Consider the following 576716-nt stretch of genomic DNA (forward strand, 5'->3'; position numbering starts at 1 on the left):
TTTATTATTTACCATAATTTTTACAGATCCTTCACCAATATCTACCAATGGAATGTATTCATAATCCAGGCCTTGCTGTTTTATGGATTCATTCAGGCATACAAATGCATCAGAGCCTTTCATCTGCTGTCCATTTTTGCATTTCAGTGTTATTGCAAACTGTTTTGTAAATGCAGGAATAATAGTATCTTTCCTCATTTGTAATTCGATTGCATAAGGAACCAGTTGTGCACAATGATAAGCCCTTCTTTTGTCTTCAAATTCAGGTGCCGGACCACCTAGGCATGACCATATTTTTTGATTAAGGAAATCTAACACCATACACATTCTGTGCATGATGTCATTGCCCATGTAAAATTCATTTTGTGCTCCACTCACTATCCATATATTATGGTAAATTGTTTTCTGCCCAATGCTAATTTTAGGCATGCATCTGCCTGCAATTCGGTTTTCAAAGTCTGGACTGTCCAACCCAGAAACATATTGGTTTTTAATCCTAAATCTCGGGATTTCTTCCCTCTCCATTATTTTTTGCAACAATTTCTCATTAATGAAACTCCTTTCATGTTCAAGCGCTAAAGTGGCTTTTATTGTTTTAAAATAGTCATTTATACCAACATGAACCCATGGTTGCTCATCTTCCATGTGTATTTCTGCCAGAGTGGTAATGTGTTTTTCTGAATCTGTTTTAGGAGCAATATTCTGTTTGCATGTTTTCTCTTTTAAATAAAAACGTAATGTGTGCTCATCTATGGCAGTCTGCCAATTTTTCCTTGGGTCCAAGTATATTTGTACAGGTAGTTTTTCATTGTCGCTCTGCATTTTGTCTTGGCACATTAATATAAAAGTGACACTAGGTATGCAGCTATTCTGGAGATATACCTCCACAGCATCATTTGTTTTGGCAACGGTGTGACATTCATTTATATTGCTGTTTTGTGATTTTAATTTCTTAGGCCTCAATGGTTTTTTGGTTAAGGACCACAGCACTCCATTCACCCCATCTATTAGAGGAGACAATCTTTTCAGGCAATCTGTCCCCATCAGAAATGTAATTTCACAAATAGATGTGATCAATACCTCCTGTTTCATTCTGTGCTTTCCTATTTTTATGTCAACCTCAGTTACACCTATGATGGGCACCTCCTCCCCATTAAAGTTATGCACTGGGCCTTGATTTTCCTTCACTGTGATCTGACTGTGTGGGGGTCTCCCTTCATTGATACTCTTTACCAGCTCCTTGGACATAATTGTGGCCTGTGCGCCAGTGTCAATCATAGCAAAGGTGTGGCATTTTTCTTCTACAGTGATGGGTGCATAATATCTGTCCTCAACTTCCTCTAATACACATAAGAAATGTGAATTCTTACTGATTTCAGGGCTCACCTTTCTCAGGTCTTTTTCACTTTTGGCTAAACACATTGGTAAATGGAAAGACATTTTTCCCTCCTTTTTACCCATTTCTGCGCGAGAGACTTTATTTATTTCTCCATGATCAGAGGTTTTTTGGAGTGTGGCCACTGTTCGCCCATCCATCTGGGTAACATCAGAGACCACATTACAACCTTCCAACTGAACATGTGTAACATCATCATTCAGCAATTTGTCATTTTTTAATTCTGTGCATTTGTGATCATTTAATGTGATACCAGCCCTTTCAGCCTCTTCAAAAATATGTGGCTCAAAGAATTCTTCAGGTGATTGACTTGTACCCTACTTTTGAGTATTTCCTTTTTCTGTCTGTGTTTGGTCATTGTTTTGCTTGCCCAGGGAAGGAGCTATAGCATCCCCACTTACTCCCTGTTCACTGGTATTCCCCATGCATGAGTCATTTTTCTTAAATCTGTCCCTTTGTTCTTTTGGAATTCCTAATGTTTCTTTTTCATTTGTACAAATCTTTACTGTTTTATTTAGCTCTAGGTTAAACCATACCTCTTTTTTAGAAGTATTTGCACTTTCTGTCACAAGTTCATTTACTGCCACTATCACATTTAATCCATTAGGCATCTCAGAGTCGTTATGCAAAATTATATCAGAGCAATCTGTCATTTTGGCACTGCAGTTATCATGAGTACTTTTCGGAAGCCCCCCGGTCATTGCTATGGCCATCAGCCCCCTCTTTGGAAGGTTGTTTTTGCGCTGTACAGAGCTTTCCTATTTGCTCAGCTAACATTTTCACTTGGGCCTCAAGGCACTGGAACCTTTCCATCTCTCTAGGATCCTCTTTCTGTGGTCTAGGTCGATATTGGTTGTTTTCCCCCTGATTGGATCTATTCTGATACCTCTCAGGTGATTGATGTCGGTTGGGATGGTTTCTGAACTCTTGATTCATTTGTGGAGGGGAGCGGGTTGCACCCATCTTTTGATTATAGTCCCCTGGTGGGGAATCATTGTACTGACGTGGATTGTAGTTCACGTTTTGCCTCATGTCCTGTCTCTCAGATTGTGGGTACTGGCCCCTAGGTTGATTTCCATTATCGGTAAATCGATCCACATATAGGGGCCTATCCTGATTACCATATATCATGGTGTTGGGATCAAATCTGCTCTGTGTCCCCAATGACTGGTAGGGACCATCATTTCTTTGATCTTGATTTTGTCTCTGGTTATTGTTCATACCTGCCATATCAGGCCGATATCCTACCCGGGGTCTGTCCCCTAAATACCTAGGGCTGATGTAGCTCTCTCTATTACTAGGATCATGTGATTGGAACATTGGTACAGGAAATGGCGATCTTTGTTGATTACCCCTTTATTCAGGTGTCACATTATTTTTACCTTGGCTTTGAGCAGACTCAAGGGACATTTTGGCTGACCTGATTTCCATTACTGTGGCTGAGGGTTCTTTAGATTTAGGTCTAGTATCTTTCATTTTATCACTTTCTCTACCCTGACAATAGAGTACCTCATATAGTTTTGTGCTTTGATGTACAATCCATTCAAGGGACTTGTCACGGTCAAATTCACGGACCAATTGGGATATGATGTCTTTCTGTAGCCCATAGAAGTATGCAGTTTTAAACTCATTGGAATTTGAGTCAAAAGATACATCAAAGCGAGAAAATGCTCTTTTTAAGTCTTGTAAAAATTGGCGAGGGGATGTATTAGGTCCAGCAGTAATTGTGTAAGCGACTTTCTTTGCCTCCTGCAATGACTGAAAAGGAGAAAAATGACGCCTAATTTCTTTTTCAAACTCCAACCAGGTCATATTCTGCTGTTCATTTAATCCCCTTATGATGCTGGCCGTCGGGGCATCTAAAGTTAAATGAAAATATTGTCTGTACTGTTCCTTAGGTAACTGGAGTGCTTTAAAAATGTCATGCACCGCTTCTAAGTGATCCTCAATGCAGCATTCACCTCCCTTTTTAAATGGTTTGATCAGGGCTTTAATGGATTTCATTATTTTTATGGGGCTACTTGTTGCAATGCATGGAATTGCACTATTTTGCGATTCAATCCTGTTTTCTGGTGTATGAGATTGGTGGCTGCCCCCAATGGGAGTATCAAATCCCCCAAGGGCGCTGCAACCAAGTTCAGTCACCGGCCCAGTCACTGGAGCACTAGCTCTTTGGGCAGAGCTAGAATTCACCTCAACTCCATTGAATGTGGTACCCTGCCGCCTCTCCTGGGACCTGGGAATGCACATTTGCTGTTCTAAGTCCTTACACTTTTTAAGGAGTCTGTTTGCTTCATTTTGCAAATAGTTGTTTTCATCACTCATCTTATTAATCACCTCCTGCATGTCGCACATTTGCATTTGGCATTCATTGAACTCTTTATTTCTTTTGTCTCTTTCTTGAATCATTTTAATCATTTCTTGTTCTGCACTCTGGAGATCACATTCTTTTTCACAATGTTCTTTTTGTAAAATCTGCATTTCTGAAACAACCTCATCTTTATCCTGTCTAATGTGGTCCACTAAGGCTTTTAAGTGTACCAATTCTTGCTCACTATCCTCAAATTGGGTCTTGCTATTGGATAACTGAGTATCAAAGTCTCTGCATTTTAATTGCATGTCTTTTTGGCATACATCCAATTCTGCTCTCAACATTTCCTGATTTTTACTTGCCCCATCTAATTCAGTCTTTAACCTGTTAATTAGCTGAGTATCATTCTCCTGCATTCGCAGGGACTTATTCAAAATAAACCATATTTTGCCGCATAGCCGTATTAAACAGTCTTTCTCTGCACTTTTATCGGCTGCATTCAATAATCTTGTAAGGCAGACCTGAATTATGCTGCCTTCTGCAAAAATATTGTCTAGTTTTTCTTTCTGCACCTCACCCTGAATGCGTTCACGCCATTCTAACATGCTATTCGACGACCAAGTCCCATGTGCAAACAACTTTGCCTCTAAATATTGCACTAGGTCTGAGAATGTGGTTTCCCTTTGTGACATTCTGAAATTCGTTTTTAGTGGCACACTGCTATTATAAAATGGGTTCCCTTTAATGTGCAAATGGCAGTGTGAGACACGCGTGCCACGCCCAGTAGGTACTCTATGATCACTTTCCCGGCCTGTAACGCACCATAAATATGTAGGGTATTTAGTGGAGATTTGGGGCCTGACGGTATTTTCTTACCGCCGAAAAATAACTTAGCAACAATCACTCCTTGTATTCAGATTGGGCCATGTACAACAATAATACAGTGGACATGCATTATTTCAGCACACAGACATGCGTATTTGGTATGCGTGGTTGGTATGCGTGGTTGGTGGTATTTTGGTGAGCATAATTCCCTTGTTTTATTTGTGGCCCCAATATCCAGAACCCCTTATTTTTGCTTAGATTTTTCGTGTAATCACTAGAGAGACCTCAGGCTTGCATTTCAGGAACACCACATTTTCATTTTTAGTGTGCCACCATGGGCAATTTCTCTCTGTCTTATCTACGGCAGCGAGCTATCATGTGGTATTTTCACTATCTTATATACGGTAGTGAACTATGTCCCGGGCCTCCCTTTTTGCCGACTCATAGACCTCCGACAAACTACAACACACACAGTTAGTTATAATTGCTCATACTGAATTACATTGTGCACACGGCTGAAGCAAATTTGACGTTTAGCTACCTTGAAAATGACAATTGCACTCTCTAAACATCTCCCCACATCATCAGCACTGTATTGGTAAATATAAAACACACCACCCGTCTGCTTTCAAATATTTTTGTGTATTATAAAAGTTGCATTTAAACACGATCTCACTCTTTACAGAAATAAATAAAATAGCACAGTAACAGCATTGTCTGTGATACACTGAAAAGAGAGTGGCGGAGACAAGAACTCAATTTGCAACATTAAACATGTGATTAAAGCACAGGAATCTCCTTTCCGACACTGACTGAATATTCTCGTACACACTCAGCCCCCACACTTCTGTAATTACCTTATCTGTTCAGCATGAGTTTTCTTCAGCTGTTCTCTTTCTGAATTTGGCTCCCTTGAAGATTAACCCCAGTGAAAACAAGCGTCTTTCGTTCTCAAACCGGGGTTATTGCCTGGAATTCTCAGCTTTTGCAGCAGGAATGCTTCAGCCAGGAAACAGGTCCTTCTCCCAGCTCTGCCAAATCCCGACTGTCCTTCCCCTCTCTTCAAGCTCCCCCAGCAAAACTCTCATCACTGCCTCTAGCATGATACTTGCTATGACGCTGCTCCAATCAGAAATCAATCATGCCATCTCCTCCCTCACTACACAATGGCTCATTTCTACAGTAATTATTTGTAACCAACTGATTTCCTGTTCCTTCGAGCCCTTTTGCTTCCTGTAGTTATGTGGACAGAGCAGCAGAGAAAAAGAAAAAAAATGAATGTGCGTTTAAAAGTTCACTTTCAGAGTAGGCCTAATTCTGCAGTGGAGGCACATTTTTATTAGTGGGTTATGTTAAATGCAGTTTTATTAGTCAGGTTATTTATTAATAATGTTAGTTATTAATTTTCAAATGTGTCTCTTGCACCATAGGCATTTCAGGTGAAAAATAGTGTGCATTTTTGAATGTGCACGTGTGCTTTTAACTGTAAAAATAGATTTGCATCTTATATGTTAAAATCGTTTTTGACTGAATAGCCTGTCTTTACTTATATGTCCATGTTAATCTGGCAACACATATAGCAATGCACCACACCCATGTGGTGGTGCTGCATCAAAAAAATTGCTACCTGTACAGTAGTGCTGTACTCTGTGCTGTAACACGCCAAATATCCTTACAGGACTGCCTAATAAATGAGAGGGCCACCTGAAATCATAGACATTGCCATTAGTAACTGAGAGTGACATTTGTACATATCACTGTTTTGTAACAGTGAAATTAGTCATCACTCAAAAACATATCTGCACCATTTCGAGTCCAGTTTACATCTGTGAAACACAATGGGCACAGCCTTCCGAGATGCTGTTTATCATTTCACCACTAGGTGGCACCATGTCTTTCACTGAGGTCTATGTGCTGGCCATGGCCACAAACACTTTATGCAGGATTGTTGGCGTGCCCGACAGAATGGGGACTATGGTCCTAGTCTAGTGTGCTCTTCATCAACTGGGTGACCCCTAAATCAGCTGGGTCCTAGGTATCAATCTGCTTTACTACTTTTATTTTGAATAAATGTAGTAAGCAATATATTTACACCGAGGGATTTATTTCTTATTTCAATGTATCCCCTACGTTGTATTCAATATTTCCTTACATACTCTGACTCTGTTTTTAAAAAAGGAGACATCCACAGCAACCCTTGGTCAACAACCCACAGCAACCCTTGGTCAACAGAGTATATGGAGCAGAGGGTAGAAGTCAAGAAAACAAAAGCAATCCAGATGAACATGTCCAGCTTAAATGAAAAGTGTTGAGGGTGCTCAGTACAGTGTCTGTCCATGCTGGGGATACTGTACTGTAGCTTATAATTATACCCATGTGAGGTTGGTGTAGCTCGTCCATAACTACAGTACAGTTCTGTACGGTTATTTCCACTGAGCCTGCCTGCCTGCCGAGATGATGGGTCTCCTATCGCAGAAAAGGGACTATCACGTCTGAGCTATTCATACACATGTTCATTATAACTACCACTATTGTACAGTTAATTCCAAAACAAGACGCAATGAACCACACAGATCAACAGTAGGATTAATACAGAATAGAGACTTCTTCAAAGGTCATGCTTGCTTTGGAGGTGACAGGATAGTCAGGGGATCAGACAGTCAGCAAAATGCATCCTGGGGCAGTGCTGCAATAGACACTTCAGAATACACCCTTCCCCACTTCAGCATTAGCTTCTTCACAAGCACTTTAGAGGTAAGCCTGCCTCTCCCTGATGACCTTCCCTCACCAATGCTTTTACTCAGTGCCCTGCAATTCTTTATCTGGAGACTGTGAATCAACAATCAAATGTTGAACCACTTCGATGGCATGGTGGCACTTCAATTAGAACAAAATAACCATTGCTTGGACGAAAATCAGTGGCCGAACCAAGAAGTGCACAAGTAGAAAGCGAACAGCACCATTCTATAGAGGAAGAGTGAGGGGCTGGAAAAGCAAAAAAGTTGATTGTAATGAGGACGGAGATTTTCCGAAAATTCAGTAATTCTGAGCTGTGCACCCAGAAGCAGCAATTGCGCCTCTTAAGGAACAATGGGCCTCATTCCAAGTCTGGCAGTCTGGAAATAAGGGTGCTTGTAGCAGCGTACCAGCACTCTTTCCGGACTGCTAGACTACAAGTATGCCTTCAGGGGCCGTTGCTCCCGGCAGGTCTGACATGCCGGGGGCTCCGGCCCCTGCAGGCATGGTTTTTACAGAAGCAATGGCACCGTTAGCAAAGGTGCTGGTGCTTCCGTGACCCCATTCCCGTGGAGTCCTACAGGACTCCACGGGAATGGGGACTTACACTTTCTGCTGCCTGACATCCCGGGCCGCTGGGACTTGTATGTCCCGGTGGCACCGGGATATCAGGCGGCGGAAACAGTGTTATGAGTTCGGAGGCAACCCACTGAACTCGTAAGGAGGCCCAATGTGCGCCTGCTAAGGCGATAAGAGCATATTTCAATGATAGACTTCCGATATATCCATTCCCTTACCAAACATTCAGTACACCATCTCTCTCATTGATAACCTGCCAACCTGTTTGTTGCCCCTTTGTGACATTCTGAATGCATACAGGGCAGGGCAACAAGGCTGCAACCAACAGAGAGCGCCACAATTTGGACAGAGGATGCGGACAAGACAGCGGTATTCCAATCAATAACAGAGGATAAAATACCCATCATTAACCTGTATAAATATACACTGAACAAATCAGAGACGGACCTACTAGCTAAAGGATTATGATATATACCAGTGCCCAGGGCAGACCCGTTCACTTGCGAAATAGAGTTACGAATTTGTTTTCGTAACATTCGACTCAAACATTTTTATTGAGGTGTACCTACCACAGCATCATAAAGACACTACGACAGCAAGACGGGACAGTTCAGAACAGTCAACATCACAGGCTTGAAAGTAATGTCCAATTTCATTACCCCCATCCATGCCTGTCCACCAGAATGCCTTGCCTTTGAAAACATTGTCATTAGACAAATGTTAGATGCCATCAGGAAACACAATTTTCAACAAGATAACCCTAGTATCAATGAACGTGCCAGTCTCAAAGACCTATGCAACAGACACAACATTACCATAAAACCCACGGGCAAAGGCAGGGGCATTGTGATCCTGGATACACAAAACTACGATACAGAATGAATTAGGCTACTAAGTGACGAAACCGCATACAAAAAACTGGATAGAGATCCTACAAAATGTCTTCCAGACGAGATTGAAACTCTCACTAACCATGTCACCAATGAGGGCTGGATCAGTACAGAAGAATGGCAGTTCTTACAAAAACTGCATCCCAAGATAGCAGATAGCAGCGTTCTACACGATACACAAAGTGCATAAAAACAAAAGATAACCGCCAGGAAGGCCAATCATGTCAGCAATTGATTAATTACTAGAACCCCTGTCAGTATACACAGATTATTTCCTCAAACCCTTCGTAGTGAAGACTCCATGCTACGTTAAAGATTCCACATACATGATCAACATCATCCAAGAAATCACTATGGAACCGTCAGGCATTTTGGGTCGTATAGTTGTAGAAGCACTTTACACTTCCATTCCCCAAATGGAAAGTCTGGCAGTACTCAAACAGATCTTGGATCAACGAGAATCACCAGAAACTACTCCCACGGGTTTTATTCTAGAATGTGCCAGGTTAGCTATGACATAAAATGATTTTCTATTAAAATAAACACATGTATAAACAGCAGAAAAGGGTAAGTATGCGAGCCACTTTTGTCCCAGATACAGCTAACCTGTACATGGCCAATTTTGAGGAAAGAGTTGTATCCAATGCCACCAATCCATTCGGCAATCACATCACTATATGGAAAAGATACATAAAAGATGTTTTCATGGTGTGGAAAGGAAATGGAGCTTTGACTTGGTCTATTTTCTGGTCCTCAAAATCCTTAAAGATGCTGCCAAGCTCCGTACCAAAACAAAAGAGTTGATGGCTGGAAGGTTTAGAATAAATCTTGACCTCTGGCATTGCTCTGGGCAACCCTCCAGACCATCGTTCTTCGCCTGCCAAGCCATTACAAAAGGGGAAAAACCATATGCAAATCAGGCTTGGTCCCACCCCCAAAGGGGTAGTCCAGCCCGAACTGCTAGGTCACATCCCTTTTGCACGAGACCACAAGCATCCCCAGACATGTTTCAGCCTTGTTGGGCGTCATCAGTGAGGAGTAGCTTGGGTCTCTAGGCCCAGCAGGCAAGGGACCCACGTCTGGGCATACCCTTCCCACTCGGGGTGACAATAGCAAAACAAAAGAGTTGATGGCTGGAAGGTTTAGAATAAATCTTGACCTCTGGCATTGCTCTGGGCAACCCTCCAGACCATCGTTCTTCGCCTGCCAAGCCATTACAAAAGGGGAAAAACCATATGCAAATCAGGCTTGGTCCCACCCCCAAAGGGGTAGTCCAGCCCGAACTGCTAGGTCACATCCCTTTTGCACGAGACCACAAGCATCCCCAGACATGTTTCAGCCTTGTTGGGCGTCATCAGTGAGGAGTAGCTTGGGTCTCTAGGCCCAGCAGGCAAGGGACCCACGTCTGGGCATACCCTTCCCACTCGGGGTGACAATAGCAAAACAAAAGAGTTGATGGCTGGAAGGTTTAGAATAAATCTTGACCTCTGGCATTGCTCTGGGCAACCCTCCAGACCATCGTTCTTCGCCTGCCAAGCCATTACAAAAGGGGAAAAACCATATGCAAATCAGGCTTGGTCCCACCCCCCCCCCCCAAAGGGGTAGTCCAGCCCGAACTGCTAGGTCACATCCCTTTTGCACGAGACCACAAGCATCCCCAGACATGTTTCAGCCTTGTTGGGCGTCATCAGTGAGGAGTAGCTTGGGTCTCTAGGCCCAGCAGGCAAGGGACCCACGTCTGGGCATACCCTTCCCACTCGGGGTGACAATAGCAAAACAAAAGAGTTGATGGCTGGAAGGTTTAGAATAAATCTTGACCTCTGGCATTGCTCTGGGCAACCCTCCAGACCATCGTTCTTCGCCTGCCAAGCCATTACAAAAGGGGAAAAACCATATGCAAATCAGGCTTGGTCCCACCCCCAAAGGGGTAGTCCAGCCCGAACAACCCGTACAACCCTCTATAGGAAGCCCACGGATTGCAACAGTCTTCTTCAATTCACTAATTTCCATCCAGCCAGTTTGAAACTCAACCTTCCGTAAGGAAAGTTCCTTTGCATTCGACAAAACTGCTCTGACAAAATCTTAAGATTAATGGACAGAGGATATCCAAAGAAAATGGTTAAGAACAACTACAAAAGGGCAACCAATGCCAATCTAGAGATGTGCCTCACCACACAGGCGAAATCAGAGACACCAAGGGCCTAATTCACAGAAGCGTTTTATAATGGAAAACGTTCTGTGAATTAGCCCCAAAGACTGATCTGTGTCACAACTTTCAGTCCAATAGGCAGTGTCATAAAAAAAAAGATTGTCAATATAAACTGCCATCTAGTGAAACAACAAGGATCTCTAGCTCACAAACCCGTGTTTGCATTCAAGAGAAACTGCAATTTGAGGGAGAAACTGGTGCATACATACACAGACACCCACAGTGAACAGACGGCTCTAAATCAGTGGGTCCTCCTACCCATAACAGGTCACTACAAGTGTGGCAAGTGTGTGGCCTGTAGATTCACAGAAACCAAACATTGGTTTGAACATGGACATATTAAGTTGGACCTTAGGCACCACACACATTATCAAACCAAAAATGACATACACATCATCATCATGTGACCTTGTAATCTGATATATGTGGGGAAGACTATCCGCCCCGTCAAACAGCTTATATCCGAACATAGGTCATGCATCAGAAATAAGGTAAGTGACAAACACCTAGTGGAACATTACTCCAAGATGGACCATATGGATGAAGATCTCTGTTGGTTCATCCTACAAACACTAAAGGCCCACCCACGTGGAGGGAATCAGGCAGCTCAGTTGCATAGAATAGAACAAAAATGGATCCATCTCTTAAATACAGTGAATCAAGGATTCAATATTTCAGTTAATGGAACAACATTATCTGTGCTTGATGGGAAACACAACAAAAAACAAGAAGTGAACAGCACATAGGAACGTCTACAGAGGTATTCCGCTCTGCCAGCATACACAGGAAGATCTTACCCATGGATCTAGCAGTGCAGGCTTTCCGATCCAGCAGCAGGTGCATCCACACTAGTGCCAGAAATAGTTACCCACCAGCTAGCAACATGCTGCCACATTAATTAACTTCATCCCATGCAACATTTCAGAGCGTTGCTGTACAGGAGCAAGCAGATGTATTTATAAATGCGTGCTATTACAGCTAGGACAATGCACTTAGCACAACAACAGCATGTGTAGGCCGGCTGATAGCATGCCAGCACTCAGTAGTTTCCGAGTGCCAGGTCTCTCAAGCCGACGCAGGAATCCAGTCCTGTTTCTATGTTCATACATAGAGACAGGTCCTTTTCAGTGTCGGCATTTATTTCCGACCACACAGGTGTTTGGTTTAGACGCCCAGGGATAGCTGAGACAGCCAGTTAGCTGGCAGAGTCTACATGAAGGTAAGCAGAGCTGAGTGAGATGCAGCACCGGGCACGTTTACGTCCTAGACAGATATGAAACGCCACCAGGGCATAAGACCACACATAAAAGGGCCCCCTTCACATGGAGGCTATCAGCTAGTTGTACGCCATAAATAGGGGTGCACTAGCATTCAACTGTGCCTTTATGTGTTTACAGCAGAGGAGAGAATTTTAGCCAACACTCCAATTTAAATGGAAAGCACGAGACAAACGAATATACACAGAGGGATCCTCTTTACCAGGCAGGCTTACCTTTCCCAGCTAACCATTGGGCCACCATACAGGAGCCAGGTGCACCCACCAAATAGGAGTGCCTCATTTCTTAACAAAGTCCATATTTGCCCCAATAGATTGAAGGAAACAAGCTGACACCCAAGTTACTACTGAGAGATCTGATACAGCTACGAGATCTTCAGCATTCTGTGCAAAGAACGCAAGAGAGACATCCACCAGTAGTGGTAAGCCTTAGAAGTTACATACATGGCTGTTATAAAAAGCGGTATACAAGCGGTATAGATTAACAACCCAGTAACCATGGGTCACCTTTTTTGAAGGTTTTCTGCGGAATCCTGCAACTACTCAAGATCATCCATAAGCTATCAGCAGGCCTATATAGATGACGGGGATCCTCAAATCACACACAGTATGTTCAGCGAAATAGAGGTAGTGGGGGCTAGGCTGTGGATAGCACCACACACAGAAAATGAATGATAGAACATTTATAGTTGCCTGTTCTGCACCTTGTTGCCCACAGATGGGTTTACCTTCAAGTGATACACTCGCCTAAATGTGAGTAAGAAATCTTTAGAAATCCCGAGCCTACAGCCAGAACGAGCCTTGGTGGGAGGTCCGGGTTCTCTACACGTTTATGTGACTTAAGCAAGATTAGATTTGCTCTAACATAGAATTTACAAGTGGGGACAGAATCTTTATGGTAATAGGAGTGTTTTGCATTTGTAGAAAAGCCACCATCACAGAAAGGCGTAACACAGCGGGGCAAAACAAGGCATCTGAGAGCCACCGTGAAAAGGCCCTCACAGTCCGGCCGAAACACGTGTAGACGACTTTTTGTTGTTAGCCAGAGACACACCATCAGACACAAGGGGTGTATAAGAATTGGCAAATAGTCTTTTTGCTGTTAAGCCTGCAAACAAAAAAGGCCATTATAGAATGTATGCATTAGCATGTAAGTAGGAATGTGGTTATAAAAGGGTAAGCCTGATGAAATAGGTTGAATGAAGTTGGGGCAAATAACTGCACAATGTGTTTTTTGAAACATAGATGTTTGTCTATTTTTGATGTTACCAATTGTCATACATGAATGTTGTACATAAATAAACATATATTTTGTACTATACTTGGATATAATTGACTATAATCAGTCCCGTCTCTCGCTTAATGTCTTGATCACTGTTTGTCTAAACATATTGATCACCTGGGTGAGCAAGACTGTACCAGGTACCCTTAGTGAAGTCTATACGCATAGAAAAGCCGGAGAAGCACAGTTTGAAGAATTTACTTGTGATTCAGAAGATGTTTTCAACTACATTTCCCACCAACCCCAGTCATTGAATTTTCTGCATAGGGCTGATGGTAGTGGAAGTCGAAAACTTGTGTCAAGTATGGAGAGAAAAATACTTTAGTTATCTAAATGTGTGCGGCCCAGGGGCAGACTACAAATGACAAGGCGTGTTTCAATTGGCATAATTAAAGATGACTAAACACATTATATTGTGAGTGTATGTGAACATATCAAAGCTAGAGACGCAGAGCTTGAAGATGGTACCTGTGGGTGGCAAGCTGTTTCAAGGCATAATTCCCATGAGCCCCCCCCCCATTGAATGTGTGTGGAGCTCAGAGGCAGACGGGAAACAAATAGGATCATACCATTTGAAAGCATTAAACATTACTCATCAAAATGTGATATGATGGGTTATTTATAAAGCGCTTAATGCCCAGAGGTTTCTAAGCGCAGACCCGTGAATCGAACATGTGTTGCTCCTTGTCATCCTGCTTCCAAGGCGAGCACTATGCCCCTGAGCTATCCTCCCGAGAACACACACCCTTCGAAATCGCTATACAGTAAAAGAGAAATGAGACACACACACACACACTCTCTCTGTATACTATATATGCACACTACAGAGTGTGTTGTCCAAGTTGCAGAATCTGTGCATTAGTGTTAAGAAAATGTGTTTGGCCTGGGTGCAACTCGAGCTTGCGCCTCCAAAGTCAACTGTACTAACATGCCTCCCATTGGTAGATGTACAAATAAAAGGGTTCGGTACCCACCATTGGCATGCTTTGTAATTCTGCAACATAAAGAAATAGGTAAAGCATACTTGAGGAACAAGGTGGAAAGACCTGCATTAGTGATATGCTTTAGGCTGTACCATTATGCACTAGAGGAAACAACATTCTCACCCTATTACACTATATGGGGTTCCTGAAAGACTGGTGGATAAGTCATTGGTCTTCAAAAACAGAAAATTAGAAAAATCGAAAAGTAGAAAAAAGTCACCTTAATGCGTGTGAAGTGCACAACGGATTACTAATTACCAGGACTATTAATTGCTAGGATTTTGATAGCACATACCTGATCACAGAAACGAGAACAGCACAACACAGTCTTCAAGGAATCTCGCCTCTTCAACACATAGGCCATCACGTCGCCCCTCGCGCCACCTGACTGGCTAGACGCCGCCCGCGCCTCACCACCCATCCACCCTGTACAGCTGTACCCCTCCTCTGTGTCACTCTGTATATCTGTTCTGCTGTTACCTCTGTAAAGCACTGCGTTATGAATCTGTATTTTTGTATACCTCTGCACAGTGCTCCGTTGCTTCTCCTAGGTACATGCTCAATAAATACAATAATAATAATAACAATAATAATAATAATAATAATAATAGTGATTAAGTATTTGTAAGCCCTTAAAACATGTAAACATGTGGAATTCTACAATATACTGTCTACTAGTGCTCTGAACAAGTCTATTTTTTTTTTTTTGGCATCTTTTCCTTTTAAAGAAAGCAGAATAAGGGCACTAAAAAATATCCTTCAGCCGGCTAAGGAGGCAATTACATGATGACCCCTGTTTTCAAGCTTTGTGTGGATGCAATCCCAGAGAATGCATGTGTTTGTCCTTACTAGCTATTACTGTACAAACTACTATGCCTAAACACCCATGACAGTAGCTGAAACATGGCTTGCATTCCATGACAGTTGATCTTATTCATAAAGATCTGCGTACTGGAGCCAATCGGGAGGTGCTGGTACTCTATAAGATATTGTTAGCCCGCGGGAGGCAAGGGCACAGGTGTTTGCTGCCGCTAGGGGACCTGCCTGGGAGTCTGTTCACCCTCTCCTCCACGTCAGACCTTAGCCCCGCCGCCTCACGGACATAATGGTGCAGGCTTCACCCATGATGATGTAAGCCTGTGGGAGGCAAAGACACGGGTGTTTGCTGCCGCTAGGGGACCTGCCTGGGAGTCTGTTCTCCCTCTCCTGCATGTCGGACCTTAGCCCCGCCCCCTCATGAACATAATGTTGCTGGCTTCACCCACGAGGATGTTAGCCTGTGGGAGGCAAAGACGCGGGTGTTTGCTGCTGCTAGGGTGTTTTCGTGCCGCCATGTGGAGCCACCAAGGGAACACGCTGCTGCCAATGGATCATCCATAGAGTTCCATTTGACCTGTACGTGCCAAAGGTGAAAAAGGTGAGAAAGGCATCAGTCTCCCCTTTCTAGAGACTAGAGACTTGAATAGGCTGAGCTGTGTCACAGGAATGGCTGGATGTGTAGGTGTGGAGGAATTCTCCCCCTTAGCCCCTCTTTTTCTCAAAGTCAGCCCTCATGTCCAACCTGCAAGCCACCCCCGTTCCTAAAGCGGACCGTAAGCTCAAAGCTGGTCGAAGAAAGGGGGGTGGGGCAAAACTGCAAACCTGTAAAGGTAGGGCACTGGCCCCAGCGACTATTGTCTTGACTCAAGTCAGGGGGGAGCAAAGGGGGGACCATATCTTGAATACTTGAGTACCCAAGGCCATTGCTCCCAGGGGGAGCCCCATGGGTCTACGCAGGATCTCGTACTGAACTCCAAACCTGCCTTTACACCAGTAGAATCTGTGCCCAACGCCAACCTGTTGACCCCCGGAGGTGGTTTTGAGCGTATTGCCACTGCTAATTTCCTTGATACCCTGGGCAATGGTTGTGAAAGGATAGCGAAGCTCATTTGGGGCTCAGAGCCACTGGCTCCATCATTGACACTGTTGGCGCCTCAAACTTCACCAGAGCTGTCCATTAGGTGTGGCACTACACGCTTGACCCCAGATCCACGATTGGCCCTGGCCACAGAGCCTCTTCATCCTCTGCCTCCCTCTACTCACCTAACAGTGGACCTAATGGACCTGGGCCATGAAAGATCCTGTGAGGGAAAGCATTCCTTGAGCCCCCCTTGAAGCACTTGAAGTGAGGTTACGTCAGCTGCAGCTTCCGGGGATAGCTCCTTCCTACGCCTAACTCCACTCAGGGCCCCAAAGTCATATATTCAAGGGAATCAGACCCCGCCAGCCTCATCACCTAAGGATCGAACCGTTACCCCGGGCTGTTGCTGCAACTGTGTTCTCTCCGAACTGGCCAACATCAAATCACTACTAGTGGCTCTGTTTAAGGGTGTGACAGAGGCCAGGGGGGAAGGAGAGAGAGGGGGGTTTTGAATGGCTGACAATGACCTACATGGGGATGGGTACGGAGGCTTGCTCCCAACTGTTGGCACAAGACCACAATCCCAGTGCCTCCGTCTCCCCTCTGCCACTGGTGTCTGAATGTTTGTGGGTCGAAGAGCCAACCAGTGGCTGCTCAAACCCCAGCCCCAAACGCTCTAAGACAGCCCCCAAAAGTCCATTTCCTTGGGCCTGTGCCCATACCCAAGATGTCCCATCCCCCAAAGATCCATGCCCCAACGACCTTGGGCACCAACCATCTCCCGGGGAGGGCAATCAACGCGCACAATCACGGCTCTTGAAGGTCCTAGAAGAACCACTGTGTTTCTCCACGGGGTACCAAAACTGCCCTTGGACAGAAGTGAACCAAGGGATGCCCTGCGGAATAAATGCCTCCACTGGCTACACCATGTGGGGCACTGTGTATTTGTGACAAGGGACGCCATGTTGGAATGTACCAGACTGCCCAATGAAATGTCATCAGACTCTTCCAAAATGGTATTTGGGGACGATTACATGGCAAGGGATGTCTTGAGAACTTGCAATGGGCATGGGCGGTCCAGAAGAAGTGGCATCACAACGAGCACATCCAATACTCCTGTCCTGTTGCCTTCTATGATGACTCTAGAAGCAAAGGCCCTCTTTCCGGGGAAAATCTCACTGCTCTGGGGCCCAGACAATTTGGGAGCTAAATAGACCATGAGGATGGGAGCAAGGAAAATTGGTTTGAGATTTGCACTGGGGTACTTACAGAGGGTGTTGCTTCCATTTTTTTAATGTTTTTTTCCTTTTTTCTTTGTTGATGAATGTATTATTTTAGAATTGTATTGCCAGGATGCACTTTGATCGCCGTTCGGACGAATAAAGTTAATGATGATGATGATATTGTTTTTTATTATGTGCTTTGTAAAGTTTTATGAATTTTATGATCAAAATAAACTCAATGATGATGAGCATCTCAGTTTTGCTCCCGCTACCTCCTACTTGAGCATCTCTGAGATTGCCTTGAGCAAATCTTTGCAATTCACATTTGCACGTGATCATTTCAAAGATACCAGAGGCAGGTTCAAATGTGCTTCAATTTTAGGCTTTTTGACTGAAGGAGCAGGAGCGAATCCGGTGCTCATGGAATCTTCTGATTTACTCAGCCCATTGACTCCCTACATTATGAAGTCTTTATGACTGAACAACACAGACTGACTCATCTACATGAAGCAATTACAGTGATTCACCGACAGCTTAACCAAAAATTCATATGAAGGCTACTTTATTCTGTACTGGTGGTGGTCCTCTGGAATCGTCCTGGGCCCAGTAGTAATTCAATACTAAGCCATTAGTGTAATTGGGCTGAGGAAGTGCTAGTCACATGCCAGCTAAGCTACTGGAAAACCAGCATAACGTGGACGATTTGACCAGTCATATCCGTAGCACCAAAGTAACATGTGCAAAGTATAAATAGGCATCCCAAATCAGCAAAATAAAAATAATCAAGCCATTACAAGTCCTGGCTGCGTAGGAAGTCAGGTGGCTTATTTGGTAAGTCCCCATTCCCAGGGGAGAAGGAAGTACCGGCACTGTTGCTAACAGCGCCAGTGCTTCCATGACGACTCTGCCTACTGGGGCCAGTGCACCTGGCAGGGTCTGACCTACCAGGCGCTATGGCCCCTGAAGGCAGGCTCGTAGAGTGGCGGTCCAGAAACAAGGGTTCTGGTAAGCTTACCGGCCCCTTGTTTCCAGACCGCCACACTCAGAATGAGGCCCATTGTATTTTTATTCGTTAGTCATTAAAAAGCACTGATTGTGGATCAGAACCAAGAAAATCATCATTTGATGTCAAGGAGCTTTGAAACCTTTGCCTGTCAAGGTACAAACCCTGTCCAAACCTCGAGGCTAGGCTATTTTCTTCGCCAACATAGATTTGTGTTACAAATATACATACATCGCAAGGCAGGTGAGGCCTTTGAATTGATTGTGGAGAGGGAACTAAAAAGCTGTGCTGGTTGCCAAGGCCTAGCAAACCATAACCCTAAATTCCGTCCCCACGTTCGTATAGGCTTCAAGCCCATGTTGTTTAAATTATTCATGTCTTTGTTAATTTTGTCAACAGGTTAACAGAAGCAACAAAATAACATTAAATATTATAAAAAACATGATGCCAATTCAAAAAGGCATTGGCGGTGCTGCTATTTACACCCAACTGTTTTAGAGAAAAGTGCCCAACGCACTTTACAAGAAATGCAGTGCACATGATGCTTGTAGTCCCAGGGATGAGTATTAATACATCTGCATACATTCCCCAAGCACTCAGCTCATCCAAAACCTTGCTCGTGTGCAGCTTTGGTTTCCATCTAGTGTCACGCTGTTAGTTTCTCTTTATGACTATTGGCTAAGGCAATAAATAAATAAATCACTTGGCAAGTCATCAGGTCTCGAAACGGGGCAAATAGTGGATCGTAGGTCGAACGATATTTCAAATGTCAATGACAAGTACTGTATTTCGACACAAAAACATATGGTCAAGAACTTTACCCTGATGTGAGGGTTAAACCAAACATACAAGACGTCTGTATCAAGTTTTGAATATTCTCAATGCTTCTTTGAGCCGTAGCGGGGAAATAGAAGGGATTACAAATATACTTGTATGTGCAGGGCCATTTTGAAGACCACCCCTCTTTTCTTGTTTTGGTGCCCTAATTACACCAACTTTAGAGCAAAATAACTGAAATCCTTGCTCCGGGAATCAAGCACAAGACACCTCTAAGTGGCTTTAGTTTGGGTCCATAGTATTCCTATTTTGTATTGTTAATGATTGATACAGTGCCTTCACCAAAGCTCTGCACAAAAACAGATGGTACAATATAAATGATAAAACAATTCTGAAAGGTTACGCTATTAGCGGGCAGAAGAGAGGATAATGTTTTTGTAGATTTAAACGAAATTGTGAAAGGGTAGAAGAGAATCTAATATCAAGAGGTAAAGCGTTCCAATGCTTGGCTGTCAAAAGAGAGAACGATCGCGAGCGAGATATGGATCCAAGGGGTTTGGTTACAGGAAGTTGAAACTGACCTTGTGAGCGAAGGGACATATTGAGTAATCAATAAGGAGATCTTACGAGCCGGAAATCCATGGATGCATTTAAAAACAATGCAAAGAAAATGAAAGAATGGGGGACATTCTAAGGAAAGCCAAGAAAGGGATGGACAATAGGAGGAAATAGAGGAGCGGAGAGAAACACAGCATAAAGTCTGAATGGAAGAGTTAAAGACTGAGTGTGGTGGATAAGAGGGTAGGCTGGCACTCCAATGAGTAAGGCAGAGCAGTAATCTAGATTAGAGAGAAACAGAGAGCAAATAAGCAATTTTGTAGCATGGAAAGAATGGATGGGGCTTGTTTTGCAAAATTAAAAAGTTGAAAATGACAGGAGCAAGTTATGTTGGAGATGTGTGTAGTAAATAAGAAAGTTGAATCAAATATAGATGCCATGGTTTTGGGTGGAGGAAGTTAAAGATTTAAAGATAGTTTAGAAAATATGCGGAATGGCAAAGGAATGGAAGAAAAGGATCTCAGTTATTCAAGATGGGATGTAAAATGTGATTATGTCTCAAGATTGTATCACTAAGAAGCAGGAGGAGATAGTACTGTGGAGAGAGGCAAAGAAAGCAATGTACATTTGGGAGTCATCAGCACAGAAGTGAGACCAAATGAGTAGACAATAAAGGAGAGAGGAGAGGTATATGGAGAAACGAGAAGTTTAGTGCACCGGTGCACAACATGCAATTGGGGGAGATTTAGAACATTTACAAGAAAGAGAACTGTTAATAAATAATGATATCATTCTATGAAAAGCAGGTAAGTGGGGGTGATTGAGATACTAGATAGAGATATGCACATCACAGAATGTGAAAGATTACTATCTGATAATTTCAGTTATACTAGATCAAGTGATTAACTGAAGATCCATCTAAGACTTTACTGGCTATAATTACAGAGAAGGTTCGTCAAGCCAAAGATTGAGAATGGCTAAGCCATCAGGAAGCTAGCTGCTTTCTTGAATAAAAAAAGAATATAGCATTCTAGTTTTCACATTCTCCTCAAAATCCACAAAAGATCAGATAATCCTGGGCGACCTATCGTCTCAGGAGTCATAGCAACATTAGAATCACTATAAAAAAACTCAGACTTCTATTTATGTCTTTTAGTGTGAAATGAGTACCTATTTGAGGGATAACACTACTGCCAGGGTATCTTTAGCTTGATCCTAAAAAGAACTACTGATGTGTTTGGATATCAAATCCCTCTATGCGAGCATCCCACAAACTACAACCTTGGAAGTTGTGGAAGAAGAATGATGGCAAACAAAAGACCATCCTGTTCCCAATTCTTTCATCATGTGGTGCAAAGAACTGGCATTAAAGCACAACTATTTTCAGTTCATTGGTAAAATATATTGCAATGTGAGGGCAGGGGAATGGATGCAGTAACGGCACTAAGCCTAGCAAACCTGTATGTTGATATGCTTGAAAAAAAGACATCTTTTTACAATTGAATCATTTCAGAGAGAACATCATAAAGTGACTAAAATACAGTAATGACATTACAGTGATTTGGAAAGGCACAGAATTTTCAACTTTATCCTTTCTTGAATGGATTAATACCAGAAACCGCCTTTTGAGGTTTACACAATCAGCCAGCAATGTTCAAGTTAATTTCCTGGATTTTAGTATATACAATCAAAATGGTTCTTTAAAAGTTAAACAGTTTCATAAAGCTATGGACAGGAATGAATATTTGAACTATCACAGTAATCAAGATAACCTTCTAAAGGACAATTTTCACTTTGGACAATTCTTAAGACATAAGAAGAACAGCAGTACAAAATAAGCTTGCAGTGAAGAGGCAATATGATTGAGTATTAACCAAATTGGATAACCACACAAAACCGCTAAACATGCCGCTAAGGGAGCATGCAATAATAACAGGGGAGCCCTCTTAGAGCCCAGAGTCAGCCAAGAAAAAGGTAGTGTGGATGGTTTCTGTATTATCGGCATATAAAAAAGCACTACTATAAAAAACTGTGGAATAACATCCAGTCACAAGTGAAAAAAGACCCAACTGTGCTAGAAAAATGGGGCATGAAACTTTTAATTGGACACTGTCCTTACAGGAAATGTGGGGTGTTCAAGAAAACCAACAAGACAACTGAGGTTGATTTAAGTATGAACATAAAATGGAAACTAAAAAGTCATGATTGTTTCCCCATGTAATAAAAGATACATGGGTAAAACTATAAGAACATGCAAAGCTATGATCATTCAACGTAAATGTTGTTTAAAAAGCAAGTTAGAGCAGGCACCCAGTGTTAACCATTTTTGTGAAATAGGTAATAAATATGATAAATTTCAGTGCACTATTTTACAGAAAATGACAGGCAGAACAGAGAATGAAATGAAAAATAAATTAGTCGAACAGAGAATAATTGTTCTTGCAAGAATCCATATTGTTGGTTTGAATGTCAATACTGAATGATACAAATGTGTATAGTTAAAGAAGAGCACAATGTCTGTTTTTTTTTAACAGTCAGGTGTAATGGCCCATTTGTGTCACTCTATTCACATGCAAGGTAACTGTCAGAGAATACTCTGGTGTTCCACCACTGGGGCTATATTCCCTCATTATGGATGCATTTCTATCCCAAGTGTTCTTCCTCTTGTAATCTGCAGATGATTTGTGTTTGAGTATACTGCATCATTCTCCAAAATTTGAGACAGTCGCAGTGCCTGTCTGTAATATTTTGGGAGACAACATGAATAGGGGTGCTAATGATGCAACTGCGTTACATGCAATGATGTACTCACGTTGCGTCTTTACGCAGCTTGGCCAGTACCCATGACAAAATGGCGCTTTGAATTATAGCCCTTGTGAGCCGCTCAAGTAGAAACTTTATCCATGCCGCTTGAGTGCCATCTTATTTTTGATTACAGGAATTTAAGGTACTGGCTAAACATTAATTCTTTCTATTATATTATTCTTAGGAATTTCAACTAGTTGTTCAATTGCAGCAAGTATGAAAATGGGTTAGTGTAATACTAAGGGTGATCTTTGTTTTGAACGTTGAAGACAAGAATTTTGGTTCCCTCTAAATCCACAATTGACAGACGCAATGTCTGATTCCAGAAGGAAATTAGAAAAGATTCAGACTGAAGGTATCATTTTGAAATTCATTCATGTCTCTGCCAGAGTACATGCAATATTCACAGAAGAATGTATCTGGAGCAAGCATTTTAGCATTACTTTAGATACAATTTTTTCATCGCTTCAGATTGCCTGGGGAACAAGATTTATAGACATTAGAAGTGTCACAAAAAGGAAGCTGTTGGATATCCAGGAGTATACTGTGCAACGTAAAAGCACAGGAAGGTTGCACAATACGTTACTTCTATTCATTACAATAATTCAAGCAATTATAGGTTAATGAATAGCTTTTCTCCATTTATCTTTGTAGAACCTGCAGGGAATTTAAAGAAATGAGAAAGAATTTATAATTCCTCTGATGAAGATCCACAAAAATAACGCATATAGAAATGAAACATGCACATGAAGGTATAGTAGGTGACCACTGAAGAAAAGGGCAAAGCCAGCCACTTGTATGTTGAACTAGTTAATTTTAAAAATGGTGGATAGAATTGATCTTTTATTTTATTGTGTTTTTATCTGATGTAATTCCAACTGGATACTTGACTTCAGAGTCTGTTTGATGTAATCACATTAAGTGACATTTTATTTTTCAATGCTACTATAAATATAAAGCATAAGGGTTTTTATGTGTTGATTCATATGAGTGTAACATATTTTGTATGAATTATGGCATTGTTTGCATTAAGGAGTTTGATGACCAGTATGGGTTTTATGGTGGGGATAGCGTCCTGTTCTTCTACTGTAATCCCAGAACATTTACAAATACAAGAGATGGAAAACATTAGATAAGATTATAATCGCTGATCAACAGTACCGGAGAGAACCAGTGAGGAGAGGTGCAAAGTAGTGTGGAGTGATAAACCATGTCCCAAGCAGCAAAAGTCCAGGAGAATAAGTAGAGCAGAAGAGCAGTTATAAGGAAATTTGAGACACTAAGAAGGGCTGTTTCAGTGGAGTGGAGAGGCCTAAAACCAGACTGGCTTGGAGGAACACAGTCTTATCATCAAGACAGGATGCAATCTGAGAATAGTCAATGCCTTCAAAGATCTTAGACAGAAAGGGGAGGGCAGAAATACGATGGAAGCTGGCAAGAGGGGATAGGTCTAGAAGAGGCTTTTATTTAGAATCGGAAGAATGACAGCTTGTTTAAAGTCGATCGGAAAGTAGCAGAGGAGAGAGACATGAATAAATGTTGTTATGAAAGGAGGCAAGAGTAGATTTTATAGAAAAAAGGAGAAGGAAGAGGATCAAGGGGGAAGCAGTAGAATGAGTATGAGATGAGTAGACTGTCATTTCAGGAACGGAAAGTGAGGCAAAGGTAGAGATGGAGGATGAGATTGAGGCAGGTGGAAAATAGCAAGAGTTGGGACTCGAGAGAGAGAGAGAGAGAGAGAGAGAGAGAGAGGACCACATGTAGCTGTGTGATTTTATTGGCATAAATAGCAAAGTCAAATTGAAGAAGACAAGGAAGGGTCATGAGTGGGTGGTGAACAGTGCGATTAAGGGGCAGAAACAGGTGCAGGGGGATAATGGGAATTAGAATGAATGAGCTCCGAAAAATAGCATTTTTTGCAGTAACTAACAATAAAAATCAGATGAACGAAGATCGTAGAGGAGGCAAGATCAGTAGATGAATTGTACATTGTTCGACATGTCATAGTGAAGATCAAAGGGTGAGAAGATCAGGTGTGAGTCAAGGTTGAGGGGTTTGTGAAGGCATCATGAAGCAAGACCCAGACAACAGATTCAACATTCAAACAAAATATCTTTGTTTTTTGAAATGTCATGATTGTGTAAGGCCTAACTTGCCCTATGCTAAGTTGGGATTTCTCTACCTATAGAAATTCAGGATAGTTTGAGTCAGTAAGTACAACTTAAAAAGTCTGTTTATGTCCAAAACCTATACTTGCCCTCACAACTAAAGCTAAATAATGTGTAGGGATGTCAGCTACAAAGGAAATAGTGCTCCAAATAAAGTTCGGAGATTCTTACAGATCTTGGCTTACTTTCCAACTCACCTTCCCCAAGTTCAAAGCAGTTCCAAAAAGCGTTGGGATTCTCTTCCCCAAGAAGACAACACTGTACCAAAAAGAGCCTTTGGGTTCCCTTTCCTAAGGTGACAGCACAGTTCACAGCGTCTCAGGGTTCCCTTCCCCAAGACATCAGCTCACCCAGCTTGCCAACTCACAATCAGTTAAAGTCTCTTAATTCTCAAAACCAGTTCCAGGTCGCCTTTACAATCCTTCAGGCTCTTCAATATTTTATATTGCTATTTTCTACATTCACTACAGCAATCTAATGTATTTAATGTCTGTACCTGTTCTGCACTTGTCATTCTTAAATAAAGCTATTAAAAAAAGAAGTGAAGACTCTTTACCTTTACTTTTCCTTGGCTTTTCTAGACAGGGTGTCCTCGATCTAGGTGCAGCTGTTTGACCACACAGTCCACCCATTACAGATCATGCAACCGATCACCCTAGGCTTTCTTGCCCACACAGGTTTTTATGTCTCTGTACCTGCGCTCAGGTTTGCATTCACTCTGCCTTCTCCTTGACAGTCTCTTGGCTTTGCCACAGTGTGTTCTTCAAAACAGCTCTTCCGTGGTGCTCACTCTCTTCCACCACCTTGCTTTCACAGTCTTCATAAGTGCTTATTCCTTTGTTTTCACTTTATTCATAAATATTGATTATCTGTCTTGAAGTGTTCGTTATGTGTGTTTGACACATGCTTTCATTTCATTTGTAGGCTTATCAAAGCTTTCCTTTAGTTCGGTATTAAATAGTTCTGGCTTCATATTCAAGTTACTTAACTTATAGTTCAACGTTTGCTCGTATTGTCAAAAGAAAATTCACTTTGGGTTTTCTCTCCTTCTGCGATGCCCGCTGTGCATTGCCGGTAGTTCTGCTCGTCAATCCCGGATGCTACCGGTGGGCTGCAGTGCTTGGGAGTCTTGCATACACCACGGCTCTGGCTGTGGGCACCAGGCAGAGGAGACTCTATCAGCTTTGACCTTCTCACGGCCCTCTCGGGCCCCTGTGTCACAGGACCCTCCTTGGCAGCCTCCTTCTGGGCAGGAATGAAGATTCCCCCTTCTATAGCGCAGGGAGCTCTTGATTCTATTAAAGACAAGGAGGCGAGCATTACGCTTCATCTTCTATTTATTCTACTCTCCAGCAGTTTCAACAAATAAACACATTTTATAAACTTTTCATTGAAATAACATTTTATTTTTCTTTTAAAAACGACATGTCACATCAGTCTTAGGTCCTTGTAACCTCAGTGTCCAGGTCACGTGACCTAGTCCTTCCTCTGCCCTTCCTCTTCTTGACTGCTTTCAACTGCAATCCAAACCAAAACTGGGCTGCCGACTGGCCAACATAGTCTCTGAACTTTGATTATTCGGTCGAGTCGATCTCTCGCATTCCAACTTGCGGCTTCGGACTTGACTCATTTACTTTCATGTCAAACTCATCCGTTCTTCTGTTCTTCTCATAATGACAGAAACAACAGAATATGTTTAGGGCGGCGGATACACACCCTATTCTGGGAGGAATACATGTAAGTCATCTTGGAATACAATACTCAGATACATTTATCCTTAATCTTCTCTACACCCGTGTATCTAGGGCGGAAATGTAATGCTCGCCTCCTTGTCTTCAATTGAATCAAGAGCTCCCTGAGCTGTAGCAGGGTGAATGTTCATTCTATGTCAAGACGGAGGCGAGCATTACGCTTGTTCAAAACTTCTTACCACTGTCTCTGCTAAGGTATTCACTCGTTTAAAGTAGAATGTTCTAAATGTGGTATCGCTTGCCCAATCGGCTGCTTTCATAATATCCTGCTAAGTCGCTCCTTGCACTAGTGCTTTTGAGACCATTGCGCCTCTAACTGAATGCGCTCCAAACTTCAAGAGATCTATGCCCGCTAAGCTCATAATCTCTCTGACGCATCTAGCTATCGTGGCTGTTGCTACGCCTTTATGTGGCTTCCTGCGCACAATCAGCAATTGGGTTGTCCCCATCGGTCTCAACTCAGTTGTTCTAATCTCGTATTCTTTTATGCATGCGGCTACACAACACTTTGGATGTTCTTGCATGTATGGATATGTAATCAAGGAGGAGTCTGTTTTCGTCCTCCTGGCCAGATTGAATGTCACACCGTCCGGTCCATATGATTTTCTATTGACTTCTAGTCCTTTGACGTCTGCTACTCTTCTGCAAGATACCATACATAATAGCATTGCTAGTTTTTCGGATAGTCTTTCCAATGACAGGTATCTATTACTGGGCCATTCTGCTAGTAGTTTCAGCACTACTGTTCTGCAACCACCACTCCAGTTCTGTTCTGGATTCCTGATCTTTTGGCACCAGCTGGTGGTAGCGTAAGCCTTGCTGAAGATGTCTTATCTTCAGCCGCTGGAAGGCTCGGTAATGCAGTGGCCCTGGGAATATAACGTGAATCGACACTGCCAGCAGGCCAACTACACGCGCTCGCAGCGAGGTAACTGTTTTGCTGAGGCAGATCCTTATTTCTCTTTCTATGTCCCTTATCTTTCTGTTCGGGAGTTCTAGCGTTGCCGTCCTGGTGTCTATCACGAAACCTAGGAACTCTATCCTCTTTTTTCATCTCATCTCAGACTTCTCTCGATTCACTAGGAAACCGAGTGAAGACAAGAGATTCGCCACCCAGTTGGTTTAGTAGAGGAGCATATCTCTGCTGTTCGCCATTAGCAGGATATCGTTTAGGTAGATAATGATCCGGATCCCTTTCTCCCTGATCACTGCTGCTACTGGCTTCATAAGTTTTGTAAACGCCCATGGCGCTGAAGCTAGTCGGAATGTCATCATCGCAAATTGCCATAATCGCCCGTCCCAGTCGAACACTAGGAAGGGGCGGTACTCTTCTTGAACTGGTATCGTACGATAGGCATCTTTCAGATCTATCCTCGCTAGCCAGTCGCCCTATCGGAGCGTGTCTCTGAGCTGATGTTTGCCTTCCATTTTGAAATAGTTGTAGACCGCCCAGCTGTTCATGTCTTTCAAGTTTATTACTGGTCTCACCTTGTCTTTCCTGTGGACCAGAAACAAATTGCTTATGAATCTCGGCTTTGTTAGGCACGGTTCGATATCTTGCTTTTGCTGCTATGTATCTAGCAAATCTTTCTCTACTAGCGCTGAAACTATTGGGCGAGGGGTTTGGTGCTGAGTTGGGATCTGTGTAAAGCCCTTGGCTGTTTGCAAAACCCAAGCGTCGCTGGAAAGCGCGTGCCAGTTCTCCCAGAACCTCGCTGTCCTCCCTCCTACTGGCTGATAACTGAAAATTCTCGCCTGTGTGGAAGTTCTGTCCTCTTCCCTGGCCTCTGCTTTGCCTTCTTGGCGGGAAGAAAGTATCTGGTTGTCTATTTTCCCAGTACTGGGCTCTGTTGGCTTGAGGCCTTCTGAATGTCTGTTATCGACCGGGCGCTCGACCTCTATACCGACCGGTCCCGCCAAAAACTCTTCCGGGGAAGATCTTCTTGATGGAGGCATGAGCCTTCTCTAGAGAGGTATAGGTCCCTACGAACCTCCCTATTTCCTTCCCGAAGTTTTCGCCGAATAGCAGTCCTTGCACTGCTTCTCCTGCTTCGTAAGACAAGTCTCCCAGTTTAGGGTCTATCTTGAGCAACAGCCCTCGTCTGCGCTCGGATGATATCGCACAGTTGGCATTTCCTAATAGGCATACCGCTCTCTCTGCTCAGTTTGCCAGCACTCCTAGGTCTACTTCTTCTCCTGTGTCCTTCGCCTGCTCAGCCAAATCCATGATTTTAGACAGCGGCCCAGCTACATCTAGCACTTTCTCCTGGCAACTTCGCCATGAGCGGTCGATCCCCTTCCTGGGATCTCTGTTGGACTTGACGACGAAAGCCAGCATCTTGGGGTCTAGATTTGGAGCTTCTGCTACTTTTCCTGGCTGTTTCGGCTTAGGGCACTCTTCTCTCATTCTCTGCCTCACCTCTTTCTCCAGTGCTTTGCGCAGTCTTTGGGTCATGTATTTTGCGACCCTCGGAGAAGGCATCCATTCAGAGGACTTTGGGTTCCGGATGTCTTCTGGGTGGAACATATCTGAAATGTCCTCCTCCTCCAAGTTATTGAGTTTTTTCTGTCTTTTCTTCAGAGGTGGAAGACTTCCTTCATCTCCTTCCTTATCTGCCTCCTCTTGTGAGGAGGTCGGAGAGAGGATGGGTTCTTCTGGGAAATTCTCTTCTGTATCGACCATATTATCATCCCCTGGGTAGGGGATCACGAGGCTCGGCACCCCGACTTATTTATGAAGGCTTCTCGTAGCCTATTAAATGCATCCGTAGCCTCTGGGGCTCTCGGAATCACCCCTTCTGTCTGGCATAGGGGGTCAGAAGAGTTCTTTCTCTTCCAGGCCTCAATACACCCCTGTGGGTCCTCTGGCGTGACCCTTGTGGACGTGCTTTCCCTCGATGCAGTTTTATCTTTCTGGCTCAGAAATAATTCTATTGTCTCTAGTCTCTCTTGTAGGGGTCTGACCCCTTGAGCCACTGCCTCTATGAGTGAGTCCCCCAGCACTTCCTTAAAGCTATATGCCAGATCTTCGGAGTAAGCTACCTCCTGCTCCTCTTCACTCCATTCAAAATCAGCCATGATCCTTCTGTGCTGTCTGGTGCCTGTCAATACCTTAATAGGTGTAGTGGCATGTTCCTGACTCACTTCTTCTGAAAAAGAGGCTGCACCTCAACTGCTCAGCAGTCTCTCAGTATTTAGGGCTTTCATCTGTAAATTCTGATGTATTTGTATGAATTTTTGCTGCACGTGGTCTTTTATAGTACAAATTCGCTCTGTGAGCTTGTCTTGTCACTTCTCTGGTGCCTCTGTAATGCTATTAACGGTCGTAGCCATATTACGAGGCTCAGCGTATTGTAGCTCCTCCCCCGCAAAGGTGGAGGCTCTGAGCTCTTTTTATTTTTTTTAATTTTTTTATTTAAGTGTATTTGGTTTATTTCAAACCTTTCACATCAATAAAACATTGCATTTCATGAAGAGATCTGTCATAGTACAATCACATTGAGCTCTACGCAAAAACGATTCACAACAAGTAATAGTAAAAGATGACAGAATATTCGCTGCCGTTTAACTCAAGAATAATTAAAAATCAAAGAAGTTAAATTAATTTAAAACCTCCCTGCATACTCGGGTGGAATATTTAAAATAAATTTTCAATTGCCAACAATATTGAATAAGATAAAATTGTTGGAGTAATAGTTTTAAATAACAGGTAAATATCTAACATTGGTTCAACACAACCCTTCATTCATTCCAGTTCTTTGGTTATGATGTAGTTTCCTCGTCAATGTGATCAAGACTTTTTATGGTGTTTTCTAAAAATTTGACTGTTGCAAAGTTTATTTTTGGGGCTTGACAAGTATATATTAGACTCCACCATTTCTCTGCATCTAGATCGCATAGGACAGAGATATTACTTGCTAGAAAAAGATTTCGCAAATCTCTTAATTCTGGGCAGAATAGCACTAGATGAATTAGAGATTCTTCGCTTTTTTTACACAGTCTGCATTTTGTGCATATTTTGTCTTTCGTGTATCTTGCTTTTGTCGTCCTGTTTCGTAGGATGTTCAATCTAAAGCGTAATAACAGATCTCTTTGTTTTGAACTTGGGAATTTTTTCAGGTAGTCTGGTATGATGGTCATCACATTACAGTTAGATTTCAGAAGTGTGTGTGTTTTCATCAAAGCTCGTTGCATTTCGGTGTTCGACCAGTCCTCTGCCCACATCGCTCTTTTTACAGCTATTGGGTTCTCTGTTAGTGTTTCGATTTTGATGCCGAAGTCTATCAGGGTCTGTTTATTTTCATTTTTCCAATCTTCTATTACTTTTTCCTCATGATTGTTAAATTTGCTCAATATTTCGAATTGTGGGGGTGTCAGGTTGGTCATTGTTTTTCTGTACAGCATCAATTGGTTGTAACGTATATGTATATATATTGATGTTAAGCCTAATTCGTGGCGGATTACCGAGATTGGAATCGCTTTTGGTATCGAGAGGACGGTCTTCCAAAAAAGACCTTCTAGAGTTGACCAGAATTTCTCTGGGATATTTGTACCAGTTTCTGCTCCATATATTAATATGGGAATTACTTTTAGCTTGTAAAATGTAATCACAGGGCATAGAGAAAATTTTCCGTATCTTTTATTGATAATGGTTGCTTGGGCTGGAAGCTGTTTAGTTTTTGTCTTCAACATCTTTTTCCAAGGTTCCTCATTCTTAAACCCGCTTATTTGTATCCCCAAGTATCTCATTTCGTCACAAGGTTTTATCCACGTTTCGTTCACTTTCCATTCTTCATTTTTGGTCTTTTTCCATCTTCTGTCACTAATTATTAATATCTCAGTTTTATCTGCATTTATTTCTAACTCGTTGTTTTCTATGTATTTTTCAACCTGATTTAATGCGCGTTGTAGACCAATTCGTGTATGGTCTAGGATTATCAGGTCGTCTGCATATAGCAGGTGATTAACTGGTTTACAGTTTAATCTCGGTGGAAAGGACCTGATGTTTTCAAAACATTGTTGCATATCTTCGATATAAAAGCAGAATAGAGTGGCTGCTAGCGGGCATCCTTGTTTAAGACCCTTTGCTGTTTTTATGTTCTTAGATAAATTTCCGTCTTGGTCTAATTTAACTCTTATTGAGGTTTCATCGTATAGATCTCTTATTGCTTTCAAAAGATCAGGGGGGCACCCTTTGGAGGCCAATTTTTCCCAGAGGCGACTTCGGTTCACACTGTCAAAAGCTTGTCGAAGATCTATGCTGGCTATATACAGTTTTTGTTTATTAGTGTAGGCTCTTCTTTTCATCAGGCCTAGGATCAGATGATTTAAATTGCACCCCACATTTTCGACAAAGCCTGATTGTCTTTTATCGTAGGTGTTCGAGGCCTTTATCCAGGTCTTTAGTTGTTTTAGCAAAATCGTGGCGAAGATTTTCCCGACACAATCTAGCAGGGCAATTGGACGGTAATTATTGGGGTCCATTCTATTGCCTTTTTTGAAAATAGGGACAATGATAGCCAGCTTCCAAGATCTTGGTATTTGTCCTTGCTTCACAATTCTCTTAAAGAGTCTTTCGCAGAAAATTTCCCATTTTTCTGGATCTTCTTTTAGCACTGCGTTTGACAAGCCGTCTGGACCTGGGGCTCTTGACGAGCTTGCTCTCACGATTAAGGACTTTATCTCTTCCTTATCGAATTTAATTTCCCATGAGCATGGTAGTTCTTCCTTGGTGTTGTTTTTCTCCGTAATATTTGTCTCGTTGAATAATTTCGTGAAATGGTCTGCCCAAACATTTTCTGGTATTGGGTTCATAAGAGCTGCTATTGATTGTTTCTCATTTAGCAGGTCCCATAAGGATCTGCTATTTGTATTTAATATTGCTCTCTGCATAGCTTCAGCATCTTGTTGAAGTAATTGTGATTTGTGGGCTTTTTGCCAGTTTTTGTATTTTTGTTTCCTTCTTTGAATAAGTTCTTTCAGGTTTTTATTCTTTCCATTTTTTAAGACACATATATCTTTTCTCAGGAGTTTCTTTTGTAACATTACTTCTGGATCATATGCATGTAACTTTCTGACTCTTGGTTTTAAATTTTTTCCATGACTTTGTTTGAAGATCTGTAATGATGTTTCATATTCTACGGACAATTGTTCTTTAGATTGCCACTTTTCTAGGCTCTTTAATACAACATCGAAATCTTTTTTTTTCAGCCTTAGGTGATTTAGACCTTGTTCTAACTCTATTTTTGTGTCCCATATTTGATTTGTTCTAATCTTCGGATGTAAGAATTCAGCAATGATCGGGTCATGGTCACTATGGATCGAAGTTGATATCCTAAATGTTTGAACCTTTGCTAGTAAGCGTTCGCACACAAACATGTAGTCAAGTATGTTGCTCACATTACCATTTGACCAAGTCTTTACAGGTGGGATGTCACCCTTCGTGTTTCCATTAAGTCTATGTAGTCTTCTTGTTTCCATTTCTTCATTCCATTTTTTGCCACGTTTACGTTTGTGGTCGTTTTTGGATGTGGCTGTTTGAATGGCTTTATTTTCTTCGAAGCAGTTCGCATTCAGATCGCCACAGATGATAATGTATAGATCTTTATATGCTTCTATTTTTTCATCTACACATTCCATTACTTGGTCTATGAAGTGCTCGTCTTCATTCTTTGTAGGGTTCCAATAGACATTTAGTAATAACATTTTTTGGTTATTTTTTGGGGTGTCTAGCTGAAATTGTATGGTTATTGCTTGAATATACAAATTCACGTTTTTTGATTCAGTCACTTGTATTCCTGATCCGTTTTTAATTAAGGTTAGGAGACCTGCAGATGGTCTTCCAATCAAGCTTCCTTTAGCAGGGTTGCATAACACAGTGTATCCTTCTTTGAAAGGGGCTGTTTTTAGCCAGGATTCTTGTATGCATACGATATCTAGCTCATTCAGAAGAGGATTGAAATCATTGAAAAGATGTCGGAAGCCTCTGGTGTTCCAGCTTCCTATTTTCCATCTGTCGGTGTAAGTTTGTTTGAGTGGCTACAATTTTGGTCTTGTAGCGAGAGAGCCTGCTAACCAATTCCAGTATTTCGGGTCTTCCGTTGTCGTTTTTTGCGTATTTATTAGATCGCTTGTATTTCCATTTCTCTTTATCGTTATTTTTATTTTATTTAGATGCTCTTTTTCTCGCGTTTGTATATGTTCTTTATTTCCGTTTTCCATCTCTGAGCTGTATGGTGAATCTATGGTTAATCCTAATTTATTTTTGTTTCCGCTCATGTTGCTATGATCATATTGGTAATTCTCTCCTTGGTTCATCTTTCTAGATTTAGTTCTCAAATTATCGAAGTTTGGACTTTCATCTCCAGAGAATGTTCTCTCGAAGTGTACAAGTTTCTTTTTTTTTTTCACTCGTTCTGGGCTCTTCGTATGTAGTTTGGGTATCCGTTAGTTCAGAGATTGTGAAACCTAGGGCTCTGAAGTTCTCATAGGCCTCTAACATAATTGAGGCAAGTATCGCTGAGCTCGTCACGATTTCCACCAAATCAACACGCGCTTCATCCGGGAAGCTTACTGACAGTAATTCTTCCGATTTTATTGTTTTTAATTGAGGGATGTATTGTAAAACTCTCATAATTGCTGATCGATTAAATATCAGTCCATCCATATTTTTGCCTGATTTTTCTATTGTTATCACCGTATTTTTCGGTGGTCTTGGTTTTTGCTTGTTCCATTTGGGCTTCGCGCCGGTGTTCTTAAAGTATTCTTGTTTTCTGTTTTGGGACCAAGGCTCCCTTCTTGTATCATTTTGGTAATCATTTTTCAGGAAAGTCAGTTGCGTTTCTTTTTGAGGGCAGTAGCCCTTCACTTCTTTTGATTCTGGGTATTTAGCTGTACATTTTTTTAGTTTCTCACTTAATGTTAGAAAATCTTCGTCAAGAGACTTGGAATCAATGCATGCTTCTTTGGCTTCATATGCATTGAAGTCCATGATCATTCGTTCCTGTGTTTGATCTGTTTGAACATTTTCGTCCTCATATATCGAGCAATCTAGAAGATTCTGTATACTTTCGTCTTGCGAGTTTTCTTCTTCTGAAGACACAGAAGCTATTTCGGTCTTTTCAGGGGTTGGCTGGGTAAGTGACACAGAAGCTATTTCGGTCTTTTCAGGGGTTGGCTGGGTAAGTGGCTCTGTAAGTTTGCTACATGAGGAAATGCTAGGTGGCTCTTTTTCTTCTGTGTCTTTTATATTTCGTAAAAAGCTCCTTGATCCACATTGCTTCTTCTTTTCTTTACTGGTCACGTTTTTTGTTTTGCTCAAACTTTTTTGATTTTTCTTTTGTGTGTTATTGTTGTTTACTGCTTCTGGCTTTTTATTTATATTTAAGTCAAAAATTGGGAAGGCACTTGTTTTTGCTTTCTCCTCATTTTCAATCGATTTTTCAGCAGTCTCCGATGTGTAATTTTGACTTATTTCATTTTCCGGTTGTATTGGAATAAGGGTTGTCCTTGTAATTGGAGGCGCAATAGCTGCGGCTCTTGGAAGTATTAATTCGGGACTCGTCATGCAAAGAGTACTTTGGGCCTCTCTCTGTTCCTCATGTATGTGAGTCCACGTGGGGCTCGGTCTTGATTCAATATTTTTTGGTTTGGAGGATAGGGTTGTAACAATTTCTCGAATTCCTTCTAGGAAATGATGTTTGTCAGTTTTAGCTTCTTTTAATAGATCAATTAAAGTTTTTAGGACCACTCCGTCCATTTCTTTCTCTCGGCTTCGCCTTTCTTTTATTTGCTCCATGACTGATTCCACGTAGATCATTTTGCTATTCATTAGAGCAATCATTGTTGATTGGTCTCGTTGATTTTCATTTAGAGCTTCGTAGAGTTTTAGGAAGGGGGCCAATGTTATTGATACAGATGCTATAATTGCTTCTTGTGTCTCTTTTAGCCACCTCGCTTCCTTTGCAGATCCATGTGTGGTGCTGTTTGCATGTCTTTGCATATTTATTCTTTTCTTCCTGTTACTTTCATTTGAACTAAATTCTTCGGAAGATGAAGAGGTGTCCTCTGATGTCATTGTTTTAGTTGATCCTTTTTTTGTATATGGTAAGAAGTTTTTGATTTTATCTTGTAATGTTTCCATTTCCAGGTCACAGTTTTTATTTGATTCTCTCTCTCTGGAGTGCCTTTGTCTTTGGTTTTCAGGTTCGAGCACTATTGTGGTGGCAATATCACTGATCGGTAGTGTTTTGTTAACAGTGTATGGAAGGGCCTCTGGTGTGTTAAGCAGAGAGATTTTTTCTGGTGAATGGATTCGAGGACGCTTTCGTGTCCAGGTGTCATTTGCCTCATTCTCTGTACTTCGGTTTAAAGTAAATTTTTCCTGGTTTTCTGTATCATTCCACTCTTCTATGATTGGATTTGTCGTCTGTGTATCTGTGATCTCTACTATGTTGTTTAGAAGATCATCATCCGTTATTTCAGTGATCACATTTTCTGTGGGAGATGTGTTTCTCTCCTTATACGCAGTTCTTTCAGTGGAAGTTGTGATTTTGTCACAGTTTGCAACTTTGCTTTTTTCTGAAGGCGCAATTTTTCCATTAAAGTGCCATCTAAGAGTGGCGATTTCTGATGTGGAGTAGCACCTTTTTTTTGTTTGCTTCTTTAAGGTTTGTAAACCTTGTGCTTCAGGTCTTTTCTCTTGGTCGCCTTCTGCATTAGTGACCGGCTTTTTTATGCTAATGCTTTTTTTTACAGCTTTGGGATATATATCTTCATGTGAAGATGTTTGCACTTTGTTTCCATTTGAGGTAATTAATATTGAGTCTGGGGACATTTGTGAGGTTGAGTGGTTTGTCTTGACTGGTTCAGGTTGTCCGTACTTTTCTGTGGGCAGAAGCCTTTCATTTAAGGTTTCTTTTTCTCCGGACGTGAGAGAGTTAATTTCTCTCTCAGCGTCCTCGATGCTCGAGGCCAACTCGGGCTTCCGAGAGACTTCGTCCCGGCTCGGCGTTGAGCGGCGCTTCTCTTCGCATCCCCGGAATCCGGTGGCAGCGTCTCCCTGGCTGTCTGTGCCCGCTGCACGCGACACCGCAGCACGGCACGGCCGCTCAGGGCACGGGCTGCAGCCGATCTCCCCCACCTCACAGGGTGCCAAACGGGCCGCACCTACTGCAGCGCCCTCTGCCGCCAGACGCGACGCCACCGCGAGGCACGGGGGCTCGGAGGGCAGCCCGCAGCACGCCTCTTCTCTCCCGCGGGGGGCCGGGCGCACCGCGTCCATATCGGCGCTCGCATCCGAAACGGGCTCTGCAGGTACTCCCGCATCCCCGACTACTGGCTCCTCTGCTCGCCCCTTCCAGCTGCCACCCCGCGCATCGACAGAAGCCCCGGCAGACACCCCACCATCAAGGGCGCCGGGGCCGCGGCGGCAGCCACACGCCGCAACGCAGCGCGCTGGCGACCCTCCGGGGGCCGCACAGGCATCCGGGGAAGGTGAGGAGCAGTTGTCTGGTCGGATTGGGGGGGGTGAGGAGCAATTGTTTGGTCGGGTTGGGGGGGGTGAAGAGCAGTTGTTTGGTCGGGTTGAGGGGATTGGGGGGGTAGCGAGATACTTTCATTTGTGGATAAATTGTGAACTCTAATGAAGCTTGGATTTGATGTCAATTTTTTGTAATGTTTCCCAATGTCTTTTATGCCCGTCTTTAAGTTAGGTGGGGCATAAGATTGAGCTGAAGGGGTATTGGTATTAAACTGGTTTTCATCCAGTGTACGTACCTTACTCCGTGTTCTTGGGTGCATGCCTCCTGATGTCTCAAGGTCCATTTGCTCGCACATCGGCGAACACTCGGCAAACACTCCGCTACGCTCCGCGTCTGTGGGTGGTTTTTAAGGGCTCCAAATGTAGAAACAGAGGACAGACTCCAGCAGAGCTTCTCCTTCTCCTTTGCTGCCAAACACTCGGCAAACACTCCGCTACGCTCCGCGTCTGTGGGTGGTTTTTAAGGGCTCCAAATGTAGAAACAGAGGACAGACTCCAGCAGAGCTTCTCCTTCTCCTTTGCTGCCAAACACTCGGCAAACACTCCGCTACGCTCCGCGTCTGTGGGTGGTTTTTAAGGGCTCCAAATGTAGAAACAGAGGACAGACTCCAGCAGAGCTTCTCCTTCTCCTTTGCTGCCAAACACTCGGCAAACACTCCGCTACGCTCCGCGTCTGTGGGTGGTTTTTAAGGGCTCCAAATGTAGAAACAGAGGACAGACTCCAGCAGAGCTTCTCCTTCTCCTTTGCTGCCAAACACTCGGCAAACACTCCGCTACGCTCCGCGTCTGTGGGTGGTTTTTAAGGGCTCCAAATGTAGAAACAGAGGACAGACTCCAGCAGAGCTTCTCCTTCTCCTTTGCTGCCAAACACTCTGCAAACACTCCGCTACGCTCCGCGTCTGTGGGTGGTTTTTAAGGGCTCCAAATGTAGAAACAGAGGACAGACTCCAGCAGAGCTTCTCCTTCTCCTTTGCTGCCAAACACTCGGCAAACACTCCGCTACGCGTCTGTGGGTGGTTTTTAAGGGCTCCAAATGTAGAAACAGAGGACAGACTCCAGCAGAGCTTCTCCTTCTCCTTTGCTGCCAAACACTCGGCAAACACTCTGCTACGCTCCGCATCTGTGGGTGGTTTTTAAGGGCTCCAAATGTAGAAACAGAGGACAGACTCCAGCAGAGCTTCTCCTTCTCCTTTGCTGCCAAACACTCGGAGCTCTTTTGCCACTCAATGTGGCCTCTCGGGGAAAGCCCCTCCCCTTGCTAGGGTGGGGGCCGCAGCCTCCGCAGCAAGGGAAATTTCTCCTCTCGCGAAGCGGAGAGCTTGCTCCTCCCTCGCGAGGGTGGGGGCTGCACACTCGCGGTCACGTAGAGAGCTTGCTATGCCCCAGTGAGGGTGGGGGCTGCTCGCTCGCGGCCACATCGAGCCCAGCCCGAGCTGTCTGAGGCTGCCTATGAACCCCTGAAGTGCCGGGTAGTGTGGACGGGGTTGTCGGTGCCTCTGACAAGCTTCTAGTCAGATATTAAACGCTGCGCGTCGCTACACACATATATACAGTACTAATTGCTACATACTGTGAACTTTTTAAGCATCTCAAAATACATTTGCTAACATTTCTCCATTATTTGCTCGGAGCTAATGTAAAAGGGTACTTATCTCTGGAGAGCAGGAAAGAAGAGGAAGGGCTGAGGAAGGACTAGGTCACATGACCAGGACACTGGGATTACAGGGACCTAAAACAATGGGACATGTAGTTTTTAAAAGAAAAAAAAAGTTATTTCAATGAAATGTTTATAAAATGTGTTTATTTGTTGAAACTGCTGGAGAGTAGAATAAACAGAAGATGGAAGCGTAATGCTTGCCTCCGTCTTGACATAGAATTCTCCCCTCTCAGGCCCGTCCCTCCCAGCCTGGCTTCTCTCCTGCTGGTTTCCCCTTCCTTGCTGGCAGCTGCGCCTTTAGTGCACCTGTGCCCTTCGGTTCAATTGCCTGACTACAATTACCTATGTTCTTTGGCCATGACTGGCCCTCACAATAGTTTCCGGGCCTTTTCCTCGTCTCTGTACCAGAGTGGTGTAACTGAATGTTAGTGTGTACAGCTCCTATTTGCTTGTTCCTCGTCCTAGTTCTAGAGTGGTGTGACTGAGGGGAAATATGAGGAAAAGACTGGCATCAACCTATGAAGGTAGGGAAAGGGGAGGGATTATTATCACAAGGGAAAGAGGGATAACATGACTCACCTAAAGACATCCTCTCCCCACTCCACAAGGACCCTCCACCGAGGTGATCCTTCCTCGCATTTCCACGCCCAGGCTCAGGATCCAAAGCGATGGCCTTTCCCTGGCCACCTGAGAAGAGGATCCAAGAGGAGTAGGTGTGAAGATGCCCTTCTATTTTTCGCAGGTTGCAAGAGGGATGAAAGGGGCACAGTAGAAGCACGGTGTCAATGGTAGAGGTAAAACTGAAGAGCAGTAATTGTGGAGTCGACTAGGAGAAGGGCACATTCAGAGAGGTAGGGGAAGGAGGCAAAAAAAGATGAGAAGAAAGACAACAAATCTAAAGACCTATAATTTACAAAGCATTTCCCAATGGGAGTGTCCCATTGAATGATGCTTTTGTAAATCAGGCCCAAAGGATAGTAAGAGGTGGTCTGAGGAAAGGAAGAGAGCAGCAGAAATAAATAGAGGAGATGGACGGGATGGATGAGAACATGTGGTCCAGGGATGAGCCAGAATTGTGAGAAGGGGCAGAGGCGTACTAAAAAAGACAATATGGAACAAGTAGTGAAAGAAGAGGAGACCTGCCAAGAAAAGAGTTGTACATTAAATTCAGCAAGAAGAAAGAAAGGGGAGGGTGAAGGAATAAAGGAAAGGGAGGGGCCCGGGTGCAAGATATACAATCAAGAAACAAATGAGATAGGGCTTGGAAAAGGAGGGAAGATTAAATTCAAAAGAAGGATAAGGGGGTTAGCAGCTGGGTGTGGAAGTTTAGGAGGTGTGATAGAGAATACTGTTACCTTTGCCTCTACCTGACTGGTGAGTTGAGTGAGAAAAACTTGAAAGAGGAGGAAGGCAGAAGTAACTATGTCAGTGAGAGAGCTCCACATCTTGGTAATACAAAGAAAATGAAAGTGAAGCCAAAAAAAGGTATCGAGTGGCATGTGGGATTTAATGCAGATTGAGTGGCATAGAGGACATTTATCGGAATGATGGGGATAGAAATTAAGTTAGTAACACCACATGAGTGAGAAGGAGGGACTTGGTGTCACAACTGGAACAGTGCGTAGGAATGGGGGCAGGCATAGGAGAAAGAATAGAGAGTGAAAATAACAGAAGTACTAAAAGAGGCAAAGATCAGTAAAAGGCAGCAGAAATGTGAACGAGATGCACCAGGCCTTGTCGTAAGAAGGTAGGCTGTGACCAGCAGAGGGGATAGGTAAAGAAAGAGACATAGCAGGTAGGATTGTAAGGAAGGGCGTGGGGGAGTCAGAGAGGATGTTGCAGTGTTACCATCTCACCCGTTTCAAACAGGAGCATACAGGAAATGATGTTTCCCTTTAGAATAGCCGCCCTTTGTAGAGGAAATCCAGGGCAAGGACACCCGGAAAGTGAGAGGAAATAGTGCTCTGGTGTTGTGTGACTAGATCACGTGATCGTCTGCAGTTGGCAAGTGGCAGGGGGCCACCCAAGACCCATGCTTAAATGTCCCAGTCGCTGAGAATCTCCAGCTAAACTGGAAGCTCTTTTGATGGTATTGGGAAGCAGCCGCCTCACAGAAATTTAATTTGCCTGGCGCCCATCAGTCTGGTGATAACCCCACACACTTCTCCTGGCTTGGAAATACCTTGCCCATCGTTACTCCACCCCTTTGTGCATTGTGGTCACTGGTATTCTCAGAACGTTCACTGATTGCAGCGCGACCAAAAGAGAATCACTCCCCTGCCCAGAATAACCAGAGCCAATCCGCAGCAGCGATGATAGAGGCAATGCCTGAGTCCACATGAGTGTTTTAAGATGAGTGCGGGGGGTCACGTGACCGGTTGAACACGTCAGGTGTGAGGGTCCACATGAGAGCGCAGCTCGATGGCGACCAAGAAGAGGGGTTCCTGAAGAGCGAGCACCCACCTGAAGCAGTAGAGATGTTGGAGGCAAAGTACATAGTACAGAAAGCCAGCTGGTGGTAGTCTGCCTCTAGCATTTTATCTGACAAGCAGGGGTGATTAGGAGATGCCAGACAACTTGCATTACTAATGCACAGACCCTTCTGCTAGTTACATCTTTTGCCTTCCAGGGTCCTGGAACTAATTTGGTGGAACGCATTGATTTGGGTGTACTTTAGTCTAGTCCTGTGATTGGCTTCTATTGATTCAAGGGTCCTCGGGCCTAGGTTAACTTGCCATTATTGCTTTGATTCTGCTTTTATTGTTCTGCCTGTTGTAGCACTGGTTATTGCTCAAATTATATTTTACTTGACTATTGATGTGCAATCGGGAATATTACAGGGGCGTGTTCGGGGGAGAGGGAGAGGATTAAGAGTTAGAACAGGAGCTAGGATGAGCTACACTCACCACAATGCTGGAATGTCATTGTGCTTACCCTTCTAGGTCGCAGTGCTACTGTGGGATCAGAGGTGGGGGCATCAGGAGTGATGGAGAAACTGGATTGATGTTCTTTAGTTGCAATTTGCTGAGGTTGTGCCTCTTTGACTAGTGTCTTTTTTATTTATTGGTTATTTGTAATGTGCAGTGTACAGCAGAATTGTGTTTGAAGTAAATTGTACAGTCAGACTTTCAGTCAAAGAAATAATAAAAGGACCATACCACACTAAGAACTAACATATGGCCATGACGTCAGGTAGCTTAAGTGCACAAGCCTGCCTCCTCCTCATTAATTCACTCATTTAAACAACAACACATTTCCTATATTATTTGAGCATCTCTTTGACCAGCAGAGCGGGTGAGAGCAGCCGCCGTCGTTCCAGACGCAGCCAAGCCCTTCCAGGCCCTCCGGGCCTCATGTGAGTGAATCTGTGCCATTTTTTAAAAAGGAGGAGGAAAAATCTGCTTTTGCGCTCCGAGCGTGTTGTGTGCCCGCTCCCCCTGCCCCCTCCAGCCACTTCCTGGTCCTCGCCCCTCTGTCCGCCCACCCCCCCCTCTGATTGGCTGTCTCTGTAGTCCCTCCTGGACTACACGACGGCTGCTCCCCCCGCTTGCTTCTTTGACCAGCAGAGCGGGTGAGAGCAGCCGCCGTCGTTCCAGACACAGCCAAGCCCTTCCAGGCCCTCCGGGCCTCATGTGAGTGAATCTGTGCCATTTTTTAAAAAGAAGGAGGAAAAATCTGCTTTTGTGCTCCGAGCGCGTTGTGTGCCCGCTCCCCCTCCCCCCTCCAGCCACTTCCTGGTCCTCGCCCCTCTGCCCGCCCACCCCCCCCCTCTGATTGGCTGTCTCTGTAGTCCCTCCTGGACTACGCGACGGCTGCTCCCCCCGCTCGCTTCTTTGACCAGCAGAGCGGGTGAGAGCAGCCGCCGTCGTTCCAGACGCAGCCAAGCCCTTCCAGGCCCTCTGGGCCTCATGTGAGTGAATCTGTGCCATTTTTTAAAAAGAAGGAGGAAAAATCTGCTTTTGCGCTCCGAGCGTGTTGTGTGCCCGCTCCCCCTGCCCCCTCCAGCCACTTCCTGGTCCTCGCGTCTCTGCCCGCCCACCCCCCCCTCTGATTGGCTGTCTCTGTAGTCCCTCCTGGACTACGCGACGGCTGCTCCCCCCGCTCGCTTCTTTGACCAGCAGAGCGGGTGAGAGCAGCCGCCGTCATTCCAGACGCAGCCAAGCCCTTCCAGGCCCTCCGGGCCTCATGTGAGTGAATCTGTGCCATTTTTTAAAAAGAAGGAGGAAAAATCTGCTTTTGTGCTCCGAGCGTGTTGTGTTCCTGCTCCCCCTGCTCCCTCCAGCCACTTCCTGGTCCTCGCGTCTCTGAACGCCCACCACCCCCTCTGATTGGCTGTCTCTGTAGTCCCTCCTGGACTACACGACGGCTGCTCTCCCCGCTCGCTTCTTTGACCAGCAGAGCGGGTGAGAGCAGCCGCCGTCGCTCCAGACGCAGCCAAGCCCTTCCAGGCCCTCCGGGCCTCATGTGAGTGAATCTGTGCCTTTTTTTAAAAAGGAGGAAAAATCTGCTTTTGCGCTCCGAGCGCATTGTGTGCCCGCTCCCCCTCCCCCCTCCAGCCACTTCCTGGTCCTCGCCCCTCTGCCCGCCCACCCCCCCTCCCCTTCCTCTCCTTCTGCCTTATAACTGTTCCCCCTGGGCAGCCCCCTGCCCGGCATCCCCCTCGGCTAAGGGCCCCTTAGGCAAAGGGCGGCTCCCTACGGCTGCGGCTCCCTGTGTGTCTGCAGGTGTCCACAGGGGACGCCAGGCACCAGTTTTCACCTACTATCCCCTCCTTCTGCCGGCCCCCACACCCACTTCTGTTCACCTCATGCGCTTGGTGCCTTCACCTCACTGTGTTCCACTGTTGTGGCTACTGGGGTTTTTTCTCCCCTCGCAGGTTCCTCAAACTTAGGTGGCCTCTCCACTGGGTGTACCTAATACGCATTACTGTTGTTGTTCTCTAAAATGTGGTAAACTAGGGTTTTCTCCCCTCGCAGGTTCCTCAAACTTAGTTGGCCTCTCCACTGGGTGTACCTAATACACATTACTGTTCTCTTAAATGTGGTAAACTTGGCCTTGCCGCTCACTTCCTGTCTGCGTGCTCTCGTATCGTCTGTCTGTCTACCGTCTGCCTTCCCCCCCACTCCCTCCTACTCCATGGTGCTCTCTATCTCGCCCATCTTCTCTAACTGCTTCTCTATTGACTATCCTGCTCTCCTCACTAAATCTGGTAGGAAAAAGTTTAAAAAGGACATCCTGGTCTCCAACCCAGGCCTCCCTATCGCTGACACCTACACTAGTGCCTGCTCCAAGGAAACTCTTACTGACATCCTCTTTTTTGTGCCTTCACCTGACCTATGGACCCTCCATATGGTCTCGGTGCTCTCTCCTTTCTCCTCTTCTCCCATTAATGGTGGCACCCGTTGGGATGTCGTCTTGGCCCCCTTCCGCTCCTCTAAGGCTATCATTAATGTCTACGCTGATGGGACCATCTTGGTCCAAGGCCCTCAGGCCAACCTTCACCTCTTTGATAGACGCTTCCCACGCCTCATCAACTTCCTTTCCTCTCCTACTGTCCCCCCTCCTCTGACCTCGGCTACCTTGCCTCTACCCTCCCTCCCTGCCCCCTCTCGTGCTACTTCTTCACCTCCTTCTTGTACACCTCCACAGGGCGTACCTCTGTTCTGTACCCCTCCCCGGAAGTCCTTCAAGGATGGCAACCTTCTCCACATTGCCACTCTTAACTCACGCTCTGCCATCAAACATTCCTCTGATATCTGTGGCCTTCTTGAGGAACTGGACCTGGATGTCCTCGGTCTCACTGAGACATGGTTCACGGGCAGCTCTGTCACCAGCTTTGACACACTCCTACCTGACGGTTACAAGATCCTCTCCGTGCCCAGGCCCAACCGTGCAGGAGGGGGTGTGGCCCTTATCTTCCCTGAGTGGATTCGTGCCACTGTCACTCCTACGCAGACCTACTCCTCTTTCGAGTGTCTTGTCTGACGACTCTCTCTCTCTCCTAGCCATTCCCTTACAGTGGCTACTATCTATCGGCCACCTGGTCATATTTCCTCCTTCCTCTCTGAGTGGGCTGACCTCTCCTCCTCACTCCTGGCCTTAACCACTCAACTCCTCTTCCTTGGTGATTTCAACATCCACCTGGATGCCTCCTGTCCCCCCTCTGGACTCTTTCGCGACCTCTGCGACTCTCTCTCACTCTCTATTCTCCCGTCTGGGCCTACCCATTCTGCAGGGCACACTCTTGATGCTCTGATCTCTTCTGACCTTCCCCTCTCCGTCCCTCTCTGCACTCCTCTCTTCTGGAGGGATCACTTTCTCCTATCCTCCCACCTCACCCTCCCTACGCCACAGGCAAAGCCACCCTCATCACTGCCACCCACCTTCTCGGTCATCCGACCCATGAAGCGTGTGTCAGTTGAGGCTTTCGCTGCCACCTTCTCGCCCCCCCTCCCCCTTCGGCTGACTCCCACCCTGACACAGCCCTCTCCACGCTCCACTCTGCTATATCTGATACTCTTGATATCCTTGCCCCTGTCATGAGAATCCGCCTGAAGCCCAAAGCCAAATGTAACTCCTGGTATGACTCGGATCTCGTCACCCTAAAACGCAAGTGCAGGGTGGCAGAGAGGAAATGGCGTGCTTCATGTACATCCTCTGACAAACTGGCCTGCCGCCTGCTCCAAAGGCAATACCGTCTCTCCGTTCTCACCAAGAAGAGAGCCCTTATCCAAGCCTGCATCTCTTCTGCATCTAACAACTCGGCCGAACTCTTTAAAATCTGCAAGGAGCTTGCCAACCCTGCTGCAGTCTCTACCTCTCCTATACCCTCCCAGGCCATCTGCACTGCACTGGCCTCTCACTTCATCTCTAAAACTCAGGACATCCTGTCCACACTCTCCTCCTATCACCTCCCTCCATCTCTTCCTGGCTCTTCCTCTGGCCCTTCTGCAGCCACCCCTCCTCCCTCCTTCTCTGCCTTTCCCCTTTTTTCTCCTGACGAGGTTTCCAGACAAGTCCGATCTATGAAAGTCTCGTCTAAACAGGTTCACCCCTGCTCCTCCAAAACTATCAAGGACCACATCGACTCCCTGGCCCCTGCCTTGGCTGACCTTTGCAACCACTCCTTCGCCTCTGGAGTCTTCCCATCCCCCCTTAAGCACTCCCTTGTGCACCCTCTTCTTAAGAAACCCTCTTCCGACCCCTCCTGCCCGGCTAACTATCACCCAATCTCAATCACTCCCTTCCTGGGCAAGCTCCTGGAGAAACTGGCCATCTCCCAGCTTAACCTCCATGTTGAATCTGTTGGTAGTCTTCATGAACATCAATCTGGCTTCAGAGCTGCCAGGAGCACGGAAACTGCTCTCCTGAACATCCGTGAGGACCTTCTCTCGAACCTCGACTCCAACACTCCTTGTGTTCTCATTCTGCTCGATCTCTCTTCTGCATTTGACACTGTCAACCATGCCATCCTGCTCAACCGTCTCCGTGATAACCTGGGTATCACTGGTCAGGCTCTGGCGTGGCTGACCTCTTTCCTTTCCAATCGACCCTCCCAGGTCCAACTGGGGTCATTCCTCTCTGACATCATTTTCTCTACCTATGGTGTCGCCCAGGGATCTAATCTCTCTCCCTGGCTGTTCAACGAGTATCTGGCACTCCTTGCCCACCGTATCGCCACTCTCTGCCCCAACTTTCAGTGCTATGCAGACGATACCCAGCTCATTTTCAGGCTACCCTCAGCCTCCTCCTCTCCTTCCCTCATCTCCGACTGTCTGTCTGCTATCCAGGAATGGTGTGCCGCCAATGACCTCTGCCTTAATGCCAGTAAGACTAAGATTCTACTCATCGGCACACCCACTCCCTCCTTCCCTGCATGCTCTGGCCAGCCTCTCTTGGCCCGCTTCCTGCTCCTGCTTGCAAGGCAAAAAACCTTGGGGTCATCTTCGACTCAACACTCTCCTTCTCTCCTCATATATCTGACGTCTCTAAGAAGTCACACTACCAGCTGCACCTCCTCAGAGGTATTCTTCCCTTCCTCTCCTTCCCCCAGAAGCTCACAGTCTCCAGAGCCCTGGTTCTCTCGAAGCTGGACTACTGTAACAGCCTCTATCTTAATCTGCCTGCCTCCACTCTCTGCCCTCTGCAACTCATCCAGAACAGGACTGCGAGACTTGTCCTTGGCCTCAAGCCCAGGGACCATATCTCTCCAGGACTGAAATCTCTACACTGGCTCCCAGTGGCTGCGAGGATTAAGTTCAAAACCCTCTGCATTGTCCACAAGGCCTTCTGGGGCCTGGGGCCTAAATACCTTCAACTCTTTCTTCCTAAATATCTTCCTTCCCGAGCCCTCTGCTCATCTGTCTCCAACTCCCTCAGGGTGAGCCGCTTCTTGAAGCAACGAGCTGGGGGGAGATCTCTCTCTGCGGCAGGGGCCTCTCTCTGGAACAGCCTTCCTGCCTCCCTGAAACTTGAGGAGAACCATCTTCGGTTGCGGAAGCACCTCAAAACCTTCCTCTTTGCTTCTGCTTTCTCTCCCCCTCTACCCTGCTAAATTCTTCACTGAAACTGCACTGAACCTGCACCTGGGCCACTCTCACCGACCTCGGTCCTTGGCCCAGCCACTCTACACTTGCACTGCCTCCCTGGCAACCCCTGCACTGCGGGGCTGTCTCTGCATCCCTACAGCTCCCCCCTCCTAGCACTTGTCTGCACTTACCTTGCACTTGCCACCACCTGGCCCTACTTATTTATTATTTATTTATTTTATTCTACTTACCCTGATCAGCACTTCCCCCCTCCCCTTCCCCTTGCTCTTTTTCCCTTCCTCCTACCCCTGCACTTGTGCGATCTGAATGACACCTGGCCTAGTAGGATTGTTGTCTGTCTTCCCCTTGTTCCCCCCTCCCTGCCTCGTCGCGCCTTGAAACACTTGTGTATAGGCGCGTTACAAATGACATATCATATCATATCATATCATATCATGTATATTTCCTTTGGAGCATTGCACCTTAAACAGGACAAGTCTTAGAGACAAGCCCTCTAAATCTATGGCTATAGGTTCTGGAAGAAAATCCCCACCCCAGATTGGACTCATTCCATGCCTTAGACAATTCATAAAATAACCCAAGACACACCTCTTCGGGAGGCTTCGACAGCATAGAAAGTAAGGGAGCTTGCGCACCCCAGGGGCCTGATTACTGTACATTCGCTCACTGGCATTTCCAACAGTACAGAAGCCTTTGCACTGCACTTGCAGTAGCGCGGATGCAAATCGGGTGCCATAACTTAGCCTTTTCTGAACTTTAACCCCCAAAAAAATCCACTAAGAAAAGCAACCCTGCATTTGGGAAATGTTATGGTGTCCACACATAGGCTACATCTTACTCCTGGCACAGAGGATGCGGCTGAAATGCAATGGCAAACAGGAAAACACGTTTTTCAGCAGGTTATCAATATTAAAAGTATCAGAAACATCCCCAATATCAAAGAGGGCTTGGCAGGAGTACTGAGTGCTGGCTTAAAGGAAGCAAGCCTGTCATTGTTCTGGCGGGTGCCTGAAGTGCTTGCAGTACCAAACTCCAGGCAGCATTTCTAATCGGCCGAATGGCAGCGTGCCGCGCGGGTACGCAATACAAGGCTTTTGCGTTCTGGCTTTTTATATTTATTCTGGAAAGGTGAAATCCAGATCCACATTTCTCAAGAATATTTTCCTTTTGACTCCACTCGTACTGTCACTATTTCCTTTACCAAGTCGCGGTGTGACTGGCATTGGAGCTCTAGTCCTCAGTGCAAGTAGTCATACACATTTATTCAAGCCCTAGTTCCATTTTAAAAGAATTAACAACTGTCACAGAGACCAGGGTTTTTTTCCCACAATAAAATTCTCACAGGACTTTTTCGACTTCAAGATTCCCAAGAATGATCTTCAAATGTCTTAGTGCCCCACTACTTTGTTAGGGTCAAACTATTTTAATCTTTCATTATAGATCGTTAGAGTGGCACACATTTAGTGCTTGTGCAAATCCAACATGCACTTTTCAATCATGTTCAATACTTCTGATCAAAGGGCAGACAAATTTCACTATTTTCTGAAGTTTGCAGAACTGCCCAATGTGGGTTCTTGTTCAGAGGATACACATTGCCATCCTGTGGGTTAACATTATCAATTGGCATTGGGCAGCACTTCGTTCTTTTGTTGTTGTATTGTTTAACATCCTTGCGTTTGTTTAAGGCGCAGCATTTAACACTATCAAGCTCTGCCTTGATAACATCTAACTTTTTCTCTATAGTCTGATTAGAAAACAATATCTCTTTTTTTCTTCTCAGGCTCCTGATGAGGATATTTTTTATCAAACAAGAATGAGGGACACCGAAAATGTTTAATTCCATAAGTGAAGAGCATTTAAAATCATTGAACGTATGGGTTAACGTTGTGGTGACCATGTCTATTTAAGGTTAACATTGTTGGATTCTACAAAAGTCAGATTTTGTATTTGTGGGTTCATCAAAGGAATCTTGAATAGTAATTCACACTAAACAGCCTTGTTTTGTTACTGAAGTGCCGGACATTTAAGACCTAACATTGAAAAACCAGCACCTTTCAACAGCGATCCTCACTTTTCCTCACACACTGGGGCACGTGGCATAATATGCATTAAGTTGAGCAGGCGTAGCAGGCATAGCTTTAACTGGAGTGGTATTCTGTTGGTGGATAAGTACTGGGCGCTACATTTGGGGTGAAAAGTCCTGTAGCGATACTACTAGCGGACAATTATAGGTCCCAAAAACAGTGGCGTTGTATTGGAAGACAAAAAAAAAACAAGAGGATAAAAAACAGTTCCCACTAGAAAAGGAGAAAGGTACACGGCAAGCACACCCCGAATCAAACATGAGCCCCAAATGAAGAGGGAAAGGTTTGGCAGTAGCATTATGCTACTTCCTGACAGTAAGACCTCATGATGCCTTAGACAGAACATTCAAACAGAATGTGTATCTTGACGACAACTGTGTATCCCAAATGTTGGCGGTCATTGCCACAGATCCGTTTGCAAGCCTTCAGAAGCAAGCAATTAATGAGACAAGATGCTGCGGTGTTGACCTGCCACATCACCGAAATAAAATAAGCCTGACACGATTCAACAGAAAGAAACCATCCACGATTGGGAGTGGAGGGAAACAAACATAGTAATTTTTTGTAGCCACACAAGGGGCTCGTTTACCTGTCCAAATTCTCATAACAGATGCAGTGTCTTGATGTATTCTTCTTTCTGTGTGATTTCACAGACAATGGCACTGGATTTTCTGCCTGAAACTGGTATACAAAAAGTCTGGTATATAAAATGTCCACGCTAGCTGGATAATACTACGTAGGATGTACTTCCCCTAAGGGGGAAATCAAATATTCAGTCATAGCTATGCACACAAAAACACTTCTATCTGTGCCTAAATGCCCCAGTCGCTGAGAATCTCCGGTTAAACTGCAAGCTCTCATGAGGGTTTTGGGAAGCAGCCGCTTCATGGAGATTGAATTTTATCTGGCGCCCATCTGTCTGGCAGCTAACCACACACACTTCTCCTTGCTTGCCCATCAATGCTCCTTCCCTTTGTGCATTGTGGTCACTGGTATTTTCAGAAAGTGCACTGACTGGAGTGTGAGCAAAAAAGAGAAACACTCACATGCACACAAATGCCAAAGCTCATTGCTGAGCCATCCTTATTGCACTGCAACAGGAGCAACACTTCAGGTGGTTTAGTCTGATTTTCACAAGTGCTTGCAATTTCATATTACTTCATTGACTTTGCACCAATCTGTCTCTCGTAGGGCACAAATGTTATCGCTGTTTTTGGTCTGGGTGCGTAACATCCCCTCTAGATGTCATGTATTACTTCCATTTTGTATTTATTCAGGTTTCACTCATAAGAAATCACGCTAAAAGCCTCAGTTATATTTGAATCTGAAATTATGCTGGATTACCAGACTGAAAATGATATAAAAATCAATTCTCTGCCAGAGAAAAAGCTTCTTCACACTCATTTATATTTCATTCTGCATTCTTATTGGGCAATCATGGTAGGCACTTTGATGAACTCCAGATTAGGTTAAGCAAGCACATCCAAGCAGCAGCATTACAGATTGGGCAGAACCCGGCAGTATGACGGATAGCAAGTAAATCACAGACACCAGGAATGTATCTACCCTACGTTAGGGTAACCTCCTGATGGGTACAGGGTGTTTTTTAAAATACTCTGTGAAAAGCACAGCCATCTGTACAGTTCTGCCCTGAGGCTGTTCTCAAGTAAATAGAAAGATGGAGATGGTTCTGCTTGTGTTTGGCAGATTAGTCCTTCTTGATGATAAGTAAAGTTAGAATAGCCTCCGGAATAGGAAGATGGTTGATTCCAGATAAGGATCTGTCATCTTCAGTTTTGACATGGCAATCCCAATCTCTTGTCTCCCTTTATCTCGTTTTGGGATTGGTTGTTGAAACATCCAGAGGTGAAGCTATTTGCAGTTGTGTGCAGTTACTTATGAAATTGAATATGTTCCTTGCTTCACATTTCACTCGTGTGTCCCTCATTTTCTCAAGATATTGATCATCTATCTCATGTATCACTGATCTGCTTCCATATTTCACTCATTGGCTCTAAGGTCTCACTCACCTCTCCCATGTACACATCTCCTCCCAATGTAGGAAGCTGGCTTGTGGTAAAAAAGTGAGGCAAACCTGGTGGGTGGCACTGGTATGCTCCTCCAATTGCCATAGGTGTGCTATGAAATATGGGGATATGGGGAGGAAGATAAAGGTGTGTATGTTTCCAATATAATATACTCAAGAGGTTGAACGGGCCGACATGAAAACAACACGGAACACTCATGCTTACGCACTCCTTTCATATGAGTGAACAGAAGGAGACAAGGGTATGAATTTATATCCGAGGTGGAAGGGGTTTACTACCATGGTCAATATTGCCCCTACTGTCTAATGTTGCTGGGGCCTAGTTTGAAAGCTTGAGAATTTCAGGGCGGCTCGGTGGTGGGAAGGGGGCTGATAGCGTGTATGTGTTCGCCATTTCCTAAGCAAACATTGCATACTGAAGAGGCATTTGTGCAAAACGGGGTCTTTGAAATTTCAAACAAGAGTCAACAGAGAACAATAGGCCAGACTATGTTATATCGATCTCGTAGATGTGATACACACATCTGTCAGCAAACCTATTCATGAATGAGGCCAGGTATTATCCTAAAATGCTGAATGCAATGTTGTAGGACAGGTGATCTTTCTTGCACATAGAAGAGGACTCGTATGACTGCTAAAGAGCTTCATTGTTGGGCCCAGGATAATGACCTGCATTGGCACCTTATCACAGAGTACACTGTAGGATAGGGGTAAATAGAGCATGTTGCCACAAGGCCCAGTAACAAGCTGAACCTTGCAAATCCATAATCAGCAACGGAACTGAAAGGGAACAAGCACCTACAACTTGGTGTTCTAAAAGAGCTGATGGCCCAAAAAGGGGGAGCAATCAGTATGAATGTAATGCCGAGAGGCTGAGGATCAACATGCTAAAACAAGACGATGCTCTGCAACGTGGGTTCAATCCCAGCCCAGCACTATGGAGGAGTCTGACATTAAGCGTGATATAAATCGGCAAACAAAAAAAAAGAAGATTGATCAGAGTGGTGGGAGTGAAAGTCGGAAATTAATAACTCTAGGAAACAGTGCGATGGCAGAGGTTTCCACGGCATCTTGCAGAAGAGGGATGGGGAGTGATTTCATCAGTTGATTTACAAGTTTCCAGAAGGGCTGAAATAAAGTAGACGGGAGAGAGTGAAGTGCGTGTTAGCTTGCACAAGGGTGGCATTAAGCCAGTGTATAAAAGAAAGCTGTTTCTTCGAATAAAGCACAGCAGCAGATCAGTGCCATTTCGTGTTCATTGCTTCACTTTGGATCACACTCTTGCCTCAAATGCTTCTCAGACCTGAAGTGGGATGGAGAATTCCGAGCATGATGTAGCTTTGAACCTGGCACACTACTTTATGGTGCCCATGAAAATCATCAACTGGCATAAGATCTGCCTTCCAATATACCAATTGAATCCCATGTCACTTGCAGACCTTTCACAGTTGGACACGATCAGTAAATGGTCTATTGCAATCAGCTTGGCAACATCAATTCCATCATGAGTTGGTAACATCCATTTACTCGGATGGAAGCTGTGATAATGCTGGGACGTGCCTCCTATGAAATCCAGCATTTCTGATATGGGAACAGATGTGAACCTTGGATTTAAGGTTTGGAATTCTGGTCCCATACTCTGTTCAAGCTGGTGCCCCCTACCTGAAGATGACTCTTTCCTATATCAAAGGAAGTTGACTTAATCTCTATGTTGCTTAGGATCCAGTGCGCCAAAAAAAAAGGCAACTGTGATTCCTGTAACACTGGGACCACCTTGTACAATCTGTAAATGTATTAAGTTAAGATTTTGCTATCAAATTGTACAACAACCTCCATTAAGCTTCTGGCAAACTTTGGAGCAAGTATCACCGGGGAGTGTCCTTAGTGGCTATAATCCCACTTAGCTGTAGGAATGACCCGAGAAGAGGGACAAGTCCACCTTGTTTTCCAATAGGCTGCGTACACTGAGCCCCATACAACACACGTCCATTGAATCGTAGGTGGCAGTGGCTACACTTAGCTCTTGGATCTTCCGCCAGTGCAACCATTTCAACACAGCATTAAATAACAGGCATAAGAAACATTTGACGGCAATACCATTTGAAGAAAATGTAAGATACATATTATCGGGTTTTCTGCAGGAGACGAATTGTGTTTTAAATTAGGCATTTTGCAGAGTGTTTCAACATTGCCCTACATATTGATTTGTGAACATTGATAAATGCCTGCTGCTGCTTCCTAGGATCTCCGCTCTAGGAAATAATGTCAATCAACGGAAAAAAGCAGAGCACTGAAAAAGAGAATTGTGAGCTATGTAACTTGCCTGAGAATGCAATTAAAAAGCAACAGTTCTCTCAAGAGAGACACTTTTTCTGACCCTGTGCACCCACTAAGGCGAGTGAATGGCGGATTATGGAACATCAGTGCTGCTGAAACTGGGGGCAGATTTCCATCCGGTGCAGCTTAAGACCCATTGTGGATCTTCATGATCCGTAATCCTTGAAACAAGCTCGTTCCCGAAGTGGAAATTGAGATGGTCAGACTCTTCTCCTTTGGCATTCCAGCTTTGCACACGCATACGTTGCCGGGCACTTCCTGGATGGATATTTTCACTGTCATGAACTGGGCATGACTGGCACCACTGACACGCAGCACCATCCAATGATTACTCTGCATAAGGGGACAGGGGACCTGAGAGCAACTACAGCGTGTCTTCTCCATGTGCTCACATCCAATGAAAACCCCAGGACCTCCTTGTCCATTCACAGTGGCTTTTCCCACTATTATAAGTTTATTAAAGGAGCCCTGGACAGAAATAATGGCAGGAAATGCCTGCAGCCAATGAGGGCGGATAGATGTGTGTTAACCTCTGCTCCTCTCCCTCAATTCAACTCCACCAATACCTCCACTTCACAGAGACCATTACTAATGTACCAACACCACCACAAAGCTGCTAAGGTGCGCTGTTAAGGGACGAGGATAGGACGGGATCGCAGTGAGCAACATTGAGTAGATAGCAGAAAATGACGGGACCGCCATTAGTAGACAGCAGAGGATGGTGGGGGACAGTCAGGTGCCCACCACAGTGAATTGACAGCAGAGAATGGTGGGGCAGATAGCAGCCCTTAGCCCTCACCCTGAGAATGACTGGTTCAGAACCTTCCTACTAGTGGACTGAACCGCCACCTTCACACGTCACCAGGTGCAGCTTTTCTGCACAATCCTCACATTTCCATACTCTGCATTACAACACCACAAAGATATGGGTGGATCCATATTGAAACAGTTGTGAATAGGCGCGTTATAAATGCCATATCTTATTTACCGGGCATGCTACTTTCATTCATGCTGTTTATTTAACATATCCTCAGAGGACTTTGTTTTTCGTGTCTCTTTCTATGCAAATCCCTCTTCAGCTATGCTATGAGACAGATGTTCTTCTTATCTAAACATCTCTGTTTATGTCATAAACATAAATAAAATAAAAAAATGAAGCAGGCTGCTACTCAGTGCAGATTAACTATATATATATATATACGTCAATTATGGATTATATCACTCAGTCCCTTAAGGATTACGAACAAAGTTAAAAGTCAGACTGACTGATTTTTAAATAATTTGTAAAACTACAACATTTCATACATTTTGTTTGCCATGTAACATGTAGATGTAACTTGCTTCTAGGAATGTTAAGTTACTGGGCATGTGAGCATAGCATAATATATGCAGCCAACTGGCTCTAGGTATCTTTACAACGCGAGATGTAGCCCTGTGGGCAGTGGGGTACTATAACTGGATCCACAACGTGGCAGCATACCCTAGGTGGTATACCTTGAACCTTAAACCCATCCTGCTAGTCTCTCTCATACTAACAACTGGACTATTCACCTACCGGAAGGCAAAGGCTGGAAGATTGCAAGCCAGGGGATCAGGCAATGCATGATGGCACCAACGTCGTCCTCGGTTTGCTGCTCCTTATTACCCCTGAACCAGTCTGCAATCTGCCACATCAGTTCTCTGAAGTAGAGGCCCAGAGCAGTTAAAAGGGCATTGGAGACACTAAGAAGGGCTGTTTCAGTGGAGTGGAGAAGCCGTAAACCAGATTGGTTTGGAGGAACAAAGACGTATCATCAAGACAGGATGCAATCTGAGAATAGTCAATGCGTTCAAAGATCTTAGACAGAAAGGGGAGGGAGGAAACACAATGGAAGCTGGCAAGAGGGGATAGGTCTAGAAGAGGCTTTTTCTTTAGAATCGGAAGAATGACAGCTTGTTTAAAGTCGATCGGAAAGTAGCAGAGGAGAGAGACATTAATAAATGTTGTTAGGAAAGTAGACGAGAGTAGATTTTATAAAAAAAAGGAGAAGGAAGAGGATCAAGGGGGAAGCAGCAGGAAGAGTATGAGATGAGTAGACTGTCATTTCAGGAACGGAAAGTGAGGCAAAGGTAGAGATGGAGGATGAGATTGAGGCAGGTGGAAAATAGCAAGAGTTGGGACTCAAGAGAGAGAAAGGAAAGGACCACACGTAGCTGTATGATTTTATTGGCATAAAGGAAGGGTCATGAGTGGGTGGTGAACAGTGTGATTAAGGGGCAGAAACAGGTGCAGGGGGATAATGGGAATTAGAATGAATGAGCTCCGAAAAATAGCATTTTTTGCAGTAACTAACAATAAAAATCAGATGAACAAAGATCGGAGAGGAGGCAAGATCAGTAGATGAATTCTACGTTGTTCGGCACGTCGTAGTGAAGATCAAAGGGTGAGAAGATCAGGTGTGAGTCAAGGTAGAGGGGTTTGTGAAGGCATCATGAAGCAAGACACAGACAACAGATTCAACATTCAAACAAAATATCTTTGTTTTTTTAAATGTCAGGGTGGTGTAAGGCCTAACTTGCCCTTTGCAAAGGTGGAATTTCCCTACCTATAGAAATTCAGGATAGTTTGAGTCATTAAATGCAACTTAAAAAGTCTGCCTTTGTCCAAAACCTGTACTTGCCCTCACAACTAAAGCTAAACAATGTGTCAGGATGTCAGCTACAAAAGAAATAGTGCTCCAAATAAAGTTCTGAGCTTCTTCCAACTCTTGGCTTACTTTCCAACTCCCCTTGCCCAAGTTCAAAGCAGTTCCAAAAAGCCGTGGGGTTCTCTTCCCCAAGAAGACAACACAGTTCCAAAAACAGCCTTTGGGTTCCCTTCCCTAAGGCAACAGCACAGTTCACAATGTCTCAGGGTTCCCTTCCCCAAGACATCAGCTCGGCCAGCTTGCCAACTCACAATCAGTTCAAGTCTCTTAATTCTCAATACCAGTTCCAGGTCGCCTTCCCAATCCTGCCGGCTCTTCTACAGTTTATACAGATTGCAATTTTCTGCATTCACTTCAGCAATCTAATTCACAAGTGAAGATTTTTACCTTTACTTTTCCATGGCTTTTCCAGACAGGGTATCCTCGATCTAGGCACAGCTGTTTGACCACACGGTCCATCCATTACATGTCAGGCAACCGATAACCCTAGGCTTTCTTGCTCACACAGGTTTTTCTGTCACTGCACCTGCGTTCATGTTTGCATTCACTTTGGCTTCTCCTTGACAGTCTCTTGGCTTTGCCACAGTGTGTTCTTCCACACAGCTCACTCCGTGGTGCTCACTCTCTTCCACCACCTTGCTTTCACAGTCTTCATAAGTGCTCATTCCTTGGTTTACACTCTATTCATAAAGATTGATTCTTTGTCTTGAAGTGTTCATTACGTGTGTTTCACGCATGCTTTCATTTCAATTGTAGGCTTATCAAAGCTTTCCTTTAGTTTGGTATTCAATAGTGCTGGCTTCATATTGAAGTTCCTTAACTTATAGTTCAACGTTTGCTCGTATTGTTAAAAGAAAACTCACTTTGGGTTTGTTTTCCATTGCACACATATTTCAGTTCATCCAACATTAACATATGCCCAGTGGTAGCCCCAGGAGCACCCTGGTGTGAGTGTTAACTCTGATTCACTCACCAGTCCTTGGCTGCTCCTTCGGGCATCCTCTCTCTTCGGTCTCGTCTACGCACACACTTCTCTGGAGCTCTGCGAGCAATGCTCTCCTTCTGCGAAGTCCACTGTGTGTTGCCGGTAGCTACGCTCCTCAATCCCGGATGCTACCGGTGGGCTGCAGTGCTTGAGAGTCTTTTGTACCCCATGGCTCTGGCTTGGGCACCAGGCAGAGGAGACTCTGTAAGCTTTGCCCTTCTCACGGCCCTCCCAGGCCCATGTGTCACAGTCTCTCCTTGGCAGTAGCCGGCATTCTGGCCTCCAGGCAGGACCCTCCTTGGCAGCCTACTTCTGGGCAGAAATTCTCCCCTCTCAGGCCTGTCCCTCCCAGCCTGGCTTCTCTCCTGCTGGTTTCCCCTTCCTTGCTGGCGGCTCCACCTTTGGTGCACCTTTGCCCTTCAGTTCAATTACCTGACTACAATTACTTATGTTCTTTGGCCATGACTCGCCCTCACAATAGTTTCCGGGCCTCTTCCTCTTCTCAGTACCAGAGTGGTGTAACTGAATGTTAGTGTGTACAGCTCCTAGTCGCTTCTTCCTCGTCCCAGTTCTAGAGTGGGGTGACTGAGGGGAAATATGAGGAAAAGACTGGCAACAACCTATGAAGGTAGGGGGAGGGGAGGGATTATTATCACAAGGGAAAGAGGGATACCATGCCTCGCTTAAAGACATCCTCTGCCCACTCCCCAAGAACCCTCCACTCAGGTGATCCTTCCTCGCATCTCAGCCCCCAGGGTCAGGATCCAAAAGCGATGGCCTTTCCCTGGCCACCTAAGAAGAGGATCCAATTGGAGTAGGTGTGAAGGTGCTCTCAGATTTCTCACAGGTTGCAAGAGGGAGGAAAGTGGCGCACTAGAAGCAGGGTGTCAATGGAAGAGGTAAATCTGAAGAGCAGTGATTGTCGACTAGGAGAAGGGCAGATTCAGAGAGGTAGGGGAAGGAAGCAAAAAGAGATGGGAAGAAAGACAACAAATCTAAAGACCTAAAATATGGCTAGTGAAGGTGTAAGGTGATTTAACGGGTTGGTACGGTGTGCAGACGAAAGAGAGAAAGGGCCTATTTTGCAAAGCGTTTACCAGTGGGAGTTTCCCATTGAATAATGATTTTGTAAATCAGGCCCAAAGGATAGTAAATAGGTGGTCTGAGGAAAGAAAGGGAGCAGCAGAAATAAATAGAGGAGATAGACGGGATGGATGAAAACATTTGTTCCGGGGATGAGCCAGAATTGTGAGAAGGGGCAGAGGCGTAGAGAAATAGACAATATGGACCAAGTAGTGAAAGAAGAGGAGACCTACCAAGAAAGGAGGTGTACATTAAATTCAACAAGAAGAAAGAACAGGGTGGGTGAAGGAATAACAGAGAGAGAGGGGGCCGGTGCAAGATATACAATCAAGAAACAAATGAGATAGGGCTTGGAAAAGGAGGGAAGATTACATTCAAAAGAAGAATAAGGGGGGTAGCAGATGGGTTTGGATTTAAAGTTTAGCAGGTGTGATAGAGAATACTGTTACCTTCGCCTCTACTTGACTGGTGAGACGTGTGAGAAAAACTTGAAAGAGGAGTCGTAAGGAAGGCAAAAGTAACTGTCAGTGAGAGAGCTCCACATCTTAGTAATACAAAGAAAATGAATGTGAAGCCAAAAAAAGGTAACGAGAGGCATGTGGGATTTAATGCATATTGAGCGGCATAGAGCACATTTATCGGAATGATGGGGAAAAGGCGTCAGAAGAGAGAGAAATTAAGTTAGCAACACCACATGAGTCAGAAGGGGGGAATTGGTGTGACAACTGGAACAGTGTGTAGGAATGGGGGCAGACATAGGAGAACTATTAGAGAGTGAAAATAATAGATCCTACTAGGCCAGGTGAGATTGAGATCGCGCAAGTACAGGGGAGGGCGGAAGGGGAAAAGTGCAGGGGGAAAGGGAAAGGGGCAGTGCAGTACATAGGATGACAGTGAAATAGACATAGAAAAATAAATAGAATAAATAGAAGTGCAGCCAGCTGGTGGCAAGTGCAAGGGCAACTGCAGACATCAGGTGTCAAGTGCTAGTAGGGGCTGTAGGGATACAGAAACAGTCCCCAAGTGCAAGGGTTACCAGGGGGGCAGTGCAGGTGTGCAACTGGCGGGGGCCCTGGGCCCGAGACAGAGTGTAGCCAGGTAAACCAGTGCAGTTCCAGATTCAGCCAGGAGATCAGCAGGGGAGAGGAGGAGAGCAAGCAGAAGCAAAGAGGATCGTCTCGAAAAGCTTTCGGAACCGGAGGTGGTTCTCCTCAAGTTTCAGAGAGGCAGGGAGGCTGTTGCAGAGGAAGGCCTCAGCAGAAGAAAGAGATCTACCACTAACTCGCTGCTTGGAGAGGCAACTAACCCTGAGGGAGTTGGAGGCAGACGAGTGAAGAGCTCGAGAAGGAAGATATTTAGGAAAAGAGAGTTGAAGGTATTGAGGTCCCAGGCCCCAGAAGGCCTTGTTGGACAATGCAGAGGGTTTTGAACTTAATCCTTGCCGCCACTGGGAGCCAGTGCAAAGATGTCAGTCCTGGAGAGATGCGATCCCTGGGCTTGAGGCCAAGAACAAGTCTTGCAGTCCTGTTTTGGATGAGTTGCAGCGGGTGGAGAGTAGAGGCAGGTAGAATTAGAAAGAGGCTGTTGTAGTAGTCCAGTAAAAGGCAGCAGAAATGTGGAGGAGATGCACCTGGCCTTGTAGTGAGAAGGCAGGCTGTGACCAGCAGAGAGGATAGGTAAAGAAAGAGACATAGCAGGTAGGATTGTAAGGAAGGGTGGGGGAGGAGTCAGAGAGGATGTCGTAGTGTTACCATCTCCACCGTTTCAAACAGGAGCACACAGGAAATGATGTTGCCCTTTAGAATAGCCACCCTTTGTAAAGAAAATCCAGGGCAAGGACACCCTGAAATTGAGATGAAATAGTGCTCTGGTGTTGTGTGACTAGGTCACGTGATCGTCTGCAGTTGGCAAGTGGCAGGGGGCCACCCAAGACCCATGCTTAAATGTCCCAGTCGCTGAGAATCCCCAGCTAAATTGGAAGCTCTTTTGAGGGTATTGGGAAGTAGCCGCCTCACAGAGATTGATTTGCTTGGCGGCCATCAGTCTGGCAGATAACCACAAAAACTTCTCCTTGCTTGGAAATACCTTGCCCATCGTTACTCCTCCCCTTTCTGCATTGTGGTCACTGGTATTCCCAGAACGTGAACTGATTGGAGCGCGACCAAAAGAGAAACTCTCTCATGCACACAATAACCAGAGCCCATCCACAGCAGCGATGATAGAGGCAATGTCTGAGTCCACATGAGTGTGTTTAGATGAGTGCTGCAGGGTCACGTGACTGGTTGAACACGTCAGGTGTGAGGGTCCACCTGAGAGCGTAAGGACCAAGAAGAGGGGGTCCAGAAGAGAGGGTGCCCACTTGAAGCAGTAGAGATGATGGAGGCAAAGTACATACTACAGCAAGCCAGCTGGTGGTATTCTCCCTCTCACATTTTATCTGACAAGCATGGGTGATTAGGAGATACCAGACAACTTGCATTACTAATGCACAGACCCTTCTGCTAGTTACCTCTTTCGCCTTCCAGGGTCCTGAAATTAGTTTGGTGGAACCCATTGATTTGGGTGTACTTTAATCTAGTCCTGTGATAGGCTTCTATTGATTCAAGGGTCCTAGGGCCTAGGTTAACTTGTCATTATTGCTTTGATTGTGCTTTTATTGTTTTTCCTGTTGTAGCACTGGTTATTGCTCAAATATATTTTACTTGACTATTGATGTGCAATCGGAAGATAGCAGGTGCGTGTTCTTGAGGGGGGCGGGGGATTAAGCGGTAGAACAATAGCCAGGTTGAGCTACAATCAACCCAATGCTAGAATGTCATTGTGCTTACCTTTCTAGGTAGCAGTGCTACTGTGGGGTCAGAGGTGGGGGCATCAGGAGTGATGGAGAAACTGGATTGATGTTCTTTAGTTGTAATTTGCAGAGGGTTTGCCTCTTTGACTAGTGTTCTTTTTTATTTATTGGTTATTTCTAATGTGTACTCTACAGCAGAATTGTGTTTCAAGTAAATTGTAAAGTCAGACTTTCAGTTAAAGAAATAATAAAAGGACCATACCACACTAAGAACTAACATATGGCCATGATGCCAGGTAGCTTAAGTGCACAAGCCTGCCTCCTCCTCATTAATTCACTCATTTAAACAACAACACATTTCCTATATTATTTTAGCATGTATATTTCCTTTGGAGCATTGCACCTTAGACAGGACAAGTCTTAGAGACAAGCCCTCTAAATCTATGGCTATAGATTCTGGAAGAAAATCCCCACCCCAGATTGGACTCATTCCATGCCTTAGACAATTCATAAAATAACCCAAGACACACCTCTTCGGGAGGCTTCGACAGCAGAGAAAGTAAGGGCGCTTGCGCACCCCAGGGGCCTGATTACTGTACATTCGCTCACCGGCATTTCCACCAGTACAGAAGCCTTTGCACTGCACTTGCAGTAGCGCGGATGCAAATCCGGTGCCATAACTTAGGCTTTTCTGAACTTTAACCCCTCATTCCCCCCAAAACCTTTCATCTACTACTTCACTCGCCACAACTCATATAAACCAATTCTGAATCGTAGCCCTTTCAATTTTCATGTTGCCTCTCTCTCTGTATGGGGTTCTGCTACTTCTTATAGATCAAGCCATCCTTTATAAATATACAAAATAAATAACGTTTTTGAAAACCTTATAACAAAATCTATTGACCATGATGGTCACAGATAAAGTGTGCAATTTAATTGAAGGAGAAAAACGGGTTCAATGCATCAATACAGGCAAAGAATTTGAATTTGATTGCAATGCTCATCATGTGACAGCAGCATCTGACATATTGACATTGTGCTGTAAAAGCTGCAGGATGAAGGTGAATGTATATTCGCACCCATAGAAGAGCGCTCAGCCAAGCAGGTAGCTGAAAACGCAGGCAGAAACTTCCAGTGTTTGCCCATTTAACACCACCCACCCTGCCACTTCCCCAGGTGCCACCACCTTTTTCCTGTGCCTTTTGGACCCATGTCCTTCCCCCAGTCCCCTCCTCGATCCCACCAGCCGTCGTGGCTTCTCCAAGTACCACCCATCCAATTTACCTGTAAGCCAAGGGCTACCTGCTAGAGCTGTCGCGCCCCTTCCCTGTCCGCGCCAAGCCGCTGTCATACAAATAGGACAGAGTTTTGTGGCTGACAACTTTTTTCTATTCTTTCTCTAGTGGGAGATTGGGCTTGTGCAGTACTAGTGGAGCCCCTATACAACAAATAAAAACATCTTTAACCCTAATTGTACCCCAAAGGGAGTGCCAGGGTGTGAATAGTAATCACCTCCTTGTCCGCGGCATACAGGCGGCTAACGCCTTTGAGCCCCTACCTAGGCTCGGCCTGGCAGGTGGCTACAAGCCCTGCATGCCCCCAAATGTGGGGGTGATAGCTCTAATATTCCCAATCACCTTAATTTACACAAAGGGCTTGATTGGCAATGATTTGCACGGGGGCAACATGATAGAGTCCAGTGAACACTTCAAGTTTACACAGGTTACCTTTTTTCTGGTTTCCAAATAATAAAACTGGAGCAGATCCTTGGATGCCTGGAACATCTGAGTTTGCCATGAGCAAGTCTTTGTAGCTCAAATGTGGATGTGAGCATCTCAGAGATGTTCCCAGCAGTTGTGTGCTTTGTGAACCAAGTATAAGGTATCAAGAACAAATGTAAAATACCCATGCGCATCTCATGGTGGTCTCTCGTGCACATCATTGTGAATCAGGTCTCTAGGGTATTTGGGAATTTTGTACATGAACATCCATAACTGTCAAGACATCCTGGGTGCTCCTCGTCTTTCTTTGTCACTGCCCTTAGACTCTGTGAACTGGCTGTGCAGTCATGGAGCATTTCACTCATCCACGCTCTCCACGCACCCACCTGGTTTGTGTAAGTACCGTTTGACATACCCGGAAGGTTTTGATCAAACCCCACATTGTAGAATTGAAGCAGGTATAATAGCTTGCTTTGTGTTCCCTATTAGCACTGTGCAAACGAGTGAGGATCCCTGAATTTTTTCTCCATTGCTGCAACAAATAGGCTACAGCGTCTTGGGCTATGCTGCCACTTCCTGCCCACACCAACACTCCGCACCATTCATTCTAGCACGCACCAGGGCTCCATTCAGGTGTATGCAGTAATTTTTAAAGCTTTCTTCAACTTTAATACACCTATGTATCACCATTAGCAGGATTCTTAATGCGATTTTGGTGTAGGGAGGACAGGCAGTGCTATGCAGTAATGGCCTATCACCCAGTGGAATTACTTCGATGCGGTGGGCCTTTACCACAAGGTATATCCCACCACCAATCTTACCCACTCTTCAGAAGGAATGCCATCCAACATATCATTTCCAATGACCATTAGCTACTAAGATAGATTATTATGCCGCATTCCTTTACTCCTAGCTGAGCTAGGTCTCACTGTTAGTATTGTTATATGTTATGTAATTTACTCTGCTTTTTTGTGTATTTTGTGATTCCTTGTATATTATTGTAACTTGTATAATAGGTAACATTGTAAGCCTTGCATTATATTATTGCTGCGTCCTGTTACCTTTTGGTCTGGTGCACATTAGAAGTTAATAAACAAACAAACAAACAAACAATGCAATTATTGCCTCATCAAGTGCATGCTGAATCTGTACATCACATCTGTGCGATTCATTGCTCGTCATGAAAAGTTGCCACAGAGAAGAATGTCCGCGTGACCACATGCGCGCGACTAGGGTCTGCCGCATGTAAGTGTGTTTGGACGGTGGTCTTCATCGCATTATCTGGGTGGCATCTGGGTGGCACTTGCAGGATATTCCAAATAATTCAAACTGGAGAGGGATTACAGCACACAAATGTAACAGATCACAAAAGTTCCTCCCCAAAAAATCCACTGACAAAAGCATTTTTCTTAAACAAAACTTTATTTGCGCAAACATAAGTTTACAAATGTAGACAGGGAATTCAAAAACGTATCAAACACTTCAGAAATCACTTGTACACACACACGTGAAAAAGTTACCAGTTATCAAACCTTGTAAACAATGACACAATTGTAGCATCAAAAACGTGACAGAAAGGGAAACGTCTTGCATGCAAAACCCTGACATGTCACCTTTTGGAATGGAGCTTCAACAACCTCCAGGTAAAGCACTTGAACAAAGGTATTGGCGTCAACAGCAACTTTGTGAGAAGAGCTAACTCTACGCCAGGCGTCTGTTGGCTGGAATGTCTGAGAGGCACAGATCACAACCCTGCATTTGGGAAATGTTATGGTGTCCACACCTAGGCTACATCTTACTCCTGGCACAGAGGATGCGGCTGAAATGCAATGGCAAACAGGAAAACACGTTTTTCAGCAGGTTATCAATATTAAAAGTATCAGAAACATCCCCAATATCAAAGAGGGCTTGGCAGGAGTACTGAGTGCTGGCTTAAAGGAAGCAAGCCTGTCATTGTTCTGGCGGGTGCCTGAAGTGCTTGCAGTACCAAACTCCAGGCAGCATTTTTAATCGGCCCATTGTCAGCGTGCCGCGCGGGTACGCAATACACTGCTTTAAACGTTCTGACTTTTTATATTTATTCTGGAAAGGTGAACTCCAGATCCACATTTCTCAAGAATATTTTCCTCTTGACTCCACTCGTACTGCCACTATTTCCTTTACCAAGTCGCGGTGGGACTGGCATTGGAGCTCTAGTCCTCAGTGCAAGTAGTCATACACATTTATTCAAGCCCTAGTTCCATTTTAAAAGAATTAACAACTGTCACAGAGACCAGGGTTTTTTTCCCACAATAAAATTCTCACAGGACTTTTTCGACTTCAAGATTCCCAAGAATGATCTTCAAATGTCTTAGTGCCCCACTACTTTGTTAGGGCCAAACTATTTTAATCTTTTATTATAGATCGTTAGAGTGACACACATTTAGTGCTTGTGCAAATCCAACATGCACTTTTCAATCATGTTCAATACTTCTGATCAAAGGGCAGACAAATTTCACTATTTTCTGAAGTTTGCAGAACTGCCCAATGTGGGTTCTTGTTCGGAGGATACACATTGCCATCGTGTGGGTTAACATCATCAATTGGTATTGGGCAGCACTTCGTTCTTTTGTTGTTGTATTGTTTAACATCCTTCCGTTTGTTTAAGGCACAACATTTAACACTATCAAGCTGTGCTTTGATCACATCTAACCTTTTGTCTATAGTCTGATTTGAAAACAGTCTCTCTTTATCCTTCTCAGGCTCCTGATGAGGGTATTTTATCAAACAAGAATTAGGGGCACTGAAAATGTTTAATTCCATATGTAAAGAGCATTTAAAATCATTGAACGTATGGGTTAACGTTGTGGTGACAATGTCTATTTAAGGTTAACATTGTTGGACTCTACAAAAGTCAGATTTTGTATTTGTGAGTTCATTAAAGGAATCTTGAATAGTAATTCACACTAAACAGCCTTATATTGTTACTGAAGTGCCGGACATTTAAGACCTAACATTGAAAAACCAGCACCTTTCAACAGCGAGCCTCACTTTTTCTCACACACTGGGACAGGTGGCATAATATGCATTAAGTTGAGCAGGCATAGCAGGCATAGCTTTAACTTGAGTGGTATTCATTTGGTGGATAAGTATTGGGTGCTACATTTTGGGTCAAATGTCCTGCAGAGATACCACTAGTGGACAACTATAGGTCCCCAAAACAGTGGAGTTTTACTGAAACACAAAAAAAACAAGAGGGTAAAAAACAGTTCCCACTAGAAAAGGAGAAAGGTACACGCCAAGCACACCCCGAATCTAACATGAGTCCCAAATGAAGAGGGGAGAGTTTGGCAGTAGCATTATGCTACTTCCTGGCAGTAAGACCTCATGATGCCTTAGGCAGAAAATTCAAACAGAATGTGTATCTTGACAACAACTGTGTATTCCAAATGTTGGCGGTCATTGCCACAGATCCGTTTGCAAGCCTTCGGAAGCAAGCAATTAATGAGACAAGATGCTGCGGTGTTGACCTGCCACATCACCGAAATAAAATAAGCATGACACTATTCAACAGAAAGAAACCATCCACGATTGGGAGCGGAGGGAACAAACATAGTACTTTTTTGTAGCCACACAAGGGGCTCTTTTACCTGTACAAATTCTTAAAACCGATGCAGTGTCTTGATGTTTTCTACTTTCTAGTGGTTTCACAGACAATGGCACTGGATTTTCTGGCTGAAACTGCTATACCTTTTGCAATTAAACTTTAAAAAGTCGACACTAGCTGGATAATACTACGGTAGGATGTACTTCCGCTAAGGGGGAAATCAAATATACAGTCACAGCTATGCACACAAATGACTCTGCTATGTGTGCGTAAAGGCCCCAGTCGCTGATAACCTCCAGTTAAACTGCAAGCTCTCTTGAGGGTTTTGGGAAGCAGCCGCCTCACGGAGCTTGAATTTGTCTGGCGCCCATCTATCTGGCAGCCAACCACATACGCACTTCTCCTTGCTTGCCCATCAATGCGCCTCCGTTTTGTGCATTGTGGTCACTGGTATTCTCAGAAAGTGCACTGACTGGAGTGTGAGCAAAAGAGAAACACTCACATGAACACAAATGCCAAAGCTCACTGCTGAGCCTTCCTTATTGCACTGCAACAGGAGCAAGACTTCAGCTGGCTTAGTCTGATTTTCACAAGTGCTTGCAATTTCATATTACTTCATTGTTTTTGTACCAATCTGTCTCTTGTAGGGCACAAATGTTATCATTGTTTTTGGTCCGGGTGCGTAATTTCCCCTCTAGATGTCATGTATTGCTACCATATTGTATTTATTCAGGTTTCACTCGTAGAAAATCATGCTAAAAGCCTCAGTTATATTTGAATCTGAAATTATGCTGGATTACCAGAAAAAACAATTCTCTGCCAGAAAAAAAAACTTCTTCACACTAATTTATATTTAATTCTGCATTCTTATTGGGCAATCATGGTAGGCACTTTGATGAACTCCAGATTAGGTTAAGCAAGCACATCCAAGCAGCAGCATTACAGATTGGGCAGAACCCGGCAGTATGACGGATAGCAAGTAAATAAATCACAGACACCAGGAATGTATCTACCCTACGTTAGGGTAACCTCCTGATGGGTACAGGGTGTTTTTTTAAATACTCTGAGAAAAGCACAGACATCTGAACAGTACCACCCTGAGACTGTTCTCAAGACAATAGAAAGATGGAGATGGTTCTGCTTGTGTTTTTTGAAGATTAGTCCTTTTTGGTGATAAGTAAAGTTAGAATAGCCTCCAGAATAGGAAGATGTCTGATTGCAGATAAGGAGCTTTCATCTCCAGTTTTGACATGGCAATCCCGATCTCTTGTCTCCCTTTATCTCGTTTTGGGATTGGTTGTTGAAACATCCAGAGGTGAAGCTATTTGCAGTTGTGTGCAGTTAAACTACTTATGAAATTGAATATGTTCCTTGCTTCACATGTCAATTGCGTGTCCCTCATTTTCTCAAGATATTGGTCATCTATCTCATGTATCACTCATCTGCTTCCACATTTCACTCATTGGCTCTAAGGTCTCATTAACCTCTCCCATGTACACATCTCCTCCCAATGTAGGAAGCTGGCTTGTGATAAAAAAGTGAGGCAAACCTGGTGGGTGGCACTGGTATGCTCCTCCACTTGCCATAGGTGTGCTATGAAATATGGGGCGAAAGAAAAAGGGGTGCATGTTACCAATATACTGTACTCAAGAGGTTGAGCTGGGCCAAAATAAAAACAACACGGAACACTCATGCTTACGCACTCCTTTCACATGAGTGAACAGAAGGGACAAGGGTATGAACTTATATCCGAGGTGGAAGGGGTTTACCACCATGGTCAATATTGCCCGTACTGTCTAATGTTGCTGGGGCCTAGTTTGAAAGCTTGAGAATTTCAGGGCGGGTCGGTGGTGGGAAGGGGGCTGATAGCGTGTATGTGTTCGCCATTTCCTAAGCAAACATTGCATACTGAAGAGGCATTTGTGCAAAACGGGGTCTTTGAAATTTCAAACAAGAGTCAACAGAGAACAATAGGCCAGACTATGTTATATCGATCTCGTAGATGTGATACACACATCTGTCAGCAAACCTATTCATGAATGAGGCCAGGTATAATCCTAAAATGCTGAATGCAATGTTGTTGTAGGACAGGTGATCTTTCTTGCACATAGAAGAGGACTCGTATGACTGCTAAAGAGCTTCATTGTTGGGCCCAGGATAATGACCTGCATTGGCACCATGTCACAGAGTACACTGTAGGATAGGGGTAAATAGAGCATGTTGCCACAAGGCCCGGTAACAACCTGGACCTTGCAAATCCATAATCAGCAACAGAACTGAAAGGGAACAAGCACCTACAACTTGGTGTTCTAAAAGAGCTGATGTCCCAAAAAGGGGGAGCAATCAGTATGAATTTAAGGCGGAGAGGCTGAGGATCAACATGCTTCCCAGGGTTCAATCTGATGCTCTGCAACGTGGGTTCAATCCCAGCCCAGCACTCTGGAGGAGTCTGACATTAAGCGTGATATAAATCGGCAAACAAAAAAGAAAAAGATTGATCAGAGTGGTGGGAGTGAAAGTTGGAAATTAATAACTCTGGAGAACAGTGCAATGGAAGAGGGTTCCAGGGTATCTTGCAGAAGAGGGATGGGGAGTGATTTCATCAGTTGGTTTACAAGTTTCCAGAAGGGCTGAAATAAAGAAGACGGGAGAGAGCGAAGGGCATGTCGGCTTGCACAAGGGTGGCATTAAGCCAGTGTATAAAAGAAAGCTGTTTCTTCAAATAAAGCACAGCAGCAGATCAGTGCCATTTCGTGTTTATTGCTTCACTTTGGATCACACTCCTGCCTCAAATGCTTCTCAGAGCTGAAGTGGGATGGAGAATTCGGGGCATGATGTAGCTTTGAACCTGGTACACTACTTTATGGTGCCCATGAAAATCCTCAACTGGCATAAGATCTGCCTTCTAATCTACCAATTGAATCCCATGTCACTTGCAGACCTTTCACAATCAAATGTAAGTTGGACACGATTAGAAAGTGGTGTATTGCAATCAGTTTGACAACAGCAATTCCTTCATGGGTAGTTAACATACGCTTACTCGGACGGATGCTGTGATTAATGCTGGGACGTGCCTCCTTCTAAGAAATCCAGCATTTCTGATATGGGAACAGATGTGAACCTTGGATCCCATACTCTGCTCAAGCTGTTGCCCCCTACCTGAACAACATGACTATTTGGTATATTGAAGGAAGTTGACTTAATCTCGGTGTTGCTTAGGATCCAGTGCGCCAAAAAGAAAGACAACTGTGATTCCTGTAACACTGGGACCACCTTGTGCAATCTGTAAAGAAACCGCCGGGTAGTTTATTAAGTTAAGATTTTGCTATCAAATTGTAGAACAACCTCCATTCAGCTTCTGGGAAACTTTGAAGCAAGTATCACCGGGGAGTGTCTTTAGCGGCTATAATCCCACTTAGCTGTAGGAATCGCCCGAGTAGAGGTACAAGTCCACCTAGTTTTCAAATAGGCTGCGTTCACTAAGCCCGATACAACACAGGTCCATTGAATCGTAGGTGGCAGTGGCTAGACTTAGCTCTTGGATCTTCCGCCAGTGCAACCATTTCAACACAGCATTACATAACAGACATAAGAAACATTAGACGGAAATACCATTTGAAGAAAATGTAAGATGCGCAATATCGGGTTATCTGTAGGAGACTAATTGTGTTTTAAATTAGGCATTTTTCAGAGTCCTTTAAGAGTGTCCTACATATTGATTGATTTGTGAACATTAATAAATGCCTGCTGCTGCTGTCTAGGATCTCCGCTCTAGGAAATAATGTCAATCAACGGAAAAAAGCAGAGCACTGAAAAAGAGAATTGTGAGCTATGTAACTTGCCTGAGAATGCAATTAAAAAGCAACAGTTCTCTCAAGAGAGACACTTTTTCTGACCCTGTGCACCCACTAAGGCGAGTGAATGGCGGATTATGGAACGTCAGTGCTGCTGAAACTGGGGGCAGATTTCCGTCCGGTGCAGCTTGAGACCCCTTGTGGATCTTCATGATCCGTAATCCTTGAAACAAGCTCGTTCCCGAAGTGGAAATTGAGATGGTGCAGAAGATGTCAGTCTCTTCTCCTTTGGCATTCCAGCTTTGCACACACATATGTTGCCGGGCACTTCCTGGATGGATATTTTCACTGTCATGAACTGGGCATGACTGGCACCACTGACACACAGCACCATCCAATGATTACTCTGCATAAGGGGACAGGGGACCTGAGAGCAACTACAGCGTGTCTTCCCCGTGTGATCACATCCAATGAAAACCCCAGGACCTCCTTGTCCATTCACAGTGGCTTTTCCCACCATTATAAGGTTATTAAAGGAGCCCTGGACAGAAATAATGGCAGGAAATGCCTGCAGCCAGTGAGGGCGGATGGATGTGTGTTAACCTCTGCTCCTCTCCCTCAATTCAACTCCACCAATACCTCCACTTCACAGAGACCATTACTAATGTACCAACACCACCGCAAAGCTGCTAAAGGTGCGCTGTTCAGGGACGAGGATAGGACGGGATCGCAGTGAGCAACATTGAGTAGATAGCAGAAAATGACGGGACCGCAATTAGTAGACAGCAGAGGATGGTGGGGGACAGTCAGGTGCCCACCACAGTGAATTGACAGCAGAGAATGGTGGGGCAGATAGCAGCCCTTAGCCCTCACCCTGAGAATGACTGGTTCAGAACCTTCCTACTAGTGGACTGAGCCGCCACCTTCTCACGTCACCAGGTGCAGCTTTCCCTCACAATCCTCACATTTCCATACTCTGCATTACAACACCACAAAGATATGGGTCGATCCATATTGAAACAGTTGTGAATAGGCGCGTTATAAATGCCATATCTTATCTCCCGGGGATGCTACTTTCATTCACGCTGGTTATTTAACATATCCTCAAAGGACTTTGTTATTCGTGTCTCTTTCTATGAAAATCCCACTTCAGCTATGCTATGAGACAGATGTTCTTCTTATCTAAACATCTCTGTTAGTCATAAACAGAAATAAAAAAAAGGAAGCTTACTGCTATCAGCGCAAATTAACTATATATGTACGTCAAATATGGATTATATCACTCAGTCACTTAAGGATTAGGAACCAAGGTAAAAGATAGACTATCAGATTTTTAAATAATTTGTAAAACTACAACATTTCATACATTTTGTTTGCCATGTAACATGTAGATGTAACTTGCTTCTAGGAATGTTTAAATCACTGGGCATGTGAGCATAGCATAATATATGCAGCCAACTGGCTCTAGGAAGCTTTACAACGCGAGATGTAGCCCTGTTGGAAATGGGGTACTATAATTGGATCCACAATGTTGCAGCATACCCTAGGTGGTATACCTTGAACCTTAAACCCATCCCGATAGTCTCTCTCATACTAACAACTACAAATTCACCTACTCGAAGGCATAGCTGGAATAGTGCAAGCCAGGGGATCAGGCAATGAATGATGGCACCTTTTTTTCCTGTTTGCCGCTCCTTATTACCCCTGAACCAGGCAGCAATCTGCCACGTGTAAATTTACTCGCTACGTCCCGGCCCGCCATCTTCGCTCCGCTACTGCGGGCCTTTTGGTTGTCCCGAAGTTTTGTAGAGCACGCATTGGAGGACGCATTGAACGACCTGCCTGGGACAGTTAAGAACGTGTCAAATCACTTACAGTTCAGGAGAGCACTTAAAACTGCTCTGTTCTAGGTCCCTGGTCACTTAAGCCTGGCAATTAAGCAGTCTTTCGTCTCTCTAGCGCCAAGATGCCTTCGGGTGTACGCTGCGCTTTACAAGTTCTATTAACATAACATCACATGTTTGCTGGATCAGTTCTCTGATACAGAGGCACAGAAAGTGGTGGAACAGGAAATACATGGGGGCACCAAAATCTTCTATCTGCCTCAATCCATTTAGTGATCAGCCACAGGTGTGTTTGTTTAGTTCTCTAACAAAGGAGGTAGAGGGCGAGCTGTCTTCACAGGTGAGGAGACAAGGCATTTGGTTTGCAAAGATTAAGGTTAGGTCTTACATACCAGAATAGATGATTGCTGAAGACACTCAAGTGAAGTGTTGAAATCACAAAATATTTGCTTCTTTCGAACTCTGTAATGGCACCCGCTGTTCAATTCCACTTTTAATAACGCAAGGGTGGTGAACATTCTATTACCTACTTCTGTTGGCATAACTCAAATTGCCCTGACATGAAATGCAGTTACAAACAGATTTGGCAGAGGGTGAAAGCCATTAGGTTCTATCATTTTGCAAAATCTATTAACATATTGTATTTGTACTTTGGACGTAGAAGAGAAACATTACAATACGTCTTGGGTCCCAAGAGATCTTGTTTTCACATACATATTCTCAGTTGTCTTGGGAAATTGTTATATGAAGGAAAGTATTTACGAATATAGCCAATTTCATGAAAATAAAAAAACAGAGTCAAATAAAATCTGAAATGTTACCTACAAGGGTTAATACAACTGATTCTGAGAACTTCATGCAATCCGCAGATAACAGGCTTTAATCCTAGAATAGGGATCTGCAACCTGAGGATCACATATGTTTTGGTATAAGACTCCCATGATCCCTTGCCATTCACTTTGCAGAAAAGGTTTAATGGGAATTGTAGTTCAAAACATCCCGAGAGACCCCTGTCATAGCAGGACAGACTTATCCTTTAGCCCTTCCGAGGCTGTTATGATCAGTGCTATTATGTGGGCTATTCGTAAGATCAGTTATCATTGATTCCTGACTAAGGTTAATTAGTGGCAAATATCAATGAAGTTATCATTTCTAATTGATACATCATTCAATATTCCAATACGATCTTCGCAAATTCAAAATGAACACAATGCCCGGTGTGTGCAGTGCATATAAGAGACCGACTATCTATGAGACTCTGTTTTGGAACCTGCGTGGCATTCCGAAAAACTAGGGATGACTTGTGCTTATAACATTTTAAGAACGTTTTCACTGTAAATCAATGAATACATTCAACAAAATGTCTTCTACATAGGGTATAAAACAGACCAAGGGACTGAAAGTCTCTGTCCAAGTCTCCATGGCATTCCAAAGGACTGGAGATGACTTGTGCTTATCACTTTTTTCAGAACTTGCTCACTGTAATTTTGGTGAAGAGAATATTTTGTCATTCAAATAAAATGAAGCTCACACCTAAAGCCTCAGCCAATCAACAAAAAGGTAACTGAAGGCCATGTGCTGGGAGGCTGATATCTAGATAGCAATTTAAAGTAAAGCAATGGGCATTTCTCAAAATGGCAGCCATTGCATAAAATAACTGGGGCACCTCACCAAATCTAGTAAAGGGCCACTCAGAAACCCACTAACCAGGATTATACAAATGCCTTAGGCTGAGCATGCGGCCTTGATTAATTTAGGCTCCCCATTTCCAGATTAGCGCCAGCAGTGCATTTTAAACTTTTTCCCATTGCACTTAAATGGTCAGAGGTGATGTTTTTCCACAAGTGGGTGGTGATAACACACCACAGTCACTTTCTAAATCAAAAGTCCGTAAATCGTTTCATCTCGCTGCTTTAGAGTCCAGTTTGTGTTTCCGATCCACTTTACTTGTACGCCAGAGTAGAACGTATGTTGAAGTAACGAATGAATCACCCATCAATTACAGTGAACAAAACGGACTGGGTTTTAAATGTGTTTTTAAACATCACAATGTTGTGTAAGGGAGTTTTTCAACCAACCTACCCCCTGGTTGATAAAAGTGTGACACAAGAGACAATAGGCCAGGACAAACCTATTTCACCATTCCTCCAATGTCTGCATTATATAAAGGATAGTCTATGGTGTCCAGCGATTTGCTTCCCTGCAAAGTGCACACTGGGTTGATAAACACCAAAGTGCAGCTAAAGCGTTTGCCTCACTCGCCATCGTTTGTTGTGAGCAAACTACTGCAAGTGGCTAATGATTCCCATTGTATTTGGGCAGTATATTATGCATCTGTTTTTACTGTGTTTGGCTTTAACGCACATAAAATGGTGGCTTTACATAAACCAGTGAGTGTCGAATGGGCGGCTAGCAGTGAGCCTCTTCACTGGGGTTTAGGCACAGCCCACAGTAGGCCATTTTGGACTCAACTGTTAATTGAGGCTTTAGCTCTGCTCCAGTCTGTGGGTGAGGTTTGAACCTTACAAACCAGAGATCATAAATAAAGGGATTAAAGACTGAGAGGTAACTCCTGTACAGAATAAATATCTCCTGAATTCTGGTTGGCGAATCAATCATTCACACACTGTGCATTTGTGAGAACATACAACACAGACAGACTTAATCTAGTGTTGCACATTGCCTTACTAAACATAAGCCACGCATTAGGGCAAAACTCTCACTTTTCTATCCATCTTTCATTTGTTCCAAATGTCCCTAGAGTGAAAACAAATGAATTGTTATGTTGTACCTTTAATTAAATCCCTGGCGATTTAGGGAGAACTAAATCGCCCGGTTAGTTCTCCCTTATTTATGGTGTGGGTGAGCCAGTGCGTCCCAGCTCTGCCCATATAAAAAGCCTTCCACTCTCTCCCCCTCCACTTTTCACTTACACCTTGTCCACCTGACTCAATCAGTACAGAACAATCTTTTGTTAAGAGTTTGAAGTAGCATTAAAAAAGTATTGCCCGCCCAATTTACACAGTGTACACACCCACAGCACCAACAATCATCTCTTCCGTAATATTAGTCCAACAGCATGCTGTCTGGATTTGGTCCATCTTCAGCTTAACAACAGCAAGGCAACACCTGATGCACTACTCCAAATTTACCACATCTGGCAAAAGAGGCGCGACGAGCAGCAGTGCTTGCCTCATACAAAACCCGGGAGACTAGGTCATATATATTAGGAAAGCGGGGGATGACATGCATCACGAGGATTCGGGCAGTGTTTTAGCTGGTACAGTTTTCTATATAAACAACATAGTACTGAACAAACAACACCAACTTTGTATGGATTATTACAGGAAACCCCTAACTCATATTGCCCTCCCACCCCAAAATATAAACGCCAGGAGCTGAAAAAGCCAAGTTCAATGGGTAAACATCAGAATAGAGTTGGAATATGAAGAAAGCTGCGTCTTGTCTTCTATCTTAAATTCCTCAAGTGCAGAAATAAACTGTAAAAAAAGAAAGACACATAGTTAACAGTTGAAATCCAGCAGAGTAATATACAGTTCAGAAAATAAAGTTATAGAGTATTGGCAGCCAACTTTTCCTATCATGAGTTGTACTGTATTTCAAAATAAAGGTAGGAGAAAAGAATTGGGTATGTGGACAATAATGCAGTATGTTAAGCCTAGTTGTTTCACCAAAGCAATTAATTCACAGGATTTTTATAGCATGGACGTCACACTACATTGGTTATTTGGGACATTTTAAAAAGGCTAGCAAGCAGATATACATTTTGAGTTTTTAAGTTATGGGTACTGTATGTAAGGTTAAACATGCAATACAACAGCAGCGGATCATTGGAGGATACAGGTACGAAGGTGAGGATTGTTTTGAGATGCTTCCAGAATCTTTCCGAAAACTGCTGGATATTTTCAGTGAGCAGGGGGAGGATTATATGCTGCCATTCCGATTAAAGAAGGAGCAAGTCATGCATTTACGGCTCACACACAGTCAATGTGATGCTGCCATTCCGATTAAAGAAGGAGCAAGTCATGCATTTACGGCTCACACACAGTCAATGTGATGCTGCCATTCCTATTACAGAAGGAGCAAGTCATGCATTTACGGCTCACACACAGTCAATGTGATGCTGCCATTCCTATTAAAGAAGGAGCAAGTCATGCATTTACGGCTCACACACAGTCAATGTGATGCTGCCATTCCGATTAAAGAAGGAGCAAGTCATGCATTTACGGCTCACACACAGTCAATGTGATGCTGCCATTCCTATTAAAGAAGGAGCAAGTCATGCATTTACGGCTCACACACAGTCAATGTGATGCTGCCATTCCTATTAAAGAAGGAGCAAGTCATGCATTTACGGCTCACACACAGTCAATGTGATGCTGCCATTCCTATTAAAGAAGGAGCAAGTCATGCATTTACGGCTCACACACAGTCAATGTGATGCTGCCATTCCTATTAAAGAAGGAGCAAGTCATGCATTTACGGCTCACACACAGTCAATGTGATGCTGCCATTCCTATTAAAGAAGGAGCAAGTCATGCATTTACGGCTCACACACAGTCAATGTGATGCTGCCATTCCGATTAAAGAAGGAGCAAGTCATGCATTTACGGCTCACACACAGTCAATGTGATGCTGCCATTCCGATTAAAGAAGGAGCAAGTCATGCATTTACGGCTCACACACAGTCAATGTGATGCTGCCATTCCGATTAAAGAAGGAGCAAGTCATGCATTTACGGCTCACACACAGTCAATGTGATGCTGCCATTCCGATTAAAGAAGGAGCAAGTCATGAATTTACGGCTCACACACAGTCAAAGTGATGCTGCCATTCCTATTAAAGAAGGAGCAAGTCATGCATTTACGGCTCACACAGTCAATGTGATGCTGCCATTCCTATTAAAGAAGGAGCAAGTCATATATTTACGGCTCACACACAGTCAATGTGATTGCGAAAAACTAGCCATATTTCATGTCCAACAGAGAGCAGCGATGTATGTTCTACTCTGTGATATTTGAGAAAACATGGAGCTAAAAAGTGGATTTTAAATCATTTAAAAGCACACGAAATTGGATCTATTTGCCGGGTGAAAGCAAGGTCCATATCAGGGACATACTTCAATGAGGCGGAGGGGGTGTGGCAATCTGGGTCCTGCTGGAGATTTTTTATAAAACGTAAGACTCAATAGACATCATTTTTAAGCCATCCGGCAAAGTGAGTGGTAGTGGCTAGGGTCTTGCACCCGTTAATGTGGCAAAATATGTTTTTTAGCTTTGATGTTTGCCTTTATTGCGGGATGAGAGCGCCTCTGCCCCTGCCCAGCCTCACCTTCAAACCTGCTTCCACTTCCCTGCCTCCCTTCCCACCCCCAGCCTGTGATTGGGCTCCTGTAGAGACCACAAAGCCAGAGAGAGTCCTAGCCCCTCGTTTCTTGCTCTGCGCCATTTTCAAGTGGTCCAGCAAGGTTAGCGATAGTGGTTAAGGTATGTGACCCATTAATGTGGCAAAATATTTTTTTTGCTTAGATTTTTGCCTTTATTGAGTCACCAGAGCGCCTCTGCAGCTGCCCAGCTTCCCCTGCCTGCCCGCTTCATTAATCTCTTGGCCGCCTCCTTTACTACCCCTGACCCATGATTGGGCTTCTGTAGAGACCAGAAGGCCAGCAAGGGTCCTAGCCCCTCTACACTGGCTCCATCCCATTTTCAAGCAATCCAGCAAGGTGATCGTGGCTAGGGTCTGCAACTCATTAAAGTGGCAAAATATGTTTTTTAGCTTTGATTTTTGCTTTATTGTGGCATCAGAGTGCCTTTACCCTTTCCCATCCTCCCTTCCCACCTTCCCACCCCAGCCCATGATTGGGCCTCTGTGGCCATTAGAGAGAACCTCCCTGGCCCAGCACCGGAATAAGCAGCTCCAGACTGTGTTTGCCCGTGTTCACCTGGGAAGCCAGCCGCAGTCAACCAGCAGCGACTGAAAAGGTAAGTGTGGTCTGGGCAGGGAGTACAGCCATTACATAACTCCAGCACTCTTACTACCTACTGTAACATAGAGCATTTGTGTTAGTCAGCCATATATCACGTTTAGCCTATTTTGTTAGCCAGCCATATCTCGCCTTTAGCTCAATTGTGTTACTCAGCCATATCTCGCATTTAGCCTAATTATATAAAGCAGCCTCGCCTTACGATTAGCCCATTTGTGTTAGTCAGCCATATCTTGCATTTAGCCTGTTTGTGTTAGTCAGCCTTATCTCGCATTTAGCCCATTTGTGTTAGTCATCCATATCACACTTTTAGCCTATGTGTGTTAGTCAGCCATATCTCGCCTTTAGCCTAATTATATAAGGTAGCCTTGCCTTCCAATTAGCCCTTTTGTCCTAGTCAGCCATATCTCGAATTTTGCCCTCTTGTGTTAGTCAGCCATATCTCGCATTTAGCCCATTTATTTTAGTCAGCCATATCTCACACTTAGCCCATTTGTGTTAGTCAGCCATATCTTGCATTTAAGCCTTTTGTATAAGGTACCCTCGCCTTGCTATTAGCCCATTAGCCTATTTGTGTTAGTCAGCCATATCTCGCATTCAGCCCATTTGTGTTAGTCATCCATCGCTCGCATTTTTCTTAATTGTATAAGGTAGTCTCACCTTGCTATTAGCCCATTTGTGTTAGCCATATCCCGCATTTAGCCAATTTCGGTTAGTCGGACCTTTTGGCATTTAGCCTAATTAGGTAGGGTAGCCTTACCTTGTGTTTGATGCATTTGTTTCAATCAGCCAAAACTCACATTCGGCCCAATTGAGTATGGTACCCAGATGGAACCCGGATATAGGCATTGTTGTTTGCACAACCAACCCATTTTCTCCTCTCACATTCTGCACCTACGTAACTTAGTGGAAGGCGCAGGCCCATCCAACACACACTGCATGCACATATAACACAAACACTATTACACAACACTTCTGACATAAGAATGAAGATACCATAACGACAAACCTCGCATTGTAGCTTCCCACGTAACTCGCTATCTCCTAAAGCACAATCCACTGCTGATTAGTGCCTAGTATACCCCGTTATGCCAATACACTTATCATTCATACCTGGGTGACTAGCAGTGTCCTGGTAACCCTCACATAACGTAATTGGCAGAAATGCAAACAGGCATAATATCCCCCCCAATTTTCCCAAACTTGGACTCCGGTCCTTGCGAGGCCGTTCAACCAACAGCACCTTGGTACCATAGTTATGGTAGAAGGCGCTATACAAATGACAGATGAATGAATTCACCACCGAAGCTGCTAGGTACATATAACGCACCACTTCAGTGGCACTAGCCGTAGGCATGGCTACCCACACACATCCGAATACATCAACGACTATAACCAAATTCGGTCGTGCGGGTCACATAATTTTCTGCCTACTGACACCAGACTATACCTCAACACCTCTGACATCAACATGCAGGGCACATTGAACAAATAGTGAGTCTCTTGAACTCATGCCATCCCCTGACTCTTCTCCTCAGCAACCATCCACATCCCCAACCTCATGGGTTGCTCTATACCCCCAGCCTGGGCAGGCTCGATAAGCCTTACATGGCCAAATGCACACACGCATTGCAATCTTACTCTGTGACCGCAAACGTTCTGGACTCCGGTCAGTGGTCGAAGTGAGCGGAAGCGGTGCTCTTCTACTTCTTTTAATTCAGTTTTACAGTTCCTATACTTTTATTTTAAAAAGAAACCGTTCCGGAATGGTTTCGTTTTAAAATGAAAGTGTAGGAAGACGGTGCAACTTGCACTTTTAGTGCATTGCACTGAACGTTCCCTTAAACAGCAGGTGCAAGAGTTTGGGGATTTGGATTGTGTGTGGGAGGGCGCGTGGTGATGTAGTTTGTGGGGAGTGGGTGCAGGCCAGCAGGGAACATAGCTCCACTACTTCATTTTGTACACTTCGACCACTGGCTCCGGTCCCAGAGGGCGTCCCCACCACAAGCACATTGAGACTATAATAATGGTGAAAGGCACTATGTTAATGACGAATACAATACAATAGTTGGCATATGACATAAAAGAGAAACATGCAGCTTTGTACTGCAATTAAACTATCTTGCTTTTTACTGCATTGGATCTCTCCGTCTAGTGCCTTTTGTCGTAGTTCATTCTTTCGCCCCTGCACAGAGCTTTCCAGTGATACCCACCCAATTCCTACACCTTCGATGGGACCGGAGATACTGAAAATACTTAATTGCAGTGTTGTGGGATTAACATCCTACCTCAGAGCCCATCAAACAACCTATTGTATTTCACTGTCCACTTGATTCTCTTCACCTTCCTGCAGCTGCAGTCTCCTTTTTTGGTGAGGAGACTTTGCATCCAGCTTCTTCTGGAACTTTGAGAAATCCACACTCCACCTTTTATCTTGCCTTCTCCTAGTCTCATAAGAAAACAGCTCTGCCCAATGACAGCATTATTCTAGAACTGAAGATATGGAACCACCTTAACTCCAGGTGAGGGGTGGCGCACAGCTGTGGGGATTCGATTTCAGCTGGAGGAGTTTAGCGCCTTATGGAGGTACTGGGATAGACTTTATGAGAAACAACCAGGGATCCTGGCCACTGCCTGATGAACGCCTAACAAACTCCATCCATGCCCCTGATGAGCAAAGGTCTCAGCAGGGCCCACTGAGCAGAGCACCTGAGCAAGTTAGAAAGAGGATTGAAATGGCGCTCAGCCTGCCAATATACTAAGGCGGTTGAAGTGAGTGCCTGGGGGGTCACCATATCTCAGAGAGAGCCTTTTTCTTTAAACCTAAAGTTCATGCCTATAATGTTTTTATTTGAGAGAGGGAGAGACAGTGACATATTGACAGTGGCAAAGTGAGAAAGGGAAATTGCAGCTGTTTTCCCTTGATAGGGCTTGTCATGTTTTTCAAAAACTTTTAGTATTTTCTTATGCATTTGTATGCCTTTATCACAACACAGTAGGCCATGTTGTCTTTGCTAAACGTAGCTTGAGCCCCTTGCTAGCCTGCTCAGTGGTCTAATTTCTACCATATACTATACTGCTCCTAGGTGTCCTACTCCAAGTCTCCCCCCTGGGTTTTGCTCCCTGGTGTCTACCTTTGCTTTTGCTCCTGTGTGTCGTACTGTAATTTGGTCCCTCTGTCTCAGCGGGACACGAGGGACCAAACCTCATTGTACCCTGGGACCCAATGCAGTTTGTGCCATGCCATGTGTTTCTCCCTGTTGCCTAATGTAATTCACGTGTTTGGCTGCACGAGATAGCATCAACACAATGTTTATTTCTGACACCGGGCTCTTTAAACTATTTTACATAACACAACCGTATACAATATAAAATAAATGACAGCTATAAAACAATAATATAAAAACATCCCTCAATGTATAAACTCTAAGGGCCTGATTTACAAAAATGTTTTAACATGGAAAAGTCCCATTGAAAACATTTGTGTAAATCAGACCCTAAATGGCTTGCTGGCATAGTGCCCAACATGTTATAATATATACATACTACTTAAAATGAGTTCAATCCATAACACCCCAAAAAATGATATAACTTTATTTCCGCAATAATTAGCCAGGTAAAGATAAAAGATCCTGTATAAAATATCATTGTTTTCTTATAAGCTCATAATCATAGCAATAGATTTAGATGTCACAGGAGCATGATCAATACAATGTATGTTAAAAATCATATATTGACCTCTTAGAATTGCGTACGTTATCCCTAGTGGCTTTTTTAACAACACCTGACCAAGGACTAATTCCAATGGACACACACACTGACGCACAGACCTGATGCCAGCCCACATGCGAGCAACCCACACTATGTACAATGCTCTGCTGCTCTCGAGCTAGGTCTACGCTTTAAACAACAAATTAAAAAAATATTGAGCACACTAGGACTGTGTCCTCTCTGGAATCCCTACTCTGAACTCCACTCAGGAACTATTCTCCCCTCCCCCACTATCTAGTAAGTCGCCATTGCTGGATGCTCTCTATGTTTTCTGCTCTTTCCCCAATCTCATAAAGGGCCAGCTGCTGCACAGTGCCCACTATCAGAGATACCAACCCACCCAGAACATCTGCTGACAATTACGTTATCTGAACGTCACCACTACCAAGATGTCACCATGGCCCAATTGGACGGATGCTCTAAGTTGGCCATGAGGCAACGACCCCACACTAACATTCAAACACACAACATGCATGCCAACTAAGACATTCTCAAAACGCACGTGAATAGCCCAGCCAATAAATACCAAACAACAGAATCCTACACTGCTACAATCAACGTACATAGCATAGTCCCAGCTAATGTGCCCTAGTGTCACGAGCATTCAACATGAAGGCCTTTGTGCTCTCGATACAGAACCCCTAGAAACACACCTGCATGCAGAGCTAAGAAACAGACCTGCATGCAGAGCTCAGGGTACTTCCTGTCTGCATGCATCACCATCAATGTGCGAGCAAAGCTATCTTGCATGTTCCCTCTCTCCATACTAGCCTAACCCACACCCATCCCTTTCGGATCTGCTAGAGCACCTGGGCACTGTACAAATATTTTTATTTTTTTATTATTTTTATTGTTTTTTTTATAACGCACCTAATACCGTTTCTAAGCACAGATCCGGGATTCAAGCCTCTGTTGCTCTACGTAGTCTTCCTTCCAAGTCCAGCGCACTGCCACCCTGTTCTACCCTCCGTTCACTGTACACTGTATTGTACACATAGTAACAGTGTGTGGTATAAATCCCCAAAACATAACATGATATAAGAACCATTGTCAAGCACCTTGTTGGAAACAGTCAATCTCTCATTTACACGCATGGAGTTCCTCACCTGCCACTTTCAGCATAAACATGCCCAAACCAGAACATTATACCTAATTTATCATTATCATCCTTAAGGCACTGCAACAGGTTTTATGTAAGAAAGTACTAACCTGATTTTGTCAGCATCAGTCTGCAATTCAAATAATATCCTTCACAGCAAGTTTAACACCTCTGACACCTGAACTATCAAAACGACAAAAGGGGCCCTCCTCTGCTTCATAGACACTGTGAAAGTTATACGACAAATCATAGACCTGACGCACTTCAAAGGAAACAGGAAAAACCTAGTCCTGTCCTCATCCCCATTCATGGTCACTCCCTATCCAGCTGGATGGATTACGCCATTATTCACATCTTCTACATGCAGAATACCTGAAAACCACGAACAACCACCACATGCGTGAAGCCGCCACCTCTCATTCAAGTACACACCACAGAAGCCCTAATGGCCACCCGCTGTCCAGTGACGGGGCTAGCATGTCCTGCAACAGACATTGGTCAGGAGGGGGTATTATCACAAGGTGCAGACGAGAGACAATCAAAGCGGTGAAGGGACAGGTGACCACAGAGCATTAGTGCTTTCCCCATCTCTGAGTTGCAGGCCCCAGGGGCTGTGTGGAGAGTATCCCACGGGCATCCTTCCAACTCTTTGTTCAAGGGGCCGGGGCTCATCACATGAGTAGAACAAAATAACACTTGACCCTCTAAAGCATTATTCCCTGCATATTTCTCATGAGAATAGTAAACATAATGGGTGCATTATTTAAGGCCATGTGTTTTTGCAATCCTTACATAGAATAAGGGAGGAAGACAGAAAAGGAAGAGCTACCGTGGAGTTGACCAAAACAGCACGGGTGAAGTTAGACCCTCACTGGGAAGCTGCCCAGTGAATGGTGGCATTCTACAGAGCCTGCTACATGCATGTACCTGCTGGCAGTATAATCCCAAATGGTTTTGAAGCCTCAGTCTGCCCAATGCGGCATGCACACATTTTCAGAGTAACAACACCTCAGATCACTAAGCACTGTAGAGCCTGCCAATCCCTTCACAAAAACTTGATTGACACACCTTCAGAGCACCATTGAATGTCCAGTTCAGGAAGAGGGAGTACAGGGGTCTGACATAGATAATGTATTTATTATTTATTGGGTAGTTGTAATATGCCTATACAGCAAATGGTGTTTAAAGGTGCATCAAGGCAAGGGAGAGGGGTTACAGGGGAGAAATAAAACAATAACGTTCCTACTAGGTCTTGAGACATCCGGAGAGGGGGAGGAGAGGAGGTGTAAGTAGGGAAGGAAAGTAAGAAGACAAACAGTAACGTTCCTACTAGGTCAAAGAACATTCGGAGCGTCAAAGTAAAGTAAAAGAAATGAGGGGAGAGGGGGAGGAGGGGAAGTGTAGGATGGGGAAGCACAAGGAAGACGACAAACAATAACGTTCCTACTAGGTCTTGAAACATTCGGATCATGCAAGTGCTGTAACAAGAATGAAAGGGAGAGGGGGAGGAGGGAAACTGTAAGTAGGGAAGGAAAGTAAGAAGACAAACAGTAACGTTCCCACTAGGTCACAGAACATTCGGAGTGTGCAAGTGCAGTAACAGAAATGGGGGGACAGGGGGAGTGTAGAATAACCCCAGAGCTGAAAGGCCAAGAAAAGGTGCCAAGCCAAGGTGACTTAGTGCACAGGAGTCAGTGCCAAGTAAACCTGAGTGTGTGTTCCAAGGAGTCCTGGGCCAAGGTTGCTTGACCTGTAATGGATGAACTGTGTGCTCTAACAACTGCTCCTAGACCACAGAGCACTGCATGGTAAACCATACGAAATCTGAACCACAGCACAAGGAAGAGGGGGGCCATGGAGAGGACGTGGCTACAGACCACAGATATATGACAACCAAGGGGGTTTCCCACTGGTTTTTTCAGGGACATGGGCCACAGATGCAGCAGGACCCGGGGGGGGTTGCAAGCACAGAGGAGGAAGCCACCACAGTGTTGGGCAGATAGGGCACATTCCGAGGGCATGTAGAAGCAGGGGGATGCAGCAGAACTGGGGAGCACAGTACCAGCAGACATATCAGGGAGACCAGGATGACTATTAGACACAAGACCAAACCCAACAACAGCAAGGACAGATAAAGAGAACACACCAGCAGGCACCGCAGATGCAAGCACCCATACAGCTGATGCAAGGACCTATACCACAATGAAAGAAACTGTACCACAGCTTTTGCAATCACCACAAATTAGAGGAAACACACAGCAATTGCCACAGATACAAGACGGCATACAGCAAAACAATGGCACAGTATCACGCATGGACTCTATGCCAACAGTCCCATCAGAAAACTGTGAGGGGTCACCATGGTGGGGAACAACCCCTCTACAGGGAATGGGATGTCCTTATACACTCAATAGGACAGCCCACAGACGGACTTGATGTATTCCATCCTGTCGATCACACCCAACCCTGCGCAGGAACCTCACATGAGGTGGCGATAGGTGACACAACTTTTTCCTTTCTTGTAGACACAGGGGTCACAAGGTCCTGCATCCGAGAAGGAGCATTTAGATTGTCAGGCGATGCCATGAATACTCAAGGATTCTCTGGAGCTCGGGAAGTGGTTCCTTTCAAAGACAATATTTCTCTTTCAATAGGGGAGCATGACTTATCTCTGCCATTACTTTACTTTCAACAGACACATGTACATATATTGGGACCAGACATCATGAGCAGACTAAACATGACAATTTCATTCAGAGACAAGGGGAGAGTGTGCTCAACAACAGGAATACACATGCTTAATATAAGTGAGATTATTCAAGCCTATTGTGGATGGAATGTACAGAGAGGGGTGCCCGTAGATGAGGAGCTGTTCCAGTACAGGACTGAGATTGCAACTGCATGGCTCCCAGGGATTGCAGGGAAGATATGGCGTGTCCCAAATGAGTATTTATTCTGACCTGAGATACCACTGCATGAGGCAGAAGGGACAATATCTCCAATAGAATTAGAGACAGTGGTTGTGAGAGACGAGTGGATAGCAGTACATGGAATGGATGACACAGGACGACCATAGCGAGCGGTGATTCCGGTGGCAGAAGGTTGCAGGCTAACCACAGTGACAGATGAATAACTATTCAGGGAGGAAAGGTCAGAGGCAGAGATGGTGTTGGAGATGAGTGTGACTTATTGGCTGAGAATACACTACAGAGAAGTACCAAAGACAATGGAAATGGCGCTGGAAGCACCACCACCCTTCTGTGAGGAGGATCTGTCCAAGGTCCCCAGCATCCTATGGACCACAAGTCCCTATGATGCGCGCCTTCTGAAAGGAATAGAGGGAGTAAAGATAAAGCTGAAACGAGGAGCAATTTTACCAAGAGTCAAACAGTATCCACTCACAAAAGAAGCAGATGAGGGCATTTATGAAACAATTGCAGCACTAGTGGAGCGAGACATTTAAGTGCCATTAGAATCGCCATGCAACACAGCAGTGTACCCAGTCAAAAAATCAAAAGGAGGGTTGTGGTGTTTTATCCAGAACTTACGCCCTCATAATCATATTCTAGAAGCAGAGTATCCTCTGGTCCCAAATCCAGCAATGATTTTGTGCAGTATTCCGGCGGAAGATGCCTACTTCACAGTCATAGGGCCTCATTACACGGTAGGCGGTAAGGGTTTACCGGTACCGGTATTTTACCGGTACCGGTAAACCCTTACCGCCTTACTACGAGGTCCCTTTGCGGGTTGGAGAATTTAACGCTTGCTTTTTGCAGGCGTTAAAAACCAACCCGCAAAGGGACCAGGGAGCTAATTACGGTACCGCAATTTGCGGTGCCATAATTAGCACCTTCCCCATTCACATTATGCCCTATGGGGCAAAAATGGGAATGGGGAAGGGCAATGGGGGAAGGGGGAATTACCGCCCCACCAACCTTGGAATAGGGCAGTAATTCCCCTTTCCACCAAGGCGGTGCAGGTATTTTACCGGCATGGACCAAGGTGCTAATAGCACCTTGGTCCACCGCCGTCCGTGTAATGAGGCCCACAGACTTGAAGAATGTTTTCTCAGTACCACTACACCCAGACTCACAAGACCTGACTTCCTTTATGTATAGAAGCTGTAAGTGGAAACATACAAGACTTTCCCAAGGGTACTGCGAGTCACCCTCCATATTCAATAGGGTCCTCCAGATGGACTTAGGCAACCTACAAAAGGAGAGCACGGTCCTGCAGTATGTAGATGACATTTTGATTTGCAGCACGACAGAAGATCAGTGTAGAAAGGACTCTGTGCACATGCTGACAGTGTTAGCTGATAAAGGATACAAGGTGGACAAGGCCAAGCTGCAGTACTGTCAGAAGGAAGAGCTATACATTGGACAGACTATTTCACAAAATGGCCGACAGATCACACCAGGAAGGGCGGAGACAATACACAAGATAGCCAAGCCCACGACAGTGAGAAAAATGCAGCCGTTCTTGGGGTTGTTCAATTACTGCAGGGCATGGGTATTTGACTGCAGCACATACACAAGGCCTTCACTGAGCACTCTGAAGGAAGCACAAAAAGGACACAAGACAATTAACTGGATTACAGAAATGACTGAGGCAGTAAACGAGCTGAAAGAAGCAATATGCACAGCTCCACTGTTAGGGATCCCAGACTACAAAAAAGGAATTTTTCCTGTTCTCACACACTGATGGTCTAGTGTTTAAAGCAGAACTGATACAGAAGACGATCTTGGGGCACAAGCCCATACCCTACTACAGTGGAAACCTTGACCCAGTAATGAGAGGACATTATCAGTGCGAACAAGCATTGGCTGCTGCCGCATTCACAGTGGAGAAATCAGCAGGGAATACGATGGTGTGCACTACCACTCTTTACATGGAGCATGCCCTCTTTGCGATGCTGCAGAAGCCAAAGAGCACACTGACAACACAATCAGGGTATGAGGTGATACTATCAAATGCATCACTAAAGATAGTGAGGTGCAGACTTGTTAACCCGCCATCTATCTAGCAGACATTTTACAGTAAGGTGACTATGCACACGACTGCGCAGAGAACATACAGAAATTCAGTGACACTCAAAAATACATGAGGACGCACTTGAGGGGGGGAGACATGCTGTACATTGACAAGTATTCAACAATTGATCAGACAGATGGGGCCAGGCATACAGAAACTGCAATGGTGAGGTTGAGGGACGATGGAACAAGTAAGGTGCACCATTGCCATTACATTATTCAGCCGAAGCAGCAGAGTTAGTGTCCTAATACTAGCATTGAAGCATAGCAAAGGAAAGGAAATGACAGTATACTCTGACTACGCCTATGTGACATCAACAGTACACTCAGGACTGGCATGATGGTTGAGGAGAGGCTTCAGAAGAGCAGATGGGACACCGGTACAGCATGCACTTTTATCGGGTAAACTGATTGAAGTTATACAGTATTTCGTGCAGATAGCCATAGTGAAGTGCCCTGCACACACCCCAGGGGAAGATCCTATCTCAAGGGGAAACAAAGCAGCAGACTCAGAGGCAAAATAAGCAGCATATTTTGGAAAGCTAATAGAAATGGCGACAGCATCACATGCTCAAGACTATGCAAGGAACATGGTACTGAAAGAAGGGTACAATGCATTGCCAGAGGCACAGATTATGGAGTTGCAGGGAGCTGCATCCAGGAAGGAGAAAGAACTATGGACTAGGAGGGGATGTACAGCATCTCCGACCGCCGCACTATGGCGGCAGAACAACACAGGGAAAGTGGTAATGCCATTAGTACTACTGAACACTGCACTGTTACAGTTCCACTATCCAACGCACACACAGGGAAAGAGGTAATTGCTACCCATATTGGAGAAACCTTGTTCTTTCCTAACTTGAGGGAACACAATGGCTGAATTTGTAAGCAATTGTTTGACATGTATACAATACACAGAAGGACATACATTGAGAGTTATATGAGAAGCCATACCTCGGCCAGCAGGCGAATTTCAGCATCTACATGTCGATTATGTTGACATGATCCAAGTGTGTCAAGGACACCGCTACATGACAGTGGTTGTATGCCCATTCTCTAGATGGATTGAGGCAGGTCCCTGTTCACATCCAAAAAGGAGGAACGGGTAGCTTCCGTCCCTGGATGAGCTCACTCATAATACCCTATCCGGGGTTTCAAAATAATATTCCAATCAATTAAACACTGTCATGCAGCTAGAACACAATTACGTATTTCTGTATAGCTTTTCTCAAATCTCATTATTTATTCTTGACTCATCAGTGTTGTACAGTTTAAGCCAATGTATTTCGGACCTCCGTCCATCGTCAGGGCTATTAACACTGTTATCCATCAACCAAAAATTATCCCGTCAACATATTGTAATTCATAAATACAATTTAAACCAGTTGCCCATCATAAAGTGCACCCCAAAACACGAGCAGAATTTGAAATATGAAATATAGATTGTATAAATTTCACATAGCAGGTGATAGTTGCAGTCCAGGTGAAATTCAAGAAACAAAAAAACAAACAATAAGCAAAAGAAAATTCATTGTAGTACATTATTCAGCTGTCTGCTTAACGTATGTCTTAAAAAATTTGACTCGAGAGAGAATGCAAACAAGCACATGAAAGAAAGAGTCAATGAGTTGCGCGCATGCGCGAGAGGCAACAGTGTGTTTATATACGCTTGCAATGATGGCGGCAACTCTTTTTGGGTAGCCAGCTCAACACTGCAGAACGGAGGACGTAAGGTAAGCGAACGCACGGGAGGGATGAATAGAGAGATTACAGCAGAACTATAGGGGGACTCAACATGTACATTTAATTTTACAGTGAATGCAGGCTGCTCTGAGAAACTAAGCAGAGTGGATCAGCGCTCTGGGTGATAAAAGACACACAGGTAGCGAGTCAAATTATTTAAGACATACGTTAAGCAGTCAGCTGAATAATGTACTACAATGAATTTTCTTTTGCTTATTGTTTGTTTTTTTGGTTCTTGAATTTCACCTGGACTGCAACTATCACCTGCTCTGTGAAATTTATACAATCTATATTTCATATTTCAAATTCTGCTTGTGTTTTGGGGTGCACTTTATGATGGGCAACTGGTTTAAATTGTATTTATGTATTACAATATGTTGATGGGATAATGTTTGGTTGATGAATAACAGTGTTAATAGCCCTGACGATGGACGGAGGTCCGAAATGCATTGGCTAAAACTGTATAACACTGATGAGTCAGGAATAAATAATGAGATTTGAGAAAAGCTATATAGAAATACGTAATTGTGTTCTAGCTGCATGACAGTGTTTAATTGATTGGAATATTATTTTGAAACCCCGGATAGGGTTTTATGAGTGAGCTCATCCAGGGACGGAAGCTACCCGTTCCTTCTTTTTGGATATTGCTATTACCTTGTGCCGAGGTTACAGGGTGACCTCCCACAACAAGTGTGAACAACAAGAAAAAACTGTGAACTATTTAAAGAATAAGTGGTGCCCACCCTACTCCTTGTTTTTGTAGGTCGCTGTTCACATCCTGATACTCTGAGCAGGGAAATTCCTGGTCCGGGAAGAATTCCCAAGAAAGGGCGTGTGTGAGGTCCTGCAATCTGACAATGGACCTCACTTCACCATTGAGATATTCAAGTACATAAACACATTGCTGGACATTCAACATAAGTTCTTTTGTGCGTACCACCCACAAGCAAATGGGATGTGTGAACGCCTGAATGCCCTCTTGAAGGAGGCAATAGCTAAAACAAAGCAGAGTGCAAAGAAGAACTGGCTCCATTGTTTGCCATTGGCATTCTTTGCATTGCGCAACAAGCCTGGGTCCGTCCACCACTTAAGGCCCCTTGAGGTTGTGACAGGATGACATATGCAACTCCCACTGGCTCCTCCCACAAGGGCATTGAAGGATGCAGAGAGTAGTGCAAATGTGTTACCCCAGGAAATGTATGATTACATTACTTCCTTGATTGATAATGCCTCTTATCTCTCGCCAGATATATCTCCGGGGAGGCCCTGAAGACAATGGACAAAACAACAGTGACAATGGACAGAAGGACTCTGGGACAAGAAAACAATGTTAACATTGACGACACAGTGCTTCTCAAAAATTTTGTAAGAAGGTGGGATGCTCCCAGATTCACGGGACCCCACATTGTCGAGGCGGTAGCAGACAAATCTGTCAGATTAAAGGGGAAGACTGTTTGGAACCACCTCTCGGATGTCAAGCCCTACCAAGCAGCAGCATCGCCTAGCAACGAGTTCAACAGTGCCAACGATCAGCAGCAAGAGGAGCAAAACAATGATTTTGAACTTACACAGCCGAGTGGAGGACACCCAATGGTTACTCGCTCAAGGGCAGCAGAGCTAGGGAATGAACTACTCATACATTTAGAGTGAGGCTAGACTGTCTGTTTGTTATTTTACTCTCTACATACATTCTTCGAGAAAGCCGACTGTGATAATTGATGATTGTTTACATTGCCCGCTGACTATCACTATACACTTTCTTGAACCAATTTGTCCACAATGTAAGAAGATCAAGCTGTTTCCAAGCACAATCAGCCAGAGTGTATTATCTGTATTATCTTGGTTTCATAGAATTTGGCCCAAGCCTACCCACAACTCAGACAAGGCAACCCTTCTCTTCTTGCCATATTGAGAGACCCAGGAGTTAGAGACATGTGGGAGCAGGTGTTCATGTTTGCCATCAATGACTAAATGGTCCACAGGGCTTAAGATACTAACTTGATACTAACCCAATAACGCACATTTTTGTGCATTTCAGGCAGGAAACTATATCTTCAAGCTGCACAAGGATCGGGCAGCACAGGTACAGATGGGTGAAATAATAAGACATGTGATTATATTGTCGTGTCTCATTATTCCAAGTGGAGTATTTGCATTTGTATTTTGGAGGACATCGTTGGTTGCTACTGCTGTATCCTCTACTAACACTACCCGAACCCCAGCAGGTGGAGCAGGCACAGCAGGTGGACAGGAGAGCACTGCAGGCACAGTAAGGAGAGTAAGAGCAGTGCTGACACAGACATGAAATGGGTAAATCTCTATCTCACCAACACTGCTCGTACAAACACATGACAAAAGTAGGTAAGGAAACCACTGGGGAGAGCTGCAATGTCTTCTCAGTGCCTCCAGAACATTGATAGCAACTGAGATACCAGCGGCAGGAGCAGAGTGCCTGAGGTACCTGGCAATGGTAACAACTCAGAGATTTCAAGGGAAGATGGCAACACTGAGGTGGATGTCTCAAGCGACGTTCCCGTATGAAGACAATTACATAAAGACTCTCGATATGATGAACAATTATTGGCAGCTGGACGAAGCAATACAGCATATAACTGATGGGCCACAAGCAGGGGACACAAAGACTATAACACTGAACCCATTGCCTTGCCCATGGACAAGGGTGAAAGAGACAGGTGGAGAGCCTGGGTGCTGGAAGAGACCGCAGATACTCATGTATGGTCAAGTATACATGGAGGATGGATGGAAGGATGGAATGGTGGGGAGCAAGGCCTCACATTAGCACAATGCCCGGTGAATAAGGTACAAGACGAAAATGATAAAGGTATAAAGGAATGGGATGCTGTGCAAAATTGCTCAATTGGGTGGAGAATGAATCTGGACCAATTCCTATAATACCCTTGAAGACGCCAATGATGGTGAGGTGGAAGTTGTGGAAAATGTAGGATGCCGAAGCATAGAAAATCATGCAGCAATGAATAGAGGCACAGCAGTACAAATATATCACTACTGGGCATGAGGATCCAACGCATGCGAGAAGCTGCCACCCAACTGGGGAGGAGTTTGCTCATTGGTACACATCAATATGCCATTGTTGGTCATGCCGTGGAAGGATGTAAAGCTTGAGGACTTCCCGAAGGTGGACACTAACAAAAGGAAGTAAAGGTCAGTGAGAGTAGAACAAACAGGCAAAGGAGAAAGGCCGGTGAAAAAGAGTAGAGTGAAAAGCAGCAACTATTTCTCACTGAAATCAGAAGACGCTCTGGATTAAGTGCCAGGAGAACACAGACTGTTCAGCGGATCGCATCATTTATACCATATGTGCAGACGTATACGAATGCGAAGTGGCTGCAGAAAACCCGCTGGGAGCTGATGATGATGATAAACTCCACGGTGAATGGGTTCAGCGCAATAACGGTAGAGCTACGGGAAGTAAGGTTGGTGTCACTCCGGAATAGATATGTCCAGGACCTGCTCACAGCAATGGAAGGAGGAATTTGCGCAAAAATTAGGAAGTTTCTGTTGCACATTCATACCTACCAACGACAAAGATAACGGCACATTGACAGAAGCGGTAACACAGCTATCCCAGATGCATGCCAACATGGAGGAAGAAGCAAAGGGAACCGGAAAGGACCAAAGTTGGATAGCATAGATATGGTCATGGATGCCATCATGGCTGTCGGATGGGCTGAAGGTGATAGTGACACTATGCGTGGTGAACAAATGTATCATCCAGTGAAAAAAGTCGGCAGAGGAAACTATCAGAATGAAGGTCCTAATGGATGTGAATATAGGAGGCACAAAAGACAACATAGTGGAGGAAAGACAAGCTGAGAGTGAGAATAGCAAACAGTGAAATGTTCCCGCTTGAAGCGATGAAATTGGACAACCCATTCAATGCGAAGTACTATGAAGAAAAGTGGGTGCGGTGCAACCTGGAACTAGTGTGCAGTTATATGGAATGGATTTTTGACAATCATGTGAATTACTATGGACACCTCAGAGGAATCACGAAAATATGGCAACGAAGAGCTAAAGGCTTAAAATATCGGGATGTGGCCAACAGGTCGACCAGAGGGGGGCTGAAGAGGGGGTTGGTGTCCCGAGACCACTCTTCCACCCTCCTAAGTTCATGAAATTCCCGTAGCCACCCATCTCATTTTTGACAGATCCCAAGTGCACCAATGATTGACAAATACAATGAAAGGTATCCTCTCAGCTAGCCATACAGACCTAATACAATGCAAATCTTTCCATGTGCGATCAAAGAGCCTGTGATCGTGGACAGAGATGCCTATATGGGAAGCCTCAACTGAGCACCAAGAAGCCATGGTGCTGACGTCACTAGTGACACCACGACGTGGCAGCGTTAGACATGAAGCACATTCGCAGTCTACACTGGTTCACACAAACACACACTTGTATACATGAAGAACATAAGTGCACCCTTCTATAGCTAGAGAACAGATACATATACACACTGTAATTACTTTTATTATTTTGTCTTTAGCCATATGTAGTAACGGAGAACCGCAAGGCACAAGAGATCCGGACCAAGCTTGCAGATGCTTCACACGAATAACCCTATGGAACTACAGGGATATATATGGAACCTGATAGGACTCAGTGTGACTAACATGTAGAGAACGTAGCATATGTGGACAATGTAGAAACCACATTATAAGGTTTAGGAAAATTACAGCAGGCCTCACGCCACTGAACCTGAGACGAGCCAAGCTCAGGCTGCACAGAAAGCAGGATGTGCAAGACAGGCCCACAGCCTAGATCAGAAATACAAGGATACATTCCAATTTCCAGACAACAAGGGGACCAGCTGCAGAGAAACCGAATAAATACTCATAATTGTGAGCAGCAGAGCTCAATTTTGTGGTCTTTAAACACATGGTACAGTCAAACGAGACAATGGATAAGTCTTCTGTGGTAGGAAAGAGTAGCCGATCCTAGCAAGCCAGATGCAGACTGTAACAAATGTTGCAATGTAAGGAGAATATTCTTATAGGCAAAGGTCGCACACACAAGTTACAATACAGACACATAATCGTTGACATCACCCTGAAGAGGTGCACAGCGAGTTGAGAACTCGATCGAGTCCCAAGTCTGGGGGCATCAGCTCTAACCAATCCCAGCTTATAAACCCAGGGGTGGATGGCAAGGGGCAAGAACCAATGGTAAACCCACTACTATGCAACAATGTAATAGATGGTTCTTTTGGGATGGTACTGACCAGCCATATGACATGTAAGAGCCAGTAGAATAACATCTATAGGAGACAGTGTAGGTTATAGAATATTCAGTACCCAATCCCTCATGCTGATAGGTTTTTGGAAGAAGGGCCCAGGATATGATGTAATATCACAACAAAACTGGGGAGCATGCATTGTAATTTTCAGAGGTATCAGAATCTTCCTGTGTTCTTGTACTGATCCCTGTTGCTTTTATCTGCAATAAACCGCAGTTTGTACTTGCCGTTGACTGAGTGCTCCGTTTGTTCTGGGGAGGGTGTTGGGCCCGCCAAGTCCACAGACTCCCAGCCAGACTCTGGCATACCTGGGAGTCCCTCACAACAAAACAATGTATCAACAGTCAGGTGGGATGTCCTCAGCATATTCCCCAAAGCTTGCCAGCATGCAATAGAAAGTGCAGGCGAAACATATTGGTTGCCTCACAGAATGCATACCTTTCCATGGCCTCTTACTGCTACATAAAGAATACTCTAATAGCCACCTGCTCTATCACTGCAAATAACTGTACTAACACACTCATTTTTGAATTCCACACTTTGTGACTATCAACTTACTGCTGAGGTCATCTTTTCCCCACAAAAGAAAAGGTGGCAAACCAATGTAAGGAACACCCTTTCACTCACAAACTGAAGACTCTTGAAACTTGTGATGCTTCCAAGGTGAAAACATATAGTTTCTATGAAGAACAGGCGTCAACTACCAACGTGATGCCACAAAGTGTGGCTAATGGTTAGGCGTTAAGAGTGTGGTGAGCGTCCATGTGTGCTAGCAGCGTCTGCTCTCATCAATTTTTTTAATGTGAGCAATATTGCATATTCGTATGAGTGATCCAAGTAATGTTATTTATTTAACAGTCAAATGAATGTAGTTCAAAGTGTTATATCATTTTCATAAATTCAATGCCATTCCTGAAGCATCTCAGATCATCTACAGCACTTTAAGTCACAGGTGTTTCACGCTCATAATGTGCTTCTTCAAGATTGTTCTCCATGTATAAATATCAATGGAGTCTGAATCATCTCCAGCCCCCACCATGCTAAAACAGTTTCAAGAGGAAGCAAATTTGGAATATTGGTGAATGAAATACTTACTAATTATAATAATAAGAATGATTGCACATATTGCGCCCAGGATGATCATCATCTAAAACAAAAAGGGAAAGAGAAGTAAGAATTCTGCACACACAAAAAAGATAATAACCCAATATTATTATTATGCAATATGGTACATCTGTTTCAAGAAACCCAACACTATGATTTTACTGTATGATCTAACCACTCATTTATATTGTGCTGTCATTGCCCTCTTGTCAGGAGATAAATTGGCTAGCGAGATTAACTACAGGTTTGTTCACACTCTGTATCAGTGGCCTTTTTCAAGGGTATAATTTAATACAAAGTCATTAAACATAGGAGCTACTTCCAAACTCAGTTGCACGCTACTGTGATGTCACAGCAGTGAACATCCTAAATGATTGTGCATTGATATGGTTTTACAGTAGCATTCCTTCAGAATATTGCAGAACAAGAGCTTTCCAAAGTGTCGCCTCCTGGCGTAGCTTCTTTAGTACACCCGATCTTGGACACCGACATGGCCTTGTGATCACCTCAGTAAAACCAGCTTGCCCCATTAAAAAGGCACGTCACTCATCGGCGCATAGCAGGCACCCCTTCTGCTTCAGAACAGGGAGGGCATTTATGGGGGGCAGAAGTAAAAACACTGCTATGCACAATACAATAGCAGAGGGGTGTGCACCAACAAGGGGTTGTTTCCCGTATCAGACATCGATTGACATCCGACACAACTTGATCGTCACTCTTATACTGAATGATGCCACTAGAAACTCTTCTATGGAAACAGTTCCTGTGTTGATGGCTACCCTTCTACAATTCCATCTATCATGAACCAAACTTGGGAAAAATGTGTTTGCCTGGATTGAATGCCCTCCCCATGGCGTAATTACCGACACTTGATCAAAATAAGTATATGATATGATATGACATTTATAACACGCCTATACACAAGTGTTTCAAGGCGCGGCGGGGCAAGGTAGGGGAAACAGAGGAAGACAGACAGCGATCCTACTAGGCCAGGTGAAATTGAGATCACGCAAGTGCTGGGGGGAGGGGAAGGAGAAAAGTGCAGGAGGAAGGGGAGGGGGCAGTGCAGTACATAGGATAACAGTAACATAAAGCCAATAAATAAAAGTGCAGGCAGCTGCTGGCAAGTGCAAGTGTAACAGCAGACATCAGGGGTCAAGTGCTAGTAGGGGCTGTGGGGATATAGAAACAGTCCCCAACTGCAAGGGTTGCCAGGGGGCAGTGCAGGTGTGCAACTGGCGGGGAGGGGACCTGGGCCCGAGATCAGAGGGTAGCCAGATAACCAGTACAATTTCAGATTCATCCAGGAGATCAGCAGGGGAGAGGGGGAGAGAAAGCAGAAGCAAATAGGAAGGTCTTGAGGTGCTTCCGGAACCAGAGATGATTCTCCTCAAGTTTCAGAGAGGAAGGAAGGCTGTTCTAGAGGGAGGCACCAGTAGAAGAAAGAGATCTACCACCAACTTGCTGCTTGGAGAAGCGACTGACCCTGAGGGAGTTGGAGGCGGATGAGCTAAGAGCTCAAGAGGGAAGATATTTAGAAAGAGAGAGTTGAAGGTATTTAGGTTCCAGGCCCCAGAAGGCCTTGTGGACAATGCAGAGGCTTTTGAACTTAATCCTCGCTGCCACTGGAAGCCAGTGCAGAGATTTCAGTACTGGAGAGATACGATCCCTGGGCTTGAGGCCAAGGACAAGTTTCGCAGGTCTGTTTTGGATGAGTTGCAGAGGGCGGGGAGTAGAGGCAGGCAGATTTAGAAAGGGGCTGTTGCAGTAGCCCAGCCTAGTGAGAACCAGAGCTCTGGAGACAGCGATCTTCTATACAAACCATCACTCCACTTTACTACTACCCCTTGGGCATAGCTTTCCAGCCTCCCTTCCCCTCTTCAACGCCATTCCCCAGAACAGCACATATTTCAAGACCACCATCCTATAGAGATAGGGGGAGGGGGACATAGGAGGGAGCTTTCCTGAGCAAGTCTAACCCCTTGCTGACCGTCTTTAGTAATGGATTATAGATGCAGGCACGAGGTGGGATGGATCTGTTATTCAGGGTTTCATCTTTGTTTTCCTGTGATATCAAAGCCACTTGCCCATTTATAATCTTTGCCTCATTACAAGTTGGGCTTTGTGGTAGGAAAATGGCAGTCATTGTTTTACCACGATTTTTTGGAATTGCTAACAGAATTAGCATTTTTACTGCAGGGCTGAATTAAAGGTTTGGCCTTGAAGTGGAGGGTTTAATTCCAGAAACCTGCTGGAGATAAATCCTCCACTTTAAAGCCAACTGTTATCGCATTTGCCATAGCTGTAGAATAACCGCTTCGGGCAATCTGTTGAAATCTCCATGAAGCCGCAGGGGCTTGAAAAAGGGGGATTAATGCCACTGTTACCCCTCTCATAATCCCACAGTATATTTGCAGGACTAAGTAGCCGCAGTGGTAAACAGGTTTGGCAGTAAGTGCTCTGGGATTGTAGCCAAACTCATAATGAGGCCGTTCATACCCAACCAAAGATGAGGAATTTAAAGTTGCTGTGGAAGATGGACACGGCATGTGCTTAGCAATGCTGTACTGTCAGAGCGCCCACGGAGGTGACATCTCACATCTAGTTTAAGTGCATCGATTAAAATGTTTCAAAATCCTTCCATTTGTCATTGAACCCTTTTTATTCTCAGAGAAGATGCCCTTTCAAATCTATCCTCTTCTAGGCCTATAATAAACACCAACCAGCAATGAGCCCTCAAATCGCACATGGCTGGTTACATTTAGCAATGTGATGCTACCCATGCCTAGCCAACAGCTGTGACACAGAACATCATTGCCATCGACAGCCTTCATTTTCCAGGTCAAAACATTGCAATGGGGCTATGATATCACCATATGCAACTACAGGCTCAATCCAAGCTTTCTCAAATGATACAACCTGTGATTTTACACAATTCACTTTATCACCCGGTCACACCGTTCACTCAAATAAGGGCTAGGAGTGTTGACTGACAGAGAGTTGCCCCTCTCACCATTGTACTTATCAGGTCATGCCTACTTAATCCACTCTTATAAGGTATTCATTCTGAGAATTGAACCACATCAAATACTATACTGGTCCAAAGTCAGCATCTATGAGAGTACATATAACACATTGCAAGATCTAATGTGTGTTAATGTGTAGCTTTAAATCAACAAATTGGTTTGAAAGTATTAAAATAGGCATTTTTCACTTCATCAACACACATGCACAACTCTGGTCGTAGTATCCATCTTCGCTTATGAGTCCACCTCTGTCCTACAGAGTTCTGTCATAATACTTGTATGTATTGACAGGTGCTTTCAGCCACATGTTGCAAAAGAATACACTTATTCATTCATGTCTGCAACTAAGAGAAACAATTGTCTGTAACTAGCGCCACAATGCCTTTGGGTTGCTGTGCGCTCAACAAATGTGAATAAATAAATAAATAAACTTAAAGTCTTTTTTAACAGTAAAACAACTTCTCAACTAGCCATGTTAAAGCTCTAGAAAGGAGGAAACATAGGGTAATTAGACAATAATAAATTATAGAGCAAATCAAGTCCAGAGTCTCATGCGCAGCTAGAATCCAGAACAATTGCTGCTCAAAGTAGGGCTTCCATTCCTTAGCAAGTTTTTGTGTTTTCATACATGCTGAACTGAAAGTTGGTAATCAAAAGTGATGTCCGAGATATGCCTCCATAACCATTTCCAGGTGGGGCATCGCACACAGGTCATTATTAATGCCCCTGTGTCTTACTGGGATAAGCACTGCTGTTGCTGTGAGCTGAAGGTCAACATTATGAATGGTAGTCCTGACGTGAGCCTTGTCCTACCATTATTCCCTGCATCTACACATATATTGGTTGCTAGTTTCACTTTCTGCCTTGTCCGTTTGGCAATCTAAAAAATCAATACATGGTATTAAGTATCAAAGTATCAAACTTTGACTAGTTCCATCATTGATAGAAGGGTACTGTTCTCTTTTATGAAAGATATTGGTACACCACACACATTAACCTCCATTATAGTGCTGCATCAGGCGCCACCTGAACGTCTGTCCCACCATTTTTCAGATTGTTGACTGAAATTCTCTTCAAATCTTCTTCTTAATCCTTATCAGAAGTATGATTTCAGCTACAACCATGACCATAACACAGTTTCACAGAACCTGGACCAAAAGCATTGGAAACACTAATCAGTTCTTCTCGATCACCAAGTGGCCTATCTCCACTTTAGAACTATAAAAATATTCTACCATTATTCATGGTTGAGACTCACAATCTGTTTAACTATTCGTAGAATAATGGTTTGCTAGCAGTAACTTAAAAAAGAGCAGGCGGTCGGCCCTTTACCAAGAAACATCTGTGGGATCCAAGCGACCCAGGCAATTTTGGAATGATTTCCCAACTCTCCGTCCTGGCGAAACATTGTGACTGTTGGATGCCACATCAAATCCAGACAGTTGTAGAGAAGAATTATTTATTTCATTCAGTGAAGTCAGGTTTTGGGCCTAGTAAAACCACTGACCTGGTTACTATGTCCACATTGCTTCTCCTCTTGGAGGAACTGGATGGTGGCAGAGCTCTGATCTCACTTGATCTTCCTGCACCTTTTCTCTTGGGGAAATTGAAATCATTCCATTTTGATGACGTGATGCGCAAACTGACCAAATTGTAATTCTCAGAGAGAAAACACATTCGAACAATAACCGCTAACATCCTGCTCTAAACATTTGTCCTGCATTGTTCGACATGGCTTAACACTATGAGTACTTATTTTGAAGTATATATTCAGCCATATTCAGCCAAGCTGATTCGTTCCAGTAGATCGTTCTTCTCCAAGTATGTGGGCGACAGCCAGATTTCTGTAAAACATTAAGGACACCGGGGTCTCACCTCAGTTAAAGTGAGGGAATGATTCTCATCAATAGAAACCTGGATGCCCAATAATACCTTTAAGATTAACCTAAGAAAAATGAAAGTACTGATTACCAACACATCTGTTGATCTCTTAAACTCCTTGATTTGGAATGTATGCATTGGCTCTTTCTTCCCCACCCTCAACCATACACAATCTTGGGTATTAATTTACATACAGAAATGTCTTTCACTCCTCAGGTGTTAGCATTTGTCAAATCATGCTTTCTTCATCTTAGGCAACTTGAACAAATACTGTTTTGCTTGCTTTCCCTCCCTGAGTTCTAGTTGTGAACACGTTTGTTTAGGTCCTGCTGGAATTTGTAAATAGTATTTATTTGGAACTGACCTATTTTAGAGGATCCAGAATGCAGCTTCATGGCTGTTATTGAGCCTTTATAAATGTGATCATCTTACACTGACTTCATTGCACTTCATAGGTTGTCAAGTCAAATCACTTTCACAAGCTATCTGAAGCACTAAACTAACAACACTATCTTTCAAATTTCCTCTGCATTTCTACCAGAAAACATTGCTCCAAATAAGACACATCCTTGCTTGTCTCTTAATACAGGAAAGCAAGAAAGGCAGAGCATTCATTAGTGTGGCCTCAAAGGTCTGGAATTCTCTGCCTTCTTCCCAGGGAAACAAACATAACTATCTAACAATCAGGAGACAGCGGAATACCTTGCTATTCTCTGGCTATTAATCAAGCCTGCATCTGCCTGAAAAATCTTCTATAGTGCCAAGATACCTTTCGGAGAAAATCTGCTCTTTACAAATTACCCCAAAATCACAAATCACGAAAAAGCACTGATCTAGTCTTCTGTGTGTGCACAGTAGCAGTATCATCTTTCATTCCCTAACTTTGCTATCACTTACTGGCACATGCATATGAAATTCGTGTTCAGGGGAGTTGCAATTTATTAGTACACTTCATAAACCTTAGCAAGCCTCTCTGATGTGTTATCACTACATCTGAGGAGTCTAAGTGGAAGAGCATCAAGTGCCTGTTTGCTGGACTTCTCCATGTGATCCAAAAAAATCCTCTGTTCTTGACAAAGTGACATGTGGGAGCTTGAGGATGGGACTAGGATGATCACCATGGAGGCCTTTTCTGGCTATGTGATGCATACCCCAGAGACAATGTATGGGGGAGCATCCATGTCCTACATCCCACCCCTAACCTTGTATGTGTGCAGACTCCTGCTACCAGAGGTTTATTACTAATGCAAAGAAAGTACTTGAGTAACAAGGAAACAGCCTCAGGCCTGGCCCAAAAAACAGCCCTTAACTGACACTTCTTTGTGGGATGTGACCTAGCAGTTCGGGCTGGACTGCCCCTATAGGGGTAGGACCAAGCCTGATTTCCATATGGTCTTTCCCCCTCTGTAATGGCTTGGAACGCTGAAAAACAATGGTCTGGAGGGTTACCCAGAGCTGTGCCTGTGGTTAAGATCTATGCAAAACCTTCCAGCCATCAAGTTTTTGGTTTTGGTTTAGTCACCCGAGTGGGACAGGTATGCCCAGACGTGGGTCCCGAGCCTGCTGGCCCAGAGATCCAAGCTACTCTTCACTGATGATGCCCAACAAGGCTGAAACATAGACAGCAGGCTTGGGACCCATGTCTGCGCATACCTGTCCCACTCGGGGTGACTAAAGCAAAGCCAAAAGTTGATGGCTGGACGGTTTTGAATAAATCTTAACCACGGGTACAGCTCTGGGCAAGTGGTAGGACAAGGACAGGAAGCCCTGTCCCTCCATAAAGCACACTAACACTGAAATGTATTTTATAAAATGTGCACATCTCCGTGCTGGAGGTTTGAAGAGACTGGATCAAAAATGACTGAAAAGGAGGGGGATGCAATTTCTGGGCCTAATGATACTTCGAACGTTCCTCAGGCAACACAAACTTCTAAGCCTGTATCGCCAGTAGATCTACCTCAGAATGGAACATGCCTTCACCTGCAGCTACAACCCCCCTCTCTTGGCTTTTTCTTGTGTGGCGCATGAGCTGCTGTAGCTCAAGGACACCATCTCCTGCACCCTAGTTGCTTCAAGTCTCTGTTATCAAGCCACCTGCTGCCAGGTCTCAGACAAAAAATCCATCATGAGATGAAAATGGAGGGGAGTGAGAGATGACCTCTGGACACCGGTTGGCGGCTCAGCTAGTACTACAAGAGGGTGACAAAACCTGTGAGGAGCCATTCCACTGGGGGCCAGACACCCTCAACTTAGAGGCTGGTCTTGGACCTGTTGGGTGCAGACAACAATGGGGTAGAAATCAGATGGGACATCCGGCTGTGAGCCAACTTTCAGACTATTAACAGTAGTGATATTGCCATAGTTGACATCTGTGAGGATTTCAGTCACGCTACATCAATAGTCCACTTTACAGCAAAATCTCTTCTTTTATACCCTGGAACACTGTCATTCTTTCTACAAATTGGGCTACGAATACACCATGATTGTAACAAGAGATCCTCACTTATATGGGCCATTTGGGATGGCAAGCAGGTCTGCCAAATAAAAAAGGCCAATCAATTGCACAATCCAACTTTGTTAGAGCATCTCACTCTAACGCAACCAACACTGTACTAAGGAAACCCATAACTTTATTATCAACAAGAATCAGCAGAAACACAAAGGAGACCAGTGAGCCATCGAGAGAAGAATCACATTGGTTGTGGATGGCCAATATGGTGGCAAGCCGGGGGATCTGCATTCCTAACCTTGACTCCTCCCCCCAGTTTCTCTTGCTAAGCTAGAACTCCTGTGGCTCAACACACCTGTTTAGCGAAGATGGCCTATTGCAACATATTGACCGACTGAGCATTATAGCGCTACAGGAAACTTGGCTGACTGACCCCCTTGTAGTGGATGGGTGGCAACTGATATCTTGCCCTGTGAGCCAAGGCATTAGAGGATGTCCTAAAGGGGAACTGCTCTTGGGAGTTAGAAGACCCATCAAAATGGAAGAGGTTCCATGCCCCTCGAACATCTTCATAGGGAAAATGTTCCACGTGATGATCCGAAATTACAGCCCAAGAGATTGGCATAATCAACATCTACATACCCCTGTACGATAAGACTCATTGTGTGGTGATGAGGGAGTTAAAGGAAGCACTAGAACACCCAAAGGCCATGGGCACACTATTGTTCTGTGGTGATTTTAATGCAATTATCCCCTCTATACTGCAATAGGAAGACAATGACATGCTGTGTTCCGCCCCATCACTCCCTAGGCCCAGAATGAGCAGAACGAAACAGGGGCTTAAATGGAGCTGACTAATGGCAGCGGCTGGACTTTCTATGGTTAATGGAGTGGTTCCCTCTCACTCTCCTGCTAACTTCAATCACGTCAGCGGCACTGCGAGTAACATTTTGGACTACCTATTCGTCAACAACAGCTCAACGATAATTGAGGACATGTGTGTGTTGCATCGCCACGAAAACGATAATTAGCCCCTTATAGCCAGGCTAAAGCTCCCAGGACTCTGCATTGACAATACACAATATGGCCAACTCTTCGTAACTACTACCCCGAATTGGATTTCACAGAAGGACACAAACCTTGTGAAAAAACACTGCCAGTAACCATACATGCCCTAAATGCTTTCCTGGGGGAGTTCAAGGAAATTGATGGTACAAAAAGTGCTGAAATGGCAACTTTAACCCTTGAGGCATTTGTGAACATAGTTGAGAACATCAGCATGTGCGCAACAGAAAGAAGTAAGTCAGCAAGTAGGGTTGGCACCATCGCTAACAAAAAACAGATATCCCTACGACAGGACAATACAAGATCGCCAAAGAGTCCTAAGGAGTGACCTTCGTACTCTTGCAATGACCGAACTAGATCCCACTAATCATTGTTGAAAACATAAGGACCTAAAAAATTGTTATACCAACTGGCTGAGAAGGCACAAGTACCTGATTGAATGCAATAAGTGGAAAGCTCTGGTTTTTGCTTCTCAAACGAATGACTCCTGTGAGTTATGGAGTATCATCAGAGAAAAGCCATCGAAGCGTAAGTAAACTAGGGACTTAAATGGTGCCTCAGAAAAAACATGGAACCTGCATATTGAAAAGGCATTTGAGGTAGCACATGAGGGTACCCAGAGTGTATACGACCGACGTACTAACTGGCCATACTGCCTCGTGCCTAGAGATATTAGCAGCCATCTCAATACTCTGAAAACCGTTTAGGGCACCCGGACCCAATGGCATTTGCAGCTCACTAATGAAATCTGCCACTGATGTCGGTTCTGAGGCCCTACACACACTCTTCTCCACTATTGGGATCACACAGAAAATCCCTCCATTCTGGCGCGACAGTAACATTGTTCCTGTGTATAAGAAGGGCAATCCAGCTGATCCAGGTAGCTATCGTATCCTGGCAATGTTGGATGCCCTGGCTAAGATTTTTGCCAGAGTACTTCTAAAGGAGCTAGAATCATGGGCAGAGGGCTGTGGAATCATCCCCCTCAACCAAACGGGCTTCAGGAAGGAGCACAATACTACTACTAACACCCTGGCCCTTACCATAAGTATTCAACAGGCATGGATGGTGGATGGTAAGACAAACACCTGTCTACGTGGCATTTATTAATCTTAGTGGCATGTTTGATGCTGTAGATCGTAACCGACCTAGGGGCAAACTGGCTGGCTGGAGCATTCCCCCTGGCATACTGAGCATGATCATTCCCCTACAACAGAACAGCCAAGTCAAAATCAGGATGGATCAAGGTGGAAGAACCACTGCATGGACAGAAACACGTAGTGGCCTCAAGCAGGGTTGCAACCTTCCGCCCATACATTTTAATCTCTAGCTAGCTGACATGGGCAATGCTTTGACTTGTTCATCCGTCATCCCCCCTAAACAGGGATCAGTTGCAATGAAATGGCTTGGATATGCGGACGACATTGCTGTCCTTGATCTGACTCCATGTGGCTTGCAGGCCTCCCTGGACAACCTGAAGGAATACACTGACTGTAACTCTCTGGTGGTAAATATATCAAAGACCACAATCATGGTATTCTGCCCGCCCAGGAAATAAATAAAGCAAGTGAAGTGGGAGATGGGCGATAGACAAATCGAAGTGTTCAACAACTACAAGTACTTGGGTCTGTACCTTTACAATAAGCTACAAAGCACTGTGCACTTAGAATACATCCGGACCAGAACCTCCGTCCTCATTGGCACTAAGCCGGTCCGATAGCACAGCGAGTAGAGCGCTCGCTTTGACATCTGTGCAGAGCCTGCTAACGCAGGTTCGAATCCCGGCGGGGCTAAACTCAGCCTTTCATCCTTCCGAGGTCGATAAATGAGCACCACACACCATGGGTAATAATAAGCAGCACTCAGATACCTGAGGGTTCGTAGCGCTGTATAAATGCTAAGTTATTATTATTATTATTATTAGCTCATTCGCCAACAAGGCAGGAGGGTTCTCAATCGATGCACTGCTCAATCTTTACCATGCTAAAATGTCCTCTACCATCCTGTATGGAGCAGAACCATGGCTATGCAAAACCTTGCAATGGTCAGCAAACTGGAGCGCACGCTGCTAAAAAGGCTATTAAGACTACCACAGTGAACAACTATTGACATGGAATTCAGTGTGTTACGCATAGTCCTAACATTTCAATCAAGCTGTATGGTAACAGCATGGAAACTCTCAAATGTGCCAACTCAAACTCTCATGAGCCTTATACATATGGCCAAAACTGCACAAGTAGTATTAATGCCTAAGAGCTACTTGGCCAACATGAATACACGTACCAACCACTGGCTACAGCAAGGACATCAAAAGCTGGACATGACACTAAGCACATTTAAGCACCGACTCAAGGAAATGCTGAACGAGAATAGCTTTGGGCAGTTAATGGCTAACTTAGTAACTAAAAACCACACATCGGAATTTTGCTGGCACATCGGGGATCAGTACACACCGCCCCCATATATCCAACACTTTCTTGGCAACTCCCTTGTCTGGGACTATATTAAATTGAAACTCAACACCATCAGGACTAAGGAATGCAGGGAATGCCGATTGGGCGGGGCAGGTGCTCTCGAAACAGTAAAACATCTTTTGTTTGAGTGCGAGGCCCTGGGAACATTGAGACAAACCACACTGGTGGACATAGGTATGACGGATGCAGAAAGGTTGCGTGGAGGATGGGAGCTGTTTTTAAGTGGGAAGAGTGAAGTGGGCATCATCTACTTCACACTCATGTGGAGAAAGATCTCATCTCTCCTGGACATCTACAGACTAACTGTTTGTCATCACTGGACATAACACCCTGAGCTTCTCTTTCATCTCACTTTCTGCTTTTTATTTCAATACTCTGATGCATTGCAGTATTGCTATGTAATCATGTTATGGCCGTGTGAATTTTTCTTGATTTTGAATTGGATTAGTATTACTGTGTTGTGTGAAAAGTGTGTTTCAAACTATATCACAGTAAATAAATTAAGTAAATAATTAGCACTGTAGTTCTTGGTAAAGGGCTATTGGAGAGGAGGAGTTCAGGGGCATGGTTCCCATGACAACCCAGAATTGGAGTTAAGTATTTACTCTTGCTCACATTTTTTGATGGGCCTGTCTTTAGATTGCCCTTTCTCCCAACTACAGCCTTTTAGCTTTGGCTCTTATTGAATTTCCTGCCTCAATCCCAAGGAGGACAGCCTCCCACCTTACCCAAGCAAAGAAGTTGGAAGAACAGAATGTGGTTTGCTAAATGGACCACAGATTGAGCTGGTTGGGTGGAGTCAGGGAAACGGGTCTGAATAGGCCATAAGTCCTCAGATGAAAGGAAGGGAAGGCGTTTTAACTGTAAAAAGCGGTCTTGTTGCATTGTATTACTTTAATTATTTACATCAAGAAAATGTGCAAGGCATTTTTCGGTCTGCTGATTTATACATACTTTACATAGCTATGTTTTCCTAAGCAGAGAGGGTTTCCTACACTCGCTCCTTTAAGCACAGGTGGAGTCAAATTGTTTATGAAATTAATTATTGATTTAGGTCATCTGAGGGGATAAATCCTGGCAGGTGCTTTGCCACACTCTTGTGACTTACAGGTGCTGCACAACATAGTGTTCCCAAGCTACACCCCAGGAAAAAAGGGCTACTCTATGTTAAGTTAAATTATGTTACGTTAATTTCACTTATACAGTGAACTTTTTGCCAGCACTGTGACTTCACGGCATTAACTGCCAAAAGGAAGGGTGCCCAAAAACTGATTTACAAGCAGAAAAGCTATATCTCCCAGGCCTTCCTGAAAGGGGGCCGAGAATCGATTTCCCAAAGAGAGCGTGGTGAGAGTGTATTCCAAAGCAGGGGTGCCTGGTAGGAAAAGGAGCGACATCCCATGCGTCTATGTTTACTTACAGCAGGGCATTTCTGCAAGTCTGTTGCCCCCTGAGGTGAGTCCTCCAGTTAGATACAGAATACAACCATATGTCCCGAGAAATTCAGACGCAGATGGCATTCAGTGTAATCCTCTTGTACATCAGGAATGATATTTCAATATTTTAACTCTCCCTTTTATACTGATTTTGATTTGTTTATTGTGATATGTCTTGTAGTGCCCTCGAGCCCCAGGGTCCATGGCCGCGCTATATATATATATATATATATATATACAGTAAAATAAAAGTAAAGTAAAAGATAACGCAATGCAGGGCATGAAATACTGGGGAGATATGGTCAGGCCGTCTAGTGTTCATAAGGTATCTAGCTACAGCGTTCTTTAGCTTCTGAAGTCTAAGGAGCACAAATGTAAGGGCCTCCATGTAGATTCTATCCCTAAAGTCAAAGTGTGATAGCACAAGGGCAATCCCAGCTTCTCCCTAAGAGGAGTTATCCAAGGAGGGAAATGACATATGAAGATGGTGGAGCAGAAAAGATCCAGTCTTTGACTCTTAGATAACCTATTGCACCAGAGATTGATCTTTACCTAGGGTTTACACTCGGGGGAATAGTCTGAGGTCAGGGGACCAAAGAGGTGGCTCCAGCTGTGATGATTCAGCTACCGATCTCGTTTTTGATCTGATCAGCTTCAAGAGGTTACCATACATCCAGTGATTTAGAGCACTGATACAGGCAGCAAAGTTACCTGGATGGAGAGGTGATGTGATGGCGGAAACCTGCTGAAGAATATGAGTGTCATCTGTATAACTGATCAATTACAGGCCAAACTATCTTATCAAGGAGGACAGAGGACAAAGGCAGAGGTTGAAGAGTAGTGGTGACAGTGCAGAGCCTTGAGGCAGTCTGCAACTCACTGAATGTTGTTCAGACTAAAAAGGGGGGGATGGACACCGTGGCGGACCAGAAGGAGGAGCTTGACACACAGAGGACAGTTTCAATGCCTAACTCGACCTATTGATGCAAGGATATTCTCTACCTAGCCAAACTAAGGCTGCTTAGCCATCGTCAAAAGCCCAAAGAAAATGTCCTCTATCCAAAAGCTACTCTTATCTGGCCCTAACCACTAGAACTAATAACTGAATTCTGCCGGAATCTACAACTTCTGGGACCTTCACTTTATGAGTACTTCCTCGGCTGTGTCTTAGGGTTTTCCAAACATACAAAGTTCTGTTATCACCAATAAATGGAGAAAGTCGCTATGGGACACATCTGTTTTTTTTGTAGTTTCTTATGGGTCTCTGTCATCCTTGATACAGATTTACAGATTTGGTCTGCAGGGGTTTGTGTGACCTATCAGTATTGCCCCTCTTGGTTTTGATCTTTTAATCTTCTTTCTTTCAGGTTAAAGCCTTCAGACTCTTTAGGTTTTACACTGTCTCTGCTGGGGCGTTCTCAGCCCATTTCAATTGTTTGATACCACAAGTTCCTGGGGCCTCTCCAAAGGCTTACCCTTTGTCTTTTTCGGGTTTCTGTAACCCGCATTCAGACATTATTGTACTTGACTTTCAATGTCTCATAGGACTCTTTTAGTCGCTGGGTACTACATTCTTGTAGCCTTTCCGCGGGTTTATATTCCGGTCTCTCCAGTTCCGAAACCAGCGTTCGGTTTTACTAGGCTTCCATATCTTACAGTCTCTGAGATATTTCCTGGTCTCCTTGGACCAGTATATGAAATCCCCTTCTCCTCAGACTCTCATGAGTTGTTTTCACATTAAAACCACTGAGTCTGTTAGTTTCTCTCATTAAGTAGGGTCGATCACATCCAAACTTTGAAATGGATAACACTTGTATTTTCTCACCTCAGATGATATTTCAGGTTTTCGAAACTTCCTGACTTTTGGTGTTCTCCTCAATATCTTTTACCAAGCCATGCCAATGCTCCTGAACAATTATTTTGGATAATTCTCTATGTGTCCCTCAAGACTGGTGTTCGTTCTTTCTCAAGGTCCCCTAATCAATACTGTAGTTTCTTCTACACAGTTCATGTGATCCCTTTTGCCTTCCCCTTTCCTGGTCCACCCTGGTACATCCACGTGACATGGGTGGATTGGCTGGGCATTGGGATATGCCTGATTTGTCTCTTCTCTTTTTCTACTTTCTCGCTTCTACTTTCCGTGTCTCATTCTCTTGGTGTAGGTCTACCAATGGGAGGTTGTGTTCCTCTACGTTTTTCTGGTTTCAGAGCTGTTGAGCAGCCCCTCAGGCCCACCACAGCTTTCTCGTGGCAATGCCACCAAATGGGACAGTTTCCGGGAGTCCATCCTCACAGAGGCTTCCCCACTGTTTGTTAGGCTGGGAGTCCGGCATCCTCGTCTGACATTCTCTCTTGCATGCTGCTGCAGGCACTGCAGTGGGACCATGCTAAGCCCCTTGAAGAGGTACCTACATCAGATGACTTCCCCTGCGTACGTCTCTCTCTCTCCTTAGATGATCTGTTCGTCCCTTTTACATAATGGTTTTCGTTCAAAGGGGCGTGTCATTTCCCTTCGGGTCTCTTGTTTTGTCCAGCATTACCTGAAGCCAATTGAAAGGAAAGCACGGTACTGATTATTAAAAGCAGTTCCATATAAGCAGATAATGTTGTCTGCAAAGGGAGTTCCTCATGAAATGGGAGTCCTTGTCCCCCATAGGGAAGTCACTCCCAGTGAGGTCCCACTTGTCCAGACCCACTGGGAGGGTCTTTCCGAGCAGGCTCACCTCCCTAGCCTCAAAGAAGGTGGCTCCCCCTGGGGAGAAGGGCAGCACACATTGTGTTTTTCCATCTATGAATGACATGACTGCTTCCATTTAAGAACATGGCCTCTTATATCTGCGGCATTGAACATCTCAATCAGGACCTTGTGGGTAATGGTGTCGGATGTCACAGACAGGTCTAAAAGAACCAGTGACACCAGCATGATGGTGGACCAGAGAGAGCTTAGGATTATGTACTACAACTGATTCAGTGACTCTGCTGGCTCTGAGTCCAGCATGTAGGCCATCAAGTTGTTCAGTAGCCTTGTTGTACCCTCAACATGAGGTCAAATCAGTGGAATGCTGCTACATATAGTAGTTTGGCAAGGAAGGAAATGAGATGAAAATTACCAAGAACCAAAAACCATTATTAATATTTGCAGTTAGAGATAACTACGACTGTTCATGGTTCTAGATATGTACAGGAGTCCATAAATATTGCTATTGCTACTTCTATACCAATCCAAAAATAATTGTCTCACAGTGAATTAAACTCTAATCATGAATCTCAGAGTGCTGCAGAATCAGTTTTAATGTACCCTCTTCCACCTCATTACTCTAATTGGTCAATTACACTGGCTTATCTAGATATCTAAGGTTTCTTTGAGGAGAGTACGGTTGATACTTAATGACAGGCTTTTTTGATACCATAATAATAATCTTCAATGCCAGAAACTGTACGGTCGGGGGAATGTGGACTATCTTGCACATAGCCTGTCTAAAACAAGCCTACATGAATTTCTATTCAATGGCACTTAGGAAACAAAATGATAAGGGCTTTGTTGAGGAGCATGGATGGCCAGGCTTTATCTATATTCAAGTCAACTGTGCACAGGTTCTCTTAAAATGGAGTTGGCTATTTAAATGGTTTACAAAGAAGCTATGTGTTTATATCTTGAAGAGAGATTTTCTAGAGTTTGGGCTGGCCTCTTGACACATTCATTTAGAGAATTATCCATCTCTTCTTCCGTAGTTATATGATATGGCATTTGCAAAGCACCTATGCACAAGTGTTTCAAGGCGCGATGAGGCAAGGAAGGGGGAACAGAGGGAGGACTGAGAGAATGATCTTACTAGGCCAAGTGACATTGAGATCGCGCAAGTGCAAGGGATGGGGGAGGAGAAAAGTGCCAGGGGAAAGGGGAGGGGGCAGTGCTGTGCATGGGATCAAAACAATAACAAGAAGTGTTCAGATGGCTACCTTGCAGTTCTTCCACCAATATTTCCTCTTCAATTTGGCAGCGCTGGTTTCGAACTGGGAGGCGCCCGCCTGCAGTGCATCTGCCCGGTCATCCAGCTCCGAGAGCTTCTGGTCTCTCTCCAGGACCTTATCCACGTTCACTCTCATAATGTCCACCACCTGAAACGCAAACAGTGCCGCTTGTCAAATCGATAGCTCAATGCCAGCTTTTTTTTAATTGCAATCTTTTATGAATTTTAATTGTCAGATGTGTCTTCCTTCCAAATATGTCAAAACACAATGGGCATCTCCTCTAACAAGCTAAGGAATCCATCTGAGTGGTCCTGGTTCAGCAACAGCAAAAACTGAATTGAAAAAGGGTCAACTAGGCCTCTTGGTAATGATGTATAGAGGTGCTGAACACACAACACAGGGGACCTGCTCCATCCAGTATTCCAGGACCACGGCAAAATAATCTTTGATGGATCGGCTAATGCAAGGACGTTATTCCCCAAATCTCCCTAGTCTAGTGGAAGAGACATCACAGGAATAACAAACACATTATGGTTCATTATGAGTTTGCCGGTCGGAAATAAGGTGCAGGTAGCAATGTGTACCGGCACCTTTACGGACCGGCAAACTCCAAGTCTGCCGGTAGGGGATGTGATCTACCGGCAGGCCTGACCTACTGTCACACAATTGCTGCAATCACTGGCACCGGCATTACCAGTGCTGGTGATTGCGGCATCACCATCCCATGGAGTCCTGTCGGACTCCATGGGAATGGGGATTTATGGGCGTCTCCACCACCTGTGGGTAACACCAGTACAACAGGTGGCGGCACGGTAGTCCCCCGGTATCCCACCAGAAATACCGGCGGGATCCCGGAGGACTTGTAATGAGCCCCATTAACTTGTACGCTGATGAAATGTCAGTAAGTACACAAACCAAAATGGTAGGCAAACCCTTAATATCTCATTCAAAGGACTAATTTACACAATAATATACGCAAAAGAAGAATGAGGATATATGTTGTCACAAAACAGTTGCATTTATTCAATCATTATCTAATTTGTCCATAGCTAGCTAATAGTTTGTTAGCAAAACATAATATACCCATGAACAATTACAAACACAATTTATTTCATATAAAATCATCACAATATGTATATTCACATAAAATCTCCCAAAGTGCAATGTGTCAAAGTGCTAATATCCACCACAGCCAGCCATCAATTGAGAACAAACGATAAAAGAATATGGCCCTCATTACAACTCAGGCGGTAAGGGGTTTACGGTGCCGTAAACAGCGCCGACCCTTACCGCCTGAGTACGAGGTCCCTTAGCGCCATGGCGGACTTAACACCTGCTTTTAGCAGGTGTTAAAATCCATGGCGCTAAGGGACCATGGAGTTAATTACGCCACCGTAATTTACGGTGGCGTAATTAACGCCTTCCCCACTCCCATTATGCCCTATGGGGCAAAAAGGGGAATGGGGAAGGGTAAATGGGGATTGGGGACTTACCGCCCCGCCAAGGTCGGAATGGGGCGGTAAGTCCGCCAACCACCATGGCGTAAACGTAGTTTACGCCATGGTGGTAAAGTCACGGCCCAGGCGGTAACTTACCGCCTGGGTCGTAATGAGGGCTATGCCAATAATGGCTGTGAATCAATAATGTTGTAAACCCTAAAATCCAACATCTAAGCATAGGTATCCTAATTAATAAGAAACAACCATAATCAATGGAAAACCACCACAGTCTACTATGTGAGACAGATATAACAACTGTCTTTCTGTTAATGATAGCGCTTTTTCAAAGGGTGTACTTGATTTACATTCTCCTACTTTCACCCTCCCTTCGCATCAGGACAGGTGTATCCACATGGATTACATTAAAAACAGTGCATGGATCAAGTCGGTATTTCTAAATTACTAAACCGATTCCGTATCTCCAATATATCATGGAATCATGCTAAAACATCTCTTGGCAGATAAGAGTGACATTAGACATCATCTATTGGAAGGATCCACGATATTGACGTTTTAGCATGATTCTATGATAGATTGGATCAAATTGCGTTCTTTTATGGGATGCAGCAAGACATTGTTTCTCATCTGGAGCACACATTTAAAAGAGACCAATTCTTAGAATGGATCATTGAACAAGCCACTCAGGTCTATGAAATAAACCCCCATGACAAAGGTCAGGTAAGGAGTAAGGAAAACAAGCAAAAACCTACACCTGCAATTCTAGAGGTGAAATCTGGGGAGATACCATTAGAGGCAGCTCAAACTCAAATAAGGAATAACACACCACATAATCAAAGAGGTGTGCCCCCACAGAGGACCCCACTCCAAACACCTCTCTTCCAATCCATAGATCCCAGTGACAGATACATCAGCCCTCAGTACTTGGTTTTCTCTGAAGGCAGGGTTTCGCTATGATATGTCAGGGCTAAATAACACCCAGAATCAGATGTATAACGGGCCATTCGAGGCGTTGGGGGCTGTGAGACAGAAATAGTATCAAGAGAGACGCAAACTCAAAGGTAACAGTTTCAACACCTTTATTTAATAAAGTTCTGGGGTTGTGCAATCCCTAACTGCCCCTAACTCTAAAGGGATTGTTCCCGTAAATGATGTTTCTAAGGGCCGTCAATGTCTGAAAGTCCAAAACCAAAATCCATCTGTGTCCAAACCTATGCTTGCCCTCACTCTTTGACAACATGTGATAGGAAGTCTTCTTAAGGCAAACATTGTGGTTCAAGAAAAAAAAAGGTTAATGTAAACCACAGCTGGTTTCAGGTGGTCTTACCAATAGGTGTAGTGCCTCCAGTTCAAAATAGTTAATCTCAAAAGGGTTTCCCTTGTAACCTTCCACGTCAATGGAGTTTACAATGTCTCTGGGTCTCTTGTGGTTCCCTTCTTCAAGCTTCGAACTTTCTAGTTTCAAAGAGGGGTGTGAAGGTAAACCAGTAGTGATCCAAATAAAACAGTATCACAGTCCAAAATAAAGGAAATGTCCAATCATGGTTCTATAAAAATACTGACACCGTCTGCACGTAGAACGAAAAAGAGATCACTGCCCACATCAAAGGAAAGAACAGAGAAGATGTGACAGAATGGAGAACGTAGCACTCTACGAGTGTAGTTCCAGGGGTGGTAGGTAGGATACTAACATAAAGAGGATATTATGTTGAAAACAGGAGCGATTGTGACCTAACCCGTCCCTGTGGGGGCAGTTCAATGTCAAAGTACCTGGATTCATTTCTTGGTAGGCTGACATATCAGACATGGGTTTGAATGTTGATCAACCTAATCAGGCTCAGTCGAGCACGTAGGCTCGTAGGAGCTCTGGCAGCAAGCGGGCATTGAATAGGGACGAATGAGAGTGCTCTGTGAAGTCGAACAGTGGAAGTTCAAGTGATGCAGGTTGGGCGTTCCCAAGTATGCTTTGCAGTGGGCCAGGCCGAGTCAGGCTTTAGCTGCTGGGAGACGTCAACAAGTGATGCTCCAGCAGTTCGGGTCAGCGGGCATCAGTCGTTGACGTGGTGAGTGGGGGTGCGTCGATGTGCAATCAATGAGGCAGAGGTTCACTGGCTAGCTGGACCAAGCCATAGTTATAACCCCTGGTTAGAGTCTGCAATTGACCCTCCAGAGATTTGGTTAGGGTTCCAGCATTGAGCAGTCACTTTGGGCGGGTGATGTGCTTTGCTAGGACACGATGCAGTGTCAAGATGGTTAAGATGCGATGCAAGCGTTCGGCTGGTTGAAATAACGCAGACACCATCACCAGCACCTTCCCTATTGTTTAGATTCAGGGAATGCAGAGCGACCAGTTTGTTGCGATAGAACATGGAGCTTTTGGATGTTCTGGCCCTTGAGTTGCAATGAGGCCTTCACAAAGAACTCAAGGTCAAGATTCCACATGTTAGGTCACCCTCCAGCCTGGCTACAGACAACCAACCGTTATATCATCTATTGCTTTCTGTCTGGTTGAATCCCAAAATGTACTATCACTTGTCACTATAGGTGGTGGTCACTAAATCACCTCTAAGCACTTCTTTGTTGTACTTGTGCAATGACTCTTTCTCAGTAATGCAAAGGTTTTGTGACTATTTATAACAAATACACTTTTGACATACTGAATCTACCCATTAAAGTGAAATAATCCTTCAGAAATGCATGACTAATAAATGCATGTTCAGTATAACTAAAAAGAAACTGTACTATTTAATCTATTGGTGTTTTCATTCTCGATTTCATGAGGACTATTACATACAGAGTATATTTGCTTGTATGTGACATGATGGAATAATTTGAGGTCTACCACAATTTAATAAGTAGACCCCATGATTTCAGACGTCAGGTCAAACCCACTTGTGCATCTTGTACTACTAGCCCTCTGCTCTGACGCCTTAAGGGCCATCCCTCCAGTTACAAGGACACGATGCAGTGTCAAGCTGGTTAAGATGCGATGCAAGAGTTCGGCTGGTTGAAATAACGCAGACACCAGCACCTTCCCTATTGTTTAGGATTCAGGGAATGCAGAGCGACCGGTTTGTTGCGATAGAACATGGAGCTTTGGATGTTCTGGCCCTCCAGTTGCAATGAGGCCTTCACAAAGAACTCAAGGTCAAGATTCTCCAGTTCAGGGTCTGCTCTTCTGGCACAGAAGATCGGTTGGAGAATGGTTGGTCCTGGTCCACAGCACTGGTCACCTCCGATGTTCCCTTGGAGTGGTTAAGGGACAGATCTTTCTTCTGCCTTGGATGGCTCCTTCTTCACCTCCTGGCGGAGGTCTTTGGAAAGTGCAACTGTCCCAAAGGAAGACAAGGTGAGAATGTTCAGAACATCTCTTCAGCCTTAAAGAAACCTTGAGGAACTGAGGGAATTCTGTTGAAGGCACAAGTCCTCACGTGATTGGTCTAGAGTTAGCCTGCTTTAGGGGACCGATCCCTTCTATCATTTGGAGTAGAGCTTGCCCTGTTGATCTTGCACCCAAAGTGCTTTGCTCCAGTGAAAGTGCAGGAGACAGGAAACGGAAAGAAAGACTGTGAGAAACAAGATGGTGTAAGGCTTCTTCCAGTGTCCAGAGTACTCCTGCCTATCCTACTCCTACTCCCTTCCTGCCTACTGACAACAAAGGCCTGTGGATATCAAGCACCCTGGTGTGAGGCTTCTCCTCCTGAACGGGTGTGCTCCTTTGATACCTGGGCCCAGTGCAGCTGTCTCTGGGGCAGGGTGTTACCGGCCCTCCGAAAGAGAATCAGAGAGGCGGAGGTTGGGTCCTCTGGGTTTATGTCCTGCCATGTGGCATTATCGGCCCGTTTAACCCGAATACACATTCCGTTCCACAGAATAGCTGACTCACAGGATCTGAAACCTGTGCAAGATCAATTTGGATGTGGCGGTCATGATCATAAGTATCGTCATGCACTACGCCTAAACACAGGCATAGCTTATCCTTAGAGAGGACCCTGCCACCAGCATGGAGTACACATGATCATCGTAGTTTGAGTACAGGGGGCATATCTTCAATGTTGCCCCTGTGCTGCAGTGACTTGCTGTCACTGCGGCAGTTGAGTGGGCATCTTGCGACCTTTGAACCTGCTCTGCGTCATGGGCAGAGCGGGTGCTCCGGATCAGTCTACTAACGCAGCAGGGCACAAGTGCACTATGCCTTTGTCATGGAGTTGGGACAAACAGGGATCTGCTTAGAAGATTAGCTTTTTGGAGAAGGAATCACTTGCATCATTTTATGTTCTAAAAATCAAAAAAGCCAGGGCTTTTGCACCCTTGCCGGATGGCAATTCCTCACACTCAACTTTATCTTCCAAATGTGCTTCGAAAGCTACCATCTGATATGTTTCCAAAATTGTGCAGCTAGTACTATTCACATATTCACATATGAAATAGTAAGAAAGACACAAATTGGAATATTCATGCACGGGTCACTTTTTTGCGTCTACTACAACTTTTTATAAGATTTCGAGCCTGGGCAAGACCGCGCCTCTGCGCAAGAAGCACGGAGCAGCAGAGAAAATCTGTTATGCAGCCGCGTTATACCGTGACCTGATTTTCTCTTCCTTATATAATCATCAACTGACTTCTATTCATTCTAAGGGTATGTCTGGTTCTAGATTTATTTTCTTGCAGCAACAAGAGTCGTTTTAATTTAGTATAGCTGGTTATACGATGCCACCTACTGGCCAATTGAGGATACTAAGGTTCAGCACTTGACTCAAACATGACTTGCAACGTGCTTCTCCTTCACTCAGGGTCGCCTTAATGTAGTATAGCTGGTAATATATTGCCAACTACTGGCCAATTGAGGATACTAACGTTCAGCACTTGACTCAAACATGACTTGCAACGTGCTTCTCCTTCACTCCCTTTACAGTGCTCTCGTGTCACATCAGGCCCATTCAGTAATGTACTTCTCTATGTTCAGGCTTCTTTACTTGCCCTTTCTTGGTTTCTACACTATATAAACACAAATTGGACATTCTGTGGCTGATTTACATGCCTTTACATTGAACAGAACCATTCTGCATCGTCCACCATTTCGTCTGCGCCCACATTATAGTAAGCAATTTCAGCCTCTCATGGTTTGCAGTTGAAATAGCATTGGCATTCGCTGGAACTCATTTTGATCGAAAGAATAATTTGGCGACGGGGTGCCACTACGTATTGACATACACGTAGGTGGCTCCCTGCCGCCAGATTTTCGTCATTTGCACGCCAAAGTGAAATGTGCAGGGCAAAAGGCGGCGTACACACTTGTAAGCCGCCGTTTGCACTGCACTTTTGAACTCCACCAAAGTGAGTAAAGGCTGCCTGGCATGCTTGCAGCATTAAGGTTACTCCTTGACCAACTCTGTTGTTCAGTCACACGTGCTTCAGTCTGATCTGGTGGAAATAATTACCAAAATTAGACCTCCGCGGGCCGTTGTTCCTGACGGCCTATGTAATGCAATTCTTAAGAAGGACCCCCCTCTTTGGGCTGCTTTATTGAAGCAGTATTTCCTGTACACATGTGAAAATGGCGCTGTCCCTTCTTCCTGGCGCAGTTCTATTTTGGTGACCGTTTTCAAGCAGGGCTCCCGTGCGCAGCCGGGATGCTCCAGACTCCTTGCCATGTTGGATTGCAGCGCCAAGGTTTTGCCGGCCTTCTCTTGCAGCTGAGAACCTCATGGGCTACCCGTCATTCTCTACTGCGCCACCATCAGTCAGGTTCCTGAAAGGGATTTAGCACATCTCGTTCCACCTGGATATTACTGACTCCCATTTCTGATACCTTCTTTGTTTTGTTGATTACAGTGCAGCGTTCGACAGTGTGATTCGTTCCAGACTGGAGCCTGGGGTATCCACTTTTCCTTGTTATATTTTATAAAGCCTCTGCAAAGCGATAGTAAAGTCAGAATTAGGCTTTCTCAAGTAAGGGTTCATCTGGTTATCACCCGACGAATGTAGGGCTTAAGCAGGGATGCATGTTGGCACCCCTGCTATTTAATCTTTATGATGTTGATTTGGCTTTGACATTAACATCTGCATGTCATTTCTCCCCTCAATGTGGCAATTTTAAGACAGCATGCCACACACATGCACGTGATACTGAAATCATGGACAGGACTGCTATTGGGTCACAGCGTTCATTGAATGCATTGCATAACTATTCCAAAATTAATGGTTTGAAAATGAATATCTCAAAAACTAAGATTATGTATGACCTGTGCTAGGAAGGTGAATGGCGGCGGGTCCTAGCCATGGTAACTGGATCAACAACGTCTCGAACAAGTGTATAGTTACAAGTATCTTGGCACTTAATATTCAGGCTTCCCCGTCTTTCGCATATTTGTAGGAAATGATAGTTACTAGAACGAGGAGAAAGTGGCTGGCAATCAGGAAGGTCATTAATAATAACGGTGGCCAGTCCGTGGAAGCCATGGGAATTGCCTGTCTATAGTCCCTGGCATGTTATATGTGCTTGATGTGTTTCCCTACAAGGCAGTACTTTGGCTTCACAAACTGGAGGCAAGAATGTTGCAATCTTTGTTGGTTTTGCCTAGCGTTGCGCCGGTGGAGGCTTTGCGGACTCCAGTCACTTATGTCCCTATGGAAAATGGCTATTTGCAAGCTTTGGGCAGACAGTACACTCGGGCCTCAACAGACTCACTCTTGCATAGTATGTTAGCTTTTATGAGAAGTGTATGGTTCAGGGACTTAGAATCTATGGTAAGTAGCCATTGCTATAATATCAATTTATTTCGTTCTGGTGAATCTGAAATACCCAACTCCTGAGCAACTTGGGCCGAAAATCACTTATATAGGATCACGTAACATCGTTGGCCAGGTTGGCGGAAATGAGAAAATATGCTACTGCGCTCTTCGGTGTCTTTTCAGTCACTGCCCACGGAAATACCTAGTGTTTCTTTGCCCCCCTCCGTTAATTCGTTTTATTCTATATTCGCGGGAGCCTGGAGGGGCATAAGACAAGGTCGTATTTGGGCGACTAAAGTTGAAACGGTGCGACACGTGTCGATAGACTGTGCGGCTCTTAGGGTGCTTTATGAAAGAGGTTCTGCAAAATGTACAAGTTATGGGTCAGATCAGTTCTGGAGCACTTTATAGGGAGCGGAGTTGTATGTTATCGCTGCTTCGGCTTTCCATATCGGGTTAAAGATACATTCTATATATGAATTCTTCAAGTGAACACTGTTTATTAATTTGTATTCTTAAATATGAGGTGATTTTATTGGTTGGCTGCTGTACCTATTGTATGCTGCTATATTTATTAGGAAAATTGGGGGCAGCTTGGTGTTAAATCATTAGGCCCCTGTGCAATCATGCGGATGCATTGTGGGATGGTTGTTTTATACAAAGTTTTAATATTTGTATTTGTTTGTAGCATAATTGCATTTACTTGTGCAAAAGGATGCTAAATATGCATTCATATGCACTTAATACATTTGTTTTAAAAATGTATTTCCTTTCGCTTTGTACTGCCCTTGAGTTTCATGCACAATGAGCCACGTTTCTCAACTGATATTCATGGTGTTTCACAGGTTTTAAGTTTATTTATTGATCCTGATTGGATGGGTTTCAACTTACATTAGATGGCACTTTCATTTCAAGGCCTTCCTTTACATTGCTGCAGTGTTGCGTTTGCTGTGTGAATTCTGGACATGTTAGGGCTTTACTTTCGAAGGTCTTTTTTCAAAGTTGTACGTGAAACAGGCCGACCGGTGTTTTGCTGCTGTAAGCTTCTTCAGGGTTCTGTTCATAATAATAATAGCCACTAATCAACGTATGTCATCCTACTTACTCACTTTCATGGTGTAATTTACGCAGATCCGGTGATCGAAGTCGACATGAGCTACAGGTTACAGCATTCCCCTACTTTCCAAAATAATAGGCCATCAGTCCCTTACTCCCTTTCGTCTGGAGTACCATTACTGGACAGGGGTGAAAGCCTAGTGCATTTGGGCATCTAAGTGCAAACCTGACCTCTACAATGCTACACTTTCCATTCCTTCCGCATATTCTAAGTCTGAGGCAAGCAAAAATGTTATGGGTTTGGCAGGGACTGCCTGCCATTAGTACGGTAGCTCCCTGTCGCCTTTGTAGATTGATGTGCTACTGGGAGGTCCCCGCCATCTTTTCACTGCACACACTATCGCCAATGATGTTGACATATTGCTTAACCTACACAAAAAGGCTCTTAAGAAAGTCTGTGCACAGTAGCTGGACAAACAGGTGAAACGTACAACAAACATAGAGATAACACTGCTTCTAATTCAAACACCACCTCCACGCTGACAGAAGAAAAGTGCATTTCTGAAAGCAAAGAGAATATGTTTTGTTCACACCACGAAAAAAGTTCCCAAAACCCCAGAGTCAGTCATCAGGCCATCCGTGTCATTCTGATTAAAGTGTGAAAGCAAATAATGAATGAGTGTGGCCTTGAGAGGTGGTGACAAAGCTTGAGTCCCTGGGCAGAACGTGAGTGGCTCCTTTCCTAAGGAGGGGCAGTGGATCTGAGCTCTTCAATGCCAGGTACAACTGTCAACTCCGGGCTAAATTCCCTCCCTTCCTCCTCACCTGGTTCTTCACTGAAGCTGGTGTCTTCCTCTGTGTCCCGTTTCTTCCTCCTTGATCTCCTCGAGGAGCTTTCCTTCTTTCTGTCCTTCTTTTGTAGCAAGTAAGGTCTGTCTACCCGAAAGCAGGGAAAGCCTCCTGGCTGAAAAACCCTGCAACCCACTGTAGGTCTTGAGAGGAGAGGATAGCTGATGAGAGTCAATGGAAATCCGAGTGCCGAAACTTGCTTCCTGGATTGAGTGATTCCCAGAACATGGATTTGGAACGGCAAGGGTAAACGAGGTATGCAATGTGCGAACCCCGTGAAGAGAGGCTGAACAGAAACAGAACGAAGGCTGGGAAACAAGATGAGTCTGACGCAGAACGTCAGCAGAGACCCAAGAAGGGCAGAAAGGAGAACGGCAGGTAAGTGCCGGAAACAAACAAGCGGACAGAACAGGCAAGCAGAGGGCGAAAGCCCGCGGAGAAAGAGAGAGAGAAAAGCCTGGTGAGCCAGCCACAAACAAGCTCCAGTATCCGGAAGGCGGCGAAGACGCCTGGCAAAAAACAAGCAAAGGGGAGAGAGAGAGCACTGAGGAAAACAAGTGCCAAAGAGAAGACTGGAGAGAGGAAGCGTGTAGCACGGACGGATCCAAGGTGCAACGCACCGGTGAGCCGGCGGCAGCACAGTAAATGCCTAGAGGCGGCCATGTTGGGGAAAACAACTAGACCGTAACAAGGACAACGGTCTAATACGTGGTGGAACAACCTAATGGCGACCTCCAGTGGTTCCAAATCTTCCAGGAAGGCATGACAGTACACCTCCTCCTTATCGGGGGGCCTCCTGGCTTCCTCCGGATGTAATCTATGGAACCGCTGAATGAGAAGGGGGGCATGTATGTTTCTTCTTGGTTCCCAAGAGCCTTCAGCATCAGAATATCCTTTCCAGTGAACCAGGTACTGCAACCTCCCTTTCTTATAGCGGGAATCCACCAGATGAGAGACCTCATATTCTTCTTGATCTGATGGGGGTGAGGTTTCTGGTTTGGGAATCCTTCTATGATGTGGGTCTGGCTTGTATTCTTTTAATAATGAGGTGTGAAACACCGGGTGAATCTTCTTCATGCTAACGGGGAGACAAAGACGAAAGGCTACGGGATTGACCTGAACCTGGATAGGAAATGGACCAATATATCTAGGTGAAAATGTCCCCTTCCTGATCCATCTAGGCAGAAATCGTGTCGACAGCCAAACTCGAGTATTAGTGGTCCAGGAAGGGTTTGATGATCTGCTAGCGTCCGCTGACTTCTTATAACCTTGTCTACTCTCCTCTAGGGAAGTCTTGGCTAGTTTGTGTGTCTCCCTAATAGTGTCCATAAGCAGTTCAATGGAAGGCATCTTGGTAAAGGAAGTAAGTTGCAAAGGAAGCGGATGTGGATGATATCCGTAGTTACATAGAAAGGGACTCATCTTGATGGCAGTATGCAAAGTGTTGTTATAAGCAAATTCCGCCATGTGGAGATATTGACCCCAGTCTTCCTGTTTGTGGCTACAAAAACTGCGCAAATATTGCTCAAGCGTGGCATTGAGTCTTTCCGTTTGGCCGTTACTCTGAGGATGGTATCCTGACGATAGAGCGCAATGGACTTTCATCTGTTGGCATAAAGAAGACCAGAAGGACGAGGTGAATTGGGATCCACGGTCAGACACTATGGTCGTAGGTAGGCCATGCAATCTAACAATATCCCTAAGAAAAGTTGTGGCTGTCTGAAGAGCGGATGGAAGACCTGGCAGAGGGGAAAAGTGTGCCAGCTTGGAAAATGTATCCACCGTCACCATGATGGCCGTATTGCCTCCTGACTTGGGTAGGTCCACGATGAAGTCCATCGATATATGAGACCAAGGTTGTGATGGTACCGCCTCCTGTTGTAACAGCCCAATTGGTTGTTGAGTTGAATGTTTGCTGATGGAACATACCGGGCAGGTGGAGACATACAGGGCAACATCCTTACGTATGTTTGGCCACCAAACGTAGCGAGAAAGAAGTTTAGTGGTAGCCTTTTGGCCTTTTAAGTCCTGCTAGGGGTAGGTCATGGCACCATGCCAAAGCTTGCTCTTGTAGATCCTTGGTTGGGAGATACACGGCATGCTTCTTCAAATAGAAGCCATCCTTAAAATGGAGAGAATCCTTCAAACTTGAAGACTGAATGGTTGGGAGAGAAAGGTCCTTGACCCTTTCAAGAAAGGTGTTTACCGTGGCTAGATCTTCTTCCCTGCAAGTAACTTCTCGCCCTTTGGGAGGGACCTGAACTCCTCTGAGTGGTTGCGAGACAGTGCATCCGCCAAAGTGTTCTTCTTCCCAGGAATATAGGTAAGTGTGAAATCAAACTGGGAGAAGTAATACGCCCACCAAGCCTGTCTTGGGTTCCTACACTCCATCTGTTGGAGGACACATAGGTTGCTATGATCAATTCTGATGCAGAATTTATGGAGTGCCCCCTGTAGCAGATGTCGCCACTCTTCACAGGCCTGGCGTATTGCCAGTAATTCCTTTTCTATGACTAAATAGTTGAATTCGCTAGGATTGAAAGTCCTTGAGATATGAGCTATGGGATGCTCAAAACCATCTTCCCCTTCCTGAAGAAGAACCGCACCAATGGCCCTATCCGAGGCATCCGTCTCTATGATGAAAGGGCAACCTTGGTCAGGTTGTCTCAAAATGGGTGCAGTAGTGAAGTCACGTTTGAGAGAAGTGAATGCTAGGTCAGCCTCTGGACCCCATCTGAATGGTACACCCTTCTTAAGCAGAGCAGTTAAAGGGAGGACTTTGTCTGAGAAGTCCTTTATGAACCTCCTATAGAAATTGGACAGCCCAAGGAAACGTTGAATATCCTTTACTGACTTAGGGGGAGGCCAATTCACAATGGCCTTGATCTTGTCCGGATCCATCTGTATACCGTTGACTGACAAAATGTATCCAAGATATGATATCGAATGAACTTCAAACAAACATTTTTCTGGTTTGGCGTAAAGATGGTTATGTCGTAGGCGCTCCAGGACTTCCTGTACATGTCTACGATGTTCCGTGAGGGAGGATGAGTACACCAGGATATCATCCAAATAGATTACCACACATACAAACAGTAAATCTGCGAATAATTTGTCCATGAATCTCTGGAAAACAGCAGGAGCGTTAACCAGTCCAAAGGGCATCACAGTATATTCAAAATGTCCTAAAGGTGTCCGAAATGCTGTTTTCCATTCGTCACCAGATCTTATCCGTAACAGATGGTATGCCCCTCTAAGGTCTAACTTGGTGAAAATGGATGCCCCTTGTGCTGCCTCCAGTATCTCCTTGATCAAGGGCATGGGATATCTATCCTTAATGGTGTGTTGATTCAGTCCGCGATAGTCTATACAAGGGCTTAGTTCTGTAGCTCCTTTCTTTGGGATGAAGAGAAGGGAAGCACCTGCGGGCGATCTGGACTCTCTAATCAATCCGTGTTTAAGATTTGTCTCTAGGTACTCGTTTAGGGCTTGACGCTCAGGAATAGACAGAGGATACATTCTCCCAAACGGGATGGAGGCCCCCGGTGTGGTCTCGATGGCACAGTCTTCTGTATGGTGAGAAGAAAGGAGATGATATGTTCTGTCTTCGAATACCTCTTGAAACTTCTGGTATTGTTTATGTATCAGAGCAACTACCACAGAGGATAGGTCTTCTTTGGTTCCATCTAGAGAAACAGATCGAGAAGGCTTAAAGCAATTTTCTTGACAAAAGGAGGAATCAAAAGTTACCGTATTCTTGGCCCAGTCTATAGAAGGGTCATGGTGACGCAGCCACGGCATGCCCAATATGACTGGAAAATGAGCAGCCTTGATGAGGTCAAAGACTATCATTTCAGTATGTTGGAAAACTGTAGTCATAAGAGGGTGAGTTTCCTTGATAATAGGGCCTGAAGAGAGGGGGGACCCATCTACCCCTTCTACAAGTATTTCCTTACCCTTGTGACGGATGGGAATGAGGTTCTTCTCGGCCCAATCTATGTCGATGAAATTTTCAGCAGCGCTGCAATCTAACATGGCTAGGACTACCCATTCGGAATCTCCCATGGACAATTTCACTTTCAACACCATAAGACTCCCTTCCTCCTGTTTCTCTTCAGAGTTGGAAAGACTGCAGGGACTGATGGCCACTACCCCCGACCTATCCCTGACTAGGACCGGGGAGCGGCGTTTCCCGACCGCCGTGGAGGAACTTCCGGCAGTTTCGTAAGAGGTGGTTCTGCGACCCGCAATACATACATAACCCGAGATCCCTTCTTCTCTTCCTTTCTTCTGGAGTCAAAGGACCTCGAGCCAATCCGATCTGCATGGGTTCTTCACCTGTAGATGGTGTGGGTCGTTCCACTGGGGTGTAAGAAGTTACCATAGGAGGAGGTACTGTCTGATTCCTTCTCTTTTCGGATCTCCTTTCCGTTAAACGGTATTCCACTTGTAGAGCCAGAGTGACGAGCTCTTGGAAGCTTTGTGGTCTTGCAGTCCTGGCCAACTCATCCTTTATGTCCTTGTGGAGTCCTCACCTAAAAAGGGTCTGTAGTGCTGAATCTGGCCACCCTGCATCAGTAGCCAGTCGTTGAAACAAGGATACATAAGACTGAACATCCTGTGATCCTTGCCGAAGATCTAGAATCGCCTCGTACGTGGAAAACTGAACTTCGGGTCTCTCGAAGCGAGCTTGGAATTGTTGTGTGAAGTTATCATAATCATTCACAATGGGGTCAGATTGGGTTATCAAAGGAGTAGCCCAAGCCAGGGCATTCCCTACCAAATTTGACACCAGAAAACCCACACGGGCCCTAGCGGACTCATAAGTCTTGGGACGAAACGTGAAATAGATCTGGCAAGCTTCCAGGAATTCCTTTAGGGTCTTCAGGTTGCCATCATATTTTCCAACGGGCAAGCGTAGCGGAGGTAAATCCCCACGAACCCCATCATCACGGGCTTCTACTTGTTGCTTTAGAGTCACATTTTCTTGCCGGAGAGACTGTACTTCAGTCGTTAAACCTTGTATAGCATTAACCAATTCCTGGTACTGTTCGAGAGAAGCCATAGTTTCCACTGGGCGTTGCACGCTGTCAAACTCCGGGCTAAATTCCCTCCCTTCCTCCTCACCTGGTTCTTCACTGAAGCTGGTGTCTTCCTCTGTGTCCCGTTTCTTCCTCCTTGATCTCCTCGAGGAGCTTTCCTTTTTTCTGTTCTTCTTTTGTAGCAAGTAAGGTCTGTCTCCCCGGGACGCCACACCGTTGGTAGGGAAAAACCCCCCAACTGAACGGCATCCCCCGAAGCTAGCCCCGAATGCAGGGGAAAACCTCCTGGCTGAAAAACCCTGCAATCCACTGTAGGTCTTGGGAGGAGAGGATAGCTGATGAGAGTCAATGGAAATCCGAGTGCCGAAACTTGCTTCCTGGATTGAGTGATTCCCAGAACATGGATTTGGAACGGCAAGGGTAAACGAGGTATGCAATGTGCGAACCCCGTGAAGAGAGGCTGAATAGAAACGGAACGAAGGCTGGGAAACAAGATGAGTCTGACGCAGAACATCAGCAGAGACCCAAGAAGGGCAGAAAGGAGAACAGCAGGTAAGTCCCGGAAACAAACAAGCGGACAGAACAGGTAAGCAGAGGGCGAAAGCCCGCGGAGAAAGAGAGAGAGAAAAGCCTGGTGAGCCAGCCACAAACAAGCTCCGGTAACCGGAAGGCGGCGAAGACGCCTGGCAAAAAACAAGCAAAGGGGAGAGAGAGCGCTGAGGAAAACAAGTGCCAAAGAGAAGACTGGAGAGAGGGAGCGTATAGCACGGATGGATCCAAGGTGCAACGCACCGGCGAGCCGGCAGCAGCACAGTAAATGCCTAGAGGCGGCTATGTTGGGGAAAACAACTAGACCGTAAAAAGGACAACGGTCTAATATGTGGTGGAACAACCTAATGGCGACCTCCAGTGGTTCGAAATCTTCCAGGAAGGCATGACAACAACGTTATAACAAGTTACTCAAGTTCAGGATAATGGATATCATTAATAGCTCTGTGTCATGCAAAGTAGAGCTCGGCGAACCAGGCATCTCGGCCGGGGCAGTCAACTGGCTCCAGGTCGACCATGGGTTCATGCTACTGTCTGTGTAAAACAGAGCCAGAGTCTCGAGCTCCTCCTGTTCATCGAGGATCTAAAGGTTAGTCCAAACAGTGAGGCACTGCCATCTTACCTCTGAACGAAGGACGGGTGAACTCCCCTCCGTGCGCACTCTCTTCAAAGTTCTTAAGCCCTGCCCAATGCAGAAGAGCTTCCATAAACAGACAAGCATGGAATTCACCAGAGGCACAGGAGGATTTGTTTGAACTCATGCACACTTATAAGGGCTCAGAAGTAGTGTGATCTGGAATGACAACCACAGACCTCTGAGTTACCAGCAGGAGGTCAATCTTATAAAACCTGACTAAACTACAGCTACACCAAAGGTAGGGGGTAAATGCAGCATGACGCTCCCAACCTGGCTGCAATAAAAGCATGCAAGGCCTTGTTAACAAAGACACAGTGAGGAATTTAACTTAGATATGTGCATCACATTAAGAGAACATCTCTCCCACCCAGGCGTGAGATTATCGTGACAGCACACTACCATGAGTAGCAAGCTAGCTTCAGGGAAGAAGTGGTGGAAATAGTGGGCAGGAATAACCTTCGGACCAGGTAACAGAGCAGTCACGTTCGATGTTCAACCCAACTTTTGGGGAGAGAAACAGTTCCATCCAGAAATCATAGTTGCTGAATCTAGTCTGAGGTTGAGCTAGCCATCATATTCGCTGAATCTAGTCTGAGGTTGAGCTAGCCATTATAGTCGCTGAATCTAGTCTCAGGTTGAGCTAGCCATCATAGTTGCTGAATCTAGTCTGAGGTTGAGCCAGCCATCATAGTCGTTGAATCTAGTCTGAGGTTGAGCCAGCCATCATAGTCGCTGAATCTAGTCTGAGGTTGAGCCAGCCATTATAGTCGCTGAATCCAGTCTGGGGTTGAGCCAGCCATCATAGTCGCTGAATCTAGTCTGAGGTTGAGCTAGCCATCATAGTCGCTGAATCTAGTCTGAGGTTGAGCTAGCCATCATGGTCGCTGAATCTAGTCTGAGGTTGAGCTAGCCATTAGTGTAGTCTGAGGTTGAGCTAGCCATCATAGTCGCTGATTCACAAACCCAATTTCAGTCCAATCTTTGTCCAAATTCAAAGGATATCAGAAAATGCAGAACAATCTCGAAAAAAACAAACTCAACAATAAGCGGATATGGTGGTCCACATGGAGCTTGTTTGAGGGACGATGTCACCCTGATGTCTCGGGAGGATAGCAAAGGGGCAACGGGCTCGCCTTGGAAGCAAGACGAGACAGAGCAACACAGGTTCGATCCCCGGGTCCACGCTTATAAACCTCTGGGTATTAAGCGCGTTATAAATAACCTATCATATCATATCATACGTTTAGAAATCTTTTGACGTCCTTCATGAGCTTCCCAGATGATGTATTTTATTCGGGCCTCGTTTAACATTTGCTAATGAGACATAATTTCCCCTTTTTTCCATAATATATTGTTTTCTGAGATCTGTATGGCGTAGCCCCCGTTACCTGATGTTTTCTTGCTTTCTGACAAGAAAGCTTCAACAAGAGCATTTTAGAGTGGCAGAGGAACTGTGGGCACAGAGGCTTGCCCTTTTACAAGAGAAGCTCTGAGCGAGGGGAGAAAACAATAAAAAAAAACATTACAGCATAGGATATAAGAGCTTTCTCCTGTCTCCAAACATTCCCCCAGTGGGGGGAGAGGCAGCACTTCGAGGTCTTCTGGGTAGAATTGGCAGATAAGTGTTACAGCATTCCTGTGCCCTGGATGCCAGTGGGCGGCACTCCATAGATCACTATGGCTAATAATTACAGGACTCCATTAGGTTGCCGCTGTGCAGGACTCATCGCCGCGCGCTTGGAGACCTGTTGCATAATTAGCACAGCGATGCCTTCCTGTGTCCCCACATGTGGGTGTGCATAGGGGGCGGGGGGTGCATACCGTGTTGGCCACATTACAATGCTGTCTCGCTGAATTCCATAATATCCCTCCCCTTTCTGTACAAAGTTTATAACATGTCCTGTGTGACAATTATCCCAATGCGAAGTGTATTGAACCTGCCTGGGGGCCGGGCTGGCCCTCTTGTCTGGTATCGTCACTCAGTGGGTAATACTCTTGGTGTTGCAGCTGGCTGTTTTGGGATTCACGGCTGGTTAGTAGCGGGCTAGTTGTGCATGTCGTTTTCCTGATCCTCTCTCCCTTCCCCATCTTCTGCATGTTCTCTGCTTCCTTGTTCTTTAGCTTGTTCATGAGCATCGTTTGGTGGACTTCCCTTGCGGGGTTTGAAGTGTGGAGAGTGCTGAGTAATGCAGAACGATACTCATTGGTCGCTCAACTTGATTCCCACTTTTGCCATGACTACCATATGTTGGGGGTTGAATAACAGGCCAAACTTTCCTTGTGGCCTCGAATTTTTCAGCAGTACCAAATCTCTGATGCCGGATGTCGGGTCTCTCATTTGTAGCCTCTGGCTTTCCTCTAGGTTGTGTTCCACTTGTCTTGAGGCACACTGTTGAGTGCTCATATAGGCCAGTTTCTATCCTTGGATGGTAGAGATTGTTGTTCCTGGAGCTCTTCCTTGCAGGCAGGTGAGGCGGGTGCAACACCTGTGTCCAGTGGGTCTTAGAGCAGTATTCCCAGAGAAATTGGAATACCGCTGGTTCTGGGTCCTCTTGGCATTCCACTGAAAATCTGAGGGTTTTGTTAAGTGTCTGCCTAAAGCGCAGAGCATCAGCATTCACCTGGGGTAAAGCAGGGAGTGATCTTGCATTGTCTGATATTCATGTAATCCAGTAATCACAGGAACAACTTGTCCCCTTGGAACGGAAGGGCGTTATCATTTTTGATGGATGATTGAAGCCCGTCGGCATTCAATATCTTTTCCAGCTTTGGGATCACAGTGATTTCTGCTGCAGAGTCACCGAGTTCAACCTGTAAGTAGTGGGAGAATTTATACACGACAACTAGTGTGTACTGCCCTTTAGGGAGCGATCCAAAGTCTGCGCTGTCATTTCCGCAGGGATTCTTTCTTGTGTGCTGGATCTGAGCGTCGCTTGATGTGGGGCTGCACCAATCTTCTGACATGGGATGCAATGAGCTACTTGTGGCTGTACTGCCTGTTCCAGTCCTGGGATCCACACTTTCTCCTGGAGGCTTGACTTCATCTTGAAAATGCCTTGTTGAATGGCGTGAGCCAGATGGACAAACCGATTGGTCTGCGACTCTGGGACCTCTATGCATGATCCTCTCAACAGCAGGCTTCTGTCTGATACAGATAGTTCATTCTTGCGACACAGTAAAAGTTTGAAAAAGGCTTTGGTGCCTTGTTGTTGAGTTTTTAATTAAACAATTCTATTGGGCTGTAGTCAGTGCCCCTTTGATGGTACCGATGGACTCATCTTTCAGTGTCTTTTCTGTAACCTCTTCCAGGGAAAGTGCTTTGTGGGACGTTTCCTTCTGTTACCATGTTTATCTTGCAAAATTAGCCTCTCCAGCAGTCACTGTGCGACGATGTCTGGAAAGGAAGTCCGCCGGATTCCTTACTCCTGGTGGTATTCAATTGCAAAATCAAACCTCTGAAGATGGAGTGTACACTTCTCAATTCTTGGGGGGTCTCGGTGAAGAGCTGTTGATGATGGAATTCAGCAGCTTGTGATTGGTGAGGATCTTGAATGGCCATAGTGGTATACATAGAAGTGGAGACAGCCCCACTCCACAGCAATAACTTCCTTCTCAATCCAAGAGTATCTGGATTAGGGTGAGTTGAGTGCATGGCTCGCAAAAGCAATGGAGATGACCTCATGCTCGGGTGACAGTTGCGTCAAGCCAATGTAGACTGGCATCGACCACCAGCTCGTTGGCCCTCTTGAGATCAAAGTAGGCCATCTTTGTGTTTTCACAAAACAAACAAGGTGATGGCTCAAAGGTTTAGAATTCATCTTAACCTCTGGCACTGTTCTGCTCTTAGTGTTTTCGGTGAGGGCATTCTTCATGTTTTCAATGGCAGTTTGTTGGTGATTGCCAAACTGCGACGACTCCGCTGCCTTGGTGCGTCTTGGGCAGGGCTCCGATAATGTAGCCAGGTGGGGAATTAATTCAACATCCCATGGAAACTCCTCACTTTGGGCTGGTTTTACAGGGCTGGTATGTATTTTATGATTTTGACTTTTTGCGGGCCTGCCAAGACTCCTTTTTGAAACAGAAAGCCAAACAATTCAGGCCTGTCTTTGTGGAACTTGCACGCATCTGTATTCAGCGTGAGGCTGTGATCTTGCAGCTTTTGCAACATTGCTGTTATCCTCTGATGATGCCCGGCGAGGTTTTAAGGAAAGATCGAACTTTTATTTACCTTTTGCGGCTCTGTCGAGACTCTCACTTTTAGGAACTAAAGACCAAAAATTAAAGCATGTCCCTGTGGAACTTGTGCTTATTTTTATTCATTGTGAAGCTGAGATCTTGCAGCTTTTGCAAGACTGCTGTCATCCTCTGATGATGCCCGGCGGGGTTTTAAGCAAAGATCAGAATTTCATTGCTGACATTGATTGCGACAGGGATCTGTGCAGTATGGTGTTCTGGAGGACAAGCCAAACCTCAGTCAGTTATTGTGATGTTGTGCAACATGTGATGAGAATGTGGTAATGTATCAGGAGTCTACATGCAGGGGAATCTAGTGGTATCCCACTGTCTGATCTAGTTTGGAGAAATGTTGCACACTTTGGATATCAGACACTTGGTCGTCTAGGGTAGGAGTGGGGTGTTATTCCCTTTTAACAGCTTTATTGGGCAGGCGTATGTCGACGCAAATGCATACCTGGTCTGGTCTCTTGGGTTTTCTTTCAACTACTATGGGGGAGACCCCTGGAGTGGGACCAGTTGCTTTTTCAGAATCCATGCATCCTCCAATTTACACATCTCTTCCTCAACTTTTATGTGCAGGTTGAATGCTACTCGCCGATGTTTGACGGCAGCAGGCTGAACAGTTTTGCCAATGTACAAAAAATCTTCATGTGAATGCTGGCACCCTATGCCATTGCATAGGTCTTTAAACTCTGCCCAGAGATCCTCGATTTCCTTCACGTGGACAGCAAATGCAAAGTGTATGAGTTCAAGCTCTTGAGCCATTTTGCAGCTAAGGGTGGTTTCCGTGGCCGCTGGTTCGACATAAACCTTCAGTTTCATTTTGACATTGTCATGTTGACATGTTGGCTTCACCAGGCCTTGTAATAGAATGGGTTTTTGGCCACTGTACGCATAAATGCAAACTTTACTTATCTTTCAGTGCATGTTGTGGTTTCAGGGGGGCACATCGGGCACCACTTGTGACGTTAACTGAAGCCCTGGTGTTGATGAGAGAAGGCATTGGTGTTCCCCCCGTCAGCACCCGGCGTTGGGGTCAGCAGCAGTTCACTGGTTTGTGACCGAGGGTGGAAATCATAAATACTGCATGTTCATCCTCTATGGCTGCATTCATTGAACGTGTCGTACGCTGAGGTCTGTCGCTTGGCTGGTTTAGCGTGGCGCACTATCGAAACATGACTGAGTGTGCTGCACTTGGAACATTATATGCCACATGCTGCAGATAACATCTGTGTGGCAATGGTCGACCCTATAGGTTAGTGGCTCTATGCATTCATTTGATTGTTTTTTTTCTCCATCTTAGCGGTCTTGTGAGTGAGTGTCCTTCCTGAAGGGCAACATTTTGAAACGCAGCTTCCATCTTTTCTGCGGTGACTTCGGTTAGCTCATGGTGTAAGCAGTCCATTTCCAGGATGTGTTGTAGCGAGAGGCCCGATTCCTGCGTAGGTCGTTGATGAAGCAGACTTGATTAAGTTGATTAAGTTGAGCATATGCCTCATTCGCGTCTTCCATAAGGCTGAACATGGGGGCCAGATGAATTAGCCTTGTGTGAATAATGTCTATCGGTTCATGCGTTGCTTGTTTTGCTTGTCAAAGCACAAAAAGTTCAAAGTCAGCATTGGGTTGGAGGTTTAAATATTCTGCCAGTGCTCACTTTGCTCCCTCATAGCGTGTTGTCCAGATATATAGGGCTTTGAGCACCCTATTTACCACTAAGTCAGCGTAGTAGGGCATGGCTGACTTTTTAGCATCAAGGCATAGCGTGGATGGTGCCCCTAATTTTTTCTACGGAGCCAAAAAAGATATTTTTCAGGTTTGAGGTGTACGCAGTCTGTTCTTCTTGTGCATCAGATGAGACTTAAAGGTTTCAATTGGTCTTTGAAACCTAGGCATTGCACATACATCGAGGTAGACTTCAAACCAAGCAACTCCCTCTGTACCCACAGGCCATCCCCACCTCTGTTCCCCCATGATGTTCTGTTGTGCCCCCCCTTCTCGCTAGAGGAGTTGCCTGTTTTGCTTGATTCTTCTACCGTGCTTCCCCTTCCCCCTCCAAGCCTCCCCCCCTACATCCTACCTCTGCAGAAGTGTGGCCTGATACATTCTGCTTCACCATCAATGCCTTTTGCCAATGCTTGGATTTCACTTTTGTAGACTTCATTGACTTGCGGTGCGTCGCCCTCTGTCAACTCTCATGCTGGACTTCCCCTGCATCTTGTACTCATGGTGGCCCTGAATCATGCTGTTGCCATTTTCATCTTGAATCCTGGATGGCATTTGCTGTTCTCTCGCAACATTATATGTTACTACTGACTTCTGCAATTGTATTTGCTCTCCCCTCTTGCTTCTCCACTTTTTCTCTGCTCACTCTGTTCTCTCCTCCTCTCCCTTTCTCCCTTTTCCTATCTCCTCCCCCTCCCCTTACTTTCTTCTATGCACTTACTCTATCAGAATTGTCCTTGACCTAGTATGATAGCAACCTTGTTCCTCTCCTCTCCTCTCCCTCCCCTACTTGTTTCCTCCCCCCCTCCAGCACTATCTGGAATGTTGTCACACCTAGTATGCTAGTCACTTGTTTTGTTCCTCCACTCCCTTTCTGCACCCCTCATCTTTTGTTAATCTCTGGCTCTACCATAAATGTCATCAGGCATAATACGGTCGCCTGTCTGTTTCCACTTCCTTCCCACTCTCACCCTCACTTCCTTATCTATGTCTTAGCTCTTGCACTACCTGAAATGTCGTCAGGCCGAGTACGATAGTTAATTTCACATTCTTATTGTTCATGGCCTGTAAGAATGTCATTGTATTTTCCCTTGTTCCTTCCCTTACCTTGAAGGGCTTTGAAACACGTTGTGTATAGGCGCTATATAAATAAACTATCATATCATATCATACGAGTAACAGGGAAAATGGTGAGGGCTTAAGGGACACTCCTTTTTAGTTTGGGCTATTAGGTGTAACTGAAAGCGCTACCTTTTAAGCCAACACTATTGTCATTAAAACAAGAACTTCAAAGTGGAGCTGAGAATGATGGTCTGTAATGCTTTCCAATGGAGATGACATATGAGGATAGATATGGTGTTGTGTTTAGTTATGTGTCCACCCATTTAACGCCCATTAGTAAGTGAAATCTATGTTTTTCCACCCATTTCCAACTATTGCCACCCCAAACCACACCCCTTTTGCACTCTTTGCTTGCATTTCTCTTGTGTGTTGAATTTGGCAACCATTTTTACTTTCAAAATGGCAACAACTATATGTTAATGTTTGTAAACCGTTATTTTACTAATTTTATGCTTTTAAAAAATATATGTTTGTGCTTGTAAGTTCTGTAATACATATTTATTTAGTAATGCAAATAAAAATGAAAATGAACAACTGTTATGCTTGATCTATGCTTGATCCAAAATGGCGCGGGTGCGCAATGCATTCTGGGAGCGCTGGGAGCCATGTTGGATATTTACTTCATACCGCAGTGAAACGCTGCACGCATTTTGCTGAGTGTTAGATTCACAGTGCTGAGACAAACATGCTTTTCAAACCTGGTATGCAGTCAAGGCCATTCCTGCTGGGAAAGCTAACGTTGTTATGGCTTGCTACTGTTCTTCGTGGAGCGGGTTTTTAGAGAAGGGAGGCACTGCGCTTCCTGTGGGGGAGCTCTCGATTGACCCAGCTGGCAACCAACGGCTGTTCCTCAACTGCGCAAGTGCAATTTCCAAAATGTTCGAGAATTAACTCCCCTTTGTGGAGTGTGTATATATGCGGAAGCCCGGAGGTGGTCAGGTGAGACTTCAGCTGGAGAAGGACGCTTACGTCCGGCCTTCCTGTGAGCTGTGGTGCTCTCAGCCTGGCTGTTCCTGGGGTCTTCCAGCCGCTTCTGGACGAGATGAGGAATCCTGTTACGCTCACTGTGATGTATTTCCTTTTGACTTCTTTACTTCTTCTGTGATCTATGTCCATAGTATTTTTATGAGTTATTTCTATGTACTTGTAAGCTTTGAATAAATAGCCGTAAAGAGCTGATTATCTTCTAAGAGTGCGTGGCTGTGAGTTATTGTGTCTGTCTGTCTATGGTTCAAAGTATTTGATCCATAATTGCATTGGTGATTTATGGTTGTTCCGTGCACTTTTCGGGGGAGAGCAATACAACAACTTAATATTAAAAATCAGTTTAGATATTTTTGATTTGAAAATATCCATGTACTTACTTATGGGTGTTGGTCAAGGGTTTTCTGTGATGTAAGCAGTATTTGATTGGATGTGCAGTGTGTTCGTGATGTCGGTGTGATTTCATTGGCTCTGGAGTTTGTTCGTGTTTCACAAGCTACCCATTTTGTTATGCCCAGCATCCACTTTCATGCACCATTCCCACAGAATCTATTATTTAATTTCTCTGGAAGCGGTTAATCTACAGGTATGATGGCGCTGCAGAGACTCTTTCCTTTCAGTCCAGAGGACGTGAAAGCGTATTGGGGGATGCAATATTTTGTTCGACTAGACGCCTAAGTAAGCATGGTTTTCTTCTGGTAAAAGCATTGCCTGCAAGCTTGCATTGTTCTTGGTTGAAAAAAGTTTCTGCCACTTGATTGCAAATTAGAACTGCATCCTGCATGTTTTACCTGCCCCCTGTAAATTGTAATGCCTTCTTTGCCCAATAATATTGTCAGTGAAGCAATCTGTTCTCAGATTATCCCCATGAAGCGTGGTTTGATTCCAACATATTAGCAATGGAGAAGACGGCTCTAGCCAAACAAACATCCAGCCGCTTCCAGGCTGAAAACAATAGTCCAGTTTCAGTGCATGTTGATGTAGCGCCTACAGCTGATGGTGGTTCCCTTCTCTGCGCTTCCGGTTGTGGCCCATAAGGGACCGAGGCACAAGCAGGCAGATTAATGTGCCCAGAATCAAACAAAGCTATCCAAGTGAACACGCAAAAACAGGACTCGTAAATGCCAAGTCGGTAGTGCAGCTTCTAAACCACACCAGTGTTTCAAGAAATCCTTAAAAACGTGGTTATTCAACACATTTTAGACCATTAATCAATCATAGATAAGATGAGGGCTGCACAATCCATCGCCAGACTTTCCTTGTCTTATGCTCCACCTCTGTTATTGACCTTCCGCATAATGCAAATTGTTCTAGAAGTGCGAATTCTGCTTGTTCCCATGTGCAAATGTATTGTTTTTGTTTTTTTCCTACTATGTTCATATATGCAAGATGTCTAACTACGCCGTGCCACCGCCGGGTTTGGGCGTTTTATAAATGCAATAAATAAATAAATAAATAAATCTGCACTACGTGTGTTGTATTTTTTTCTATCAACTAATTCTGAAGAGAATGCTAAAGACCTTGGACCATTCTCGCTTTACTTTTAACCACACAGCGTTTGCGCCACTCAGCAAATAGCAGAGTTCACTGACGGATCAAAAACAGCTGTCTAGCATAAGTGCGGGAGGGTATTATTACAAACCATTTGAGCTGTCAGTTGTAATGGTACAATACTTACAGAAGCAGCAACACTTGTACAATGCCTATATGCCCCGCTACTTGCCATTAGGAAAAGTCTCCCTGCAGCGAACCCGAGAAAACCTCTTGCAGAATACACAGTTTGAGGTCTTATGGCAAGTCCTCACCTTTAAACTTTAGGGACTAGAAACCTAATAAGGGGTCGCATTTCAACATGTCACACTTGAATTTCAATACACTGGGAATCTACAGTATGCATGCTGCAACAGCCTTGTGCGTTACAGTGCCTCATTTCAATAAATGGCGCTAGATTATAATTTAAAATGCCAAAAGCTAAAACATGGTTGTAGACCCTCCTGAGTGGAAGAAATTCCATAGAACTGGGTATTTCACCCATGTTCCTTCTCAGTAGAGGGGCTACCAAACTCCTTTGTAACTTTGCAAAATGTGGGGTTTCACGCTAAGTAACCCAGGGTAATCCAGATGTGAACCCTTTGCTCACTGTGCTTTAGAGAGGCTCAGCTTCACCTCACTGACGAGGCCCGACTAGGCCGAAACACATGTCTGGGGCTGCTGATGGTACTCTTGTTCAGAGGAGTCTTGCCCAACATTTCAGTGCTGGACTGCCCTTGAGGGTGGGACAAAGACTGATATGCAAATGGGTATTTCTCCTCTGTGAAGGGTGCAGTGATCTAAAACGTGGTTGTAGACCCTCCTGAGTGGAAGAAATTCCATAGAACAGGGTATTTGACCAATGTTCATTCTCAGTAGAGGGGCTCCCAACACCCCTTTGTAAAATCCCAACAGCTCCTTAATGCCTTGCTATTTTTAGCAAAAGCCTATTCTAAGTTTGATAAAACGTCCTTGGAAGATACTTAAAATACACCAAGATCTTTTACTAGAAACGCTAATTTAGGATTTTTGCATAGCTGGGATATCGAGTGCCTTTTTGGGTAATTCACCAGGCACTTCCGGGCTAGCTAAAAAAAAAGAGTTAGCTCAATAATCATTCCATGTAAGACAGGTTATAAGGAATCAAGTCTTGAAAATTCTGGGACTAAGATCTCACGCTGCACTTATGTTGCAGGCCTTGTAAAGGGAGACCTTTGGAGGGAACACACCCTGGTCCCCACGAGCACACTGACAGTGCGTGTCAAAGGGGAGGGGTGCAATCCCGTTTAAAGTTGCAAAGGCCTCCGACTTGTGGATGTGTATATTCGACCATCTGGGAGAACGATGCACTAAAGTTGTGAATATGTTATATGCTAAATATATATCTTGGAATGAGGGTGCTCCCTTTTTTTTGGGCTATTAGGTGCTGGTTGCAACACCTCTAAGCCGAAACCATTGCATTGGAGTACAAATACAGAGGAATGGCACATGAGGAAGGACACAGAGTCTATAGGTGTTGTTTGGTTATAAGCCTACCCATTGCCTTGCTAAGCCCTATGGCCATTCCCACCCAATCCTGCCTCTACCCGCCCAAAACACTTCCTGTGTAATCAAGCCTTATCATCGGGTGTTGCATTCAAAGTGCCTGCTAGTGTTTGTTCAAAGCAGTCTTCTGAGACTGAATTACTCAAATGGAGTTGTAAACATGCTGTGTTACCAGGCCTGCTTTCACCCGCTCGATTTAGAAGTACTCTGCCTGTCCTTCTCTGAAGTCCTGTCTAAAGCAAGCATTGGCAAAACCAACGTTTTTGGCTTGTGCATACATTTTAAGCTTTTGCCAGGCACCTTTTGCCAGGTACTGCTATTAGATGCCCACGCACCATTTTGCACCGCAACCAACAATGGCTTGTTAATATCACTATGGCTGTGCCTTACAAGTGTCGTTGCCATTTCCACACAAAAGCCCAATCTGTTGGCACTGACTATACAGCTTCATGTACATATGGAGGGCAGCATATGACAAGGGTGTGACAATGTCAGTGAAATGACATTTGAGGAGGGATAGACTGTTTGGTTATGAGCACACCCATTCCCTGCCCATACCCATGCTAATCCCTATGGATATTCCCAACCATTGCTGCCTCGGTCCGCCCACACCCCTCCTACATGGGAACTCTTTGAGCTCTCTTCCATGGTGGTGGCCATGTTTTGCAGCGTGCTGACATTGGGTACACACAGACATCATGCTGGAACCAGACAAGGTATTGGCTAGGTAAATCCAGCACTTGGCGATAAAACACAACTATTTAGGTATTTCTTCACATTAATTAGTTAGCTGCTTGTCGATGCTACAATACAGTGCTATTGTTAATGAGGTTTATTTTTTCTATGTCTACATCTGGCGGGGGAAACAGGGGCGTTTCCTAAGAAAGTGATAGTCATTTCTAGATTTTTTGGCTACTTTCTGACATCTGTGCGCCTCTACACAGAGCGTCAAATGACAAACATGGTAGGAGTCTCACAATGTAAATAAAGAGGAAGGCGAGGCGCGCACTCCAGTTCCCAGTCAATTATACCTCTTGGAAGTAGTAACTGGGTTAAATCCCAAAAATGAACAAGTATTAACAGGGTTGAATCCCATCTGCTGCAGTTCAGTTGCTCTGTTGTTCTTCTCCTCCAAGCGCTTTCTTGTCACAAACAATCATCATGGAGGCTGCATTTCAATATATTTCTATGTTTATAATGATGGCTTGGAAAGTACACAATCCAAGCCATCTTTTATAAAGCTTTGTCGGAAAAGAAGCCTCAGGCTTTGTCCGTCGGCAAAGCTTTATAAAAGATGGATTGGATTGTGTACTTTTCAAGCAATCTTTATCAACATAGAAAGCTATTTCTATTTTTATATATTTCTAGGTTTATAAAAGATGGCTTGAAAAGTACACAAACCATAGTAAGGTATGCAAACAAATATATAAATGCTTACATACATTTATATATTTGTTTGCGTACCTTACTATGGTCATTTTCAGGCCACGCCCATCATGGAAGTCACGCCCCCAAATGAGGCCCCCCTCAATTTCTTACCCCACTTACCCCACTGTGTAGAACTGAGATAACGTGAGGAGGGACACACCGCTTGTGGGTGGTGTTTGGCTATTTACACACTCATACACTCCCATTGGCCATGCTAATCCCTATGGGCATTCCCACCTACTTCCTGCCCCTCCCCGTCCCAAAACACATCCTCCTGGGATCGGTTTGAGCTTGCTCTATCAAGCAGAAACATAAAACGTTAGTCTGCCAGTGTTTTTCTAATTCCAGTCTTCTAAGAGTTAATGGCTTAATTACTGCTATAAATAGCTACTTGTGTAATAAAAATGCCTTATCCAAGTGTTCCTTCAGCCACCTGACTTATATCTGTTCCTTGCACTGAAATCCTGTTAAAAAAAAACGCATTGACAGAGCCAGCAGTTTCTGTATAAACCATTAGATAGGTCTTTGCAAGGCACTGCTGTCATATGTAAAGGTAATCACATAATTTTCTAGCTTTTGCAATCTTATGGGCAGGTAGTAACATTTCATCAGTGCCGAGCAAACGCCCATCACATACCGAAACAAAAAAAAAGCCCAAACTGTAGGCTTGATATTAAGTGGCAAAACAGATTTCACTTTACCGCAGAAAAAAAAGGTTAATTTAGAAAGGTCGCTCTTTGACTGCACAGAGCGGTCTTTCTAATTCGAATTGTCAAGCCCCTGCCGCACATGGGTGCGCGCAGGTGCTGACAGGCATGACGAGATCCGAGGAGTCGTTGCAAGAGTGTCAGGTGGGTGTCTGTCAGTGTGTGTGTGTATCTTTCTACCTATGTGTGGGGAGTAAGAGTGTGTTCTGCTGTGAAGGGGGTGGTGGATAAGGAAATGGGGTATTCGGGCGGTTTAGCCCCCGATTAACAAACAACCAGCGGGAGAGGGTGGGATCACCTTGCTGGGCGAGGGGGGGGGCACAGTATGTGATATTTTGCAATGTTATAGCCAACACAAAAACGGCCTAAAAAGTCAGTATTTTTTGTGTTCGGTCTTTAAAATGCAGAAATTTCACATAGAACCATAGAATTGCCAATGCTTGTTATATACAAGTGGCCTTGCCCCCATGTTGTTTGATTTCATTGGTGCGTGCAGCACAATGTTCACAAGCCCATATTCTACCGCTGGAGCCAGTAGAAACCATATGCAGTTAACCGTTACGTCAACAACGTGTCATTGACAGTGCCCAATTTCGATGTACTTCTTACTACACCACAATAGAGCGAGTTTGCTGGAGACTCCCTTCCTTTCTACATGAAATGTCCACAATTTCAGATAAAACTATTCCCGGCTTTTGGATAGTTATACAATGATAAATTGTAAAATCTAGCACCTCAGAAATATCAAATCATGAACGTTCAGGGATTTTCAAGCTCTTCCTTACCCTTATTTAAACTAGTTACTTGCATTTAAAAGGTTTGACAAATGAACAACCATTTTATTTCATATTTGTGAAAGGTGCACATTGTAATAGCAGTTACCTGATTACATTTAAAGAAACTTCATATTTCTTTGACTTTCCTGCCACCTAGTGGACAAAGTATTGTTTTGCCTTATAGGACAATATTGGAAATTATTTTTCAAACACCAGTAAAATTATGGTGGGTTCAAAAAGGGGACTCACTTTGGAAAACCTCAGAACACAGTGGGGCTGATTCACAGAGCGTTTTCCAATGGGATTTTGCCATTATAAAACGCTTCTGTGAATCAGGCCCATGGAAACAATCACAACATACTGATAACAGAATTCACGTTTTCCCTTAAGAGAGAATTGCAAGTGTGCATTAATGGCTTATTACTTTTTCTGAGTGATATGCTTCATTTTTGATCAAATCTGAGTCTTGAGGGATATTTAGCAACTACACGTAAGCAGGCAGAGCATGATCAACGACGAACCATCTCATTAATATTGCATGCGATTTTAAAGCCATTACACAGTGTTGATGACATGATAAACTATGAGAGAGAAGAAGGGGTAGCTTTCTGTAGCGTAGAAAATATGGAGCCACTTGTCAAGCATAATGTTTGCTATAATGCTTTAATGGGATTTATAAAGTTTTAGTCTTAAAGTCTTTAGACTCATGAACATTACATCATTCCCAGTAATTTCGGTATTATAATACAGAAGCAAAATAAAACCTATTACAGCAACCTGTCTATAATAGAAAAGTTCCAGGGAAAACACTGCCAGCATTTCATCCAGGGCTCTTGAATGGCACCGCAGCATGAACAGGCAGCGGTCCCAGCCCCACTCTGTCTGCGAGAGTACATAAACGCAGAGGTTTCAGACAGGTACTACTGCTGCCAGCTGTCCTATCAATGATCCTAGGAATGGCACGGCAGTGTGAGCAGGCAGTGTGAGCAGGCAGTGGGCCCGGCCCCACTCTGTCTGCGAGAGTACAGAAACCGAGAGGTTTCAGACAGGTACTGCTGCTTCCAGCTGTCCTATCAATGATCCTACGAATGGCACTGCAGCATGAGCAGGCAGTGGGCCCGGTCACGCTCTGTCTGCGAGAGTACAGAAACGCAGAGGTTTCAGACAGGTACTGCCACTTCCAGCTGTCCTATCAATGATCCTAGTTTTTGCAGACAGGGAAACTGAAGCATAGCCTATTGAGGAGGCTGAAGACTATCGCCTGGCCCTTGGCTAAGGGGTCTGGTTGCATCAAGAAGAGGACAGCATACAGTTGTCACTTCCCTACCAACCTTACACGAAATAACCCTTCAGACAATCACGATTACTACTTAAAACGGGGATTATACTTCAGTCTTGGCCTGACCAGGCTATCAGATACGTGATTTGAAACGGCTGCGCAAGTGCTATGTGGCGCGCCAACCACCAAAATCGTCTGGTCATTCCGGAGGCAGAATAACGTTACTCCCCATTCCCATAGGACTCCATGGGTATGGGGACCATGGAAACACTAATTAACTGTGCTGGTGTTTCCATTTCCGTCTGCAGGCGGGTGGCGTTACTCCCGCCAAGTCAGACTTGGAGAGAGTGACACCACCCACCTGCAGAACTCTTTAATCTGTCGGTCTGGAAACAACAGTGGCGTCGGGTTTACCGCCACTGTTGTTTCCGGGCCGGCAGGGTTATAATGAGGCCCAATGTGTTTGATTTTTTTATTGAAATAATAAGTGGTAGGCTAAGGGAGAAGTTGCATGCCTCTGTGTATTACATTGGGCAACTAAAACTTACATTGTTCTAATGTGTTCGGCTGTAGTATAAGGCGCACTTGTGAGGCAGTGTCTCATTGAACACAACCTTTTGCATCAAACAGCTACACAATCTCTGTGTTTTCATATGAACTAATAAAATAGCCCATGCAATATCGAGATTAAGCTACACTTTGAAGTTATGTGAATTTAATTCATTTGCAACATTGCATCTAGAGTATGTATTTACCCAAATATGGGTCTACTTGCAGTGGAATGCAATCAGTGCTGTGCGTTCTACAGAAGTGCCCCCCATTACCTCGTATCCCTCTTCCTTGCACCTGGTCCCACATATCTGCACCTCACTCTTCCCCGTTCCAGCCCCCCATTGCTCCCGCCTCATTCTTTATATACTTAGGCCACTAATACCCCACCTGACTCTTCCTCGTCCCAGTTTCCCATTGCCATCATCACCTCATCCTAGCGCCCTTTACCCACCTCCCAGTACCTCATATCAGTCCCCTATTGCCCTGCCTTACCCTTACTCATCCCACATCTCCATTCCCCCGCTTTAGTCTTCCTCATCCTAGTCCCCTATTTCCACACCTCACTCTTCCTCATCGCGGTCCCCCATTACCCTGCCTCATTCTTCCTCTACCCAGGCCCATGTTACCCTGCTCTTCTTCCCAGTCCACCATACCATCACTCTTCCTCATCCCTTTCAACCTTTACACACCTCCCTGTTCCTCATACTACTCCCCCATTATCCTGCCTGGCCCTTACTTATCCGGGTTCTCCATTACCCCTCCTTACTATTCCTCGTCCCAGTCCCCCATTCCCATGCCTCATTCTTCCTCATCACAGTCCCCCATTCCCTATCCCCACTCTCCTTTGTCCCAGTTCTTCATTGCCCTGCCTCACTCTTACATGTCACAGTATTCCAATGCCCCTACTTCTTCACACCTCTCTGAAACAGACCCCCATTACCCTTTCTGTATTCTGATCATAGACCCCAGTTACTCCCCAACGTGTGTACCCCTGCCACAATCCCTTATGCCCAACTACATCACAGTCCCTCATGGCCACCCCATCACAGTCGGTCGTGCCCATCTACATCACATTCCCTGAACCCACCTGTTTTTACCACAAGGAGCCAGATGCTGCGGTCTGTTTCTCCTTTGTCTACCATGTCACCTTTCCACAGTACCACCTGGTGATAGGTGCACCTCCTCCACAAGCGTGTCTGATGAGAGGTGAACGCAGAGGCTATGAATGTCAGCGCTACTGTTACGGGGCCCTTTAGCAACTGAATACTTTAGAAACACTATTTCCCAGGCAAGCATGGTCGCATTTCTAATTGGTCTTACACTCAGATCCCTTGAAGGGACAGCAAAGCAAAGTGTTTAAATATGCCAATCTCCTGCCTCCCTCAAGTGGCACGTTGGGGATGGATAGGCGATTCTCCCCAAAATGCCCACAGTTCCAGCATTGTAAAGCGGACAGTGGCACCCAGCCCTTTTGGCTATCCCAACATCCTCCCCACAGGGAGGGGGCGGAATCGCTATAGTCTGGCCTGGGCCACACTTAAAAGTCCATCAAAAAGGAAGGACCAATGCGAACACTCAGGATGTGCCATTTGGCCATCACTCTAAAGCAAGAATCTACAGACAAAGGGACTCATTAGGAGGATGGCGGTAACCTGCCGGTGCAGCCGGCTGATAGCGGCCGTCCTCGTAACACCGAATCCGGCGCTGACTTCCCAGTGCCACTGGGACATTACAAGTCCCGGCAGATGGGGAAGTCAGGCGGCGGAAACGGCAAGTCACCATTCCCATGCAGTCTGACAGGACTCCATGGGAATGGGTTCACGGAAGCACTGACACCGATGTCGTGCTTCTGTGAAAACCCTGTGCTCCGATTCCAGCCACGGAATGTAGCCAGTTAAGAGTATGTACATAACTCATTACTTGAACTCATAATACAATAAAGCATAGTATTACATTATAGGAGTCAGGAATATATAGTGCTCGGTAGACATACTCGGATGACACACCATACAACTAAAGGCATATAAGATTACCTCCAGAATTAGCAATGTGCTATTTAACACGATATTATAACAGCAATAACAATAACACGAAATGAGGAAATGGAGCAGCCAATGACATGTGCCTTATAAAAGCACAAACCGGGCATGAAACATGAACATGCAAGTCTTATGACTAGGTTATTCAAAAATGTTGCACACATGCCCACTGCAAAGGCAAAGTGCATGGGGCCTTTGGTTTGCTGACAAATCTGGTTTGTTGTCAACAGGAAAAACAAAAGGAAAAAAGGTTGCAGCCCTGCCAACACCCCATCTCTGCAGCCACGTGCAGCAGTGTAATTAGAGCACAGCAATCAGGTGGCCCACAGCGTAGTGAGGTTTTTCATCTGCACTGTTGTCATGTTCATTGTGCACAGGGCATGGCCTTTCACTAATTCACTATGGAAGTTTGAATGGGAAAGGGAGATTTTGGGGCCCACATTTAGATCTGGATGTTGTAACCAAACGACTACTGCTTTGTACGAGTACAGAAATGAGTAGTGGCAAAAGTGTGAATTCAGCCCCACACAGTGCTCTCAATAAAGGTGGAACAGACACAGCCCGACAAGGAACCTTCCTCCACCTCCTTTGGTAGCATGGGCCGAGGGTAGGATATGATCTTCGGGAGGGGAGTGAACTAGTACAGATGCAGGACAAAAAAACAATAATACAGTGGTATCAAAATGAAAGAATGCCCAGCCAAGTTTCTAGAGCCATAGGAGATTTATTGAAAGTAAATAATGCACACATTTAATACAAAAAACACTAAAGACCCACCCCTGTAAAGGAAATGCAGAGAATGCAGATTTTAAGAGCAAAGTGGGTCACTCTGGGTGTACAAGCAATTGATTTCAGTAGCAAGTGGCAAATGTTGCAGGCAATGTCAAATTGGTGGCAATGGATGACTCCACGACCTCAGGTGCGAGGAAACGCAGACTGGCCTTTGGTTGTGAGCAGTCTCAGTTGGCACAACACAGCACTGGGGTAGTGCAGTGGCGTCAGCTTGGAAATCAAAGAAGCTGGTAACCAGAGAGGTGGTGTCGAGTTGGGGAACTGGAAGACCCAACAGGTCTCAAATGCTGGCCCAGAAGTGCTTCAGTGTTGGGTGTGACTCGGAGTGTGGAGGCGGTCGATCATCGAGGTTAGAAATGTCTGCAGTGGCACCTTATAGCAGGTTGGACAGTGCCAACGGTGCCCAAACTGCGTGAAGGTGGTTCACAGATGCAGAGAGAGAGACAGGGGTCGATTCCATGGCTGTTTGCAGTGTGACCCCATCGAGGGACAATGTCAGTCCCTTTCTTTGCACTTCTACTCAAGGAATAGTGTCTTGCACCTGGTCCTGCATGTCCAGTGAGCCGGGTACTGGTTCCAGTGCACATGCAGAAGAGATGCCTTGGTCCACAGCAATATCACCCCAAATGTGCCCTGCAAGTGGTTAGGGAGGAGACCTTTCCTCTACCATGAGCCTTCTGTCTTGAAATGTCTGGCAGAGGACCTTGGAATCAACTCTATACCCAACAGAGTTGTAGGTTAATCCTTCTAATCTTGAAGTTCAAAGATGAATCAACAAAAATAAGTATTTTGTTCCCTTACAGAGGCAACATGCTACAGGGGATTGTTCCAAAGCAAGCCTATTGTTAGGGGTCCAATTCAGGCTGCTGCAACAGGTGTCCTTTGTCTTCCCCTATACCATCACTCCTCTTCATCCCTGTTAACCTTTACCTGGGAAATCATACCCAGCGTGACTTGTCTGCAAAAAGTCAAGAGCGGCAGCAAGTTTAGGGCAAACTAGCAGAATCCAAGATGCTGGAACCCGTCTCCTGGCCTACGCTCTCCTCTGTGATTCCAGCGCTCAGCACCTGGGGTGAGAGTGGCTTTGTTATATCAGGACTGCTTTTGAGGAACCATTCCGAGGGGACCTCACAGGTAGGGTTCCTGTGCCCTGGAATAATGTGTTGACCTACCCTCAGGGGGATCAACAGAGTGGCTTCCTGGGAATTGTCCCATATAGCTGTTGTGGGCTTGTGGAGCTATTGTGGAGACACCAAAGCCAGACAGCTAATACACATCAACTCTTTAATAGCTGAAGCTCTGCTCACAAGCTGACACGTATACAATACCCAAATGCTGAGGCTGTATAATTATCTGATCCAAGTAGCCATCATATCACAACCAGACATGGCTTATGTTGACCGTTTCATGTGCCACCATGGTGCACACTCACAATATTTTGAATCAGAGGTGCAGATGATAAAAAAGCTACCACTGCCTGCTGGCACTTGTTTTTTCAGCAGTTGTCAAGAATGCACATGTGACCTCTGAACCTGCTCTGCTACCACTTCAGGGCTGAAGCTGGGGATTGTCAGGACACTGCCTTAGCAAAGGCACCTGAGTGCATGATGATGTTGGCATGAACCATTATAAAAGGGTAGTCTGATTAGCAGACATCCCCTTCAGAAACAGAATTACCCACATCATTTCATTTAATAAAAATAAAAGCATCTCTGACTTTCACAACCTCGCAGATATAGCAGTCGTATATTGCATTTTGAAACATGTGGGTTCGTTTTTACCAACATTGTCATGGTTGTCAGCAGATCAAAACGTGCTCTTGCATTGGGGAGTCAAACTTAACCATAGCTACGGACTATGTCACTGCTCTATAATATGTGTGGTTCATACTGCACCGTATATCTATACCAGCTGGTTGGAGACACACTGGTTAAAGCAGAGATAACCCACCAAGTGCTTGACATTATGCAAGGCAGTCACCTTGATGGCTGGCTTCATTGTGCTGGCTATGTTCAAAGCTATGTAGTGCCTTTCAAGTGAGGCGGTACGCATAATTCCACATACCCTTTACTGGGGATACAAACATAAGGACATAAGTAGAAGTGATGGCTTGCCAGTAGATACTGACCTCTATCAGTATGCAGTTAAGTTCACCACGTTTCCCCCACCCCCACTTGAAATCCAAATGAAGGTGACACTGAATGGAAGCCAATATCACCCTTTGGCTAGCTGTGAATCTGGAACGCCAAGAGGAAGTTTAAGTTACTGAAGACAGCCTTTATACTGAGTCTTAATCTGTAAAAATAGTATTATATAATACAATAATTAGATTATTGATTTTACAATGATTGTATAATAATAACGGTAATAATTATATCCATGGTTATAATAACAACTAAACTATATAGAATTGGGTAGTTGATAGTATGCTGAATTTAAGTTGTACATGACTAATCCATGCTTTTATTATGTTAATTACTTATTTTAATTGTATTCTGTTGATTTTGTATTGCAAAAATGAAATAATGTATCTAAGGCAGGTCGATACCTGGCCACCCTTCTGATCTCGGGCCCAGGCCCCGCCAGTTGCACACCTGCACTGCCTCCCTGGCAACCCCTGCACCTGGGAAGTGTTTTCTGTATCCCTACAGTCCCCCTCCCAGCACTTATGTCTGCACTTACCTTGCACTTTCCACCAGCTGGCCGTTTTTTATTTATCTTATTTATTCTATTATCCCATGTACTGCTGCACTTTCCCCTCCCCTTTATACCCCTCACTTTTCCCTTTCCCCACTTCCCATGCACTTGCACGATCTGAATGACACCTGGCCTAGTAGGATCGTTGTCTGTCTCCACTTGTTCCCCCCTGCCTTGTCGCGCCATGAAACACTTGTGTATAGGCGCATTATCAATGCCATATCATATCATATTTAAAAAAATTGTTTTCAACATTAAAGGGCGTGTCTTTTAAAAACGGTGCCTAAACACTTGCCAGTCAATATTGCTTGAGATGTGTGCTAATAATAATAATACAAATAATAATAATAATAACTTTTGGTTAATCAACACGCCATCTAGGCGTGATTGATTGCTTATGACCTCATTTAACAACAGGAAGTGCACTGTTTCACCGCCCCCACTTGAAATGCAAATGCAGGTGGAACCCGGGCAAAGGCAGATACACAATCAACCATAGAGGTGCTGAAATTATGAGAGGCAGAGCACAAGTAAAACCATCAAGACATCCCTTTTACCGTAGCACACAGCTGTGATGACACCCCCAGCCCACCATGATGGCTGTGCTCAGAGCTGTGACATTGCTGTGGGGGTGAGTCCGAAGAGCAGTGTCTGCACATGCCACCTTCAAGCGATTATTGGAAGCGGGTAATCGCAGGGTCACTGCTAGAACAAACAAATGATAAAAGAACATCTCATACCCATGGCTGAAGCTGCACCTCAGTTTTAACAAACCTACTCCAATCTACATTAAGCACTTCATTCAGAGAAGTCGGCTAGCAGGACTTAAGTTACTTCTCATCAAACTCCAATACTCTACATACTAAGCATTATTTATATTAAAAAGTAAAATGATAATATTATAAGCAGAATATTGTTCAAAATAGTCTGGCACCATTTAAAAACATAACACCAGTATTGGGAAAGGGAGGATTGAGAAGTGGTTAGGCTCATTGAAGGCACTGCGGCTAGTGGGTGGATGGTTATGAAAGAATGGGAAAACAGTAGATGAGCAGAGAATATACTTGTGACTGCTAGGTGAATATTGAAAGCAGTCAGCGAGTGTGCGTGGTAGACCAAGCATGACACAAGACACGTAGTTAAGGTTGTACACCCTGTTGAGTCTTTATTACACAGGGTGTCTTCAGGTAGGGGAATGAGTAACTACACTGTCTGCCTTAGAAAATTCCCTATTAATTCTAATGCATTCCAATAGAACCTGTAGGCAAAATATGGTGCAAACTTAAGTGGATTGTGCACCATTGGTCTTTTACGTATCCTAGGAGATGATTATGCCTAAGCTTATACCAGTCTTTGTCTCAACTTGAGAAACCCAAATCTAGTAAACAAAAAGCCTCTCTAAGTGGTGGCCAAATGAATGTTCAAAATTAAGATTAACGAGTGGTTAGTGTGAGAGATCAGAAATGAAAGCCAGACACAAAGTTCTCATGTTTTTGTTTAAACACTTTTATTGACTTAAGCAGGTTGGGAAAATGCCTCTCTGACCCTGCTGTAAGAGGAGTTTCCCTACCTAGAACCAAAAACTAAGGATTTATCTGTCTGTATGTCAGAAATCAAAAGCCGTCCTTGTGTCCAAACAATCTATCCTAACCCTCACACTACAAACAAAACAAAGTGAGAAGGGGAATGTGTTTAACCTGGTATTGGCAAAATAATTAAATATACTCTTGTCAATATAGAAGCAGCTCAGCACAGACGGGACCTACTCTAGCTCTCTTAGAATGTATGATTGAATGAGGTCAGTTGCACAATTAATTGTTGTAGCCGATACCCCTACTCTTGTGTTACAAAACATTTTGCAAGGGCTTTCCATTTCCTGAAATAAGTTTGGGACCCCATTGTAAAGTTATTGGCAAAAAGTGTTCATACACAAAAATAGATTAACTCTAACGTAAATGTTCTCCAAGATGAAAAAAAACCTTGGTTCCAGAGGGTGACTCCCTTCCCTTGGATTCTTCAATGGTATGGCAATTTCTCTTAGTCTAACAGTTCTGTGTGTCTTTCTTGGCCCACACAATCCTGTTAGGTAAAAAGGTCTTTAACTTCGTAAATCCTTATTTAACACAATTTCCCTTCTTTATTCAATAAACACTGTTCCTTCTTTATTCAACAAACACTGTTCCTTCTTTATTCAACAAACACTGTTCCTTCTTGACATTCCTCGTAGGTTTGCAACTTGCCTGGTATACTCCCCTGGCAGGACATCTCCTCTTGACTCACAACTGCCTGGTATACTCTCCTACCAGGACTGCTCTTCTTATACTTTCAATTGACTGGTATGCTCTTGCCAGGGCTTTTCAACTGCCTGGTATACTCTTGCCAGGACTTCTCTTGTGCTTCCAATTGCCTAGGATGCTCTTGCCAGGACTTCCCTTCCTTTACTTTCAATTGCCTGGTATACCCATGCCAGGGCTTCTCTTCTTATACTTTCCATCGCCTAGTATAATCTTGGCAGGACTTCTCTTCTTATACTTTCAATTGGCTGGTATACTCTTACCAGGACTTCTCTTTTATACAGCTCTTCTTTACATAAACAATCTTCAGATTGTTTCTCTTTTTGCAATGTTATATATTTGAACTTGCCATTGGTGCGGTTTCCAAAATGCCCCGGGGTCCCCACCTCGCTTGGGCTGACTCACCTGCTCTGTGTGGCATCTTGGTCTTTTTCCCGCTTATGCAGCGTGGCTCTGCAGCATGCCTCCTGCTCTCGGCTGTTCGGATGTCCTTCTGGCCTCTCCCACAGCTCCACTCCTGCACGTCTGCTTTCCTGTTCCCAGTAAGGACAACGCTGCCTCTTTAATCTCCCAAGGACTCTAGAGTCCTCTTGGAGCTCCTGATGACTCTACGGCAAAGCTGGCTCACGCATTGTTACTTTCCTTCTCTGCTGGCAAGCTTCTCCCCTTTGTCACACTGGCTCATTCCACCAGTGCTAAAACACCTCTGCGAAAGACCCAACGTCTTTTCCCAAACATCTCAAGCTTCTTGAACCTCTTGCAGCTTTCAAACCCTTTCTCATTGTGTGGCTAACATTTTTAAAATGTCCTGCGCACAGGTGTTTTCACCAAACAACCAGCACACTCATTGAGCTTGAGGCTCCTGCTACCTTGCATCAACTCCTTCCTCCTCGTCTCAGTACCTAAGTGGTTGTGGTAATTGGAATCCATTGATATCAATTGACGACTTGGATGGTTGTGGCAATTGGAGTCCATTGATGTCACTTGATGTATAGTATTTGAAGAGTTTCTCTCAATGATTCCAAAAATGAAGGATCAGTTCTATATGAAGGAGAATTTGAACTGAAAAAGTATTTCTTGGAGTCTTTATTCCACAGGTCCCAGAAGGGGGCTTGACCTAAAGGGAATTGGGGAAATGTATCTTTCTCTTCCGTAAAGGGGGGGGCAACAGGCCACCAGTGTATTGGGCATAAGGGGGTCTTCCTAATGGGTAAATGGGGATATCATGCCTCATCCAATGAAGCCACGACATCTCCCTGGTAATTGTCTCCTCCCATGTTATCCTCCCTCATATAGCTGCCCCCCAAGGTCAGGATCCAGTAGCGGCTGCCATCCCCTGGCCATATGGGAGGAGGTCACTGCCAGGGAATCTGTGATGACTCCATTGGATTCATCACATTAGCCTCCAGACTACCCGACTCTACAAACAAAATATTCCCAGGGTTGGCCATTAGAAAGTTCACAACGTATTATTTATAAGTCTATCTCTATCCTTGACTCGAACTCCTCATCCTCATCCTGTTCTAATTTAGCATCTCCTTTCCAACCTCCAGCTATTCAATTCTGCTTACAACTCTCCTCCTCAAAAGCCTGCAAATCTTTCTTACGGATTCGGCCTCTGGGCCTTTCTTCCATTCACTCTCTTTCTCCAAATGCCTTTCACTCTCTTCCTCCATCTTTAATATTCCTTCCTTGTCCAATCTCAATACTTCTTTCACAACAAAGGCCATTCCTTTCCTCACAAAACTCCCCACCCACAAACTGAAATACACTTTCCTTTAAAGGTTCCAAGTTACATTTTCCAACATCTTGCCCTCTGGTCTCTATGCATACCTAGCCACCACACTTGGGAGTCTCACAGGATCTGAAGGCTAGCTGCCTTTTAATGGTCAGTCTCTCCTCCCATTGGCTGCTTTCTGTCAGCATTGGTTGCACCTGCGCTGCAGGGGCAGGTCTGTTCCCTGGTTGGGCCATGTGCCGAGGGTCAGGTGATGAGCCAGTTGGCAGCCTAAGTCCATACAGAGGCTGGCAGACATTTTGAAATGTTATTTGGTCTCTGGTGGCAAGGATTACTGCCTGTGCTGCTTGGGAGCAATTTGGGGGCAATTTAAAATGTCAATTCAATAGTACTTTATTTGGCACAGAGTCAAAATGTTTTCAAAACAAATTAAGAACACATGAAACATGTAAAACAATTAAAACACTGACATATTAAGATGCAGTTGAAAATATGCCATCTCAATAAAATAATCATGTCCCATAACTACTCCATAAAAGTATAAAATAGTAATTAACAACGTGTACAATTGGTTAATCATAAACATGTGAAAATCTAGGTTAATACAAGATTAAAATTATCAAAACCATAAGGTGCTGTATCAATAAATGCAAGAGGAGAGTAACCTTGCAGCCCCTACAATACCCGCATATTGCCCTAATAACTGTGATTTTACATATCTTCTACACATACAAAGCAGTATAAACTGGGTCTATATCTCAGGTATTCAACGTTCACATTTTACTCCTACAAAGCCAATCTCGATGTATGAAATTGGCCACTGTTAACACAACATGCTGACCTGATCACCCTTTACAAAAAATCATTGCATCCTCCATAAGAAAGATGCCAGTTACCCTTAATTGAGGTTTCAAATAATATGATCTCAACACCCTAAGCTCTATACAGATAAACATAAAGTGCACAACTGTTCTTCACCTAAGAGGGGAACAGAGGGGAAATTCCTGCTGTGCCATCACACTAGGGTTTTGTAAAAGAGGCAGTCCTAAGTATGCCCAATCTAAACCCAATAAACAATGCACGTGCATATGATGGGTTAACAAAATCAAGGTATCTTTCATATCCATAATCACATTTAACAGAAGGATAGCGAGGTCCTAACTTAAGTTTGCAAGCCGAGTCCTCCATATTTTTCCTTACGACGATGGTTGCTGCCATCCTGATTCTTCCCAAAGCAGATTTATTCATATTTGTGGGTTTATCCCACAATGCAGATTCATTCAATGCAATAAGGATTGTTTACACATGTTTTAGCCAGTGGAGACTCTCTCCCCATCCAGGCCCATCAAAGCATCTCAATCGTTTTTAAGGCCTTCCATGCACCAGAGTCTAATCCAGTACAGACCCGGTCGAATAGAGAGCGCATCAGTTTCCAGATGGACCAATGGCGATAGCATAAGAAGCCTCTTAAGGAATTTATCTTCCAGCCTTGTCAGGCTTGAGACATTTACGTTAGCCCCACAATTCTGTGCCAAAGGAGGCTGATGTAACGGCTTGCTTTCAATATAATTCAATAGCCAGTGAAACGTCTCCCCTCCCGTGCCTGTGAAAGAAGGACATGACCACACCACTGTGCTTTTCCAGCCCAATATGTGCCTTATTCATTTGGGCTGGCCGCTCTCCAGACTCATGCAACCTAGTTTCCAGGTAATCACAAAATACCACTTGTTCAAGCTTGTGGCCCGCCACACTAGTGGTCAGATCACAACGGCTGGAGAACTTGGCTGTGAATGCCAATGATTTTGTTTTACCAATATTGACGTTTAGTTTCAGAGCATCACATTTTTCCATAAAGACCGCCAAGGTTGCTTTAAGACCCTAGGGAGAGAGAGACAAAGGAACAGCATCATCTGCATAGAACAATGCTGGATACTTGATGTGTCCATTTTGGGCGAGTCTCGACATTGAAACGATAGTGAATTAATGATTTCTTCAATGTATATGCAGACCTTATAACAGAGACGAATGTGGATATCATGTGTCTCACTGAGACATGTATTAATGGGCAGAGAGGGTGGAGTAGCGTTTATCGCTGAATCTGAATTAAAAAATGGTACTGCCCCATGTGACTGCTCTGGCTGTGAGATTTTGCATGTTTAAATGGCTCCAGCCAATCAATCTTCTATTAATCTCATACTGATTTAATAACCGCCTCATTTAATACCGGTATTTAACGAAGAAATTACCCAAATTATGGGTAAATGTAATGGCCCTAATATTCTTAGGTGATTTCAATTGTTGGAGAGAAAACATTCTGGACAAAGTTGCTATTGATCTGGAACAAGCTCTACTAAAATAAACAGTGACCCCCATGAACAACAAAAATAACATAAGAGACTGGGTGGTGCCAAAAACTTTGAGAGCACATATCGTTCAAAATCTTCTGTGTATCTGGTCTGAGCACCACGCAGTTGAATTCTCTATAGAATGTCAGACTCATTGCGCTAAACCCTCTAAATCCATTAAGAAGGTCATGAGTCGGAATTTTAAAAAGCTTAAATTCATGGGCATTCAAAAATGCCTACACTCAATTTTTACAGCCACACCTCGGATTTAGACACCCTTGAATCCTTAGTAAATCTCCTTTCAAGAAATGATGGATTCAGTTGCGCCGTTTCAACTTACGCTACTTAGAACCAATCCCAGACATCAACGCTGGTTTACTTCTCAACTGTTTGATCTTAAGAAAGCCAAATGCACCCTTGAAACCAAGTAGCTAAAACTCCCAACTAGTGAGAATAAAGAACTCTGGAAGGCGCAGGATAAATGCTCAAATAATAGACACCAAAAATTACTTTTATAATACACAAATTGAAGAAGCATCTAACAAACCGGGTAAACTGTTTCAGAACTTCAAATCATTGGAAAAGCCCAAAGCGCTTTCTACCCTGCACTCTCCTTCAACACTCGATTGTGCTAAAGTTCAGGTAGCATTCGAAACTAAAATTGCCAAGGCTAGAGATAAGGTCTTGATTTCCCAAACATCCCTGAAAATTAGTGAAAATCGTACAACATCCCAACAAGGTCACCCAACGTGTCCATGATTCTTTTTATCACGATCTCCGTTGCAGACATGGAGAAGTTACTTTCCTCTATGAAACCCACCTCATGTGCAGAAAACATTCTTCCTCCCAAAGTCATCCTCGAACATGGAACCACCTTTGCACCAATTCCTACTCGTATAGTCAACTCCTCCTTTCGTGACAAGCATATTCCTGCCTCTATTAAAGCAGTCAGAGTGACCCCCTCCCACCAAAAAAAAACAGAGGTGACCCCAGAGACCCGACGAACCTTAGGACAATCATAAATTGCAGCTTCCTCTTAAAAGTATTAGAGAGAGTTGAAACTCTAAAATGTAAATCTTTTGCAGAGCTTAATAATATACTCCACTGTAAGCAATCTGGTTTTAGACCTGCCCACAGTACCGAGACTGCTCTGGTGGACCTGCAATTCCACATTCTTGGGATCATGGAAAAAGCCAAGATGGGCCTTTTGGTCCTTCTTGACCTTTCCGCAGCTTTCGACTTGCTAGATCATCAATGTCTCTTGAGCACTCTTGACTCCTTAGTAAACTGCTCCAAAGAAGCATTTGAATGGTTTCAATCCTTCCTCACACACCGAGTGTCAAGAAAACACTGGGGTGATGCGTTCTCTCCACCAGCTCCCACTCAATGTGGTGTGCCACTGGGTGTCTGTCTATCACCAGTGGTATTTAACATATATGTTAGGCCCTTGTGCACTCCTCTTGAGGACTCAGGCCTATTTTATACCAACTATGCAGATAATACACAGCTGGTTTTAGAACAAAGTGGTGATTTTTCCCAAGACTCATCGAAGCTCATTCTTGTATATACCCTGATAGAGTCATGGATATCCCAAAATTGCATGTGTCTCAATGCAGGAAAGACTGAACTTTTGATCTTCAGATCGCCCCAGGCCAGATTCAACCTGGACATAGAATATGAAAACTTCCTCATAAATGACGAAATCATCCCTGCCCAGAGCAAAGTAAAAATGCTGTGTGTTATCTTAGAATCATCGCTTAACGCCAAAGAATATACCAACCAGATTAACAGAAATTGTAATCATTACCTTTGCCTTTTAAGGAACATTCAGCCTTTTCTAGCAGAGGAGAATTGCACCACCAATGCCCGAGCCATTATTTTGTCATGGCTTCATTATTGCAACTCACTCTGGCTTGGGTCCAACATCGCTTGTGTAAAGAAATGTCAACATGCTGAGAATGATGCCATATGGATAATTAAGAACATTCCATGGAAGGAACATATATTGAAACATAGGAGAGGCCTCCACCGGCTGCCAGTACAAAAACGCATTAATTTCAAAGTATGAACCCTTGTCCACCGTTGTCTTTATTGTAATGCGCCATCCTACCTAAAATCTGCATTTGCTCGCTATACACCAGGGTGTCCAGTCAATTGGTCGAAAACAAACTGGTCGACTGCAATTTGGTCGACACCATTTGGTCGAATGCCAAATGGTCGATTTTTTTTTTTATATATGTGTTTTCTGGGTTTTCGTGTGGGGAAAAAAAAAAAAAGAAAAAAAAGAGGGTTGGGGGGAGGACCCCCCAAAAAAAACCAAAAAAGGGCTTAAAAAAAAAAAAATTTGACCATTTGGCATTCGACCAAATGGTGTCGACCAGTTGTCCTGTCGACCAAATGTTTTCGACCAATTGACTGGTAACCATACACCAGCCAGAGCGCTGCATACTTCTAACCTTGCACAGATAGCATGCCCCACTTTAAAAGAATCAAGAGGCCTGGGAAGGTCTTTTCCCATCAGTGCCGCCCAGTTGTGAAACTCTCTTCCTCCAAACTTAAGATTGGTAGAGAACTTGGTTTCCTTTTGCAAGAAACTCAAAATGTTACTCTTTAGGTAATCAGCCTTCCCCCGTCTACTGAATCCTTCGACCCATGTATTTGTATTGTCATTTTTATGTTGTTCTCTATGTGTGCACCCTGATGCCTGCGGGCTACCGGGGCGTTAGAAATAAACAAATAAATAAAAAGGATTGGGGCAAGTACGCAGCCTTGCCTCACTCCTTTAGTGATTTTGAAAGGGTCCATTGTTTCCCCTGCATGCCCATAACGGACCACCACCGAGTTATAAGAATAAAGGACCTGTACCACCTAGATCAAATTGGCAGGCATATTCCTTTCTTCCAAGACCCGCCATAATATTTCCTGTGTCACCCCACTGAAGGCTGTTCTAAAAGCTACAAAAATCGCATATAGTTTAACCTTGTTTGATGCAGTGTATTTTTGGACCAATAGGAACAGACAGAAACTCTAATCTTTTGTACTCTTTCCTCTCTGGAAGCCAGCTTGTACATCACTGTTTATCCCATTATCATCAGCCCATGTTTTTGAAGGTGACTCAGAAAACCTTGGCGTATATTTTGCCTGCACTGTCCAGAAGGGAAATTGGGCAGTAATTGACTGGCTGGTCCCTATCTCCTTTTTTGAAGATGGGAACAATCACAGCTTTTTGCCAAGAGGCAGGGCCAAATGTAAACAGGTTACTGGGTTAAACAATGTCCAGAAAACCGGAAGCCAGACTGATGGTTCTTCTTTATAGAAACCAATGGTAACCCCACCTGTGCCAGGAGCCTTGCAACTTTCAATGATTTGATGGCTATGTGTATTTCCTCCAGCCCTATACAAGAGACACCCCATACCCCCTGGCCTCCGGAGTCATGGCAATCCCAATATAGCTTCTTCAGTCAAAATGTAATCGGAACCCTTCTATAATACAGAAACACGGTTGTATCATGTGTTGGAAGTAATACTGCATTGTAAAGCCCCATTCCCCTTGAGCTCAGCACTAGAAACTAGCTTCCAAAAGACAGTGCTATCACCCTTTTCATGGGCTAATAAAAGGTGCTCCCATTTGCAACTAACAAAACTCACATTTTCCTTATTGATGATTTTCTTATACCTGCCTCTACATTCACGTATTGGAAGCTTATCTGCTGTTGGACCAGATGCTAATCTGGCAAAGAGCTGCTGATTTGCTGCTCTACAATCTTCATCATACCAGGTTTCTTTTTTTTTAAGGTATGTCATTTTACCGTTATCTTAGGGTGGATGAGATGTGGTAAAAGGTTCTCAACCATATTTTCGCATTCGCACAAAATGTCAAAGTCACTAAGCTCCCCCAGGAAAATCTTTTCCAGATGTCCCACTGCTGACCAATACATCACAGGTATTAGATCAAATTCCAATAACATGGCCCACTTGACTGATCTACATGCATGGCCCATCACAGATATGGACTGTGTTGGTTTGGGGACCTTAGAGGGCTTATATTCACCCATACAGAACTATAACATTAACCCCAGTGGACTGCGGTCACTTTCTAACCTCTATATTACTTCAAACATGGTGACCGCCCACGAGTTCTTAGCTTTGACCTAAATATAGTCAATATTGGAACTGCAGTTTGAGCCAGAAAAGGTCTTGCAAGCTGGTTGGTCATTGGCAAACCAGCCATTGCATGCTCTCAGCTCCAGTCCAGATAAGACTTGAGCTGTATCTATTGCCTGTCAGTGTGTCTTCTTTGGAAAAGCTTCCTCGCAAGGGTTATATCCCAGACCTGTTTCTGGTCCACCCACAACCCATCTAGCTCCCTTAGCAGCTCAAACTGAAGATTAAAATCACCAGCCACTATAACATGATAGTTTCCAGGATGAAACTCTTCCCAGGTGTCAATCAAATCCCGGATTATGTTTACAGTGGACGTTTGGGGGGGGGTATACTTGGCCTGTTATAAATGTTGAACAAAATGAGACATTCCTCCTGGAGTGTACAACCAGATACTGCAGATCCCCTAAGCCTGTCAGCGGAACCACTGCTTGCCAATTCAACCCAGAGTCCAGCCAAATAAGCAAACCGCTACTTGGCCTCCCCCTAGGAACTTTCCGGGCGGGAGTCTGAAACGTTTGGAAGCTTTGCATATCTATCACCTCTATGGCCCAAGTCTCTTGAAAACAGATTATCGGATGTCCTCTCACAAAATCACACCAAGCGGGATTGTCCATATCCTTTGAGATCCCTGCTATATTCCATGAGACCAGTTTACATGATCTAGGAAGAGCATCAATCTCCAGATCCTGCATTAGTCAATCAACTTAATTCCTTGCTGATAGCATTTTGTACTGCCTCCTGTGCTTTTATTGTGTGCTTGTTTTAAAACAGAGCATTCACTGAGAACGCTCTGCACACACTGATTGAACTACAACCTCCAGCATTTTTGTAGTTCAAATCCCCTTTTATTCTGACTGCAGGCGCAACAGCGCCTGGCACAACTAGGCCGGTTAGTGCCGGTTTGTGCAAGGAGAGTGCAAGGTGGGACCTCAGACGTGCTTTGTAGCATTCAGTTCTGATTTAAATGCACGCAATTATACGTTAGCGTCTTTAGTTGTGCTTGCATTGCTAGCTATATATTCTTCATTGCATTTATGGACTTAATAACTTGTTCCCAAATGAAATGGGCTAGAACCATGGTCTTGTGTTCTGAATGTGAACCGCCACCTATAACCGCCACAGACTCCATCATTACACAATGTTTACCTCCTCCTTATAAGGAGCTGACTATAATAAATCAGGAGCAGCTTCCTTGCCATAATAATCGAATCCCCTGCTGGCAATAATACTCTTGGTATTAATCAGCTAACCATATCTCTATTGCATAAACCCTCTTTGGTCAAACATGCTTTTGAACTTGCTGATTACATTTGCATGCAAGAGCTCGATGTTTAGGCCCTCTCGGAAATGTGGCGGAAGGAAACAGCTCAGATTGCTGTTAATAATTCTTTGCCTCCGGGATGAAAGATATTTAGGGCTGATTGTAAAGCGATGCGGCTCTGGTGCTTATTGTTAAGGACTACTTTAACTGTCACGAATCCAATGCTTACCACCTGGATGGTTGCAAACACCTTATGATAAAAATGAAAACCAATTCCAACACCTCCCAAAACGTACTCTTTCTATTCAAACCTCCTCAGACTGTTCCCTCATTTGAAAGCTCTTAGGATTGTTGAATGGCTTCACTAAAGCCAACTCACCAGTTCTTGTTATGGGTGATTTTAACATTTGGGCTGATGGCCCATTAGATACATCTGCCACACCTCTTGTATCCGCTTCGGAAGCAATAGGCTATACCCATTTGGGAAAGGTCCCAACACATCAAGGTGGACAAACCTTGGACTGGATATTATCTCATAATATCCATAGCTCTGTCATTAGCACTCAACAATGCCCGTGTTGGGATCACTTCTTTGTAAACACTACTCTCTCACTCCCTACGCCACCATTAAGACTTGATACCAATGCTAGGTCCAAGATTACCTGTAGAAATATTAAAAATCTCACATCCATTGCCTTCTCCTCTCTTCTGTCTACCAAGCTGGGTCAGACTGAAGCATAGGTGGATACTTCTGATCTAGCTTTTCACTTATCCTCCGCTATTAATGACACCATTCATATCCTGGCTCCAGAAAAAACTAAGTTGGTGAAAGCCGAGATCATTAATAAAACCTGGTTTAATGATGGCACTGTGGAGGCAAGAAAAATAAAAAGAGCACATGAACGAGAATGGAGAAAGGTACCTTGCTCGTTCACCCTGGAAAAATATTTAAAAAATCGTTCAAAAGTATAAACACACTATAATTGAATCTAAAAAGAAAACATATAATGTCCGCATTGATAATGCTCAGTCAAACTCAAGGGAACTTTTTAAAATTCTTAAAGACTTAAAAGTCATACATCTACTTTCCCCCTTATCACTAAGCACTCAGCATGGTGTCAATCGATCCAGGATGAATTCATGAAGAAAAAATAAATAAATTGCTGGACACTGTTTAGCCATATCCAATAAATGATCTAGCCTTGACACCATAATGATTACTTCAGTACTGATAGTAAACATGTGTCCAACCTAGCAACTGTCCCGAAATTTGAATTTCGTAGTTGGCCTGAAAAAGAGGTCCATGAGAGTGTCTCCAGTATGAAGTCTACATAATGCATAGTGGACTCATGCCCCCCTGACATCTTGTAGGGCTCCCTGGATGTCTTGGTACCATGGATTACGAAAATGATTAACTCCTCCTTTTTGACAGGTGTAGTACCAATCGCTTTGAAGAATGTCTGGGTTACGCCCCTACTGAAAAAGGATACTCTTGATCCTGCAGATCAAAAGAATTATAGGCCAATTACCAACGTCCCATTCCTGCTGAAGATTCTGGACAGAGTGTCTTATTTACAGTTTCATCATTTTAATGAGGAAAATAAACGTCTTAATCCCTACGAGTCCGGTTTTCGATCCTAGAATAGAACAGAGATGGCTCTCTTGGATCTTAAGTGAAACATTGTGGGAATTATAGAAAGTAGTCACCCAGCTCTACTCTTGTTATTATATCTCTCGGCGCCTTTTGATATTATCAATCACAATCTATCATACAATAGACTGCTAATTATATCCAACTGTTCAGAATGTGCCGTCAAATGGATTGCATCCTTTGCCAGCCCCAGAACGTCTGGAGTGGCCGCTGAGAAGGCTCAAGCTAATCCCACCTTGCTTACATGTGGAGTTCTGCATGGGTCATGTTTGTCTGCCTTGCTCTTCAACATTTATATTAGACCATTTCTTGATCTTCTTGACGGTTTGGGTGTTCAGTTTGCAAACTACACGGATGACACCCAGATCCTATTTGAATTGTCTGGCAACTACAAGGAGGAGGCTGCAACTGTGAACTGTGTTTTTTTATGAAATCCAAGCCTGGACGGCACACAATTCACTGGCACTTAATGATACAAAATCCAAGTTGCTCATCAAGGCCTCCAGTCCTTGATTGAAGAAACGTGATCCTCAGTATGTTCATTTTGAGGTCACGGGCAACACAATCACTCTGAGTAAATCAGTTAAAACATTAGGAGTCACTCTATATGCCGACCTTTCGATGAAGAAACAGGTATCTCAGATTTGCTTGTCATGTGGACATGCAATTAAACTGCTCCACCAGATCAGGCTGTATCTTTCTATAAAAAATAGGTCTCTCATGGCGTCATCACTCATAAACTCACGTTTGGACTATTACAATAGTCTATTGATTGGCACTTCACAAGGTAACCTTCATCAGTTTCAAACCACCCAGAACGGGGCCGTTAGGGCTGTGTTTGGTCTATCCAGACGCGATCATGTCACTGCTTTCAGGAGGTAATTGCACTGGCTTCCAGTGAAGCAGAGAATCAGACACACAATCAGCTCTCTTACTTATAAATGCGTGAATCTGACAGCTCCCCATTATCTTACTAAGAGGCTATCACACAAAGAATCCGGCAGACTGCTGTGCTCCTCTGATGATCTTCAGCTTAATCAGCCGAGATCCGGTTTCAAAACATTTGGCGATTGCAGCTTTGAATTCAATACTTCACATAAATGGAATGGCCTGTCTCTCGGTATCAAAACATCCCAATCACTTACACTGTTTGTGAAAATAATCAATGAAGATACAATTGACTTGTGAAAGGTGCATTCAGAATACAATTATATGAAGAAAAAAGTAAGGTGGGAAAAAGGAAAAAAAGTATTGGAAAAAATTAAAGGAATTCATCTGTCAAGTAATCATGTACCAGTGAAACTAATTTCTAAGACATATCATAAATATTTACAGTTGGCGCACTGCAACAGGGCTCAGTTTGGAGAAAAGAATACTGTATATTATTGCATCGGTCACAATTAATGGGGTCCAAGCTGCAATGGGTAAAATAAGAACAAAAAGATAGGACTCACCCAGGAATAAGACCTAACTTTGACCGAAATCACTCAATCAAAATGTTCCCCTACAAGTATTTAGTCTTATAGGAGGAAATTAACATAATACATCTATGTATTTTGGTTATCCTTGACATTCTACAGACTGAACAAATTCCCCTATGCTACCAATATCCTGTCTGAAGGTGCATGGCAGGTTTAAAGTACTGAGTATATACTTAGAGCTTATACTATAATAACTGCACTTTACATATAGCAATGTGGGTCTCTTGTTTTACATCTCACTAAAGGGCTGAATTCAATAACAGAAATGTTAAAAAAAAAAAAAAGAACTAGAGTGTATCCGTGATGAGTCTCAACCAAGCACGTATGATTGTTGTCTTTCCCAGGGGAGTATTCAAACCTCTAGTCGGCCAATGCGTTGGCTATGATGTACACAAGACTAACTAATGTTCCTGAGAACAGTGAGCCCGCAGGCATGTATGATCACCTCTGATTAATGAAACAGTGCCACCTACTGGAGAAACGACAGCCAGTGCCTCGCAGAGCTAACTGTCAAATCTCAGAGAGATTTTTGAGCCAAAATGGTACTGGTATGTGTCGAGGAAAAAGTAATTTCTGGTACCAAAAAATTAGCAATATTTCCCAATGTCCTTTTCAAGTATAGTAGTAATATAAAGAATGCCATAAATGACACAAACTAAAATGTGTTTTTTGTTTAGAGCCGATAGGTAAACATAATATGCCATTTTCCAAGTAGAACAATAGCGTAAGTTGAATGACATGTCTGAGAAGGCATATTAACTTAAGTCGCTATTTTACCAGCTATGTTATAACGTGAGTGTGAGAAATATAGAGACCTAGGCTTATTAGTCTTTGGTGTGGTTTGCACATCATAATATCCACTATTTGGTTATATTTTGTGTTTCAAAAAACGTACAAATTCAATTTTGCTTTCTCCTTGTGGTTCCTTATATAAAGAATAGTTCTTGGTTTCTTTCGTTTTCCAAATATCGCTTTAATAGATTCAATTTTAATGCAGATAAGGACTTTGCCAATGCATTTCGGACTTACGATAGTCCTTCATCAGGGCCTATAATTCTCATCTGATCTATATACAGTGAGTAGCAGTTTACCATCAACATCACATATGACCCCCAGCATGATCAATCATCATTCATCGAATTCCAACTTATAATACCCCAGGTGGAATATTGGTAAATTGGGGGCGCTGTTGAGCAGCCGTCAAGATGGCTGCCTAGCTCTTGAGCTCCATGCACAGCTGCTCTTCATCCGATGACATCTGCGGGCTAATGCAGTGCTGCGACTAATCGACCGACCCACTGGCATCCCTATAGCTGTAGCTACGTGTCGATGTGCTCCTGACTCGGATCGGACCTTGGGAACCGGAGATCCACTCTGCGAGACCCTCGGGCCTACCCCGCCGCATCCCTCCACTGGCCCGCCTGCGGAGACGTACATCACTGGGCCTGTGATCTATGCCGGGAGCGCCGCGGATTGGGTCGCACTCCTCGCCGGACTGGCGCCCGCTGTTCGGGCCGTGCCATCTGCCGACCATCCTGGATTTTCTTTGGGCTTTGCCTAGCCCACTCTCCCCGACCGCGAGGCCCGGCACCAGAAGGCCCCTGGCTGTCTCTCCTCCGCGTGACTCGACACTTGGACGGCGCGCCTCCCTGGGGGGAGCTGCGCCCACTGCTGAGCTTGGCAGCGGCGCTTGACTGGGGCCCGCTAGCCTTGTCGCGCCCCACGACCTCCGCTCTGCACCATTGCCGAGACCGGATCTACCTCCGGCGACACCCGTAGACCGGAGAAGCTACACCTACTTCCCGATTGGACACTTGCGGGCCACTTACCAGGTGAGGGGCTGCTGGGGCTGCGGCGCGCTGAGGCCCCCGCTACCGCTACAGACCATCCCCGTCCTAGGCCTCGGTCCCCCGCGCCGGCGGCCCCGGCTGGCTCCCGCGCCACTCTGATCGCTCTCCGGGCCCGTGTCCCCACATCCCGGCGACCCCGGACTAACACTGGGGCCCACACTCTGGCGCGGCCTGCCGGTCTTCACCTTCATCCTCACGGCCCATACTCCTGCGGTTGGTACTCTCCGTGTTGCTCACTCCGGGCCTGTTCTGGACACCAGCATCACCCTCCAGAGCGGTTGGATCGCGCCATCCCTGCTGCTACTCCATACCTTCCTGACGCCACAGCTCCTATCACCTATGTCGGGATCTGCTTGAATTGGCGAGCTGGACCATTGTCATCTGCCTTGAACCTCTCCTGCTTCCTCCCACACGAGTCTTTACTTTGGCCGCTCGGGGCCCTGCCACGACATTCACGATGTCCAACAGATCGAGGAATAACAATAAAACCGGGGCCATGGACAAATTCGCTAAAGCCGCCCTGAGACCCGACTTGGCCCACGCACCATGCGACCCTGCTGATGAACCGCCGGGCGTAGAGGCACCCACTACTGACCTCACAACGATAATGGAGTCCATGGCTAGAAACTTTGCGGCCTTTCATGAAAAGCTCGATGACATTAATGCCAATGTAGCCTTACTGAGAGCCAAACTGGATCAGCAGGGGGCCCGAATCACGGAGACCGAAAACAGGATTGGCACCAATGAGGATAATATATCTACACTCCAGGGCACGGTGTCCACTCTGGTCTCGGATATGAAGGCGGTCAAGGCCAAATGTGATGACCTCGAATCTAGGTCACACAGGAACAATATACGCATCGTGGGTGTCCCTGAAAATGCGCTGAAGGGTCGACTGGAACTAGCGGTCTAGGAACTCCTGAAGGAACTACTGGGTAATCCAGACATGTCACCCTTCTTTACCATTGAAAGGGCCCATAGGGCGCTCTCACCTCGGCCTAAACCCGGTGACTTTCCGAGACCCATCATTGCCAAGGTCCTGAGCTTCAAAGACCGTGACCTAATTCTTCGCCTCGCACGGGAGAAAGGCGAGCTACGCTTCGACTCTTAGGTCATCAGGATCTTCCCCGACTTTTCCACCGGAGTTCAGCAGGAACGTCGCCAGTTCATTGGAGTGAAGAAACTCCTCAGGGAAAGGAACATCCCATATGCCATCCTCTTTCCTGCACGCCTGAAGTTCACGTTCAACGATAAACTATACTTTTTTACAGTGCCTTCTGAGGCGGTTAAATTCATTGAGGCACATGTTCCGCTCCATCCTCCGGCTGATGACAACATGGATAACGAGTGAACTCTATAATTGCCTTGTGATGCCTTGATACTAAGCTAATGTGTGTACTGAATCCCGCCTCTCTCGGTTCGCATACGCGAGCGATCACACCTCTGTATCCACTTGTATGCAATACTTTTCTATGTGGGCTTAAGTATTGCTCCTTGAGGAGCAACTGTCACCTCGTCCAAGACACCCTACCACACTTACTCCTGCTGCTTTCTAATACGCACAGCTCCCGTGGGCTGGCCACAACCGTTCCCCTTTATCCACGACCACTAGAAGGTGGTTCCTCTCACAGCTCCGCTTGGGCTGGGGTGCTGAATCTATGTGATATGTGTGTTGCTCGCTGCGCTCCATGGGGCGGGACTGGGGTATCAAAGTATTGCCCGCTAATAATGTTCGTTTTGTAACGGAACCAATGGTTCCTAGCGTGCTCCTGCACGGCAACGGCGCACCCCACTGCGATTGCACTGGTTTTGTATACGCCCTTATTGTGGGCCAGCCCCTGTTGGGCCTTTGCGCAGTCTGGGCCATGTTGGGGTCGGCCCGGCTCTGCACAGTCGAGGGTGGGTTTTGTTTACACTGCTGTAGTTGGGTCAGCGGTGAGGGTGGGGGGCGGTGATGGGGTATTTGAAAAAAACGGCACACTAAGGCTCACGGCACGCACACTGGCAATACATAAGCGCACTCCCGACCTCAACCCCGACAGCGAACACTGCTGCTACACCTGGGATGTTCATTGATACAGGTACACCGGGATTAGAGATCCGCCATTGACATGTCTACCGTTATAATGTCCTGGAACATTCGCGGATTGAGCAATCACACCAAGGCCCGTAAGATCATGGCCTTTGCTAATAGACATGGCTGCAGGATACTACTCCTGCAGGAGACACACTCCAATGCCCACATTCCGGGCACCATGGCCCCGTCGTGGGGTCCTAATAGATTCTTCACTTCGTACTCCTCCCAATCCAGGGGAGTCCTCACAATGATCCACAAATCGATCAAATTCATCCTGCACAAAAGTTACGTGTGTCCCGAGGGTCGCTATATCATATTACACTGCACGATGGTGAGTAGAGAATACCTACTTGTTAACACATACTGCCCCAACGTTGACTCTCCTGAGTTCTTTGATGCGGTAATTGCCATATTACTGGGCTACGTGGGGGTCCAGATTATATGGGGAGGTGACCTAAACCTTATTCTTGACACTGTCTTGGACAGGACTGGCACGTCCTCCCGAGCCCTTACAAGTGCCGCACGCAGGTTGTGTGGCCATATGCAGACGCTCAATGCCTGCGACGCCTGGAGGGCAGTACACCCCGTGTCCCGGGAGTACACTTATTACTCATCGGTCCATGACAGTTCGTCTCATATAGACCTGTTTTTAGTGTCCAAGGAAACCATGGGAGGGGTGGAGGGGTCCTGGATTCTCCCCCGCACTTTATCTGACCACGCTCCAATCGCACTTTCTGTGAGGCTGGGTATACCCACTCCGACTCTGAGCACTTGGCGTTTCAAATCTGAGGCCCTCAGGGACATCGTCTTTAGGGCTGATATACTTGCAGACATTATATCCTTTTTTGACCACAACTCTCTTCAGGACACCTCAGCCGCGGTTCGGTGGGAGGCTTTTAAGGTATACATTAGGGGGATGTCCATCTCGCGGGAGGCTGGGGTACTGAAAGCTATTCGAGCCAGCCTCGATCGCTCTGAAGCTAAACTGAAACAGCTGGAGCAGCAATGCTCCACTGGCGCCGATCCCGCCTTACTTCTCCAAATCAGCGAGGAACTGCAGGCATATAATACGCTCGCTACCAATGAAATCCAGTACTTCAGCCGCCCACAGGCGGCCAGGAAATATGGCGAGGGAGACAGACCGGGGAAGACATTGGCAGGAGTGGTGAGGGGGGAATTTGGCCGAACTCAGATCACCTCCATCAAAGATGTATCTGGCAATGCACAGTGGGCTGACCAACAGATCTTGGAGATATTTACCGAGTTCTACAGGTCTCTCTACTCCCAGCCTCCCGAACACTCCGAACGACACATGCGCGAGCTGCTTACTCAGATCCCCACCACCGAAATCTCCCCTGCCACCCGCGACCAGCTAGACTCCCCGATAACGCTGGACGAAATAGTAACCTCCATATCTAACCTGCCCAAAGGCAAGGCACCGGGACCCGACGGCCTCACGGCTGAGTTTTACCAAGAACACGTGTCCGTACTGGCTCCCAAATTGCTCGAGGTCTGGGTCGAAGCGCTCCGCTCTTCTATTCTTTCCCCGTCCATGCGTGAGGCCGTCATCACGGTACTGCTCAAGCCTGGCAAACCGGACGACGAATGTAGGTCTTACAGGCCCCTTTCCCTCATGAACCTAGACACACAAATCATTGCTAAGACCATAGCTAACCGCTTTCTCCCCATTATGCCATATCTGGTCCACGAGGACCAAGCGGGCTTTGTTCCCGGCAGGTCCACCTCACATAATATAAGAAGACTGTTCAATGTCATGTCTCGTATAAATCAAGAGGCCCAGGCCGTGGCCGTCACTCTGGATGCTCAGAAGGCCTTTGACATGGTCTCCTGGAACTACACGTGGCTGGTGCTGGAGACGATGGGAGTTGGCCCAAACATGATCGGGTTCATTAAGCTACTATACGCCTCCCCTGTGGCCCGGGTCAGAGCCAACTCTTTGACATCCGACCCTTTCACACTCTTCAGGGGTACCCGGCAGGGTTGCCCCTTCTCCCCGATCCTCTTCGCCCTCGCAATTGAGCCAATGGCGGATTATGTCCGTGCTCGGCATGCCCGCAAGGGGATACGGCTGAAGGACGACCCCGAAATCATATCCTTATATGCAGATGACGTGCTATTATACATTAGAGAGCCCGCGACCCACATTGACCCCATACTTAGGGACATCACCCGTATTGGTACCTACTCTGGCTTCACGATCAATTACTCAAAGTCGCATATCTTCCCGCTCACGAAATCTACCCACCAACCTACCACTGAATACCCCCTTCGTTGGTCTCCGAACGGTGTCAGATATCTGGGGGTGCAGATATCCTTGACCAAATCTACTCTGATAGCCGACAATTACTCCGCCGCAGCGCAAACTGCCGAGGCCAAGATGTTAAGATGGCGGTCGCTCCCACTATCCATGGCTGGTCGTCTCTCCCTAATTAAAATGGTCCTGCTCCCCAAGCTTCTTTACACTTTTAGCAACGTTCCCGTGCGGCCTGGGAAGGCCTACTTCATTAAATTGCATACACTATGCGCTCAGTTCCTGTGGCACTCAGGTGCAGTGCGCAAGAAGTGGTCCGACATGGCGCTCACCTATAAACAAGGGGGGTTCACCGCTCCGAATCTGTTACTCTACTGGACTGCAGCCCAGGCTCAACATGCCACCCATTGGTACCCGGGTTCCCCAACGCGACCACATGTCAAGTTAGAGCGACTAGCAGCCGCCGGCACCAACATGATGTCCCTTATATTACATCGCCATTACACACCTGATTCACCCATTGACCCTGTCGCCACGACTATCCACGCATGGGAACGCTTACTAAGTCCAACGGACGGGTCCCCTCCCTACTACAGATGGCTCCCGGTGTGGCGTCTGCCTGCTCTGGAACCTACACACGATAGCGCCCTGGCCCAACACTGGGGAATGCTGGGGTATCAAGCGTTGTCCGATTTCTACCCAGAGGGCAAGTTCATCGACCCCCAAACATGGAAACAGGGCCACACTAAATCCGCCTTGGAGACCCTCCAGTACTATAGGCTGCGGGCAGCGTTCCGCACTGCATGGCCCTCATTTCCCGATGAGCCCCCGGATAGCCCGGCGATCGCATACATTGCCAACTCAGGCGGCGCCCGTAGTGTCGTCTCTTCACTATATAGGATCCTTCAGGAGTCCATCACAACTCCAGCACTTAGGGCGCGTGACGACTGGGCGAGTGAGCTGGGCCTGGAGTTGTCTGATGGCGATTGGGGCGCAATGTGTCTACATACTCAAAAAGTCTCCTTCAATTTCCGCTACCGAGCCATACAGTACAAACTTCTCAATAGGCTCTACTATACTCCACACAGGACCTTGGCGTTCGCCCGGGCCACTGCGACCGGGTGCTTTCGCTGTGGATCTGAGGGGGCTGATCACCTGCACATGTTTCTGTCCTGCAGGGAGCTATCTGGGTTCTGGGAATGCATCTTGAAAACGCTTTCTGACATAGCTGAAACTGTGGTTGATCCTGACCCCTTGTCGATTCTGTTCGGGGTCTGGAAAACTGATGGAACCAGGCGCCTAGCTAAGTTCCTAAACATAGGCTGTATGATTGCTAAAAAGTGCATACTCCAGAGCTGGAAAAGCCCCGCTCCCCCGGCCTTTCAGAAATGGTTGCGCTTACTCACCTGGTCGTGCAGTTGCGAAGAAGAATACTTGTCCATGCTCCCCGCCCATTCTCGCCCCAGGAACATTTGGGCTGCATTCAACACCTACCTCAGTGTCCGGGACCGGGCCACCCCCGAATCTGGTCTGTCTCCTGCCCTGTCGGGCTCTGATCCCACTGGGTGAGCCCCCACCCTGTTCCCTTGTCTTTGGATTGTTATGCTCCCTCTCAGATACCGCCCGGCTGTTCATGTTGTGATTGCTGTATCCCTTTTGATGTGTTGCTCCAAGATGTTTATGCTATGTACCTACTGCCTTGTGTGTGCCTGGTGTACTTCTGCCGTTCAAAAATAAAAAATTTTTAAAAAAAAAAAAGAATATTGGTAAATTCATCAAAGATCCTCATTTTTGTCCCATGTTAGTCAATTGGGATCACAGTTATAACATTATAACAACGATTTGTAATAGTATTAAATATAGAATATGTCGTACGTACAACATAGACAGAACAACAAAGAGTAGAGTACATGTAAGAAACCAAAATAAAATATAAACAAGAAGAATGGCAACATTGTGCATTAATCATACAGGTATCTATCCTGTAATGGTTAGTTCTGCTCATTTTTAATTTCAGTGTTAGTTCACATTCCCCTGTTAGTCTATTATCTTTGCCTATATTGTCAACACCATCAATATGCCTGTAACTCTGTAACCCATAAAGATAGATCATTCCTGTGCGTGACCTTGTGTTTCTTGCTATCACTTGTGGCTACGTGTGAATTAGAATCTAGGATCTAACGTGGGTGTCAACCTCATGCTTTTTTCATGGCATTCATGCAACGTGCTAAAAACATGAGTGTGCTCATTGCTTATTTTCATTTCTCTCATGTTTGAAGGTGTCTGTGGTTTTTGAACTTGTGTTCCAGCAACTGCAAAGGGCAACAGTTACAATACAAGGTTCACTGTGCCTTGTCTGTTTTAGATGTATAATAACGCCATTTGATTACAGAAATCCAGAATGTGTCATCAGGGGGGATTTTTTCGCGATACACATGGAGCAAGCAAATCATGACCAACTCCACGAATCGCTCGAAAATGGCCCTATGGTGAAGCAACAATGGAACCATTTTGTACTTGTGCAGTGGTTATGCCGGTGTGTTCCCTGATCATTCCCCACGTCTGTAAGCTGCACTGCGTCATTGGGCAGATCAACAGAGGCCTCGGCTGTTCGTTTTCTTTTTGAAAAAATTCTACACAATGGAGAACTTGAAAAAAAATTCACGAGGTGCTGTTATATCTCTCCCTGCCAGTGCAGCTGGTGGAGGGAGAGAAGATCAGGGCCTGCAGCAGGCCGGGCCACGGAGCGAAAAGAAGACATCACACGCTCTCACTGGCTTGTGCCCGGGACTGACTGCCTTCCAGCAGGGTGGGCTCTTTATTCTACATCTGCCTCAGGTCACCGCGCTTGTGGGACATGAGGCGTACATAACATTCCTCCTTTTTTCCAACTTAATTCAACGACACGAAAAACACTTAACTATATTACACAAACTAAATCGTACTATGCAATCTAGTCCAGCACAGTACTGCACTCTCCACTTTGTCATTTTACCACTCATAGGGCCTCATTACGACTTTGGCGGTAACCCTTAAAATCGGCGGTAACTCTATTAGCGCCGATTTTAAGGGTCCGTCGGATCACGAGTCCAAATACTGCAGGCGCCATTACAGCCGGCGCAAGTACAGCCGGCTGTACAAGCGCCAGCCATAACAGCGCCAGGAACCATTTGCGCTAAAATATCAGCAATCACAAGTCCGGTGTTGGCGCTATTAGCGCCATAAAAGCGGCAAACAATCCGCCGAAAATACCTCCAGCAAAAAGCTGTAGGTAACAGAACACAGGCCACAACAATAAGGACCCAGGTGGAACCACTGCAAATCAGAGGCCTACAAAGGACTCACCCATGCACAACACACCCTCCCCAACACCAGTACACCAGCAGGAGCAGGGAGGAGACAGCAATAAGGACCCTTGTGGAACCACTGCAAATCAGAGGCCTACAAAGGACCCACCCATGCACAACACACCCTCCCCAACACCATTACACCAGCAGGAGCAGGGAGGAGACAGCAATAAGGACCCAGGTGGAACCACTGCAAATCAGAGGCCTACAAAGGACCCACCCAAGCACAACACACCCTCCCCAACACCATTACACCAGCAGGAGCAAGGAGGATACAGCAATAAGGTCCCAAGTGGAACCACTGCAAATCAGAGGTCTACAAAGGACCCATCCATGCACAACACACCCTCCCCAACACCATTACACCAGCAGGAGCAGGGAGGAGACAGCAATAAGGACCCAGGTGGAACCACTGCAAATCAGAGGCCTACAAAGGACCCACCCATGTACAACACACCCTCCCCAACACCATGCTGCCAATTGGAGCTGGGAGCCTTGATGTTGACTTCTAGCTGCTGCGTCTGGAGCTAAAGAGGCCAGCCAACCAGGCCAGGGCCCTGAGAGTGCAGGGGTCAGTGCGGATGAGGAAAAGGAGTTGGAGAGCAGCACCAGCAAGGCAGCCAGCCGTCCCCAGGGTCAGGCCAACACCCTGGGCCCTGACTGATGGTCAGTTGGTGACAGATTATCGGCTGGACAGGGCGACCATCAGCCAGTAGCTGCACACAATCCAGGGTGACATTGGCAGCCGCATAGCCACCAGCACGACAGTACCTCCCCTAGTAAAGCTCGTGTCTGTGCTTCAATTTCTTGGTACTGGCAGCTACCAACATACCGTTGCCATGATGCATGGAATGTGCCAGTCCACCTTCAGTGCCATGCTGGGACAGGTGCTTGATGCACTGTTGAATCATGTGAACAAACACATTGCATTGCCAGCCACACAGGCACAGCTGCACCAGCTGAAGTGTCAATACTATGCCATTGCCCAAGTCACAAATGTAATAGCAGCCCTGGACTGCACACATGTGGCACTCGTACCACCCCAGGCACATGAGGCTGCCTACAGAAACCAGAAACAGTACCATTCCCTCAATGTGCAGATGAAATGTGGTCCCGACCACACCTTCATTAACTTCTCTGCCCGCTACCCAGGATCCACCCACCACTCCATGGTCCTGCGCAACAGTACCCTGCTGGCGTACATGAAAAGGCATCGAGGGCAAAACACATGGCTACTGGGTGAGTACAAATGTATACCATAAAGCATGTCAATCCACAACAGATGGTGCCTGTCACAGAATCCATCATTCACAATAGGCAGCAGCATTACTGCAGCATACACATTCAAGCACCTTGCACAATAAACCTCGGACATGTGCAACACAGCAGAACACACCCATGCAGGATGTGCGACATGTGGCGGCACAGTGACATATATAAGCCCCACCACAATAAAGCCTCCTGTGTGCATAGCACCATGGCTCCCAACACTGACACAGTACAGAATTCCCACCCTGCCCACCCGACAATAGTTAATTTTCAAACCATAAGCTGGCAACCACAAACGCACCACACATAAGTAGGCCGAGTAATGACAATGTTCATCCCACGAACACTGTCCCCAAAATGGCCAGGGAAATGCACGGAGAACAGTACAGAGCAGTGACAACCAGCAAATGCAACTGTAGCCAATGGATTTGCAATGACACATGAGGCAGCCACTTCTGTCATGCAGAAGTAGATGGAAGTGTCCCCTTATCCTGCGCCAACTGAATGAGTACTGTTACATACAGATACATAGGCGTACCAAGTGGAGAGTACCCCATTGATTCAATAGTGCCCGTAGGACAGCACACTCCACAATGTTATAGGACAAATGATATAAAAGGCAAAATTACACTGATGACAGAGCCCTGTACACCCACTGGACTTACCTTGTACCCATACCGTCTTCCTCTCCCCTGCAGGTGAATCTGCATATTCCCAAGACACGTGGCACATGACCCCTGTGTGTCACCCACACACGGCGGTGGAGCGGGCATACAACCATGCCCATGCCCGTACACGGATCTGGGTTGAGAGGGCATTTGGACTGGCGAAGGCAAGCTTCCGGTGCCTCGACCGCACGGGAGGGCCAATGATGTATGCACCAGAATAAGTAGGCTAAAGTGTACTGACATGTGTCATGCTGCACAACATCTGCTGTCGCAGAAATGTGCCACTGCCCCCTGATGCTCATGTGCATCCACCTGAGAATGGTAGTGAGGGTGATGAAGTGCCAGAATGTGTTGCACATGCACAAAGGATTGGGCTGAGGGAGGGGAGGTTGGCCAGACAGGGATTGATGGATGGATTATTTTAGAAATGGGTAATGGGTAGATCGGAAATATGTCACTTCAACATTGAATTGCATCAGTGACAATCACTACTGTCCATGCATTGTGAATTTTCTAACGTGATTTATTTAACATCCAACAATCCCTCCTACCCCTAGTAAACACCCAGCACACTATCCCCTCTCCCCCCAGTAAACACCCAGCACACTATCCCCCCTCCCCCCAGTAGACTACCCCCAACTGTGCAGATAGGCACATGTGTCTCATCAGGGCAACAACAACGATGCCATGCACCACTAGGATAGTCGCGGCGCTTCCCTTTTTCCGGGCCCCTCCGGTATGCGTGCACTTAGGTGGCGCATGGACCGGCGCCTAGGAGATGGCTCTAGGGAACCCTCCGTGGGTGTGGTCGATGTCGTGGGGACTGAAGCGGTGGCCATCACGTGCTGTCGCATGAGGTTGTTTGCCTCCCGTGTCTGTTCAGCAAGTGCTGAGACTGCCTCCGTCAACTCCCTCACTCGTTGGCCAAAGCCTGTCAGGGCAGCGGTACATTGTTCAACAACTCGGCGTGTACGCACATTGTCCCGCGCTATGTACTTGCACCCATGCCTTATTGATTGACCGACTGCCTTGATGTGCCTGCTCTGCACCTTCGCCATCGATTCCACCCTGGCCTGTTTGGCCTCAATGATGTCGAGTCGGCCCATGACTGCTGCCCCAGTGACGAAGGGCTCCCCTGGTGTGTCACGTTGTGGCCTACGACTTGTGTGCTGTCGGGGTGGGGGCTGCATGGCGACATGGTGCCAGCCTGGACTGGGCTCCCTGGCTCAGAGTGCCAGTCTTCTGGGCTCCCATAAGATGGCGTGTCCACATCGGGCTGCGGTGTGCGGACAAGACGCACAGGCACATGTCGACTCCCTGCATGCTGTGCGCCTGGGCTTGGGCTTCCCTGGGGTGTGATCATCCCTTCAGCCTCACTACTTCCGGGAGAGTGTTGTCCTACGGCATGATGGCCACGTGGAGGTGTTGCTCCCACGTCGGGCTCCGATGCAGACCTCTCTCCCTCAGCATCGGGGCTGTGAATGGTGGCTTGGGGTGAGCTGGCGGTCGCCTCCCTGCGGCCATGTGGCTGCCGCTGCTGTCTGGCGGGGCTGCTTTGGCGTGAGGTGGGTGTTGGCCTGGGTCGTCTCCCTTCGGTGCGGCCTCTTTGTGGGGTGCTGGTGCTGGTGGAGGCGCGGTGCTGTGGGCACTTTGTTGGTGTGGCCTCCTCCCCATCATCTTCATCCCGTTGGGATCGACGTGTGCCTGTGGGGTCCATAGGGTGTGGTTTGAGTTCAATACTACATATATTTGTGTGATGCAGGTCATGCCAACAAGTGTGATTGAAGACAGTAACAATGACACATTCAACTTGAATTCTGTTCAGTCGCCATGTGGTGCTTGTTGTGAATGTGTATGGAGGTACACTGCATGCGAATGCATGGTTGGGGTGCACTGCGCTCTGGGTTTTGGGGGTGTGTTCATGCACACTCCAACTCTACGTAGCTGTCCTATGGCTATGGAATTCTATCCCCTGCCCCTGTCATTCATGCACTGCACGTATGGGGTCGTCTAGGCAGCACTACCGTTCTAAGGATGTAGGCCTCACTTATGGGTGTATGCAGTACCTCAGACACATGTCTTCGCTTTCATTCACTAAGGGTCTTCATGTGTGGTACTTTCAGCTGCATGTATTTGGGGATGGGACTCACCTGCCGTTGGATCGATGCCAGTCCCTGCCTCCGCTCCACCAATGCCCTTGATGGTTCCAACGTCTATCAGAGCTGTCATTTTCTCCTCCCAAGGTGTGAGTTCTGGTGGGGGTGGGGGTAGGCCTCCTCCAGTGGCCCTGCTTGCACTCCTGTGCTGTGACAGGATGCCACGGACTCGCACGCGCAGGTCATTCAGGTGATTGCGGCAATCCTCACCATCCCGGGGCACGCGCCCCACAGCACTGACCCTTTGGCTGATGGTTTGCCATATTTGGGCTCTGCGCTGACCACTAGTTTTTCGCTGCTGCAGCTCCTCATGGTGTATCTGTGCCTCCTCGACCAGTACTGCTAGCTCCTGGTCACTGAATTTGGGCTTCCTCACCCTGTCCAGGGCATACTTGCCCCTAGTGCATTCCTGAGACATGTTTTGGCCTTGGATCGCGTGGATGGCTTCCAGAAGCTGTGATATCTGACGGATTGTGATTTCCAAGATGGCCACCGCTTTATTTCCCGTTCCTGCGGTGATGCGTTTCCCGCGCGCTCATAGCGCGACATGATGGTAGCGCAAGCTGTACCGGATTTAAAGGTTCGCGCTATTCGCACCAACGCCATGGACCGGGGCGCGTGCACGATAACTCGTGATCTGGCGGATTATCCGCCGGGGGCCTTGGCGTTAGCGCTAATTAGGTCCGGCAGATAATCCACCACATTTACCGGCAAATTTGTGATGAGGTTCATAGTCTCTTAGCCTCACGGGAGCCTTCAGGGCTGCCCTTAGGTCATACCGGCCAGGCCTTGACCAAGGGGGTGTCCCCGAGCCAGTTCCCCCTTCTGGCTCACCTTCATCTTCTGGAGATGCCTTGTCCAATCCTTTCCGGTTGTTCCTCAGTTTCTTGACTCTGGGTCACCTCTCTCTCGTTCCAGTGGCTCCAAATGTCTGGTAGCGGCTCTGCCTCTGCCTGTGACTGCCTGTCTCTATCGGTCCACATTTGTCGGGGCACCCTATTGAACAACGATGCATTTCTGGTGATCGACTGATGCCCTCGTGCCACTGTCACCATTGTTCCTTCCATCCGTATCACTGTCGAGGGTGCACTGTTGTAGCGTGTCTCAAGCTTGGTCTTTGTGGGGTTTTGCAATACCAAAGCATGGTCCCTGACCTGGTGTCCGACCTTCTTGCGTGCCTCCTAACACTCATGTGTTCATTTGCTGCCACTCTCCTACGTTGGGTACGATTGCTGTCGTAGACGTCCACTCCCCTGCTTGGGTGGTGTGGTATGGAAGAGTTTACCCAAGTCCTGTACATGAGATCCAACGGGGGTAGACCTGTGGAGCTGTGGGGCGCCACTCGAAAGTTCTGTAAGAATCTGTATAGATCCACTCTCCAGGGGCTGGATTGGGCCCTGGATATGCACAGCACCTTGTTAATGGTCTGCATGAACCTCTCCACATCGCTGTTCGCCTCTGGCCACCTGGGCGTGAGGTGGTGATATTCGATGTGCAAGTCGTCCAGGTATTTCTTGAGTTCCGTCCCCTGGAATGGCGGTCCGTTGTCACTCTTGATGCGTCTTGTGTGGCAAACATCTTTTCGAGTGCAGGTATCACAGTTTCCACTGCCGTTGAGGATACAATCTCCACTTCTGGGTATCTTGAGTGGTCGTCAATGGCCACCAATAGGTATGTTCCATCCTGGACTGTGCAAAAGTCGTTGCTGATGGTGTCCATCTTGATGAACCCCTCTCTGCCAATTCTATGGGTTCAGAGTTTGGCGGTGCTCCCATGATTTGGCAAGGGAGGCAGGATGCAATGATTTGCTCAACCTTGGTGTCGATGAGAGGAAACCACACCCGGTGTCGAATGCTGGCTTTTGTCCTGACCATTCCCTGGTGGCCTTCGTGTGCCAGTGCCACGATTCTGTCCTGCAGGCTGCTGGGGATCACAATGTGGGCTCCCCTCAGGATCAACCCTTTGCTGTTGACAGATAAATCCTGTCGTACAGGGAACATTCCAGTGAGGAAGTCTCTGGCTGCTGGCGTGCGGTTGTGTACCTGGCAGAGAAAAGATTTCCACTCGCCCGATGTGATGGTGTTCGTGATCAAGTCGCAGCTGGGGTCAGTGTGCGTGGCTTCCACGATGTCTTCGATGAGGACTGCCTTGGGCTTCATGGTGTGTACGGTCTGGCATATGTGCTCTTCTGTCTCCTCTGCTTCACTTACTTCCCCTAGGGTGGCAGCCCTCAGGTGTCTGGATAGGAAATCGCTGGATTGTCCGTGCCCGCTTGGTAGGCCAACTCGAACTTGTATTGCTGCAGGTGGAGCAGCCACTTCCCAATTCTGGCCGGGGGGTGTGACGATGATCCCGTGAAGATCGGGATGAGTGGTTTGTGATCAGTGTAGGCCCTGAATTTTCGTCCATAGAGGTAGATATGGAAATGGTGGCAGCCCCACAACACCGCCATGGCCTCCTTCTTGATGTGCGAGTATCGCTGTTCAGTTGGTGTGAGGGCACGGGATGCATATACAATGGGCTTTGTCTCGCCTGTCCATGCAATTTGAACGAGGATGGCCCTGAGGCCGACAGGGCTGGCATCGACGTACAGTTCAGTTCAGTTCAGTTCATAGTGTAAAGTCATAGGGCCTCATTATGAGTTTGGAGGCAGCCATGCCCTTAATAGCAGCCTCCAAACTCGGATCCAGGTTCCCTGAAAGAGGAATTTACGGGGCCATTCTGACCTAGGAGGGCCCGGTATTTCCCCATGCAGTGAACTCGGACAATCCCCATTCCCATTCCAGCCCCCATGGGGCTCAATGGGAATGGGAATGGGGATGATGCTAACAACGGGCCCGTTAGCAACAGGCCCGTTGTTAGCATGCTAGTCCCCTCGCGGGACCCGCAAAGGAAGTCTGGTCTGACCAGACCTCCAGAGAGGGTCCCGCGAGGGATACTTGTAATATGGCGGAATGGGTTTAATGGCGCCGGCACCTTTAACGGCGCCGTTAAACCCATTCCGCCAGGGTGGTAATGAGGCCCATAGTATGCCATTGTTGTTTCGGCTGATAGGGATGTCTTGATCCGCTCGAACACCTCCTGGCAGTCATGGTTCGAGTCCCATTTGGTGTTCGATTTGGTGAGTTCCCCGAGTGGCTCGGACGGACATTGTTGCCAGGTTGGGGATGAACCTCCTGCAATAGGTTGCCATTCCCAAAAACTGGGTGTCTCCGTGTGTGTTGTCGGGGGGTGGGGGGAGGCCTCCTTTATGTCTGCAACCTTTTGTGGGTCAGCTGACACTCCCGCACTATTGAAGACGTATCCGAAGAATGTTATTTCCTCCTTCAGGAATTCACATTTGTCCCGGTGGATGGTTAGGCCTGCAGGCTCCAGCCTGCTATGCATCAGCTCGAGGTGACCCATGTGTTCGCCTGTCGCTGGTGTGGATGAGGATGTCACTGACATTTAGCACGCCTGATATGCCCTGTACTACTTCCTGGATGCCCTGTTGGAATACCTCTGCAGCTGAGGAGATGCCGAAGATCAGTCTCCTGAACCGCTGGTGGAGGGAGAGAAGATCAGGGCCTGCAGCCGTCCGAGCCGTGGAGCAAAAAGAAGACATCACACACTCTTGCTGGCTCGTGCCCGGGACTGATCTACATCTGCCTCCCGTCATCGCGCTTGCGGGACGCGAGGCATACATAAAGGTTCCCCTCTTACATGGAGACAGAAACCAAATGATGCCATAGTGAGAAAATGCACGCCCCATTTCACAAGAGTGATATTATGCCACTGCAGAGTACAATCGGACAAGTGCACATGCGTGTTGGGTCCACATCACCCAGCATGTACGTTGTTCGATACACACAGGTTACTTGGCTATAGGTTGAGGAACTTCCTGCGTATGCAAGTGACCCGGAGCCAAACTCTTCCTTCGCATGCAACTGCTGTGCGTGTTCTCGATACTTACATATGCATTCGACAAATACAGCCACATGCGGAACTTAGGGCAACCCCCCACGTCTCCCCGACTCCCAACTGCGAGGGTGCAAATTGCATATTTGCAATAATGGTCTTAAAGGCCTCCTCGCTGTAAATGTCATCCCTGCCCCTGTTGAAGATAAACGTATGCTTTATGTGAGATATTTCATCTGTGATTCTGAAATATGATCAGAAGGATTTGTAAAAGCGCCTGTTGGCATTGCACGTTTCTCAGTGCCTGGCTAGTGGCAGGACAAGTCAAGGACACAGGGACTGACACATCTCAGAGCACAACCTTTTGTGCCTCAGAGAGGAGTCCTGGGATAAGGCAGCCACTTCAGAAACATTGCACACATTATTCCATCGGTGGGGAGAATCTGTCTATGTAGACTCATTTGCACAGACTCACTTTTGCAAATCACCTCACCTGCAGAATCGTTTGCCACTTTCATGCGCCCCTGGCGCACACACAAGTGTAGAGAAAGGTTTTGTGAATTGGGTCCACATTTTTTACACCCTATAGGGTTCTACAATAACATCCGCAAATCTCTTGTGCAAGGTGATTATGAAGGAAATGCGTCCCATAAAGTAGAGCAAAAGTGGACCACAATGTGCACAAGTGTGTATTATTCCTATGGTTTTGCTCAGCCGTGATGAGGGACAGCTGGGCCACGAGAAGGAGCACAGCAAGGGGGAGCCTTGGAGCTTTTCACATCACTTAGTTCTTTTTTACGTTCCTGGGAAGTCCGACAGAAGAGCAGGGCCACAACTGCCAGAAGATGCCAAAAGCCCTGTCACCTTTTAGGACAGTCATGGTCATAATCAAGGTAGCAGCAACACAGAAAGAGAAGAGGACTTACCTCATTTACTTGTGCCTGGGTCTGCTGTAGCCGCCTGTTGCTTGTCGTATTTGGAGGTTGAGGCGGTGCCCCCGCTCCAGGGGCGCCTCCTGTGCCTTGTGTGGGAACTGGGGCTGACCTAAAATGGGATCAATAATTAATATTAACGCAATTAATATCAATAATTGTCAGCCATGTTTCTTATTGAAATAAATAAATATTTTGACTGACATTGAGGGTACGTTATTAAAGCAATACAAAAATGACACTGCGGGAATTCTATGTTAGATTTTGGCATTGTACATGCCTCATTTATAGATTTCATCACACACACAGGATCTTGGTCGTGCCACAGGGTAATGTAACATTGTTATATTTTGGTAAGAAATAAAGTTTCATCATTTACAAAAAAATACAACTACTTAAGTAGAGGAATTCAATTTAAATATGGAGAGGAAATTGGAACAATCTTTGCAACCAGTGACATATATTTCGTGCCAATTGAACTGAATTATTAGCTTCATAGTTTTGAGATCTCTAGTCACAGGAAAACATCAATATAGAGGGCCTGATTCATGGAATTATTTGAACGTAAAATCCGGTACTTGCGCATCAAGCTGCGTGCGAAACCCTGCTCATCGATTCATGAAACCGACTGCTTGGGACGAGTTCACGAAGGCCCGGCACGGCTCTGCGAGAGGCCGAGCGCCTGGCGCAAGGCCCACGTAGGGGGTGGACAGGGCCTGCATAGGTCCCACAGAAGGGGGCAGAATGCGCAAAATGGGGAAGAACAAGTCAGAAAGTGCTGCTAATGAAGAACGTAATGCAGGAAGTCAATAAAACACCCAAAAATTTGCAGGACAAAGCATATTCATGAATGTGATCGTGCAACCTCTAGCCTGCAAAATGGCCACGCAGTTCCCTCGAAATCTCTGCCACCCGGAAGCAGGCGTATGGATTTGCACTGAGGAGTCGCAACTCCAGAGGTGAGTTTGCATGTCGGATTCAGGGGTGCATGCATGCAAAAGGGGTTCTGATTGTACTTGGGGGTGCGCGCACACAGCGTAGCGGGGTGGGGTGGGGTGCAGGGACGGTTTACATGGGTTTGCACGCAGTTTGACCCTGAAAATAAATGCTTTGAGTGAAACTGTACCCGGGCCTGCATCTCAGGACCCCATGCACTGTTTGAAGGGTGCATGTATTTGCACCCGGGGTGCATGCAAAGGTAGTTGTTCTGGCTGTTTTTGCATTGCATCGGTGTGTGTTGGGGGCGTTCCGGCTGCGACTTGCATGTACAGTTACTTTGCACAGACAATTCCATGATTATGCGGGGCCCTCATTTTTCATTCTGTCGATCTCGGCGCGCGGCACTTGCAGGTTTAATGCGCTCTTTTCCATTAATCGAGTCCAGAGTATTTAAATGTTGGACATGCAATTAATGTGTCTAGTGTGCTATGTGTAAACTGGACTTGTCAGTCAAAGGAAAAAATCAATACACAGTAATACAACTGCTGAACATATAGATAATGTGCTTAGCTCACCACTAGTGCATAGGTCTGAGTTCTCTGGCCACAGGAAAACATGATACAAATACATATATGTGAGGTAAACTAAATGAGTTTCAAATCAGTTTGTCAATTTCTGGACAACAAATGCACTCGTTGATGAAAACACATACGCCTTACTATGAGAACATTATTTGTTGAAAAAAAGGTTTTGCTCATAGGCCATGCCAAACAGGGAAGTAGGGTAGAGTAGCGCACAATGTTTGGCAATGGATGGGATACCCATCTAGTAAATGTGGGCAGAAGGGACAGGGGTTTCAGGGTGGTGATGCCCCTTGAAGATAAGAGCAGCTCAGGAACAGAACAAGAGACAGATTTGATTTTCTTGATACCATGGCGCAATGTGTGGTGGGGGGCAGGGGTTCTCCAAGTGCACCGCATTTGTGGTCTCAGGGTTTTGTAAAGGCAGATTCTACCTGCTATTAGAGCCTTTGGAGCGCAATGGATGGAATAAGGCATAACGTCTTGCTGTGACTTTTTTCTGTCTTAGCGCCAGTTATCGCTTTGGTTTATTTGCACTGAAAAAAACAATGATGCAAGGCCAGGATTTCAACCCGCCTTGTCTACTTATAAGTGTAGAAGGTAGTGGTTGTGCCACAGACACTACTGGCCTGATCTACAAAAGTGTTTGACAACAGTGCAATCCCACTAAAAGACACTTTTTAAATGAGGCCCTGTCCGTGGTGCCAGTGAAAACAAATTCATATTTAACATAGAGATAGCGAAAGACATAACTGACTATGCAAATTATGCATTTTGGCGCCCTGCATCACTGCTGAAATTTGCTAGCACAACATACTATTGTGTGTATTGAATCTAATGGGACAGATTAGTCCTGAATCCTCATTCATTTTTCAACTCATGATGAATGTGCACTCAGGGCAAATCAAATGTACATTCGGTAATATGTGTGATTTATAAAGGGCCTCATTACGACCCAGGCGGTAAGTTACCGCCTGGGTCGTACCTTTACCACCATGGCGTAAACTATGTTTACGCCATGGTGGTTGGCGGATTTACCGCCCCATTCCGAGGTTGGCGGGGCGGTAAGTCCCCAATCCCCATTTACCCTTCCCCATTCCCATTTTTGCCCCATAGGGCATAATGGGAGTGGGGAAGGAGTGGGGAAGGCGTTAATTACGCCACCGTAAATTAACATCAAGGTCCCTTAAAAGCAGGTGTTAAAACCTCCATGGCGCTAAGGGACCTCGGAATCAGGCCCCTTACCGCCTGAGTCGTAATGAGGCCCAAAGTGTTCATTCAAGCTAATGCAGCTTTGACCATTCAAGTGGCCAGTTTATTGATCATTCTTAATTGTAGTAACCATTGGCATTGGGATTTCTTAGAAGTATAAATTGTTTATATTTTAAATGGTTTGGTTACTCTTACTTTATTATTAAATAGATCTTCTGTGCAAACATGTGTGTTTCTTGTCCCAATAGGAGAGGGAGTCTGTAGGGAATTGATATTGTTAAATTGGTGTGGTCCAGGTTCATACAAAGATCTTTATTAAATCTATAGAAACTGTGCGTGCCTGATTTGAGGAGTGGGTGGAAAAGTCTGCCGAACTAGATGTCGCTCAGTTAAAACATCCTACAGCTGTTCCTATGCTCATCTTTGTATACTTTATTTGATGTGGTATTGCATCCAGAAGTTTAAAGGTAATCTTTATAAAGCCAAAAAATACTTTTTCTTGATTTATACATATTTAAATTGTAGGCCATATAACTACTTTAGTCGGCTATTGACTACAAAAATACAACTTTATTCAGATTTACAGTAAAGCACACATTTTCAAAATTCACAATCGCCGACTTGTCACAAATACACAGGCACCACGTTGTTATTTCACACCATCTTTTTCCGACTTAAGACCAAGTGATATGGAATGAAATGGGCCTAGCTAAATTCTACTAATATAGACAAGTGCGCAAGTGGAGAAAGACACTTGTCACAAATGAACCGACATTTAAATGGAAAGGCCGACTTGGAGTATTAAAGAGGATATTGGTTTCCCATGGTAAATAAGGCCTATGCATGGACAATACGGAAGGGATACTCATGCCGTTTCAACTGTTATATTAAAGAAATACATTACATAGACAGATTTAAAAACTGCAGCAGTGCACTTGGGGTAAAATAAATAGTTGCACATTTGGAAGCTAAAAAGGAGGAATGATGCCTTTGCAATTCAGACATGAAGTTTTAGCCAGTAATAAGAGACTTGATTTCAGCATCCGTTTGGAAGGAACGGATGGAGTGGATGGAACGGATGGAGTGGATGTAACAGATGGAGTGGATGGAATGGATGGAAGGCATGGAATGATAGAGCCCATGTAAGAAATGGAACAGATTGAACGGATGGAACGCATGGAATGATCAAATGCATGGAGCGGATGGGGTGCGTGGAGCGGATGGGGTGCGTGGGATGGATGGAGTGCATAGGATGGATGGAGTGCGTGGGTCGGATGGAGTGCGTGGGACGGATGGAGTGCGGGGAACGCATGAAACAGATGGAATGCATGGAGTGCAGAGAACGGAACAAGTACATGGGATGGATGGAGTGCGTGGGACGGATGGAGAAGACAGAACGGATGAAGTAGATGGATCAAAACGAGTTGACGGATCGGATAGAGTGGTTGGATCGGACGGAATGGATGGATCAAATGGAAAGCAGGGAGCAAATAGAACACACAGAGCGGATGGAATGCATGGAGCGGATCATACGGATAGAACGCATGGAGTGGATCAAACGGATAGGGTAGATGGAATGGATAGAGTGTACGGAACGGATAGAGTGTAGGGAACGGATAGAGTGCATGGAAGGGTTAGAGTGGATGGAACGGACAGAGTGGATGGAACGGACAGAGTGGATGGAACGGACAGAGTGGATGGAACGGATGGAATGGACGGAACAGTCGTAGCAGATTGTACAGATGAAGCGCAAGGAACAGATGAAGCGGAAGAAACAGATGGAGGGCATGGAATGGATAAAGGGCATGGAATGGATAGAGGGCACGGAACGGATAGAGTGCACAGAGTGGATGGATTGCACGGAGTGGATGGAGTGCATGGGGTAGATAAAACGGATAGAATGGATGGAGTGCATAAAACAGAGGGAGCACATGAAACAGATGGAGTGCTTGAAACGGATGAAGTGCATGAGACACATTGTGTGCATATGACGGAAGAAGTAGATGGAACGGATGGAGTAGATATGCGCTCAATCTCAAACACTTTACCAAAAACCACCATATCACATCACCACTATTACTCTCTCCTATACACCACGACTCAACTAGAACAGAGCAATACTATGACACATTTGGAATAGCTGTTCTCATACAAACACACGCCACATACTCCACATCATCCTAATTAAACACAGCTGGCTCAGCACACCCACTAGCCTATGCGTTCTCCTCAGGCCTAATGCAGCCAGAAATCCATCTACCGCTATGAATCAGCTATCATACAAGTGCCACACCAGCTGCACACATATCCGGTGCACCCACACACCTTATGACTCTCCCCCTCTCTCTCTACTGACTTGAACTATGGTTCCCGAGGGCATTCAACCTACCAGCGCCTTGAGATCATACCAATGATACATAAGGCGCTATATAAATGCAAAGTAACATAACATAACATCAAACAGACGTTTGTAAGAGAAAAGCCTATTTTGTTTGGTGTAGAATTTAAACTGCTTCCTGATGTAACTATGGCCTATCTGTGCGGATAGAGAGAACTTATTTCTGTTTATAAAGTGTATAAAGAAAGATTGTATTTATGAACAACAGGCCTAAATGTAATCTGAAATGAAACATGTTAAACATACAGTGCAAATGGAAAATGTTATTCCTTTAGGACCATGCAGGTAACCGGCTGCTGTTGTTTTTCTCCACTGAGCTGCTGGATATCTGAAATTGTGACCCTTACCTTTGGTGGCTGGGTCCACCAAGGCAACCAGCCTGTAAGTTCAGTAAAAATATAAAGAAATACAAAGCCAGAGATCTAAATTGTGGGTGATGCCTTTGCAAAAAAGCCAACCAGCAGAAGCGACCTTAATGCCAAATCTTCACATAAAAAGCACATTAGCTCTGAACAAAGAACCTTTGAAAATCTGAACTCAAGACCTTTGGCCAAGGACCCCAGAAGAAGGTGGTCTGGTTGTCAAGTTAAATGCTAAGATATAAAAAGAAGTAGATTGAAAGTAAGGGATGTACCAACAGAAATGACCTTGAAGTTAGGCTTCACATAAAATATGCATTAGTTCTGAACAAAGACCCTTTTGAAGCGCAAGGGGGAAAGGGTAAGATAAACTTGGATATCCCAGATGGCTGGTCACATGTTTTAAGAGAAATGGAAACTGGGGGCCCTGTTATGCCCTGCCATTGATTAAATAAAGAAACAAACAAACAAACATTGAACACAGTTTTCTTAAATAAAATGTGCAGCATGTATCTCACCAAGCTCAATCCAGGTTTATATAAAAGAGAATAAAAAGCTAATTGAGACCCTGTAAAAATGAAATGTGTGTGATGTTCACAAACTCAGTTATGGGAAAAATTTCGATTCTGCCATTTTCATATAGCTGAGAAATGGGAAAGTTGGCAAAGTGATAGATCATGAACGCAAGCTTTAAATTGGAAATGGTCCAATTTTTAGCTATTTCAGCGCAGCAGCAAACTGCGAAAAAATATAGCTCTGCCCAGGGAGGGCATGCCAAAAAAATAAATAAGTATTGTCTGACTTGCCATAAAAAAATAGAACTCAAAAATACATATATTCATGTGGTTATCTGAAATATCAAGGGAGTTGCCACATTATGAGATTTTTCTGAACACAAAATGTAAAACTCCCTGTCATTTTGAAATGAGGTATATTTTCTCCTCCCTCAGCTTACATCATACATATCTCCGAACTTCTGGTCCTATCAGCAGCCAGTGGGCCTCTTGGTGTGAGTGGAAGGGAGCGAGCTAGCCAATCCTGATCATGGGAATTATCATCAGCCCTAAAAGAGGGTATGTTTGCATCAGAACAGGGCTTTTTGACTTTATTCCGGGAGATAGCATGCTGCTGGACCATAGCTGGTAAAAACTAGCAGAGAGGCAAGGAAAGGCCATCAGGGTAAATAAATCTTGCTGGAAACCTGGGAGGCCTATTTGAGAGAGGCCAATCTGAGAGGGACATTGCTGTGGAAGAGGCCTGGTGTGAGCTGCCTACCAAAAGTGGGTCCTAAGAATCTGGTTGGCCTCCTGAGCAAAGAGCAGAAAGCTCCCATGTAAGTACACCTCCCAAAGCAATCAATTGCATGGGGAACCATCTCGCTCTACCCCTTTCCGTTAGTGGGTAAAAGAGGGGGGTTGAAACTGGGTAGGCCCTTCGCATAATGTATTAAATCTCATTCAAATCATTTCCCCATAGAAAACCACCATCTCTGTTGAAAGTGAATTGTGTTGGGAACAGCCCGCCTTCACCCTTTTCATTAAATTGTGGGAAGGGGAGACACTGTGTAGAGCCTTAGCACATTTCATTAAAGTAAATCAATTAATTCCCATATGGAAAAATCACGAGATGAGTTTTGTTAGAATTCGAAACTAAGAAAGGTCATGCATAGTGTGGTAGAGCCGATATAGTCCATAAAGACTTGGGCACCTGTCCTTATGAAACCCCTGATTCCTGTACAGAGGGGTGGTGGTCCTGATTCCCAAAAAAAGTAGTGCATAAAATACTGCCTTTCAAGTCAGTGTGGAGGGTGCAAAACGACATTTCCCATTCATCCCCATTTATTTTAAATCACAATTACAAAGCATTGCATCTCATCTATATGTATGTTGCAAAACAAAATTTCCCCTTTGTTCTCATTTTCTCTGACCAGAATGTTCAGGCATTGCTTCTTATTTGAATGTGTGTTGAAAAAACGATTTCCCCTTTTGAGTCCCTTTTCCCAACTGTGACTTTCAAATGTAAGCATAAAACGAAATTCCCCATTGATTCCCTTGCCTCCCAAACCAGAATCCCAAAGCACTGCCTGTCCTTTGAATGTGTGTTGCAAAACTATCTTTCCATAGTATTGTGAATGTTTTCTATTGGTTAAATTGAAATTAAATTTGTTGTAAGTTGTGACTGCTTGTTTTGTTTTAATAACCGAGTTATTGTTATGATATTGAGTGTTGCCACAGTATTAGTGGCTGATATTGGCTGCTAGTTTTATTTGTCACACCTTAATTAAATAAATATTCTTACTATAAACTGGCCTGGTTCCTAGTCCATTGGATACACAGAGTATTTGTTAGGGTGCCAAAGTGAATCAGAAAGAAATAGCGCTTTATTGTGTGCCACTTTGCTTGGGGGGAAAAGAACTCCCTGATTTGAGTGTGACGACTAATAAACTGCGACTCAAAGGACCATCCATGTTTATTAAATGTGGTCTATCTGGTCCCATGAGGTAGATTCAGTTGATTGGCAGCTGAACATGTCTTCTGTACTGCCAAGTAGTAGTAATCTGCAAGGTCAGTAACTGCAGAGGAGGGAGTGCTGAAATGCAACCAACCCGCTGACAAACTACTGTCTACTTTCCTCACTTTACATCCCTCTGTGACCGTTTACATTTATTTCAGGAAAAAATGTGCATGTGATGTTCTCCACACTCTGAAGTTTAACTCCTGTCATTTCGAATTGTTATACTATAATTGTAGCGCCAGCGTCCCTTTATGAAAGTAAGTATACAAGTACCAGAATGCAAAGTGATGTGGGTCTAAAAGCCAGGACTTGGATGCCCAGTGAAACAGAGAGTACTTACTCAGGCCGTGGATTGTCACGGCCTGCATAGGGAAGTGGATAATGTCTCTGTAAACTTTACTACTTCTTAAAGGATTAAACGGCACCCTCCTTGTCTATGGGTCTGATTTGCAAAGAGATTTTCAATGGAATTTTCCGATTGACAAACGCTTTTGTAAATCAGGCTCTCTGTGTTTGTCCCTGCTTTTAATCATCATTTGGCACAGGCCTGCAGCTGTTATTCATGATGATATTAAATTGTCATTACAATGGCACATATAGGGGACACAAAAGCAGTAATCAGAGGAATGAAGTAGACATCTTTTAGCAGCTTTCTATTTTAATTTAGTTTTTGTTTTGTGAATGCAGGTATCTATTGATCAGTAAAATAGGGTTATTTATACCTTTGGCTTTGAGATGCAGATGTGCCAGACTGGTGTGATCTTCCAGTGGTGTATGCCATACTCCCTCATCAACTGAGTGCAACTGTCCCTTTGGAATAGCGGTCCATTATCGGAACACAGGGTCTGAGGCAGGCCATGTGTGGCAAAGATCTTCTCAAGGGCAACTGCCACCTTGTCAAACAACACTGACTCAATAACTCAACCTCAGGGTAACGTGACCACTCGTCCACCACCACTAAGAGGTGTCTCTGCCGGTGGAGCCAAAGTCTGCATGCACACTTTCCCTGGGTCTTGTTCCTCAGGGCATGGATTCGATGAGGGGTTCTCACTGCACCGGTGGGCAGCTGCCTGACACCATCACAGGTCAAAACAAACTCCTCCACTCGCTTCTCGAGGTCGGGGAACCACACCTTCTGGCATAGCCTCGCTTTTGTCTTTGCCATCCCTTGGTGACCCTGGTGCGCCAGTTCGATGACTTGCTTGATCTTGCACATTGGTACCACTATGTGGTGCCACCGGAGCAAAAGCCCAGACTCCACGAACGTCAGCTCATATATCACTCTCCACAAATGTTCTAATGCCACCCACGCCTCTTAGGTTCTTTGCACCAAGGTGTCTACCACCGACCTCCATGACCCATGCTGAAGCGCCGCCTTTAATATCAGGAAGCACTCATCCGCTACTGCCTTTTCAAGCTCCTGTAGCAGCACTGAGTTCGGGGGTTGCCGATTCAATGAGCAGCTGCACATGCTCGTCGGCCTCCTCTACACTGATGTTATTCTTTTCTTCCACACCACACCTTGGATGCCTCAGCAAATAATCTGCTGCATTTTTATTGCCTGGGTGATATACCAGAGACACACCATACTCCAGGAGTGCAAGCATCCACATTTCAATGCGGGCCGGGGGCGTTGATGACGAACCGGCCATGATCAGGAGCATAGGCTTGTGGTCTATTACCACAGTCACCGGCCGGCCGGCCGTGCACGTAGAGTCGAAAATGCCGACATCCTCTGAGGACTGACAGGGCTTCCCGCTCACAGGGCCCTGCAAGCATAGGCAATCGGCCTGATCTCGCCTTGTGCGTCCGTCTGGGTAAGGAGGCACCTAAACCAACGGACTGGCATCGACCACTACCTCCGATGACAAAGACGGATCAAAAAACACCATTGTGTATTCCACTGTTAGTGCCCCTTTTACGTCCTCAAATGCTGCTTGTTTAGCGGGCCCCACTGCCATGTCGAGTCTTTACTAGTGAGGCTTCATAGGGGCTCTGACCTGGAGACCAGAGTGCGGATGAACCAGCCGCAGTAGGTGAACATCCCCAGAAGGTTTCAGACTTAGGTCACATTCTCTGGAGGTCTTGCCTCCATAATGTCCTTGACCTTCCGGGGTTTGGGGGACGCACCCCCTTCCTTGAAGATGACCCCAAAGAATTCAATCTTCTTCTTCAGGAATTTGCACTTCTCTGCAAAGTGCAAAGTCAGCCCCAGTGCCTGTAGCCACTCCAGAGTGTTCAGCAGCCTTTCCATATGTTCCATCTACATCTTGGCAAACACCAGAACATCATCGCTGATATTGAGAACGCCATCCAGATCTGCCAGGACCCCTTGCATAATGTTCTGGAAGACTCTGCCGCTGATGACACCCAAAGCTTAGGCATTTGTGACGGTGCAGGCCCCAGTGTGCAGAGAAAGTGGTTACGTATCTCGAGTCCAGGTGTAACACAAAGAGATGATAGCCAGCACGCAGGTCGAATCTTGAAAAGAACTTGGCACCTTTCAGTTCCGCGATGATGTCTTCGATCTTAGGCATGAGGTGTCTCTCTCTCTCTCACTTTGTGGCCTTGTTCAGAGCCTAATTGAAAAAAGTTCAGCCTTTTGGACAGTGGCGGCGCCCTCAAGAATTGCAAGATAAGTGTATTGAATCTTAAGTTGGTTCTGATCTACAGGGATGCTGCAAGTGGGGATTTTTTGCTCAGAGGCTGACCTGGGCTAAGAAAAGTCAAATATAAAGAAAAAGCCCCAAAATTGCGCTTCTCTTTTAATTTAAACAAAGGATGCAAAGTTGTTTTTTCAAAGTCAAGTTAAATTTGAATGTATAACGTAATTTGTTTATTAGTCAATACATAACATAGAATACTTATTGGTTATGGCCAATACTTCTGTAAAGGATAGTTTGAAATAAATGAAGAGAATGTAGTTGAATTCACTAGAAAAATTAAAATTGGATATAATAGAGTCACAATCTTGTGGGGATGAGACCCAATGGTTGACGTATTTGTTGAGGAATATATATAGAATGGTCCCGAAGTGGTGTGTTGATTCAGAATTTCCAAGGAGATTTTGATGATCCCCAATGGGGGTTGTTTACTTGAGATGCTTGTGGTTCTGGTTTTTAGAAGATTGTGATGGTCCCCAATGGGGGTTGTTTACTTGAGATACTTGTGGTTCTGTTTTTTGAAAGATTTGTATTTATATTTAGAGCATTGTTTGTTGAATAAATCCTTATATCTGTTGATGACCAAATCTCGTTATCCTCTGAGATATTTTTGGTTCTATTAGTTGGAAAATTGTTATTGAGTAAGTCTTTAGATATGTTAGTACCCGAAACTCCTTGTTTCCTCAGTGCCCAAAACTCCTTGTTTCCTCGACACGTGTTTCCCCACCCAAAGTTCTTGGGTGGTTCTTCAGGAGGTTTAATGGTCTCTAGAAGGAGGTCCAGTCCAGTGAATTACTGATTTTGATTTGAATTTTCAAATGGAGGGATAGATGATTTGTTGCTAGCCACCAATTTGATCCAGTCAGTTTGGGAATGCTGAATTAGTGAATGATACAATTGTGATTCCAATTGAACGTGAATGCTGGATTAGTGAAAAATGCAATTGTAATTCCAATTGAAAATTGGTGACGTTAGTTTGTTAATCTTACCTGAAAAAATAAAGTTGCAATGATATGTTTTAATTCACACTCTTGGTGACGGATTAAAGGGTTCAATATATTTAATATGTGCACTCATTCATTATAATGGTACATGTGCTTTGTGTCTCTTATTTCTCATCTTTTTCGATTCAAGAACAAGTGATTCATTCATTCCTACATTCAAGAAAGCGATATTATTACAGAGCATGGTTGGTTAAGTGATGTCTGTATGTTAAGATCTTAACAGTCAAATGAACAAGAACAGAAAATTGCAGGATGTGCCTGGCAAAAATTGCCTTCTAGAGTCGGCTTATTTAGGCATATTTAATGACAATAGATCCAAAATATGGATGTATAAACTATGGAAATGTCCAGTGATACCAGATTTTCCAATTCCTTATCCACTAGGTCTCGAAGGTGGAACGGGACCCTACAGTGCTTGATCCAGTCATGCAGCCTATCCCCTCAAACAGCCGACTGTATTTTGTGAGAATTCCTTGCACGTCCTCCACCTACTCCCCATCGGTGAAACGTAAAATACCCAACGATCAGCCGCTGCACACCTTAGGAGAGTGTTGTTGCTTACACTTGTCACATTGAAACGGGCCGTGTTAGACGTGCCTCCATGCTCGAACTCCGCCACAAACGGTCCAGCCAGTGGAATGGTCTGTTCACCACCAAACGTGAAGATCCTTACTCTCGGCTTAGGCAACGTGGGCGGCACTGACATGGCATCATAATATACTCTTGCCATCACGTTCACCGAAGCTATCTGATATCAGATCTCCTTTTAACTTTTTTTAAACCTTCGTCTAAAGTTCTGCTTCTTGGCGATTTTAATTATTGGCTAGTTGATAATAGTGATTTACAAGCTAAACTACTTATTAGGGACCTTTCACACTTGGACTTTTCCCAATTTACTAACACACCCACACATGTGAAAGGGAATACCATTGACTGGTTGGTGGGACTTAACATAACCCCTACCAGTCTAATTACTAGCCCTTGTCCCTGGTTTGAACACTCCTTTTCCAGTTTGAGATCCTCTCTAAAAAAACTGTAATAATTAAGAAACTACCACCACTATTTGTTGCAGAAACCTTAAAAGGTTGACCCCAGCAGCCCTTGATCCGTGGATCCGTGTTCTGCAGGAGAAGATTAATGATGAGTGTTCAGCTGAAGAAATCACAGCCATTTATCAAGACACTATGCAGAAAGCAGCAGATACCATAGCACCTTGGTGAAACAAAAAGATATTAAAAAGAGAGACCAAATGTTGGTTCTCCCATGACCTGCAAGAAATTAAAAGTAATAAAACTAAAGCCCTATACAAATGGAAAAATGTGTTAATGGACTGTGATAAAAAAAACATACAAAACTCATGTAAAAAATGATAAAAAGGCTGTCATTATGGCTAAGAGAGTCTACCTTGATGATCGTATTGCTCAAGCACAGTCTCAACCAAAGGATCTCTTTAAAGTTTTTAAGGAGCTGGAAACAACAAAAAAGAATAATGTGGACTCAATCACCAGAGATGCTAATTGGTGTAATGTGGTGCAAGAGGCCATGGACGCCAAACTTAGCAAAATCAAAGATGGAATCTTGCTATCTAATAAAACTATCATACAAAAGGATCAAAACATTAATACTCCGAATCCCAAGATTTGGAAACCAGAAGAGCTTTTCTCTTTTAAACCTATATGTGAAGCCGATCTCAAGGCGATCATAGAGAAACTTAGACCCTCAAATTGCAAGGGTGACGTATGTTTTGCATTAGCTATAAAAGCATGCTCCCACTCTATGATTACCATTCTTTGTAGGTTCATAAATGCATCTTTTACAGATTGCTTGGTGCCAGCTTGCATTAAGCAATCGTGGGTAACACAGATGCTGAAGAAATCTAGCCTCTCACCCAATGTTCCTCTAAATTATCAACCTATTTCAAACTCCCCATTCTTGTTGAAGATTTTAGATAGCGTGGCATATACACAAGTGCTTGCCTACCTGAGATCTGTCAACATTCTGAACCAAAGGCAATCCAGCTTAAGAGAAAAGCACGGGACAGAAACAGCTATGCTGGACTTAAAATCCAGTCTCCTCCGGCATATGGACCAGGGAAGGACGAGCATGCTGATGCTGTTGGATCTCTCTGCCGCCTTCAACCTAGTTGGCTATACAGCTTTGGTCACCAAGTTGGAGGAGGTGGCGGACTTAATGACATCAGGAGCTCGATGGGTTCGATCTTTCCTCGCGGGGCGTCTCTGGAGAGTGAGTAGTGACATAGCTCATTATAATCCTAAAGAGCTGGCCCAGGGAGTACCGCAGCGAGCGTGTCTCTCCCCTAGATTCTATAATAATTTTACTGTGCCGTTGCTGGATTTTCTGGATATCAATCGCATTGAGTTTACGATTTATGCTGATGACACCCAATTGTCACCCCCCTCACTGGTGTCTTCTCAGAAGATGAAACCAATATTAACAGGATTTACGATCTCATCCAAAAGTGGAGGTGTGCCAACGGCATGTCATTGAATCTGAGCAAGACAGGGCTGATGCTTCTAGGGACATAATCGAAAACTCGTAAACTGGAAGGCCAGTACACACATAGCAATTGACTAAATAGCAATAGACAAGCCTCTAAAGCCAAACTCATGGCACCACCTCTCGCCACTAGATCCAAAATAAATATCACGCCAGATAAACTTCTACCTCACCTCCTTCCTGCCATTAACTCTCTCCCAAGTAACTCTGACCCCAACCTCCTTGTCGAGACTTACAACAACACCTTGACTAAGGCCCTTGATATCATTGCACCTCTCAAACTACGCAAATGTAAACAGCAGGCACATCTCAATTCCTGGTTTACCCCCCACCTCAAAGAACTTAGACTTTAAAAAAGAAAATTGAAATCTCTGTGGCGACACTCCCCTTCAGATGAAACCAAATTGCAACTAACCCACTTTGCAAACCGCTACAAAAAAGAAATAATTTTAAAAAAGATCTCTTCAACGAAAGAATTTCCAATGCCAGCTCCAACACCAAGGAACTGTTTGTGATCCTTTGGGAGCTAGAATGCCCCATACCCCCAGCCGGCAACGTGCCTAAAGACAAACAATGGTGTACCAGCATTCAGAATGCCCTATCTAACAAAATAACAACACTTCAAAATAAAATTGCCAAATAGAAAACCTCCCTGCCCACTATTGAGACACAATTTACCAGCCCTACAATAACCACCAGCACAATGGCCCCATTCAGATTCGCCAAAGTTTCCATTCAGGAAACGGAGAAAATCATTGCATCCCTGAAGCCATCTAACTGTAAATGTGACAGTTGTCCTGCTCAACTAATCAAAGATGTTGCAAGAGACCTAGCGCCTTTCATCTCTAAACATGTATCAGAACTATCTTGAAGCCAACCACCTTCTAGGCTCTCGCCAATCTGGATTTAGGCCACAACATGGCATGGAAACGGCTCTAATCGACCTTAAAACTCAAATTGATGAGCTCAATGACAAAGGAAAAACTGCCATGCTGCTCCTCCTTGACCTGTCAGCAGCCTTCGACTTGGTGGACCATGCAGTTCTGTGCAACCACCTACCGTCGGCAGCCCACTTCTCAAGCAATTCTATAGCCTAGGTGTCACGATCCCTCATCATGCGGTCCCCAGGGCACTCCCTCATCCCCAGTCCCGCCCTTCTCTCACTTCCCCCCTTCCCCGGGACTCACGTGGACTCACACACGTCTTGCGGGCACACCCGCGCCTGGTCCGTAATAGGACGGCTGTCAGACTACGGCCGTTCCTACATTGGCAATTGCCTTGGCGCATAGGATCGCGAAGGGCTAACCCTGAGCTTCCGCATCGCGGGACTGTGAGGTCACGTGATGCTCTTGCCCGATCACGTGACCATGCCACGCATCACGTGACCAGAAGCGCGAGTACATAAACCCGGAAACCTGGGTATTCGTTGCTTCTCAGCTGTGCTCTGCATTCTGTTTGGCGCTACGGACTTTGAATCATCTTTGGATCACTCACGGAATCGACCTGGCCTGCTTTACTGGACTCCTCTTGGATTTACCCCTTCGGATTTCTTTGCACAGTGATACACGGCTCTCGACCACGGACTGTTATTGGACTGCCTCCTGGATCACCCTTTTGCACCCTGGTACTTTGAACTCCTTGCCTCACAGTTTCACAGCTCCACAGCTCCTGCTGACAGGCGAACTGAGCCTACTCCTCTTGGGGTACTGCCGTCCACGTGGGTCCCGGACCTCTCCACTAGGTTCCTCATCCCCTCCTTGACCCTGACTGGTAAGACCTTTCCAGTTATTCTAATACTGTAGGTACTGTTTCTTGCTTGGTACTTAATCCGCATTTTCTTGCAGCAGTGTGGGGTCCCCGAGGTTCGCGTTCCCGGACTTGGACATTTGAACATCTTCGCCTGTGACCTCAACGGCTGCACAGAGAGTTGCGTTAAGTTCTCCCTGTGCGGCATTTGGGGACGGAGGCCTCTACTGCCTACACGACACTCAAGTCTCAACAGACTGAGAAGCCAATAGTCGTGTAGGCAATGGAGGGGAACGCTGAAGACCCCATGTCTGCTATAGTCCAAGCCATTACAGTGCTACGAGCCGATATGGCGGCAGCCAACACGGCTATCCATCAACGTCTCGACCACATACAAAGTACCAGACACCCTTTACCCCCAGATGTAGAATTCGGAGACACACCCTCTGTTTCTCGACCTGTTCCACCTCCGATTGTTCCCCAGAATCCCGTTCCCATGATGCTACCTACTCCATTCCCATTGGCGGCCCCTGAGAGATACCACGGGGATCCCAAGAAATTTAGGACCTTCCTAAACCAATGCAAGTTGCATTTCCTGTGCCGGCCTCAGGCTTTTCCAGATTCCACCACGAAAGCGGCATTTACCCTTTCCCATTTGGCTGGGATTGCCGCTGCATGGGCCAACCCCTTATTGGAGAACGATAACCCGGCATTATATGATTTCGATCTCCTCGTCACCGAGATGTCCAGGGTTTTTGATACTAGACACAAGGCCCAATCTCGAGATCTGGAACTTCTGGATTTGTGCCAGGGTAGGGGTTCTCTCATTGAATACATAACCCGTTTTAACCAGCTATCCGCTGAAACCTCTTGGCCAGAGGGCAAGAAAGCAGTCGTCTTCTATAGGGGCCTCAACAACCCTATGAAGGACGCCTTATCAGTAGTACCCTCATTACCCACTGCATTCCAAGATCTGGTTGACTTGTCACTCCAGGTGGACGCACGTAGGTCCGAAAGAAGAGCGGAAGCAGGTTTCACTCACTCCTCCCCTTCTCCCATGACAGTTCCTTCTTCTGACTCCTCCCAAGAACCCATGCAGATCGGGGGGGTCAGGAGTCCGATATCTCCTTTGGAAAGGGAACGCAGGAGGGCGGATAACGCTTGCTACTACTGCGGCACCCTAGGTCATTTTGTTAAGGAATGCCCACGTCGTCCCAAAAACAAGCCACAGGGTTTTCGGATAGCTCGATCATAGTACCGGGGACGGGATCGAGCTATACCACAGACACCCCGAACCCTACACCCTCTTTCGGGCGTATCCGACCCATTCATGTACAAGCCACTCTACAGCCCACAGCGTCCGTTTCACATCCTGTTACTCTGATAATTGACTCTGGGGCCACGGGAAACTTTATCGACATTTCCTTGGCCCGTTTGTTAAACCTGCCCCTTTTGACCAAGACCAGGCCTGAACCGGTACAGGCTGTAGATGGCTCGTCCTTGATTTCGGGCCCAGTCAAACAACAAACAGCCCCTTTGCTATTAACAATACAATCCAGACATAGGGAGACCATTAGTTTTGACCTTATCACCACGCCACAGTTTGGGCTCATCCTGGGAATCCCTTGGCTTCAGGAACATAATCCCCTCATTGATTGGAAATTGGGTTTGGTTCATTTTGAGTCGGCTGTCTGCCAGCATTTCTGTCTTCCCACAGACGCACACAGCGACAATCCCGCCCAGGCTATAGCTCATCTTACAGTACAGGATCCGCAAGATACACCATCAGAACACGTAGTTGGGTTAGTGGCACTAGACGTTCCCCAGGTCTATCAAGATTTCGCAGCTGTCTTTGATCGTGGCTCCTCTGAAACACTGCCTCCACATCGCCCGTACGATTGCCCTATCGATCTACTCCCTGATACAGTGGTTCCCACGGGGCGGATCTATTCCCTCTCGCCATCCGAGGAAATGACTCTCAAGGAGTACATTAGGAAGTCCTTGAGCTTAGGGCACATACGACCATCCACCTCGCCTGCAGCCAGCCCTATCTTTTTTGTGCCGAAAAAGGAAGGCGATCTACGCCCATGTGTTGACTATAGACGCCTGAATGCTATCACGAGGAAAGATCGGTACCCTATTCCCCTCATCACGCCCTTGCTGGACCGACTCACACACGCTACCATTTTTACAAAACTGGACCTCCGCGGAGCCTACAACCTGGTCCGCGTCCGTTCCGGGGACGAATGGAAAACCGCTTTCTGTACCCGGTACGGCCTATACGAATATACAGTCATGCCCTTTGGGCTGTGTAATGCCCCGGCGACCTTCCAGAGGTTTATGAATGATATCCTGAGCGATATCTTAGATGTTTACGTCGTGGTTTACCTCGATGACATCTTAATTTTTTCTCAATCCCTGGAAGAGCATGTGCGACACGTTCGTGAGGTATTAACACGCTTACAGAAACACTCACTATATGCCAAACCGGAAAAGTGCCTGTTCCACGTTGGTAATGTTGATTTCCTCGGGTTCTGTATCACTCCCGGGGGGTTGTCCATGAACCACTCCAAGGTTAAAGCGGTTTTGGACTGGCCTATTCCTGCGAACCTGAAAGCCCTTCAGTCCTTTTTGGGTTTTGCGAATTTCTACAGGAGATTCATCTCTGGGTTTTCTTCTATCGTGTCTCCCCTCACTGCATTAACCAGTCCTAGAGTTCCCTTCCTTTGGTCTGATACACAACAGAAGGCCTTTGATTCACTGAAGACTGCTTTCACCACAGCCCCTGTTCTTCAGCATCCCGACTCTGAACTCCCTTTTGTCGTGGAAGCTGACGCCTCCTCCTTCGCTCTTGGTGCTGTCTTATCCCAAGCATGTCAGGCCACGGGTCGTCTGCACCCTGTTGCATTTCATTCCCGCAAGTTTACCACCCCCGAGTCACACTACACCGTGACCGAGAAGGAGTTGTTGGCGGTTATGGACGCTTTCCGCGTGTGGCGACACCATCTCTTGGGCGCCAAGTATCGAGTCACGGTGTTTACTGATCACCAGAACCTGCAGGACTTGGCTTCCCTGAAGTGCCTTAACAGCCGTCAGGTGAGGTGGCACCTTTTCTTCGCAGCATTCGATTTCCAAATTCGGCATCGGGCTGGTTCCGCGCACGGCAAGGCCGATGCGCTGTCCCGCTCTCCCGGGGGGGTCTCTCTTCCCGTATACCCTAACACAATGTTGGACGACACTAAGGTCGTTTGTCTATGTACTCCCTCGATGCCCTTAGTGGACGCAGTACGCAAGTGGGTGTCCTTACATCCCGACCAGCTATCTGAGTGGGATCCGGTGTTCCAGGATGGCCTCCCGTTTGTGCTGAACCGCCTATTCTTGCCCACTGCCGACACACGCAACATGGCAATGGAATGGTCGCACGATGCCCCTGTGAATGGTCATCCTGGCCAACGCCGTACGTTATCCCTCCTGAAGCGTTGGTGTTGGTGGCCGGGCATGAAGAGGGACGTGGATTGTTACGTCAATACATGCACCATTTGTACACAATGCAAAACCCGTAGGGGTCGCCCGTTAGGCCTGCTTCTCCCTTTACCAGTGCCCCCGAAACCATGGCATACGGTAACCATGGACTTTGTCACGGAACTCCCTCGGGTACAGGGTTACGACACTATTTGGGTGGTGGTGGATTCCTTCTCAAAGATGGCACGCTTCATCCCCTGCAAGGGTATCCCCTCTGCTTCCATCCTGGCCACCCTGTTCTTTGATACCGTCTTTTGTCTTTTTGGGTTACCCTCTGTCCTTATATCAGACCGGGGATCGCAATTCACTTCTCGCTTCTGGCGCGCTCTAACTAGGTTGTTGGGTATCGATGTCCGGTTCTCTTCGGCCTACCACCCGGAGACGGATGGTCAGACCGAAAGGACTAATCAAACAATGGAACAATATCTCCGCTGTCTGATCCTGCAACAACAGTGCTCTTGGTTGCGCGCCCTCCGACACGCTGAATTCGCTTATAACAATGCAGTTCATGCATCCACTGGGTTCTCCCCCTTCTATGTTCTCTATGGCCAACATCCCCGCACATTACCGATCCCTGACCTTGCGGCCTCCACCAATCCGGCCGCCAGCGCCTGTCTTAGGGATTTGTCCTCTATCCACGACCAGACTGCTTTACATCTCCGTGAGGCTCAGTCTTCCATGAAGGTCCAGGCAGATAAGAAACGGCTGTTGGCTCCGTCTTTCTCGGTGGGTTCCCGGGTGTGGCTTTCCACTCGTCACTTGAGGCTAGTGGGTTGTAGGAAGTTGTTGCCCCGTTTTGTGGGTCCCTATGTGGTTTCCCGGGTTATCAACCCTGTCACATACCGACTGGTTCTCCCGGGTTCTTGGAGGGTACACCCTGTATTTCATGTCTCCCTTCTCAAACCGTGTCCGGCCCCGTCCCGCTTGCGCGCCTCTGCTGCCCCGGTGTCCTTGGCTTCCCCAGACGAGTATGAGGTTTCCTCCATTCTGGGCTCCCGGGTCTGCAGGGGGCGCTTGCAATACCTGGTTGATTGGGTCGGTTATGGTCCGGAGGAGCGCTCTTGGGTTCCTGCTATTGATGTCCACGCTCCCCGGTTGGTGGCTCGCTTCCACCGGGATCACCCTTCCTGCCCACGGGGTCGTGGGCCTTTGGGGGGGGGTTCTGTCACGATCCCTCATCATGCGGTCCCCAGGGCACTCCCTCATCCCCAGTCCCGCCCTTCTCTCACTTCCCCCCTTCCCCGGGACTCACGTGGACTCACACACGTCTTGCGGGCACACCCGCGCCTGGTCCGTAATAGGACGGCTGTCAGACTACGGCCGTTCCTACATTGGCAATTGCCTTGGCGCATAGGATCGCGAAGGGCTAACCCTGAGCTTCCGCATCGCGGGACTGTGAGGTCACGTAATGCTCTTGCCCGATCACGTGACCATGCCACGCATCACGTGACCAGAAGCGCGAGTACATAAACCCGGAAACCTGGGTATTCGTTGCTTCTCAGCTGTGCTCTGCATTCTGTTTGGCGCTACGGACTTTGAATCATCTTTGGATCACTCACGGAATCGACCTGGCCTGCTTTACTGGACTCCTCTTGGATTTACCCCTTCGGATTTCTTTGCACAGTGATACACGGCTCTCGACCACGGACTGTTATTGGACTGCCTCCTGGATCACCCTTTTGCACCCTGGTACTTTGAACTCCTTGCCTCACAGTTTCACAGCTCCACAGCTCCTGCTGACAGGCGAACTGAGCCTACTCCTCTTGGGGTACTGCCGTCCACGTGGGTCCCGGACCTCTCCACTAGGTTCCTCATCCCCTCCTTGACCCTGACTGGTAAGACCTTTCCAGTTATTCTAATACTGTAGGTACTGTTTCTTGCTTGGTACTTAATCCGCATTTTCTTGCAGCAGTGTGGGGTCCCCGAGGTTCGCGTTCCCGGACTTGGACATTCGAACATCTTCGCCTGTGACCTCAACGGCTGCACAGAGAGTTGCGTTAAGTTCTCCCTGTGCGGCATTTGGGGACGGAGGCCTCTACTGCCTACACGACACTCAAGTCTCAACACTAGGTCCATTCCTTTTTAGACAACAGAACAATGCAAGTTTTCTACATAACGTCATCGGCGGACCCGATCCAGACCACATGCGGCGTCCCTCAAAGCTCTTGTGTTTCGCCAACCATGTATAATATATTTACCAAGCCCTTATTTGACAAACTGGACAGACTGGGTGTCACATACACAAATCATGTGGATGACACCCAGACCCTCATTCCCCTTTCGGGGAACTTTGTCACAGATATGGCCTTGGTAAATGAGATATACCTCCTCATTCAGGCATGGATGGCATCCCATGGCCTCTGCCTGAACGACGATAAAACAGAGATCCTGATTCTTGGGTCCAGGGCCAACCCAAAAAAACTTAACTATTCCTCTTTCAACAAAGATATCAATATAATTAAAGTACCTAAAGAGGTGAAAACCCTTGATTCCTCCTTAACCCTAAGGAAACAGGTAAACTCCATGGCATCATCCACCACTTACACTTGTAAGCTTATCAGAGCATGCAGACTGCGTCTAACAAAAGCTAGCTTCATCATCCTCGCTAATGCACTAATACTGTAAAAGTTGGATTACTGTAACGCCCTATACTTAGGAGCCAACAAATATATTACCAACAAAATTCAAACGCTACAGAACAATGCCCTTAGAACCGCACTGAACATACCTAACAGAGAACATGTATCCAATATGAGAAGAGAACACTACTGGCTAAACATAAGCAACAAGATCTTATTCAAAACAGTATCACTAACATTTAAGTGCCTCGACAACACAGCTCCCTCCTATCTATCTGAGAGAATGGTTAGGCAAACTTCAACCCGCCCGTCCAGATCGGCCAACTCCCACTGCCTAGAGATACCTAGATTTATGCTTTAAAAATCTGGTGGAAGCAGTTTCCCGGTTAAAGTCGCTCAGTCTTGGAATGCACTACCAATAGATCTTAGAACTGACCAGTCCTACTCCAGCTTTAGGTGCAACACTCTTAACTGGCTACTTTCCAGTGATGTATGATGTACAACTCCTATGTAACCTTTGTACTCCCCCCACCCCCTGCACTTGACTGCATCCTTGTATCTGACCCTCTGCATCACTGTATCCTTCTTTGTGTAATCAAGCTTTAAGTATTCTTGTACCTTTTTGCGCCCACTTACCTAAGGGTTTGGTGCACCCTACAAATTAATAAACAAATAAACAAACACAACTCCTGATTGGGGGCTGTACTATAGAGGTCAAAAAGAAGGTTAAAACGCTATGGGTTTTCTTGGACTGCAACCGTAACATGAAAGCAAAGGTTAGCAGTCTTGTTACCTCCTCAGCTTATTACATTAAACTTCTGTCTCATACCCAACGCTTTCTCTCAAGAACAAGTCGGGAAATTCTACCATGTGCATTGATAAGCTCAAGAATAGACTACTGTAGCAGCCTTTTAGTCAGTCTATCTAACTGTGAAATTACAGACTGCAAGTGATGCAAAATAATGTTGTTAGAGTCGTTGTTGACCAGAGGAGAAGAGACCATATATCGGATGCAAGAAGGGACTTACATTGGCTCCCAATCAAGGAAATAATTTGTTTTCGCCTAATGGTGATCACATTCAATTGTATGAAAAACTCTGGCCCTTCTTATCTTAAGGATGTTTTCATCCCAAAAGCCAGTAATTATAGTCTGAGATCTATCAATCGCTCCCTACTAAAAATCCCTCCCTGCAGGTTGACACAGGAGAAAAATTGAGCCTTCTTCTCTGTGGCACCAACCTCATGGAATGGACTTCCCTTCAATTTAAGAGAATAACCCTTTATTAAAGTATTTAGAAAGGGACTGAAAACCCTTCTGTTCAACTAATGTTTTTGCTCAGATCTCCGTTCTCACCAACATAGTGTTATGTCGCTTTGTGTGGCTATCTATTGTCTATGTTCTGTTTGTCTAGCGCCCTTAAGCCTTCGGGTCAGTGGCTGAGCTATATAAGTTATAAATAAATAAATAAAATAAGCCCATGTGTCCACCAGAACAGGCACTGTTGACTCATTGACCTGTATCAAACACTGCAGTTGTCTTCTGGTGGTGGCACGCAGCGCACTGACGCTGGAGATGAAAAATATATTTTCTTCATCGTCCTCTTCCTCCACTTCCTGAGCCAGTCCCTTTTCTCCTTGGTCCACCACTGCTACGTTGGGCGGGCACTGCTGTCGAATGAAGCCCGCTCGTACTGGTCCTCTCAGCACCACCACCGGCACCGGTGCCCTGCACATGCGAGCATAGTGATTAAGTGCGCCACAGCGTCCACACGCCTTCGCACATGCAGGGGATTCCACCGGGAGCGGGAGATCATACCCGCACTTGAGGCATGACTCCAGTGTCCTGCCCCTTCTGACGTGGTTGCCACAACCCAGTCGACAAGCATCTCTCCCTCTTTCACCTCAGCCTACGGCACACACCTCCTCAGTCTTCCCCCGCCAAACTGCTGCATCCATTTTTGACACCCTCACTTTAGCCACCTCATGGGACCGGCCCAACTCCAGTATGCGGGGCAACGTGAGGCCAGGTTTGTGTAGCACCTGTCTTTGAATCTTACCAGGTGAACAGCCCTGAATGGGCTGTGTTCTGATCATGACCTGAGTGTTGTCCCAGGCACACGACAATGATATTCGCCGGAGACGGCCATAAAATGTGTCCAGAGACTCATCATCTTTTTATTTGGCGCTGCACATGACGAAACGCTCATAGTCTGCGTTGGCAAGAGGCATAAAGTGTTCGCGCAATGCGTTCTTGGCCTCTGCGTATGACGCATTCACTGGTTGCAGAGATTGATAAGTGTTGTGCACTGCCGGGCCTGCCGAGTACAGAAGTGTGGCTACCTTACTGTCTTCATCAGTCACACCCGTAGCGCTGAGGTACATGTCCAGACGGTCTATCCAGAGTCTCCACCTCGGTCCAGGGCTTGACGGGGCCCCAGAAACATCAGATTCGGGCATCGGTGTAGTGACTGCTGCTGTCATGACACACATGCACCCACTGGAGCCGCAGTCCCTGGTGGCGCCTGTGCTCCTGCACCATCCTCCTGGTCACCCATGGTGGTAAACGCACGAGCACCCCACTTGGAATCCGGGGCCGCAACTCACAATAGCTCTACTCAAGGCAGACAGGACCCAAAAAAATTTAGCGTGTTGAACCATCCACACTCCACTCAGTGTTAACAAAAAATAGGCAGGAAGCCCTTCCTCCCCCGAGTCCAGACCAGCCTCACTCCACCCTTGGGTGTGCTGTGAAAATTCACCCCTCAAGCAGTGTCCATACAGCCAGGAAGTGCCTCCCCCTGCGCTCAAGCAGAGTCCCCAAAAACTGAAATGGATGGGAGAAGAGCGACAGAAAATAAATCCATAGGCCTCACCCCGCATCTTACCTCATCAATGAAGAGAAAAGTCCGTAAAAATCCACAAACTCACTCTTTTTAGCAGCAAAATATCACCCCCTTCTAAGGGGGGTTCCAAAAATGAACATGGGAGACACATGAGCACTCCGCAAGGGAGTAGGCAAAATGGTGGCCGACCGCGTTGCGATCGCCGACTCCGTGGCATGGATTCCATGATAAAAAGCCCTTGAGAAACCTCACTGCCTCAGCCCTGTGGGTTCATGCATCGGTTCGACGTCATTGCCAGTGTGGTATGTTGCCAGTGTGCCCATCCGGCCTGTGAGCCCCCCCCCAGCACACAGAACACACCAGACACGGTATTCACTGACCGGGCTCCACCATTGCACTGTCAATCCCAGGACCGCCCTGTTTATTACGCACACATTGCAGAGTTGCATCACTCCACAGGGTGTGTGCCTTTAAAGAGACAGGCACCCAAACAATGTACACATTAATGGCCCTACATACATTTTGTTGATGCAGTGTGAAATGGAAAAGTCAGCTTAATGGGAACCATTCGTAATGTGGACTCAGAAGTCTTTCTCATTACATTTGTTGTTGCATTGCTCGGGCTGAACAGGGGTCTTGCCTCTATCTCCTCGCACATTGCCAGCACGCTATAACCTACCGGAGCTCTACAATGGGAATACATCTATTCCTATGCTCTGGCCTCTGTATAAACGTGTTCCATAATCGAAGCCAGGCGTATACAATATCCATCGTTTCACATTTGACAATCTGCATGGGGGGAGGGGGTGTGTGTGTGTGCGTGCGTGCGTGCGTGCGTGTGTGTTGGAAAGTTTAGAATTAATCTTAACCTCTGGCATTTCTCTGGGCAACCCTCCAGACCATCGTTTTTTGCCTGCCAAGCCATTACAGAAGGGGAAAGACCATATGCAAATCAGGCTTAGGTCCACCCCAAAAGGGGCAGTCCAGCCCGAACTGCTAGGCCACATCCCTTCTGCACGAGACCACAAGCATCCCCAAACATGTTTTGGCCTTGTTGGGCCTCATCAGTGAGGAGTAGCTTGGGTCTCTAAACCCAGCAGGCATGGGACCCACGTCTGGGCATACCCGTCCCACGTGGGGTGACAAAGCAAAAACAAAGAGGTGATGGTTGGAAAGTTTAGAATGAATCTTAACCTCTGGCATTGCTCTGGGCAACCCTCCAGACCATCGTTCTTCACCTCCCAAGCCATTACAGAAGGGAAAAGACGATATGCAAATCAGGCTTGGTCCCATGGCCAAATTATGCAAAAAATTACCACGCTGCTCAAAATGTCTTCAATCTTCCCAGATTATGCCATACATATATCCCCTGTGCCAGGCCATGGACAATTTAGCACCAAAGCCATGGATGAGGATCAGACCACACCAGTAACAGGGGAGGGAGGGGTCGGCTGCTGGTAAACCACAGCTATGTGCACAGTCGGCTTGAAGGGAAGTCCCGGAGCCAAAAAAAGACACAAAACAAGATAAAGCGAAAGGGTGTAAAAGAAAGAGGCTGGAAAGCTAAAGAGAAATGGAAAGGGAGAGTGGAAGAACACGAGTGAGAGATCGGCACCGAGAAAAAGGCTTTGGAGCAAGGCAATGCACCCTCCCTGCTATCCTCTTTGTGGCACAGGTTTCTTGTGATGTGGGGCTCTATTCTCATGGGGCTCAGGCTGTGGATGCACAGTGTGCCTTTGGTGTCCAGAGTGTCAAACACAGCAGTCCCTTTTAACAGGGTCAGTTCTGCCGATCAGACTGACTGGGGCCTGATTCCGAACACGATCCAAACAAGCTACAATTGCAAACTAACAGGAGTCACAAATTACCTGAACGACTGTTTACATCATTCTCTCCTCTCCCTATACCAGTAGCATATAATTCCCGGTTTCAATACAGAGGTTCTATATTAGAACAAGGAGATGGAGGTATTGGCAGTGGATTTACTCAAAATCAGTATTTTGGGGAGGGGGCAAACCAGGGGGCACAAATACAACAAGGGTGGGTGGGGGAGTGGCACATCAAATAAGGGTCAACAAGCTCAAATGGGTTAAATATCCCTATATGTTACTAAACTGGTTAAACAAAATGTGGCATTAAGAATGTTCGGAGTAGGTTTAAGACAATAAAAGATTTTTCATCAAGTTAATATACATCCTAAATCGTTAACTCAAGTTCACCAGTTGCAAAAATGCATTAGGCACTCAGCAAATGACTGCATTCTTTTATCTCACGCAGCCATCACTCCCAGAAAAGGTTCAAATAATGTGTATTTAGAGGTGGTATTTCAGCTGAGCTTTAAATAATAGCCAGTCAAAAAGAGTCAGTTTAGCAAGAGAGATATCACTCATACCTCATTTTCAAATGATAGCCAAGGACAGTCTGTTTAACAGATGAAATATCACCTACAGGCTCTGAGTACAGGGGGAAAGGAGGTAACATTTCCCATGGTTCTTTAGCAATGGTTGCAGGATTCTCATGTTGCCCCTATACAATTATTTACAGTTTCTGGCTCTACATCCCAGTGTCGGCTGGTGCATTTTTTAATTTGGGGGGTGTAAATATTTACCCCAAAAATGCCAGAGCGACCAAGCACAGCGAGGGAGCGCAAACCAATCAAGAGGAGTTGGGGGGCTTCCCCCCAAGGACATTATTAAAATAATGGCTTAAAATTATGCATTTTAGAGCATACTTTTTTGAATAATTTGGTAAAAAGCCAAACATTTTGCAATTGGTTTTGTCGGATAACTCATGAAAGCAATAGATGCAAGTCAACAACAGTACACAGGAACATTTCTCCAACACATTTTCATGATGTCTTTTCCCACAATATATGCCAGTATCAAAACATTTCCATGCTGGCTGCATCAATATATGGCAGGTTCCCCATATAAGAAAATAATTATGTTTGCTTTGCACATGATGCCAGTAATGATACTATAGGAAAACCTGTCCATGCTTGTTCTGCAAATATATGCCAGTACCCCAGGTAAGAACATACTCCAGTTGACTTTACCTTTTAAAATGCTATGTCACAGAATAGAAACATGTCCAAGCTGGCTGAATCAAAATGCCTTTCTAGCCATACAATAACACTGATCATGCTTCATTTATCAAAGATGCCAAATACAAAATGTCAGACCTCAGTAAGAAATGGCTAAACTGGCCGCATACAAATGCCAATCTACCCACATAATAACACTTATCATGCTTCCTTTATCATAGATGTCCTGTAAAAAAATGCCATGTCTGCCCCTACCCCCTCCCCCAGCGCCCCACACAATCCATGGGAGTCATGCCACAGTACAAAATGGCTAAACTGGCTGCACCACGATGCCAGTCTAGCCACATAGTACCACTTATAATGCTTGCTTTATCGAAGAAGCCCATTGCTAAATGTCATGGCACAGTAAAAAATGGATAGACTTGCCGCATTAAATGCATTTATCATAGATGCCCAGCATAAAATGCCATGCCTGCCTCCTGGGCCCCCAGCACCTTGCACACGCGCTATCAATGTGAGTGGTGGTATTTTTTTACTAGTCATCGAGAATAGATGGCCAATAGAAAATGGTGTGCCTGGCCCCTGGGCTCCTCCAGCACCTCAGATGCACACACTTGCGATTATGTGTGCATGCAAGGTGCTGGGGGCCTAGGGCTTGGCATGGTATTTTTTACTGGGCATTCTAGGTGGGTCAGGAATGTGTTTTTCTACTGGGCTTCATAGATGTACAATACAACAATAACATGCCTGCCAGGGAGTTGATTTTGCCCAGTGGGGAGAGGATTTGTACAACAACAGCATTTATAAAATGCTATTTTTGACCAACCCCCTTCACCACCACCCACCAAAATCATGAAGATGAGGTGCACTGCTCCGTTTGTATGTGCAATGAGGCGCAGAAATGCGCCCTCGCACATACAAAAATGCATTTCCCTAGCCAGCATCCCCAATGGGACACGCAACGCTAGGGAAGGAAAATGCCCCTGGCTTTGCATAGCAATTGGACATGTATGTCTGGAGAACAGAACTGTGAAACAGAAAGCACATTTCCCCTTAACAGCTTAAGCCAGCTCAGGAGCCCTGCCTCAGCACAAAGAGCAGCTGAGGGGGAACTTAATGTTCACACTGGGCTGGCTCCTAGGCTCCTCCCCATAATCAGTGAGGGCGCCAGTGGGTCAACACCCCCTTGTCCATTATGGTGGAGCCGCCTCTGGTACAGCCCCATTGAATCTATACACAAGGTCAGTGCGGCTGGAGTTGAAACACTGTTGACTTTGAAGTCATGTACATGAACTGCTTTGTTGTTATTTTGAGCACGTTAAGGGACCCATAGACACGCCCCACAGTAGAAGACTACCAGGGTAGCTCAGCAGGATGATTGATTGTTGCTGAGATGTTATATATTTTAAAAAGCCTGTTAATCTTATGACTTTTTGCAATTGGCTTATTAAAAAAAAACAAGTGCTACAAAATGTGTTTGAGCAGGGCATGGGTTGGGCTGATCACTTGTTATATACAGGGGAATTTCTGACCCCATAGTGAAAATCAAAAGTTAGCACCCACGAGCTCACAGCTTAGTTTCCTAATAACTGTTTTCAGCACAATAGAATCATTTGCGATTAAGCAGTTTGACAAACATATAACATCATTGGCAATAATATCCTGTGATAAAACAATTATAGGGGATTTGCGTGATAGTAAACGTATGAAGTAAACAAGTGGATGTAAGTTTAAGAAACACCTTTCACTTTGAAAATATCTTTTTTGTTTTTTTCTATGCAAGTGTAAGCTACACATTTGGAAAACAATAGTGTGCCCATCATGTAGGAAGGCTGCATTTTACATTTTATTTTTTAAATGTGTATGTATTGTATCTTTACATTTCACATGGCATATTATAAAAACGTCATAAACAGTTGCCCCCCTTACTCATCTCAGCTGAACTAGACTGTGCGACGCCATTACACCAATTCCATACAATAAACGTATCACGGGTAGCTGTGTATATTGTGATATTTTGGCACTGCGCTCAGTCCCATGGAATCCTTCAGATTGATGCTCGTTGGGGACTCACAAACTGAAGTGGCAGGAATGCACGCGCTACTGGGAACCATTCTAAGAAACGGTCCGAAAATACTTCTTTTACTGGCAGCTTAATCAACCGTATACTGCAAGCTAACGAGACACGCGCAAGCCGTATAACTAAGGGGGGAAACGTACGCATTTCCCAGCCCTCTCCGCGGGAAGCCGCGTACAGCTCTCATCGTGGGTGACGGCGGGTGCAGAGGAACCATTCAGCTCTGATGTGCTATGATTCACAAGTGGCATGTCTCGCGCTCTCGCCTACTGTAGGAGCATGACTCATTCCCCCTCATCCCCGTGGAGCCCCCCCCCCCCATCTACTGCTCCCCGCCTTTCCCCGCTTCTCCCTCATATCTCCCCGCTGCTGGAGGAAATCCCTGCGCGCTTTGAAGGAACATCAGAGTCCCCACTGTCTCCGTTTGCAGCATCCCACATGCTGTCAGGCAATGGGAAAGTCCGCGTGCCACCTCTCAGTCGTTGTAAAACTGCTCTCATAATCTACACGTGGTCATTTTCTAGCCTAAGGGGCATAATGACATCTCAGTATATGGCGCCAAGAATGTTCTCTTGAAGGCCGTTTGCTATTTGGCGAGGGGCAGATATCACGGGTGCTGGCAGTGCCCCGGAGGTTCTTCTGAACATTATAGTAACACCGTGGATGCTGTTAATTATAAATAAATGTTATCTAACTCAATGAGTGGGCACTGTAAGAGACTTGGTTTACAAAAAAAACACGTGTTGTGTGAAACCTGTAGTTGTGGGGGGAGGGAAAAGAGCCGGAAATTGGCTTTCCCTCTTGTGTGCCTTGTGCCAAGGAGATGAAAAACCTTCTGCACTCAAGTATGTAGCAAAAAATATGTATACATTTATTCAGTGTTTTTTATACATTCGTGCATAGCATAAAACTAAGAACATAACAACACAACAATGACAAAAGTGGTGTGGAACGAAAACGGAAAGGTTCATAAACAAATCAGAAATACATTATAATGAACACACTGAGTATTGGATACTAGTGTGATTTATAAAAACCAATGGGCGTTGGGACTTTGTAGGGAGTGGTACTCTTGGCCACTGTCTGTCTAGCCCAACTACAGATTTAATCGTATTGCAGGTAAGAGACTTGCCAGAGCAGCCCGACTAGCAGACGTATTATCAGTTCACACACGCAGCTTTTTCTTCACCACAGCCAAAGGCACCCAGTCAAGAGGGCAGTGTAGGGGGGGCATCTTTACGAACGGGGCCGGAACTTCACCTTTCCCCATTGAGATTTGTACATATTTTCGTTCTGTCTGCACATCCAAAATGAGACTGTGCATGTTGGGAATGCAGTGATAAATATGCAGTGATAGACATCCACATCTCGAGTTGAATTTCTTAAAAGTTGAGTGAGCAGTAGAAAGCGGCAACGGTAGATCAACAGGTTGAGTGACTGTTGCTGAGTTGTAATGTATTCAAAGCTGCCTGTGTAACATTGGCTGTGGGGCACTGGACGCCCCCCTCCCCTTTCTTTATCCAGTTAGATGACTTGCCATGCGCCTTGTGGGGTGCATTTAAAGGCCCCAAACAGAAGTCCCTTTCAAATGCATAGCAAGATTTTAAACACTGAAACAAAAACAGCTTGACATTTGTTTTTGTTTTTCAAGTAAAATTAAAGAGACATGTGGAAAGGGTCCTACCTGGATAAGCAGCATTTTAATTTACAAAAGAAGGAGGAATCAAAGATACCTGTCACATGGAAAACAGTATTTTTAAACATTGAAAACAAAAACGGCCTAGACATATGTGAGCAAATAAAAACGTTTTTTGAAAAAGTAAAAGTGAAACAAATATCCCTGCTCACAGAAAAATGTCAGGAAAACAAAACATGATGTGTGCGTTGACAAAGAGCAATGTATATTATGTTTAACCCACAAAACTCCAGTGACATTTGAAGAGTCACTTTGTCTTCATGAAAAAAATATCAGCCCGAGGCAGACCCTTTTGCTGGCTATGGGCAAAACTTCACAAGGACACCTCCCACTTCCAGCCTGCATGTCACATCTCCCATCTAATGACCAACCGCAATAAAAATGTCCTGCTAAAGGCGTCAAAATTCAGTGTTCTCCAGACCTGCTGGTTCTGAAAACATTGACTTCAAGAAAAGTTACTGCTTGGCTGGAGCACAACTAATATGTGTGAACATGGGGGCACCCACTTTAAAGAGCAAACCTCCAACACAAAGGAGACGGATACAGGCACAGGCTAACCCAGGGGAAACAAATGGGCAGGAGGCAGGATAATTTGTCCCACATAAATATTCACAATTTATTTAAAATGACTATTATCATTTAGGCCTTTTTCTCAGCCATCATAAGGTGGATGGATTTCATCTATGTATAATTTTTCATGTAATTTCCAGACAATTTTGGGGATATGAAACTCATCTTCCTGTGACTCTGGGAACTGCAATGGCCAGTTAAACTAGGTTTTGGGCTGATCTGAACATGGTCCAAATGTGAGAGTTGGTGAGCGGGTGAAAATGAATTGGGGATATGCTTAATAACTTACATATTCATAACTGTTGTGCTTTTGTATGGAAACGGCAGAAAGGTGCCACATGGCCATGCTACATGATACAGATTTGGTAGTCGGCTTATCTAATTCTCCATGATTAGCGGAATCAAAAAATATGTTTAGTATAGCAGTTGCTAGTAAAATTATTAAGTTGTGATACATAACTAGTTTTTGCCAAAAAGTTGAAAGGAGAACAAAGGAGCGATTACAAATGGGAATTGCCATATGTTGCTCCAGTCCCCTAAACCAATCCTGACTTGGAGGCTGGGTTTGGAGGAGAGGGAAGGGTAACTGTCCAATCCTAGTGGCAGTGATTATTGCAGGGTCCTTCCCCAAGATTGTGAAATTGGTGGGGTCATTGCTGCTATATAGGGGGGACTGCACTAGGACAGGGCACAGACAGAAAAAGGAGGAGAAAGGCAGGAGGACAGAGACAAGAGACAGACCATCAGGAAGGCTGTTGAAACTTACAATCTTACAGCTGTATGGAGACACCAGAGGAGATTGCAGAGAGTGCATCTGGGTGGTCTATCTCTAGAAAGGCCTCAAAGCTAACTGGGTCCTACTGTGGAGAGCGGGAGGCCATGTTTGACAGTGGAGTGACTAGACCCCTGCCCTATCTTTCCAGAGTGTCCTGAGTTGCAGCTGGCTTTCCTGAACCTTAAACAGAGGCTTGCTATATAAGTAGAACTGAGCCCTGGGAAACCAAAAGGTGTGGGAGTCTGCTTGCCCTGAATCCTTTCCCGTTATAGTGGGTGGGGCGCAATACTGTGTAGATTCTTCACCTATTTTTGGTTAGTGACTGTTCTATACTGCTGTACCTGCTTACTCCTCACTCTGCCTCCTCTCTATCAACTATCCTTCCCTTCTTACTAAGTCTGGAAAGAAGAAATTTAAAAGGGGTATCTTGGCCTTCAACCCTGGTCTCCCTATCGCTGATACCTACACCAGCGCCTCTTCCAGACAGACCCTCACCAACATCCTCTTTGTTGTTCCTTCGCTGGATCTATGGACCACCCATATGATCTCTGTTTTCTGTCCTATCTCCTCTCCCATTAATGGTGGCACTCATTGGGAAGTCCTCATAGCTTCTTTCGACTCCTCCAGAGTCATCCTTAATGTCTACCTAAAAGGCACTGTCATGGTCCAAGGTCCTCAGGCCAATCTCTTCCTCTTCGATAGGCAATTCCCTTGCCTCATCAACTTACTTTCATCTCTGGCTGTCCCCTCCTCTCACTCCTTGACTGCCCTGCCTACTCGTCCCTCCTCCTCTGCCCCCCTTCAGGCTACCTCCACAACTCCGCAGGGCATCCCTCTGATTTATACCCCTCCCTGGAAGGTCTTTAAGGCTGGCAACCTTCTTCATCTTCCCACTCTTAACTGTCGCTCTACTGTCAAACAACCCTCTGACATCCGCCACCTCCTTGAAGAACAGGACCTTGATGTCCTTGGTCTTACAGAGACATGGTTCATGGCCAGCTCTGTCACGAGCTTTGACACTCTCCTCCTTGATGGCTACAAGATCCTCTCTGCACCGAGATCCACTCAGCTTGGAGGGGGTGTAGCCCTGATCTTTCCTGAGTGGATTCCTGCCACTATCATTCCCATTAAGATGTACTCCTCTTTCGAAATGCCTTGTCTGCAGGCTCTCAATCGCTACTAGCCACTCTCTTACTGTTGCTACTCTCTACCGACCCCCTGGCCAAATCACACCTTTTCTGTCTGAGTGGGCTGACCTCTCCTGCTCCCTCCTGGCTTCAACCACTCATCTCCTCCTCCTATGTGACCTCAACATTCACCTTGATTCTTCCTATCCCTCATCCCTGCTCTTTCACAACCTCTGTGATTCCCTGTCCCTCTCTATCCTCCCCTATGGCCCGACACACTCTGCAGGACACACACTTGATGTCTTGATCTCCTCTGGCCTCCCCCTCTCTATCTCTCTGACCACTCCTCTCTCCTGGAGTGACCACTGCCTTCTCTCCTCTCATCTCTCCCTCTCTTCCCCCCCAAGCCAAGCCCACCCCAACACTGCCACCTACCTTCTCGGACATCCGCCCTATGAAGCGTGTGTCAGTTGAGGCTTTTGCTGCCACCTTCTCTCTGCCTACCCCCTCCTCCTCTGGCTCACTCACACCCTGACACAACCATATCCCTTCTCTACTCTTCTATTTCTGATACTCGTGATGCTCTTGCCCCTGTCATGAGGATCGGCTTGAAGTCCAAAGCCAAGTGCAATTCCTGGTATGACTCCAACCTAACTACACTTAAACGCTCTACTCACCTCCCCCTCCTACTCCCTCTCCATCTGTGCTTGCTGACCCCCCTTATAAGCACCCTAACACCCTCCTTCTCCTCCTTTCCTCTTTTCTCCCCTGATGAGGTCGCTAGACAAGTCAGATCTATGAAAGCCTCGTCAAAATAGGTTTATCCCTGTTCCCCTGTTCCTCTAAAACCATCAAGGACCACATTGACACCCTCGCTCCGGCCCTTGTCGATTTTTGTAATCACTCCTTTGCATCAGGATCCTGCGGTGTTCCCCAGGGGTCTAACCTTGCGCCCTGGCTTTTCAACCAATACCTGGCAACTCTCGCCCACTGCATTGCCACTTTCTGCTCAAATTTCCAGTGCTACGCTGACGATACTCAACTCATTTTCAGGCTGCCCTCAGCCATCTCCTCTCCCCCTCTCATCTCTGATTGCCTAACTGCCATTCAAGATTGGTGTGCCAATGATCTTTGTCTGAATACCAGCAAGACGGAGATCCTCCTCATTGGCATACCTTCACCATTCTTTCCCCTCACTCTCTGGCCGGCCTCCCTTGGCCCTCCTCCTACCCCTATAAGGACCTCTGGGTCATCTTTGACTCCACACCTTCCTTCTCTGATGTCTCTAAAAAGTCAAACTTCCTACTAAACCTCCTCAGAGGTACTCTGCCTTTCCTCACCTTCCCCCAGAAGCTCAGCATCTCCCAAGCTCTGGTTCTCTCTAGGTTGTACTATTGTAAATGCCTCTTTCTAAATCTACCTGCCTCTACTCTCCGCCCTCTGCAACTAATCCAGAACAGGACTGTGAGATTTGTCCATGGCCTCAAGCCATGTCTTTGTTCTTTAATCAGTCCAGCCTTTTTTATCCAACTTCCACAACAGAGGCTTTTCAGTAAGGGAGTCTGAAGTCCAAAACTTGCCAAAGCATTCCAATTTGTCTGTCTGACTTCCCTACAAAGACCAAAGCAAGTGGGGGATCGTAAAAACAAACCAATAAATCACCCTGTGTTTATTTTAAACCAAAAGTGTTGGCAAAATCATAATTTCCACTTTTGAAATCCTACTGCAAGCCATTTAAGCTGGCAGGAAAATCAAAATCGAACATCACATAATTGCCTTCTTTATTGAACAGTGTTATTATTTTGTGAAGTGAAATTTGCAGAAAGTGAAGAATTCTAATTGTGTTCTTTTTAACTCACTATTGTGATTTATTTTGCTGAGAGAAGATGATTGTGTTATGCCACGGATAAAGTGGTTTGTGACATTTTTGTGCTAATTTCTATTACTTTTAATTTAAATAAATACCAATATATTTCCAGTACACCAGCCTGGTTCTTGGCTCATTGTTAGCTCAGGGGAGAGGGATCCAAGGGGCATGATATGTGTCTGAGATAGGGCTAAAAAAAGAATCTGTTAAATAGTTTGTTGCATGACCACGTGAGTGGGGAGGGAAGGAACTCCATGTGTTGAGGGTGGCTCATCAATAAACCGTTAGAGCCGGATGTCCACAAACCTAGCTCAGACATAATTGTGGAAAAAACAAGGCTGCAAATGGCCAAACATGTTATTAGTTATTTACACGCATGTCAACATAGACGATCGGCATAGCATATGTTTCACATTTCTTTCTTTCTTTCTTGGACCCATAATCCAGGTCTTTCTCCCACAACCTTCCTGAGCCTCCCGCTCAGAATTAATTGTGTTTCCCCGGTATTGGGCTGTGGGGAGTGCCGTTATTTTGTTCATTTCATGAGTCGGGGCTGGGAGCTGAAAATGGGGGTGTACCTGTTTACAGACCTTTCAGCCATCCGCTGTGCCAGGCTATACAAGGGGCTGATTATTCATAGGTATTTCCTCTGCCCCAAGGCTTCTGCTCTGCTCGTTCGTCTGTATGGGTTACTACCACTTCACCGCACCATCTTCCTCTTTTTATTTATTTTAATTTCTTTTGCGCAGGGCATCCATATACACTATCCCACCTTAGCAGTAAAACATATGACATATAATTTTTGGCAGAAGATGCGCCTGCGAGCTGGATGAGGAAGCCTGACGACTGACTCTATAAGGGTTGAAGGCAAGCATTCCTAACAAAGGAAAGTGGCATTGCGGCATGTGAGACCATCAATCGTCGGGTCGATAGCACAGAAGCATGCCTCTGACGTACGATGTACACAACCCTCGCTTACACAAGCCTGAAATTAAGGTCACTGCAAAGCCTCCTTAACAATGCTTTGGTGCAGCCCGTACCATGGTCGCTTGGCTGTAAAATCAATGCATGGCCACAAATCACAGAACCTTTCCACCACTACTACTTAACCCTCGGCACTTCATCAACACAATTTACGGCCATTGCTTTCCAGTAATTAATTTACGAATGCTATTGCTGCTTATGGTAAAATCATTGTACACACTGCTTTTCAATCAGCAGCAGATGGCAAATAGCAGCACAGCTACTCATATCTCCTTCAAAAAAGTATACTGCTGATGCTCTTGGTGCCCTTAGTACAGGGATTTAATTTTTAAACGATCCATTAAATACTGCATTCCTACCAGCTCAATTGGCAACACAGAGCATTCATTATCGACCTGCATCCTAAATGCCCATAACGTGTATTACAGGGCATGCGATAGCTGCCCTGTAGTTATGGTTAAGTTGCTCAACCCATTGAAAGAACACTTTTTGGGTGGCTTATAACTTTGTCCCTCCCCAAACCCCCCAGACGAATCCTCACCAAACTTTGCAAAAAAAGTTTATGGCCCCTTCGGAATGATTCTCCAAGTTTGGTGCGGTTTTGTCCAGAGGGGCAAAGTTATAGGGGGGAATCGCAAAATGCGCAGAAATCCTCATAGACGTAATGCACATGTTATTTTGCTGGTGCCTACAGCTCAAATCGCTGGATGGATTTTCACCAAATTTGCACCAGGAGCGGCGGCTTGGTCACGAAAGCGTGCTGCTCTCAAGAATATGGGCACTGACCACACACACTATAGTAATATGTGTATAGTAATTATATGTACTATAGGGGGAGTACACAATTTTTGTAATATGTTGGAATGATATAGATGGTATTTATCATTGTAGTACTGTTCAGGATAGTGCTTTTGGAATATGTATTTGTTTCTTTGTGAAGATCACAAATATGATTATACTTGATGAGGTTACTTAGTTGCATATGGTAAAGCTGGAATCTGGTTCTTTTTCTGTGAAAAAAAACAGTATATGTTAAGCAGGATAGTTTAAAAGCTTTAATTGTATACAATTTTATATATAGAGGTTGGGAAAGAAGAGTACTTGTATGTAAGGTAAAGTGATGTACATAGATATTTTGGTGGTATACACTATACACATGTGTGAGCAGGTGGAGAATGGTGGTAGTGTAAGGGATGTAATGAGTGAGGTTGGAAAGTGTGACATTCATATGGAATGAAAAATGGAAAATACTGAGCATTTACAGATGTTTCTTTTTACGAGCATTGCCATGAAAGTTAAAAAGGGCATAGGTGGATTCATAGCAGCATTGTGTGCAATTTTGATGTAAAAGAAAAGCAGATCAAAGGATTTGTAGAAAATGTTTAAGTGGCACTTGTATGCAAGTTTTATATGTTGGCAGTAAATGTATACTCACGAATATGATGCATTCCAATATGTAGGTACTTATTACGTCTTGTTTTTTGTCTTTTGTATTGTGGAAGTTGTAGTTGCACTTTTTGTATTAGGAAACTTGGACTACAAGTCCCAAAGTACAGAGAAATAACTGGGACTGGATAAGCACCTACAGTTTGAAACGGATTATGTAAGCAACTAGGAAAACATTGTCAAGTTATTAAACTTGCAAACACTAAGTGGCACTTAAAAATGCTGTACACATCTTTTGAATTTGCTTTATTTTTCATACAAAGAGGTTACACACAGTGCTGTTATAAATGTATAGGTGCATTTTTAAACTTTAATGTAAATGCTCCTAAAAAGAAACATTTTTAAACGCACTGCATTTTCTATTTTTCATTTTATATAAATGTCATACTTTTGTATGTTACAGTCCAGCACAGGGTTTATTTTGTGCCTTTTGGGACTTGTAGTCCGAGTTGTGTAAGGGGAGTAGTGGGATTACAAGTAACAGAATGCAAAGAGTACTGCCAACATATTAAACTTAAACACAACAAGTGCCATTTAAAAATGTTGTACAAATCTTTTGAATTTGCTTTTCCTTTCTTTTTCAAAAAGGTTGCACGCAGTGCTGCTGTAAATGCACAAATGCTTTGTTTAACTGTCATGAAAATGCTTCTGAAAAGAAACATTTTTAAATGCACAGCATTGTAAGTAACTGCCATGTGATGTAAGCAGGAGCTGATTGCTACGATACATGGCATTTCATAGAGTGGTTAAAAAAGAGAATATGCTTATTTAGAAGCTTATTACAGGGTAAGTGGCAGTAACCCTTTAAATATACATTTGTTAAAGAGTTGAAAAAATACCTACAAAAATATAAGCATACTTGTACTATATCTTGTTACATGCAGATGTTGTTGAATCTGCAATTAGAAATCTTGGCGAGTTTTACAGTAATTTTTGATGCAGGTGGCTGTGAGTATTAGGAGACATGTACTCTGAGACTTCAAAAGTATATCTTAAGTGGTGAACTCAGATGACAGGGTTACATGTAGAGTTTTGGGATGTGATTGGTGGATGGATTATGTGACTGTTTGAAAGCAGCCAATAAGGGAGTGTTACAGCTTCCCTGTGCTACGAAGTCCGCAGAAACCGTGATAGTACACAGACAGTAGGCATGTTATCCGGGTCCTTTTTTTAAGGATGCCTGCCATGCAAAGGGGACTGTGGGGATTAGCCAATGAGGTGTTCTGGTTGTGGTTTAGAGGAAGACAGAGTAGCAAGTGTTTTGTTAGTAGTGAGAAGGGAAGATGGCTGTGGCTATTGCCAGGAAGAAGATGAATGTGTGGATGGTGGGAGATTGTTGGATGAATTGTTTGAAAAGTTATACTGAATCTTGTGGCATCTCCGCTAATATTGGATTGCAGGGATTGGAGGTTTGGTGGTATATAGCTTCTTGGCTAAACTTGGGGAGTTTATTAACATATTGAGTATGGCTCAATTTCAATGTCCTGATATCATTATTGTGCATTGCAGAGAAAATAGGTTGGGCTATGTTACTCCAGTATCTTTGCAGGTTGCATTAAAGGATATGTTACAAAGCTTAATGGAACTATTTCCATATGCAAAGATATTTCTGGAATAAATCCAAGGGAAATATGGAGATGTCCAAATGCATTTTGTGTACCAATAGAAGAAGCTAGGCACCATCTGAATAAAAGTGTTTGTGCTTTTTTGAATAGCTTAGGCATGGCATCTTTTCCAAATGAAAATATCATGCTTGATGGTGCAAATACTTTTCGGAGCAATTGAGTGCATTTAAATAATGTTGGGAATCACATTTTTATTTTCAATGTTAAAAATGGTTTGAAAATGTTTATATGAACAACTTAAATCGGAAAATGTGGAGTGCAAAGGAAAGCATTGGATAATAACATGTAGGATATACAAATGAGAAAAACCAAAATAAATTAAAAACCGACAAAAAAAAGGTTCTTTTAAGAGCCACACCTACCCCCACCCCTTTCCACTGAACATGCTATCCGCGGACCTGCACATGCCATCTAGGTCTTTTAAAGATTCCTGGCATGGAAAGGGGACTGTGGAGACCGCAGACAGTCGTAGATGTCTGCGGACATCAGGAGATCAGTCAATCAGGTCTCCTGGGTGTGCTGTGCAGGAAGGCTGAGTAGCAAGAGTTATCTTTTTGTGTGCTGTGAAGATGTCTATGACTATGGCTTTGACGAAGTTGAGTGTCTGGTTGGTGGGCGATTCTTGGGTCCATTGGCTAAAGTTGTACTGTGAGAAGTGTGGATTATGTGGGAAAATTGGATTTCAAGAATTTGAAGTTTCCTGGTATAGAATTTGAGGAATGAAGTGGGTGGAATTGCTTCAGTTTTGTGAGAATATGATTACTTTCAAGCATCCAGAGGTCATTGGTGTTAACGGTGGAGGCAAGAGTTTGTTCTATGTGACCAGAATTTTGTTGCAGTTTGCAATGAAGAATACATTTGGAAAGGCGATGGAACTGTTTCCATGTGAAAAGATATTTTTTTCTCACATAGCTCAAAGACAATGTGGGTGCATTTGAATTTATTTTGTCCACAAGTTGAAAAAGCAAAGTGCAATGTGAATAAAGTTGTACGTTCTTTTTTACCTGATGTTAACATGACATCCTTTTATGATGAAAATATCAAATGTGATATTGTGAATTTTCTTTTAAAGAGATGGAATACATGTGAATGATGTGGGCAATCAGATTTTTTTGAAAACTTTCAAAAAGCATCGAAGCAGTTTTTGTGAACACATTAAATATGGATTCAAGTATTTTTTAGTAGTTGAAATAAACAAAAAGGAAAAACAGAAAAAAGTACAAGCATTTTTGTGAAAGTTAGTAAAAAATAATTACATTCAGTAGAACATTTGTTAGTTTAGTACATAAAACCAAATAATCAAAAAATATATAAAAGCAGAAATTGAAAAAAAGGTTCTTTTAAGAACCATCATTTTTGAACAAAAAACAATGAAAATGATTTTAATTCTCTCACCACATTGTTAATTGGCAGTTTAATAGGTTGATAGGGTTACATGTAGAGTTTTTGGAAGTGATTGCTGGATGGATGTGTGATTGTCCGAAAGCAGGCAATGAGGGAGTGGTGCAAACATTAAATGAAAAAGGGTAGAAGGGCTGTCTTGTGTTTTGGTTTGCACATGCTATCCGGGTGTTTTAATGATTCCTGTTCTGTAAAGGGGACTGCGCAGACCACGGATAGTTATGAAGGTCCATTGATTATGGTCGTTGTTGTATGCTACAGAAGAGTATCCGTGACAGAAAATTGTTTCTGTCTTTTTTTCTTTTTTTCTACTATGCAATTGTCCATTACTTCCATTAGACTAGTACACAATGCTAAAGGAACTTTTGGAGAATCTTATTGAGTCTAACTACTTTATTCAAAAATGTAAAGTAGATGAAATCTAGAAGATACATTTTTATTAGTTCTAGTTTTTAACTGTGAAAGGTAGCTCCAAAAGAAATGGTTTTTGTTGTTTTTTGTTTTTATTGTTGCAGGAAAGGCCAGGAAGTAAGGTGGGGGGAAGGAAATGAGGGAAGAGGCCCCAACAACAGGTATGGAGGGCCAGGTGGACAGGGGAACATGTTGGGTGTGCCTTAAATTAAGCAGCAGTGTTTCTCATGCTCATTGATTGCAGCCTCGAAAGCACTTAGAAACTGCTGCTACTGTAGTCTCGGGAGGATATCTCACGGGCAACATGCTTGCCTTGGAAGCAAGACAACACAGAGCAACACAGGTTCGATCCCCGGGTCTGCGCTAAGAAACCTCTGGGTATTAAGCGAGTTATAAATAACCTATCATATCATATCAAGATATGGATCCACAGCCTCTTTTATGGCTTGTAAGGTAGCTGGTGGGATCTTCTGCCCCACATGAGTAGCCTGTGTGGTGGCAGTATCGGTTGAGGAAGATGAGGTAGAGGAAGACAGCCTACTACTTCCTGAGAAAGGAACAGCCTTTCTCAAAGCATCCCAGTGGTTAGATTTGGAGTGGTGGCACATAATGGTGGTCCTGTAGGAGTAATGCACTCAGTGCATTTTACCTTGGTAGCCTGAGCCTTCGGTACACCTCCAATGGTAGTAAAGAACCGCGTCACCCCTGATTCTCTGTGGGTGCTGGATATAGGCATTTGCTCTATTTCATCTTCCTGGTACTGTTGATTCCTCTTTGCATTATTGCGCTTTTTCCATTGTCCAGGTCTAACAGCTTGTAGTGGTGATGGCTCCAGAGGAGGAGGGTGGCCATGGTTGAAGCCATTTTTGAAGTTAAATAGCAGTTGTGCTAATACTCTTGTAACCATGCGCCGTCTCCTGGATTGCAGATGGACAATCAGTAAGAACAGGTGTAGGAGCTATGGAAGGGTAAACTTTCACCTTAAAACTTCTTAGATTAGCTGAAAATGCAGTTTCGAACTGTTCACAAAGTGCGGACCCGTTTGCAAACACGTAATCGCGACGAAAGGCACTTGCACAGTCAGGTGATGCTGTTTGGGAAGTCCGTGGTGACGTCAGACGTTCGCGAATGTCGGCAAACAAAATTCAGTGTAAAAAGTTGTAGAAAGTTGATAGAAGTGTTTAGAATGTTACTAGAAGGTGGGGAATGGTACAGTTTGTACTTGAAAAAGTCTAGATTGGATGGAAATGATGATATATTGAGGGCAAGTATGATATTAGTCAAGTTGTAGCAAATTAGGGTGCACTGCTAAAAACCTATAAAATTCAGCGAAATAAACATTGTTAAAGGGACGTTATGGTTACAAGTAAAACCGGAAAACCCCAGAAATGTGCTCATATTCTTTTATGTCCTGGGTGTTAGTCTTAGCAGTGTACGGTGGTGGCACGAGTTATGGTTGCTTAGTTTACCATAACTGGCAAATTTATGTTTTTTTTTGGTTTTACTTGTAAACATAACATCCATTTAACAAAGTTTTTTCATTGAATTTCATAGCTTTTTATTAGTGCAAGTTAAACATACGTTATTCCGTGAATTACATGGGTTTTTACCAGTGCACACTTCGCGAAAGGGTCCATGCTTCGAGAACAGTTCGGAATTGCATTTTCTGCTGATCTAGGAACTTTGAAGCTCAAAATGTACCCTTGCACAGCTCCTACATCTATTCTTACTCATTATCCATTAATAATCTAGCACATAGCACATACTTGGAAGATCATTAGGAAAACTGCTATTAATCTTAAAAATGGCATCAGCTATTGCCATCCTTCCTACCCAAGAGCCACCACCACCACTTCAAAAGATAATCAAGAAGACCAGGAAGATGAAGTAGAATAAGTGCCTACCTCTAACACCCAGAGTGAATCATGGATGTGGCAGTTCTTTATCACTGTTGGGAATGTACCAAAGGCTAAAGCTACCAAAGTGAAAAGCACTCAGTCGCAGACTACCTGGGCAGTACTCCTACGGAACCATCTCCATGCACCGACATGCCAAATTCAACCACTTCAATGCTCTCAGAAAGGCTGTTCTTAGGAAGTAGTAGACTGTCTTCCTCTACCTCATCTTCCTCGACCAATGCTGTAACCACACAGCCTACTTCTGTGGGACACAAATACCCACCAGCTAGCTTGCAAGGAATAAAAGAGGCTGTTTATCCATATCTTTCGAAAACAACAGTACTGGTGGAGCAATTTTAAGTGCTTTTGAAGCTGTAATCAAGTGGCATGAGAAACATTGCCCTCTACTTTCGATTTAACACAGGGGAAACATCTTCCCCTGTCCACCTGCCCCTCCATACGTGTGGTTGGTGCCTCTTCCTTCCTTTCCCTCCCCACATTACTTTCTGGCCTCTACTGCACAAATAAAATACCAAAAAGAATTCAAAAACATAAAAAAAGGTTCCTTTAGGAACCACCTTTCACAGTTAAAAAATAGAACTTAAGAAATAAGCTTGTAGACTCCATCTACTTTCCATTTTTCAGTAAGGTAGTTAGACTCAATAAGATTCTCCAACATTCCATTAGCATTTTCTACTATGCTAATGGAAATAATGGACAATTATATACTAGAGAAAAAGGAAAAATCACAGAAACAAATTTATGTCCAAAATTCTTCTCTCTAGTATACAATAAACACCATAATCCATTGCCATTTATAACTAGCCACAGTCTACGCATTCCCCTGTCTAACCCATAATTTATTAGAAAACCCAGATTGCACATGCACACCATCACACAAAACAGCCCTTCTACTCTTTTTACTGTTATGTTTGTAATACTCCCTCATTGAATGCTTTAACCCATTCACACATATATCCTCCAATCACTTAAAAAATCTCTACATATAGCCTATCAACATATTTAACTTCCACCCAGCAACTGCCCCTTAACAATGTTCTTCAAATCATTTGCATCTCCATTTCCCATATATATATATATGAAAAAATTGTACATAGTGCTCCTATAAATGCACATATGCATTGTGCAGTGACAGAAGTGCATAAATAGGAGGGGCAGTACGAATGGACAAGTGCTCATGGGATACCAGGAGGGCAGAGGCAAAGGATTCCAAGGTGGGAGGCCACTAGCTAACTTACTGGGGCAGAGGAGTCCCAAGGGTGGGGTACAGCTTAACGGTAACATCTCTTTAACAGAGTATTTTCTTTGAATTGAAAAGGCCCTTTATAAGGGAAAATGTTTCATAATGTTACATCACTGTACGTTAGTTATTAATTATTAATTATTCCTCTTCTAACTTATGTGAAAGAACTATAAACCTCCTATAACAAACAAATGTTTTGCAACGCATACTTATGTGAGTTGTTATCAGCAGAGTATACCCCAATAGGCAAATCAAAGTAGACATTGGTCCTTGCCGAAGGCCAGGCCCTCTGCCGACTGTAGAAAAGTTATTACACTATTTTGTTGTACCTACATTTCAACAATTTCCAAAAAGTAAAACACAGGACAGATTTCCCAAATCATCCTTTCAGGTCCTTGCTGATGCTCCTTGCACAACTTTGCTGCAATCCCGTCCAGCACTCCAGACTACAACCGCAAGCAGATTTTGTGTTCCCATTTAAACCTACAGCATCGGCCATGCTGCATGCACCAATAAGTAAATCAAAGTAGACATTCGTCCTTGCCGAAGGCCAGCTCCATTGTCAGTGCACCAAACTTATATCACTATTTTTTGTACTTGCGTTTCTACACTTTAAAAACAATAAAACACACACGACAGGTTTGCAAAAGCACCCTTTTAGGTCTTTGCTGATGCTTCTAATGCACGTTTGCTGCAATCCATCCAGCACTCTGCACTGCAGCCAGAATCTGATTGTTTTTTCCCATTTCAACCTAGAGCTTCAGCCATGCTGCATGCCCCAATAAGTAACTCAGAGTAGGCATTCGTCCTTGCTGAGGGCCAGTCCCATTATCCAAGAGAACAAATGAAAGGTGAATGTGCCAGCATTCTGGTAACAGGCACTCAGATACGCAGTGTCCCATCTCAGCTGGCTAAAGTGCCAGCTTATATTACAGTCATTTCACGCGCAGAGCTTTTCTTTACTAACATACTATTTTCGGCCCCGCTAATTATCCATCATTGTTTTAACCTTACTATGTCCCTTGCCTTTATCCTGTCCTGGCATTTTAACTAGCATTGCCTTTGACTCCGGAACTTGTAGAAAACGTTTACCCACACAAAATACAAGCAAAGAAATTCAGCATCCATAGTTGCTCAGGCTTAGTAACCACGACTGCATCAACGTGACCCTGATACCAAGTAACGCTCACAGTTTTTAACTGTTACACTTCTCCTTCTAAGGATCAGTGCACTGCACCCACTTGTGCATTTCCAAACCAATCCGTGGACTTGAACCTGCAACCTTACCGCTGGTAAACCCATGCACGGACGATTCCGCTGGAGGGCCTTACTAGCGTTTCAGCAGGATAACATTAAGCCATGTTGCATAGCTTGTATTCTGGGTCTTCATTAGAGGTTACTGTGCATTGTAGGACTCTGCTTTCACCCATTGTGAGGATGGAACTACCGGATCAAGTATGTGCGTTCCCACTGGCTAAGAGCCATTGCTCCGAAGTTCCCTGTATTCAGACACAATGATAATGCCCAAGTGGGGGAAGCCCAACTAATCATATATTGTATAGCAGTATATAGCAGGTGAAAGGGGCAAAATACAACAGTCTGCGGTGGGATCGATCACACATGGGGGCCATTGCACAACAAACTCAAATATTTAATTCCTTCTAAAGTGGAGCCTCAGTAGTAAGTGGGTGCTGCGCTTCTCCTTCTAGATCGGCCTAAAATCTAAAGGCGTAGACAGGGTAGGGCCTGAGCGGGCAAGGGCTGCCCAAAATCTGCAAATGCCCAACCAGGAGCGCTTTGTGGGCATTTACTGATGTCAATGTCACTGCGGTGGGCCCAACTACACTAGCTCAGGCCCCCACTTGTTAGAGAATCCTGGCTACGCCTCTGCTAAAATCTCGGGTAGAGGTGCCGAAAAAAAGGAGGGGAGCCAGGAGGGATGATGGAAATGGCTCTAAAATATGTCACCCCGGACAGCCAAACACTCCACACAATACCATCTCCCTGCATTGCCTGTTTGGCGTGCTCAGAACAAACGAAGCATAAACCATGACCTGCTCGTACATCTCCTTACATCAAAAGACACATATGGCCTGATTCATGGAGCATTTTCCAATGGGATTGCGCCATTATAAAACACTTCTGTGAATCAGACCCACAGTGCCTTAAGAAGTCAGGAAATACACATGCATGTTTGTATATAACTATAAACTATATTTATTCAAATGCTGTATGGTAATTTCATATTAACCTTCCCATTCATTAAACCGACACAAGACCACACCCAAACAAGCAGCAAGAAGCTTACCTGCACAATCCCGAAAAGCTCTAAAATATACTTAAACATGGCTCGGTCGTGCTCTATATTAAAACTCAAACTGGCATGCTAGTGCTTGCCCCCATCACCAACAATGTGCACAATATTGTCACCACAGCTCTGGTGCACCCCGAGGCTTGGCACCACCACCAGCCAAAAAAAGTCAATTTCCCGCAGGCCACCACTCGAAAACCGGACTGCGGGGCCTGTGGTGCGGTTTCTTTAAGAGGCACGAGGAGTATGATGTCACTCAGTTGGACGAATAAATGGGGAGTTCCCCGAAAGCACGCCCAGCGCACAAGCAGAGCCCGGAGCAATACAGATGTGTCTCAGAGTGATCTCTGTGTCTTATTGTCTAGTGTCTCCAAGGCCTTTGAAGCCTCATTATATTGGTGACGAGGTGGTCGCTTGGTGGACGAGACGCATCACCACAGCAAAGGAGCAAACAGCGTTGCCCTGGCCAGCATGCTCGACCTGGCAGCCGGATGGCGCTGCCCTTCTCTCACAGTGAGTGCAGGATTTCAAAATCTCCTGAGTGGAGCAGGCATACGGCCGAGTGCCCATTCCCCTCATCGAGGTTGCGGGACCATGTAGGAGTGCTCGTGCACCTCTGAGGGGGAGCAAGAAAAAAAAAGAGTTTCTACATACAAGCAGTTTCCTTCTGCATTTCAAGGACCTTGTCCTGGACACACTGTTGCTGTTTGGACATTTTGATGTGACACGCCTGGCAGAGCCCATAGCCCCCTGAGCTGCAGCTCCCTCATGGAGTGCTCATGCCCTCAGTGTGGGTAGAAAACAGTTTTCAGCACTGTGCCATAAAAAAGGCAGAGTGATTCAAGTGCCACCCTGAAGAGGGAGACCTAAACGTAGCCCACCCCACTCCCATCTCGGAGACAGAGAAATGAGTGGTGCACATCGTTTATGGCCCCATCTCTTTCATTGTGGATGCACCAGAGGTGTGAGAAGCGTTATTCATTCAGACAGCCATTCTGACCACAACCTAATGACATCAATGAGTGCATAGGTTTGCAGTCAATGGAACAGGTTGACTGATCGAGACTGCACAGAAGCTGATGACGTCATGATTGAACCATGATGTAGATGTGTTAGACGTGAAGCACATATGCATCCCTGCACGAAGCTACACAAACAATTTAGATTAAATTGCTGGCACACAAGTAGAACATGCATATGACTCAGATAGATGACACACACGCACTTAAAAGCAAAGCAGAAACCGCAAGTCACATTTCCACAGTGGCACAGGGCTGCAGGAGCAGCACCCGCACCCACATACATAAAGTAAACACTGGTGGGCATTGCAGAATGCTGGTGCTTTCATCGTACTTCAGAGTGGTGAACGCTCTTTGTGCCAACATATCTACCTGCACAGCCTGGACACCAACGCAGAGTGTTGGAACAACCATTTTTCCCCTCTACCTTTATTAAACACTGCATAGCCCATCTGGGCCATGTGCTTTGGTCAATCTAGAATGTGGAATCATGGCCGCCGCCTGAGGCAGGCACCGGAGTGCCTGCCGTGCCCCATCATTCTGCCTGTGATTGGCCTTCGTTTCACTCATCCTCGCCCAATCAAGGGAGCCGGCAGACAAACGCCAGCCCCCTTCAAGGCTCAATCTAGGCCCCTGGTTCACCTCTCCTCCTCCATTCATTCAACAGGCATCCATCCCAGAGCAACTGGCAGAGCGCATTTCCCCAGTGGCACAGGGCTACAGGAGCAGCGCCTGCACCTACTTACATAAGTTAAGCCTGGTGGGCATTGCGAGCATGCTGGTGCTTTCATCGTGCTTCAGAGTGGCGAGCGCTCTTTGTGTCAACATATCTACCTGCACAGCCTGAGCAACAACGCAGAGCATTGGGCCAACCGTTTTTCCCCTCTAACTTTATTAAACAGTGCATAGCCCATCTGGGCCGTGTGCTTGGTCAATCTAGAATGTTAAATCATAGCCGCAGCCTGAGGCAGGCACTGGAGTGCCTGCCATGCCCCACCATGGATTTATGGACGATGTATGTTCCAGGGCAGCAGCAAAAAAAGCTAGTCAATAAGGATCTCAAAGCCCTGGTACACACAAGACTTGTTACCATTACGTAAACAAGTCAGTCGGACAGGACATAACTGGCAAAGACACCCAATGGAAAAAAATGGAGTTAAAGCTAAAATAGCTCTGATAACTATAAAAAAGGCTATGGTTGAGGCAAAACGAAATTTCCTCCGTAAAGAAATCTGTGAAGCTGGAAATCATTCGAATGTTTCTCAATTATTTCCAAATTTCATCACCCGACTAGTAATAATTTGTCGATTAACTCATCATTGATCCAGGCTAATGCCTTTTAATAACTTCTTTGTAGATAAAATTGCTACAATCAAGAGCAATATTGCAGCTTTGAACCCTACACCTTTCTCCCTAGTGCATTTGAGCACACATTTAGATATGGGAGATCATGAGCAAGTACTTCACCCTGTAAAACAGTTCCATTTTCACCACGTGACAGTAGATAAGATACACGTAATGTTGAAAAACTTGAAACCCACCAATGACTGCCTATTCCCCCTACCAGCAGTTGCGGCAAAGCATATGGCTGAGGAAATTGCCCCCTTTGTCACCACTTTTTTTCAATAAATCACTACATCAAGGATCACTGCCAGATATATTAAAATATACTACAGTAACCCCTCTCTTAAAAATACATAACTTGGATCCATTGGTTCTCCAAAGTTATCGCCGGATTGCCGGTATTCCATGGCCGGGGAAGATATTGTAGAAAGTAGTGACTCAACAACTGCAAGCATTTGTTGAAGCAGAACTTCTTCTAGATCCCTTACAGTCAGGGTTCCATCCGAAGTTCGGTACAGAGACAGCTCTGTTGGCAGTGTATGATGAACTTTTGAAGGTGGCGGATCAGGGCAAGCTTTCACTTTTGGCAATGATTGACCTGTCAGTCGCCTTTGATACGGCGAACCGTACAATCCTTTTAGAGAGGTTGAGGACAGGTGGGAGGGTCTCTGAGCATGCCATTCGATGGTTCAGATCCTTTCTTCAACATCGCCAACAATGTGTCAGATTAGGAGCCTTTACGTCAGATCCACGTACCGTGGATTGTGGTGCCACTTCTCTTGAACCTATACTTTCGTCTGGTTATGGAAATCTTGAGATGTCATGGAATAAGTTTCCAATCGTATGCTGATGATACTCACATTTCTATTACAGTTGATAAGGTTGAGGAATCCCTTGAAAAAATTGATGACTGCCTTCAGGATATTAGCGAATCAATGGCCTCCAATGAACTGCAATTGAATACAGCCAAGACAGAATTTATTCTGTTTGGCCCTGAGCATTGCTCAAGCATTATAAAAAAACAGCCACTCCCCAAGTTATTGGGAGTTGAACTTACATTTTCAACTAAAGTCAAGAACCTAGCCTGCATTTGGCAGGAAAATCTTGGTAGTGAGAGTCAGGTGGGATCCAAGGGGAAAGCCATCTTTTATTCCTTGAGATTCCTCTGACAAACTCTTGGTTTGTGGGTTAAGTAAAACCTCCCATGTATCACCATCACGCCGTCTATCGGTTGATGACTGCATCAAGTTTAAAACAGCTTGTTTGGTATTCAAATGTTTGAATGATCTAGCACCAGACTATTTGAAAGATAAAGTTGAGCGGTACCAACTGTCTAGATGCTTACGTTCTAAGGACCAGGCTCTCATGGTCATCCCTTCTTCTATATTTGTTTTAAGAGGGGACAGAAGATTTTCGGTTTTTGGTCCTAGACTTTGGAACAGCTTACCGAGGGAACGTAGGACTTTGGATTCCCTGTGTCTTTTTCGTAAAGCCTTGAAAACGTATTTGTTTAAATAAATCTAGCCAGTCTTTTAAAATGATTATGTCCTATGGCTATAATTATGTTGCACCTATGGATGGAATGTGATACTACTACAATTTTAGATACTTCAGTAAAAGTCATCTGCGCCATTATATGGTTTATTCTGTTTTGAGCGCGCTACAAATACCCAAATCAAATCAAACCATCCTCGTCTGTGATTGGCCTTCATTCCACTCATCCTCACCCAATCAAAGGAGCCAGTAGGCGAACATTGGCCCCTTTCAAGGTCCACACGAAGGCCCCTGTCTGCACCTGTCCAGGGCTGGATGGAGCCCCCCTTCTTGCTATCGCTCCTGCATTCTACAAGCCCATGCTGCACATTGAAATTTCTATCTTCCCTGAATATTGGATCCTTGGACAATGTGCCACCACTCAGCACCGGTAAGCCCACTGGACCACCTGCCCCTGGACCAAATCCCTCCACCTGGCTGCCTGCTGACTCCTGTTTCCACTGTCACACAGCCTGAATGATAAGGGTATCCTCCTCCCGGCCCACTTCACATGGCTATTCCCTGTACTTCTCACTTACAGCCAGTGACTTAAACATCTTTGCCGTCCTGTAGTGCCCTTTGGAAAACTCAAATCTAGGGGTGCTTTTTAAATTGCTGCAACCTCCATTTTGTGCTTTTTAGTGCGCTTTGGCAAATTCAAATCTAGGTGTGCTTTTTTAAATTAAATTACTGCAACCTCCATTTTGTGGTTTTTAGCGCTCTTTGGCAAATTGCAAGCTAGGTGTGCTTTTTAAATTGCTGCAACCTCCATGTTGTGCTTTTTAGTGCTCTTTGGCAAATTCAAATCTAGGTGTGCCTTTTAATTTGCTGCAGCCTTCATTTTGTACTTTTTAGTGCTATTTGGAACAATCAAATCTAGGTGTGCCTTTTCAAACCATCCTTTACTTTCGGCTACTATGCTGCCTGGTGAGTCCACCTATCCCTCTACTCCCATCTCTACAACCTCCATGGCTCACTCCATCTAACCTATCTTCTCTCACTGCTATTCTATTACCTAGCCTCCCTCTCTCACATAGTCTGGAAGAAAAATGCTCAAGAAAGATCTCCTTTCCTCTAATCCTGGCATACCTATCGCATACACCTATGTCAGTGCTACTTCCAGACATATTGTCACTGATATTATCTTTTCTGTCCCCTCACCAGTCCTTTGGATTCTGGATCTGTTCTCTACTCTCTTCTCATTCCTCTTCCTCACCCATTAATGGTGACACTGGATGGGAAGTTGTCCTGTCTGGCTTCTCATTCTCAAGGTGCATCATTAATGTCTATCACAATGGCACTATCATGACTCGGGGTCCTCAACCCAATCTCCCCCTCTTTGACCAGCACCTGCCCTCTCTCATCAACCGCTTTCCCGCACCTGCTATCCCCCTTCCTCTCTCTCAGCACCTCCTTCACCACCTCTGATGGGTGTACCACCCCCCAGTACCCCACCTCAGAAAACCTTCAAGGGTGGTGACCGGCTTCACTTAGCCACGCTTAATGCTTGTTACACTATCAAACTTTCTTCCGACATCTGCCTCCTCCTTGAAGACTTTGAATTCAATGTCCTCACTCTCACCCAGACATGGTCCAATGCCAGCTCAGTCACTGCTTTTGACTCCCTTCTCCCTGATGGCTACATGATCATCTCAAAGCCTTGTCCAACCCGTACTGGCAGTGGAGTAGCATTGATCTTCCCCTAGTAGATCCCTTCTTCCCTCATACCCACCCAGCCCTACACTCCTTTGAAAGTCTGGTCTGCAAGCTTGGCATCTCTCCTACTTCCTCTTTGACCATTGGCTCTGTCTAAAGGCCCCCAGGCCCTATCTCCTCTTTCCTTTCATAATAGGTCAATTGTTCCTCCTTTCTCCTGACTTCCACCTCTAAACTCCTCTTTCTGGGTGACTTCAACATCCACCTTAATTCTTTAGTCATGGCCTCCACTCTCTTCCCCGACCTCTGCATCTTGCGCTCCCTCTATATTCTCCCCCCTGGGCCTACCCACTCGGCTGGACACACGCTTCATGCCTTCAGCCATACTAATAGTTTGCTCTCTACCCTACGCTCCTGGTCTGACCACTCAACCCTCTGACCGAACCTCCCGCAGCTCTGCCAGCCTTGTTTGCGGACATCCATCCGATTAAATGAGTGTCAGTTGCTGCATTCGCTTTCACCTTCATCTCCCCCCGTCCTCCCACTACCGACTCAACTACTGACTCTGCTCTCAACAATTGCCATCTTGCTATCACTAACACTCTCGCTATTCTTGCTCCTGTCAAGAGGATCCATCTGAAACCTGTCACCAAGCGTAACACTCTGTACAACTCTGATCTAGCAGCTCTGAAATGCAAGTGCAGAGCCGCTGAAGGGAAGTGACAGACCTCAAGCTCATCCTCTGATAAACTGGCATCTCACCTTCTCCAAAGTCAATATCGTCTCACAATCCGCTCCAAGAAGAGGGCTCACATCCAGGCCTGTGTCTCTGGAGCTTCTAAAAACACGGCTGAACTATTTAAAATCAGCAAGGAACTAGCCAATCTATCTGCAGTCTCTACCTCGCCTCTTCACTCTCAGGCCCTCTGCAATGCACTGGCCATCCACTTCACTGCTAAAACTCAGGACATCCCCAGTTCTCTCTCTCCCCGTCCTCTCATCCCCCCTGCTACCCTCAGATCTTCCTTCACCCTCATCCTCTCTTTCTTCCTTCTCTCCTATCACATCGGATGAGGTCACGAGAGCTGTCCGCTCTATGAAGGCCTCTTCCAAACAGGTCTCCCCTTGTTCTTCCAGAACTATTAAGTACAACATCAGCTCCCTTCCCCTGCACTCGCAGATTTCTGTAATCACTCTCTTGCCACTGGGTCTTTCCCCTCTTCCCTCAAGCACTCCCTTATGCGCCCCCTCCTGAAAAGCCTTCTGCTGACCCCTCGTGTCCGGCTAACTACTTCTCAATCTCTATCACTCCCTTACTTGGGAAACTTCTGAAAAAGTTGGTCTCCCGCCACTGACCCGGCATACTGATCTGGTTGCCTGCATGACCATCAATCTGGATTCTGAGCATCCAGAAGTACGGAAACTGCTCTTCCGAACACCTGTGAAGAATTGTTCCCATCTCCTGACCCCAACTCACCCTCTTATCTCATTCTACTCGATCTCTCCTCTGCTTTTGACATAGTCAACCACTCCATCCTCATAAAGAGGCTCCATGATGCCCTTGGTATCTTGTGTTGGCCACTGGACTGGCTGATCTCCTTTCCCACTGACCGTCCCTCTCAGGTTATCCTGGGTTCTTTCTCCACACCCACCTTTATCTCTACTTGTGTCGTTACCCAGGGCTCTATCCTTTCACCTTGGCTCTTTAACAGCTATCTTGCCTCTCTTGCTCGCCTTATCTCCACTTTCTCACCGCACTTCCAGTGTTATGCAGATGACACTCTACTCTTCTTCAGACTACCCCGTGCATCTCTTCTGATCTTCCTCTGTCATTCCTGAGTGCCTGTCCGCCATCCAGTCTTGGTGCACCGCCAATGATCTGTGTCTCAATGCCAGCAAGACTGAGATTCCTCCTATCGGTACTCCTTTTCCCTCTTTTTTCCCTTCACTCTGGCCACCCTCATTCCTCTGAAACCAGAAACCTGGGAATAATCTTTGACTCCCCTCTCTCTTTCATTGTTCACATCGTGTTCCTTGCCAAGAAGGCTCATTTCCAACTCTACCTCCTCAGAGGCATCCTCCCTTTCCTCACTTTTCCCCATAAGCTTAATGTCTCCTGGGATCTTGTACTCTCCAGACTGGAATATTGTAAAAGCCTCTTCCTCAATCTACCTTCTTCTTCTCTCTGCCCCCTCAAGCTAATCCAGAATTGGGATGCAACATTTATCCTTGGCCTCAAGCCCAGGGACTGTATCTCTCCAGCCCTAAAATCTCTCCACTGGCTCCCGGTTGCTGCAAGAATAAAATGTAAATCCCTATGCATCATCCATAAGGCTGTCTTGGGCTGGGGACCACCCTATCTTCAACTTGCTCTCACCAAATACCCTCATTCCAGATCCCTCCAATCCTCTGGCTCCAACTCTCTGCTTGTCAAGCGCTTCTCAAAGCAGAGAGCGGGTGGACATTTTCTTTTCTTGGCTAGCTCCCTCCTCTGGAACAGCCTCCCCCTTTCGCTCCATCTTGAGCCAGATCTCCTCAAGTTCTGCCAGCACCTCAAGACTTTCCTCTTCTCGTCCTCCTTCCCTCTATCCCTCCTGTGCTAAACCCCACAGTCGCTGTGATTGGTGGCCTGGGCCCTTAGGTGCCCTTCTCGGTCCTGGCCTTCTGCCCAATCGCCATTGCAGCATCCACCCTCCCCCTGCACTTGCACTTGCCTTCGGGCATCACTGGCCTGTGATGTCTCACAGGCCTGAACTTATAGTTTTGGCTGGTGACCCCTCTTCCACCAAGTAGTCACTGCCTAGCACGTACCCGCAGCCTTTGCAACTGGCTCTGTTACCTGTTACCTTTGCAACTGGCTCTCTGGCACTTCCCTCCTCTATAGAACCTCTACCCCCCCTGCCCTACACCTTCTCTCTATCTGTTCTTGTAAACTCTGAATGCTCACACGGCCTAGTAGGACAGCTTTTGTATTTTTCTCATCACTGTTAACATATTCAATTGTCTTGCTGTTCCCTTGTTCCCGTCCATTTGCCTTGTGGCACTTTGAAACAATTTCATGATGTATAAGCGCCTCACAAATGCCCAATAAAATAAATAAATAAAAAATAAATAAACTGCTTACCGAAGCTTAAATGCAACTAATATGGGCAGCCATGTAAATCAAGATGGAAACCACAAATTCATTGGAGTGAATGGAAGGGGCACAACAAGGCAGAAAATAAGCAGTGTCACATAGCTATGCAATTCTGTCAGTTTGCTAATCAAATGGACATTTGTGTAGCAAAGATAGCTATTTAAGTTGGCCACTTCAATGAAAGTACATCTCGATTTGCATTCCTCTCTTGCCCTCTGTGCTCTCTTCCCGCTCTTCTCTCTGCTCACTTCAAGTCCTAATGGAGAGAAAGTGCAGAAGTAATCATCTTCTCCACTCTTAAGTGCCAAAGGCATAAGTGGCAGTGTTAGGCAAGAATATATTTTTCTTTTTCAAATAATTACATGCCCAAAATAATCAGGATGAAAATGTATTAACCTTTCTATATCCTGTATGGCAAACACCAGTATGTAAATAGCATACAGGTTCCACAAAACAGCTACCCTGCTTTCACACATAAAGGCTATGGCTATTCACAAGTCAGACGATGGGGGAACTGTCTTACGTTATTTAGACAGTGGCACAGGGATTAGTGAAAAACATATTTTAATCAGTATACACTTTGTTTAAAACAAACATCTTAGTAAAAATCATAAAACACAGTCATCGTGTCTAACTGGCACGAGTTGTAACCGACTGAGATATCGACCTCTTCTAAGTGTCTATTTATAATTAGAAAGACAATCAGTGAGGTTAGTAGTAAAGGTGAAAGGCATATTTGCAATACATTTACACATTTTGAACCTCTCTATTTGGTGTCTACACAAAGTGAAGTTTCTGGGTCCGACCCCTAAGCACACCCATGACTTAATCTAATTTATGGGCTCCATCAGAACCGTCATCAGGACACTTGATGTTAGTAACACGTGTCAAACTTCCAAGTGTCTTCAAACGCGTGTTCACATCTGCATCGCGTAGGGTACTTTAAAAAAAACGACAATACCTCTTTGCCCAATCCCTATCCACCTTCCACGTTAAGCTCACACTTTGTTGCACTATCCAATCACCTCACACTAACCTGTAAGATTTGTACTCGCAACATTTAGAGGTGGTCACAGGAGTAGCCACCAGATATGTTTTACCTAATTGCCACTCTAACCCTTATAGAATATGTATTTAGTTTGCCTTACTGTAATACTGAAGACCACTGGAGAGTCACCAAGAGGCAGTGATGACGCAGGAGGCTTGTGTATATAAAAGTAAGTAGTTTTATAGTAGTTACAGGGAAAGTTGGGTTAAGGGAGGCAGGAGCTAAACAGAAAGCATCCTCTCAGATAAGTTCTCCCATCCTGAAGTCCCAACTGACAAACTCGGAACTCTGATGACCCATAGAGTTCCTGCTGACCTCACAACATTTCACTGGCTTCACGGGTGCACACAGTGCAGATAGATACTACACTTACTAACCAATCCTTGATCCTAGTCATGCTTCCTAGGGTGTAACCTTGTTTGTGAAGTCATACATTAACAAAACTGGATGACAGGCTCAAGAATGTTGCATTGTTCATACTTCAATCCCCGTTATTGAATTTTCAATACAAGCAGAAGGTGGCTGGGTCTTCCTTTTTTTGGTGCAGTGGATTTCCTCAGCCCAGTTCCTCTTGCCTGAAACTGGGGAGATTGATAATAATTTCCCTGCCTGTAACTCAACAAGATGGCTTATGATGCAGGGGTACCCCCAATACCTGCACCAGTACCCAGGCGACGTGGATCTCTAGCACCTTTAATGGAGTTTGATGTGTCTGGCGCCCCATCCAGTTTGGGCCCACAATGGAATTTGTGGATGGAGAGATTATAAATGTATGCTGATGCGTTGGGAGAAATTAATGATCAAGCTGTGAAATCAACACTGCTATACTCTGCCTGTCCGGGAGTACACAAAACCTTTAAGACATTGGGCCTCATTACGAGTTGCTACCGTTGTGTTGCCGCCACACTCATAACAACATTTCTGCCATCTGATAACCCGGTGCCCCCAGGACATTACAAGTCTCAGCGACCCAGGACATCAAGGGGTGGAAAGTGTAAGCCCCGATTCCCAAGGAGTCTAATAGGACTTCATGGGAATGGGGACACGGAAGAACCTGGTTTCTAATGGTGCCAGTGCTTCCATGATAATTACGCCTACCGGTGCCGTTGCGCCTGGCAGGTCAGACCGGCTGGGCGCAATGACCCATGAAGGCAGAGTTGGAGTGTGGCGGTCTGAAAAGGGTGTCGGTACAGTGCGACCGGCTCCCTTATTTCCAGACCACCACATTCGAATGAGGCCCATTGCATCCAGCAGATAACTAACATTTTGCTGCCAAGGCTGTATTAGTGGAATATTTCACACTGATGGTGAACCAGGATTACAAATGATTTGCAATGTGTTCAGCTAAGCAGATGGAGGAGGAGTCGCTCGATGCATTCCAAGGTCGATTGAGACACTTGGCAATATCAAGTACATGGAACAATGAAGAGGAGGTTGTTCGGCTACAACTAACACCGGGTAGCTCATCCAGTAATGTGAGACGGCAGATCGTGAGAGAGCCTGGTATAACACTGGCCTGCATGCTTCAATTGGGCCAATCCCATGAGTTGGCAGACGTTAGAGCATCTAAAATGGATGCTGCCACGAAAACAATAAAACTAGATGATGTGTGTGCCATAGACCAGTCAAAAGACATTCAGACCCATTAGGAGAGTGGTGTGGCCTAGGAAGGAGACAGGCCCTGAAGTAATGCCATAATGCCTGCAGTGTGGGTATGATTTGCAGCATTCCACTGAATGTCCAGTGAAGGGACACATTTGTGAAAGGTGTTGGATTTCCAACCATGTTGCGAGGGTATGCAGACCTCCTGCACCAGCCACACCATCTTGTGGTACGGCCAGAGAACATGTAGTTGGCCCAAGGCTGCCCTCCAAAGTGGAATGGATTGAACCTGTTGAGGAACAGACTTCATATTGAGTGTGAGCAAAATCAACAAAAACTGAAAATGCCAGCCAAGATGTGTAAGTAGGTGTTAATGGGACTGAGGTTCCTGTCCTCATTGACACTGGAGCATCGGTCAATGTCATAGCCCAGTTGCATTATGCCACTCAAAATGGTCCCCGAACACTCAGTGATGCTAAAGTGCTAATACTCACTTTCGGTGGCAAGACATCCTAACGCTGGAAGGCATGTTCATATCAGAGGTCACTTAAAATGGAAAGAAAATAAAGGCAAGATTTGTTGTCACAAAGGTCAGTGGGGACACGCTTTTGAGCTGCGCCGCTGCAGAAGCCCTGGAGATAGTTAGCCTCACCTTTGGAGTATGCCCAGACACTAACAGAGAGATTGGTGGAGGTATTTTCCAGAATTGGGAGATTGAAATGTGAACCAATCCAACTACACATAGATGAGTCAGTGCAACTGGTGGCGGTGAAACACAGAAGCATTCCATTGCACATGAGGGAGCAAGTTGAAAGGGAACTTGACAACCTAGTTCAACATGACATCATATAGCCGGTGGATGGTCGTGCCCCATGGGTTTCCTCGATTGTGCTGGCTCGCAAGCCAAAACAACCTGGCTCTGTAGAAATATGTATGGAAATGCACCTCCCCAATAAAGCCATCAAGTGGGAGAGGCATATAACACCGACCATCGATTACATCGTAGAGGATCGGCAAGGGGCAGTATTCTTTCCAAGTTGGACTTTAGAGCAGGTTATCATCAGCTAGTTCTGCACCCTGAGTCTCAGTATATTACAACCTTTACCACACACTGATGACTCCCCCTTCAAGAGACTTAGTTTTGGCGTCTCTTCTGCAGCTGAGGTATTTCAGAGGGGTGCTCTGGCTGGTATTCCTGGTGTGTTGAACATCAGGGATGACAATTTGGTCTTTGCGAAGTCTGAGGTGGAACAACTGGAAAGGTTGGGGAAGGTGCTGGAGCGAATTCGCTCCCTTGGATTCACACTTCACAAAAAGAAATGGGAATGTTTTATGGGACAGGCTGAAATTCTTTGGCTTTGTGTTCCAAGAGGGGGGCATCTTGGCTGATCCGGCCAAAGTAAAAGATATCAAAGAGACCAGACCTCCTGAAACCGTCTGAGGTGCAGAGCTTTCTAGGGATGGTGACTTACTGTGGGTGCTTTATTAAAGACCTTCCCACACTGTCTGAGCCATTGAGGAACCTAACAAAGAAAGACACTCTTTGGAAATTGACTCCCCTAGTGCAGTCAGCATTTGAAGGGATCAAGATTGCCCTTACAGCTGATAGCACAATGGCATTTTTTGACCCAGGCAAGTCTTCGGAGGTGGTTATCGATGAAGCCCAAATGAGATAGAGGCTGTGCTCACTCAGTCTGACAAAAATATAAGTGAGACGCACTAGCAGGGCTTTGTCTGCCGCAGAACAGCGATATTTGCAGATAGAGCAGGAAGCACTTGCCGTGCTATGGGGTTGAAAAATGGATGTTGGCACTGCTGGAGTAAGATGCCAGCTTACTATACCGGCCAGGGGATGACAATGCAGCAGACTATTTGTGAAAACAACCACCCCTTTGTGAGTCACCCACAGACCAGAATGAGATGCAGATGGAGGATTTCATTAGTGTGCTTACAGAGGCTGCAAAGCCAAACTCAATATCAGTGGAGGAGCTGAGAGATGCTTCCGAGAAGGATGATTGTTTCCGGATTTTAGGAAATGCTATCACGAAGGTAGCTTGGAAAAGGGTGTTGGCGAGCTTAGACAAGAGAACAATCTCTGCCCCCATGGCTTTGCTGCATTTTTGCAACAGTGTGTTATTCTCCATCAGAAAATAGCACCATTGTGGCCGAGAGCCAATGGAGAGGCTGAACAGTTCATGAGGATGGTGAACAGAGTCTTCAAAATAGCCCACAGCAAAGGACTATGTCTCAAACAGGCATTATTCCAGTTCCAACATGAGTACCGCACTGCACCTCACTGTTCTACAGGAGTTCCCCAGGATAGGGTCTGTTCAACTGGTGCCACCGCTGTCTCATACCAGACCCCGAACAATGAATTCTGGGGGAAATTGATGATCAGACGGTGGAAGAGGATAACAGAGAGTGGCATGAGAGTGAAAACATCAGGAGAGTCCTGCATGATTATAATCTCACCCTGGGTGACAAGTGCTGGTGAGGTGGCGTCATCCTGAAAGCAAGTTATACCTATTTTATGAGCCTTAGCCTTGGGAAGTCGTAGATGTCAAGCGATCAATGGTCACTGCATCAAATGGTTGTGATACCGTCACCAGAAACGTGTGTTTCTTCAAGAAGATGGACAAATGGGAATTCCATGCAAGCAATGTATGAATCCCACACCTGCGAGGCCGAAAGGGGTGAGGAGGAGGATCAAGATTATCCTGGGCGAGATGATGACTGGCATCCAAATGAACTTGGTAATCACATCTGCAGGACTATGTGTTAGATAACTGAAAATAGTCTGGGTTCTCCTTTTTGTGCCCAAGTGTTTTGGGAAATGTTCTGTTTGGTTAAAAGTTAATGTACGTTGTTCCACCTGTATGGAAAAGGTGGAGTGTGGTACAGTTCCTTTAAGAGATCCGAGGAGTGTGTTGTCACTCTGTCAGATGAGTAAATGAGGCATCACGCAAAGGCATGCCCAGTGCACGAACAGAGCCCAGAGCAAGTCAGACATGTCTCCGAGAGATCTCTGTGTCTTATTATCCCGTGTCTCTGAGGCCTTTGAAGCATCATTATAGGGCCCAAGCGCATGTGCTTCCAGTGCTGCTCGGGCTGAGACTGCTTCTCAATTCCGGCTTGTTAGGCGCTACCGAAATTATATCGCTGAGTACAGTGAAAATCGTCAAAAAGAATCCTGTGGCGGTAAAGAAGTAACCTTAAAAGTGTTGTTGCCGCCTGCAGCAAAAAGGGCAAAGAGGCCGGCAGCCTCCTACACCCGGTATTTAAGGCCTCTTGCTCTGGGTATCTGTTGTCACCAGCGAGATGCAAAAGACCCTCGCCCTACCAATCCCCCCTTCCTGTGCAGCCAGATTTCCCTGCAGGTCACCTCCTGTGACCTTTTCCGAAAGCCTTTTGCTTCCTGAACGGAGTGGGGGGCCTTGGCCCTCCCCCATGTTATGGCATGTCACCCAAACAACCCCCCCTTCTGGTGGCTGCTCCATTTCTCAATCCATGGGCTTTTTCTCTTTTGGTCTGAATAGTGTGAATTTAAATTAACTGTTTCGAACTCAGAAGGAGTTGGGCTCTGTTGCCTCTTCATAGGATGATAGCGGGGTTGGTGGGTAAATTTGCCCCCCCAAGTGATTATCAAAAATTGCCAGCCATGGCAATTCACTTTAAATGCACTCTAACTTAATCCAGAGCTTATTTGGGCAAAGCCGATTGGCTGAACAGAGGGCCGCAACCATGGCTCAAGTTGAGGGACCACTTGAGTGGATGGCATCAGCCCACTTTTTTGAGAGGGCGGACGCTGTCCCCCTGCCCCCCTGTGTTTTTAAAGAATTACAGATACATTCTACATACATTTGAAGTGTGCTGCTACGTGGCCATATCGCACAGTTGAATGGTGACACACTTAGCCACAAGACCAGATGAGGTCTGTAGCAAAACATCATTAAAGGTCTCCTATGTTCACTTCTTTTGATGTCACTTCCCAATGCGTGTGTCACTGCCCCCTCCACCCCACTTTTTTTATTTAGGACTCGCGCCCTGACCAGAACCTAAAAACTCTTTGTTTGTGACTTCTGCTGGCTGCGGCCATGTCAGCGTACATACTGCCAGAGGTAGCGGCAGTGATGTTGCGATTCTGGGAAACGCTCACACCCAAAGTTGTGAGCATGCACGGGTCTGGCAGTTCTGATCACAAGATGGTGGCTGCAGACATCACTGACCTCTAAAGACACTGAGCCTTGATTTGAATGTCAGGTCAGGTGCTGCAGGGGCACTTCTGAGGCTTGAGGTGGTGACCTCAGAGGGACCAGAGGGGAGTGTTGGGTGAGGGTGTAATTTCAGCTCTTGCATTAATGCCTGCGTCAGTGTCAGTTACAGGGACAAGGACCCAAAGTACAACTACCACTCTGCAAATGAAATTAGAGGAAGGTCACACCTGACCCAAGAGTCTGAGGAAAGAAAATAACTTCACAGAGCAGGTGTTCAACCAGGGGCATCAGATTGTTAGGTTTGTTGAAGGAGTTGAGTGGCATGGACGTCACTTGTGTTCTGTGCATATCTTTAGAGCAAGAGACACTGCAGCAACAGTCAATGGATCTGGGCGAGAGGTTGGTGCACACTCAGAAACACCTACTCTAGATTTTCAAGATGGGTGCATCTCCAGGAGAGGAAACAACCAGACCATTCAAATGAGAGGCTCGCCGAGAAACACTGATGAGCCTCCTGATTTACAAAGAAATGCATAGCAAGTTACTTAGACTTGCAGAATAGTTTCTCATTCTAACCTTGCATGAGCCATATTTCGAACCCTGCCTAATCAGCTGCAACGAATGCATCTTGCTTTTAATTTAGTTTGTGCTTCAAAGTGGTTCTATTTCCACAAAGTCTGGCACCCATTTGAAGAAGAAAATTGAAAATTATTTTCTTTTTCATTTGTCATCGTCCCCGGTAAATTGTACCGCCATGGACGTGCGCCTAGTGATCTTCTCTTTTAAGTGAATCAGGGCAATGTGTGCATAAGTCACAAACTGTGGTTGGTGCATGCTCGATTCTTTACGTGGCACCGTCCACATGTGATTTGCGGTTGATGGCTGGATATTTTTAGTTACTTCTTCTTCATGCTATGTAAATGTGTTTTCAATTACCTCAATTTTATTCAGTGGGTATAGTTCAGTACATTCCTCTACGCAGCACAATAGCCATGTGAATCTCCCTTTACTTCCCCTACAAATCCTCTCTCACTGGAATAATATTATATTATATTCCTATACTTCTCATTATATTGTATTTGTGTTGTATTGATCTATTGTGGGTATGCAAGAGCTTTGACCAGAAACACATATATAAACCATGCACAGTCAGCGTGAAAATCCAGAGACAGGGCGCTGCACAATATTGAGAGTAAGGGATGGTTTATGGAAGAGAATAAAACAGGCATATAAAACAAAACTGGGGATTAACAGATGAGCATGAGCATTTTTGTAGGGAGCAGATAAGTCGGTGAGAAGGGCAATGTTGAGTAGGTAGTGGAATCGCCTTCTTGGTTAAGGATGTGAAGCTTGAAGGTGGATTTTAATGAATGGACAGCAATCGAGTTTTTAATGGGATGGGGAAGGGAGTTCCCGTGAAGCAGGCCAACAAGGGAGAAGGGGCAGAAGGAAGAGAGCACAGGGAGGGTGTTAACAGGGAGGTTAGGGAGCAAAGAAGGGTAGAAGATGCTTAAGAGACTGCAGAAAGACATGGTGCTTGCTACGGAGGGGGGAGCACGTCCATACATGGATTTAAAGAGAAAAAAAAGAAGCTTAGAGAGATTGGTTGTTTATTGAGAGCAGAGGACTTGCTGTGGTTTGGAAAGACCACTATGAAGATGGCACAATTCCATGTGGTCCTTTGTCTACCTGGAGATATGACCTATTGATATTAAGAGACACAGAGAAGGAAGCCCAATTATTCTGACAGGAGAAAGACACTTATTATTACACTTCTTTTCTGTAGAGATCGACTTACTGGTTGCAGTCAAATACTAGTTGTTTTACAGGGGCGAAGCCAAGAACCCATATAACTTAGGGGATTGGAACATCATCATAGCTCATTTTATAATTAAGGAACAAAATATACATATCATGTATATTTTAGGCCTGTTTTTTAGTTTGTCTTGTGATTTGCTGGTAGCCATATTTTATGTTTCACATTGATTGTTCAAGTGATGTATATTTGTTTTTTTACAATTCAGTAATTAAATCTGCATGTAACAATACACGTATTTTTCATGTTTTGCTCCTATTGATCAATTAGGGGGTTTAGGTTTGTTTTTACATCACAAGGTTTTTATTCAATCACCCTGTTATTTTCAACTGATTACACACTAACTAGGTTTTCTTTTTATTTAAAAGATCGGACCTACTGAAAAGGTTTGAAACTCTAGATTAGGCCTAAGAGCGCTGTGTGTTGGACAACAGGCATGTTCTCTTTTGCTTAAGCCGTACACCCCAACATTTCACGTGTCTCAGTCAAGTCCTGGTCCTTATGTTGAGCACTTTGAGTTCACTGAAATGATTACCCAATAGCCATCTCTTGTTCAGTAGCCTTTGAATGCAAGAAGCACTGTTCTCGTTGAATAGTATTAGTAACAAGCACACCACTTGTTCTAAAAGCACACGATAATGTGCAGCTCCAGACAAGACTTGGAATAATTATAGTGTATGCTTCTGCTCATCATATAATCCTTTCAATGTATTAATCATTCAACACTTACATTTACACAATTTCCTTCCAATGCCTTCCTGAGCATCTTCTCTATCCCTCACCCCAAATATCTACCTGACTTTGCTCCTCCTTACCACTACTGAATGTTCTATCATACTCCTCTTTTGCCTCTCTGATGGGCAAAAAGTGATTTGATGCCATAACCTATGGCAGCAAGCGCTATACAAATGCAAGATAACATAACATAACTTACCATTTTAAAGTCAGTTTAGCCCCAAACGCAAATTAAAAATCGCTCACCGCTGTAAATGCAATTCAGTGCAAGATGGGGCAATGCATGAAGGATTCATCTGGGTCATTCGACTGATGTTGGCAAATGGGCTGGAGAGCGTGCTACGCCTCTGCGTGGGCGGCTGAGGAAGAGGAGCTGTGCACTGTTCATTAGCAGTTCCAAAAGAAAGACAGAAGAGTGGGAAGGGAAAAGTGTGAAGTCAAGCGTCCACCTACGTACCGCTTTCCGGACATATAGTCAGCCCCCAGGATGATCAATTGCAGGATTAGAAACATTTGGATCTTTCTTAACGTCAGAAAAATATAACCGGCTTCCTCAAAAACATTTATTCTTGATAATGTAAATGATAATGGTCAGACATAATGTTGATAAAAGGTACCATGAATGTGGAGTGGGTTCTTTTAAGGGGATCACCGGGAGTGAAGCAGAAAGCACATCAGTGCTGCCCCATCTATATCTAAAGGGCAAGCCAGTCCCAGAGGGCCAATGACTGTGAACAACTGTTGGTCTGAAGGTTTTGCAGGAACCACACTGACATGGCATATGTGGTGTAACCCACCCTAGCACTAGTGTGGAGTGCACAAACCCTCCTCGCCATCATGCATCCTTGTGGAGGAGCACAGACACCTACACAACTAGGAACAGGGTGCACCAGGTGGGGACCCACAGTTACTAATGATCCAGGATCCTCTTGTATATGTGGCAAAAGGACGCTTAGTCTGCCCCTGATATCTACCGCTGGTAAAGCAGCAGAGGTCACAAAATCACAATTTTTGTGCCAAGAAGGAGATCGCCTTAAAATTCAGTAAAACATCTGCCAAGGGGCACTACATATAATAATGAAAGTAGCTTTAGCTATTAGCTTCAAGACCGCTGTGTGTGGGAAGTAGATGTATAGGTTTATTTTGAATTAAAAGTGATCACAGAGAACCAAGTATAAGCACCCATTCTTATCATAGGCAAACTCACATATAAGTGCCATTCGCTAGTTTAGGGGAAAGCAGTAAAATATACAAGTTTTGGTATGCATGCAATGATATTTTTTTACAGGAGTGAATTTTTCCCACGCTGTGTGGGTGACACGTGCTTGACAGTGATTAGGGGATTGTTGGTTTTATGTCAATTTTCAATATTAAAATACATTAACCTGAGTAAATTTACCAAAGAAGGCTAGTTTGCCTTCTCAGAAGGTATCCTGTAATCCAGCAGCAGAGCCGGGGGATGGAAAAGGGGGGGTGTTGCCCCCTCTGGCTCCACCCTGGTGCCTGATGCGCCCCCAAGCCCTCTGGCTCACGCTGGGCTGCCGGCACTCCACTCGGAGCGTCTGTCACACATTTTCAATGCATTAACAAAAAATAAAAAGAATTTGGCTGCGGGCGGCCCTTCCACCCTCCCTTGCCTGGATGCTCCCTTGGCAAAACAGACAGTATCATGATCCAGGCAGCGCAGCATTTGGTGTTAGGTGCCGTCCTGTTGCGAAATGACATGACACTGATTCTCTTCTCTGTGACTGTAGTTTCGATTAACCCGGGGGCCGGCCCAACCCGGCTCAGGTCCAAACTATCTGGAGCTGACACGGGCACTCAGGCAGGCAGACCCACTGGGCATAGAGCACATTTGCTATAATGTAGCAATTTATACACGTGGCTCGCCCAGTCCAGAAGAAAGAAGAGCAGTCTGTCTCGGAGGGACCAGTGTTCCTGAGGACCTGAGACAGTCCTGACAGTCAGACCCTGACTTGCTGGCCTACCTGTATTATGTGCGTGCTGTGCCCTGGCTGACCCTAAGAAGTGAACTCATTGTGAGGTGAGCACTGCACAGTCAGAGCAGGTGAAGTGGTGAGCCATGTGTGAGATGAGCATGCAGTGCATTGTGAGTCAGTGAGTGACTTCACTGTGTGACCGTCCGTGAGCGACTGAGCGTGAGTAGTAGTCCACTTGAAGAGTAGGCCCAATAGCCCCATAATGTATGCATCATGGCATGTGTTATGTCTTTAACTGGGTGTGCGCATGCACGGGCCTCGTTATGGCCACGCATGCGCGTTTGAAATAAAGACGGTCCGTGCGGCAGATGCCGCCGGGACCTAGGAATGAACGGACGTGTGTTCACTGCTGTCTGAGTGTGCATGTGTATGGATGCTAGTACGGGGTGGCCCGAGGCACAAGGGACACCATCACATTGGCGACGAGGCGGGATACGGGTAGAGAAACGCTCGGCACGTACAAACGTGTCGCCATGGGTATTTCATCTTCTCGTGTATTACGAACCTCACGTGTGATGGCGGCCATTTTGTTTTTGGTATTGACGTAGTTGTGGCCCGCGAGGGTGCTCGTGCGCTGCCTAAAAACTGAGGTGAACATCTCCTTAATTTTTGGACACTCTGTAGTGCTCCCAAAACAAAAAGGGAGACTGCACTTCGGCCTGTACAAACAGGTTGTGGGAGAGAGGAAGCCACAGCGCATCATCACAGCATCTCAGCCCAAGAGTTCTGGTACGTCGAAGCCGAATTTAGCCAGGTTTGCAGCCTCTAATACGGATTGAGGTGCCTGTGCGACCTGTGAAGATGGCGGACAGTGACGGAGAAGCTCCTGCGGTGGCGAGTGTGGTGAGAAGGCAGCATGGCTCCTTACAACCCATGCAAGAATTTGATACTTCAGGCCCACCCTCAAAACTGGGCCCAAGATGGCTTTTATGGATCAAAAAACTTGATATGTTCTTTGCGGCCACTGGGGAAATGGACGATGATGCCAAAGTGGCGACACTGCTATACTCAGCGGGGACAGAAGTATTGCGCATTTATGAATCCTTCACCTTACCGGTGGTGACTTACGATGCTGTCAAAACTGCACTTAAGGACCATTTTATTCCTTTATCCAACATTGACTTTAGACAGGTTTGTCATGTGCGGAGAAAAGCAGCATGAGGATGAATCGTTGGATCAATTTTGTGCACGCTTAAGACAGGTAGCCACCACGTGCAGATGGACGGACGCAGAAGTAATGGTCCGCCATCAACTAATTCAAGGTTGCAGCTCAGGTAAGCTGCGGAGACAGGTCCTGAGAGAGCCGGGCATGTCTCTAGCACAGATATTAGACAGTGGAAGAGTGTACGAACTGGCCGAAAGTAGAGGAGCCAATATGGATGCTGCCGTACGCCCAGGCAAGCATGAGGACGCGTTTGCCATAGGGAGACAAACTCAGGCAAAATGGAGGTGGAGCCAGAAGAGACAGGAAGCGACAACACCGCAAGGTGGTTCTGCCATTTGTCAATATTATGGGTATGACTTACCGCATTCAGAAGACTGTCCAGCTAAATCAAGGGTCTGCGGGAGATGCAACACGCCAGGGCACTATGCCAGGATGTGTAGAGCTGCCGCCCCGGTTGCCACGCAGAGAGGGCCCGCCAGGCTAAGCAGTGGGTTTAGGAGACAACGCAATATCGCTGCAGTGGAGCAGGACACTCAAGAGGCTCAACATCGCAGAGGAGGAGGAGGAGGATGAAGAAGTCTTCTTCATCTCGAATTTGGCGACAGGGACCAAGAAACGCAGACAACCGACGTGCGTTGTGGACATTCAAGGGGTTCCCACACAGGTGCTAATTGACACTGGGGCCTCGGTATGTGTGCTGGCCACTAAACATTATGAGGCCATCCCAGGTCCTCCTCCACTGGACAAGTCAAGGGCCAAAATGTTCACGTTCGGGGGTGACACTCCCTTGCCCATAAAAGGGGTGTTTGTAGCTCCCGTATCCCGAGGAGACAAGGTGATAAAAGCAAGGTTTTTCGTCACAGATGTCAGCCCACGGTCCCTGTTGAGTTGTGCGGCCTCGGAAGCGTTGGACCTTGTTCATTTTGCGCTTGCGGTCTACCAAGGGGACATTACTTCACTTTTGGAGAGGTTTGTGGATGCCTTGCAAGGGATTGGCAGACTGAAGAGCCAGTGTGTCTGCATATCGACAAAACCATTCGCCCAATAGCGCTAAAGCACCAACGTATTCCGTTCCACCTTCGTTTCCAGGTCGAGGATGAGCTCAAGGCACTCATCAGCATGGACATCATCGAAAGGGTGGAGGGGCCGAATCCATGGGTCTCGCCGATAGTTGTGCCGCCGAAGCCCAAACACCCGGGCAAGGTACGCATCTGCGTGGACATGCGGTTGCCCAATGCAGCCATTAAGCGTGAACGCCACCTGACGCCCACGCTAGATGACATTATCGGCGAACTGCAGGGAGCCAGGATATTCTCCAAGCTGGATCTGAGGGCAGGATACCACCAACTGGAGCTGCACACAGACTCGAGGTACATTACCACCTTTACCACACATGAGGGTCTGTACCAATTCAAGCGCCTTAGCGTTGGGATATCCTCTGCCGCAGAGGTCTTTCAGAATGCCATCAGGGGCGCTCTGGCAGGCCTCAAGGGAGTGATAAATATGAGTGACGATATTTTGGTCTTCACCACATCGCATGCCGAGCACATGAAACGTTTGGAGGCAACCCTGCAGAGACTGAAAGACCTTGGCCTCACTTTACATCGTGAGAAATGCGAGTTCTTCGGGGACCGTATTGGGTTCTTTGGTTTCGTGTTTCACGAGAACGGGGTGTCCCCCGGGCACCAACAGAAGTCCGCAGTTTTCTGGGGATGGTTAATTATTGCAGCCGATTCAACAAGGGGCTGGCATCCCTCTCTGAACCCCTCCGGACCCTGACGAAGAACAACGCTGTCTGGATGTGGGACAAAAGAGAACAAGGGGCATTTCTGGCGATCAAGAGGGCGCTGTCCGACCAGGACACAGTTGCGTATTTTGACCCCACGGCCGAATCCGAAATTGTGGTGGATGCGAGCCCGGTGGGCCTGGGGGCAGTCCTAATGCAAGCGGGTGCGAAAGGCGAAATGCTACCCACTGCATATGCGAGCAAAGCCCTCACGGAGACAGAGAGACGCTACTCTCAGATTGGGAGGGAGGCCCTAGCTATCCTGTGGGGCTGCAGACACTTTAGGTTGTACATTTTGGGGAAACCCGTGACTATTATAACCGATCACAAGCCACTTCTGCCCATCCTAGCGGGCGTGTCTTCAAAGCCACCTCCCCGGATAGAGCGGTGGATGCTCGCCCTTATCGAATATGGGGTCAAATTGGTATATCGCCCGGGGACGAACAATCCGGCAGACTACCTGTCCCGCCACCCCAACAAGGAAAGGGAAGATGGACATGGGGAAGTGGTGGAGTGCCAAGAATTGATCCACAACATTGTGGAGTGTGCCAGGCTGGTGGCGCTGGACAGAAATGTTGTGGCACAGGAGTCGGCGAACGACGAGGTATTCCAGATCATCCAAGCTGCGATTAGGAGTGGGGAATGGAGAGGTATCCTACAGAACAACACAAGGAGGGAAGACAGAGCCCAGAGGGACCTCCAGGCACTATGGAAAATTTGTGATGAACTCTAAATCTCTGATGATGGTTTGCTGCTAAGAGGGAGGCAAATGGTTGTACCACGGTCGTTGAGGGCTCGAGTCCTGGAGCTGGCCCACACTGGACAGCAGGGTGTGGCAAAAACGAAGGCGAAACTGCGACCAAAAGTATGGTTTCCAGATCTGGAGGGCCTTGTGGAGGCGTACGTGAAAGGATGTTTGCCGTGCCAAGCAGCAAGTCCCCTGGAAAGAGTGCCACCGATCAACTCCATGGAGAGGAGTGAGAAGCCATGGGGTACGGTCCATGCTGACTTTGGGTCGACCGGAAGGGGCATGTACTTCTTAGTGGTAGTCGACCAGTGGTCGAGATATCTGGAGCTGGAGCTCGTGGATTCAACGGCCAGTGACCATACTATACTGGCGTTAGAAAAAATGTTTGCCACGCATGGCCTTCCGGAAGTTCTCTGCTCGGACAATGGACCAGCATTCACTGGACACCAATTTGGGCAGTATCTGAGAGAAATGGGTATACAGCACCGGAAGGTGTCGCCACTCTGGCGCTGGGCGAATGGAGAGGCCGAAAGGCTTCTGATAACGCTCAACAAGGTTTTGCATCGCAGCAAACAGTGGAGAGGAACTGAAGAGGAATCTTTTCGAGGTTCTCAGAGAGTACAGGACGACCCCTCACCAGTCCACCGGAGTGACCCCAGCAGAGGCTCTGTTTGGGTGATGTCTGAGGTTATAGACAATGACAGAGTGAGAAAAGAGCGTGAGGCCCACAACGAGAAGGAGAGCGGAAGGAGAAGGCTGCAAGACGAGGAGATAGTGGTGGGAGACTCAGTGCTGGTACGCAACCGCAGGCCCGAAGGAAAGATTGTCTTTGCCTTATGAGCCACAACCGTGGGCTGTCACCCATGTCAAGGGATCGATGATTACCGCGGCGAGCGAAAGAGGAACTATCACCCGCAACCAATCGTTTTTCAAGAAGATCAACATCCGGCCCGGAGATGCTGAGCCGGTGTGGCCCTCACGACACGAGAACAGGGCTGAGCTCCCTGAAGAGGACCTGTCTGTGGATCCGCCACAGGCAGTCGGCACCCCGCCAGCAAGTCTGAGAGTGGAGCGGCGGTACCCTGCGCGACAAGGACGCAACTTACCTGTTCGGCTTAAGGATTACGACCTGGACTCAGGAGACTGAACAGGTGACTGCCCGAGGCCCATAGGGCCACCATCACAGCATGCATGCCATGCTGTAAAAAAAACCTCCCCCTTCCAGGCCAGCCCACTGACTGAGAGAGCTGCTAGCCCAGTAGTGAAGAGAAACGCTCCTGCCAGAATATCGGCTAATTCTGACTCTGGCTTGATTCTTCTGCGTTCTGCCTTGTGGTGAGTGAAGTAGATACAAACTGGTCTCTTTACGAAGTTTGGAGCATGTTGTTTGGCGTCCAACAAGCTGTTTGGAGAAGAACGGATTCCAAAAGCAGAATACTGCAAAGCCAGCTAACTTCTGCTAGGTTCACACCTGCCAGTGCCTGTAAATGCCAGGGCTGTTTCCTAGTCCTGCTGCTAAATGTGTTATAAATGATGTGGTAAGTTTAAGTTACAGGGCCTCATTACACGGATGGCGGTAAGGGTTTACCGGTACCGGTAAGGGTACCAGTGCCGGTAAACCCTTACTGCCTTACTACGAGGTCCCTTTGTGGGACCCTATCTTAACGGCTGGTTTTACCAGCCCTTAAGGACGGGACCCGCAAAGGGACCCTGGAGGTAATTACGGTACCGCAATTTGTGATACCGTAATTACCGCCTTCCCCAATCCCATTGAGCCCTATGGGGGCAAAAATGGGAATGGGGAAGTGCCATGGTGAATGGGGAATTACCGCCCCCACACACCTTGGAATAGGGCGGTAATTCCACCATTCACCATGGCGGACTCGATAAAATACCGGCGGCAACCATGGCGCTAATAGCGCCATGGTTACCGCTGTCTGTGTAATGAGGCCCACAGTCTTTTTGTAAGGGATTCGCCAGGGTTTTTTGATCTTTTTTTTTCTTTATTTTTTTGATGGCCGATCAACCTCCAAAAGGTGTGGGCTAATACGCACACATTTTCTAATGCTTGCCACACAACAAACACATAGTCCAGTGTATTATACAATGTAGGTATACAGCCTTAGAACATCTGTTGGCTAATCCCTTGTTTATGACATAATTGTTTTGACAACTGTGTCATTTAGTGTTATCTATGTACAAAAGCAGCAGTATCGGATCCTTTGGTACTGAGGCTGTCCAGTGCCGTTTAAACTACAAGCAATTGTATTTAATCCAGACAACTTGGAGAGAATAAAGAATTGAATCAAACTCAGATATGGTTGAGGAAATGAGGAAAAAGTATCAAATTGCAGAGAATGAGAAAATGCATCAAACCTGGACAATTTAAGAGAACAAGAATTTGTACCAAATAAAGAAAATTGGCGCAACACATTGGATCCATCTCTTCAATCTCGCAGTCCAGTGTACTCCTGTGGACACACCCTGGAGGCGCAGTCCTCCCTGACATATTTATTTGACAGATGAGAGCGAGGGGTGCACGAAAACATGTAGAGGAGAAGGGCAACACCTTCCTCCTACCATGGCCAGCCTAATTAATTATGAAAGCCTCCATGGATCCGCCCTGTGCTATTGTCTAAGTTCTGTGTGGTAGCGGCGCAAATTGATGAGAGTTAAATGAAGCAGGCCTACGAATAGACCTGGTCACAGAACTTGAATTTAACAAGGGGCAGGAAAACGAACAAAGCTTTGATATGCAATGTGTCAACTTGAAGCTGGTTCCCACTCCTCGCTATGAAGGACAGTGAATGGCATATCTGTGTCTACTATTTACGGTAAGCAACCCCCCATAGCGGATCCCTTTCAGAGTGAGAAGTATGTGATTTGAGGGAGACAGAAGTCTGTTCTCACCACAAACTACAAGGGAGACCTGCGCTTTGAGCAAGCGCCACAGAGAGCTCAGTTGACAAGAGAGACACTTTAATTTACAACAGACAGGAAGATGGGTGGGACTTAGGAGTGCATGTTGCCACCTCTTACCTTTCCTGTTGCAAAGCACTCTGGTCCTGACCACACGCATAACAGAAGATTGTTGGTGGGCGCCCCGGATTGGCTCCTTAATGTAGGCTTAGCCTGCACCAATCACTGGGGCCCATTTGGCTTTAAAAGAGGGCTGAGCCCCTCACTTAGCAGATCATTTGAAGGCTTCACCAGAAGCAGGAAAGAAGAACTCAGCATTGGACCTTGGCTGAAGGTACAGTCTACCTTACAGCTTCCACCAGTGAAGGAAGGCCAGGATTTCCAAGAGGGAAGCAAGATCCCTCCCCTAAAAATCTCACAGGGAACAGAGCGAGATACCGGACTCAGAGGAGCCATCCAGCAGCTCCAGAACCGGTACTAAGCCAACACACAGCGTGCCCTGCTAGGTTCTGCCGGCAATCCTTTCCAGACAGCACCACTGGACTGCAGTCATGTTTACAAACCATTGCATAGGCGACACACAACCATGAAGGATATATTGTGTGTGCAATTTCACACACATACGCCTTGATTGGAAGACTAGTAAAATGAAAGTAAATTTCCATGGCAACCCCGGCACAACATCGCATGCTACACTTTGCGTCCACAAACTCCTAGCTATAAAGCCACTAGGTTAACGTGACAACGCAGGGCTTTTCACAAGACTCAATAGCAGACACGCGCTGCTCTGCACGCGGAATGTTTTCGTCAACAGACGGCTAGATCGCGAGGTCATCTATAACATTTTACTTTATCATTTACTTCAAACGGCCAGCAGATGTGATACCAGCAGCCCAAACAGATTTATTTCCATGCTAACTTTCACAAACACTATCCACGATCACTAGCTGACGTCCATGCCAGATCAATCATCAGCCTGCTTGCTGCTTTTACTAACCACATGCTTCTGCAGTCAAGCCAAGAAAAGGTATGGCACAGTATTCTCCCACAATTCTTTTTTGATACGTGGCCGAATGTACTTTGAATTACTTTTAACTACATAAACATAGGGACTCCAGCCCCCACTAGTTGAACAGCCGATGCAGCATCAACAAGCTTAGCATACCGAGCAGAGTAATTGGGAATATCTATGCTTCTTTTGCAGGAGGTCCACTCTGTTACTGACAATGGGGCCCCAACCGAACAGCTTCGAATTCAGGGACGAGACATTAATTGCTGCTGCTCTGGATACCAGAAGCAGTACTTCACAAGGTATTACCCCCTGGATGTTTAACCCGTATACCCACTTTAGGCCAGTCATGTATTGCTGTTTGGTTCTACAACCCTGCCCACTATTTCCTAAACTAAGGGCACCCCTCTTTTAACATGTAGATTGGTCTACAACCCCCAGTCGCTGTGGCTTTTGAGCTGAACCGGACCCGGAAGGAAGGGTTTTCCATTCCCTGTCACCATGAGGAACCCACAATTGTGGTCATACCCCATTACATCCCTGCACGTGACACAGGGTAAATAATTTAGTGGCATGTTGAAAAACTTAGGGCTAGCCAAAATCATTTATGAAGTATATCTCATCACCAGTGTTTCACTATAAAACATTATTTTTAAATATTGATTTTCCCCTCTTTTTCTGCCCCCACTACGGTTTTTCTGCCCTGAGGAAGACTTTGAAAGATGCCACCATCCACTGCACGCCGAAACGTGTATTTATGCCCATGAGGCAAATAGGGGCACTGTTAAACATTTGATTAGAATCATGCATGCAGGCAGTTTTATTAGACATGATCATTGATTGATTGAGCCAAAAACATCCAGGGTAACGATACAAGTATCCTGAATGTAGTTTTATGACATGAGTACGGTTGAACTGTGCCGAGCAATCGAGGGTAAGGTAAAATACACCCCATAGCAACTCACAATTTCGAGTGAGCAACAACTATTGTATGCATTCTATGTTTTTTAAATTTGATATATGGTTACATCTTGTTTTTTATTTGGTTTTGCCATTCATGTCACTATACTGTGTGATGATCCATATCATTGTTTGTTTATTGTCTTGACTCTCCACATCTGTTTCACAATTCACATTATGCAACACATGTTCTTCATTGGATACGTAAACTACCTCAATAAATAAAGAGAGTTATTATTGAGAAACACATGGGATACTTTTCGTAACTTCTCCAGCACTCTACCATAGAATAGACACAACACATTGAGTTGTTCTGCAACGTGGTCATATTTTTGTTTTTTTTTTGCAATATACTTTGACCCTAACCATGTCTGCTCACACAGGGTCCTCCCTACTTTGTGGTACTAGAGTGGTAAAAGAGCATAGTCTTCATTGCTCTTAATTGCCTCTTCTTCATTCCAATACGGTCGCATGTCAATTGTGGAGAAATGAGGGGAGCTGGCTTACAAAAGCCCATAAATGTTAGGGAAGGGTTGGGTTGGTTGTCACTAGGGAAAGGGGGATACCATGTCTTGCCCAAGGGCACCCCACTACCAGTGCCCAGGGACCCTCCACCTGGGTGATCCTTCCTGGCTTCTCCACCCTCAGGGTTTGTATCCAATGGCAATGGCCTTTCCCTGGCCACCTGCACAGAGGATCCAAGGGGTCTAGGAGTGAGAATACCCTCATGTTTCTCCCAGGACCTAGAGAGGTGGAAGAAGATGCCACTATCTTGGATGTCCAGATTGAATGGTATTAAGATGATGCTTCTCCCCAAATTTGTGTTCCTCTTCCAGATGAAACTGGCAGTGGTGCCGGGTGACTTTCTCTTGCAGGTTCAAAGGGCAGTGTTGCAGTTGCTTTGGAATGGGTGGAGGCCCAGGATTGCATATGACATGCGTATATCACTTAGAGATGCGGCGGGGGGATTCCCAAACCTTAGGAGGTATTATAGTGCGGCTCAACTTCAGGTAGTGGTAGATCACCTCAACCCTCCTGCGCCCAAACACTGGGTGGATATATAAAATGTTCTCTTTGCCCCAGTATCTTTGGGTGATTGGTTGTGGTCAGTGGGTGAAGATCCCAAAGTGTGCTAGGGAACACCCAGTTCTACCAGTGTTGTGGAGCTTGTGGAGGGAAGGGAGCCATATGCGCTGGCTCACTACATGGCCTTCTCCATTGAGCTGTGTTTGGGCCCTCCCATTACAGGATGTCATCAATGTGTCCCTGGGATTTTATGTGTGGTATGATGCATGTTTGGCTAAGGCGGGGCAGATGGGGCATAAGGGGCAATTTCTATCATTGTAACAATTGCAGGAATGCCTTAATATTGGTAACATCTCTGTCTTCCGCTCTTTACAGCTAATAGGAGCGCTAATAGACCCTAAATGGGGTGATCATTTGTGGAGGGAATTGACTCCCTTTGAAAAGATTTTTATTCAGAAGAAGGGGTCTAAGGGCTTGGTGTCTAGCCTGCACGAAGAATTGTTGGTTTCTAAACATCCCAGTGAAAGTAGCTAGGATGAATTGGGGAAAAGATCTTCGTTAGGGCTATTTCGGGACAACTGTGGGCCATTATGTGTTGGAAATTATCTTATGCTACTGTGCCACTGCAGTATAGGTGGCAATCTATTACACTGTAACGTTGATGGTATTATCCCACCACTTAATTGGCAAGGAAGTACCCTGGAGTTAATCCAAAGTGCTGGAAATGTGGCGCAGTGAAGCAGATTACTGGCATATGTGGTGGGGCTGTCCAGAGATACAGAAATATTGAGAGGAGGATTTCTCATGGATACAAGAGCTTCATGGGATCTGCAGGATACACTCTCCGCTGTTGGTGCTGCTAGGGGTGGAGGACAAGGGTGCTTGGGACCGAGGCCCGGATCATGTGTTCCGTACTCCATTGGTGGCAGCTAGGAGTTGTGTTGCACATCAATAGAAGAGGGCTACGGTACCGACGAAAAGAGAATGGCTACTGAGGGTAAGGTATACCCACTCCATGGAATATCTGATTTACAGGCTGGATGACACTAAAGATAATGTAGAGGTGTGGTGGATTCCTTTCTTCTGACTTTGTTTGCTTTTGTAAGGATTGCTTGGCCAGGGAAGGGGGCGGTTAGGAAGGGTGGGTTGAGGTGGTGGGTCGGGATGGTCAGAAATAAGTATTACTATTGTGAAATGCTTCGGCTTATCCTCTTTTTTTGTTGTATTGGAAATCCTGTTGTTCCTGCTTGAAAAAATAGCAATAACTTTAATTTTAAAAAATAATGGCTAGTTGTGCAGAATGGTATAGTAAATACTTTTTTAGGCAGATGTTATTTAGTAACAAAGGCGCCCTTCACATAACAATTTTGTTCATCGTAGTGGAAGTTACTAATCATCATTCTCTATAGCGTTTACTCTTTTGGACTAAAACTATTCCTCATATGAGACCAGGTAATCATTCTGGAGGAGGCTTGCCATCTTTTGAATGAGATGAAGGCAATCAGCAACAGGAAGTGGAGGTGTTGCACTGTGGTGTACAGTTGGTACAGTTGTGATCCTGGGCAAACCCTATAAATTCTGTAGTCTTGTAAATGCAATACATGCCGGGCTTAACATACTGCTAATTCAGATTTAGAAAAATGACAAACTGCCTTGTCTAGTCTTAAGCTTAACCAAATGTCAAGCAGGTGTCGGGCATGATCCCTATCCATTTTAGCATTAGTTTCGAAACTGACGTTTGCTTCTGGTCCTGAAACAGAAAGTTGTAAGCCATGCTCTCAAGTCCTCAACCAACCACTGCAGCGGTACTTTTAATGCTTTGCCACAACATGTAGATGTGTTGTATGAACAGGCATAAGAAGAATAACAGGCTCCAACAGCTTGCTCACTGTCTCAGTAACAGAAACCATCAAGGACTCAAGCGCCCTCTCCTACAAGAACTATATAAATAAGGTGCCCAAAGCAAAAAGGAGGTGGAGCAAAGCCAAGCTCGAACTGTCTCAGCCAGTTTGTCCCATTACACACTGATCGTCCATTCCACAATCTGCTTCTAGAACCATCTGAAGCATCTTAGACGAACAGGCCCAGACTAACATTTGTAATCACTTTTCCCAGACACTCAAGTTTCTATCTCATTTCAATAATCTACCATCCTACCATACCTATGAACTTTATATACTCAGAAAAGAAAGTTCTACTCTTTTCCTCTGACTAGCAAAACTACTGGCCAATCGCTGTTCTTAGACTCAACTAATAAGGCATTTCTTTCTGCTATTCCACTGCCCCCACTATCTCCCCTCCCCAGCTGTTCCCTTTCTCAGGGACAGCTCATCCATAATAGCGAGGGGGCACTGACCGTCGCCCATCTTGGAGGAGCTGTGCAAACCCACTTGAAACACTGAGCGCTCCCTCCATTGCTTGTTGTAGCAGAGAGACTGCACCTGGGAGCTGATGACTTGAACTGTCAAAGGGAAACTTACTTCAGCATGCATGTCCAATGGGCCATGCAAGGCTGGGGCGTTTTGCTTCCCTAGCCTTGCATGGTACATTGGGGATGCAGGCTGTGGTACTGCACATTTGAATGTGTGAGGGGCGCTTCTGTGCCTCACCACACATTTAAACAGCATTGTGTCAGAAGGCCTCTGATCCCTGTGTGTATGTGCAGGAACCAATAAGAGCTCTTTGCTTCCTGGTTCCTGTTTGTGCTGTGCGAAGCTGGAGGGCTTTCTGGGGGCCGAGGCAGAGCTCAGTCCATAACAGAGCTGCGTGCAGGTAAGATTGTATTTTTCTATGAATTATACAATGTGTGTGTGAATGAGTGAGTGTACGTTGTGTGAGTGTTTGAGAAGGGCTGGCGAGCTAATGTTTCTGGGTGAGGGCACGGCAACAATGGCACTTTTATCAGAAATGCCCAGTAAAAAATGTGGTTGAAAAAAGAAAGGATGTTGTGCTATTACGTTGCTAGACTGGCATTCTAACATGTCTTACTGTGACATGACATATTTACTGCGCGTCTATGATAAAGCAAGCAAGCAAGCATGCATACCAAATATTAGCAGAGCTCACATGGACATGCTTTCTTGTAGTAGTATTACTGGTACAGAAAACATGTGTATGTTCTTGTACGGCACAATTGGATCCTTCTTTGTTGCGCCAAAAACAAAAATTCCTTAATAATTATATGGTACAATTCCCATACAAGAACATCAAATATAAGATTTTACAGCCTTAGACAGCAACTGGCGAGTCCCTTAATTTCCTTTAGGTTAATGGTTTTATGAGTATTTTCGGCAGCAATCTTGGATCCTCTTTTTCCTGAGGCTGTCCAGAACTCTAATTTGAATATTGTAATGCACAAATGGATCCTTCTTTGTTGCGCCAAAAACAAAAAATCCTTAATAATGATATGGTACAATTGTATTTCTTATTCAAAATACATTTTATTTGTGTCATAATTCTCCATCATTCTCATGACATCAAGGTATTCTCAGGCATGGGAATGGATGGAGAATGATGACACAAATAAAATGTATTTTAAAAAAGAAATACAATTCTGGCATATATTGGAGTAGAATGAATATGAATGGATATTGGCTCAGCCAGTGTGAAAATGATTTCATACATGAACATATCGTGGGCAAATACATACTGAAAACGCACTGGGAAATGCTCCTGTGCACTGTGGTGACTTGCACCTATTGGATAGGTTCATGTGTTACCCTAGAAAACCAATTGGATACTGCCTTTTTTACCCAGTTTGTCACAGGAAGTTGGCTGTATAGTGTATCATTGTAATCCACTATTCAAACGGATAACATACAGAAGGCTAACCAAAACCTTAAATTGAAGGAACATTATGGCCACAGACCATGTCCTGCATCCACCTCAGTAGTCGGCTGGCCAAAGACCTCTACAAAGCACAAACGATGCGCTACATCTGCCCAACGCCCCTTCACAAGTTCACATTCTAATGTTAGTTTACCTTCCCTGTGCAGCACGGCTGCAAATCAAAACATGTGCGTGTTCTACACATGAATTTGAAAAGCGTCAGCAGATGTGTTGGGATCCGGAGCAAGTCTACTGTGGGGGGGCCATTTTCCTTCTTCTGCTTTATGGTTGCTTAGCAACCTCTACATTTTCTTTAGCAGTTCAACTGATCTTCCCGATCCCTGATTTTACGCCAACGAGTGTGTCAAAGCGTTCAGGCATCTGACAGTTCTGACCCAAACTTTATAGTGTGCCGTAAACTGTGGAAGAAAACGCTGTAGGGTGACACTGCTGGTAACCAAGGCAACACATATGGGTCAGTGGCAGGTGGGGGAAAACATGACATGGTTTGCAGTAATGTAAAAGCTGCTAAAATGGCTTCTTTCAGACGGTCTTCTCTAGAAAATTACAAATCAAAGTGTTATTTGCAATGCAGCACTCACCACCGTAATGAAAAGCAGCCTAAGAACTCAAAGACAGAAAACAATCACCTTCTCCTGCTCCCACTCTACCCCCCATCCTCCTAACAAGCACTTTGTTATCTGCAAAGGTTACAAACAGCTACCAAGCAACCAGCGGCTGCAGAGGCTGACTCATCCTCGCGTGGCTGCTGGTCAAACCGTGCAGCTGAGATTAATGTCCTGCCAATCAGAAATGACGCAGGAACTGCTTCGGTGCTCTTGGTTCCGCAGATAAGCAAGGCAATTGGTCAACGCGCCAATAACCCGCGACTCCCACACACATCTCAAGTGCAGGTTATTCCAGAGCCAAAATGGGCGACCAGCTGAACAAGAAACAGCTGTGGGCTATTGCAAAGATGCTGCCGCCATAGGCAAAGTGGCATTTCGAAAACAATCTGCCCATTTAGAAAAGCAATATTCTTTTCAGTGAGCCCCCAAATCCTCAATTTATATACAACAAAGATAACCTATGTTGGGAGAGCGACAGGTAGAAGTATTCCTCAAGTTATTGAATTAATTATTTCAGCGCCTCCTGTAGAAAACTGGGAATGAGGGATAACAAAGTTGGCGGGGGGACATTGGGGGTCCGATTTAGAGGTGAGGGGAGATAACTAATAGAAAATATCCAAAGGGTGCAGTCCTGGAGCTCTAGGTAAGTGGCGGTGAGGCATCCTTGTTTCCTATCCTGCATCACTACCCTGTATTCACCCCGTTTCTATACCCGTAGCAATCAACATTTTGTGTCCCCAGGGCCGGTGAAAAAAGCTGAATGTATTTGGTCAGAGGGGGAGAGTCGTGTGAAAGGCCATTGAAGTGTATCCAAGTGTAAGGGGTTTGGCGGGTGATTGAATTCTTTACATGGCGGGTGACCAAAGCATGTGAGTTGAGAGCAATGCAGTTCCTCTCCCCTTGCCCATTGCATGCCAAGCTTGAGGAGTGTGTGGAAGCTTGAGCAATGGAAGCCAGCATGAGCAGCAGAGTGTGGACTGAGTCGCAGTGTGTGCTGGTTTCCCTGTGCATAGCTCTGTTTTGCTTTTCATATACTCCTGCTGTATTAATTCCCAAATACCAAGTAGCCATACCTTTCCTGATCTCTTCATCTCTCATCTCCAGCACCCACCACCCTCTTCCGCACATCAATGTGCGCCCAGTTGGGTACAAACCCTCTACACTCTTGACCTTGGCTATCTATGCAATCATAATGCAAAGCATCAACCCTCCAGCTCCATTCTCACAGACCCTGGTGGTAGCCCCCATACAATACAGGCCCAATAGAAAGCAACGTTTCGTACCATACTGGAAGCTATTGATGGCATACATTCACCCCCAACCGCTAGTGAGTGAGTGTTCTTCATAAAATGCACTGGGCTCAGTGGCCCAAATGCTTTTTAGCATTACTCCCATGGCCAAATAAAAGCTAGTACCTCCAAGAATGTCAATACATTTTTGGAAGCACAAGCTTGCATGGCATACTTTTCTTTTGGAAAGAAATGCAACACTGTGCTCTAAAGACAACAACTCTACACACATCCCCAATCAGAGTCCCAATCTATCAGTGGATTTGTAACTGCACATAACAATTGTCACCCATTCACCTCACACAGGTTCCTTTTGCGTTTACTCGTAAGTATCACAAGTGTAGTATAGTGTAGCACAATAAAGCTAAGGTCGAAACTGTGCTATGGCACAATCTGGTTCAGGTGAGTGGGCTGGTTGGTCTCTGGCAGAATGTAGCTTTGGTGAGTAGTCTCTCTTGGGATTCAATCTGGTCTTAATAATCAGCCTGAGCTCTGACATAATGTGCTTGGGTGTGCAGGTTCTGCTCTGGCAGAAATTGGTCTTGGTTGTTAAGCTCTGAACAGCATCGGGATTCAGTGGCATAGTACAATATGTGGGGGCCACCCTGCGAGCCATGCTGAGGTCTCCTACGCCAAAGCTCGTCAACAAAGCACAGGGGGGCGGCCTCTGACTTGAAAAAGAAATTATTTATATTTGATGTCACTCAGAAATATTTTGTTTGGTTCAGAAAGAAATGATTTCCATTACTGCTTGGTTCCGTAAAAGAAATGATGCTTTTCTGAAATCAGTTACGGAACTGAACCGTAATGGAAATCATCAAAGTGACATGTGGCTGGGGGCCCCCTGCACCACAAGGGCCATCGCTTGCCAATATCTGGATTGAGTGTCCAAGCAGGGTCACCAAGATCTTCGATGGCGCAATCTTGTTTGTTTAAGCATGCTCTGCACTTGCAGAATCTGACATTGATGAACAGGATGCTTGCCCTATGGCGAAATCTGGGTTTGATACACAGACTCAACTCTGGGAGAATATGGTTCGGTCAGCATGCCATACTTTGGTGGAATCTGGCTTGACAGCACAGTCTCCATTCACTCAATGTATGGCTTGTTTGAGTGGGCTGAGCTGATTTCATATTTAATGCACCAGTTTGCTTCCCTGAGATTGTAGTTTAGTCAGGCAGACTAATTGCTTAGTCTGAGAATAATCAACTCTTACTTTACCATATCTTATGTAGTGATATAATGGATTTCTATAGCACCTAAGTGCTGAAATAATAAGCCCCCCATTATCTGCCCCTTAGGTTCCCTGGGGAATACTGCTGCCACTTTTGTAATCCGGGGATCATCGTATTTTCTGATCACAGCGGAAAGATTCTGATCAGCAATTGACCAAGGGCATGTGGATTCCCTGTCACTGCACTGCTCCCTCCCAATGCTTTCCATCATGCCTGCGGTCAAGCTTTGGCCTTTCACACAAAGGTAACAATGTGAGGCCAATAAAACACTATAGAGTTCGACATATTTACTTTTCTTAAAGACACCAAATTGGGGTTGGATGAACGACAATAGAAAAGGTAATGCTCCAAAAAATAGAATCAAGATGACCTACTTGAAGCAGTTATTTTGAAGAGTGGACTGGATGGTTAAACTAAAACGGTAGGGGAGAGTGGTGGTGAAAGGACCTGTTGAAATGGGCTATTCTATATTTCCCTATTCTAAGGTAACACAGTCATAGGGATATAGTGCCCAGTGTGCTTATTGACTTCTCGGTCCAGGAGATATCGTGTATGGTACACTTCTCATCTTCTTGGTCCAAGGTATATAGTGCTCTGAACATTTCACAGCTCCTCAGCCAAAGATATATTGCACTGCACAACTCTTGAAAACTTTCTTTGATGTGTAAATCTCCATGGTGCAGACATTGTCACGTTTTGGCTATCCTTCCCGGCTTATTGGTGTGATATCTGCAGATGACTTCCAGCAGGCACTTCTTACTTCCCTTACCTTTGGAAATACCTTACCAGCAAGCATCCCTGTGCAGTTTCTTCTCCTCCTTTGTCTGGGTTGGTGTCAGGCTGAAGTTATCATCACCTGCCAACCAAGGGTCATCCTTCTGGGCTTTATCCTTGAACAGGATTCAGCTTTCTCCATGCATCCTCTGCCTCGTGTCAGTCACTGATGTATAGGCCTCACTAGGATAGTGCTGAGGTGCTTTGCTTTGGCATCCACCAGTAGGTGGACATAGGGATCTCTTTCTCTGTGGCTCCCTGGCTGGCCTTCCTCTTGAATGCAGTCCTGATTGTGCTATTCCCTACTCTCACTCGGGCTCTTTTATAGCACTAGGAAAGATCCTGATTGCTCAGTAATCATCAGGACTAGTTAATCTGTTCCCTCATTGGCCCTGCATCAATTTCCCCTCCTTGCTCTCAGGTGTTTTACCTCCCCTCCTTAAAAACGCCAGGTAATGACAATCCATTTCTCCCCTATTCTGATTGGCTAGCAGATGGCTCCCACTGAGGGCCGAGATTTTAACCTCCGCTCCACCATTTTGAAGTCAGGTGGAAGTGGTGTCAGCATTGTGTGTTTACATGGAGGTTGGTGGGGTCTATAGCGATCACTGCATATACGCTAAGCCCCTCCAAAAGATGCATATGCGAATGGAGGCCTTGCGGACCAATGGCCATATGGGTACATGAGTCGTTGGGTGAACATTCCTGCTCATGGGTAGTGGCAGTCGTCTTACTAATCACATAGATAAAAGCATCCTTTGCTCTGATCTGATGTTTCTAAAAGGCTGAAGCCTAATTGAAATAATGCAATGCTGTCCCTCACTATGGGAATGATTGTGTTGGTGTGTGTCTGTTGCCCATATATTTGGCTGGTTTGGCTCTTATTATTATTATTATTATTCTCTACCCTGTAGTATATACAACACTGCCAGTTGTGCAGGCGGGAGGGGCTCTAAGGCAGCCTCATGTACCTCCTGCACATGTCAGGAGGTACACAGTTCACCCTTTGTAAATATGGGAACTGCTAATGTAAAGGCCAAGCAAGGCCATACAAGAAGGAGGGGAGTGTGGAAGAAGGAAGAACAGACAAGGTACATAAGAACAATGGAACAGGAAGAAAAGGCACACCACGATGGTGAACAAGAAGGAATGGCAACGATGCACTGGACAAACATTGTGGAATCCCACCAGGGGTATACACAGGTCGGACTCCAGTCTGCCCACAAAAATAAGGAAAACTCAATGCACCTGTGTGAGTTACTCTTAAATATACTCGCCCTGCAAGCCAATGGGATAGTGGCAGCAAGAGTGGCTTCTGTGGCTTTACCTGAATGCACAAACAAGGAGTGTACTAACACACGACAAGCCTATGTCGGCCCAGCCGGAACACACAGTGATTGACTTCTGGTGGAACAACAATCACCCACTGTTACATGAATTACACTATCGACTACGGGTAAAACATGATAAAGGAAGGGGAAAAGACTGCATCCTAGGTTATATGATTCAATCTTTGTACAAAGAAATACACAGAGGCACAAGCGAGGACTCTAGAGAACACTTACCAGACACTGAGAGGCCAAAATGGAAGACAATAATTCAGAACAGCAAACAGGTACTAGGATTGCAGAAAGCTGAAGCAAGGTGCTATAATGATACAACTGTAGCAAAGTACTAGAATGATATAATTATAGCATGCGACTAGAACCATGTCATCCATAGCAAAGGAGTGGAACAAGGTAACTAACGAGGCACTGGAACAAAGGAACTCTATCAAGGGGCTGGAGAAGGTATCTGAAGCAGGCTGTAAAACTGGACTGGAAACACACGAGTTATAGAAAGCAGAGGCATGGGACTCAGGAAAGTGGAAATGTACAAACAGAAGCAAGAGGAGCGGAGCAGTCTGACTAAATGGGGTAAAGCTTGAGACTATAAAGACCTGACAGAGCAGAAGAAGAGCGGGGAAATGGAATCAGCACAAGTAGCAGGGGCTGGTGGCAGCAGGGACACAGCACAAATGTGAAAACATACCGGCAGAAGGCAGAGCGGGAAGGACTAAGTCAGGAAGGCATAGTGGTAGAAAATGGAGCAAGGCAACACAGGAACAGGGATATGTCACATGAAATGCAGACGCAGAGAAGTCAGAAAGACAGAGTGTGACTCCTAGCTGCACAAGGTTTAAAACTCAATGCACAAACAGGGAGGTTCAGGGCGTGGCAGGTTATAAGCAGTGCTGACAGGGATGAAAAATTAGCCATTTGATTAGGCTGCACGCAAGCAGTCACGTGCATGGTTAGTGAAAATCCCTGGCATGGATTTTGGGAGCAGGGCCAGTGCTGACAATTTCCAGGAGTTTCTGAACAAAAACAAAAACACGTCCATTGAAATGTGCTTCCCTTCTTACGTTCATGATGAAAACTATGCACAAGAGATTTTGGATTAGGCTACCAGGTACCTAATCAGTATGTTCTCAATACACATCTTTTGGGGGAAACAAATCTGCTTTTGAAGGACTGTGCTCTGGAACAATATGGCGTGGCTCAGCAAGCTGATATTGTTTTGAATGTAAAAAAAACATCTGTTTAAACGTAACCTGAAACAATTTGTTGCCACTAATATTACATGCCAAAGGAGCTACACGCTGCATATAACATGAACATAACTCCAAGCACATTCTGTCTCCCAATTCCCAGTATGTATACGCATAATAAGGTGGTAGGCATTTAGCTTGCATAGTGCCTTTAGGTGTATCGTGGAGCCTATTAGTAAGTTTACACAGAGAATGTGCCTCTGGAATTGAGTTTGGAATCCCATTCAGGATTCCCATGTGGCCACATTATACACTGTGTACCCATTATCTGATATGAAGAAGGAGGCACTGAAGATGTATATTCAGGGGGGCGGGGGGTTCAGAATTATGTTATCATTGGTGCCAAGACTGTGCATGAGGCATTCCTGTTTTTTTGGGCCCAAAGAGCAAGCAGATTTGCAACGCTGTGTTGACTACTATGGTCTGAAAAGTATACTTTGGAAATATCTGTGTTCGTTGCCACTTGTTAGTGATACTGTGGTGCACTGAGATTTTTTCGAAGTCAATATATCAAGACTTTAATAAGAAGCAGTTTATATTGCAATGTAAGGGAAGCTCCCATGTGATGGAACAACAACAACATTCAGTGAGATCTGATTGCACTAAATCCTAACCCTTGACTAAGAAGTAGCCAGTATATCCTGGGGTTACTACATAGCAGTAACAGAATAACCACCCAAAGACCAATTGTTTTGTTATCTTTTTTGATCATATACATGTTTCAGGTACTGGTGTAGATAAACTGGGCAGATGTGCAATGCATCTATGTTACTCTTCTGCTTAGTATGATTGTGAAATGCTAAATGTTAATATGAATAAGAAGAGGGCTGGCAATGGTATGTTCCGAACTCTGGATAATGTGTTGGCCACCCCAAGGTAACCTGTTCGGATGGACAAGGCCTGAAACTGAGGATGCAGCAAAGAACGGTTGGTCACTTGTGTGAGATGGGAGCTACACTATTATATTTCATTGGTCACAATCTCCCGTCAGCACCGACTGTGGTGCTGACTTTGAGTCCACAAATTGACACACGGGTTTGAATAGGGATTGCAAGCTCTGGGAAGGGAACATGTAGAGTAGTTACAGTGTTGTTTGTCTTGTCACTCTGACGATCAATGTACGTGGTGAGGGATGCGCTGACGTCCATGTCTGACTTTGTATGGGGCAACGTATAAAGAGAAATTACCTTTGTGGGTTAAATGTTCTGAGTCACATGCCTAATTGCATGGTAAGCACTACCTGTTTTGAATTCTCTGGGTGTTGACTCTTTATTTTACAGGTGCTATGTTTCAGACGGTACTCTTTTCAGGAGTACTCCACTTACCGTTCATCAAATTATCTCAGGCGCAAGACCAAACACCCAGGCCCCTTAATTACTCCAGCGCTAAGGTCTCATGGATGTAGATTCAGTGAGCAGGTTGCCCATCATACCACTACTATGATGACCACTCGTGTGTAGTGGTCCCTCCTCCTAGCAAGTGGTAAATACCTGCCAACTCAGAGGAAGAAAAAAACGCTACGGCTGCAAAAGCCTCGAGGGGGTAAGCCGTGTTCCCAGTTTCCAGACCCTTCCTTTATGCAACACTATATGGTGCCCAATGTACTGGTAGTATATTACCACCTTTTCCTGTCATTGGCTTTCATCAGTATCCCTGGCTTAATTATCTGCTTGGAGTGGTAGTAGTATCAAATGTAATCGTAATGTTAGTCTAGCGTCGTCTGACTAAAGTTCTAGTTTCTTTGTGAAAGAGAGTTCTGCTGGCAAATAGCGTTTGCTCTATGTTCTGTCCTTTCCCTTCAATGTCATTTGCTTTCTGTAGCCCCCTATCTCATCCCTGTACATCAGTTCTATTTGTTACAGCACCAGAATATAGTTTAGAATCTGGTAATTAACTTCACTCTTCCATGATACTTTTAGTGACACGCTTCCCCTGAGTTGAGAAACTTTCCACCTGCCTCTGTGTTTAGTGACTTTTTCAGGTCACTGACCTTATATCGGCAACAGCTTGTTTGTCCAAGCGAGCCAGTGAGTTGATATTTGGAGGTGCTCGGTTGCTCCTTAGAGGGTTTGTGTCGGCAGCGCAATGTCACTTTTCAGCAGCGCAAATTTACTTTGAACTAGGCAAATATTCTATGAATTGGACACATAAAATTTTGATTAAATAACAGATGAAGGCAACCCAGTTAAACAGTGCAAAGACAAGCAATCTCTACCGATGCTCTGGGACAGAAAACCAAACTGCTTTTTAATACAGCAGTATTCTTATTTCTTATTTGCAATTCTGCCCGGCTTTTTAAATCTTGCTACATGGAATACTAAAAGAAGCATGCATTTTGGATTATATATGTAATAAAGCACCTGCACATTAACCGTAGTGTGTTTGCCCAGGCCAGCAATGCACTGGTAGACCTTTCTGAGTGATGCAAATGGTCTGATATTATTTAGATAATGTAATGCAATGCAATGTGATAGGGTCTTAGATACTGTGATTTCTATCATTTTGGTGGCCTCTTCTTGCTAGGTCCTGTAATGGAGCGAGAGGGATGTTAGCGGGAAGAGCGGGCAATACAAGATACAAAAAGGGAGGTGGTGGTGCATGCAGATTGGAAGCACTGTTTTGTTTGTGCGGTTCCATGTGATAATATCGCCGCAAAAATATTGCTAGTAACATTCCAAGTGAGGGATGGTGATGCACGCGGGGTGTTTGTTGCCAGGGGTGAGAGGCAGGTTGTTCCTCCTGCTTCCTCTTTGCTGCTAAGTGTGCCCCATGATTGTGAATGGGTTGGCGAGGTAAAACGGATGCATGGTGGTGGAGTCATGGCACAGGTGTAGAGATTAAACATCATCATTGTTAATGGCAGAAGGTGCCTTCCAGTGCAGGGTGTGTGCTGTTGGCTGATGAGTGTAACATGTAAGGTGGATAGTAGAAAGGAGAGTGGGTTAATGAGGGTCAGGGTGTTCATGTCCTTGGCAATTTGACGGGCCTGAATGTCCACGTTGCCCTTGTGTTCTGTGTTTCCGTTGTTGGCTAGAGAAATGCCATCCTGGGGCCACGGTAATGTTTTGTTTGGACATGGCCCCATTTATTTGAATATTTCTGAATGTATCTTTCCCTTCACCTAGGTGGGGGATCTGTGTCAGCAGTGTTTTTCTTACTGCGATCTAGTTAGCAGCCATATTTATAGACATTTCTGGAAGGTCCGCTGGTCCCTCTTATGATAGTGTTTATCCCTGTGGGGTTGTGAAAATGGGAATACGTCAACACATTCTATTTCCCATCCGTCACCGTGTAAATGCAAAGGCACACGACTGGGCATGTACATGCCTTTCAAGAACAAAAACGTGCTGAATGGGAATTGATGTAACAGGCCTTTTTATCATTGATACGAGTTATTTAATTTGTCTTTTATAAATAAAAAAACAAGTTGCTAAAACTGTCCGTCGCTGCATTCTGCACTGCTAAAGGAAACAGGAGTCAGGGAAATGCAGTGTTTCTTTCACCAGTCCATCCTGCTATGGACCAAGCACTCAAGGTGTGCTCTCATAACATCTGCTGGCTTATTCACTCTTCTACTATCTGTTCTATATTATCACCAAGGACACATCCTTTTATGTTTGACCCGGTTGCAGTGACATGTGTTCTTGTAAGTCTTCTCCTGTAATATGGAACTCTGTTCCAGAGCACCTGACACTCACTGATCTCACACACTTTAAAAAAACAACTGAAATCCCTTTCATTCACTTCTCAGTAGTTTGACCTCCCCTAACCTTTGAACCCCTGCACGTTCCTCCTCTACACCCAGTAACGTTGTCTCGTGCCCACAGCATATATCAAAATTCCTCAGTATTTGGGAAATCTTTCAATTTGAAGAGACCTAAACCTGCACCTATAACCCGGAGAGATGGGAGTTTACTCCCCTTACCTGTTGCCATGAACATCTCTCTGCTACTCTCCATGGCCAGGCCCCAATAACACAAAAAATAACATGGTTCACTGATGTTGATTAAAATATGATTATAAGGCCTACCGTACTGATTAAGGTGCTCGCCAGCCTTGTGTAAAAGTCCAAAAATAAATAAGTCTGCTGTCCACCACTAACCTAACTGACCCTACCACTATGAACACTAACATATAACAGGAGAAGGAACAAGTTACTTACCTGTAACTATTGTTCTCCAGCATGGGTCTGGCATGGATTCACATGCTCATGAATATTCCCCGTCGTCAGGCTGGGAATCCTCGGTAAAGAAAAAATCAGTTTCAGTTTTTTTTCTGATCTGTCTTTCTTAGTAGTAACCAATCACTGATCTCTGGGTCATACTGCCCCCAGCCAATGACTGCCCTCTCCCTAAGCTCTGCCTCTTGGTAGCACGCCAAGTGGCAGTATGACCAAGTGAAGAGCCGCAGAGGGGTAGGTAGGAGGGTTCGCATGTGAATCCATGCCAGACCCATGCTGGAGAACAGTTACAGGTAAGTAACTTGTTCCTTCTCCAGCATGGGGTCTGGCATGGACTCACATGCTCATGAATAAAAGAATACATAGCAGTATACACATGCACAACCACGGGAGGTGGCAACAGGCTCAACATTAAGCAATACAACAACTAAAATATTAAGCATCTCTTACCTCCTCACCAGGCTCACCTTAAGCAAACAGGTTGCGCAGCACTGCTTGGCCGACCCTGGACTCCTCCCTGGAGTCCCGATCGACACAGTAGAATCTTGTGAAGGTGTGCGTCGACCTCCACGTAGCAGCCGTGCAGATGTCCAGCAGGGGCACACCAAACAGGAACACCGTGGTAGCAGCGATCGCTCTGGTCGAATGGGCTCTCGGACGGCCGGGCAGTGGTCGGTTTGCCAACCGGTGACAATGCATGATGCAGCCGGAGAGCCATCTGGAAATGGAAGTCTTCGAGAGAGCCTTCCCTTGATTCACAGACCCAACGTTCACAAACAGTTGTGACATCTTCCAAAAACTCTTCGTGCGGTCCACGTAGAACTTCAGCGCTCTAGCTACATCCAGCGAGTGCAAAGTCCTCTCGGCCGGCGTCGAAGGCGACGGAAAGAAAACTGGTAACACCAAGGGCTCATTGAGGTGGAAGTCCGACAGCACCTTGGGCATGAAGGAGGGGTGCGTCCTCAGCACCACCCTTGTTTCATGAAAAGCCAAGTATGGAGGCTTGCAAGATAGGGCCTGAATCTCTCCCACTTGTCGTGCAGAGGTGATGGCCACGAGGAATGCTGTCTTCCATGACAGGAACTTCAAAGGCGCCGAATGCATAGGCTCGAATGGGGCCCATATGAGCCTGGTCCGCACCACATTAAGCTCCCACGCCGGGGCAGGAGCCTTCACCGGCGGGAATGATCGGAATAGTCCCTTCATAAATTCCTTCACCAGGCGATGAGACCACAAGGACGCCCGTCCCGTCGGCCTGGTATATCGGCAGGTGGCAGCCAGATGTATTTTTATGGAGGCGTGAGCCAGTCCAGCCTTGGCCAGCGACAACAATTACGGCAGCACTTGAGGGGCCGTAATTCGCAGAGGGTTAATCTTCTGTGCACGGCACCAGACAGAGAACCTCTTCCATTTAAGACCGTAACACTTGAGAATTGAGGACGCCCTGGCCTTTGCAAGAACCTCTCTGCAATCAGCCGGGATATCGTACCTTCCAAACTCTAGTACTGCAGGAGCCAGGCCTGCAAGTTCAGCAACTGTGAGTCGTGGTGGAGAATGGCGCCTCCTTCTCTGGAGAGAAGATCCGCGTCCACTGGCAGCCTGACTGGCAGGGACGTTGACAAGTCCAGAAGGTCCGGGAACCAGACCTGCCTCGGCCACGCCGGTGCGACGAGGATCATCCTGCACCTGGACTTCTTGAGCTGGTTGATGAGGCGGAGCAGCAACAGCGATGGAGGGAACGCGTATAGAAACAGGTCATCCCAAGGGAACGAGAAAGCATCTGTAACGCTCGCCTGATTCCCGCAGAGGCGCCGGTCTTGACTGGGCGAATACCGTATTTTCAAAGGTGATGTGTAACACACGGTTGGCTCTTTGGGCTGGACCTCTGTGCACTGTATGTCTGACTCGAAGAGTAAGATGTCTGCAGATAGAAAATATGGGATTAATGAACTGGGGTTATTGGGTGTCTCTCTCTTCTTCCCTTTCTCTTCTCCTGTAGAACCCCAAAGGTTAACGCTCTCACCTTAGGTAAGTGAACGCCGAGCTCTCCATCTGCCTCGGGGCAGGGTGCCGTAACCAGTTTCTTCACTGGATAAGGGTGCAGGCCTCTTGACCTCAGAGGACTGCTGTCCGTCGTTTACTGCACGAACGGTAAGTTCCGAGTATTTCAAATGTCTTTAAAAGTCTTTTGTAATGATGTCTCTTGTTTTGCAGGGTTCCGGCGATGGCGGATGACGGGCTGAAGTGAGTTGAGGATGGAACCCGTGTGAGGAATAGAAGCGCCTGGAAGCACGTAAGTAAGCGCTTGTTGCTTGCTTCACGATGCGCACTAACTGTCCTTTTATCTTGCAGGTACAAGTTCGGAGCTGCTGAAGGGTGCCGGAAAACCCACTGGGTTCGGCGTGGGAAGGAGTAATGGCACGTGAGTAATAAAGTTACCCAATGTCTTTAAACGCACCTTCTTTTGTCTTTCAGATGCGGGATGCAGCGCCGAAGGCCTCCGGAGCGTGCGAAGAGTTGGTAAGCTTTTGTCTTTCAGATGCCGGAATGCAGTGCGAAGACATCCGGAGCACGCGAAGAGTAGGTAAGCCTTTGTCTTTCAGATGCCGGAATGCAGCGCGAGGCGTTGGTGACAGCCGATGGACCAGGTAAGAGATGCGCTGTCACTGAAGACCGTAGTGCTAACCTGTTCTTTCTTGTCTTTATAGGTGTTGCTGAAGACTGGATTCAAGATGGTAAGCCTTTTTCCCTTAGGCCCAGGATCAGATGCAGAAGACACGATGAGCGTTCTGCTGCAGAGAATGCAGAATAACGCAAAGCAAGATTCATCCATCGGGTGTGGTTTAAATAGCCTCCTGTAGTGCTTAGGTGTCTCCTTCCACAGCCTCGCCTAGGTAAGAAAAGAGTTCCTGCTTTCCAGAAGAGTTCCAGTGTTCTGAACCTAGGGAGTGGCTCCTGCCCCACCCAACAGGAAAAGTAGTCCCAAACAGAAGAGGATCAGAGGCTCAACTGGCAGGTAAGTAAGCAGCATGGTCTGCTGCAGGTAAGTCCACCCAAGCATTATGAGCCCGGCGCTTCCAGCGCTGGGACTGGGCATATTTATGAGCCTGGTGCCACTGGCGCCAGGACAGGGTCCAAAAGGTCCCAATTGGGACTGGTTGGCACTCGGAACCTGAGTTATGGGTCTGCTTCCAAGGGAGTTGGGTGAGTCCTGACCTTTTGGAAGCAGAGATCATGACAGCACCCCCCCTCAAGGCCCCTCCCAAACCGGGCTTCTCCGGGGGTTTGGGCTTGTCAGGAAATGTTCGATGAAATCTTTTGATTAGACGAGGAGCGTGGACATATTCTGCAGGTTCCCAGGATCTTTCTTGGGGGCCGTAGCCTTTCCAGTCAATTAGGTAAAATAGTTTAGATTTGGAGATCTTGGAATCCAGGATGCTTTTGACTTCAAACTCGAGTTCTCCATCAACTAGGATAGGTTTTGGAGATTTAGTTAGTCGGGTTTGAGGTTGCACGGGTTTTAATAGAGAGACGTGGAAGACCGGATGTATCTTCATGTGAGGGGGCAAGTCCAACTTGACCGCTACTGGGTTTACTATGGTAGTGATGGAATAGGGACCAAGGTATCTTGGGTTGAATGTGCGTGGTCCTTTTAGAGGTAGATATTTGGTGGATAACCAGACTTGATCTCCTACTTGATATTGGGGGGCTTCCTTCCGATGTTGATCTGCTCCTTTCTTGTATTGTTCCTTAGCCCTTTGAAGGTGAGAAACGGCTTTCTTAAAGGCTTGGGTGATTGTAGAATGCAGGTAGTCTACTGCTGGTGTTCCAAGATCTTGGAGTGGATCCAACTCCGAGGTTCGAGGGTGACTGCCGTATAAAAGAAAAAACGGGGTTTTCCCAGTTCCCGAGTGGACAGAGTTATTGTAGGCATATTCGGCTATCCAAAGGATATCTTTCCAAGTTTTTTCAGTTTGTTGCAGCATGCAGCGTAAATACAGTTCCAGAGTTTGATTGGTCCTCTCGATTTGTCCGTCGGTTTGAGGGTGGTGACTGGTCGATAGTCTCACATCAATTTGAGCCGACCGACAGCAACTTCGCCAAAAATGAGAAATAAATTTACTACCTCGATCCGAAATTAGAACTGAAGGAAAACCGTGCAGTCGGACGATGTTTTCGAGAGATTCTCGGGCCAGAGTTGTTGCTGTTGGCAAGCCTTTGAGTGGAATGAAATGCGCCATCTTGGAGAATAAGTCCACGATTACTAGGATTGTATTGTATCCGGAGCATGGAGGTAGATCGGTGATGAAGTCCATAGAAAGCGTATGCCAAGGGCGAGATGGGATGTCAATAGGGCGTAAAAGGCCGGCTGGTTTTTCCTTTTGACTCTTGTTTTGGGCGCATACTCCACAGGACATTATAAAGTCTCTGATATCTTTTTTCCAAGACGGCCACCAGAAGTAGCGCTTGATCTTTTCGGAGGTTTTGGCCATACCGGGATGTCCTTCCATTAAAGAATCGTGATAACAAGAGATTACCTTTTTCTGTAAATCTGTGCTGGGCAGGTATAATCGTTCTTGGAAGTACAATAAGTTGTCCTTCACTGCAAAGTCCTTTCCCTGCAGATGCCAATTCTGTATGTCTGCTGGAGTTACAAGTTGCCTGGCTTTATCCTTAACTTCCTCTATGGATTGTGTGGCTATTACACCCAGAATTCTTTGTTCGGGAATGATAGGTACAGGTTTAGGGTTGATCAAGTGTTCTTCCACTCCCATCCGAGAAAGGGCATCAGCTTTACCGTTTTTTGTACCAGGTCGATAGGTAATTATGAAGTCAAACTCGGCAAAGAATAGTGCCCAACGGAGTTGTCTAGAGGATTGGGCTTTTGCGGCTTTCAAATATTGCAGGTTTCAGTGATCTGTAATCACAGTAACGGTGTGTCGGGCCCCCAGAAGATAATGCCGCCAAGCCTTAAAGGCAGACTTGATAGCCAAAAGTTCCTTATCAGTAATAGTGTAATTGATCTCAGGAGGCGAGAATTTGCGGAACCAAAATGCCACGGGATGCAACTGATTGGTTACTGGGTCCTTTTGTGATAGAACTGCCCCCATGGCAAGGCTCGAAGCATCAGTTTCAACGATGTAGGGGAGTTCGGGGCGAGGATGTTTTAAAATTGGTGCAGAGATAAAGTTAGTCTTCAAATTCTGGAAAGCTTGTTCCGCCTCGGTAGACCATTCAAAACGTTTGTTTTTCTTTAACAAGGCGGTGATGGGCTGGACTATTCGAGAGAATTCGGGGATAAACCTGCGGTAAAAGTTAGCGAAGCCTAACATGCTTTGAACACCTTTTACGGAGGATGGTGATGGCCATTTGAGAATTGCATCGACCTTCTTTGAATCCATACGCACTCCACTAGGTGATAATATGAATCCCAAGAATTCAACTTCAGTCACGTTGAAAACACATTTTTCCAACTTAGCGAAAAGTTTGTGTTGGCGCAACCTCTCGAGGACCATTTTCACGTGTTTCCGATGTTCAGATTCCGATGAAGAATAAACGAGGATGTCGTCAATGTAAACAACAACACACACATCTATGAGCTCTCTGAGGACATCGTTCATAAAATATTGAAAGGCGGCCGGGGCATTGCAAAGTCCGAAGGGCATGACCTGATATTCAAATAGCCCATACTTAGTGCGGAAAGCCATCTTCCATTCATCGCCCTCTTTTACTCGTACCAAGTGGTAGGCTCCTCTAAGATCCAGCTTTGTATATATGCATGCTTTTCTGACTTGGTCCAGGAGTTCAGGGATCAAAGGTAACGGATATCTATTCTTAACGGTGATCTGGTTCAGGGCGCGATAATCTATACAAGTTCTAAGGTCCCCTTCCTTTTTTGGAACGAAGAACAAAGCTGAAGAAGCAGGGGACTTGGAAGGACGAATAAACCCATTCGCTAGGTATTGATCCAGGTATTGTCGGAGGTGAAGGTTCTCAGGCTCGGTGAGGGCATAAGTTCTACTAGAAGGAGGAGTAGATCCAGGTATCAGGTCTATCTGGCAGTCATAAGACCTATGAGGAGGTAGAGAGTTAGCCTGATCCTTCCGGAAAACATCTTGGAATTCTAGGTATTCGGGAGGTAACTGGGGAGTCTCCGAAGAAATTGCTGCCAGTGCAACACCAGGTGGAGGGTGACAAGTAGAGACACATTCTGGAAACTGAACCGTTCTTGCTCGCCAAACGATCTGAGGATTGTGTTTCTCTAACCAAGGTATTCCTAGAATAATCTGGAACTGAGGGGCCTTGATCACATCGAACACGATCTTCTCATGGTGTCCATCTTGACTTACTAGCGTCACTTCTTGAGTGGTATGCGTTACTGGTCCGGAGGCTATCTCCGTACCATCCACCGTAGTAATGACGTCCTTTACAGCCTTGGGACAAAGAGTTAGATTGATCCTCAAAACCATTTCATGATCCACATAATTGCCGATGGCACCGCTGTCGACGTAAGCTTCAATCGCATGTAATCGATCCGGATGATTAGGGCTAATGAGGACCATAGGTATCACGAAATGCGAGGTCACGGAACTGGTTTTAACGCTCGGAAAGAGGACCTCTATTCTTGTCGGGCGAGGTCGTTTCCCTGCTCAGAGTTTGTGACCTTGGTAACTGCAGCTCCTACTGCCTTCTTGGCTGGTTTCACCGGACAGTCTCGAAGAAAGTGCCCTGAGTTTCCGCAATAGAGGCATAATTGCAACTGTTTTCTCCTTTCCCGCTCCTTTTGTGTTAGTGGTCCTTTCAGGCCCCCTATTTGCATGGGTTCCCCGGAGTCTACTCCTTTGGAAGGAGTTGGTGGTTTGGAAAATACTCGAGCATCAAACTTGGAACGATCGGCCTTCCTGTTCTGCAGTCTGTGATCTATTTGAACGACTAAGTCTATATAGTCCGAACAGTCTTGCAGGGGATTCACTACTTGGGCTAACACATCTTTGAGCTCTCCACGTAGACCTCTATAAAACAGCGTAATCCTTTTGTCCTCAGGCCATTGAGTTTCCACTATCAGTCTGTTGAAAGACGCAATATAAGCCAAAAGGTCTTGATTACCCTGTCGCAACGAAAGAAGCTCATTGTCCAAGGCCTGCCCCAGCGAATGTCTTGCGAACAGTTTTTCCATACTGAGCTGAAAAGCTTGAAAATCATGGAGAACCGGATCATCTTGATTAACTAGAGGGATCGACCAGTCTGCCGCATTGCCACTAAGGTACGAAAGCACGAAAGCTACTTTAGCTTGATCAGTTGGAAATGCTGCTGGCCGGCATAAGAAATGCAACCGGCACTGATTAATAAATACTGCAAACCTCTTTGGGTGGTCACCAGAAAATCGTTTGGGCAGAGCCAGAGGTACATTCCCAGGTAGGTTGATCTGCACTAGATTCATAGAGGATGTTGAAGGAAGATTTGCCCCTGATGCGGGTAATGGGGTCTGTCCGGCTTGTGACTGTAGCAATTGTCTAGCGAGATCGTCTGTTCGCTCCTTGGAAATAATCAGTTCCCTTCTTAGAGCGTTCGTTTCCTGACGGGCTGCATGCACTTCTGCTCTTAGTTCCCCAAGTAACTGGGCTAGCTGGTCGGTATCCGAGGTTTCCATAGCGCCTGGGCGGGAGTTTTGCGGTAGGCTTTGCGTTCTGTAACGCTCACCTGATTCCCGCAGAGGCGCCGGTCTTGACTGGGCGAATACCGTATCTTCAAAGGTGATGTGTAACACACGGTTGGCTCTTTGGGCTGGACCTCTGTGCACTGTATGTCTGACTCGAAGAGTAAGATGTCTGCAGATAGAAAATATGGGATTAATGAACTGGGGTTATTGGGTGTCTCTCTCTTCTTCCCTTTCTCTTCTCCTGTAGAACCCCAAAGGTTAACGCTCTCACCTTAGGTAAGTGAACGCCGAGCTCTCCATCTGCCTCGGGGCAGGGTGCCGTAACCAGTTTCTTCACTGGATAAGGGTGCAGGCCTCTTGACCTCAGAGGACTGCTGTCCGTCGTTTACTGCACGAACGGTAAGTTCAGAGTATTTCAAATGTCTTTAAAAGTCTTTTGTAATGATGTCTCTTGTTTTGCAGGGTTCCGGCCATGGCGGATGACGGGCTGAAGTGAGTTGAGGATGGAACCCGTGTGAGGAATAGAAGCGCCTGGAAGCACGTAAGTAAGCGCTTGTTGCTTGCTTCACGATGCGCACTAACTGTCCTTTTATCTTGCAGGTACAAGTTCGGAGCTGCTGAAGGGTGCCGGAAAACCCACTGGGTTCGGCGTGGGAAGGAGTAATGGCACGTGAGTAATAAAGTTACCCAATGTCTTTAAACGCACCTTCTTTTGTGTTTCAGATGCGGGATGCAGCGCCGAAGGCCTCCGGAGCGTGCGAAGAGTTGGTAAGCTTTTGTCTTTCAGATGCCGGAATGCAGTGCGAAGACCTCCGGAGCACGCGAAGAGTAGGTAAGCCTTTGTCTTTCAGATGCCGGAATGCAGCGCGAGGCGTTGGTGACAGCCGATGGACCAGGTAAGAGATGCGCTGTCACTGAAGACTGTAGTGCTAACCTGTTCTTTCTTGTCTTTATAGGTGTTGCTGAAGACTGGATTCAGGATGGTAAGCCTTTTTCCCTTAGGCCCAGGATCAGATGCAGAAGACACAATGAGCGTTCTGCTGCAGAGAATGCAGAATAACGCAAAGCAAGATTCATCCATCGGGTGTGGTTTAAATAGCCTCCTGTAGTGCTTAGGTGTCTCCTTCCACAGCCTCGCCTAGGTAAGAAAAGAGTTCCTGCTTTCCAGAAGAGTTCCAGTGTTCTGAACCTAGGGAGTGGCTCCTGCCCCACCCAACAGGAAAAGTAGTCCCAAACAGAAGAGGATCAGAGGCTCAACTGGCAGGTAAGTAAGCAGCATGGTCTGCTGCAGGTAAGTCCACCCAAGCATTATGAGCCCGGCGCTTCCAGCGCTGGGACTGGGCATATTTATGAGCCTGGTGCCACTGGCGCCAGGACAGGGTCCAAAAGGTCCCAATTGGGACTGGTTGGCACTCGGAACCTGAGTTATGGGTCTGCTTCCAAGGGAGTTGGGTGAGTCCTGACCTTTTGGAAGCAGAGATCATGACAGCATCGCCCATGCTCCTCGGCTGTGGGAACCTGCTGGCGAACCTCTGGCACTTGGAGTTCGTCGCCGTCGCGAACAGGTCGATCTGGGGTTTGCCTCATCATTGGAAGAGTCGATCCACTTGATCCTGGCGCAGTTCCCACTCGTGGCACGAGCGCAGCTCCCTGCCGAGTGAGTCGGCAATGGTGTTTTTTATTCCTGCCAGGTGGAAGGGAACCATAAACATCCCCTAGGCGACGGCCCAGTGCAACAGATCCTGGGCCTCCTTGGATAGGGCTGGGGATCTGGTGCCCCCCTGCTTCCGTATGTAGAACATCGTGGTGGTGTTGTCTGTGAAGATCCTCACCACTTTGTCCTTGAGGGACGGGAGGAACGACTTGAGCGCCCAGAACACTGCTCGGAGCTCCAAGATGTTGATGTGAAGAGACCTCTCCTCCGGGAGCCAAAGGCCTCTTGCGTGGAGATCTCCGGTGTTGGCCCACCAACCCTCCAGAGAGGCGTCCGTAGTCACGTCTCTTGAAACGCCGGGGTTTGAAAGTCAGTGCCCGTCGTGAGGTGAGCCCGGGTGCCCCACCATAGGATCGCCGGAGGGAACTCCTTGTCGAGGGGGATCCTGTCCTCGAAGCAGCCCCTCGCTTGAAACCAGCGGGCGTCGAGGAACTCCTGTAGAAGTCTGCACAGGGGCACAAGGTAGATGCATGAGGACATCATCCCGAGAAGGGACTTGATGGACCTCACCCTGGCCACGTCCGTGGCTAACAGGCGCCGAACCTTGCCCAGGATGGTCTTGGTCCTCTCCTCTGAAGGGGAAGCCAATTGCTCCACTGTATCGAGCTCCGGCCCCAAAAACTGTGCTACTTGCAATGAAACCAGGTGGGATTTGGGGTAGTTGATGGCGAACCCCAGCTCCGTGAGCAACCGGACGGTCCTCGCCGTATGATCGACGGCGAGTTCCCTTGACCTTGCCCGGATTAGCCAGTCGTCCAGGTAGGGGTAGACGTGGATCCCCTGCAGTGGTGCCAGGCACTTGGTGAAAACCCTGGGTGCCGACTTTAATCCGAACAGTAGGGCTCTGAATTGGTAGTGGCGTCCCTGAACCACGAACCTGAGGAACTTCCTGTGCCTTTTTAGAATGGGGATGTGGAAGTAAGCATCCTCCAGGTCCAACGACGATTGGAAGTCACCTTCCTCCAGCTGTCCCAGCACGTGCTGGAGGGTGACCATCCCGAATTTCTGCGCCTTGATGTATTTGTTTAACCGACGCAGGTCCAGGATGGGGCGCCAACCGCCTGTCTTCTTTCTGACGAGGAAGTACCTTGAGTACCCTCTGGAGCCCCGGAGCATTCTGGGGACGAGCTCGATGGCACCTTTTTTGAGCATCGCCTTTAGTTCCAACAACAGTTGAGGGTCATGATTCTCCTTCCTGGCCACGGGAGGAATGCAAGGGCACTTCTTTTGGAATTCAGCAAGTGCCCGTTGGCCAGGGTGTCCAGCACCCAACGGTTGGTGGAGATGGACTCCCACAGGCTGACAAACTTCGTCAGCCGGCCCCCCACCGGGGTGCTTCGGTCTTGTTTGGAGGAGGCCTTGCCTCCTTGACGACGACAGCGGGATCCCCCTTGCTTGCCGCAACCTCTGTAGGCCTCCTGGGAAGAGGAGCGGGCCGCCTGGTGGTAAGCGGAGGAGCCACCGCTGGATCCTTTGGAGGCACCCTGTCTGCCCCCGGGGCTCCAAAAGGGCCGTCGCTGCTGAAGCACCCCAAGGGCCCGGGTCATCTCCAAGTCGGTCTTGATGGCCTGTAGAGACTCATCCACCGCCTTACCAAAGAGGTTGTTGCCATCGAACGGCATGTCCAACACTCTGGTCTGGACTTCCTGGTGAAAGTCTGTCGCCTTGAGCCATCCCCGTCGTCGGAGGCAAACTCCGTTGCCCAGTTGGCGAAATCCGGCATCAGCGATGTCCGTCGCCACCGTTATGGCGTGATCCGACGCTACCTCGCCCTCCTGCAGAATTTCTAGGGCCTCTGCCCTTTTGTCATCAGGCAGGAAATCTATCAGGGGAGTTATCTTGGACCAGAGCTCCCTGTCGTAGCGGGCCACGATCGCTAAGGCATTGGCCGCCTTAATCGTCGTCGCCGCCGACGCGATGACTTGTCGTCCCATAGAGTCCAACTTCTTGCCCTCGCTGTCCGGCAGGGAAGTGGAAGTTGAAGCCGCCGTGCCCGCTGCTTTCTTCTTAGCCGCTGCCGAGACGCCCGGGTCCGGCATGGGCTGGGTCCTGAGGCACAAGGGGGAGGCATCGGGGACTCGGTACTTCTTCTCGTGCCTATCCCTCTTGGCGGGTGTCGTGGCAGGGTTCTTGAGGACAGCAAGCCCCTCGTCCCAGATGTCGTTGAGTAAAGGCACCGCGAGGACCGTCTTCCTCTTAGCCTCTCGTCGTTGGTACAGAAACCCCTCCTTTTCTGTTCTTCAGGACAGAGCTGGAAGAGCTCGGATGCCCTGGTTATCATGGCGTGGAAAGAGCCAACCTCGTCGGCTGGGGACGCCCACGGGGCGGTGACGACGGGATGTCTGCTGTGTCATTGCCGCCGTCATCGTCCGTCCTGTCGCCGTATCCGTCACCGTATCCTCTCCAGGCGAGGGGGATGAGGGGTCCACCGGTCTCGCAGGCGCGAAGGGCAGAGCGGGGTGGACTCTCCTCCGCTTGTTCGCAGGGCTTCCCGACAGGCCTGGTTCTGGCTCCTCCGTCGGGGTGTGTGGTAATCTCGTCCTTATCTCGATACATAAGGATTGGATTGCCAACAAAATGGCCGCCAAGCTATCCTGGGGCTCGGGCAATCGCTGCGACGGACGGGATGGCCGCTCCATTGGGCCCTGTTCGTCGTCGCTATCTTCGATCACATCAGCAGGGACCGTCCCCTGGGATCGAACCTTCTCGAACCTCTCGTTGAGGTTTCTGAACCTCTCGTTGAGGCCTATGGACCTTTCGTTGAGGCCCTTCTCGATCTCCACCAGTTCCTCCTCAGAGGCTGATTCCGAGTCTGTAATGGCCACCGCTCCCCCTCTTTTTCAGCTGGGGGCTTCACGGGGGTCTTAGCGATGGGCTGGAAAGAGGATTCCCTCCGCGGCGGCAGGGATACTCTGGGCCCAGAGGCAGTTTCCATTGGCGTAGTCTCAGCCGCTCCGCCAGGGTCGCAGCGACCACTTCGGTAGAGGCCTTAGCCGGGTGGATCAAAGCCCTCACCACCTTAGGTGCGTCCTGGGCCTTTGCCTTGGGGGGAGGGTCAGCGCCTCGCTCCCCCTTCGAGATCGACCGGGTCCGCTCCAGCGGCCTAGCCGGGTTCTCGGACTTCCTCTTCCCCGAACCAGAGCGCTGGCTCGTGGTCGAACGTGCTGGGGAAGTAGCGCCCTGCTTGGAAACCGAAGAGCCTGACCTTTCAGCGCTCCCAGAGCCTGCAGACTCGCGGTGCTTGGCCTTCTGTTGGGCCCCCCGTCGCCGGAGCGCCCTCAAAGGACATAGCAGCCCGCTCAGACTTCTTCGCCTTCTCACTTGCTGTGCCCTTCTCCAGCCAGGTGGCGAGGCGGTAACGACGATCTTGTTTGGTCCGTTCCGAAAGGTTCTTGCAGAACGCACAATCCTTCTCCACGTGCGTCTTGTCCCCATGGAGGCAGTAGAGGCATCGCGAATGCTCGTCCTCCTTGAAAACGTTATATAATCCGCATCCAGGGCAGTTCCTGAACAGCTTGGATCCGGGGTCGAGCTCCCCTTGTCCTGGGCCATGTCCATTGAGGTAGGCTGCAGATCTTCCGGAATCCTCCAAGAAGTGTGAACTCGACGAAAACTTCACCCTTGAGGGGCGTAGAAGAATTCCGAAACGGGTCCCCGTTATCGGAAGTAGAAACGGTGGAGCTTGAGGCTCGATTAAACCGAAAAAATTAGAAATTCTCCTGAAGAAGCGTGAAAATGCAGTAAAAAAACTCAAGAGCTAAACACGAGGACTCCCAACACTTGAGCGTGCGGTAAAAATCTGAGGATGGCTGCCAGAGGCGGGGCTTAGGGAGAGGGCAGTCATTGGCTGGGGGCAGTATGACCCAGAGATCAGTGATTGGTTACTACTAAGAAAGACAGATCAGAAACGAAACTGATACTGATTTTTTCTTTACCGAGGATTCCCAGCCTGACGACGGGGAATATTCATGAGCATGTGAATCCATGCCAGACCCCATGCTGGAGAATAACTCCCTTCTCCTTAGGGTACTTCCAGTACCAGCCGATAGTGTTCTTGTTTAATGCACCATTCTTAAATATTCTTTTGTGACTTCATGGATTAGTCTTTGTAATTCTTCAAAGGGACAAGTGACTGTTCTCAGCTCCTTGGAAATCACTTTTGGCGATCTGTTGCAGGATCTTTTTACCAGGTGGCAGATTTCCACCTATTCTTGACTTAGATTTAGATTATTACACTGCCAGCTATTCTCTCCTGGATGATTACAATTCAGTTAATTTGGGCCTTTTTTGGCTTGGCACTCTTTTCAATTGGTTAGTTCCTCCGAACTCTGATTCTTAAGGTTCTTTTTCTTTACTATTCAGTAAATTGTATACAGAATGCTGAATGCTTTTTCCCTTTTTGAAGGTTTTTACTTGCCACTGTTCCTTTCTCCGCAAGCTTACATTAAAATGTCTTTCTCTTGTGTCACAGCCTTTAAAGTTCACTAACTTCTGATTTAATTCTGTTTCTTCACTTCTACTGAGACAAGTTACTTGTACTGTATAACGATGCCCACAGGTCCTCCTGTGACTCCCATTCTCTCCCTGTTACCTTTAAGTATGATGGAGAACGTACTGAGGAGCCCTCTTTCTGGGCCGTCTTGTCTTGCCGTCGGCATGTCTCCGGCATCATTCTCTACTTTGGGTTATCTTTGTCCCATACGTTCTATCAGTGAGCAACTCTATACTGCACTGTAATATTTCTCCAGTGTTGTCGGTGAAGATTTGTGCGCCAACTGTCCACCACAGCTGCTCCATGATCTCGCCACCACGGCTCTCCGGGCTCCTGCTCTTTTGGTTGCTCACCCTTAGGATTCAATTTGGTGTTGGCGTTTCGTTCTGCAATGCCAAGCGAGTTTTAAAATCGCAGGCCTCCTTGCCTATGCGCTTCTCTGTCTGGATGTTAGATAGCTCGGTGTCCTCTCCTGCCTACATACAAGTTCCTCTCTCTCTCTTAGGTGTTTCTTGAGTCTCTGTACTTCAACATACTTGTGCCAGTGGATTGGGCGTTTTGATTTAAAGGGACATGTTTTTCTTATTGATAATAATAATGTCTATTGAGTGTTTCTTCGTCCCAGTATTGATCTTTAGTATTTTTTAGTATTGTAGAACATACCATGTAGTCCATGGTATGCACAGCTGACGGGAGTTCCTCACAGAATCGTGAGTCCTCGTCCCCAAATGGGGTGTCTCTGCTGATGAAGTCCCACTTGCCTCAACGCCTAGAAAGTGTGTTGGAGTGGGCTCAACTCCCTAGCCTCACAGAACCGCCCCCCCCCTTTGGGGAGAAGGTACACATTCCCTCGATTCATCACACATACCAGTGGAGTATTACTATCATCTCTTGTTCAGGGCTTTTATAGTGGAGGAATCTGGCCTGAGGCCCTAAATCAAATTAAATTACTATACTATGATTGGAAGTCCTACAACATCTAGAACTTCTACTTGCCTTCAATATAATGTTCTACAGATATGCCTCCCCTTTGTTTAGGAATGTCTAGAATTATTAGAGCTAATGTTGCAGAAGACCTTATGTATTGTTTGGCTACTGCAATTAATTTTAATCACTGATCCTCAATCTTTTTTAAACAAGAGAGGGGAGACAACAGCCATCTCCAACTCAATTAGCTAAACGTAGTGTCCTCGCAGAGAAGATGAGAAATTGAGCACTGGGTGTCGTCAGCTGAGGGACAGTCGTTGGCAGAGAGATATTTGTACTGTGGTAATAATGATTACCCTGCTATTGTAATCATTGACAAACTACAGTAATCCAACATTTCAGTAAATAGGTGACACTGGTTAAGAAATGTCACAAAAAATGCCCAATGACATGGCTCCATATCAGCACGCCATTTCCCTAGAGTTTGAAATGCCCCAAAGACTTAGAGTCTCAATAATATAAAATCAAGTACAGCCTTTGTTTATGTGAAATGGCCCCATGTTTAGATTGATATTACCCCAAGAATCTACATGAATGTTGTCACTGGTCAACGCTGAACGAGAAGGTATTTCCCTAAACATGCCAAAGGATGTGTGGGCATCAATAATTCAGAAGAGTATGGGCAAATCACGCGCTATATCTCCAAGATAGTATAGAATTAATGTTCATCATTGTGTCATATGGGCCAATCAACTTCCAACAAAATATTCTAAGAATGAATGTCCCAAAGGATCAGGCTAAAACTCTGAATTGCTTAAGGTCCTCTGGGAATCCCATATGCCTCACCTAACCTGACATCACCCCCTCACGCCCTATACTGTTTCACCCCAGAATTCCTCCAGGGGGAAAGAGGTGCATGGAAAAATGCCATGTTGCTGGCAACTTTATGGCATTGAAATATTCTTGGTTGAGTGTGGGCAGCCTTCTAAGAGAGCCGTCACCACCAATGTCATTGCTGCATCTAGCAGCAATAGCACTGGTGGTGACTAGTGTGACTAGATCAATACCCTGGCCTTGTAAAGAGAGGTTCTACCACAGAGAAATCCAAAACCAGTTTTACCCCTGAGGAGGACGCTGATAGATGAGGGGACCCACATCCCCGTGCCCCCTTGACTCACTCCATGTCTTTTCTGTTGATTGCAGTCCCAGCAAGCTCTCCATAGAAGAAGAGTCACAACAGTAAAGAGTGAGACCTTTCACGGCACCTTTCACACATCCTGAGATGCAGAGGACTGAGAACTGCATTATAAAGAACAAACCTTCAGACATGTGTAACAACAGAGTCCCAAGCCGGCAGAGAGAGAGCACTGGTGTAGCCAGCCGAACACAGTGATCAGCTGAGCCGCACAACTCTCCCTGACATTGAGCGTAACTAGAGCTCCATCACCAGGGACTCGTACAGGGGTTGGAAACCCCTGTACACATGAAACATACCATCAAGGCAGAAAGACACCAGCTCCCAAGCATGAACTCAAGCACTTCCAAGAGAGATAGAGAGAGAGAGAGAGAGCGAGAGAGCAAGAGGGAGAGAGGGAGAGAGGGAGAGAGGGAGAAAGAGAGAGAGAGAGAGAGAGAGTTATAGTGCCCTTACAAAACAGTGATATCTGTGACACGAATTAACAACAAGTATTGGTATTCATACACTGTACTGCTTTGACTGGTAGAAAATACAAATTACAGAGCATACTCTTCAGCAGTAACAGCAATAGTTATTAAAATCAAGCTTGTTATTGAGGCCTAACCAGCATGGAATGAGGAGTTCTGGGGTGCAGCTTTCAATTGAATCTCATCTGTCGATTTTAAGGCATTATGGCTCAACGTTTCTTGGAAGAAGCATGTTTTCATTATTGTTTTAGGTTCTATGTTCACATGTGTCTTTAGCAACACCCTGTAGAGCAAAAACTATTGGTGTAGATGACAAATGTGTATGAATACACTTCTGCCTTATTGATGTCACTAATCACTCATTTGTTTCTAGCATTATGATTTGTTGAAAAATGTACATTCTGTTTTCCTTAATTGCAGTTGGTTGCCTGTGCTGTTAATTTAATGCAAATAATCCCAGATGTGTGTGCCGTAGCTGTATTGTGTAGCCAAGTGTTCATTCACACCATATTTCTCAATTCAGAAGTGGAGACACTAAAGATCAGTGGATACTATACTCTGGGACGTCCCACAAATTGAACATGCATGCAAACATGCCGCATTTTATTCTGGAGAAATCCAAGACTATGAGCCTCCAAGTGCAAAGAAAATACAGGACTGGACTAGCATCTCTGGAATGCAATGGGTATGTAAATTGATAGTACTGGTGCAGCATCATTATTGCCCCACATGCTAGGTTTCTATGGGCAACAGATTATGCCTGATTTGCCATTGCATTGTTCATCAGCAGACCAATGATTTGTCGAACATGCTCCACCTACCCTTGAAAATGGGCAAAGCTGCATTAATGAACTCCTTCCTCCATGAGATCTGAGGAAATGGCTATGTAAAAGACCCTATTGTGGCATTAACCTCCACGTGTAAACCCAGAACATTTAATCAGAACGGTTCTTAAAATCTGGAACAAAACATACTTTCCATACCATCTTGGGAAATCTGACCAAGAATCATCAAGGTTGCATCAAATATTAAATCTCTTTTAAAGGCTTGGCTAAAGAAAGCATTAGGATTTCACTTTCTATGTGCAGCTAACTGCCTACTATAGATGGGCAGTTTTGGATAGCCACACGAGATGCAATAATAGTTGAGGAGATTCTCTAGACTCAAGGCTGGGATGCATGTGTGTCTTTCATCTAGCCCTCACATTAAGGATACTCAGCCTGGAGCTAAGATGTCTGCCAGAGTGTTCGCAATTAGGGAACCGGCTCCATGGATTTTGGAACTTTTTGCTATAATGCAATCCTTGTTTGATAGAAGGTTTGCAGCACATAATGTGGTACAGCTCTCTTATTTATATCCGTTCTTGTACAAGAAAACAAGACAAAGCATCACGAAAACAGATATCTGCCTCAGACCACAGCGATTGGTGAAATTCAGTTTGTTAGGCCACGCTTTCTGGAGGTTTATTCATTACATATAATGGGTGCAATGATAAGTTCTCATCACTGATATCTTTGCTGTATATGTATGCTGTTTCAAGTTAAGAATTTACATCATGCTTTTTTAAATTCTACAGAGAATATTCAGCCTAACGATTACCCCGTCTGGATACATCAGGGGGAACCAGAATAGATTTAGGAACTTTTCAGGAATGTTTCCTCAAAGCTACATTCCGTTCTAAATCTTGTGTGTGTTTAAAGACTATGCCCAAAGGAGCTTGACACGACTCTCAATTCTCAAAATGAAATGAAGTGACATAGCTCCAGCTGGGGAAGCAGACATGAGTGAGTCAACAGTCAATCAATATATTGCACACCTTCTGGAGATCAATTTTGAGTCAGGCCTTTAACAGACCGCCCGCATCAAAGGTCTCTAGTAGACCTGGCAGAAAAAGATTACCGATGCCCTCACGACCTTAAACCCTTCTGGAAATCCATGTGGGGCAAAGCAGCTTGAAAATGTTTTAACAGGCTGGTGGAAACTGGTTCAAAGATTTTTTAAAAATAAACATTCTTTTAAGGTCAAAACGTACATCACAGTTTAAGTGCTAGATAATGCCAGCATGTGTCATAACGTTCTATCTTAAAATGTTTCTTTACTTGCATATTGAATCTGATACTTTCAGATGTATCCTGAGTTAATTTCCTCCACCCCTCCACGTGTCAGCATCACATGCCTGGGTGCGTGCCAGCAGAGGGGCGGGGAAAGGAAGTCCAGGAAGAGACAAAGGAAAAGGGAATTTGTTCCCGCCCAACCCGAAGGCGCAGCAAGTGAGTGCTTTTTTAATTTAGTAATTAAAATGTCCTAATTTAACACCTTGTGCTGGCTGAACGATTGAAGCTACATAGAGTGACAAAGCAAAAATCTAGACAAAAAGTAGTGCCCTTGCAGCGCTTTACTTTCAATCAGCCGTACTTTTTCGGTTAGTCTGTAAGCATGTGCTCTTTGTTTTAACAATTATTTAGAGATCTGAAGGGAAAGGATGTTTTTCTCTGTGGTTCACGTAAGATCTTACAGATTTCCGCATTACAAAATGACTTTGTCTAGACTTTGCACGGCAAAAATACACTTTGCACGGTTCCATGAATCAGGGTTTGTGTCGGCAGTGCAAAGCCACTTTTCAGCAGTGCAAATTCACTTTGAACCAGGGAAATATTCATGAATTGGGCCCTAAATGTTTGTTTGTGTCATTATTATTCTGGTTTGTGTTGCCCTGATCTACTGTCACCCGATTCATTATTTGCCAGTACCACATAATGAACATTATTCCCAGCTGCTGGCACCTCATATTGCTCTGCTAGTAAGGCAGCTTGCAATGTCATGTTGCTCCTGATGCCCCACAGTGCCAAGCAGATCACACTGTTGAGGAATGACAACTTCTGATGAGGCAGGAGTGACAGCATCGGCTGGGCACAGAGGAGTTACAAAACGCCCAGCGTTTAAGTGGGATGACGAACTGAGAAGGGGCTATAACAAGGGGTGTGGCCTAAAGAGTGCTCGGCACATTCTACTAGTTGGGGAAGGGGATACTTGCCAAATAGTTATTTTAGGTCACTCAGCACATCTCAGGTGATCTTGTTTTCAGTCCGATCTGCATGTTGTAAATAAATCACTTGGCTTGGTTTGTTAATAAATAGCTTCCCATAATTAAAGCACTGCCTCTGTCAGTATGTTAATATTTCAACACATTGTGTAAATAAATCACCGATAAGATAGACAATTGGGACAAATGGCCCCAATGTGAGCTGCTGGCTGCTTTTCATAAAATAAAACAGCATAGTCAGAACAGGAATTACCATAGATCTTTATATTTGACAAATATGTATGTGATATAAGTGTTGTATCCTTGAATCAATAAGTACATCTAGCATACCGAGCTTGGTGCTCATTTAATTTGTCACAAAACTCACCCTAACAGTAAAATGTCTGCAAAGCATTTACCATGTATACTCCTCCTGACAGGTTAAGCTTGTTGGTGTGATACCTGTGATTCCTCATTTCCCTTAATGCATTCCCCTCACAGCTTGTAAATCAATCATGGTGCCTATGATTCTCAATTAGCTTGTTCTCCTCATTCTCTTGGACTGCACCTTTCTGAATCTGGACGGTGCACGTGAGAAATTGCCAGACTCCAGGTGTGCACGCTGGGACAATTGCAAGGGTGATTTGTATTCTGGTCTGAGTGATCCCTGAGAGCTCCCCAGCTCAGGTTCAATTTTTGTAGACTGCCCCAGCTCTGCCTGACTCACGTATAGTCCTGACAAGCATAACCCCAAATAGTTGCCTAAGATCCCGATTTTACCATCTGACCAGCCATTTCCAACAGGTATCTGAATGAATTAAATATTGCCACCTGGCTGAGGCCGGGACTCTTTCCTATGCCTATCAAAAAAGCCTCTATGCTATCAACCGACCCAGGTTTGCCCCCTCCACATAAATCCTACTTATTTTCAGACCAGTTACAAAACTGACCTGAAACTGGGCAGATTCTTTCCTGGGTCTGCTGGCTCTATAATACCCATTGAGCATTGTGAGTCTTTGTGGCAGGGACAGCATTAGCATGGGGCATGCTCCCATGCCACTGAGGAACCCCAGGTCACTGGCTGCCAATGGTGTAGGGCTGAGGTTCCCGCTGATCAGCTTTTCACTGCGGGAGTGCACCGCCATTCAATTTTGCGGCCCATATTTAATGGGTGGCATGAACTGCATAGTGATAGTGCCGCTTACCATCAGTCTGTGCTTAATGCCCAGTTTACGACATTTATATTTACTACACACACCGAAGAAGCACTTTAAAGTCGGAAACAAGTTAGTCGTTTCTTAAAAGTGTATGTCAGATTTGCACTTTCTAGGATTTTTAGTTACACATTTTTTTATTAAACCTATTTGTAACATGCACTCATTAATACATTAAAATGCACACAATTTATCCTTGAGTGATTACTTTGTGTTGTATTGCATATGGCTATAGGGGTAATCATAACTAACCCCATTGCAGGAACCATCACTAGATATATTCCATTTGATGCATTTTTGGCTCATCATAGAGCTGCATTGTGCCAGTACATGATACAATGGCCCTCATTACGACCCTGGCGGAAAGTAACTGACATGACCGCCATAGCGTAAATAGCGTTTCCGCCATTGCACGATGGAGCAAAGTGCGGCCAATTCCGACCCATCGGGCACGAGCACCACGCCATGGCGGAAGTGCAAAGTCCGCGATGGCGGAAATGACCCCAAAACGGCCCATACCGCCGTCGTACGGCGCCCTGGGTGCAATTCCGCCACCCATCTTAGCGGTCACCGTAATGAGCGGTCAGCGCAAATTACGGTCACCGTAAATATACGGAAACGGAAGTAAAAACATGGGGCCGGAACGGGAAACAGGACGCCGTACACCTATAAAATCAGAATCCCAACACAACCATAAAAAACCGACCCTGAGACACATCCCAACCCGTTAGCCACCCCATAATAAAAAAGAAAAATGGGAAAAGTTGCTAAAAAAGCGTGCGATCGCAAGCGGCAGGTCCACTTCTCCCATGAGGAACTCACCGTGCTCACAGAGACCCTCCAGGAGAACGCTGCCGTCGTCTTCTCGACGCAAATGACCAGGACGGCACTTGCGAACAAGAAGGACATATGGGCCCTGGTGACACAGCGGGTAAGTGCGGTGGGGACCGCACCCCGCAACCCACAGCAATGCAGGAAGCGATGGGACGACTTGTGGATACGCGTCCGGAGCATACTTTCAGCCAACCGCAACATTGCCACAGCTACCGGGGGAGGATCTGATTCACCCATCAAGTTGACCCCCTGGGAAGAAATCTGTGCCTCCACCATTGGAATGGAGAGCATAGAGGGAGTCGGAGGGATGGAGAAAGGAGTGCAGACATCCGAAGAATCAGGTAGGTGGGCCAAATTAAACAACGCTAAATCCACAAAGTCCAATCATGTGAAGCACCATGTGTCCCCATAGTGCAATAGAAACACATGTCCAGGAGAACGTCCACATACATTGCCATGATAGCGCCCTGTAAAAGTCAGATTAAATACATAAATAAGTAAAAATCCTAAAAACACCCTCTGCATGTGCAGCATGCACACCCTAACTGCAGGCTGCAAAATAACTGCACCCTCAATCCACACGAAAATGAGACCTCCCCCAAGGCCCTGACCCAAATCACCCTCAGGTACCACCCCAATGCATGTGATACATTGCCATTCCAATTACAACAGACCCATAAATAACGCTTGCCCTCCTTTACTCCACCACAGGGTCCGAATCAAACGACGAGCTTCAGGACACCCCTACCAGCACACCTGCAAAGAGGGCCAAGACCAACGGCCAAAGACCCTCCACCTCAGCTGCACGGATCAAGACACGTCAGCAGCACGAATCGAGTGGCAGCACACTGGAGGGGACATCAACAGGCACCCCAGCAGCCAGCATGTCCACAACAGCAGCACCACAGGTCCCCCCAATGGATGCCACAGAAGGCACTGCTTCTGGTGGCAGCAGCACCATAGGTGACACTGCTTTCATGCCAGCATGCTCCGACACAGAAAACGGTGCTGTAGATGTAGGATCCATCCATGACCTGTCCCAATCCCCCTGTATGTTTCATCCCGTACACCATGAGGACACCACGCAGGGGCACCCACAAGACGACGACTGGCCAACCCGCACAAGGCCTGTGGCAAGGCAACATGAGGTGATCAGCCCCTCTGTGACACCACCGGAAATGGGCATGGCCCAGCAGAGGCAACAGTCCCTCGAGCAGATGATAGTGCAACAGCAGCAACTGGCCACGCTCCTCAAGGAGCATGCTGATGAATGTGGGGGTTCTAAGGCAGCCATTGAAACATCTACTGAGACACTTAGGGCAGAAATGGAGCGAAGTACAGAGACACTAAAGGCACAAATTGAGGGAAGCACCGAGAGCCTGAGGGGACAAATGGAGAGAAGCACCGAGAGCCTGAGGGGACAAATGGAGAGAAGCACCGAGAGCCTGAGGGGGGAACTGCATGCGACGTCCAAAGATGTATGTGTTGAACTTGCCGCTGTGCGCCGTGTGCTCACTGAGCTCTCACAAACCCTTAGGGACATGCATGGACGTGAGCAGGCAGAGACATCATCCGTTGCAAGTTCCGTCCAGGGCAGCCCCCAACGCAGATCTGGGAGGAACCTGCGCTCCACAGGCAGGGGTGCCCCTGATACCGGAGAGGGGGCTTGCAATAGCGTCTGACCAATGACAATGAGCATCTCTGGACACTGGTGTTCTGGGGGGAGGTAGGAGGGTGGAGGGGGTGTGTAGGGTTCTTCCGGGTGGCGGGTCGATTGGGTGTGTAATACCGTTTCACTTTTGCAATACATATATACACATTAATCCAATGAGATGTGTGGACATTGATCTTTGTGTACGAGGCCTTTCTTGGCGTACAGGCCACATTGTGCATGTTCCCGACACACACAGTGCCACAAGTCCCGTGTCCATGTAACAGCCACCAGGCGTGAGTACTAGAAGCATGCATCTATGATATTCTGACGAATCTCACGGGCCTCCTGTGCCTCGCGGACTCCTTGAGGTGCTGCCACATCCCCACCCTCATCATGACCATCTTCAGGTGCTTGCAGTTCTGCGTCAGGGGGCATGGCCACATTTCTACGTACGCACATGTTGTGTAGCATTACACATGCCATGACCATCTTTGCAACCTTCTCATGGCGGTACAGGAGTGCCCCGCCAGACCTGCTGAGGCAGCGGAAACGAGCCTTCAGTAGGCCGAATGCCTGTTCTATGACTACACGGGTACGTGAGTGGGCATGGTTGTAGTCCTCCTCATGCTGGTTCTGTGGGTTCCGGATTGGTGTAAGGAGCCATCTCTTCAGTGGATACCCGGCATCACCTGTATGTGGACAAAGAAGGATGTTTGTGGAATAACATTGCTACGTACGCATCGCCCCCCCCTTCCTGCCACGTCATTGACGCATCACCTACCCCACATTCACATGCATTAAATGAGACTCACCGAGTAGCCAGGATCGGTGCCCTGCGTGTCGCTCCATGTAGCGTGGTACTGTAGAGTTCCTCAAGACCATAGAGTCATGGGTTGATCCTGGAAATCGGGCACAACAATGTGTAAAGATCCTGTTGGAGTCACACACCATTTGTACATTGATAGAATGATATTGTTTCCGGTTGCGGTACTGGACCTCCATGGCATGTGGGACAACCAATTCTACATGGGTGCAGTCGATGGCACCAATGCAACCCGGTATGCCGCCAAGTGCATGGAATCCCACTTTTGCGTTTGTGAGCTCCTGCTCCGAGCGTGGTAAACAGATGTAGTCGTCTGCGTGCTTCAGGAGGGCATCAAGCACTTGGAATAGTGTCCGTGACAATAGTGGCTGTGAAATGCCATGCAACTGTCCGACTGTGTGCTGGTAGGTGCCTGTGGCCAGGAAGTGGAGTACAGACACCACCTTCAGTAGGGGTGGGATGGCGGTTGGGCTATCTATCATGCTGACAAGGTCAGCGTGTGTCATGTCGACAATGGCGGTTATGGTGTCCCGGTCCAAACGGTAGAGGGTGTGGATCTGCTCAGCAGTGAGGTTGAACGGATTGGCATGGAGGCGTGGGATTGCGGGCTGCCTGCGTGGTGGTAGTGGCTGTGCTGGTGGGCCTTGCTGCCCCTGCCTTGCCCTCCTCCTCCTCCTCCTGCGTCTCCTCTGTGCGGCCGGTTGCAGTCGTTGGTGTTCGTCTTCTTCTTGAAGTTGGAGTACTTGCAGTGCTATCAGGTCCCCCAGGCCCAACATCGCTAGTCCTGTCGGTAGCATTTGGGAGTGGGTGTGGTTGTGGGAGGGGTTTGGGTGTGCAATTTATGTGTTTTCAGGCTGTATAGCCTCCACCTGTGGTGATTCATTTCACCTGTGCCAGCTGCAATTACTTTTGGGCGAGCACGTCCCGCACACAACGCTGCTATTTGACGCATGGCATCTTGCAATTACAATCATGTATATGATCCCGATGGCAGTGAAATATTGGTTAATATGTTGATTCTGCTATGGTCCCATTGTTTCACATACTATTTTTGCAGTCGCGGACAAACTTGTGAAGGATCAGTGGAATGTAGTACTCGATCAACGGTGGACCCTCATGCAGCACTGTACCGACGTTCACCGACGGGCGGGGAGTCCCATTAGTGATTGAAGCCAGTTGCCATTTTCACACACAGCCGCACTACATAGATGTATTTGTAAATCCAAGCGTTCACAGATGCCTTTTCGACGTGATGTTGCAAATGAGGAATTCGAAGGACAGACTTTTGCTTTTCAACTAGCGGCGAGGAGACGCCCACAGGTCTGACTGGAAATGTAACGTTCTATTGTTGAATGTCCTTGGGACAGGGCCCATGACGAGAATGCAATGGTTGATGTGAATTGAATGGGATGCGCAATAGCGTAGTGGACGATGAGGCAGGACGTCCCCAAATACATGTTACTTCACTACACTAGTGAACCGGGCAGGAGCACAGTGGATTTTGCAGACTGCATTACGCACAGACTCAAGGGAAATTTCAAATGTAATGTGAGTAAATATTCAGGCGTTTCTATTCCGGGATGAGGGAATGATGAATGGATGCATGGACAGATGATTTAATTGAGAGTTTGTCATGTGCATGGCTTTTTGATATCTATCCCCTTCCCCTGCGCTATGTGATGCAAAGCTGCCATAGTGGGTCCATCATCTGTCTGCCCTTGTTGAACCCTCCCTGTCTCGACGCGCCTTCAAACACTTGTGTCTGTGCACGTTACTAATCACATCTAATGGATTCTGTTTTGACAGACGCATGCACACATACACTCGTTAGTAATAGTGTATTGAGCTCGATTTATGTCGTTATGATTCGCAAGTGATTTTTTGGTGACATTAATCCTTTTGAGTGTGCTAGCATGCATATGGTTGTAGATTTAGTGTGTTGAATGAACTGAGTAATTCATATGAAGTTCGGATGCCCATGCTATTATCTTTTTCTTTTGGGTGACAGGTATCTCCTCCCCTTTTGCCGCTGCCATCTGTACGCCACTCCTGCAGATGGGTTTTTCAGTCGACACCTGCAGCTTCGAGTTAATCAGTGGAGCACCATTACGATCTTATGGGACGATCGCCAATGGGCCACATGCCCTTATGCAGTACTAGTGGCTAGGAGCAACATATGTACCTTTCAGCTGGACTAGTGCCTACTTCATGGGACTGCCCTGCGGTTCTAGGCGCTTCCGTGTTGCCTTTTTGGTCGTAAATGTAGGCCCTGTGTACCATGAAGGAACAGGGCATCACACAAGTAGAAGCTGGTCATTCATTGCGGATGCAGCCCACAGTGATGGAAATCATTTGGGAGTTAGTTTGCGAATAGCTGTATGGGCTTGGTGATTTGGATGTGCATTAAAATTATGTTCAGATATTGACCGTGTGGCCTTATTCTTTACTAGTGATGTTGCATATTCCGATTTGTGGCGCGATGTATTGTGAGATGATCTGCATTGGGTTCCGGCTTCTGAGTGGAGTTGTGTGGTACTGTACTGGCCGCGTTTGCCTACGAGGAGTTGTGCAATGTGGGCAGGGAGTGGAGTACAGGCACTCAGTAGGGCCATGTACGGTTGGTTCGCGATGCCGTAATTCTCACCATGGCGGAAAGGTACTTTCCGCCATGCTTGATGGCGTTGAGTACATGTCCGCTAGGGTCAGAATTCGCGTACCGTTGCGCCATGGCGGAAATTACGGTTTTTTGCAAGGCGCGCGTGCGCGTGCTTGGTGCAGTTAGTGTTGGCGTTCACTACGGTGTCGCTAATGGCATCGTACTTTACGGTGACGGGTCATGATCGCAACGAGCGGTATTCGATGGCGGTATTTCATTTCCGCCTTCGTTTTTGGAATTCCGCCAGGGTCGTAATGAGGCCCAATGTGTTTTCATATCTAAGGTCATTTGTGCTATTGGAATAAATACCTTGGGGTCATCTTTGACTTCCCACTCTCCTTCGTTCCGCACATCACAGACCTTGCCAAGAAGTCCAACATTCAGCTTCAACTCCTCAGAGGCATTCTCCCTTTCCTCACCTTCCCCCAGAAGCTCATTGTCTCCCGAGCTCTGATTCTCTCTAGGTAGGACTACTGCAACAGCCTCTTCCTCAATCTGCCTCTTGCCTCCCCATTCGTCCTCTTCAACTAATCCAGAATAGGGCTGCAAGACTTATCCTTGGTCTCAAGCCCAGGGACTGCATCTCTCCACCCCTAAAATCTCTCCACTGGCTCCCGGTGACCACAAGGATCAAATTCAAGACCCTACCCACATCATCCACAAAGCTGTCTGTGGCCTGGGACCTCGCTACATCCAGCTTTCTCTCCCTAAATACCTCCCTGCTAGAGTTCTTCAATCCTCTAGCCCCAACTCTCTGAAGGTCAGACGTTTCTCCAAGCAGATAGTGGGAGGTAGATCTCTTTCCTCCGCAGGAGCCTCCCTCTGGAATAGGTCTCCCTGTCCCCCTCAGACTTGAGCTGGATTGTCTCAAATTCTGCTCAAGACTTCCCTCTTCTCCTTCTCCTTCCCTCTCCCCCTCCCTTGCTAATTATCCCTCTGCTGCTGCGACTGGTGCCTGGTCCCTTCTGAGTCTTACTGGGGCCAGGCGCCCCTTGACCAGTCTCCCCGAGCACACCCATCAGCACTTACCCTTGGGCACCCTTGGGCACCCTTCACTGACTAGACTGGATCTGGTCTCCCCCTGCATCACACTCGTTTTCCCTCTCCCCCTTTCCCCTGGCACTTTGACCTCAGTGGTGCCCCTTAGTACTTGCTCAGCCCCTCCTGACCGCCACTTCTGCACTTCTACCCATCCCCCCTTCCCAGCCCTTCCACTCCTCCTTGTACCCTCCTTATACCCCTGTACTTTTTGTCTCTACACTTGCACCGTAACAATCTCAAAAGACCTTGTATGCTCATTACTGTTGTTTTTCTCCCATGCCCCCCACCCCCACTTTTTTACTTGTGGCACCTGTAAATACGTGTGTATAGGTGCCATACAAAGGTACAATAACAAAAATAACAAAAAAATACAACAAAGAAAAGTACATTGACATATTCTCTGTTAGCTATGATGGATTCAGCTGTATGGGTACATGTTTCCCTAAACGTGCTTGACCATGAAATGTAGCTTGATCAGGGCTTAGCTAAAGGCCACCAGAATGTTAACCTCCAAGTGTCTATGTTCCTAAGCTGCAATTAAGCAGCAACATTCTTTGCAGTCAATGGGCCTCATAGTAAAGTTGTTGGCATCCCTCCAGTAAATCTAGCGATATTCCACCAAACGATAATACTGTTCCCGCCACTTGGTCTGCCGGAATTACTGGCAGATTACAAGTAGTTGAAAGGGTGGGAATTCCCTATTCCATCGCGGGAATTGCCGGTATTACCAGCACCGGTAACACCAGCATTCTTTGGTACTGGTAAAACATTTTTGGCAGTGGGGTGCCAGAATTATCGGCAGCTCAGAGCTGCAGGTAAATCCAGCCACCCCACCACCCAACTTGTAGTTTTCCGTTATGCTTAATTCCAGACGGGCAAACATATAATGAGGCCCAATGTCATACACTTCAAACTTAATAAAACGTCTTTAATGCTAATGGCCGTTACATTCTATGATCTTACTTAATAGAGTCCAAGCGTCTATCAGAATCCGAACCACAAATGACATTATTGAATTCGGTTGATAGAGATCATGAGCAAATGCTACCCCTGGCACCCCGTCTGTTACCCCTAGACCTGCCCTTGCTACCCTGGTGACGCTGGACAAAAAGGCAGTGCTGAGAGCAGATATCTGTGTTGCACCTGAAAAAGGTGGTTGTAAATGCAGCTAAATGTGCCACAGCTTTTTTCACCTGGAATCACAATCTTGTTGGCTGGAGAAATAACAGGAATGCATGAAAAACCATCAAACCGTCAACACTAACAGGGTGGCAGCCCATTCGTGAAGAATGCCTGAATGGTTGGGTTCAGAGGCAGAGCTGTCGTTGCCACTCATACCGAGTATGTTAGCAACAGGAAGAGTATGGGCGCTGTTCCATGTCATTTCATCGTGGGAGGTTTTTTCGTGGGGTTTTTTACTGCGGATTTTTTCATGAAAAAAAGTCATTGAATTTGTATCTTTTTATTTTTGGGGGGAGGGGTCCCCTGCCGAAACCCCCATCCCCTTTAATTTTTTATATATTCCTGAACAACCACGCCCCATATATATATTTTTCTAACCCACTAAAAATGTCATAAAAAATCTGCAGTAAAAAACCCTGTGAAAAAAATGCTGCGATGAAAGGACGTTGTACCATAGGGGCTAAGTCAAGCTAGCTGGGAATGGATAAGAGCAGCCCGCAGTACTCAGTGGCAGGACAGCATGAACGCAAATCTCATCAGTGTTTCTCATTGTCTGCTTTGCGCATCCAGTGAGCCACTGCGGCTGTGAAGAGACGGGTGTGCCCTAGTGGCTTCTGCCACCAATCCTGCCTGGGGACTGTGTGACCTTAACCCGAACTGCCAGACCTGCATCACACTGTGGATAGATGCAAGGTGAGCTAATGTATTGTTGGGTGTATTTGTGATCCTTATTTTTTTGTCAGGAGTATTTGCATCTTATCTCTAGGGCTGGTGTTGAGTAAGTGTTGTCACTGCTCTGTTCACAGGACAATGTGATGTTGATAGTAAGCAGTGGCAAAGGAATTCTGACTATCATACTCTGTGGTGCAGCAATTCCGGTGTAATTATTCTCCTGACATATACATTATGAGAGGCATGTTAACTACCTCCTGAACGACTTCCTGAAAGTGGCACATAAACTTTTATTTCCATTTTTTGGCACACTCCTTTTGGTTGTCATTATTCCATCTGACAAATAACATAGAATGTCTAATTTGTTTGCCACCACATGAGTTATGGTAAGCGATAGTTATGCTTTATAACACACACGCTTTTTTCCAAAGTGCCATAAAACTTACATTGTCTTTGAGCAGTGTTTCCCAGTCAACAAATGAATATCCACAACAAAGCCCATGTATTTGTCTCTGCACAAGAATACATTTGCTAGGCACTGTGGCAAATCTTGAAGTATTGGGTTGGGTATGAGTCTCTGAACTATATATAAAACATGTGTTTTTTATTAAATATATTTGGAAAAGGTGATGCAAGAAGCAACTTTTGTAGAGTTGCAATGTTTGGGAAGGATAACATGTCAGACCACACTCCCTTCATAGAGGATAGATCACTATAGACATGCTCACATAGTGGTGTACCTCTATCCGTTGGGCACACTGTAAAGTATATGCGCATGAAAGCAAGCCTTTTCCGCACATAAAGAACAGTATTTAGAGGCCCAGACTGAGTAACCCTAGAAAAGAACTGCTTATATTTTAGCTCAGAGATAGACCTGTGAAGATTGTCTGAAGTCCAAAGTCACAATTTCTCTAAACATTTGAACTTTGTGTTATAGGCTTGGAGAAACTGCTTGGCTGAAGACTTATTAAGAATAGGATCTTGCGACATTGTGTTGGCCATCCATCCCTCAGAACCTTTCAGTTGTGGAATAGAGTGTCTTAAAAGAGACCACAGTTTGCAAAGAATAGGGAAGTGTGTTCTTAGGAAGAGAGGGAAGATCTTTGATTGCTACCAGGGGATCAGCATGTTTATGGAATATTGGTTGTAGTTTTCTGCTAACTAATGTTGGGCGTTTCCCCCCAACTTTTTCTATGTTAGGAAATAAAGAACATCAAACGTATACTGGGTTCTCCCTGTCTCACTAATCAGCCTACCACACAGGAGAGAGGTTGCCTTAAATTGCTGTAGTGCAGATTACAAAGCAGTTATATGTTAATTTTGCAGAAGTACTTGAAGCATATGGTGATATTAGGTAGATCTGTATGTGTATAAGAACACTTCAGTTGTTATCTTAAACTTGTAAATAAATGTTATGCGATTAATGTACTGTTAACCAGGAGAGCAATTATTCTAGATAATACTTGTATTCATCTACATGCACTAATTCCCGTCTGGCTCGTGCCATTATTTATTGTTCAGTGTCCCTGCCCCGCTCAAATCAGAACTTTGACTGTCAAAATGGGGGAGAAAATGTTGAGTTTAAGCCTGAAGGGGAGATATGTTGGGCTCAGGAGGGTGTTGTACACAGGTTGAACGGCTCTGCTCCTGTCAGCTTTTCTGACAATACCTTTTACAGTCGTTTTACCAATGGACCTGTCAGGCTTTCACTCACTCCCCATTATATACATGTCTCTGGTAGTGGCACATCATATTTTTGGTTCACTACAGTAGGACTGTTGTGTGTAAAAAGAAATGTGGTACGCCGTGTGGTGCTGTCTTTCACAGTTAGCCTGGTGACATCCTGCGCACTGTGAAGTGCCTGAGACACATAGCTGGGAGCATTCCTTTCCTTCCTCTGTCGGAGGTTCTCCCATGTAGGTTCTCTCAGCTGCACAAACTGTATGGTCTCCTTATCCAGCATCGCTGCCTTCTGTGGATAATCCTCAGTGAAACCTCGATCACAGTTCCTCTAAGCCATTTGACAAAGTTCTTGAATCACAAACCAGCCTACTGGCTCAGACTCCCAAAATAAGTCTTGGCTCCTCCTTGGGGATTTCTGGGCTGGCAGCAACTGCAGGTAAAATCGTCAGCAGTACTGGAGCATCAGCAGTAGGCAGGCCAAGGCTCCATTTGCTATCTTCCTTTTTTCCTGGCAGTCTACAGCTGCCAGAGTACTGTTTTTAATAGCACTGAGCCTCAACTGAAGAGGAAGAAGGCGTGGAGTATGTGAATTTAGACTCAACAAAATCTGATATTCAGTTGATAATTCCCTTCAGCACTGTGATGTAAAGGCATTTGGGTATCATATCTTAAAAAAAGTGTTTGTCATCAACAGGGTGCAGTGTAATTGTTTAGTGGGCAGAAGCGTAAACTGGTAGCAGGAACTGACAAGAAGTAACAATGCTCTTGTCAGTTCCTGCTACCAGTTAATGCTTCTGTCCACTAAACAATTTCAGTGCACCCTGTTGATGACAAACATTTATTTAAGATAAGATACCCAAATGCCTTTACATCACAGTGCTGAAGGGAATTGTTGATAGTGTGATGAAACTAGCGATGTCATCACTGCCTCTCCGGGTAAACTCTCTTCCCGTATCGCCAGGGAAAGGCAGCCGCTACCTGATCCTGACCCTGGGGGAGGCTATCTGAGGGAGGACCATATTGGGGAGACAATCTGCATGGGAGGGAGGTGGACTTACTAGCTGGAACATGGTATCCTCCTTTCCACTCGGGGTATGACACCAGCCCCTTAAATTCCCAATCCTATATGGCCTATTGTAATTTAGAACTAGAAACTACAATCCACACCGACAATAAGATTCTTTCATACCCTTGTAGTAAAAGGACTGAGATGAAGAAGAGCAGTAGAGCAATGCAGAGCACTGAAGCCGCGAAACCAGAGACGCACAGTAGTTGTTGGATGGAGCCGATAAGTGCCGGAATGTTTAAAAACATCAAGCAGCAAGAAACATGGAGACCCACTACTACCGGCACGGGTCAGGAAACCGAGAGGTAGCAAGTTGCAGCGGGCAGCAAGAGAGCTCCTGCAGGATTCATTACAAGAGGCTTGGAATTTGGAGGTCTGCCATGAAGAGGCTGAGAGCAGAGGAAGCTGTGGAACGAAGGCCAAGGCATTGTGGATACCAGAGAGCCGACGAGACACCAACAAAAGGAGGAGGCGAGCCACTTTGGGAATTGCAGAGCATGGAGAAAGCTGAAGGAGCCAGGAGAGACAGATGATCCCAGAGAGAGGAGTTGGGACAATGGGACACTTCGTGGCATGTAGCACACACAATTAAAAGACAGATATATCAACTGGGTGAACCTAAGTAGGGGAGCTGGGACACCAAGTCAAGTATTGAATGAAGCAAATCAAAGAGGGTCAAGAACCCAATGTTTGAATGAAGACAATATAAAATCATGGAGCTGTTACAAATTGAGAAAGTCTTGGCAGGAGAGCACACCAGGCAACCTGATTGCAAGTCTGGGTCCCGCCCCCAAGTCAAAGTGAGCAAATTGAGAAAATCCTGGCAGGAGAGTAACTGAGTTACCTCCAATTTTACCACTATGCCAAATTATGTGTTTTGGTGTTGAGTGGAGGATTTACCTCCAGCAAAAGCCTGGAGGTAAATCTTCCCACTCAAAGCCAAAGAATTGGCAGAATCATCACTTGTAATTCCACCGGTGGTATTTCTGGCAAAAATCCCCAATGGAATCCTATGGACTCCAGAAAATGGGGATTTACACCATCTTCCACCACTTGTAATCCCATGGTAAATTCACAGGACCAAGTGGTGGTAACTTTAAACCGTTTTGTGATATTTCAGAGGGCTATCCTCTGGAATATCTCCAAACTCGTAATCAGTCCCAATATCCCTTTTCACTTTATCTTAAGATTAGCGTGTAAGGTTCAAGTTAGGATTTGGACACAGGAAAGACAACTTTATTATGAACATTCTGACACAGACCTCCTTTAGGTTTGTTACGGCGTGGAAACCCCTCTTGTAGATAGGACCCGATAGGATTTCCTCCAACCTTCTTTTAATTTGAATAAAAGTCTTTACCAACCTCCCCAATTCCCTTGTGTTGGAGTCTTACTCCTTGTTCCTTACAATAGGCTAATCATCCTGGGGTTTGCCCTAATGCCCAAGGCAGAAAGACTAAGACATTTAGGTAAAACATTGTCTACATGTACTTTTCTCATTTCCGGCCTGCCTCAACTTGCTCAGGGGGCTCACGAGCGGTCTCATAGCGACAGGGTGTCCATGTTCCTACTATCCCCTTCACTCCAGTTACAGGCTGAACATGCATTGAGAGGACCAAAGGACCCGGATCTATCAAGTCACATTATTTGACATCTTTGGGCAAGGTAAATGTCTCCAAGACCTTTTTTCTACTGGCCAGTGTTCAGGAAATGTTCAAGTTGGCATGATCTGGAGCACACATACTGATGGACTGGGAACAAAAATGTGAGAGAGGGCTACAAAAGATGGTCTTGTACCATGCACAGTCTGAATATGGTTGACATGAAAATCCTTACGGCACATCCAGACATATTACAAGGTGGTTGGAACGTAAAGCCTCAACTAAACTACAGAAAACACACCTAGCCTTGCATTAAAGACACGTCATCAGGACTTTTTAAGAGATCTTGTATGAAGATAGATGAATGCAAAAAGAGAGATATTAAATTCAGTACCCACAGCCTCATTCCGACTCTGCTAACGCCACAGAGGCATTACTGCCCCTGACTGACATCTCAGAGGAGCATGAATGCCCAAAGAAGTGGGCAAGTCTTCGCAGGATACGTTGGTTCCACTCTACAACATGATCATAGAGCTCCTCACAAAGATATTCATCTCCCTGCCATAGGAAGCCTTATGGTGGGTTACTTTAACTAAGTTCAGAATGCTTTTTTTAAGACCCGGCTCTCTAACCTATCTACTTGCATTATCTTAATGTGTGCACCCCACAATTCTCAATGTATTGCCCACAACAAAGCTAATGCAGGATCATCAAATGTATGTACATACCTTTTCATGGCGAGCAGTCAATAATCAATAAGCTAAAATGACTTTGACCTCTATCTGCAGCAATCCGTATCAGTCCGTATCAGTCTCTGATTTATTGGTTCTATGTCATATTTCCACATTTTATAGCCCGAACACAAAAAAGTCTGATATAGTTTGTCCGTTCTTGTATTGGCTTTAAAATTTTGAAATATGATATACTACTCCCCTCCTTCACTCCCCCGACCGCCTCCTACAAATTCTCTCGTTACGCGGGCAGTTTAAACCCCCGAACACACCATTTCCCCACTCAACACCTCTTCCTGCCTCAAATCACTCATCCTCCCCACACATAGGCAAACACACACGCACACACACATACATAATAAAACTCACCTCTCACTCCCGCAACAACTCCACTGGGGCTTGCATAGCCTTTCAGCCACTGCACGCACTCGTGTGCGGCAGAGGCATGACAGATCGATTTAGAAAGACCGCTCTGTGCGCAGTCTTTCTAAATCGATCATCTTTTTTTCCGGATTTCAAAAAAAGGTCTTTTGACCTTATAACAATTTATTAGTTTGGCTGAAATTTGGCAAAACGAATTTGTCAAAAATATTCCTGTGAAGTGTGTGCTTTTAGATTTTGTAAGGATACTGTTTGCTGTTTCCATCCTTTGTAAGAATTCATCCAATTAATGACAAATTAAAAAATATGAACACTTCCCTGTTTGGCCACTGTGTTTAAAGCCCAACAATATATAAACAAAGGGTGTCCTAAAACTAACTAATTTAAACACGTTTTACAATTTTCACAAAGCATACAAACGTTACCATTATTTGAACAAGCGATCCATCCGTTATAAGAAGATACACATTTGCTCCATTCTACAACCGAAAAGGCTGCAGTGTAGAGGAGATCCACACCCCACTGCGGACGTACTGTATCTGGGACCCCCTCCACACTGCGCTTTTTCACATGAAGACTGGGCAAAGGTCCACTGTCACAATGCTGCAGCCACATACTGATTTGAGAACCATGTTGTAGTTAAGATCACAATGCAATCAATTGAATTAATTTCACTGCAAAGAGTAAATGTGATTTTCCCAATCTGAATGCACATATCATAAAAATACCATACAAATGGCAGGAAAATGCAGTGTTGCCTCGAGAAGAGATCTGAGAGAATAATAACAGACTCATGTTGAAATGGCCAAATCAACTGTTTCTGTATGCCTGATGTAACATGTGTTTTACTCTGATTAATTCAGATTTTGATTTTGGGAAAATAATGAAAAAATCATTTTGTATATGTTCACTCAATGTGAAAAAGCAAAAATGCTTCTAAATTCGTATTGCATTGTAAGAAACAATGGCCTTCATTTACAAAAATGTTTTAACACGGGCAAGTCCCATTGAATATATTTTTGTAAGCCAGGCCCAATATATTTTGATTCATATTGCAATTAAATAATAAATGGTTTAAAAACTATAGTATGCTATGTTAGCTAAACGTATAAAGTCCACGGTCGCCAAGGGGCATCATGGTGCTGGAGAGGAAGCTGCTTGCTAAAGGAGAAAACCAATGGAAAAAGCAGGGGACTAGAATAGGATGGTTTTCAGAGCTCTTCGAAAACAAAGATGGTTAGAAGTGATTTTGAGTCACAGTGGAAGGTTGTTCCAAAGTTTAGCAGCGGCAATGGAGAAGGCTCTGCCGCCTATCCTTTCCCGGTTAAACCTTGGAACAGTAAGTTGGTTAGTAGTGGAAGAGCGTAAGTCACGTTCAGGGATGTATCGGGAGAATTTGGACTGCAGAAACTCGGCTCCTTGGCCATGGATCGCCCGGTGAACAATACACAGCGGCTTAAAATGGACACGCTGGGCCACCGGGAGCCAATGGAGTCGATGGAGCACCGGCGAGATGTGGGCGCCGTAGGGAGAGCCGGTGGCTAACCTGGCCGCCAGGTTCTGCATGTGCTGAAGCCGCTGTATGAGGCCAATTGGTTGCGACAGATATAGAGAGTGCAATAATCGAACCGTGAAAGGACTAACGCAGCCAGCACGGGAGGGCGGATGACTTCCGGTATCATGGGTAGAACCCTCTTGAGGACCCTGATCTGGTGGTGGGCAGACTGGCAGACAGCCATAACCTGGTTAGACATAGACAGGGAAGCAGAGAGAATAACACCCAGATTCTTCACTTTGCTGACTGGGCTAGGAAGAGGACCTACAGAGGTAGGCCAGAAGGCGGAGGTCCACAGTGAGGGATTGGGGGGACAGCCCACCAACATTACCTCCGTCTTATCAGCATTAAGCTTAAGCCAATTGTGGTCCATCCAAACACCGACTGCCTTTAGGCACTGTGGTACATGTTGAGAATGTTCACCTCCATACAAATATTAAACGGTTGATGGATCTCTTGTTCACAGAATGTAGAGTGTGTCAGCTTTGTGAAAATTGTAAAACCTGGTTAAGTGAATTCCTGCTGGGATGTCTTTTGTTTGTATATTGTTGATCCTTAAATGCCAGCATAGGCACACCTCGATTAGATGAATTCTCTGGTCACCCCATTCATACCACTGTCTCTGGTACCTCCCACTCTCCCAGCTTCATACTTGAAAAAAATGCACATCTGTACTAAGTAATGCAAGTGTCTGGATTGGGCTGTTATCCGCATGTTGGGACTAGAATGTGTGATGCTTGGGCTTCCTTGTCTGCTTTTCGTCTATCCCTAATTCCTGTGTTCAAAAGTTGGTCAAAGGGTAAAGGTAAGCAGTGGGGTTGTAGGGTTCGGGAGATTCATTAGAACGAGGCGGAACAGACAGATTGACCATGAAACAGAGCATGTTTACCTGCAACAAGAAAGGTTCCAGTGCTGCCTCCTTCTGGTTTAGAACTGCAATTAATCATGAATCCATCACGTCGTGGCAGAACTACATTTGAGCAATGGTCGTGGAAGCTTTTTTCCCTTGGGAAGTGTTTCTCAGCGGAGAACCATTCACAGTGATGTGTGTGGAAGGGAATTCATTTATTTAAAAATGAAATAATGTAGGATCCTCTGCACTTCAGGTATGTTCCAGCACAAGTTATTTTATTAAGCTTCAGTCAGTTACATAAAGATGTAAGCCCTCATGTGGCCAGTCCTAGCGCCTATGGCCCAGGCTCATACACCATGAAAAACAATGTGCTTGGGAAGTACTTTATTGTATTGTCAGCCAACAAGGAGGCATCCACATAGCTTGGTTCCTAAGAACCAAGCTATGCGGTCTAGTGTTTTGGGTGTGGTAGCCTAGGGACTACTGTACCTGGACTATTTTGCTTGGGCTATTTAAACCACACCAGAGCAAGACAACACGCTACGCGTTACTTTGCAGCTTGCAACGTGACACTCACTGTGTCCAGCTAATGCCTCGAACCTCGGAGAAGCAGAACCTGCAAGGAGACAAAAGGAACATCATTAGCAGGAGTATCTTACCTGCAGTCTTCATCTTTAAACACTTGCAGCTACTGAGAACAGCTTCCTCGAATCTGCACGCCTCCCGGACAGAACGACCTGAAAGAGGAAGATACAGTCAACATTAAAGAAAGCAGTAGAGACATTTACAAATTACGAACTGCTGAAAAGGCTTACCTGGCTGGTCGCCTCTCAGCTGGCACTACTCCGGACATTCCACTCGCGCTGAAGAACACCACGACCTACAAGGAAGGAAAACACAGGTTAGCAAAGGCAAGACTTTGCAGCGCTGCGCTTAGCGCTTACTTACCGCATCATAGCGCTCTTAATGCGCCATCATTTACCAGCGGGACTCAACCAAGCCAGTTCGCCGCGCTGAAGCTCCGCATACCTAAGGGAGAAAAAAGAGACATTTTAAACAAAGAAAGGCATGCAGGATAGCAACAAAACTAAAGAATAGCAATAAGACCTACCTGAACAATATCAAACGGGCCGGCGTCACTGAAGTAACTGGACCGCACTCGCCCATGAAAGACAACGCGCCCCTGCAAAGAAAGCAGGATGGAGAGCACGCCTAATTCTACCACAGGGTGAGGAGAGGGCGCCAGAGGGACTGAAATCATACGGGGGTGCAGGGAGGATACTTAGCCCAGTCGGTCAGTCTTGAACACAGTCCTCCGGTATTCCAGGCAGAACCTTCCCCACAGACCACATCAGCGCAAAACTGAGAAGCATACCAGCGAGTAACCCGGCTGGGTGGCGTCCCTGTGGATACCAGGTGAGTGTAACAGCATAGGATTTCAGGAAAAACTAATGAATTTACAATCCTGAGGAATGTTTAGAAGACGACAGGCAAGAACCATGATCAATACATTCTAAATCCTTCACATATGAAGGATCTATTAATTACCGCTGATTGAGAAAATGTTCCCTTTTTAAAAGCGGAAAATATAACCTCTGCAACCACATTAAAAAGCCTGGTTGCGGAGCATGATTTCATTACTATACAAACCTTTCTCCTAGTTTCAACCACATACAGACTTAACAAGGGTTTGAGTACTTGCATCTCAAAACTTCATATAAAGGACAGGACAAAATAAAATGCAAATCGTCGTTCACTAATGTCACACATACTGGGCAAAAAATGGATGTTCACTTCCCCCCATGTTTGGTAAATTTTGCAAGGGGAAGCATGGCCAGTCAGAATTTAGCAAACAAAGATTTCATCTTCATTTCTACTGGGAAATCTAAGTAAGGCTCCATTGTCAAGTTAGATTTGATTGTTAAGTAACTTTCTGACAGTTGTGAAGAATCCTACGGATCCCTCACTGAAACCCAGCTTAAAGTCTCCTCCCATGTGGCCAGGGAAAGGCAGACGCTTCCCGATCCTGACCTTGGAGTGGTGTACTGTGGGAGGATCATCTTTAAATGAATATATAGACAATAAATCTACCCTTAAAACACAGAAATTATTTAAAATAACTTTGTTGTAGGGGCCTACAAGTCCCATAATGCCATGTGTATTGAGACGAGGAAGAGGGCTGAAGAGGTATGTTATGGAAGCAGTCAGGTAATTAAAACTAACAGCCCACACCTGAAGGAACCTCTGAGGCATAAAAGGTCCCCTTAGGTGCAGGCAATGGGAGAGAGAAGGAGGTGGAACTGGGGCTGGAGTTCATGCAGAGGCAGCAGCAGAAAGAAGGCGGCACAGTGGCAATCCAGGTAGAAGTGGGAGAACCGAAGGGACACTGAAACTCTGATGCAGCAGATGTCACCTACTTGTTCTGTGAGGGTCCTGTTTCTGCAAACTCTGAAGTGCAGAAGCTGTGCAGCAGAAGGCATGCAGGAAGGCTGCTTCATCCATATGAGCAAAGATTACAGTGCCAGAAGTGTGTCGGAGTCTGAGGCGAGAAGCTTTGGTAACGCTATGGGACTCGGGAGAAAAAGGGGCTCCTTAATCGAGTGGCCAGACCATAGACACCTTCAAAGAGGAAGGAGTAGGTCCTGCGTGAAGCCAGAAGCAGTAGAAGTGTACCAGAAGCAGTGTAAATTGTGCAAGACATGGAACAAGAATCACAGAAGCCGGTGAGTCTAACCTGATGTTCCGATTCCTTGCGCGAGCACTGCCAGCAAAAGTATCCAGTTTAACATTCGCTCGCGTAGAAGCAGAATCTAGCTGGAATTATTAGCTGAGTTATTGACAATTGGACAACGGAAAAGTAGCACTTGCGACTGATCGGCAGATTTCGCTTTCACTCGCGTTAAGAGCCAATGCTGCAGAAAGCCATTGTAAAATCCTTTAAACATTGTAAACCTTATGAAGAAGTAATCGTGTGTGCCTAATTTTGCTTTTCAAAGAAAGAGTGAACTTGGCATCTTTATACACGATAACAACAATTGTTCATAAAAGAAGTCAAGTGTTTAAAAGTTGTATCTGTGGTTGGAAAGAGAGCAAGCATTGCCCAAGTCAAGAGTATTCCCCTATTAAGACTGAAAGCAGCCTTTCCTAAAGGCAGACAACCAGCTAAACAATACTGTGAGCCCTACAGAAGTTTACCCTTACAGGTGTGAAAGCATTACCTAAAGTCAAGAGAGCAGCATCAAGGCTTCTGGGTAAGTATTTTGGCTAACTGTTGGCAGAGCAATGAAGGCAAAGTTGGGGAAGGGAAACTTGATGCTCATAAATGTTTTTGAAGTGGACACGACCTATATTGCCAAAGATTGTCAGAGAAAGGAAGAAGTGGGTCCTAAAGTCAAACCTATGTTGTTGTTGTGGCAGACAGACAAGAGAGCCGGCAAAGAGGCTGCCCCTTTTGAAGAGAGATATTCAGAGGAAGAGTGCCTTGGCTATTTGAAGGTGTTGGTGTGCCTTATAGTAAATCATGTCAAAACCAAAACCTATTTTGAGTCACAAAGTATTGAAGCTGTGGTTGTATCACATAGTGCTTTAGTAGTAATATATCTGGTTGCCAGCAGATACAAGACTTTGGTAGCACAAGTGGAGTCCAGTACTATGAGAGAAAAAAAGAATTTCCTCATGGTAAACTGAGATAGAAGTGAATTAGTTGAAGCAGAAGTAGCAGCACTGTGAAGCCATCCTGACAAAGGTATTTATTCTGAATCCTATTCTTGCAAAGAGAGACATTATAACTGTTGACCAAGAACTGTGTTCTAGTAATATTTGCAGAAGCCGTATTTCCTTTGAATTGTGATAATACCTCTTGAACAACTGGGAGTTGTGGAAATGCATAGTGGTCAGGAATAACATTGATGCTGTTGTGGTGAAGTGGAAAGTCTTATCACCAAGACGATAAGCTTTGTTGCTATTGGGATTTTGGTTGATAAAGCTTTACTTTGACATTGAAACACCAAGAACTGAATTGAGACTGTCCTATTTACAGGTTCTTTTTATTGAACATTAGAGCTGAAATGTCTTTGAATCCTCAGGAAGGGAGTTCACCCAGGTTACTTAGAGATTATCCAGGAACTGTACAAACAACTTGATGTTATTTGAAATGGTGCATATATTTTCTTTGTGTTTGATGTTTAAGTGTGAGGACCAGACATCCCGTGTTAGAGTGGTTTCCCCTTGTTATTTTAGGCAGAGAAATCCTCGATAGAGTAGGGATAGTGAGGCATTTAGTGATTATTTATAATTTAATCAAATGGAAAATGTTGAACAAGCTTACTAAAGTTGTCCGCCTCACATTGCTGACCCCTCACACAGTCGACGTGCATAGCAGATGTCGAGTCGGATTCCTACAGCCCAATCAGGACATTTCCCCTTGAGAAGAGCTTTGTTTGCCTGTTAATCCTAGACGGATCAGATCACAGGGGCTCAAGATCCAAAATCAGAAACCATTGTTTTACACGTTTGAACCACGGTAGGGATTTTGCACCATCCAAGAACAGGACATTGACAAGGCCCTCTCTATAAAGTGCAAGTTCATCCAAGGACCAGATCTTAAGCCAGTATAATAAAGGTTTAATCATAACCTCATAATTAATTTCAATATGTCCCAATTCAAGGGCTGGCAGTATGGAGGTAGCACTACAGGGGAGAAGCAAAAGGCACTTCAGGAATCTATTTTTGGTCGTCTGGAGAGGGATACATGACCGCACAATTCTGCACCATATGTTATTGCTGAAAGGGCATGGGTCCTGTAAACCCTCAAAGCAGAGGAAAGTGACCTTCCCCCAAAGCTTAATGAAAAGTCATTATGTCTCAGTGGGTGCCTCCCTGTGCTCCCCTTAGCCGATCTAACATCTTTACATATAATCTCCTACTGCCCCGTAAGGCGATTAAACGGCATACCACAGCCTGAGTTTTGGCAACTGGTATTAAAAGGTCATCATTCAGACCGAGAATGTGAAATTATATGCCATCCCTTTCAGAGGCGCCAGCAGGCACATCTTGCCCAGAATCCATCCTCTCTCTTATTTGAATTGTATGCTAAAAGCCGGCCATAGAAAACTGGCTTCCCCCACACAACCTCTGGCAAATCTCATATGGACATAGCTCTCAGAACCCCGCTGTGCTCTTCTCTCACTCACGCTCCTCGTTGACAAACTTCATAATACAAGAAAGATTCACAACGTGTGCAAAAATAAGAACAGCCTAGAAGCATCCTCGTGGCAGATGGAATGCTGTGAAAGCTGGCTAAATATAATACGATGTGCTAATCCCAGCACGAGCCTGCCAAGCAGGGAAGGGTTCATCGCGGAGTCTTGAAATGATCGTTATTTAACCAAAATAGACAGTCATCAGGGCATAAACGAAAGATGTGAAGGAGAAATGTTGATGCAAACTGCGCAGTCCACAGAGAGTTTGTGGTGCTAATGGAAAGAGCGACAGAGGATAAAAATGGGCAGTTGCCATTGGAGGTAGGCATTTTAAATAAATGTCAATTTAAAAAATATAAGTAAACTAAAAAATAAAACTGAGAAGTAGCTTTATTTCATGGCCACATACTGGGCATCACTTTAGGTCACAAGGCCAAGGCAGGTCACACTCTAAATGGTCCACTTCCCAATTAGGGGCCTTGTGATTGGAGTAGAAGGAAACGTAAAATGTATTTATTTATTTGATTACGTGCTTATACATCAGGAAATTGGGTTTCAAAGCGCCCACAGGGCTAAGGGAAGGGAACAAGGGAACAGTAAGGCAATCGAATATGATCATATTGATGAATAAGGTACAAGAGCGATCCTACTAGGCCTTGTGAACATTCGGAGCACGCAAGTGCAGAGAGAGAGAAGGGAAAGGGGAAGGGGGTATGTGCTAAAGGTTCAACAGAGGGGGGAAGTGCCAGAGAGTCAGTTGAAAGGGCAACAGGTAAGTGCCAGGCAGTGACCACCTGATGGAAGAGAGGTCACCAGCCAATATAAGTAGTGCAGGGCCTGTGAGACAGCACAGGCCAGTGGTGCCTGAAGGCAAGTGCCGGAGGAGGGCGGATGCTGCGGGTGATTGGAAAAAGTTCAGGACCCAGGAGGATACATAAGGGCCCAGGCCATCAATCACAGCGACTCTGGTGTTTAGCACGGGACGGAGAGAGGGAAGGAGGAGGAGAGGAGGAAAGTCTTGAGGTACTTGCGGAACTTGAGGAGATCTGGCTCAAGATGGAGAGAAAGGGGGAGGCTGTTCCATAGGAGGGAGCCAGCTGTGGACTGGGAACAGCCACCCGCTCTCTGCTTAGAGAAGCGCTTGACAAGCAGAGAGTTGGAGCCAGAGGTTCGGAGGGATCTGGAAGGAGAGTATTTGGTGAAAGCATGTTGCAGATATCGTGGTCCCTGCCCCAGACAGCCTTATGGATGATGCAGAGGGATTTAAATTCCATCCTTGCAGCAACCGGGAGCCTGTGAAGAGATTTTAGGGCTGGAGAGATATGGTCCCTGGTCTTGAGGTCAAGGAGTAGTCTTGCAGCCCTATTCTGGATTAGCTGGAGGGGCCGAAGATAAGAAGAAGGTAGATTAAGGCAGAGGCTGTTACAGTAGTCCAGCCTGGAGAGTACCAGAGCTCTGGAGACATTAAGCTTCTGGGAAAAAATGAGGAAATGGAGGATGCCCCTGAGGAGGTAGAGTTGGAAATGGGCCTTTTTGGCAAAGTCCAAAATGTGAGAAATTAAAGAGAAGAGTTGAAGATAACTCCCAGGTTTCTGGTTTCAGAGGAAGGAGAGGGGGGAGAGCCCATCAAGGGTGGCCAGAGTGAAGGGAGAAAAGAGAGAACATGAGTCCCGATAGGAAGAATCTCAGTCTTGTTGGCATTGAGACAGAAATCATTGGAGGTACACCCAGACTGGATGGCGGTGAGGCACTCAGGAGTGACAGAGGACGTCAAAAGATGCAGAGGGTAGTCTGAAGAAGAGTTGGGTGTTATCTGCATAACACTGGAAGTGCGGCAAGAAAGTGGAGATAAGGTGAGCAAGAGGGGCGAGATAGGTGTTAAAGAGCCATGGCAAACGGATAGAGCCCTGGGGAATGCCACAAGTGGAGATAGAGGGGGATGAGGAGAAAGAACCCAGGATACCGGGAGGGCCAGTCAGTGAGGAAGGAGGTCAGCCAGGTCAGTGCCTGCTCCGAGATACCAAGGGTATCATGGAGCCGTTTTATGTGGACGAAGTGGTGGACTGGCACTCTTATCACAGAACGGTTGGGCCAGCGTAAGTGCAATTTTGCATGATATTAGCAGGGAGGCAATAATTGCAAAACAAATATGAGTGATAGTCCAGGAAATGTGCACTTTTGCAAGTGCAATTAGCAACAGGACAACGATTGCTATTATGCAAAAATCTCAATATTTAAATGTGCTTTTGCATGTGGGCAAGGTTTTCCTTGGTCCTAGTCATTTGCCTTGGTGCAAAAAGGCATTCAAAGAACATGATTTTTGCATTGTGTCAATTTTTGTTCTAGTGCTTCTTGCACTGGTGCAAAGATTCTGTAATATGAATTCTTTCAATGCATTTTTGTACTAAGGCAAAGTTTGAGCTAGAGCTAATAATGTTCCCTAGCAGCACTAGAGCAGGAATTCCCCAGTGCAAACCTTTATCGAAAGTACACATTTTTTAAATTACCGCAAATACATTGCAACATTATATTTGCAGAAGCACACATTTCCTATAAGGGGACCTGATATTTCTTCACTAGGGTGATTTTTTTCTTTACTGCGAACAACCTGCAAAATGAGGCATGCACATTTTCGTTTAAGTACACCTTCTGATAATACTTTGTGACAATAACACTGTGCTTCCTAGCCGTGCATGTTGCAAGGCTTGTGTTTACTTTGTTATAGATAATCTTGGCATCAGGGGGCATGTGGAAACCAAATAATGCTGCCACCCTACATACTCCTTTGGAGTTGTGTGAAGTCATACTTGTTAAAATGAATGTGGTGGCATGAAGGGCACCAGTACAGATTGTGTCACATCAGAGTTCCACAAAGTGTCTTCCTCTGGTTTGTTTGTCAACTGCATATTGGGTTGTTTTTCTCATGTTATGGCTTATTTTTCCCAGATTACTGCCAGCGGCAATTACTGTTCTTCATTCACTGCATTCGGTCTCTTCGTACAACTCTTCGGAAAGCAGAGCACAGTTGGAAAAAATCTCGCAATTAATTTCTATTTGCTACCTATTTATCTTATGATTCATCTTTATTGGCCACTAAAAAACTCTACTTCTCCTCCCTTACTTCCCCTCTTACTCACCACCCTCGGTGTCTTTTCTAAGTAATTAAGAAGCTTCTCGCCCCCTCTTCCCCTGACCTTTCTATCTCTTCCCCTCTGTCTGCGGCCAACTTTGCTGACTACTTTACATCCAAAGTGTCTAGGCTCTCTTCTTCTTTTTCTCAACATGTTCTCCCAACATCTGCTTTTCATCTCCTTGAGCATCAATCTACCCCAATTCTCTCTTCCCCTGCCTTTTCCCACTGACGGATTCTGATACCACTACTTTTCTTTCTCACGCTCATCCAATTGACTCCCCTCCTGATAGCATCCCTGCTTTCCTTGTTTCATATGTCTACCCATTACTTACACTATACCTTACAGCGATCATTCTTGCTTCTCTTCTCACTTCTATTTCCCCCTTATCATTTAAAAATGCCACTATTATCCCCATCCTTAAGAAGCCCTATCTCCACCCTTCTATTGCATCAAAGCTCCATCCTATATCCCTTCTTCCATTCCTCTGTAAACTTCTGGAACAAGTTGTCTACGCCCACATTTCTTCTCATCTAAAATACCATTCCCTTGTTCCCTCTACTCAATCTGGTTTCAGCCCACACGTTCCACTTAGACTGCTCTTTTTCATGTGTCCGATTCTCTTCTTTCTGCTCGGCATTACAAACTCTCCTCTATTTTGATTCTCTTGGATCTTTTGACTGCCTTCGACATGGTTTATCATCCTACTCTTCTCTCTGCTCCTTCCTCCCTCGGTTTTTCTGGGTCAGTCCTTAAATGTGTCACTCCTTTCCCTCTTCTCGGACTTACACTGTTTCTTGGCTGGGTAACACCGCCTTCTTCCTTTCGTTACTCTATGGTGTGCCACAAGGCTCTGTCCTGGGCACTCTCCTTTTTTTCCATCTATACCATCCTGCTTGTTTCACTTATTGCATCTTTTAAACTCTCTTGTCATTTCTACGCAAATGATTCTCAGATACGACTTCCCTTTTCCTCCTTCTCTGACTCCCTGCACACCCACATTTCTTCTTGCCCCTCTGCAATCCAATCTTAGATGTGTTCTCGCTATCTTGCCCTTAATCTTTCAAAAACGGAATTTTTTTACTTCCCCTCGATGTCTCCCTCTCCCCAAGTCCAGGCTTCTTCCATTTCCATCCCACATTTCATATCCCTCTGTCTCCCACTGCTCGTAATCTAGGTGTGAGCTTTGACTCTGAACTTAATTTTTCTAATCGCATCGCCTCTAGTGCTAGACCTGCCGTTTCAATCTCTTCAATTTATGTCAAATGTGGCCTTTTCACTCTTGCCATACTGAGAACATTATTATTTTATCTTCTATTTTCTCAAGCCTCCATTATTGTTCTGCTCTTAGTTGCTCTTCCTGTTTATCATCTTGACACCCTCCATTCTATTTTCAACTATGCTATCCATCTTCTCTTTCAACTACCCCTGCACTGTTCTCTTAAAAACCCGCTTCTCCCTATCTCTCTTCTACCTTTTGATTCTCGGCTCCATTTTCACTTTCTATTGTTTTCATATGTTAACATGGTCTTGCTCCCCCTTATCTATCTGCTCTTGTCCCTCCCTACATTGCTGCTCGGGGTCTTTGCTCTCAGCACCTTCATCTCCTTTCTTCTCCTAAACCAACTTGTGCTCCTCCACATTTCGACTCTTTTTCCAGCTTGGTTCCGAAACTCTGGAATGCCCTCCCCATGATATCCATGCTTCCCCATCCCTCCATATCTTTCGTTCTCGCCAAGGCACATGTTCTATTTCTCTTCCCCTCTTCTTGAACTACCTCCCATTCACATGACCATTTAATTATACCGTCTATTGTTATTATGTAAAGCGCTTTGATGAAGGTGCTCTATAAATGTCAATAAAATGCAAAAACATACTTTTACCACTATGGTGGCAATGTGGGTGGCTCCACCTCTTTATAGACACACACCCTGTACAGCGGTAACCAATGTGGATTTACGGAAATACCAGAGGCAGATTTTTTGTAAATATGCATGCATTCTTTATATATATATATATGTATATATATATATATATATATATATATATATATATATATATATATATATATATGTATATATATATATATATATATGGGATACATTACTCTCCGTAATAGTATTTCTGATGCTTGTATCTGCTTAGATTCACATGCTGTGCATAGTCCGACATCTAGTGGAAGCTGCGGAGTATTACAGTTTGTTTTTCGAAACTCGAAAATGGGCGTCGACACAGGGCGTGCCAGTAATACTATCCCTAGTGTGACGTCCACTGTACCCAAGATCCCTCACGCGTCTAGGATCCTCAGATTGTATTTTTTCTGACATGAGGTAGCATGAGGAGTAGCGTGAGTACAGATAATCCAAGCAGGTAGACAGAAAGGTAAGACTACAAGCAATCATGCGCCTTCTCTCGGAGGGGAGGAAGGGTGGGTCGCATGTGAATCTAAGCAGATACAAGCATCAGAAATACGATTACGGAGAGTAATGTATCCCTTCTGAGGCTTGTGGAATCTGCTTAGATCACATGCTGTGCATAGATTAGCGAGCAGTACCAGAAGAAGGAGGTGGGATGTGAGAAGGGTCATGAGCAAATAAGTGTCTTAGAACCGCTTGTCCCACTTGTGTATCTGCCTTGGAATGGGTGTCAATGCAGTAATGCTGAGTAAAAGTGTGAATAGAGCTCCAAGTAGCTGCTTTGCAAATGGTGTCAAGGGGTACATTTGCAATGAAAGCCAGAGTGGCCCCAATGCCTCTAGTAGAGTGGGCCCTTGGCGTAAAAGGCAGAGTCTTTTCAGAGAGTGAGTAACACAGCTGGATACAGTTAATAATCCACTTCGAGATGGCACCTTTAGAGACGCGATCCCCCTCTCTGCCTGTAGCTACGGAGACAAACAGTTGATCTGTTTTTCTTAGCAGTCTGGTTTTATTTACATAGTAGAGGACCGCCCTACGCACATCTAGGGTGTGTAGTTTCACCTCATCTGAGCTTTGCGGGTTCTGGAAGAAAGCCGGAAGCTCGATGGACTGGTTTACATGGAATTTTGATATAAATTTAGGTGAGAACCTAGGGTGTGTGCGTAAAACCAGTTTGTCTTTATGGATAGTAAAGAAGGGATCCTGCACTGACAGAGCCTGAATTTCAATGACCCTTCTTATAGAAGTAATAGCTACTAAGAAGGCCGTTTTATAAGTCAGGTGTTTGAGACTGCTTTTATGCATGGGTTTGAAAGGGGGGCCCATGAGCTTGGCTAGCACCACATTAAGGTCCCACCCTGGTGGTGGGTTTGAAATAGGAGGGTGAAGTCTCTTTACTCCTTCCATGAAGGCTTTAACTACTGGTACTTTCCACCATGAAACCTTGCTATGGGAAGTGGTGTAAGCCGAGAGGGCTGCCAGGTATACTTTCAGTGAGTTAAAAACCAATCCTACATCTAGAAGGTGGAGCATGTATGTAACAATAGTGGAAGGAGTGCAATCAACTGGGTTGATTTGTCTACTCTGGCACCAGATAACAAATCTTTTCCACTTGTCAAAGTAACAATGCCTTGTGTTTGGTTTCCTAGATTCCTTTAGGATGTCCATACACCTCTGTGGCAAATTGAGATGTCCAAACTCTATGACCTCAGGAGCCATGCTGCCAGGTTCATTGAGTTGGGTTGCTGGTGCACTGTTTGACCTTGGTGCTGGGACAGTAGGTTGTACCAGGCTGGAAGTTTGATGGGCTCGCACACCGCCATCCTGCGTAGGTGTGGGAACCACGGTTGTCTTGCCCACATGGGAGCAACTAGGACGAGCGTCATCGACTCCCTGTTCAACTTGTTCACCAATTTCCTGATGAGAGGAGTTGGTGGAAAAGCGTACGCAAACATCCCTGAACAGTTCATCCATAGGGCGTTCCCCTGGGAGTCTGGTTGGGGGAACCTGGATGCAAATCCTGGGCATTGTCTGTTTTCTCTTGTGGCGAATAAGTCTATAGTGGGGAAACCCCACTAAGAGAAGATATCTTCTACGACCTCTCTGTGAAGAACCCATTCGTGTTCCTCTGGGCCTCTGGGAGGGAGTCTCTGCTCAGAGCATCCGCTAGGGAATTCAGCTCCCTTGGAACATGTTGTGATGACAGGAAGATGTTCCGTCTGAGTGCCCATATCCATATTTTCTGGGCAAGCTTGGACAGATTTGGCTAGCGAGTCCCTCCTTGCTTGTTCAGGTAGAACATGGCTGTAGTGCTGTCCGTCCGGATTTGCACTGACAGGTTTAGTAGATGGGGCTTGAACGCCTGAAGCGCTCTGAATACTGCCAGAAGCTCTAGCAGGTTGATGTGGTTCTTGGCCACTGAGTGAGACCAGAGACCCTGAGCTGTGTGGTGGAGATGGTGAGCTCCCCACCCCGTCAGACATGCATCTGTAGTGACTACTGCCTGTACTTCGGGATCGTAAAAGTGTTTTCCCTGTGCGAGATTCTCTCTTGTCCACCACTGAAGGCTTTGTACCAGTGTTGGCGAAACGAGCACTAGATCGTCCCACTGACCACTTGCCTGAGACCACTGTTTCGCCAACCATTCCTGCATGGGACGCATGCGCAGGCGCGCGTGGGGGACCAGGTAAATGCATGACGCCATCATGCCCAGTAAACGCTTTGCTTTGCGTACCGTTATTTGTTGACCGGACTGATAATGCGGAATTTGCAGTAGTATATTTCGAATTCTTTCTTCTGAAGGAAAGGTCAACCCCTCCTGGGTATCCAGGATTGCTCCTAGGAATTGTTTTGAGGTGCATGGCACCAGGCTTGACTTCTTCTCGTTGATTGAGAAGCCTAACTCGTGGAGGAGGTCGATAGTCCTTTGAATGTTTGTCCTGCAAATTCCTTGGGTTTCCCCCGTTATGAGCCAGTTGTCCAGATAAGGGTACACTGGGATTGCCTCCCTGCGTAGGTGTGCAGCCGCCACCGCCAGTACCTTGGTGAATACCCTTGGTGCTGAAGCTATCCCAAAGGGCAGTACCTTGAATTGATAGTGGCGACTGTCCACCTTGAAGCGCAAGTACTTTCTGTGCGCTGGGAACATGGAAATATTAAAATAAGCATCTTTCATATCCAAGGTTGCCATGTAATCCCCCTTTTTTAGGAGGGGGATTACCTCTTGTAGCGTGGTCATACGAAATTTTTGGGGCTTGACATAGTTGTTGGCAGGCCGTAAGTCCAATACTGGGCGCATTGTCAAGTCTTTCTTTGGCACAAGGAAGTAAGTTGAATAAATACCCTTGTTTACCTGGTGTCCCGGGACGAGTTCTATCGCGTCCTTTTGTAGAAGAATGCCGATCTCCTCGAGGAGAATCTTCTGATGTTCTAAGGAGTGTACTCTTTGTCGTGGAGGATGGTTCCGGGGACGCTGCAGTAGCTCTATACAATATCCTGTGGATACTGTTGACAGCACCCATCTGTCTGATGTGATCCCTTCCCAAGCCTGGGTGAAGTTTGAAATGCATCCCCCTACTGGGGTTGCGTCAGAAGGGACCCTGAACTGAGCGTCACTGCTTTGGTGGAGGCGTGCCGCCTCGATATGATATGATATATGATATGATATGATATGGCATTTGTAACGCGCCTATACACAAGTGTTTAAAGGCGCCACCCTTGCTGGGGCTGCCTCTGCCTTTACCACGACCTCTCCTATTACCTCTGCTGTAACCCTGGGTAGACTGTTGGTTGTTGTTCCACTGTGTACCCTGCCCCTGGGAATAGTTAGATCCTCTCTGGGAATTGTGGCCGCGTGGGCGACGAAAATTACTATTCCCTGTCTGGTTAGGGTGGTTATTGATTAACTGGCCAAGGGAATTGAGTGTCTCGTATTCGTCCTTGGCATTTTTCAGTGCGTCGTCGACCGCCTTACCAAACAACAGATCGGCTTCCGGTTTGTCTAACAATGATGCCTGTGTTTCTGCCTTAAAACCAGACTGCTGTAACCACGCATATCTCTTGATAACAGTACCTTCTTCTATCAATCTGCCTGCGTTGTCCGCGGCGTCGAAGGTTGCTTTCAAAATGCAACCAGACACGGCTCTGCCCTCTGCGGAAATCCGAGCTAATTGGCCCTTTAACGGTTCAGGAGCAGAGGCTATGAGAGCCGCGACTTCTTCCCACTGATGGCAGTTGCAGCTGGCCAACAGGGTGGTGGAGTTAGCAATCCTTGCTTGATAGGCGGACGTTGAGGTTACCTTCCTGCCAAAACCGTATAGTTTTTTGCTCTCCTTGTCGGGAGGAGCTTCAGACGAAGACAAGGGTGTCCCAGCCCTCTTACGAGTGTTTTTGACAACTAGGGAGTCTGGCTTCAGATGTCCTCTTATATAGAGAGGGTCAGACTGTGCTGCCCTGAAAAGTTTTTCAACCCTGGGATTGACTGCTCTGGTGAGGTTTGGGTTCACCAGGACGGATCTATTCTCCGCTGAATGGATTTAAGGATAGGGATGGTCTGGGCAACAGGCCTCCTTTCTCCCACTAACTCTTCTGCGAAGTCCCTTTCCTCCTGTACACTGTGGGTGTCAATGTGGAAATGTTCTGCTGCGCGAGCGAGAACCTCATTTAGGAGGGGTTGGTTATCGACCGGGGAGTCGGTAACCGGGGCTTCGTTCTCTACCGGGGAATCTACTCTGTATGTTTCCGGGTCATCCTCTTCTTCTTCCTGGTCCTCATCATCCGCATAGTAGGCCGTCCCGGTTTGCTCTTCTATCATACCAAATTCTTGGTCTTCACAAAAGGAAGCCTCTCCTAAGGTTGTAAGGTTGTACCTCGAAGGGTTCAGACCTCACCGGAGTTTCAAACCGTGCCTTCTTACTCGGGGGGGATAGGATCAGTAGAGCCTGAGGGTGTGGCCCCTTGTGGATCATACGAGAGGAAATGTTCTGGATTTTTATCATAAAAATCAGCCAAAGAAGACATTCTTGACATGACCCTATCTATGTCTTCACTGGACCATTTCTTGGAACTGGGAATGACTCTCTCAGCAAGTCTATGGGATTTATCCTCAGTAGCTTTGCTGGTTGTGGACCTATCAGCATACCGGGGCTTGTCTGTCTGTTTAGTGGGGGTGGAGTGTTTCACAGGTGTGGAAGAATGTACAGGTAGTTTCTTCTGCTGGCTTTAATTGCGGCTCCGACTCCTGAAGCGCGGCCTGGGGGTGGAAGTCGTCTTCGTCTTCCGACGATCGAACCTCTGTTAGCCTAGGGAGCGAGGCACTCTTGGCAAGAGTGGATGATTGCCTGAAGTCATGCAGCGATCTTGATCGAGAGCGCCCAGAGGACACCGAATCGGACCGTTCTGTGTGTGCCTCTTTCCGAGAACTCAACGTCGTCGAGTCTCGGTTGGACTTAGTGTGTTTAGTGTGTGTAGTATGTGAAGCGCTTGTGTCGCCGGGGGTCTTCCCCATAGCGGCCCTGCCAGACGACTTTCCGAGGTCGGGGACCTGCGCTCGGCTGTCTTTCGACGCCGTAATGCCTTCGCCGTCCGAAAGTACGGCGTCGCTGCCGTCGCTGAAGGCACCCTCCACTGCCATGGCCGCCTGCCTGGCGTGATGGGCCCAACGCTTCGTCGGACGGTCCTTAAGTGTCTTAGGTTTAAACCTACTACACGCTCTGCAGTTCGCTTCGGGGTGGTCCCTCGGCAAGCAGAGATTGCACGTGGCGTGCCTGTCGACCCAAGGGTATTTGCGATTGTACTTGGGGCAGAATTGAAAAGGGGTACCCTCCATACGCACCTTGAGGCAGCGGGCTGTTAAGTGTAGGAAATGTATAAGGTGTACCTATATACCAAGAGGGTAGAGTATGTACTACCCCCCACTCTCCCTACTTGCAGGGCCGAGGCCAGAGGCCTTCCAAGGCCCGGGCCGAGGCCCAAATCCGTCGTGCAGCAGCCGACGGTCGATTTCTTCTCCAGCTGGCGTCGAGTGTCGAAGTTCGACGTTGGGGTGGGGAAGGATGTCAATAGATTATTATTTTAAATTTTTAGCAAAAGTATGGCTAGGGCCAGGGGACTCCGCAAAATGCTTCCGACCAGTATGGCGGAAAAAAACAATCTGAGGATCCTAGACGCGTGAGGGATCTTGGGTACAGTGGACGTCACACTAGGGATAGATAGTATTACTGGCACGCCCGGTGTCGACGCCCATTTTCGAGTTTTGAAAAACAAACTGTAATACTCCGCAGCTTCCACTAGATGTCGGCCTATGCACAGCATGTGATCTAAGCAGATTCCACAAGCCTCAGAAATATATATATGTTTTACTATTTCCATCTTCATCTTGAGGATGTCAATGGATTATATGTGTAGTTGTGGCTCATGCACTGTGCATGCTGCTGTACAATGTTTATAATGCTGACAAGGTTCATTATTTACCCTTCTCCATACTACAATTAGGGTTCAAAGGTGGGCATCAGAGATGGCCCCTTTTTCTCTCACTTTGGGACTCCCAATTGCAGGCATCTTTCTTTTGCAGTGAAAGTAACCATATGCACTACCCTTTACTACAGGAAAACAATTTTTAAAAAACTTTAGGCAACCCTCTAAAATGTGTTCCTCCACATCAGGGGGGAGGAGGGGTAAACATTGGAGGTGTTTTATTGTGGTGTTGCGACTCGTGATCAGTGGGTATTTGTGGTTGGCAGCATTTGTTTTCTTGGAGTACTATTCACTATAAGTACAACCAATTTTGTAATGCAGATAGCAATAAAACAGGCAGTATTTACAAGCACTTGTCTGTTTTTATGACTCTGATAGAATGCCATCTGGCAAGGATGGGATAGCTTGAGCTTTTTTTGTTTTTTATAAATAAAATGATGCAGGTAATTCTGTTTCTGAAAGGGAGGTCTGCTAAACAGACCCTGTGCCGAATCCAAGGAGATTGGCACCTCTCTCTTACGGGGAGCCAGCCGCCACTTTCAGACTAGAGAGATGAGCCCACTACACTTAAAACCCCTTCGGGGGGCAGGCAGGAAAACCCCATAGAGGGTTATAAGTGGCCGTCCCTCCCCACAGACACTAAGACCTTTATGGGGTATATAGGGGCTAGGGTGTATAATAATGCTAACCCCTTTCACATACTCAGCTTCCGACCCATGCTATGCCCATTTTCCATGGAAGACAAAGGGCATGTGAGTAAACCTGTGAACTAGAGGAGTGTCATTCAAGGAACCAATTAGGAGGGAGTCTCCACAAAGCCTGTGGTGTTCAACTGCGCCAAAGTGCTCACAGGAGGCATTCCCGGTAAGCGAGAGAGCATGCCAGATGCAGCATCATGGTCCACTGTGCGCACTGGGAGAGTACCGCAAGGCACATTGGACAATCTACCAGAGCAGTCCTGAGCAACAATGAGAATGAGAATGGAGTACCTCAGAGGGCCAAGACAAAGCCCTGACGAGAGGCCACCTATAGCTCCCGACCCCAAGCGAGTAGGCGAGAAGAAGCGACATTGCGAAGTCTAGTTGACAATCCATGTAAACTGCTCTGTGGTGAGCGGTGGCCGGGCAGACTCCAGACCCTTCCCAAAGAGCACCACTTAATTCAAGTAGGTATGTGGTGCTCCAGTGGAACGGGAGGCAGGCAGCAAGGCAGTAAAGAATGAAGAGCCCCAGAGTAGGGAGAGCGAAATCCGGGAGCGGGAGAGAATGAAGAAACCGCAGAGTGGGGATCAAGAAAGAGGCAAACCCTGGCCTAGGGAGAGAATGAAGAATCCCCAAAGTGGGGAGAGAGTAAGAGGCAAACCCCAGAGTAGGGAGAGGAAAAAGTTCAAACCCCGGAGTGGGGAGAGAATGAAGAAGCCCCACAGTGGGGAAGAAAGAAAACCGAGAGCGGGGAGAGAATGAAGAAACCCCAGAGTGGGAAGCCAGAAAGAGGCAAACCCTGGCCGGGGGAGAGAACAAAGAAGCCCCAGAGTGATATGATATGATAGGTTATTTATAACGTGCTTAATATCCAGAGGTTTCTAAACGCGGACCCGCGGATTGAACATGTGCTGCTCCGTGTCGTCTTGCTTCCAAGGCAAGCACGTTGCCTGTGAGCTATCCTCCCGAGACAAGAGAGAAATAGGCAATCCCTGGAGTGGGGAGGGAATGAAGAAACCGCAAAGTGGAGAGTGAGAAAGAGGAGACCACCAGAGGGGGAGCGGGAAGGAGGAATGCCCCAGAGTGGGGAAAACGAAGGAGCAGTGCCCTTAAATGGAGAAGAGGCTCAGAGGACCCCAGACTAGGGAGCATGAAAGACAAATGTTTCCTAAAGGTAGAACGACTGAGAGAAGTCCAGTTCAGAAGAGAACCAAAGAGGCCTGGCTAAAGTCTCTGGATGGCACTCCAGCACAACACAAATTGTATGCCTGGAGCTGTAAACATAGGGAAGGGCCTATGGTTAAGAGACATAAGGTTTCGGGGTCAAAAGCCAGCTTTCAATGTGTAGTTCCCAAAAGCATGAAAAGCATGTCTTTGCGTTTTTGTTATTTTCTTTTTAGAGGTAGGGAAAGAGACTAGCTTAGAGTAGGATTCCTGAATGAGAACTTCATTTATGTTTATACATCCTAACGAGCCCCATTTTACTTGTTTCGGTTATAGCATAGGGCTTGGATTGATAGGTTTAGGGAAATCACAAGTATCACGGATCAGGCCTTGGAGTGGTTGACCTTATTCCTCTCGGACCGGCCCTTGCAGGTCCAACTTGGGTCATTTCTCCCCACCAGCACCCTCTTCACATGTGATGTCCCCCAGGGCTCTAACCTCTCTCCCTCGATCTTTAATGGCTACTTGGCCCCTTTGGCCAATCTGATCTCTACTTTCTCCTCTAACTTTCAGTGTTACGCGGATGATACCCAGCTCTCTTTCAGGCTCCCCTCATCCTCCTCCTCTCTCTTGCTCATTTCTGACTGACTATCTGTGATTCAGGAGTGGTGCACCTCCAACAATCTCTGCCTTAATGCCAGTAAAACAGAGATCCTTCTCATTGGGACCCCTGCTCCCACTTTCCCCCCCACTTACTCTGGCCGCCCTCCTTCGGCCCTCTTCCTTCACCTTTCTGTGAGGCAGAAAAACCTTGGTGTCATCTTCCACTCCACTCTCTCATTTGTTCCTCACATCTCGGACCTCGCCAAGAAGTCCCACAACTAGCTGCACCTCCTCAGAGGTATTATTCTTTTTCTCACTTTCCCCCAGAAGCTCACTGTCTCCAGAGCCATGGTTCTCTCTAGGCTGGACTATTGCAACAGCCTCTTTCTCAATCTGCCTTCCTCTACTCTCCACCCTCTACAACTAATCCAGAACAGGACTGTGAGACTTATGCTTTGCCTCAAGCCCAGGGATCGTATCTCTCCAACACTGAAATCTATCCACTGGCTCCCCTTGGCTGGAAGGATCAAGTTCAAGACCCTCTGCATCATCCATAAGGCTTTCTGGGGTCTGGCCCGCACTATATCCAATTCTCTCTTCCAAAATACCTTCCTTCTTGAGCCCTTTGCTCAACTACCTCCAACTTTCTGAGGGTGAGACGCTTCTCTAGGCAGAGAGTGGGGGGTAGATCTCTCTCTTCTGCAGGTGCCTTCCTCTGGAATGGCCTCCTTGCCCCTCTCAATCTTGAGCCGGACCATCTGAAGTTCCGGAAGCAGTTCAAGACCTTCCTATTCTCCTCAGCTTTCTCTCTCTCCCTTCCCTGCTGACCCACCTGTCTGTCGCACCGACTGGCTGCCTGGCTACCCTCTGAGCATAATGGTACCAGGCCACTCCATGATCAGTCTCCCCTGCACTGTCTCCGGGGCACCGCACACTTAGGGGTTGTAACTGTACCCTCTCGAGTCCCTTGGCTCCCTGCACATATCAAGAGCCTCACTGCCCTTGTTGCACTTGCTCAGAGCATTGCTGGCCTGATCACACCGCCCCTCCCTCTCCCTCTCTCTGACACTTGCCTCTCTCCCTCCTCTCTGCACATTGGCGCTGTCACATTTGTACGATCTGAATGTCACAAGGCCTAGTAAGATCATTTGTATTGTCCTACCTCTGTCTTCCCTCCCTTGTGTAAGGAACTCATGGTGGCAACAGTAAAGACAGACACAAGTGATCACATTTCAAAGGTGTTTATTAAACTGCATAATGGGTGAGACAAATGCCTCATCTAAACCTAAATCTAAGATGGGAGCAAGCTACAACCATCAAATAATAATAAAGCAGTCCTAGTTGTGTCTTGTCAAATAAAAATGACCTACACTAAAAATAAAATGTTGCCAGACCTTACGACTATTTAAGAAGAATGACATTCAGATTATATGTAATATGCTCATGACTCAAGGGATATAATAGGAGTCGCCCACAAGACCAACTGTAGACAGTAGAAGCCAATTTCTTACTCTATAGACCTTACAACTAAGTTACAAAATAGTGTGGGATAATGTTCTCAAGAAAAGAAAGAAGTGTTCACCAAATGATGAGTCAGGAAGGTATGGCTGGGTCTCCCTTCCCCACTTTTTTAGCACAGGACAAGGCAGGACCTTTGAGCACAGCACACTCTTGGGCCTCGGCAGCATGAGGTTACAGTTCTGTTCAACAACGCCAGGACCTTGCAGGGCCAAGTCTCTTTGATGCAAAGGTCTCTTGCCTTAGAAGGCCGGCTGTACCAAAAATGTAAACAAACAAAAAGTTCCTTTGGCAAACTTTTCACATTGGGGGACTGCCTCTTGGGTCTCCCTCCACCGGGCTCTGATCCTTCTTGCAACATTAGCCTCCCTCAGTCGGGTTCACTACGGCCTTTCACTCAAAATGTATCATTTAATCTTAATGTTCTTTTCACCAACTATCCATTGTGGACATCCCTCAGCTGGGTTCACACTTGTCGTCACAATGTTCTCGGGCATAGCACTAGTTACTCTCAATTCACAGGCATCCCTCGGTCAGGTTCACATTTGCGAGCATTGTAGACATCCCTCAGCCGGGTTCATATTCTTCATCACAAAGTCTTTTAAGTTTTTCTTTTAATTTAAGCTCAGGTCTTAGCCCCCAGTCAGGCTTCACACAGGTCTATTAATCTCTGGTTTCCGGGTGTGTCCCTTATTATTTGTAGGCATCGGGTTTACATTTGTCACTTTCACAGATCAATCCATTCTCTCTCATTCGAGTGTACGAGGGATTTTGCTCGACCCTGGTAGGACCACTTTGACACTTTACACAAGCCTATCCTAAGGCCTCTTGGTCTTCATAGTTTCAACCAACCACACAACCCCAAAACAGGCTTCAGTCAGAGTCCTTCGAATGAGCGCCCTGCAACGCCTGACCACTCTGCTTCTGAACCTTTTGACAGGGTTCCTTTAAAGTTCAAAGATACAATCTTTGCTTAACAATGTTGCTGCCTGCAATCTTGAGCCCAGCACCACTCTGTTTACTATCAATCTTCTTCGACTCATCAGCTGCGCTGAACTGTTGGAGTTTTCTTGTCTCGGGAGTAAAGGACAGCACCACAGTGGCAAGTGCTTCTACCCGCTTTGACTATCAGCACGTGAGGGCCCTGTATGCCGTTGACACCTGTCATACCACACGCCAGCTGAGCTTCTCGGTCTTTGATTTCCCTTTTGGAGGCTTAGCGGGTCTAAGGTGAAAAGGGCAAGGGTAACTCCCTCCTTGTCATTCCTCCAGGTCTCTCCGCCTTCCTCCTCCATTTGAACTGCCAGGCCGGAATTGCTGCTTCCTCGTGTGTTCGGCCTTGCTCGAAGTGTGCTTTTGTGCTCCACCTTTTATCTCTGTGAGGAATGGAAAGGGCTTTCAGGTGTGCATAGTTATGGTTAATTGCCTGACTCTGCCAGACTCTTGCATTGGGACATGTCAGGTAAACGGACCTGGTGTTGGTCCATTGTCTGTCTTGGTGTAGGAAAGTGTTCATGTTGGAAGGGGGGGTAGAACCTCTGAATATCCCAAGGGGTAGGATAGGGAAATGTGTTATAGGGTAGGGGGTATCACGTACGTATCACCCATCAGTGTCCCACTTCCACTCCTCGAGGACCCCTCATCCATGTGATCCTCCTGCACTGGTCCACCCCCAGGAACTCAATCCAATAGCGATGGCCATGTCCTGGCCACCTGAATGACAAAGCCCCAGGGACTAGCAAATGAGACACCTTCAGGTTTCTCACACTTGTCTGAACGCACATAGAAACACTTGTGTACAGGTACGTTATAAATTACTTATCATATCATATCAGATTATTTTCTTTGAGGTAATAATAAAGTCTAAGAAATCATGCCTCCTTATCCGTCTCCTGATTCTGGCCTACCACACATCCCTTTCACAAATACTTTGTGCCAAAATTATAGTGCAATCATGTGCTTTTGCAGAGATAATCTCCTGACATCCCCAGCACCTGACATGCCGTGGTTAAAGGGCAGATTGAAATGTTGCATGTGCTTTCCTGACAATCCTGCAATGGAAAGGTACAGCAAGCAGAGGTGGTGTTTTACTTGCCTACCCATTGGTTTGAATTATAATAATTATGTATCCTAGTCAGCCTGGGGCAAGTTAAACCATAAGTATAAGACATAAGACATAAGTATAAGACATGCTAGGTTATGGCATGGTGGCTACCACGGTCACACACATATACAGCCACCTTGATTTGATGGCATAGTAGTGTCAGCTTAGTGAGCAGTGCTCAGCTATGACAGGGATGTGTATTGGCTGATGGGAATGGGTGTCCCCACAACAGGAAAAGCTGCCTTTTGATCCTCCTGGAAGACGTGCAATACCTTCCCCTTGTGCCACAGGGCCGACCAGAGGACATCCCAGCAGAATCAATGCTTCAAAGGGTACATTTACATAACCAAGACACTCTCACAACAGGGTGCTGACCACTGGAGTCTCTTTGAAGTCAGCAGAAATGTGAATGGGGCTGAGTTAGAGTAGCCAGAGGAGGGATGAAGGCTGAGAGAGGGGTTCCATAATCCTGGTTTCTCCTAGGGCCTTCTACAACATGCTGCCCTCACCATGTCCTGAGGACAAGGCCCTCTGGTAACGATGCCAGAAGGCAAAGGACACTTGTTACAGCAGCCTGGATTTCACCCCGTACATCAGTCTTGCTTTGGGCCAATACCTTGTGACATCTGCCTTCATAACGAGAAGAAACCCCTTGCTTAGTAGAATAATAGTTTTGTTTCTTACAAAAAGCAGGAGGATTCAGTGGACCTCTGTTGGGAATACAGCCTATTCCAATGTTTTCTGGCATAGAGGTGAAGACAGAAGGCATCCAAGACAGAGGAAATCTCTTCTCCCCAATGATCCCCAAAGAACAGTGGGCTGACACTGTTTGTATTTGTATTTTTATTTATTAGGTTTATATAGCGCTTTACGCCAAAGCGCTTCACATTATAACAACAAGGTACATTTAACGATAACAAATTAACAGTAACAGTAGAAGCAAATAACAATTTTGAAATTTTGAATCAGGCCAACAAATCAGTATTTAGAGCAATTAGAGAGAGGGGGAGGAAAGAGTAGTGGAGTAGTTCAGGGAGGAAGAGGGGGGATGGGAAGGAGGAGGAGAAGGGTTACGGGAGGAGTGAAGGGGGTGTAGAAGGTGTGGAGGGAGGTGAATAAGGGGAAGAGGGAGAGGGTGGGAGAGAGGGGCTGTTGTGGACTAATGCCTCTCTGCTGCCTGTGCACTGGAACCACGCTCCTCCCCACTGGAGGTTGAGGACCCCTTGTAGGTGCTAGACAACTTCTTGTAGCGGACATGAGGTGCTCACATTGTCCCCGGAAACCCTGAATTGGGCCTACCATCAACTCAGATGTTCGGAAGCAGCTGGAGCCCTGTTTCATCACATCAGGACACCGTTGAGCCAGTTTGATCACGTTTGACGCACTTCGATGTGCACAGCAATTGCTCTGCTGTTTTTGGGACTCTGCAGCTTTGAACTTCTTACCTGCCTTTCAAGCCATCCAGATTCCAGCACAACCCATTAAATTGGATGCTTCATCAAGACCCAATCACTGGCTGGATTCTGTAGAAGCAACCGATTCAAACACTGACTTGACCTGCTTTAAGCCATTAAACTTGCCGTCAAGAATGCAGACTCATTCCAGCAAAAGTATTGTTTTGCCACTGATTCAACCACCATCTGGAATAGTTGGAAGCCAATACCTCAACTGTCTCGAAAGTTGACGCTATCCAACAGCAGCCTGCACATCAAACCAACTCAACACCAACTCGCCAGTGGGACCGCATAACTCAAACATCTCAACATTGGCTAGTTTGCAGTAAAAGCACCTAGAAGCCCAGGGCAATGCTTTTGAGCATCCAAGACAAAATCTAAATGTATTTTGAAGATGCCCTGTTGCCCTGGTCCACTTTAAGGGAACATAATGACTGATAAGCCCCCATCTTTGCCTTTTTGAGAACATATCCTTAATCATTGACGTTGGTGCTGACGTCTTGTTTGAAACCCCCCTGCTTGTCACCTTTCTCGTCGAAGTGGGCATTATCTCTGTTTCTCTTACAGAAGTTGGTCCTTAGTGTTTTAAATTAGTGGTAAGCATTAATTGTTTTTAAGTACTGATTTTATAGAACCTTGATTGAAATATTTTTACCCACATACGATTGTGTTTTCTGTTGTAACTGTATGAGGCACAGACCCCCTTAAGACATACCTTGCCCTTGGGCCACGTCACCAAAACTGGCAAAGGCAGTATACCTGTTTGGCTCTACCTGTTTCCCATTATGATTGGGACCACTGCTGGTTTAGTTTTAGTCTGAGGCTGAGTACAAGGCTTAGCTACTAATAGTTCCTGTACTTCTGCAGGGCAGGAGTCATTTCATTACAACCATTATGGCCTGAGCTGCAATGAGGACCACTGTGTGTAGCTCCTGTTCCACTTTCCCTAGGAAATCAGTTATTCCATATGGCCAAAACATGACTCACTCATCACAGCAGCTACGATTAATTCAACATAAAACACAGTGGCGCTCATTTTGATCTGTAACATAAATTGCCTGCAGGGGACCACCTACGTGCAGCAGGTCCCCTCCTGGCACTTTTCATCATTTTCAGTGTGGCGTGCAAATGACAAGTGTAAAGAGACAGTGGAAGCATCTTTACACTTCTCAATATGTACTCCGCAGTGCAAATAGAGTACATGTTGCCTGCCATATACGCATGGTAGGCAATGTTTTCAATGACTTCCTATTTAAACCACCTGCTTTTTGCTGGTGCAAAAAGGAGATGCATTACATAGGAAATCATTGGTTTAAGGCGTGCATGAAAATCCCAGGCTTTTGATGATCTGGACAAAACTGCTTAAAATCTTGAGAAACAAGTGGACGCATCTGTCAGATGAAAAGAAAAGTATTGCTACCCTTCTGTGATCATACACCAAATAGATCTGCAATTATGGAGAAGATTAAAAGGGTTTCTATACAGTACAATCAATAATGAACAGCATTCTAAAACAGAGACTTGCATTATGGTCCAATCCTGCAGTACTTTAATCTTACTTTCAAAATGGCTGACATGATTAACTGGTCAAATATAAAAATTCTGTACGCTTTTCAGGAGGACTAAAGAAATACTGTCTGTAAATATTCTCATTATAAAATGTATGTTGTGACTGTCTGAATCATAATATATATTCCTTATGTCCAGTGGGTCAAAAAGGCAAGTCCTACCACCTTTACTAGATAAAGTTGCATATGAGGATCTGGTAAATACAAATCGGGAGGCTACACACCCAACTTTTGACATATTATATTATATAATACTTAAATAATTCAAGCCAGGCACATATTGCACTTTCGAATCAATGTGCTCTGGTGAAGAGTTCATCTTGGAATAAATTTGCTCTGGAAAGGTTCCATGTGATAATGTTGCCTGGGAAAAAGTTGTCAGGTAGGCCACTTTTTTTCCTGCACCCCTAAAAGCCTTCCCCCACATATTCTAGGACGTGTATTATTGACTATTAAATACTCCCGTCCTAGAATATTTGGTGAAAGTGCTTGAATTTTTTGGGAGTGCCCCTTATGACATTTTTTCCCACCCACTTTATCATTGGCTACCGCTGGAAAAGGTTTGAGCATGGACTAAATGTACTTGAGCAAAATGTGGATCTTGGAAATCATTAAAAAAAAACTCAGGAAGAGATGCTATCTCGGAATAACTCTGGTCAGTCTTGGTTCAGACTATGCATTGACAGTGCTGGTTGGATCTTCAGACTGATCTTCTTGGGCAAAGATTAGATCTTTAGAATGCTCTACTTTGGAACATGCTGGACCTTAGAATTAATCTCCTCGGGCACAGGGAGCATGCTGGAATTCCCCAATGTGAAACCACGATGGAATTGCTCCTCTTGGACATAGGATGAGACTGACAATACAAACCCTGTCTTAACAACAAACTGAGCAGCCCTGCTCTTTGGGCACACCATCGGAACCTCTATTTTGAGTGATTTCCCCCATTGTGGGATTATACAGTTATACAGAGACAACGACCACCCTATTAATTTTTCTCACATTAGTGCGTGTCGAAATGTAGCTACTCTGTGTAACGCATAATCCCAACGACAGTCAGAGAAAGCAATCATGCATATACTTCACTGCCCTCACACTAATCCCAAGGGAGTGCCGTTTTTACAATGAAGTCAAAAAGCTCTCTCTATTTTACAAAGAAAGTCTCACTTCTCTAGCTTCGAGGCTGGAAGAATATTTTCTGTCAAAACTCTTCAAGTATAGCACTTACGAGCTATGTTAAAATTGGAACATTTTCATATCCTTCGCACATCTGTGAAGACGATAACCTGTTAATGGAGTCAGCTTATTCTTTTCTGTTGGATGTGCGAAATCATTACCAAGCCAATGACAGACTGAAAGAACAGAACATGACGGGAAAGCACAGAAAAGTCCAGATTCAGTTGGATGCTCCAAAACTCTGTATAATATATAGACAAGTAGTTTTAGCATGGGTGGAGTTTTTGTTGGCGGGACTCACTCTCTCCTGCGCACCTCAGTTTTAGTTGTTACTGAGTTAGACCTGCAGCCTGAGTCCTGGTTTGTCGGGGAACCAACTCCGGGGTTCCCGATTATTTGGAAGAATTTTGGGGATGACAAGCTATGGACCAGTTGGGCACTGGTAGGATAGGGTGGTCCAGTGGTCGCTGTTAGGCGAGTTGGTCAGATATATGGTCAAGTCAGGTTTTGAAGACTCGCACAGCATCATACCGCCGGACCCGGCTCAAGAACGGCTATCCAGCCATCCTGGCACCCATACCTGGGAGGACCAGCCTACAGTATCTCGAAGCTCACCCCCTAACTCAACTGGCCTTGAAAAAGACTTAGGTTGAAACGCGCGTCGGCTGTGTAAAGAATCAACATGTCAAAAACTGTCATTCATTTCTACAATGATGTTTCTCATTGGTGCTTATTAACCAAGAAATAAACAACTTAAATAATGACAAAAACCTGACTTGACCATATATCTGACCAACTCGCCTAACAGCGACCACTGGACCACCCTATCCTACCAGCGCCCAACTGGTCCATAGTTTGTAATATATAGACAATTAAACAGTGAGAACATGGACTTTTTGACATGTTCTTTGGCTCTTTCTCGTATTATATCTCTTTTGTCTTCTGCAGTCTCTCATATAACACACTTTTGAATCCCCACATTCCTGCCTTTATTCCTCTGTTCCAGGAATAGAGGATTGTTTTTTTCTTTGCATAGGCCCATGATCTTCAGATGGATATTGAATAATGAGTTTGCTGTGCACATCACATAGTTCTCCAATTCATTGGGTTTAGGTAGTGCAATAAACCATATCCTTCCCTGTACTTGCAGATATAGGAAATAGTCATTTATAGAAGCTTCACACATTAAGGGGCCAGTGACCACAGCTTTCGCCTGTGCCCACTCTATATTTTACGTCAGTAACCGGACACTAGCCATTGCCTTCGGCTATGCGCACTGTATATTTTACCACATTAATGGGCCACTGGCCATGGCTTTCATCCACGTCGAGTGGCCACAGCCTAAAACTAACCAGACACTAGCCTTGGCCTTCGGATATCGCCAGTGCCTACGCCCTTCAGCTATCCCCCCTGTATATTATAACTAAGGCTCCCTGTTATCCCTTTTTACTGATACAGACGGAAATCACTCTTTTTACTTTCAGAATTTATTTGCAAAAATATATAAAAATGGAAATGCATGACTCTTGGTTGTGTCTTTAAATTGCCAACCATGCATTGCAGTTCCAGGGCTCTGCAAAGTAAAATAACAGAACGGTTGAAAAAGGAGTTGAATCCTGTTTTAAGTTGTTTAAATGGTTGCAGATAAGTAGTCCTTGAGTTGTGCAAGAATGCAGCTCTAGGATCTTCCCAGTATAGGCATTCAAGTGCTAATGTATTTTGTTCATGTAAATAAATGTGGAAAAATACTAGTTGCTACCTATTTCTTTACATAGCAAAAAATAAATATGGATAATTACAGAGAGAAATGGTGCAAAAATAAATACCATAAAACTAGAAGCGTTAATTATAACATATTAAGGGGCAGTAGCCTTCGGCCATTCCCACTTTATATTTTACACCACTCACCGGCCTTTGGCCATAGGCAGCGATCCCAGCCTTCGGCCGTGCCCACTGTATATTGTAACACATTAAGGGGCTACTATCTATGGTCGAAGGCCATGGCCAGTGCCTACAGCCTTTGGCCGTGCCCACTGTATATTCTACAACACTAACCAGCCACAGGCCATGGCCTTCGGCCCTACACAGTGTCTACAGCCTTGGCCATGGCAAAGGCCATGGCCTAAATTGTTATCTAGTTAATCAAAGATTTTTGTAGCTAAGTCATGAATTATATTATGCCTGGTGCCATCACAGATGTAATAAGTGGTTTATATGTCATGTAAACAGTGATGTCCCCAGTGATGTGATAGATGGTGTAATTAGTGATGTCATCAGGGATGTCATTTGTGATTACATTAATGTGGTCATAAGCTACACAACAGGGGGAGCTAAGTTAAGGAGGCTTTAGCTGAATTTCAGGGGTTTTGTTGCATGAAGTTCTCACCTTACCGCCCCCGCAACTAACATTCTTTCCTTGAATTTGAAGTGTTTTGTTTTTCCATTGATTTTTTAGGCACCACTGGCCATGGCCTTCAGCCGGTACTGACCCTGCTTAGCTTCAAAGAGAGGAAAAGCGGGCCCCCTTAGGCCATATTGCTCTAAGTGGTCTTGTATCTTGTGCTCAGTTATTAGACAACATGGCCTGATGGGGTTGGCTCCTACCTCGCTTTGAAGCTAAGCAGGGTCAGTCCTGGTTACTGCATGGGTGGGAGTCTGGGATTCCTATCCCATGGTCAGTGTTTTTTCACCCCTGAAGTCACTGTAGCTGTAAAAATATTGCGTGCCCAGATATGTTCAGAATTTCAAACAAATCTGTTGCACAAGTCAAAAGTTATTAGAAATTCATTTTCTCGGGTTTCCTGTGGGAGTCTGACTCACCTTAACTCTAGGGCAGCGACCGCCGCCCACATATATATATATATATATATATATATGCATATATATATATATATTCAATGAAAAAACATTGTTAAAGGGACGTTAGGGTTAAGTTGCACTAGTAAAAACCTATGAAATTCAATGAATTGTGCGTTTGAAGCCTGCTATTGCCCCATGTATGTGCACCATGAGCTGAGACCAAACCCTAAGGAAAGTACTTTCAGAACATATGACAAGGTCAACGTCTAGATATACAGCACCTTTTGAATTGTAATATTCTGAATGTCAGTGAACAAAACCACCTGGCCTAGATATTTCAGTGAACAAAAATAAGTGAGCCAGATAAGTCATGTCATCAGTGATGTCATCAATGACATTTGTGATGTCATATTTGATGTCCTGGGTGTTAGTCTTAGCAGTGCACAATGGTGGTGCGAGTTATGGTTGCTTATCTTACCATAACTGGTGAATTTCTGAGGTTTTTCGGTTTTACCTGTAACCATACCGTCCCTGTAACAACATTTTTCCATTGAATTTCATAGGTTTTTATTAGTGCAACTTAACCATAACGTCCCCTTAAGTACGTTTTTTCATTGAATTTCAGAGGTTTTTACTAGTGCAACTTAACCATAATGTCCCTTTAACAAAGTTTTTTCATTGAATTTCATAGGTTTTTATTAGTGCAACTTAACAATAACGTCCCTTTAACAAAGTTCATGGGTTTTAACAGTACATGATATTTTCCTATAACTTAATAATATCATACTTATCCCAATAAAGCAAAATTTCTGTCCAATTTACAGAGTTTCACTGTAAAACTCTGCCATTTCCCACCTTCTAGCATCATTTTTAACACTTCTGTACACTTTTTGCAACTTTTTCCACTGTTTCTGCATCCGTCAACCTCCCCAAACATCTGTGGTCATCGCAGACCTTCCAGACAGTGACACGTGACCATGCGCGCACGGCATAATGATGTGTCCGGGAACGCATCCGCACTTGGCGATCAGGTCCGTGCTTGGAGGCCAGTTCAGAACTGCATTTTCTACTGATCTAGGAACTTTGAAGCTCAAAATGTACTGTTGCACAGCTCCTACACCTATTTTTACTCATTATCTGTAACGCTCACCTGACTCCCACGGGGGCGCTGGCCTGGTTCGCGCTGCTGTGACCTCGTCTAAGGTGATGCGCAGGGTTCGGAAGACGGACTGGACCGGGCCCCAGATCTGGCTTGTCTGACTCGCAGAAGTATCCTTCTGTAGGTGAGAATAAGGGGTTAACTGTCTGCGGGGTAATGCAATCGGCCTCCCACTTACCCCTCTCACCCTCCTCAAAACCCTTGTGTGCTTCCCCGTAGGTCTCACCTTAGGGTCTGGAAGGACGAGCTCTCCATCCTGCTTCTGATGCAGGGGCGCGTTGGTATCCAGTTACGTCACTGGATTTTCGGATGGGTGAGAACCAAACTTGCTTGGCTTCCAGGTAAGTTTTCTATAAGTGGTTCCCCTTGTGTCCATGCATTAATGTTCTATAGGGGCCGGGGTACGGAATGGTACGGGGAACAGGCACCGACCCGAGGTGAGCGGTGAAATCCTTGTGGAAATCAGGTAAGTCTTTAATGAGTGTTTTGGTAATGTCTTTTCATTCACTCATTAACGCTGATGTCTTTTTCCCCTTAGGGGCCGGGGTCCGAAAATGCCTGGATGCGGCGCGGACCCGAAATGAAAAGGGAATGACCCAACAGGTACGTCTTGACATGGAGTTTTAGCTTCCCTTTTCCCTTCTTTCTCTCATCTTTGTTCTTGTCTTTTTCTCCCTAGGCGCGGGGGCGCGACTGCGAATCCGGATGGTCGCTGCTGAACATGGAGGCGCCCTGTAAAGGTGAGTAGAATGCGGCGCTGCTGCGATCGATGCGATGTGCTTTTAAAAATAAATGTCTTCCTTTTCAGGATTGTCGGCGAAATGTCTCTGGGATGCATATTTAGTAGGTGAGGCCTTTTCCTTCTTCTGTTCTCTTGTTCCCTTCCTTTGCAGGTGATTCAGGATGCTGGCAGGTGTGGCAGAAGTCAAGATGCAGGAGCAGACACGGTGAGAGTCCAGCTGCTAGATGCAGAACAACGCGAAGCATGTGTGGCTGATCGGGTGTGGTTTAAATAGCCTTGGAAGAAGTTCCTAGAATGTGTCCTTCCTCCAATCAGGTATGTATCCTTCCCCGACCACGCCCGGGTGGTAAATGAGTCCCACAGGTAAAGTAGTTCCTTTCAGGCCTCAAGGAGCCCGGGGTTCTGCAGCATGGTCTGCATCAGGTAAGTGCACCCAAACACTTTCATAATGAGCCTGGCGCCTATGGCGCCAGGACTGACGTTTTCTATGAGCCTGGCGCCATAGGCGCCAGGACGCTGTCCAAAGGGCCCCTATAAGGGGTTGCTGGGACCTTCCCCGGGGACTTGATGTCCGCTTTCGGGGACGCAGGGCCTGAGCCGGCTCCCCGGGAGCGGGCATCGTGACATTATCCATTAACAATCTAGAACAAAGCACACCTATTGCTATCCCTCCTCCCCAAGAGCCACCACCACCTCCAGCTGGAGGACCTACACAACAAAAAAGTGCAGTACTTCTAAAGACAATGAAGAGGACCAACAAGATGAGGTAGAGGAAGTGCCTACCTCTAGCACCCAAAGAGAATCATGGGTGGGGCAGTTCTTTACCACTGTTGGGAATATACCAACGGATAAAGCTACCAAAGTGAAATGCACTGAGTGCAACTTTATAATCAGTCGTGGACTACCTGGACAGTACTCCTATGGGTCCACATCCATGCGCAGGCACACCAAATTCAACCACTGCAATGCTCTCAGAAAGGTTGTGCCTTTCTTAGCAAGTAACAGACTTCCTCCACCTCAACTTCCTCAACCAATACTGTAACCACACAGCCTACTTCTTTGGGACACAAAATCCCACCAGATACCTTGCAAGCAATAAAAGAGGCTGTTGATCCATATCTTTCGAAGACAATAGTCCTCTACATATACTGCAACACACCACTGTGGACGGCGAAGCACTTTCGAAGTGCTTTTGAAGCTGTATTCAAAGATTTTATAGACTCCATCTACTCAATAAGATGTTCCAACATTTCCATTGGTATTATGTGTTATGCAAATGGGAATAATGTGGCATTCATCCCCTGCTCCAGGGACTGGAATGGCGGATAACGGCCCGGCAGCCCAAGTTATCGGGCCAAGAGAAGCGAGGGCAGATAACGAGGGATCTGGACCGTTATCCCACATTTCAGCCCCTGCAATGGGGGATGAAAGCCATTAGCATCCCGGGTTCTCACGAGTTTGCTGGAAATCTGCCCATGTTTATTTTTTCAAAAGTGTCAAAATGTATGTACATACAATAGTCATATAACTTACCCCCCACTTGACAAAATCCATTCAGACTTTACACAAACATTCAAGGTTGGGTCTATAATCTTTCTGAAAACCTTTGTCCACATTTGTCAAACGGCAACAAAGTTATAAGCCATCTAAAAATAGTGAGAACCCACCTCTAATTTAGCCCCCTCTTGACAAAATCCCACCAAACTTTACAAATATCTAGATCTAAAATCTTTTTGCAAACTTTTGTTTCAGAATCAGGTCTAGAATAGAATTCCAAAATGTCATGCAGTTTCATTGAGTGGCGCCAAAGTTATAAGCCATCCAAAAACAGTTTTTCACCAACCCTGTAATGCAAAAATGGGCATAGATGTCCCAGAACATCTGAAGTGTTTACGAACATCACAGGACTATACCCGACCATCTGGACTGTGTGCGGACTTCGGGGCTGAAAAACACCAGTTTTTTTGCTTCTTACAGCCATATCCCATCCCATCCTCATCACCCCCACGTCCCCAGAGATTGTTTGATGAGTTTGACAAGTGCAATGTGTTTTTTTAATAGGTTTTTACCGCAATATTTGTGGACAAGGGCGAATGTCTGCGAACTCAACAAGGCAGGCGTTTCCAAAAATATGACGCATTTCAAGCTTTTCACCACACTTTTCACCATCCAATCAGTGAGTGCGCCCAGTGTACGCAGACCTCACGTCGCCTTCTGAACCAATCAGAGGCTCGTCCGCGGACTGAACAGAGGAGTGAGTCTGTGGACCGAACCCAGATATCACAAATAATTTTTACCCACTTTTGGCCCTTTTTTTAAAAAAAAAAACACTGGACGGATTTACACCAAATTTACAAAATCATGCTTATGGGACCAAGCCGCCACTCCTGCCGGAGATTTGGTGAAAATCCGTACAGCTGTTTGGGCTGTAGGCGTGAGCAAACATTGTTTTCCATTGCATCTATTGAAAAAAATGAAATTTTGGGACCCCCACTACAACTTTGCCCCCCTTGATGAAACCTCACCAAACATGCCAAAACAGTTCAGACAACGGCCATTTGCTTTTTTTGCAAAGTTTGGTAAGGATATGTCTAGTGGGAGCAAAGTTTTTAAGCCACCCAAAAAGAGCTCTTCCTATACGTTGAGCAACGTAACCATACCTCCAGGGGCCGCTACTACAGGCCCTGTAATATAGATATTGATATTATAAGGGTGCAGAAGTACGAGTCTGACACAGTGATGGCATGTTTGTTGGAAAAGACTTCTATTTATAAAAGTAAAATAAAAGGAAAAACCTATATTGTCTTGCCATATTTTAATGAGGGATTGCCCAACCGAAACAAAAATACTACAGATTCTATCAGGATGTCCAGTAAAGTAAAATGTCTACCGTTCTGTGTCCAAACCTATTTCCGTCCCTTACACTTTAGACTAACTAAGGAAAACTGGGTGTCTTTGTGATCCAGAAGGAGGTCCTTCTCATTCTGGATACAGACTCAGATTTTCAGTTCTTGATAAGGTAAACTCACTAAGTGGTTCTTTAACTTAAAGCTTCTTGATCTTAAATGTTCCTTCAAATGTATTAGAAAAGAACACAACAGTACTCAGTGGGAAATCGCTTCCCTTCTACTTTCATCAATTCAACATAAAGTTGGGTTTACCGTCCTGCCTGATTTGACTGTAGGCTCCTCTGGCAACAAAACACAGTTTCAAAACATTAAGGAGGGGCCAAGGAGGTGTCTCTTCCCCCATTCTTCTTCCAATTCACCAGTATAGGGTCCTGTCTGTTTTGCTATCTTGCCAGACTTGAACTGTGGACCACACACGTCTCAAGTTTCAAGGGGAGTCTTTCCCCTGGTTCCCAAGTATAGTATCAAGTCTTGACCACTGTCCTGCCAGACTTAACTGTAGGCCTTTTATTACAAAACACAGTTCCCAAGTGTCAGGGAGAAAGTCCCTTCTCCTATCCTTTCTTAAGCTCATAAACGTAGTATCAGCTCTGGCTCACTATCATGCCAGACCTGACTGCAGACTTTCTGTTCACAAAACACAATGTCCAAATATCTCCATGTTATCAATGTAGCATCAAGCCAGGTTCACTATCCTGACAGGCTTGATTGTGAACCTCCTGTTCACAAAATACAATATCCAAATATATCTAGGTCATCAATGTGGTATCAAGTCTGGTCCATTATCCTGCCAGACTTGATTGTATATTTTAGAGTTCCAAAAGGTGCCTCTCTCTTTGGCAAAGGGTACCTGACCCACTGCTCTGGTTTCTTGCACCTCCTTTCCTCTTTTGCTTTGGCACCAGATCCCTCTGGGTTGTTTTGGGATCTCCCTGATTTGTTCTGTTGCTTGTTTCTATTTTCTGTGGGTACCAGACCCCTTTTATCTCAGGGTCTCCCCGACTTACTTTGGCCCAGTCCATTGATTATGTACTTCTTTGCGCTTGTGTGGATCCTTGACCCTTGTATACTTCTCTTGTGGGCTTTGCCCGCTTTCATATGGCTCCAAAATCCGGACATGCACTGGCAGGTCTTCCCCATCTTCATATGGGTCCCACACCCTGGTATGCTCTGGCCCTGTTTCACCCAATGTCCAATTAAATAGACCTGGTGTACTCTGCTGCCAGCTACTGTTCCACATAGGATATTCACAAAATTCATTCTCAGGATTTATGTATGTGCCTTTTGAATCCATTTAGCTCCCTTCATGTCCCAGTGGAGTGGGCGGCCCGACCCTTTCCCTACCTTCGGGACGTGTTGTTGCCGTCTTCAATCTGTCTTGGAGCAGAGAGACAATTCTGTGTTGCTGCCACTCTTGGCGTTCTGTCTTCAACGGCTCCAGGGTGTTAGCCTCTCTCTCATGTCCTCAGCTGGGGGCCTTCTTCTTGCTTTGCTTTTGTTGGTTGGGTTTCCCTTTTGCCTTCCACCGGCCAGGCCCCTGGTGCATTGACCTCCTGGACAGCGTCTCAGCTTCTTACCTTCAGGTCCCTAGCCCAGCTTCTGGTTCCTTCTCCTCCAGGGCTGGCTTGTCTCTGTATGTAGTGATGTCTTGCTTTTTATCATTGAGTCTGGATCTAGAAAGCTGTACCGTGTATGTTGGTTCCACGTTGGGCTTTTGTCTCCTTACGTGATCTTCTTTGTGTTAGTGATGATTTCTATTCTACCTGGGTAAGCCTCACTCTTCCTCGTCCCACTATGAATAATGAAGTCCTCTACTCTTCTGAAATACATAGAGGTGTTGGGGATCAGAGAGTACTGAGTGAGGTGAAAGGACAGTGGGGACAATAATGGAGGGGGTGAATACTGCATTCTCCCAAGGCTATGGCTACTGGTCCCATGGAGGGTTTCCCTACCCACGAGTACCACCCCAGGGTGACTATTGGGTAGCCACCTCACCTGTCTGGCCTCATGGGAAGGGGCTTTCTCATTGGGAGCATTGACAATACCCTGGAGAATATATATATATATATATATATATATATATATATATATATATAATCATAGGGCAGCGGTCAACGCCCTATAGTTAAGGTGATAGCATTGAGTCACAGGAAAACCAAAACATTCTACTGCTAAGATCGTTTGACCTACATGATGGATTTTGATGACATTTTTCAAACAAAAGGTTTGTCACAGGTCCACCAGACTGGAAATGTTGGGAAATATTTGTTAAAACATTTAAAAGTTATTATGAAAGCAAAAAAACATTGTTTTGGGCCTATTCTCATTCATTTTCTACATTTGGTAAAGCGGCAGTGCAAAAACTGCTGGGTGGATTTGGACCAGAATAAGAAGCTACTTTAGCACGAAGCGTTAATTGTTGAGGGGTAATCCGTCCAGTAGGTTTTAAAATGTTTGACAGGAAAGTAGTTGCCGCCTGCACCCAAAGAAATAGATATATGTCCCATGGTACTTTGGAGCAGAGAAGCTTTTCAGAAAAAGAAAATTTGCCATTTTGTTTTGGACTCGAGGTGGGCGATTTCTGGGTAATGCAAAAATGAAAAGTGATGAAAAGGCTATTTGGAGGAGGAAAAGGGATGTAATTACATTAGGTTAGAGGTGGGGAGGAGAAAAGAGCATACCACGTGAAATTGGAGGGATGGCGGTGGTCTGCAGAGCCAGTTACAGTTAAAAATGCTTTCAAATTAATCAGGGAACTCCCAGGGACATTTCGCGAGATTCCCGTGGCTACAACAGAAGACGTGCTCGGAAAAGAAAGTGCGTAGCATGAACAGAAGTGTGAAAGGGGGTAATAGGAGAGGGCCAGGCAGGGAAAAAGCAGCTGCGAGGAGTGGGGGGCATGGTATGAGGAGGGGGCACTTGGTGTTTGCCTGGGAGGACTGAGAAGCATTTTTTATTTTCGAACATTTTCGGATTATCGTGGCCATGGTAGTTCATTGCTGCTGTATGTGTAGTTAATTGCCATTATTGGGGCAATTCCAAGGGAATCAGGAGGGAGTGAAAAAAAAAGGAAATTGTACACCTACTGTGATCACATCTACTAGGCAGAGGGCAATGGGTCTTTTTGCAGAAGGCCATGACATGTGGGCCTCAAAGAAATGTATTGGTGCAGCATGCACGTTGGCCACAGCTGGAGGCCATGGGCTGGAGGGTTTCAAAGAAACCTATTGGTGCAGAATGTACAGTGGTCAAGACCAAAAGCCATAGATAGTGGGCCCCAAAGGAACATATTGGTAAAACATGTACATGGCCAAGGCCGTAAGGTCATGCCTAGTGGGCCTCCAAGAAACTATAGTATAACAAAACCCTTGAAATTCTGCAATGCCATAATTGTCATCATATGCTGTGCAACAAGGATCACAAAGGTAAAGTGGACTTGCTTCAAATGTGAGTGCTGAAATTCAAGGGTTTTGTTGTTGCCTTAAATCCTATCACTTTACCTCTCTCTTAACAAAGGTTTTTTTCACTGAACATATGCACATATCCAAAATACCAATAAAGTTAAGGTGGGTTTAAAAAAAAAGGCTTGAAAAAACCCTTCCTCCTGAAATGTGAAAGTAGGATAGTCCTTTTGTGCCAAGTCACAAATTCCACAACGCTACCTACTAGCCATTGCTGGAAATTTGCCTCCAGGCCTGTGCCACATCAGCAAGCCATAGTGATACGATGCCTTTGCTGATGTGGCTTTTATTACCCTCAAAATGTAACTGGCTAGCTTAACCCATTTGGATATCAAAAACCATAAAACAATTTTGACAAATGCTATAGTTACCCATCTCCCCTGGTGCATTAGAGTTTCTCAACGACATAACTGCTTCCTCATTTACTTGTTCCTAAAGGATACCAGTTCATCAGTCAGAATTACAAGTACAGAGTTGCATAGAAAAATATCATACAATCATCCTTCAAGTTCTTAACTTAAAGTTTAGTATAATATTGCAAGAACATTATCCAATCGCCTCTTCACAGCACGCTGTTTAATTCTGCTCAATATTTAGAATTAGCTTCATTTTTTATATATTTTATTCTTCAACTGCCAGCCTAACACTCCTCCAGTTTTTTCCAGTGGTCGAAGGGAGCGGAGCACCACTGCTTTCTGTTTTTTTACTGTTAACAGCTCCACTACTGTTTGCAATCGTTTTCACCATTCTGGAACTGTTCTTTGTGAAGTTAAAGCACACTTCTCCCCTTTACTACACAATAGCAGTTACAGAACAACTGAAATCTGTTTCAACTCAACTGGCTGTCAACAGCATGGCGGCAACCCTTGAAAACTGTGTTGCACGTTGCTCTCCTCCTGCCTATCCTGCCCCCCACCGCGGTCACAGCACCACTTCTATTTTTGATACACTTCTACCACTGTTTTTTTCTCTTCCTCGTAAAATCATTCTTTAACTGTATAGCTACTTTTGTCATCTTGAAATGCATAGCACAGACTTGTTTCATCGATCATAGACTTCAATTCCAGTATTTTTCTCCTGCCAATGTAGTATCTTTCTACGCCGCCTCAAATCTCTGCTTCATCAAATCTTGAACTGCCTTGATTTTCTGCCCACCAATTGTAGTCATTCTTGCTATGAAGTAACCTCTAATAAAACACCTGACACCACTCCATACTAGCACCAAGTCTAGTCTACAACAAATTAGCAGGCACGCCAAGGCCACTACATACTTTAAATAAAAAACATGTTCGTGTATGGCTTTATATCTTGGTGAAATGAGCCTGAAAGAACCTTTGTGTTCTTATGTAATGCTTTGACTTGGGGTATTATTACCTGTGGTAGCCAATGGACTTGAAAGGAGGAGCAGATTATATGGTCACTAGGTGTCTATATACCCGCTCATAAACTGAGATGTTCACACACCTTCCCTTCCTCTGTACACTCTACAGTAGCCTGCGGAAATGCTGGCTAAGTCTGATACTAGGAGGGGGCAGGGGCAGGGTCGGACTCAGCCATACAATGGTCTCGGACACCAACGGAAAAGTGGCCCACAGTTGCAAATAGCAATTATTTCCTTTTGTGGCAGATTGTTTGAATAGGACCCAAGGCAGAGTTTTTTCATAAAATGTGAGGCAAATTGTGCAATTTAAAGACTGTGGGCCTGATCACGACTTTGGCGGTAACGCCGGCAGTATTAGCCCTACCGCCGAACTCACCGGCGCTAATAGCGCCGGATCACGAGTTTGGCGGTAATGTTAATCCCCATTCCCCATTGATCCCATTCGGGAATGCCCCATTCCCCATTGGGCTCAATGGGGAATTTTCATGCTCTTACCGTCGGCGGATTTCCCGCCGGCGGTAATAGTGCAAATTTTCGGCGGATTTCCCCCCAGCTCAGAGCTGGGGTGAAATCCGCTGAAGACCTGTTTTGGCGGACCCTTAAATCCGGTGGTAATAGCGCTACCGCCGGATTCAAGGGTTACCGCCAAAGTCGTGATGAGGCCCTATGGGTATTTTTGCAGTGCAAAAGTACACGTTGCACAGTTCCATTAATCAGGGTTTGTGTCGCAGTGCAAAGTAACTTTTCAGCTGTGCAATTCACTTTGAACCGTGCAAATAATTCCATGAATCGGGCCTCATGTATTCAGCAACACCGGTAAAAACTATTAGCTGCTTAGTGAAGTAACTCATCAAACTGGCCCACGTTGGTCGGAAAAGTGGCCCACTTGGACCACAAAAACTGGCCCACAATAGCATTTTGCGTTTTTAGTTCGGGCATTGCCCTATAGCCCAGTCCGAGCTTGATCAGGGTTCAGGAATTCGCGTGCACATGAATGGTAGCAGGGCCTCTCTCAATGTGTCAATTCTGTTGCAAGCGTCCTATGATTTGTCTGGAGGCTTAGAAGTGAATATATAAAGAGTCGAATTGTGGTGTCAGGAATATTTGATGTAACAATTCACTCTTGCATATTTCCCCTATACAGTTAAATATGTCTATTAGCGGAATATAAATTAATAAGATTGCTGAGCTTTTCTGAGCTCAAACGCGTACATCGGGCCTCATCAGGATTTGGGCGGTATCCCGGCGGTATTCCAGCTGAGCTACCGCCCACGCTTATAGCGCTACCGCCACCTGGTCTGGCGCTATTAACGCCGGATCACGGGTTTGGCAGAACGGTCCTTCCCCATTTGGCCCATTTGGGAATTCCCCATTCCCCATTGGACCCAATGGGGAATTTTAGGCACATTATCGGCGGCGGTATTACCACATGGAAATAGCGCTGAAAATCGCCAAATTCCCGGCGTATTTCCCCCCAGCTCAGAGCTGGGGTTAAATACGGCAGACTCTTAAATGCGGTGGTAATAGCATTACCGCTGCATTTAAGGGTTATTGCCCAACTTGTGATGACCCCGATTATCTTTAGAGAGAGAGAACAAGGTCACTACTTATGTGCACAACTGTATTCTAACATAATTTCACCTTTTTCTAATGGTTTTATAATATAGTTTCTATTGAAATAATGTGTGTATGTGACCGAGTTGTACTGTTTCACAGATACATTTCCAAATAAAACAATTGAATGGGGAATGCAGAATTCAATGCAAGAGAGTGGCGATGCAATTTTGGCTACAAGAAATATCTATGATTCAAAGCTAAAGCACAGGTCCTCACCTGGTCACAATTTCAGACACCTTTAGCAGGGATAATATTGGGTGCGAAAGTAGCTACTTCACCCCATTCCTACTACATGCATCTATGCTAAGCTCAGAAACACAAGCATCCCCTGGATCTAGAAGGACTCCCCACCCCAGGCCAGACACGACAACTCCACAGAATGGGAAATGTCTGATGGTGCTGGCAAGGGGTCATCAGGGTTACACAAAAAGGCTGGATACAGGGGGATACTTCACAGGCTTTATTGACAGAGACATTAAACAAAGTGGAAGAAAACAACAAAACAATGATGAAACCAAAACTAAGTCTGTTACACTGGATACGATGCCATCCCATCTCAGAGTGGGAGGTGAGATGGCATCATATTGTTGCAGTTTTTAGAGAGGTTCCCAAACCCCTATCAAGTGACTTGGTATGTTGCACGTTTCCCAGGCGTTCCTGAACCGCACTGGCGGTCCTGTTTTTTCCGAAATTCTCCAGATTCGTTTTTTCGATCTCATTGAACAATTGGTGGTACGGATCTAATGTCTCTGTTGGCGAAGCTGTTACGTTATATACACATGAATGCCAGCACACCAAAGTAGTGTAACTATTCAATTAAGTTTATTATTATTAGGAGAGTTCCCTTCATCACTTTCGCTCTGCACCCGTCTTTGCTTCGTATGATTTCCACATTCTAGAATCATACCAAGCAAGGATTCCACAAGGAATTGGAACAAAGAATGCTCCAATACTGAATTACATCACAACATCTCCTTCCCTATATTTACAAAACGCAGTGAGTAACTATATACAAAGTTGTACAAACCAACAATACACTATAACATCAATTCAGAATAAAAAGAATACACGTTGCAGACTCCACTTGAAGACTGAAAGTTAATATAGGTGGTGGTAACTCACAGTAACAATATTTCAATAGTAAATAAAGTCTTTTCTTTTATTAGGCACAACTCTTCTGTATCTTATACCAGTTGCACCATTATTTATAATTTCTGTGTCTCTTATGGATCTTTTTGCTGAGACAGCATCCTCCCTCAACATATTTTCTTGATCCAGAACATCCGATGAACTAGACCACTGTCCACTGCCCTCTCTTGTCACAATAACATCATCACAAGACCATCTGTTGGCATCTTCCAAAATTACAGATTTTCTAGAGCATTCCACCACTCTTTGTGGAGAGCGATACTTGGACTCTCCCTTGGTAACTTGCCTGGGCTCCTTCACTTTGATCCAATCTCCTGGCTTGATTCTACTTTCCTTAACATGTCTTTGTCTGTCATAATGTTTTTTATAATCTTCTTGTTTCTTCTTCACTCTTTTTACAACCTCTTCCAAGTCTATATTCTTGTTCTTCTTCAAGGTTAGCCAAGCAGGTCTAAGTCTGTTGGTGGCAATTCTTCCCCTCATCAGAGTAAAAGGTTCTACCTCCGTTGTGGAATGTGGAGTGACCTTATACGTATTCAATGCCTCTTTAAGTGTCTCTCTCCATGGTAAACTGTTAGCCACAGCCAATTGGATAGCATCCTTCATAAAGCGGTTCATACGCTCAACCAACCCATTACCCATGGGATGATACAGAGCTGTCGTGTGTTTAATAGCCCGCTCTTTGAGAAACAACTGTACATCTTGTGAGGTAAATTGTGCACCATTATCCGATATTAATTCTTGAGGCTCACCTTCTCTACTAAAAACTTCCTCCAAGAATGCCTTAACTTTCATTGCCGACGCAGACTCTTCAGCAATTCCACATTCTACCCACTTCGATGTGTAATCAATCAAGACAATAAGGTAGATCTTATATGGCTCCAATATGTCATATGGACCAGCAATATCTCTAGCTAACTTTGTCCATACTGAATCTGGTATAGATACAGGTTGCAACGGTGTGGCTCTGGTGACCTTTCCCTTGTCACTTACCGCACATGCAGAGCATTCCTTCACTATTGTTTCCAAGTGGATCACACATGTTGGGCCACCAAAATGTTTCTCTCACCCTCCTTTTTGTTAAACTTCTTCCAATGTGTCCCTTATGCGCAATTTCCATGATCCTCTCCCTCAACTTCACCGGTGGAACAATGCGGTCTCCTCTGTATACACAAATTTCATCACAGGACAATTCATCCTTCATTCTTTCCCAATGTGCAACATTTTCATCCACCACTTTCCAGCCACTCTCCATTGCTCTTCTTAGATGTTCTTGTTCTATATCCGTTTTGGTGGCTTCCATCCATTCCTCCTTGCAAAAACTGGGATGAACTTGCGCAATCACACAATCAGTTTCCTCATCATGCACGTTCACATCTTCACCTTCTGAAGCACATGGTAGCCGAGATAAACAATCAGCAACTCTGTTTATCTTACCTGGCGTGAAATTGACGGTCACAATATATTGCATTATAATCAAAATCTGTCATCTGATACGAAGAGAAGTCAAATGTGAGTTTTTTTGGATTAAGTATGTGAATAAGTGTATGTTCAGTCTTGAGTTCAATAGGGACTCCCCATATAAGCCCCTTAAAGTGTTCAAGTATCCTAAACTTCGCACACCCAGTGGCCCTCAAATAAACTTGAAAATTATCTAACCATTGTTCCCATGGGCAGATGGGACTACCTGGTTGAGACAAAAATTTTGCAGGAGCCATAACATTTTGCATGATGAAATTGTGATAACTGACCTTCCACTGTCAGTAGATGTGAGTTTGATATACTGTAACCCCAAACTTGTCCACCAGAAAATTCCACTGATTGTTGCTCATTGACATGGGACGTGAGTATCAGTTTCTCTTCCTTGAATTCACCATTCAATTCTATAAACTCTTTTCCCTATAGAGCTGGCTCGAAGCGTAGATCATTCATTACATTAATATGCAATTATAGTCTTGACAGTCTGAGTTGGTTGCCAGTACTTTCAATTTTTACTTTGCTTTATACTGCTGGTTGGCGAAATAAACACTGTGACTGTTTGTTTACTCATATGACATCAGCTTCTTGTGATCGATCTATATTGTCCTTGTCTTGGCTATCTGCACACAATAGTCACTTTCCGTATAATGTTGCCGTGGTAACGGACAACAAAATGGCGGCACGTAAAGCATGTACACGGGTGCTTTACTCGAATCGTTCTGCCACATCCACTGCACAACGTCACTGGCTTGTTCCTCTTTCACGTCAGTTGCTCACAAGGATGGCTGCGCTCGCGCCCGTTTAAATGGTGCAGCCTTCGTGCTTTTGTAACGGTGATGCCTTACTCTTTAAGTTCATTAGTGTAGTTTGTCGCTCGCCTACCTCATCAGCGTAGGCTTGTGGATTCCGGCCGACAACTCTTCTGTAAAACGCACTTTCCACCCGGTTCTGACAGCACAACTGCTTGCTGTGGGAACTCTCCTCCTTAGCTGTCGGCCTCCTCGTCGCCACTTGTTACGTTATGTACACATGAATGTCAGCACACCAAAGTAGTGTAACTATTCAATTAAGTTTATTATTATTAGGAGAGTTCCCTTCATCTCTTTCGCTCTGCACCCATCTTTGCTTCGTATGAGTTCCACATTCTAGAATCACACGAAGCAAGGACTCCACAAGGAATTGGAACAAAGAATGCTCCAATACTGAATTACATCACAACAGAAGCTAGAGTCAGAATTACCTCCATCTGTTTCACAGCGCCTTGTTCATAATCAGGCAGATATTCCTTGTTCCCAAAAACATGAGGTCTCCCTAAATAACCCTGCCTATTCCTTTTCTAGCCTCAAAGGCAGCTGTGATAGCCCAAGCCCAAGCAAGAAAAGTTTCCACAGAGGGGATTTCACCTGTCAAGAAGCACCTAAAAAGTATGTACGGCTGATGAAATCAAAGAAATCTGATAATCGAGAAGCCCTTTGGGCCTCCTGATGGATGCTATGAATAATGCTGAAACTAGGACTTTTTGGGAATTAGTCAGTAAAGGGCACCCGTTAATGCAAAATGTAATACAGGTGGCGATCTCAAAGGATATCTGAGTTGCTTACTTTGGAATCTTGTATAAAGAGAACAGGGGCTCGGAGGTGGTCATTCCCCATGAAACACCTGTAGTTGAAGGTCTAATTTTTAATGAGACTGAGATTAAAACAGCATTGTGCACCCAAAAGAGTGGAAAGACCCAGGGTCTGTTATGACCCGGTTGATGGGTCCACTATTTGACTGAACTTTTTAATGAAGTCCTACTTACCGGGCGAGAATCAACGTCCTGGACTGAAGGAATCATTGTCCCAGTTTTCAAGAAGGCGGATAGACACCATACAGCCAATTATAGGCTCATCTCCCTTCTTGATGATGGGGGGAACATCTTTGCACTTGGAAACATGGGTTGCTGAGACTGGTGCCTCGAACCATCAACAGGTGGGATTTCACAGGGGTATCAGTACTGTAGATCAGTCATTAAGGCTCTGTTTGCTCTGCGCCAAGTATGTCATGTTAATGAAAATGGCTATTTACTCACTCTTTATTGACCTTAGGACTGCCTTCGAAACTGTCCCTCGGAATAGACTCTGAATCATATTGTCAAACCTGGGCATTCCCCCATCCCTTCTCAGAGCCATTATGTAACTATACTGCAAGAATGGGGCCAGGGTGCGCTAGTAAAGTGAGTATTGAGATAGAAGTTCACCAAGGATGTGTTTTGGCCATCATTTTGTTCTGTTTATTTATAAATGTTTTCATCAGCGAGTTATAACTACTTTTTTATGGACGTCTCACCCATAATAGATCAAAACATGCATTGTACGCAATGAAGCACTTTTGTCTGGATTGATATTGGCTGTAGTTATTTTTAAAATATGTACTGTTAGCTCTTAATCCAATTCATTGTCAGAATGTGTATTTGTTTATATGCAAAACTATGTAAATTGATTGTATTTATTTTTGTTATGTATATGTTGGCTTTTATGGTAAATTCCTTTTTTATCGAAATAAAGCGAAATGATGATGATGAAATTCAGTATGGTTGGAACAACATGTTTGCTTTTCGTTTTGAGAACTTCTAGAGAGATCTGCGGGCTCTCTCTTTTGGGGAAGTGGTACGCTGAGGAGGGTTCTGTGATTGTCCCATGGCAAGCAATGGGGACTATGGGAGGGTATTAAGAGCATTCACCCTATGCCACCACTGGGCCCATCATCCACTGCCTGGGGGAGGTGCCTCTCCCCCACTGAGTCACCCTGTTGGTGGTTTCCTCAGCCAGGCGGGATTTTTCATCAAAGGGCTCTCATTTACAAAGTGAGGTGATTTACAATGTTTATATGACCACACAGCCTCTAGAGAAGCTCTTTGGGTGAGGATTATTCACTAAATGTGACCCTAGGTTGAGAGACCAAAAGAAAGGAACATCATCAGGGAGTTTCGTAGGTCACGAAAGGAGACTAGATGGGACCTGATTCATAACACATGCGATCTGGTATGCTACGATATGATATATGGCATTTATAACGCGCCTATACACAAGTGTTTCAAGGCGCAACAAGGCAGGGGAGGTGAACAGAGGGAAGACAGAGAAAACGATCTTACTAGGTCAGGTGACATTGAGATTGTGCAAGTACACGGGACAATTAATGCATTACTGTCACACTGACCAGGAATTTGGGGGATACTTTTAAGGTATTCTCAATAGCAATTTGTAAGATAAAATCATGAACATCCTTCCCCATCAAGGCACAACTGAGGCACATGAAACAGTAATGTAGGCCACTCCTTCACCAGTCCACAAATCTCTCTTCTACATCACTCACTCATATCATTACTCAATTAATTCCCACTGTGTTAAGACAGAACACTACAATAATGCATAAGGGCATGGGTGGGGCACTTATCAGCTATGCAGGGGCTAGGTCTATTTTTGACATGCATCCCAGTCAGTAGTTTCAAGGTAGCCCAGAAAAGACAGGGTGGTTGGAGTAGGAATGGCGTCTTTCTCCTCTGTGTCCTGCCTCCTGCTTCATAGGACTTGGTACAACATCTGCCCCAACAGTCAAAGCCAGTCTTGACCCTCCTAATCCCTGAAGACAGCTAGATCCTCTTCACTGCCCTGATGCTCTTGATCCTCCAGAAAGTATAGTAAGCTCAGTCAGCTGTGGGCAGAGTAATGGGCATCTGGGAAGGAGGTGGCATTGTTACATATATCGGTGCAGCTGAGGGTGATCGCATTATGGCTAGGAGTTGACTGAAATTATTCAATTGATAGAAAAAACAACTATTTTCAAGAATACCTGGTGGATATTTTGGATTAAATCTGATAAAAGAGCCGATCTGTCCATTGCAACGGGATTGTGATTCTGAGATGCCTTCTTAAAGAAGGCACTGTGGAGTTGGGGGCCAAAAGAAGACAACCAACAGTGGCAGTGGTGCTGCACAACACAGCAGTTTAGCAGAACTTTTATGCTATTTACTCAGTACTGTAATGCACATTGGGCATGCCTAGAGGAGCCTTGATGACATTGGCCCAATACCGGAGAGCACGAGTGGGATTGTGAAACAAAGAATCAGGCAGGTTAGGTCTTGGATACAGAAGAAATATTTTAGCAGCACTTAAAGAAATACAGAAGAGCATATATCCAAACTAGTGTGCATGTATACACCGGTACAACTAGAATCATTGTCCACAATATTATTAAATTAAATGCTCCACAAGGAACCACTAGGGTGAGGTTGACAAAAAATAGTATAGTTTCTCCATTGGAACAAAACAAACCTTGTGGATTTAGGTTAATTGTGCAGCTAGAAATTGGGTGCTGACATGTTTTACAAAATCTAGGCTGCTGGAGAACTATGTATAGGTAAGACAGTTTTTGTTTGAAGGTGTGGAAGGGCTATTCAAATTGTAGAGTTCTGGTCTAGAGCGATTACTGACCTCTTCGTTGTGTCCCCTACTCCACATATTCTATTCCCTTCCTGGTGTAACTCACCTCCTCCTGTGTGGCAGACCTTTTTGTATGGAGGGTGAGATTTGGGTTGTGTCTGTGCTGCCATCATGGGCTCCATGCTGTTCCTGTGGAGAAATTGCCTTGGACACGCACATGTGCATCACTGAGGGGGGCTTTGCCAAGTGCTTAGTTGTTCTCTCTTTACTGCTCATTAACCTACTGGCGCAGTTCTTCTGATTCTTGTTTTCCTCGCTGGGCTAACTCACATGTCTTACTTTTTTTTAGCATCATGACCTGCTCTGCTCCAATTCTTCTTTCCTCTCCTCTGATCTTTTGTGTACCCCTTTGCTCTAGGAATCCTGCTAATTGTGTCTTCTCTTCTCTTACAACTGTCCTTTCTCCTACTGCTTCTATCACACTATGGAATGCTTGTTCCTTGTGCAGAAACACTTCTTTTACTCAAATTCCTTTTCTTTGGCTGAACTTGAAGTTGTTCTTTCTGGCAGTGACCTGGATTTCTTCTTTTAATACTTCTTTGCCTGAAGTTCTTATTACATCCCAAACCGTTCGGTCCCATTGCCCAGAATTGGAGATGTAGCAGATATTCTTTATCACTTCTCCTAGTTGCCTCTTCCCTCTTTTTTTAAACGTTCTCCACTTTCGTTTTTTTTTTATAGTCCTATCAAGCCCCTATTCTTTGGGTGTCTTCCTGCAATGTTTCTAACTCTTAGTACGTGTTATTCCTACCTTATGAATGCCCTTTTTTCTTTTAGATGACTTTTACCTCTATTTTTTCGTTTACCTGGTTCCTTTCTTCTGATTATGGACTCTGTTCATCAAACCAAGCTCTAAACTGCTCCATCTCCTTTCACTGGTTCATCTCTTGATTGAATTTATTACACTCATTATTATGATGCCCTCATTTCTGCTTTCCCTTTCCTTATAACTGTTCACTTGTTTTATTTTTCTACTATAATCTTCCTTCTACTCCTTCCACTTCCTCTTTCCGGTGGCGCGACCTTCATCTCTGCAGCAATGCATTGTTTGTCTTCTGTGCTAATCAGTCTCTTCCCTCACTTGATGATTTTTCTCTCCTTCAACCCGCCTTCTATTCTACGCTTTTGTTTTCTGCATTGACATACTATCTTGACCCTCTCCTCTTTCACTGTTTACTCCTTCACATAAACCTCCCTAATTTCCCTTTTACACTTCTTAGTTTTCTTCTAAACCCTTTGAATGGGCTGCTGACTCCCAACTAGCTTTGATTCTAATTAACAATTCGCAGCACTTAAGTCTGGATTTCACCCGCTCAACTCTACTGATGCTGCTCTATTGTGTGCTACAAGATGTCTCTCTTCTTCTCGTTTCTTTAAGCTCTCTTCTCTTAATATCTCGCATCTATATGAAACGTTTGACTCAGTGAATAATCTTAATCTTTTTCCTCACTTTCTGCTTTGGGAATTTCTTGCTCACATCTATCATCTGTTCTTTCGTTCGTATGGTTCTAGCCGGTCCTCTTCTGTAACCTGGGCCAGTAAAGCATCTCTACTAATTTAGTAGAGATGGGTGGAATAAATAGATTGGGGCGGGGTGGACGATCCCCTGAATGGATTACCCCAGTCGGGGAAGCACTGTACAAAAGACACCAGAAATAAACGCAGATTAAGCTGTATTTTTTCCACAGGCACGGTTATAATCTGTATGTTTGCATTTTGTATTGGGCCTGTGAAAGATGCAGGTGTGTCACCTGCTGCAGAGCTGCCAGACTAGGTAGAGCATCTCTTGTTCCCACGAAATACTTGTCCTGTGTGAGTCATCAAACCATCCAGCTGCTTAAGGGACTGTTGGCTGGTGGCGTTCGACAGGTTTTCAGTCTTCAGTGTTGCAGTAGTAGCACTGTTTGTCAGGGTCACAGACCTGTGGCAGTGGGGTTTGGTCTAGCGCATGTGTTCAATGGCAGGTCCTAACATGGAGGTTTTTTGCACCTCTCAAAACGGTTGAGTGTTAAAAAGTGACCATCAAAGGTGTGCAGGATTTCAAATCCTCATTGCTGCTGTGCAAGTACTTTTTGTTAGGTAAGTTGTGTGGCAATTCTTCCTTTGTTTCCATCTCCATGGTTGTTTTCCTATTGCAACTTTGGTGGTCTCTGTTGGGTCAGTACTGTGAACGTGGACCAAATGACCTCTGCGGGCTAGAAGATGATGTTTTTGTCTAATGCTTTTTCTCCAGTTTGGGGCTCATCCCAGAGTCAACCTCTTGCCCCATGGTCAGCTCCAGATGAGGTGCCGTGGCATCAAAAAGAGGTTGCCAGTTTCTACATGCCTAAAAAGGATGGTCGACCAAGGAGGCTCTTTGATCCGAACTGTAGCTCTGCATCCCAGGAAAGGTGCACACATCTTTGTGTACGCCCCTGCAGTAGAGGGGAGACCTGTAAATACTCTCTTAACACAATCTCTCACAATGCACTACACCAAGCATAGGTCGTCTAATCCTTTCCTGAGAACACCTACACTAGAAGACAGCAACAGAGGTTCTCCAGTCAGGAGGGACTTTTTTGCCTCAAGAGGGACAACATTACAGTTTTTTGCCTCAAGAGGGACAACATTACAGTTTATGTCAATGAGGCCCTTTGGTACCAAGATTAACTAAACAATTTATTATGTACCATTAGACAAATCCTCATGTTGACCCCTCCCACTCATTTGCACTGTATGGTGCAAGTGATGTTTCCCCTGAGCAATGCATGAAGGTATACAGGGTAAAAGATGGGGCACTTCATGTCTATGTCTATGTCTTTGTGCTTATAACGCGCCAAAAGCCTGCAGGCATCAGGGCGCGGGGAGCGCAGAGAAGTTCAATTCACATTAGAGTACTCTCAGGGTGTATAGTGTATCCTCAGCTCTAAGGATACACTAAAATACTTCAGGCTTATTGGAATAAGAAGGTTTTCAAAGCCTTCCTGAAGCTGAGGTAGTTTGGGTGGAAACTCACACGGGGGTTCAAAGCTGGCCTCTTCTGGCTTCCTCCACCCTCTCCTGCTATGCAGATCTTAAGGGAAACTCACTCTAGAGGAGAGCGAAGGATGGCAGCCACCTGCACCACGGTCTCCCATTGCTTCCTCACTCATCTCTCATGGTCCTTCCAATACAGACCAGAAAGTTGTCCAACCAGGAGTTTATGCCGCAACCGGTTTGGGTAATTCCTTCGGTGTGTATTCAGTCGCTGGCGAGCCATTTCCCACTCTGGATGCAGACCTGAGGCAGGTTTTGGGACCACCGGAGGCAAAAGGAGCCACAAGCGGCAAAGGGCTCCCGGCTAGTGGGTAGAGTATACCATAGCTATACTTTGAGGCAGCAGACGACACATCAGTATCTGAAAGGGGCTGCAGGGGGGAGCTCGGGGGTGGGGGACCAACCCCCGTCCCTCCCTGCCACAGCCTAAGTATATCCTTAATGTAAGTGAAAAGCCATCCCTGAAGTGAAGGTGATTTTAGAGCATCAAGAGTGAGGCAGATGGCGAGCAAATTCCCCAGGGCCTAAAAAGAACGTCAATACACAAAAATAAAGCATACCACGTCATCCTAATCAGTTTTTCCAAAGCCACGAGCTGCCACGTAGGATGCCATGCCCGCCGCGCTGGCTATAATCGCACATGAGCTATAAATAAACTTCATTCTGACAAGCTGCAGTAGGATGACGATGTCTGCATGTTAAACAGCTCCTTCGGCGTGACGGCACAATGTTTTAATTACAGGTAGTCGGAAACACTCGCACACGGCCCTTATTACACATAACAGCAATCCGAATCCATCTACACGCCGCTAGCTCAAGGTGTTGTTTTCCAGCGCTGCATAAATTGCCGCCTATTTTCACACATTCTAGGCAGACTATGGCATTTCTTTCCTCTTATCTGCATAAATTAGCATTTAGACATGGTATACTTTTTTCAGGGAATTAACTGCTGAGGTAGAAGCAGTAAGACACCAATATGTCTGCCTGTGCAGCATATGTTTCGGTTTTGAGAAAGGGAACACCCTGGCGCGAACACGCATATGTGTGTGTGCGTAAAGACTACACTATCAAAGTTATAATAAAACATCTTATTTTCAATCATGTGATGCTCTTCCTAGGCTCCTTGGATATTGTATTGTATTGTTTATAAAGCGCTTACATACTTGCCAACATTCTGTGACCAAAAAGATGTAGGATTTTTCAAGTTTGAAAAATAATAATTCCCATAGCAATGACGTCACAGGAAAATACAAAACATAGAAACAGCACAACATGGAAAGATGTTGAAATGTTAAAAAAGTATAATTCTGAATGCTAACACCAAATTGTCGGCAGATGCTGTGTGATGGTGTTACACTCTGCTACTTGCTTTCACTGCTGGTTCACCTAAGGGTTGTACCGGCAAGAGTGCAGGACAGAGTCACACAGCTGTCAGGTCAGTAGATTGGTCTGAGTGCAATCAAAGTAATCACCTACCAGTCCACTGTATAGACAGACTAATTAATGTGTTGCATGCTCTGTCGTGGAGCCTGCCTTAGAATCACATAAATTACATGCCACTGTAAAAAGCAGTAGGATCTGTCACTGAAATCTGTAGGCGGTAGGACTGCTTGAAAAGCAGTAGCCTACTGCCTAAATCTGTAGGGTAGGCAAGTATGCGCTTATACACAAAACGAGTGCTTCAATGCGCTCCAAGAAGGGAGGGGAACATGGGATACAATCACTCATAAGGCCTTGGAAATTTCAGAATGATATTTGATAATAAGCATACTAGGCCTGATGGCGTTTCTGCTAATTCAAGTGCCTTACCCGGTAGTTGGGGGCAGGAGGGCGGGTGGGGGGAGACAGGGGTACAAGCATAACAAACTGACAAACAGCGAACTGAACAATAGTGCAACTGCGTGACCAGCAGTTAGGGTAGCTGGGGATATGAGCAGGTTATTGTGCCTATATAACGTGTCACCAACACAAGTGTTTCAGGTGCACAATTCAAAGGGGGGGGGGGACAAGGGGAAACAAACTTACTGGGTAAGATGCCTTCCGAACGTGTAAGTGCCAGACAGGAAGTGCGAGTGATGGGCAAAGGAAATTACACCAGGTCCAGGAGAGCCGGGTTAAGTGCAGAGGGTTATCACTTAGGGAAGTGCTTAGTGATGCAAGTAGTGCGGGGGCCCGGAGGCAAGTGCAGGGACTGGTGTGGGTGCCTCAGACCTGTAAGGTTCTGAGGTGAGCCAGGTGACCAGTCAGCTAGCTGAGCAGAAGGAGTAGGTAGCAGGTAGAGAGCAGAGGTTAGCAGGGGAGAGGTAGTGATAAGGAAGAGGAGAAGAGGAAGGTCTTGAGGAGATTTCGGAATTTAAGGAGGTCCAGCTCGAGCCAGAGAGAAGCAGGGAGACTGTTCCAGAGGGTGGCCCTTGCAGAGGATAAGGATCTACCTTCAAGTCTCTGTTTGGAAAAACGGTTTACTCTCAGACAGTTGGTGGAGGAGGAGCAGAGTGCTCTAGAGGGAGTGTATTTGGGAAGAGTGAGTTGTAAGTAGTGTGGTCCCTGACCCCAGGTAGCCTTGTAAACTATGCAGAGTGTCTTGTACTTGATCCTTGCAGCCACGGGGAGCCAGTGTAGGGTTTTCAGTGCCAGAAAGAGGCGGTCCCTGGGCTTGAGGCCAATAAAAACGAATAAATGTGTGGGTATGTATAATGCCTAACACGGTGCAAGGAAGTCGTTATTGGAGGGCACAACAGGCATAAATACCACATCAGGATAGTTTATAGTGTGCTGTTGAGCCTAGAAACCTGCTGCCCAGCTGTTGTTGACAGGTACATTCCATTCGGATCAATTAATCATCTAATGTTTCATTTGCTCATTGTTGTGTGATTGGTGTATGCGTAACTACAGTACAGCTTCAGTAGACTTTTCATGATTTTGTAAACAATGTACTGATCATTTTCAAAACCAAAGTTCAGATGCATATTGATAATTTTGGGTGCAAATATGGTTCAGAAGACAGCTCAGTGTGTTAAGCATGTGTTAGAGATCTCTGTTCATATTTTGTTAAACCAAGGAAAAAAAAGAAACATTACAGCGGAAGATCCAGGAGCTTCCATTAACACTGCACAGAAAGTATTGTGTGCTACTTTGGTAAAAGGCAGAGTCTTACAAAAAGTGCTGGGGGACTCAAAGGTGGAGAGAATTTCACTCAAGATGGAAAATCTACTCTAATACTTGCCTCCCCCCAGACTAAGGGACATAAGTATCTAATCTACTCCTGGATGGATCTCTTCTTCCAGTTGGTCATACCTCCTGGAGAGTCCATTAGCATTCTTATGTTGGGTTCCTGATCTATGCTCTATGTTAATGTCAATATTATGGGGTCTTGTACCGCGCACTTTTGCCACGTAACGTGGTCTTTTGGCGCTTTGGCGTATATGCAATGGAAGACGGTTTGGGGGTAAATTAGTGGGAGTGAGAGGGAGAAGAGCAAGCTAGCTTTGATGTGCTGCTGGCAGCTTCAGTTCAGAGAAACCGGCCACTGAGCGTAGGTGCCTTTTCGGTTGGTAACCATCATGTGGTGTTGATGTATGATAGAACATGGTATCGTTTCAAGTTGGGTGTTGTGAAGTGCATGTGGTGTGGTAGAAGTATGGTCTTATTTATTTCAGAGTTTGAGGGCGAGTATGCAGAATGGTGAGCTTTTAGTACTGTCAGTTAGTAGCAACACATTTCCTACCCCCAACAATCCATTTAATTGTAGCACATTTCCTGCCGCCCAACAATCCATCTAAGTGTGGTCATGTCCTTCCCCCAACAATCCATCTATGTTGAAGTCAAACCCTTGCAGGCTTATTGACCACCTGAGCAGCTCATGATTTTCTTCCTTCATCTACATCAGCCATCTCTGAGGTTGGTGGTCAGTTTGAAGACATTTAGACCATACCTGTATGGATCTACTTTCAGGATTCAATGACAACACAGTGGCAAAACATTCATGTTCTATAGTTGCCCAACTCTTTTCCCTATCTTTTAGTTTCTTGCTGATGAAGCAGATGGGGTGCTCCCTGCCTTTGTCATCCATGTGACTCAAGACTGCCCCTATTCCTGTTTTGCATGCATCACTGTACCAGGAAGGGTGGTCCATAAACTGGAGCTCTCAGCACTGGAGCTTTGCACAAGCATTGTTCAGCCCACTAATAGCTTTCTGTCACTCCTCTGTCCATTTCACCTTCTTAGGCTACTTTGCATAGAAGATGGAATTCAAGGGTATTGCTATTGTTCCATAGTCAGCTCCGAAATTACTATAGTAACCAGTAGGGCCTAAGAAGGCTCTGACTTGAGTTTTAGTAGTAGGGGTCTCCCATTCTTGTACTGCCTGTACTTTACTAGGCAAAGGCTTTATCTCACCCCTCTTACCTCATGCCGCCTCCCTCCCTCCCTGGCCAGGACCCCATGCACCTCGATGCATCACACATCATCCAACTGTCATACCAGGGAAGCTTTCCAGTATTCCAAAAGATCTCTGTCACCTCCACTATTCACTAACCCCGCATCCACTACCCTGAACACTCCTGCATTTTCCCTCACCCTCTCCAACCCCCCTACCAAGGAAACCCAGTGGCACTCTAGACAATCAAATGCCCCACTCCACTGCTCCCTACCGCCACGCCTGCCAGCAAGACCGGCCGAGGCTCCACGTCCCCTGACCCGTTCACATCTATCTCGATAACTGCCACTAAACCCCTTCAAACACACTCAAGCCCCATAAGCCTCACCTACACCCATCATCAACACCTCCCACAATCGATCCACCTCCATGACCACCCTCACCAGACAACCCCTACTACATATTTCCCTTCTCTCAGTATGTCACGTCTTGCTCTTTCCTGAACCATTGCTTCAACCCTCTTTCTCACTGACCACCCTACCCTCTCTGACACCCAATGGCACCCAAACACACAAAACACAGAGGCAGATACTGCCCCTCCCACTCAGCAATACAGTCCTGTCCAGCCCTGCATCAGTCTAACAACCACACCTTTCCTCCCCTCTATCATGCCCCCTCAGATACGTATGCCTGATATTTCCCTGTTTTTAACATGACCAAGACTCTCCCCCCTCCAACACAAATCACCAATGCCAACACCACCACACCCAATCTCTGGCCACCAAACCTGAATACCACCAAGCCTGCCATGACTTAACGCCCCCTCTCCACATTTCTTCCGACTTCCAAGCCAATCACTACGAACCTAACTTCCAAACCCATGCTGTTCCTCTCTTGAAGGCCTGTGACTGCCCACTCCCTCTTCCCACACCAGACACACCACACCCCCCTCCTACCAACAGAATCTCCCCCTCTGACAACACCATCCCACCAGTCACTTAGATCACCTCAGTCCAACCAGTGATGCCGACCACCCCGGTCCCACCAGCCCCCGACACCCGGAGAAGCACCAACCCCACTGCACTGCACAAATCTGCCTGATTCCTTATCAATTCCCGCTCTGTGGCCAGGACCAGATTCAGCTTTGTTGATCTACTAAGCTTGGATAATCCTGATCTCATATTTATCACTGAACCATGGTTCTCAGATGACGTTAAACTGATCGCACATGAAGCATTCCCATCCGACTACTCACTCATCACCCACAACAGACCCTCCAGAGGAGGCGAGTAGCCTTTCTACACAAAATACACATAACCATCACCTTCTGCGAAACTCAGAGTCAAACTCTCTCTCTCCCACCCACTCTCTCCCACAGTTTCCTTCTCATCCAAAGGCTGCTCGGATTCGACAGACATTTCGCCAACTCCCTATGCGACTCACTAGCAGCCACATTAGTTGCCCACCCTAACGGGGCCTTCAACCTCTAGTTGGACATCCACAACAACCCCATGACTCAACCCCTCAAGGCACTCAACCTTACCCAGCAAATAACAGGGCCGCCCACACTGCCAATCACACCCATGATGCCATTTTTAGCTCAGCCGACCGCATTACCACTTCCACCCCCAGACCCCTCACCTGGACAGACCACCCAGCCATCCCTTTCTCTCTCTGCACACCCCCTCCACCTCTCAAGGCTTGCTCTATTCCTCCCTCAGAGCTCAAGTGCTGGAGCAAGGTCAAAATAATACCAGACCTGACAGAAGCCCAGCTCCTCGCCCTCCCCTCACTCCCTAGCACAGATAGGCATCGACCTCTTTGACTCCTGGCTCAACAACACACTCCTTCCTCTCACCCCCTCCAGCTCTGCACCCACTCGCCGAGGACTCACCCAAGTGGTTCACCACCCACCTCAATGCATTCAAAACTCAAAACCACTCCTTTGAATGCAAATGACGAGCCTCCAGAACCCCTCAAAACAAATTACTGTACGCCCTGCATCAGCGCAACTATAAATCAGAGATCCGCAAGCCAAACAAAGCCTATTACAATAACAGAATCTGGAGCTGCCTCTTAGATTATGTTCTTGCTTACATTATCTTGCGCTAAAAAAGAGCTTCATTACATGTTTGGCAGTAATTCAGTGGTAACTCCATCAAATGACTGCCAAAACTGATTACTGTTACTGCCACTCATTGCAGTGGGTTAACCATGGGAATATGAGCGGTCTAAGGGTGGTGTAAATCCTCATTATTGGAGCCCATGGGACTCCATGCGGACTTTGGTAGAATTACTGTAATTCTGCCGATTTATGAGAGGAGAAAGTGGAGGATTTACCCTCCTGCTTTTTGCTGGAGGTAAATTCTGCACTTTTACTCCAAACGTGGAATTCAGTGGTGCAGTAAAAAAAATAGCGGTAATTCCATTACTGCCAAAAAAAAGTGTCTGTAATGGAATCAACGCCATATTTTGCCCGCACCACCAAACACGTAATCAGGCCCATTTTATTTTTTACATAAAGCCTTTGAAACATAAATGGAACTTAAAAATGATGATAAATGTTGGAATTGTAAGCATCCAGTGCACACCTTGTGTACCTCAGCGAACAGACAACTGTCTTCCAATCAGCCGGTATCGAGAGCCGCGAGGAGGCTGCTGCCGGTGCCCGTGCTTCCTGGAGGAGGCGGGGCCCGCACGAGCCACGTGACACAGCACGTGACTTTGACCCAGCATAAAGCTCCGGCCCACCCGCCCGAGGGGCGAATTGTAAGCATCCAGTGCACACCTTGTGTACCTCAGCGAACAGACAACTGTCTTCCAATCAGCCGGTATCGAGAGCCGCGAGGAGGCTGCTGCCGGTGCCCGTGCTTCCTGGAGGAGGCGGGGCCCGCACGAGCCACGTGACACAGCACGTGACTTTGACCCAGCATAAAGCTCCGGCCCACCCGCCCGAGGGGCGAATTGTAAGCATCCAGTGCACACCTTGTGTACCTCAGCGAACAGACAACTGTCTTCCAATCAGCCGGTATCGAGAGCCGCGAGGAGGCTGCTGCCGGTGCCCGTGCTTCCTGGAGGAGGCGGGGCCCGCACGAGCCACGTGACACAGCACGTGACTTTGACCCAGCATAAAGCTCCGGCCCACCCGCCCGAGGGGCGAATTGTAAGCATCCAGTGCACACCTTGTGTACCTCAGCGAACAGACAACTGTCTTCCAATCAGCCGGTATCGAGAGCCGCGAGGAGGCTGCTGCCGGTGCCCGTGCTTCCTGGAGGAGGCGGGGCCCGCACGAGCCACGTGACACAGCACGTGACTTTGACCCAGCATAAAGCTCCGGCCCACCCGCCCGAGGGGCGAATTGTAAGCATCCAGTGCACACCTTGTGTACCTCAGCGAACAGACAACTGTCTTCCAATCAGTCGGTATCGAGAGCCGCGAGGAGGCTGCTGCCGGTGCCCGTGCTTCCTGGAGGAGGCGGGGCCCGCACGAGCCACGTGACACAGCACGTGACTTTGACCCAGCATAAAGCTCCGGCCCACCCACCCTCGCGGCGTTAAGCCCGGTAGGAGACAAGCCCGTCTGCTGTTAGGTAGCTGTTTGGTAGAGCTGTGCGTCCGAGGGGCGAGCCAGCCTACAACAGCCCGCTGCAGACGAGGAGTCGCAGCCGAATGGAACCCGAGGTACGCCCCCAAGAAACCACTCTAGACCTGAAGGCCCTGAGAAGAGACATATCAATCCAAAAAGACAGGCTGCAGTGGAAAACACCCAAACACGGACGTGGAGAGGAGAGTAGCCCAGGTAGGATAAGGAGCAAGTCATACTCGGCAGGATCAACTCAGAGTATGCCAGACACACCATCGATTCTGGAGCTCCTAGTGCCCAATGGCCAGGGGAAAGCCATTGCTATATGCGAAAGTGGCTCTGTGGTGACTTGGGGTCAAGACAAGCCAGCCACACCTCCAGCAATACAGGATTATATCGAAGCACCATCGGTGTTCCAGCCGGTCCCCGGCCCTAGGAGTATTCTAGAAGCGGAGAGGCGAGGGGAATTCCAACAAGAGGAACAACAACCGAGAGAAAGGGACCACCCAGTGGAGCTAGACAAATCGCCCCCCCACATCCATCTCTCCCGCCCCCCCCAGGGGACAGGAGAAAACAATATGGTCAGGTCGCCCCAAATAGAGAACGAGAAGCAGCATATCTTAAGGGGAGTAGGTCCTGAAGGGGGAACTTGGAGAGAGAGGGAAGAACTACCCCTAAAGGAAAACAGAGACAACAAACGCCCCACGGTACAGGCCCTCCCACAGGGTCTAGTCCCCATTTTTGAAACATGGAAAAGCGCTGCGCCCAATTGTACTATACCAAACGGAGGCACACGTGGAGGGAAAGTAAACACGGATTCAGTTAAAATAAATGAAATAATGACTATCAGCGAGCAAAGCGAAACTTCCCCACAATGCTCGACATCTGAAGCCAGCAGGAGCCGTAAGGGAGAAGAGGACAAGTCGGGATCCAGGAGTACATCAAATATGGACCATCAGGACCAGTTACCTAATCTATCCAAAATCAAGGTAATGCTACACGAGATACACGATGATGGGAAGACCTTTCCCCAAGATGAGAGCAGCATTCGACTCAATTCCGCAAGTAGGGTTAGGGTCATTAAAGAAAGAGACGCAGGCATAGATTTCGGGAGTGAGTCGGAAGTCGAAGGACAGGTTACCGATCCGGAAAATCAAACGGAGGGAGATCTCGACGACTCCAACAAAGAAACCGACAGAGAACAATTGAAAACAGGAGTAGGAGGCACAAAGAAAAAGAGAACTAAAACTACGTCTCTGGTCATAACGAGATCACAAGAATCAAAGAAGAGAGTAACCATGAGACCTAGAAATGCAACGGGATTGGGGGAACAAAAACCTACCAACGGCAACAAAGGAGGCCGTACTTTAAAAAGGCGGCCCACCCCACTGACATCTTGCCCGCTAAGAGCCTTCTTCACTCGTCAAAATAAAAGAAAACAAAGTGTCGATACAGAAATATCAGATGCAGAGATGCTGGAATTAGTAACCGACCCACAACCGACTCAAAAACATAGGAGAACGGAGCCGGGGCTAGAACCTAAAGATACCTCACTCGCCATGGACGGGAACTCCCTAGAAATACACAATGAGCCTACAAAAGGACAACAATCTAGTGAGGAGATTGTGATAATGGTAGATGACAAAGAAGATGAAAAACAACAGAGAGCAGGGCTAAAGAGCCAAGCGAGTCAAACCCATCAATCAATAAAAAGCAAGGAGGACCACAGGGCCTGGACCGAACCTCATCTTAACAATGGACAACAACAACCTATATTGAAACCAAAAGTGGTGCATCCCATTCTAAACACAGTTAACGAGGGGAGGGATAGTGATTCGCCCAGAATGGGTAGGAACTCCGATGGAGCCCAAGGAGAGACAGAAAAAAGTGTCAACTTTGAGGCGGTAGCCCAACTGAGAAGATCAGAGAGAATTCCAACCTCACCAAAAAAGAGAAGACTCAGTGAGATTGCAGTTGCACTACAGAATGAATCCCCCAACAAAAAACCAGAAATGATTGCTATCATGTCAGCAATGACTATCGTGTTAGCACCGTTTTGCAAATTATATGAATCAATCAAGGGGAATGTACAGGACAATTCGGCGATTCTAGCAAACACCATGGATAAGCTGACCAAGCTAGAAGCAATTCTCCTAGCGACTGAGGAAAAAAAACACAATCTACACAACCAGTGGATAACGAAAATAGATACAATTGGAAAAAAAGTGGAATCCATCTCTAGCCAATTGGGAAAACCACCTCAGAGGCCTGCCGGACTGGGAATTCGGCAGGACCAATCAACCCAGAAGTCAATCTGGGAAAAAAAAATAGAGAGTCTGGAAGCAAAGATCGAGCAGATGGAGAATGGGAACAAAGAGGGGCAAAAAACAGTCATAAGGGAAGAGGTGGCTCCAAAACCACAGAGAAAAGAAAACATCGTGCTGGTTTTGAACCAAGGGAATAAGGAGGACCCACAACGGTCCAAGACGCATATGCCTATGAACTCATTGAGGAAACATCCTGAAAGTAACGCCGACACAAAGAAATCTGCAAATAGGGCATCGGTTCTACCTGCGAGAAGGGAGGAAGAGGAGGATCCCGAGCATAAAAATGAACCCCTCAACGTCACTCAGGTGAATTCCCCAAAAACAGTAGAGGAGTTCCTAGAATCTATGGATCTAATGAATATCTCTACATACTCGGAAAAGGAGGTGGCAGAGTCCCCGGAAAAAAGTTTGGGAGTCCAAGCCAAAAGGGTCGAACTAGGAAGCGAGGAACTTGTGGTCGCAAAACCCAACAGAAAAAAAGAAGGGCATACCAAACCCGAGGACAATAAAAAAAATGTTAAATGTGGGGTCTGCACAAGGAGTTGACAAGGCTCCCAACCAGAGAGACACAGTTAGAGGGACGCGGCCTACCACTCCAGTGGCTAGAGTTAAGAAGGACAGGCAAAAAAGCCCACCTAAAGATGGCCGAAATGAAGACGAGCGAAAACACGGAAGAGAAGGCAGAAAAGACACAAGAGTATATAAATTGGAACAATTAGTGTCTGGCAAAAATTCAGTAATTCTGAACAGACCAACAGTCCTGCAACTCACAAAAAAGGTGAAAACCCTGAAGCATATCACAACAAGAGACTTGGTGCTTGTGGAACCGTACCACAGGGAGGATAAGGCAAAAGCGTACCTCCACATGAAAGAATCAGCAAGCAAACATATGGATGATAAGGTATACGAAGAACTGGCGCAGATGGGCCTTCGTTTAACGGAAATAAAGACGAGGAGACCCAACCAAGAGAGGGTAGATGTGAAAGCTGAGACCGGTAAACCTCGCCACCATTACATATCAAGAACTGAAGAACTTTACCGAGACCAGCGTTATCCTAAGTTACATCAAAAACAAGATCGTCGCATAGGGCCCTATCAAGATAGGGAACCAAAGTTCTCCTCCAATCTAGTGGAGAGCGACAGTAGAAGGGCACCCCGTCACCCCAGCACCAAAGAAAAACAGGAGCAGACTGGGCAGAGGGAAAGACGACATGGAGACAGAAAGAATACAAGAGAAGAATTCGGCAACCATGAGCGAGAACAAAGAGAGGACAGGAGAAAGATCCCGACAACCCCAAGGGAAAAAACGGACCAATACAAACAACAAGCAATGGGTCCATGGAAATGGATAACATCAACGTGGAATAAAAACAAATCGAAATAGCAACGAGGGGGGGTAGTTTGCAGCAACGACATCGGCATGGAGGGACAAAGCGAACACCCCAGCAAGGAAACGATCTCCCTCGGATCCTGGAACACAAGAGGCCACATGCATCTCACCATTCAAGGCGACGTCGACTTAAGCCAATTTGACATCATCTGCCTCCAGGAAACCTGGCTGAGGAAAGAACCATCTTTAGATGGATTCTCAGTAATGATTGCTCCAGCTGCAAAAGGCCTGTGGGGTAGACCATCATCGGGACTCCTTACGGCCATCAAATCTGGCACCGGCTTAACAAATCCCACATTATGGAAACAATCCTATGAGACGTTGATAATCCTGATCTCTAAAAGCGATAAGAAGGGAAAATCTCGTAAACCCGCTGAAAAGAGGGTGGCAATTCTGAATTGCTACTGGAACCCCCAGCGGTCATCAATCAAAGCCTTCTGCGATAAGATGAGTGGGCTAATTGATCAACTCTATGCAGAATTCGAAAATATCGAACTTATTATCTGCGGGGATTTCAATGCCAAGGTTTCTGAACCACAAAAAGATCTCGAAGATTCTACTGTCCTGGAGGGAATTGAGGACCCCGCAACCAAAAGAGGGAAGGCATGGAAGAAAATCTTATCCCCACGAAACATCCAAAACGCCGCAGCCCTATTTCCAAACCAAATTAACATACCAACGTGGGAGCGAAAGAATTCAAAAGCAACCCTGGATTATATCTTCTTATCAAACGGGCTCATAGACGAATTGGTAAGCTACAATGTTCTACAAACTATCAACAGTGACCACAATCTCTTGAAATGTGAGTGGCACACGTCCAGGGTAACACCTATCGGGTACGAGTGGCAGATGGAAGCCAACCTCCAACAGACCCGACTCCGCCTGAAGGACCAAGACATTGAGAAAATTAAATTAGGCTGGGAACTGAAAGGCGGGGATGAATCGTCGAGGAGCCCAAATCAACGCCCCAACTACTTGCCCCTGCTACTGGCCTTCCAAGTAAAGGGAATGAATAACAAAGAGAAAAAAATCCATACGTCTCACACATACGATAAGGAGCTGGTGAACAAAAGAAAACTGGTTCGCCGAGCACGAAGATTAGCGAAAAAAAACCAGTACGAAGGAAGACTGGGAGAACTGGAGCAGGGAGCAAAAAAAATACAAAAATTGGCTCAGACAACATAAAGCGCTCCAATATCAAAGAGATGCAGAGGAGATGTTGGCAAAACTATCCGCGAAAAAACAAAGCGAATTTTGGGCACTTATAAAAGACGACAAACGCATGCCCACAGCCACCATGCTAAATGCGGTAGCCGAAGAAAGATGGGTCGATTACTTCACGACTGAATTTGATGAAGTGCCAGGAACTAAGGAAGAAACGACTTCCACCCAGGAAACCCCGTGGGTTGATCTATCCGAGATCCAAGACATTGAAACCGCAATACGAAAGTTGAAAACCTCCAGAGCCCCAGGCCCGGACGGGCTGACCAATGCAGACTTAAAATCAGCTCCAGCGGAATGGGCGGAGTGGATCGGAAAGATATTCGCACTATGCGCCAGAACAAAGATGGTACCAGACTCCTGGTTAAAGGCAGTCATAGTTCCGATCTATAAGAAGGGCCCCAGACAAGAACCAGCAAGCTATAGGCCCATAGCTTTGCTAGACATCTTGGGCAAATTATTTGCCACTCGCCTCTTGGAACACTTTCGAGTCTGGGAGAAAATTAGTCCGGCACGAGATCTACTCCAAACCGGATTCCAAAAAAAGGGTTCAACAACAATCAACCTCATGGTGCTGAATATTCTGAAAGCAAGAGTCAAAGAAGGAGCACCGAAGATCTTTTTGGCTTTCGTCGACCTCTCCAAAGCCTTCGACATGATCGACCGCAATATCCTGTGGACAAAGTTACAAGGGTGGCAATGTCCGGGATCAATTCTGGAACCAATAATGGCCCTCAACAAGGACACCACTATGAGAGTAAAACTAAACCATCAAGGTGCACTGTCAGGAGAAATTCAGGTGAAAAGAGGAGTTAAACAAGGATGTCCGCTGGCTCCAGCCTTGTTTATAGCCTTTCTAGGCGATTACAAAGACACTGAAGCAAAAACGCGAGCCTTTCCCCCCAAGATCGGGAAAATGGAAATTCCGCGTCTATTATATGCAGACGACGTCATCCTGGTCGACCAGACTAAAGTGGGCCTTCAAAGGAAACTACGTAACCTCGAAACTTACATCGAGAAAAACCACCTGGCGATCAACAAGACCAAGACAAAAATCATGGTAATGGAGAAAGCAACCAGCAAACGAACTGCTAACCTAAACTTTTACCTGGACAACACAAAAATTGAAATCGTCAATTCTTTCAAATACTTGGGGATAGTGTTGGACAATTCCAAAACGGAAAACAGCCTTCTAAATCAGATATGGGAGAAAGCAAAATGTCTTACAGCCCAAACCAGAGCCATTGACCGGAAATACGGTAAATTCTCTTTGCTTCCAGCGATCACATTCTACAAAGCCAAAGTGGTGCCGGCACTAATATATGGAACCGAGACCTCCCTCTACCTCCCTCGAAATACCTGGACCAGGCTGGAAGGGCACATATGGAAGGCCGTTTTGGGTCTTCCCAAATCTACCTCCATGCCAGCCATTAGGAGAGAACTAGGGCTATACTCCCTCGCCTCAATGGTAGACAAAAGTGCATTGCGCCTATATAGAAACATCATCCTGGACGAGGCTTTGCCGATCATGGCAGCGATGGCTGAGGAAATTGAATCGGGGAAGTGCATGGCCTTGAATCACTGGGTAAAAAGGAGAAAGGAAGATCTGACAAAGATCGCATGCTCGGAGATAGAGCTAAAAGAAAACCCAGACAGAATTAAAAAGAAGGTGGAGGATCTGGACTGGATAACAACTATCGAAAAAGCAACCAGTAACAAATTACTAGCCCACCTCCCCCCGACCTTCAATAAGGCAAAAGTCCCACTCCAGTACTGCATGAAGTTCCCGGAAAAACGGCTCAGGACGACGATCATGAGGGCAAGGCTTAACCTCCTACCCACCAGGGAGATTATAACCATCAGAGGAGACGGAAACGAGAAAAAGTGCAGATTATGCAAAAAAAGCGAGGCGACCGAATCCTTGAAACATCTGGTGATGGAATGCACTAGCATGGAAACACAGAGAAACCAGTACCTCCCCTCGTTAGAGGACAACCTATGGATCTTCGATACGAATGAGCTATGGAATAGATTGATCTCCGGGGAAAACAACAAGTGGTCACAAGCCCTAGCAAAACTAATTGAAATGGCGTTTGACCAGATGAGACAATCTGACAGTAATAAGGAGCAAAGCAATTAACCCATTTCTAGCCACTGGAGACCTGGGGGAGGTTCTGTAGAAACCCATAGAAACCTGTGACACCAATTTGACATGGTGAAGGATGAAAGCGTGCACCTTCGTCTATGACCCTCAGCTATTTTTGACAAAACTCAGTTTTTACCGAGTATTAGTTCAAAATAAAAAAAAAAAAAAAAAAAAAAAAATGTTGGTCTTGTGGGAAACCTCAAGCAACAACAGACTGTATGTTACTTAACTGTCATAATGTGTCAATGTTTCGGAAACACACATGAAATTGTGAGACTTCATGACCACCTTGGATATGCATATTATCTGATTGGAAAGATATGGCTAAGTGAAGGGAATGAGTATGTGGAATTTATTAGGATCAAACAATTGGCTAGATCTCCAAGCAAGCAAAACCCCTGAGCACTATAGACAAATATAGTAGTACATGGAGTCCCTTGATAGGATGCTTGCAATATCACTAGTATACTTGAAGCAAAAGTGCCCAAACCTCTGTGAAAAAAGTCATGTTTAACTGTCTTACTCTATGAAAGGAAATTGTAGAGATGATGTTTGATGATGCATGTGGTGCTGGAGGCTTAGATCATTTATCAGTTAACTGAGTAGTATTTTGACATAATATTCATCCGTGGATTAATCTTTTATTCGTATTTTAAATGCACTCAATAAGCTTACATTGAATATTATTCGTTTAAAAATTGTTTGGTAGCCTTATATAAATTACTTATATATGGAACTGTATAATTTTAATTATTTGATGAATTAAATAATGTGTTTTATAACACATGGCATGTGTGGATATAATAGAAATGTGGCATTTTATTAAATATCTTAGATGTATTACTCTTTCTTGAGCTATTTTCGGAATTTATATGGCTCATTGCATTCTTTTTTGTCTCCCATTCTTCTCTCTCTTTAATATTTTATTTCTGTTCATGTTCTTTGCATTCCGGTACCTTTCCTTACATCTATTTACTATTCATAATTTAGAGACGTGTATTTAATGGGGTTTTCAGGTTGTAGGTCAAAGGATCGAAAACAAAAGGCTCGAATGCCTTTTTTTCAACACCAAAAGGATTAAAAAAAGGGTCGAACCCCACGTTTTCTTTAAAAAACATTTGACGCTTTTTTTTCGGTCCTTTTGTATTCGAACAAAAAGGCATTCGATCCTTTATTTTCGATCCTTTGACTGGACACCGGTTTTTCATTGTCCAAATTTACATATGAACTCGTCTGGAAAATGCAATCAATTTGGTTATTTTAGTGTGTTAACGTTGTTGTGTTATGATGTTAATTGATGCGATATGTACTTTATACTACGTTGTTTATATTGCTGTCTATGTAATTCAGGTTAACAAATGTACAAAACTATTAGACATGAAAAGTGCCTTGTCCCTATGCTAGAACACAGTGCCCTGGTTGTGAATTGCTAATGTTGTCCTTGAAACACCACTTGTTTATTATACTGATTCCAACAAGCATGCAGAGGGCACATGCATTTAAAGGGAGTACCCTTGTTAACCGTGTCACAAGAGATTCTGGATCCCTTAATTTCTTTTAAGGGGGCGGCGGGGCGCAGTGTCTGTGCCACAGGCCCCAAAACACCTTAAAATGGCTCTGCAGATTACTTTTCCACAGGAGAATACTTAAGACCATCATTGTATGCCACTGAGTGTTGCACCTATGCAACCAACATTCTGAAAACAGCGGAGGCTTGCTTGCTTGCCCCTAAACTACACTGTTCCCTCCCACAAGCATCCGCGCAGCACTATTCAATGACACAGTGATCCTTAGAGGGCGAAGTTCAATGAAGAGAATGCGGAGGCACCTGTGCCAAATCGCTTACTTTCAGCAGTGCTCAGCTGACGCATGCAGCAGCCTCCAGTTGTGGACGAATCACTCACTCCACAGTTTTGACCTTAACCATTTTCAAATGACTTACAGAAGGAGTGAAAGAGCAGCAGCACAATAAGAAAGGGGATATCATCGTTATGTATGGCATGGTTTATTGTGCATTGCGGGTTGGACGAGTCCACTCTTGGGGGCGTATGTGGACATTGAGACATATGAAGCCAAATGCAAAGAATGGTGCATCTTGGGATTAGAGTTGTGTTCTTTGGAAACATTCCATCTATACACACACGTGCATCAGGAAAGGAGCAAGAAGCTGTTTTTAGTCGACACAGAAAACGATGTAAGGAGTGAGGGATGACAAAAATAAACAGCGTAATGATGATTAGAACAGAGGGTGATTTTATAGGAAGCCCTGGTCAGTTGTGTAAAGACTCCTTTTCTCCTCTTCCCTTCTTCTTTAGAGCATTTACTTTTCTTATGGGGCAGAGAGGAGTCACTGGATTCAGTGGATGAGTACAGGCGATCTTCCTATGCTCCATCTCTGAACACTGAGCTGAATGCTAGGAAAGAAATGTGACCTGTTTCACAAATCCTGCTCTCGCGCATGCGCTCAACACAAATGTGCATGCCTTCAGTTTGCTTGCACCTAATGGCTTCCTTCACTTGACCGCAGGCTGCATCCCTTTCACCAATGCAGTCTCACACAAATGCAGCATTTTCATACACAAATGGAGGAGTTTCTTTTATGTTCTGATAGTCCTGTGTTAGGCATTTGGATGGCTGCCATCTTGATGAGAGTCCCTGATATCGAGCAATTCAATAGCCCGGTCAACATCATTTTTCATAGATATTTAGCTTGCTCTTTTTCCTTGCCAAGTCTTGCATTTCAGCAAGAAAAAAAGAGAACAATAAAAATGTGTCCATTAGGTATTCGGACACTGCCTTACTAGTTCCTGTGTATACATTATGTTGCTATTTCATTGCCCATCATTGAATTATCACAGTGTTAGCTCTGGACGAATGAAAGGTTTAGCCTGCTTGCATTATTCTGACCTATACAAAGCTTTCTGCAAGGAATGACTCGAGGTAAAAACTCTTCTATTATATGCAAAGAAAGTTAGAGAGTTGGTATTACTTTTGCCAGCATTTTTTGCAGAATTATTTAGCACACAAAGGTAGATGGTAACCTTGGGTAAGGTATATAGAAAGGGGCATAATGGGTGGAGAGGAAGGGTGCAGCGCAGGCCCATCCCCCCTCCCCCTGCATTTTGTGGTAGAAATTCAGTAAAATCAGCACAAAACAAGTTCACCTAAATTGCCATTCCGCCAAAAATGCGAGGAATGTTCATGGGTACACAGAGTTAGTTGTTTTTCAGTTAATCAGTTAATCAGTTTACAAAAATAATCTTTACCAATTTAGTCATGAAGAATTAGTAGCATCCTTAAACCTCTATTTGTATGGTACCGTTCAAGTCTCAAATTTTCAAATAGCAGTGTAAAATAAATTGTACACTTTAGTCATGGCAAAAATTTCTGACTGCAACTAAACGAATTTCAGACAATGGGCCTCATTCCGAGATTGGTGGTAGCCATGGCGCTATTTGCACCATGGCTGCCTCCAATACCGGGTCAGGCACTGGTCATGTTCAATGGGGACTTACCGGTGCATTCCGACCCTGGAGGGACCGGTAAATCCCCATTGAACAAACCATTCCCCATTACCATTTTAGCCCCGATAGGGCTCAATGGGAATGGGGAGGGCACTAATAACGGGCTCGCGACTAGCAAGCCCGTTATTAGCACCCTGGTCCCTTAGCGGGACCCGTAAGGGACGTGTGGTCAGACCACACGTTCCTTACGGTTCCCGCTAAGGGACCTCGGAATTGGGCGGTAAGGGATTACCGGCACCGGTCTCCTTACTGGTGCCGGTAATCCCTTACCGCCCAACTCATAATGACCCACAATGTACGTTAACATTCTTCCGGCTAGTTGCTCCTGTAGTTATTCTTCAAGTACTGTTTTAGATTGCTCACAGACAAAACACATGAAAGGTTGCCTATCTAGACACAATCGTACTTATTGTGTTTGCCACATAAAATATTCCTTAAAGAAATATTTCATAGCACATGCACAATGGCTTGAAAAGCCTAAAATGTTATGTTAGCACATCCTTGTTTATCAAATATTGTTGAGTTTAACTATACCACCAAAACACAAAGGACTCCACACTTGCACAAGGTGTAGCATACTTAATTTATTTTTATTTTATTTTTTTTTTGTGAAAGTTTCAGCTCGACAGGCCTGCATGATAACATACTGGCCATCGTGCTTTTATTACACATTTCAACTCAAGACATAATCACAGACATCAAATTCACAGGTCATACTTTTGTTACTAGTGACACAGGCGCATTGCTTTTTGTAGAGTTTGCGCCTTGTTTGCATCATATTGTCTTTCTTATTAGTCATTTCTCATATAGTTTCAATGAATCCATAAAGTTTACGACGGCATACGTCAGTTTGATGTTATGGCCTGCGATTGCATATTGCCACCATTCTTGATTGTTCAGGGTAGCTGGAGCAAATGCTCCCAAATGTTGCATCCGCCGGGCTACTAGAAAAGTGCAGCCAGTCATAAGATGTTCGATTGACTCGATCTGATGGCTGCAGAACCGACAAAGATTTCCCCCCACCTCATTAATATGACGACGGGTTAACATCTCTTTGGTTTGCAGTACATTCAGTCGTAGTCGCAAAAACTGGTTGCGGTGGTGTCGAGATGGACAATTAATTAAATATCGACTCTGCACATGAAGTTTGTGAGCTCCAATTCCAGAATTCAGCGTCGTGGGCATTAGTAGTCGTTGGTCATTGTTCAGTATCCAGCTCCAGAGCTCAAACTTCTTTTTGACGACTTGTGGTCGAACAATGAATTCTTCTAGCGTTAAATCTGCATGTGTCAGTTGATCTAATTGTAGCTGACACCACTCTTGTAACAATAAAGACTGCCGTTGGCCTGGTTTTTCGGAGAATAATTTGTAGGCTGGAACTACTGGTCTTAATTTTATTTTTCGGAAAATCATTAAGGATTTCCACATAATGCTCGAATGTAGAGATTTCAATGACAGCTCATATCGTATTTGAGTCATTGATATGCAAGAAGGCAATTTCAGGACTTTTCGCCAAAAAATGCCTTCCAACTTTTGCCAAAACAATGTTTCAATATTCCATCCAGATTCAGCTCCAAATGTGATTGCCAGTGTAACTTTTTGACAGTAGAAGGTAATTATTGGTTTTAGACTGAATTTGCCGTACAGTTTGTATAGTCTGAGGCCCTGAATACTGAATCGAGTCATTTTGTTCACCAGTTCTGCCTTCCAGTGCTTTTCATTTATCGAGTTATTAAACATTAGACCCAAATATTTAATGGAATTTGTTGAACTTAGTTCAATTCCATTAAAGTACCATTTATGCAGTTTCTGCTTTTTCGAAGTTCGGGCACCAATTGACATAATTTTGGTTTTATCTGAATTCAAATCTAATTCGTTTATTTCCAGGTATTCTTGTAGCTTGTTTAGTAGCCGTTGGAGGCCGATCTCCGTTGAATCTATTAGGACTACATCATCTGCAAAAATGATACATTGAATTTCTGTGTTGTTTATTTTTGGTGCAAAACAACGTGCAGACTCTAGATGATTAGGCAGATCGGAAATGAACAATTTAAATAGCTCAGCCGCCAATGGGCATCCTTGTTTTACGCCTTTGTTGGTAAATACACTCTTTGATAACTCGCCCTGTTGGTTCAGGCGAATTCTAATCGAGGTATCAGTATGCAATGCTTCTATTGGGGCAATCAAGTCTGATGGGCATTTCCAGGCAACCATTTTCTTCCATAATAATTTGCGGTTGACACTATCAAATGCGCCACGCAAATCAATAAACGCCAGATGTATTTTCTTCTTGGCTTTCAAGATCTCAAGCTTCAAAACATTAAGTATCATCAGATTTGCATCTACACCAACGCCCTTGGTGAAGCCGGTTTGTCTAATGTCGCAGATCTTTTCACTCAATGTCCAAGAGACCAATCTTTGTCTCAAGAAAGATGCAAAAATCTTTCCAATGGTATCCAAAAGGGCAATCAGGCGGTAGTTGTTTGGTTCCGCCCGATTGCCCTTTTTATAGATCGGCACAACTATGGCTTGTCGCCACGAATCTGGTATTTTCATTAGGACAGATAGTCGTCGAAAAAGTGTCTCAATTAGGATAGCCCATTCGGCAGCGTTCTTTTTTAACATGACATTTGAGATCATGTCAGGACCCGCTGCACGTGAACTTTTAAGTTTCTTATGGCTATCTCTATGTCAGGCAAAGAAGTTTGCATACCCCAGGTCGTCGTAATAATCTGCATTTCTTCAGTTGACTCATTTCTTGGTTTGAAAAACGTTTTTGCAAAATGTGCTTCCCATCTTGAAGCATCAATTTCGTGCACTGTCGCAGATCGATGTTGCATTTCACCTGAATTTAATATTTTCCAGATTTCATGTGAATTCAAATTAATCAGGTGTTTCAGGAAGTTTTCAGCCCGATCCTGCTCAATAATCATTCTCTGCGATCTCAGCCACTTTCTATATTTTGATCTTCTCTCTCCAATGGCAGCTTTTATATCTTTTGCACTCAATTTCGGGGCTCTTGCCATTTTTATCAATCGAATGTCTCGTCGCACCATTTTCTTGGCATTTGCTATTTGCATAGTGTAACAATGTTTGTGATGGATTCCAAATATTGTGTTGGTTGGTTTCTTACAACTGTAGTTTGAAAGTAACGGCACATAGTCGACTAATAACTCATTTGGTTGGTTTAATAACTGTTGATTTATAAACCGGATTTGAGAAGCATTTATCCGTAGTCGATTACCACTAGCATTAACCGTCACTGGAATACTGTAATTCTTAGTTTTTTCTAGCCATTCAATCGCACAGGAAAATCGTAGGAGTTTATGATCACTGTTCTGCATTTCACAAATTTCAAGCGAAATATCCTGTTCAAAAAGGTTTCGGGAAACCCAAAAGTAGTCTATTATGGACTGTGAGTTGTTATTGGATGAAGTTGCAAGTGGAGGTTGGTCACCTTTCACTTGTCCATTTACCATTGAACAGTTATGCATTTTTAGTGCACTTCTCCATATGTGATTTTTTACTGTTTCCTCATCTTCGACTATTGGTCGAAACGACTGATTTGACTGGTTTAACTTAAACCAACTACAGTTTAAATCTCCACAAAATATGATGGAAAGATTCTTAAATCGTGTCAAGGCCTCATCGATCTGTCCGATAACAGCATTTACAAAATGTTTACAGCTGATTTGTTTCGGGTTCCAGTAACCATTTAATACTAACAGATGTTTCCTTTGCTCAGCATCTGGGTTATCAGTTCGTAGTACAACACCTTGCAGAAATGGATTTGGACAAAATGAGTCTGTAATTGACCACCATGGAGTTATTTTTATTAGCATTAGGAGGCCTGATGAAGGTCTACCTATAGGATTTTTTATTGCGGGATTCAGTAATGTGACATACCCGTCTCGTGACGGAGGGTCGCTTAGCCATGTTTCCTGGAGTCAAATTACAAAAGGAGACTCATTCCTTCTCCAGGGAACATCGAACAAGTGAGCAAAACCTCTGGTGTTCCAGGATAGAAAGATGCACTGCGTGACGCTCAGTTCCAGTTGTTGCTAATAGCCAGCATCATGTTTCCTCAATTGAGACTCCTTAGGATTATTGTGAAAGTTGTCATTTCTTTTGCTTCCATTGTTGCAGACCTTCATTGCACTTCTCACTATTGCACGTCGGTCTGCTTGGGATTCTTGTAGGCCTCGACTTGTCCTTTGGCTTTTTAGATGTTCATCATCGGTTCTTGGTTCAAGCGTGATATCGAATCCAAAGATTAGTAGTTTGTTTGCGGCTAGCAAAATGGAGTTACGTACTGACACAGATCTAATGTGAAGAAGCACTTGATCACAGCACTTCTCAGTAGCATATTCGACAATTTTTATGTCCTCGGACACAATTGTGCACAATGACGGCACACAGTTAAAGAGTTTCATCACATTGTGTCGATTCAGATTCAGCTCATCGTCTTCTGCATGAAGATTTTGAAGTCTTAATTTCCAGGTTGAAGATAAATTATTGTCGTTCGATGCAGAGTGAACTCGAGTTGAATAATGAGTTTGACTCTTTCGCTGAATAGAAGTCTGTTTGGGATTCAATTTTGAAACCGCTGCAATGTTGTTCATAATGCTTGATCCACAGTTGTTCTTCAGTGGGTTCCTAGATTCAAGCTCCTTTATGTCTCTGCGAGCGTCTAAGCTGTTTCGTTGTTGCTTATCACCATTGAAGTCACTGCGTTCATGATGCAAAACTGACAAAAGTTCCTCAGATTCGTCTGCATAAGTAGAGAGGTCACATAAGTCAGTTATTGACCCTTGGGATCAGCTTCTTTTATCTATTTCTTCAGATTGTGCGCGACGTCGTTTATTTTGTGGAGGGAGCGGACCACGTTTGCTTGAGGGCAAGTTGACAGTGTGTCCAATGGGATTAAGGGAACCATCCCTTTCCTTCCTAATTTCATTGCTCAGCCCTGCATCAGGTGGCGGAGGTAGATTTCTTATATATTTCCTTTTTGAAGGTGCAGCTTTCGATCTCTTGGTCTCTGTCAATTTTTTACTTAACAAGGCCTCTTGCTGGTTTGCAACATTTTTTGTTTTCGTTGTTTTAGGATAGGGCTTTGGGCTTAGTTCAATGGATTTTGCTACACCTTCAAATATTCCAAAGGAAACCAATGGAATTTAGTTGACTTGCTTTGTTCTTCACGACAGTTGCTTCAGTTGGCCTTGCCTTCTCATTTATAATGTTGCTGTCAGGCACGGTGGAAGTAACCACTTCATTCATGTGAATTTCGTCAGGTTGGTCGGTCTCCACCATAGATGTACCACTAGGATTTAAAGATTGAGCTGTTTTCCTCTTTTCCAGATTATTAGGACAGTGCGCATTGGCATATGATTGCTGGGTCTCAGTCACATGTGGATGTTGTTGAGATAACGGCAATTCCTTTGAGGTTGTAGATTTCATGATGTATTCGAGATATGTCTTTTCTTTACAAGAATTTCCTGAGTTAGAGTGACGCATCCACTTCACTGCTTCCAACAAACCTTCGGTCAGTGTGTCATTCTGGCAGTGATGTCGAGCTGCAAGATCACTTGGCCTCTCTTGCCATCGTATGGTGTGGTCTGCTTCACGTAACAGTTGATTTTGAAGGAAGGTGGTCGTTAATTCAAACCTATCCATTTTTTCTTTCGAACTGATGATTAGAGAAGATTGATCTTTTAGGGTGTCATGCAAGGCTTCATACATTTTTAGGAAGGGAAGCAGCACGGTCGACGATGCCGCTAAAACATTATTATATATTTGGACCGCTGCAGCCGACGAAAGACTTGGTTTCCCTCGCGGCTCGCTTTGATCGTCCCCACTTAACTGCGTGGAATTGGCGGACTCTGAATGAACATCACTATTTCTCGTGGTATTCTTCAACCCATTGTTTCCTATTTCACTCGCTGCAAGCTTTAGTGAAGTTTGAGTACAGCCTTTCCTAGGAATCTTATTCGGAAACTTCGTTATTTGGGGCATACTTGATGTTAAATGCCAATCTGATGATCAAGCATGTCCTCTGATCTCGTCACTCAGTAAATCAAGTGCAGGCGATCTTATTGACTTACCAGATATTTTATTTGACGAAAGATTACTGCTCTTATTATTTTTCAGGCTCTGGGTGACCGTCGGACTCAGAGTTGCTGGATAGCGTCCAACAGACTTTCCGGGCACCTCATAGCTCCTGTAGCCTCCCATCGATTTTTCTTTTATCCTCTTCGCTTTTTCAGGTAACTGTTGTTGATTTGTTGAAGGCATTACTAGATCAATAACAAGGGATGATGTTCTGTCCTCCATGAGTTTTGTATTTTCTTCAGTTATTAAACCTTCAGCAAGATGGAGGGCACTTATTGTTACTTTTGTTGTTAACATCGACTTATTGGAACCTGTGTGATCTATGCAGTCTCCACAGGTTATTGCTTTAGTATTGTCAAACAAGATTTCGGAGATCAAAGGTTCTTGTTGTAACTCAGTCCTGTCTTCAATTTGTGATGCTTCCATTAGTTCCACGTCTGTAAATTCAAAAGGTGAAAAGAAGGCGTCGGCAGAGGTCAAAAATGGAGCAGAGATGCTGCCTTCATCCTCCACAACCGACGTTGGCAATGTCCCTGTATCAGGAGAAATGGGACAGTTCGCTGTAGTTTGTTTTGGCTCTGACTGTGAAATTTGCATCATGTTTACCTCTATTGGCAATGCTTGAGCACTTGGGTCTAATACAGTGTTTAGCGCATGCATAGGCATAATCATGGGTATGAGCATAGGTACAGGAACAGGCATAAGGCCTAAAGGTACATCTGACAATACCTCCGTGCTATTTGGCTGGGGGCCAGGAGACTGAAGGTAAGCAATGGTGACAGCCAATTCGACAGGCTTTTCAACAGGCAGTTCAGCGGGTGTAACAGCATGTTTAACTGAATTGACTAAAGAATCTGGAATGGAGGGGCGCGAGCCCGTGTCGGCAATATCAGAGCAACGCCTACACATGAGCTCTGAATCTGATTCAAGTTCGGGCTTGGGCTCCGACTCAGGGAAAGTCGAGTGGGGCACTTCGCATGTTAACAATTTATTCAGTTTATTCATTGTTGCGCTTACCTTCGATGTTTTGGAAGGAGCGTCGGCTTTCAAGGCCGTCCAGGAATTTTGCATCCTGCGCTGTTGTAGCGTCTTGCGCCGAGTTGCGGGCCCGTCATGGCCCGCACTTGTAGAGGTGGCAGTCATTTTTTTTGTCATCACCTCGTCCCACCACGGACTGACGCAGACTGACTAACTCGCTCTTGTCTCCGCAACTACTTCAGCCCCCAACAGCCGTACAACAGCCAGTGGGCTTTACTCCCCCGGGCTTAACGCCGCAAGGGTAGACTGGCCCGATTTTATGGGCAGGGAATGTCACGTGAGCAGTCACGTGAGTTGCACAATGCTCCGCCCCCTCCTGGGAGCGAGTGTTCGAAATGCGCGAGTTTAAGAAAACTCCCAGCGCTAATTTCAAAGCAGCAGCACAAAGTGAAAAAGTTCGTCTCCTTGAAAGAAATGCTTCTCTATAGTGGAGAAGTCTGCGCCGCGCTGCTGGACTGGCCCGATTTTATGGGCAAGGAATGTCACGTGAGCAGTCACGTGAGTTGCACAATGCTCCGCCCCCTCCCGGGAGCGAGTGTTCGAAATGCGCGAGTTTAAGAAAACTCCCAGCGCTAATTCCAAAGCAGCAGCACAAAGTGAAAACGTTCGTCTCCTTGAAGGAAATGCTTCTCTATAGTGGAGAAGTCTGCCATACTTAAACAAAGTCAAAGTTCACTGTCTTCCAGTTATTTGACCAATCTATGCCATTGTAAGTTAATCACATTTCATCCCTTTGTGATATCAGAATTGTAGTCAGTTCAATATATGACTTACCATATTCATGCCATACACCATGTCGTTGCTTTAAGGCGTGTCATAATCCTGGAAAGCTACCATTTAACCAGAGAAAAACAGACCCGATTCAATTTGCCCTTAACAATAATTGGAAAGCATAATTACCTTTCATTAATGGGCGACCAAGTTTTCCCACACAAACAAGATATGCAATAAAAATTGATCCATGAAAATCCCTTACATTTTATTTGCTGAATTGCATTGTGCCTAATTGTTGTGCAGATTGTTCAACTTTTTTAAATGCAAAAAGTGGCGGTGGGGGGTTTGAGACGCACACACTTTATTCTTCTCCCTGCCCCACCTTCCTATTTACCTAACCCAATCCCTCCCATATATACATTTGCAGTAAAAAAAACTGTTAAAATGCAGCAACAAATCAGCTAAATGCAATTCCAAGTTCAATATTATGGTGAGTGAAACATTCACACAGTAACCAGCACCCTTAATCATGCAACATGAGTACAAAACCATACAGCATTTCAGTAAGTCAAAAAAGGGGTACACTATATATGAAAGATAAAAAAGCACAAACCATCAATCTGGTAGTGAGGCAATCTCGTGTATTATTTTAGACCTATAATGTTGACCGCTATAATCTCAATAACAGCACTAAGAATTAAGGGCAATAACAACTAATAAATGGCTACATATGAAGCACTGATTAAGCCGTTCAACACATACAAGTGACTTCTATAGAGCACGGATACATCTGCTTTTAGTGGGAAGAAATATCCGAAAGCATCAGGATACCGTGCAGTATTGTGGTACTCCTGGGGTATTTGGTTCATGTGATAACAAGGCATGCAACAGGGTCCATTTATAGCCTCACGCTTTGGGAATGCGGCTGTATATATTTACAAGTATATACTCATTTTGAACATTTCCTCTTATGAATTACACGTTTATAACATCATTGTTAATCATATGTCTGGATAAGTAATTTCTCGTTGCTTTTTATTTTGCAAGTCGAGATTCTTGCCCTTGCAACCGGGCTGCCCCCATCTGCGTGCCTTTGCACGTGCTGCAAATGCAAAGGAAGCGCGTCTTCTCTCTCTGCCTACTTAGCAGTATTAGCAGAGTCTGTCTTTGCTCAACCAATACACAGTCGGCTGTGTCTAAGGACATACTGTTCTCTGGCTGGACTGAATGCTCAAGGAGTTGTGATCTTCATATGCAACTGCGCTTAAGATGTCTGCCTTATTTTCTCATGATTTGCAGACTGTGATAGTGTTATTTAGACTATGGAAACATTCTTAAGCATTTGCGATGTCCCTTTGGTGTGACTGTTTATGTAATTTATTGCGTATATACTGGAATGAAATGTGTAACTTCAATCCACATGTGTGACGATATTCCCTTCTACTTTCCCTGTAAAACACACAGGGCCTCATTACGACGTTGGCGGTAGCCGTGCCGGTAATTACGTTTTTTTACTGGTACCCGGCAATGGGTATGTACCGGGGCATTCCAGCCCCGACAGACCCAGTACATCCCCATTGCCGGGTGCCGGTAATAATTACTCCCCATTCCCATCTGAGCCCCATAGGGCTCAATGGGAAAAGGGAGGTCGGATGCACCGGCACATTTGGGAATGATGCCAATGCATTCGACATGCTCTGCTTGCGTGTGTTGGTACGCCTGCCCGGTCAGACCTGGCGGGCGGAAAGTCCCCCGCAAGCAGAACTCGTAGTTTGCCGGTCCAGTAGTAATGGCGCTGGTAGCTTACTGGTAGCTGGTAGCAAACTTGTAATGAGGCCCATAGTCTCTGAATTCCCATTATGAAAGCATACCACAGCTTATAGGCAATTCCACCATTTTTTTTCGTAATTCACATCTCCAATATTGGTACATCTGTATACACCTTTAATTTATGTATCAAAATATAGAGCGTAATAAGGTGTGTGCTCCAGCCTGAATCAACACCACACATTCATCCAACATACTAACATTTTACCTTAAATTATCTTTATCTTTGTGCAAACATCATTCTCGTTCAGCGTACCTCACATGGAAAAGTGCCTCGTAAACACGGGTACATACCCAGAAACTAAAACTGTAAACATGTGGGCCCATTTCACCACACATTCATGTCTTAAAAATATTATTTTCTCCGGTTATGTGTGAGTGCATCCTGTACATGGCATATATCTTGACATGACAGGCACACATCTTGTACAAAATGGCAGCAGAGTCCGTCAACTACAATGGGTATCGGAGCCCATGTTCTGTATAGAGACTAGGGACCTGATTTACCAATTGTTTTCAAATGGGAAAGTCCCAATGAAAACAGTTTTGTAAATCAGGCCTTAGATGCTTGACTGAGTAGAAATGTAGTTAAAATGGCAGCACAGATGACTTTTAGTTATTCCCAGAAAAAAGGGATTTGGGAAAAAAAATGGAAAGAACGTATCTTATATTTCAGATCAAGAAACACATTCTCAATACTGGGTATCTTGCTGAACAATCAAGTCCCATAGTTAGGCTTTTGCCTTCCCTATCTGATTTAAAATGATACATACTCTGGCCAAATTCAACAAAGATATTACACAACAAAAATACAAGAAATGTGTTTGACAACCAGTGTTATTAAGACAACCTGCTTTAACATACCTGCTGCAATACACGCCTTCTACGCCCCAGGGTGATTTTCAAGGTACCAAGTGGTCTGTCTTCGAGCATCTTAATGGTTGGTACCAAAACATAAAATAATAAGTCAGTGCCTAAAGAATGTGTCTCCGATTGAACTTCTTGATTGATGGTAGAGGTGGAAAACTATGCACCTGGATAAGATCATTGTGACAATGATAACTGTGATGATTACGGTAGATATTGTGCAATGCCTTAAAGAAGCCGTCACTTGGAGGGCCTAAGGGGATCCCCAGTCAATATTTTCATTGAGTATAATTAGCTGGATTCCCACAAGTGCGTCTCATTTTTTTTAAAGGCACTTTGCAGAGGAACTCTCATCATTTGATATTTTGGCATTGTGTGAGTCACAGAAGTGGAAGAGCCCAAACAAAAAAATATTGTCTTTGCGTAACATTGCAGAGAAAATAAGGATGCAAATAAAAATCCACATTTAAAAATAAATGTATGAACTGCATTCTGTGCGAAAGCATTTGAAAGAAAAACGTGCAAGGAAATGTTGTGATGTCAGCAGACCAGCTGCAACAAAAGTGTGAATGTTCACAGTAAATGACAAAGTCCAAAAATAAATCTGCTCAGTTAAATGGAAGAATACAGCAACCTGTATTAAATGGAGTACAGTCAGTGCAGCATTTTATAGAAACATTAAAAAACGAAATTGAGGCCTACATTATTCTGCTCCCTTCAAGAAAAACTTATAGAGACTTGAAGTATAGGTTTTATCTTCAGGAGCTTGATTGCAAACTATGTTATAAGGCCACAACATAAAACATGGACATTTGGGAACGAAAACTACTTTCAATTCTACATTTGTGAACAAACCTAGCATCTTTGGGCTACAGAGAACATTCATATTTATGACTGTCTGGATTCACTAAATGGCCAAAGATGTCTTTGTTCCCAAAAACAGGCTATGTGGTGCTCATTAACAGTTTCCATTTGTCACTGGGTCTATCGACCAATTCCCTAAAAATACAGAGAAATATATCATGAAACCTAGGCTAGCAGTAGACTTCTCTGAGTAATCAGACATTCTCATCAAAGAGGTCTTCCATTAAGAATGCCATTCATGCCTACTTAGACATGAAGTCTGACATTTCTGACAGCAAGTTGCTGTATTTACTCATGGGGCACAGGACTGCATCAACAAATAGCTCTGAACAACTGAGCAAAGGAGGCATGATTTTCATAAGTTTTGTTCTCTCTTCAGATTCAAAAGACCTAATCTTTCCTTAAATTTAAGCCCTAATCTATACAGAAAAAGGTGCTCATCAGGGTGTCAAGAAGGTTAAACAAAAATGAAGTCCTCTATCCAGAAATCCTATTCTAGCCTACTTTCTCTCCCTACTGCTGAAAAGAAAATATTAAACAACCAAGACATACTTGTGGGCCTTGTTCACAGAGCAGGAATGGCTTCTGGCTTCCGATCCCCCACCCCTGTGTCTTTTTCCCATCAGCCTCTGCCTATGTTCACAGTCCAAAAAATGTAGTTTGTGCACTGCTAGAGTGCTGTCCTTGGGCTGCAGCCAGTTCTCTCTGGTTTCTCTTTTGACTGCTGCTTCTCACAGTCTCTCTCCCTTCGAGGTAGCTGTCCTCTGTTTTGCTTCTCCCCAATCTGATCCCTTACCTTCTTACTCCCCCCTTGGGATTCGTTCTTCCTTCCCTACTCTGTGGCTCTGCTCTTTCGCTCTCACCATTCTAGGTTATCTTGGTCCTCGCCACACACAGAGGATTGTCTCAGTCTCTCTCCCCACTCTGGGACTTCTCAGTGTGCTCCCTAATCCAATGCTTGTCTCACTCTTTCACCTTGTTTCTTTCCCCACACAGGGCTTCTTGGCTGTTCTGGGGCGTGTCTCTGTATTTCTCTCCTCATGGGGTGTCTCAGTTCATTCCCTACTCCGTGGCCTGTTTCTCTTGCTTTTCCCACTCTGCGGTTTCAGTGATTTCTCCCTGCTCCAGGGCTTGTCTGTTCTTCTCCCCACTCTGGGGTTTCTCAGTCTGACCCTGCTCTGGGGCTTGTTTCTCTCTCATTACCCACTCTGGAGTTTCTCTGATCCCTCCCCATTTTGGGGTGTTGCTCTGCTTTTCTTCCCACTGTGTGTTTCGCTGTCTTGCTTTGCCATCCGCCGCCTGTGCCTCTGGAGCAACGAAGTACCTGTTTGTAATTTGACGTGCTCATCAGAAGGGTGCTGCTGTCTCTCTGGCGTTCCCTCTTTGAGGTTCTGTGCACTTGGGTGGGTGGCGAGGCGGACAGTTCCAGCTATCCACCAGCGAGCCCTTGCTGCACTTGCGGAATCCACACTGTGACCCGAGACGCCTCATCTGGAATGCTCTCTCTCCTGCCAGAAACATCCTGTGTTCCGGGAAGTACAGGCTGTGTGATCAACTTGTGTGTCCTCTACCTATCAGACAGGCTATCTGGTCCAGATGGGGACATTTAGATTGATTCACTGCTCAGTTGCATGAGGGGTCCCCCAAGGTTCCATTGTGTCATCTGTCATATTTAATGCATACATGAGCCTCCAGCACTCTCCTCAGCAACCCTAAAATCTCTGCCCATTAATACACGGTTGATTCAGAATTATATCTGTTTGTTTGTATTTACTGAGCTTTGTATATCGCAAACAGTGATGTGAAGCAACAGAGATCTGTACAAAGGAATACAACTACAGTATATAAGAATATGGGTACAATTGTAAGGCTAATGTGAACAGAAGAGAGACCGGTATTAGAGCTACCATGCTCTGACAGGGTCAGGGTCATGAACCTGTCAAAGTGGGGAGGACCATTGTCAACCTGGGTACGAGGCTCACTGAGACATGTGAATTCTCATACAGTAAAATTGTCATTCACATCTCCTCCCTCGACCTGGACTGCTGCTGACGAAAATCCCATACTAATTCAGAGGAATGAAACATGTTGGGACTTTATGTTACTGTTTTTTTCAGTGTTTTTAATATACTTCAGAATTACTGGATTTCAGATGCTTTCGTTACAAAAAACATTAATTTATGTTCAATTCTTTGTGAAAACGTTTAGGAATGTTCTTGGCTGATGTAACTAACTTGTTTGTGTATATCCATACAATACATGGAATTTGTCTTTAGGGAATCTATGTACAATGCAATGAGAATGCATTTGTTTTTATCATTTTTGGATTTAACATATTTGTCTTCAGTGGTAACTTTTGGTTTTATGTGATTATAATAAGAATACAATTTTCAAATTGTTGTCATTAGTTTCTTTTTGTATCCATTACCTGGGCATGGTAAAATGTGTTCCGTGGCCATGAACCTTATTCACACACTAGTGGTTCAGAGGTTTTTCTGTGTCCTATAAATGTATGGTTGCCTATTTTGATCTCTACCATTACCATTGGTTCACGAAGATCAAAGTCTGAACCAGCCCTACCCCCAGGGTAATACGTCCTTTCATCGCCAGTAATTTAAAAGCCTGGCTTTTAAACGTGCACAGAATTACGAAAATGCTAAATGAAATTTCTAGGGGGGTGGGAAAGTGCAGATAAAGGGTTTGGGGGTAGGGAATAGGTAGAAATAGGTGTGAGAGGGGTTTGTGGGGGGTAACCTCCCCAAAAAATCTATACACGTTTAAAAGCCAGGCTTTGGAATTACTGGCGATTAAGTGACACAGAACCGTGAGATATGGGAAATTAGAGTTGGGGATGCCTAGTCGCCGAACAATCCCCCCAATGTGCCACCAATTGTGTCTATGGTACCATTCTTTCTCTCAAAGCCTCCCCATACAGTTTATGGCCATGGTTCTCTCCTTTCCCTTTACGAACCACAACTTCCAGAATCCCCTTGGGAGCAGCCAAAAGATCAAACCATGCAGCATGGAAAAGATCGATCAGAGAATGTTTTGAAAACTGGCCTGGAAAAGGGAGAGGGGTTAGAGGTTTTTTAAAGCATCTCACTTGGGTCCTGGGGAAAAGCCAGGCACTGATTGGTCCAGAGTGTCACGTGAGTGCTGCAGCAAATGGTAAGTGAAAGGAGGCACAGAACCACCAGCCCCACACTATAAAAGCAGAAAGCAGGAAAGTCAGAGTGTGGGTTGTTCATATGAGGTCACGGGAGGAGGTGAAGGTGAACTAAGAGACCAGGCAGAGGACGAATGTTGAAGCACAGTCTTGGAAAGTTGGTGGCAGAGCTTAGTAAAGGGGAGGTATTTGGGAGAGAGAGTGGTGCCAGTTGTTTGTAGTGTTGTGTTGTGTAGTGTAGTTCAAGAAGTGGGGTGGGACTTTCTAGACGTTGTGAGAGAGATGGAGATAGTGTTGGAGATAGGAATACAGCAATGGGGTAGTAGTAGCTAGTGTGAGAGGGAGTGAATGTAAGGAGAGAATGTGGCTGGTAATGAATGCTATATGGGTTGGATGCGAGGAGAGGGGTGTCAGAGAGAAGTGGGGAGGAGGTGAGACTAGTGAGATTGAGTGCAGAGGTAGGGTGAGCAGAGCACCATACATGTGAGTTTGGAGAAATAGTAGTAGTTTGGAGAAGCGAGACTAGTAATCTTGTGCATAGGGTAGTAAAGTGATTAGCAGGAGTAGTCGGGAAGGAGTGGTAACAGGAAGAAAGACTGTGGCAGAACATTAAAGAGTGGAAGCGAGGACCAGAAGTCAACAGAGGGAAGTGCGGTAAAGAGAGAGTAGTAACAGAGAGAGCAGTAGCAGGGGTAGTGCAGGGAGAGTAGTAGTAGAAGTAGTGCAGAAGAGGGAGATGGTAATAGTGTGGAGAAGGTAAAGTAGAAGTAGAGTGGAGAAGGGAGAGTGGTATGAAAGAAGGTAATGGCATCCGAGGGCAGGAGAGAAGGTGGAAGAAGTTGGTAGAACAGAGAAGAGTAGAGGGAGGAGGAGGAGAGTAGTAAGAGGATATAAAGGATATAAAGGAGCATCTAGTGGCAAACACATACACCACCTCTTTAGAACTAACTACTGAGAGGTAATAATTACCAGAGGGAGCTTAGATAGATTGCGAATTAGGGACCCATCATTATACGAAGAAAGACAATAGACATCAGGGGTTACAGGTCTGTAGTACTAACTGGGGTTACGGATGTCGGAGGTAGGGAAGGAATCCCACAGGAAGTGTGAGAGAGAAAGAGACCACCTAGCGCTACTTTCCCACCCCTTTTGGAGCAGGTTCCTCTAATCAAACACATTGCCTGTTTCTCATCATTTCTCCAAGGAACAGTTCATTCCTTCCGATATGTGTAATAACCGTTTAACCATCGTTCAGAGTCTGGGAATTAATAAGGACATCTGTGACATTGCACAATTGTTTATGTAGTAAAAATGTTGGTCCACGAGCAGCTTGAGATTACTGAAAGCAACAGAGCTCCTGCCAAATTCACCATAAGTAGAAAAATGCAAAGGTAACGCTTCCGAACCTGGTCCCAGTATTTGATTCAATCCAAAAAGGAGTTCCTTCCTTATATCGTGTGAAACAAAAGCCAACGTTTAATTGCTTCTTTCAGTTCTGCCGAGAAGACCCCAAAGGCAGCAAATCAATAAACTCCCACATTATCCCACCAATTTCTGTGCCAGTGTCTAATGCTTCATAAGGTTTTCATTCTTCTGATTACATGTAATTACAGTTTGATCTGCAGAACATTTCCACTAAAGAAAGAAGCACATTATTAGTGTTGTTCTTTGGATATACAAAAAGGTGCCACGTTCTTATGCTAAAATGATATCTAACGGCCTCACAAGGCTTGATGGGCAGTCGTAACACTGAGGTCAAACAGCCATTACACGGATGGGTAAGAGGTGCACCAACTAAAGGTACGTTGCATCCAAACATCTTGTGGCCGATATGTTGTCTTGTGTTAGCCAATCATGGACATGAAGCACCTATCTAAAGCTCTGCTGCAACAAAATGGCGTGTGTGCACAGCAGCAACAATCATCCAATCCTGGCCACGTGGCATACATCTTAAATAGCTCACTCCAGTACATAGTGTGAAATTGCTATTTTTATCATTAACAGAAACCTATCGTTCACACATTTCATCGCCAGGAATATCCAAACAGCCAATTTTCATCCAACACTCCTACAGAAAATTAGAACTTTTATTGCTCCCTACTCTCAGGTGTGACTGCCTCACTTCTCAGGCCACCTAAAGCAGTGAAACACTGCTGCCAGACTAATCACCAGCGTCAGGAAATGCATTTACAAATACAATTCTCTGATTCTTAAAAAGCTTCAAAGGCTGTGGACGCCAGCCCTGATCATTTACAAAACAGCATGTATTGTACTCAAGTATATATCAATTTAAGCACCACCACCTTACGTAGCTCAAAAGCCATCCATTTCTGGGGGCCAATGCAATTGCAGTGGCCAAATGATTGTGAGGCAGGAAAATAGAAAATTCCAGAAAGAGAGCACCAGGAAATTCGTCTTCTGCCGTTAAGCACCAGCACTCTGGAACAACATCCCACCCGTACAAATACAACACCATTCATGTTCAGGAAAGAACCAAAGCAGTACTGTTCAGTGAGGTCCTCTCAAGGCAACAAGAACCTTAAAGAACCCGAACCTGCACATGTCTCTTTGTCATCACAGGAGACAACTATGAGATTTAAGAGAGAGATGACAGGTTGTGCCTAACTGTGCAGAGCTAGGGTAACGTGCTATAAACACCATACATATGGACATCAATACATACATGCTCAAATTACAGTGTGTATATGTCCAGCTCAGTTATTTCATGACATAACTGGGGAGCCAGGGGCAGCACGTACCCCCATTAAAAGTCTGAAATGATAGACAAGGAAAATGTGACTACCTGAATCCAATGCCCAAAGCCAAGAGGAGGTAAGGCTTGGAATGTATCGGATCCTGCCCCAGCCCTTCATGCAAATGCATAAATAAATAACCTTTTGCAGCCCTCCATCCTCAGCAATGTCAACCATTCCAATGCCTAAAAAAAAAAATCAATTTGTTTGCAATAATAGGTCTTCCACTCCTTTATTAGCAATCATCATGAAACGGATTTCTCTCAATTGAAGATGATCAAATAATCAATCCTAGCTTCGCGTCATTGTTATGTATTCCATATCCAAAAACCATGTGAAAGCCATATGAGGAATGTAGACTATATAAATTGACTGCAATAGATTACATGAGTCCACAACTGTACATATTAAAACACTCCTATGGGTACAATGAGCCACATAAGCAAAGGGTACCTTGTCCCAACATGTTTCTGTCCCACCAAAATGTAAGGATCTTCTGCAGGGTATGGGTTGTGTGATCACCAGGATGAGGTAACAAAATGCGATGTGAGCAATGTATCCTGCTAGACCATGTAAAAGCGGTGACAGATCTGGTACATGAATCACCAATCCTAGTGCAAAATCTGAGAAAAAGCATAGCTCTTGAGACTGTCTATATTTCCCACAGGATTTAAGGAATACAGGATACAAATAGATTTCAGCTGCAAATACAATTATCATGGAGTGTAGGTCCCACCTAATAATGTAGTTTGCTGCATTTTAAATATGCAGTGTTTGCACCTGCACTCCACGCATTTCCTTTTTTAGTTCTTCTGACATTTTATGATTGCTCACTATTTAACAAGAAATACGCAATGTGGTTGTACACATCGGCCTTGTTATGCTTATGTGTCCTACCCTCACAGATTTGGCATTGCTTTGAATGTGCCTCTGTACATGGGTGCCGGGGGAATCTTTATTTTTGTAAGAGGAAATTGAGGGAACCCCACTCGCACACTTATTTATTTTCTATATGCCTTACACTTTATTACATTCATTTCTCTCATTCCCTGAAATAATTTAAACCAATGCCTTTCCACTGATGCTTTGACAACACTGCAAATGCATAATGTTTCAAAAGCTGCAATGGAAAGACATCACTCCTTGTAACAGAACTCTAATTCATGTTACAGGTAATACAAGAGACTCGAAGGCTGCAAATGCCCTGTTTTGAAGAAATACACATGCTCATGTTCACATTTTATTTCTCATTCCCACGTTGATTTAGACTATTGTAAATTGGACCCTCCAGGCATATGTTTACCAGTGTTTACAGGGTGTGACAAATCTGGCCAATTTGTCCTTTCTTCCCAGAGGGGAGCAACCCCCTTTGAGGCTAGGGATGTGTGTCTGCCTTGCAAGACGCTCCTTAGGGGCCTGGCCAAGTGGAGCTTTACTGGGAGTGACTCCCCTCTTGGTGACAAGGACTCCCATGGAACTCCCAATCCAAACCACCCTGTCTGCATAGCTGGATGTTGGAAAGACGTTGTTAATTATGGTTGTAACAGGGAATGCCAAAGATACTTTTTTGACTCTATTGGCTTCAGGTAATGCTGAACGTCACCTGGAGCCCATGATCAAGGTAGACGGGCATAATACCTTTTGCACAAATGATGTGTTTAAAGAGAGAGCAGACTGTGAATGTAGGAGAGACTCCTACAGAGGGAGGAGTGCAACCACTACGAAGAGGCGAGCCTCTGAAGCAACGATGTCGAGCCGCAGTGCCAGTGGTGGTTGGAACGGGAAGACAACCGACGTAGGTACAGAAAAAAGCGTGAAAGAGATATGAACATTCTATGTCATGGCTGGAATTGCTGCAAGAAGTACGAACACTTGAGACTCTTAACTGGCTCAAGGTCCCACTAAAACAGAGTGAAAGAGATGCTAACACTGGAATAGCCAACCAGGCTGTTATAAACAGACAGACACACACACATCCTAGCGAGAGGAAAGTGAAAAGGAGAGTGAATGATCTGCAGCGAGGCTAGCAAAGTGTATCAGGACATGAGGATCTGCAAAATACCTGAAGGAGCAGACACCCCATGTTAAATATTGTAATTGTGAAACAAAGACACCTACCAGAGAAACACAGGACTTTGGGGTGTCCCAGTGCCACGAAGGTGGGAGACAAAGAAGTGTCCTGTCAAGTAATCCTGAATGGACTGAGACATTTGAAATAAAATCTGACAAACATACAAGAAGAAACAGTTTCTTTATCAAGGGAGACAGTGAAAACCATATAGAAGATAATTATCATTTGTACCTAGAGACTATGGGACTAATTCACAGAAGCGTTTTATAATGGCCAAAACCCATTGGAAAACACAGTGTGAATAATAAGGGCCTATATCTGAAGATTGTGAAAACGATACCATTGTGTACGAACAGAACTTTGAGACTGGGAGCAAGTCTGCTCCAAGTTGAGCCAGGCAGAAGCCCACACCGAGACTATTGTGCAAGTCTCCCTTTTTTCCTTTTTGTTAGGTGTTTTCTAAAGTGGTTGGGCCTGTTAGTGGTTAGGGTTCAGACTGAAGACTTTTACTTTGTACTTGAAGTGCACCGTTAGTTTTAGTTATTTTGGGTAGGGAACTTTCCCCATAGCAATAGGGCTAGTTAGGAGTTTTTTATTTTATTTTTGTATTAAACATCTTCAGCTATGATCCAATGTAGTCCAAGTCCTTCTTCTGGTTCAACACAAGGGATATTTTTTTTGCCCTCTTCTGCTTTTCAAGTTACTCCTGTTTGGAGATTTTCAATAGCTATTACCAGGCTAAGAGGAACTTTTTCTTGGAAACTTGATCTTTGATGGTGATCTCAGAAGGAGCCCATTCAAGCTTGCCATGATCATTAGATGCAAGCACGGCATCTAAGAATGTTTTAACTGTACAAGTATGTTCATGTCTATTAAAGTCAGTTATTTTAAACTATTCTTTCTGATTATGGAAAACACTCTCCAAATGTTACAAAATCATTAACTATCGACATGCAGCAGAAAGAAATAAGCATCTTTTGAGATGTTCACCAAAAGTATTCTGAGTTCGAGAAGTTGATGAATATGAAATTCTGTCTGTACTGTGAATGAAAGGCACATCGGGCGCAATATATCTGATGACAGGTCTAAAGTTACTGGAACTTTCTTCCAAAATAGATATTCCTTAGGGCTGCAAATGCTGCCTCCAAGCAAAACTGCACTTGCCACTATAAATGATGCAGTATAACAATCGGTGGCGTTCAAAACAACTTCAACGAAAAAGACACAGAATTCAGGTTAGAATCCCCTAATTAAAGGGAAGATGAAACGATGCACGTCAGAATGCTGCAGCTGCTATTGGGGCCATTGTGTTACCCTAAAACCTGCCATACAATATCCCCTCATAGCTAGAAAGCCCCTGGTCTACACCTAAGCCCCTAAAAACTCAGTCTCCATGTTGACTGCTCTTGGTCATCATTTATGGGTTGCTATGGTTTGCCCATGCCCACAAGATTCTTTGCTTTCACATGAGGTTTATTTTAAGTCCCCATGGGCGGCTATAAGGCTCATCTGTGCACGACCCCGTCCACAGGCATCAGCAAGGAACTGAAGGCCGGACATTCTTCAGCCTCGAAATTGATGGCTAGGGGGCCAATAAGAATTGACCAGGGATTTAAAAAACAATCTCTATGTTCCTCCTGGCACCTCCTCTATGTGGCCTTTTCTACTCCTGTAAGATTTTGTACGTATTATTTGTACCCATGTTGCCTGTTTATACTTTAAACAACTCCATGCTATTTTATCAGGCTCAAGGTGTGTGTGCTATTACTTTTTATGATCTCATCTGGGTAAAATGTCATATGCTTTGATCAGTGGGCTGGCTAAAGTATGTGCAATGTCACTCCAATATTCCTAGGAATCTGTATTCCTGATGTTCAAGGAGAATGGAGACAATCCCTATCTTGTCATCTATTCACTCTCACGTGCTTGCAGTGGTATCTAATTGCGTTAGGTAATCTCATGTCCAGGATCTGATGGATTTAACTTTGTTTTTGCAGATGTCAGGCTGTCCACAACTTACCATTGCCTGGATCGGGTGATGGAGCGGGTTTTTATTTCCCTGAAAGACAGCAGAGCTCCAGTGTGCAAGCATCTTTCAAATGATCAAAGAAGGGTGTTGCCAGCATAGTGGTATGTAGTAGGTGCTCCTTTATTCCGAATTCTTTATTTATTTCTTTATTGTGATTATGGTTAAATCAACCTTACACAAATTCACAAACTGTACAAGTATAATACAATTATAAAAACAGTCAACATGAAAACTGATTAAAAAGACAAATTGGAAGACAAGCAAACAAACTGTATCCAAAGTTTAAGTGACAAATCAGATATGTATATACAGTGAGCATAACTTTAACCCTTATACTAAATGAAAAATACTACAGATGAAAACAAGAAAAAATATCTAAAAAAACCTAACCTAATTTATTCCCATGAACTCAAACACCTAACATTTAAAAACGCAATGAAATTAAACCAATAGCATTTAAAAATGTTAAAACCGCTATAGAGAGTGGAGTGTCTTACCCACTCAAAGCTCTATCCCAAAAACTCTGCTCAAACAATAAATTCACATTGTGAACAAACCTACCAAGTAACAGCTCTCTATAGTTGTACAATGCAGGGCAATGAATAAGTAAATGCTTTCTTGTTTGTACGGTATACACGCATTTCGCCGAATGAAATGTCATCGTGGGACATTTCATCGCCGGAATTCTCATCGCCAGAAACCCTTTTTTAAAAAAAATATTTTTTGGGGGGTGCTTTGTGCGGATTGGGGTATGATTATTAAAGTAGAAAGGGGATCTGGGGGGAGGACCCCACCAGAAATAAAAAAAATAAAAATACAGGGTTTCTGGCGATTTCAGCGATGAAATGTCCCACGATGACATTTCATTCGGCGAAATCACGTAGAACCGTTTGTGCCCTCCATGTCACAGTATTCACGATGCTTATTAATTGAGCTGCCCTGAGATCGTACACACTTGGGACCTAATTCACAGAAGCGTTTTATAATGGCGCAATTCCATTGCAAAAAAGCTCTGGAAATCAGGCCCTTAATCTAACTGGTATTCCAAATGTATATGAAACCATAAAAAAATGCATGAATTTAGGCCTCAATTAAACCCCAGGGAGACCTTGCCTTCAAAAGACATTTGGAGTGAGCATAGGGAAGCCCATTGATGTGTATCAAACAATAGGTCACCACATTGGACAACTGTGCCTGGATTTGGCATAACAGCTGAAAAGTAACTCATTGCTCCATTTAATAGATTTTCAACAATTACCCCCACCCCACTGTTGAATATTGCAGGCAAACCAAGAAATGCTCAAGTGTAAGTGCAGTCTATTCACTTAAATGCTGGCACGAATTCTCGAAAAAAAAGCACACCGTCCTACAGACACTTTCACTATTAGTATCTTTTATGCATATCATGAACATCCCCACCAAAAATCACTATCAACATCTGAGTAACTATTATTTAGAGGGCACAGTGCATGCCAGATTGGTTCACTAAGAGGTGAATTTTAAATTTTGATTAAAACCAAAGTGTGGTTGATTTGCTGTTTTGGCAAACTGCTCAAATTCTCTGTCAAGTCAAAAATGACATTAAGAGACCTTATCCAGACTACAATGATTTTTCTACAGACCTGCCCAGGTTAGAGGGCAGCTGCCAGATGCAAACCACTATCAGACTTCCCATATTCTCCTATACTACAGACTGGCAGGCCCCAAAAGTAAATTCATGATGATATCACTATTATCTTAAAGCCCAATTTCTCAATTTCCTAGGCACTGTAATAATAGCTGTTATAATCACCCAGTGTAACGGTACTCAATGTATCCACCTCAGAAGGGTGAAGGGATGAGTTAGCTCTGCTGAGATCCAAACTCACCAGGTGAAGGCTATTTGTTCACAGAGAAATTGATCATGTATACCAGCTGAAGTGAAGTTGCAACAATAATGTTTCAAAGGGAAGGGGTACATAGGTAATAAAAACACAGTTTGAGTGTTATTGACATGAGAAAAGCATCATTGGGTACTGTGTTTCCTACCTGGCAACTTAATGTGTTCATATTTATGTTATAGGTGTCAGTTGCATAGTACATGCCTTACCACTACATAACATCGAAGTCAAGCTTCAATGTGAAAGGAAACAGTTGTTGAATGGGCCGTCACCCTGAAGAATGTTCTAACTAACGAAGATGGACTGGCCATGTGGGCGGGACAAAGACTGATATGCAAATTGATATTTCCCTTCTGTGAAAGGTAGAGTGAGCTAAAGTGTGGCTGCAGACTCTCGAGTGGTACCTTCCCAAAGAACAGGTAATTTAGCTGTGTTCGTTCTCACAGAGGGGCACCTATGGACTATTTTTTGACTGTGTAAGAGTCCTGTCTTAAAAAGCCTGCTGTGCACGCTCAGATCTCTCCAAGTGCAATGGGACTTGCCCATATTTGGCAAAGGTTGGCATGCGTTGGGCTTCATCCAAAATGAGTAGGGTAAACCAGGTGTGGACCAGTCACTCTCAATGCTTTGTGGTGCAGCTGAGGTTCAGCATCTCTCTATGTCGATTCTTAACAGAACACACACGTAGATGGATGCTGTTGGCACTCTAGTTCAGAGGAGAATAGCCTGGCTATTCAATGTTGGACTGCTCCTTTGGGAGGCATCACACTGAAATGCAAGTGCATATTACTCTCATGGCACAGCAGAGGGGGCTAAAACGCGATTTTCGACCCTCCCGAGTGTGCACCAGCTTTTAGAAGAGGTATTTGGCCCTGTTCATTGCGCTCTACACAGTTAGTAAACATGGCAAGTTAAATAAGAATCAGCAAGGGCTGCAAGCCCATTAATACCTTTGGGGCACACTTTTACAGGCTCTGGGCCTGCCGCAAAACCGAGACGTGCATCGTGCAAATGCATAATGTGTTGTCTGAGACCTTCCATGACACATACGAGTTTTGCTGTTGTGAAATCCCTTTAAAATCCGTACATGAAATACATATAGAATGGGTGTGCCCATTGTATTTATAATGCTCAGGATGTTCACACTTCTAAAATGTGTAAATTAAGTTATTAACCACATAAGGGTTGAGTTCCACGTGTTATTATATCCCGGGGGAGTAATGTCGCACTCCCGGCGCCCCCATTGACCAACAATACGAGCTGGGAGGGCTCGCAAATTCAGTAAAATGCCTGGAAATTGGCCAATGAGATTGGGTACTGCATCGCTCCTCCAGCCACGATGTCGACAGAGCTCCCAGGGCAGTGCTCCCTCTCATTACAGGAGCACCACGCTGATATCTCCATTGCCCACACCATTTCCCTTCTCACCTGGGCTGCACTTGGCCATCAGTGTGGCGCTCTCTCTCATTACAGGAGCACTGCGCTGATGGCCCCACCACCCACACCACTCCCCTTCTCGCCCGGGCTGCACTTCACAGATTCAGCCCTGCACCAGAAATCCCCCATCCAGAGCCTTCCCACTCTTCAGCTTAGTGGGTTTGTGGGTGGTTGGCTCCGCCCCTTGTCGGCTCAATCTTTGCGTGCCCGCACCTGGCAGACCCGGCCCGGCTTCTCACCCTAAAACTTGCAGCCGCCTAAATTACTTTGCTGGGTAGCATTGGCAAACACGGCCTGGCTGTTTACTAAGCCCGACCCTCCATCCACATCACGTTTCTACCTGGCTGCTGTGAACTAGCCAGTTCTCAGCAACTACTCCAGGCAGACTGCCTGTTGTTTAATACCATGAACTCCAAATTTCCAGGTCAAAATAGTTTTATAGACCTCGCCCTCAGGCCATATCTGTAGTTATACTCATGAAAACCTTGTTAATCACCTTTGCACCAACTTGTTCTTTGGGGCTCGAACCTCCCAGTATGGCTCCCGGGCTAGGACTGTAAAACTGAATTAGTGTTAGCCCCTCACTGTAGTTGTTTTCCAGAATTTGGTTGCAAGTACTTTTCTACTTATTTAATATGCTAATATGAAATAATGTACTTCAATTTCATTGGTCCAGGATTTCCAACCTAGGGTAACCTTCTGTCATTGCGTTCTCTTTTTTGTTTTACAGAGGAGATGTCACCTGCATTCCCAACCCCCATTTTTCTCTCCACTATCTCACCACCCAATGCAGTTCCCATTTCTGCCAGAGGTATTGAAATGTTGGCATATTGCCCTACTACGGCTCTAACAAATGCCATCATGTTTCTCACCGTAGCAAAAAACAAAGCTACTAACAAAATTACAGAACCACTTGTCATTTTCGGAAAGTCAATACTCCTTTAAACCATTCATCTGGAGCAATACTTTCACCCCTCTCAAATCCCTCGTTGATTGGTGGAAACCAACCGCAACAAACAATATGATAGGAGATATAAAATAGGTTCACAGATGTGTACATTAACTCTCATCCAAAGGCAACACAAAGCAATAAAAAAAGTACAAAAGACATCAAAAGTAAACAACTGTTAAATATCACACAACAGATTACAAAATGGATAAAATGCTTCTCAGCTGAATCGGTTTACAAAGGAAGATGGCCATTACTAACCAGGGTGATTCATGATATGATATATGTCATGTCATTTATAATGCGCCTGTACACAAGTGTTTCTAGGCGTCTCTAGTAATCTGATGGACCCTCCTGACATTACATATGTAAAGCTAATCCTTTTCTCTCGTTCGATGCAGAGAAACTTCTTATTTCATCTCTTAGATTTTCTCACCTCAGTTACTGCTCTGACCTCTTGTCTTTGAGCTCTTTTTTGTCTTTCCCTACATGACTCTATAAATGGCTCCCTTACCTCTCTCACTAGGCGCCTCTTTGAGTTTCGATTTCTTATTCACGTTCTGTGTATTGTCTTTAAGTGTACACATAGCTTAGCTCCTCCCTACCTCTCTCACACATCTCTCTTGAGAGGCCAGCTCGCTCTCCATGTTCTCCAACTAATTTCCTCTCTGCAGCTCCTAAACCTCCCTTTGCTCAGGGCTACTTCCGTCCCTTCTCTCTCTTAGCTCCCACACATTGGAACCAATTACCCATACCACTTCGATCTGCCCATTTTTTCTTGATTTTTCGTTTGCAGCTTTAGAAACATTTTCCTTCACTGTTTTTTCGCTATTGTCATGTACAGCGCTTTTGTGAAATCACTTTATAAATGTTATTAAAAAAAAAAAAACAATGCAATACCTGTTCATCAACCTGGTTGACATAATGGTACAATCTGTTTCCAAAGACAGAAACACAAACAGAAGGGGAGGGGTGCAGAAATACATTGAGCTGCTCCACTGCAACTGTATGGTAATAGATAGAAAAGCAGAATTAATGACTTAAGACAGAAACTCTTAAAGTCAATATGTGGTCATGTGTTTGCCCTGCTCACATATCTTAACATCTGTAACGGCGTTTCGCCCGTCTGATGCATAATGCCATCAGCAAATTTACTTCCAGCTCCAGAACTCCCAGTCCTCACTTTTAAATCAACTATCCTCACTAAGTAGTAGAACATTTTACAAAAAGCCCGAAATAAGTTGTTGTAATAAGTGTTGTGGCTGGTGTGGTCTTGCACAACAACTACTGTGGTAGGGGTGATGACTTAATAGAATGTGAAATGACAGAAGTGAATATGTGATGTCAGTTACAGGTGGTTCTTGTCCTGGATGGGGTCATGTCAGCCGAGGGGTCTGTATTTCATTGTAGCCTTGACCCGGATCTCGTCATTAATTCACATGCCTTCTTCATCTTCTCCGTCGGCACATCTAGGAAACATTTGCTGTCTCAAAAGCTGATAAGCAATATTTTAATTTGGTGGCCCAATAAAAGATATCAAAACCTAGGATAAGAGTCAATTGAAATGTTTTCAAAATTAGTAAAACCATGCTGGTAAACGCTGGCTCATAGTTTCATTACAGGAATCCCACCAAGCGCAGGATTCCTGTGAGAAAACAATGAGAGAGAGTTTACTCACACAGGGCCCGATTCATGGATTTGTGCGCAGAAATCAAGCAATGGCTGCGCGCCGAAAAGGCCATTGCGCGATTAATAAAATCTGCACGCAACGCGTATTCATGGAATTGCTTGCGCAAAGTAACCGTATTCAGAAGTCCTGGCTGGAACGCCTCCGACACGCCCACACGCAAAGGTGGAAACTGCCAGATCAGCTACCTTTCTGCAGTCCCCCAGGCGCAAATGCACGCACGCTTCAAAGAGTGCGTGGGGTCCCGTGAGCAGGTCTGCAACGCGTGGAGCATGCGCTGGGTCATCCCGACAACATGCGTATGAAATATCATAATTTGCCAAAAGCTCAGCAAAAGTGTGTGCGAACCCACGTAAAACATTCCTGTATGCTGCGACAGTGTTCGCGCACCCCTACATTACATCGGAACCCTGACTCAGTACACGCACCCTGAAATACGACATGCAATCCCACCTGCAAGCTAAAAATCCTACACGCATGAGTACTTACGCCAGCCTTTGGGTCCTATAAAGGACTTGCATGGGCATTTCCCAGCTGAGACGTTGCACGATCGATTCCATGAATACGTCTGTTGCCGCGCAATAGTGGACGTGCGAGGGACTGCCTGCAGGCCGACCCTCGGAATGCCCACTTCTTCACAAGTTATTCCCCATTTCTGGTGTTCAGCCCCCTTGCCAGCACTCTGTGCAGGCCACGGCCACCCATTGCTCGGAGTGTCACGCAAGGCCCTCGACGGCTCACACAGGCATGCTAGGCCAGCGCGAAATCCACACAAGTCCAGGAAAAGTCCTGCACATTCCATTCCATGAATCGACAGACAGAGTTGTGTGTGCAGATTGGGTGCAAGTAGGCTATTTTCTGCGCAAACAATTCCATGAATCGGCCCCACAGTCTTTGCACAGTACAGGATATCTGATAACCTCTCCATGGGATCAACATTTTGATGCCATGAAGAGGCTGGATTCTGACCAAAAACATCTGTTTTTTGTGATGGTTAAAAAGTAGGCAAGTCCATTGGAATCCAGGGGAATTATGCTTGAATGTCTTTGATGGCAGTCACCATATTATGCATTGAGATAATCCGTGTGGATTATCCACAATGAGTGATAATAGGCACGGATACCCGGAATCTGCACAGATACCCATGCATGCAACTTCGTCATGGTGAATACTCATGAGAATCCGGCCGAGAAGGCTGTAACTGAGGTTTTGGTCAGGGCTTTTTACTGGATTCTCAGGCATTATAAGGACACCCTTACATACAACAGGGAAAGATGAAATTTCAGCCACCCTCAATGGATGGCAAACGGCGTGGCCGTTAGGATTCTTAGCTCAGTGTTAACGGGTATCCCAAGATTCCCTCGATAGGCGGACAAACACAAAACACACAATCTGTTTTAGGGGGCGTATCAGAAACTGGTAAGCCATTTTTGCATACAATGCCTTCATAGATTTGCCTTGCATTACAAACGCAGAACTAAGACGGCTCCTCAAATAATTTTTTTAATTACCTATCTGGAGGATGATACCACATCACTTTGTAGTAAATAAGGACTGTGATCTCTGGTTGCTTTTAATTTTATGTCATATTTTATTTCCATATTTGCACATACCAACTCCACTTACAGGCATTTCCATGAAAGGAAACATTATGGAAGTGTCATGAGTGCTTATTTTATTGAGAGAAATCAAATACTATTTGTGTGACACGGAGGGAAAATCTATTGAGTACATCATGTTGATACAGAAATGCCTACAAACTGAGTATTGGTATAGGTAATAGAAATGTTCCAGTAGAGTGTCTTTATTGAGAAATATGTAATGGATCAGAGTTGGGAATACAAATAAAAAAATGTGTAACTTTCCTGATTTGTATTGCTCTTTAGACTCGGCTGCGATTCCTGGTGCAGACGGGTTGAGTACCATGCACATCAGGTTTTTTGTGAGTTTTATGTGTGCACCGTAGGGGCCTTAGGCTAACTCCGCAAAAGCCAAATCCACTGTTTTCAGGAAATCCACACAAAATACTTTTGAATGCAGCAATCCTAAATGTGAGTTGTTTACTTACTCCCTGGTTATCCTGAAAACCTGGTTTTGGTGGGGCTATGGAGAAGGGACAATGGAGACCCATTCAGACATGGCCGCTCTGAAGTTTGATTTAGCGGCTGGTTAATGTTTCTTTAGTAGTTTTATTTCCTCAGAGCATTGGTCTGGACTGGGTGGCCACCCAGCCTTGTACTTAGCTCATACTCTTTCTGCTCTCATGTATTACTTTCAATGTAGCGGAGGGCATACATGGCACGCTGTACTGTTCATTCTATGCTCTTTTTTTTATTTGATATAATGGGGAAAGGGTATGTGTGACCATCACTGTTGCTTTGACAATCCTGCGCCACTACTGCCAGGAAACAAGCCCACTGGCTCCCTAAAACTGTGGCCCTCACACACAAATGCCTACACAACACAGCCTCCCGTATCTATCACAAAGAATCACTAGACAACACACAACAAAACCCATTAGAACCCCTTACACCAACCACATCACAGTGCCCACGGTCCTGAGGACACGCGCCGCAGGCTCCAGTTTCCCCTTCATTGCCGGCTCTCTGTACGCACCAAGAAGAGAGCCCACATTGAAGTCTGCGTCTTTGTGGCATCTAACAACTCGGCCAAACTCTTTAAAATCTGCAAGGAGCTGGCCAATCCTGCTGCAGTCGCTACCTCTCCTGTACCCTCCCAGACCCTCTGCACGGCCCTGGCTTCTCATTTCATCTCTTAAACTCAGGACCTCCTGTCCTCTCTTGCTTCCTCTCCCCTTGCCCCCTCTACTCCCTGCTCTTCTTCTGGCCCTTCTTCGACCACCTCTCCTCCCTCCTCTGCCTTTCCCTTGTTCTCCCCAGACTAGGTTTCTAGACAAGCCCGATCTATGAAAAGTCTCATCAACACAGGTTCACCCCTACTCCTCCAAAACCATCAAGGACAACATTGATATCTTGGCCCCTGCTCTGGCTGACTTACACTGGTCAAAACTACTAGCTGAATAGTGAAGTAACTCATCAAACTGGCCCACATTCACCAGAAAAGTGGCCTACTTTGACCAAAAACACAGGCCCACGACAACATGTTGAGTTTTTGGTTTTTGGTTCAGCCATGGGGCTATTACCATATAGGCCAGTCCAAGCCTGCTGCCCACCCTCGCCTGCCAGTAAGAAGCAGTTGCCTGGGTGCTCTCAACATAAATAATTTGGTTTCAAAACGTCCACTCGCGTCGAGGGTGGCATGACACTGGCAACAGAGAGGTCTACACCCTTGGCCCAGCAATGGGACTGCACCAGAACATCCTCCTCGTACGCATTCATTGATGCTGCTGCAGAATTGTGCGTGTTGAGAACTTCCAGAACCTGCACTGCTGTCTTCACTGTTGTAAATACATGTTTTGACTGAAAGGAACATCGCCGGAATCGTTTTTCTTTTTTTTTTTATACAACCCTTCCACATCTTCTTCACTATAGGCCAGCATGTGCTTTGGGACCCTGCTAAACCGTCATTGTTGTTTAATTGTTAATGGAGAAATTCGAATCCAACAATGAGCTTGAACTTTCATGCTTTGCAAAGACACAGCAGGAGATACAACATTTAGTTCTATAAATACTGCACCAGATACATTCAACATTTCACATCAGTCATTATGCCTCATTGCCACATCACACATTAAGGTCCAGAGTATATCTGAACGTCTGACTTTTGAAGCTGTCAAAGCTAGCATTGTAGGAGCCAATTACATTGCATATGTTGACGTTGATCTGTGCTCTAAATTAGTCATAGACACCAGTCCAGTAGGCCTGGGTCAATTTATGCCCAGCATCGACACTCTGAAGAATAGTCCCTCATATGTAAGCTACAGTGTCACTGGCAGGGAATGAGTAAACAGATGTCAACACATCGTCACATCTGATAATGGTACTCTGTTCAATAGAACAGACTTCAAGGCATTCGCCATGTATCTGAACTTCCATCATGCGAAGCTCACAACTGTCTGGCTGCAGGCAAATCTTCACTATGAACTTTCAAAAAAAGTTCATAGTGAACTTCAGAAATGTAAAACAAGCTTGTAGTCTCTAGCCATAGTCTCTGTCAGCTTCAACAAGTATACAAACACCCCTCATAGGACCACCAACCAATTCCCTTTAGTACCCATGTTTGGCCACACAATCGGAACTCGAATCGCGCATGCATCCCACACTACACAAATCGCTTGAGAACCCAGCCTGTCTCGAAGTCCGAGACACAAGCCATGAAAACAAGAACAAACTATATGATGGCTTTGATGGCACAGCTGAACATGACAACATTAAAGTCAGTGAAGAGCACTTGGCATCAGGTTTGTACTTGCGGGAACAGGTCAGCTTTTGATCGGTGCCCCCTGATTGTCTCCCATGTCAAAGAACCATGTCCATAGCCTAAAGTTTGCAGCCAGAAGAAAAGGACACTAAAGGAACATCACCTGCCCACAAAACCTGAAACAGTTGTGCCGATAGTTGAATCTTCAGGCAACCAAACTCGACGTTGAAATATCAAACCGCAAAATTAGGCGTCCCACACAGCTAATTAAGACAACTGCATGACAGTGACTTGTTGAAAGCTCCAGAGGGTTTAATGCCCTCTATCTCTCTCTCTCACTCTCTCCACTCCAGCATAGAACATGCCATCGTGGCACTGACCCCACGGGAGCTTACACCACGTGCCACATGTATGCTCTGACGCATCTCTCACAAAATTCGTTTTGCATTTTTTGGGCTCCACGTCCTGCTAAGGAGCTACCACTCTGATTATTTGCACATAAACAAAAGAACCGATAGCAAAACTGTCTGGCGTTCTCTGTTCTATCCAACACTAAGAAACAGAATGCATGCTGGGAATGAACAGGAAGGGCACGCTCCAAGTTCCGCTGTCTAAAAAGTGGCGCACTAGTGCAACAAAAGTAGTGAGCTATATTTATGGTTACAGAAAAAAAGTTCAAGTTGCACAGTGATGTTTCTAGCGACAGAGGACTTGGTGTCACAACTTCTTTGTCCTCTCACATTTAAAACAATGGTCTGCTCTCTGTTCCTTGATCGTTTGAGTGATAGAATTGTATGCGCCCAGTAACATTGTATAAAACCCCAAAACAAATTAGGTGAAATATCTTTACTAATTGTAACAGTCAAGGCTCACTGTAAACTGTACTCCTTTAGGGGAACTATGCAACCTTCACTCCTCTGAATGCATTACCGATGAGATCACATGACCCGCATCCGGAACATCATTATAGGTGTTATCACATATTACATCCCTTGTAAATCCAATGCAATAAGAAGCAAGAACCCACGTAAAAACAGATCTAGTCAGGCTTCGTGGATAGCACAGAGAACTCATCAGGTGTCAATGCCACAATCAGGCGCATGTTTGGTTTGCAGCTTTCAAGATTCTGATCCATCACCATAGAAGTGAATTCCCTCTGGTGCCCAGGGCCGGAAACGTAAGGTAGCAACCCACTTGCATCCACATAACTTCAAATATGATTCTATCAATGCTATGACTGATGACACCACATATGGCATAAAATAGCGCATCGCATAATAGATAAGTATTGGTTGAGGGCTTTCATTGGTGCAGCCCACAAAGTTCACTGTCACAAGTGCTGAAAAACTATCGACGTAGGGATGACGTATTGTCAGATATATCCAAGAACAAGACCAAGGCTATTTAGCCTTCGGGGGGGCCTCCTCACCCTAAGATCTTGGTCTTGTTTTTCAGTTTTATCTTTGTGCCACGCACAGAGGCGCTAATTAGTGGGCATGCACCCCACTCACCGATTTCTTCAAAGAAGAAAAACGAAGTTTGATCAAATAATTGTTCTGAAAATTTGCTGTGGTCACTCACCATCTACGTTTTATCAGATATATGCCATTCACGGCGGACCTCTTACAAGCGGAAAACGATGCTATGTGATTACATAACAGAGAATGTTTTTTCAGCGAAAAAGAATAACAGTGAAAAAATATTGCATTTGGGGGGGGCTCCACACCACAAACCACCCATTTGTCTATATGCTTAAACCAACCCCACCCATTTTACCCCCTTACCCAACCCCAAATCTATTTTTAAAAATGTTCAATGTATATTTTCTCTGTTTTTGTTTCTCTGTTATAGCATTCTCTGTAATTGTATGCTCTATTATGTTCACAGGAAGGTAAAAACACTCCACACTTCTTGTGACAAAGTTCTCAGCGAATTTAGATGCATGCATAGAGATGAATGCTTTAGCATAGTATTATAATGCATGATTGCAGAATTACTTCCCAAACAATTGTAATAAACAATTGTAATATGTTCCATTTCATAAAAAGGCATTTCAGCAAAAGTAAAAACATCCACTTTATACTTTTCTGTAATTAACCCTCTCAAGTGGGGGGGGGCATATCCTACAAGCAATAATTTACAAATTGCAAACCTCTACAAAGAAACTGTGAAGCAAAGCATCTCCCAATGATTGGAGGAGTTGGTGTTCAAGGGATGAATTACAGAACATGGTGTCACTGCTGTGCAAATGTTTGTGGCCATGCCAAAAGTTGTATCAGTGAAAATATGTATGGTTTCAAAAATCTGGTGCAAAAACTGCATTGTGCCGGTGCAAAGTTTCTGCAATAGTGGCTCCAGACAGCGCTGCTAGTAAAAGTGTCTATGTTTCAATCGTACCACCATCCATATTCAGGATCATCTACATCATTGAACATAAAAGAGAAATTATATTGCCATTTTACTAACTATAAGAAAATACACTCATTATAATCTATGAAATGAGGGGAACGGATATTGTGTTTAATTGCAATGAACATTTTGCTCAAACGTTTATGAATCAACAGTTGATCAATAATTACAGTACTTGGGATGGACATTTATAATCTCAGCTGACAAATGAGGTGGTGCCCTTTGCGGCAAAATAATACCCTGCACCTCGGTGACTGACACCCCCACCCATTTCTCTTCTCCTGCCATTGTCAATATTCCTAAAAGAAAACTGATATTTTATCTCCACTCTCACCACGGTGTGGCGCTAGATGTAACCCACGCTGTCCGCAAGTAATGTTTAGCGATTGCCAACATGTCGCATTATATATGGTTGTGAAAGCTGTGATATGTTAAAGCTTAGACTCACCTAAACAAGGTATATTACCAAAGCATTTGTAGAGAAGACCTTAGCCTTTGAAAAAAGTGTTCAAACCTCTCTGCCTGTGCGCCTGGTGTGCTGGTTTCAAACCTCTCTGCCTGTGCTCTGCCTTTATTTATACTACTTTGGTTAAAAACTGGACCAACGTAAATATGCTTCATAAATCGAATATTGATCATCCAAGATGTCTCCCAGGTGAAGTGATCCGGCAAGATGTCCTTGGTCGAGTGATCTGAGAAACCAAGATGTCTCCCAGGTGAAGTAGGAGGATTGTGCAAGACGTTTGAGGTAAAGTGAGTTGATGCAGTAAGATGTCTCAGGTGAAGTGGGTTGATCTTGAATGAAGGTTCTTGAATGCTTAGTTCTTTTTAGAACCTCGCACTATGGACCCAGAACTCGTTGCTTTTTTGTATGTTATTCTAAATGCAGTGTCAGTTTGGTGCACAATTGTTTTTCCAAAGTGGTGTACTTATTAAGGCGCAGGAATCTGGGTTTCTGTGCCATTTACACCACTTACAGGGGTCTGCAACCTTTGCTTCTCCAGATGTTTTGGACTACAGCTCCAACCAGCACACTCAGTGGTGAGGGATTATGGGATTCGTAGTCCAAAACATCTGCAGTCACAGGTTGAATTAGAAAAACCAAATGTGACTGTCACCCATTATACATGTACATGCCTCGAGGTATTAACTTGAATCCTCATGGATTCCGTCTGGTTTTTAAAGTGATAAAAGCAAGTGATTATACATAGGGATTCCATCATCTCCACCCACACCACATTCCTACGCGGGTGGAAATGCAGGCGTATTTGCAACGCAGAGCTAGTAGAAGAGGCAGATTGAAGTCTGTCCCCAAAATCAATGCTATAAATGCATGAAAGTGAATGCATCACGCTTACAGGCGGAGGCCTCGTTTGTGCTTGTATAAAGCGATCTGTGCCAGATCACAGAAAGTTTGCACCGGTGCAGGTGTAATTTTGCCTGGTATTAGCACTAGGGAGTTTGCCCTAGTGCTAATATCAATCCGCATTAGCACCAGGGCAAAGGTTGCACTGGTGCAAAATTGCATTGAAAGAATAGGGTTTTGCCCGGGACCAATCTTTCTCCTAGTGCTAATACTGTGCAAAATTGCACTTGCACAGAGGCAAAGTCTCTGCAATCTCGACATAGTGGGTTTTGCGGTCCATCGAATGACTCCCTCAGTGAGCACATCTATCCACTGCATACAACTACAAATTACCCGCAGTCACTTTCATTTAATTTGCACGAAATTGGCATCTGAGTCGAGAAGGTTCATAAAGAAAGCTACCAGTGCATGGGTTCAAATTCTTGTTTTGCTCCAGGAGATTTTCTTCCTCTCCTAACCTGGAGATTCGACAGCGGGGCTCGAGTAAAACCCACCTGCAGGGCGCAAACGAATGCATTGAAAGACGACCTGTGAACTGCAGCACTCAGCAGAGAGAACATGTGTCATTCCACAGCCTCGGCTGTGCCCTGCGCCTGGGCTATTAACAGAGACGCAATCCTTTCTTCCTCGAGCTGAATTTAACTTGGTAACCTTGGCAGATATGACTCACTGTGTACTGTCACAGCAAAGCCTTTCATCTTCGTTCTCCCTTGCTACATGTTCTGCCCATCTCTGTGTGGTTACTGTCTAAATTAGAAAGGCCGCTCTGGGCTGACTGGTTGCTAGCCAGCCCCATATCCAGAGCGGGTGGGGCCTTCTGACTGCCCTGCAGCGCAGGGGCCCTGGTCCAATTCTATCTGTCCACACACTGCTCCAATGGCATTTCTCCCCCGGTAGGACCGACCTGCCCTCCCAATTCAGGGACGTTTTGGTAGATTATGTTAGTAGTTGTTATATAGTGCTAGAATGTTCAGGGCTCTCGGTGTTTAGGGACCATGTGGGCTTTCACATTTACTTTTTTCCTCTGCAGATCTTATTCTATCTCCAAAGTGGGCGGGCAGCGGAGGAGTTGCGGGTAGCCAACAGATTGTCTGGTAGTCTGCGTAGCAACAAGGTAGATATCCATTTCTTAAAAAATGCTACTTTTACCCCCATGGATATTGCAAGGCAAGGTCCCTGTTTTGGTGGTACACCGCTATCCCTCCTGCTCTTGCCTGCTTTTGTGTACTGTCCCATTTCTACCTCTGTTTGTGTTTGAGGCAGAAGGTCTGCTTCTCTGCTATTTGGTGTTGGATTGCCTCTCTCTATGTAAACTGCGCCAGTGCACGCTCTCCTTTATTACCCATTGAAGTGATATTCCTGCTACATCCAGAGCACCATTGTTCTCTCGCTTGTTTATTTGGTGCGGCACGAGTACCTCTACAGTACATTGCTTCTATTCCGTGTCGCAGAGGACCTAAACCAAAAAAAAAAACACCAACTTCCAGTGATGGTTCAAGATATCTCATTATAATTTTTGAGATGGCGGTAATGGCCGTCCCTGACTCTCTCGTCTACAGTCAGCCATTTCCACCCTAACCCTGGCGTCCTATTTCCCTGGTTAGTTTATAGCACTTGTTGAACCAAACTGTCTAAATACTACCTTGCAGGTAGTGAGGGCCTAAAGGAAACTGCCTTTTCTATCTAAACTCCCTCAGGCAATTCTTAGGCCGAACCAACTCTATCGTTCAGGTAAGTTCAAAGGGATTGCAGGCATGTGCCTTGCAGACACTTGAGCTCCACTTGGACATCTTCTTTTCGCACCCTGATGTTCCTCTCCCCATGTCTCCGTATTCTTATTCCCTCCTCTGGCTGCTCTCTTTCCAGCTCCACCCGCCTTTTCTTCACCATCGTCCTGCATCTTCCTTCTCCATCCCCCGGAGGTATCTCTCTCTTCACACAACCTACCTCAACCCTTCAATGTTACCTCACCCTACTCCCCACTACCACTCTACCTTCTCCACTTTACTACTACTCTCTCAACTCCATTCTACTGCTACTCTCCACACTCCCTCTACTTTCCGCTCTCCACAATATTGCTCAGCCCATCTTCGACTTAGAACAAGTGAGTGGAAAGTGATTATGAGAGTGGAAGGAGGGTGACTAACACTTGCAGTCACTTATCTTGCATGCACACTCACCACACAGTAGCACTTGCTCTCACCACCAACCTGTGCTTCAAAACGCCTCCACGCTCCAATACAGCAACCTTCTTCATGCTGGTCTGTTGATATGCCACCTCCTTCTCATCTTCTGGCTTCACCAAAATATTCCACACCTTCCTCTTTTCTGTCCCTCTTGTTATCCTCCTATTAGATTTCTGGCTCTAAACAATCTGGTTCCGTCCTTCCCACCCGAGAGTGCTACAAAGGTCAGTGTTTTCAAAAAAGGGGGCTAAACCTGTCCCTTTCTTGCACACAGAGCCGACGTACTGCAACAATGGCGGCCTGCATTGCTGTGTGTCCCAGTTTGTGTTAGAGTGCTGCATTGCCCAGGGTCCCCAGGTAAATATTGGGGAATTGGTAAGTCTTGTAGCAAGCCCCTCCACGGAAAAGTCATATGAGGAGAATCCATCGCCGCTGCTGGAGCATGGCGGGTCCTGGTGATGCTTGGCTGCGTTCCTTGCAGCAGTGTGGATCCTCGTCTCTCTCTGTTTGCTGGTTCTCCTTCTTTTTACTGCAATGAGAACTCTGACTGGGATGTCTGGTGTGGAGGTTCTGAGGGATAGGGATTTCTTTATGAATTTCTTTAACCAAATTTTGCCGTAAATATATGTGGGGGGAGGGGTAAAGGTAATTAAGGTGGGGGAAGTGGACGGAGAGCTGGGAGGTCTCCACCGCATATATTTGCAGCCAAATGGTATAAAAGAAAACACAAATTTGACAAAATCGAATTCGACAAATTCTTTTTGACAAAATCACATAGAACCGACGTTACGTTCCTGCAGGGGGTTCGTCCAGGTTTCTGAGGTTCTCCACAATGATAGAAATAGGCCGGACAAGCATGTGTTTGCATACGTATGAGGTTATACAAAGGGGTGTCATTCATATACAAACAGGCACTTGAAGAGGGGACAGGAATCTGGGCCCTCTCCACTGTCACATCCCTCACTAAGGTAGGACTGGCCCTGGCTTCCACCCTGATAGGCCTCCCACACCAGCCAAGAGGGAGTCCCATCCCCTCGTGACAACTCTGACATCTCACCTCTTTGGTATAGCTGTGTTGTCTTTCTTGCACATTCCCTCCGTTTGATAAACTATGGTCGTGTGTGCTGCTCAATATTAGGTGTCTCTTTCACATTTCCCAGCCTTTCGCAGCATTTGCTGCATCAGTCGTAACTCTGAACATATCCCATTGTCCCTCCTGCCCATGGCACAGTGTTGTCTCTATTAGTTAGAGCAGTGCCAAATCAGCTGTGCTTGGTGCAGTGGTGCTATCTCTCCTCCTTTTGGAAAAGGAGTGCTAGGTCTCCTGTACATTGCCCAGTCTCTCTCGATTTAGTACAACCCTTGCAGATCGCATGCATATTGCCCAGTGTCTTTCTGTGTTATGTGCAGCAGTAGTATCCATGTCTTCTGCATATTGTATGACACCTCTTTCTGACACGGTCCGATATCTGTGTTGGGCACACCAGTGCCATGTCTCCTGTACATTGTTTGGTGTCTCCCCGGCACACCATCTGATGTCTCAGTGTTTGGAACATCACTGCCATGTCTCCTGCACATTGTCCAATGTCTCTCAGTGTTAGGAACACCAGTGCCATGTCTCCTGCACACGGTCGATATCTCTCTGTGTTATGCACATCAGTGCTATCTCTACTGTATATTGTTTGGTGTCTCTTTGGCACACTGTCTGATGTCTCAGTGTTAGGAATATCACTGCCATGTCTCCTGCACATTGTCCAATGTCTCTCAGTGTTAGGAACACCAGTGCCATGTCTCCTGCACACTGTCGATGTCTCTCTGTGTTATGCACATCAGTGCTGTCTCTACTGTATATTGTTTGGTGTCTCTTTGGCACACTGTCCGATGTCTCTCTTTACTAGGCGCATCACTGCACCGTCCCCTGCACACTCTCCGATGTCTCTCTGTGTTAGGTACATATCGACTGTACAGTGTCTGATGTTTCTCTGTGGTAGGCAGGGGTCATGTCCTTAAAAAAAGAAAGTGGTGGGACTCATACCAATTGAAGGTTTTGTCACCAGAAATGAGCATATCAAGGTGCCCTCTGAAAAAGTGGGGGGACTCCATCCACCCGCATGTACCCTCGACTTGAGCCCTGGTGGTAGGCACATCAGTGCGATATCTCCTATACATAGTTTAGTGTGTATCCTGCACACTGTTGATGTCTCCCTCTGTTAGGCACATATGTGCTATGTCTAACGTGCATTACTGCTTGTCTTTTATGTACACCGCCTTGATCTTGCACCGGGCATAGCGATGAAATAAATGCTTTGGTTCACCCCAGAATGTTTATGGCCCCTCCAGGCGTTCCAACCCCATTCCTTTGCTTGCCACAATTTATTCCTATATTTACAAGAGATCCATGAGCAACTGGTATTGCATATTCCTAAGGGCTGGCCCTATGAAAAGGTAGCCATACAGAGGAAACCACACACACACACACTTCCTTTTTTACCGCACTGGCCCTGCCCACCTTCCCACCAAAACATTGTTTAAGTGTCTGACTTGGGCGCCACAAACAGCTTTACGACAAGACCCAAAGCTATTTCATTCGATGTTGTGTTTAGCCAGTTTGCGGTCTTATCCCTGAAGAGGCAGGCTTGACTGGTTGATATTTGCCTGTTCTCATTGCGCCTTCTTGAAGTACTGAATTTTCTGGCTCTTGGAAATGTCCTGAGCTCCCTGCCTCTGAGGGCGAGTTAGCCATCTGGCACAGTGCAACATGTGTAAAAGGTACGTGTTGTTTCTGAAAGCCCCCAGGGGATACAAAAGCCATAACCTCGACATTTGCAAAGCCATGCCTATTGCCATTGACAAGAAATCTATAACAATTAGCCCTGACGGCGGGAATGACCAATACTTCAACTTCAGAATAGCTGTCAGATTGGTCAATTTCATTTTGGCTCTGCAGACTTATTTGTGTGTTCATGTATCTGGCCAACAGAACAGCTGGCATGCATGCAGTGATGCCTGCCACGTCTCATGTGCATACAGCTGAATCCTGTTCCGATAAGATGCTGCTCCGTCTTACGTCTAACTGTAAATCAGGTCATATGTATAGATAGGATGAATAACAAAGGACACACACAACCACCACCACACCCCCACACTACACCTTCCAGCCCTTCCCCACCCATTTGTCTAGGCTATAAAAACATCATGTTCAGTATAATAAACAGATGAGAAATAGATCAAACTGCTTTTTTAAAAAAAAGGCACCCCTCCCTTGCAGCAGCTTTGTGAATCGTTATGGAAACAATTGCACAAGAGTACACAAGTCTTTCTTTTTTTCTGGGGGGCAAAATGTATCTTACAATCTTTCTATGTTGGATTGGGAGGTTCAACTGGCTTTTTGAGTGTCATTTTGAAGTGTGCTTATTCCCGTTTTGCACTACTTTTAACTCGAGCTCCTGTATATTTGATAAAAGTAACATTTTCTGAAAGAAATGTGGAATGTTTCATTAAACATAATGGAAACATTACCTAATCTATATTAAAGAAGAGTACTTGAGGCCTATCGTCAACAGAAATACTTGCCAGCAGTAAATTCTATTCTTGAGAGTCATGTCAATATCATGTACCAATCTGTAAGTTCAAAATTCGTTGTTGCCAGTTTTCAGAAAGCATAACAGTTGCGGGAATGGCCAGTGGGCATTGGGGAAAACTAACCAGATCTAAACAATATTTAAATGTGGATCTATATTAGCACTCTTTCTTGGAATTAACCTTCCCCAATTTTTTTATTTTCTTTTTAATTTGTATATTAATCCTTAGGATTTTTACAAAAAGTAGTTTGTCGCTATGAGAAAGAAAGTCTGAAGAAAACATGTCTTGTAGATCTAGATCTAAAGCTGGCAATGAGAGTTATTAAATGGCAGGTATTGACGAGACGCAGGACGCCGAATCTGATGGAGTTGGAAAGGCCTCTTGTATACGGCGTAAAATGTTGTAAATTGCTAACAGCCACAAGGTCTTGTCACCCGCCATTAACCTCGCCCAGCAAAGGACTTCGTCCTGCAGCACGTAGTCCGAAAAGATGTGCTTCAAGTACAGTGATCTTAACCTCGAGTTCCCAGGACAAGAGAGTAACAAATGGCGAATTGATTCCACCACTTCCAGTTGCCCACAGAATCTGCAGCCCTTTGTTGTTCCCAGCCCCCGTATTAACAAGATTTCGTTAGTGTGTAACAAATTCAGTCTTGCTCTCAGTAGCAGGGACCTCGCTTGCTTAGATGGAAATAGTTTTATGTACGGCTGAAGCTCGTTCAGTTTTCGCTGGCACACAGGCAAGTGTCTCATTAGTTTGTTAGAGGCGGCTTTCTCCCCTGTTTTAATCCAGTCGAGCTTCTTCACTCTGTTCAGTACTTTCACTGGATTGTTGTTGAGGGTTTCCATATCGGATGAGACCTCTTGTAAGATTTCCTTGATCCGGGTTGACCAACTGTCCCAAATTAAGAAAGTTTGGCATCCATTGCTTAAAATTATGTATATATTCCTATGAATGTCCAAATTATGCAACACATCAGTAAACATTTCTTCAAATGTATGAACAATGTGTATATACAATTGTTCACCCTTTAAAACAAACAAAAGGATAATTGGTGTGAGGAATCCTGTGAGATGATCACCAGGAAGCCGGTATGGGTTCCCTCTTCTGTGGCCAGGGGAAGGAAGCTGCTACCTGATCCCGACCATGGGGGTGGTTTCATGTGTGAGCATCACGGCAGGGCGGGGGATGGACTCATGCCAAGGGACAGTGGAGATCTCTTCATCTCACAATTCCCCTATAATTCCGTAATTGACAAAGGCTTATTGTAAAATGGAACAACTTAATAATGCACGCTTTCCAATGGACTTCGATTCCCATAATGCTAGAAGTACTGGGACAAAGAAGAGGAACTCAGAAGCAATGGAAACTCAGGAGAGTGACTATTCAAAGGTGCGGTCTAGTCATTTTCAATTAGAACACCTGAGGGGGATATTTAAACCCCAGGATGAGACTCAGCTGTGTTTCGAAGCTGAAGCCGAGAAAAAAGCAGTTCATGGCTGAGTGTAGCAGAAGGAGCACAAGTCATCCGAGGTACCGGAGATGCCATAGAGAGAAGCTCGCCAGTAGAGGTCACCCAGATGGTTGAAAACCAGTAGAACTGCTGAGTACGCACAGTGGAAGCCTGCATACTAAGAAGAGGCCCAGCTGTGAATAAGAAATGCTACAGAAGCAGCGTGATGCATAGCGGGGGAGCCGTAGAACATCCACCAAGCTGTTGGTTCTCCCAGAGACCGCCACGCAACTAACCTGAGGCTCGACAATACGGAAAAGAAGGCAGTTTGACTGCAGAAGCACAGCCACAGAGCCTGAAAGTCAGAGGGAGTCACTGTCAGGATTCAATAAGTTGGCAGAAAGGGAATGCTTACCCCGGGGGTGCTCCGTGAGCAAAAGCTGTCACAAACTAATAATTTTGCATATCGAACAAGTTACAAAACCAAGCAGAATGTATTTAATGAATTCCAAATAATTAAAACAAACAAAGATAAGTGGTCAAGAAAAGAGTTCCCTCATAAGGGATGCCAAGAGGGGCAAGAGTACCACCAGTACTACCCACAGCCAAGAGGCTGTCCAAGAACCTTTGGCAAACACCAAGAGTGGAAAGTGTACAACTAATATTACATACAGTGTCAAAAGTATCTCATCTAACCAACATTACCCCTAGCCAAAAGACTATACACAGATCAGATCAAGACAACATCTGGGACAAACTCATAACCAGTTTTAACATCAAACAAGAAATTGTGAGAACCCCTTGACAATGCAACTAAAGCATAAAACCCCTTTTAAGATAAATAATTCTGGGAAAGCTTATATCTCACGTTGCCCACAGCCATGAAGTTGTGAAACAACACTCAAAGACTTGTGTGGAGAATACTGAAGTCAAAACCATCAAGTTTATAGTTGGTGGAAGGAGTTTTCTACCTGGCAGGCAAGTACACAAGGAAAGGGCTTGTAGTGGTTAGTCCTGGCAGGCGAGAGGAAAAGAAAAGAAGATGGTGGTTTGATATCTCTGTAGCAGAAAGAACGTCAGTTGAATGAAATGAATTTATGTGATTTATCATTTGGTGACAAACAGTGGCATCACTGAGGCAAGTTGTTGTTGCTATGCTGACAAAAGAGTTTTATTGAAAGAAGATCTTTTGAAAAAAAGTGTATTGTATTTGGTTTTTGGAACCTGTGTTTTGAAGACAAAGTCAATCATCCTTGCAAGAGGGATATTGTGGAAGACATTGAGTTGTTTGAATTATCTGTCAGTTATGGTGAAAAAGACATGTGTTGTTTCTCCAAGAAAGGCTGTGCAGTGGAAACGACTGTGCTATTTTGTTGAAAAAGAACGATATTCTGAGTATTTCTGAATGAATCAAGGGGAAGGGAATACAACCCTGGTCGCATGGAGTGTTCTCAAGAATATCTGAGTTTGAATTACAAGACTATTTTGTTGAACTAAACGGTTGCCATATTTTCCTTGTATACTTTTATTGTATGTATTAGTGTGAGGGTCAGAGATATTTGGTACATTCGGTCCCTTAGCTTTAGTTTGCCAGGCAGGGATCTCTCTAACAGGTTAGGGAATGTAAGGCGTTTATCCAAAATCCAAACCACTTTTTACTTTGAATAAATGGAAAACTTTGAGAAAACTTTACCTTTGTTTCCATCTTGCATTTCTGACCTGTAACATTACTTTGATGAACAATTACCAACAAATTAAATCAAATACAAATGTATAGTTTTTCTCAGCTAGACAGGTATAAGCAATTGGCTGCTGATTGTCCCTTCAGTGTAAAAATTGTACCCAACGTGTTTCGGACTTAGGGCCTGATTTACTCAAATGTTTCCAATGGAACTTTCTCATGTTAAAACAGTTTTGCAAATCAGGCCCTTATTGTGCCCTTCCTGAGGATAATTTTTAATTCTGTCCTCCTCCGTATCAATGAATGATGACGGATCTAACAACAGCAAATCAAGGAAAGTACATTTTCCATTCAATTGTTTAAACATAGTAACCTCAATCAAGTACAGGATATTTGAAAATTCTATTGCTCCTGCAAGTTCGATGTTATTCGTCTTCTCATTCTAACATGGTCAAACTTGTATTTCTTTAATTTGAGAGAGAGTTATTCCATTCAGCCTTAAACCTGCCCCTGGGGAAGAACTCACTCAGGGCCCAAGCAATGGTTGGAGAAATTGACCCCATTTTCAGAATGGATTAATGGGAATAGTTAATGAGGAGCCCCCGTACTGAAGGAAATGCCCCTGCACAGTAATGTGTGTAATCTTTCATAATGGAGCATGAAAACTCATACCTTAATATTTGCCTACTGTAACAAGGCATTTCTGCTCAAATAAATTAACTTTCCAGGCTGAATGCTTACATTCCTCCCCTTGGTTGCAGCGCAAGAGCTCTGGGTTTACTGTTTGCCCAGGATCACAAGGTCACACTGTAATAGACCCCTCCAACCCCAGTACTGATGGGCATGCTCATTGCTTCCCTCCAACCCCGGTACTGACGGACATGCAGATTGCTTCCATCCTCATGGAAGGAATGCAAGAGTTCACAATATACTATTCACCCAAGATCACAATGCCACAATACCTTTACCAGCATATGCTGACTCCCATCTCCCTCACCCTGACTACAAAGCAAACCATCATAATATACGTCTTCACCGTGTTCATGCCTCTGTATTATAAGTAAGGCATCAATTCTCCAATGCTGGTTGCTTTACTTTCCTCACCATTGAACACAGAAGCTCACAATATACAAATACTCCTTGCCGAAGATCACACAGTTACTTTGTTCTGCGTACCTCTGTCTCCTAGAACTATTTTATTTTTACTTGCATCCTTGTGGAACACAAGAGCTAATTATCTATGTTGTTTTCCTAGGATGATAAGACTGCAGTCCAATCAGTCCCTCCATTGCCAAGTGCTGGTTGATTTTCCTTTCCTCCACAAGCATAATATACAGCTTCCCAAGATCACAAAACAAAATTTATGACACTTAAGAATAATCCATCTATTCTATAATCTATTTGACAATATCATATGGTAACACCTGCCGCACTCAATTTTAAATGCAATACAAAATGGCACTTTTGTTGTAAAAAACAGTTCTGAACCTAATCTCTGTTCTCCTGTTTAGTTCAAATATTACGATACATTCTGTATTTATTCTGAGGTTTTGTGATTCAAGGTTGCATTAAAGTGCAGTTTAACTTACACACAACCTTGTTCCTTGTCAAATTAGTGATATGCAGTTTCATAACTACGTCAAAACTAATTTCTAATTTATTGAATAATTGTGTACGTAAGGATGTGGTTGAAATCACTTTAAGCCACATGCGTGCACTGTCATTGCGTTTGTATAATACAATTGCATTGCTACCTACCTACCAAGCACATGTTTTAACTGTTTTGCTATGTTTCAATTGTGTCTTGCTTTGCTTGTTCTCTAAGGTTTAGTGATCCAACAACCAGAAGCAGGAATCACTTCATTGTATAATGCCAACGACTTGCAGAGCCATGAATCATGTCCTGAAGACTTGCATCTGACCAGCAGATCAGGCGCTGTCCACAAGAAATATGCACTATCTTACATAAACAATTTCAAATGAAAATGTTATCCTAATTGAGAGATTCCTTCACTACAGTCACCCAGTGTAAATGCACATAATGATAATGTTCTCCTGCGATATAATGCATGAATGCATTCCCTTTTTTTGCATCACTCCTTGCTTCAGCTGAAAGTTGGGACACACAAGGAAAACGTACACCAAATACATTGCTAGCACAGGGCTGACACACACAAGTAACAATAACATCCATCACATTGGAAGTGATCACCATTGTATTATCTGTGCAGATGGTCATGCAAATGTCCAAGTCTCAGAGTCCCCCAGAGGTCTGAGGGATACAATAGCACTATTCTTCATAGTTTGAACTAGACAGGTCGCAATATCCAGCACAAAATCTAAGGGGGACAAAATACATACGCTCAAAACCCAGAAAATGACCTGTTATATTGAGGAATGCTCTGTCCCTATTAGAAATAAATCCCGGGAGTGTCAAATTTCGTGGCCTCTCCTTAAGGTCTTCTAGAGCGAGAACATCTATGGGGAAATTAGGCTATTATAAAGGAGCTACATGATACGAATTTAAACTAGTGGGATAGGTTAGCATTAACATTACTTGATCAATTATTAATGAGTCAGACATTTCTATCATTTAATAAATGGCAGAAAACGTTTGGTTTAGGGAGGCATCTTTTTCAATTTTGAAATGTCATAGTTCTTTACCCTTCTCCTTTCTATCCTAGATCCAAGTGTCCAATAAATTACTGGAAGACGTTTTACATAAGAGACATCAGTTAAATCCTAGAAAGCTGTCTTTCATCTAAGTTCATAAATATCTTGGTTTTTACATATTGCCTCCAAATATGTTTTGAATCAAGTTTGTGATCGTATGTAGACACTCCCCTCCCATACCCCCTAGGCGTAACACTAAATAGTAGTCGAATGGAGTGGGTTTGTTGCACACAATGTAGATACGTGGATGTGGGAATTTAACGTATGTTCTCTGCATGTCCATCCCTGACCCTGTATTGGAATGATGTAGCTTTAAAGATGGAGGCAATTTTGCATCAGATGTTAGAACTGGAGGATTATGACATTTTATGGGGGGGGACCTTGAGACGTATGGATGGGATGCTTTAGTAAATAACTAATCAATAGACATTGCCAGACAGTTTATTTCAAAAGCTAAAGTTTGTAAAAACCATTCTGCATCTATGGTTCAGGATTGACATGAGGAAAGTATGTTTATTATGAATGCGAACAGAGGATATGTCAATAATCAACACGAATTCGCCACTTCCTGAGTACATGGTATATACATGTGTTGATTTTCTTTCTTAATTGAGACTCTCCCAAATAAGGTATTAATTTCATTTTGCGGTCTAAAAAGTTTTACATGACTCGTTTTCGATTAATGACTTATTATTATGCTTGGTGTAGTCTTTTCTGTTATTTCTGCTTCTAATTTCCCTTTCCCAATTAAAGAAGGAATAAAAAAAAGAACATCGTGATGCACGGTTTAGTGGTTTCTTCAAGAAATGCAGTGGTGGAGCTGCTGTGCCAGGGGAACTGGTGGTGGTGGTCATCCAATGAGTCCCCCACCGCCCCAGGTCCTTCCAGATACCGACGTGCCCCTTGCCTTGTAGAGTAATACCATGCTCTATAAGTGGATCTATAACATCATACGGGATGAAACTGAATTAGGCAAATGTGAGGCCCTGAACAATTGGGTAAAAGCCAGAAAGGTCGAGCTGGCCAAAATCGAATTCAGTGAGAAAGAGCTGAAAGAAAATCCAGACCGAATTAAAAGAAAAACGGAAGACATGTACTGGATTCTGAGAACAGAGAAAGCAGTGGGGAACAAACTTCTAAACCACCTACCTCCAACATTCAACAAGGTGAAAAAACCTTTGAAATATTGCGCTAAGTTCCCAAATAAGAAGCTGAGAAACTCGATCATGAGAGCTAGACTCAACCTGTTGCCAACTAGAGAGATCATAACAATCAGAGGAGCTGGTATCGAGAAGCGTTGTCAATTATGTAAAAATGAACTATCCATCGAGACTTTGAAGCACCTTGTGATAGAGTGTCCTAACACGACTGAAAACAGAAATATATACCTCCCCTCGTTGGCTGAAAACCTGTGGATATTCCAAACGGATGAACTGTGGAACAGATTAATCTCTGGCGAGAACACAAGATGGACCCAAGCCCTGGCCAAACTGATCGAACTAGTGTTTGACCAGATAAACCGTCTACGGCCCGAGGGCGCCTCGGTCCTGGACTCTGACTCAGCTTAAAGAAAACCATAAAGATCTCTTACGAATTCTGCTCCCTACTGACACAAAGAGGCCTGGCCAGATCCCAGGGGAGGTATTTAGTCCTCTCCCCTCTCAACTAGTTTTGTTTGATGTGGAAGGTTTTGACAAAACTTAGTTGTAACTGAGTAAAGTTCAAATAAAAAAATAAAAACATTTTTTTTAAAAAATGCTCTTGATGGTGCCCCACGTGGATCTCTTTATCCCCTCTTCACTGAGTTAACCTAGAAGCTAGATTGTGGGCACTGTGTTGAACTACATTCAGATGGACTACAAATAACATGCTGCTCTTACAGATATTGTTTATTTCCCGGACTAAATAAGAAATGGCAACTGAGAGGAGAAGAACGTAACTTTAGACGGGATGTCGTATCACTCTCCACATAAATCACCCGATCAAGTGAGATTAACACTGGACAACGACATGGCACATAAAAGCAGTAGCAGGTGTTTTCTCACTCATGGAAGGCTGTGATCTAGCGGTGAGTCACGATGGTGCAGAAAAATGTCCGCAGCAGCATCATACTAACTACTTCGAATACAGCCGTTTTCTGATTTCTGCATGACCCAACACATGGGTAACCCATTGAAGATATATCAGCATTCAAAAATGTCTACTGTCATGTTATGGGAACCCCCAAAAAACACCAGAGTTGTACGTACATTACTACTTTGAAGAACCATCCAGATGCTTGTGGTATCTGGTATCAATTAGTAAAGTGCTTTCATAGAAGAGTAAGAAAATAATACTAATTTAAAACTAGACTGAAACATTATATTTTACAACCCACAACCCCCTCAGAAAAAATAAACAACTGCAACAACCACTCTTCTGAGTCACAAAGTCATGACAATTCACTCACTGCTACAAATGTTACTAAGGAGACTGTGTTTGGTGTGAGAAACCTGACGGTATTCTCACTCCTAGATCCCCTGGACCCTCTTCTCAGGTGGCCTGGGAAAGGCCATCACTCTTGTATTCTGACCATGGGGGTGGAGAAGCGAGGAGAGATCACCTGAGTAGGAGGTGCTTGGGAATTGAGAGTGGGGTACCCTTAGGAGAGCCTTGGTATCCCCCTTATTGTGTTGAGACTCAACCAAACCCTCCCCCAAACTTAATAGGTTATTGTAAAGCTCTTCCCCTCATTTCCCCGCACATAACACCAAGCAGTACTGAGACAAAGAAGAGGCAACTAAGAGTAATGAACACCACACACTTTTAACACTTTGGTACTGGGACGAGGAAGATGCCTGCAGGGAGATGTAATGATCAGGCATGTCCCTATAATTATGGTCTGGCAAGTCTCATTAGAGACCCACACCTGCAGCCTGTCAAAGGGATGCAGGTGTATAAAAGGAGACTAGTAGAGCAGAGAAGGGAGCAAAAGTGAGGCCTGGATGGCAGCAGCGGTGGGACCGGACGAGGAGCCAGGATGCTGGCAAACTGCCCAGAAGATCTACACAGCTCGTAGCAGGGTGGCCGTGTAAGCGTTGTCAGTCTGGGAGCCTCCTTGATCTGCTGCTGAAGAACACGAAGTAATCAGGATGCCGTCCGCATACGGGAAATGGTATTCCAGTCGCCGGCATGGGAAGAGAGACATGTGGCGAGGGGAACAGAAAAGGGTGATTCTCCCGATCTTCACGGTGCAGGAGAAAGAAAGGGAACCATCGAACAGAGACGCCACAAGTCGGTGAGTGTCGGGGAAGACGTGTGTACACCAGGGCGCTCCTACAAGCATATATTGAATACTGAATGAATATAACTTTAAAATTAAATGAAAATAATCCTAACACCATACTGAATTAATGGAACTTTACAATTACATGAAAATAATGCTTACGGCCTACCAAATTAAGTGAAACAATGTTTCTTGAATGTCGAATTGAAGGAAGCTTTAAAAAAGAAACAAAACTAATGTTCATTGAATATCTACGTGAATGGAACTTAAAAATCAAGCGAAGCCAATATGTATTGAATATTGAAGTGAAAGGAACTTTAAAAACAGCAAAACGAATGCATATTGAATGCCGCACTGAAAGGAACTTTACAATTAAGCAGCATTAATGCTTATTGAACACTGAATTACATGAAACCCTGAAATGAACATTTTAAGTGTTGAATGGAATAAACCAAGTAAACCAAATGAGTATGCCCAATGCCCAGGGGAAAATGAATTGCAAAAAACAGCACAAGAGTGACAGAGTCAGGGGAAGGTGGGTGTGAGTAAAACAGCTCTAACAGAACCGTTGTGAGTGAATGCAAGTGACAAGGCTAAAGACTGGAAAGGATGCGTGACAACTGATGGCAGAGCCAAGAGACTGATAAGGAAAAGCTGGAAGATTATAGGGATACACAGCAAAGCCAAGAGTAAGGGATCCTGGTTGCATGACCTGTGATAGGAGGACTGTTTGGTCTGCCAGCTGCGCCTAGAACAGTGAGCCCTAGATACGGGAATCTTAAAGACAATGCGATTATAAAGATAAAGTATTGGGGAAGGGAACCCTAAGACTTGAGGAGCTGCAATGTGTGGTCTTGAGAACAAAGTCTCAAGACCTTTTTGTTTTCTGTGAACTCCCGAGAATTGATTTGGAACTATATCACCTTGAACTTAAGAAAGGTTTTTTTGTGTGGAACTTTCTTATACATGAGGAAGGGGATCTGAAAAAAGGCTGCGAGCTGCAAATAGCTCCGAAATTTAAGTTGCACATTATTTCTTTTGATTCCGACATCCCTACACATTGTTTAGCTTTAGCTGTGAGGGCAAGTATAGGTTTTGGATACAGACAGACTTTTAAGTTGAACGCTTGGACTCAGACTTTCCTTAGTTTTGTTCAGGTAGGGAAATCCCACCTTAGCATAGGGAAAGTTAGGCCTTCTACCATCCTGACATTTAATTTAATAAAGTATCTTGTTTTGAACTTTAAGTCTGTTTTCTGCGTCATGCTTCATGATGCCTCCACATTGGGCAAACATACCTAAAGAAAAAAATGAAAAAGCTTTACGTTTGAACGCAAGCAACATAAATCCAATATCGCACATAACCTTTGGTAATAGGAAAAACCGATTATAAGAATGCAATACTGTGTTACATACTAGGTGACAGCTGTGCCAGTCCATTTACACAGTAGCTAAATAATACTGCTGGCAAAGAGTGCAACCGTTTCTAGTGAAATAAACAAAAACCGAGCCAGAAATAACACTAACGAAAAAACAACAAATACTAAAACTAGTGAAACAATAGTCACAATGACAATCTGTTTAGTGGAGAGGTTTCTCATCATCAGCTGTCGCATGACATGTGCCAAAACACTAACAAACATGCAATGGACATCTAATGCACCACAATATCATTAACATGTGATCTCCTTAAAGTGGGCCTCCTGCATAGTTGTGTGTGCACCGACATTGAACTGCTGCACAAGCCAAATGAAGGTAGCCATGGATGGGACAAGACTGTGGGGGAAATGTAAGACATGCATTGTGTGACTCAGTACCCACGTTTACATCCATCTGTGCATTGGGAGTGGTGGAAGGACAACACTTCACCATTTCATGTATTGCTCTCCCTATGTCAGCAATGTCTGGTTCGGCTAACGTAGTCTGCATCGAAGAACCATGGTGCCGGTGCCTCTGCCGCAATCAAGGACGTAGTCTGCATCGAAGAACCATGGTGCCGGTGCCTCTGCCGCAATCAAGGACGTAGTCTGCATCGAAGAACCATGGTGCCGGTGCCACTGCCGCAATCAAGGAGCCGCATAAGAAACACAACTTAATGCACTTCAGGTAGTGGGGCATCCACTATTGCGCCATATCGATCATTAGCACAGAAGCAACAGACAAGATTAGGAGGTCCTGCAGAAGGTTTTGCAGCCTTTGTATTTTGTATTCACAGACAGTACAAATCGGACAGTAACCATTTTCTAAGGAGGTGAATGTCACAATACTTCTTTGAAGACAAGCACCAAGTTATCTTTGATGATCACTATTTATTTTCCATAGTGTAATGCCCTTTGTGATGTCACGTGTTTCTGCCATTGGCCTTTTTCAAATCAGGGCATTGTCAATTAGTCTATTAGTCTTTAGTGATTCGATTCACTCTGGTGAGATATAGGGTTAAATCCCTAGTTTATTCAACTTGCTATGTCTTTCGCGGCCGACTTGGACTCCCTGGCATAGCATTTTGGTGCTGGACTGCCCATGTAGGTGGGACAAAGACGGATATGCAAAAGGATATTTCACATCTGTGAAAGGTACAGTGAGCAAAATGCAGATGGCTGAGAACTCTGAAAGTGGTTAAAAACCACTGAACAGGTTATCATTCTGTGTTCTTTCGAGAGAGGGGCACCTGCTACCTTTTTAGTATAATCAAAGATAACTTGGCACTTTAACTTTTTTTACCGCTATACTTCAGGAAGACGGGACAACCGGATCATTCATAACACTGTGAGTACAAAACCGCTCCCTTGCCTCTTTTATACATTTTCTAAGGAGACTGTCTCTCATTGGCCGCATCAATATGTGTCTCATTTAAGGAGTCACATTTACATTGAAGTTCTGCACCAGCTATCCCCCAAGTAGGAAAACAAGGTGACTGGATAGATGTGGGGCATCTAGTATAAATCAGGTTAGTGCTCACTCTGATGGATTACGCCTAAGTCTCTTGTGGGCCTGACGGTACATTTGAACCCATTGTTTGGTTCTTCCACAGGTACTTGGATCTTCACAATAAAACTCACCCTGGCAGTTCATAATCGAACATGTTTGGTGGGATATGCAGGTAATCAATGACACTTGGAGTCAGCTAAATTAAGCATTCAATGATGGGCAATGAAATTGGAGGGTATTATGTTAGCTGACAGTATATTTATACATTATTTACAAGAAATGTTTGTTGAACATGCCACAGACACTACAAAGTCTAAAGGTTTGGCATCATGGATGACATTGATTGATGATTGTTGCCCTGAAGAATGGTTACAATGACAAGAACAGAAACATGTTGGGTTGTATAGAGAGTAGTTAGATTTGGTCAGAGACACTGCTCTGTGCAACAGGGCCTTTGATTATTTCTACATCAACTATTGTAGTGTCATTTTCGGCACAGTGTCACTGGGTGAGGTGCAGGGTATTTGTCGGAATTCATATCATGTTTATGTTGTATTGTGGTGGCCAATCATATAAGCAATTATTTAGTGTACAAGACAAGGAAAGAATGATTGTTTAATGTAAGACAAATAAAGTTAATTATTTTGTATACATCCACAGATTGTAGGTGATCTATATTTATCATTGGTGCACCACATCATACCCCTATTCTAGATGCCCATAAGTGAGGGAATTTCTAGTGTGTATATTGATTTTACTACCCGGATATTATCCCCCACTAATCCAAGTCCCTTTTTTTGGTTTAAGTCGGTAGTCCCCTCCACCCCCCCGCACCTGTTAAGCATAAGCATTTAAGCCACCATCATCTTTGTGGCAAGAATTTCTTCTAGTGTTCTTCAAATTTCATTGGGATCAAATGCAGTTTTGCTAGTTGATATTATATATATTTTGCCATGACTGTCACAGAATTGTTTTTTAAGTTTATCATCTGCAATGGGAAATGTGTTGACAACACATGTATCTTCAATGTGACTATTTTAGCAACAGTGAGAGAAAGAGGACCTTTCTGACAATAAAGGTCTTTGCGCCCCCTATAAACATACTTACTCGAGTCTCTCATTTCCCAGTTAACATTTCCTTCTGTCTTCCAGCTTTTACTCAATTTCTCCTTCCACTCCTCCTCCAATTCTCCCTAGTAACTCTCCTCCTCAATGTATTCTTTTTATTCTGTCATCTACTCCAATCTCCTTTCCTCCTCTCATGTCTCATCCTCCTTCAATCCCTCCCCCTCTTCCAATTCCTCCTCTTCCATAAGTTCGCTGCACATATAGCCAAAATAAACACTGTCAACATTAAATCTGAGACCGAATATTTTAGCAGCTTACTAACACTATGAATGAAACAAATAATAAAGAAACGGTCACCTTTCTCATAGACAGTAATGGCGGCGGCATTGAAAGAAATATTCATCGTCGTAAATCGTGAAACCTACCACTTTACAAGCCCTGTGACAGTAACACTTTTATTTGCTTCACGTCCAGTGTCAGCGATGGTACTGGCATGTACAAGACTAAAAGTTTTTTGTCGTTTTGTTTGGCAGTTCAACAATTGTGGCATTTTTCACTAAAATGTTAACACTGTGGTCAGATAGCGTCATCGAATGCATTTGCAGTCAATTAACCGTTTCGAGGCGGTGAAAAAGATCATTTAACACTTGTTGTTAGCAACTGCAAATGTAGTCAATAATGCTAAACTAGCACCATGTAGATCCACGCGTGCCAGTTACATTGCTTAGAATACTGGCAATAACTGCAAGTGTTGTGCAGCAAAGTCGCTGAATATGGGGCGACCTTCCTTTTTATTTCAATTTCTTTACTTATCTGCTGTTCTGCAAGGGCGCCGCTTCCTCGTTTGCCTGTCTGAACATCAATGCAGCTGCTCAGTATGGCATTCACCAGTCATAGTAATAAAAAGCGGGCTCCTTTGTCTAGTAAAAAAGCTCCCTTTCAAGTCACACGGAGGCCATGTTTGTCTTGGTTTTACATTGAAAAGAAACATGTTCGAGCGCTTATTGTTCAGAACGTGGACATCGTTTTCTCACTGAAATAAAAGGAACTGGATGTTTTGCCAGGTCGATAACAGCCCCAAAGCCTTCTGAAGCAGGATGTTCTCAGGCCTTTAATGTAGCAATAATGCCCCAATAGGGGAACATGCATGGCTGGTAACGGTCCACCGGCCTTAGCCTAGTGGGCTTGTGAGGGATTGCTATTCGCACAATGGGGTTTGCCCGCGGTGCAAATTGTTTTTTTTCTCAGGAGGTGGGCTCCACACTATTGCGCAAACCCAGTCTCCAGAGGGAAAAAAAAGATGGCCACTGCCATAGGAAAAGGAACTTAGTCCTTTTTCAATTTCCATGGCAGTGGCAGGGGGAGGAGCACCGGAAACCGTAGCACAAAGCTCCGGTCCAGCAGGTAAGTGGAGGGAAAGGGAAGCGTGCTAATGTCATTGTGGGGAAGGGTGGGGTCGTGGAGAGGCTCCATGTTGCCTCCCCTAAACAAGATGGCGCTACTCAGTGAAGGGCCTCGGGTGGCGGGAAAGAGTGGGTGGTATGCACTGAATTCTCGCACGCTCTTCCAGCCACCAGATTGGCTGAGCACCCTGTGCGCATAAGAGGTATAGCTTTCTCGCATAGGCTATAAGGCTATAGTCAGTTTGGAAGCCAAAGTATCCTTTTAAATCTCTTGATTTTGAATGTCCTGCTCACTTGGTACGACTGGTTTGTCAATAGCTAAGGGACTTAACCATCAATAGATAAGGGATTTACCTTGTACTACCTGAAGGAGATCAAACCCAGACTGCAGTCCACTGCTTCATACTTTTATTACTGTCAAGGCAGAATTGGGCAATTTGCAATGTTCTGGCGACAGATAATGTAAATCTAGATTAATCTTATTTCCCATTCATTTGGGAAGGGGGGGGGAGTCCCAGAATGCAGCCCAGTAGCAGAGAAAGCCTGGAAAGGTCCAGGTATTGTTTGAAACCTCAAGTGAGGAAAGGAAGTTCTCAGAGTTCTGCCAGGATGGCAATGGGTTTCTGCTCAACGTCAGTCTATGGAAACATCTTTGCCAGACACAGCAAAAAATAATAGCCCCTCTCCAGGAACGTCCATATTGTCATGCTAGTCTACCGACATACCTTCACCAAATGGAAAAATACCAGACAAACAAATCAAAGGGAGAGGTTCTGTTTTGGCTTATCTGCCTCATGTGGGAGACCATGGCTTCAGTAGAAGTTTGCAGGTTTTGAAGCATCTTAAAGCTCTTTCTCTTCTCCCCCTTGGCCCCATCTGGCTGACAGTTTTCAACAACAATGACTGTACCACAGAAGATGAACGGGATCACCCATAGGGTTTGACAGGCAGTCTGGGAGGATGAGTTACACCACTGGGCACATCCCATGCAGGGAGCCTCGTATCGGAACGACTCACCGGCCAATGGAAACATCTGACAGTTATCGTACAGCAACTCCAGGCCTGCGTAAGGTGAGTCCATATGACTCCTTAACGACTGATGTCTGTGATGCAGCCTGCACCGCAAACACCCAGACCTTCAGCCTCATCTACTTAAAGTAGCCAGGTAGATGTTTCCTGTTTGGTCTATCTGAATTATTTTGCAATTCTGCAAACGTAAGACCAAGAAGAAGTGCCACCTTCAGACTGCAAGCTGGCTAGGTATTAAGGGGAGGATTATCGCCAACCTTAACCAGTGTGTTACTAACTTAGATTCCTGCCGTTGGACGGATTCCTTAGATAAGCTGGTCTCACAGACACCTCCTGAAAGGTATGATACGGAGAGCCAAACGGACTGGCTTAATATCCATGTGTCTCCCAATATGGTAGAGACCGCCTGTCAAACTGACCCGATGGATGATCATTCTGGGCTCACCTTTCCGAGAAAAGGCATGGAACATCAGTTGGCTTCAGTCTGCCCTACCCCTGATGTGGTATCGGTCTGTTCACCTGTTATCCCTATATAGTAGCGGCAATGCAAATACCACTGGATTTGGGGGCCAAGAGAGAGAATTCAGCTATCCCTCCTCATGGGCAGGACATTCGTCAAAGGAAATCCAAAATCCTGCAGAGTGCTGAACTACATCAAAGAGCCTTTATTAAGGACCATCACAATTTTATCATTACTAATGAATCAAGTCCTGTCATGGCTACATATGAAAGTAGGCCAGGGTTGTGTAAGGAGGTAAGATCTGAAATTGTTGTGGTGAATCCAAATCCCGGATTGGAGCTCTGAATCCAACACAGATTGTATCATCATTGGATGCGGCATGAGCAACCTGCCAGCCTTTTTGAAGCGGTTGCGGAGGATTAATAACTCTTCACTGGTGTCCAAGATAAGAATTATCTTAGATTGATGTTTTTACTGTGTGGTTATTGATCATGTGTTCCTCGGAGCTGAATGTCCCTTCTGCCATTTTTGTCGTTGTTATGTGTTGTTTTGTCTTTGTCACGAGCGCTTCTATGTCCACGAGCTGTGTTCCCTTCACAAACCCTTCACTCCCTTAGGGCCATATATATATATATATATATATATATATAAATAAATACATGTTTTTAAAAAGAGCAAAGCTATGAGAAAACAAGTTTCATAAAGAAGTATCAGAAATCCACGAGAATCTTGGGTGGGGGGGCTTTGTTTACATAGATGCTATGGTCACTTGTTTTTATAAAGACCCACCTTCAGCCAAAGAACGTTTGCTTAGAATTCAAGGTTGTTACAGAGCCTCTGGAGGGGAGACTTTTGCAGTCATCTCAGCGGCCACTCCAAAACAGAGCCTCTGCCCAAACCCCATTCACCTGCCTTAGTGGCGCAAGCAGATTTGGTCCCGGGATGGGTGGGAGACATCTCATGGGGGACCAGCCTATACTATTTTAATCCTTTGCAGGACTGCCCTCTAACTCCGCCCTTCGCTCTGTCACTGACCTGCCTGTCCAGGGGCCCATCAAACATGGACTGACACACCTTTGGGATCCAGCCAGTGGAAGTGCTAAATGCCAGACACTAGAAGTTACAGTTAAGGAAGGGAATCTTGAGCGGACTGCTTTGCATTCCAGAAAATAGATTCACCCTGACATCAGCCATCCTGTTATGTCATATCCGTCATAATCTCACAAACCAATCTGCCCCAATAAGAGTGTGCTCCCTGCGCAAAACCTCATACAGCGCGCCAACACACCGAACCTTAGAAAAACAGATTATGCACACCTGGGGAAGATAGGGTGGCAAGGCATGGTACATGGTGGAGATTTATTCTGCAAATCCCCTGGTTCACAGTGTCGGGATCATTGAAAGTACATACGTGCTCTGAAAAACCCTTCACTCCTTTAGGGCCATTGTAAGTAGTTGTTTGGAAGTCTTTTCTTGGTTGCTTACTGTTGCTGAATCCCCCATTGGTGGACTGACTTTGCTAATGGAATTAAAGTTCAAAGCCCCAATAGTATTTATTTTGTAGCACCAGATGTGGCATGTACTATCAAGGTAGTACATGCCACATCACACTAGCACCATGAATGAAAAATGTGCACCCCTCAATGTGTGATTTACTAGGTTGGGGGCACCTATCCAAAATCCACAGAAGGCACTACATACTTTGCTTACTGATGCCATCTGGGTTTTACCAGGGCACACAATCTGCCACCTTTGGCACAATGCAGTTAGAGACTATTTATGACACAATAGGGCTGGCAGGATAGCTCAGGGTCAACGTATGTCTTGGAAGCAAAACAACGCAGAGCAACACAGGTTCAAATCCCGGTCCCGTGCTTTGAGACTGGTATCCGGTAAATAGCCTGTTACACAATATTAATTCATTAATACTATTGAATAAGTACCTGGGGGCTGAATTGCGAGCAAAAGTGGCACCAAACGGTGCACTTTAAAACATTGACCAGCAGCATTGGTCAAAACTATCAACTGCACAACAGCACCATGGGCCTCATTACAAGTCCGGCGGTAGCTGTGTTGGTAAAACGGCGGGCTGGCCGACGGACTTGTGTTTTTTCCCACGCCTGGCTTCCTGGAATTACCAGGGTATTACGACCCCAGCGTTCCGGGAAGTCAGGCGCTGGAAAAATGGTATTCTCCATTCCCATTGAGTCAAACAGGACGCAATGGGAATGGAGATGACGGCAGCACCGACACCATTCATAACAGTGCTGTGCTACCGTGAAAGTCTGTAAGTGTACCGGCACCATTGTTACCAGACCGGCAGGGTCGTAATGACCGCCCAAGTCATCAAAGTGGTCTACATTAGGACACAAAACTGTAACAAACTGATAAGTCAGGTCGGTCATTCAGCATTGCCTGCTGGGACAGTCCCCGCCTGGCTGACAGATTGAGGCACAACCAGAGAGAATGGCTAAAAAGTATGCAGCACTACAGAAACTCCTCTAATGTCAGAAAAAAGCAAAAAAGATGGTATATTGTAATAGTGACAAGCACCAACACATTTACCTCTACTGCTCAACCCATCTTCAATTGGATACTTGGCATCAAAATGTGCAGCTGTGCAAAACATTCCTTTTCATTTTAACTGTATTTATTTCACAGAAACCTGGCAACGGGATGTGTCAACTGAGTGATAAATTAGGCACTCTATAAATAAACTGCCAATTAACTTATAACAAAACCTCTTCATAAATAAAACATTGGCAGCAAGCATTTCAATAAAAAATAATCTACAGCAGGCAATCAAGAAAAAAAGGAAGTGCTTTGAACGACGAACAACAAAGTGTGGAAAAGTGTTTGATGTGTTTTGAATAGAATGTTTAATTCTCCCCACTGGTACCCTGCAGTAAATATGGCACACATGCATTGTGCATTCACACACTCTCAAAATCAAAAAATAATTCCACTGATCGAATCGATGTTCACACAAAACGGCCACATACACACTCGTTCGCACACATTGTTCACCTGCTTACAATGCAGTGAAGTCGCAGACCAAGAACACTGCGTTCACGTCACTCAAACACTCCACTCACAAAAATAAGCTGAGCTGAGGTAGTGCAGTCTCAGCAGTCTTTCTACGTGCTTCATCCCTCTTTGTCATTGGAAAGAAGGAGGAGCATTTCTTCAAAAAGCTGTGTGAGATGCGGAGCTAAAGCGGAGCTGGTGCTGAGGAGATGCAGTCTCTGCAGTCTTTCTACGTGCTTCATCCCTCTTTATCATTGGAAAGGAGGAGGAGCATTTCTTCAAAAAGCTATGTGGGGTGCAGAGGTGATGCAGTCTCAGCAGTCTCCAGAGATCTCCGGTGGTTCTCTGGTTGCAGAAAAGTAGCATGTGGCCTGAATTAGCTTGACGCCTGGGATGCCTAAGACTAACAGGTGACTGTGTAATTGAGCAATTGATTACGCGATCAGATGCTGTGCGATGCAGGTGAAAGCAGGTGAAGCGGGTGAATACCAGCGAAGCGGGTGAATGTTAGTCCCGATAGCATTCTAAACAGCCACAAGCTGAATACTAGCCCCAACGACTGGCTACTGCTGGGCAATTGTGATCATTGGAAATATTGACTGAACAAAACCATACTGAGTCATATCGCTTGGCGTAGAGCTCTCTAAGATTTTACGCAGAGGAAGAGAAAACAAGTAAATTAAATGTGTTAAATGTGTCTGTCACTTTCGTAGCAAAAATATTTGCGGTCTAACGAAAAGAACTAAAGAAGAAACATAATTGGGATAAGCACCTAGAGAACACCAGAAAAAATAAGAACAGTCGAAGTAAGGGTGACTATGGGTGCGGGCCTGTGTGGGCTTGTACCTTTGAGCCCTCTAAATATTTCAACTTTGGACCAAAAAAACAGTCAACCATGTGGATGAGTCAATTTAACCTGAATTTCGACTAATTGGACTATTGTGCTGACTTTGATCGATCCCCACACTGTATATTTTCACACCGCCACATACTGTCAATTACAAGTTAATACTGCATGTCCCAACGGCGAAGTGGCAAACAGTGGGACGGTGAAGCTAAACAAATGAAAAGTGGTCAGTCATTGAGGGGACAAGCCCCAAGTCTAAAAAGAGTGGAAGTGATGGCTGGTAAACAGCAAATGGAAATACCGCTGGGTACGAAAGAAACTGTTAACAGTGCTATGAATAAGCAAGAGGCACACACACACAGAACCCAAGGTTTTCAAGACTGCTCCCTCTGCCCCACTGTGAAGCGTGTGGATGACACAGGGGAAGAATCATGCTTCGGAGGGAGGAGTGTTGAACTCTCCCTGGATACTGAAGGTACAACTGAATGGGGACATTGCCCTCCCTCCAATGACAAAATTGTTACATAATCAACATCCACAGCAACAGGACACTGGACAGGCGGGTAGGTAGATTGTCTCCTTTTGAGAGTCCTAATCGCAGAAAATGCATTCTTAGCTTAGCTTATCGCTAATTTAATAAGGTCCTCATCCATGAGCAAAATTAAAGCTCAAGTCCATAATGAGCTGAACTCTAGCTCCGTCGCATACTGGGCGCTCAAGACGATTCTATACCATCAGGAAGCAATTAACAAAGAAATAAGAAGGATTTGTTTCTAAAGTTAGGATCCAAGTCGACAACAGACAAAAACTTAAAAAGACAAGATAAAATAGACCCTACATTAGGAGTGTCAGACATAGATAGGTATTGTGGAAGCTCTGTCCTTTGTTGTTATCAGTAAAGAAAGAAACTCTGCTATAATTGATTTAAGTGAAATCAAAACAACTCGGGGAAACCTGCTAAGATCTGGTGGCCGACCCAGCCTCTATATTGACTGAACACTTAACGTTTGACTCAATGGCAGGCCAGGATAATCCTAATGGTGGTGAATTACATTAAACATTAAGAATCATGGATGATAGAATAATGTTAACTGCTCTCACTAGATCAGCCCTAAATGTAGTGCTAAGCTCGTTTCTGTACCTGTATGAAAGCATAAGAGACACACTATAGATAAATGCTATTGAAATTGGAGATTAAAAAAGGCGCTTGAAGTAATAGTGGCTATGCTGGGAAATATATACCACAAAGAACAATTTGCACCAAATTAAACTGACGTGTCTCATTGAAATTCTGAACCAGAAAGTGGAAAGGCCCTCTAATATGACGGAATTGTATCATCACTTAATTACAACTCAATCTACAGTCAACACAGTGAGAGAAGAACCAATAGATGAATCGGGTGAAACTCCGGAAACCCAACGAGAGCAAACCCCTAAGGAAGGTGGGGGAGTAATGGTTGAAACAGCTACTGTTCTACAAATTGGTCAAAAGGACTCCTTAGATGTTGTTTCTATACTGGTAGGGTCTGTGAAAAGAAGTCTAAACCATTGCCAAGAAGTAACTAAAAGGACAAATGTAGATGTTTCTCCAGGTGCAAATGGGAAGAAAAAGAAAGCGAGCAAACATCTTAAAGGTTCAAGAAGGTATATAAGAAGCATGGATCTTTTAGAGGAAGAGTGAGAATGGAGGAGGAGTGGTCTAGAAACCGGAACATCGAGGATTCGGTCTAGAAACCGGAACATCGAGGATTCGGGACTAGAAGGCAATAAAAATGGCATAAGTAACTGGAAGACATGTAATACGCTGAAGGAAGGTCCAAATAGAATAAGTTGTTCAAACTTAGAGATTCCTGACAACTCTCCAAGACAGACTCTAAACTGCGGGTCTGAAGCGGTGGATAACTTGCAGATGAACATTGCAGTCAATTCAACGTGGGCTTTAAGAAATAAATATTGTCTCAACATCAGGAAAAGAGGTCTCCAGTTAATATCCATACTCAGGTGGACTGGAAGCAATTGGATCCACAACAATTACAATCAGAAATTGTCCCTTTGAACAAAACCAACTTACAGATGGAACGTTGGGTGCCAATCTTTTTAATGGGGAAAAATAAAACCAAGGTGGGCTTGACTGCCTTAGCGCAGATACTTTCGATTTCGACGTCCTCCAATCTGAAGACTCAAGCAAAATCCAGTATGTTAAATATCGCACATGTCCCAGAGATAAGGAATTTGGGGTTAACAACTCTAATAATTGACCCTCAAATTACAAGCAAAAGCGAAGAGTCTAATATGGGAGATGCTACAGGGAGTAAAGATGACTTCTCAAAATCCTTTTTTGATCACCCCCATCTATGGCTGGAACATTTGTCGAATACTGGAGATCAAATGATACTAAATAGAAAGGTCAATTTTGAAACTGGTGAAGGAGATCCCATAACTATACCTGTTCTCTTCGTACGACATTGACTACATTCACTTCTCCTATGACAGTGTGACAAATGTAGTGGAGATAGGGTTCTGGTCACGATTGGGTGTGAATGCTCCTCTGTCAGCAGGAAGAGTATTTTTGGAGAAGGGTTTCAAATCTCCACTAGTAAACAGAGTATAAAGATTAACTTGTAAACAAGGGATATAGGCTTAAACTCCGCTGAGAGGAGTAGGAGAAATCAGGACAAAGAAACAGTGGTGCCATCAATAAGGGTTAGTGAGGAGGTGGGGAAAGTAAGGAGTAGGGTGTGGAGTCTTTGCCAGAGATCCTATCCCAAGTCTTCCAGAAACTGGATGAAAACAATGCTTTACTTTGTCAATGAGGGTTTGGATGTTTTATGTTGGAACACGAGGGGTTATAAAAGTTTCATTGCAGGGAATTCTGATGACAACATCTTCGGCTCCTTTGATTTAGTCATGTTATAGGAAACGTGACTGTTGTCTGAATTGAGGTTAGAGGGCTTCCCCATCATGAGCCATTTGGCGACTAATAGTAATGGTGGGTGTCCATCAGGTGGACTAATAACGGCCCTACGTAATTCCAAAATAACAAACATGGAACAAATAGTCAATTCCGTCTAAGGTAGTTTAGCCACCAGAATGGTCCTTAATGGGAAATATTCTAAGGAGACAATAGGAGTGAATAATCTCTATTCTAACCCTTGATGTTCGAACTTGAATGGCTTTTTGGAAGAAGTAGCTGAAATTCTATCAGAGCTTATGGGTCTGGGTGAGGGCTCGAGTATTCTGATAGTAGCGTATCTCAACGCCTGCTGACTGGATCTAGGATCCCAGAAGTGGGGGGGGTTGATATGGCAGAAGTAAATGGGAAGAATTGGCAAAGGTTCTTTAAGGAATGGCACCTGATTATCTGTAATGGCAATTTGTCTGGTGATCTCCAGCTGGCATATACTTAGGTAGGGAATTGAGGGAAATCAGTCATAGACTACACAATCCTCTCTAGAGATCCCTTTGACTGCAGTTCTCGTATGGAGGTAAGACCTACTAAGAGAAGCAACCACAATATGTTAAGCCTCAGAATGTTGCAGGGTGTCTACCCTGACATGGGAAGATATGAGGGTAACCTTGTGGTGAACCAGGGAGGAAATCGTTTAGCAAAGTTTTGAAAAGGTGGGCAAGAATTAACCGGAACTTGAAAAGTGCCTTAGCAGTTAAATCAAGGGATCAATTGAGGGCTGAATGCCGACCGGATAAGTTTAGACACTTCCTTTGGGAATTAGATAAACCACTATTGGGATGGCTCAAAATAGCAATTAGTCACAAGTATCAGTTTGATCAAACAACGTGGCATAGGAAAAGGAAATTAAGAAAACAAATAAGAGATTTGAGAATTAAAACTCGTAAACTTGGAGCATTCCTAGGAGGAAGAACATTTTAAACAATTAATTTCGAAATTGGAATAGGGCCAATCGATACTTGAAAAATCTACAACAGGAGGAGCTTATGGTACAAAATCCGATTACGAAGAACACTTGTAATTTCTGGTCATTAGTAAATGGCAGTAGGATTGCACAATCAACATCTCAACTAACTGTGTACCGGAAGACCGATGGAGAGTGCAATTTCAATCCTTGTTCAAAGCCAAATGGGCTCTTAAACTCTATTCTGAAGGCTGATCTGGACTCATGGTCATGGACATTATATCTACTGTTTAAGAATTCAATCGTCAGAAGACAGTGTCCTGAGAGCTGGAAATCCGCAATGATAATTCCACCTCAAAAGAAGGGCGATTGTGCAGATCCGAATAACTACCGCCAGATCGCCCTTCTTGATGCAGATATTGAAATCTTTGCAGGAGGTGTACTTCTGGAATTGGAAAGCTGGGCCAAGATTAGAGGAATTCTGAAGAGAGAGCAGATCGGCTTTAGGAGAGGGATGTCTGCAACCCTTAATGGGTTGGTAGTGAATCTATTCAGAGACACTGCATGGCAGGCGGGTCATCCGCCACTCTATGTAGCTCTAATAGATCTTAGTAAGGCTTTTGACACAGTCAATAGGAATCATCTAGGGCAAAAGCTGAGAGCCTGGGGAATTCCTCTGGGCCTATTGGCTATCCTGGTCTATTTATATGATAACACAAAGATCCAGGTTATACTTGACGGCCAGGGACATTTGAGAAGTCAAATATCAACAGGATGGGAATTGAGTCAAGTATGTATGTTTGCCCCATGTCTCTTCAACTTGTACCTGGCTGACCTAAAGAATTCCTTAGATAAACTAGCATTGGCATGCCCAAAAATAGGTGGGTGGAGGATCTGCTGGATAGCCTAGGCCGATGATGATCTTCTAGTTGATCTTACCCCCAGGGGATCACAGCAACTGATGGCAGCCATGAGTGAATATGCTGGGGCAAATTATCTAGTAATTAATCCTGAAAAAACAAGATAGTTTGATTTAGCAATGGGAACAAGAAGCGGGCCAAGTACATTTGGAGTATGGATTCAAAGAGTATTGAGCCCATCAAAGAAACAACATATTTGGGCTTCAGAATGGCTGTGCATCCCAATTTGGGTGTGGTGGAAGAGAATCCTAGAGCTAAAATAGACCAACTGGTGGCCCAGATGAAGAAACTTAAAGCAAACTACTGCTGTTTCTCATTGGTCCCCTTAATAAAATTCTATAAGGGCAAAGTAATCCCAACACTGCTATATGGTATGGACACGGGTGTGGAATTTGAACTGGGATTGTTTCGAGGGAAGGATATGGAAAAGGGTTCTACGCCTACCTCTGTCCCTACCTATAGCGATGCTTCAGTACAAACTGGGCCTATTATCCTTCAAAGCGAGAATGGAGTAGAGACTCCTGCAAGTATACAGGCTCATTAAGTTGCTGAGAGAAAGTTCATTGTATGAGGACATCAATCAAGAAGAAATAAGACAGATCAATTTCTTTGCGTAAAGCTTGGCAAATGTGGTTACTAACATCTTGGCTAATATCTCCAAGACAGTGGAGGAACTAATGATAAACCAGAGTAATGTAAAGAGAGCCCTACACGACCACGATTGGATAAGAACAGTGGACGTAATGCATTTGGCAAAGCTCAAATGGGAGTTTCTCCTTTGTAGATAAGCCTATGAGTATTCAGTTGGGCGGTATCCCGGTGGTAAATCCACTGGAATTCCACCCAACTGAGTTACCGTTAATGCCACTAGATCCAGCAGAATTACCGTTAGATTACAGGTGGCCGTGGCAGTGTAAATCCCCATTTCGTTTTAGTCCATTGGACTCGGGTCTTTTTGGGTGGAATTTTTTCATCAGTGAGTGGGAGAATTTACCTCCAGGATTTTTATGGAGGCAAATCCTCCACTCCAGGCCTGACTTCATAATTTGGCATGATGGTAAAGTTGGCGGTAACGGATTTACCACCAATTTTACCAATTAATGCCATACTTGTAATGAGACACTTTGTCTTAATGAGGGCATTTGTGGTCAGCATTTATAACTGCTATTGGGGTGTGTTCATCATTCCTCATAGTTATGGCATTTCAGGAGGTCTCAATTCAAATGGGGCGGTAAACCATAACAACTCTAAGATGTTGGAACTATGTATAAGGCTAGCCTTTCCTGCTTAGGTGGGACTACTTCTACATTAATTACACAATGACACCCGAGGTAAGGGCATTATCACCTCATAAGCACCTTTGAAAAGCAAAGCGAGGGCCTTAATGCAGGCCCATGTTCCATTATCAGTCAGTAATTCCCCACTCTTATCATGGGGTTTATAGCAATAAGCATCCAGGAATACTTACCCACTTGCCAGGAGCTTTTCTTGTAAGTTGTGACAAGGCACAGGGGCCGTTTCACAAGTACCAAATAAAAACACTACAAATAGCAATGATCACCATTAGAAAGGAAGAAGGAAAATACTCCTAGTCCCATCTCTGTTTCCATAGTGGCCACTGTGTCAGAGGAAAGGGGCAGGGTGCAGAGAGGCATGGCTAGCTTGACGGCCGGGAGAGGTGAACGCAGGTAAGTGGATGGGGAATTGGGAGGGGGTGTGAATGGGGCGGGGGGAAAGTGGCAAGGGTCGAGGGTGAATTCTGGTGGGTGGCCAGGGTGAAAGGAGGCAGCATCACAGGAGGGAGGATGGCAATGTCCTGCTCCTCAGAGGACTCAGGATATCGTCTGATACTGTGAGATGAAGCCCATATTCTAAACCCTTTGTTAGTCTCAGAGGTACTGTAGGTACTACTAGGGTGCGAATATGAAAACAAGTCCCAGGCCACTAACAACTTCAGTACTACCCCGTCAACCGCTCCTACAACTGAAATCGCTGTATAGTATGGTGAAAATGGTTCTGTGGATACCTTCAGTTATAACTGGCTCTTCTTTCATTTTCACTTTTGATGGTGACCCCATGATGTAAACAAAGCTCCCCAAAAGAGGGGAGGAGGAGTCCACATTTTCTGCAGCTAATCAATAGAGACAAGGGAAGGAGGCAGCAGGTGCAGGCAAACTATCCTCAGTGCCAGCACATGATTCTAGTATGGCCCATTTTTGGGGCCAGAATGGACTACTTTTTATGCCAGTGTGGGCCAGTTTCAGAAGTTACTACATTAGTTTTAACCAATGTTATTAAGCAAATATATTTTGCATTATTTGCAACATATTTGACCACAAATGCCCCTTGCGTAGTATTTGCATAGTCTGTTCTGGACAGTAATGAATTGCAATGTGTGATGGTGGGCCACTTTTACATTGGTGCATGGACTTGATTTTATGCCCCAACCATGTTCAGATGACATTGTGAAAGACATGTCATGTACGAACTTGTCTGTTCAGGTCACACAATTCCCATGAGCTTCCGGGGCTGCAGAGGATCCAGCACAATCCTTCCTTCAATGCTGTGCCATACCACTATGCAGAGACCCGCCCAAACTGCAAGTATGTTAGTGAGCACCCCTGGTTCAATCATGGGAACATCATGGTAATAGGGATAGAGAGGTTAGGGCCTGTGTCAGCCAGGCCCAGCCAAAATCTCTAAAGGCCTGCTCAGTGCACAGCGCTGTGTTGGCATTTATAGATTTCATCATGCACACTGAGCAGTAGGGATCACTCTCTGGCTTCTGTGCTCCGCATGTCAGAAATTAGGAGGCTCTCCCTGCTTCCTGTCTGAGTGGAGAGCATTAGCCAGAGGCCGATGGATCAGCTGAGGAGGCAGGGGGTGCGTCTGTAGGGAAACAGCAGGTACGCGAAAAACTGCATTCTTGTTAATGTGTATGCTTGTGTGGTGTGTGCGAGGATTGTATGTATTAATGTATGCTTGCATGGGTGTGTGTGTATGAATGTATGCTTGCATGGGTATGTGCATGTGTGCAAGGATGTGTCTGCAAGTGCACGCATATGAATAATGCAGTGGGAATGGTGTACATGGGTGTGAGTGCACATGTGAATGTTCTGGGTGCTCATGTGAATAATGGATAAGCTGTATGGGTGCCTGAATGGTGGGTGCATGTGTATGAATGTGCGTGTATCTCTGAATGTGTATATCTCTCTGTGTGTTATGAGGAACCTGAGGGTGTCTTCATTTCGTTTTCCCCAACATCCTCTTCTCAGGTTACCAGGGAAAGGCCATTGCTTTTGGATCCTGGCCCTGGGGTGGATATGTGAGGGGGGATCACCTGGGTGGAAGAGATTTGGGAAGTGGGGAGAGGACATCCTTGGGTGAGACGTAGTATCCCCCATTCCCTTTTCATGATGAGCCTTCAGTCCCAGAAGCCTTTGTAGGTTATTGTCATCCTTTCCCCTGCTCTTCCCTTCCAAAAGACTCTAGAAAATGCCATTGGTATACTGGCCCTAGGAAGATGTTCAATAGGAGGATATTTCCTTGTTCAGGGAGGGTAAACACATATCAAAACCCTAGTATTTTCTCAGAGAGATATCGGGCCAAAGTAGGGAAGAAGCAAGCAGGAGTTGTGCATACTTCCACCCAGTCACATAACTCTAGCACTGGGACGAGGAAGAAGCAACTAGGAGTAGTACACACTCATATTCATTTACATCAGTCTAGTACTAAGACAAGGAAGAGAAATGAAGACTATTGGGAGGGTCAACCATGTCCAGAAAATAGAAGGAATTGTGGTCAGGCAATTGGAATCAAGGAATTGCACCTGCAACCTGTTAACAGGTTACAGGTGCATAAAAGGTGGGACCGCCAGTGAACTGGGAGTTAGAGAAACCGGAGTGAGAGGAACTGGGCTGAGAGGAAAAGAACCCTGCTGAGGAGGGTCATGCCTGGAGGACCGTGACGCTTTGGCCCAACCTTCACGATGCGAGATTCTCCTTTGCCATATGTTCCTTTGCTGTGTGGGGTACAGAAGACTTCCAGGTACTGCAGGCCACTGGTAGCATTCGAGAGTGAAGAGCGGGGCTACCAGCAACGCGTAGCGAGGTTCGAAGAAGGCAAGCTCTGCTGACAGGGCTTGCGAGAAGTGTACGGGGAGCCGAAGGAAGCCAGAATAAAGAAGAGAGAGAACACACGGAAGAACGGCCGAGTACCGGTGAGTGAAATGAAGGGATCACTCATACTGGTGCACTCCTGAATCTAATGCTGGGCATATGGTAATACCGAATGAACTGAAGCGTGTAGGGGTTCTTTGGAAGCTGCGAATTATAAGTAAATGAGCCTGAATGTGAAGCAAGCATTATTGAATACCGAATTAAAGGAAAGTTTGATGAGACTATAAGTTAAGTGAAAGCAAATGTGAAGCATAAGTAATGAACACTTCTAAAGTAAATGTGGAGAACCACGTGAAAAAGCAAGTGATGAACATGTGAAGGCAAAGGATGAATCTTTCTGGATGAAGTGAAAAGCAAGTGATGAGCACTTATGAATACTATGAAAGCAAGCTGGTGGAAGAGAATGAGCATCATGGAGTGAGCTGTGTGGAAGAACACATTGTGACAAAGCCAAGAGACTTCCAAGGAGAATCAAAAGTGAATGTAAACCAAATCACAGGTGCAGTGAGAGGAAAACCTGTGTTAGCAAGAAAGCCTAAGGAATGCTGAAAGCTAACAGAGTGCCAAGGGTTATCAGTTGTGTGATCCGACGACTGTGCTTAGACCGAGGATACCCTGCTTGAAAAAGCCAAGGAAAATAAAGAAAGAATCGACACTTTGGAAGAGGACTCCTGAAGTGAATGAGAAAGCGAGCAATATGTATGAACTATTGAAGAGCCTGAAACATTGTAAAGTTGACCTGGAACTGGTTTTGAGATTTAAGAGACTTGAACTGATTATAAGTTTACAAGCTGGAAGAGTTGTCGTCTTGGAGAAGGGAACACTGAGGCCTTTCTGGAACTGTTTTGCCGTCTTGGGGAAAGGAACCGCCTAATTGTTTGACCTTTAATAAGAATGAAATTGTTTTGTAATTGCTTTGAAACTGAATTTTAATATAATGTGTAAAAAGTTTATTTTTTGTAAACTAAAATGCACATCTTTTAATTAAAACAAAAAACAAAACAAAAAAGGAACCCTGAGGCCTTAACTGTTTCGAACCTGGGCAAGGGGAGCTGGAAAGTAAGCGAATAACTTAATTTTTAACAGTATTTCTTTTGTTGCTGACATCCCTACACATTGTTTAGGTTTAGTTGTGAGGGCAAGTAGTTTTGGACACAAACAGACTGTTAAGTTGAATTTACTGACTCAGACTGCCCTTAGTTTCTTTAGCATAGGGCAAGTTAGGTCATACACCATCCTGACATTTTGGGAGCGGGAGGGATGTGTGTGTGTTCCACCCCTACCCCTCAGGGGATGGGCTTTGCGGAATTAACATGTTGAAAGGGGTATGGCATGTTTTACTGATTTTCTTTCTAGCAAAGCCAACTTAAGTGTCATTATTTGAAGGAGGGTTTGGGTATGTGGAGGATACTACAATGAGCCTGGCTGGGTACTACTGTGGCATGGAATGTTATACTTGCATTTGGGACAAATACAACATAATGAGTCATTTTATATAGAAGGGGGTATTTGTGTAGTCAGTAAGGGCATGTTTTCTTACTGTGGTATGGCTTGTTTTACTGGCATTAAGACAAAGAAAACATGAGTATGTTCTTATGTGGGAATACTACCATATAAAGGTGCATCCGAACGGTCGTGTGTGGACACCATCAGTATGAAAATGTCTTTTAATCTTGCAGAGTACTAGCATATAGCGGCAAAGGCATTATGAAAATGCACTGGAAAATTCTCCTGTGCATTGTTGGTGACTTGGCATCTAATGGGCTTTTTTGTGTTTTACCCTACAAAGATCGAATGCAAACTGGGTGGCTTTCGACCTAATATATCACAGAAAGTAAACTGTAACCATTTTCACCAATGATTTAAAGAAATCTCCCGCGCTAGACTAGACTGCTCCTTCCCATTCTGCCATGGGCAGAAGAAGTCCCTTTCCCTCTGCGGGCTCCCCACAAAATGGCCGCTACTACATTAGCTACAGGCCCCACTTGTTAAATAACCCTATGTACGCTTCTGCTCAGGGTATCATTCCGCCGAGGTCACCAGAAGGTCTGTCACACAGAGGGGCAGACAGATCCCAATTAAAGAATCATTTTGCCCTTAAGAGATTACGAAAAGAACAGACACTCGTATCACACACAAACACTGCAAGCATTTAATGACATGCACAGTGCCCCACGTTTTGCCCATTGTTTATGTACGCACCACTCCTTCGAGGAGTCCTAGCGTCAAGAGCCTTCTATGTTACAAATAATCTCAGAAGTGTCTTCTTTCTTCTCCTAACCCCAGCAACCTTCAGGCAGGATTTTCCACTGTAGGAATGTCCCCCTTCTGGTGACTTTTTTTTGCCCACCTTAACTAACCGCATCTCACTGAATTTAAAAAATCTCGCAGCTAAAACAAAAGACACGCCATTTTAAAAACAAAAAAACGGGAGGAAAGGCAATCGTCGTGAAAGAATGCCAGCAGACATGCTGTGTTAGAAAAGGGCAAACAAGACAGCAGCAACAAAAACCAGCTTTAGCCACACCCTACAATTAGGCAAACTACACATCGTGCATGAAGACCTGTGGGTGGTGATGATGATGGGGCAGAGAGAAGTGAAAAGTGGCACAGTGTCATAGGGTCTCTCTGCAACATTTGTCGTTTTGGATTCTGTTGGTCATCGGCCTATCAAAGTCCTGGAGCATGTGTTGATGCTGAGTCTTTTATTATTATTAGGCTATTTATTGAGCGTGGACCTAGCTTTGGGAAACAACGGAGCACTTTACAATCATAGTGGTATTGTATTCACGAGAACTGCAGCAGCATTGAGGAGCCACAGATTCTTTTAAAGGAAAGTCAAATTGTGTATGGCGGTCATTACAACGAACGGCTGGGTGCTAAAAAGGGCAAAGGCAATTCCATGCCACCCTTCTATCCTGGTCAGCAGCAGGTGAGGAGAGCAGTGTTAGTGGGCTTCTCATACCCATCAGCTGAGTGGTCTTGGTAGAAAAACGACATTTGAGGCAGTGAGAACAGGGATGTTCTGCTTTGATCCAGCAGAAGATGAGCACAGCGTGTGCCCACCCACCCCTGTGACCACCTCTGTAGCACTACTGCTCATGGTAGCAAAGCTGGGGAGACAAGAAGGATCTGCAAATTGTGACTCTTCATAGGTTTTAGACTGCAACTCCAATCATCAGCAGCCAGCATAGTCAATGGTGAGGGATCCTGGGAGTCATAGTCCAAACATTTGGAAAGCTTCTGGTTGCAGACTTCTGTACTAAGGGAGAGTGGCATTTTCTTGCATGATTACTACAATAGTTATTACAATAGCAATAACACTGCATGGAGACCTCCCACTCACTTGCAAATAAGGAACAGGGAGCACAAAGGCTGATGGAGACAAATTCACTTTCTCCATTGATTTTCTCTGCACCATAGCCAACAGTGCAGCATAACTGAAGGAGGATAAGAAGCCGATTGAGATATGGTTGGACGAAACTGAACATAGACAAGTCCAACATCTACACAGAGACCATGGCACCCATATTAGGTCTTTGCCTGATAGATGCCGACACTGCTGTTTCAACCTAAACCCGTTTACATTTACCAAAGGGACTCCCTAAATGTGGTTTTGATATTCTACTGAATAAAGGTTTTTTAGCAGTGGTTTTTGTTTTTAGAACAGTGACGAATTGTTTTAAATAAAAAGTTTAAATCAGTTGTGGAACAGATCAGTCCCCACTTAAAACTCTTTTATTTATTTAGTTAATTTAGTTACATAGCGCACCTAACCAAGGGGTATCTGGGTGCATGATTTTGTTTGTTTGTTGATTGGTCGCACTACAGTTACACCGTTTTCCTAAGCGGGGATGCTCGATGTTGAGCACAAACAGACTTGAAAAAGAATAATTCATCAGTGTTCTGCACAAAGATATTCAATAGTGGCAATGGTCGGCTCTTGCACAGCATTGTTGTAGTCATAAATCTCTTAATGGTAAGGCTATATGTTTCAATACGATTAGACAAACTCATGTCACATATTCGAGACGTCAAATATATTTAAGCCGTGATTTTCATAGCCACTATAATTCCCCTTTGTTTCAGTGCTACTCTGTTGTCCTTTCTTTTATGGGGGAGATGCTTTTACGCCACCTTGCTTCCATCCTCTGCTCCCCTTCCTCTGGCTATCAGCAATCCATCATCTCCCAGTCTGCTCCAAGACACCAATATTGTTTCTAACCCAAACGATATTGGACATCACAATATTTGGTGCCACTGCATGATGGCCACGATATAGGGGGGGTTGTTTATATAGAACACCCATGTACAGTCATAATTATTACCTTACCAATTGGCATTCATTTATGGAGGTAGGTAGGATGAAGAGTTGAGTCCGCCTTGCTGGAATTAAAATGCGTGACCTGCAGAGCTGTCCTACTGGAATACATAACTGTAAGCAGGGGCGTTGCTAGGGGGGGGGCTAAGGGGGCTATAGCCCGTGATCTTTTCGTTGTAGCCCCGGATAGAATCTCAGGAGCTACAGCCAAAAGACTAGCTATCCCCGAGTCCCAACAGTTCCGACATCAGTGTAGCCCGGGTCTTTTCCAGACCTAGCAACTCCCCTGACTGTAAGAGTACCATAGACGACCAATTCGTATTTTTAACGTCATTACTAAGCCAACATTCCAACTATGTTTAAATGCAAGAGTTAACCTGCCTACCATGTACCAGATGCACCAATCTCCCAACATTACATGTTATCCAACATACTGGAAAGGGGGAGGATGCGGAAAAATGAATACTCATTTATGCTGCCAAGACTATCAAGTATGTTGGGCACAGAGGTCAAAGTGGGCTGGAACTAAAGGGTATGAGGATCCCTTACTTTCGGGGGAATCGGTCATTGTTCCCTTATTTGTGCGACGCACGGGCAGCAACTTTTAAAAAACATTTTTAATCTTCTCTCCCCCTGGGGATTCGAATCTGAGCCCTGCCAAATAACAAGCCACTGTCACATCTCACTGTGCTATCTCGCAGGTGCGGTTTGTTTCTATAGACTGCTGGGGATATAAAACGTATTCCCAAGCAGCCAAAAAGCCAAGTTCCACAGCGATCTGCGTATGAATGGCTGTAGGCTCGGCTGTCTTTAAAGGTATTGGGAGGGGTGGGTGTGTGTGGCTTTAGTCATGGAAATGTCATTTAAGAGGTGTGACTGGTGGGTAATAAAGGGGAGGCTGCATAAAGCTGCATGCTGTGGGAGGACACCAATGGTGGTCATTTATCTCTCACTGTCTTTTCGTGAGTCTTGATAGAACAACCCAGGTATGGAGTTTGAACTGGGAGGGAGGGGGTGTCAGTGAGTAGGGAGGACACAGAAAAGAGGGCGGGGCCGAGGGAACATGGTTCCACTACTTTTTCATTTTTTTTTGTTTACACTTCGACCTCTAGTTGGATATGCCACCATATTTCGTTTTGGACGAGGCCGTTCTTAATAAGAGATTTTGGCCAGCATGATGTTGCAATATCACGTGTGCCCCCGACATTGTAGTTCATTTTTGTGACCAGGCAACAGAAAACATGCTGATTCGCCCCTTTACCATTCTAGGGGACTGTTCGGTTCACCTTTGCTACTTTTGGTGTGTACTCATCGCAAACTAAAGGGGAGCAGGTGGTGGGTGGTCTAAGCAGTAAGCACGGGGTCAAGGGATGTGTGCGTGCACGAGTGTGTGTGTATATGCGTACACAAGTGTGTGTGTATGTGTGCGCACGAGTGTGTTTGTATGTGTTAGGGTGGTGGGTCTGCTGGCTCAATTTATATTTTATACTATGTTACCGTTTTATTTCGTGTTTCCCAATCATTTCAAAACCCTCAAATCCCAGTGTGTCCTACTTGTTAATGATATAGCGTTGTTCGCAGTTATATGCATAATCCCTGTGAAATACCACTTATCATCATGGAGTAATTTATCATGCAAAGGGAAATGGGAACCCATGCATTATGGTCTGGTGAAGTCATCCTGGGATTCTGGCAACATCATAAACATATATGTTGCTATGTAAAAAAATAAGTTGTAACTAGTATTCGTCCACATTTATTGAAATGAGAAAAAAATCATGAGCGCTTTGAGGCCTGCCATGAGAAGCTCCTGGGGCTGGGTTCCTGCACATGCATATCTGCAGCCATTTGAACAACTTAAAAAAGGAATGAAACTCCTTTTTTCACGTTTCTGTTACTTTGCACAGCCATTGACCTGCAATGTATGTTTGACAACTTCGAGACAACCAAGAGTAATGCATTTCCGTTTCTATCCAGTGTTTGCAAATAAAAACTGAAAGGAAAAATAGTGATTTCCGTCTGTATTTATCTGTAAAAACCGAAAAAAGTGAGCATTCATTATAATGCATAGATTTTCTGGGCGCGGCCATAAAATGGCAGCCGTCATCTTGCAGAATTCTTGAGCTAGTCAAGTGCGCGCCCCAAAGTCGTGGTTTTTGGCTGCTTCATTGGTGAGCATCTAATACCATCATGTTTTATTTCTTTATTTTGTGTTAAGTCAACAATTGCTTTGGATTCAACAAAGGAAATCTATTCTCCATCCCGTGCGGTAGTCACCAAGCCCCCAAGATCTGCCCGTTCTCTTCTCACTTATGTCCACGACTGATGATGTGCGCCGACTCAGTTGCGCCGCTGCAGTGGGGTACTGGGAGATCAGAATGTGTCTGTATTGGGTTAACTGAAGACTTCCCTTTCTTCATACAGATGAGTTTGGATGTCAGAGCTTGCCTATGATAACGAAATAACAGGCAGGGGGGGGGGTACCTGGGATGTCAGATTAACTTGAGGCATTTAATGTCCTTCAGGCTGTTGGGCCTGGTATTTAGGAAATGCACACAATGTATGCCAATATAGCAATGGTATGAGGGCCACAACCTGATATACTTTGCAAAAATGTGTGCTATAAAGTTCATAACTTTTTGAAATGCACACATGCTATGTATCATTTTAATCACCTCAGTATAAGTGCTTCGATTGAATAATATGGCACGAAATATCTTTGGCACCGTATTGGATCATATTAAATTAAATAATCGTGAAGGGGTGTGTAAAATGATGCTTGCGTGCTGCGAATATAGAATTTTCGTATGAAATGTTCGTATGAAGTGCTGACACACAAAAAAGTGGGTGTGGGAACTGAAATCAAAACAACAAGCAGCCAATGTGAGCATGCATGGTTCAACCCTGTACAGTGCATCCTTGTGGTAGGCTATTCATCAGGACATAAGTAATCAGGAAACTTGGGAGCCAAGAGTGTTTGTCCCAACAGATGTGTCAAGCGGTATCCCGATTACTTAAGCATTCACTTCGACAGACATTTACTTCTTCATGCATTTGCTTCTTACCTTTACTTCGTCTTCATTTTCACACAGTCAATGTGGCAATGAATATGGTAAGCTTAGCTGTAGGGTTGGAGTCAAGGAGCGGTTAGGGGCAAGAACATGGGTTAGAAAAGAAGGGGAGCATAGGGGGTGAAAGGCAGAAGAAGAAAAGGTATGAAGAGGTGAATGTGATAAAGTGACTGTATGGGGAAGTGAATGCTGAAGAAAAACGTACATCTGTGTAAGAGCACTTATTCATTTTATAGAATTCTTGCAACAGGAGATGGTATACAGGCTAGGACTGGCCTATATGGCAATAGGCCCATGGGCGAACCAAAAACACCGAAATCTGGTGTAGGCCACTTTTTTGGTCAAAGTGGACCACTTTTTTGGCCAATTTGGGCCCCTTTGATGAGTTAATTCACTCTGCAGCTAATAGTTTTTACCAGTGTTGCTGAATAACTAGTCTTTAAAATGCACAAATTTCATCACCTTTATAAAAAAAAAACCTCCCCCTTAGTTACTATTCAAACAGTGTCACAAAAGGAATGAATAGTCATTTGCAATTGTGGGCCACTTTTTCATTGGTGCCCGAGATAATTTTATGGCCCACTCCGACCCTGATGCTGTATGCTTTGAATGATGATGCTTTTGTAGCACAACAACCCATTTAAATACATATGAATCTACATGATGCTGATTCTAAGTGTGTAGCTACTCACTCCCTCAAAATCTGGTGTACTTGTAATGATTAACCGAAGAGCCGAAAATGAAGGATATCCGAACTTGCAGGCAAAATTCAGATGTAAAGTCTTTGTCGCTCACACAGATCATGCAAGAGCCGGCACATGATGGAAGATACACGTCACACCACTTTCATAATTATTCAACGCGCTGGCGGATTTCTTGAGGGAGCAACAATAGAAGCAATGACCACCTCTTGACGGTGTCCATGGATACCCGCATAAAGAAGAAAAGGATACCAAATGCTCTACGGTAGCCTCTACAAGTCTGAAACATGTGCCTCAATAAGAGGAGGGGATCTGAAGTGCTCTTAATTACAGGAATTCCCTATGCGGCATTTCAGATTTGCCCCGAAAGTGTACCCAGCCTGAGGCATGGGGGAACAACCGGCATCTACCAGAAAGAATGCGCATCGGGAGATATAATATGCATCGAATGTATCTATCAGTGCAGGCTGCAAGGCCACACTGCATGCCCTCCACCCCCAGGGTGCTGATGGGAGTGAACATGACTGGGGGTACATTCTACTGGAAAGGGGTTTCTTGTAAAGGAACCCAGAGTTGGAAGGAAAGTAGACATTCATTGAACGTCAAAAAGTGGTGATGCTCCCAATGAATGCTTGCCAAGATATTTGGTGGGTGAGTTCATACTTGATGCGTGAGGCTGAAGGGTCAATCGTGGCCTCTTCCCAGGACAGATTTCTGTTTTGCTGGCCAGCCCCGAGAATGCTCTGGACACTCTCTGTAATGCAACATTTAGAGGGTTGGCTGAATATCTGACGTTGCTGAAATGTGTTTAAGGGTTTTGTAACAATATTAACCAATGCAAGTACCAATGTTTGAAGTTGTCATGCCCACGTACACGAGTTTCCATGAACTCACAATAACAAATGCAGCTCATAACGGTTATAATTGGTGTATTGACTCAGGAACCGTGTTTTGTTGTTATATGGGAACTCATGCTGTCTCTTTGAGTGGGCAAGACACACATCTCTCACAGTGGTCGGGACCAGTGACATGGGGTATTCCCTAGCTCGCAGTGATGTTGGGTCTCAAGTAAACTGAAAAGTGAGGACTAGCTTTTGTTTAACATTAGTCCTGCATTTAAAGGCAAACAATGGCTCGTGGGGCGCAGCTCCCCAATTGTGTTTAGATGCAAATTCCATATCTTCTTGCTGGCCAACAAATAAGTATCAACACACATAGTATCAACACACATCAGCCTTTATGTTCCTGGTGTAAAAATGTTGCAGATTTTAGGGCCATGTATATCCGTCTCTTGGGCTAAGCTCTGCTCTGGAGTTTTAATGATATATTATTGCCAGAGCTTTCAAAATCCCGGTTGCGAAAACTGTAACAGCAAACGTGAAGGAACTGAACAATTGTTAGTTTGTTTGCTTGTTTGTTTGTTTATTGATTTATATTGCGCACCAAACCCAGAGGTATCTAGGCATCTTAACACACAATTACAAGTATACTTTGGGCTTGAGTTACATTAGTTACAGTCATTTATCCATAATAAGACAAAGAATATATACATGGAGTATAGGAGCATAATAATATACATTAGAAGTCAATGGCAATGGTTAGGGAGTCATATAACCACATATGAACAAGGCTCGAAATATCCAGTTGTGTCAAAGGTCCATTTGCTTTTAAACCATTTGGGTGACTGTTTGTAAAATATAGTGATGTGTTTCGCAAATCGGTGTGTAGGCAACGATCTGCAGGTTTCTATAGTGCGGTTCTGAAAATTAAGTTCTTATGGGTTAATGTGTTGTGTGAATCTGAAATTAGGGTTTTGGGATTCCATGTAGAATTGAAAAGTATGCAGGATTCTCTGATCTACATTTAGGAAGAAACAGATATAAATATATCCTAGGCATGATGTGATTTTGGTGGCAAATTGATCAAATGCAAATTTACATTCTTACTAACCATATAAAAGTTGGTGGCATTTGGTTTTGGTGCAATAAACGTTGCCAGTAACATTGAAGTTCAAATGAAAAGTCGTTTTTCGTGAGGGGGTAATTTCAGCCAACTTGGTAAAAAAATCAGTCGGCACACTATGGGGTGTTGTGCGGGAGTCTGACAGATTTTAGAAAATTGACAGATGCATTTGAATAGTGTAAACAAAGAGTTAACATCCATAGTGACCAATAGTACTGAAGTGTAGTTGAATTGTGCAATCACCTTGAATTAAACTGTCTTGTTATATGAATGCTTTAAAAAAAAGGTATTAATGAAAATTGATGGACACAATTATTGTACATATTTTAGACAAATGTATAAGATAACTCTGTGTGTTAAATGTTTGCTTCTGAGTTTTGTGTGAACCACAGTGGGAGGGAAATGTCAACCACAAAAGGCCTAACGTTCAGCCTTTCTCCAAGTTGATAAACTGAGTACCATTAAGTTGGATAATACGGTCTGTTATTTACACCAGAAGGAAATGGAAAAAGTGCAATAGCAAGAGCAATATGAAAAGATGGCATTATGATCTTTAACACTAAAATCATAGACCAAACCAACCCCCAAAACAGCGTTATTAAAATGTAAGGCAACAAAGACAAGTTATGAAGAGTATTCCTTTGTGTTACTTTTCCTCTCTGGTTAGGTCATCTTGGCTGTAAGGAACATGTGCTCAGGAATGTTGCATGAGGTAGTGCAGCGATTTATTGCCTTGGGACTTAGCTTAGTTGGGCCTGAAATCTTTTTTTAAATATTGATCAATTGACAGGGCATTGAAGGTCAGATCTTCTACTGCCTGAACTCCATTCTACAAACCGGCATTGCAAAAATGCCGGTATCCATAGAAATAACCTAATACAAAAAAAGAGGAAAAAAATGACTGCATTTTTTCACTGATTTATTTAGAAATGTTGGTACTTTTTCATTAAAATATAGGTTTGGGGTAAGGGTATTAGTTAAGGTAGGGGGTGAGTGGCAGGGGGTCTTCCCCCCGAATTAACAAAAAAAAGTGCAAAAAGTAATTTTTGTTTTTAGGTCAAAGAAAGGCGGTCATTTCTCCATTCGTTTTTTTCCTTTTTTTTCATGGACATCCAAAAATTCATACTACAATAATTATGCCCAGACAGATTTTCAAGAATGGTTAGGTACATGTATATAGCAAGCTGCGCGTCACATCCACACGAGATCCCCTCTAACTTCCACACAAGCTACACTGAGCTACCCACTGAGTAAGACTGAGATTCTCCTCATTGGGACACCCACTCCCTCCTTTCCTGTATCTCTCTGGCCGGCCTCTCTTGGCCCCCTTCCTGCTCCCACCTGCAAGGCTAAAAATCTCGGGGTCGTCTTCGACTCTACACTCTCCTTCTCTCCTCACATCTCTGACATCTCTAAGAAGTCACACTACAAGCTACACCTCCTCAGAGGTATTCTTCCTTTCCTCTTCTTCCCCCAGAAGCTCACTGTCTCCAGAGCTCTGGTTCTCTCCATGCTGGACTATTGTAACAGCCTCTTTCTAAATCTACCCGCTTCTACTCTCCGTCCTTTGCAACTTAACCAGAACAGAACTGCGAGACTTGTCCTTGGCCTCAAGCCCAGGGATCGTATTTCTCCAGGACCCAAATCTCTGCACTGGCTCCCAATGGCTGTGAGGATTAGGTTCAAAACCCTCTGCATCGTCCACAAGGCCTTCTGAGGCCTGGGGCCTCAATACCTTCAACTCTCTCTTCCTAAATAACTTCCTTCTCGAGCTCTTCGCTCATCTGCCTCCAATTCCCTCAGGGTCAGTCGCTTCTCCAAGCAACGAGCTGGTGGTAGATCTCTCTCTTCGGATGGGGCCTCCCTCTGGAACAGCCTCCCTGCCTGCCTGAAACTTGAGGAGAATCATCTTCGGCTCCGTAAGAACCTCAAAACGTTTCTCTTCTCGTCCGCTTTTTCTCCTCTTCTCCCCTGCCGATTTCCTGGCTGACACGGGAACTGCACTGGTTACCTGGCCACCCTCCGATTCTCGGGCCCAGATCCACTCCCCCGCCAGTCGGTTCCTGACAACCCTGCACTTGGTGACTGTTTTCTGTATCCCTACAGTTCCACTTCCTGCACTTGACACCAGACGTCTGCACTTACCCTTTCACTTGCCACCTGCTGGCCACACTTTTTTTTATTGTTTATTTATTGATTATTTATTTATTGTTCTTATCCCATGTACTGCACTTTCATCTTCCACTTCCCCCCACACTTCTGCTCCTTCCCCTCCCTTGCACTTGCGCGATCTGAATGACAGCTGGCCTAGTAGGATCATTGTCTGTCTTCCCCTGTTTTCCCCTCCCTTGCCTCGTCGCGCCTTGAAACACTTGTGTATAGGCGCGTTATAAATGCCATATCATATCATATCACTGGTCAATTGGACTTGTGTCCAGGAAAGGCAGAGACTGTATCTCCTAGAGAATTAGCATGAATTGATAGATAACTTGAATCCACTGCTCAATTTAGAACTATGCACTTAGCGCCCTGCCAGGAAGGCTCCTCAACCTATTGGGACTTCTTGTGCTCAGGTCATGCTTTTCGGGAAGACAATGGTCATGATTTGCAAAGCGTTTTTCAATGGGATTGCACCATTATAGAAGGTTTTTGTGAACCAGGCCCTATGAAGTCAAGAAGTTGAGCAGTTCTCGAAAGAAAATGGCCACCTCAGTAAGGTACATGTACAAGTCTGTCCCACTAAATGAGTATTCGGCAACTAATGCCCATGGGTTAGACGCATTCACATAGCAAGGCTAACAATAGACCCAGGGCAGATTAATCAGTAAATAAGGTACAAGGTTTGTAAAGCAAAGGTAAACTAAATGAAAAAGAACTGAGTAAAATGGCAAGAGACCAAATAACATCAATATCAAGAGCTAACGGATAAGTGGGGAAGTTCCGTTTAAAAGAAAGAAAATAGAAATTGTAGTTGAAAAAGCGACACAAGTCAACTTGAGACTGCGGTTAAAGTAGACAAAACAAGAGTTAAAGGAATACTCATCCAAAAACAAAAGCATTTGTACTGTAGCGAAAAAAAGTGCAAGTACAGATGGTTCAAAGAGGGCTTCCAAATGAACAAATAGAAAGTCTGATCAGCCTCAATGTCACGCTATACTATGGACAATGATAAGCAACAATCAAAGTCCTGCTCAACAATCTGCCGAGGTCCCCAAGTGAGACCAGATGGACCCTATTATGGAAAGTCCAACCACTCGAACAAGCAAACAAAGACATAATAAGAAAATTAATCTGGTGGCAGACGCACTACAAGTTTCAGAACTTTGTATAACATGACATGATAACGAAACTTGGTAGTACATCATGGAATAGTACAATATACAATTTTGGGATGCCGATTGGTGTCATACTCGAGAATTTGTCTCAAAATATGATAAGTTACGATAGGTTATTTATAATGCTTAATACCCAGAGGTTTCTAAGCGCGGACCCAGGGATCGAACCTGTGTTGCTCCATGTCATCTTGTTTTCAACAAAAGACCGTTGCCATTGAGCTATCCTCCCGAGACAATATCATCTGTTTAAGTGGCGGAGTCGAGTCAAAAAAGGTTGAGGTATATTGCGATAGTTCCTTATCAAATTTCCCAATGTGCTGTGGATGGAACATATTACGAGGCTCTGCTTGAACTCTTATCCTATATAGGAAATATTGTGCCTGTATAGCACACCTAGAAGTGAAAGAGGATATAGACTTTGTCATTGCGGCTCATTAGAATCTCTTGACCGTCTTATTTTACATTGTGTTTGCTTGAATAATGTTAGAGACAACATTTTACTTTCGTTTTTATATCATTTTAAGCGCAATTTGGATCTTGGCTTTTGGTCCGGCATTTTTTCTGGGAACCAGATATCCCTCATAATCGCTATCATACACTTTCTCCTGTTTTTGTTTCCGGAAAATTAATTAAAAAGGAAGAATTTTTAATGTTTTAACGAAATATAAAAGTGTGCTTGTATAGTTAATGTATTTTATCTTTAGGTGTATGTGTGTATAAGGTTTACATGCAAACTAATTCACAATAAAAAAAGAGATACAATTTTGCCTTGGATTTAAATCATTCTTGCCACCTTTTTCAGTATCTCGTCTAAGACCCATTGCGTATTTGTCGATATTACTGCGGCTACAACAACCAAACGCAATCACTGTTACCACACCAGTAATAATCATCTAGCGCCTAATTCAGACATTCATGATCCTATGCTTTGCACACTGCGCTAGGCGTGGCGCATGCCCGAGTGGACGTGCAAGGCTATCTGATGCTTTATCTGCGAACTGCAGACCCAAGATCCATTTAAGCTTCTAAGACCAGCAAGCAGCAAAAGAAGAAGAGAGTATGAAGTCGCTTCCTGGAATGCATCATCATCACCATCTTCGGGGGCCGTGGTCAGCACGCATGCTGTAAGGACAGGCACCCGCGGAGCTCCATTCTGAGATCCTTGCAAAGTGAGCTAATATCGCTATAACTGGTCTGCAAACTTAAACAACCGAACAACATCGAAGGGGAACCGATTACCGACACTCGACCCTGTTCCTGGGGCGAACCGGGCAAGGAAGGCTGAAAACGCATAGCTGGACGCTGAGCCCCTGGGACCCACAAGATGGCGGCGCCCACCGCGGAATAAGAACAAAGCTACGGAGGCCTAAATTACCTTGCGGAGCGCGCCAACAAAGGACTCTCTCCCACACCGAAGCCGACGTGGCAGGCCACTCATTTCCCAGCTGCAGAGAAACCACAGGGATTGAAATTCGAGCCGTCGCCGCGGGAGGAACTAGGGCCGAAGAGACGCACTCGTGGTGCAGTCGAGCAGAGCTGATGGGAAGATCGTAGAAACAGCGGGTGCAGTGGGCCAGCATATAACCCAGTAAGTGAGGCGGAAAAGAACCGGGGACTCCCCCCACCACCCGCGACGGACCCCACCCCACACAGCCAACCAATAAGTGGGGGCGGCCAACTCGACCCACGGACCCGCTACCCTCTGCCCAAAGACACGAAAACCATAACGCAAACCAGGAGCCGCAGGAAAGGCCTGCATCGCTTGCGGAACCGGACCTGGCATAAGAGACTGTGGGACCGGACACTGGGGATGTCTCCCCCCAAAAATAAACCGAAATTGGTTACAAGGGATTCCTTCACGACAGTCAGACCCCAAAGACAATCACAACAAGACCGGGAGACCTGGGAAGAGCCGCCCCAACAAGAAGAGGACCTCAAACACACGCAAGTCCTGCAGGCAATAGCGGCCCTCCGCACATCAGTCGAAGGAAAGATAGAGGAGGTGAAATCGGACAAACAGCTCATGCGTCAGGACGCCCGAAACCTAACTGAAAGGGTCACAGCGATAGAAACTACCCTGCAAGATGACGTGGAGAGTACCCAAGATCTAAAGATAAAAGTCCAAGACCTGGAACAAAAAGTGGCAAGGCTGGAGGCGCGCTCCGAGGATGCCGAGGGTCGAGCCCACCGAAATAACATTCGTATACTGGGGGTTCCAGAGGACTTGTAAGGCCCAGACCCGACAGAATTTATCTAAACATTGCTACAACAGGAAATTGGTCCAGGAAACCTCACTCAGGGGTTTTCCGTTGAAAGAGCCCACAGATCTCTCCAGAAACACCCCCCACCCGCCTCACACCCGCGCCCAATCATTGCCAAAATTCTAAATTTTTGTGACCGGGAAACTATTTTGCGGTACTCCAGAGAAGGTGGAGAGATCAAGAGGAAAGACTCGACAATAGTCATGTACCCACATTATACCCCCACAGTGCAACGAGCAAGAAACTCCTTCATCCCAATAAAAGCACAATTACGAAAGCTCAACCTAAAATACATGTTGCTCTACCCGTCGCGCCTCAAAATTCTGTACAAAGGGAAAGCGATATTTCTGGAGACCTCAGCCGCAGCAAACATGTGGCTCGAACATAATAACCTGGCTGATGGCAAGGAGGAACCACCACGGTCAGACTTGGGCTGACTACACACTAGGGGTGTACCGAATAGTACATTTACTATTCGGCCGAATACCGAATAGATGAGCGAAGTATTCTGCCGGAGCCGAATAGTGACCGAATAGTAGATTACTACTGGAAATGTGTCAAGATATGCGTAACAAGCCAAAACTGTTGGCATTGCCAATGCTTGTTTTTAACAGGACTTCAGTGAAGGACATGTATAGTGCTTATAAATCGATCATAGCTTTATAAGGGGACTTTTATTATTGCTTGCTTTCAATGCCTAATAAGAAATTCAGTAGGGAACTGGGGGTTGACTTGAGCACGCCCCATCTGTGAATAAATAATTAGTTAACAGGCCTTATCGCTGCTTGCATATTGTTTGTAAGGGAGTTCCCTGCAGTACCTATCCGTTCCAAGTTCTGGACAATTTGAGGGGATGGACAAGAGACATTGTTTAATTGGACGAAGAAATGATGTTCTGCATAATGCAACTAAGGGAATTTGTGTGTTTCTAGGTAGGAGGCAGAAACTCTCTTTACGAGGCATCTCTAATGGATCAAGGAACGACAGAGATCTGCCTTATCTTGTAAGCATGGATTAGGCCCTGAGCAGTCTGGCCTGCAGCTTTGTGACTATACAGATGTCACACTATCTTTTTCAAACACACATTTGGAAGTTGCCTGTCTCTTAAGCTCCGTGTTTATTTCTGAATGTGCTCTTGTCTCTATACCTGCACGTTGCCTCTTGACATTATATGGTAAGCTTAGTATGTAGCCATGTCTAGGGCAGTGGTTCCTGAGACTCTCCAGGTTTTGTTTTTTGTGCAGGCAATTGAGTATATATTAGCGTGTTAATACTTGGTACGGAATGGTAGGGCTGCATTACCGCTGCGACTGCTAGTCATCACTGGTGAAGCGAGTTAGGACTGCTGCAGGGAGGCAAGCATCGGCACAGGGATACATGGCTTGATAGCCAAGTCGTTGTTGGTGCTGGTGGGCTTAGAGGTAGGCACTACATGGGGGTGGGTGGGATTGGCCATAATAATAGGGCGAAGGTCACTAATGCTTCACGCTACGCGGGGAGCATGCACCTTTGTTGGCCATAGCTTGGTGAGCAGGCACGGGCGAGCGGGTGGAAGGAAAAGGCTCTGGGGTGGAGGTGGGGGCGGGAGTGGGGAGGTTCGCGTATATGTTTAGCACCGGTGATACAAATCAGAAAAGCATTACAAGGCGCATACAATTGTGATGTTGGAGATGTATTTTGCATTCCTCACTGCATCGTAGAGCCTGACAGGGGTGGAAAGTGGCACTGTGCGGGGGAGGGGGGAGGGGGGGGACTTAACTTCACTTATATGTGGATATAGGGGCATTGTTTGTAACTTTGTGTGAAGGCTGACACCATTTGCTGATCACAGTGAAAGAGGTATGCAGGCAGCAGGCTCTGTGGCTCCAGCGGCAGATGTTGTGTCTGTTTAACCTCTCATCTCAAGGTGGCTGCTTCTAATCTGATGACCTATGGAAGAAGGCTGACTCGGCAGTCAGCACAAAATCAGATTCTTGCTCCAGTGGGAATGGCCCACCTCACACCCTCGTGAAATCTAGCATGAAGCTGCGTTCTTGTTAGCAGTCTCAGCAGAGAGGCCAAAGACTTAATGCGCATGGCCAAAGACTTAATGCGCACATCGTCTGAACATCCTAGAAACTTCACCTCCAAAACAGAAGTGCCTTAATAGCAGTGCCCTATATGTGAATTCATGTGCTAATTTCAACTGATCGCTCGCTCACTTACGCACTCCTCAACAGAGTAAATCAGCTATGGAGGCTGGCAGTGTAACTCCCGAGAGTCACCTTAAGAAAGGAGCCTTGTTGCTTGTGTTAAATGCATGGCAGCATCTCCCATATTCTGTAGAGCAGGGAGTGCTGCCAAGGGGCTTTCGAATTCAAATGCCCCCTCAGTCCATTGTGCCATGCCGCCGTCTGCAATTGTCTTATTGCGGCGGCATTGAGTGAGTTACACAGAATGTGGACGCCCTGCTGCTTCAGCGTCAATAGACACTGTTTGATCATGATAATGGCCTCGCTTCTCTTTGTGAGCATTAAGTGATACACACAGAACGTTGATGCACCCACCCCCTCAGTGTCAATTGACACTTTTTGCACATGATAATGGCCTCACTTCATGGGGCTTTTTCTAAACATATGCACGCGATATAGTGCCTTCAAACGAGGGGTATAACTTCGGCTTCGAGTAAGCATTCTATTGGTTATTCTGCCAAAACCGAATACCCAATTTTCAGCCGGAATTCGGCCGAATGTTTACTCGAAGCCGAATTTCGGTACACCCCTACTACGCACCCACCATGGCAAGAAGAGCAAAGCAATTCCCCACACGAATATAGACAGCAGACAATTATACTACAATTGAGTCCTACTGTGATGTAAGCCAGATCGGACAGGAGCTCGGAGGACCACGCGAAATAAAAGAAAGGCCACCGACCCCACCCACCCCACCGGAAACTGTGCAGGCAGTCCGCCTACACACTACCTGATCCGGAAAGCCAGCAGTGGCCTGGAAGGCTCGGGACGCCCTGAGCGCTGCAAGTTGAAAGCAACTGCTAGGGGCAGTTCGAGTTGTTTTTTGTTTGTTTTCCCCATTCACACAATGGGAGTTACTCAAGTTAAAAGGTCTCCAACAGGTGTAACAGGTGGTGCCGGGGAGGACGGGCACGAAAGGAGGAAGCCAAAAAGGGGTGAGCGAACGGAAGAGGTTGACGGTTGCTGGACTGAAGCAGCGGAAATCCTATTAACCCACCATGGCAACTAGAATAAAAATAATGACTTGGAACGTGAGGGGCTTGGGAACTTACCTACGCCGGAACAGAATCAAGTCCTACTTGAACAGAAAGGGAGTGCAAATAGCACTGTTGCAGGAGACACATTGCACGGCGGACTCTCCGGCCAAATTAGGCAAGCATTGGGGAGGACAAGGAATTGGAACCACTTACTCCAAATATGCCAGAGGAGTATACACCTGGATTCACCCCCAACTCCCATTCCATTTAATTAAGTCTGAGATAGACCCGGAAGGCAGGTTTGCGATACTGTGGTGCGGACTAGAACAGGAAGAGGTATGTATAGTGAACTCCTACCTTCCCCAACACCAATATTCCGGCACATCTGAACTCAATGTATCCCAAAATCGCCCCATACAGGCACGGCATCTTTTTTTTGGGCGGGGGACTTCAACTGTGTACGAGATCCCAACCTTGATAGGTCCCAGCCCCACCCGAAAGGTCCCTCAGCAGCTACGGTAGCCCTATCCCTATTAATAGACGGACTAGATCTTGCTGACACATGGAGAGCAGCACCCCAACGCTAGGGGATACTTGTACTTCTCCTCCCCACATGACCTTAATACGAGGTTAGATTACGTTTTCATTAGCAAAGAACACCTGTCACAAATAGACAGTGCACAACACCTAGGGAGAACCATCTCAGACCACTCGCCACTTCTAGTAGAATGGAACCATGCTGGCCCTAGACCCCCCTATCCCTATGTGGAGAATGCCGATTGATGCCCTGGGAGACCTGCCATTCAGGGAGGAGCTGCACGACTTTATAGATAACTTTATAGAGGTAAATACCGGAAGTGTGGACCACCTGAGCACGATGTGGGACGCCCTAAAAGTAGTGATAAGGGGGGAAATTATAACAAAAGCAGGATGCATTAGAAAACAGCTGCGAGGCGAACTAGACCAGTGGGAGCAAGAGATTGAGCAATTTGAGGCCACCCCGGTGAACACTCACCAGAGAGAGGACACCCTCAATGCACTTAGAGTTAAATGCACATCGGCATGGGATAGACTAGCTAAATTCGACTACACCACCAAGACTAACAGAACGCACACAGAAGCCGACAGGCCGAGTAGAATTCTGGCCTGGCTGTGCAAGAAAGAACACCCCAGGCACACAATCACCATGATACAGGATGCAGAGGGCAATGTATTCCAAACACAACAAGGCATAAACAATGCCTTCAAGCGCTTTTATGAACACCTATACTCCCACAAGGACCAAGTTCCCCGAGACCAAATCACAGATACTTTGGAGGAAATAGGACTCCCCAGACTAACCCCTGAACAGACTGAGGCCCTAGATGCAGACATCACAACCGAAGATATAACAGAGGCGATTAAATCGCTGGCCACCTGCAAGACGCCTGGGACCGATGGGCTACCCGCTGAGTTTTATAAAGCGTACAAGACCTCCCTAACACCTTTATTACATGAGGTTTTTCAAGAGGCATATGAGAGAGGGATATTGCCTGACAGCATGAGAGAGACCCTTTTGATTCCAATCATTAAACCTAACAAACCTGTCGACAAATGCGGCTCTTACCGCCCAATAGCCATGCTCAATTATGATGTGAAAATATTGACAACGATATTAGCAAAGAGGTTGGCTAGAATCATAGGGGAGATCGTGCACATGGATCAGTGCGGCTTCATACCGAGCCAGAACACGACCATGAACTTATGCAGATTACAACAGGTTATAAACCAAACTGAGGCTAGCACGGAGGCATGTGCACTGCTATCCCTTGATGCCATTAAGGCGCTCGATTCTATATATTGGGAATGGCTCGTAGTGGTTCTAGGAGGTTTCGGCTTTGGCCCGGGGTTCATTAGGTGGATCAAGATACTTTATACAAAACCCAGGGCTAGAGTAAAATCCGGAAAGTATGTATCTGAGGTCTGGGACATGCAGGGGCACTAGGCAGGGATGTCCATTATCCCCCATGCTTTATGTACTAGGACTGGAACCTATTGCCATCTATTTTCGGAAACAATTCTCCGATGCTGGGATACGTTTGGGGGGAGTGGACCACATCATCTCACTTTATGCAGACGATGTGCTGCTATATGTTACAGACCCACACAATAACGTGCCCACAAAGCTAGACGTCTTAGACAACTTTGTGAAGGTCTCAGGCATACAATTTAGCAGGGCGAAGTCCTGCCTCTTCCATCTAGCTGGTCTCAAGAGCAAGAATATTGTAGAACTTCCTTCTGTGGGGATACAGTGGGAGGTCACCTCGTTTAAATACCTGGGAATACACATAATGCACACCCCTGCACTGATGCACGAACAAAACACGAAGTAAGCAATCCCCGTTTTAAGAAAATCCATGAACTTCTGGGCAAAACTTCCCCTGTCTATGATGGGCAGAGCCTCGATAATTAAAATGATTGTCCTCCCTAGATTCCTGTACAGGTTCCAAAATGTACATTACTACATCAATGCTTCCTTTTTTAGCCTGCTAGAAGCGATACTCAGTGATTTCCTATGGGGGAAAGGAAGACGCAAGATAGCACTCACCACCTTGGTCCTACCGCAGAGCCAGGGGGGAATTCAACTCCCAAACTTTGAGAAATATTATTTGGCAGCGCAACTCAGTTTTGTGACCAAGTGGCTAGCAGACGACACCACATCTGAGACGCCCCTGCTACAACCCTTGGTCTCCCCGATCCATTTGAAGGAACTTATTTGGGTCCCCAGCCACCTGATGCGAAATGCCCCCTTCTTGGCCGCCCTAGGGCGAAAAGTATGGCACAGAGCAGAGGCACTCGCCCACGCAAAGCATCAGTACTCCCCAGACCTACCAATGATCTCGGACCTATGCAGATCCGACATGCAACACCTCAGACGCTGGGAAGAAGAAAAAGGGATATATACGTGGGGAGACCTATACGACGATGGCACCTTTAAGGAATTTGAAACACTACAGGAGGAAGCTGGAATCCACACGGGCCAGTTTCTGTGGTATCAAAGGATACGGACTACAGCATGAAACAAGTGGACAACATGGCCGGAGGAACCGGAATCAAACACTCTGATCAAACTATTGTACAGCTTGGGAGAGGGATGGAGAACAGTGTCCCAGAGCTATGGCCACTTGAGTGACACCCCCAACCCACGAAGCGCTGATCTGAAAAGAAGATGGGAAAACAACATGGGCCGGGAAATGGCTGATGGAGAATGGGAGAGGGCTCTAGCGTACCCTAAAGCAGTCTCCAGAAACCACAGATTTAGACAAATACAACTGAACCTGTTATACCCAACATATTTAACCCCATCCAGGCTGGCGAAATTCAATAAATCACCACACTCTGTCTGCACCTGGTGCGGAGAGAATAATGCAGACCTGATTCACATTTTCTGGTCGTGCACCAAAACACAGTCCCTGTGGACCACCGTACAGCTGACAAGCGAAAAAGCAGGGTCGACTAGGTACAAGTGGACCCCGGACGAATGCCTTCTGGGAACGTACCCCGGGCCGGCCAAACTTAAAGACCTGACCAAATTAATGGACATCATGTTCATACTGGCAAAAAGGACAATTGCAATGTCCTGGAAAAAACCTGCAGGACCCCAACAAAAGGTATGGCACAGAGAATTGGAACGTTGGGTACAAGCTGAAACAAAGGTATGGGAAGACAGTGTTGCCAGGTCCACGGACGCCTCGAGCATGACCCTAACGGCCTGGAAAGAACTCACAGGATCCTTGTTTCACCCCTCGGATGACAAGCCCCCATGAACAAGAACAAACCTATGGAAAACGGATTCACAACCAACATCACATAACTCCGAGAGCAACTAGCCACAATTTCATTGGGTCCTTACAAGCTCAAGTCCCCTCTCCCCCCGGCTTGCCTAACCCCCTCTGAACCGACAGACTGCCCTGTCATGATGGAAGGAGCACTTGGAGATAGTTAAAGTTGAATTGTTAAATGTTAATGTCTTATTACGAAACGCTTATCATCCTCGAACCATGGACATATTTTATGTCATGCAAATGTAAAAATGATAAATGCCAATAAATAAATTTAAAAATAAATCATCATCTTCACCATCATCATCATCATTGGAAATCGGATTGATTGGTGGCCAACTGATCTTCAAGAGACACATCAAGATTTAGCAGTGTGAAAACAGCTTTCAAAGGCTTGGCAAAATAATCGTCGGCTACGCTCAAAACCTCTGGTTGACCCCATCTGACCCACTCATTCGCACATCACATGGGAACACATGGGGCATATTATTACTAAAATGTATTAGGAGCCCTTATTGAACAAAGTGTGTGTATGTGTGTCTGTGTGCACACGTCTTTGAATTGTGCACCATGAATCGGTTGGCAGCACTTGTTCCATCACAACCCTTTCCTTAATTGCACCCTGCACCAAATCATGTAGTACCCTGCAGTTACATAATGCCCTGGTGTTCCCTGTTGGGGCCACTTCTCTATCCTCGTCGACCTACTAGTGTAGGGATATTGCACATACATGTTACTTTGCCCTCATCAGGACTCAGGCAAAATAATGCAGTGGTGTAAATCTATTCCAAAGTATGTTGCCATGAGAACTGGGTATGCTTGGACTTACCTTTCTGAGAGAGACCTTTGGGGCAGGCTATGTCCTTATCAATGCATGGGAAGCTGCTTCTTACCATTGCATTTTAAATCCCATAAACGGAACCCTGTGCTGATAGGACCTGCAGGCGCAGGTGGTTGGTTACCTTACAACGGAAGGGCCGAATTTGTCCATTTTCATAGTTACACAATTCACTGTGGAAATCATTGTTTTTTTGTACATCTAGCTCAACGAGGCATCAGGATCGTTTGCAAAACGGACACACCAAAGTCTAGTGCATTCGATGAGTAGTGATTACGGAAGCCGCTGAACTCTGGCTGTGGGCCCAAAAGCAAAAGCAGCAGAGGAAAAGAAAACGTGTCACTGCTAACAGGTGTGCACAGTTCAAGCACACACCACTGAAACAGCAAAGCACCGCGAGGGCATGCCAAGATTGAGAACCACCATAGCGCCAGGGGGTCTGCCACTAATGAAACCGACCACCAAATCGCACAATGGGCCAGTATTCAGAAATACCATGGTCCCAGGAGGCATGCCACCATTGAGGCCTGTCATTGAGATCAACCACAGTATGCACCGCGTTTGTTGGTGTTACAAAGCAAGGCCACTCTTATGGTACCAGGAGGCATGCCACCATTGAGGCCTGTCATTGAGATCAACCACAGTATGCACCGCGTTTGTCGGTGTTACAAAGCAAGGCCACTCTTATGGTACCAGGAGGCATGCCACCATTGAGGCCTGTCATTGAGATCAACCACAGTATGCACCGCGTTTGTCGGTGTTCCAAAGCAAGGCCACCCTTATGGTACCAGGAGGCATGCCACCATTGAGGCCTGTCATTGAGATCAACCACAGTATGCACCGCGTTTGTCGGTGTTACAAAGCAAGGCCACCCTTATGGTACCAGGAGGCATGCCACCATTGAGGCCTGTCATAGAGATCAACCACAGTATGCACCGCCTTTGTCGGTGTTACAAAGCAAGGCCACTCTTATGGTACCAGGAGGCATGCCACCATTGAGGCCTGTCATAGAGATCAACCACAGTATGCACCGCGTTTGTCGGTGTTACAAAGCAAGGCCACTCTTGATTCCTAGCAGGGCACCACTAGGGCATACCATTATTGAGCCTGTCCTGGACGCCAAATGTGCATGCAACTTCTGAGGCCAATGCAGGCACTACAATAACTTGTACTTGAGAGATCTGCAATGGCACTGCAAGGACATGCCAGTCTGATGTGCCAAGTCACTACTAAAGCATACTAATATGTAGAACTGCCATGCCACCACAATAGCATATCTCTAAGCAGACCTCCCATAGAGACATGCAACAATTGGCCTTTGGTGTGTGGAGGCTGGTTGAAAGCGTAAGGGTGGGGTGTGTGTGCGTGTGTGTGTGTGTATAGAGAGAGAGAGAGTTTGGGTATTGGGCACGGGGCTGGACGTCAAGACCTGTGTTTCCCCTACGGATCAGCAACTTCTTGGCCATGGACTCTAAGGCGAGTGAATTCTCTTCTGTGGCCGGGGGAACTTTTCTGCAAAACCCACTTGGGGACTGTGCTCATTGGCTCGTTGAGAAGGGAAAAAGCACCCGCGGATGTCCACTTAAAATACTGATGGCAGATTAACACATTCAATGCCATTCCTGAAGCTTCGCCCACGAAACCATTCAGCCAAAATATAAAACAATACATGAGATTTGACTGCGCTTTTATTTTAATGATAAAAACCTCAGCCTGTCCCTAATCACTGGCACACTTTGTTCACGTGATTCTGCACATACCTCTCCCCAGTGTGTAAATCAAAGACTCTGATAACTTTCTGCCCTCAGCAGCAAGGGCCTTTTCCTATCTGTATTCCAAGTGGCAGTGCCTCGCGCCACTCGTACATGGTAAGGTAGTCAAAGGAAGCTCGTCACCCCATGGCATGGCCTGAAAGAGGGACCCCTGAACTGCGCTGCACTCGGGAAGGCAGTGGGACGCCTTCCATCTTCCCCGTGACATGCGTGGACCCGCCGTTCATCTGCACAACGAAAATCAAAGGCCACCTCGAAAAACAGCTACTGCCGTGCACCCAAGGATTATGGGGGTGAGGTTGGGGAATCATGGTCTGCCAAAGCTAAAAGGGGCCATCGGCATTGAGTACCAGAAGAAGGGGGTGCAATGACACTGACGCGAAACGCCTGGAACCTCACTCGCTGATCAACAGGCGACTGCACACATGTCCTGACAGCGTGTGAGGGATTTGGTGGAGGTGTGGGGGGGAGGGGGTGGCGGGGGGCGGGGGCGTTCCGCACACGGTACGATAAGAATCCGTATCCTCGTCTCAAAAGTAGGGCAATGTCAGTCAAGGGCCCTTGGGGTCTCCACTCAGCAGGGCCAATTATCTTACACTTGTTTCTAGCCCCAAAAGCAGGGTCATAGCCATTTCCGGAGTCCTTGATCCCCACTCTCTTTGGACGTCTCCGCAATAGAACCCCAAAAAGTAACCCGCTTCTCCGTGTAATGCGAAAACCCACGAGACCCACGCTATACGTCTCCAAGACTGGCCCAATGAAAACACCTACTGTGTACCCCAAAAGGCAATACCAGTCAAGGCATGCCTCCTTGCAGGCAGGCGCCCGCACTCCAACGCTACATGTGGTACCACAACCCAACTCACAACTCCCCTGTATTTAACGACTTGGGATGTGTGTGCAGTGACGTACTAGTCTGTTTGCGACGCAGCGTGGTGCACTTCACGACCACCAGATTTTGTAAACACCCATTAAACAGCGTAATGGCACCCCTCCTCTAACCACTGCCCCCACAACCTCGGTCCATTCCCTTCCCTACTCTGTACCCGCGGTGCGTTTTAACATCGGCGTTTTCACAGTCTCCTCTTACAGTGAGAAATAAACGCCCCTCATGCAATCCTTAAAATACACAGTTCGCATGGAATGTGTGCATCGGGTAACAGGGCGGGCTGCGGGACTGTGGGGCTGCAGGGTGGCGGCGCCCAGAGTTTCAGCACCACACTTGGAGAACAGCGCTCCGCTTTGCTACACACAGCCCTCTCCAAGGTACCTCCCACGGGGCCCAGAAGGGCACCCGTCCTTTGTTTAAAGCATTCGAGAGCAGCCTTTCCGCGAGATCTACTCACATTGTTTGGCAGTCAGGAGAGATCCGACGAGGTTCCGGTGACTGTTGCTTCTCGAGCTCCTCTTTCCCAGCCAGCAAAGATGGCTTTCTGGCTCTGCTCGTGACGTCACGACGGCCCTCCCCTGCCAGGCAATCGGGGCATTGTCAGTGCTCTCAGGAGAGGACTGAGCATGCCTGCTCGAGCATCACACGCACGGAAGCAGAGGCAGGGAGGGACATGTACGCACAGAGACCCGTCAGGGAACCCAAGGAGGAACGGAGCAGAGGAGCGCATCTGCTTCTCCAGCATCACTGGCAGGAGACTCTTTCGGGGAGGGACATGGACATGCGAGGCACCATCAGTGATCGCCAGGTGGACATCTGCCTCAGCATTGCAGACAGGCAGGAGGAGGCATTGCTCGCACTGGGCTTGTCAGTGGTCCCAGAAACAATTCAGCGACATAACAAATCAGAGCACCCCCACACGCAAGCGTCCATCTACATTAAACCAGCACTGTCAGTGCCAACAGTTTGGACTTTTGTGTAGGCACTCGTCAGGCACTGTCATAGTGGTATTAACTGGCTATTGAGATTGTCCATGATTTGTTCGAATCAGAAATGTCTGAGGTAGAGAAAAACTAAAGTCATTTAAGCAATGACTCCTGTGGACATTTCTGGCAACCCACACCCCTCCCCCGCCCCCTACTTACCTTGTGTTGGCACTGTGTGCAGCAGACACCTCCATTCCTCTTTGATGTCAGTTCCCTTCACCTACGTGCATGGGAACCAGCACCACAGGGTCCTTTTTTTCTTCTTTTTAAACCTTTGTTTAGGTCGCAGGGGACACAGTTGTGTTTATAGTGAGCAAGGTTGCGGGGGTCAGCCCTGCAACCCTGGCTCTCCTTGTTCACTATAATCGTACCGAATGGGATATTTATTCAACATTTTCAGCTGTTCATAATTTTCATTCAGCCATGATGGGAGTACCTGGGCATCTGATAGCAGTGCCGCAAATGTTTAATACGTACACACAAGCCAAAACTGTTGGCTTTGCCAATGCTTATTTTTAACAGGACTTCAGTGACAGACACTGTTAGATTAATCCAAACGCAGAAAAAGCATTTAACAGTTTTATTAAGTTAGAGGTAGCGCGACAGCCGCACCAACTTACACCGCCAATATTCAACTGCTTCTCCTCGCCATTCCAGAATCTCCCTTCATAGAATAACATTCGCCCCACAGAAGCTGCTGAACTCATAATATACTTTGCTGCTGTAGAACACGTGGAACAAGCTGCACACTGAGTTTGTATGAACAATAACTGTAACATAGCATAACTTAATTTTGATTAGACAAGTGAAAACATTGAACCATTAAACATTGCAAAATAGTACTAATATGACAGTCCTAATCTTAACAGACACACATAGTAATTTATAAATGGAGGAGACCTTGTGGAGACATTTTGATTACACCGGGAGTGCATTTACAGCTCCAATTAAGTCATCAACTCTCAGAAGACTGCTTTGAAAAAACATTGGCAGGCACTTTGAGTGCACAATTTGATGGTAAGGCTTGAATAAAGCAAGCTCGATGAGTTCCCATGGGCGGTGTTTTGGGCGGGGAGGGACAGGAAATGGGTGGGAATGGCCATAGGAATTAACATGGTGATGGGCTGTTAATGGGTGGTCAAATAACCACACAACTCCTGCAAACTTTGTGTCCCTCCTCAAATGCCATTACTCCCTATCTGTACTGTAATGTAATAGTTTCGGCTTATAGTTGGCGCTAAAGCGATACACAATAGCCCAAACGACAAAGAAGCCAGACTATTAGCAACTGTGCCTGAGGTCTTGGTAACAAAATCGTCTTTAATAATTAAGCAGCATTGCCCCCCATAGGGAGTAATGTCAGGCATTAGAGGACTTGAAGCCTGACCTAATAGAACTGAACAAAGGAGAACAGGGCATAATGCCTGCCAACACTATGGGCTATTATGCTTTTAGCATCTGCCAGCATATTCCACACCAGGGCATAAGGGGAAGAAAAACTCCAAGATGGCCCTGGAGGTGGCATGCTTTCACAACCTAAGGAATTTTGGGCATCGCTTGAACTAAACATTAAGTGTTACAGAATCTTTGCTCACGCAATAGGCAATGGTACCTCCATAAATTCCCCTGGCCCTCTCCGTCCTTACTGGAATCAGAATAAGAAACAAGTGGAATTTCAAGGGTAACATTAGCAGTTCATGACCAGGGTACTTGTGGTCTAACACAGGAACATGGCACTTTTTAACAATAGCTGCAATGTGAAAGGTCTACCAGCCGTAGTATAAATACAGTGCTGTAGGGTATTTTGTGGAGATTTGGGGCCTGACGGTATTTTCTTACCGCCGAAAAATAACTTAGCAACAATCACTCCTTGTATTCAGATTGGGCCATGTGCAACAATAATACAGTGGACATGCATTATTTCAGCACCCAGACATGTGTATTTGGTATGCGTGGTTGGTATGCGTGGTTGGTTGTATTTTGGTGAGCATAATTCCCTTGTTTTATTTGTGACCCCAACATCCAGAACCCCTTATTTGTGCTTAGATTTTTCGTGTAATCACTAGAGAGACCCCAGGCTTGCATTTCAGGAACACCACATTTTCATTTTTAGTGTGCCACCATGGGCAATTTCTCTCTGTCTTATCTACGGCAGCGAGCTATCATGTGGTATTTTCACTATCTTATATACGGTAGTGAACTATGTCCCGGGCCTCCCTTTTTGCTGACTCATAGACCTCTGACAAACTACAACACACACAGTTAGTTATAACTGCTCATACTGAATTACATTGTGCACACGGCTGCAACCAAATTTGATGTTTAGCTACCTTGAAAATGACAATTAGACTGTCTAAACATCTCCCCACATCATCAGCACTGTTTTGGTAAATATAAAACACACCACCCGTCTGCTTTCAAATATTTTTGTGTATTATAAAAGTTGCATTTAAACACGATCTCACTCTTTACAGAAATAAATAAAATAGCACAATAACAGCATTGTCTGTGATACACTGAAAAGAGAGTGGCGGAGACAAGAACTCAATTTGCAACATTAACATGTGATTAAAGCACAGGAATCTCCTTTCCTACACTGACTGAATATTCTCGTACACACTCAGCCCCCACACTTCTGTAATTACCTTATCTGTTCAGCATGAGTTTTCTTCAGCTGTTCTCTTTCTGAATTTGGCTCCCTTGAAGATTAACCCTGGTGAAAACAAGCATCTTTCGTTCTCAAACCGGGGTTATTGCCTGGAATTCTCAGCTTTTGCAGCAGGAATGCTTCAGCCAGGAAAACAGGTCCTTCTCCCAGCTCTGCCAAATCCCGACTGACTTCCCCCTCTCTTCAAACTCCCCCAGCAAAACTCTCATCACTGCCTCTAGCATGATACTTGCTATGACGCTGCTCCAATCAGAAATCAATCATGCCATCTCCTCCCTCACTACACAATGGCTCCTTTTTACAGTAACCATTTGTAACCAACTGATTTCCTGTTCCTTCTAGTCCTTGGCTTCCTGTAGTTATGTGGACAGAGCAGCAGAGAAAAAGAAAAAAAAATGAATGTGCGTTTAAAAGTTCACTTTCAGAGGAGGCCTATTTCTGCAGAGGAGACACATTTTTATTAGTGGGTTATGTTAAATGCAGTTTTATTAGTCAGGTTAGTTATTAATAATGTTAGTTATTAATTTTCAAATGTGTCTCTTGCACCATAGGCATTTCAGGTGAAAAATAGTGTGCATTTTTGAATGTGCACGTGTGCTTTTAACTGTAAAAATAGATTTGCATCTTATATGTTAAAATCGTTTTTTGACTGAATAGCCTGTCTTTACTTATATGTCCATGTTAATCTGGTGACACATATAGCAATGCACCGCACCCATGTGGTGGTGCTGCATAAAAAAAAATTGCTACCTGTGCAGTAGTGCTGTACTCTGTGCTGTAACACGCCAAATATCCTTACATACCCTCCTTTTGTTTTTCGAACTTGGCTACAATCCAAGCCAATTTCTAAAAACAACTTGTTCTTTTTTTTTTCTTTTAAAATGCATGTGTATTGGGATATCTTTCTCTTCCTGACGTAGCTAGTAAAATCAGTAACATTTTCATTTTTACTGATAGCACAATCAACCATCCACCCATGATTAGCACCAGGACAGTCAAACCCACTATTGAGCGTTCCCCTCAGGTTCCCCAATTAAATCTTTCCACTTCTATTATCCCCAGATTACTAATTGTAATATTGTTTTTTCTCAAATTCATTTTTATAACATGTCTTTCTTTGTGATTCAATAAATATTCCACATCCGGATCTATTGGAAAAGTATCCCTTTGAAAAAAATCGATATTTTACACTTGGCTTTCCCAAACATCATTTGTTACATGAAACAATGTTAACCCCCCAATTGACACAATTGTATCCTTTGGTACCTGTAAATAAACAACATTATATTTCACCTGTTTAACCACGTATGTTCCATGGTTTAAATGTACTACCGTCATGTTCTTTAAACAGGTGCTGATCAACCATTTACCTCTGACCATCTTAGCCTGTGCCATTTCTTCACTCCCCATATTGCTAATAATCACTTCACATCCCTCTGATATACTTGGGTCAGATTTCAAACCACAAATAGCATCTGTGGCATCAGGAACAAACGGTTTACCTGGACACATATAATTTTGTTCTTTAAACTTTACACATGTTTCCAGGTTTGGTATTAAATAAACTTCAGGTTCCCATGACTGAAATGCCACCACTTCTGGAGTCTTAATCTTAATAAATGTGTCCTCTTGCCAAAATCCCACGTTGTGTACCCACTTCGTTTGATAAATAAGTTCAGGGGCTACATATGGGATGCATAGCAAAAATCCGATCTCTAGTCTTTCCAAGTCCACATATAATGGCATTGCATTAGCCATTTCGAATGCAATTTTTACCTGTATTATATCAATTTCCCTCCTGGTCAATCTTTCTATCATTTGACGAATAATATTCTGCGAAACAAAATACAAGGGGATATGTCCTTGAATCAATTGTGAAACTGCAGTTTGAACTTCTCTCATATAATTCGTTAATAGTCTATCAACAGGACTCATTATGTTCAATATTTCATTTAAAGTTCTGTCATGCTTAAGTATTATTTTAGTCGCCCGTTGCATTACATCCGCTTGTTCATTTAGAATGATTGCAGTTTCATTTATGAATCTTACTTGTTCATCCAGTCCCCCTCTAATTCCATCTAATGTTTTTTGTATTATTTCTAGGTCAATACTCAGTTGTTGCGCTTTAGTACTCAGTGTTCCTACCGAAATAGAATTGGCTGTTGATATTGTGGTACCTATTATGGCTCCAACTATAGACATTACCAATGATATCGCGAGCATCACCGCACCTCTCTTTCCTCTCTTCTTCTTAATGTCTGCTGAATTCACGAATGTTTTTTCCAATTGCATTAATATATCTCTTATTGACTGCTTAGTGTCCTCTTTTTTATTTCCAGCCACTCTTTAGTCTGTTCAATCTTAATTCCGGTATTGTTCAAGTGTTTTTCAATCAAAATCTCAGGATTCGATGGTATGTATATATTTTGGAAAATCATCCTTCTATCCCTCATGATGAATCCTGGTGCCTCTTCCACCGCGATACCAGATGCTGGTCCAGGTTCAATGACAACCTGTGCTTCTGAATTCTTGAAGATCCCTCCAAATATCATCATCATTAACCATATCATCGGTATCATCTTCAATGCTGGTCGCTTTGCAGCCTTGGTCTTCACCCCTCTTTGGGGCTTTCCCGGAATCCGTCCACGTGGGCTCCAGGACTCCATCGTCTCTCGTGGGCTCTGATCCCGGAACCTCCGACCAAATAATGTTAATTTTCTAAATCAAATAGAAAATAAACAAATTAAGTACATAGCACAATACTAACTTCACCCTTTTGCCAAAAATAAAACATGCTTGGTAAAAATATTTCGTTTTTTTTTTTTTTTTTTTTTTTCTGAAATTAAACACAAGTTAAAAGAAAACAAGCACATATAAAACAGCATTCAATATTTAATACATTTTCTCTCTGCACACCAATCATGAGCTTCCATTATATATATTTATTTATTTATTATATGTTTTTACATATATTACAGTGTTTATGTGCCATTATAACAATCAACTTTTTAACTTCTTTGTCACTGCCTCCTGATTGTACCCATTTATTTTCTCTTTTTGTGTTCAAGGGACTTTATCTGTTTCTACATGCTCAAGCTGCCTGATCTCATGTCTGGGATGGCATGGTTTGATTTGATTTACATGGACAAACTGCTCTATTGCCGTTTCACCTTCATTTTTCAAAATTTTATAAACTACTGGAGAGACCTTATCTATAATTCGAAATGGCCCCTGCCAGGCTGCTAGAAATTTAGAATTTTTCTGTTTACTTTTTCCAAAATGAAACTTGTACACCTGATCCCCTACACTGTATTCCTTTACTGATGTCTTTTTGTCATAATAAGACTTTGCACTGTCAGCAGCTCTTTCCAGATTTCTCTGCACAAAAGCAAATGCATGTTGCAAATGCCTCTTCAGTTCATCAATATATTCATGAACTGTGGATGCACTCACAAGTGTCTGCTCATGTGTTCTGTATAGTAGGTGTTGTGGTAACACCATTTTCCTACCTGTCAAGACCTCATGGGGGCTACCACCTATTGCTTTGGCAGGAGTTGATCTGATTGCCATCAAAACCAACGGTAAACGTAAATCCCAGCTGGAACCTGCTTCTGCCACAAATTTCTTTAAAATATCCACAACAGACCTATTGCTTCTTTCAACTGTACCTGAAGACGCCGCCCGATATGCGATATGTAGTTTCCTTTTCACACCTAGTATTTGCCATACCTTACTCATTAGAGTACTTGTGAAATGACTTCCTCTGTCTGACTCAAATCTTTGTGGCAACCCAAATCTTGGGAACACATGGTTCACCAGCAATGTGGCTGCTGTTTGCGCACTACAATCTGGTGCAGGAATGCATTCAATCCACTTCGACATCAAACATACCACACTCAAAATATAACGGTGTCCCCTGCTCGACCTTTTTAAAGGACCTACATAGTCTATTTGCAAATCTGACCATGGGAGAGTTAGGCCTCTTTTCATCAATGGTGCTCTATGCATTGGTGAAGCAGGTTTAAATTGGGCGCATACTAGACATCCTCTAGTATATAATTCCACATCTTGGGACATATGTGGCCAGTAAGCATAATCTTTTAGTATTTCTAATGTTTTTTGTGAACCTCTATGGCCTGCAGTTATGGCATCATGTGCATGGTGTAGCATTAGTCCTCTGAATGAAAGGGGTACTACCCACTGTATTTGTCCTGTTATGGACTCTCTAATCATGAGTCCATCCTGTAATCTAATTCGTGCTTTGTTCTTTAATAGCACCCTCAACTCTTCTTTTCCCATACAATCATTTTCTGTTAAAGAATTTTGTTCGGGATCTATCAAATGATTATAATAGATTCCCAAAATTTGATCATTCTTTTGTGCCTCAATCAAATCTTGGTCTGGCGTGTCATGACTCCACTGCACCACTGGTTAATCTACCTCCTTTGGTGCTTTAGAACGTGTGACTGCATCAATTTGTATTTCACCCATTAAATAATCAATAGGTAGCAATTCTCCCATCACAGCCCCAATCTTAGCCAGGTGGTCTGCCTTATCATTTCCCTCCTTATCCTCTCCTGGTGTTTTTAAATGCCCACGAATTTTTCTCCAGTATATTGTTAACTTATTCTCTGACACCAATTTGTCTATGGCTTGTATCATTTTTCCATGCTTAAGTGGCTTTTTGTTGTATGTAACCATGCCTCTTGCTTTCCAACCAGGCAAATACTCCACAAAGCTATTCCGTGCATAGTCAGAATCAGTCACCAGGACAATTTCACTGAACTTTTTATCAACTGCAGTAGCAATTGCTTTATAAATGGCTGCCAATTCCGCCACCTGACTGCTCCTATCTCCAATCCTCATCCCTATACTGGGGACACCTTCACATTTCAACCAGACATTTCCTATTCCTGCCACTAACTGTTTATTACTGTCATTTTCAATGTGAAAAGCACAACCATCCACATATACAGTTGGCAAATCCTTGCATATTTTTTCATCAAAAGCTTTGTGTGGTGATTGTTCAAATTCCTGCAAACTAGTTTCCACTTCCATTTCATTTGGTATTTGTTCAGCTGCACAGTCATGTAAGTCAGCTAACCCTTGAGCAATTGGGTTCTTTTTATTTTGTCCATATCTCACTTCTACGGGAAAACCTTGTAATGCCAGCGTCCATGAAGAGATTCTGGATTGCGCTAGATTACCTGATCTAATTCTTTTACTCTCTAAAAATTGCAAAGGTTGATGATTTGTTTCAATAATCACCTTTTCTCCCTGGACAATGGGGCGGAAATGTTGTAGCGCCCACACAGTGGTTAATAGGGCCTTTTCACATTGATTAAATTTCATTTCAACTTGGGAAAATGCCTTACTTGCATATGCAATGGTTTTGTGATTCAAATCGTGTTTTTGTGATAACACTGCTGACATACAATGTTCAGAAAAACCTATTTCTATAAAGAAATCCCTGTCCTTTATGGGGTATGCTAAACATGGTGCCTTTACAAGACATTCCTTTAATTTAGCCACTGCATCAGACTGCTCTTTTTCCCATTTCCAGGGAATATTCAGTTTAAGCAGTTTAGTCAATGGTTGAGTGATTTCTGCATAATTTTCAATGAACTTTCTGTTATAGCCTGTCATCCCTAATAAACTTTTTACTCCTTTCACATTTTTAGGATCTTTTAATCTTTGTATTGCCTCTATTTTCTTCTTTTGTGGATTTAGCCCATGTTCAGTCACTTCATGCCCTAGAAAGTTCACTTTTTTCTTGCACCATTGTGCTTTTTGCAAAGATACTTTGGCGCCTGCTTTCTGCAATTGGCCAAGTACATGTCTTATTTCATCAAAATGGCTTTTCAGGCTTTTATTTTTTATCAGGACATCGTCCACATAAACTATTGTTCCTCTTTCCGCTGCATCCGGCATGGCCTTTCTCAAAAATATGCCAAATTCACTCCCACTATTGATGTACCCGAATGGAGCTCTAAGCCAGGCATATTGAGTCCTGTCAAATGTAAAGGAAAATAAATGTTGTATCTCCTCTGCCAATGGCACGCCCCAATATCCAGAGGTGAGATCTAATGTGGTAAATACATTTGAACCATGTACCTGAGCTAGGCCCTGATCAATGAATGGCAGTGGCCATCTAGATACTGGTACTCTTTTATTTAACTCTCTCAAGTCTGCACACAGCCGCCATTGACCATTTGGCTTTAACACACCTAAAATAGGTGTATTGGATGTGCTATGAATGGGCCTGATGATTCCCCGCGATTCCAAATTTTTAATAATCTCTGCCAATGATTCTAAACATGCCAGCGGTAGTCTATACTGGTGTACAAACACTGGATTTCTGCTACACCCTTCTGGGAGTGTGGCCACATGTAAATCAGTTAAACCACAATCATAAGCATCTTTTGCAAATACATCCTTAAACTCCATAAATATCTCCCTCAGATTGTCCCCTTCTTCATTGCTTTCACACGCATTCGCTAAGGAGATCTGCTCTTCTACCATTTTGGAAAATTCTGGAAAATCTTCTGGTAAGGGAATCTCGGCGCTTTCCTCTAACTGTGTGGCTGTGTCTTTTTGTAAAGCTGCCACTTTTAAATATTTTGGCATATCAGCTTCCACTTCAATGGGCTGATTTTCTGTTTCATTTTCATTTAAATTAAATATTATGCAATCCTCTTGATGGCAGCACACTGTCTCATTTGAATCATAAGGATACAAAGAATGAATTTTAAATATTCCTTTGGGCTGAGAGTCCAGGTGTTCTGGCAACTCACCCTTGGCATCTACATACTTTTCAGGAATATTTCCAATCACCATGTTATTTAAATCTGCCGTATAATGTGATTTTTGTATGGCCATTCCTAATGGGGAGTTTTCCTCTAAATGAATATCCTGACAACCTTTATTATTTACCATAATTTTTACAGATCCTTCACCAATATCTATCAATGGAATGTATTCATAATCCAGGCCTTGCTGTTTTATGGATTCATTCAGGCATACAAATGCATCAGAGCCTTTCATCTGCTGTCCATTTTTGCATTTCAGTGTTATTGCAAACTGTTTTGTAAATGCAGGAATAATAGTATCTTTCCTCATTTGTAATTCGATTGCATAAGGAACCAGTTGTGCACAATGATAAGCCCTTCTTTTGTCTTCAAATTCAGGTGCCGGACCACCTAGGCGTGACCATATTTTTTGATTAAGGAAATCTAACACCATACACATTCTGTGCATGATGTCATTGCCCATGTAAAATTCATTTTGTGCTCCACTCACTATCCATACATTATGGTAAATTGTTTTCTGCCCAATGCTAATTTTAAGCATGCATCTGCCTGCAATTCGGTTTTCAAAGTCTGCACTGTCCAACCCAGAAACATATTGGTTTTTAATCCTAAATCTCGGGATTTCTTCCCTCTCCATTATTTTTTGCAACAATTTCTCATTAATGAAACTCCTTTCATGTTCAAGCGCTAAAGTGGCTTTTATTGTTTTAAAATAGTCATTTATACCAACATGAACCCATGGTTGCTCATCTTCCAGGTGTATTTCTGCCAGAGTGGTAATGTGTTTTTCTGAATCTGTTTTAGGAGCAATATTCTGTTTGCATGTTTTCTCTTTTAAATAAAAACGTAATGTGTGCTCATCTATGGCAGTCTGCCAATTTTTCCTTGGGTCCAAGTATATTTGTACAGGTAGTTTTTCATTGTCGCTCTGCATTTTGTCTTGACGCATTAATATAACAGTGACACTAGGTATGCAGCTATTCTGGAGATATACCTCCACAGCATCATTTGTTTTGGCAACAGTGTGACATTCATTTATATTGCTGTTTTGTGATTTTAGTTTCTTAGGCCTCAATGGTTTTTTGGTTAAGGACCACAGCACTCCATTCACCCCATCTATTAGAGGAGACAATCTTTTCAGACAATCTGTCCCCATCAGAAATGGAATTTCACAAATAGATGTGATCAATACCTCTTGTTTCATTCTGTGCTTTCCTATTTTTATGTCAACCTCAGTTACACATATGATGGGCACCTCCTCCCAATTAAAGTTATGCACTGGGCCTTGATTTTCCTTCACTGTGATCTGACTCCTGGGGGTCTCCCTTCATTGATACTCTTTACCAGCTCCTTGGACATAATTGTGGCCTGTGCGCCAGTGTCAATCATAGCAAAGGTGTGGCATTTTTCTTCTACAGTGATGGGTGCATAATATCTGTCCTCAACTTCCTCTAATACACATAAGAAATGTGAATTCTTACTGATTTCAGGGCTCACCTTTCTCAGGTCTTTTTCACTTTTGGCTAAACACATTGGTAAATGGAAAGACATTTTTCCCTCCTTTTTACCCATTTCTGCGTGAGAGACTTTATTAATTTCTCCATGATCAGAGGTTTTTTGGAGTGTGGCCACTGTTCGCCCATCCATCTGGGTAACATCAGAGACCACATTACAACCTTCCAACTGAACATGTGTAACAACATCATTCAGCAATTTGTCATTTTTTAATTCTGTGCATTTGTGATCATTTAGTGTGATACCAGCCCTTTCAGCCTCTTCAAAAATATGTGGCTCAAAGAATTCTTCAGGTGATTGACTTGTACCCTCCTTGTGAGTATTTCCTCTTTCTGTCTGTGTTTGGTCATTGTTTTGCTTGCCCAGGGAAGGAGCTATAGCATCCCCACTTACTCCCTGTCCACTGGTATTCCCCATGCATGAGTCATTTTTCTTAAGTCTGTCCCTTTGTTCTTTTGGAATTCCTAATGTTTCTTTTTCATTTGTACAAATCTTTACTGTTTTATTTAGCTCTAGGTTAAACCGTACCTCTTTTTTAGAAGTATTTGCACTTTCTGTCACAAGTTCATTTACTGGCACTTTCACATTTAATCCATTAGGCATCTCAGAGTCGTTATGCAAAATTATATCAGAGCAATCTGTCATTTTGGCACTGCAGTTATCATGAGTACTTAGTCACTTTTCGGAAGCCCCCCGGTCATTGCTATGGCCATCAGCCCCCTCTTTGGAAGGTTGTTTTTGCGCTGTACAGAGCTTTCCTATTTGCTCAGCTAACATTTTCACTTGGGCCTCAAGGCACTGGAACCTTTCCATCTCTCTAGGATCCTCTTTCTGTGGTCTAGGTCGATATTGGATTGAATGTTTTCCCCCTGATTGGATCTATTCTGATACCTCTCAGGTGAATGATGTCGGTTGGGATGGTTTCTGAACTCTTGATTCATTTGTGGAGGGGAGCGGGTTGCACCCATCCTTTGATTATAGTCCCCTGGTGGGGAATCATTGTACTGGCGTGGATTGTAGTTCACGTTTTGCCTCATGTCCTGTCTCTCAGATTGTGGGTACTGGCCCCTAGGTTGATTTCCATTATCAGTAAATCGATCCACATATCGGGGCCTATCCTGATTACCATATATCATGGTGTTGGGATCAAATCTGCTCTGTGTCCCCAATGACTGGTAGGGACCATCATTTCTTTGATCTTGATTTTGTCTCTGGTTATTGTTCATACCTGCCATATCAGGCCGATATCCTACCCGGGGTCTGTCCCCTAAATACCTAGGGCTGATGTAGCTCTCTCTATTACTAGGATCATGTGATTGGAACATTGGTACAGGAAATGGCGATCTTTGTTGATTACCCCTTTGTTCAGGTGTCACATTATTTTTACCTTGGCTTTGAGCAGACTCAAGGGACATTTTGGCTGACCTGATTTCCATTACTGTGGCTGAGGGTTCTTTAGATTTAGGTCTAGTATCTTTCATTTTATCACTTCTCTACCCTGACAATAGAGTACCTCATATAGTTTTGTGCTTTGATGTACAATCCATTCAAGGGACTTGTCACGGTCAAATTCACGGACCAATTGGGATATGATGTCTTTCTGTAGCCCATAGAAGTATGCAGTTTTAAACTCATTGGAATTTGAGTCAAAAGATACATCAAAGCGAGAAAATGCTCTTTTTAAGTCTTGTAAAAATTGGCGAGGGGATGTATTAGGTCCAGCAGTAATTGTGTAAGCGACTTTCTTTGCCTCCTGCAATGACTGAAAAGGAGAAAAATGACGCCTAATTTCTTTTTCAAACTCCAACCAGGTCATATTCTGCTGTTCATTTAATCCCCTTATGATGCTGGCCGTCGGGGCATCTAAAGTTAAATGAAAATATTGTCTGTACTGTTCCTTAGGTATCTGGAGTGCTTTAAAAATGTCATGCACCGCTTCTAAGTGATCCTCAATGCAGCATTCACCTCCCTTTTTAAATGGTTTGATCAGGGCTTTAATGGATTTCATTATTTTTATGGGGCTACTTGTTGCAATGCATGGAATTGCACTATTTTGTGATTCAATCCTGTTTTCAGGTGTATGAGATTGGTGGCTGCCCCCAATGGGAGTATCAAATCCCCCAAGGGCGTTGCAACCAAGTTCAGTCACCGGCCCAGTCACTGGAGCACTAGCTCTTTGGGCAGAGCTAGAATTCACCTCCACTCCATTGAATGTGGTACCCTGCCGCCTCCCCTGGGACCTGGGAATGCACATTTGCTGTTCTAAGTCCTTACACTTTTTAAGGAGTCTGTTGGCTTCATTTTGCAAATAGTTGTTTTCATCACTCATCTTATTAATCACCTCCTGCATGTCGCATATTTTCATTTGGCATTCATTGAACTCTTTATTTCTCTTGTCTCTTTCTTGAATCATTTTAATCATTTCTTGTTCTGCACTCTGGAGATCACATTCTTTTTCACAATGTTCTTTTTGTAAAATCTGCATTTCTGAAACAACCTCATCTTTATCCTGTCTAATGTGGTCCACTAAGGCTTTTAAGTGTACCAATTCTTGCTCACTATCCTCAAATTGTTTCTTGCTTTTGGATAACTGAGTATCAAAGTCTGTGCATTTTAATTGCATGTCTTTTTGGCATACATCCAATTCTGCTCTCAACATTTCCTGATTTTTACTTGCCCCATCTAATTCAGTCTTTAACCTGTTAATTAGCTGAGTATCATTCTCCTGCATTCGCAGGGACTTATTCAAAATAAACCATATTTTGCCGCATAGCCGTATTAAACAGTCTTTCTCTGCACTTTTATCGGCTGCATTCAATAATCTTGTAAGGCAGACCTGAATTATGCTGCCTTCTGCAAAAATATTGTCTAGTTTTTCTTTCTGCACCTCACCCTGAATGCGTTCACGCCATTCTAACGTGCTATTCGATGACCAATTCCCATGTGCAAACAACTTTGCCTCTAAATATTGCACTAGATCTGAGAATGTGATTTCCCTTTGTGACATTCTGAAATTCGTTTTTAGTGGCACACTGCTATTATAAAATGGGTTCCCTTTAATGTGCAAATGGCAGTGTGAGACACGCTTGCCACGGCCAATAGGTACTCTATGATCACTTTCCTGGCCTGCAACGCACCATAAATATGTAGGGTATTTTGTGGAGATTTGGGGCCTGACGGTATTTTCTTACCGCCGAAAAATAACTTAGCAACAATCACTCCTTGTATTCAGATTGGGCCATGTACAACAATAATACAGTGGACATGCATTATTTCAGCACCCAGACATGCGTATTTGGTATGCGTGGTTGGTGGTATTTTGGTGAGCATAATTCACTTGTTTTATTTGTGGCCCCAACATCCAGAACCCCTTATTTTTGCTTTGATTTTTCGTGTAATCACTAGAGAGACCTCAGGCTTGCATTTCAGGAACACCACATTTTCATTTTTAGTGTGCCACCATGGGCGATTTCTCTCTGTCTTATCTACGGCAGCGAGCTATCATGTGGTATTTTCACTATCTTATATACGGTAGTGAACTATGTCCCGGGCCTCCCTTTTTGCCGACTCATAGACCTCCGACAAACTACAACACACACAGTTAGTTATAACTGCTCATACTGAATTACATTGTGCACACGGCTGCAACCAAATATGATGTTTAGCTACCTTGAAAATGACAATTGCACTGTCTAAACATCTCCCCACATCATCAGCACTGTTTTGGTAAATATAAAACACACCACCCGTCTGCTTTCAAATATTTTTGTGTATTATAAAAGTTGCATTTAAACACGATCTCACTCTTTACAGAAATAAATAAAATAGCACAGTAACAGCATTGTCTGTGATACACTGAAAAGAGAGTGGCGGAGACAAGAACTCAATTTGCAACATTAACATGTGATTAAAGCACAGGAATCTCCTTTCCTACACTGACTGAATATTCTCGTACACACTCAGCCCCCACACTTCTGTAATTACCTTATCTGTTCAGCATGAGGTTTCTTCAGCTGTTCTCTTTCTGAATTTGGCTCCCTTGAAGATTAACCCCGGTGAAAACAAGCGTCTTTCGTTCTCAAACCGGGGTTATTGCCTGGAATTCTCAGCTTTTGCAGCAGGAATGCTTCAGCCAGGAAAACAGGTCCTTCTCCCAGCTCTGCCAAATCCCGACTGACTTCCCCCTCTCTTCAAACTCCTCCAGCAAAACTCTCATCACTGCCTCTAGCATGATACTTGCTATGACGCTGCTCCAATCAGAAATCAATCATGCCATCTCCTCCCTCACTACACAATGGCTCCTTTTTACAGTAACCATTTGTAACCAACTGATTTCCTGTTCCTTCGAGCCCTTGGCTTCCTGTAGTTATGTGGACAGAGCAGCAGAGAAAAAGAAAAAAAAATGAATGTGCGTTTAAAAGTTCACTTTCAGAGTAGGCCTATTTCTGCAGTGGAGACACATTTTTATTAGTGGGTTATGTTAAATGCAGTTTTATTAGTCAGGTTACTTATTAATAATGTTAGTTATTAATTTTCAAATGTGTCTCTTGCACCATAGGCATTTCAGGTGAAAAATAGTGTGCATTTTTGAATGTGCACGTGTGCTTTTAACTGTAAAAATAGATTTGCATCTTATATGTTAAAATCGTTTTTGACTGAATAGCCTGTCTTTACTTATATGTCCATGTTAATCTGGTGACACATATAGCAATGCACCGCACCCATGTGGTGGTGCTGCATAAAAAAAAATTGCTACCTGTGCAGTAGTGCTGTACTCTGTGCTGTAACACGCCAAATATCCTTACAGTGCACAGGTCAGTAGCTGTATAACAAAGGAACACACATCCCAGCATAGGCAGATATCTTGGAGTAGCATCTGTTACACAGTCACGTGGCGCAATGGCAACGTTCTGCAGTCGGGCATGTTATATAATAAAAGGGGCGGTCCTGTGACACTGTCAGTGCACGCCGGGAGCCAGAGTCTAGAAGTTCTGTGTCCGTGTACTTCATTTCAGGTACGGGGCAAGGCATTCTAACGGGAGTCCAGGGGCAATGATAACCGTTATATTGGTGACGAGGATGCAGCTGGGCAGGAGGAAGGTGTTCCGATGCTTAGTATAGCTTCGGTAGCCCGATCCGACGCCTGCCAGAGGCATTAACCCTCGCAGGAAGACAATCAATCACCATCTTGGGTACCAGCGGCAGCGGCTCCACACGTGAAGTGCTCGTGCAGATTTTTTTTCTTTCAAAAGGAAAAAAAATGTTTCTTCTCCTTTCCATCGCACAGTGCACTGTGCCCTTGGCAGACATTTCATCAACCATCCTGAAGTGGTCTCTGGAAGGGCTGACGTGCTAAGAAGTGCACATGCAGAGCAGCCAGGAAGTGGGCCTGCAGATGCAAACTGCTGCCTTCTACCATAAAGAGGGTGCCTGTGCGGTTTGCTACCATCAAAGTGCGCTAGTGGATGCGAATAGCAGCCTTTGTTCACTCAGAAGATGCCTGTGCAGTTTGCTGCCATGAGTGATGCAGAGGACCCGCAGGCAAGAAGGACACCGCGCCAACAAGCTACACTGGCCCAAATGCCTGAATTCGACACGTCAGGCAATCCTTCGAAGCTGGGGCTGAAGTGGCTGCTCTGGATCGAGAAGTTGGACATGTATTTTAGAGCAACTGGCAAAACAGATAACAACGCCAAAATTGCAACCCCCATATACTCAGCTGGGTCAGAGGTTCACAGGATATTCAAATCCCTTGCTCCCGTCAACAACTCCTACCAAGAAGCCAAGGACAGCCTCAAAGAACACTTAATGCAACTAGCCAACAAGGACTTTGAAAGGTTCGTTATGTGCAGTGAGAAATAGAAAAAGGAGGAATCCCTTGACCAGTTCTATGGCAGGCTTCGTCTCCTGGCAAGTACATGTGCTTGGGAGAATGACGATGGTATGGTAAGAAACCAGTTGATGCATGGGTACATCTCAGGAAAACTGCACGGACAGGTCCTGTGTGAGCCTGGCTTGTCACTGGTCCGCATTCTAGAAATTAGAAGGTCTTATGAACTGGCGGACAGACGCGCAACTAAAAGGGACGCTGCGATTCGATCGCTAAAAGTGGAAAATGCATTTGCAATACGGTGCCCACGAAACGCTGGCCCATCGAGGCCGAGATGGCCCCCAAGGAGATCTGAGACACCACTGCTCTGCCCCAAATGTGGCTATGACCTTCCATACGCAAGGGAATGCCCGGCAAAGGGGAGACTGTGCAGATGCTGTGGAGCAGTGTGTCATTTTGCGAGGATGTGCAGAGCACCCTCACCAGTCACCATTCCCAGCGACACACGACGACCACAGAGACAGGTGGTGGTTGTGGAGCAAGATACGCAGAGTCTGGACCTGGCCGAAGAGGAGGAGGAGGAGGAAGAGATATTCTTTATCTTGAGTATAGATTCTTTCAAGAAGAAGAAAAGGTAGCCCATGTGCACAGTGGCCGTTGGTGGAACAATGACACCTGTACATATGGACACCGGAGTGTCAGTATGCGTATTAGCAATCCGTCACTATGAGGCACTACCAGGACCCCCAACACTAGCGAAAGCACGGGCCAAGATATTTACATTAGGAGGCACTCAACTGATACCGCTCAGAGGCGTGTTTGAGACCAAAGTTGCCCATGAAGGAAAGGAAATGAGAGTGAAATTCTTCATCACAGACATCAGCACTCATTCTTTATTGAGCTGTGCAGGGGCAGAGGCCCTTGGCATTGTACACGTTGCCCTCACTGTCTATGCCAAGGACATAAATGAGGTTCTCAAGAGTTTCAAAGCAGTGTTTCAGGGTGTCAGCAAACCGAAAAGTGACCTGATCAAGCTACACATAGACGAGACAATATGCCTAACCACACTAAAACATTGTTGAATACCTTTTCACCTTGGCAACAAGTGGAAAGCGAATTACAAAACCTGGTGAACATGGACATCATAGAAAAGGTGGAGTGTTGCACCCCACGAGTGTCCCCCATCGTTGTCTCAATCAAGCCGAAACAACCCGGTCAGTTTGAATCTGTATCGACATGAGGCTTCCAAAACTAGCGATCAAGCGTGAAAGACACCTCAAGACGACTCTTGATGATATGGTGGGAGAATTACAAGGTGCAAGAGTATTCTCGAAACTAGATCTGCAGTCCGGGTATCATCAGCTGGAGCTACACCCAGACTCACGCTACATTACCACCATCACAACCCACCAAGGGCTGTACCAGTACAAACGCTTAAACTTTGGTGTTTCCTCCGCAGTTGAAGTATTTCAAAATGTAATTCGTGGAGCTTTAGCTGGTCTCAAAGGCGTCATAAACCTTAGTGACGACATTCTGGTATATGCCATATCAGAAGCCGAACACATGGCTCTTCGAGAAGAATCTAGATAGGATTTAAGACCTTGGACTCACCTCACACAACAAAAAGTGTGAGTTCCTGTAGGAAAGCATCAAATTCTTGGTTTCGTCTTCCATGAAAAAGGAATCTCCCCAGACCTGGAGATGGTCACAGACATTCAGGAGGCGAAACCAGCAGGAAACATGTCAGAGGTCAGGAGCTTCCTGGAAATTATGATGTACTGTGGTAGATTCATACCAAACTCAGTGACCCTCTCTGAGCTCCTCAGGATGCTGACAAGGAAAGACAAAGTGTGGGAGTGGTTCGACAAAGTTCAGGAAGCCTTCGAGACCATCAAAAAGGTGCTCATGGGGAAAGATTCAATGGCATTCTTCGATCCGAGGAAGGAGTCGGAAATCATTGTACACGCCAGCCTGGTTGGACTGGGAGCCATTGTATTGCAGCCAGTAGCCCAAGGACAGATGAGGTGATATCTTACGAAAGCAAGGCACTTACCAGTACGGAACAATACTACTCCCAGATAGAGAGAGAAGCCCTGGCTGTCCTATGGGAATGCTGGCACTTTTGGATATACATATTGGGGAAACCTGTCACTGTAGTGACTGATCACAAACTACTAATCCCTATCATGGTGGGGTCATCGTCCAAGCTACCCCACCAGGAGCGAACGATGGATGCTGGCCCTGATTGAATACGGGGTGGTGCTGACCTACAGATCCGGAAGCCACAATCCAGCTGATTACCTATCACAAAACCCGAGAAGTGGAGGAGAACAAGAGGACACAGCACCTGTAGAGGTCGAGGAACATGTTTGTCTAGTGGTAGGAGCAGCAAAGCCAGTAGCTCTCACCATTCAAGAAGTGGGCGATGCCTCAAGAGAGGATGAGTGCTTTCAGGTAATCTGGGCGGCCGTGACCAGCAGTGAGTGGAAGACTGTTATATCTAATTCGCTCGCAGGAGCTGAGAAAGGCAGCAGGATCTAGAGCAGCTGTGGTGGGTCAGATATGAACTGTCAGCAACGGATGACTGATTGATACTAAGAGGCCACCAGGTAGTGATTCTGCAAGCACTGGTAGAAAGAGTACTGGAGTTGGCACAATGTGGCCACCAGGGAACAGCAAAGACTAAGGCGCGGCTACGACCAAAGGTCTGGTTTCCCGTTCTTGAAGAGAAAGTGGATGGAGACGTTGCCAACTGCGTCTGGTGTCAAGCGACCGCCCCAGCCAACAGAGAGCCGAGGATAGAGTCCATGCCTCAGAGTGACCAACCGTGGGATGTTGTCCAATTTGACTTTGGGTCCACAGGTAAGGGGATGCATTTCCTCTTAATGATTGACCAATGGTCCAGGTACCCAGAGGTCAAGCTGGTGGAGTCCACCTCATGTGATCAGGTTATACCAGTCATGGAGAAAGTGTTTGCCACACATGGCTTCCCCAGGATCATCTGCTCAGACAATGGACATCCATTTCATGGGGAAAACTTCGCAGAATTCATGGCGGACTGTGGAATCGCACACAAGAGTCACACCAGCATGGCCTAGGGTCAATGGAGAAGCTGAACTATTCATGAGAACACTGAATAAAGTATTCTGTATAGCCCAAGGCCAGGGGAACGAGCTGAAGAGAACTCTACATCAATTCCTGAGGGAGTACAGAGCAACACCTCACCAAACAACGGGCATGGCCCCTGCAGAGGTGCTCTTCCAGAGGTGCCCACAAGGACTCCTCCAAGAGGCAGAGCATTAGTCTCCAGGAATCATCAATGATGACAAAACGTCTAAAGATCGAAGAACTCCCAATGAGGGGGAACATATTCGATGGCACCTCAAACCATCGACATATGGGTGGGTGACACTGTACTGGTACGAAATCATCACACCAAAGGGAAGTTGTCCATCACCTACGAGCCCTCTCCCATGGGAGTGGTCCAGGTCAAAGGCTTGATGGTGACAGCCGCAGATCAAAGGGGGAAAGATACTCAGAACTTATTTCAAAATTTGGGAGGAAGAGTGGGGCTGAGAGAACACGAGGGAGAAGATTCCCTGGCCCGAACCAAAAGCGTGGAGTGAACACCGGAAGAGAGCGCAAAAGATGCAGACCCCACACCAGGGAGGCCCCGGCGGGAGAAAGATACCCCCGCCGAGAAGGCAGAAAATGCCCAGTGCGATTCTGAGACTACATAATGGGTGACCAAGCCTGAAAGGAGCAAGTCACCTGATATTGCCCATGCTGGACCCATCTCTGTTTGGTATGTTACCATGTTCAAGTATGTCCTGTTGACATCGACCATGTCTGAAAAATGATGTGTGTAATTTTTTATGAAAAAGGAGGAGTGTTACACAGTCACGTGGCGCGACGGCAACGTTCTGCTGTCGCGCATGTTAATATAATAAAAGGGGCGGTCCCGCGACACAGTCAGTGCACGCCGGCAGCTGAGCCGAATAGTTCTGTGTCTGTGTATTTCATTTTAGGTACAGGGAGCAAGCCCTTCTCACGGGAGTCCCCGGTCAACGATAACCATCACAGCATCCTCTCAGACCATAAAAATACTCAAGCATGGATACAGTACAGATTGGAAGCAACGATATAGCAGAGACAGCGGTTACAGATTAGAAGCTACCAAGGAAGCAGACATATCAGAACTTAGACTGACATTAGAAAAGCATCATGATTACCAAGTGGTATTGCTGTTAGTGAGCAAAGCAACAAATGACCTTGCAGTGTGTGCTATATCAATGGTCGCAATCAATAAATCTGACGCAGCACTGTATGCAGTAACACATAAGTGATGTTTTTTGAAGAGTAGCCCGAGAACTAAATCACTCATAGGGGTGGTCAATTTAGAAATATTTAGGGATTGGTTAATGTTCTGTTATGTTGAGTATATTTATACCGAGCACAGCTGCCATTTCGATGGTCTCCCCGCACTGTGTGGCTCTGTAAGGTAAAGTGGGGTGGGTTTGTTATGGAGGAAGAGAGGAATAAGACAGTTGTTGTGCTCAGCTGTTGATGTGTGTAGAACCAGGAGTAACTGGAATCTGTGCGTCTGTCCTTTGTGTGTGTGCTTTGTTTTGTACAATGGATGCTTATTGTTTGTGTATGGACGGCATCCAGTGTTTCTGTTGTTGGGTTTTGGAGTCTATTGGGGTTTGTGAATTGGTTTCAGAATGATGTTTGGTTTGGGTGCTTAGTGAGAAGTGTGTGGTGAGGGAGGGGGATTGAAACATGCAACAGGTTAATTCAGTTGCCTAAGATCACACATTTTAATTAAGAGAGGACTATGGGATGTGTGGCCAGTGTGTAATTTATGCAGTTAAACTGTTTTCAAGTTCTTGTCATATAGCAAGGTGCAAATAATTGTTAGTGTTTGACTTTGATGAATTAGAACAATACCCTTTTTTTATAGACCCGACTTGGAAAGTGCACAAACCACACATTTAACCCAACATTACAAAACATCTTGTTAGAAGCATAATATGCGAATAAGGTGAATGATTTTAGCTCCCTTTATCACCATCATCAAGCGAAGTATACAAATACCAAAATATGAATTGACAGAAGTCTAAAAAATAAATCTCATCTGGGGTTTTCCATTGCATTGTATTTTATTGCTTTAAATATACCCAACTAACAAACTTGGGGATTGTTATTCATGATGAGCAGAAGAACATTTGAAATTGTGCAAAAAAAAAGCAATTTTTGTTACAAATTTGCAGACCGGAACATAAGCTTACAACAGGTCCCTGTTAGTGTGCTGGTTCTTTTCTGTCCAAAGCCCATTCCAACGAAATGAATGGCATGCCATAGAAGGAAAGAGAAGGGAATGGCATAAATGATTTCACCAAATGTGAAAGGGCAAATCATCAAAGTACACATACATCATAAACATTCATAAAACAAATTCCATCTAGCCCCCATCATAACACAAACACTAACATGATGTTAGAGCAGAAAAAAGTATTAATGGCTGCTGTATCAAAATGAATAGGACACTGCTTGCTTAATTATCCCTTCAAAGAGCTCCCATGGCCATTACTGTGCCCCTCAGATCTTTTCCCCAATGTGTCTGCATTGGCCCTTGTAAGTGATAAATGCTGGGGCCTAGTTTCCATAGGGCCCTTTAGTCTCATGTCCGGGCCATTCTTACAATGGGCAAAGGGACTTATTTCAATTAGGCTGCTCGATGGGGCACTGCGTCTCATTCCAATTCCCAAAAGTACATCAGCCAACTTTGGATCCCTCAATTCAATCTGAAGATAATTATGAGTACTTCCCTCGTGGTAGCCTGCTCTTTCACAGTTTATAATATCCTCTCTGATCAGGGAGTGACAGCCGTAGAGCGTTCTGAGCCAGTGCATACATTTTCAGTCAGGGAGTCTCTGGCCTTCCTTTGGGCGGCTGAGCATTTGGGAACCCTATGAAAGAAGACAACCCCCCCCCACCGGGCCCCCATCGAAGCACCTTTGTATGACCACACTCCAGAACCTGAGCTTGAGCATTATATGATGTGAAAGAATCAGGGTTGGGGTGTTGAAGATAGCATGATCCGGGGCCAATCTCTGGTTAACTTCCGGCCGCCCTCACTGTTTTACCGTCCCACCAGTAATGCTTGCCTCCACGGTAAGCCCCCCCACTGGGTGTAAGAAATGGTTTATGCTAAGGATTGTTAGTTGTATGAGAGATACCGAGGCTGAGGCCGCTTTGAATGGGAGGCCCCTTACTAGACAAAACGTTGTTATCAGAGATCAGGCCATTCATATCTGCCCGGTGCATGACCTCCTTAGGGGTACCAGGGGGTTTCTACCCTACTTGTTCAGTGTTCCTAATGGACTCACTGGTTTGGTAGGGTCCCCTAGATGACCTTCTTTTGACCCCCTGCATATGTCTAGGACCTTCATTAATAGTTTCCTCAGGGCCACCAATTCAGCAAAAAGAAGGGAGCATTTGCAGCCCTATTCTGGTTCCTCAGGGCAGAGAGCAACGTCGGAAATGGAGAACAATCCGGTGGATGCCACTGGGTTTGGGTTATTGGCACATATAAAGTGCCCTTTTTCAGTGGGCAGACCTCACACCCCAGGTGCTTGAGGACCAAGGACTTAGGTGATTTAAAGGGGCTGGGCCTGCGTGATGAAATCATCATCCCCTGTGCCTAACTCCCAGAGGAACTGAGTGTTGCGTTCAAGGGGGAAGGCGCATTGGCGCTCTATAAATATGACATTACAGGTGGCGTTGACGATGCGTTCCAGGGAGTTGTTGGTACGTCGTGACAGTTCACCGGTGGCTTCACCTGAACCTTGTGGTCGGGGTTCCCAGAATGATTTATCACACGCAGAGGCATGGAAGTAGAAATGAAATCAGCTGCAACAAAGGATGTCTGGGCTGTTATTTCAATGGATCCAAGGGTGTCCATACCCCAGTCAACCCCCCACCGCTCAACGAGACAGTAGGGAGCCCATCATATTCCAAATGGACATGGAGAACATTCCCTACATTGGGATTACTCCCCATAAAGGATGGGGTGCTTCCCAAGAAAGAATGTATTCCCTTCATCAAGTTGTAGGCATCACCCGTTAACATGATAGGGCTATAAGCCCTCATCTTAGTGCCACCTATGTCGGGGTTAAGGGGCGGGTGAATCCACCTTTCTTTGACTTTTAGTATTTTCCTCTTGGTTGTACAGGGTATTGAAGGATTTTGTGGTGGCAATAGTGAGGGGAGATCAGGATTATACACCTTATCGATGGATGTAGCTGTTGGTGCCATGACCCGACCAGTGAAAAGGGAGAGGCAGACGAAAGGGGCAAGATGGCAGTTCAATAAAGCCCCACTTCCCCTTCACACTCCTCACCTTGTCCTGGTGCCTTGTTCGGGTTTTCACTTTTTTGTGGCAGTAAATACAATAGCTAACTAAACGCCCCTTCGGTGAATTCCCCTGCGGAGCTCAACACCCCGCGCCCTTTGTCCCATGGCAGGGGATAGTGCTGGTAATGAAGGAAGGGGGCGTGGCCTGCAACCCGGTCCTCTGCCGTACGGAGGCCCTCCTGAGCCGAAAAGAAGCTTGGTCTGGACACCCTCGCCCTCAGCACCCCAGCGGACTATACAGTTATATAAGAAGAATTTGTCCAGGATCACTGTATCGTCTAATGGTAAAGCCGGAATATGGGCCTGAACAGTCTTGAATTTGGCTAATTAATCGCCTCTCCCACCTAACACTTAATGCTCTCCAGTGGGAAATACAGCACACTTTTTTTACAACCCCTTTTCCAGAAGAGCACCATACTGATGCGATGTTCATTTGTATAGCTAGTGTGATTTAGTGCATGTAGAGTGGCTTGTAACATAGTTGGAGTTTCTGATTCTCAAACTATGTCTGTATGCAAGTTTATTAACCTCAGACAAAGCAAAGGAGTTCCCCCTTGCCAGAAATTGGTACTGTAATCTGGCATGTTAACAAAGACCTCTGGAACAAGTGCTTAACATACTGGACTATCTTCTGAACCATAGTGGCACACACATTTATCAATGGCCCACATGGTCAATTTACATGGACAATTCTTGCAGAGAGGAGTTAAGTAGGGTTGCCTGTTTGCCCTGATCCTCGTCAGCCTGTACATTAATGACATGCCCACATTTGTTCAAGATACTGCAAAAAATATTCCCTGTATTAAAGGCAAGCCTGTGAAAATGTTACTTTGTGTAGATTATTCAGTTCTCATACATTTGTTTGTAAAAAAAGGGATAACATTTCCCCAGAAATAGAGACGGTATATTGTGGGTGTGAGACACGCATGGTATCAAGAGACATGACACAGACAACAGATCTGCAGTTCTAAACAAAACTTTATTAATGATCAGGATGGTAAAATGCCCAACTTGCCCTCTACTATAGTGGACGTTTCCCTACCAAAAGAAACTAAGGAAAGTCTATGCCTGTAAATCCAAGATAAATGTCTACCTGTGTCAAAACCTATGCTTTCCCTCACAACTATAACTAAACATGGTGTGGAAATCTTCTCAGCAAAAATATACATGTTCAAAAGTAAAGTCTAAGCTACTTTCAGCTTGAGTTCTTCGTGAGTTCCCTATTTCAAGTTCAATACACTTCCAATAAGTTCTGAAATTACCTTCTCCAATTTCGAATGCACCACAATTCAACAAAGAGGTTGCCTTGGGATTGCCTTCCCCAAGTTCAAATATAGCACAGTTCACACATAGCGGGGCGATCCCCCATTGACCGCCCCCTATCTCTTGTGGCCACAGTATGTCATAATTACATCAAGCAATAACCACAGACAACTTTGTAAAGTCTTTTGAAAACAAGGCCACAGTTTTATTTTGAAGCAACATAAAAATGGGACAGTCCCAGCCACATACTAAAGAATTACATGTATAGGGTGACCCATGTCATTCCCTGTCTGCCAGAGGCATAAGCGGACATACGCTTCTGGTTGTACTGCCAGTCATCAAACATTTTCGGGACGGAAGAGGGGAGTCAGAATATGCCTTCCATCCCGAAAGACCCCCAACCCGAAGAAGCATCAGAGACAATATGGCCCACGATCATATGAGCTCACATCAATTCCCACTGCTCCTACGATGGACAACTATCATGAATGGTACCCCCTCATCAGGCCCTACAACCCTGCAGCAGTACAAACTCTACCTATAGTGGACGAAGAAACACAAGACAGAACTTGAGACAGCTACATGGACAGACTCGACTAAAGCCATGCCTCGATTCGTTAGAGACATCACAATGACATAGCTACATTAGACATGAAGCACACATGCCATCTGCACACGTGGGACGTTCACACACCCAACTACACAAAGAACACACGGTTACAGCTCTATGAACTAGAGGACAGTGACATATACATACTGTCTGCACGTTTATTATTTTGCCATTATGCTTGCTACAGCAACCCGGGAACGCAAGAAGCAAGAAGGGCTTGTGCAAATGCTTGCAGATGCTTACATGCAAATAACCCCATGGTATGACAGGAGCACTCGAGGGACCGGACAGCCATGACATACTAACCTATGGACACTATGGAAGACGCATATAGTAGAAGACAGACCACTATTGTTTGTACTACAGTCTATATAGCAACCTATGTTTTTTTTAAAACAATTTTTATTATTTTTTAACAACACACCAAACTTAACCAACATGTAGGATATTTCCATATATTTGCTTCTCGTCATTACATTTGCATGTTACGCATCACAGTCCTCCCCCCTCCCGCCCCCTTAACTCGAGCACCTACTTCAATGCCTCAAAATTCGTTACTTAGGGTTTATCTCCTTCACTGTTCCCAGGCGTATCATCTTCACTGAATTCGACATGGGAGAGTCCCGACATCGTGGCCACCATTTGCCTCCATGCTATCAGGGGTCCCGCTTCCTCCTCCCCTCCCCTACTGACTGCTTCGTACCATGCCACCGTCTCAGCCTCTGCCCACTTCAGGAGGTCATTCCACCACACTTCTAATCTGGGTCTTTGGGCTGCTTTCCAGCCCATAGCGATTCTCCGTTTGGCCAGGATGTAGGCTAGGTCTTTCAATTTACTAATGTGCTTTAGGTTACGTGGTCTAGTAAAGCCGCCCAACATGCATGCCCATACTGATTACATCTCCAACTTTATCCCCTTTTGAGACAAGCATTGTTTAACCTCATCCCAGAACCTTCCCACCACCGGGCACGCCCAGAACATGTGAATCATCCCTGCATCAACCTACCCACACTTGAGGCATTTCTGTGTCACTGAGTTCCCAAACCTAGCGATTTTGCTGGGGTTCATGTATGCCCTGTGGGTAACATATAACTGGATCTGCTGCAGCCTCGCATTCTGGGACACCTTCTTATGATACCTCTGGGCTCTTTCCCATTGCCCATCCTGCATAGGTTCTCCCGTCTCCTCCTCCCAATCCCGTCTCAGTTGGAGCAACTCCTTGCCCACTCTGGACATCAGTAATTCGTAAATTAGGGATATTTCGTGCCCGCCGCCCTACGAGATATCGTACATCGTTTCAATGACTGTATCGGGTTGTTCTGCTAGTGCTACCTCGGACCACTTTTCTCCCACTCGTTTGATGATTCTAGTATATGTAATGTATTGTCCTTTATGTACCCCAGTGTCCTCCATTTTCTTCTGGAAGTCTAGTACCACCCCCTCTTGCCATATGTCTTCAAGGGTCACGAGGCCCATTGGTTCCCAGAATTTACGGATTCCCTTTATCATTTGCATGTCCTCACCGCATAGCGCCACCAGTGGCACCTGCGGGGAGCATGGGGTCGGGTTTCCCACTACTTGGCACGCTTTGCGCCATGTTTTGCAGCCTGGTTCCATAAATCTCGCTCGTCCTTGCATCTCTGGTTTAGGTAGCCATATCAGTTCTTTTAGAAAGAATGGGGCACAATCCCTCTTTAGTAATCTGGCTTCTGCCGACAACCATCTGGCCACATACTGAAGCTGCCCCGCCAGATGGTATATCTCGTAATTCGGTAGGTTTCTACTGCCTCTATCATACGGGTTCTGCAACTTCCAAAGGGCCACCCTGTTTATGGAATTATGCCATATGAAGCCCCTGCATAATCTCTGGAGTTTCGTGAAAAAGCGTTTGGGGAGCAAATATGGGATATTCATGAGAATAACAGCCTGGGCAGAACCACCATCTTGAGCAAGGCCGTGAGAATTTTGCTGTCTTGGTTTAACATGGATAGGGGTCTGTATGACCTGCATTCTTTGCTTGGCTTACCGGGTTTTAGGAGCAGGACAATCACTGCCTCCCTTAGGGATTCTGGCAACATTCCCCTCTCAAATGCCTCATTTAGCATAGCCAGCAGCGGGGGGAGTACTTCTTGCCTATACGTTTTGTAAAATTCACTAGGGAGCCCGTCTGACCCCGGGGCTTTGCACGTGGGTAGGTGCAGGACCACTGTCTCTAGTTCCTCTATGATGATTGGGGCCTCCAGGTTCTCCCTTTCTTCCTCGTTTAATTTGGGTAATCCTAGGTCTTCCTATAGCAACCTATGTTGCCTAGGGATTGCTACAACTAAAAGCCTTATTCAGTAAGGAATTAGCCAAGATCAGTACTTGGCATACTAGAACTGTTTGTACGTTGACATTTTTGATACAGAGCCCACACATGTGGTGTTCGACCAGACCATTCTGATATCAATATTCTTGTCTTTGCAAAATGTATAACTGAGCCAATAACTAGTATGGCTGAGGGACAAACCTTCAGATACACTTTAGAGGAAACAGTTGACATAATTAAAGGACCCTCGATCTTTGACCCAACAGGTCCCAACATCAACATTGCACTGATACCAGAGAGCACTGATTTGTTAAAACTAAAGAAAAAACACAGAACGGAACTCCATGGCCACTTCCTGCGAGAATACCTCTGAAGTAACACCATCCCAGCAGGTTTAATTGTGAGGAATGAGCCATGTCTCTTTTTACGCGATAAAGAGTATACCACCACATTCAGCCAGATATATCAAGTGCAGCCGCGACCTTATGGTCCTGACTATTACAAGGGCTCAAAGAATTAGCAAGGACATTCAAAAAGAACTAGAAAAAGAGGAACTGAAATTCCTCAACAACACTACCATCATAGATGCAAGTGAAAAACTCCTAGCAACTACTAAACTCCTGGAGGAATTTAAGAATATAAATAATGGGAAAAAAACTAAAAAAACTGAATAAAGACATCCAAGATTTTAAATTAGACCTGGTTTCCCATACGCCACTGACAAAGCTATTGAGGCAGCCAAAATACATCAGGCATCACAAAATCAAATCAACCAAAGAAAAAATGGGTTTCCTTCTCCAACTCGAGCAGCAGCGAATCACCTCATCCCCATTTTCAATTTAGCTAATACTGATCTATCATCGGTGCAGACATCCCTTCTATCAAAAGGTCTGACCTTTGTTCCAACACAACAAACCGACTGGTTCAACACAGAAACAGAAATCAGAAATGTTTTCAGAACAATACGGCTGAAGATTTTTTTGGATGAGCAAAACCCAATAGAAAACAGGATTCTGGACTTCATGTCCCCTCCACCTTTTGTCCACAAGACAATCAGGTACCACCTGAGATTATTGCCTTTGAGAAATGTATTATGGCAGACCTCAAGAAACTTAAGACCAAAAAACAACATTATCATCATAACATCACAAGGGAAGAAAAAAAAGCGATATCTGACCTGTCTAAAAACAGGTAATTAGTGATAAAACCAGCCAATAAAGGTGGAGGTATTGTTCTTATGACAGCGACACAATACAAGGCCATGGTAAATACACTCCTAATGGACATTGAGAGTTATAAAAAAAATCAAAAATGAGCCGACAAAAGACATTGTGGCAGAAATCTCGGAAATAGCCACATATGCAAGAGATCATGAGTGGATCTCGGCAAAAGAATTGGAGTTTCTTACTATCAACCAAAGGAGGATTCCCACCATTTATGCACTCCCCAAGATTCATAAAAATATGGAAGCTCCACCGGGAAGACTCATTGTCTCTGGATGTGGATCGGCACTTGAAGCAATATGTCGATTTATTGACTTTTTTTTAAACCAATGAGTATTAAAACCCAAACGTACCTTTGTGACACCACACAGACCATCCAGGTGTTTGAAGTATTGAATTTTGATGTGAATAAACATCTACTTGTCACTTTGGATATCTGCTCATTGTACACAATTCTACCACAGACAGATGCCATTGACTGCATGCTCAAATTTCTGACACAGTTCCAACTACAAAATAGAGTCCCTGCTAATTTCATAATTGAATTACTAACTTTGGCCTTATCAAAAAACTACTTTGAGTTTGACAGTCAATTCTACTTTCAAACAAAGGGTACTTCAATGAGGGCTACCTTTGCCCCAAGCTTGGCAGTCCTATATATGGCCGACTTTGAAGAGACCCATATTTTGCCTGAGAACAACCCCTAAATAAAAGAATGGAAGAGATATATAGACGACATTCTGTGCATCTGAGAAGGCACAGAATTGGATCTCATATCATTCCATGCCTGGCTGAAAACTATAAATCAAAATATTAGTTTACCATGGCATCAAGCAACTCTGACATTAGCTTTTTGGATTTAAAAATCGAACATGCCTATGGTTGTCTCAAATGTAATCTCTTTAGGAAGCCTAGCAATAGGAACACACTATTGCACTTCCTGAGTGACCACCCTAAACATTTGCGGGAAAACTTACCATATGGCCAATATCTCTGCATCAGAAGAAACTGCTCTGACCTCAGTGATTTCTACAAACACGCTGCAGACCTAGATGCTAGGCTAGCAGCACGTGGATACCCCCACCGCATCATTACACAATCCAAAAAACAAGCCAGGATTTATAACAGAGAAGCTCTTCTAGCGGGAAAAGAAAACACCACCGCTAAAGAACCCAGAGCTACCTGTGTGATGAAACATGGCATGCATGCCTCCCAGATTTGCAAACTTATATCTAAACACTGGGCCGTGACTAGACTCTGTTTACCGAATGAGCCTCTGCCCCGTTTTGCCTACAAACGGGCCAAAAACCTCAGGGCCCAACTGGTCCACTCTAGATTTGCTAAACCTGCTCCAAGATTAGGACTATGGAATTTACGAACAACAGTGGGCAATTTCCCCTGTGGGAACTGTACCTCCTGTAAATTTACTAGAAAAATCAAAGACTTCAAAATCAATGAACGAGTGTGGACCCTTCATAGCCTCACGAATTGCAAGACCAAGCAGGCTATCTATGTTATTGAATGTCCATGGCCTGCGATTTGTGGGCCAGGCACAAAGACCTGTCCATGTAAGAATATGTGAACATAGGTCAAGAATCAGGTGTAAAAACATGACAGAACCTCTGGTTTCACATTATATAGAAGCTCAACAAACAGCAGATGACATGCTGTGGTGGATCGCCAACACCATTGGAAGCTCCGCTAATATCATAAGGAGTATCCTGAAAAAAGAAGCGAGATAGGTTCACCGCCTAGACACTTTCTATCATGGTCTCAATGAGGAATGCATTTGGCCTATGTAAAACCAATGCATCTAATTTACCAAAAATATTAGCCCCTACTTTTGGCTATGACTAGTCCTAGAGATGCAACCAGCATATCAGACCAATAGGGATGCCGCCACTGCACCTCCCCGTAACAGACTCTTTAGATTAATTTAAACTTTAAGCTTTTCTTAGCTGACTTCACTGCTTGCACTGGTATTCTGCATATGGATATGCTTTAAAACAAGGACATCCAGCATTTCTTCCAGAACTGAACAGCTTTTCTGGTTCACCTGTGCCTGCACTGGTATTCTGCATATGGATATGCCTTAAAATCAAGACATGCAGCATTCCTTGCAGAATGTCCCATCTCGTCACGGGACACTTCTGAGCAACGGCTTCCACTATTACTCTGCCCATGAATATGCTTTGAACTACGACATCCAGCATTCGTTGCAGGAGGTACACACCTCACCAAGGGACTTGTCTGAGGAATGGCTTGTCTCCGTACCAACGCTGATCTGTTTCTCTCTTCTTTTTCTACACCTTTTCATTATTATGATTTGGTCCCAGCATGACAGGAGTTCGGAGCTGCACGCTCCCCTGTCTTCAGATTAGACGCTCAACCCGTCGCCATGTTGACACCTCGAGCCAGGCCTCGGTGGGCCAAACCAATATGCTTCTACTGAAGCTTACTCCTACCTAGGAAATGATGATCAATGATCCCTTTCAATTTTTTAGCCCCGTTCAACACACAATGGGGTTTCTGTAACCAGCCCCCATCTATGTGGGCAAGAAACTAGCATTAATTTTATTTTGCAATACGTATGTTTGGACTCCACCTCCCCTCACATCCCCCTCTGGTCAACCATTATTTGGTATAGACTGCCTGGGCTAGTGGAGGGGTTGCCACAGCAACGGTCCAAGCTTCGCTCACAGCGCGGACCTAGGGACGCACAAGGACGCCCAGCACTCACAGACGAGCAGCGCCTGACTCTCGCGCTTTGTTCCATTTCAGCTCTTTTCGCTTCCAGCAGCTTCTCTGGCACAGTATTGGTTAGCACCAGGAAGCTAAGCACGAGTCTTGACTAATGCAACTTAGTATACCCCTTTCTGTTGATTGCCGCCATCTTATGGAGGTTTTTTGCTCTTGTTATTCACAGGTCTGTGGCAGATCCTTTTTACAAATCTAGCCTTTAACGCTTCCACACCCTCTTTGCCTCCACGAGGAAGAGGGTATACAGTGCTATTCCACAAAACAGGGACACCACTAACAGGAAGGTAGGTGCCCCTGTTGTATACATATATGCATGTTTTTAAAAAAAACGTACATCTCCCAGCATGCTGGCAACAGTCTCGCACTATTTGCGCATTGCATATGTAATATATTTAAACTAGATATGGTGAAAGTTGGTGCAAGACTAACACTGGGGAGCCTTTCTATAATGATTCTCCAGTATACCACACTGCCACATGTGGTCCTGCATGGGCTATTCGCTATATTGGTTTTAGTCAGGTACAGGTGAATGGCAAACATGGAACCAGTTTTTCAACCAGGGTTCTATTTGATTTGCTTTTTCAGATCCTTTCCAAATCTATCACATGTGCTGCACAATCCAGAACCTGTGGATCAGAGATTAGTAGGACCAGAGTTTGGTCTTACCGCCAAAGGACTCCAACTTTACCAGGCATCCACATTTGGACTCAAGAAATGGTAATGATTTAGTTTAATTCTTCCAACCTTTTTTCTCTTACTGTCGTGTTGGACCACTCACCGACAGGACTATTTATATTGTATTCAAAATTCCTTTTAGCAATACACTTCCCGGTCATGCGGAAGTGCTTCTGAAAATGGTCTCCGGTCTGATCACCACATGCGACCCTGTACTACGTAAAAGAGGTCACATGCTTCTCCTGTCCCTGTCAAAACAGCAGGGTGAGTATCCCGTGGACTTTCTTTTGTTTCCAATTTTAAGCAGTCTAATTGTTTTAGGGGTGTCTTTTTAGGAAAACAGTGTGTCAGTATTCTACATACAACACTGATACAAATATGTATCTCCTTTCTGCCTCCCTCTTATCTAGGGACAAGAGGTTCCTTCGCCCCGAGGAAGGCTGAATATTGATGCTGCCGAAATTGGCAAAGCCGAAACGTGTTCCCAGTGCTCATTCACCAACCTTTGGACTTTGATCCAAAAGTATTTTTTGTGTAGCACCGTGCAACTTCAATTAGATTTACAACTATACACGTTGGCAGTTTGGCAGATTAATAGGCATGTCCATATATTGAACATGTCCCGAATTTAGTATAAATGCTTATACTTTATCAGGTTAATATAAAACAGTACCCTGATTTTTGCTTTCAACCGTAGGAACATTTCCACTATGTAAATCATATAACTTTGTTTGATGATTGTTAAGATTTCTTAATCCATTTGTCTCTTTTTGTGAATCAACTCTATGTTTCTGAATGTTTTTTCTTTCACTGGTTCTATTTTGTTTCTATTGCGCTATCTAGAATCGGTTCAATATATATGTACTTTTCAATATATCTGTTTACTCACAAAATCCCTTGTTTCCTTTATGTTTCAATCCAGATCAACCTTGATGTATGAATTTGTTCTCTGGTTCCTGTTTCAATTGTTTGTATTAATAATAAATACTGATTTATTTGTAGTTAACTCTTGCTGTGTTGTCCCTATAGGGACTCTTCTGAGCACAGACCAAGTCCTGTCTCTAAATACATTGAATAATAACGATTAAATGAAAATTGTTTTGTATGTGGATTTCTCCTTTGTAAGTTAACCAGTATCTCTAACCCCCAATCCACATTAGCTCCAGGGGGTTCCCCATTGTTTGTACTATGGACATAGGAAATCTAGTAGGCCATGATCGGCTTAGAGAGACCCCAAGCCTCACAGAATGCTGTGCATGCAGAACCACCGCAGCAGGATCGAATTTGCTGCCAAATTCGCAATGTTGCAAATGACATTCCTCACCCTGAACCAAAGTAACACCGGCTACAGGAGAGGCATGCTCTCTGACAAATACAGGATAATTCAGAGCCCCTGTGCTCACAAATGTGGTCTCCAAGCACGTGATCCGGCGAGCTGAGGAGATACCAAGATCCGATGGCTGGGAAAGAGCAACCTGTCTCACGGACCATAAAGTGGTCGCAACAAAGTCGTTACTCTCAAGCTATAGTTCTGCATTGGGAAACGGAGTGCTCTCATGGTAGTAATGGTCTGCACACAGTTATGACACTGACACATAGTTGCACATGCACCGTTCATAGGTGACTGCGGGCTGGGAACAGAGTTTGTCCCAGGCTTGGGGGCCCGCGGCTCAGCCAACCAAAATCCAGGACCCTAGGGGTGGATAGTGGGGGTCACTGACCTATCACAGGGCCTGCTCACTGTAACAATTCCAGAGTAACAGTTCTCAAGGATGGTCCAAGAATAATACCTGACGCAAGCCTATCCAATAACACCTCTTCTCTATAGGCTCCTACATGGGAAATACCACTCACCAGCCTATCCCGAGTGGAGATAGATTTTGGAAAAGGGCCTAGAGAATGATGCAAATTGTTGCGTCACACGCCATCAAAACTGGCCTGTGAGCCAGTGTTCGCTGAGACATGCATGGACTTCTCTCTGCGCATACAATCTCTGTGGTTTGTTGGCTGTAATAAACCTCAGTGACACCTTGCTACTTGTGTGGACCTTGCTTTATTTTGGGCAAAGGAATGAGTTAGGCCTTCAGTGAATTTGGCATCCACGGACCCCTAGCACGGCTCTGCCTGCCTGGGGGTTCACCCTAACAAGTTGGAGGCACTGCTGAGATTGTTTGTGACGTCAGCCTGGCCAGAAGCTGCCTCCTTAGCCATCAGACCCGGAAGGCTGCAGGACCCTCCGGGAATTGCGAGACAACCGTACAGCGCAACCGGAGATAGGCTGTCAGGAGCCGTCTTGAGAATATGTCCTGCCTGCAGTCGGCGAGGTGTTCACGCAGTCCAGAGGGGTGAGACGAGCGGTTGACGGGGAGCCAGCAGCTGAGCGGGTCCCACAAATGCAGAACGTAAGTTGCGGTCAACACAAAAAGCAATGTGCTGTGTTGGTGGGTTTTGTGTATGCGGGAGGAAGGAGGTGTAAACTGTGATCAATATTGGTAGTGAAAGTGTGGTAGCTCGTGCATAGGGACCTGAGCATGTTTAGGAAGTGTTTGGTTTGCGAGACAATGGGTTCCGGTATTAAGCAGGGACTGTACACTTGATAGACTTGGACTGTGAATATATATACATGTGTGGTATTCCTATGAGTTGGACGTTCTAGTTCGGGTCATAGATGACGGCTCCCTGTTAGCTGGAGCTATCTTAGATTGTGGAAGGTGTATTAGCTGGTTAAGTCTCCTGGAGAGAGGCTTTTCACACATCAGGCGACGCGGCGGGTGCAGTTAATCATGAGAAATACGTTTACTGCACCCTGGAGAGGTGGGGAGACAAGAGTGGGGTTTTTTCTTGGGGTCTGTGGGTTCTTGGTGTGGGGTTGAAGCAACAGGTAATTGTTTTGTGCGCACACAAATTGTCTATTCATCTTATTGAACATTAGTTTGGTGATGCCGGTGCATAGGATGGTGTGTTACGACGGTGAGGAGCTAGCATTGTGGAATTGGGATTGGTAGAGAGGTGAACCGGTGGCGGTGCATGGAAGGTGCATGCGTACGATTGAGGTGGTATGCCATACAACAGCAGTACTGGTGGGGCGTGGCTGTACATGGAGCATGCTGTGTAAGGTGCAGAGTCACTGAGGCTCATAGTAAAGTGAAGTGACAAATATTGTATTATAACCTTTTCTCCCTTGACAGCAGAGTATCAAAAACCTTGATTAAGGTCAGGTAAAAGAGGAGTTATATATTCATACGGTGGGGCGGGAACCATGTATAGCGAGTTGGTAACACCCATACAACATCTTTGTAAAACCCTGCCCCCTTATAAGGATAAAATAGTGAAATATAGTATACAGTGGTCCCAAAGCACGGATGGGAAAATAGCAAGACCATGGCTAAATCTAAAGATTTGCTGCAATCCCCATTGACCCACTTACAGAACTACAGAACTATAGTGTATGTTCCAGGAGAACAGGCCATTGATGATGAACTTGCGGGCGATGGAGGAGGAGGGATTGGTTCCTTCTGCACCGCCTAGCGTAATATCCGATGAGGCAGAGGAGGAGCAGTGCAAATACCCATTAAGAAAATTAAAAGCAGCAGAGGGATACTCAAACCCTACATATAAACCACCTCCATACGCCCAAAGTGAAAACCAGTGAGGCATAGGGCAGGCGGCCGTGGCTCCGACCTCGATGAGGAGGGGCTGCGCCACGCAAAAGCGGAGTTCGGAGGAATAGGACCAGAAGAATGGATAGCCGCACAGATATTACTGAAATTAAAGGGGGCAACAACAAGAGCAGCAGAGGGTGCAACAAAGGCAATAGAAGGTCTGGAGTTGGGTCAAGGGTGTCCTGGAAGGGCAGCACAGGTAGAGGAGGAGGAGCAACCTCAAGGGAACTGGGAAGCAAGGCTAGAAAGGGAGCACATGGAATGGAAGAAGGAATTAGCAAAGGGACTGGAGTTGGGGGAGCAAAGGCAGAGAGAGCATTTGGCAATGATGAGAAACTAGGAGAAGAGGGAAAAAAGAGGTCAATGGCATTGTGGATAAAGAAAATACTATTACAGGCAACACTTAAGTATGAGGAGAAGCGGATAAAGCAGTTGAGGTTGGAAAGATGGACAGGGAACGATATTGGGAGAGCGAAGACGCAAGGGCATTGGAATGGGTAAGTGATGCAATTAAATTAGAATTGGAGAGGAAAAGATGAAATGAGGAGAAACAAAGAGAAAGGGAAAGCGCAGTTGTACACAAGGGAGGGCCAGCAGGACACAGTGCTGCACACCTGGGTATGCGAGAAGAGAACACATGCAAATTAACAGACATTTAGGGTCATTACGAGGTTGGAGGTAAGGGAAAAACGATGCCGGTAAAAGATTACCAGCATCGCTTACCGCTCTGGTCCATTATGACCCGCCAACCCGCTATTAGCGGCACCATAAATAATGGTGCCTCTAATAGCGGCATTGGCGCGGGCATGTCACCCTACATGCCGGCAATACCAGCATGGCGTAAACAGGAGCTGAACACAAGTCAGGCGGACATGCAAATAACGGCCTACTGAAGCCCGAAAAGTACCTTACCGGCATGGAGTAAATACCGGCATCGCAAACCACCCGTAAATGGCCATGTGCAGTGTTCCCAACTGCCACAGGTGCACACAATCATCACAGGTGGAAGCAATGTAGATTGGCCAGCACAAAAGGAGCACACCCCACCACTACCCACACCCAGTCACACACCAAAATGATTCCAATACTAGTAGCAATACTGGGGCTGGAGGACATGATTGCATTGGAACTCCTGCAACAACAACAACAGGCAGCACAGAGGAGACACAGGAGGAGAAGGAGGGTGAGGCAGGCACAGCATGCACCACCAGTGCAAGCAGTTGTATCACACAGGCAGCCCCCAATCCCTCGAATCAGAGCCAGTCCATTCAGCCTAACCCCTGAGCAGATACACACCCTGTACCGTCTGGACCGGGACACCATCACCACCATTGTGGACATGATACATAACGACATCGCCAGCCTCATAGACATCCGTACCGCCATACCCCCTCTACTGAAGGTGGTGTCTGTGCTCCACTTCCTGGCCACAGGCACCTACCAGCACACAGTAGGGCAGATGCATGCATATCACAACCATTATTCTCACGGACGCTGAACCAAGTGCTCGATGCCCTCCTGAAGCACACAAGCAACCACATATTCCTACCACGCACTGCACAGGAGATCTCCAACACCAAAGTTGGCTTTCATTCACTGGCAGGCTTCCGAGGTTGCATCGATGCCATCGACTGCACCCATCTTGAATTGGTGGTCCCACATGCCATGGAGGTAGTGTACTGCAACCGTAAGTTATACCACTCCATCAACGTGCAAATGGTATGTGACTCAAACAAGATCATCACACATTGTTGTGCCCAATTTCCCGGATCAACCCTTGATTCAATGGTCATGCGGAACTCCACGATACCACGCTACATGGAGCGACACGCAGGGCAACAATCCTGGCTACTCAGTGAGTTGCATGTCAAGCTCATGGTAGTATGATGTGGGGAGATGTTTGGGGGGAGAGAAGCATACTTCACCTAGCTGAGATGGGGGGGGAGAGATGCATACGTCACTTGGCTGAGATGGGGGGGGAGATGCATACTTCACCTGGCTGAGATTAGCTGAGAGGACGGACCATGCTGATACCCCAAAGCAGGCCAGACTGGACCTGACAACTGACACCTAAATGCAAGATGTAAGCTGCACTACTATGGAAATGAGGCAGTGCTGCAAGCATTCCATAGCCATCAACATGTACACTGCACATAACCACACCGTAGCCCCTGCAACACAATGCAGCAACAGGCAGTTAGTATGGCCAATGCAAATGACGGAATAACATAATCACAATGGACATGTGTCCATTAGTGCGTACAGAGGAGTCACATGAGGCCAAAATACAGTATCTCACTCCTACACAACCACAGAGGTCCAGCATACCAGCATGGCTACATCACGCGTGGAAAGTCAGATCATCAAGAGTCTGGCTTCAACGATGACAGGATAAAAGCATAAAATTAACTACACATCGCCTAGATCATGGGAACAACCGGCGTGGGCAACTGCTGTGCATGAGCACTCATAAGGAATAGGACACCCTTGCACCTACTAGACAATGCCACGCACACCTGTCGATCATATAAATTCACACATTGCAGTTACTTTGAGTAGCTCTATTCATGCATGGATATGTGGATGCAAACAGGAAGTAAATGCATGCTATTGTGTCATTGATGCAGGTCCCATTTGATATAATCACTTACACATAACCATTGTTGCACACGTGCAGGTGATGCTGGCTATCCCTTGAAGAGGTGGCTCCTTACCCCTGTCCGGAAACCGCAGAACAGGCACGAAGAGGACTACAATTGGGCACATACATGTACCCATGTGGTGATCGAGCAGACATTTGGGATTTTGAAGGCACGGTTTCGCTGCCTCAGCAGGTCTGGTGGGGCACTTCTGTATGGGCAAGTTCATCATGGCATGTGTCATGCTACACAATATGTACATCAGACGGAATGTGCCTCTGCCCCCTGATGTTGAACTGCAACCACCTGACGAGCGGGATGAGGATGGAGTAGATGGGGCTGCACATCAGGGAGGTAGCGATGCACAGGAGGGACGTGCCGTTTGCCAGACTTTGATTAACCAATGTTTCTAACACACATGGAAGCGGAGTGTGCCATGGAGGTGGGACTCAGGGCACTGGTTGTGTCGGGGACATGGACACTGTACACTGTTCACCAATAAAGCACACGTACACAATAAGCAATGTCCGGTCATGTGAATTCTCATATCACAACAGGTGTATTGAACAAGAAGAACATTGAATGTGCACAAGCCCTCCACCCCACACACCCCCTCCCCCTCAACTTCCCCACACACCCTCTACCTCCTCCCCCTCCCCCCTCAACTTCCCCACATGCCCTCTCCCCCATCCCCCTCCCCCTCAACTTCCCCACAAATGGTGTGCACTTGCATGCACCATTAGTCTGCTATAGTTCGGAATGGCATGCTGCACCTACACCCCTTGTCCATTGCCAGCATCAGGTGGACCCCTGTCCGACCTGTCAAGTTCCGCACAGACCTGTGCAGGGGGCTGGTCTGTGTGGAGCTGGCATTCGAAGAGGTGCCTGGTTGTTCGTTCACCTGTGCGGGACGCAGGGCCTCCAAGGCTTCCACCATGCGGGTGAGGACCTGCCTCACAGCCGCCAATTAGTTGCATATGTTTGTGGAAGTTGACTCAATGGCAGCTTTGAGGGACGCTGCACATTCCCTGAAATCCTCCCTTGCCTGGCCACCTTCAATGATGTGCTGGGTCATCAGCGCTGTCAGCTCCTCCTGGCGCTGTTGGATGGCCGTGATTCCCTCTTGTCTGTCCCGGACACCGGTGGATGTCAAAGCTGCATGCAACATGGTTGCTGCATCATGCATGCTCCCCGTGGGACTGAAGCTCCCTGGCCATGACTCCACAACAGACAGCTCATGGCTGCTGGCATTGTGTATGCTGGGTGGGGAGGGGTGGGGTGACTGCAGGGGGCCTGTTGCGGCAGGTGTTCCGGGTGTCGGACTATGTGCATCATCATCTGACATGGCTGCCGTGGCAGCTGCCTCTCCGATAGTTCTGCTGGCAGTGGAAACAGAGCCTTCAGCCACTGGCTCCTGTATGGTGGTGGCTGGTGTGGGTGCTGTGGTGGTGGCCCTTTTGCACATTGGTGCTGCAGCTTTCTGGGTTGCGTTGGGCTTGTGAGGTAGTCCTGGTGTCACTCTTCCCCTTGATGTTGAGGGCCTGTTTGCTTCCTCCATGCCCCTGGACTTCTTCACTGGTGTCGCGGACTGCTCCGTGGGGTCCTGAGCATCACTGTCAGATTGTGTGCCTGTGGGGGACCAAGAGAGGGACAGCATCAGTGATGGTTCTAAGTGCATCAGGCATGCATTGGGGTAGATGCAGTTCTATGGAATGGCAGGTATTTGCCATTGGAGTAGTGACATACGGGTTGCTTGCCTTATGGGTGGGTCATGCAGGGATGCGTCTGGGCTGACACATGCATGGGGTGCATCATGCATGTGGACGAGATGGTGCTGTGCACTGCCTGTAGGCAGGGTTGCGTACATGTGTCTGGTGGCTCCTGCATTGCATCATTTCACTGTCAGTTCGGGGGGACATCTTCATGGTTTGCATTACAGTGGTTTATTTGGGACACTTACCTGCATCAGCCGATGACGGGGCTCCAAGCTCCATATCCCCCACTCCCTCGAATGCCTCCATTCCAATGGTGCTCGCACATGTCTCCTCCCAGCGACTCATCTTAATGGGTGAGGCACTTCCGCCACCTGTTGCCATTCCCTGGGTACGGTTTGCTGCGATGATGTTCCGGACGCATAGGCGCAGGTCATCCCAGTGCTTCCGGACATCTTTTACCATGCATGGGGTGGTGCCAACGGCACTCACTTTACGCGCCACCTCCGCCCAGACCTCTTTCTTGCACAACTGTGCAAGTCAACGCATATCATTTGCAAAAACAACCTCTCCATTTTCGGCCAAGGTGTCTGCGAGCATGTTGAGCTCTTCTTTGGAGAAGCGCTCCTTGCGCAGGCGCGCAGCTCCTTTTTTCAGTGCATTGGGCATTCTAATATGCTGTTGGTTCATTTTGGGACAGGTGTGGTGGTGATGTGGATCCTGGGTGCTGAGGATGGAAATGGATTGTGTTTTTGAAGATGGCCGCCGTGCTCTTTCCCATTCCTGTGCGATGACGCTACTTAAGGTTCCACCTATTTACGGTCACTGCTATTAGCGGTGACCGCTATTAGCGGCCACCTCTGGTAGCGGTCACCGCTTATGCCGGAACCATGGATGGCGGTGGTGCTATCTTCGCATCCCTCCATGCCGCTAAGGGCGATTTTTGGGTCTTTAGCGGAATGGCGGTAAGGTCGTTACCGGCATGGCGCAAAGCTCGTGCCCGCAAACTCATAATAGCCCTCTAATAGCAGGCTCTTTGCTACACGGACACAGTATTTGCTCCATGCCGGTAAGGACAGTTACTTACCTCCAACCTCGTAATGACCCCCATTGATCTTAATACACCACACAACCCCAATCTAGTAACACGACAACTAAACTTTTCAAATGGGTTCTGTGGCCACATGGACAAAGAGTCCGACCATGACAATGACCATAGTGACGAGGAGAGGGAAGAGCCCAGCAACCTAACAAGGACCAGTGAAGGGACTTAGTGGTAGTGCAGGTCGCAGGAACAGAGGGGTGGAGGATACGACACAGCAAAACCAACCCAAAACTTAGCAGAAGGGGTAGCCTCACAGACACCATACAACAACGGACTTAGGGACCTCCCCGGGCGCAGGAGAGACAGGGCAATGATTGCACAATTCGGAGGACATTCATGCTCCATGGAATGACTGTCAGGGGCACAGGTCACACCACAATGGACACACGGAGTAGAGCCAATAGACATAGGTGCAGAAATTGAGGATGAGAGAGGGCCCATCCAGATCAGCCAGTACAGCCGGGCAACGGAGTAAAGTGCTGCTTACTCGCAGATGCTGTTGTTGAAAGGGGAGAGACAAAACCACAATACATAGCATGGAATCACACAGACAAGGAAAACTTTAAGTGCAGACTGCCCGCATTAAGTGGAGAAACAGGAAAATGGATTTCTGAGATGGAGAAACTAACTGCAGGACAAAGGCTGGCAGTGGGTGTCGTCAATGGGATCGCTGGTTTCGATAATGTGTAATGCAGCTGATGACATTTGGAAAAGGGCGGGGTACCAAAACACAGCACTCAGCCCCCATGGCGTTTTTGCAAATTGCAGGACTGCAGTATGGCAGGCACTGCGGACACAATACCCTGACACGTCAGAAATAGGAGCAATTACATCACGCAAGATGCGTGACGATGAAGACCCTGTTAATTATATCCAAGAGATTCAAGAGCTTTGGCTGCTCGAAACTCAAGAGCCGTGGGACAAAACAATAGCAATCTTTTATCATATCTTGATGCAAGGGTTACCAGAGCCAGTACGGAAAAATGTGAAAAGACTAGTAGGGATGGAAGTAAAGGCCTGGACAGAATTACAACTCACCATAGTGCACTATTGCAGTCTATGGCAAGAAAAGGTAAAACAGAAGGCTGAAGAGAGGAAGGCAAAGTTGGTTCAAAAGAAATTGTCAAAATACACACTAGAAGGAGCGTTAATTAATAACAAGCCCCGTCCCACAAGCACAGACAGTGACTTCTCAGCCGTAGCCTCAGTACCAACCACAGCAGCAGTATAGCCCCATGCCACAACACGCACCACCCATGGGAGGAGGATACAAGGGGAGGGGCGGATACCAACAGAACCTTCGAGGGAGGGGAGGGTTTCAAAGAGGGCGAGGGTTTGGGCCACCACCACATCAACCTACAGGGGGATTTCAGGGATACACACAGCAATTGTCACAGGGGCCAGTTGAGGGAGGGGAAGTATTCCCATGGCAAGCGAGGGAGCCACCCCAGTGCTCGACCTGCAGGCAGCTAGGACACATTTCTCGTGCTGGCAGAAACAGGGGGGCGCAACAAGGGTGGGTGGAGCAGGGATACCAGGGAGGACAGAATGACTACTACACTACAGACATGCAGCTACAAGGACAGGTGCAGAACACGCAGCAACAGATATCAATGCCCCCACAGACACAGCCCCAACATGCACCACCCACGACAGCAGCACCATCCCAAAGACAGAGCCTCAAATGTCAGCGCCACTGCCCCAATATTTACCAGCAGCACAAAAGCTAACACAAATACAGGGCCACTCCCCAGAACCAATGGATACAATGACAACGGTACCAGTACCAAGGATGGGAGGGGTTACCCTAATGGGGAACAACCCTTATACAGGAAACAGGTTATCTCTAGTCCCTCAATAGGACAACCCACAGACGGACTTGCTGTGTCCCATCCTGCCAGTCACACCTAATCCTGTGGAGGAACCTCGCATAAGGGTGGCGATAGGTGACAAAACATTTTCCTTTCTTGTTGACACTAGGGCGGCTAGGTCATATATCCAGAAAGGGACATTTACGTTGTCAGGCGATGCCATGAACACTCAAGGATTCTCAGGGACTCGAGAAGTGGTTCCCTTTACTGATAACAACTACTTATCTGTAGGAGATCAGGACTTATCTTTACCCTTACTTTACTCCAAACAAGCACTGGTAAATATATTGGGACGTGACATAATGAGCAGACTAAATATGACCATCTCATTTACAGACAAGGGTATATTATGCTTCAAACCAGGAATACACATGCTCACTGAAAGACAAATTGTTCAGGTATATTGTGGAAACACGGTACAGAGGAGGGAGCCAACTGACCCCGAGCTGTTCCAGTACGGGACAGACATGTCCCTTGCATGGTTGCCAGGGATTGCAGGGAAGGTGTGGAGGAGACCAGGTCAGTACCTATTCAGACGAGAGACACCATCAGATGAGGGAGAAGGAACAGTTGTATCTATAAACATTGAAGGGGATGTGGCAAGACAGGATTGGGTTGCATTGCACGCAATAGATGACCAAGGGAAGGGATGGAGGGCCATAATTGCAGTTGCAGAGGGATGCAGGCTAATGTACATGACAGAAGAGGAGCCATTTCCAGAAGACATAGGGAGGCAGAAATGATGTTGGGAATGAGTGTTAGCTTTTGGTTATACAGCACATACAGAGAGTTCGCACAGAAAATGGCAATGGTACTGAAGGCGGTGCCACCACCATTCTGGGAGGAGGATCCAGCCAAGGTACTCAACAGCTTATGGACCACAAGTCTCTATGATGTGGGGTGCATAAAAAGCATAGGGGGAGTGAAGATAAAACTGAAACCTGGTACAATACTACCATAGGTAAGGCAATACCACCTGAGGAAGAATGCAGAAAAGACTCAGTGCACATGCTCACAGTACTTGCAGAAAAAGGGTACAAGGTAGACAAGGCCAAACTCCAGTACTGTCAAAAGGAAGTTCTATATATCGGGCAGTTCATATCCAAAAACGGTATGCACATTGCCCCAAAAAGAGCTCAGGCAATCCAGAACACACCGCAACCTAAAAGAGCGAGAGAGCTACATCAGTACCTTGGATAATGTAATTATTGAAGAGCATGGGTTTTTGACTACAGCACCTACACATTTCCACTTCTAACTGCCCTCAAGGAAGCACAAAAGTGAGCAAAGCCACTGTGGTGGACAAAAGATATGACTGAGGCATTTAACGAGCTGAAAGAAGCAATAAGCACAGCTCCAGAGTTAGGGACCCCAGGGTACAAAAAGGAATTCTTCCTGTTTTCACACACCGACAGTGTTGTTATGAAAGCAATACTGACCCAAAAGAGAAGCATGGGTCATAAACCAATTGCTTATTACAGTGGACAACCTGTCCCGATAATGAAAGGACATTTCCTGTGTGAACAACACTTGACTGATGCAGCTTTCGCAGTAGGGAAGGCCTCATCAATAACAATGGGTTGCACAACTACCCTTTATGTGGAAAATGACCTATTTGCGATACTGCATAAGCCAAAAAGCACTTTAAAAAGATACAAAATCGTACTATCAAAACCAGAACTGAAGATAGTAAGGTACAAAAATGTGAATCCAGCACAATTAATGGCAGATGTCTGCCAACCTGGAGAATGGGCTCATGACTGCACCGAAAATATAGAGTTTTTGCACTGAGACACGGAAGGTCAAGGAAGACCCCCTTGAGGGGGGAGAGGTACTGTACATTGATGGGTCTTCCACTATCGATCAAAGTGATGGGATCAGGAGAACTGGAGCTGCTGTTGTAAGATTGAAGGAAGATTGGAACAGCGAGGTAGTGGCGAGTGCTCAATTACCTCCTCATTATTCAGCACAAGCAGCAGAATTAGTGGCACTAATATTGTCCTACAAAAATGTGAAGGAAAAAGCGTGACAATATACTCAAATAGTGCCTATGTAACATCAACAGTACAATGAGGACTAGCAAGATGGCTGAGAAGGGGGTTCAGGAGAGCAGATGGAAATCCAATACAGCATGCATTACTGTTAGGGGAGCTAATTGAAGTTATAACATACCCACAGAAACTAGCATTAGTGAAGTGCCAAGCACACACTAATTGGGAGGACCCCATCTCAAGGGGGAACGAAGCAGCCGACTATTAGGCAAAATGTGTATCATATTTTGGAGAAATGTGGGATTTAAAGGAGAAGCAAAAACAAAGGGGAGCGGTGAGACAGATGCTGTTGAAGGAAGGATACAATTACCTACCAGAAACTCAGATAATGGAGCTGAAGGAAGCCGCACAAAGAGATGAAAAGGAACTCTGGGTAAATAGAGGTTAATCAATGTCCCCTACTGACGCCTTATGGTGACAAAATAACACAGGAAAAGTGGTCATGCCACTTGCACTACTGAAAACAGAAATTTCATTTTTGCACCTTACTACCTTCAATTCTGGTTTTGATAGAATGGTTTTGTATACTGTTGCTCTTTGTGTTGTTAAAGTGCCCTCCATGTTGAATACGTGGACATGATCCAGGTATGTCAAGGATAGCGCTACATGATTGTGGTCTGTCCCCTCTCAAGATGGATAGAGGCTGGACCATGTTCCCATGCCAACCCCCTCCGAGCTGCAAAATTCCAGGTCTGGGAAGTATTCCAAGATGGGGCGTTTGTGAGGTTCTGTGGTCTGACAACAGCCCTTACTTCACCAATGAAATGTTACCGCAAATCACTGCCTTGCTAGGAATAAAACAAACATTTGCTTGTGCGTACCCCCCGGAAGCAAACGGGGTGTGTGAATGCCTCAATAACTTCCTGAAAGAGTGCATTGCAAAAACTCAGCAAAGTACCAAGAAGAATTGGCTCTACTGCCTGCACTTAGCACTATTCGGGTTGCGCAATAAACCAGGGTCTGACCACCATTTAACGCCCCACGAGGTGGTGACAGGAGGTTATATGCACCTCCCATTAGATCCACATACAAGGGCATTGAAGGATTTTGAGAGTGTGTCTGAAATACTAGGACAGGAAATGTACAAATACCTAACCACTTGTTTCTAGCACCTCTTTTATCTCTTGCCAGATACAGCAGATGCAGGGGAGGCCAAAAGACAACACGCACAAAGACAGCAGTGACCAGGAAGTACACAAAGAAGCACCTATCCAAATCGGGGACTACGTCCTCCTTAAAAATGCTACTGTCATGATGCCCGCTCCCGGGAAGCCGGTTCAAGCCCTGCATCCCCGAAAGCGGACATCCACTCCCCAAGGAAAGACCCATCAACCCCATATAGGGGCCCTTTGGACAGTGTCCTGGCGCCTATGGCGCCAGGCTCATAAAAGACATCAGTCCTGGCGCCATAGGCGCCAGGCTCATTATGGGAGTGCTTGGGTGCACTTACCTGATGCAGACCATGCTGCAGGATCCCGGCCTCCGTGAGGCCTGAAAGGAACTACTTTACCTGTGGGACTAATTTACCATCCGGGCGTGGTCGGGGAAGGATACCTACCTGATTGGAGGAAGGATACATACATGGAACTTCTTCCAAGGCTATTTAAACCCCACCCGAACAGCCACACGTGCTTCGCGTTGTTCTGCATCTAACAGCTGGACGCTCACCGTGTCTGCTCCTGCATCCTGACTTCTGCCACGCCTGCCAGCATCCTGGATCACCTGCAAAGGAAGAGAAGAAGAGAACAGAAGAAGGAAAAGTCCTTACCTGCTAAATCCGCATCCCGGAGACATCTCGCCGACAATCCTGAAAAAGAAGACTTTTATTTAAAAGCTCATCGCGTCGATCGCTGCAGCGCCGCATTCCACTCACCTTTACAGGGCGCCTGCATGTTCAGCAGCGATCATCCGGATTCGCAGTCACGCCCCAGCGCCTAGGGAGAAAAAGGCAAGAAAAAAAGGTGAGAGAAAGAAGGGAATAAGGAAAGCTAAATCTCCATGTTAAGACTTACCTGTTGATTCATTCCCTCTTCATTCCGGGTCCGCGCCGCATCCTGGCATTTCCGGACCCCGGCCCCTAAGGGGAAAAAGAGACATCAGCGTTAATGAGCGAATGAAAAGACATTACCAAAAAACGCTCATTAAAGACTTACCTGATTTCTACAAGGATTTCACCTCTCATCTCGGGTCGGTGCCTGTTCCCCGGCATTCCGTACCCCGGCCCCTATGGGGAAAAAGACACTAGCATTAGTACATTAATGCATGGACACAAGGGGAACCTCTTATCAAAAAACTTACCTGGAAGCCAAGCAAGTTTGGTTCTCACCAATCCGAAAATCCAGTGAAGTAACTGGATACCAACGCGCCCCTGCATCAGAAGCAGGATGGAGAGCTCGTCCTTCCAGACCCTAAGGTGAGACGCTACGGGGAATCACAGAAGGGTTTCAAGGAGGGTGAGAGGGGAAAGTGGGAGGCCGATTGCATTACCCCGCAGACAGTTAATCCCCTATTTTCGCCTACAGAAGGATACTTCTGCGAGCCAGACAAGCCAGATTTGAGGGCCCGGTCCAGTCCGTCTTCCGAACCCTGCGCATCACCTTAGAAGAGGTCACAGCAGCGCGAACCAGGCCAGCGCCTCCATGGGAGTCAGGTGAGCGTTACAGCTACCCGGCGCTGGAACGCACCTCGCTTCACCAGCCCCCATCTTGTGGAGTCAGTGACTGACAGAACAGTGACGCTGCAAGGCAAGTCTGTCTGGAATCACCTGCAGGAAGTCAAGCCCTATACGCATCAGCCTTACCCCAATGCGCAACTGCAGAAATCGACAGGGCCAACGCTGCACCAACCAACGATCAACAAGAAAGCACAAATGCCCCAAACCCCAATGAACTAGAGACTACCGGCTACCCTATGGTCAGACGCTCCCAAGTCCCTGAAATTCCCACAGCAACACTGGTGCAAATCGACCAGTGAAGAACATTGCCCCTGTCCCCAAGACATTCAGTAACTGGAACATGAAATTTTGCCTTGCCCAAATTCCCTCCCATGACCTGGAACGGTTTTGACATGTACATTGTAGTAACGTAATTTGACTTGTCCATCCCGCACGCACAGTTCGTACTACCAAATACAGCTGTAACACTGTCTTAACATTCTTCTTACTCACACATGCAGGGTTCTGCGACTGTTTATGTAAAGCGTTAGGAAGATTGCCAGTATTAGAAATTGCTTGATGTTGCCTCCTGTTGACCGTCCTGAAGCATTCTCCAACCAATTTGTCCATGCTATAAGAAGACCCAGATATTTCAGAGCCCGATCACCCCAATTTGAGCAAAGCGCATATTCGGTCCTGCCCACGCTCCGAAATTCATCCAGACAGAAGATTTGGGAACAGATATTTGCATGGGCACTTAGTGATCATTTAGTTCAGGGTGCTTGAACATACTCACAAATACTAACATAATGCTTTTTTAATCGCAATATTAAGGCGGGCAACCGTATCATCTCATCAGCTGCTCAACAGCAGCGTAAGTAACAATGGTAAATGTCATAAAAATCATTATGTCTACTGTGTGGTTACTGCTATCTACTGGGCTCTTAGCCACTGCCCTCTGGCAGCTCTATCATGCTTTGCATGTCTCTGCTATATCCCACACTAACACTTCCCTGACCCGAGCTGCATGGACTACTACGTCAGGTGGTACAGATAACACTTGTGGGATGTTTCAACCCACTAGTCCAGGCCCTGCAACATTCTTGTGCGCTGCTTGCATCAGGAACATCAGAATGGCCGCCAGAGAGCATTTTGCTCGCTAAAAATCATCCAAAAGTCCGCAGTAAAAATCTGAAAAATAGGCCGCCTGTAACGCTCACCTGATTCTCGCAGAGGCGCCAGTCTTGACTGGGCGACTACCGTATCTTCAAAGGTGATGTGTAGCACCCGGTTGGCTCTTTGGGCTGGACCTCTGTGCACTGTATGCCTGACGTGTAGAGTAAGATGTCTGCAGATAGAAAATATGGGGTTAATGAACTGGGGTTATTGGGGTGTCCCTATCTCTTTCCTCTTCTCCTCTCCTGTAGACCCCCAAAGGTTAACGCTCTCACCTTAAGTAAGTGAATGCCGAGCTCTCCATCTGCCTCGGGGCAGGGTGCTGTAACCAGTTTCTTCACTGGATAGGTAGCGCAGGCCTCTTGACTTCAGAGGACTGCTGTCCGTCGTTTACTGCACGAACGGTAAGTTTCGAGTCATTCAAATGTCTTTAAAGTCTTTAGTAATGATGTCTCTTGTTTTGCAGGGTTCCGGCGATGGCGGATGACGGGCTGAAGTGAGTTGAAGATGGAGCCTGTGTGATGAATAGAAGCGCCTGGAAGCACGTAAGTAAGCGCTTGTTGCCTGCTTCACAATGCGCTCTAACTGTCTTTTTATTTTGCAGGTACGAGTTCGGAGCGGCTGCAGGGTGCCGGAATACCCACTGGATTAGATGTGGAAAGGAGTAATGGCACGTGAGTATTAAAGTTCCCCAATGTCTTTAAACGCACCTTGTTTTGTCTTTCAGATGCGGGATGCAGCGCCGAAGGCCTCCGGAGCGTGCGAAGAGTTGGTAAACTTTTGTCTTTCAGATGCCGGAATGCAGTGTGAAGACCTCCGGAGCGCACGAAGAGTAGGTAAGCCTTTGCCTTTCAGATGCCGGAATGCTAACCTGTTCTTTCTTGTCTTTATAGGTGTTGCTGAAGACTGGATTCAGGATGGTAAGCCTTTGCCTTTCAGATGCCGGAATGCTAACCTGTTCTTTCTTGTCTTTATAGGTGTTGCTGAAGACTGGATTCAGGATGGTAAGCCTTTTTCCTTAGGCCCAGGACCAGATGCAGAAGACACGATGAGCGTTCTGCTGCAGAGGTTGCAGAATAACGCAAAGCAAGATTCATCCACCGGGTGTGGTTTAAATAGCCTCCTGTAGTGCTTAGGTGTCTCCTTCCACAGCCACGCCTAAGTAAGAAAAGAGTTCCTGGTAAGAAAAGAGTTCCTGCCTTCCAGAAGAGTTCCAGTGTTCTGAATCTAGGGAGTGGCTCCAGCCCCACCCAACAGGAAAAGTAGTTCCAAACAGAAGAGGATCAGAGGCTCAACTGGCAGGCAAGTAAGCAGCATGGTCTGCTGAAGGTAAGTCCACCCAAGCATTATGAGCCCGGCGCTTCCAGCGCTGGGACTGGGCATATTTATGAGCCTGGTGCCACTGGCGCCAGGACTGGGTCCAAAAGGTCCCAATTGGGACTGGTTGGCACTCGGAACCTGGGTTATGGATCTGCTTCCAAGGGAGTTGGGAAACCCCTGACCTTTTGGAAGCAGAGATCATGACAGTACCCCCCCTCAAGGCCCCTCCCAAACCGGGCTTCTCCGGGGGTTTTGGCTTGTCAGGAAATGTTCGGTGAAATCTTTTGATTAGGCGAGGAGCGTGGACATATTCAGCAGGTTCCCAGGATCTCTCTTGGGGGCCGTAGCCTTTCCAGTCAATTAGGTAGAATAGTTTAGATTTGGAGATCTTGGAGTCCAGAATGCTTTTGACTTCAAACTCGAGTTCTCCATCCACTAGGATAGGTTTTGGAGATTTGGTTAGTCGGGTTTGAGGTTGCACGGGTTTTAATAGAGAGACGTGGAAGACCGGATGTATCTTCATGTGCGGGGGCAAGTCCAACTTGACCGCTACTGGGTTTACTATGGTAGTGATGGAATAGGGACCAAGGTATCTTGGGTTGAATGTGCGTGGCCCTTTTAGAGATAGATATTTGGTGGATAACCAGACTTGATCCCCTACTTGATAGTGAGGGGCTTCCTTCCGATGTTGATCTGCTCCTTTCTTGTATTGTTCTTTAGCCCTTTGAAGGTGAGAAACAGCTTCCTTAAAGGCTTGGGTGATTGTAGAATGCAGGTAGTCTACTGCTGGTGTTTCAAGATCTTGGAGGGGATCCAACTCCGAGGTTCGAGGGTGACTGCCGTACAAAAGAAAAAACGGGGTTTTCCAATTTCCCGAATGGACAGAGTTATTGTAGGCATACTCGGCTATCCAAAGGATATCTTTCCAAGTTTTTTCAGTTTGTTGCAGCATGCAGCGTAAATACTGTTCCAGAGTTTGATTGGTCCTCTCGGTTTGTCCGTCGGTCTGAGGGTGGTGACTGGTCGATAGTCTCACATCAATTTGAGCCGACCGACAGCAACTTCGCCAAAAATGAGAAATAAATTGACTACCTCGATCCGAAATTAGAACCGAAGGAAAACCGTGCAGTCGGACGATGTTTTCGAGAAATTCTCGGGCCAGAGTTGCTGCTGTTGGCAAGCCTTTGAGCGGAATGAAATGCGCCATCTTGGAGAATAAGTCCACGATTACTAGAATCGTATTGTATCCGGAGCATGGAGGTAGATCGGTGATGAAGTCCATAGAAAGCGTATGCCAAGGGCGAGGTGGGATGTCAATAGGGCGTAAGAGGCCTGCTGGTCTTTCCTTTTGACTCTTGTTTTGGGCGCATACTCCACAGGACATTATAAAGTTTCTGATATCTTTTTTCCAAGACGGCCACCAGAAGTAGCGCTTGATCTTTTCTGAGGTCTTGGCTATACCGGGATGACCTTCCATTAAAGAGTCGTGATAACAAGAGATTACTTTTTTCTGTAAATCTGTGCTGGGTAGGTATAATCGTTCTTGGAAATACAATAAGTTGTCCTTTACTGCAAAGTCCTTTCCATGCAGATGCCAATTCTGTATGTCTGCTGGAGTTACAAGTTGCCTGGCTTTATCCTTAACTTCCTCTATGGATTCTGTGGCGATTACACCCAGAATTCTTTGTTCGGGAATGATTGGTACAGGTTTAGGGTTGACCAAGTGTTCTTCCACTCCCATCCGAGAAAGGGCATCAGCTTTACCGTTCTTTGTACCAGGTCGATAGGTAATTATGAAGTCAAACTCGGCAAAGAATAATGCCCAACGGAGTTGTCTAGAGGATTGGGCTTTTGCGGTCTTCAAATATTGCAGGTTTCGGTGATCCGTAATCACAGTAACGGTGTGTCGGGCCCCCAGCAGATAATGCCGCCAAGCCTTAAAGGCAGACTTGATAGCCAGAAGTTCCTTGTCAGTAATCGTGTAATTGATTTCAGGAGGCGAGAATTTGCGGGACCAAAATGCCACGGGATGCAACTGATTGGTTACCGGGTCCTTTTGTGATAGAACTGCCCCCATGGCAAGGCTTGAAGCATCAGTTTCCATGATGTAGGGGAGTTCGGGGCGAGGGTGTTTTAAGATTGGTGCAGAGATAAATTTAGTCTTCAAATCCTGGAAAGCTTGTTCCGCCTCGGTAGACCATTCAAAACGTTTGTTTTTCTTTAACAAGGCAGTGATGGGCTGGACTATTCGAGAGAATTCGGGGATAAACCTGCGGTAAAAGTTAGCGAAGCCTAACATGCTTTGCACACCTTTTACGGAGGATGGTGATGGCCATTTGAGAACTGCATCGACCTTCTTTGAATCCATACGCACTCCGCCAGGTGATAATATGAATCCCAAGAATTCAACTTCAGTCACGTTGAAAACACATTTTTCCAACTTAGCGAAAAGTTTGTGTTGACGCAATCTTTCGAGGACCATTTTCACGTGTTTCCGATGTTCAGATTCCAATGAAGAATAAACGAGGATGTCGTCAATGTAAACAACAACACATACATCTATGAGCTCTCTGAGGACATCGTTCATAAAATATTGAAAGGCGGCCGGGGCATTGCAAAGTCCGAAGGGCATGACCTGATATTCAAATAGCCCATACTTGGTGCGGAAGGCCGTCTTCCATTCATCGCCCTCTTTTACTCGTACCAAGTGGTAAGCTCCTCTAAGATCCAGCTTTGTATATATGCATGCTTTTCTGACTTGGTCCAGGAGTTCAGGGATCAAAGGTAACGGATATCTATTCTTAACGGTGATCTGGTTCAGGGAGCGATAATCGATACAAGTTCTAAGGTCTCCTTCCTTTTTTGGAACGAAGAACAAAGCTGAAGAAGCAGGGGACTTGGAAGGACGAATAAACCCATTTGCCAGGTATTGATCCAGGTATTGTCGAAGGTGAAGGTTCTCAGGCTCGGTGAGGGCATAAATTCTACTACAAGGAGGAGTAGATCCAGGTATCAGGTCTATCTGGCAGTCATAAGACCTATGAGGAGGTAGAGAGTTAGCCTGATCCTTCCGGAAAACATCTTGGTATTCTAGGTATTCGGGAGGTAACTGGGGAGTCTCTGAAGAAATTGCGGCCAGTGCAACACCAGGTGGAGGGTGACAAGTAGAGAATAATTCTGGAAATTGGACCGTTCTTGCTCGCCAATCGATCAGAGGATTGTGTTTCTCTAACCAAGGTATTCCTAGAATAATCTGAAACTGAGGGGCCTTGATCACATCGAACACGATCTTCTCATGGTGTCCATCTTGACTTACTAGCGTCACCTCTTGAGTGGTATGCGTTACTGGCCCGGAGGCTATCTCCGTACCATCCACCGTAGTAATGACGTCCTTTACAGCCTTGGGACAAAGAGTTAGATTCATCCTCAAAACCATTTCATGATCCACATAATTACCGATGGCACCGCTGTCGACGTAAGCTTCAATTGCATGTAATCGATCCGGATTATCAGGGCTAATGAGGACCATAGGTATCACGAAATGCGAGGTCACGGAACTGGTTTTCACGCTCGACAAGAGGACCTCTATTCTTGTCGGGCGAGGTCGTTTCCCTGCTCAGAGTTTGTAACTTTGGTAACTGCAGCTCCTACTGCCTTCTTGGCAGGTTTCACCGGACAGTCTCGAAGAAAGTGCCCTGAGTTTCCGCAATATAGGCATAATTGCAACTGTTTCCTCCTTTCCCGCTCCCTTTGGGTTAGAGGACCTTTCAGACCCCCTATTTGCATGGGTTCCCCGGAGTCTACTCCTTTGGAAGGAGTTGGCGGTTTGGAAAATACTCGAGCATCAAACTTGGAACGATCGGCCTTCCTGTTCTGCAGCCTGTGATCTATTTGAACGACCAAGTCTATATAATCCGAACAGTCTTGTGGGGGATTCACTACTTGGGCTAAAACGTCTTTGAGCTCTCCACGTAGACCTCTATAAAACAGCGTAATCCTTTTGTCCTCAGGCCATTGAGTTTCCACTATTAGTCTATTGAAAGATGCAATATAAGCCAAAAGGTCTTGATTACCCTGTCGCAACGAAAGAAGCTCATTGTCCAAGGTCTGGCCCTGTAAATGTCTTGCGAACAGTTTTTCCATAGTAAGCTGAAAGGCTTGAAAATCATGGAGAACCGGATCATCTTGATTAACTAGAGGGATCGACCAGTCTGCCGCATTGCCACTAAGGTACGAAAGTACAAAAGCTACTTTTGCTTGATCAGTTGGAAAGGCTGCTGGCCGGCATAAGAAGTGCAACCGGCACTGATTGATAAATACTGCAAACCTCTTTGGGTCACCAGAAAATCGTTCGGGCGGAGCCAGAGGTACATTCCCAGGTAGGTTGATCTGCACTGGATTCATAGAGGATGTTGAAGGAAGATTTGCCCCCGATGCGGGTAACGGGGTCTGTCCGGCTTGTGACTGTAGCACTTGTCTAGCAAGATTGTCTGTTCTCTCCTTGGAAATAATTAGTTCCCTTCTTAGAGCATTCGTTTCCTGACGAGCTGCATGCACTTCTGCCCTTAGTTCCCCAAGTAACCGGGCTAGGGGGTCAGTATCCGAGGTTTCCATAGCGCCTGGGCGAGAGTTTTGCGGTAGGCTTTGCGTTCTGTAACGCTCACCTGATTCTCGCAGAGGCGCCGGTCTTGACTGGGCGACTACCGTATCTTCAAAGGTGATGTGTAGCACCCGGTTGGCTCTTTGGGCTGGACCTCTGTGCACTGTATGCCTGACGTGTAGAGTAAGATGTCTGCAGATAGAAAATATGGGGTTAATGAACTGGGGTTATTGGGGTGTCCCTATCTCTTTCCTCTTCTCCTCTCCTGTAGACCCCCAAAGGTTAACGCTCTCACCTTAGGTAAGTGAATGCCGAGCTCTCCATCTGCCTCGGGGCAGGGTGCTGTAACCAGTTTCTTCACTGGATAGGTAGCACAGGCCTCTTGACTTCAGAGGACTGCTGTCCGTCGTTTACTGCACGAACGGTAAGTTTCGAGTCATTCAAATGTCTTTAAAGTCTTTAGTAATGATGTCTCTTGTTTTGCAGGGTTCCGGCGATGGCGGATGACGGGCTGAAGTGAGTTGAAGATGGAGCCTGTGTGATGAATAGAAGCGCCTGGAAGCACGTAAGTAAGCGCTTGTTGCCTGCTTCACAATGCGCTCTAACTGTCTTTTTATTTTGCAGGTACGAGTTCGGAGCGGCTGCAGGGTGCCGGAATACCCACTGGATTAGATGTGGAAAGGAGTAATGGCACGTGAGTATTAAAGTTCCCCAATGTCTTTAAACGCACCTTGTTTTGTCTTTCAGATGCGGGATGCAGCGCCGAAGGCCTCCGGAGCGTGCGAAGAGTTGGTAAACTTTTGTCTTTCAGATGCCGGAATGCAGTGTGAAGACCTCCGGAGCGCACGAAGAGTAGGTAAGCCTTTGCCTTTCAGATGCCGGAATGCTAACCTGTTCTTTCTTGTCTTTATAGGTGTTGCTGAAGACTGGATTCAGGATGGTAAGCCTTTGCCTTTCAGATGCCGGAATGCTAACCTGTTCTTTCTTGTCTTTATAGGTGTTGCTGAAGACTGGATTCAGGATGGTAAGCCTTTTTCCTTAGGCCCAGGACCAGATGCAGAAGACACGATGAGCGTTCTGCTGCAGAGGTTGCAGAATAACGCAAAGCAAGATTCATCCACCGGGTGTGGTTTAAATAGCCTCCTGTAGTGCTTAGGTGTCTCCTTCCACAGCCACGCCTAAGTAAGAAAAGAGTTCCTGGTAAGAAAAGAGTTCCTGCCTTCCAGAAGAGTTCCAGTGTTCTGAATCTAGGGAGTGGCTCCAGCCCCACCCAACAGGAAAAGTAGTTCCAAACAGAAGAGGATCAGAGGCTCAACTGGCAGGCAAGTAAGCAGCATGGTCTGCTGAAGGTAAGTCCACCCAAGCATTATGAGCCCGGCGCTTCCAGCGCTGGGACTGGGCATATTTATGAGCCTGGTGCCACTGGCGCCAGGACTGGGTCCAAAAGGTCCCAATTGGGACTGGTTGGCACTCGGAACCTGGGTTATGGATCTGCTTCCAAGGGAGTTGGGAAAACCCTGACCTTTTGGAAGCAGAGATCATGACACCGCCATCCGCTTTGCCTATGTCAGTGGTAAGACAGGAGACCACTGCCAAAACCCATCATTTGGCTGCGCACAGGGCAAGGCTGATTGCAAAAGAAACACAGAGTTGTGTGAAAATCCGTTTTTTTCTTGGTTGTCAAATTTACAAAAATCATGGCTCACAAACCACCCAAAAGATCCAACCTCCTGTTGGGTGTTGAACACCATCCTACTTCAAGAATCCACATAAATATAATGTCAGCAGAAATATATGTTATCTGAACAAAGTCCACTTTTGAAGATGGTTGCTGGAAAGAAATCTGTCAAAAATGGGTGCAATATCGTTACTCGCCTCTGTCAGACGCTGGCGATTTCTAAATCTGACAGGAGAAACTGTGTCCCAAAAGCTAAATATGCCAAGGAAGGGACTTCCATCAAATGCAATATAGGGTGCCACACATTGATTTTCATGTTGAAAAAGACTGGAATTGAAGATATGTTTGCTGATTTTAAATTTGGAACTGTTTTTTTGCACAAGGGACAATGTTAAAATGGACTATAAGGTAACCTGAATCACCTAAAACTTCAAAGAGGCTTTCTTCCCCTGAGAACACCTCACCCTGTCCCTTCCCACCAAAAAGAGAGGCTATCACTTGGGATGCTAATGAGAAGGGCATGAGACTTCCTCTGCTGTTCTGGGAAAGAGACAATGGAGTCCTTGAACTGAATGGAAATGCTAATTCGGGTGTGACTGCCATCAACTGCCCTGGCAGGAAGACGAGCCATGTGACTCTCTGACTCAGCCAAGCTTTGGAGGCGGGCCAGACTGAAAATGTGGATTTGAAATTGGATTAAATATATGTTTAAGGAAAAGACTTCTAAAATATTGTACCGAATTGACAAAAATAGGACATTTAGAGATTATTAAAATGAAAAATGTGCTCACAGTTTAAAACTAATCTGGAATCTGTGAGACATTCAGAGACTGAACCATGAAATTGTTCAAATTCTAGCAATTGCGATTATGTTAGGAACATGAAAAATTACAGGAATATGCCTAGATGGTATGTGCATGTATGTATAAACAATTGTACCGATCCGAAAATGTGTAACCAACCAAAAGCGTGAAAAATTGTCATTTATGAACCAAAACTCGTAGGAAGATAAGATTTGGACAAAACGTACCTTAGGCACTCTGTGATGTGTATATGTATTATTAACAAGTTGTGCATATTGAAAATATGTTTTTTGGGAAAAATAGATTTTCTGGGTAAAAGCAAAGGGGAGGTTCTTCCCTAGATTGTAAATGGCAGCATCACTCTGACACATGATGACACCTCATGATACACTGCTCCTTTCTCAAATCAGGGGACAGGGACCTATCAGATCCTTAGAGGGTTGGGCATAGACAATCAGCCTCCCCACCCACTTTGGAAAATGGATAAATAGGGACTGCTGAGGACAGGCAAGACACACTTTCCCTCATCACTGATCCACTGGCGAAGCGCTCTGCAGGAAGAACCCATCTCTAGATCCAGACTCTAGAACCAGACTCTAGAACCCTGAAGCAGAGGCCTAATCCAAAATGCTGAACCCTTTTCAGCAGGCCTTTAAAAAACCTTGCAAACCTGATTTAACCCCTAACTTCCACGGGGCCTAACTAAACTATTCAACAGCCTGGCTGAGCTGTTTTGCTTCTGGCCAAGAACCCGTGCTAGAACCCAAGATCCAGACCAGTCCAGCAGAGCTGTAACCCAGAACCCATCAGATCCAGTCCAAGAGGCCGTGCAGACCAGAGTGCCTTGCTGAGAGCAGAGTCCCGGTGCCCTGATCCTGTCCGGTGGCGAGTGAAGTCCAAACCCTTGAGTTGAGTATTAAGCGTAGATCTGTCCATAGTCATCTCTTAGTTTAAAGTAATCCATCCAACCCATTCCAACATATCAAACTGCATTGTAGAATCTCTTTTGTCCATTCTGAATCCTTTCTCATCCATCTAATCCTGTGATAATTGTTAGTGTAAGCCAACCTGTTTGTAATTGAAAGGGCAATTTCATTAGAAATCTTGACCGTTTTCTGAAAAATTGACCTTCACTAAAACCTCTAACTTTTGAACCGTATGTGCTAGGGACAAAATTTAAATGCCATTTTGAAGCTAACATCCTCAAAGTTGCCGCGATTTTGCATTTGGCTCAATTTCACCACATGTAAAAACAGCCATTTGTTGTTTTCAACTTCTGAATTTCGTTTTTCCATCTGCTAACCATTCAACAATCATTGCTAGTGTCTACCTGAACCAATCCAAAGTCACTCTCACTAGTTCTGAATCCCATTTAGCGAATTAAAATCATTTTAGCATTTTTCCCATTCAATTCAACCACATTTAAAAGCAATTGACCTGTTTTAAAATCACTACTGTTCTCTCTAAGCTTGCTGGGGGGAATCGGGATTGAAACTGCAATTGTTGATCGTTATTCCTGATACCTGTGTGCCCTCATTCATCTCTTCATATTGCATATTGGGGGGAGTGAGTAACAACAGGGGGAAAGAGTGATTATATTGTCATTGGTTGAATTCATATCAAGTTTCTTTCTGTGTTGCATTCTTTCCTATCATTGTATTTCCTTGAACCATACAAAGTATTCTCTGCTACATTATTCTTCATATTCCTACTCGTAATTGATTAAAGAGATTGTTGATATTGTAATATTACCCATTGCTGATCATTGTTCATATTCATAAGTGTGATATTCAGAAATTATCCATATTTATAAAAGTGTGATATATATATTGTTCAATTCTTCAAATAAATATTTTAATTTGCAAAACAAACCTATTTCTTGGTTCAGTGAGACCGGGGGGATTCAAAGAGAGGGGCGTTACATAAGGGTACATCATCCAGAATTAAAAGAACTTTTGACATAAAAATATATAAATAAGGGTTTCCATTGGGCATCCCATACTAGGCATTGATTTAGTTGGAGTGCTGGATTGAAATAACTTACACACTGCTGATAAGGTAAGGAGAGGTAAGTGCAGTGTTGGCACAGACATGAAGGGAGTTGACGCATATATCATAGACACTGCACACATAACAATATGTGGTATAAGCACATGACCAAAATTGGTAGGGACACAAGCGGGGTGAGCTGCTATGTCTGCTCACTGATCCCTTATGCCATGAGTGCTTCCAGGACCTTCGTAGCAACAGAGATACCCGCAGGGACAGCACAATGCCCAATGCATCTAGCAATGTTCCAGACACAAGGAAGATTTCAAGGGAAAACAGCCACCTTAAGATGAATGTCCAAGTCAACCTTCCCATACGATGACAATTATATTAAGACATTACCCTTGATGGACAATTATTGGCAACTCACTGAGGGACTGCAGTACGTAACAGAAGGGCTTGAGAAAGGAGAAACAAAGACAATAACATTGCAATACTTACTATGCAAGTGGAGAGCGAGAGAGATAGTAGGAGAGTCGGGGTGCTGGGAAAGACCACAAGTGTTGACCTATGGACATGTATACACAGACGATGGCTGGTTAGACGGAGTGGTTGGAAGCAAAGCAGTAACGTTAACAAAAGCAGCAGTGAACAAGGTGCAAGAAGAAAATGATAAGTGCCTAAAGGAATGGTACAGAAGCGCAAAACTTGACATGGGTAGATAACGAGCAGGACCTATGCCAATAATTTCACTTACTACACCAGCTCTATGTTATCAACACAATGGTGAAGAAGAAGTGGGAGAAAACATCAGGTGCAAACGAATAGAGACAATACCGGAAATGGGAACAGAAACAGTTCTTCTGATGGATCACTATTGGGCCTGTGGAGCTAAGGCTTACGACAAGCTGCCACCAAACTGGGGAGGAATATGTTCCCTAGCACAAGTGAGCATGCCCTCTTTATTGGTACCAAGGAAGGACATTAATCTTGATGAATTCCCAGACATGCAATGCAATGAAAGAAAGAATAGATTGTTGAACACTGCAACAACTGACCAACAGGATAACATCACCGAGCACAAGACACTCAGCAGGGTGAAAAGAGAGGGAAATTACTTATGGGGATGATCAGAAGCAGCACTGGACGAAGTACCAGCATCTCACAGATTGTTCATCAGGATACAAATGTTCTTTGCATCATTAATACAGAGAATACAGACATATGCAAGCGCCAAGTGGCTACAGATCACAAGATGGGAACTGATGGTGACAATAACCTCAACAGTGAACAGATTCAACGCAATACGTTTGGTGGCATTACAGAACAGATATATTCTAGATCTCCTCACAGCCATGGAAGGAGGAGTTTGCGTGAAAATAGGGAGTTCCTGCTGCACATTTAAACCTGCCAGTGACAAGGACAATGGGGCACGCTCAGAGGAAGTAGCACAATTGGCCCAGAAGAGGGAAGGTCAGAATATGCCTTCCACCCTGAAAAACCCCCCAACCGGAATAAGAACCAGTGACAATATGGCCCATGATCATATGAGCTCACATCAATTCCCACTGCTCCTACGATGTTCAACTATTACGAAAGGTACCTCCTCATCAGGCCCTACAACCCTGCAGCAGTACGAACTCTACCCAGAGTGGACGAAGATACACAAGACGGAGCTGGTGACAGCTACATGGACAGACTCGACTAAAGCACCCAGAAGCCATGCCTCGATTCATTAAAGACATCACGATGACATAGCTACGTTAGACATGAAGCACACCTGCCATCTGCACACGTGGGACATTCACACACCCAACTACATGAAGAACACACAGTTACAGCTCTATGAATTAGAGGACTGTTAAATTGCATCTTCTTCAGACTTGTTAAGTTTCTTGTAAATTCTCTTTATTGTAAGTTACATGAGCTCTTAAGTATAGAAAGACCACCGGGTCCCATCAGTAACTGGGCTCATATCTAAACATTCCAAGAGCTATCACAGCATTCCTTGCCAGCTCATAGTAATGTATCAAGTACATTACAAAAAGTAAAGTGACATATTTACTGTCTGCACTTTATTATTTTGCCATTATGCTTGCTACAGCAATGCAGGAACGCAAGAAGGGCTCATGCAAATGCTTGCAGATGCTTACATGCAAATAGCCCCATGGAATGGCAGGAGCACTCGAGGGACCCGACAGCCATGACACACTAACTTATGGGCACTATGAAGACGCATATAGTAGAAGCCAGACCACGCCTTAGGAAATCTGGTAGGCCACAATCGGCTTAGAGAGACCCCAAGCCTCACAGAATGCTGTGAATGCAAAACCACTGTGGTGGGAATGAAGTGCTGCCAAGGTTGCAATATTGCAAAAAACATTCCTCACCCTGCACCAAAGTAACACCGGCTGCAGGAGAGGCGTGGTCTCTGACAAATACAGGATAATTCAGAGCCCCAGTGCTCACAAACGAGGTCTCCAAGCATGTGATCCGGCCGAGCTGAGGAGATGCCAATATCCAATGGCTGGGAAGAGCAACCCGTCTCAAGGACCATACAGTGGTTGCAACAAAGTCGTTACATTCAACCTACAGTTCTGCGTTGAGAAACAGAGTGCTCTCATGATAGTAATGGTCTACACACAGTTATTACACTGACACATAGTTGCACCTTGCAGACACATAATTGCACATGCACCGTTCACAGGTGACTGCGAGCTGGGAACAGAGTTTGTCCCAGGCTTGGGGGCCTGCGGCTCAGCCAACCAAGGTCCAGGAGCGTAGCGGTGGATAGTGGGGGTCACTGACCAATCACAGGGCCTGCTCAGTGTAACATTTTCAGAGTAACAGTTTTCGGGGATTGTGCAAGCGTAACACCTGACGCAGCCCTACCCAAGAACACAATTTCTATATAGGCTCCTTTATGGGAACTACCACTCACCAGCTTTTACCGAGTGGAGATAGGTTTTGGAAAAGGGCCTAGAGAATTACCTAAATTGTGACGTCACACGCCATCAAAACTGGCCTGCTAGCCAGGGCTCGCTGAGATGTGCATGGACTCTGCGCATACAATCCCTGTGGTTTGTTGGCTGTAATAAACCTCACTTTGTTACTTGTATGGTCTTTGTGTTCTTTTGGGCAAAGGAAGGAGTTAGGCCTTCCATGAGTTTGGCATCCGTGGACTCCTAGCGCATCTCTGCCTGCCTGGGGGTTCACCCTAACAAGACCACCACCAAGAGATGCTGTAGCCTAATTGCCCTGGAGGGGAGTCCGTGCCCGTCGCTTGGATTTGGCTCGAGCCCGGCCATTCCGGAACCACTCACAGCCAAAGCCGCAGCATCAAAAACCCTCACTGGCTAGGACCGCCGGACACACTGCCTGCGACAAAAAAAGGTAATTAGAAACATAATACCACAACACACTGCAATATACATATGACAATTTATTCACCATTATTAACACTGTTAAACTGCGGTCCTATTGGTAATGTGAATGCTTCACCAAACTGAACTACCTCCTCATCTAGATCGCATCATTTTACCTTGCCATTTTCATCCTTCTACTTTCTTAATTAACACTATGCTCCCAACATAGGGTGAGTGGGGATCAAAAGGCGGGGGGGCTGCTGGAAAAGAGACTGACCAACAGCACCGGCCTTATAAGCATCCCCCAAGTGTCTGTCACCGGAAGTCAGGCCCTGGGGGACGCCTCTTCCACCTTACAGGGGAGGAAGAGTAGCTGGTGACTACCCCCGAAGGAGGTGGCCAGAGAGGACAGCCCGCTATGTAGGCTGTACCTCTAGCACACGGTCAGCCTCTTAGCAGGGCGATCCCCCATTGATCGCCCCCCACCGTGTATGGCCACAGTATGTCATAATTACATCAAGCAATAACCACAGACAACTTTGTAATGTGTTTGGAAAACAAGGTCACAGGTTTAATTTGGAGCAACATAAAAATGGGATGGTCCCAGCCACATACTAAAAAGAATTACATGAATAGGGTGACCCATGTCAAACATTTTCGGAACCACTGACAAAAGATGCTGTAACCTAATTGCCCTGGAGGGGAGTCAGTGCCCGTCGCCCGGCCATCCCTGAACCACTCACAGCTGAAGCTGCAGCGTCAAAAAGGCCAACCTTCCATTGCAGAGCCTTCTTCTCTGCCCGTGTTATAACTGAATGACCGATCATACATACTGCATCATCTTTTGGAATAAATCTGACTGTCATAAAAACAATCTTCTTGGCTTCTGCTTCCCCCGCCATCTATGATACTGCTCGACACCCCAGAGGCCGGGGGGTACCCGTATATTAGGCAGGGGGCCTGTCAATTTCCCCCAGGCGTGGGGCCCATCTGTTGGCGTATATAAAGCCTGTAGCGGACAGATTTCCATCTGCCCACCTTCATGATAGCCAGTGGTGACATGCCGTGTTAAAATGCTGTGGTGGCCACCCCTATCCTGAAACTGTGGGGGGACCAACCCTCGCCATGGATGCCCAGTGCCCCCAAGGCCACTGACAAAACCTTCCTGAATTGGAACACAGAGAGGGGAGGTGTCAGCATGTGCTAAAAGGGGGCGGCCTTCCTGGGTGCTGTTTGCTAGAAAGAGCTTGAGGAGATGTACCAGGCAGCTGTCCTTAAGTGGGGACCCATGCATCTCTATACTTACACAACTGGTCGGTTTTGCATTTCCTCAGCCTAATAAGGACCCCCTCGCCCGTGCCCTTGCTGAACAGGAAAACATCACCTAAGGCAATGGCCCTACCCGATGTGTCCTTCTTAGAGGCCGAGACCAACTCACCAATCCTAAATGCCCCGAAAAAAGCCCATGCGAATGCAAGCCTAAATAGGGACAATTCATACGCATCAAAACACATTCCCGCCAAGGCGGGTAGCAACCTCATCATTAAATCAAAGTCAATGGGCTTGCGCCCATCTTTTTTGGTAGGCTCCATCTGGGCCCAGCTCTTTAAAGCGGTGGGCACCAGGAATCCGTTGGTGGGTTCCGCTTTACCTCCCAATATGAAATAGGAAGCCCCGCTGCCAGATGAGCTGCTGCCCAGCTTTTAGATTTTCCTTCCATGTGCGCCCATGCCACACATGTGTGTACAACATCAGCAGTGCGTTCAGTACATTGTAATGCCACAGTTACACTCATGAACTTACCGCAGCTTTGCTGCTATCTAGCCGCGACGCCTGGTGTGAGCGATCGCTCACCTGAATCACAGAGCCCCCTGTCCACACTACCAACTGCCACCACTGCTTTCGGAACTGCGCTCCCTCCAGCCTGTCTGCCGGATGGGCCCTCTGAAACTTGGTCCACTGAAATCGAGAAAGAGTCAGCAGCAACATTTACAGTGCCCAGCCCTAAACTCAATATTACTGTACAGGCACACCTCCACAAATTTCCTCAGCAGGCTAAGTACCGCCGGGCATGATGCAGACTGTAGATTAATGGCTTGTACAGTAGCCTTGTCAGACCAGAAACATACTCTCTTGTTACCCAATTCCTTGGGCCACAACACGAGTGCCACCACAATGGGAAACAATTCCAAAAGCATGATATTTGTTATCCTACCCTTCTTGTGCCATTACTGTGGCCAGTGCTGGGCACACCACTGCAACCCCAGGATCACGCCAAACCCCTTCTTCCCAACTTCAGTTCCTTACCTTTCATCAACAGAGGGTAGGTTTTTGGCTAACTGGACAGTCAAGGGGCCCTCGTAGGGAATGTGGAACCCCTCCATAAAACCCCCAAAAAGCAAATCCCTCTCATAGTGCTTGGGATCATTGTTCCATCAAAACATGTAGATCGACATGGGAGGGGTCCTTGACCTGCAAACACCTACTGTCCCTCTTTGCGCTGGCCCCTGCCCCTGCTGCCATCTTCCCTCTCGTTGCATTTTGCCACTGGATGGCTGCCTCCACATTTTGTGCACTCATGAGGGTACCTGCACTTGGGGCCCCAAGTGCAGTTAACTTTGTTATAGGAACGGCATGGAATGCCACCTCCGTTCTGCCCTTCATGTGATCTACCTGTGCCATAACTGCTCGCTCCGTAGTCATGCCCCCCGTCCCTTGGGGCCGTTGTAAAATGGCTGCCCATTTGCCTTCTGGTCATTTTTCCCATACCAAGACCTTCTGCTGCCATTGTGTGACCCACTCCACACAAAGCTGGACATTTGTCTGCCTCCCATGACGGAAACCCACCCCTCCATATCTTTCTAGTTCCAGGTCATTTCAGGGATCAGGGTCATTTTCTTTCTAAATTCCCTATCATAATCAATCCACCCTGTTGAGCCATATTGCTTTTGCCCACTTACAATTGTCTCCCTATACTTCCACAGGGCTGGCCCATGCTCAGCACATTTCTCCATCCATATTGCAGCCAACAAAGCGGATGTTTTTTCCCAATTAAAAGTATTCTCCTTAGCTCTATACCTTTTCTGCCTCTTTTTGTCATCTTCCAGGCTGATAGATATATTAGGGCCAGCATCTTCAACCGACAACAGGGAGAAAATATCAAAATACTCCTTTGCCCAGATACACTCTTTTACCTGAAGGCGGGATGTGCCAAGCCAAGGAAGATCTGCCCGAAATCAGTGGAGAAATGGTGACAATAGGTGGAGTGGGTGCCAATGTGGGAGTACCCCCCACTTCTGCTGTGGCCAGCTGTGCAGATCCTGTGGACACTAGGGCAAGGTTAGGCGAGGGAGGCAAGGGCTTGTCTCCTTGGCTAAGAGTGGCGACCCTGGTACAAACTGTAGGCACTGGTGCAATTTCCCCACTTAAGCATGGTGGTGGCTCCACTGCACTTTGTACCACAACCAATTTTAAGTGCTCACCCCCCACATGCGGTACCACCAGTTCTTGCACACACTCCTGTGGTTTCTTACCCTTTGGTTGGTGTTATCTTTCGGCGGGTAGTGCCTTCGGGGGTACCTTGCTTGGGGGTGGGGTGTCGACAAGCAGGGGTGGACAAATCTGAGCCTGGACAGCCAAGGACTGGGTGGGAGGTGACGGTTCACCCCGTAATACCATCTTTGCCCAGCCCTTTCCCTCACTGTGCATTTTTTCATGAAACAGGGCCCAAAGTGCTCCTTCCTACTCATCCTCGCTTGCACTGGGGCTGTTGGGGACCGCCTCAATACTGTGAAACATGTCCTGTGATTCCTCCACAGAGATAGCGACCTAAAGATATGTGGGGCACAAAACGAAAATTAATACACCGGGCTTGACCCTCTGGTGCAGCAGCTGAGGCATGTGGGTCTGCCCCTTTGTCACTGGACCAGAGGCCCTTTAACTGTGTACCAAACACTGGCGTGCATGCCTTACCAAATTTCTTCTGTTCCCTCTGGAAAGCTAGAGAATCTGTACGTGTTGCTTTGCTCACTACGGTGGATGACCTGCATTTTAGTACAGAAAAATTCTGTTGAAAATGCAAAATTCTCCTATTCCTTGCACATCATTAAATCAGGTTTGTCCAGGTAAAACCTTCATCTTGCGCTGCTTTTAGATTAACTAAATTGCACATGAAGGCCCCCGCAGGGACCTCATTCAACCTCAGCATGTGGCTTAATGCCACATACATATTAGTCCCCCCACAGTACCCCTGGTACTTGCTGAAAGGAAGACTAACTTTGTAACATTGCGGGAGTAACCATCCGCTTTTCTACCTCCCTCCATGCTGCTGCCACGTGCAAATACCATGCAGCAAATCATAATTGTAATTACATTTTGTTTGGGCTGAAACCTAACCAAATCATGGTAACCCAGTAGAGAAAACGCCACTGTTCAACATCAATGCACTCTGCTGCCGCATGGATATAAGCTACTAGTATTTGTGTAATTTTAAACGCGGTGTGTTTACCAGATGCAGCCAGGAGGCCCTAAGGGAGTGATCACATTCAAATGAAGTGCGGGATTGCAAACTGAGGGACCATCATACACGGGTACATTACTGCATTTTACTGCACCACATTGAGAAAAATGTGCGGCGCGGTGGCCATGCATCAAATTCATAATAACCCAGTTGAGGAAATACAGCACGGTGGCCCTGCAATACGACCGGCTGCCTATCTACCAAAGTACACGTTGTTGTAAATGTTTGCCTCCAACCAGGAAACGGAATATGTGGCGGCCTTGCAGAAGTGCCTTGAGCTGTCCAATTATAACACAGTGAATCAAAAGATGCCTAGTGAAGGTCCTACTCCACAATTTCAGTTAAACAACCTACTCATGGTAATCCACGGAACAACAGGGTCAAATCACTGAATGAAAAAAAGCGGCGCAGAGACCATAAGAAACCAAGCGTATGATATGTAGCGAAACATGCTGCACATGGTAAGTGAGCGATCGGGTGCATGATTCACGCACAATAAATACATCTATACTGAAATTAATTGCATCACCATATATAGCAACGTGCGGCGCTGAGGCCTTGACGACCTTGCTCCTAATAAGACAGCATAGCTGTTTGGAAATGATGTAAAGCAGCCTTGGTACGCTTTGCAGGTGAAACACTTAAGGTTTATTCTTAGTTACATCAAGATCTTACAATAGAGGACAGCACTGGGTCCCATCACCCAGGTAGGCCCAGCTCCAACTGGCATAGGCTGGAACCTTCACACACACTCACAGGACAACGTTCTACAGCAAGACTCCAACATGCTCACATGTCATGCATTCACAGATAAGCACTTTACAACATATCTCCCTCTCTTACTTCAGACACACACACAACAAATCTACTTCACAACACATCTCCTTTTCTCACGAAAACACAATGCACATTCACGCAGCAACTTGCACCATTTAAAGAGGGTGTGCTACTCTAAAAACATCATGGGGTTGACCCCACAGCCAATTTAGAAATACTGATGGCTCAGGCGCGACCCAACCGTCATCCAATGGAGGCGTGACCTCTCACTTCACCTCTGTGTAAATCACTATCCCACCTGGGACACATGGCGGTAGGCACTAGCTCCCCATGACAACTTTCAGGGAACCCTCCCTCTGCCAATAAATGGTTTTTGGCGTGACATAACCATTATCATCTTGTAGAGGCGTGACCTCTTACTAAATATATTGGGAAACTTACTACTCCTACATGTATATCTGAGTGCAGGCGTGACCTCACCCCCTTAACCATTGCTGAGGCATGACCTTGTATAACATCTTCTTTGGGAATGACTCCTACTTCACATCCCTACTAATTCAATCTGACACCCAGATTCTCAATGTGGGAGAGCACTTAGCACTATACTTCCATCCTTACCAAGAATGATCTACACGTTCAAATTATTACAATTTGGTTTGGTTTTGCTAGGACCAAACAAAAACATGCATGGTGAAAAATCATGTTGTAGTGCTAAAAGTCTTTGTTGTATTGCACAACAAAAACTCTGCAATCCCTCAAAAAGTATTACCTCTAGCCCACTTACACTTGCTCAAACATCTTGCCATACCAGGCATACATGAAGCACATACAATTGTCTAGCAAGACAATAACTAATTTCAATAAAGTCCACAAATGTCCATTAGTAATCTAGAGATACCTGCAAAGCCTCAAAATCATTATCACTAACTCACACACACAGGCTCTTCCATTTCGCCACTTCTGGCATACTTCATGCTCTTCACTGAAACACACTTAACACAATGACTGTATTTCTAAAAAGTCCATAAAAGTCCATAGATTCCTGCAAATCCTTAAAAAGTGATATCCTTTATTGCAGCATACGTTAATTCAGTCAACTACTTCAACAAGCCGCTCTAGCACACATACCTTACATGCATGACAATTCTAACCAGAACAGTGACATCTCATAAACCATGTTATACATTGTAAAAACAGATTTTTAAACAAAAGGATAATGCAGACGTAATATCACCAGATAACTTCATTTTCTTCTTCAGAATCATGCTCCATTAATGTGCACAGCACTTCAGTGCTTTATATCACTTCTCGCAAAAAAATAGCTTCTGTTTCCACACAATTTCTCTATGCTCCTGACGCTGTCCTGCTAGACCCTTGTGGCTGCCATATATCTCCCAGCATACCCTGAAACACTGCTCAGGGATCTTTTTGCCAGGCACAGCTCCATTTAATGCACCGGCTGGTATGTGCCTTTTACGGGGCCATATGCGCTGGGCTATCCTTACTCTTCCCTGCTGAGGGGCGATTACACTTGCATATGCAGCTCTTCAGGCCCTTTTTTAACCCTTGAATCAGCGCTGGGACTATCTTGTCTTCCTGCTTTAACACTTGATGCCGCATCCACCCTTGCACAAGTGCCTCTTCTTCTTCACTGGTGCCCTGGGAAAGCTTTGGGGCCTTCTTTCACTACACTTCTCCCTGCATTTTGCCCCGCTTATACTTCTCCACTTTGGGGCTTGCTTCGCTCTTGGGGCATCAATTCAGCCATGGGGCTTAACTTTACTTCCCCCAGTATTATTCTTACAGCTCTCCTGCAACATTCTTCTGACTTAGCTTTAACTTCTTTCTTCTTGGGCTCTTAACACTCAACTTGTTTCCTTTTAATGTCTCTTGCCCGTTTCAAACATGCATTCTTATGTTTTCTCAGTTAACATGTTGCGCAGGGGACATCTATTATCACTCCCCCATTTATTACCGCGCTTTTCTATGCTGGCATTTCTCTTGGGTTCTGCGCAGGACACTAACTAATGGGGATCTGCATTTGTTAAGCTGGGTTTTTTCTCCCTCTGCAAATCACACTGGGTGATTACTAACCTTACTTTGGGCTTTTCTTTCTCATCTTTATTCCCTGGGTGATGGGACTTACTTCATTTCTTTGGGGGCAGTGGTTCCTCTTCTCATCTTGCTGCTCCCCCTTCAGCAGACTGTTTCTTCTTTACTTTCGGCACACTTGCTCTTTGTTTCAGATTTCCTCGTTGCCATTGATGTAAAGCAGCCTCGGTACGCTTTTCAGGTGAAACACTTAAGGTTTATTCTTAGTTACATCAAGATCTTACAATAGAGGACACCACTGGGTCTCATCACCCAGGCAGGCCCAGCTCCAACTAGCATAGGCTGGAACCTTCACACAGACTCACAGGACAACATTCTACAGCAAGACTCCAACATTCTCACACCTGATGCATTCACAGATAAGCACTTTACAACAGGAACATTCACATCCAACCATAAAGATACCTCCGTTGCCGAGGCCCTAAACCTTACTCGCAATTCCGGAAGTTACCATGTTTTAAATATTTCAAAATATTACATCAAAGCCCTGATGAGTCGCTCACCGACACCAGTGACTGATGCAATTCTTCAGTTAACTCCCGACAAAAGGTCCATTTATGAGAACATGAAAGTGGCCCTCCTCAGGGAGTTCTGTAAAACCCCAGAACAGTATCTCAAGAGCTTCAGCGAGCTCAGAAAGAAATGTGTGCAGACATTTGAAGTGTTCAGACACTTGTCGTTGAAATACCAGAGTTGGTAGGTGTCTGGTAACAAAGTTGATTCATTTAAAGTGATGTACAATTTGATTGCATGCGAGTATGTATTGTAGAATTGTGAGGTTGACCTACACCAGCATCTTGTGGACAAGACTATTACAGATCCTAGGGAGCTTGCAAAGGCTGTCGGCAGGTTTGTAAGTACTTGAGTCCAGAAAAAATCTCAGGCGAGCACACCTAAACCAGAAGGGAAATCTTCAGACAAAAAAGTTAACATGGATGGGAAGGACAAAGGTCCAACCCATTCCTCTTCAAAGTCAGGTCGCCAAAAGAATGAAGGGAAATCCCCAAATTTTAGTTGAGCCGTACAACCTGAAAAGAAGAGTGCAGGCATACCCAACACTGGGACACCTGCGTTCTCACCACCCAACGGTTGTTTTGTGTGTAAGGAGCTGGGCCATAGGAAAGGGGATCCTGCTTGCAAGGGCTTACCCTAGCAAAACATAGTAATTGTTGGACTTGTGGAAGAGGCCATCATTAGTGTGGGCCTCCTGAGGAGTACTTCCCACAAGGCCAAGGAGTGGCCGATTGTGGATTGGTTACATTGAGTGGAAAGGTACCGGGTATCCAGAAGAGATCCCAGTTCCCAATAATACTCAACTCTATTTAGAACATGTGTATATCAATGGACATAAAACCCTGTGGTCAGAGACACTGCGGCTAACCTCACTGCGGTCACCCGGCAGTGGGTACAGCCAGGCCAGTATATTGATGGGCCTCATTGTAGAGTCAGTGGGCTTGACGGAAAGAGCGGGTGCCCCTTGGTGATAGTTGAGTTCAGCTGGTGAGGTGAAAAGACCCAGCACTGTGTAGCAATGAAAAACTCCATCCCTGTCCAATGTCCGTTTGGTAATGATCTTCCTAGCCCGAGATAGTCGCAGTGGCTACCCAATCGAGGGCCAAAGGGGTCGCCAGATTGAACACTCTTAGAGCCTTATGGCCTGGAGTGCTTCCAAAGGGCTTGTTGGAGCCCCTGGTCCAGTTCTGCAGACCTGCTGAGTCAAGTACTCCTGCGGGAGAGGGCCCAGTAGCCACTGAGGACCCTACTTTGGTAGCAGGGGATGCAATGACTTCAGAGTTGCCTGGCGCAGCTCAGGAACCTGAGGTGGAGGACCATGCAAGCGCAGATCTGAAGGGTCTGCCCAAGTGGGATGAGTTTGCATCATCTGGGGGCCCAGAAAGAGTGTCCCATTTACTTGGCAGTGACTAAGACATCGGATCGGTTGTCTGCGCACTTTTACTGGCCACAGTTTGGTGTAAAAGTTGAGGAATTTGTCCGGTCCAGCCCGACTTGTCAGGCTTCTGGCAAATCAGGTGGTGCCACAAAGGCCCCCTTAATTCCACTACCCATAGTTCGGTGGCCTTTCGAGGGAACAGGCATGGATATTGTGGGTTCTTTGGATCCTCAAACCATCTCAGGGAACAGATACATCTTGGTGGCGGTAGACCATGCCACAGGGTTCCCTGAGGATGTCCCTCCGAGGTGCATCAAAGTCCCCATGGTTGTAAAGGCTTTGATTAAGATATTCTGCCATGTTGGATTCCCCAAGGAAGTCGTTTCTGAGAGGGGAATCAAACTTCATATCAGTGCATATGAAAGCTATGTGGGAAGAGTGTGGAGTCACCTACTGGTTCTCTACCTCCTTCCACCCACAAAGGAATGGGCTTGTTGCGCTGTTCAACAATACCCTGAATGGCATGATGGGTGGCTTGGACGAGCACCTGAAGAGAAAATGGATATTCTCCTGCCATGCCTACTGTTCGCCTACAGGGAGGTGCCACAGAACGGAGTATGGTTTAGTCCCTTTGAGCTTTTGTTTGAACCTCCTATACAAGGTCCCATGAGTCTAGTGAAAGAGGGATGGGTGGGTATCCCCTCATCCCGTACGCGAGATGTGGTGGGCTATGTACTTGGTCTTCAGTCGAGAATGGCAAAGTACATGGACCAATCAACGAAAAACCTAAAAGCCAGTCACGAGCAATTGAAACACTGGCACGACCAGAAGGCCGCAGTGACCGTCTAATCTTCAGGCCAGTGCGAGTGGATTATATAGCCTATCAAACCCAGTGCCCTTCAGGATAAGTGGACCAGGTCTTAATGTGTGCTGGGAAAAGTCAGTGAGGTCCATTATCTCATTGATGTGAAAGGACCTAAACAGATATGCAGGATGTTTCACGTCAACCAGCACAAACCCCATTATATCCGGGCTGATTTAGTAATGGCATTAGTGACAGACGGAGTGACTGAGGAGGAGACTGATCCCTTCCTTCCAGACCTCCTACACAGTGAAGCCACAGATGGGTCAGTTGAAGGAGTCAACCTTGCAACGGACCTGTTAGAACAGCAATTGACAGTTTGTCACCGTTTACTGGGACAGTTTGCCAGGCTGTTTTCGCTGACTCCAGGTCACGCAGATTTGTACACCGATGATGTAGACACTGGAGACAGTAAGCCGGTGAAGAGCAGGTCAAGGACACCGTCAAGAAAGACGTTTCCAAGATGTTGTCTTTATGAGTGATAGAGCCATCCCACAGCCCCTGGGCTAGCCAAGTGGCACTGGTCCCTAAGAAGACCAGTGGTGGGACGACTGAGGTTTGCTTTTGTGTAGACTACATGGGGCTCAATTATGTCATGTAGACTGATGCCCAACCCATTTCTCGAGCAGATGAGCGCATTGAAAAGCCCTGCGCTGCTAAGTACATGAGTACCTTCGACCTCACGGCAGGGTACTGGCAGGTCGGCTTGACAGATGGAGCGAGAGAGAGGTCAGCATTTTCACCCTGAGAAGGACATTATCAGTTCACTGTGATGCCCTTCAGATTAAAGAATGACCCTACCACATTTCAGAGGATGGCTAACCAGGTTTTGTCACATATGATGTGATATATTTTATTTATAGCGCACCTGTACACAAGTGTTTCAAGGTGCGACGTGGCAGGGGAGGGGCACAAGGGGGGACAAGACAATGATCTTACTAGGCCCAGTGACATTGAGATCTCGCAAGCGCAGGGAAGAGGAAAAAGGAAAAAGTGCCGGGGAAAGGGAGGTGGAGCAAGTACAGAACATAGGATCGAAACATTGAGAAAAAAAACACAAGAACAAGAAGTGCAGCCAGCAGGTGGCAATGCAGGGGTTAAGTGCATACAGCAAGTGTAAGATAGTTCAGTTAGGGAGACTGTAGGGTTGCATATACAGCCCAAAGTGCAGGGTTGCCAGGAGGCAATGCAGGTGTGCAGCTGGCAGGGCAGGGACCTGGGCCTGTGGTTCAGAGGGTAGCCAGGTAACCAGTGCAGTATCAGACAGGAGATCAGCAGGGAAGAGGAAGAGAGAAGGCAGAAGCAAAGAGGAAAGTCTTGAGATGCTTTTGGAACCGGAGATGATTCTGCTCAAGTTTCAGAGAGGCAGAGAGATCTGCCCCCAACTCGCTGCTTGAGATAGCGACTGACCCTCAAGGAGTTGGAGGAGGAGGAGCGAGGAGCTTGAGTAGGAAGATACTTTAGAAGAGAAAGCTGGAGATATTTTGGTCCCAGGCCCCAGAAGGCCTTGTGGACAACGCAAAGGGTCTTGAACTTGATCCTTGTAGCCACTGGGAGCCAATGGAGGGATTTCAGTGCTGGAGAGATACAATACCTGGGCTTGAAGCCAAGGACAAATCTTGCAGTCCTGTTCTAGATGAGTTGCAGAGGACAGAGAGTAGGGGGGGGCAGATTTAAAAAGAGGCTGTTACAGTAGTCAAGCCTAGAGAGAACCGAGCTCTAGAGACAGTGAGCTTCTGGGGGAAGGAGAGGAAAGGTAGAATACCTCAAAGGAGGTGCAGTTGGTAGTTTGACTTCTTAGAGACGTCAGAGATGTGAGGAGAAAAGGCAAGTGTGGAGTCAAAGATAGCCCTGTGGTTCTTAGCCTCACAAGTGGGAACAGGATGAGGGCCATTGGAGGCCGGCCAGAGGGTGAGGGGAAAGAGGGGTGCAGGTGTGCCTATGAGGAGGATCTATGTCTTGCTGGCATTCAGGCAGAGAGCATTGGCGGCGCACCACTCTTGGATTGCAGACAGACAATCCAGGATGAGAGAAGGAGAAGAGGTGGCAGAGGGGATCCTGAAAGCGAGCTGGGTGTCATCCGCAAAGCACTGGAAATTGGAGCAGAGAGCAGCAAAGCTGTGGGCGAGAAGTGCCTGGTATTGGTTGAACAACCAGGGAGAAATGTTAGACCCCTGGGGAACACCACAGGTGGAGAGAGTGATAGAGGAGAGGAAGGACCCAAGCTGGACCTGAGAGGGTCAGTCAGAGAGGAAAGAAGTCAGCCAGGCCAGTGATACCCAGTTTATCACGAAGCCGGTTGAGCAGGATGGCATGGTTGACTGTGTCAAAGGCAGAGGAGAGATCAAGTAGGATTGAGACAGATGGGAGTTTAGAGTCAAAGTTAGAGAGCAGGACTTCACAGATGTTCAGGAGAGCGGTTTCTGTGCTTCTGGCTGTTCTGAAGCCAGACCGATGGTCATGTAGACAACCGGCAGAATCAGTGTGAATCGCTCTGGCACCTAAGGTTGTTGTAGGCAAGAGGGTGCATAGGAGTAGCCACGCATTGTGCTGGGCTGCCGCCTTGAGCCAAGAGAGCCTTTGGAGCGGGTGATCCCGAACTCCTACGATCTACTACTTGCTATATCTAGCCACGCCCTATGGCATATTTTGATTCTTGTTTTGGGTTTATGTGACTAGTATATATCAACTCTCAAGTGTCTAATACCCTCTTCCAGATAGTGGGCGACTGTGGGCGTTGAGCCTTTGAACCCCGCTGTTCTGGAACAGCGTAACAATTAGAGACCTCCCACAAAGGGTGACTGCGGGAATTAGGCCTTTGAACCTCGTCCTATGCCACGACCTATGGTATACTTTGATCATTGTTTTGGGTTTACGTGACTAGGATATATCATCTCTCAAGTGTCTGATTTCATCTTCCAAATATAGGGTGACTGCAGGCGTCGAGCCTTTGAACCCCCGGTGTTCTGGAATAGCGTAATAATTAGAGACCTGACACAAAGGGTGACTGCGGGCATTAGGCCTTTGAACCCTGACCTGTGTCTACTTGTCCGCAAGTGCTTGATTCAGGCACTCCGGACAGGGGTTGTTTGTTGGGCTGTGTGTGTCGCCGAGCCTAGGTGTTGTTTTTGAGCGTGTGATTTAGAGTTCCTTCTTGTCGGGTGACTGCGGGCTTTAGCCCTTTGAACCCGATTGGTTAGGACACCACACGCATCATTGATGCACACAAATTGTTGAGTATCAGACCCGTATTTTGCATAGAGGGTGACTGTGGTATTTTACAACCTTTGAACCCGTGAGTTCTACCCTAAAGTATAAACCCTACGAAGTGTACTCATTTTGACAATGAGATGTGTGGGAGCATGACACTAAGCATTATATGAGTTGACTGCTTCCATTTTCAACAATTACAAATGAGTAAAAAGGAAATTGGGGTTTATTGAGTTTCCTTGAGTTGCACAGTCATTCCATTTTGCTGAAACTAGTGCACCTTGTGCCGATTCCTTGCTATCTGGTATAATCTCCAAAAATGGGAGTGGGGGTGCCAGGGCGGTGACTTTCGAAATTGGAAAGCTGGCTTGTGGTGGCAATCATTGAGGGGTGGCTGTTATTGCTCACGCAGCACCAGTGCACAGTTTTAATTGTGCCAGCCATGGTGGGTGGGTGACTGTCCTTGGTAACATCTGCAGTCTTGAAGTAGATCATGAGCCGCGCACTGAGAAGTGGCAACAAGGCTGGCAACTCTTCCAAGGCTTCCGGGAAGATCTCAGTAAACAAACTGTTTAATAGCACTTTACCCTTGTTACCTCCCAACAAAAAATCACTACTTCCAATGTCGATATCCACATCTGAGGTGCCCTCGCAACCTAACCAAGAGGGGGCACCGGGTTCATCCCCATTGGCATGTTTGGCGTCTGGAATGGAGGTTCGGACAAAGGTGGTACCCCCTGGCCAGATCCAACCATCATTCTCTGTTCAAGATGCTAACGAGAATGATGGGCAGATAGCTTGTGACTACCCCACATACATGATTGTAACTGTACCCCAACGCAAGTTCAGGAAGGCTTTGCGCATGTCTCTGACACATCCATGCTTGCACCAACGGTTATGAGCGAATTAGGGAAACGGGTACGGCTCTCTCTTGGTCCCTCTTAACCTGCCTCTAGGTCTTATCCCTTTCGTGAACAAGTACACGTCCACTTCCCCGATGAACCCAGCTTTAAAGATCTTGGTGAACCTGGAAGGGATCCCCCAGGCATAGTATACCAGGGTTGGGACGGGGAGCGACTTTAGGTCTTGGGAGCCATAATGCCAGCTATGCAGAGGCTATTGGGTCCCTCTTGCCTTCTGGATTGGTGGCATGGCCAGTAGGGAAAGATGGTGTTGGCTTTGTTGCTCCCAAAGGGGATGCAAGGTCATCATCGACACCTGAGGTATCCCCTTCTGATATCTTTCCGCATGACCCCCTTTCCATTTTCCAGTGATCTCGAGAATAGTCAATCTTCTTGACAAAGGTCACGAACTAACCCATTGTTCCATAAGGGAAATGCAGGGCTCCCTGGCTTTTATGAAAGAAAAAAAAATCACAAAATTAGAAGGCTTTATATTGGCTGAGGAGCAATCAAAAGCGTTCTACTTCTCTTAATTTGAAGAAATTATGGCAAGTATTGCCGCCATTGTCAGTCCGGTCGCTCCTATTCCTGACTCACGGTCTCAAGGAACCAAACGGACAACGTGGAAAGTAATGCCTACTTGCCGCAAAGACTGTTCTTGCATGTGCTGCAAGGAGTAAACAAGTCTGTAACAGAGCATGGAAGCATTGAGGCTACCGACCTCTTGGAGGTAGCCAAACTCTTGCTGTTCAATGTAGTCACTAAATCTCAACCCGTTGCAACCTCGGAGCCCTCTTGTGGATTAATGGGGTCTGCTATCGGGCTCTCCTCTCTGCCGGACAGTCCTTCTGCCTTGACTGATATCATCGATTCCCAGGCTATCCCAGAGCCTCAAGCTCCCTTGTCGTCAAGTGAGTCAGGTGCGGGAAGCACAGGCCAAGGGGGAAGGCAGTTCATTTCTCGTAAGGCAAAGAAGTCCTTTTGAAGGCTCAAAAACAGCCAAATCTCACCAAAACAAATCAGAAGCAAGTGCAAAAAAAAGGTATGCTGGAGACGTGCTCCCACTCTTCCAAGGAAGCTTTGCCTGCTGTGAGTTGCAATACGGGTGCGAGCATGGATGATCTAGTATTAGACCTCCTGGATTTGAACGAGGAAAGTAAGACACACCTCCAGATTAAGGCATTGAAAAGTGGCAATGTGCAGGTGTTGACCTCAACACCTCCCAGGACACCTATTGGTAAGTCCCAACCCCAGTTACATAGCTTACTTCCAAGCATTGAAAGCAAAAAGGTGGCTGTTCTGCCTCAGGAAGAAGCAGAACGCACAAACTTTCAAAAATAGAAAACAGGACTTTGCCTTTGGTATCTAACAGTGAGGGTCGGATCAATGGTCCAGTTTCACAGGAAGTCGGTCATTTCGCTGAAGCAACACACGAGGAGAGTGTTACAAGGACATTGGACTCGCGGGCACTCCCGAACTGGGTGGATAAGGATAAATACGAGGATGAGGAGCAAATACCTGGGAAGGTGACCTTAGTGGAGCCTCCCAACGACACGTTGTCCTTTTTGGAGACCCCCAAGGACATGAAACAAATACTTGGATGGGTAAGTAACCCGGCCATTAATGGTCTAGGGTGGATCAATAGGTCATTCTTGAATAACTCCTTCTTTCAGTTCCCCTCATTACGAAAATTTGGCAACCAAGGACCTAGATTGGGTAAAACTAGCACCTCATAACAACCAAAGAGTGTTGTGTAAAGTCCAATCCCAAATAATTACAAAACGAATTTTGGACTTTAAAGATCAATTTGAAACATTGGGTCTTTTCCCCTATCTGTTCGGGAATATGGAGAGTGCATGGTCGTTTCTAGACTTTGTCACGCCCCCACCAATGGAGTCTATGGGAGCTTCTGCATCTGCCCCATATGAGTCCCATATCAAGGAACTATCACAGCAACTGACCTCGCTGACTCAGGCGTTAAGTAGCCTATCATCGTAGGAGCCCCTGATTAAAGTGGCGGCATCAATGAAAGTAGAATCTGTGAACTCGTAACTTTCGAGTATTGCCGTTGCATCCTGGGATTGCTGTGGCATGAGAAATCTCACGGCCTGCGGGTCGGGACTCGCCATGTTCCTGAAAGTTTATTATTGCAGGAAACGATGGCCTTGCACAAAATCGTGCTAGATGGTTACACATCTTTTAGTGCCCCTGCGCAATGGCACCAGTTAGGTCGACCTAGTGGTGGCATCGCCATTCTTATTAAAAATAGTTTGAATGTGTCGACACATCTACTGGACAAGTCGGATACCTTCATAATGGTGGAAATGTCAATGACAGGTAGCAAGTTTCAAGCATTTCTCTTGCTCTCAATCTATTGGAATCCTAGTGCTGTTTCTTTGGAATCAGCCCTAGCAGAGCTAAACCGGATCCTAGTTAATGCCTTGCTGCTTTTTCCAAAGCACAACATTTTAATTGGTGGGGACCTGAAGTCATGTCTGGACTTAGATGGAAACATGCCGTTGGCTTATCACTCACACCCATATACACAGCAGGCTCGTAGGAGAGGAAAGTTATGGGCCAAGTTTTTTTAAGCTTGGGGCATCTACCCAATTTCCCTCGCAATCCATAGCCTCAAAGCCTCCTGGCAACGTGGCAACTCTTCGTCTTTAATCGACTATGTGCTTGTATCGGTGGCAGGTTCAGGACTGCTCGACCCCATTTCAATTTTGAAGGTGGGCTTGGGCGACCATCGTATGTTGAATACGAGGCTCCGCATTGGTGTTGAGCCGCATGAAACCGCGGTGTCGGTGGTACTGGTGGAAAGTGACAGGCATGCCTTGTCGGTAAGATGGCGCCCCAGTATATGTCGAAAAATTGTGTTTCTGGTAAATAGGGACTTGATGGTGCCTTATGACGACCAGTTATCCGTGGACCTCATGGAGAAAGTTAATGAAATGAATCTGCTGATAATCCATGGGCACCTAGTGAGCCTATCAAAGGAATGTCTTAGTAAAGATTCTCCTAATGTTGTCCGTACATTCTTGGCAGATGTGGCCATCCTAAAAAACCATAAAAACTATGAGCTTTGGACAGCAAGATGCCTCCATAATAATGCAGCTTCTTATACAACTGCAAAAAAATCAATTGTGTCACGGTATAAGAAAAAGGTGAAGAAGTTGCGTCATGCCGCCCACAACGTTGCAAACCAACATATGATTGAACATCAATGTAAGCGAAATATCAGGGAAATGTGGTCCATCTTAAGAAACCCTGCTGGCAAGGTTGACAAAAGCATGGTCGCGACTATATCTGGTTCCGAATGGCAATCCTTCTTTAAAACAAAATACGAACTGCCAGTCCAGCATAGAAGGCTGGAGTTTGTCAAATTGCAGTTGCAGTTCCCAGCCAAATGCACTTGGGATCTCAAAGACATAATTTGGGCAATCGCGCAATTGAAGTTCTCAAAAGCTACAGGGCCTGATGGGTTGCCTCCTTGCGTTTTCAAGGACGACCCTCATTTTTGGGCCAGGTACCTACTTCCTTGGTACCAATTGATCCACAAAACGGCAAAATACCTGCCTCTTGGCTCATGGCATTAGTAATACCCATTCACAAAAAGAGTGCCCTCAATGATCATGTTAACTTTAGGCCAATTGCCTTAATAGACATGACAGCAAAAATCTTTGCACGCTTAGTCTTGTGTGAATTGGAGGATTTCATCACTGCCGCTGGAATTCTTTCCAAAACACAGGTGGGTTTCCGCAGGGCTATGGGTACGCAGCTCAACGTGTCGATTCTTGCCCATTTGTTAATATTATCACGTAATCAGGTCAATGGTACCATATATATGGCATCTTTAGACCTATCGCTACATTTGACAGTGTCCTGCGTAACTGTCTTTGGCGGAAAATGCTGTCCTATGGAATTACTCCCATCTGGTAGCAATAATCGCGGCACTCCATCAAAAAACATCATACCGTGTTCGTATCAATGCAGAGGGCCTTCTATCTGACAGCATCCCTGCTGGAATACTTTTTAATATGTACCTGGCAGACATTGAGAAAATATGGGAAGGAACAAATATCTTTCCGGTTAGTCTGGGAAAGCTGCGCCTGAACTGGTTGGCGTTTGCCGATGATGTCATTCGGTTTGATAAGGTACCTTTTTTGTTACAGAACAAACTAAACATCTTCCAAGAATATTGTGAGCTTAACAACTTGACAATTAATTCAGCTAAATCTCATATTATAGCCTTTACGATGAAGAAGAAACCCCAGAGGTATAAGTACATCGTGAATTTCAAACCCATCACCATTATGGGTGAGATTACTTACCTGGGTTACCATATATCAAACAGCATGTCTGTGGGCAAATGGCGAACAATTCGAGACACTAAGCTGAACCATCTGTCTGCTCAGATGAGAATTATCTTCTCTAGGCATTGCAAGTACTCCCTGATGCCCCTGATACACTTCTATACTATGAAAGTAGAGTCCATTCTATTGTACAGCTTGGATGCTTGTTTGTTGAACTTGGGCCCCTCATTGAACCTACTCCAGGGCAAAATTTGGAAAAGGGTCTTAGGTCTCCCTGGGTATCTGCCTAATGCCATCTTGTTACATGAACTAGGCCTATATCCATTGGCTGACAAGTATGAATGGCGTATGTTTAACACCTATAGCAAAATGCTTTCGCCACCAGCCAATTCCCTTTATGAGGACTTCAGGTCAATGCTTCATGAAGATCACCCGGCATCCATCTCTGCATTTCAAAAACGCATGATCCTAGTCCTAAGTTCTTTGAACATGTCGAAGCAGGATTTAATTGACTTTCTGGGGAAATCCAAACAAAGGTTCTTTAGGAACGCATGGGCACGAAACTCTGACCTAATTGCAGATTATTCATCATTTATTTTGTATGCCAAATTTAGACATGGCTTTCTTCCACGTCTGCCCTACATACTGTGTTTTCCGGACAAGAATGCCAGAAGGACCTATATGAGATTCCGTCTGGACCTTATCCACACGGGCTCTCGCATTAGGAACTGGTCAGGGTACAAAGAGTCCAGGATTTGGGAGCACTGTAGGTTTTGTGTCAGAGCTAAGGATCACGAAACCCTCAAACATCTATTTATGTATTGTGTGCATTTCGAATCACAAAGGCTTCTTTGTTTGGGATCCTTTTTGGGATCCAACTCTCGTTATGAACGCAACATGGTTTGGCTGCGCTGTATGTGGGGCCAGTGTAATTCTATCATTCTGGCGACTGTGAGACTTGTGATCATAATTGAGGACGACTTGCAGTTATTAAATGACAGTCTGCACACTGCGAAGGACGAAGTGCTCCCAAATGTGATTCACTCCCCCAAACATCACACATAGGGATGCTGGCACTCCTGAGACCGGTAATATTGAGGTGATTTTATCACCTGTTTTGTTCTGTTGTTCTTTTGCTTCCTTATTTTATTGAATGTAGAAACTTGAATCGCTTGCAGAAAATATTCCACCCTAGAAGTACTGTGACCCCATGTTAACTGGGTGTTTCCCCCTTGCATGTGAGATGTGCCAAGCGAGGCATTTAGTGAAGCGGTGCTAGAAATTGTATTATGATTTGTGTTATTAATTGTGTGATAAATTGTGTGATGATTTGTAATACTTGATTTATGCTATGTTGTGATTTTATAGTTTTTGTTTTATACAATGAACAATGACATTTTCATATGTAAACTGTTTTTACTTATTTGAAAAACTTTTTGTAAAGGTGTAAATTAAATTTTACTACCAAAAACAAATAAAAAAAAATAAAAAAGGACCCCAGAGAACATTACTGCAAGGTTCACTGTGCACTGTTAAAAAGTTACCAAGAATTGGCAACATAGTCGAAGACTAAGGGAAGCATAGTTCACCAGGACTGACAGTCTGAAAGACGTGTCAGATTCCCCATAACAAGTGAGCAAAAGCCCGGGGGAGCGCAGCTGAAGGCTGCACTCCACTGACAAAAGTGAGGTTAGGATAGCCACACAAAACCAAAAGGTTTGGGAAAATTACACATTGATGAAATCTTTCCTAACACTAATTAACATGCTCAATTGGACCCTTCCTTGTGGTATAATCCATTTGCGACACTGTGCCATAAGGCAAGTTGCCCAAGGCTCCTGGCAAGCTTTCAGGGACCTTGCTATCGCAGTGATAGCAGCCGAATTAAAAATGTTGATTGACAAAGATCAGCTATTAAGACAGTCAACCACTTGCAGTCCATCACTGCTCATCATTAATGGGATATATTCACAGGCTGGTCTCCCACCTCTGCAAAGCTCCTAAATATTAGTACTTCAACCTTTGCTTTGGCTGTTTGTATCGCTTTGTCGGATTGGTATAATCTTTATAGGCTTACTGAGATGAATGACACAGTTATGTAGGTATATACCAGAATGGTTGAGCTGGGGAAATGCCTTACACGGTTACAACATTTGGTCTACACTTTGAGAACAATGAAGGAGCGGAATGTTGTTTAATCACAGAACAGCTCCTAGGCCCAAGGCCTGCCATAGTTATTAAGGGTTAATTTATTTTTTGAACCACGCACTAAATGTATGCCGACTTCAGCCTTTTTGCTTCCATGTAAACAGGTACGAAGTTGCACCAGAAAGTTCAGAGTCACTTGGGTTAGTGATAAGACTGCATTCCAAAAGCGCTTCCGAGAAGCCTTCACAGCTGCTGGGAGGCAGGGGGAAAGGAACGAGTTGAAGCCAGGTGCAGACAAGTACTTTTCCATCACAAACAAGTTAAGCAGAAGCTTCTAGGAGAGTCTGAATAACATTTGATGGACAGGCACAATTGATAAAAGCAAAGAGCAGACAGGAGAAGGGAGGGTTTCACCAGCGAGCTAGCAGTGCATGCAGGAATCCTGGCACTGAAGCCCTCTAAGAGACTGTTCCTGGCAGCTGTATCGTAGTGGGTGCTGGCCTGTAGGGAAAGTAGGGAAAGAGCTATCCAGGCCGATGTCCATTAAGGGTCCCTAGCACATCCAAAATAGGAATGTAAGACAGTGTTTGTGTAACTCGTGCATTATCAGCATAGATTCCTGTGCAGTTCATAGTGATTATTTACCATTTCATTTACTAATTGCTAAATAAATGCAAAGTAGAAAGCGTTTTCCTTTCTTCTGAGTGATTCCTTGTTTCTAGCAAATACAAAAAAGAGGTATGCTCATTCTGGGCTGGTTCTAGCGCTTGCACACACACACATATAAGACACCTCGTCACTTGCTTCAATTTGTTTCTTCCTTTGATAGATAGCTACCCTAGCCATTTCTTGCCACCTTCAATTGTTATAGTGTCCTTGAATATATCTGTGAATGTCGCTGGTCAACTGTATTTGGAAGAGGTGTTCTCATCTTCTGGCGCATTTATATGTTTGCTATATCCCCTACGTTGATCTCTCCAACTGATGTCGCATTTCGTTTGTTGAAGTTTTCTCTTTTGTGCTGTTGAGTGTTCATCACAGTTCTCATGATTTGTGGTATGGGTATTGACTGATCATTCCTGGATTTAGTTTCATGTTGGCCTTTCTTTCTCTGATCAATTCGAAAAGGTTGATTCCCATGGCAGAATTCCTTGTTACTCTTTGAACTGTGATGAACTTGGAGGTTTTGGCCCTTCTTCCCTGGGGGGGATCCACCCACTTTGAGGCCAGGCAGGTGAGCCCATTAAGCAAAACCCTCAATATGGATTTAGGAAAACGGGACCTCACTGGAAGTGACTCCCCACCAGAGGACAGGGACTCCCATTCCAGTAAGGATCTCCCTATTACTGGGACATTGTATGCATACATGGGAACACCAGAGGTAGATCTGTGTGCCAGCTGTGGAACTACACATAATGTAGGAAATACGTTTAAGCAGTTGGCTCGAGGCAATGCTGATCTTTCAAGGGGCTGGACAATCAAACACACCCCTTTAGTATCTGATAAAAGGACTAAGTCATTTGAATGGAGGCAAGATGATACACTGAAAAGAGCCTCCAACGTTCCGACATCATTGGAAGGTGGAGTCACAGAGCTGGATGCAGCGCAGGCAAGGACCAGGAAAAAGGTACAGACAGAGACCCAGCGAGGCACTGAGAGAGAAACCTGAGGGGGAGAGAAACTTGCCCAATGTGGCCCTGGGCTCTGCAGAGTTGGCAAGGCCGAGCGGATCCGGCCCAGAGGAAAGAACCAGAACAAGGTGGTGAGGAGCTAGGAATGAGACGCGGACACAGGGGACTCATGCTTGATATAAACTTTTATTTAAAATAATAAAGGGGTTGGAAAATGCCTTACCCTAATCTATTTCTCTACCCCAACCAAAACCAATGGGTCTGTCCTTTGTCAAGATTTCCAAAGCAAAATATATGTCATGTGTCTGAAATCCTATTCTGGCCCTCACACTCTAAAACTAACTATAGGTTGTGAAAGACATTGTCTATGGTTTTCAAAGTGCACACATGCTGAGATACAACACAAAAGGATACATCCAAACAAAATGTTCCAAGTGGACAATGTTCACAATTACGGGGAATGGCCACCTTCCCCAGATTCCTTTTAACAAAATGGAAAGTTCCAGCAAAGAATAATACAAGTTCCTTGTAACCCAAGAGGTTATTTATCTACACTTGGTGGGTTCACAGTTCTCAGGGAAATGGCTTCCTTCGCCAGGTTTCTCTTTACATTCAAAACAGTTCAAAATCCCTAGGGGAATCATCTTCCTTGGGATTCTCTTTTCACTGTGTTACAATTTGGGTGTGGGTCCCAGACACGCAGATCACCTGGCATACTCTGCTACCAGATTCTTTTCTACCTTTACAACCACTCACAATCTCAAGTCTGTGGATCTTGCTTGTGATTCTTCTCTTACTACACTTTATCACACACAGTTGACTTTTCCTGATATACTCTCCTGCCAGGTGTTGGATGCCAGCTCTTTCACTTTCTTATACACACTTGGCTTTGCCTGGTATACTCTGCTGCCAGGACTTGTATGCAGTTTTTTATACACTTGCTTTGCAATTTGTTTGTAACCTCTTGGTTGCAAGCAGTTACTTTCTCTTTTATCCACAAAATATTTCCCTAATGTTGACTTATCGATCCTTGCTTACATTTTTTTTTTCAATAGGGAATGGTGGATTGCGCCAGGCGAAACCCATGTAACTCTTGCATTTAGAATAAAAAGTCTTCAAAATTCAAAACATGTTTTGTAACTACGAATTGGTTTAATGAGGCCATATGTGAGGCTCAAGAATACAGCCGACATGTGTTTCGACCAACGGTCATCCTCAAGGCTGCTATTTACATAATGGTTATGCAAACACGGTAAACAAGATTTTTTTGACACATCAAACCAGTTAAATTTGAAAAATAATAAAGAGTGTACACCAACATGTGATGGAAGATAAAACACACACAATTATATAAATGAAATAAAAGTTAACAGCAATAGAATTTTCGCAAATCAACAAAAACATTAACATTACATACCAATTAAAGTAATGCACAGTCAGGCTGGACGAAGGAAGCAAAAAACACAAGACAGGGAACAAAAATTCAAGCTAATGGAATTCTAAAGACATACCAAAATGAGATCAAGTTACGTAAATTTAGAAAATACTTTAGGGACAAACGTGACTACTGTGATGATAGAGTATATACCTTTCAACCTAAATTCGACAAAGTTCATCGAAAGTCAAGAGAAAGCACACCAAACACATCAACAGGCAGCTTAGACGCAGAATCTGAAATTGGAACTACATGCCTTCCAGATACCAGTACGTCCGGCATTCTGACTGACAAGATAAATCAAAGTAAAGGTTTTTTAGAACAGATAAAACACTTCAGAAATGGAACTTTAAGAGCAATCAAACAGGTCAGATTTCAGGACCCTTTGGTCCAAAATACCACAACGTGGAGCACTGCCCTCGGGGCAGGAGGAAGTTCGGACGAAGACATGGGTCAGAAAAGCAGGCTGACAAGATCCAGTGCCAGGAAACAGAAAGGAAGATGATGGGGACAAACCTGGTGATTAACCTATCCAGCAGACAACTGACAAATTATGAATCAACTCTACTGAATAAAGGTCTGTCATTTGCTCCGATCATAGTGAAAACTTTACAGACTTTCAGATTGATATATTCAAATTCATCAGAAAATTGAGTTTTTTGTTACCCAAGTTAAGATATACTCATCCCCCTCTAGACAATAACCTTTCAGTCAACTGACAATGAGAGATAGACAGAACATACATCTCCTTATGTCCATAGAACTGGAGCCGGAATATGAAGCACACAACATTTACCAAGAATTAGGGGTGCAAGCGGCTAATTTTAAAATACAAGAATTGACCAAACAACCGTCCAGCCTCCCCACAACTTCCACCTGAAAACACTCGCGAATAGAAGATCTTTCTACTTTACTTACTTCTAGTGCCTTCTCTTCTTCCCTCTAGTTCTGAACAGTAGAAGCCGCTAAACCTCAAGATTCTCCTCTCTTCTCTTCTCTCTTCTTTCTACAAATGAAAACGTCCTTGTAAAAATCTATAATGATTATACACAAGTAATAATAAAAAAGAATAAAAAAAATAGAATTGAAATCCAAATCTAAATCTAAATTCACACCACAAATTACAACTGAAAACTTTATTGATACCTTTCATGAAGCTGTGATTAAAGACATTCACCACTATGTGGACAAGAAAGGGCAAGTGACAACCAGAACTAAATTTTATTTGAGTAGGAATCAACAACTTGCATTGGATAACCTCTCCAAAAACAAAGATATCATCATTAAGGAAGCTGATAAGGAAGGCAATATTGTTATAATGAATACCACTGACTATCTTACAATGTCAAATCTGCACCAAGAGACTCCAGTAGGCTAGAAGAGGTTACCCAGCAATCCGACAAAGAAAATTGTTAAGGAATGGCAACTTATGTTGAATAGGTGGCTTACTTCAGGCCACCTCATGGATGATGAAAAGTATTTTCTTAACACTGAACGTATGTTTACCACCATGTACTTTTTAACCAAAGATTCATAAACCATATGAGAGGCTGACAGAAGTATGTCCCATAATGAGTGGGATAGGCTGGGCTACAGAGGGCTTATTACAATACATTGACAATGCCATTAAGTGCCATGTAGTAGCTCTCCCATTTTATATCAGAGACAGCACCCACATTTTGCAGATTCTAGGGAATATTCCATGGCGTGATGGCTATCTACTTGGCACCATGGATGTATCAGCTCGGTACCCTTCAATTGAACATGAACTGGCCCTACAAGCAATAGATAACAATTATCAGGAATTTTCAGCCTCTCATCACCAACATATTCAAATGCTCAAGGAATTTTAGAATTTCACACTAGCCAACAATATCTACCTTTTCAATGACTCATATTATGTCCAAACTAATGGAGTAGCAGTGGGGGCCAAATATGCACCACACCTAGCCAATTTGTTTACGGCCCAATATGAACAAACACATGCACTACTTAATAATGATCATGTGAGAAGTGTAATATTGTGGAAGCAATACATTGATGATATTTTTGTGATTTGGAACGGTGCATGTCAGGGCTTTGACAATTATTTACATTACCTAAATGATAACACCTATCGTATCACATTGACTGGACAGTGCAGTGAGACTGTCATTGACTTTCTGGATCTACATATTTATATAGCTCAAGAACAAATACACACAAGGACATATCGGAAACCCACAGAGGTCAACTCCACACTTCATGTGGATAGCTGTCACCGGAGATCCACAGTGGTCAATATAATATCTGGTGAATTTCATAGGGCACGTTGCAACTGCAGTCAAAAAGAATTGCATGAAAGAGAATGGCAACTTCTCACAGCAAGATTTAGAGAAAGGGGTTATCCACTAACAACACTTTTGGTGTCGCTTAATAGTACAAGCAACTTAGATCGGGGCGCCATGATCAAGATAAAATCAACAAAAGAAACAAGACAATAGATATTATCACACAATATTCCAAAGATACCCATGACCTCTACCAACTAGTGCACAGACATTGGCACATCTTATGCCTAGATCCTAATTTAAAGGAGTACATTACCACCAAACCAAGATTTGTATATACACGGGCACCAATGATAAAGAATATTCTGTGTCCATCCTTCCTTGATGTTGACACTCAAGATACTAAAGGTGGGAGTGATTGGCTGAGGACTCTGTCAGGCTTCCAAAGTGTGGTACCTGCAGCATGTTCTGGTAAACTCATGCTGATTGCAATTATATTGAACATTCAGATGGTTCTAAAATTGTCATTAGAGACTTTATCAATTGCAGAACTACTTCTGTGGTATATACCATTATATGTGTGTGTGGCAAACTATATATAGGCAGCACCATACATCAGGTTAGAATTAGAATTAGGGAGCACCTTGCCAGCTTAAGTAGTCAGGATCCCAAATTACCACTAGCTGTACACTGGCAAAATTATCATCAACTGCAAGACAAAAAAGATTCACGATATATAGGACTTATGGGTGCTAAAAAAGGTAAAAGTGGGGTAAACTTGAAATTGAATCTATGACGCATGGAATCAAAATGTATTTGCAATCACTGTAGCACCTCTGTGGGCCTCAAGACAGACCACGAAATGCATGTGTTTTTGTGATATGGTTAAAAGAAATGTACATTACTCATTTCTTAGATGCCAAATATCTGACTATGTAATACAGACTTTGATATGCACACACTTTATGTAAATTATCTTACATGTGGCTATGTTCAGGGAACCGCACTAGGGTCAAACTTTACATTTCTTCTCATTGGTTTAAAAATAAGATCACTGAGAAAGATCATGACGAAACAGTGATCAAACTAGGGAATTATTCCTGTGTCAAACTTTAAATTCATTATTCTAATACATCTTATTAATGAGAGAGATCATGATGGAACACATGCCTGAACGTCCTGCCTCTTTTCTAATCGTACAGGTACTGCTTTATACAATGGCACATAGAACTAGTCCAAGTTTGATGGCTTATTGAAACACTCACTCTGTTTTCTTGCAAAGTAGCATCCCTAGCATTAACTATCCAACTAAATATCATGAAATATTTTAACACTTTGGACTCTGGCATCACATTTTCACTTATCTGTTGTTAAAAATTGAAATAATGATGTTGTTTTGCCGTATTGGACAGCAGGCATTTCCTAAGCCATCCCTTGCAACGCTAATACTGATTTGTTGACAAACAGTACCCCACGTCTGTTGCGATGGAGTTCACGTTTCTCGTATTGGAAGCGAGCAATTTCAAAGCTCAGCTCATGGCTCCCACGTGCGAGTGATTCTAACAAGGTACCAGACATCTGCCAATGATATAGACGCCATTCCCACTGAGGTAAGCACGGGAGCTTTGACAATGAAGCTCATACTGTGATTTACTCTTAGATCCGTTCATTTCTGGGAATGCTGTAACTATGTAATTTAGGATTACCTTTTGTAGCTATCATTACAGCAGTCTAGCAACTATGACTTAAAAGAACTATAAATATTTATTTTCCGGTCAATATAGAAATACTTGAGAAAGAGGGTGAGAGTTTTCCTTTCCCATCTGTATACAGAGGATTTGGGGAACGGTGCATAAGATTCTTGGTAAGTTTAGATGAACTCAAATAATGTATTTTGCAATACTTTTCATAGCACATACACAAACCTGCTGCTAATGTCAAAGGCTTTTCACAGTACTTAACTATGCTAATAAGTGCAAGAATTTGATATATGAAAAAAGATATATTGTTGACAAATTCATCACGATTTCTTTATGAATTTATATCCCTTGTGCTTAGATTATTGAAGCATATCAAGTTATGGTAAAGTAGCATGTTCACAAATTTAATGCCCACAATATCAAACTTATACTACTTAACTATTATGGTGTAATCCTGGAAAACAAACGCCACTAATAGTGCAATGATTGTTATGAATTGATCCTTAAGGAGGGATGTTAGGGAATTATGGTTTAAAGCACACGTTTCTCTGGTGTCACCTACATCATCACCTAGTCACGCGACTCACATCATGGGATGGAGCCCATTATGATGAATCAATAACTTTGACAGATTACAAGGGATGGTGGTGCAAGGTTATGCGGGGACAGTTAAAGACAATGGCACATTAATATACAGAGCATGGATTAACTAAGAACCGATGATTATATGTGTGTGCAATTTTGCAAATATATTATTCAATAAGTAACTGATTCAAACTTAGCTATTAGCTTGACTTTCTGTTCCCTGTCTTGTGTTTTTTGATTCCTTTGTCCAACCTGAATGAGCATTACTTTCACTGGTATGTAATGTTCATGTTTTTGTAGATTTGTGAAATTCTATTGCTGTTAACTTTTATTTCATTTATATAATTGTTTGTATGTTACATCTTTCGTCACATGTTGGTGTACACTCATTATTATTTTTGAAACTTAACTCGTTTGATGTGTCAAAAAAATCTTGCTTATCCTGTTTGCACAACCATTCTGTCAATGGCAGCCTTGAGGACAACCGTTGGTCGAAACACGTGTCGGCTGCATTCTTGAGGCCAACATATGGCCTCATCAAACCAATTTGTAGCTACAAAACATGTTTTGAATTTTGGTGAATCTTTATTCTAAACACGAGGGTGACATTGGTTTTGCACTGCGCAATCCACCATTCCCCATTGAACCACGAATTTCCATTTTTTGGAGGCCTTAGGGGATGGCTTCTGGGTACATGTGATGCTGCAGGCTTGTGTATATCCAATATTATATCTAGAACACAGAGCCAGTTTGCACCCACCAGCTTCTATACCCCTCAGTCGCATACCTTCTGTTTCAATATGTGTTTCGTCTTTCATACGCTGAGTTTTAGCCCCTTTCTCAAGACCATTCTCATTTACTTTGGAATTTCGACTCAGAGGTCCGTTCGTGGCATGATTCACTAATATGTTAATCTATCACAGGCTTCCCTTTTCCTTCCTCGTGTTCCTTTCATGAAACAGCACACACTGTCAAGCAACCCGGTAACCCATACGTCTTCCATGGGTTTAGCGGGTGCTTCCAGTGTCTCTCGTGTTTCTCTGGTTCTACTTTCAATCTGCTGGCTCGGCGCATTTACCGTTAGCCACTGTGTCTTTGCAGTGTCCTTTTCTACATCGCACAGTTGCCGCTGCCTGGTACTTCCAGGCAGAGGGCTTCCTGCACTTGGGTTCATCTTCATGCCATCTGCGGTCACCTTCACACCATCTGCATTTGCCTTCATGGTGCTTCCCACAGCATGCTTTCCCTCAGCGTTCTCACCGGTGTCAGCATAGGCTGCGGTACAATGCAGCCTTTGCAGCTCTCTCGTCTTGTTATCAGCTGTTGTAGATTTAAACTTTCCGGCATGATTGACTAACTTCCAAAGACTAGAGTGCTGTGTTGGTTTACCAGTCTTAATCATCTTCATTACTCCGCCCCTCTTTCTCGTCTCAGTTGTTGTTATGTTGTTCCTTGCATGATATTGAGGAAGCTGATGTTGGACCCTACTGGGAGTAATCATCACTGCTCCCTGCCTCTTCTTGGTCCCAGTTGTCAACATACTGTTCGTAGTGTGATGTGGGGAGTTACTTGAAGTAGACCTGGCAAGTGGTTGAGGGAAGGTATTGTAATATGCCGTCATGGCATGAGGAATGGAGGGAAAATACATAAAAAAAAGGGAATGGGGGATATGTGGCTTCCTCTAATGATGTGTCATCCCCGTGATGGTCGCCTCCGTCTTTGTGGTCCACCCTAATATAGCCGCCCCCAGGATCAGGATCAGGTAGCGGCTGCCATACCTTGGCCACATGGGAGGAAGCTTGTGATGATTCCTGTGGAGTCATCAATGGACCCCAGCCTAAAATCTCCTCTATGTGGCCTGGAGACAGCAGTCATTAACTGATCCTAACCCTGGGGGTGGCATCAGGGGGAGGATCACATGGGAGGAGATAGCTGTCAGGGTAGACTGGTGACTCCCTCGGGAGAGACACATTGTTCCTCTTCCTATGGAGATGCGGATCTTATCATTCCCAAATGTTTAATGGCATGCTTTTAGTGTTCAAATCCCTCCCATGAGATAACCCAAATAAAGTTTTTATGAAAAGTCATCCAGACAGATTAATTTTTGCACTTGAGTTGCTCATGAATCAAATGTGACATCCTTTAATTATCAGGATTCTGTTTTAGGTAACAGGCTGAATCCCAAAGTTATTTCCATAACATCTTCTAACTCTGATAAACTTCGGTTCACAAATCAATCAAAACTAGATAGCCATAGAAAAAGTAAGACTGCTATGGAATCCAAGGGCAATAACGCCTATGGTACTGTGACGAGGAAGGGGGACAAGGACTTGTGAGGATCAATGGTGTTCCTAAAGAAACCATGTGGTCTAGTTGTTTCACTTCAAATCATCTGAGCGGGACATCTAAATGGAGCAAGCATCCACAGGTCTGAGAAGGAGTCGCAGAGGCAGAAACAGTCAGAAGCAAAGCCCAAGCAGCTGCAACTGAAACCACAGTGAGAACACCAGCAGAAGCTGATGCAGGAAAAGAAGGTGTGCGGTGCTGCAGAGGTCGCACAGCAGGAAGCAGAGTGGGGGAAGGCACAGGAACGAGACACGTGCTCCCGACCCGATGTGCGTCTGTTCGGTGTGCTGAGGGGAGCAGCGAACCAACGGAGCCTGCAGAGTTCCAGAAATGGACCAGGCAGCCAGCGGCAGTCACAGGAGGGCTAGAAGTGGCAGTGCTGGACTGCAGAGGGACTAACACAGCATCTGGGAGTGACACAGAGATGCTGTAGAAAGCCGGTAAGTTGCCCTGAAGCAAGAGGTAATCTCAGGGTGCTCCAATGCGAACGACTAATGATCAATTTTGAATACTGAATGAATAGAAAAAAAGGCAAGATGGGCGCAATTCTCCTTTGAAACCTGGGGAAATCTGTAACGCAAATTGCCAAGAGCCAGGAAGCTATAAAGAAGGAATGAAAGGGCTGAACATGGGCAATTATCCTTTTAAGAGACATTGGCTTGGGGAAACTTGCAACCCACATTGCCAAGAGCCAAGAAATTATAAAGAAGATATAAGAGGGCAACACAGGAGCAATTCTCCTTTCCTGGGACTCCAGTTTGGGGAAATCTGTAACCCACATTGCCAACAGTCAAGGGACTGCAGAAACAGGAAACAATTGTGCAAACATCCTCACATGGAATATTGGTGTGGAGAATAATGGAACAAATATTGCCACTAGTAGAATTGAACATTTGTAGTTTTATTTCCTGGCAGGGGAGTACACCAGGAACAAGCAAAGTTGTAGTTAGCCCTGACAGGTCAGTGGACCAGGGAAGAAACAGTGGCTTTGAAGAAATATGTTTGTGGTAAAAAGTGTGGTGGAAAAGATACTACTAACATTTATCATCCTGAAAACATAAGACATTTGTGGTGCTGCTGTGCTGAAAAGTATTTTACCAAAAAAATAATTATGATTGTGGAAGAAACCGTGGCTTTGGATTTTTGAACAAGTGCTTTGTGAAAAATGCATCAACTTTATCAAGGTGAAAGTAGTATTGGATTAAAAAGACAATTTTCATTGAACTGAATGGAACTTTGTTGAACCAGAAATTTCTCAAAGGTGTGCCTGAATTGGTCCAGGGAAAGGGAGTCAAACCCTAGTCACAAGGATTACTTTGTAGAAACTATAAATTTGGACTTTTGCACTGTTTTATTGAACTGAAGCAAGATATATTTTCCTTGTATGCTTTTGTTGTGTGCATTAGTGTGAAGGTCAGGTACATTTGGACACTAGGTCATCTTTCTTTAGTTTACCAGGTAGGGATATCCTCATTAGGATAGAGACAGACAGGCATTTATCTCACCCCCAAAACTACAACATTTTAACTGTCTTGCATTTCTGACCCCTCACAAGCTACCCCTGGGACAGGAGTGATGACATCAGATTCATTACAAGGTCCATACGGGCACCAGGAGCGAAGTCTGAGAGGAAGAGAAACTTGGCCGATGAGGCGCAGGGCTGTGCAGAGTTGACAAGGCGAAACAGAGCCGGGCCAGAAAAAGCACCAGAATGAGGTCCATACAGAGACCCATCGAGCACCCAAAAGAAGCCTGATAGGGAGAGAAACTAAGTCACAGAGCTGTGCCAAGTTGTCAAGGCCGAGCGGATCCGTCCATGAGAGAAGGGATGAGCAAGCTGAGGTGGTAATGGGCTTGGAGCCCAACACTGAATCCAGCAAACTAAAGGGAAACGAGTCCCACCGCTCATAACAGACAAAGAGATAGAGAGAGGAACAAGGCAGCGAGCAACAAAACACCCCCCCTTTGGCATACTGGAGAGCACATTGAGGAGCTGCAGAGAATGCCATCCCTAGCAAACCATAGCAGGTCCTGCTATTGAGAAGGTACGCAGGTTCCTGCCAGTCGAGGGGGCGAGGGGGGGGGGGGGACACAGTCAATGGGAGAAATAACAGAGTATAAAACTCTATGCGTGGCAATTCGGCCCAGAAGGTGAACCAGAGACACATAATAAGACTGGCTACTGGAACTGGGGCTTGAATGAGCCTTGAAATGAGCCACATGGTTCGAAGGCATACTCAGAAACCAGGGGAGAGATCCCCAGGGAAGAGATATGCATATCCCTATGGATTGAGTGAGAAGCTGGGAAAAAGAGAGTCAAGGGACCCAGGAGTCAGGGACCCCATTTAGGGGTCACCAGGTGAGGTCTCCCTTGCTACCCCTAAAAAAAAAATTTTTTTTTACACAAATTG

The 576716-nt window shown here is 45.2% G+C and overlaps 1 protein-coding gene across 1 annotated transcript; it reads right to left on the reverse strand.

Moving 5' to 3' along the window:
• Positions 1–64556: 64556 nt before the first annotated feature.
• On the reverse strand, positions 64557–479514 carry LOC138491473 (vesicle-associated membrane protein 1-like). The gene is made up of 5 exons (XM_069617986.1): positions 479369–479514; positions 183846–183963; positions 112704–112862; positions 96404–96455; positions 64557–75877 (listed from the first exon to the last, which is right to left on the reverse strand). Coding segments are annotated over exons 1-5 (348 nt in total). The 5' UTR covers positions 479371–479514; the 3' UTR covers positions 64557–75860.
• Between the last annotated feature and the right edge of the window lie 97202 nt (positions 479515–576716).

This window comes from Ambystoma mexicanum, chromosome 10 (genome assembly GCF_040938575.1).
Source record: "Ambystoma mexicanum isolate Mex_15411 chromosome 10, UKY_AmexF1_1, whole genome shotgun sequence".
Classification (NCBI taxonomy): domain Eukaryota; kingdom Metazoa; phylum Chordata; class Amphibia; order Caudata; family Ambystomatidae; genus Ambystoma; species Ambystoma mexicanum.

Coding starts and splice junctions, on each gene's coding strand:
- LOC138491473 (XM_069617986.1), bottom strand. Junction 112,863..183,845: donor CCCAGGCACAAGTAAATGAG/GTAAGTCCTCTT, acceptor TTTGCGTTTCAG/GTGGTGGACATTATGAGAGT. Junction 96,456..112,703: donor ATTGGTGGAAGAACTGCAAG/GTAGCCATCTGA, acceptor TTTTTGTTTTAG/ATGATGATCATCCTGGGCGC.